The sequence below is a fragment of the Brienomyrus brachyistius genome, chromosome 19 (assembly GCF_023856365.1).
Source record: "Brienomyrus brachyistius isolate T26 chromosome 19, BBRACH_0.4, whole genome shotgun sequence".
NCBI lineage: Eukaryota > Metazoa > Chordata > Actinopteri > Osteoglossiformes > Mormyridae > Brienomyrus > Brienomyrus brachyistius.
Window position 1 is genome coordinate 3,382,677 of NC_064551.1, and position 491,690 is coordinate 3,874,366.

Genomic DNA, 491,690 nt, shown 5'->3' on the forward strand with positions numbered 1-491,690 from the left:
AGGGAATCATATGATATGGACCGTTCTTTTTTTTTTTTTAATGTGCATCATGATTGTTTGTGTCGTAGAAGCACCTTCTCAAGGGTGTAGATCTGGGTATGGATGGTGGGGACGTGTCCCAACCAATATTGTGGGGAGACTGTGTGTGTTCAGGGGTGCAGGGGGTTCGGGGCTAATTTGGTCCCTAGCAGTGTCGAAACCAAACTTATACCCTTGCCTCTTCTCCGCACACTGGTGCGACCCAGTGCTCAGAACCCCAGTCCCCTCTCAATCCCCTCCCCCTACCGACTGGATCACCTGCACATAAGCGCTCATCCCCCAGCTACGATTAACCCACTTTCCCATTCCGTTTGCAACCCTGTTTCTCATCTCAACCTTTGCTGATGCAATTTTCCAGTCGTCATTCCCAGCTGCCCTGTTTGAAGGAGCCAGGTAATCAGTTTCAGTTAAAATATCCCCAAACATTGGTATTTTGGGTATGTTTCTGTTTCAGTTCCCTCTAGAAAAAGTACCAGAATTTACTGTAAAAGTTTAATGTTTGCGAAAAAGCTGTAAAAATGTATTACATTCTAAATCAAACTGATTGACTGCAAGAATAAAGTATCGGATTGTACCACTGTGTTTTCAGAAGTATATTCAAGTGAAACAATGATAATATTCCATATTTTGTGCTTTCATACTCCATAAATTTTAGGTAACTTAAAAGATAAATTGTTACTTATTTTTTATATATTTTTAAATACCCTAGAATTGAAGGTTTTATTAACAAATCTAACCTTCAGGTCCAGAGGTTTGAGGTTTTCTTCCTATTCTTCCTTAAACTACTATAAGTCCAAACATCAAAAATGTCTATTTACGGGTGTTATTTCATTATTAATGAAGGGGAGACCATTCGGGTCATATTTTGTATTTCAGCTGGATGTGCTCCTGTAGGAACGTGAGAGCCAGACTGTGCTATTTCAGGCTAAGCACCATCTAAATGTCATCAAAATGAATTTAAAAATAATGCTAACATTACAATGAAATATGACCGTAGCAGTAAATGACGAATCCATTGGAGGCATCCGAGATGAATGATATGACTCCCCTTTGGCTCGAAGATTAATACGTCTTTAAGATGTTTCCGAACAATGTGGAGTGAAGTCCCTGGACAGTCTGGCGTGAGATTGAATTATTCCCGCATTACATTCTGAAGGTGCATTTCAGTCTTCAGCACCTTGAATTACTGGCCTGCTCATTACTGAGCCTAAAACAAGAATATTTTTGTTGAAAACCCATTCATTTGCCTTTTCGGTTTTGCTGGGTAGCAGCGATCTCGAAGTCTGCATTCCCCCCCCCAGGCGAGTGTTGCGAGCAGAGCTTACATGGCCAGTATTCTGCGTGATTTTTATTTCCCTGGCACCCCAACGCCGCGCATGAGGTTCGACTGCCATGAGTATTCAAGACGTCAGCAGAGGACAGCAAGGACTCTAGTATCATGTGACACCAGGAAATAAAAAAATTAATTAATAAGATTTTGATGCAGCTTTAAAGCAACACGAAACCCATTTGGGAAGCGAACTTCTATTTAATTTAAATTAACATCCATTCGGCATTTTGAAATGGGAGGGGGGATTCAGTCAGACCTTTGGAGGTGGCAACACTTAGAGTAATGAAGCTAAAAGTGCAATTGCAGCCAAGTCGCCCCCCCCCCCTCAAACAAATGCCCCCTTTAATTTATTTATGCCCCCCCCCCCAATGTCCCTCCACAATGGCACCAGCCGAGAGGCTCCCTGGGCTCCGCCAGACGAACATCAGCCTCTCTGCCGTAGACTGATAAACACATAAGGGAACTTAAGTCGGGTTTTATTCAGCTGGCTTTCGAAGCGATCTGCGCGCCAAAGCCGTCTCCCGCTGAGCAGACATGCGGGGTCGGTGTCTCGGGGCCTGAGTCTGGGGCCCGATCCACGACCTTTACTGACAGCGAGAATTTCCGAGTGTGTAAATTTCAGGGCAGCAAAGGCGTTATCCACGAGCGTGATTTCTTTCCTGAGGGAACATAAACCCCTAAGGTAAGGTAAGGTAAGGTAAGGTAAGGTAAGGTAAGGTAAGGTAAGGTAAGGTAAGGTAAGATAAGGTAAGCTAAGGTAAGGTAAGGTAGGGTAGGGTAGGGTTAGGTAAGGTAAGGTAAGTTAAGGTACGGTTAGGTAAGGTAAGGTAAGGTAAGGTATGGTAGGGTTAGGTAAGGTAAGGTAGAGAAAGGTAAGGTAGGGTTAGGTAAGGTAAGGTAGGGTAAGGTAAGGTAAGGTAGGGTATGGTAGGGTTAGGTAAGGTAAGGTAGAGTAAGGTAAGGTAGGGTTAGGTAAGGTAAGGTAGAGTAAGGTAAGGTAGGGTTAGGTAAGGTAAGGTAGGGTATGGTAGGGTTAGGTAAGGTAAGGTAGAGTAAGGTAAGGTAGGGTTAGGTAAGGTAAGGTAGGGTTAGGGTTAGGTAAGGTAAGGTAAGGTAGGGTAGGGTTAGGTAAGGCAGAATATGTTTATTGTCACTGCAGGAATACAGTGAGATGATGTTTGGATCCTTCTAAAGACGCACAATTAAAGACCATACAACTGGGAAAAAAGAATAAAATAAGAGTAAATGTACAGGAGGAATGTTGCACATGAATTATTGCACATGAGATAAATATATTGCACTTGAGAGTCACTTGTCTGAGTTCTCCTGTTTTTAAAAGTTTGTATACATTCCCTGTCAAACTGATTCGCGGCAAATACGTCACGGGGGGGGGGGGGGGGGGGGGGGGGGGAAGGCTCACATGTACTTATAATATCCCAGAGGATCAGCTGTGCAACTTCTCAAAATAAACCCGTTGTTTAATAATGTCCTGGTGCCGAGCTAGAGATTAATTAAGCTTCCCTGTTTGTAGCGAGGCCACCTTGGCACAAGGACAAGTTGATAATAAAGTAAAAAGTTTATGCTGAAGTGAATCATATAAGAGTGTCTGTGTACACTAGATGAATACGCCCGATCTCAAACTCTAATTATGGTGAAAAATCACAAGGAATTCAAAATATACGACTGTTGGTCTCCTAAAATATGTCCTAAATGAAAACCATGAGCAGGATGCAGATACGTTTTATAGCTCCAGACATCAAATACTGCTTTCTGCAGAGTCGATGTTCAGAAAATCAAATGGGCGTTAAAATCTTCGTATCCTAATAAATGAGTAAAAAGTCGGCTAAGCAAGTATAAAGTATAAAAGCTGAAATGAGAGCATTATGTGTGTCTGAACTTAAAACTTAAATGGGTCTGAACTACAAACTTAAAGTGCCCAGAAGCACACAGAAATGTGAATGTACCCCTTAAAAGATGTAAATATGTCATCCCAGGAATAACATCGGCGTGGGTAACATTTCGGTGTGCGGCTTTCTCACCCGCCCAGGCATTTAAGGCTTTCGCTGCTCCAAGTTCACTGGCAGCTGCGTCATTGAACTTTGTTGGTCTTTGTTTCCAGTATAACTTCCTGTTTTTCATTTATTACATATTGATTATATTGCTCCTTTTATGCCTTTATTGCTTTCGCTGTTTTTGTTGACCCCCTCTCATGTCTCCGCAGGTTGTCGTCTGCCTGTACATCTTGCATGTGGCAAATAAAGCCTTTGAATCTGTCAGTTGTCTTTAGCCGTCTCTGGCCAGTTCGCACAGCACCACACAGAAATGTAACGATTTCATGTCATTTTTAGTGGTTCCAGGCCATAGATGTTATAAGTGGACAAAGAAACAATATATCGGCCAGTGTTTTCAGGCTTGACATCAAGTCCCGAAGGAAGCAATAAAAGATGAAAATGAAAGCAGACCCACACTGGCACGTAAAACAATAAGGTGAGGCTGAACTGTATTTGTGATTGTTTTTAAGCGTACAGTATTTACCTCTTAAAATATTAATTATATTACGGTGAAAAAGCACACCTTTTTTAAGTCAATATTTGTTTTTACACCTCTTGCTGTTCATTTTTGTCTCATTGACTAATATTCTGAAGCAGGACCAAAGAGCCATGAAAGATAATCCTATAAAGTAAGAAATGGAACATCAACTTCTAAACAAATGGACACAACAATCTAATGAATATAATTTTTCACTGCCTGGAACCCTCTGCTAATATCACTGCTATCCCGCTAATACCGACATGCCCTTCAAGCTCCGCTCTTTATTCCCCAAACAGATGTTGCATTTTCAAATCCAAACACTAGAGCCATTTTTCTGCCCAAATGGGTACAAATGAGTCATGCCGATCATTAGTTTTACTTTCCGGCATGCAGGGAAAATAATTCAAACCAACATGACCTAATCGTTTCTCTCTTCGTCTACAGCATGCGCCCCAGTCGTGTCAGAGATAATGCCATCCATCTTATAAGCAAAGTTAAACCTAAACTGCAAACTACTTCATAATATACTTTGACATTTATCTCGCACAGGTTTTAAAGCAAAACAGAGCCTTGCTGTGCATTTATTAGTCACACTGAGCTCCACAAACCTGTCCAATAAGATTATTTAATACTGCATACAGCTCTGACAGGCTTCAAATGAACATACATCACGCTACAGCCCCATACAGCCATCGAAATTTCCGATAAAAATAATGTCCAAACGTGCCCAAAAGTGCTCAGTAACTGATTTTTTTTAAAACTAAGCTTATTCAGGAGTGGAAATGCTTTCTGGTAACAAAATACACAAACAAAATGCACATACTGGTCCAGCGTTGAATTGTATTCAGTAAAAAGTCAAAAGTCAAAGTACCTTTTATTGTCAGCTTCAGTTATGTGATACACTGAGTTGTACACTGAACTGAAATATCATTCTCATTGACCATAGTGTGCATGAATAATACTAAGAAATAAATAGAATATAAATACTAAGACATATAAGCAAAATATAGACATGACATTTTAAGATATGATACAGAAGCTTGGCATCGATAAATAAGTAGCTTCATATACAGTGTTCATATACCGTGTTCATGTACAGTATTCATATATAGTGTTCATGTACAGTGTTCATATACAGTGTTCATGTACAGTGTTCATATACCGTGTTCATGTACAGTGTTCATGTACAGTTTTCATATACAGTGTCCCAACCCACAGAGCTAATATGTTTTTGGCCAGTACATAATTCCATATATGTTATTTTGTAGTGTTGATGTCTTCATAATTACTGTAAAATGTAGAGAATAGTGCCAGTAAACCTTCCTGTGGGTCCATGTGGCCAAACCTTTGACTGGTACCGTATGAACCTGGAAACCTTGTTCCGGCAGGCCGTTTGATGTCTGTCTGTCGAGCTCACTGACACCATGGGTCATGGTGGTACGTCGAGCCGCGCTGCCCAAAAGCCCTCCCCAACCTCTCAGTGCCCAGAGGGACCAGCTGACCTTCAGGCCACCATAAAGGCTCACTGTCTCTCAGTTTTCTCTGCATGTATTTATTGTGGTTTGCTGAGGATGAGCCTGTCAGCAAAGGCTGGTCTGTGTGCTTTGAGATGCAGGAACAGCTTTTCAAACTCAGTCGGGGGGGGGGGGGGGGCGTACTGCAACCAGGAGGGAAATTTCACACCAAAAATGGCCAATGAGCTCTGGCTTGTCTTCATCATTTCAAAAGCGCCACTTGCGGCCACCACATGTTAATAATAATGGCGCGATGGGCTCATATTGGGGCTTTCAGCCTTTATAGATGCGCCACATACCCCCCCCCTCCCCCAAAGGCAGAGCAGCAGCTGGATTCCAGTCTGTTTGGCCATCTTGGACATTGACAACTAAGCGTTCTACAAAAGAACCAGGTGTTGCCCCCAGACTGCTAATTCCGTCAACGTTTGCCATATTTAAGACATTAAGTCGTGAAAAATATTACAGGAACGCCAGGTGCTTCGGACGGTGGCATTTCCGGCATCTCAAAGCCCTGTTACTGACATTCGCCGATTTCCCCAAAGTCTTTAAGGCCGGGTGCCTTTCATGCATAAGATGGATGCAGTGTGGCAGGAATCTACAGCCACCTCGTGATGAATCAGTGGTAATCGTACGCCTGTACACTGCGATTTTATTAACTGGAGGCTGTGATCCATCACCACCTCCCTTTGAGAGCCCCAGATGAACATGCCACATGTAAGCAACACCATCAGAAGAGAAGGCCTTTGATGACGTGGTTGTTAGTGTCAGTTAACACCAGGCAGGTGGTCTAATGACTAAATAACACGGATATAATTAATGCATGTGGTTTATTGTCCTTGCTTGCTGTAATGTGCGCTAGCTGTAACATATCTAAATTCAACCACTTCTTTCCAGAGGAGCATTGGTACGCATCTGTTTAATACGAGAAGGTTATCTTTGTACCACATTATTTCAGCTGTTTTGTGACCCGTCTTCTTTTCTTGCCCGAAGCAAAAACAATGCAGCTAAACAGACGTCACAAAGGCATCAGGCACGTTTCTCTGTCAGCGCGAATTACACTTTGCTCCTAAAAAAACACATATTACTTAACCTGTAAGCTTTTGTGTGTTTGTCTCCCTGATTTAGCAGGCATCCTAGGCGTATGTCATACACATCGTCCAGCCACTGTCATGGACTCGGGCGGATTTGGCGCGAGGGTGAGGCATGGTGCAGGCGGGGAAGGGAATGTGGACGAACCAATGGCGGCTCACAGGAACACAGGGGTTTATTACACAGAAAACACATGAAACACTACAAAATAAATGGACTAATACTTAAACTCAGGGAACTCAAACTAACAAAGAAACTACGAAGCAGGATCTACACTAGGGGAACAACAGAGAGGTAAAAACACAAGCATGGGCACAAAGCATGAAGCCAAATACAAATCACAAGACACAGGAACAAGAAAACTCATACAAATGAAACACTAGGGAACAAAATACAAATAGAGAGGAAGCTGGACTTGAACACATGACAGAGTAATTAACAGGGAGCTGCATGCACAGCTCATGGAGCCATGCAGTGAACAGGAAACTGGGGAAACTCTACAGACTAGGACAACGGGGGAAGACGGGATGGCCAGCGATACCGGAATGTACGGGGAGAAGACGCAAGACTGGGACAAAACAGATGCTGACCCTGACAGTCACTGTGTAAATGTACTGTGTTAAGTATATGTTAGGGGTGTCACAGTTTATTGTTTGGTAAATGTAAGAATGTAGCACCGTTGCGCTCAGAGAGACGATATTTCATCCCGGATGTATACAGTACATGTTTATTGATGGACTGATAATAAAGATTACTTGACTTGACTTGACTGCTTAATATTAAAATTTCTAATTGATTAATAGACTGATACTGAATGATGGCTAAAATATAACGTTGTTTTAATCTGTCAAAATTTCATAATTTAATCAATCCATTAGTGGATCTATAAAATCACATTTATTGTAGCATTGAAACAAATTTTGCATCTTGCTACAGCTGAACAAACCTAACAGGGTAAGACCCCGTATGACCAAAAAGTACTTATATTATGTCCTGATTGTGCCTAGTCTTGGTGTAGTACAGGTTATGGGCATTTTAAAGGCTTAAAGTAGATCTGTGAGCTGGGGCCTACTGGGGCCTTTATGGAAGAAGTAGGTCGCAGAGATGGTTATGGACCTGCAAAAAAAATTCAGCTGAAAATAATAAGGTTTATTGACCACATTCCTGCCTGTCACTGCTGATCAACATTTATCGCACCATTCATTTCCCAAATGGGTCTGAAATAATTAAATCCATGCATAATACATTAGTAGGTTCTCCGTAAAGCATTCTGACACACCGACCTGTATCGCACGCTCAGTGAGAGCACCACGGCAAGGGCTCGAACCCGCGTAATAAGCATCAGGTAGTTGCGGCGGAATGATTTATACGCCACCCAGGAAGGCACCATGCCAGCTTCGGATGAAGGTGGGCGACATGCTCTTGGTGTTCGACGTTTCCCCTGGAGATCCGTTTGAAGCCCAGACTGAGCTCAGATCCAATCCGGCGTCAGCCTCGGGTGGGTCTTACACAGCAGGGAGGCTGCTGATCTGCCGATGTACTTAACCCCCGAGAGCCTGAAGTGTCCGCCAGTGTAGGTGGAGAGTGGTCACACACTGGGAGGAGTTTGCTGTGGATGGAATATCCTATCAGTCAGCTAAATGAAGCGCCGCTAGTATCGGTCACGAAGGCCGATGAAACCAGGACCCCTTTATAAGTGTAGCTGATGCACATTTTAATTGTTATTATTTTGTTATTATTTTAGGGCAATAAAGATTAAAAGGACATCGTGCTCAGTGATGCTGCTCTGTCACGGGCATGGAGGGTGCATTTGTTTCTGGTGTTTGGTGTTAATCTGACAGCATTTGACGGTTTCTTACCAAAGCCGTTAAATCAATGTGGGACACGGCTGAAATGATTATGTAGGGGCATGTCCATCTTGCAGGGTGAAGTCCGATGACAGTTCCGTTCGTCTTGGTTTTCATCGTATATTCCTTACTTACACCATGACCCTGTACTGCATATGTGATTTGGATGGATGGATGGATGGATGGATGTTGTGCATTTTGGTACTCTGTCTGCTGTAACCCATAACCTGAGCTTCTGTCCCTGAAGAACCAAAACGTCGCAGCATCTGACTTCTGCAGTTTCTATCTTATACCAAACATTTGTTTGTTTATTCTTTTTTCTTGAAGCCCCTCCCCCCTCCCCCAGTTACCTAAATATCCCTGTCATGACCTCCTCTTACAATCCTCCTGTGTGCCTCGCCCCCTCGTCAACCTCGTGTGAATTCCTGATTGTTTTCCACTGTTCTACGTTTCCGTCCCAGAGCTTTGTGTATTGAGTTCGTGTGCTAGTCCATTTCCCCAGATCCGTCATTGATGTTTGTATCGTGTGGTTCCCCCTTTGTCATTAATAAACCGCATATTACTGATTGTCCATGGCCTGCTCCTGATCTTCTGATCCCTGCCTGTTCGGATCACAACAATCCCCGATAAGGAAGCCCTTAAAAATAAAGGCTGCTGCTGAATTTGCTGGGGTGGACAGGCTTCTCGATACCCTTCCTTCATACCCAGAAATGTTCTGAGGGTAGAAGGAAAAATGATTGGTTCAGAGAGATAACCAATCAGATTGTAGAGGAGTTGAGTCCAAGCAACTAGAGGAGACAGGACCGAGACAGCTGATTGGCTGGTCCTGGCTCCTCTAGTTGCCCCGACACAATCTAATTGGTTATCTCCCTTAACCAATATTCTTTTTCCTTCTACCCTCAGAACATTTCTGTGTAAGTAAAACTACAGAGTGAAGATGAATTGTTTGGTACAGAACTTCTATGTTATGGAAGAAAAAAGCTGATCCAGCATTTCTAGAGAGCAAAGAGGCAGAACAGCATTTGTGGGCTGCTGAGCCCAAAAGAGTCCTCTGGTCTTCTTTCATATTTGATGAGAAACTGCAGGAAATAAATCAAATAATCACAGGAGCCCTTGTGTTCCTTTGGTAACAATAGCGGCGGAGGCATCGCACTTTATTTTTAATCATTTCCAGGTGCTGCATGTCCATGCAGCTCTCACATATGAATTGTGGGGCGGTGATTGCATGCAGTGTGTGGAGCCACTCGAGGGTATGATATGATAGGAAGCTCTTCTTCTTTGTGCTCCATATTTGTGGCGCAGCTGCGGTGGAGCAACTTCCTGGAGCGAAAGGCCGCATCGCTGGGTGTGGGAGCCGCTCCGCGTGAAAATGTCTACATGCTCCGCGGTGCATCTGCGAAGTAAGTGGGTGTTTCGTGAGGTCCTGGGGGCCCAGCGGGGCCCAGCGGGGCCTGGCCTTGCCCGGCCGAACGTTTGAGCAAATTAATTTTATTGGGACTCATATAACCCAATATTCACGTTGATGTTTGCGGGTGGGAAGTGATATTAAAGACTCAAAAGCATTCCCCCCTGCAGATTCATGCCCCTGGAGGAGCAGAACCTGATTTATTCATTGTGATTTAGCGGTATAATGTAGGGGGGGGGGGTTCTCCCCCCTGTGCAAAGCTAGTGCATTTCCCTCATCTGCTAGCTTTTCCAAGTCCAGTCCTGCAGGCCGCCTGGGTCGCATTAAACCAAGCAGCGATGCGCTGCACACTGAAGTGAATGCGATGTACTGAGCTTAGATGGACGCTGCATGATCAGCTCCAGTGCATGGACACCTTGAAGATGACCCAAGGGCTGGTTCCTCTTGTTATTTTAGCAGTGCGATGACACATGCAGAATGCGTAGAAATGATCGGGACAGATGCCAAAATCAATGAGCAATTTATAATTTTACATTACATTTAGTTATTTTTATTTTATTTATTTTTATAATAGTAGCTTTGGTGGAGAGGCACGCATGGCCATCTTGTAATGTTCTTCTGATAAGAAGATATGCACCAGCTGGGATCATCTATGCTGATGTCATGCTTACTTGTATATGCTGCACATACTGAGACTATAGTGAAGTACACAGCAAAGAGTATAACATGAGTATAGCAAAGTATTAAGCCATCTATCCGCCTTTTCAAAAAATCACTTTTCCATTGCAGGGTCACAGTGAACCAGGAGTCTGTTCTGGACAAAATGGGACCCTGGACAGGATGCCAGTCCATCACAGGACAGGGGACACCCTGGACAGGATGCCAGTCCATCTCATAAATCCATAAGTGTTAAACTGTGCATTCTGTCCCAATAAAGACACTTTTCGAATGTTCCTGATATGCACCTGGAAGCTGTTTATTCCCGCGAGGTACATGGGAAATTAGGCCAGTGACACACTTTCACTTTTTCATAAACAGACGCTCCACCGGCATGGCTTCTGACAGCACTGCTCCCTCAAGCCAGCTTCAGGAGACAGACCGTCATCCTCGCTGCCACCGCCGCTCCGTGACCTCATTCCAAACGGCCGTGGAGTTCCAGTGCTCCCCGGCGTCTTCCAGTCAGCTGTGACGGTGTTTAACAGTCTCTCTGCACAGCTGCTGAATGTTAACGTCTGTTCAGCTAAGAAGAGCCAAATAGGTACCATTGATAAACACAAATCGCATGCACTTTATACAAAGCAACATGCAGTTCAGAGAATGGAGGGTCAAACAATCGCTGGAGCTGGTGGGGGTTAAGGGCCTTGCTTGGGGCCCCAATCACTCCGCTGACAGCAGTCGGTAAGCTTCCGATCCCAAGCAGCGCTTCACTGCGCCACACACCACCAAAAGGGTACATCTACACTCAAAGGTTACAAAATCGTGCGCTAGTACAAAGATGGTCTTCGTGAGCCCCTACATTATTGACCCACACCCTGATTGCAATAATTTACATTTTCTGCAATGCAAAACGCGTGCTTGGCCTTTGCTGGGCTCAGGGAAGCCATTTCTACCTGTTCGGTGTGCATTTCACTAATTCCATTTCACTGGCCTCTCTTTCGCTCCACGTCGCGTGCCGTAATGGCCTGGAGAGCGGCCGCTGTTTGATCTCATTTAGCCGCTCGTGATTAAATGGAAACACATGGCTGGCCCGGCCGCCTCGATATGAAGGCCGCAGTTACACCCCTGCGGGATCCGGACCTGCTGAGCGCTGCAAATCTCTGAAATGTCAGTCCATTCGATAATGTCGGCGCCGCTAAGACATGCATGTGGCCCACGCAGGGAAACGTTCACAGAAACCAGGGAGGGAAACAAGAGCGAGGGAGAGGGTCCCGTCTCCTGCGCCGGCTGCAGTCGGTCGATTCAATAAGCCAAAGGGGCACATGTTCTGCAAATTACCGGCCTAATATGTTAACAGATGGAGGGGGTAAGAGAGCCAGTCGCTGGAATTGGTACTTCCCATTTAGGGGGAAATCTCATTTATATTGACACAAGCATGTGATTCTCATCTCATCAAAAACCACCTGGTGCTTGGGGGCACGTCTCTCGGCTGTGGAGGAATTAAGCGGACCGGGCCGCCTGGAGGGGGTCGCTTGAGACCCCGGCAAGCCTCCACGCAACAGACGAAGTTATTACACAGCTATTTTAAATGAGCAGCAAGTTTGATCAGCATGAAAAAGCTTATTTTTCTGTAATTGCATGCAATTCTAAGTTCTTATCCCTAAAATGTTATTGATTGGTTATTGTATACCGTCGGTTGCTATATTATATATTGTTCTTTAATCTTCTAATACGGGTTGGCACAGTGACGCAGTGGTTAGCACTGTTGCCTCACACTTTGTAGACTGGGGTTGGAGTCTCTGTTGCCGAATCGCCTGCAGGTGAGTGTGCCCTGTGATGGGCTGGCAGCCCCCCCGAGCTATTCCTGGCCTTGCAGCCATAGGCTCCCGAGCCCTCCATGACCCTGCGTAGGACTATAGAGGAATGGGTTCTTTTAAGGCTTTAGTCTGATCTCAGCTTTTTCTTTCTCATAACAGTTCTGCAGCTCTATAGTCTACGCAGTCACAGTGACCGGAGTCCAAATCAAAAATGTCAAGTTCTCTATATCTGTTTCCTACCATTTTTGGTGCAGTCTCACCTTTTGCCGGGGATAGATTACAGTTCTCCCGTTACATTCACACCACCCTGTTCAATTTAATCTTTCATTTGCACTTGCGCCCCTCGCAGCCGAGCCCAATGCTGTGATTGAAGCCCGAGGGCGATGTTTGCCCGGCTTTTACAGGAGCCCTGAGCACGCTGTCTGCTCTCTGTCTTTGAACTGGGCTATATAGCAAAGTCATTTCCTGGCTGGTGGTGGGCATATAGTAATAATGACAGATGCTTTTTGGACAAAGAATGCTTGAGAGGGAGTCTACAGTATCAATAACACCCAGCTGGCCACAACTGTAGTCTTGGAGCGAATATGAGTCATGTGTATTGAGGAAGAGCGGGAGACACCCTGGCAGACAGGTCATCCAGACGGGACGAGCTGCTCTCCACGGGCGACTGCTTTCAGCTGCCTTTGCTTTGTTCCGTTCTGACTCTATGTACATTTTCCTTTATTTTATAACAAAGGGTCATGCCCTAGTTCTTGTGGCTATATTTAGTCGTTCCAGGTTCCCATCTTCCTCCCAGTAAACCCACCCCTCTCCCCCCCCCTCCAATAACTGGCCGCAGACATTTAGCACATGCATGAATACATAGTCATAGTTCTTCCGAGCACAAGCGAAAGCCCCAAGCTTCAGAAGGAATACATCAATGTGTCACCGACTGTAAGAAAGCGGAGAACGTAGCAGGTCCTCTGATGTCTGCGTCTGCAGACCCTTGCCGGTGCACTTCGGGACTGACTGCGCACGCTGACTGAGTGGCAGGATCGTTACTGATGACATTTCATTATATTTTATAGCTGTTTTCCCGCCTGTATGTCCACCCGTGCTTCTCGCCAGATGGCAAATGGGGGAACAGTTGGGTACGGCACCTCGATCAAGGTCAGCTCGGAAGACTCTCCGGGTTAGAAACGCAGACAGAATATGTACCGGGAAGAGAGGTGCTGACACAGGCAACCTGGGAACAAAAAAGGGCTCAGTAGTTTTAAGCATGATTACATTTATGGAAATAAAGCTATATGTTTTTAAAGACAGAATAAATGTTAATGTATGCCACCTTTGGTTGAAATGGAAGCAATCCATCATTCAGCGCATATCCTAAGAGAGTAGGAATATGTATACAATATTTGTTCTGTCTCCAGATTTTTTTTTTTTCCAGTCTAAAATGAAAAGAAACCCAATTGTGCGTAAATCAAAGTGGGACCCATTTGGTTGTCCTGTGCACTGGAACATGGATGGTGCGATATACAAATGATCCTATTTTCCTCTTCATTTTATCACCATGAAATAAATCTTCAGCGTGTGTCAGTGGGTTTGTTTATACAGTAGAAGGGAGGGGTTGTTTATGGTGATATATTTTTAAAGGCAGAGCTGCTTTTCGATGAGAGCCGCCGTTACTTCGTCAGGCTCCATATTTCTACAGTTCGGGGAGGGGGGGGGGCGCAGAATGATTTTACTGCAGCCTTTACAGAGTTCATTGCATTTAGAGAAAAATATTCCGCATGCTTACAAATGGAGAGTGACGGCTTAACAGCCGAAGATTCTAGCTTGTTCTCTTTACTGATACAGTGAAAATGATTTTATTCGATTTTCACCAGAAAGTAAATTAGTCTCACGTGCATCACACTGGTCAAGACCCCACCACGAAAAACAATCAAGTTATAAATATCAATCCGAGAAGCAATTGCGTATAACAAATGGACCAGAAGGCCTTTTTTTCCAGATTAAAAAAAACAGAGGCCTTAATTCACAGGTCCTCTGAAGCATATCGAAGCATCAGATTTCCTTGATTCTCATGTTTTATTGAGTTATTTCATTAAAAAGCAATTTGGGGCTTAAAAAAAAATATGTCTGCATGTAAAACATTGATCGCTGGATGGCTCGGAATTGATTCGTTTGCCTTTCGATACAAACAAAATAAACTGAATACCAAGAGAAATGATTTATATGAAATCATTGTCACACTGTCAGCACGATTTATCAATATTGACACACTGGTTCATCTTGCTTTGATAATAAGAAATGCACTAATATGTTAAGATCTGTGTAAGTCTTGAAATGGAAAAATGACAGGGGAAATATTCCAATTTAATAAAATTGTATGACCCCCCCCCCCCCCCCCCCAATAAAAATATTTTTTTTTTATGTCATATACAACACTTCCGAAAATCAATAATTGTTGAATTTATTTTGATCAATTGATTGCACTTTGCATCAAATCTGCAAAACTCTATCAGTCTATTGCACCACGTCCTGTTTTATTCAAATATTTCTCCGTAAGCATAAATTTATAAAAGTCATTCAAGGGCAGATTTTATCCTGGATCAAGCTAAAAGGGCATACTTATTTTTCAGTTTCACATTCATCGCGATCTTTGACCCCGATGTGATGGATTTTTAATCACTCTCGCAGTTTTTCTGATTGAAAAGGCAGGCAAGGCTGACACGATCTGTTAAATAATGTGTCATTCAATGACTGACACTAAAAGCTTGTAGCTTTTGAGATGTATGCATATACAATTGTTACGTCTGACATTTTAAGATGTGACTACGACACACAGGAGGCTCCGATCCTTGGGGAGACGCACAATAGTGACAAAGACCTGTGACTTTACTGTTTCATTTCACCAGTTCACCTGATTCAATACGACACAAATATGTCAGCAGCTGGTTTGACTTTGAGCTTTTGTCTCGTTAAGCGATCTTTGGAAATCTCTCCAGATGAGTGTCACTCAGATCCAAAATAAACTAATTTCTATGCGTGGACAAATCTCCCTTTATCTATAGTTCCATCTGTTTAATAGAATTCTATAAATGAAAATGATAGATGATCTTCTTCCTATTGTGGTTATTATAAAACAAAAATTGCTTTTCTCATGACTTACTGCTAAGGCTAGATATTTTAAAGCCATTTATTTATTTAGAATCAAATTTCAAATATTAACCAAGCTAAAAATGAGTCTTTCTCCTGAAAAACACAGCTTTGTGCAGAAATGTTTTTGTAGGAGAAATTGATCCAAACTGTCTTAGAGGTTTCAAAAGTCCTGGGAAAATCAGATTCAGGTCAGTCATGGAAGGGCTGTACTTCTCAGCAGTAAAGGCCCCCCGAGGACTTTATCCACATACCTCTGCTACGGCCCAGCGTGTTAACACGATAACACAAGGCTGGCTGCCTTTCTCAATGTGTATTTTCTGTTTTTTGTCTCAGTCTTTTCTATGAATTCATATTCTCACAGCATCACAAATGCACAAACCTAGAGAAACAACCTAGGCTGTGTTACTTCTACGCACTCCTTTTCCTTAGTTATCCTGATGACAAGACAATAGGTTTATGATGTTGCCAATAGCAAGTGGCATTATAGTTCAGTACTGAGGTGGAGAGTTCAGGTTCAGAAATACAAATCCAGACCAAGATTTTGTTTTAACCAACCAGTTGAGTACAAAGAGTCACAACTGCAGATGGTTAAAACAAAATCTTGGTGTCAATCATGCATTAACAAGTCTCCCCTCTCTTTTCTTTAGAACTTTCATCGATTCCCTTTCAAAGATGGAAAAATTCTGTCTGCAACAAAGTTAGCTCGATAAAGTCCAATGAAACCTTCAACAGTTTCTGCCAGAGCTTAAAAATCATCGTTTAGGCAAATAAATACCAACATTGTTATAATTTCCCTTTATATTCTATAGCTCACATTGAATGCACACGCCTGACAGACATTTTGAATGCGTTTGTAAATGGTATTCATTAAGTTACACGTCAAGTATAAGAGTGTTCATATGTTAAAAAGGCTCACACACTTTGGGCACTTTGCATGAAAGTGGAAGGCCGATTTCCTGTCGACACCCTCAATAACTGTCTCTCACTAAATAGAAGATATTACCCCTGGCGGTATAAGAAAACATGGGAGAGAAAATAGTGTATGTTTCACGTTTTGGTTGCCGTAGATAATCTGTATTCTCTCCCTGACCGTCTGGATTCCATGGATACGGTGGGTACCAGAGAATGTTGTGTCAGGCAGTTATTTACTGGCGTGCCAATGTCGCCTGGGAGTGCAGACTGACATGTGGGTCAGTGCAGCATCTGTTACTGGGATTTCCAGTGACAATAGGCAGGAGGGCTTCCATTAACCCAATGAGAACTTTTGGATCCCTCAACAGTTGAGCCCTCTTCCTTTCTTCATTATTCCACACCAGAGCAACAGTGCAAACAAAGGATGCAAACCATTAAAAAGAAATGAAATAGATGTTCAGCTTTAAAAAAAAAGAAAGAAAGAAAGAAAGTGTGTCTTTTCCAAAGCAGGAAATGATATTCCCCATTTCCATAATAAATACAAATAGGACTAAATCGATCCTGGTAAATTATGAAAAAAAGGCATTACTTCTGACATAATTACCCGCTTCATAAGTTGCTTTTCTTTAAGTTTCTTATGAGATTTATGATTGGTGAGATTTTTCCATCAGTTAGGAAAACCTTGTTAAGAAGTTCAATATAAATTTGCCAAACTTCAGCAAACAAAGGTTGCTGACAGGATGCACTCTCTCTCTGACACCCAGAAGATGGGTGCTTACATGTCCCACATTAAGTGCCACTGCCAGCCGTGACACAGCAGGAAGCACTTGGTTTCAGTTAGCTGGGTTAACTTAAGCTAGAAGTCATGATCATCCAATAAGAGTTTAGGTAAAGAGCATTCCTACTGGATAATCATAACCTAATCTTAAATTAATCTGGCTAACTGAGAAATCCTGCTTCGGGATTTGTTCTGCACCACGTTGTTCATCTGTGCTCTAAGGTACCTTACTGCTGCATGCACAAGCATTTCCCCCTGGGATCAATAGACTTTAATCCAATCTAATCTAAAGTTTCCCGCTTGACCGTTTGAAGGTCTTCTGTCCCATATGGGATTGTGGGCATTCGGTACATTTCTGAGGGGTTAGGATTCCACTTTGGACACACAGTCCCCAGTACAGGAGTTAGTGTAAACTTTGAAACTTCACGTCTGCAAATACTGGAACAGACTGATGTCCCAGCAGAGAGATCATACAAAAGGGATTCTAACAGAGACGTTCATGGGGTTGCCCCTGTCAGATAGGTCACAGTGCAGATGACTGGTTACCTAAACCAAACTGCTCTAACCAGTGATAAAATAAGCACAGAAAACACGAAGGATTTTAGCAACTGCTTCAGAGGGAGTCTAACTGGCTCAGAAGTACCTCAAACCAGCAGGTTATTTCAGTCAAAAGTCTGGGCATAACAACTGAAATTAACTTGTTTTTCACCAAGATAATGACCCTCCAGGTTATGCAAGGAAACAAGGAAAGAGATGGAGTGTTGTGACAGGTGACTTGGCCCCCATAATCCCCCCACATAATCCCTATACAGCTGGTTTGGGATTAGTTGGATTGAAGAGTTAGGGTAGCCAACATTTACCCAGAATTCTTCAGGACGTTAGAGAAGCGTCACAGGTGGCTACATCTGGGAGCTGGTTGAAGGAACGACAAGAGTCTGCAATGCTGCTATCGAAGCAAAAGGGGGTTATTTTGAAGAATCTAAAATGTGGGAAAATTTTGAGATGTTGTGCACTTCTCTCGATTGTTGTAATATATGATCAACCCTTCCACTATCAGCTGAATAACATAGCTAAAATGGGGACAGATATATCAAAAGCTGGGCGTCCAGATTTTTATCTGGTACAGTACATCCCAGGGAATGAATGTCATATAGATTCAGTTTAATTCCCTATTGCTAGTGATAGACCTTTGTGACGTTGCCTTTTGATGCACTCAACATCTAGTTGAGTGACCTTCTGTGAGGTTGGCTGTAGGAGGCAGCGGTGGTGTATCTCCCTGAGCCGCTGGTATCCCAGCTGAGTGGACATGTCTCACGCGAGGGCTGAGAGTCTCCTCAGAGCTTCTACAACAGCCAGTACAGCAGCAAACACTGGAAACCCTCTAAAGTTCTGCAATGCGCCAATCAGCTGTCACGTCAACATAATGAGCTAACGGTAATGATCGTGCATGTCATGATGAGGCCTCGCTGTCCCAGCCTTTGTTGTTCCAAACTAATGTGCAACTTGAATTCAGATTATCATTGCAGCTTTTAAATGTTATTCTTTGGCTTACAAGACACTTAGGAACTGATTAGAATGCAGGGCAGATTTTCTATAAAATCTGTTACGTAAAAGCAACATCAACAAATTACCTTTCGATACCTTGAACGTTTATTAGCACTTTAAGTGATTGCCGTGTGGATTCTCATCAAGTGAGAATATTTTGGACAGTGTCTGGCGGCATTTCCGCTCAGGAACTACCCCCGGCAGCACGTGGTGCCAAAGGGGGTGTCGTTAAGTTCTACACATCTCTGTCCTCCATCCACCGCTAACTGCAGCGACCACAAAAGGGTGTGACTTTCAGAACGGGAGGTGGCATGCAAGGGCGGTTAGCAGTATTGATGCAAACATTAACCGTGCTCACGTCAATAGACACATATAGAGAAGCTCTTCGCTTTACGATGGTTCGACTTACTATATTTCAATTTTACAACGGTGCCATAGTGATGAATATTTAGTAATCAACTCCGAATTTTGATGTTTTCCCAGGCTTGCAATCTGCCATGCGATACAGCACTTCCTACTGATGCTAAGCGATGGCAGCATCCACGCAGACGTGCTTCCGGTCTCTGTAGCAACCGCAAACATGTCATACAGTGGTTAACAACATAACAACGTATCATATTTTTTCTGTGTTTAACCGAATAAACTTATATTCATTACTTTTCAATTACTGGTACTTAGTTTTTTATCACTTATTGACTTATTTGTTTACTTATTCGTTTATCATATTCATATTAGATTTACGATCTTCGGAACGTAACCCCATTGTAAGCCGTGGAGTACCTGTATATTGCTCTGCAGACAGTGACATTTTTTAACTCTTGTACAGGGTAAGTGTGGATGAACTTCTCTAGCTTATAGCATGCAACTTGTGTATTTCCTTGGTGGAGCTGAAACCCATAGAGGGGTGAAAACACATGCATCTCCATTTCTGCTGCTTGACAGGTCGCTTCCCTTTCAGTGGGACCCAACTAATCTCTTCATTCTTATATCCAGTGAACAGATTTGATTATTCATGCCATGTAATTGGACAAACATGGAAATGGATCTATCAGGGCAGTGGTTGGCAACACATCGACCGCAAGCTACGGGTAGCCTCTGAAATCGGATTAAATTATCCACCCCGCCCCCCCCCCCCCCCCATACCCGACACATAGCCCCCCCCCCCCCAGGGCCATAGCCAGGATATTAAAATAACAAGGTCAATAGCGTTAGCTCTTCCTAAATGTGCCCAGTAATGGATCATGGTTATTCGAGTTGCAGAAAAAAATATAGAGGTCTTGACCTCGGTGTCCTCAATACTACGTTCAGCTATGCATCCCCCCCCCACCCCCACACATTGTTTACTTTGTAGAAGTAGCTCTCACTGTAAAAAAAATGGTTGGAGCAGGGGGGCGTCATAAATGAGGGGAAGGCAGCAGAAATATGGGCTCTAAAAAAATTGGAAACATAATTGGATTGGCATGGGTCAGGGGCCCATTATGATATGCTGTCATGGAGCCCAAAATCTCTAGCAGCCCCTGGGTTGGAGACCCCTGTTATGGGATCTATCATTCCTTCCTTTTGCAGTAATCATCAGGCCAGCTGTTATCATGAATGGCCAACTCTGAGCATTCACAAGCTCCTCTGGCAGGGTCTCTACACCTCACATCCGTTACTCTGAAGCTCTGAGCATTCACAAGCTCCTCTTGCAGGGTCTCTACACCTCACATCAGTTACTCTGAAGCTCTGAGCATTCACAGATCCTCTTGCAGGGTCCCTACACCCCACATCCGTTACTCTGAAGCTCTGAGCATTCACAAGCTCCTCTTGCAGGGTCTCTACACCTCACATCCGTTACTCTGAAGCTCTGAGCATTCACAAGCTCCTCTTGCAGGGTCTCTACACCTCACATCCGTTACTCTGAAACTCTGAGCATTCACAAGCTCCTCTGGCAGGGTCTCTACACCTCACATCAGTTACTCTGAAGCTCTGAGCATTCACAAGCTCCTCTTGCAGGGTCTCTACACCTCACATCCGTTACTCTGAAGCTCTGAGCATTCACAAGCTCCTCTTGCAGGGTCTCTACACCTCACATCAGTTACTCTGAAGCTCTGAGCATTCACAAGCTCCTCTTGCAGGGTCCCTACACCTCACATCCGTTACTCTGAAGCTCTGAGCATTCACAAGCTCCTCTTGCAGGGTCTCTACACCTCACATCCGTTACTCTGAAGCTCTGAGCATTCACAAACTCCTCTTGCACGATCCCAAAGTCTGCTGCTGGGCGGGACAACTCGCGTTATAAATGGACAGTCCTTTAAATGTGAATGAGAAACACGTCCGACCGCTGCACCCGACAGCCGGATCCCAGTTATTGATTGGGCCTAATAACTCACGCTGCAGTTACGCATGCACAATGGGGAATTGTTTGCCTGTTTCATGCCGCCTAATGATACATTTTGACAATAGTTAATGGGTCCGGTCCTTGACAATTCACTGGCCACCAGCTTCTCTTAATAAAGAATTACCATTTGGAAATGAACGGCGCTACATCGGCTGAGCGACATGGGGAAGTCCATTAGCTCACCACGCCTCGCTCTGCCAGCCAGCATTCGCCCTCACGTGCTGATGCCTCATCTTCAGCACTTTCCAGATATCGATCTTTCACTTTGCCCTGTCATTTTAACAACTGTTACCTTTGTCTGTTGATGTACATCCTTGGATGGGCAATTTTCCACCTTCCGTGGAATATCCATTTTTAGCAATGTTTTATTAATCGAATACCCAAATACAGAAATATCAGGAAATATAATATGGGAGAAACAAGATCACATTAAACTCTTTAATTACAAATGCTTGACGTGGTGATGGACCTCATGCCACTCACTAGCGAGGCTTCAGGAGCGATGAGAATTGTACAGTAATCGATGCCGTGCCGGCGTGCGGTTTTCCCCGTCCGATCGAGTGTCCCCGAGCCGTCGCCGGTGGCATTTGGTCCATATGCTGCACAGCCACTTCCTGTCTCCACTGACCTTTCCCCCCTGCGGGCCAATTAGAAGCTGACATTTCCCAACCCCGCCTTCCAGGTCTAATGAACATGCAAAACAAATCCTGAGTTATGGACACTATGGATGACATGGGTTAACTGGCAATGAGGAGGGGGCGGAGATGCGGGGGGGGGGGGGGGGGGGGGGGGGGCAGGTGCAGCTTTGACAGTGTAGGAGAACTGAGTGTCACTGTAAGGGTGATTGGAGGTGTCCAGCTATACCATAAATTGACCTCAGTAAAGCATAGGAAATTCCATCAGGAATATTGGGCAGTCTCTCTCTGGGTTTTGGGTATGCGGGACGGTAAAGGTATCATGGAGGAGACCCCCCCCCCCCCCCCCACACGATTCATCGTGGAGGACCAACATATCCCCCAATCAGCCAAATTTATCATGCAGCCCCACCCACCACACACACTCAGGTATCTTTGTGGGGACTCGCCATTCATTTCTATGGGGAAAACTCTAATCCCAATACGATGACCTTAACCCCCACCCACATCCATAAGTAACCAAACAAAATACAAGACTTTTGGCATTTTTAGATTTTTTGATTGCGGTCACAGATTTTTATAAAGTTGAGTTTGAAAAAAAATGGTCCATGAAACATCAAAATAACACGACACACATTCATATACACACACTCATATACACACATTCATATACACACATTCATATACACACATTGATATACACACACTCAGCAAAATTTACCAGTCCGGACCTGGTCATGATATCACTGGCTAGATCTCCACTGTAACGCATCTCATTTGTGCATCTTTTACGTCTTTCGATATTAACACTAACAATTATGTCCCGGCATTTGGCTTGTGCTGTTGCAGTCGTCAACCACATTTGCATAGCGAGTAGCTGTTAAGTCAGTCAGCAGCCTGGTCCGATAGGAGGATTCATGGCCCAGCTGAACATTTACACGTTACGCTGGCCGTTATCCGATTCAGGAGGATGGACACTTTTATTATCCTGCTTTATGCGATTGTCGTTTTATTTTAGTCACTCGCTTTGTCTCTTCACCGGTAAAAGCTATAGGAAGTCCCATAAATGCAAATCCCCTTTTGATTCTATGTGTAAAATACCGCATCTCCCCAGTCAACACTGAATATCCTGCGTTTAATGTGTACAACTTTATTTTAGGCATGTTTGGCTTCTGATATACATCTCGAATAAAATGTTCTTCCTATATTTTCCATTCATTTCCGCATATAACTATGTTTACCATTCCCACGGAGCTGCCGAATCCTTAAGTAAGTTTATTAAGACTGGGAAGCAGCTTATTCTGCTTAATTGTACTCGCGAAAAATATGACGCTTAAAAATACACGAATCTCTGTCCGCGGACAAGGTTAGGACTCACGTGGATGAAAATTAGTTACACGGGAGGGGCACGCCGGCCCCCGCTCTCATGCCAGCCTGAGTCAGTGCTGGGACCCGCGCCCTGGTTTATTTCTACAGACGTTGTAGATTAATGGAGAAACCGACTGAAAACGTTAAAAAATCAACAGAAAGACTGGGCTAGAGGGGTCTTAAGGTTTTATAATAATGAAAAACATCTATATTTGCTATGTAGGTCAGTGAGTGCTGTGCTTTAGCCCTTCTGCATTCCCTTGCCTCTCTGGGCTGCTGTACACTTCTTTCAGACACATAGTTCGATGTTTATCCAATTTGGCTTTTTTAATTCCTGCAAATGTACCAGAGCAGCAACGCGGCACACGGCTCTCAGGTCATGTGACCATCCTGGAGGCGTCTGGAGCGGCATAAAGGAACAGAACGGAGAGTCGATTGCAGCCAGTGGGACAGTTTTCAGTAGGCTGCACTGCAACCGCCACAAAGAAAAGTAATACCTCTGAGCTTAAGGGGGGGGAGGGGGGGGGCAGGGCAGGGGTGGTATCTGAGTATCAGTATCTTGTCCAGCTTCAGTAATCCTAGTGCAGTGGGTTGTCTCTTGGTAAGTCTTGACATGAATGGAAAGCAGGCCATAAACACAGTCACCCAGTGATGGCTGCTCCCTCATGATAGCTGTCTCCTCGCGGTGATAATTGCCACCCAGTGATAGTTGCCTCCTCATGATGGCTGCCACCCCACCATGATTGTCACCCCACGATTATTGCCACCCAGTAATGGTTGCCACCCCATGATGGTTGCCACCCGGCAATGGTTGCTACCCCCGTGATGATTGCCTCCCAGCGATGGTTACCACCCAGTGATGGTTGCCACCCGGCCATAATTGCCACCCTATGATGATTGCCTCTCGGCGATGGTTGCCACCCTGCGACCCTGCGATGGCTGCCACCCTGCGATGGTTGCCACCCTGCGATGGTTGCCACAGCGCTTTTGCCGATGCTGGCGTCCAGTCAGCCGCAACCTGTCCTCCGTCCCAGAGCTGAAGTTAAAGTGGAGGCAGACTGAAAAACCCTGAAGATAAAGCGTCAACACGTATTCCCTGGGTACACTACAGCAGGCACGCAGGCTCTCCGTTTTGCTGAGGCTCGTCGTGAGAGAGTGGGTCCCTTACTTTCGGAGGGGGAGGTGGGTGTTGGGAGGCGGCTGAGAGTTTTGTCATTATTAAATGTCATCTGTGTTCTCCCGCCCATAATCGTTTGTGAGACACCATTATGCGAGGCCATCGCAGAGGCCCCACACGGAGCCATCTGTCAGACTCTCGCCATAACCTTGACTGCATCCCCGTCAATGACCTACGCCATTATTGTTTCGGCTCAGCGGGACGACCCCCCGCCCCTAACACCTTCTCCACACGTGCTATTCCTTAATTAGACGCCATGGCTCCTCTGGATGTTAGCGAGCATATTAAACCTTGAGTGGAAGGTCCATAAATTACAGGGCACTACATGCAAGTATACATAAGCATCCGGGATTATCGGAATGTCGTTATATCAGTCGCAGGATCGATCCTTGACATTCAGCTGGTTTAACCTTAACAGCTGGTTCAAAAACAAGGAACAAATGAACGCCGCATCAGACATTGAGAAGGATAAGTCAGATAATAAGGATGGACAAGCCCAGCCTCCAGTAGCTCCTACTTCCTGCAGACATGATCATCCAAGCTGGGGAACGTCTATATTAGACACAATGCCCAGGTAGAAAGTCATACATCTTAATTGTCACAGTCTGTCGCGCCACCACCAATTTCCTTAATGCTATTTCTTTCTAATACAGTTAGGAACCAATAATTCTTGCAAGTCTGGTGACAGAAGCACCAGAGCAGAAAGTCATGTGACCATCGCGACAGAGCGTGACACTGAAACAGCTCATGCCTGTTATTAATTTCTATCTTTACCTTCTCATCAATAACACAATGCTGACAGTCCTTACACAGCCCAGCTTCAGACCTGCAGCACATATTACCACTGAGAACATAAGGCCCTATACTTTCTGTCTCGACTATAAGAGACATTATTGATGACGGTTACGCTATGGGCCCAGTAATTTACGTATTGATTAAAAAAGCTATCATTCCCCACTTTTTAAAGCAAATTAAGTGGCAATGCTTTACATTAACTGCACCTTCATAATGCAATCATGGTGCATTCATAGGACATTCATAAGCAGCATACAATTACACCTTAAAATCCTAACATGTCATAACAGCTTTAGTATACATTATAACAAACATTATATGACTATAGGATTATAATGTTTGTTGTTAATGTATATTACAGCTGTCATGTCTTGTTCAGTGAAAGTATTATACAGTATGCATAGTATGCAGTATTATGTAGTATTATGCAGTATTATGTAGTATGCATTATGTGCAATACTTTAAGACACATTAAGGTAAAATTACATGCTGCTTATGAATGTTCTATTAATGCATAATAAATGCATTGTGAAGGTGCAGATACTGTTTTTCTCCAAATGCCTAGAAAGACTGAAGATTGTATTTCTGACCATAAAGTTTCCAACACAAAGTGTCTTTGCAGGTACAGATGGTTTGCATAATACCACTGGGATTTATTAATGTCTATATTTAACTTTCTGCCTGATTTATGCAATATACTTCTGCTCTTATGTATGCTTTGTCACTACAGCAAGTTGCTTACAGTGATGATTTAGCTACACAACAGAGCAGGACCATAAATATTATCTCCGAATTTAGCAACATTGAGTGGAGGACCGGTTCTTGTTTTTTTAAGTGATCAGGATGCAGGCAGACTTTCATCCCAGCTTGAGAAGCCCACAGAGCTCATTAAGATTTTGGGGAAGGTTGAGATCTAAGTCAGATCCAGGTAAAGTTATGGAGATTTAAACCAATCATGGAAAGTGTTAGGATGTACAGTGAGGCAGGGCACCCTGGCTGGGATGGCAGTCTATCACAGGAGAAAGTAGGTGTGCTCGCACACTTGGCTTATCACAATTATCGGGGTCCTGATGCCTGACGCTACTATTGGAAGGAGATGATGCTCCCTGCTTCAAATGACAGACCTGACGTGATTTATCAATGCATGGAAACTGCAGGTGCCAGCGACGATTGTGGTTTTGGAGATATGTCTCGCTGTACTTGAAGGAATTTTCCAGAGCAAACACACCATCAGTCACAGTGGCATTTTCCCACACCTGCGCTGCAATCTGCAGACTCCTAGCCGGAGATATCTGCTTGGCCAAAGAAACTAAACCCTTCCAGAGTCACAAAAATCATGTCACAAATAGTTTGGGGAAAACTTCTCATACTGTTCCTGGCTGTCAAATGCAGTTCTATCTTTTCCCCAACTACACACATCTCTGTTGTTATTATTCAAGACCATCGGTGATAAAGGAATCGCAGCCTTTCATTTAGCATCTAAAATATCTTAAACTATCCGTTCATCCTCTGTAACTGTTCGTCCTATGCAGGGTCGTGGGGGTCCGGAACCTATGGGTACAAAGCAGGGAGCTACCCAGGATGGGGCACCAACCCATCTCAGGGTATAATCAATGCCTAAGAGCAATTTAGTAACTCTAATTAACCTCAACATGTTTGTGGATTGTGGGAAACCGAAGTACCTGAAGGAAAACCTACAATGACACAGGGAGAACATCGAAAATGCACCATAATAGTGTATATGATGTATATTACTTTAGTGCCAAATACAAGCAGTAAGAGTCTCTATGTATTCATAATGCAGCATGCTGATCAAAGAATGAAAGGAGTCTCTCAGCTCATGACCGAACCATCGCCCATGACACCCGGAGGCCTGTACTGCTGCTGCTGTAGCCTGCAGGCAACACGCACAAGTCACAAATTAGCAATCTTCCTGTGGGCTCATTTACATAATCATCAAAACTGGAAGAAAACCACCACGCTGAAAACGCCCTTATCTGAATCGCGCCTATCTTAGCAAATATGCCCCGACGTGTGTATTCCTCCAGCTTTTTAAATAGAAATTAAATCAGCTTAGTTCAGGCTGTGTGCACCTGAGGTCTGACTAAACGTCACTCTGAAGCTTCTTATATGTGCTTAGTGGCATAAACGGTACCTGTTAGCTGTTTCCCGGCTCGGAGTTAACTCAAGGCTAAAACACTCCAGGCTCCGATGATGCACCGGTGTGTCATGCTCAGAACTAACGGGGTCACGTATAACGGGAACACACCGGCGAGAAGGAACAGAAACGCAGAATGTCACATCACATAACGCTGAGGTTACTGCTGCCTGCTCTGTCTCTCGGCTTCTCCAGAATAAAACGCGGGGAGCAAAGACTACAGCGATCTGATTGCAGCTATCTGTCTGTCAGGAAGGGCTTACCACCCGCCGGCCGGCATGCAAGAGACCCTGCACGCCTACGTGTACCTGCAGGGCTGCAGAAAACATAAGATCTCCACTCCCACATGGACCCCGTAACCTAAAATCAGGACTATCTGGGGCCACTTCAGTTAGAGCGTCAATTTTTTTTACGGAAAATCTTAAATCTTTTAAAACCAAGAATGTTACTACTATTCCACCACGCCTTGCTTCTAAGCAACACAAATCTTAAAGCAGTTCTTTTCCTCAAAACGTTTTATTTAAAGCTAAAAGAAAATGTTGTTTCTGCGATCTAAAAGCGTTTGTGTTTGTGTGCTCATATTTGTGCTTTGCATTGCCTTTGCATTGAATGAGGTCCAATAACAATCTTTTACTGAAACTAATTTTGTTCTTCTACCTTGTCGTGCCGGTGTCCATTAACGGACTCCTAAGCAACATTAAGCAGTCTGCGCAGACCCTACCTTCATCAATTACGTTTGAGCTGCTCTAAGCAGAAAGCAACATCATTATCATTAGTGGGAAGGTGTCATCACTCAACAAAAGCAAACACGTGTCAGCACCTTTTGTCATCAACCGGTTTTATTAACAAATGAATTGTGTACATGGAGCAATTGAGAGGTAATAAAACTCTATAGGTAGATAGGAAGTAGAAATAAAAGCTTGACAAATACAATATAATAAGCAGGCAGTGAGAGTGGTTTGTGTTTGGAGCTGAGACTAATAGATAAACGTGATTCATACAGGGTGGAACTCCAGGAGGGGAACTGTACCCTAATATTGTACCATAAAACCCTGTTCTAAAATCCCCAAGTAAGAAAGGTAGCTTGAAATTGTTTTGTTTCTAGCCAGCTTTTAATGTTTGAATTATCATTATATTCATATGAGTGATATATATTTCAGTGCTAGGATGTGTGTTGTCCACGTGGCTATTCCGGTATGACTTCCACGCAGAACCTTTGAGGTATATCTGAGATACATCAGCTAGACTGTGCACCTTGTGTCTCAGTAGCACAACTGGTTTCCTCGACTCACTCTCCTGCTCTTAAGGTATTGATCTGCCCAGCCAGCCTGTGTGGGTAGGTATGGTCATCTATCAGTGGGGAGGCTGGCCTACAAGACCTGAAATCACTTGCCTTGTCTTGGCCTTCCCAATCAGTCAAGGACCTGCCCTATGAGATGCCGGAGTCACTGTGACCGTGAATCAATAGTCGCACGGCCAAGGGCAGCAGCAACTCCGCACCATGGCCCTCTATCTTAAGAAGTGAGGGGCTGAGGGATGATGCTAAGCTGTGCTCAGGTTCTTCTTCATCATCCACATGAAAAGGCCTTTAGTCACGCTCCTGACTTGGTCAGAAAAACCAAAACTTGAGAATTTGTCTTGATTCCATCTCAGATCCCTAAGACACGAAGGTGCTGGGCGTAGCCAAGAACAACATGGGACTTCCAACTACCTCCCTGTATTTTGTGCCTTATCGAGGATGCCATCAGATAACAGCACATTTTCCCGTCAGTCCTCCATCATGCCAGCTCGCTGAGTCCCGCGGGATTTTGATCGGTCCATAAAGACCATCCTTCTGCAGCTCGTCTTTTCTTCATTAGAGATACCTGTGACACAAGGTAAAGACCATTTGGTCAAAGTTCAGCTGAAATGCAAGAAGCTTCTTGTCGAAGATTTGAAAGTCACATTAGGTGGGATGGAAAATGGAGTTACTTGACGGGGAGATGCAAGGATGTGGTCTCCCTTTTCTGGATGTATACAGTCTGCAATGCGACAGACGGCATAAACGGTATGTGCCTGCAGAGCAACAAAAAACAAAAGCTGCTATGAGTGAAAAATGTCTGTAAAGTAAAAATAAATCAGAAGAATTTCATCAGGTAGGGATGTGAAATGGGCCACATTCATTAATACTATCAGAAATGAACAAGGGACAGGTCTAATGAATCAACACAAACAACCACTGTCATGTGACTTTGCCTCCTGAGATGACCACACCCCCCAGTTCCTTCACACACCTGGTCTAATCAGGATACGCAATGTCTCTCAAATCATAGCCAGAACCCAGAAGTTGACATCAAATAAGTGTTGTAAGCCTGTGGTCACCTTTAAACATCAGATGCAGCCACTTGACTTCTTTGGACACTACAGGAAAACATCCTTTTTACAAAAAAGCTGACAAATTATGTTTGGTTGTGTGCTTTTGATTCACAGTTATACCAAAAAGAGGCAGCAGGTGGAGTGAGAGAGTGAATTCATTCGCTAAAAGCAACTCATTCATGAACTTTGCATTTGGAAAAATTGTTGTTTGTCTAATACTAATGCTTTATGCCAAATGCAGAATATTCTATTTTATGAATAATCCAAATAAAACATTAGGTATTGGGTTTAGCATTATTAATCACAGTGCATAGAGAGGGTAGCATCACCAGACAATAGATATTATAAGCAAAAGACATATATACTCTATACTGGGTAGGACCCATTTTATTAGGTACACCTAGTTAGTAACAGGTAAGACCAACTTTATTAGGTACACCTAGCTAGTACCGGGTAGGACCCATTTTATTTCGGTACACCTAGCTAGTACCGAGTCGGACCCACTTTATTAGGTACACCTAGGTAGTACCGGGTCGGACCCACTTTTGCCTCCAGAACAACTTTCAGGGTAAATTAGTTGCATGTTCAGAGTATCCATTCTGTATGCCACTGCTGCAGTGAGCTATTATTTTTGCACTTATGGCATTCCTGTTACGTTTAATGAGTCCGATAAGCCTCTTATCTTAATAACAAGGTCTTTTCAGGCAAAGAACAATCATTGGTCAACGCCATTGGATGTTTTTGATCCATCACACCATTCTGTGCAAACTGTAGGTGCTGCAGTATGTGAAAATCCAGGCAGGGCGACTGTTTCTGGGATACAGTCACTCCACGTTAATAAATGTATAGATCATGCACTCTAGCCACATTAATGCATAGCCAAACAGTAAGGGAACCTCTTTGACCCTTGTGTGTTTGTGGTATGTATATGGTGGCAGCCATGGGTAGAAATTATGCGGGATGGAGGGGGTTGTAGCCCTCCCAATAATCAAACCAGCTAACCCCCTGGACCCCTTTAAATGGGTGGAGACCTCAACCCGCCCGCCCCCCACCCCAATACTCCACCCAAAGTTATGCCCTTGACTACAGCACAAGACCCATAATTTAAAACAGTAGCATTAATAAGCAGGTGCATCCTGTCTACAGCACTAGCTTGACCCACAAAAAAAGCCATGATCTAAAAATGTCGCGATAGCAACGTGTCGAACAAATGAAGAACCAGACCATTGATTTCCAAATGACTCCCATAACAACTAGCTTTAAGTCAGATTAACATCATCGCAATTGCACTGAGTGAATCTGTTTCCTTTCCCCTACGAACGAAGGCTGAAATCAAGTAGCATTCTCGCTACAAAGGACCTCTCAGATTGCGCTTCTTTTTCCATTAGCTGCGAAGACAGAGAGGGTAATTTCATACTTGTTTATGCCAATGCCATTTGGTTTCACCCACACGGGGACAAATTGATTTCACCCTTCAAATTGCTGGAATCCTCTACTTTCTTCCACTCCTTGACAAAATGAATCATGGTAATGTTCCTTCTAAGTGAAAAGAGAATTAATTTCCACTGCCATCCCGATCTAACTAATAACAGGGTACAAGTCAGGAGAAAATGGGAAACCATTACTCATCTAACATTATCATTATTATTTGTACTCACTTTTGATTGAACCGAAATTTAAGTGGCAAGCAATGAAGACAGGTGGGTGCAGATTTCTGCAGATTCAAACAAAAGCCTTGAAGGCAATTATGTTCCGATTGCCTGTTAACGTCTCTAAGGCAAAGGAAAGTCTTGTAATTCCATATGTATCTTCATCCATGCATGCTATTGAAACTCGGAACGAACATTTTTAGCTGTAAGATATTGCAAAAAGACACAGTTGAGAAAAAAATGAGGTTTAAAAAAATCTTTAAAGCTTTCCGGGGATCGAGATCAAAATGGAGCACGTTGAAAAAAAACACATCTTTGGTGGACGCACCTGTAATTTCTCAAACATATTATGCAATGGAAACAAGGTATTGTAGAAATCGTCAGTCAATCACTCAATTCACGACACATGTATTCAATCTTGATACAATTTTATCAGGCTGTACAGTGCAGGTTGGATGGTGCAGCGAATTAAGGTGTAGCATCTCTGTTCCTGTGATTGGATGGTCACTGGTTTGAGACCAACTTTGGCAAAAATAGTCACATGCCTGTGGGCCCTTAAGCGAGGCCCTTAGCCCCCAGCTCCACGGGCGTCGCTACAGGTGGTTGCTCTTCCCTGCCAAGCTTGCTCTCACCTGAAGCATGAAGCAGAAGGTGGGCTAGGCGAAAAAAAAGAATCTCTTCATGGGGATCCATGAGATATTATTATTATTACAATATCCCCAAGGCCATGTATTCGCTTCCTGGCTCGGCTTTGTTTATACGCAGCATGGAAGTTGTCCCTGTGATCCCACTGGTTTCCCACTGGTTGCTCTGAGGTGTCCTGGGATGATCCGGTGCTGGTTGCACCAAGCCTTTCTCACATACATGCTCATAAAATTACGCGACTCAGAAGTGATGAGTTCATTGACGAGTGGGCCAGCCAGGACCAGAACCTGGACCTTAATTTAATTCCACAACGTACCAAAATTCTGTCAACTTAGTGTAAGACTACGTTTGCAGGAAGAATGGCCCCGCTTTCAGTTATCAGAGATAAAACGAAAGCCGCAAATCAATAGTGGCATAATGAATACAGAACAGAATAATGGGGGTTATGGATAATAAAACAATGATCTTTGCCAAGAAAATGGAGCTGCAGGAAATGCCAGGGAGGGTGGGGTCATGTCCTGTCAGACGGATCATATTTCTAGAGGCTAAACTGTTTTCAGACAGAAGGCAGGGAAATGTTCACCTCACGTTAGTGTTATTACACACAGTGTTACTTTTGTTTATATTTCATATATCCTAATTTATCCTTGGGTGTTTTTGTTTTAAGGTAGAATTTTATTCTTAGTAATGTTTAGAAAGAACAAATTTAATTAGAATAAATCATATAACTTTAATAAAAATGTTATATGACTAAATTAGAATGTGCTGCAATTTTTTATCTCGGTAATTTCTGCTGTTTACTCTCAGTACATGTTTAAATATTAATTTAACCACATAAAAGCTGCTATTCATTAAGAGTTATTAGTTAAGCTTTTGGCCTGCTTCTTGTCTGATCGTCTTAATGAGGGGAAGGCACCCTAAATGAACGAAATAGCCTTTTTTCATTGGGTCATTGCTGACAAAGCTGCCCTCCATTTTGCCAGCGTGATGTACGCTGTTCATAATGTCCTCACCACAGCCATCCAGGCTCCCACTATTACTACTCCGAAACAAATTTGAAAAGGAAGATTTAAAAATTGGATACATTGACACAAGAGTGCCCTTATAGTCGACTTGTACATATAGTCAATATACTATTATTATCACTCCAGCCATTAAATCATATTTTAATTAATAAAATGGCAACAGGCCATGTGATGATGCTAGATTTTGTTGTTTTCGTGCTTCCACACCTACCAGCACTACCCCGTTTACTGATTTGGTCGTGTTTCTTCTGCAAGGTGAAAGCAGAAGGTTTGCATGATGATCAGCGTCCATGTGCAGTACAAGTGGCTGGTTGGCATCTTCATAATGACTCATAGTCTCGCTCAGATCCTGTCGTCCATCCCTGGGATTGATTCTGGGAGAGATTATGTCCCGCGACCTGGTTCCTGGTGGGGAGGGGAGGCATGCCCCCCCCCCTGCAGTTATCCCAGGCGGAGAGTGTGAGACATCACTGGACTGACAGGGTCATACAAGGCTCAGCTACTCATGCATTTTTACACTGTTGTCTTTCTCTTTCTCTAAGCCACTTGACATTTTTTCCCAATTGCCCTGCTGGCCAGTGCTTTGAATGCTTATATTCAAAGGGGTTCCACATATGTCCATGCATTGCAAAGCACTGCAATTTTTGTTGCAGGTCCCCCCCGTTTTGTGTTCACAGACGATGCAAATGCTGCAGAAGTGAACAACTAACCAGACAGCAGAGAACAGAGACACTTAATTTTGCTAGTGACTTAAAACGTTGTACAAAGCACGCATACTGTATCAGCACAGTTCTCTCACTACCTCTTGCACAGCCCTCTCTCCTGGGTGTTGCTTGCCAGTTCACTGCCTTTACTGCCATATCTAAATGCCACCATTAATGAGATAAATACTATGCATGCATCCACAGCAATACACTGGTCCCAGAGCTTAAATGGGCTCCTAGTAAATACTAATTAATAAGGTCTTTCTGTCATTTTAAACAAAACAACCACAAATCCAGAGTTATTTAGCATTCTTGTCATAGCTGCTTTAAGACAAGAACTCTGTTAGAGGATTCAGGTGCTGGTCACCTTCAAAAGCTGCTGTGTTTCATTCCGTTGATTTGAATACCAGGTACTGCAAGGTCGCCTTAACACTTGTGATTGCAGCACTCGGTCAAGAACTGGCCATTTTAATTTCAGGACCGGATACCCCATGGAGCCAAATGACTGAGCTAGAGGACTGCCGTTCCATGTAAGCAACATCAATTGGATTACCAGAATGCTCTCAGAATGATTACAATGCGGACGCAGGTGTAAAAGCCAGATCCATAGTGGATTGTATTCCTTTTATCGAAATGGATTACATTCCGTACGCTATTCGCTTAGCAGAAAGCCTCCTTGAGACTGACTTACAAAGCCCAGGCAGATCTGAGCATTGCAGCAGCAAGTACGACACGGAATCCATCCTTCTGGACTATACCAATAACCCACGACAACGATCTGCAGACTGAATGCGGAGTGGAGGCAGCACAAAGTGGCAAATAAAAACCAGCTGCCTTTCAGATGCTTTTAAAAAGCAACACACATGCACACCAACAAGGATATATGGTTCATCTCCGTTTAATGAATGAAATGTGCATTTCAAAATAGTGCAAGAAATTCTGTTCTGTTTTTCCATCCATCCATTTTCTGACCACTAATCTTGGCCAAGGCTGTGGGAATCTCCTGTTTTATTTCTTCATACTGAACATTTTCATCAGGGATCATCAATTTGTTTTCCTCCCAGTAATATTAAGAACAGCAGATAATTATGCAGACAGTTTGAAATAATATTATTTATAGCTGGGATTGAAATTCCAAGAGTGGCTTGGTTGCTTTTTCCTCTGGCAATAAACCTAACATGCTTTAAATATCCAGCTTAGGAAATGATCAGTGTAAAACCTTAAATTAAGTCACACTGGATAATGTTTACGTGTTTATGCTCACGTAATAAAGATTTTCCATCCTGTCTTAAGTCTTTTCTCCCAAACATGAAACCATGTGATGTATTTAAACTAAGCTTGTTAGTAGCAGAAATTGTTCCTTAGACATTATTGATTATTTTATTGATACCCGGGGAAAACACCATTATTTTAATGTGGCATAACTGCTTTTTTTTAATATACAGACAGAATCTTCATAAAGGGCTATTAACTGATGTTTCCATCTTGTATTACTAATCACCAGTGTGGTAACCTTCCCATTACATATCTTAAGTATTGCCTTAAGCATGATTAAGTTTTGATAAATAATGTTCATGTACTGCTTTACATTATTTAGTACATTCTGGTGATTTCCATAATTGCAGTGGACATACCCTGACGAGGCAGGATGCATTAGACATCGGGAGAAGCACAACATATTGCTTTAAAGTGATAGCAGTGGTAACATTCCATTACAGGCACGTACAATACTATTGTTACCAAAGATATGGAAAAGTCAGTGACAGATTAAAGAACAACATTGAGCTGGCCATAGTGTATGCATCTGTGTGCCCTGCAATGCACTGGAATCCCATCAAGGATGTACTCTTTGCTGCAGCCTCACTGCAATCTCATAAGTGGTCAGAAGATGGATGGATGGATGGATGGTACTGTATATATACACTTTTGCAAGTACTACACACACACACACACACACACACACACACAAATACACACACGGAGATAAGCGCACATGACACTGTGGAGCCCTGGAAGAGGCCAGCCAAGTTCTCTCACGCTTGACAGATTCAATCTGTTCTCAGGATGACTGAATAATTGAAAGTTCTAACTCAAGACCATCTGGCTGCTATGAAGGCTAGAGAAAGATCCCAAGTTCGTCTAATGCATTTGGTGACCCGCTGTAAAACTAAGCTATCGGTATCTCCACTGGACAAGAAATTCAATATCTTCTCCCAACACGATTACTGATAGTGATGGCAATAGCACTGTAGTTTTTACAGTTTTCTTTTTTTTTTTCTTTGGTCGTCTGCCAGGGGTTTCTCGGTATTTGATCACGAGTATTGTTTGACATTGTTTATTCTTTGTAGGTCAGGGTAAACTTATGTTTATGTTTAATGTGCCCACAGTAGACAGGCATTCTTGTTAAATCCAAGTCTGACGGATTATCATGCAGTTGTAGTTACATACTTTGCAGATATATTAAGCTTATGAGTGCCTGATGAAACTGCAAATACTTTGCACGATTCCCTTGTAAGATTTGTAGCTTAATTCATTGTGTAAGTTTTACTACTGTCCGTTTATATTTTCCTTACAGCATTCTGGTGAAGGATAATTTAAGTTCAACATTACAGTTAATTTTGGGCTTCAGCCTGCATTGTGCAAGATTTCCAGCTGTAGCCTCCTGAAATGAATTATCAGATATTTGTTCTTACATAATTTTTGTATAAATAAAATGTTTAGTGCTATGAATATTATGTGCGCAACGCCCCCCAGAGTGCACAGTCAACATACAAGTGGTGAGGACAACAGCAAACAGGTTTATGTCCCACATAGACCAGCTGACTACTCATATTTTGACATGACTATGAATTGTGATAGGGTTGCAAGTTCAATTCTTGTCCTCAGCTCTCCGTGCAGAGTCTGCAAATTCTCCGTGTTTATACAGGTATCGTACGGCACTCCCCTTTCCTCAGAAGTACAGAAATATACAGCTATGTCAGTCAGTATCTCACTACCGTGCCTTTGTGTGCATGTGTGTGTACCCCACAAAGGATCGTCATCCTTTCCAGAGTGTCCCCTGCCCAATGTCTTGTTGGAAGATGCTCCAGGCGCCCCGTGACGCCGTAGTAAGAATAAGTGTGAAGAATAAAAGGATGGATTTATTTTAATGTAAGGCAATTTAAGGCTACCATTAAGATATGTAAATGTATTTCTGGAGATGATTGCGAATGTCGGACGAACAACACACCCTAGCAGCCCGCAGAGATGTGCAAAAGGCGCTTTACTGAATGAAGCGGCTTCGGTCCTCCTTCGTATGTCACCGTAGCGCCACGTGACCCGGCGGCCGTCACCGTTACCTGTCTGCATACGGAAACGAGCGACGCGGGATTACGCGCTTATAAGGGGATTTATTTAACGAAAAGCGCTTAAAAACAGCAAGAAAAGTTGGTGTGACTGAGAGGTGAATGTACGTCCGTGTGTGTGAGGGGGAGCGGAGGGCGGAATAGAAAGAGAGCGGGAGGGACAGAGAGACAGAGGGAGGGAGAGAGAGAGAGAAGAAAAGCACCTGGTGACGGGCAGCGCCGGGAAATGGGGGGAAGCGTCCCGACCTGCGCCGCGTCTCCGCCCTTTGCTGCATTTCCACGGTGAGAGGATAGCCGTGTCCCACGGAGGATGCCGAGCAGGTAGGGCGGTGGCTCGGCGCCGGAGAGCGGCCGCTTGGGAGGGGGTGCGAAGTACAGGTCTGGGAAATACTCCGAGGGCATGAATACGACGAGCAAGTAGCGATTTGTACACCTAAGGCGCTATTAAAAAAAAAAAAAAAAAAAAATATATATATATATATATATATATATATAGAGAGAGAGAGATTTATTTTATATTGGGATAATGAGACTCGCCGTTAAGTGGCAGCCGCCTGAAACATCTGGTAATACTTGGGGATAATTAAGTAGCGCCGGGCAGAAGAGCCCAAACACGCCGTTTTTCTTAAGTTTTACAGACAGACAGGCGTGAAACTGATCGTGGTATTTCTATGGACAGATTTCTTTCCTTTAGTCATTTATTACGAATTTGTCATGAAGTTGGCGTCGCGGGGGCAACTTAGTGCAGACACTACAGGTCAGGAGCCTGACAGAGATCTCCGGCGCGATTTTTAGGGCAAAAATCAAGCGATGCACATTTATCAGCGCTCGAATAAATTCAGCAGTTTAATTATGTTAATGAAATACGTCGTGGCCGTGAGGATCCAACGGCACGCCGGTTAATGTGAGGCTGCTGTTTATCCATAAGCGTGACGAATGTCTCACTTTGGAGGAAAATTGAAAGAAAAAGTTAGTGCTGCATGATTTCTTTTAAAAATTATACACTTAACATATTACGATTTCATTATAGTGACAACCCAATCAAGTAATGAAGTCGTCTGCCGTATTTAATGAGGAAATAAATCTGGACATGTTGACTGATTTGATCTGGACAGACTTGCGTGGTTTGTGCGTTAATCCGTTTTGTGTTATGTTACTATAGTATTTATAAGTATTTATAGTAAGATATATTATCGTATTTGTCTGCATTTTTTTCTTACATGCATCTGTGGGGTGACGAGTATTTAAAATACAGCGTAATGTGGTGAAAAACTGTGCAAACAACACAGTTGTATAATTAGCTGCCTTTTAACAATTCCCGGGATGTTATTTTACATGATGTTTAGGTTCCTTTAGCGGCTTTTCTGGAAAGTAAAACTGTGGTGGTTCGGTTGTTTTCACAGTATGTCTCTGTGCTATCTGGAGGAAAACATCAGCATACTCGCACGGAGCCGCGACGCCTTGTGGAGGCATCTCTGATGCTCGGGGGCGTGTGTTGCACCATTTGCCTTTTCGCTTGTGTCAGTTTGGCAGAAAAAGGAGATATTTTGCACATCGCGCTGCCATAACAGGGCGGATTTCATACCAGCTGCTTTAGCAAAAGATGCTTAATAAAAAGGACACGAGGAAGTGTTTCAAGCCTAATCACTGGCTTTCTTGTAAAGCCCCAATCTAAATCTTCTGGGCTGCCTCCAGAGGTTTCCCTTAATAGTCTGGAAGCATGGAGTGCTCCGCAGTGCATTTTTTATGAGTGCCTTTCCCTGAGCACCCTCAGTAGTAGATTTAGCCCAGGGAAGAAATGTGATTTATTTAGTGCTGACAGAAACACATAGTTCGGACCCAGACCTAAAAACGAACAGCTGAATTTAAATAATTAAATAAACAAGAAAATAAATACATCAATTTTTAAAACCGCTCGAAGTATGAAAAAGACTCGTTAAAGATGTGCATGGGAAAAGCGACCAGAGTAAAGACACTGAGTACTTAGAGCAGTGCTTTGAGAAAGAATGGCGTATAAGCACCCCCCCGGCCTGTGAGGGTCAGAGAGCGTACTGCTTTTTCGTCTTGCCCTTTCATGGAGCTGTTCTTCAAAGAGCTTCCTCCCTGCAGTCAAGATGTGCCTGTACGGTACATTACCGGGGCTGCTGGACTGCACTAAAACACCCTCCTTTATACATAGCTTAGAATAAAACCTGTTGAACTTTGGTTCTGTCCTCAATCCCCAACCCCCCCCCCCCCCCCACACAAAATCACACCTTAAGCCCAAGCAATGATTGCTGTGTTGCCGATCACCTTACGGAGCTCAATAAACGTAACGGTGACAAGCTACTGCACCATATTAATCTTAATGACGGAGCAGGGAACAAGCTTCCCCTTAAAGGGAATTAAAGACTAGGAGCTGTATTTGGAAACAAGACGGCATAATGTTGACCTTCAGGGAGGAGGTGAGAGCAGAGTAGCCTGCGTGGCTTGGCAGAGTGACTGGAGCTTTGAAGAGATGCCAGGTGCAGTAAAACTGTCTGGAGAGCAAAAAGTAACCGTAGTCACTTTATCATTTTTGTGGCACATGGGGAACAAATCAAAATTTTGTCCTTCCTTATGTGTGTGTGCTCCCCAACTGCTCCTCTGTTATCCTGGCACCTTTTTCAAGAAGTTCGGGTTTCATGTGGTTGGAAGTTAGTAATTATTTGTTATCAGTTTTAATTTTGTCACAATTTGGAAGTAGTTTGTTTCTGCTTGCGTCGGTTAGGGGTATTGCTGGTGCCGTAATATCTTTAAAATATAGCGAGTGAAGGAACTGCAAATGTCGTTAAAATCGTTACATTTTTATAAGTCTGCATTGTATGTCAGACCATATTTCAAACAGACTGATGTGGATGATATGCATCACCACTCTTCTGCCATTCTGGAGGAGTGTGGTTTGCTATTCCATTAACATGTTGAACTAGAGCAATATCAGCCTTAAATAATGTTGATCTATTGGCAGCTTTGAACTTGGCTGCCTTCTGAAAATACTGCAGATTTCTAAGTGACAGAGATAAATAGCACAAGCTAATTGCTAGCATTCTACACATACCCAGGAATCAGGGTTCAGTGCAGTTGCAAAGATGGGTTCTGAAATGCATCAGTTCACAAACCTCACATTCTCCAGTCATCTTCTTGTCACTTATGATTTATTGAAAAGGTAGCCGTGTCTCTTCTTCCCAGACTGATGATATTACTCATTTGCTTTAAAGACTTTGCTGGTTGAAATGGATATATTCTGTTTATCCTCCTGGAAACAACTCTGAGGCCTATGATTGTACTTGGGGGGTGGGGGGGGGGAACAAACCAATTCCAGAAATGGCTGAAAATTGGCACTCTTTATTACGTCCATTGTAGCCAGAAAGTTTCACTGTAGGTATCCCTTAAAAGCACTATTTGTGCCAACTACAGGATACATGCATTTACATTTTTTTTTTCCTGTTTGCAGTTTTTTCTGAGCTCATCAGGTTTGATATTTCACTTGCACTTTGCTGGACACCAGTGAAAATGGTACCTTTCCATTTTTAGATAACCACCAATGCTCTATGCCACGATAACTTCCTAGTTAATATACATCGATGTATTACTGCAATAATGGTGTTTATATCCTTTGAAATGGACTAAATAGTGGTAAGTAGCCTCATGAGTGGCATTTATATTTTTCTGAAAAGCTTTTAAAATGCACTTGCCCGAATGCCTAAAATGTCATTATGGGTCTTTAAAATAACGATCCACCCAAATCTGTCCTGACTAGTGAACAAAACTGTTGAACTGACAAACGTCGATGGTGGAAAAAAATAATTTTTTAAAAAATCACATGTTCGTTTAGTATAGCTCGACAGGAATTTTTCCATATATTTTCTACATACTGTCAGCCAATGCTTTCATTCACGACTTACCTTTTTGTCTTTATAATTGAATGTTTTTGAAAAGCTTTTATCTTTTTCTGTTAACGGCTGTCAATGTTCTATGTGAAAGGACACCTTTTTAATGAATTGAAAGCATGAATGACATCGTCTACCATTCCGTATTTTTTTTTTGTGTATTTCTACTATAGTTGCTTTTGCTGAAACCTAATATTAAATCTGTCCGTCTTAACTTACCCTGAAATTTTCTAGAGTACTGGATCTATTTTACTGTCATTTTTGAAGGGGTATGATCATATAAGCACCCACTTGGACTGATTGTTTATAAAAGAATATCTACATTGTTTTAGATAGCCTCTTTAGACACATTGTGCACCCACAGAAAGCCCTTTGTGGACGGTCATACTCTAGCTTTAGACTCTTGTATAGCAGCTCTGTTCCTGGCTCCTGGTTCCTGACTACAGCGATTAAAGTTTGAAACATGCCATAATAGGAAGGATACATCACCTCTGTGGACAGCTAGATTTAAAGTACATGGAGTGTCTCTCGTAAGATCAACTGTACTGCTTGTGGTATAGAGGCTTTCTGAGGGCGAAAAAAGGATCAAGATTGCTCTGGCATGGGTTTCTCTCGGCGCACTGCTCCACTCATGTAATCGACTTCAGGATACATAAATAATGAGTGGAGCTCCACATGCTTGACGGATACTGTTAAGCTTCCTTCTGTAGTACTCCTTGCAGATGCAAAGGCTTTCCCTTTCCACCTTGCCAGTAGGATCTCAAGCTTCTGTTGCGTGCTAGTGCTACTTAACTGATAAAGATGAGCAGCAGCTTTCCTGAATGGAGATTCTTGTATGCTCCCTGTAGCAAAATAAGCCACCGGTATGTGTACAACCCAGATGGAAGGTCAATGTACATCATAGGCTTAATCTTGAGAATGTGTGCCAGTCATCCCATAAGTGCATGCTCTTGGTTTGTGACAGGAGATCAGACACACTCTAGAACAGGGGTCTCCAACTCCGGTCCTGGAGGACTACCGTCCAGTAGGTTTTCTATCCTACCTGGCTTCCGATGAGCCACACCTGTTCTCAGGTAAATATCAGGAACAGGGGTGGCTCATCAGAAGCCAGGTAGGTTAGAAAACCTACTGGACGGTAGCCCTCCAGGACCGGAGTTGGAGACCCCTGCTCTGGAATATCTACACTTATGAGACTAGGAAGTTGGGGCGGAGGGGTGGCACAGTGGTGCGGTGGTTAGCACTGCTGCCTCACACCTCTGGGACCTGGTTTGAAGTGTGTAGAGTGTGTGGTGTTTGCATGTTCTCCCCATGTTATCGTGGGGCTTCCTCCAGGTACTCTGGTTCCCCCCCACAGTCCAGAAACATGCTGAGGCTAATTGGAGTTACCAAATTCCCCATAGATGTGCGTGTGTGAGTGAATGGTGTGTGTGTGTGTGTATGTGTGTGCCCTGCTATGGGTTGGCACCCCATCCTGGGTTGTTCCCTGTCTTTCACCCGTAGCCTCTATGAAAAGCTCCAGACCTCCAGCGGCCCTGCGTGGGACTGACAGTTCCAGAAGATGGATGGATGGAGTTGGGAAGGTGATGTTTATGAAGTGGTTTTTTACCTCATTAATGGGCAATATGAATATCAAGCAGAAATCCTACATCAACTAGACCCTAAACACTGCATAATTTCGAAACATTTCGATGCACCAGAAGCAAGCGTGACACCTGAGGAAGTATCCAACTGGACGAGTAACGACAGTGTTGCTGACATGCAGAAAATGTGCTTTGTAGGGAAACTCAGTGGTCAGATAGGTTTTTGATAGAGGCAGCAGTATGTAAAACTCAGATAGGCTGATAACAATGGAACCATTTCACAGCGAGATATTTTCTCAAGAAAGAAAAATACTTCTTATCTACTGATCTGAATATCTGTTTTTAAATTATGATAATACTGTTCAGATTACAAGCTATGTTGTTTTAGCCCAATACATTTTGAATATAAGGAGGATTTTTACGTTGGTATACTATGGTTTATATCTTTATATCTTTAAATTTAATGTGGTTTGTTCTAATTTAAGTCCAGCTGAATATGACATTGTCTCACATTAGATGTCCACTGCCTTTAGATTGAGTGGATGACATTATAAAGCCAGATTGTCATGATCAAACACTTGTGTGTCTGCAGACAAGATCAATATCGCATATGAATTCATACTGGCTACAGTGTGGATGAGAAATACTACCCATTGATATTGCAGATTATCTTAATGCTTCATGTCTCCTGCACTTTGCCAGCAAGTTAGTGTGGTAAGGCAAAAAGAGTCTTGTCTTTCTAGTATTTATTTGGAAATATTTGGATCTATGTGTAATTATCCCCCCCCCCCCCAATATATTATAAATCAATACATAGAAATCTATTTTATTTGTCTGATTTTGCATCTTAGCATGGTTATCAGAGTCTTGGTATGTAGCCTGATGCTGCTGACAGACCAGTATTGAGCCCTTCAGGAAGCTGCGCTGTTTCTTTAACATTCAGCCGAGCTGTGATAAGATTTAGACCACTTACTATTTGCACATAGGCTCCAAAACTATTAAAAAAAGATGAACTGTTAAGGGGTTATTGATGTGCTTTGGACGTAATGCCATTGTACTAAATAGAAAAATCATTTCTAATTATATTTTCAACAGTAAGCTGATTTAGCTCAGTCAATTTCTCTTACTCTGGCAGAGTAATGGCAGACATAACTAGATGAGAGCTGGGTTCATCAATTGCAGAGCGTCCATCCCCTTGACCGTGAGGAATGAGAGCAGAACAGCTAAGGGAAGGCACCTTATTTTCCCATTTAAATTAGATTTGTTTTGATTGCTTGTGTGAGTTAATACATAAAGAGACCCAACTGTTTATTATTTACTGATTGACTACAGTTTAAAGAGATTTGGCTTTGCAGCTAAATTAAGCCAGATTGTATTTAGCTGAAAGGGGATATTTATGAATATGTGTAGAATGAAGGTTCTGACTTTGACTTTTCTGTTTTTTCGTACTGAGAATTGGTCAAACCCAAACTAAGAAGCAGCTTGTGTTGTTTTCCCCGTCTTTACATTACATATTTTATTAGGAAGACATATGGGAGAGTTGTGTGTCACCGAACGCTGTGAGAAAATGGAAAAGCTGTACAGCCTGGCTTTGGATCTCACTGGGCTATTTAAGCCAGCATTAAACAGAGTCGTGTGTAAAACACAATTTTAGACAAATGTGAGTTTAATTTCTCAGCTGTATCTGCTGCCGTCAATTAATGGTTTATAGGAGGTGCTCTGAGTGTTACCATGGCGATGGGTGCCATTGGCAGGGCTGGATATTTCCCGAGGGCACTGGATATAGCACTGCAAGTTTATTTCATGATTCCATTTTAAATGATTTAAACGGTTTAAGATTTAAATTCAAAATTCCGAGTGTTTGGCGATGAGAGGAGGGAGTACGAAACGAAAAGGTCGGCTCCGAGAACTCTGATAAGAGATGCTTTGTGTTTTTCCCCTTTCAAGCCGGTTTCTAGGTTTGTTGAAAGAAAGTGTTCTATGAACAGCAAGAATTTGTGAGACAAGGGGTACCAGATGTATCCACTGCTGTGAGAGAGATCAATTTAGTTCATCTGGCCTCCTGTCCAGTATCAGTCGAGTGTAATGGCTAGGTCTGCAGCTAGAGGCAAGGGGTTCTCCGATTGTCCATGGACCCTGCAGGTACCTGCTGTGTAGCCGCGTGCGGAGAATTGTAGATGTACTTTTGTGAGGAATTGCAGAAGCAATGAATTAGTGTCCACTGACAGGATGTCTTTAGAAATGCTTAAATCGAATGTAAGGAAAGATAGTTTCACATATATCAAATTTGAAAACAGTGTTTTGTTTTAAAGCCTTGTTAAACAGTGATTACGCTTTAGTTCTTAAATGAATGATTGATGTTACTTTGTTGAACCCCAGATCTGAAAGCATCTGTAGTCACCGAAGTGCTTTGTGTCTATCATTCTACAGAGCTATTAATTGAAGTGTCACCTCTTTAAGTATGGTGCCTAAAAAAGGGGACAAATGAGTTGCGCCCACAACACATGGAACCAAAAGTCATTTAGAGTATATTTACACTTTCATGTAACTACTTATGTGGGTTCTCTTCAAAGTGCACACCTTGTGAGAGCTTCCTGGAATGGGACACCTCAGCTCTATCCCCAGACTCAAAAGCAATTTGGCGCTGCAGTGAGGTATGGTGAACAGACAATCCATGGTGCGGCTCTCAGGCAAAAGGTGTTTTATTTAACAACTGAACTCAAAAAAGAGAAACAAAGGACCAAAAAGGGTCAAAACGAGCAGGGAAACACTAAGGTGTTTTCACAAGGAGCACAGGGTAACACAAGGCAAGCAAACTCTGACTATTAAGGGAAACAAGCAGGAATCAAAGGCAATAACACACAAAGGAACGAGGAACAGAAAAACGACCGAACAGCAATTCTAGAACACAAACACACTCAATGACCGACTGAAGACTGAAGCATGGACTGACACTTATATACACAAATAACTACATTCGACGAGAGACAGATGGGGGCAGTTAGCAGTTACTAGGGATTAAGATCACTGGGGAACAGATATGGGCAATAAGAGACCAAGAAAACACCAAGGGAGACTAAAACAAGGGTAACTAAACATTAATGAAAACTGAAATAACAACTAAGAACAAAACAAGGAACTGCACAGAAATACATCAACAGAAATAAGCCAACAACATAAATATAAATGTAAGCCACGTCAGAAAAGGGAAGCCTGAATGACACGGCTACCCACTTCACCCATAAAGCCATACAGTGGCCTGGGGAACAGCAGATAACACTAGGGGCTAAGAACAATCTGATGGTCAGCAGCACCTGCTGGCCAAACAGGGAACTGACATACAGAAGAGGCAGGACTGGGACTGATCCTGACCTTTAGAGGCCTTCACTGTTACGGTGAAATGTATCATGCAAAGAGAACAATCAGGGCTTGAGCATGAGCCGTCACAAGTCCCAGGTTCTTAGGCTTGTGTTTAATGCTGCCTCGACCTCTTTGTTTTAATGAAGTTCTTGCCTTAACACACAAGAACATGTCATGCAATAAATGGCAATAACATGAAATTACTCAGTCCTGGTGTCCGACATCAATTTAAATAATGCCATATAATGGTATTATAATAGTAACTAATTGCATATTGTTTGTGTTGTATATTATTTTATTTTATTATTTTAACCTGTCTAGGTTACCCAGTTGGAAAATGGATGGATGGTGTTGTACTTTTGTTTGGACTCGCGTTGATGATAATGTGACGTCTAAGTCTAAATACCATAAAAAAACTTGACTTTAACTGAAGAATTTTAAACCCAGAATCTCTGGGTTTCCTGGGATTCATTCCATGTTTGCAGTGAATTTCATTCTGGAATATGTATGGATGGAAAGATTTCAAGTACATTTCTCTTTGAACAGCTATGCTCTCAAAAGCCAGTCTTTGTGAACCCCTATGATTTTTTTCTCCTTCCTGCTGGAAAATACTTTTAAGAATTTTAGTGTTTTTTTTACATATGAGAAAAATGTCCTCCTCCCCTTTAATACATTCTACGTATAGTATTGAAATGCTTAATATTAGACATCGTCACGTTTACTTTGGATTTCAAATGAATAAACATTTTTGCTTTTTAACGTGCTAGTACCACATTTCCCCAGGTTTGCATAAAATTAACAGTTATAGAGGTGTACTGTAAGACTACTGCAGTCGAACTCTTTAATGGATTCAATTGGATTTTCTAACTCAAAGTGATTTTTGTTAGCCTTCCTCATTATGTGAGAGAGAGCCCCCCCCCCCCCCCCCGTGTGGCTCTCAATCTGTTCGAATGCTCTGTGTGCTGACAGTTGCTGCATAGCACTTGTCCATTAACAGCTACCTTTATTGGTCCAGTCTTGGACTCCTCGAAGTATTTACAGGATTATTCTGGGGGGGGGGCTACTGTACTTAGGCTAACCCGAGTTGACCTCGTGGGTGGGGGCTTCAGAGGCCTTTTCGAAGCATGAGCAATTTCTTACATCCATCTGAACGGGGCATTCAGATGGTCGCCCAGCTTGGCAGTTGTCTTTTCACTTATATTGTATCGATCTCAATGGCGGCACGCTAATAATGAGTCATGTCATTAAATGCAATGACCTGCTCTGTATTGAATTACCTCCCACTCTGGTGTAGATGGCCCTTGTAATTAGGGTCTGAGCAGAAGCACTTAGAAAGAGAAGCAGCAGCAAAGCATAATTGCAGAGATTGCCTTCGCTCAGATACCAGTGGGGGGAAAAACCCGCAAGTTTATAGTCCTCACCTTTTATCAGTCCCCATACTTAAAGAGATTAATAGTTTGGGATAACAGCCGGAATAAAACGCTGGTGTGAAACTGACAGAATAATCATTTACTTTAATGGATGGGGGGTGTATATCCATTTTATTAAATGAGTTTGTTGTTTCTTTATTGACTTTGGGTTCTGTGAACATTTAGTGCACTGCATGGAACACATATGGCGAATGAACTGTTTATATGTCAAAAGATTTTTTTTTTTAAACCAAAGAAGAAATTGGATTAATTTACGGCAGGAATTTGCAGGTTCAGTACACACCTTTGTAGGGACAAGACAAATTTACACCTGACTCATCGGAGCAGGAAATATAATAGGTATGAAATGAGTGGGACCCACCAGAAGCACGTAAGCAGTGCAGGGAATTGCAGCCGGTGTTCCATAGTAGTTTCCTCTCATCGCCCTAGACGGATACCTTTATGTCGTGCTGAGTCTGCCTGTGCCGTGGCCTTGGGATGCTCGAGGCAGCAGGCCAGATTCACGCGTGCTTCCGAGAGGTTACCTACACATCCGCCGCTGTTCTCCTCACCCATGCAGGCTTGGCCTGACCGGCTAATGCGCCGGCTGAATAATTTACATGCCGAGGTGAAACCAAGGCTCCCAAGTACTAGGTCATGGCATATAATTCATGGTTATAATTTGGGACTCCATCAGAAAATTTAAAATAATCCGTGCACATCAGCTGTTATTAGCCACCGTGTTTTTTTCCATTAATTATGCATGTGTATGATAAGGTAGTGCTCAGTCAGATTTCCAAATCATGCCAAAGCTAGCAGACATTTTTCATGAAACTGTTGGGCAAACATGTGATAACATTTGCATTCCGCATGCAGTCTGTTGAAGCCCATACATATGTATGAATTGAGCATTTTCTTTTGGCCCCTTCCTAAACAGATTCCTTTCACAGCACATTCTCCCGGACTTTTATCCTCATAAGTTTATTACTTTCGCAGGACAGAGCCTGCACTGATTCAGTATTCAGGTCACCTTTTTAATAGCTTGAAGAGATGTAATAAAGGACGTGTCAGAGGCCGTAAAGGGTGGAAAACTGGGAAGCTTTTTCAGTCAAAATAAGAAAATCCCATTAATATTTAATTTTCCCTCCCACCGTCGACCCAAGACTCAACGGCTTGGCTTCTCATCAATTATACCACAAGGTGGAACAGGTAGCTGAGAGATGCAGGAAAAAAAAAGAAAAATAAAAAGACTTGTATGCGTTTGCCAAATGGCTTGAAATCCGGTTCCCCTAGAGCCTACCTCTAAACAGACGACGCTAATGATGGAATGGAATTTGTTGGTTTGACAACATTAGCTTCACTCAGGATGCTCAGCAATCCAGGGTAGGGTGGGAGAGGAGCCAACTGGCTCCCAGCTTCTGCAGTCCAATTTATAACGCGCCTTGAATCTTTCTGTAGCAATGGGCTGGAATTCGCTCTGTTTCACCTTGCCATGATGCAGAAGTAAACGGATAAAAGGTAGGATACGCAGCCACATCATTAGCTCTGGGCATTTAAAAACTTTTGCGGCATCATCAGCTGCATCACCTAGCCTCACAGTCACTGCCGGCTGCGATGCCTTAAAATGGAGGCAAATAGCAAACACTCTAGCAATGTGCCTGATTTTTTTCTTTTTTTTATCGGCTGTATGACTCACAAATCACATAGATTTTCAAGAATATCTAAACAAGTCCCGAAGCACTAACTGACTAATATATTTTGGGTGTAAAACTAGATTACTCCAAAATTTCTCCCCTAAATATTCCCTGTAGACACGAAACAGGCTTTGTGTAAAAAAAAAAATTAAAAATCATCCAATTTAAAGTTTCTGTTCATGCAACCTATAAATTAGGATTCCAGTAAAGCAGATGAATTCAAACTGATTAATAGCAGTGTAAAATGACCCTGAAGCTAAAAATTTAAATTGTCTCGGACTTAAAGAGCTCTGACATAATGTCAGGTTCTTTAAATATTAAAATTATCCTGAAAGCAAGAAGTGTCACTTTGGCTTAGAAAATCAGCATGTCACACGACAAGAGTGCTTAGCACTTGGCATCTTAACTTCCAGCAAGCTCTGGCTTTGAGCCTCTTGTACGGATGCATTCTGAGGTCAAGTTAATTTCCTCATGTGGCAAACCAGAACAGAGGCATCCCTAATCTTGTCAGATCTGGGGAGACTGCCTTCCATTCTGCTCATGTAGGCACGACGCGGGATATTTCAAAGTAAAGTTTGTGCTTTTAGTATGCACCATGCACAGCTTCTTAAAACGAGACAGTCACGCACGGACACGCTCGGACAGTCGTTTGACGGCCGCAGCAGTGGTGTCTGAAACAACTGCGTATCATAATGGATTATCTGAATCGTGAATTTCAGTCTTCAAGGAAAAGCCTCATTGAGGCTGCTCAGAAAGTGTCACTTAAAAGGGCTGGTTGGTGGATCTTAGTAGTGCTCGACATCCCCTGCCCCCAATCATTTCAGCTTTTTGCGTATTCTGTGACGCTGCAGAGCAGCGGGTCTGCATGGACACGTCTCCGGACGCTGCTCTGGAGGAGCGTGTGACAGGAGGTGGTCTGCGGCAGGTCACGTCCACAGATTTCACTGTGACCATCTAAAATCTCCTTGGTTACCGGTGCAGAACGGAGTGCGGAAAGGGGCACCGGTGTCTCGTGTTTTCAGCCCACCGCACTAATCTGCTGAGCTCCGCTTTTGGGTTCCAGGGCATGCGGCTTGTCATCCGTCGCTTCCTGTTCCCTGCAGTTAGTTCTCAGCGTTAGCAAATGTGTTGGGTAATGTGTATCATTAATATTAAAGAGGTTCTATACTGTAGCTCACACTAGCTTTTGTGTAACTTTACTAATATTGGTATATGTGCAGAAACTGTGGAACCTTTCATATGAAAGTCTTCATTTTGCATACATATGCCGATATTTTATGCAAAATTTAAATAAATCTTAAAATGCCACATCATTTTAATAGATAGGTTCAGCTGGTTTTTTGGCAAAAGACAAGTCAGAAGTGGTTTCCAGAAGGGTGTAGATTCCATTCATGATGAACCTCAACCTTTGGGTCCTTTGGCAATGTACTTACCCTGTGTCAAAAATACAAACTGTGTTCACAAAGTTGCAAAGATACTTTTAGATTTAATTTAAGATAAGAAAACACTTTCATCCAAAGCAACTATTGTAGGTTTGTAGCCCATTTGTACAGTTAATGTGTTTAGTGATGCAGTAGCAGAATTCAGTATCCACTCAAACGTGCCACATATGTGAATCCTCTTCTCTGTAATTTTATGCATTTTAATGGCTGCCAGTTTTGTTCCATGCGCTAGCTGATGTGCGGACTGGTGTCGTCTTTTTACATCCGACGGAGCCTATTGTGATGGTGTGAATTCAGTGCTCCTGTGCTTCCCTGATAGAAGCTATCCGCGGTTGCAGCTACACAGCTTCTTTCCCATAATCCTCCGGTCGGGAGCTAGTAGCTATTATACCAAGGATTTAATTTACTGTGCTTCTGCTGGGCTCACCAGGCTGAAATACTGCCCAAATGTGACTGTAATCTCTGGCATTAATCTTCCACATTTCCAAATGTGTGTTGTTGCTATAAAAAAAAAGGTGTTCAGAGGAAAATTACAGTGTGAGGAGCTGTGCTGTTTAAATGCTCCAATACAGTGTTGATCTTTGCGCATCTGGAAAATGGACGCAGCTTTACTGACGGATTTGAGGAACATATGATCCTTTATGTGTTAAAAGTTTTGGACAGATTAATCGTTCGACTGACGGATTTATTATGATAATCGCGATTGCATGGCCCTCCATGGTCTTTCTTGGATGCACAAGAGTGGAGATCTGTCTTGTTTTTTTCCTTTTCCCTCTGGAACTTGGTGCCATCGCACTAGCGTGGAAAAATATTTGCGTCTCATTCATATCCATTATATCGGCACAACGAGAAAATCAGGTCCCTTGCATCTGGTGGCAGAGCAATAGTCTTCATGGAACTTTGACCCACGGATGTCTGTATAGCTCAGCCAATGTGGTGCAATGTAGGTGGGTTGAACCTGCAGCTTCACCAGCTGTGGGACAAAATGGAGCAACCAATTCTTTTTAACTATCGAATGCCAGAATATAAGTTTGCAAACAGGAGAAAAGCTGCATGGCTGGCAGCGAGCATTGAAACTGGTCTGGAAGGTAGAAAGCATATTGCAGTGCTCTGGGTGACTTTGTTATACGCGTCACAACTAGCTAACTAGCTAGAATATGCATTTATTGCACCGTGTGATACTAATTTCACCAAAAACTGACTGGTGTGCTACACAAAAAAAAAATGTAATAAGCAGTGTTCAAATGTATATCTTATAGGGAAAACTAAATGTGACATTCCTTATCCGCATTATTCCTCACTGCACCAACGCTGTCTTGAAACGAAACATCACGTCCCGTGCCATGCTCACGTCACCTCAACACGGCGAAGACGACGCCGTTTTTTTTGCGCTCTTGTGGTCGCATCTTTAGACCCCTGCCTCTTGAAAAATACGCTGCCTGTGCAAACACCTTGTCCCCGAGGTCTAGTCATTTTACACTCTGCTGATCGGTCTCATGCTCAATGGAACCAGATCTTCATACGGGGCAAAATGAACCCATCGTGCCATCGTTAGTGCTGGGAGTGCTCCTCACATATCCCACTGTCTATGCCCATATGCTGTAAGTATTAATATATACCATACATTAGTTACTCAAAGTTGAATCATTTTATTCTGTCCTTCTTTACAAAATCATGTATGCTACTCTATGAAAGAACTGTAAAGCACAAGGCATTATTTACTGTGAACCCACTTGTGCTGCACTGGGTCTTGGCCGGTCTGGGAGCCTGGAGCCTATCCCAGTATCCCAGGTAGCATAGAGAACATGACTGGGGTACGTCCTAGATAGGATGCACTACCCAGAGACATGATTATAAAAAATATGTGTAAATAAATCTAATAATGTAATGTACATATATATTTGCGGTCAAACATACTGTGTATTATATACAAATGTATAATGCATTTTACCCCCAAAAAAATCACCTCTGCAATACATTTTGTATGCTTGAAACACAAATACATATTAAGAAGTACTGCAGTTTTGAGGTCAGCGGCAGACAGGCTGTGTGAAAGGAGAGTTGCAGTGCAGATTATTTCATGATCCACCAGGGCAACTATGGCCAACAGGAAGCGGGGGCCTCCAGACTCGTGTCGGTTGGGTTGAGGTGCTGTCCGTGGTGCTGTACTCCTAAGCCTGATCCCCCCTTCACAGTGTGGACTGCCGCAAAACTGAAAACCAGATGCTCCTACATGATGGGATTTCACCGATGGGATTATGGGATTGTGCTTGATTGTTTGTTTGCTTAAAATCAATTACATGCCCAAGTTAACAATGTTTGATCATTTTCCGTCCTCCTTATCCCCTTATATGTGTGTCATTACGAATGTGTCAGGTGTATTTGGAACAAATGTGTTTATGAATGGGTGCAAAATACCTCATTAGCAGCACCGTGCCACTGTGCAAACAAATCTGATTGTTTTGGAGATCGAGTAAAATGCAGAGCTGGACAGTTTGCTCGGCCAAATTTGATTCCGCCACAAATTGATGCCATGTCAAAATGGATCCGTGCTGTGATTTGTGTGATGGGTAAACAACCTCTTAATGCATTTGCATAAACGAACTATTATTGATAACGGCAGAGATGGGGATAGAGGTCTAGCACCCAGCTTGTTATGGAAGTGAGTGTCACACGTTCTTGAAGATTGATGTGCGACACAAACGCATTTTCATAACTATGCTTGTGAAGCAGTGGCCAGCAGCAGGCCTCAGGTTTAGCATTGACGCAAAAAATAAAGTGCTGCTTTGTCTAGAAGTTACCGGTCATTCACGGTGTGCAGTCGCCTAGCTGCTACGCGGCCAAAAAGAATCACTAGTAGACTAGAAACGTCATGGATAGTTTTATGGCACAGGTCTTTATATGAGAGCCGTGATGAGCAAAATATGTTTTAGTGCTGAGTCGTAAATATCCTTATGACAAGAAATGTCATGTTTAGATGAGCCTTCATAAAACTCCAATATCCTATAAATATTTTATAAAAGTTATTATATTTATTGTGCCAATTCCACTGTGTTTTTTTTTCCCCAAGTCCCACAGCATAGTAATGAAAATAATTAGCACAGGTTTAAAAAATAATAAAAAAACACACACACACAGGCATAAACTGACCACTGTTTTCTTTGACACGCTCTCCGGTGGAGATTGAATGGCCCATCCTCTCATACTTCGGCTGTGTTCTGGAGAAAGAGAGAGTGCCCCACTGCCCTTCTTTGCTTAGGTTCAAACAGCAACTGTGGGAATATCTATACTCACTCTTACAGTTGGAATGGAGTTCTATCTCAGACTGGCGTTTTCCTGACTGGCTTTTTAAGTGTCGTTCTTTATTGTCATTAGTGACTCTTTACAGTGTGGTGCCCAAAAAATAGCTGGTTTTATAGCGGAGTCCTCTGGCAACGGTGTAGAATGTGACATTTGGCTGACCGTGTGATTTGATTTGCTCCCGACCACAGCTGACAAACTCTTCATTATTTGTCAACACAGCTCTACATTACTTATTAATGTCATTTTCATGGTTTATTAGGCCTTCTGGCAAAGCAGTTCATCGGGGACTTGGGGAGAGTCACCCTCCCACCTCCCCCCTTTCTCGGGCACCGTGGCAACAAACCCAGCAACCTAAAAGACAGCAAACACCTCAGATGGTCCCCATTTGTGGCACATAACCGGTGGACTGTGCCGAAGCATGGAGGCAGCACGCTCTGACTCGGAGCGGTAACCATGGTCACAGGCGGTGTCCCCTGTGAATCTGTGCGCCTTGGGTGCCTCGCAGCAGGTCGGCCGACTCTCGACGGGACTCTGCTTGCTGTGTCATACCGGCTCAGCTTGCTGATCCATCATCTCGCGTTTGGCGGCCTCATAACCACTTAGTAGGCCTCATTGCCTGCCAAGCTTGCCATCTACCCTTATCTCTATTCCACCGGTGACGACGCCATACCGTCGCCGTTCCTGTAAGGCGAACTGCCCAAAACATGCTCCTCTACAATGTAAACTAAAATGAAGTTATTCGAACCAGGATCTGCGCTCTTTTTGAGCTGTGCGTTTCTACCCTTTTCAGTACAGCCAGCCTTGTGCCTTGTCCAAAGTGAGGCTGCTCAGTCTCTTTCTCTGTTTACAATCGAACAGTCTTGCGTCAGATATTCTGCCTCTGGCTCCATTCTCCAAGTGGATGCACGAAGAAAGTCTCCTAAATCGGTTGTGACATATTTCTGCTAAAGTCTTGTTATATGGGATAAGGTAAACTAATTGGATATCCATAGGTAATCGAAGCAGGAGGTTTTTTCTGTAAAACTCAGCCCCCTGGGGAATACCGTTATTTATTAAAGTCATTAAAAACTGGCTGAATTCACTTTTACAAGCAAACAGAAAGAGAAAATAGGTTTATAGGTAGATAGAACATTGATTTCCGGCTGTCACAGAAATAACCGGAGCAGTGTGTAAGCAACCTTTGTTCTTCATCAATCCGGTATGTTTATAAAGTTTCTCTTCGAAAACAAAATATACCAGAAAAACACACAGAGCCTTTTATATATATATATATATATAAAATGCATTATAGTTAAACAGAGGCTGGCGGTACTGTTCTTACAAAGATACTTGTTTGTAAACGTGGGTTAGAAACAATTCCTCCAGTGTTGGGGGAACCTTTTGAAGCAGCGGTTTGGTGTCGCAATGCCATTTGGGGACCGTTTTATGCACTGATCTATGAGCTAAAAAAAAATAAATGAAAGATATTGGCCATACTTGAATGTCCAAGTTCAATCTGAACAATTGCAATATTTATCCAATATTTCCTGAAGATCTCCACAAACAATTATGGCAAAAGCAGATTTATCTTTGATTATTTATTTTTTTTAACTAATGGTTTTCTTATTGTATGTTACACATGGAACCACAAGACAAGACTCTGCGCCATAATGAACCTGAGAACAGGAGGAGCCATTAGATGCTTATTGGCTTTCCAGGGAGCAGCCAGCTAACTGGCACGTTTTTCCTGCAACAAGACCAAGGTAATTACACTGGCAAGAAAACTCCCTTATCTGTAATGAACACTTGGTACCACTTTAAAAGGTTTTGCATCCACCCAGGACAGAACCCCCAGCCTGTCTGGCAAGTCATGGATAGACACTTCCCATCTGTACTGTACCGGTCAGCTGCCTCCACAATGTCCGTGGAGTGTCTATCACGGTCAGTAAGCATTCGACTGTTACTCAAACGTACTGCGTCCCGTGCGGAAGATTGCCGTTAATGTAATTGAGACAAGGAAGAGGGTTGTTTGGAGGTGGTGCAAGAAATAACGGAAATCGGTGTCAAAACTGTAGGATTTTGGATGTCTCTGCGCAGTGGATTATGTAAAATGCAAACATCCCCTGAGCTTCGATCACTGCTTGTTGATACGTGCCCCAGACACCTGATATGACTTCTGTCACTCTCGAGCTCTCTCTGCCAGAAAGGAGTCTTCGGGAGGATGGAGACAGCGAGTGACAAACGTGATTATGGGAATCAGCTCTATTTACAAGTCATTAATGCTGTGCATTTGCATTGACAGCTGCCTGGAAGCTGCTATCAGTCTCTATCACTGGCATATTGATCCTTGTCTGTAGAACTTAGCTATCACAAGCTGTGTCTACATTCCTCTGCACGACACTTTGGTGCTCACCACAGTGGTTTGCCCATGGCTTATGGATTTGTGTGCAGTGCTTGTGTGAGTGCATTATCCAGTGTGGCTGTGTTTCATTGGTTTTATGTAGCAGAATGCACGCAGCAGTCCTTGTGGTCGTGTTAGTCAAGAACCGTGGGTCAGTTGTATCGTCAGTGTAAGAGTTATATGGAATTTATACAGAGCTCAAGAACACACAGCTGGAAACTATACTGAAACAAATATAAGACAAAAAGATTTGTGCCGACTGTTCTGGTTTTCAGTTTCCATAATAAATGGGCTGATTTAGTAGATGAAGACACCATTACTGTCAAATTACTAACCAGTCCATGTTCCCCATCCAACCGCTTTGATTTGATTTGCCAAATTTCTGCTTCCGAGGAATGCTATTAGCCCAAATCGTGGAAGAGCAGGCAGAGAGCCTTAAGCGCCAAAATAAAAGACCCATTGGAGCCTGAAAATGTAATGATTATGGGTTTGCAGGAGCAGGCTATCTCTCAGAGACAGATACCGGCTTCACAGAGTGTGGCGTTGAAGTGCAAGCAAGCTTTGCAAGTCAGAACATGAATGGAGCTCTGTGTTTACACTCACCACCAACTGACTCGGTGAAAGAAGTCAGACTGTCAGATATATGTGACGCATCTCGGCGAGCGCCTGCGCTTGTTGTGACACAGCAGATAACAGGCAAGGACTTGCTGCGGTGCCTGGTGGAAATTATCGCTTGGAGTTGACGACTGCTGAACCTGGTGTATCGATGGCGGGTGGTTTTGCTCCCCTGGGCAAATGGACGTCTGATGGACGTCTGATGAGACTGAAGAGGCTCCAGCATCCTGACGGCTCTGGAGTTTCCCTGTTATCAATCTTTTTCGTTACGTATGAATCCATATATTTAGCTTAGATGTATTTATGTAGACCTGCGGTCGTTTTCCTCTTGTCTTCGGGTGCTTAAAATAATGGGCTCTTAAATGAACTGAGGTGACACGCGTTCAGAGAAAATGTAGACTGGGGCGGAATTAAAGTGATACAGTATGCTGCAGTATTTTGTAAGTTTGTTGATTAAATTACCACCCCGATAAAATTTGCCGAAATTTATCATGGGGGACCCCCCGCCCCCTTGGCACATTTTATCGGCGAGATTTCAAAAACACCAGAACAGCTTGGCTTTTGATGAAGAAAAGAAATTTTTAAAAAACACTGGGTTAATCCGTCCTTTTATTTCTACGTTTAACCTGTGTGTCAGCAGGCACGCTGCTCCCAACAGTCTGAGACGCGGAAGTTCATGATAAAGGTCCAGCTATCAAAGTCTTTATGGTATGGCAATGGATAACTGCCTCTCCCATAGATCGCCACTTGCCCACAACACTGGCCTCAGTAGGGCTCCACTTACAGACTGGACCCCCACGGTTTTTTTTCCAGCCCAGGAGCCACAATCACACAAGCAGCCTCTGACGAATTGTGGCCACCGAGGTGGATGCCGAGGCCAATCTCGCTGCTCACCCCTGCCTGTGGGAGAGCTGTCAGCTTTACAGCTGACCTTGGAGAGAATTCCGTCCCGTAATTTATGGCAAATGATGTTCTGAGGGGACCCAATTCCAAGATTCACTGTCATTTTGCACTAAACGATCACTCTGCCTCGAAAGACAATCTACAGTCCTGACAAGGCAATACCCTAAAAAATATTGCTCGGCCACACAGGTGTCCTATCCAATTATCTGGAGTAGAAATTAATACTTTTAAAAGCTGCTAGTTTTTGAAGGGTTATTGCAATTTATTCTTGTGAATTCCTCCACGCGGTATGAACTGTAGGCATCATTACCTCCCATATTACTCTCGTAAGATTGAGTTGCATTATTTGCATATTAATGGATTACACTCCATTATAGAGAGATATAGTATTTTAAAAAGAAACGTAACTACAAAAAATGTGAGTAGACTAGAAATGTGAGTGCAAAAAGAATCGGTAAGTTACTGAGTGAAAGGCAAGCACCAACCGTAAACCGCGATGTTGCAAATCGGTCCTTAGTCTCTTTGGGAATACATCAGACGCACCAGCGGAACCTGATCACGCCCTTAACGGCGCTGCTATATCCAAGGTGATGTGTAGTGATTCATCGCCGTTATATGTCGACAAGAGAATAATCTGCCTCTCTGACTGACCACTTAATTAAGACTCAAAGAGGAAGGTGAAATAATGTACAGCTTCAGCTCGTGCGTGGCGGGGAACCACACTGCCTTCAGAGCAGCCTCATAGGAAGGAGTAGGGAAGACTCGGCACAAGCCGCAAAGCAGCTGCTGGCTGGGGTACACCGTGAGAGGAAAAACAAAAAAAATGCCCGTTAATTATTACAATCGAAGACTCAAGGACATCTGTTTTCTCTGGGCTGCATCAGCACATAAATACAGTAACGTGATGCTAAATGTGCACTTGCGGGGGTGACACTGCAGTTTTTCACTCAACCTCTCACAGTCTTCGGCTCGGCTCAATGCCATGGCCAGAGTGCGTTATAAATTAGAGGGTTAGGATTTGCGTTCTTTACCTGGCATGACAGGGTCCCAGGTTCACTGGCACTGTAAGACAGGATCGCACGGCTGACTAAATTCGCTGTGATCCTTGTTATGTTTTTAACAGAATAACTGGACAGAGAAATGAAAGCAATTACGCAAAGCAGTCTGAAGCTTGCTTGGGATCTGGGATACTTAACACAGACAGATTTTTTTTTTTAAAGATTGATGCATCTAGTCATTGTTTACTGTGCTTGATAAATGGCTAGTTTTTCATAGAATTCGTTAACTTCATAAAGGCCTTTATAAATAGACCTCATAACACAAAACCAGATGATAAATGGGGTAGAACAAAATGAAAGTCAACATGTTTAATATTTTTATATCATGCAGACTGTGAGTATCCCTCAATGGTAATTAGGTAAGACCTCCTCCTCCCCCCCCCCGCCCCCCCATGACACCGCTAACAAGCCGAGCATTCCACACTCTGTAAAGGTCCCGCCCAAGCAGAGGGGTATTTCTGTGATGTGAAGGGATCCATGATTGTAAGTACATACAGCTGGTTCGGAAGCACTGGAGGCCTTGCAGTGCAGAGAAAAGGGCGTGTTTACAGTGATCCACGGCACAGCACAATCTCCGTACTGCCCAGCAAATAAACCCCGCCTCTCAGACTCACTGCTGTAACTATTGACAGGGAAGCACATGGCTGAATATAATGTCGATTTACTTTCAGGCATGTTTTGTGAGTTGATGTATTTATTACCTCGACAGCCGGAACATTTGCATTTTTATACGGCATTTGACTTTTAAATACCTATTCCTAGAACAACTAAAGGCAATACGACTAAGACGTCGCTCTCGTTACCATAATTTTGATCTATATCTCGTCTCAAACCACTTTGATTCTGCCTCGCTCATATCTTTAAATAGAGAGGTCTGTGATGTGCTGACTTCACAGTCATAACAATCTGTTGTCTCGGTTTGAATTATTAAAATGAATTTGATCTTGTGCGTATCTTGCATGAGTTAAATGAAAATTTGTTCTGCACTGCTAAGCAAACACAATTCCACCCCCCACCCCCTCCCCCTGCCGTCCTGGTTCCATAGCTGGGTGCTGCCGTCCACTGACTCCAGCAAAACACTGATCAGTCGATGCATGTGTATTTCCTCCCTGTTCGTAACTCAACAGAGAGAGAGAGCACCAACAAAGAGCACATTTCCACACCGTGGCAGTCTGGTTCCAAATGCGTTATCATACGGTTAAGTGTCGAGGGTTAACACCAATACATCTCTGTGCGAGCCAGTCCTCCGTCCCTCCCCGAGCCATCACCAAACTCTGAGCGAATGGCGGTTTGGTATTATCGATCACAGCGTCATCCTCTCAGAGCCGCCACTCTAACAGTGTCACGCGGCCGGTATCGCACCAGTAACATGGAATAAATTAAGAGGAGCTCGCTGAGCATGGATCGATACACGTCCCGGAGACGACGGCCAGTGAATTATCTTTCCGAGTTTGTCCCAGATTAAATTTCCCCCGCTCAGGCCCCTGAGCCCACATGTGCACGGTGGGCTGCTATGGTGGCTTGTTCTTTTGTTGCCAAGGACGGTAGCTGGGTTTCCATCCCCAGACGTTCCTTATGAAGACGCATGGAACTCCAAGTGAAGGAAGACGCAATTACGCGCGGCATGCTCGTGACGTGAGACTGCTCCCAGCCGTTGCTTTTCCGGAATTGGTTTTGTACGTTAAGCTTTCATTGCACTGGAAACCAATCATCTTTAACTCATTTAAACATATTTCTTGGTAAATATCCCTGATTATTTCGCTGCAGGGATGAACCACATTTGAAACATATTAATTAAGATGGAGATCCATTTCCTGCCGGTGCTCTGTGCTGTTTACCCCTGAGTATTCAATGTATGTGTGTTAGAAAAGCTCCCGTTCAAATATCTTTGAATAGCAGTTTTTGAATATATTGAAAATTATACTCAAATTATTTTGAAATCCACTGTGTTGGCACTCACCTAAAAACAGGCTCCAGTGACACGTGCTGCCCTGATAAATTTGGTTTACACAAAACCTGAGGTCGACAAAAGTCTTATTCCTACTGACATGCGATGCTGGTCCTGTGACAGCCTCAAACACATGAAAATGGTAATACATACCATTTCTGAGTCTGCTTATCCTGCAGAGGGTTACACTAGTCTTACATAGTCCCTTCCAAGAGTGAATGCCCTGACAAAAGGAAAATATCATGGAAAGATTACTTGTACGCATGCCACATATGATAAATTGCCGTGAATTTCTGTTGTTAAAATTATGCAGTTGCGCTTTGTAATTGCCAAACCTAGAGGCACAACACGCCTAAAAGTAGTAGGACTGTAGTGTAACTGGGATTACGAAGCCTTGAAAAGGTGAGCATCAGTGGGGGAAAAGATTTTACGGTCACTGTCTGCATGACGGTGGTGGTGGGCTTGTTCTTCCACTGAGGGGCCAAGTGTCTAAGGCAGGCGTGTGGCGTCGCGCGGCTCAGGGGACGTGACGTGACGTGGACAGTGAGCCGATGTGAATAAAACCCCATGTGACATCTGGACCGGGCCTGTGTGTTTGTATGGTTATTGTGAACTCCTGAATGTATATACATTTACTCTAACACTGATTTCGGAATATTTCATCATTTTGTTAAGGAGAATGTAGATTGCAGTTGAATCCACGTCATTGCCAAATTTTGTTTACTGGTAATAAAGGTTGAATAGAGGCCATTACGCTTGTAATCCTATACCTGTCCCCTATGTGACAGTTTGTACTAAAATGAGCATTACAGCATCAAGGACAGAGAACTGGACGGACTTCTCTCAGCTTGACCAATAAGGTCACACTTGATGCGATGTTTAGCTGAAGGTTAGAGCCTGTGCCTCACGAGCTCAAATGAATATTGTGCATAGCAGGTGTGGTAAACAGGAGCCAGAATAACTGGCTGCTCTGACCAGCCCGCAGTCATTTTTCATCTGCCATTGTGCTCTCTCTTGCCCGTCCTTGCTCATGACTTTGCTCCTTGTGCTTAAGCGCGCTTCGGCTGATGAAGGGAATCCACATGAACTGTGAGCTCCTACTTGTGGTGGCACGTTGGGGGGGTTGGGTTGTGATGGAGCTCAGCACTCTCATCGTCCCGTACATTCATCCATCAGCCTACCACGTCTCCCTTTCTCTTCCTCTCGCGCTCTTGCTGCCGTTCCTTCCGACAGGCTGAGAAATGTCCCTGTTTACACAACTTCTCTCTTCCGTGATTAATCCGGCCCCTCATATCTCTCCATGCGCGTCAGCAGAATTGTTGGTTTATAGGCTTGTTTTAAAGCGACGTGACAATTTCTCTCGACGTATCACCAAATTAAGGCTCTTGACACGTATAAATAACAAATTTAAATTGGTAATAAATGTGATGCACACATCTTGCACCCTCTCATCCTTTATCACTGGCCTTATTTTTTCAACAGTCAAGCTAGAAAACAGCTGTGTATTTAGTACTGGTCAGACATTTCAGTTTCCTCCATTTTCTGTGGAGTGAAAATGAAAATACGGAATGTGTTTTGACAGCAGACAGCTGGAGTTGGTGTGGCAGGGAGGTGGGGGCATGTGGTGTCACACAATTAAACTTGAAGATGTCATTCTGGAGGAGATTTTGGGCTTATGAAGCTTCAATGGAAGGGAAGAAGACAGAATTTCCCAAAGGAATCTTATCCAATGCAAGCCCGGCGGTGATTTGTCTGAGCCAAAAGCGGGGGCTTTTTCTCTGTGGCTTCCATCAGGGGCTGGACAGCTTCTGAGTTCCCACCGTAAGGGTCGCAGTCACCGTGGAAGTGTGGGAGTCACCGGCGAGTCACGGCATCAGTCGGAGCACGCTCAGAGGGTTCCATTACAGCGTCACAGCCTGCTCGAGTTGTCGCCCGCCAGCCTGGCTTTAGCTGCTTTGAGGCGGCTGGAATTTTAAATTCGTGGAGCCGCCATTTATTATTTTCGTCCTGTCATCCTGTGTAATGTGCATTTGAGGGGGGAGGGGGGGCTTGCCTGTGTCGCTCATCACTACGAAAAGCAGTGGGATTTATTTTAGCATTGCACTCATTTCCCAGCAGCAATAAAGCTCGGAAAAAAATAAACGTTGGTTCAAATAACATGTTTCCCAGCGGGAATCCTAAAGGCGATTGGTCAAATTGAGTGTGAAATAGAGTTAAATAATTATATAACAAAAGCAGCAGTTTTGTGTTGAATGTTTGCACCCCCCCCCCCCCCCCCCCCAATAACAGATTGTCTGTAATCATATTGACGTGACAACATAATTCATTGAATAATTTGCATGAGCCAATCATCGAATAGCAGCTGAAAGGCGATAGGGTAATGATGTCTCTGTCATTCCTGCTCCGCCATGGGCCACCTGCTACTGCAGAATTAATTGGGAGGGAGTGTGAGCGAAGCGGCTCTAATTCCCTCACCTGTGTGGAGACGGCTGTGTCTCTGAGGGGCTCCCTAGCAGGTGACAGACGAAAGTCCCTGCATGGAGAGAGAGAGAGAGAGAGAGAGAGAGAGAAAGGGCACTGCACCGCTTGCTGACCCCCCTCAAAGCCCTCGCTGTCTTCCACGAAGGCCCGGGCAGCTGCCGCGTACCAGCCTTTGGGGGCTGTGATATTTTATCCCGACGCGATCGCAGATATCACCAAGGCGGCAGATTTATGGAACGCCACGACTCCATGTTAGCTTGCCGGGCAGAACTCTGATACGCTCTAATGAGGCAGGAGACAAGGGGGAATCAATAGCGGGTCCCTGCGTGTGCAATAACAGCAGAGGGGACGCCGGCTGCCAGTAATTAAATGTGTTTCGCATTGTATTGAAGGATTTTGTTATAAATAGGCAGAAAAGCCCCAGCAGTTCTACATTGGATATGACCTGGATAAAGGTTACATGCCTGTAGCAAAAATCGCTCTGGTTCGAAGAACGTTACAATTAGGATTCATATTATTCCCAGTTTTGTTGCCCATTTCATTATTATCATTTGTTTTTATCTCCCACCAGCGACCGCCTACCACTAACTGCAATTTTGGTTTGTAGCAGAAATAATCCCCTTTTCATGTTAATGCCTCCCTGCTGCATTGTGGGTAGTAGGAAGTGGTATGTAAATGTCAGCTGAACACCCGTAATAAGAAGCTGCAAAAGAATATGAACTGCTGCTCTTACTCAATTATTGATACCTAAGAGTTACTGTGGGATTAACAGACGGTCTCAACTAATAAGGTCATTCTTGTGGGAAAAGGGAAAAATTAATGTTTTTTTTCCCCCTAGAACTCAAATTTACAACTAAAATTTACAACTTTCTGATACAAATTGTCACCACTTAGTTTTCACAGAATTTTTTCTATGAGAAACAAACTTGTTGAATTGTACCCCTGACAAGCTGAACCATTTTCAGTGACACTCTTGAGTTGCATATAATTGCTAATATATTCCCAAAACAACACCTGATTGGCTGCTGGTGTTTCTGCTGCATTAACAATTTCATCTGTATTTTTTTTTTAATAAGGGAGGTATCAGGTATCACAGAGTGGCCAGAAAAGCACCTCCCGGGCTCATATCGCTTTGTAGTGCAGCCTCGGGCCCCTGGCTGAATCCCACATGCTAGACCATAATTGAGGTTCATATTAGAAGACAGGAGTAATGTGTACGTTGTGTGAGATGTGGGTGAGGTCATGCGGGGGGGCCGCTAGTAACCTCGCCCGCCCTCCATGGATACACGATTTACCAAGACTGCGGCAAAGGGCTGAAGCAAAACAGCTGAATACTGCAGGGCCCTGTAACTGGGGGGGGGGGGGGGAGGGGGGGGGGCGGGGGGAGAGAGTGCTAAAAGAGCCTTGATGAGTTTCTGAGGCCGCAGCGGAAAAGGAAACAAGCTAAACAGGGTCTTTATTAAGCTGAGTAATTCACAGGGCTGTTTATTTGCTTGTCAGGTACAGGTACAGGTACAGGTGCAGGTGCAGGTACAGGTACAGGTACAGGTGCAGGTACAGGTACAGGTACAGGTGCAGGTACAGGTACAGGTACAGGTGCAGGTACAGGTACAGGTACAGGTACAGGTGCAGGTGCAGGTACAGGTACAGGTACAGGTGCAGGTACAGGTACAGCGCCATTTAGAATTACTGAGCCTTTCAGTTCCCACCAGACAGGTTCACGCCATTTCTGCTGAAGAAACCCTTTGTGCTATATAGGTATATATGAACACGCTCTCTTAAGGGCATGGTGGTCCTGTCCCCGCAATGTTGGGCAGCGCTCTGAATTGCTTGTTCCTTCGTTCGATCAGTGAAAACTCAGAGAAGGAGGGACATCTGGAATAGACCTTGGCTCCGTGCTCAGGGCACTATTGGCGGATGGCATCGTTATAGGTCATTGAAGACTGCCATCTGAAAGCCCATCGCATAGGACAGCAGGCTGACGTTAAGGCAATAAGCTACAATTCCTTCGACGCCAAAGGATGCGAAATTCAATTTGTCTGTGTGATAAAATGTATTTATTGTCTTTAAATGTGTGGATGTTCATGTCAGATCTTATCAAACTTTAATCTGTAGAGATAATAGTAGTATTTTAAAATAATTGCCAATTCTTTCTACCCATGGCAGGTGAGAGATTAGTTTAATTGGTACTCCTGTGTTGTTCAAATGATTGGGTTGGATTTTGAAGATGCTGATGTCTGATGTGTTTTTTTTAATTGCCTCCATTCAGCCGCACAAGCCGTAACGTAGGAGGCGCGTGAAGTGCAGTCTCCTTCCATTTGAGGTTCTAATAAGCTGCGCTCGGCTGACGAGCCTCTCAGACTGGCCCGACAGAAGGTGTGAGACGGAGGCATCACGTTAACATTACGGGTAATTTGGTGTTCTTACCGTTCAACAGTGCTCTGTGTTATTTGTCCTGTATGCCAAAGAAAACGGATGACGCAGTATTTGAAAACTGAAACTCCTTCATTATAGTAAAACCTAAGAATCTACATGAATAATTGAAGTTTGTACACATCGTTACGTTAAAGTTATCAGCTAACTCCCAGTTCAGTAAACACATTGCCCTACAGAGGAATCGCCCCATGTGGTCGTGACAACTACATCATCTTGGAAAAAAATATATAATAAACTTTCTGAAGCCGTAAGCAAGGGGACCCCAGTGCACCTGAGTGATCTGGCTCTGAGCCGGCGCCCTTTGGTTCACGGGCAGTAAAGCCTGTCCTCGGGGCGCGCCGGGGCAGCGCGCAGCCTAGCGGGCACGTACCCGACACGCCGGCGTGCAGCAGCGGCGCGCGGGATCCATTATTCATGCGCCACCGGGCGCTGCTGCCCTCGCTTTCTCCTAACAAGGCTTCGCCGATCCATCTGTCTCTGCTCCGCTGGCAGGACCTCCTTCCCAAGAAATCGCTGGGTTTTGCCTTGCTAATGTAGCCTTATAAATAATTGATGGTAATAAGTGGCGTGTTGTGTTTTATTGCCGCCTCCTCACGGGGCTCTCCAGCATTCCAGAAATGCCAAATATGCCCGAGATGGACGGAGAGCATGCATAATAGGGGTCCCGTACCCCTCGAACATTAGCAGCACTCCCATATTATCGGCTAAACGACCCCCAGCACAGCCAGGCTTTTCATCTTAACGCTGGAAAATGGACTCTAGTGCGAAAAGCTGCCTGTGCAAACACCGAATTCAAGTAAAATAAGGATACAATTATTTTATTTCCGTAATTTTTAAGATGATAAAGTGTTTGTCCTGCCTTTTAAAGTTTCAGTAATATGATAATTAATATTAGTGTAAAGATTAAGGAAGCGCAGCGGGTGGGGTTCTCTGCGGGACCTCCACCTGAGCAAGTGCCGGCTGATTATCAGTGCTGCCTGACACCAGAAAGATTATGTTTTATTTTAGCTCTGCATATGCTAAATCCATCTCTTCACTGTGAGGTGAATGGGATTTAGACACAGTTTTCTGGCTTTTGTAAAAGTCCTCCCCCACTGTGATTCATGATTATCAAGGGTTTCCCTGGGCTCTATGGTTAAAGGGTAAAGGACAGTCACGGGGATGCGCGTTCTTGGCTCTGAAAAAAATGGAGCCATAGGTGCAGCTAGAAGCTGATGAATCAGGCGGAGGATCATCGCAGGCTGTGTCCCCCCAGCCCTTTTCACACGCAGGATACGTGGGCTCTTCAATCATAGGCTGGATTCGACCTGCGGCGAAGGGTGCAGCACAGAAGCGCTAACCTCCGCTAATGCTAGTGGAGATTTCTCATTAATGATAGCACTGCGCCACACGGAAGTAAAGAACAAACGGCGTAAATATTAGCTGTTGATAAGCGGTGCCCTGTCAAAGTACTAACCTCCGCTAATGCTAGCGGAGATTGCTCATTAATGAATACACTGCGCCGGCGCAAATAGCGTAAATATTAGGCATTGCTACAATAATAATCTGCAACCAGAGCCATTAAAGGTTAGCGGCATCGGGCACGTTTAAACTCTGAAAAAAGAAAACAAGTGAAACTGGTGAAGAGGAGTATGTCCTCTGTAGCCTTTAGGATACACTGCTGGAGCCGGCGCTCAGCTGGGGGGGGGTGCATATTTAAAGGTCGGAGTCACGGCAATGGAGTAACGTGGCTGGTCGGTTGATTAATCCACTTGTGATTTGTTTAAAACTCGCTTTATGGCCTCTGCTAGCACAGTTTATTACCACCAATGTAGCGCGTCACGCATTATTTCTGCGATGTATGCTTGACTTTCAAATCATAAGCGAATGTTTTTTTTTTCCAACCCCACCATGACCTTCAGCCAAGGAGAAAATGGACAAATGGATGGAGAGATGGATGGTTGTCCTTGGGAGGCTTTTTATTTGCGTGTCGCGGGTGTTATTCAGATCTGCTGGGTGTGCGTTGTGACAGGTTGCGGTATACCTCATGGCGAGTAAAGCGATCATCTGCCATTAGGAACATGGATCATTCCAATATAGATTTTATTTTCCTTTTTAGTAGAGTTTTCTTGCTTAAACCCAAGGCAAAGAAGTGCCATTTCCATAAGAGATATGATGAATGTATATGCTAAGGTGCAGCTGTTTCAGATTTTTACTCCTCACCAACAGAAATATGTAAAGGAGGAACCTGAAAACTACCAACAGTATATAATTAATATTTAATTTTAGAAGATAGGGAATGCCATAGCAAGCACACAATAATGTCCCTTATATGTATCACTGGTGTTCTCCTCCGTCCGTTTACCAAGATTCCTGATGTTTCACAGTTCTGCTGACTTTTTTCATATGTTCGGGGATTTGCGAGACCTTTGCCGTCACAGTTGCCGTGTCTTTCGTCTGACATCAAGGGATATTCGCCCAGGGACCCACACCTGTGCCCCTGCGTATCTTCATCAGCCTTGTGTGCAGCCGTACGCCCACCAGTACAACTTTTAAACATAACCTTTATACGTTTATGCTCGACCTGCTGAACATTTGGCTGATGCCTGCATCCAGAAAACCGCTTGCGTTGCCCTTGAGGTAAAGCGGCGTGACGGTTTGTCGCTGGGTGAAATGAGACGATAAATGCCTGCGGCCACTGGAGGTGACCGGCACTGACTTTCGGCTTCTGCCCTGCGATTGGCTGATGGGTCCGCGCCCGAGCGGCTCTGTTTGGACATGTGGCGTCACGGCTGCTTTGGAGAAATCTGCTTCCAGTCCATTTAAAATGTGCCAAAGCATAAACAGCCAAGGGAGAGCCTGCTTCCCCCATCCGCCGCACGCTCAGGGAGGGCCTCATCTCTCGCAGCTGGGGGGGCGGCAAACCACAAATGATGGCCATACTAATCGGCGGATCATGCGACAGAATGCCTTTGACATGTTAGCCATCATCCCGATCAATCATTCTGCTGACTGGATTCGATGGCGTTATTTTGTGGAGATTGAATTCTGGTTGGCGGGGGTATTAGAAGCCTGGACTGCTGGAAGTCAGGATGCATCCCTGTAATTAATACTGGCGAGTCCTCTGGAAAGCAGAAATGTGCAAGTGTTGCCCATGTTAGCCAGTGCTAATTGGTTTTTATTGATAGATGTAGCACTGGATTTTATGTTATCATTTGTAACTGCTTGGCTATAGCCTGAAATATTTTTTGCCTTTAAAATCTTTTTGTCCCAGCTGAGTAGCCAAGGTTAGTGCATGTGCTGCGGCTCTGTGGCAGCAGAAGTGCAGTAATGCCTGCGAAGACGTTTCTTTATTGCGTGTTTTTATGGAGGGAACACCGACTGACCGCGCTGCGTCTGAATGCGCCCTCAGCTTCGCCATCGTCTAATGAAGTCACACAGCGGGAGGCAGAAGGTTTAACAGTTTGTATATGCAAATTCACTTAATGTGCAAATAAGCGTGGGCGCTCTGACTTGCAGGCGGCGAAACGTGGACGCAGATCAGACAAATTAGTACATAATGAGATCCATTATAAACGGCAACAATGGGACGAGGCAGTCTGCTGTGCGACTCCTTCGAAGAAACACGGTATCTTCAGCCGTCCGCTGGAAGTCATTGGGGAAGAAAATGAGGAACCAATTACATTATTAAAATGTACAACATGGTATAAGTATAGTTATTTATTATAGGTATTTGTACTTTCTTTGCTTTTTTAGTTATATGAATGCTTATACTTCATCTATTTGTGTCTTATATATCTTTTCCATAATACCACAGTAGCTTTCTTTGTGGATGGGGGGGTGGTAGTAAAGAATTTACACTCCTGTGCTCATTGCCTCGTGCAAGGTGACCACAATGATAGCTTCAGGACCCATGTGATTGGACACTCAGCAGCAGCAACATGCTGTCATCGTCGTCCTGCTCCATTACATCCTAAATGCAAAGATTTCATTAATGAAACTCTCCTTAAATAATAGTGATTGCACCAGAGTAATTTAAGTCTTTGTATGTGACACATGCTAGCCACTGACACCAGAGGTAATCTTGCATGTGTGAACATTCTTGGCAGAATAATGCGGATTCTGAGTCTCATAACGAAAACTGTTGGTCCTGCTTGAAATGCCCAGCCACTGCTGCTGTTGAGCAAGTCAGCCATGTTGGTTCAAGGTGTTCCACCCAAGCAGTCCTGGAATGCCATGAATCCTATTCACCGCTGTAGGTAATATCAGCCCCTTAGGGTTAAAGGCCAATTCAATTCAATAAGCTGTGTGGGCCAGCAGTTAGAGATTTGTGACCAGAACATCTGTCTTGCATTGCAACTGAGCACTCCTTTCGGTCGATGTAAGGCACTGTCGTAAACTTAAATCTGCAGAATTACACAGTGATAGTGACGTGCGTGCCCACAGCCTCTTTGTCCCTGCTGATGCCGGATTAGCATGCCTGCCATGTGGCTTGTTTTATTCCACACGCTGTGTTTCAGTGAGAATAACACCCCCCATGCATCGTTCAGCATGTCGTGGGACTGGGGGGGGGGAGGGGGGGGGGCAGGAAGTGGTGCAGGGAGGCACTGACCCTCGCCACTGTGATCTTGCTGTGGTCCCAGGTGGGCTCTGCGTGACACTGATTCCTATCGCTTACAGATTAGTCAGCTTCCACCTCCCGGAAGCTGCCGCCCGGCCTCACCGCCGACGCCCCCAAGGACTGCGCAAGTCAGGCTTTTAAAAGACACGGGCTGTTTCATGCCTTTTTTTTTTTGTTGTACCACTTTGCTGTTACTGCCTCGCCGTCCCTCGTTGTGTCCTAGCGAGCGTTTCATGTGTGTCTTTGTGGGAGCTGAGGGAAGGCCTGGATTCAGTCTTAAACGCGGTTGTTATCTGTCTGATTGATTTCTCCTCGCGCACCAGCTACTGAGATTTCACTGTTGTCTATTAAATAAAAGAGAGGACGAAGGGAAACGGTTGATGCCGAGGGCTTGTCGGCTGCATTTTTAAGGCTCTGGTCGCAGGGAGGTTGTACCGCTGATCGGCAGAACAGGGGGGATTTGGGAATTCACTGACTTTGACAGATATTTAAATGGCACACAGGTGAACGCGATTTCTTATACACCAAGGGTTCCCGGTTATCGTGTCATGCACTGTTTTTAACAAATGTACACACACACGTTTGCATTTCTGTCTTCATGGAGACCCGCTGTAATGAGATTGCCGGTCCCAAACCTGCCGTCAGCGAAACTGGAAACCTCGTGAAAATCAATAGTAAACAAAAAGTTTTGGCCCTTTACCTTTATGTGGTAGTGGGTGAAGCAGGCCCTCACTTTGCAGGTTTGCCTTCACAGTGTTTGTTGTTTGGAGTTGCTGCTTCACTCTGTGGGTGTGTGTGTTTGTACACACATCTGTCTTTGGGTACTTGGGAGACGGGACAATTTCAGCACTACGGCTGCCACAGCACAAACCTGAATCCCTTGTTCCCGGCCAGCTGTAGCGGGGGAGAATGGAAGTCCCCGTGAAGGAGCCTTAGCGGCCGCTTTCAGGGCCGCATTGCCTTGAGTAATGCGCTGGGGGAGGGGCACAAACGCATGCTGAAATGTACAGACAAAAATATGTATGTATGAAGTATGCGGCCGATAATGTACAGTTATATACAGCACTGTTACAACATCTGAGGACAAATGGCGCAAGGCTGGATACGCCACAGACAAGATGCAGGTCCAAAACTCATGATCTCTTGGTAATTTAGAGGCACCGATTCACTTAAAGTGCAGAGGGAAAGAGAGTATCTGGAGTACAAAGCCGTGCAGACACAGGCCGAGAGCAGGACCCAAACCATAGGCGTGTAGTTGTGAGGTAACGGTGTGGGCCAATGAGCTGCAGCACTGCATCTCCAGTCCCTCCTTTGACAAATACCCACAATTCCACAGAGAAGCACCTGAGAAGTCTGCAAGTGGACAGAACGCGCCACACTCTGCAGTTAAGTGTCTGTCGCGGCAGTAATTGGGTCCTTCAGGAGAACAGTGCACTTTAGAAAGCTCTTGTGATCTCTTACCAGACTTTCAGCTTGCGTAACTACCCGGCCGTGTAGGATTATATATATTTAATTTTCATCCATGTGGTGAAGGTAATTATGATTATCGCTCATTTTACTCGGTTGGAGTTTTTCTTCGGAACTTTTTTTTTTCTTTCTTTTAGCGTTGTGCCTGTTTTTAGGATTCTGTGCCGCCTTCTGAGGTACGTCAGGCAGTTCCTCCAAGGACCAGAACCAGAAACCTTAAGGTTAGGGTTAGTTCCTGTTGCGTCGTAATATGCGCTGCAATCTGACAACGTTTCCATGATGTATGCAGAGTCTGCCACGCTCTTAGTCAGTATATCAGGTTAGGCCGCCTTTGATATTTACTGTATGTTAACGTTGGACCTCTGAGGAGAGGATCACCGTGGCCCAAGTTTAGCTTTGCTCTCTCAACTCCACGTTCACGCAACATCACGTCACAGTAAAGAAAGAGTATCTTTGTCTTATGAGTTCAGTGTTGGATCGCTGCTGACTTCGCTGTGCGTGTTCAGCCGCGTCGGCTTTATACCGTGGCCACAAAATGGACTTTCAGTAGCAGGTTTACTTCAGTTTGCGCCATTGTTTAGAGCAGAAGGATAGACAGTCACTGTCTGCTGGGGAGAGTCGGCTGCTGTGTCTACAGCAAAAGTGACTGACTTCATCCTGAGTGTCGGTGGCAGATGTGGAGAAGCTGTGTTCTGGCAGAGCTTTGCATTTACCCACCACCAGTACGTAAGCTGAACTAGTGCCTAAACTCAGTATCTCAGTATTCTGCGCTCCATGTGATGCGATAGAAAACTGACGTTTTCAATGTCTTGTTTGCCTTTATGAGCATGATACGTTGTGATTGTCTTGTGTGGAGTTTACATCGTGTCTCTTTGGAGTTTTCCTATATCGCTGCGGTACGAAATGTGACGTAAAAAGGCTACTCCGGAGTCTCCCTGACGTGTGTGAGATTCCCTTGTGGTAGGCTGCCTCTGGGTTAGTAATTACTGCATTTGAATATGCGCTTCCTAAATGGTGACATCATGCAAATGACCCCTAAGATCGAGAACGAACATCTACAGCGACTCCTTCCTGTCCAAATCAATTCTGCGAAATGGAGTCCATCCTATACTCGGGTGTTTGAGTGTATTGGGGGGGGGGGGGTGTGTATCACTGAGGCTATGCTTAGACCCGTTACCCATTCACTGTGCGCCGTAACTTGTGTGCATGCGTGCATTCTGACAGGAACCTAGAAACGCACGCGAGAACGCCGGCATGAAAGGAGAGGAGTGATGTAGCACCTGACTGCATGTGCTCTAGCGTTTCCCAGAATCACACCGAACGGAAGCAGCTAGAGTCATAGAGTCAGCTCTCTGTTCCCGTCACTCGTAGCCTGTACCCTTCTCCCCAGAGCGTACAGCACAGCACCTGACAGAAACATCACATTTAAAACGATCAGTAAGAGCAGAGAGACAAAGGCCCAAAACCAACTGCCATAATGAAATTTGGAAAGGTCCAGAAACATGTGAGGTAGGCATTTGACTCTGCGCTAACCTCCCAGTACACCTTTGTGTGGGGGGGGGAGGGGGGGGGGGGGGGGGGGGGGGGGGCGAGACGCCCTGACTGTCAGTACACAGACGAGATGGTGCCAAAGTGGCGTCTGGGACAAAAGGCTCAGTGGCTCAGTGATAAATAATGTAGGTGCAATATCACCAAATGGAGGCAGTCACCGGGCAGGGGGAGGGCATGGACGCTTAGTGGGGGCTCGAAAGGGAGCGCGTCATCATTCCCTGCTGTATAAGTGTAGATCAATAATAATAACAATAATAAACTGCACACCGATGTATTATTCATGTTAGTCTCATCTGTCCTCTTCCATCCTTCATATTGCCCTCAACCGCCATGATCAAGGCTTCGCAGAAGCATGCCGTCTGTTTACAATCCCTTAGAATTAGAAGTGATTAAGAAACTACAGATATCGGGTTGTATGTCAATAAGAAGATGGGAATTTGCCCCTCTGAACTCATCGTAGACATTTTCTTCAGTCCACCGATGAATCATAACTGCCCTCTTCACTGTTGTGACTGAGTATTGATCCCTCAGGAGTTATCCTGCTTCTACAGACTGAATGCAAACATGTGGTTTAGTTTTTACAGGGGAAAAAAAAGCAAAATTCAATACTGCAGATGATCAAACAAGTTGATAATGAACTTCAGAGGGAACCCTAGTGGACGCTTTAGTGTTCGGACTCTGCTAAGATAAATGAATGGGGAGTCAGCATTTTTCATTGAAGCGGTACTTTGAGGCTTGTGGGCTTTGAACATAAGTGGAAATACAAATGTATCCAGCAGCACCGATTTGCTCACAGACTATAGATTTTCCTGGGCTCCGATGTCAGATGATGACGGATGACAGGTCGCCCATGTCGCTGTTAGTGTCTGAAGCACACAGATGTGACTGTGTCCTCTAAGGGTCACCGAGGAAAGCAGTCTGTCTGCGATCTGGCTCTGAGGGATTTTGTGTGGGGGGGGGTGTGGGTCATGTTAAGCTAACAGTCTATGCTCAGGAGCTTGATGGCTTTTCCCCAGGGACCCCAGTGCATCATCTATTTTCACAGAGATCGCCGTGTGGGCCACCATGAATTTGTCTAGCTCCAGGTTAATAAGTTGCGCACAACCTGTCCTTGATTACTGCTCGCATTTTATTCTGCTTCACTGTAGAGGGAAGCATACACACCAGGTACAGGACGGCATGAGCAGCATGTCCACACAGTTTACTCCTGTGCTTACATACATCATCATGGAACAGAAGAACACGACCAATGCATTTCTTATGGAAGCAGTGCTTCGACACCTTCGGGTATCAGTTTCCTGCAGCATTGCAGCCCCTATTATTCTGGATGGGTGCAAATCTGCAGCGCAGTGAAAAAAGGCATGCATCAAACTCTGCTGGGATGTACGCACTCATACTTTATTGATGTCACATTAAGATTAGTCAACCTGCATTTGTTGTATCACCACCAAATAGTTAATTGAGAACAACAGCGCTATGGTTGGTGAGAGATGGCCCTTTCATTAGTACCCTCCGGATAAGCTTGACAAATAGAGATCGAACCTGCATGCTCTTGTGCTAGGGTCTGCTGGTATGATACAACAATCACAGATAATACAGTTTCTCATCTGTCTGCTTTTCTGAACAGCTATTTGCGCAGTAACTGTGTGATTAAAGCTAAAGAAACGGAGACGCCTGCTCGCCGCATTACTGCCTAAGCAGCGGCTGTTCCGAAACGCTAAACCGTGGCATTGTTTCGCAGCGATAAGCTGACTTAAAATACGAAGTGGTGATGTTACTTCTTCCATTTTGTGCTTAACATTACCACGGTAGAAACACAATTTGGAAAAGAAAATGCACTGAATATATATATAATTTTCAAAAGGAATGCACTGGATTATTGAGTTTCCTAGTTAGGCAAAATGTCAGTCCAGCTGCAAAATGCCATATTCCTAAACACTTGGCAGTCCAATTCAGGAAGCCTGAAAGTCATCTAACCTCTCAAAGATTCTGCACAGGTTTGATTGCAAAAGTGGCGTTAAAGCCGGGGTTCTGGCTGCAGGTCGCCGCAGTTTGGCTGGTTTCTTCAGGAACCGCTGGTCTGCACCCCCATTATATTCGACGTCGTATTAGCAGGAACACGCTGCACCGGCCACGACGGTAGCCATCTGCCGCCGTTTCAGGACGATTTGTGCGAGGGAGCGAAGGATGGCTGCGTTGCTGGAGCCGGTTATTGCCGCCAGTGCAGCGGCCGACCAGGCGCTTCGGCACGGACACACGCCCCGGCTCTCTGCCGCCCACACGCGTGCAACGACACTCTTTTATGCCTTTGGCAGATTATGGTAAGAGTGCAGCACCGGGCAGGGTCACGATGAATCGGAGGGGAGTAAGGGCGGGGGAGTCACGCCGATCTGCGGTACTATTTGTCAGGGCTTTCGTTATAAGATGCGCTCCGCTTCCCGCCTGTCTCCTCCCCAGCCAATATGTTTGACTGGTTTATAACCGCAACGAAGAGCAGTAGCAATTCCACCTCAGCGAGGAATTGAACAAATCAGTGTTTGACGCCCCCCCCTCCAGGAAAAATGAAAGTACAAAGCAGCGTAATAACAATACTTCCCATTTCATTCAGAAGCTGCGCTGCTACACGGAGCAGCAAGACACTGCCCCCTTCTGGCCAGATACATGGTTCACTAGAGTCGTTTACAAAAAAGACCGTTATTTTAAGTTTGGTCGCCCTTTGTGTTTCGAGGAACATAGCTGTTGTTTATCGGTGTGCATACTTGACCATTCTTGTGTTCTCGCGTATCTATTATACATCATCTTCCATACTCAAGAACAGATATTCAGAGAACAGTATAAATCCCCGTTGTTTCTCCCGAGAACAATCCCATGATGCATTGCGTCCCAGATTCGTTCCTGGGAGGCAAGTTGCGTCCTTGGTATCGATAAATACCCAGTAAGGTTATTGTGCTACAGTTGCAGAGTAGATGAGACGTACATGGGGACAATAGGATCAGCAATAATGCAAATAAAGAGCAAACCTGCAGTGTAGTGAAAGAGCAGACAGTTCAATATAAGAATTTTAGTCACCCCAAGGCACTTGAGAAAGAAAGAAAGCCAGAGGAGTGAAACCAAAAACTCCCAAATAGGGAGAAAAAACCATGTGGGGGTCCAAGGTCAGCTGGCTAACCCCCCCCCCCCCCCCCCCCTTACAGAAAACAAGATGGCTTGCTTTAATAACAACAAGTGTAAACTCCAGTGAAAGTCGAATCCAAAGTCCGCCGATACTTAGTTCTCTGCAGAGGTGCCACTAGAGATTTTGGGCCCCATCAAAGCATATCGTATTGCCCCCCTATACAGTATTGGCCCCCTATATCGTATTGGCCATCCAGCCCAGGTTAATCCACCCATGTGACACCCATGACGTTGTTGTTTGCAAGCTGCATGCCCAACATAATGCCTCCATGATACTGAGCTATTATTATTATTATTATTATTATTATTTATTATACAGCGCCTTTCTGATAGTCACTGACTCTTTACAAAGTGTATCCCCTTATGAAGCAAATTTCTTATTTGGTTAATCGACCCATTGTCATTTTATTGAAAATGTTCAGTTCAGTATCTTCAAAGTAGTTTAATAATCTCTTGAATTAAACATATTTACCTCATTCATATTTATAATGGTGTGGATTATTTTCGAATTGTCATATACAGCTTCATTTGCGACTGTCTAAATATAGGGGCAAGTAAGAAAATCCTGTTTCATCTCCAAAAAACGTGCAATAGCACAATCAGAGATCAGAAACCAAACCGAACAGATTAATGTACCCTTTGATCTATTTTTTTTTTTCAATAGGCAGCTACTTCAAACACATTATTTTTGGAAACATGACTTCTTTTCCTGAGGACACACACATCTCCCCGCCGGGTATTAGTGCCCACTGTGGGAGAAACAGGATTATTGCGTTTGATGACTCCTTTGCTTTGAAGTGACGGATCGCTACGCGCCTGCAAAACTTCCGCATTGGGTCGTCAGTAATTGCCTTTGCATTACAGCGCCTCACACCCGTTATTCCGTGCGTGCAAATCAGTCTGCCTTAAGTGCACTTCCCAGAGTAATTCCGAAGTAGGGCGTGTGTTTCTGCTCACTCATATTGAGCGTAGTGCCACACCAGCAGGCCCATAATGACTGCAGTCCCCAAAGCTTTTGGGCGATTGAAATAAATAAAAAAAAATAAAGTAGGAGCCGCCTAATGTCATCACAGCGCTGTGCATCTTGCAACTTAATTACTGTTACTGGTGTAATGGAGTGTGTGTTAATAAGCATTATGCTGTCTCTGACCTGCCAGTGAGTCGTGGTGTATGTGCTCTGCCCTCCCCCAGGCTGAGGACACCGGCCTGACGATTGATGGAGGGTCATGCTACCCGCACAGCAGGCACTGCTCAGACAGAAGTTCCTCGTGTTGGGAAGCCTCGCCATTGGGAGTCTCCTTTACCTCGTGGCCAGAGTTGGTAGCTTGGACAGGTCTGTACCCCGTGCTGAGGGAAAAGTATCAAAAAAATATATAAGACAGGTATGATGCAACAAATGCATTAATAAACGCATAATACTGAATAGCTGCAAAGCCTTGGCTGCGAGCAATCGTGATTTCTTGTTTTGTTCGTTTCACTTCATAACTTTTTATGACACAGGTATATTTGTTAGAAATAATTATTTGTGGGCAACATGGCACAGTTGATCAGACATATAGCTTTTTTACACAAAACATATTGCAAGGTGCTGTGTCATTTGTGCCAGTATTCCAGTCATTCTCAGCATATACCCCCCCCCCCATTTGCCCCACCCCCCAGGCTGCAGCCTATCTGCTCTGTGGAAAGCAGACTGGCACCACGTCCCCTGGGGCAGATCCTGCTACGGACGCTGCAGTACAAGCGTGGCTTGGCCCACGAGCCACACAGGGTCAACGGCACGCAAGAGCAGGTGGGTCTGCAGCGGCTGGTGCAGCAGCTTCCCCACGCCATCATCATCGGCGTCCGCAAAGGGGGCACACGCGCCCTGCTGGAGATGCTCAACCTGCACCCAGCCGTGGTCAAGGCCTCCCAGGAGATCCACTTCTTCGACAACGACCAGAACTATGCGCGTGGGGTTGACTGGTACCGCCAGAAGATGCCCTTCTCCTTCCCCCAGCAGATAACCATCGAGAAGAGTCCCGCCTACTTCATCACCGAGGAGGTGCCAGAGCGCATCTTCAAGATGAACTCCTCCATCAAGCTGCTGGTGATTGTGCGCGAGCCCACCACCCGTGCCATCTCCGACTACACCCAGGTGCTGGAAGGCAAGGAAAGGAAGAACAAAACCTACCACAAGTTTGAGAAGTTGGCCATCGACGCGAACACCTGCGAGGTGAACACCAAGTACAAGGCCGTGCGGACCAGCATATACACCAAACACCTGGAGCGATGGCTCAAGTACTTCCCTGTGGAGCAGTTCCACATCGTGGATGGGGACCGCCTCATAGTGGACCCTCTGCCAGAGCTGCAGCTGGTGGAGCAGTTCCTGGAGCTCCCATCCCGCATCAGTCAGTACAACCTGTACTACAACGCCACCAGGGGCTTCTACTGCCTGCGATTCAACGTCGTCTTCAGCAAGTGCCTGGCAGGAAGCAAGGGTCGCATCCACCCCGACGTCGACCCCCCCGTGGTGGCCAAGCTGCAAAGGTTCTTCCACCCGTTCAATCAGAAGTTTTACCAGATCACCGGCAGGACATTCAACTGGCCCTGAGGAGCTCGGCGACTCACGTGCTCGTTGTTGGAGTCGATATACTGGCATTTCCAGAACTGTCCCTTTTAAAAATAAAATGTTCAAAGCACTTTTTGATTGCAACTGAGACTGAAAGGTATCACAAGGTGACCAAATTAGGAATGGGATCAATATTTGTAATTTATATATGTATATGTATGTACAAAGCCACCGGATGACAGCTGATGGCTGTAGTTTGTAAGCATTTATTGAAAGTGCCCATTCTTTCTATTAATTGCCTGTTTAGTTTCAGACAAAATGATTCTGCTTTATAGACGGTTTTTATCTGGATCCATTCGGTCTTATTTTACTTCACCGAAAGATTATACCAGCTGACCTGGTCATGCTGTTTTCTTTAAGGTGATCGTCAGCCACAAAATATAGACCACAGCATAAAACAGTATCTCTTCACACGAGAAAAAAAGCCTGTTAAGTTTCAGCTGTTACTCTCAGGGGTAGGGCACCTGATCCATGGAGAGCCGGTGCGGGTTTTTGGGATGGCCTCTCAGTCAGCCAATAACAGTGGATTCCAAGGACTCGTGTTGAGAATCGCTGCTTTATTATTGGCTGACTGAGAGGTCATCCCAAAAACCCGCACCGGCTCTCCATGGATCAGGTTCCCTACCCCTGCTCTAGATTAATCAGTTTAAATGCTTTCATAAATACGGAGGACGACATGTGGCCAGTTCATTGTTATTTTTTATGTTGCTTTGCCTTTGAGGAAAACAACTATATTTGAGCCCAATGTATAATTACAGTTTAATTTGACATCACATATTTCAGATTTTTTAGGTACTGTTACTGAGCATTTGCGTAAAAGATAAGTTAGTCATTTTTATTTAAAATTTAATGACTCCAGAGAGATGCAGTCAAGATAAATACTGTAAAACTGAATTTAAAAATGAAATACGTAGCTGTATATGTAATAAACAAGACATTACAATAAGCTTAGTTTTGGATACAGTTTTATCAACAAACCATATTTTAACATCTTTTAACAACTCATTTTCTTAATATTTAATTATGTGCTCAATTATGAAACATTTTCTCTTCCATCTTGCTTATTGTATTTTTAACTGCAATACAGACTAACATCATTCCAATACAGTGGATTCTAAAAATCTTCCAAAAAGGTATGTAGAAGGCTGAACCTAGATATGTGTAATAATAATCAACAAATGCTTGAAATATCCAGAGAATGAATATAATTGGAAGGTTTTCGTATTTTCCTTTTTCTCTAAGAGTAAGAACCAGATAAAATCCTTAATATCCTTTTCTATCTTATCTTTTTACCATATTTTACCCAGCCGACAAATGACTTTACACGGTGTACAGGATAATACAAAACTGATAGCTTTGTTTTGTTTCATAACTTGTTTTGTGGGGGAAAAATGGCTTTAATTAAAATATGACGATAAACATTTAAAGTGTTATGACTTAAAACAAACCATGTTTCTTAATATTAAAGCGAGCTCCACACTCAAAAAATTAATAAACAAAAATACTGTCCCTTTTAAAGAAATGGCCTTAATTGTCTTTGCTATGATCAAATACCTGGCTGTTAAGTCTTACAGTCGTATCTCTACAGGGGGCTTTTGTACAGAGAATGTACAGAGCTTGGGTGTGTTATCCGTCAAAGACCTATAATTCTCCTACCAGATGTTTGGCAAAATACATGCTTAGATAAATAATTACATCAGTGGTTATTATTTGTCATAGTCTACATAAGTGACCTAGTACTCTGTGTGTGCAAGGTCACGCTGTAAGTATGTGTGTAAACGTGTTAACATTTGTTCTGGGTGATATATAATCTGGAACTGCAGCGAAGTGGATGTTTTACAGGTTTAAAATGTTAGTAGAGCTTCTCCAGAATAAACCGCTCAAATGCATGTGTTAGATTGCTGCTGGGATGATTATTTTTAAGGGAGTTTAGCACCGGACACGGTTCTGGAATCTTGCACCTCTTTTTAACAGTTTATTACCATTTCACTGGAGATTACGCTGTGCTGCTTTATAAAGGTTACTGCTGTAGAGAAATGATTAAGTCTCAAAAGGGATGTTGATGTTGCACTCCTGTTTAAAGATAAAAAAACTGCGTAAAAAAGCTACATTTCCTGGTCCATTTGGCCTGGGTAAAAACCACATAAGGCACGTGCAGGGGGTCGGCACCAGCACTGATCCTTGGGGAAGTCCATTGGTTTGTGCTTCCTGCCTGAGGTGCATGCTGGACGTGTTGCACAATAGCATGTAGATTATCTCTGATGCCCCAGAATGAGGATCTCTGATGGCCTCAGCACAGGAAGAGGGTGCCGAGCTGTACTGTGGGCTGCAGTGAGGTCGAGGGACACCGAGCCCGTCTTCAGGTGCTGAGAGTTGGCATTAGTTCTGTTGTGTCGCGTCGTCTAAAGAAACCAGGATGATCCACTTTGAGGATGCTTTCAGCAGCTCGGGGGTTGACAGGAGGGAACCTGCGTGGTACCTCGCTGGGATTTGGAGTCTTCTCCAGGTTTGCTATGGGCGTTTCGGACCAGTACATGGAAGTTCTTCAGCCAGGAAAGCGATTATTGTCCCAGGTGTTTCATTAATTTTTTGCTTGATGCTCACATATCCTGCTGCTTTGCCACATTTCTGGTCCTGCAAAGCCATTCATAGTTCTGTAACACTGTAAGGAACAATGCCAGTATGCTCCCCCGTAGGGCAGAACATATGCTCTGAAATCATCCCTAATTCTTTAAATTCTATTCTTTAAACCAAAAGTTAAAGAAAAAGGGCTGGTTTTGAATTGGGTGACTTCTTAGTAGCTCCAAGCCAAAATGGGGCAGAGTGGTGGCTCTGTGTCGGCAATTGGAAGGTTGTTGGCTTGAATCCCATGAATGCTAGGAGTGTTTCTACTCTGTTGGGCCCTTGAACAAGGGCCTTAAACTGAAATTGCTCCATCCTGGGTGTGATGTTAATCTACATCCAGCCCTGCAAGGAGGTCCTCCAACTAACAGGGAATAACTTGGGGGTCGGTGGCAGGATTGGCACTCCAGCCACTGGAAAAAAAATTCGCACTGATCCATTCAGACTTGTGTGGTGCTGAGGTCGGTGGTCGGTGCGGCAGTGTGTGCTCCTTACCCCTCTCTCCCTCAGGTCAACATAAGATTGAACTACGTGTTGGAGTTCTTGAAATTTACTCCCACAATGGTTTCCCTGCTATACCTGGTGTACTAAAACACTCAGTACAACTACTGAGGTTCAGCATCATTTGGGATGAAGATCCTTGGAGACTTATAAGGTGAGTACAGGCAGTCCCCGGGTCACGAACATGCGGCGTACAGACAGCTCGTGCTTACGAACGGCCTGCCATGAAGCCTATTATATTAAAAATAAGGGTCAATCCACTTTATTGGCCAGGTATTACTGCATGTACCGGGAATTTGTTTTGGCAGGAGGAGTTGGTTACATTCAAAGAACAAAGAGCATAAATTTAAAAAATCAATAATTAGAAATAAAAAGATAGAACAGATGAATAAAAAAGTGCAGAGTAGTGCAAGCGATGTAATATGCTAACAATAATTATAAGGGCATTAAAGGGAACAGGTATATTGAATACTGGAATATAAAAGTATGATGTCCGGTAGAAGAAAAAGACGTACAAAGATGCATTCAGATTGGGGGGGGGGGGGGGGGGGCAGAGGCAGGGACTGTGTCAGCGGGGGTCAGGGGGCATGTTGATGAGCTCAACCGCTGAACGGAAGAAGCTGCTTATTTTGTCGTCTGACTTACACATTCCACTTAAAGACAAACTTAGGGAATGGGACTCGTCCATAACCTTGAGGCTGCCTTTATTCCGAACTTCATACATTATCTGAAATCATGAATGAGTTCCAGGTGCTGGTTTGATGGGTGATAATTTGCTTGCACACGGATGGGAGGATGGGACGAGGTGGGCAGCACCTGCTGGTCCCAGCTGGTACAGGAAGCATTTAGACACTGATTATATGAAATCCACCCATCATACTAGTGTCAGAATGTGTGGTTGCTGCCAGATGGAATACAGGTGTATTGCGCATAAGATGTAGCGTAATAGGTCATAACTGTTTCATAGTGTTAGCCTGTCTCTTCTATTACAGGGTGGGTTTCCTGCAAGCACGTACCGGCAATGGTGTGTTGGCTTGCAAGGATTTTTAATGAAGGTGCACCTGGCTGCTGACGGACGCTTATTATTCTGCTGAAGAATTGAAAATGCTGGACCAATGTATGCAGAGCACTGGGCTCCGATTCATGTCAGGGTGATCACGCACTTGACTCCTGCCCACAAGTGGGCTTTGACCTTGGATTTTAACTCGAAGCTGCACTCCAATTCGTTTTACTAATTGGACTTTTGGTTTCCCCTTATAGGAAGCGACTTTCCCAGGTAACACGACATGAACATTGACCCATCGCTCCCCAAAGAAACATACAGTAGTGCTACATTGCTTATATTTATGATCAATTGAAGTTCATTCGCTAAAGAAAAGTTGATCCATATTCGGCTTTCTTTCCAGTACAACAGAACACTTACAAAGACAGTATTGTAGAGCAGTGCTGACAGTTAGACAGCTTAATCTTAACGGCGAACGGTGGTAATCAGCAGCCGTGTCTTCGTAGTAGACAATCCCCAAGCAGAGGTCACCTGTCACCCTGTTAATCTGCTTCTTGGACCAACAGAACAGGTGACCGATCAGATTTCTAAAAACAAAAAAGGTAGTACACATAATCGACAAACATTTATTCAGTGTTCCCACATGTCAAGTAGAAATGCTTCTTTGTTGACTGTCATCACTGGATCAAGTCATGCATTGTTTTTGTTAACTCAGATGTTTTGTTAATCATCCGCAGTATTTCCTTTCGCTGTCGCTAACTTTCATTCTGTCTCCTTACTGTCTTCCTTTATCTTTCTTTGGTACTGATGTGGCCATTTTAAATTCCCTTTGAATCATCACCTCATGAAGACCGTAATCCTCCCTGTCTTCTCGGTGGGTAGGCATACATTTTGCAAATGGGCCACAAATACTCATCAGGCCTCACTTCCATCGTCTTTACAACATCAACGCTTATAAATGTTCCCATTTAAGCACATTTTGCTTAAAGGACATTATCTGTTAATCACACTGCGATACACGTGGGTGTTCGAGGCCAGCTGCACAGTCTAAATGCGTAATGGGATTAATGAGTGTTGGTGTTATTGCTCCTAAATGTGTCATTTAAACCTTTCACTCCCTATTAAATTACTTCAGACAGATTTATTTTGAAATGTGTTGCATTAGTAGATGATGTAAAGGTAGACACTTCTGCTTTGTCTGGCAAAACAATAATGGCAATGAATAACAATTTATACTAGATATTGCACTTGTAAAAAAATGTTATTTATGGTAATGTGTATGACAAAATGTGTTGGCTTCTTTTCCTGTTGCCTAATTTAGAGTGCAGTCAGAGGTATGCAACCATTAATCTGCACAAATGGAAACCTAATTAACTTGTTTCACACACCAGTGACTGTGTATTTATTTGATTGGTGTGTTAAATCTTGCACAGCTGATAAAGTTGTGTTAATTGAGAAAAAAAACAGCCAACCGAGATCCTGTCTGCTAAAGTTACTAATAAATAAAAAAGTGGGAAGTGTAAAGGTGGTCAGGGACGCCTTTATATCACGAGGGGAACCCCGGCACTCTCACACGCACAGCGATATCACAACGCATCGTGTAAGTACTGCCATGCATCGCTTAACGATGGGGATGTCATTGGGCGATTTTGTCGTTGTGAGTACATCACAGAGTATACATACACAAACATAAAAGGCACAGTCCCCCCCCCCCCATTAACCCTGATAAGCAGTTGGGAGATGGATGGATGGATGGATGGAATGTTAAATATAAAGAAACATTGAAATAATATTATTTTATGCTCCTTTTATACCTAACATCCATCCTAAAGGCAGCATTAATACATGGGTGAGGAAACAGGAGGTCCTTAGATCCAGTCCCAGGAGGAGCCCTAGTTAGTACCTTTGTGAAAGGCTCCTCACCAGGAACATCCAGGTTTATCAGACATCCATCCATTCTCTGTAATCTCCTGTCCTATTCAGGGTGGCAGGGCAGCTGGAGCCTATTTTGGAGGCTATGGGCCCAAGGCAGGAGCTCTGTCAGACAGATAACATTAAACATACTTTTGTATGGAAGCTTCAGTGAAGGAAAAAAATGCTAAGCTCCATATAAAAGAAACAGCCAAAAAGAAAATACCTAATATATATTGACTGCTTTTCACTGGTGCGTGGTGCAGTGGTTTGCACTGTCGCCTCACACCTCTGGGACCTGGGTTCGAGTCTCCGCCTGGGTTCCATGTGTGTGGAGTTTGCATGTTCATCCCATCTCGTCCTGGGGTTTCTTCTAGGTACTCCGGTTTCCCCCCACAGTCCAAAAACATGCTGAGGCTAATCGGAATTACCAAATTGCCCATAGGAGTGAGTAAATGGTGTGTGAATGTGCCCTGCGATGGGTTGGTGCCCCATCCTGAGTTGTTCTCTGCTTTGTGCTCATAGCCTCCAGACCCCCTGTGACCCAAACTAGGGCAGGAATGGATGGATGTTTTTCATTGCTACTTTTAATGAATGTAAGTTTCTATGTACGCCAAGAAGGATTAGGTGAGCATCAGGGGAGCACAGCTACAACTCAAATAAGGATATTTGGCCCATCATAGAGTACTGATGCCTCAAATGGCTGTAGTCTGAATGAATCTAAACTATAACCCCTATGCTACTATCAAGCTTACACTGAACTTCAATAACTTTTATGTAATGAAACGCTTTTATGATTTTGCAGACTGCTTCCTGGGCCCGTTCCCTTCCTGGGCCCGTTCCCTTCCTGCACGTTGCCTTCCTGCACGTTCCCTTGGTGCACGTTCCCTTGGTGCACGTTCCCTTGGTGCACGTTCCCTTCCTGCACGTTCCCTTCCTGCACGTTCCCTTCGTGCACGTTCCCTTCCTGCACGTTCCCTTGGTGCACGTTCCCTTGGTGCACGTTCCCTTCCCGCACGTTCCCTTCCTGCGCCCGTTCCCTTCCTGCACGTTCCCTTCCTGGGCCCGTTCCCTTCCTGGGCCCGTTCCCTTCCTGCACGTTGCCTTCCTGCACGTTCCCTTGGTGCACGTTCCCTTGGTGCACCCGTTCCCTTCCTGCACCCGTTCCCTTCCTGCACCCGTTCCCTTCCTGCACGTTCCCTTCGTGCACGTTCCCTTCCTGCACGTTCCCTTCCTGCACGTTCCCTTCCTGCACCCGTTCCCTTCCTGCACGTTCCCTTCCTGCACATTCCCTTCCTGCACGTTCCCTTGCTGCACGTTCCCTTCCTGCACGTTCCCTTCCTGCATGCCCTGGTGTTCCTGGTATCACAGCTGAAGTCATCCCAAGCCTTCTCTATGATGTTTCTCTGTTCAGATGACATCTATTTTTATAGATACATTTATTCATAGATGAATAATAAAATAAGTGACTCTGCATTACCATCAATGGGACCCTTTAAGAAGTCAATCAAGTTATTTTAGGCCTATATTTTTAGAAAATACGACTTTGATGAATTTCCCTGGCAAATGGAGAATTCCGACTATACCTCTGCTTTTTCCAATCTGTAGGTATTCTTTTAAAGGCTGTTAGCTGATTAATACATATTTATGATGCATCTGATAACTAGCCCTTGCACAAGGCAGATTTATAAGTGTCTCACAAGAATTTAATTTGGCCTGCCACCAAAATGTAATCATAAAATAATGATTTATGTACGGATTAATATACCTGTTCACCATTTAATCAAAGCCAGGTGGATCAATGATACACTTGAGATTGTATTAGGCAAAATCAGAACTATATTTCACCTGAAAATATATTACATTTGTGGACTCAAACAAATCTTTATTATAACTGAGAAGAGTTCATGTATTAATACTTATAATAAATTCCCATGTCTGATGATTGAAGAAAGTTTGTTTTGTAACCTTGAAAGAGTCACGTAGATATTATATTTTATAGAAATATTCAGGAAGGTAGACAAAACTACTCCTATTATTAACTCTGTTTAGAAAATGAAAACATGCTTTATGCACATATGAGCATGTAGCCGAAAATTTTATTTTTATATTAAATACATGCAATAAAATTGGGTAAAATACAGACAGACGTGACGTTTAAGATCGTACTCCGCGCCTAAGCCGCGTTATCAGCTTTAACAATTGAGCACGATAATGAAGCATCATGCGCGTCGCGCTGATCGCTGCCTGTACGGCACGCGCCGCCGCCTCGCGGTCAGACGCCTCCCACTCGCAGCTCCATGTCTTTTCTTTCTTTGCCGAATCATTAGCCGGCTGCCGATCTGCCCGTCTAGAAAAAACTAAATAACAGAACAGCAATGGCGTATTCGCTCCAAGGTGGCAATAAGAAGAAGGTTTGCTACTATTACGACGGTATGGATCCGCTCTTTACTTTTATAAACGGCCTGAGCTTTACACGGCAGGTAGACTGAGCGCCGCAGTTCGGACGGAAAAGCCGCGCTGCTTAGTGTGGAAGGAGGGTGGGAGGACGGGACGTGGGGTTAACAAGCTAGCGAGCGGGAGAAATCATGCACAAGCTTTCTAGTTAAACCAATAATGTAAATGAAGCTGTTTGGACTATAGAGGAGTGAAGTTTCCCCCCCTTACATTTGTATTTGCACGTTCAGGGTGACCGATCATGCGTGAGGGGCGTCACGTCAAAGACCAAAAACGGCCGGTCCCCCGGAAGGCTAGCTAGCGGAATTAGCCTGGTGGCTAGCTGTAATGTGCGTCCCGAATAAATGTGTGCAGGTGCTTTAAAACATGTGTCAGCGAAACCGAGACGACTCCACTTTGGGCCAAGGTCTTGAAATATAATCTAGGAAGTTATTTGTTGCCGCCCAGGCCCGGTAGAGATGGAGGTTAATATGGTAGCAATGCGCATGTTCAGGTTCATTTTGTTTCTCTCTCTCTCTCTCTCTCTCTCTCTCTCTCTCTCTCTCACACACACACAAACACACGCGCACGCACGCACGCAGTTTGTCTCTGTCATTATTTCTCATAAAATCCCTTTAAACGGCAAATGCAGTAATTGTATACCAGTCAAACGTGAGGATATATGTTCTAAGCGTCACTGTATCCTTTGATCCCAGACTCTCTGGGGTTTGCAGGCTTTTCCCTGGTTTCCTCTGGATACGCCAATTTCCCACTGCAGTCCAAAAACATATAATGTACATTATAGGGGTGCATGTATCGAGTCTGATACGGTACTCATGTACTTGTGACAATGCACTGATACCACATGGTGATGTGTCATTGATATCAGCAGAGTAACATACACTAAGTAGCTTAGCAATTAACGGAAAAAATCTAGGGATAGTGTTAGGTAAGCATGGTCACTCAAAATGGAATGTCTGTATATTCTAGGAAAATGTAGGCAGTCTTCTGCCATTCTGTCAGCTAAGTTAGGCTTCAGCTCGTTTTCCAGATGGTAAGTCAACAATTTAGAATGAATAATTAGCCACCTATTAGGATTTTTACACATAGCCCTTAATCTGCAACCAAGCAAAACATCAACTGTGATATGTGCATAGAGGAAAGTCAAAATGAAGAAATAAGCAATGTTTTTAATTTCAGGTGATATTGGAAACTATTACTATGGACAAGGACACCCAATGAAACCTCACAGAATCCGCATGACCCATAATCTGCTTTTAAATTATGGACTGTACAGGAAAATGGAAGTATATGTGAGTATGTCTGCGTCAGTCTCCACTCTGAATACGGCAGCATTTTCATGTACATTTTTTTTTCCTGTCTGATTGACTTGGGAAGGAAGACTTTAATGTGAAACTTGTGAATAAAAAGCCTGCAGCAACTCTTCAATGGAAAACGGATTAGAGGACAGAAAGATATCGGCATGTAGCTCCTAACGAGTTCCCATCGGTGAAACTCCTGTCAAGATCAAATATTAAATTCATTTTATTTTTATATAGCGCCTTTCACGACAGAGTTGTCCCAAAGCGCTTTACATGGATGTGTTATGATACATAAAGCATCATTTTAATACGAAGACAGATTGCTTATTTGGGCAGGAATATGTAGAAATTAGGTTTTAAACCCACCTCTTTTGCCATATGTGAACATCGGTAATGCTGTTTTGTTTTAATAGTCGTGTTTTCACTCCTCAGAGGCCACATAAAGCCACGGCAGAAGAAATGACCAAGTACCACAGCGACGACTACATCAAGTTCCTGCGATCCATACGGCCAGACAACATGTCAGAGTTCAGCAAGCAGATGCAGAGATGTGAGTGATTTTGGTGGGGAGGGCTGTATTTTTACAAGGTAGTGTACAAGGTAGATAAGACGGGCTGTGCTCCCCAGTGTGCCACACATTACAGTAAGTTTTTCAAAGCGGGATAACGGTGTTAACGGTAATTAAAATTTGAAACGATAATACTAAACATCGGAAAGTTTGTCATGGATTACTGTGAAATCAGTAGCAATTTCATCCCTAGACAGGAGAAACCTGTCTGTCCCTGAAAGAAATGCAATCAAATTTATGTGAAAACGTATTCATTTTTGTGTTTATTAATGGCGGATTGCATGCTTCTAAATCAATTGGTTAGGCATTTATTTTTAAGCTCTGAGCTGTTAGTTGTTAGATTGTGACCTATCAGATGCATTTGAATGTGACTTTGATGGGCAGTGACACGTACAAGGGCCCACGTATGGAGAATTTGATGCGTTTTTCAGTCAACGTTGGAGAGGACTGTCCTGTGTTCGACGGCTTGTTTGAGTTTTGCCAGCTGTCGGCGGGAGGGTCAGCTGGTGAGTGTGGAGATTCTGCCTAAATACCCATGAATGCTGCCCAGCTGGTGGAAATGGTGACATTTGCCCACAGCAGCGTGTGACCCAGATAACCAATGGCCATGTTGGTAATTAAGTGATGGTGGTCTGTCCAGTTGCAGATGGCCTATGTTAATAATATGGACATAATGTAAACACCAGACCTGTTATAATATAGTAGGAGTAACTGGAAATATGCTGTGTATTCATAACTGTACTATTTAATTATAGTTTTTTTGAATACCTTTAGGGTGCTAAATAGGCTTGTCGGTAACTAATTTTTCATACCGTTGTAATATCCAGACATTATACCACGGTATGTGGTAATTTGATGGTATTTTCAAAAACAACACTTTAAGTGGTGGTAACAAAACTTGCTAATTGGGGGGGGGTACATCAAAAGGCAAAGATTATCTTTGGGGACCCCCCTACCCCAACTTTGTTGCCAGAATTTCAGAATACCACAGTATACCGGGTTACCATAGTACTTCCCAAGTCTAGTATTAAATATTCGTGTTTTGTTACGCATGAGTCCCTTGGTCGACAAGCAGTGCCTGTAATTCCACTAGCATGAATAAATAGACCTTTTGCCCTGTCGGCATGGCAGCCGGATCAGTGAAGCTGAACAGGCAGCAGACTGACATCGCCGTCAACTGGGCCGGAGGTCTTCACCACGCCAAGAAGTCCGAGGCTTCTGGCTTCTGTTACGTCAACGACATCGTTCTTGCCATCCTTGAACTGCTCAAGTGAGTTGGCTTTTGCCTCTGATGCCATGCTGTGTTTTGCTATTCCGTGGGTACCTGTGGATTGCCTTTGTCTAGCGATGTTTAACAGAGAGAACTGAGGCTTCATGCATTCGGTTTTCTCCCTTAGATACCACCAAAGAGTGCTGTACATTGATATTGACATCCATCATGGCGATGGGGTCGAAGAGGCCTTCTATACCACAGACAGAGTCATGACTGTGTCTTTCCACAAATATGGAGAGTATTTTCCTGGGACTGGAGACCTCAGGGTAAGTGAGTCTATTTTTACTTGCATACTAGTACAGTGTTTCCCAATCCGGTCCTCAGGGATCCCAGACAGTTCATGTTTTTGCTCCCTCCCTGTAGTGAGCTGGGTGAGAGCAAAAATATTTACTGTTTGGCAGGGAGATGGGGATCCTGAGGACCAGGTTGGGAAACGCTGTACTAGAATATTAATGGGGCGTGAATTATTGTTGTTGTTATTATTACTATTACTATTATTAGTCCATCTGTCAGTATTAGCATGTCAATGTGGTGCTAGTTCCAGAATTGACTGCAGCAAAATACATATAAAGAATAGACTTGATTTATTTAGCAAAATTGTAAAAGTTGATAGGATTGATAGGCTTGATAAATGCATGATGTCCTTTACTGTGGATTTGTGCGATTTGATTAATTTCGGCTGGAGTGACACTGATGAACAGTGGTGGCTTGGTGACGGATCCGCTGGGAAAGTCAGTTATCATTGCCTTGTTCTCTCTCAGGATATCGGCGCAGGCAAAGGCAAGTACTACGCGGTCAACTTCCCCCTTAGGGACGGGATTGACGATGAGTCATACGAGCAGATTTTCAAGCCGGTAAGTTGGACACGCAGATATGTCTGACAGTAAAGCTGGTGGCTGCTTCTTAAGATTTAATATCCGAGAGACTAAGGTGAATGATCTCTGGGGGAAAAGGAAATAAGAAAATGGAAAGATCTAGATGTTCCCGGACCACACGTCTGCTGAACTGACTACCGAATCCAAGTATTTAGCTTCCGTTTCATTATAAAAGTTTGTCTGTGTTGTGAATTTCAAACTATTAGTTATTAGTTTCATCAAGCCTCCTTCATAAAGTCGTAGGTGTTACTTGGCGGGCTGTTGTGTTAAGGTGGTGGTACCTCCATCTGTAGGTGATGGCCAAGGTGATGGAGATGTACCAGCCCAGTGCAGTGGCGCTGCAGTGCGGGGCTGACTCGCTCTCCGGAGATCGCCTGGGCTGCTTCAACCTCACCATTCGGGGTCAGCAATCCGTGCATTTTATTTTATTTACAGGAAAGTGTGCCGCCTTTTTGCATGCATGTTTTCCCCAAAAAAATTGTCTGTCCTTTCCGGTTTTTGTCAAGACCTCCTCTGGGGTTGTGAAACGCGGCCTGCAGAATGTGGCACTTGCTGATAGCGTAGAGGCAGCTGAGTCGGTGCTTGCCGACAAAGCGCCTTGGCCTCACTCGAGATGCTTGGCCGCAGCGCAGCCCCGGGCCGGGCCTTGTGTGTGACAGTCTCCGTGCTGTGTGCTACCAGGCCATGCCAAGTGTGTAGAGTACATGAAGTCCTTCAACCTGCCCCTGCTGATGCTGGGGGGTGGGGGTTACACCATCCGCAATGTGGCCCGCTGCTGGACCTACGAGACCGCTGTGGCGCTGGACACCGACATCCCCGACGGTGAGAACGTCGCATCGCCCACATCCTTAGTGTCCCTGCAGGCATGAGGGTCACTCTTACTGAGCGAGGCCTGTGTTACTCCAGTCTGTGTGGGTAATATGAGAATATGATCACGCCCCCCCCATTGTGCGTGTGAATGGTCTGGCCTTAATTATCACATTCAGTTCTCACCTCTCCTGTGTGCCCCTCTAAGACTGAATTTGAATTGACACAAAAGTAAATGAAATTTGCCATTTGTACAGGTGACACAGTTCCTTTAGTCAAGGTGTAAGAAGAACGGACGAAAACGGCAGACTAGACTATGAAAGAAATGTGTGTTCAGGTTTTTACTGTAAAATTAAATAAATACACTTGCGTGTTTAATATGATAGATACATTTTTCCTTCAGTATCAGCAGTAGCTAGTTTGACCATGACACTGTGTTGGGAGTTGGAGTTCCTCTCTGTTGTGAATGTCCTCAGTGACCAGCCTGGCTGCTGCTGGAAGGGAGCCAATCAGAAAAAGTGGCCTGTGTGTCATGGCTTTATTTGGGGGGGTCGCAGACGTTTTGTAACAATTACCTTCCCTCGTATTGCTTTCCAGTTAATTGTTCCTTCCATCAGGCTACACACCCAGCTAATGTGGTTTACAGGTTTTGAGTGCCGGAAAGGTTTCTAAATCGAAATGCTAAATATCAGCTTTTTCGAACCTCAAGTCTCATTAAATGACTCTGAAAGTGAATACTTTAGATACATAACATTAACTGTGAATAATGATGATAACAAGATGATTATTATTTCTGATAAACATGCCATTACTGTCAGGGTGCAGTATGTTATAAAGGATCTCGCCACGCCACGTGGATTGATTTGCTGCTGTTGTAAATTGAAACCATTGCACACGCATCGGCCTTCATACCAGTGGGCTGTTTATAACTGCCTTTCCGAAATGCTGTCATCGCACTGGCACCCAGTGCTGCAGTGTTGGAGACTCAGTTTTGGCCACATCCCCCTGCAGAGCTTCCCTACAACGATTACTTTGAGTACTTCGGACCTGATTTCAAGCTGCACATCAGCCCGTCCAACATGACCAACCAGAACACGCAGGAGTACATGGACAAGATCAAGTAAGTTCAGCGATGCGATGGCGCGCCCTTAACGTGCCGAGATGGCAAACCAGAATACTTGGCAGCCAGACTCGGTCCACTTTCTGGAATTGTGTCCTCCAGTGAGTCTGTTTGCCTGTGTATAAATCACATCAAATGAAAGTTAGTTTCTCGAATGTGCAGTAGTACAGCAAACAGCAGTAAATGCAGGTAATGAAATGTGTTTCCCTGCAGGATCCCTATAGTGAGTAATAGAAATATGTAAAGAAAACAATAAATAAAATAGTAACAGTAAAAGTACTAATAAAATGTGTGAATTGTCCGTGCTAATAGTTTGGTCAGCTGGTGAGTAGCCTCACTGGCAGAGGGTAGGAACTCTTACAGGTTCAGTGTGTTCGTGCATCAATACTCAATACCGTTTCCCTGACAGCAGGAGTGAAACCGGTTTGTGACTGTATGTGACCCCGCCCACTGTGTGTTTGCCTGTATCTCTGTATGGTGTGTTTGTGTGTCTGTGTGTGGGTGCGAGCATGTCTGTCTGTATGTGTGTCTCTCTGGGTGTCTGTGCATGTGTGCATGCGTGTGTGTGTCTACCTGCATCTCTGAGTGATGTATGTAAGTGTGTCTGTCTCTGTGTGCGCCTGTGTGTGTGTGTCTTGTGTGTGCCTGCATCTCCGTATGCTGTTTGCGGGTCTGTGTGTGTCTTTATACTCAGTTGGAGTGTGTTCACCCCTCTGCGCTCACGGTTTCAGGCAGCGCCTCTTTGAGAACCTGCGCATGCTACCCCACGCCCCCGGCGTGCAGATGCAGGCCATCCCAGAGGACATCGTCCCAGACGACACCATGGATGAGGACACGGAAGACCCTGAAAAGCGCATCACCAGTAACCCTGCCCCGCATTGCCTTTCCCACATTCCGGCTCACACTTCGCTGTACCCAGACATTCTGTTATTACAAAGACGTGAGAGAGAGCCTGTAAGGATTGATAGGACTTTCATTCATTCATGAAAATGAGGTTACCCAGTCCAGTTTCTATGAATAGGTTAATTAACTTGGCAACAGGTGCTATAATTGTATTGTTCAGGCTGGCATTGAAACCTGCTGTTACGCATCCCTTCCTTGGGGGGCAGCCTGCCATCCTGACGTTAATACATTGCCCCCTAACTGCCAGCGGCGGAACTCCATAGAAAGAGGACCTCTTTTTCTCCTCCCTCCTTCAGTCCGCGCCTCCGACAAGAGGATCGCTTGCGACGAGGAGTTCTCAGACTCCGAGGATGAGGGAGAGGGCGGGAGGAGGAACGTGGCCAATCATAAGAAGGGCATGAAGCGCGCCCGCGTCGAGGAGGACAAGAAGGACACGGAGGAGAAGAAAGTCGGTGAGTTTCCGGGGAGTGTCGCTGCTTGGCTTGACTCCCACATTCAGCCATGAAATGGGTGCTGAGCTACTAACCAACTCTAGGGGGCTCAAAGAATCCAGGCAAGGGTCAGTAGTTTATTTAAAAAACTCTTTTTGTTGCATATTCACTCAGTGATTTGACCAAGAATCATTAGAATATTTCTGTAATGATAATACCTGATTTAGATTGTGAAGGCTTGCTGTAGCGCTGTAACCTCCAGTTATGGGTGCCCCATCCCTCTGCCGCGTGTGTGGAATGCTCAAGTTCCTCTGGTCCCAATATCACCCATAGTGTGTGATAGCGTATGAGGGGATGTGACGTAAATTTCATCATCAGGGGTTGGCTGCAGACGGCTGCATTGTCTGCACATGTAAAAGGTCAATGCCTGAGTATTTCCAGTAGGTGGCAGCATGGACTTTCACAGATCAGCAGTCAACAACAAAAGAGTAAAGGAAGAATAGTTGTAGTAGTTGTGAGCAGCTCTATTAGAAGGGTGGTGATATATCACTGCCGGATGCATATATCAACCGCGACCATCCGCGTTTGCAGCCAAAGGTATTATGAACACAAGCTGTGGTCTGGACTTAAGGTCTCCAGCCCAACGGCACACATGAAAAAGTGAAGTATGAACTAGGCGTATTCACTCCACACTCACCACGGCCCTGTACTGTTTTCTAAGGAGCTCTGTGTTTTGATACAAAGCTAAATGCAGCCCGTGCTCAACTCATACAATTTTGTCCAGTCTAAGACATGCTAGTGCGATAACTGTAACGTCCTCGGCGGCAGACAGTGAAATACATCGGTGTGATTCAGACCGCAGCCAAGCGTGAGGGTATTGATCAGCCCCGCTTTGCTTATGCGGCCTGGCATTAAATGCCACAGACTGTCTTACGAGGACATGACAGTCCTGAGCTTCAAACGGTAAGCGAGCACTTCGCCACTTAGCTGGATCGATGGTGCTTATTCCAGAGTAAAAATCAATAGCTAGTGTGTCATGGATAGAGACGCGGCCAGTGACATCTGTTGCGTCGGCGGCTCCTCTGACATCAGCGCCGTTGTCCTTTTCTGATCTTTGTCATCCAGTGAGCAAGTTTGTGTCAGTGTTCATGTGTATATATTGATGTCATTCACGTATATATTGATGTCATTCACGTATATATTGATGTCATTCACATGACACTTACAGGACCCGTTGTGATTTTCTTTAGATCATAGGTTCCCAAACTATTCAGCCCATCGTCACCCCTAAAATAAAAATGCCAGAGACTCATGATCCCCTCTAGGTTTATCCCAGTGGTTTCCAGCCATTTTTTTTTTACAGTGTGAGCTACTTTGACAAATAATCTGGGGAGCTACCAAGTCCCCATAGCAGTACAGTGGTGCAGGCAGGGTCCAGGTCCAGTCCTGCTTTAGGCTGTAGGCAGGAACACATTGCAGGTGAGCGGGGGTCTTCAGGCAGGTGTTGAAGGAGAGCTGAGTAGATGTGGGGTATCAGACCATGAAGGACGAACATTTAGGCTGAAATTATGTCAACTGCAGGAAGCATTGCTGTTCATCGAGGGCGATCATGTTTTGGAACCGCTGGGAAATGTAGCGCTAAATATCTATAAGGTGAACTGGGAAAAGGGAGTCATGTTCAGAAGTGAGAGGAAACATTATTGAATGCACTTTTGGTACGATGATGGCACGGCCTTCCTTCTAGAAGGTAAAACGACAGACGAGTGTTTGAGCCGCCCATTGTAATGAGTTTTTTCCTGAATGCAGAGGTAAAAGAAGAGGAGAAACCAAAGGACAGCAGTTCTGAAAAGGTCGACACGAAAAGGTAAGGTCTGAAGTACGGCCTCCAAAGTCTGACAGGAATTAAAGTAGGTCAGCTGTGTTTTCTCGCTGGTCCCCGGCTCTCTAAACGCAAAACTGAAGGTACTGAGACCCGGGTGCCGGGGAGGAGTGATGAGAAGCATCACCGTCCCACATCGGTTCTCGACAGCATCAGCTCACTTTGTAGACAGTTAAAACCCAGAAGTACACAGAGATACTAAGTTACTGGAGCAAAAATGATGGAGTTGGGCATGAAACATGGAAAGAAAGAGAAATTTGGAGGTGATTGGCAGTACGCTTGTCCTCTGGGATGACCTGTCTGGTAAACTGTCATACTCTGAATAGTTGAGGATTGTACTCAATACCAAGGTGCGTTGACATGAACGTCAGCTTTACAACATCCCTCAAGTAAACTGCAGCCACGCGTGGATGTAATCTTTAGCACAGGAAGGTCTTACCTGTTGATCTTAAACTGAGTTTATATGTTACTTATTTAATTTATATATGCACTGTGGTCAGACAGCCTGGCTGGGGTAGTGCACGGGTTAAATGCAAACAGCATGACTCCAGCTGTTAAATAAACTGTGATGGATGGATTGAACGTGAACATCAGCAGCGTGTGATGGCTCAGGGCCTGTGGATGCTACACTTCATCGTTTGACCTGTTTTACCTCGTGACGAAGTATCTTAGGTCAAATTGGTTTTACAGAAAACACTATCATTTACCTACCTGGTACACATACGGGTGGACAGTCCAAAAGATTTGACGCCCTTGTTTTCAGTTCTCAGTAATAGCGGTAGCTTGCAGGAGTATATAGGGCTAACTTACGCTGTCAGGACTATGCCCTTCTCCAGGGGCCGTAATGGATGACCACCAAGTACAATGTTTGTTGCGTCTATGTATAATTAATTCTGTATAAAAACTGACCTCAGCCAGTCAATAAGACTTGCTCATTAAATTAGGGTCAGAAAGGAGCTTTTGAGGATTTAAAAGGTGAATGTAGCGCTTGCGTGACCTGTGCTGTGTGCCCCTCTGTCAGTGTTAAGGCTGAGCAGACGAGCAGTACCTGATCAGCACCCTCAGGATGATGCTCCCGGATGTCGGACTCCTCGTCACGCCACTGATGTATTTATTTGCTGTGCTGTCATAAGGTCTCACATGTTTATCCATCGCAGCTAAATTACTCATGACTGTGTTTTATACTGCCGAATTTACTGAAGGAAATCAGTATTTCCTTCACGTTACTCAATTTATTGTAATTTTCGAAAACATTTTCTATCCATTTGTATTTGAATGTTTTTTTTTTTTTTAGAAAATGTTTTTTTAGAATTAAATGCTGACTTTGATATTCTGAATATGCACATTAAATGTTTTATACTGAAATATTTATTTCTTCCATTTTCTTAATGTGACCAAAATCATAAATTGTCTTTTTCGCATGTAGAATGAATTACCCACAAGAGGGTGCTGCATGGTTTTGTTGCCTCTATAAGATTTTAAATGATGACTGAGATCAAGACCTGTTGGAATTTCAGTTGTTTGGTAGCAAAGTTGCATGCTACTTGGAATGGACCCTGCACAACTGAATTAAATCGTAAATTAACAACTGATAGAATTTTCCTCAGTTTTCCCAGCTGTTCTTGTCAGTCTTATTCCATCTTGCTCCATTCCACTGTCAGCAGATTTTATTTCTCCATTCCACCACCTCCCCTTTGACCCTTTGGACAATTATGAAAGGGATTTGGAGTTTTCCATTGGCCAGCAAAGCACTTGAGAAAGTCCAAATATTTTCAGCTGGTCACCTATCTTTACGTAGATTTTGCAGGAATGTGCTGGCTGACGGTCTGTTCTGTCGGGGGTGTGGAAGTGATTGTAGGCGGTCCGCTGTGAGCCCTTAGCCTATTGGTCGTGTGACTGGTGTCGCTGCTGCAAAGCTATGTGGGAGACCACGGCCTTGGCTGCCTTCTGGCAGAAGCGCTACAGTATCAATCAAACTCTGCTTGAGAAGCACGCATGGCTTTCTGCCACTACAGGCCTGTTCCTCACTTGCCCATCCCAAGAGGAGGAATCACGCCATTCCTTTCTGCACTCTCTAATTGCCTTTTGTTAATGTTGCCTCATTAAAGGAAGTCATTAACAGAGAAAATGGTATTATGGCCCCATGGACTGTTTCGGCTTTCAATAAAGAAACTTCCCCAAAAGAGTGAAATCTCTAAAATGCAGGGTAATATGAATCTAATTTGACAGGCACACAAGAAGCTAAACGTTCTTTTCATTTAGTTTTTCTAAGAGATACTGATCTCTGTGATGGGTTTCTGCCCCCATCCTGGGTTGTTCCCTGACTTGTGCCCATATAGCCTCCAGGACTTTAACTAAAATGATCGTTTCTGAATACTGGCAAGCCAAATGATTATTTTTGTTATTGTTCTTGCTGCCGATGTGCTAGAACATTGCTGTCCTAAATAGAATGGATTTGTAACTTGAAGCCTGCCAGGTACCTGGTGCTTAACCCGAAGCCGTCAATCATACAGCTAAATGGCTGTGTACCTAGCTAATCCGTTCTACAGACTATTACGTTGTACTGCAATATCACGTTTTGCCATACGATGGCGCAGAACCCTCAGGTTTGTCTCCAAGAGGATTGCTATAAAAATAATAGATAAGTGCAGAAATCTGTCTGTATGAGAAACGTGGGCGTTTGTTGTGCTGAGCTCATTTTTTAAAACGTGAAACGGTGCCTTGTGTTAAAAAAAATAAAGGGATATTCGTTTCGTTTAATTTACTGATCTGAAATGAATGGTTATTTATGACATTTACGAGTATAAAACGAAAATGATGGCGGACCCTGCAATTCATTCGGGAATCTTGAGCAGCGATTGAAAGGCGATGGGCTGCGCGTGCAATGTCCGCGAATGACTGGCGCGCGCCCGTCGGGCACGTAACGCACGTCTAAAGCAGCAGTTGTGTTGATGTAAGAGCAGCATGTAACTGTATGCAAAATCTCCATTTGTTTGTATTAAATTTACGGAAACCGTAATATCACCGTGTGGTGAGAAAAACAGCTCAGCGGGCCATTTTACCTCATTCAAATCAGATCCAAAAGTACCCCTCACCCTCTCGAGGGTGAAGATATACGGAAATTCTGTGAGTACGTGACTACATATCCAATTTTATTATTACGTCCCTTGTGAGGGAATTGAAAATGGCTATGAAGGGAATAGCCACCAAATCGATTGTTTCGAATGTGTTCTATTTCGTTTTCGTTTTGAGAAAGAATGTTCAAATGATGTGTCTTGAGAAAATGTTACTCATAATCTGCACAATGTGTTACATCTTAAAAACGTGTGTTTTCATGTATAACTGTGTATGAACTCCATTATTCTTGCTCTGACGAATCATTTAGTTCATTTATCTACTTCTCGCATTTAGCTGCTTTATGACGGTACCGGAATTTTACGTAAAATCTGAAACTGGGCGTCTACGTAAGCCTGTGGCACCTCTGGCGCCATTCTGATCGTGGGAATGCGTGCTCGGTCCTGATTGGCTGGCACCGAATCGGGGTGTCGCGCGTGCAGCGTTGCGGAGCTGGTGATGGGCGGCATCACTCCCGAAACACCCACACCTGTCACATCATTTTCACCGGTTTTGCCATTTGGCTCGATATTAACTGCTGACCCTGGACCACCACGGACAACTGGAAATACCGTGCTCTGGCCTCTGGAATTGATTAAGAAGGAATGTGTGCATAAAAATGCAGAGAATATAAGCTTTTACGGGATAACGCAAATCAATCTGAAACAGGCGGAACCGTCATGATTTGTTAGCTTATGCAGGACATTTAAGAAACTCAGATGTGTTGGCATGGTGAACCCATTTGCATATGCCACTTATAACCCAAAACAGCAGACTGCAGATCAGGTTTGGTAACCCATTAGGACCCACTTGACTGTACTGTAAGTTACTGACCATCTGATAGTTTGCACATATTTCCCCCATAGTGTCCTCCAGCAGCAAAGCCAATGAGAATTCAGTTAAGCCCTGCGTGTGACAATTTCAGCCACAGTGGTGGGAACTACCGTCAATAAAGTGTGTAGAGATTTAAACCGTCTCACTTTAATGCTCAAAATGGCTTCATTGTATATTAATATCAAATTATGAATGATCTAACTACAAAAAGTAATTGATTACATGAGATCAGGTATGTGGACTGACAGCTGCTTTGAACTGAAAAGGCCAAGCCTCTACCCCCAACCCCCCAAACTGATCTCTAGCGATCATACATGAGCCAGGCTTGAAGTATTAAACTTACTGCTTACAATTAAGTCACCAGTGACAATCACACCACTCCCAGAATAAAAAAAGGACAAAGCTCAAATTTTATTCACATTTATTTTTGCTTTTAGTGTGCTCACAAAATTAGAACACCTTAAGCAGAGGAGTTTAATAGCAATTTTTGTAAGCAAAGTTACATTCCATCTCTAAGTCAAATTGGTCGAAGCTTGTCCAGTATTTACAAAAGAAAGAGACAAGATGCTACACAAACATTGCATCTGATAGAGATTCCTTAAATTTGTCAAAGACCACTGGAAAAAAAAAGTTGTTGTAATCAAAACATACCACAGTATATAAACAGTAACCATTCCACTTATCACAGCTTGGTTGAGTTCAAAATTGCTTAAAAGGTTCTTCCAGGATGACTTTCTCTTTTGTTATCTTACAAAAATGAGCAGGGTGGAAAAAAGAGCTGCGAACTTCATGTGCTTCTTGAGATCAAGATTTCATTTGTACAATAATCACAGTTAAAAACACCCCGCCTATACATACTTACACTTTATTAAGGTCATAAAACCAGCAATAAACAATAAAGCCTATACAACGTGTATTTCTACTGATTCACTGACTGGTACAGCTAATGAGAAGTGAAAAAGCTATGATCGTTAAAATGATTTCTAAATCTAGTTCTGGGAATTGTATCTTGTCTTCTCCAATAAAAAACAAAGACTTAGTGTTGTACACTGCATGGTACACAGGCTCCTGTAAGACCCTTAAGACTACCCTTTACACCAACCTGTAGCATGTCCCACAGGCACAAAAGGTGCCTCATTCAACCCACCCCCTCATTTACATATTGACTGACCACCCACCTTCTTCATACCATGGGCATGTCCATACATTGAGAAGTTTACATTTTGCAGAAAAAAAAATGGAGGGGGGAAACATTTAATACTGATGCAAAAAAAAGTATGTGGCAGAGTGTGGATGCAATTTTCCCCCATATTACTTAAGCCACCCACCTCTCTGCCCCATGGAATGGTAGTAAGCATGGAGTGAGATGGGTTTTGTGGTGTGTGTGTGTGTGGGGGGGGTGTAGGAGAAACAAAAGAAAAGCTTTAAAATATCCCTGGATGTAGACAAGTTCTCCAAAGCCAGGACCTGGCACCACTCCGACATACAAACAGGGAAAGTGTCTTTGATTATCTTTTTCCACCTCAATTTTTTTTCCTCAATTTCATGTTTGGCACCAACACCCTTACTCAGCAGCTGGAGCTTCTGGACTGGGCACAGCCTCCTGGGTGGCCGGTGCCGGCTCCTCTGCCTTGGGTGCCTCCGGCTCAGCTGGCTTGGTCTCCTCGGTAGGTTTCTCCTCCACTGGCTTTTCCTTCGGTTCCTCGGTAGGGGGCTCCGTCTTCGGCTCCTCCGCAGGGGTCGTCACCTCCTCGGGTTTAGCCTCCGGTGAGGTTGTGGTCTCCTTAGCCTCCTCACCAGTGGCAGTTGTTGCAGCTTCCTCCCCTGCGGGTTTGGCCTCCTCTGTGGCATTGGCTTCCGGTTCCTCCTTCTTTGCCTCTTCCGTGGAGGTGGCGGCAGCCTCGGCCTCACCCTCTGCCCCTTCAGTGGTCTCCTTCTTGGTCTTCTTGAAGGAGAATCCACTCAGCTTGAAGGACTTTTTGAAAGAGAATCTCTTCTTCTTCTTCTTAGGGGTTTCACCGCTGGTGGAAGGCGTGGCACCTTCCTCCGTCTTGGTGGCCCCATCGGCCTCAGTGGCTGGGGCAACAGCCTCCGTGTTCTCCTTGTCCCCTTCCTCTTTGGCTGCCTCAACTGTTGCTGGCTCCGCCTCCTCCTTTGGGCTCTCCTCAGCCGTAGCACTACCGTTGGCCTGCACCTCTTCCTTGCCTGCCTCTGCCGCAGCAGAAGAATCTCCGTTCACTTTCACGTGCCCATTCTCCTGTAGTAAAAAGAAGCATTTAGTGTGTCTGCAAAACCCATCTTTAAATGCCAGGCTCTACAGTACCACCAAGTAGCAGTAGGGGCAGTAGACACCACAAACTGGTGCTTCAATTCAGTTCTCATCCCAAACCCCTTCAGCTCCTTGCACAGAAGAAAGTTAATGTTTAAATTGGGGATAGTCCGATTCATAATTAATGCAACAATTAACGGTCGTTTATCCTCTTTCTTAAAGGGGATTATATGGAATCTCCATCTGCAAAGCCACAGATGGATGTCCGTGCCTCCTCTAGGGGGCGACCTAGATCTGCCAATAGTGCAGCGCCAAAACAGAGCAGATGCTCATTAAAACGGCAGATGCTAATTAATACCCCAGATCACGCAGCCTTCACTTAAAGAAGACTTTTCTTGAAAATTAAAGAGGCTAACAACTACCCATATGATCTTTTATTAAGCAGTCGCTCAAAATGGACAGCTGAAAAACGACAGTAAGGGTAGAGCCCCCCCACAGACACACACACACTGAGGTTATAGTAAGCATCTCTAGCCGTGCATCCGTAACAAAAGGCGTGGTAAACCAGATCGTGGCAAGCCATTGTTACTGTCGCGCTGAACCATCCAACCCGCTGCTCGTATTCCTCGTCGCTTCACTGGACCCTCAATAAGCACAGTTTCAAATTCTTCTCCCCCCAATACAAAGTGAAACGTTAAATTCAGCAGTCGGTCAACTTGTCCCGTTTTCTAGTCTCTTTGACACGGAAAAAGACGTGAGTCAACATTGGAACCTCAACCGCGCCATCAAACGACGCAGCAGTCGGAATCACACGCTCAACACGCGGACACAGTTCATAAAATGCCTTTTAATACTCGAAGTCACCACCAGTCGACTGTGTAAATTTCCAAATGATGACCAGAAATTCGTACAAAAATTGAAAACATTCTCCAATTAAATCGCAGCATCGACCGCCGAAATAGACCAAAAATCCTCAGTTAATTGTAAAGAAAGCGTGGCTCAATCCAATCCGCGCTTAACCGGCGCGCGTCTGGAGAAACCTCCCCAAGATAACGCGCGGAGAGCGCACCATCACACAAAACCCCAAAAATATTGTAATATTCAAATTCGCGTAAATCTTGTAGAATCAAACAGCTTTTACCTGCCCATTTGTCTTAGAGGGTGAAGCAGCCGCTTCTCCCGGCTTTTCAGCTGCGGTTTCGCCTTTTGCAGCGGTCTTGGAGAATTGCGCTCCCATGCTTTCCGTCCAACAAAGAAACTCAACTGATCCAAAAACACGAACAAAGACCACAAGCCTCTTTCCTATGAGCAAGGTCTGTACAGGTGCCCCCTTTGCAAAGTTTATTCTATAGGTAATCAATGTCCAGTCGCAGTGATCAAAATGGGAAATTCGCAAAAAAAACCCTGCCAAGTTAAGAGAAGTAATAAAAATCCCAGATTTGTGGCTGTGTCGCTGTAGACAGGATGGAAAATGGAGAAATTTCCCTTGTTGCTAATAAGATGCGGAGTCCAACGCCCAAGTGCACAGATGAATGGGCATTCCGGGCGGTGACGCAATTCCCACTCTGAGCCAGCCAATCAAAAAACCTCCGTCAGAAAGAGGGCGAGGTTTCGATTGCTAGTGAACAATGGAGCAAAGCAGATTGTTACAAATCTGAAAAAACCAACTTGTCCCGGCAACATTTTCCCAATTAAATGATTAGTTAAATGCAAAAACTATTTATTGGACACAGTCAAATATGTCATTATTAGAAATGCATCTGTTGAAATTAATTCTAAAATAAGTTATTCGGATTTACAATACGTTTCATTAATCGTCTAGAAAACCGACTCCATTGTTTTAATTGCTTAATGGTCGTATGGTTCGTCTTAATACAACGAAGGGAAATGAGATTTTTTTTTATTCTGATGAATTATAATATGGAACCGTGAATGGTAATTTTGAATAGCTTTCACGTATGAATCAACGTCTGTCTTAATTTTTTGTTTGCATCTAAAGAAAACGGTGGCTCATTTTTCGATAATCCCTCGGACGAACGTTACTCGTTTAGCCAAGTGTGTTTTGCAGTAAAGGCTGCAAAGACGCCTCTTATTTCTGAATTGGATTTAGAATGACTCTTAATTTTGAAATATACCAAAAGTCTGCAGTTTACCAAAAAGGTGATTTAATAGTTATGCACAGTTCATTAATAGACTTTTATTTTATTAGAATAAAGCAGTGTGATTCAGCTTTTGTCATATATGGCAATGAAAATGGGGCTTCTGCGCAAATGGCACCATACCCACACATTGTAGCCCACCATCTTGTGGAAGTTAAAACATTCTAATAACACAATTAATGCGTGGGCTACAACATCCGTACGTTTAAGGAAAAAGGAAAACTGATCTGAAATAGCGTCAAGTTTGTACTTTTAATGGTTGACAGGTCATGTTTATATGAAGCCGAAATAAATTTGTTAGTAGTTAGGTTTAAATTTATGTTGAAAATGAAGCGCCGTTTTTTATGTAACTCGTACGTGTAGGTAGTAAGTACGATGAACGAATAATATTTAAGTACCCCGCTATTTCCTCCAAAGAAAATGGCAGAGGGTGGGACGACGAGTACTAATAAAAAGCAAATAAAATGGAATAACCATATAATAAACGTTTCATTGAATGGACACGAATGATCTATATGTACTCATGTCTTCGAATACGTTTATGACGTTTTATGGAATCGACTATTTTAATAATTTACATATTCTGGTTTTATGGTTTGCTGGGGTATATAGGATGCCTCCTCTTTCTAACGTAGAAGAGAAATTGCGTTTTCTCTCTCGTGTAGCTGGGGGATCATGTCGTTTCCATGGTGATTTCATTGGCTGAGGCGAAGCCAAATTTGAAGCGAGAGAAAGGGGAGATCTGACATGCAGAAAGCAGCTCTCCCCACGCCGGCTGAGCGCAACAACTGCTGAGGGAAGGCATCGCTAACAAAGGCGCAGGCACAATGTGAAGTGAGATGAGATGGGAGAGAGAATTCGCATTTTTCTGTCCATATGTTCGTAAGCGCATGTGATGCGGGAGGAGAAAGTTTGGGGGTCGAGGATCTAAGGAATCTGTGACATTAAGAAAAATGGACATGGTTCATGGAGAAAGTGATATAAGTAAAACCAACAAAAGATGACATTTGGCCAACAAAAGATGCGTCGCACTAGATGAAAGAAAATCTCTACGGTATTAATAACTATAAAGTAGATTTTCGATTTTTTAAATTACTAATATGTCCGAATCGCAGTTCTGGAAAACTTTAAGGGTCCCAAACATAATGGAAATAACAATGAATTTTTGGCTTTATTTACACGCACCTGATTGGCTTTATTTACACACAATTCTTGTGGCAGTCTGGTAAAACACATGTATGAAAAGACTTGGGGTTTCATAAAAGTTTACGGAGGGAAATGGAAAAGTGGCTGATAAAGTTATTTGTATCGCAACGAATTTGCTACTGCAATGTCTGCTTATTGACGTGCTGCTATTTGTTTTATTTACATAAGAAAGGATACATCGGTTAATCGAATATACCTTGAGTTGTTATGATTCAACAGGTTTACCTTCCTCACTATTGTTTACAAAATCACTCAAGCACAATCGTTGACAAGATGTTAAGTGCATTAGGTATATTTCGCAATGTGAACAAAGTACAAAAGTTCCCAATGAAGTTACAACTAAGTTGACTAACACTGGGGGGGGGGGGGGGATTTCATTTTAGAAAATTTTATTTGTGAAGTTCATATTTGATTAATTTTGAATGCTCCTTTTGTAACTGTTCATGTGATGTATGCATGCTATTTTAAAAACCCCTAGCACAGTGAAACCTGCTTACTTGACCATCTCCGTAGTCAACTTCCCTCTGGTCACAGGATCCAGTTCTGCAAAAAGTGCTCTGCTAAAGAATATTAACATCTTACAGGGAAGTGTGATAACAATCCTGTGGCCTATACACATAATCATAGCCATTGTTACATTTTGATTCGGATTTGTGCTAAGATTATATCGAATAGTGTTTTTGGTTCTCGGTTGGTTTCTTCCTTTAAAATTGTATTTTCTCTACTTTATATTTGTGAAGTGTATGTGCGAAGCGATTTCAGAATATGTTACCTCTCGCCTTCTCAATGATATAAACATATTTTCAAAACATTTATGTAATAAATGTTAAGCACATACAGTATACTGACATCCAGGTCTGGATATCATTGTTATTTTGATTTGATGCCAGTGTAATCAGTGCCACATGTGCAGCAGAAAATCGAGTCAGATTCTGTTCTTATTGAATATTCATTAATGGTAATTAAAATGATACAACAATGCTCAAAGTGTAGTCATATTAAACCATGGATATTAATGTATGATTAGGAAAAACAAGTATAGATGCTAAAATATTTCAAATACTGTTTATAATAATATTATAGAGAATCGAACCTTAAATACCATGTTTTGTAATGCAGGTGAAATATAAGTATTGATCCATCATGTCCCTTATAATAACAAAAACAATTGACCACTGATAAAATACAGCCAATAGTTAGCAATCTTTTTTTTAGGGAGGTCTTCAATTGGCCAAAACACATCACTGTTTCCATTTGATGCGCAGAAGCCAGTGACATCATCAGCAGGATGAGGTGTGCATGTAAACATTGCTGACGCTGTGGGGTATCAGTCAGCGGCCCCCTTGAAGCACTCACACTCCCACTCCTCAGATGGCAAGCAACCTCTCGGGTCTTTTGTTTGACACGAGGCCCTGAGTGTGTCTTGATCATGTGACTTTTGTTGGAGAAATAGGCCATATGAGCCAGTATGAGTTTGCATTGCAAATCTGCCACGGCCTAGACAAAGTAAATGAATAAGCAGAAAACTACAGGATGACATTTGGCCAAGTAGATGCTTTTTGTATTCTTGATATTATTCCAGATAAGAAAAGAAGTGAAATATTGTAACAGTAATTCAAGGAGCAGGATTTCAAATGGCCAAATAAGAGCTGCTGTCCATATTTAAAACACACGCTTGCAGTATTGAAACTCTATCGCCAAGCTAACGGCTGTAAAAGTAAAACTCAATATTGACTAATCGAGTCACATGCGGAGCTGACACCTGTTCATGCTGAACCTAAAAGCTGAGAAATGATGGATGCTGTGCTTTGTCCGACTGGTCCGCATGGTCACAGCAGACGCACTGCTTGAGCTCAGTAGAATTATCATGAAGACAGTATGGAAAGCGGTGGCTTGAGAGAGATTCCATTAATTTTGTTCCTTTGCTGAGGCAAGGGGCCCAAGTACAGGAAAGTCCAAAATCAGGAACAGCTTGTAAATCTGTTACAGTACATGTGGCAAGTGTTTTCAGGTTTTTTGGTTATACTGTAAATTTATCCGTGTGACTGTCCTTGTGCTGGAAAAGGCTACCACCAATGTTCTAGTCTAAAACTTCCTTTTAGCAGAGATAATCCATCTATTCCCTATTTGCATGAAATCAAATGTTGTTGGTAGACGTTAAGCCTGGGAGATATGTGCTATAGTTTGCTGACTGTGGGCTAAAAACAACATCGGGATTATGTTGAGCAAACAGCCCCAGGACACTATCAATGGCAATATTCAAAGAGCTGTTTGAATAGATGGTCATTATAAGACTACTTGACCCAAAAAAGCACTTTTATAAGAACAGCAGCACCAAAACAAGGCCCAGCAATGCACCATTGTAGACCTTGATGAAAATTACCATGTGCCTAACTGTGAAGTTGATTCAGTCTAATTTAAAGTTATTACTCTCAGAGACTATTCAGCATGACTTGTGATTTATTTAAAAAGTCTGGTTGTTAGCCCTTAATTTACAAAGCAAATCATTTTATGAATATTTATAGATATTCAGCTTATCCAGAATAGTTCTGCCAGTTGCTGACTTATTTTGACTGTTGTGAAAAGACGTTTGAATTTTAGTTTCTGTTAAGTTTTCATGATCGAGAGACCTTCCGGGCTTCGTGTAATTACTGCTGTTACTAACCCGCCCATGTTCAGAATTTGCCTCAGGATTTGGATCCATTAGATAATGGAGATTGTGGAGGACTAAGTGATATTCTGAACAGTGTGCAACCTAACTACCCGCACTGTCACGATAACAGATACTTGAGACAATTTTACTTGTTATTAAGGCATCTTTAATTCCAGTGAAATGTAGTGGTATATTGCATTTGCCTATATAGCCGATGCTTTTATCCAAAGCGAAGGATGATAAGGAAGGAGGGTCAGCCAGTCCCTGGAGCAATTGGGTTTAAGGGCCCTGCTCAAGGGCCCAACGGTGACGTCACTCTGCCGACCACAGGATTTGAAATGGCAACCTACTGATCATGGGTACAGCATCATCGCCCACAGAGCCATACACCGCCCTTAACTGCTATTTCCTCAAGGTATTTTTTTCAACAAGCCTCCCTCTGTTCTCTAACGAACCAACAGGAATATTGTGAAGGTGACTGACCACCAAGTAACCGTTCTTCCATTATGTTGTAGCTCTCTGCCAAATTACCTATATGGATAAACTGAGTCAGCCAGGAATCACATAGTTGTGGGAGTTTAACCGGTAGAAAAGGAGCTAGGCGGGCTGGAATGTGGATGTCAGATATAAGCGACACAGCAAGGTCTTTGCCAGTGAGCAGCTAAGCAGCCATTTGATACCTGAGTTTCATATCCCCATGTGTCAGAGATTTTGGCGTAGCTTGTGAGTTCGCCCTTTGGCTTTTCAACCAGTCCGTTTGTAACTGAACCAACCAGCCTGAGACAGCGGTGTGCGATGTTAAAACAGTCCTGCACTGAGGCGAAAAGGGATTACTATATATTTTCAATACCCCACTCGCTGTGACCCACACATAAGTATAATTCTGCCGATCCACTTTCTCTCCATCGCTTCCCTTTTATATTCATGAGGTAGGGTCAAAGGTCGTGGGGATATTTTCGCTTTTTTTTTCTGCTTCATCCAGCGCCGGAATGCATTGCTTGGATTACAGTTGCCCCGCTGCATGCTGGATCACAGAAAAACATAGTAGCTAAGGAAGGATTTGAAAGGCTTTAACAGAAGCAGCAGGGAGCTCAGCACTTGGGATGAATGGCACAGGACCCTCTTCAAATCTCATGCCCCTCCCCACCTCTAACTGGCATGGGAACCCGATAGCGACCATTGTCTGTGGCTTCCCAGCAGACACACACGTGCGCTTCTGTGCGAGGCGAACCTCTGCTGCCTAAGTGCGTTGTCTAAGTGCGTTGTTTTCGCTGTGAGCCATAGGGAAGTGAATAGCGAGCAACACAGACAATGGGGAAATCGGATATTCCTCTATATGAGTCCCCCGTTTTTTATTTATTTTGTGTCCTTGTGCGATTGAGAGGAGCTGCTTCCCTTTTCTACCGTAATTGCTGGTCTCCCGTCCACTTTCCAGATCAGACTCTCTGTTTTGTTCTGTGCTCTTTGTCTCTTCCCCCTGCACCCCACCCCTCCAGCTCTGGGGCACTGGGGAATATCTCCGTCTGCTGGTTTTTTTTTTCTCTTCTGGGTGGGGGTTGGGGTGATGGGACAGTGTGGGGGGGGGGGGCGGCGGGTCGAATCTTGGCTAACACAGATGTGGGCTCAGCACATACCCATAATCCAACCCATTTCCGGCTTTGTCCCACGGAAGAAGTGTGGCAAGGTCCTCCTGGTCCATTGTCACCGTAGTCTTTGACTGAGAGTGGGGGAGGGGTATTCTAAGGCTCAGGGGTTTGTGTTCCACATACAGCCATGTAGCTTCTCATTGCCTGGGGGGGGGGGGGGTGAAGGTGAGTCTGTCGCTGCAGTGGGGGCTGGGGGGTTGATCTCAGTGGTGAACATACAAGGGCCCTGTTTTAGGACCTGTCATCCAGCAGGAGCACCGCCTACACCCATCCAAACACCAGCAGGCACCAGGATCTATCCATGACACAGAATCCAAGAGCATCCAAAAATGCTTTTTACGGGCAGAATGAACTTCAAGTCACCAAATTCCTGTATGCCACATGAAGGGGATGTGAGTGACTGCGCCTGGTGTGTCCAGTTCAAATCTGTGAATGCAAATTTATTTTTGAAAGATGCAAGTTGTGCATGGATTCAGCCCGGTGGCGTGGTGAGATATGTCAGCCACAGGAAGGCGTGCCGGAGCAATAAGGTCCCAAGGTGCGAAAAACAAAATGGGAATCTTACGCTTAAAGACACAATCCGCCTCTGCTATATGCCCTTCGCTTCATGACATCGTAGCTGGAAATGACTGGTAAGCACACGTGCGTGTGTGTTTATGCACATGCGTGGGTGTGTCTGTTACAGCTGGAAGTAATCTGGCCCGGATTCCGGAACCTGTCCTCTGAGGTGGGGCTCAATATGGCTGAAATCGACGCTCCTGCCATTTGCCAGATGCTTTCATACATAGAAGTGTGTACTGCACCTTCAAGGATATTAAACAAATCACAGGTATAAGATGCCTAAAATGCATGATCAAAAATAAATAGTAGTACAGTTTTTAGTAAAAATGGCCAATAATAATAAGAATTGGGACACTTAGAGATGAGCGTTCACATTGTGTGCAAAATCGGCAGTCAAATGAAACCTTTAAAGCTATTAATCTGCATAGTAAGTACATATTTCTCAGAAAGAAAATGCAATTTAACATTATAACACGTGCTTAAGAGTGAAACAATAAAAACAAGAATTTCTCCTATAAACCAAAAAGTTAGGCTGCTAATGTTTGTTGGATGGTTCCCAAACGTCTCCTCAGGGGCACCTCAGCCATTCCATGTATCTGTTAAATTTTACTACCAGCTTAACTTAGTTAAATAACGAAGTTATTTAACTTTTTGATTAGCCAAATATGGTGTGCTAGTGGACGAAAAAATGCACAGGTGTATTGGATGGTTGCTGCAAGTGCTGGCCTGGTAAATTTTTTAAATGGTTAGACTGATACACTTTGATACAGTATCATGTGTCATAGTATTATGGTTTGAATACATACATGAAGATAATTTTACATCATTTTCTTTGACTGTCTTTTGTACTGTGTTGTATCTAGACAAAGGGTAGAGTTAGGGCTACGCAAATAGGGAAACATTTTGTGCAGCTACGTTGACATGTTGCTACTAAAAACACAATGCCATATAAAGCATGAAAACATATAAACAAAGTGATGTTTATTTAACAGAGGTCAGGCAAATTCCGGGTTTTTGGGCTAAAGTTGGCATTGGTGCTGGGCCAAAGCTGGACTGTTTACTAGTGGTCTAGACCCTCGGAAGAGGAGCGGTTGACGGAAAGTAGGCCGTTCTATGAGACAGACCGTTGTTCGTGCTCCATGCTGACAGGAATTTTGTCTGTGGAGATCGCTGCCTCAGCAGCGGGATGGCCACAGGCCGACAGACGCGAGCCTTTCGCGGTGTCATCGCTTTGGCCCCAGTTCCGGGCTCGCGCGGGAACAGCCCCAGCATCGGCCTGGGCCGGGCCGGGATGGGCGGCCAGGCAGGAGGAATCGTTTTATTATGCGGAACATCCTACTTTCTGAAAAAGCATTTTAATTCAAATCTACTAATTCCGTTTCGGTGATTTTGTGTCAGTTCACCTTATACAGCTTACAGTGAAACGTGGTCCTGCGAGATACTGTTTTCAGTACATAAGGGTGAAAAACCGGGGTAGCTTTATTAAAAAATAATACGACACTGAGGTGACACAAATACGAGGGCATGTCAGCAGCTGGTTTAGGGAACGTGGGCAGGAATTCCAGTACCAGAGGTGGCTAACATGAAGTGACTGTAAAGGTGTATAGATGCAAAACGCGACTACTCTTCTGTATCTTCCACAGGAACATTGCCTGATACCAAAGGTCATGTTCCCAGAATTCAGTCAGCTTTTTGTAGGTGTCAGAACAAGATGTAACTCAGCATCAGTGACCATATTCCCTGCAGCCTTTGGAGGCTTTCTGCCTATTGGGCTGAATCTACACAACGTGGATTCGGTTCCGTGGGCGGATGCCAACATGGCTGTGCTCCGTGTGCACAGGCCCGTGTCCGGCCTCAGGCTCTCTGGCTGGGACTCTGACACTCAGGCTCTGATACGTCCACACACACACTCTCTCTCCCGCCCTTATCGTAATGCTGTACCACCTGTTTATGTGAATTCAGTGTTTGCCTTCGCTAGTCCATCGTACAAGTGAAGATTGCATCAAAATGAAGGGCATATCTGTCCCCGCGTTACATTGCTTTGCCACCATGCGGTGCCTGAGCGATTGCAGACGTTGCTACACATTCAGAATGATGCTCAGTTTGCCGTGAGGCTGTAATATCCTTGGCAGTCAGTGAGGAGACTGGCATTGCTAAAAGGTGCACAAACAAGCAGGTAGCTGGGAGCCACCTTGCTCAATTAGAGAAGCTGAAATACAGTTCAGAGTTCTGACTTATTTCAGTTGAGCATTTCTAAAAGGCTTGAATATATGTTCCACATGAAGCACACTCTGTCAGGACAGAATGGTAGCTGTCTCCTTATCAGTGCCAGCTGCCACACTGGGGTATCGAATATGGATAAGTGACAGGCATTTATTTATGGAAGTGTTTGCAGCTCCTGACGGATTCCCTGCTTCAGGGCTTATATCCCGTGTTCTCCACCTCGCTTCCCACATTGGTGATTGACACCCCCCACGACCCCTGACCCCTTCCCCCCCACACACACTGTGCCTTTTGCTGAGTATTTAATGAGATCAGTACATCGCTTTGCTCAGCATTAACTGTGGCTCTTGCAAGGTCCATGGTCCCTTTTCAAAGCTGGCAGATCAAACGCTGTCCTTTCCCAGTTAGGTTTTTTTTTTTTAAAACCGAAGTGTGCTTGGCGTTTATGAGCCACTGCAGATGTGTGCTAGCGCCACTTGTAGTGCCGTACCTGCGGGCAGCAGTGGGCATTAATACAGCCCGCATTTCCTGTACTTGTCTCCTGCTATTCACTTATTAACGGCGAACACATGTGAAGGACCATTGACCTCAGACCCCCGTAAATAGACTTGCTGGCTCTTGCGGGAGCGAATGTAGGATTTGGGTCTAGAATTTGCAGCCGCTGTGATCATAGATGTTGTTCTGGCTCTGCTATTCCTCTTCCTTCCACCCACTGTCACTCTCCAAACCCGAGGCTGCCTCCTCTGCATTTTCGACATCAGGGAGGCGTCTAGATAGTCCTTTCGCTCCGCTACAGGCCAGAGTAATGTCATTTCGATCTACTTTTATTTTGCATTTTTGTCTTGAACCAGTGGTAGCATCCATTCCCGTAAAGATATCTATGGAATAGGACAGCATTGTTTTCTCAAGGCTGCTGCAGCCGCTTCAATAGCAACGGTGGATATTTGGAAAAGCATAGATGGAGGAGGGCTTGAGGGCTTGTTTCTGTGAAGCCCAAACGATGACATATAGCAGACAGGCGCACAGTGCTGTCCAGACTCACAGGGGGTGACACACAGTGAGCGGGCTGTAGAGGATTGGCTACCTATTGCCTGCAGATAACGCCTTAATAGATAAGTGTTATATGCTGGGGTTTAGCCGAATCTGAGCCTACATCTCTGCGGAGCTGAGCCCTTGGCCCCACAGTTTAGATATCATCCCAGGATCATCTTCGCAATGGGGCTGTCATGACTGTTTGAATCCATGCCTGGCGTCAGAGATGGTAATGAGGGTATTCCCAGTTTCATGTATCCACCAAGCAGTCTTGTACCTCTTACCCCTCGTAATTCATTGCATTAAATATTTCTAAGGCTAAAATGTTTTACCTGCCCCAGAAGAGCTCAACTGACAGCATGAAAGCCCCAGCTGACATCTGCCACGGTGAAATCTGTCCCTATGATACTATAGCTGATTCTATATCTCATCGTAAAGTTGAAAAGGAAAAGTGGATCAGTATATGTATCCAGACCTCAATGCAAATAAACTTCTCTGTTTGTACTCCTCCTGTGTAGAAATATCCCAAAAACCACAAAATAGAGATATAGTAGGGGTGATTCATGCCTCATATTAAATGGTTTTCTTTTCATTTTCGGGAAGTATAAATAACTTTTGTTGTTGTTGTTGTTGTTGCTTTATCTGTGGTTGCCATGACACCCCTCTCTATAGAGAGACATATGCAGGTGACAGCAAAAAATCATTAGTATCCATTTAAGGTCCTTTCCATTATAGCTTTTCTTTAGCCATTTTTGTCCAGTTCTCCTAAAGATAGAACTGTTTTTGTCAATTTGTAGAATGATATCATGAACTCCGCTGGAGCGAGGTCTACACGACAGTGTGTCCCAGTAGCAGATGAGCTCGAAGAGATGAGCTCTCCAGCTTCCCATTTTCGTTTATTCACTTTCATGTGATACGACAAAAGAGCCTCATGTGATACGACACGCAAAGCCGCACATTTTCTGTTTGGCATCACTCGTGAAATTTGTATGAGGTCCCAAACAGAACAATGCAACAATGGAACTTAATGTACAAAAAAAACCTGTGATTCCTGTCTCTTGACAACAAAAGCATAACGGCTAAAAAAATCAGGACCCTCATCACTGACACCACTGTGCTGTAGCTTTGATACACAGTGTGTTTTGATACATTCATTTAATCTTAGTCTGCATATGCAGTACTAAATAACCAGCATTTTCTGCTCACTATTCAGAATGGGAGGCCTGAGAAAAGGGAAGACTCTTTCTCCAATTGTGGCCGTTAGACAGCTTGGCTTTTTTTGATATTTAACATGCCAGAAGACTCTGCTAAGTGAAGGAGACTCGCCACAGACCATAAGGCACATTAATAAAAAAAGGATTCCCAGCGATCTCCTCCTTCCGTGAAAGGTGTAATGTAGAGATAGCGCGCTTGATCATATTTTCCATGCATCTTCCAATGTCCTGTCCTGGTTAGGATCATGGGGTACCTCAAGTCTGTCCCAGGCGGCACGGCGCACAAAGCTGGGGTGCACCCTGGATGGCATGCCATCCTACTTAACAATGAAACCTTTCTTATAGCATTGATGCAAAAGCTTAGCTCCCGCAACAACTGGCCCACCAAGGAATGAGGAATGGTGAGGGGGTGCTTGCTGCTCTCTGCCCAAATCTGCATGAATGCACGGAGGCCATTGAAGTTCGTCAAACCCCTAAGGTGAACTCAACAGGCGATCCTCAGTCTTGGGAGGCCAATCCTTCAGAGCAAAGGCAGTGTCACTGTGTGTTCCAGTTATTTCCCATGAAAAAAATCTGTTCAGGTTGGCATGTTTTTTTTTTTCAGCTGTCATGGTTTAATTAAAAAAAACCTCCTTGCAGCACTTTGTGATCCCTTTTAATCTGGTCTCCTAATTCCCCTGACCATTAAACCTGTGGTTCATGTTGTGGTGTTAAATCCAATAATCCTCCAGAGGAATACAGTCTTACATTGTGCATCCCCTCTATCAGCCGGTCTGTGCCAATGACCCTTGGTGGTGGTGGGGGGGGGGGGCTGGCTTGGACTTCTCCTCAGCTTGACTGGCACCTCCAGAGTGCTTTTGGGGAGGGGGGGGGGGAGGGGGTGGCAGTGGATGGTATAGGCGGAGTTTCCCAATTGGTGGTCGTGCTGTGACTGCGCTTGTGTTTGGTGAGGATCTAAGAGATTACGGCTGGCTTGTTTAGGTGCTGCTTGCCAGGCTGGCATGCTCCCTGCCTCAGCTGTTTCTGGTTGAAGAGATCCACTCGGGTGGCGATGAGAGGAGAGCAGGGGGAGCAGAGGCATGCTGGCAGCCAGTCAGCTGGAACCGGGAACGTCTCCACGAGACCACCTCTGAGCACCTGTTGTTTTGATAAGAGCCCTGGTTGTTTAAGTAGCCACTCCCCTACCCCAAATGCTCCGCCCACTTGCCTAACATCAACAACAGCAGCAAAACCATATCCCACCAAGATATATAGGTATAAGAATAGTATGCTTGAATGACGAAGGGGACCTCTTTCACTTCCCAATAACAAATGGTGAGGCATTTTAAGGCCCTTCCACGAACCACGATATCTCAAACATTGAAATATCACGTATCCTGTATTGTTGGCGAACAATTCTTAGGTTGCGAATGGGTGCAATATTACAGGGGTCAACGCAGCATGGCGGCCCACGTGCATTTCATCTCCATTACCCTGCAGTTAAACTCCAGTCCGCAATCTGTGTTGACATTTTAGATCCAGCCCATAAGCACCACCTTTTAAATGCGTTAAGGTCACCAGATTGATGTGTCGCAGAGAAGTCAAAGTCGGCTAAGAATATCGAATATCAAAAGAAGCACGGATGCCATCACCACACTGTGAATTACAGTCTCTCAGCCAAAAGGTAAGTAAGGTCAGCGCTAGGGCCAAGGCTGGGAGCATTCACTCCCAGGTACTGGGCGTCTGGTTACAGGATGCTTGTGAGCGTTTATGGTTAAGCCAATCTGTTTACAACCCGCATTTCCAGCACAGTCTGACTGTAAAAGAGAATCTGCTAACATCCCCTGTAAAGGGCTGAGCACGTCGGTGTGTGAGTGCGTGTGTGTTTTTCTAATGTATCATGAGCTTACCAGTCAGTTTTGTTTCCATGGTAACTGCAAGCGACCCAAACGGAATGCCGTGTGGCTCCGTCTCGCGTCAGGTTCGAACGTAATGGCAGCAAATGCAGTCTGTTGCTTTTTTCTTAATGGTGTTTCAGCGGAGAGGCGGCAGGACGAGGCGCGTCTCTGTGCTTGGCCCGGAATGCAAGATGACCTTGTGCAAACCGCATGGGACCCATGGACGGCCAGAAACCTTCACTTTCACTGTAATGACCCTAACATCCTGCAAAGCTGTGAACTCCTAATCCTCTTAAATCAGTTTTTAGATCAGGGCAAACTGGTTTAATTGAATAAATAGAGGAAATCCACCGCTGGGGTGATGCTAATTGATTCATCCAAGATACCAACAAGAAAACTGTGAAATTGTATAATTAAACACATTACTGCATTTTATGAATGCCCACTGTGTGCTTAATGGGCTGGGCACCATGATACTGTAAGCTTCACTTCCATAAAAGCTTTAGAGAGCTATTAAAAGGCAAAGTTAATGGAGGCAAATAGTTAAGGAGGAGAAAGATCATGCACCCCGTTCTAGCTGCTTAAGCTAGGTGGGGCGCCTACAAAGTGGCCTCTTTCAAAATCAATAAATAAATCAAATAAATCTCAGTGGGCAAATGTTCTGCACAATGTAGATTTTTGTTGTGGAGACCATTTTATAATTTTGTTCTCAGTGTGTACAAATGTAAGGGGGACAAAAATGATCATAAGTCATATGTATACGCAAGTACAAAGAACTCGGGTGCTGGGCGTATGCAGGTTACGCTACTGCACTCCAGGAGTAGCGGCCAGAAATCGTACGAGGCGGTATTGGCGCACAGAAAAAAAAAACTTGATGTTGCGGACAGGAAACGGGAGCCCAAGGAACACAATTTGGACTTACGGTATTCTTCGTTCGTATGTCTGAAAGTTCGTAAGTTGAAAGTTTGTTAGTAGAGGAGCGTCTGTATTTACAAATGAAAATTCACCCCATCCAAAATTCATTAAAAATATCTTACATCTGAACTGAGGATTTGTTTGACACTGTTCGTTGGCTGCCACGCGGAATACCATAACCTAAGGCACACTATTTAACAAAGTGGATTGTGTTACACTTTATTAGTAACATTTTATTTCCTGCTGCATGTGATATGTTATGTCTGTTGCATGACGTGTAGTTTTTACAAACACACCTGGTAAACTGGTCATGCTTCTAATGCCTCCTGTATTACCAGAATGGACAGTGGTAGCATTTTGCTGCTAGGCTGCACTACGTTCTTTTGATTGACTGACCGTAATCCATGCTTACTGCTCGTGCAGAGGAGGCCCACGGGAGCTTCTCCTCGCTCGGCAGCATGCTTTCTGGTTTTAGTCACATGTGCACGCGTGTATTTTGGGCCGACGTTACATAAGACAGAAAGAAAAGGCAAAAGGAGGCCTGAAAGCTGGTGGCATCGGGAGGCTTTCGTCGGATTTTCTGTTGTCGCAGATAGATTAGCACGGCACCGCAGAGCTGAGTGTAGCCAGCTTATTCCACACTAGAGTTTATGGGTCAAGAGCTTGGAGAGCTTCTCTTTTGCTCATTTAACATCTGTTTCTGTCTGGCAGGCCAAGCACCTCTTTATTCTGTACAATATCCTGTCTGCTGAAAAGCTTTACAGTCTGTTTGAGGACATGGCATTCACAGTGTTTGTACTTCCAGGGAGTGGCTGATAGAGGGACAATGAATATGCAACGTTTTGGCAAGAAGGCTGCTCTTAGCGTGCTCGGCTCTTCAGCGATTCTTGCCATCACTATGAAGCCTTTTGTGGTTGTTCATTATCAGAATCCGGGCTGCAGGTTCAACCAATTACCTTAACAGAGTGACTGTGCTCTCTTCCCCTACAATAATCACAATGCAAGAAAGATGCAGCCGAAGATGTTCAAATTTAAACCAACAAGCTACATTTTGTGCTCTGGATTGATCAATGTGGAGTTGCCAGAGAAGTGAGGAGAGCTTTCGTGACAAATTGTGAAATTTAAGTTGAAGCTCATGTCACCTTGTTTACGCTGGTGCGATCGCAATTGTGTCACAGTATCTTATGCCTGGCGTGAATTATGTACTTCAGGTTTTGTAGCATGAATCATAGTATAGTATGAATGCTTGGGAAAATATGAGCAGTGTAATTGTGTAATTCCACTCATTCCATTCATTTCGCCCATGGCCAAGAAGGCTGATTAAGTCTTAACCTGTCGTTGCTCAGTCACCCCTGAGCCAGCTGGTGGAGCTTAATATTTGGCTGTACTCTTGTCATTTATTTCACCATCGTCACAGCTGGGTTTACTATACAGCTCTGAACAGACGTCTCAGCCAAACACCACAGCCTGCTGCCCGTTGCTCGGCAAAACATGAAGCCCATCGTGATCAATGACACACTGACAAACAGAGGCCTATTCCTTTTCCTCAGGAATAGAATTACAACCCTTTCACTACCAGTCCAGGCATATTGTTCCCTGCTTGTATATTCAACCAAATGGATTATGTCGAGCAATACTGCCATTTTGATGTGTTTGGCTGTTTTCAATCCTTTTACTTGGCCTTATTCGGCATCCATGCTATAATAGAATGTGAGATACTCATTTCTGTCACATCCATTGTACTCTGAGAAATTCAGCTTCGCAACACTCACTTCGAGGCACATTGAAGGGCTCACTGAACCTCAAGGGACACATCTAATCCTACAAAGTGTCCTTTAATGGATTCCATAAATGGCTTCTGGGTGAGGGCTGGTTTGAGCTGATCGGATGCTTTTTGATATTCCAAACAGTTACATTAAAATAAACATGTTTGGATGGAGCACCTCTACATATGAGTTTGGCTGTCACACACTTAAAATTAAGGATTGACATAAATCCAAACAGTACACAGGAGATGAGAATCAAACACAGAATTCCAAAAAACTGAGTAAGGGCTGGAATTTAAATGACTCGAGCATGGAGATAACCTAGGAAAATCTTTGGGTCAACCCCGTACTTCCTCACAGAAACATAAATAATGAATACAAGGCCCTGTGAAGATTAAACATAATTTCAAACCAGGCACGGAAATGGAGGACATAAATTATAGTTCATGCAAAATGAAAGAATTCCCTGTGATTAGCCTTTTATCTTTGGAAGATTGCGTTGGGTTTTCTCAACTAAAAGGTAGTGAAAGACGGATAGCAGGAGGCAGCCTGAGAGATTCTCATTGCACCAACCAGACGAAGCACATTTCCTCATCTTACCACATAGTAAAAACAGCTATTGTTGGTTGTAAAGCCTTGTAAAGGATATTGCTAACCCAGATTGACTGACTTGGCCTCTTATTTTTACTGAAGCATTTTGGAAATCCTCAGCTGACCCACCATGGAAAGCTCATGTATTCTCCAGCTGGAGAAAGTCCCCTCCCCCAAGGTGGGGCTACATAACGGTTTTATAGTAAGATGTAATGATAGTTAATGGTTGAGTAATTTGAAGTTGTTAGTGCTCCAGGCCACAAAGCTACCCCAGTATGTCCATGTTAGGTACATTTGTGTAGAATTTCCTTGTATCAGAAGTTTAGGTGACGTAAGCAGATATTGCTTTGAATTTTTTGAATTCCTTTAATGGTACCACTAGTTTCCATAGAGTGTAAGAAGTGTGTGGAAATCGAGATGGTCTATTACGTTATTTACACCGAGTGGACTACATGAGCTAAACTAGCGTCATCTTTAGCTGTTGTGCAGTTTTCTTCATTCTGGCTCCTGAAATATGGCTGAGCTGACATGGCAGAGAGAGAAGTCTTTTTGTAGACCTACAATTCAATGGTACGGCTGCATAGGATACGTGTGCAGCCCATAGTTAGGCTGCAGGTGGCTTGAGTACTAACATGACAGGAATTTGGTGAGGAAGCAACTTCCTGAGCCCCTACTGGTCAATTTTAGGGAATGATCTGATGTGATGCAATCAGGTCTTGACGCTCACAAGAATGTCTTGCATGACTGATGTACTGTTTCATCACATCAATCAAATTCTTCTTCATGATAGAGACGTTACACAGAGGAATCTTCTTGAAAAGGCCTGGCCATCATCCAGAATTGGTGTAACCTGCCAAAAGCACGTGAGCAATTCCTTTTGTAAAGTCATTGTTGAGGGTAAAGATAACCTTTAGAATGTGGTGTTGTCATGCAAACAGTTGTCTACACATTAATGAGCTAAGGATGAAATGTCACCCTTTTTATTCAAGTTGTCTGCTTATATTGCTTTGTCAATACAGGGTCCCACTGTGGGAAAAGGTTTTTAATGAGGCCCATGTGTTGGATATCAGCACATCCAGAAAATATTCATAGTCCTGAAGATCCAAGTTATTAAATTCTTATCCTTAGATGAACCCCTCTTCTTAAAGTTTTATACCACACCTGCATGATATTCTCAGTGGCCATTGGCTCTATTCCACATGCACTCCAGGAGTTTAGGCCATCATAAGTCTTCATGCTCATACTCCGTGACCAATGCTATAAACTGGCATACATTGTCCTTGGTCAACTGTTATATATATGTTGTCACAAATGAATTATTGGCGTATAAGGTACCAATTAAATCATTCTTGTTGGAAATGTTATCTACGGCTGGTAATTTATTTGTATTTCTCTTTTCAGTACTATGCTGAGTGTGTTACATTAAGTTCAAGCTGGGGGATTTCATTTTAGTGTCTCCCAGCTGGTGGCACATTAATGGTGATGTCATTATTTTGATTTGCATCTTTCTGTTAACCAATACCAAGGCATGCAAATAAAAGCAGACCTTCCCGCCCATGGGTGTGTGCAAACCATCAAGCGAAATGAGTTTTTGCATGGGGAAATGGGAGTGAATCGCCTTAGATTCCTGTGTCCATTTGATATTTTGACAGTTCTTCTCCACAGCCGAGGAGGCTTACAGCTTGTTGGAATGGTGCCGTCTTGTAATATCAGATAGCATCAGAATTCTGAAGCGAGTCACGTCACACAGGGACAGGAGGAAGGAGAAGCGGCTTCATTTGGGTACGGGAGGGGAGATGGGTTTAACAAAAACAGCAGAGAGGAACGTAAACAAAACACGAGTATTTTGGCATCAGAAAAATCAAGAAAACAAAACAGGCATTGTGTCATGGAAAGGACTCAAATGTGGTTCTGGATCAGGTATCTGGGTTTAAGAGGTTTTCTGGGGGTCAAGAGAAAAACAGGATTCGGTCTCGGGATGGATCATGAGGCGCAGGTGAGGTAACGGGATGGGCCCAACGCCTGACTATGCCCTGCTCCAGGGCATCCACCCGTTAAAATATTTGCCACTTGTATGAATTGCAAAAGATGGCTTTAAGGAAATGCTTTCGACACACACAAGCATTCAGACTTCTGCCTGGGTGTTATCTGATAGCCGTGCTCATTGCAGGGAGGCACACTTAAAAACAGGGTTAAGCAAAAAGTTTACAGGCAAAGTCCTCAGTTGTTTCCCAAGACTTTATGTACAGTTCAGAAATTCATCCTATGCCTCCCAAGCCTCAGGGATTCTGAAGTCATTAGCTAGCCCTCTGTGGTCTCTTTGTCCTTTCCATACCCATGCTGCCTGGAATGCGGGCACGTCTCTGAACAGTCATAGGCGTACATACACATTGGTGCCTGCTGTCTATTGTTGAGCCAATTTGAAAGGTCCTTGAAGGGTCCCAAATCAAGCCTTCCCTGGCCCTCTATATCTGTGCCTGACAGCCAACTAATTGCTTCAGCTGAGTTTGCGGTCAGCAGAATTGACAATGGTACGGACCTGCGTCACTTTGCAATCATGGAAGAATGGTTGGACTAGAAGCAGATTTGAAACAGCATATTGTGGAAAACGAGGATTATAAATGGAAAGTCTGCTTAAGAAACAGTGCTGCACCACAAATAGAATAGGACCATTGTGTATCTATGGATGGAAATACTAAACTGTGTCCATCCCATTGCAACGGAGTGCAAATACTAAGAGCCTTTGGTTTAGTCTGAAACTCAATAAAAAAAACTAAATTCAGCTCTTGTTGACACTATGAAGTTGAATGGAATCATTGGGATTTGCATGCTCTTCTTAGCTTAAAATGTTTGCCTGCATGAAGGCTATTATCTACATGACAATCTGCACAAATGTCAACCCTTGACATATTATACATTTTCTTTTAACACCTATAACTGACTAACCCGCCTTTCATTTCCCATTTTGTTCAATATTCCCAATCCCTGTGAACAAATTGATACAGAAATACACTGATGGGTGGCAATTAAGAATTTACAGGAGGAATTCTATGTCCATGTGGAGGCCATGTGACGGACTTATGGAGCAGGCCTCATTAGCTGCAAAGCAAGACGTCTCAGAATAACAGTGACAGATTCATTCGCGTTTGGCTACTGTCTTTAATACGGATTTTAATGTAGAACGATAAAGCCAAGGTGAACCATAAATTAATGATGTGTAAATTTATTCCTGGTACCCTGGTACTGCATGCCTGCTCATGTTTCTGAGTAAAGGTAGCCGGTACATTTGAGGTACAGATAAGATCAGAAGTACTGTGAGGTTTATAGCAGTAGGCAATTCGAAACGAAACTCTCTAACGTTTAGCGGGTGACGGATGCATGAACCCTTTTGCCAGTCAGCGTTGGAGCAAAAATGAACAATACTATTCAAAGGCTGGGCTGTTTTTAAAAGTAAATGCAGTATTATATGCACGCAAGCATATCTCCCAGTGTGCAATGGCACCCGTCTTGCAAGGTGTCTGCTGTTGTTCAAAAATATTGTGCACCGTACAGCTAGCAGCATACGTTGTTTACAGGTCTGCTTTTCCATGAGTGCCAAGTGGACTTTATCCTTTGACTGCCAAGCCCAAAACCTTTAGGTTATATTATGGTGGAGCACTAAGCGGCCACCCACGGGATATCAGAGTTCCTCTGGCGTCTCCCTTTAGCTCATCAGCAATGCAGACAAACCCTACTGCCGTCTCGCAGGACTTGTCGCCAAGTGGCGTGCCACTTCAGCGAAGTGCTTGGCCATTTATAAAAACTCACACACTTGCTGACCCCATTGCTGTCAATCAGAGTACTTGCCCCTCCCTCCATGGCCCATTTGTTTACATCAGGATGTGGACTTACTTAGGGCCAGAAATCTAATACCGGGTTCGGATCTGGAAAAGATCACATTTGTTTTCCTTCTTTGGCTTTTGTTCCGCACTAAATTGCAAACTTTAAAGTAGTGTGCAAAACAGCTGCATTTGAACATGCTGAGATGTGGATTCCTCTACACCAGTGTTTCCCAGTCCGGTCCTCGGGGACCCACAGACGTTCCATGTTTTTGCTTGGAGCTAGGTGGGAGCAGAAATGAGGACTGTCTGACAGGGAGCTGGGAGGGAGCAAAAGCGTGGACCGTCTGTGCGTCACCAAGGACCGGACTGGGGAACACTGCTCCACACAAACATTACTTTCCTCTTAGCTTGTTGAGTGTAAATCATTCTGACATTCCTTGATCTTCCTTGATCAATCCACAGTCTTGCCGTGCAAATCTCATTCCGGTTGGAGGCCTTAGATGCTAGGTTAAAAAGAGAAGCACTTTAGAAACTCTTGTTCAAGCCCTTAGCCTTATGCTGACCTATTATGAAACAAAGAAAAACTGCTGGTTACCAAGCAACTTAAGAGCACTGTTGAACATTATACATATTAAATTTCATTTTAATACCATTTTAACAGAACAATGGGTTTCCATGGTGAAGATATTTTTGGGAGACTGAATCAGTTGCTATAAGGAGGCAGGGACTGCTTATGTAAATCCTTTCATCTTTACTCTGAAACGGGGAAAAAAGTCATTTCTAAATGTGGCAGCTGGTTGCATTCGTTTGGTGTCTCAGGATAAGTGTGTCGCAGCTCTCTAGGCCGCATCTCGAGCCGTCTCCATGTTTGGCGTTCATGCCTCAATGTGCTCCGTGCGCTCCAAAGCAGGCGACGCCGAGGAAAGCTTCGAGCACCCAAAAATGTACAGAAAGCCGGCTGCCGTTCGGTTTGTTTGTGAAGTAGGCGAGGATCCTGAAAGCAGCTATCTGCCGTCTTTCATCAGGGGCACAGTAGAGGCCCTTGAACACGTAAAACAGTATTTAAAGTTGGGCGGGGTTAAAGGTGCCAGCTGTCCCGAATATTACAGCTAATATAATACAATAGAGTCGTAACTTGTGGTATTTGTGTGTACATTTCCACTGTTATCAGGGGACTCTCCCACCCCGACTCAGCAAAGTTTATTATCGGGGGGTGGGGGGGGGGGGGGGGACATCCTGTATTTCTTCAGATTGGATGGGAAAACCCTAGCAGGGGGACCAAGGATATATTTTGTCAGAGAACCCAGAATTTCTAGCTGTGGCCACGTTTCTTGTGATTATGTAATGAAGTTGCCTCCATTTTCACGTAAGCTCCTTCCCGTGACCCACATTAAATGGGCTAGTATCACCATTGGTGTCTGACAGTGCGGAGAAGACTCACTTTGTTTTGTGGAATCAAAGTATAATAAATGCGGGGTGGTGGTGGGGGGGGGGTTATTATATTGTACATTTTTGAAACCAAAGAAACCACAGAAGTAACTGTGCAAATATTCATGGTGCTGTGCAGTCCTCTGGGGAGAGTGAATACCTACTGGATTTCCAGGGAGCAGATCAGAACTTCCCACAAGTCATAGCCTTTCTTCCATTTTCATGCTTGTTTAAGTACAAAGTGTGATGCAGATTCCAGTGGCAGGGAGCATGGAAACGTGCAGATAGCTCACAGGGCGCTCCCTGCAGAGATGTTCGGCTCGCAGTGTTCCCCATACGTGTCCTCTGTGATTCTTTTTCCCCATAAGGAAGCATACCACACCCAAGTGATGTGTTGTTCTGTTCCCAAATGTGGAGCTTAAAGCTGTTGCTTTTTTAACTCTATAAAATTCACCTTCCGTCCGGTTCGAGGCTGGTGGAAATTCAGAGATGCGTGGTATAAATGAACAGTTCTAACCCTCCAGGTGAATCCTCAGTGGGGGATGTTTTTCTTAAAGACTTTCCAAACTGCCTTTAAGTCGCAGAAGTTGCCCAGTCCGCCCCACCTTCAGCACTGCCATTTACATCACAATGGGGTTTGCAGCAAAGCCCCAGGACCCCTGTTTTACATTTCAGTATCACAGCTGCCTTTTCCCTATCTGTGGAGCCTATCTTAAAAGGCCCTAGCTGACATTGGCCCATTCTGTCTGTTTCAGGGCTTCTTTTTGTGTGTGTGTTTTTTTTTTGGTGCCAATTGTAGAGAGGAGTTAATTGTTGCAAATTCTCTCCAGTATTAAAGGTTTACTTTTGGTTCAAAGAGCATGCAGATATTACAGATTCACGAACTATACGAAACTGGTCGAATTGCTCATTACTCAGCAGGAGATTCAAAGAAAGTTAAGAAATCGTAACTGTTAATTGTGACGGTGCTTTCATTCCATTAAATAATTATATGTGAGGAAACATATTGCAGCATTTGAAGAATAAACAACTTGTGAACGTGGCGTTCTTGCAAGCTAACAAAAGGCCTTATGTTTTGAGTGAATCACCTGTTTAAACAAAAACAAAACTTAAGCCCCATAAAATTAGGTATAATCGGGCAGCGATTAAAGTAGCAGGCAGTGTCCCTGTGTGCCTTTATGGTTGGCCAAAGTTGTTAGACACAGGTATTGCATTATGACCTCAACCTCTTGTACTCAAGGTCCAGGTTACTGAAGATATTTTCACAGGGTGGATTCACTAATGGATGGGATCTTATTTTCAACAGGATCCGGTTTCTGCCAATAAAGATGAAGTAATTGATGTTCTACATAAGAATCTGGCATAAAAGAGGAATTAAGCCAGGCATATCATTAAGATCTCCGCTGGAATGCTGCCAGGCTTTCCCGGCTCTGCAGACTGGCCTTTTAGAAGGTAGAGAGGAGGAATTTCACTCAATGTGCGCAAAAAAAAAAAAAAACACCAGATATTTTAGCCTAGAGCTCCACCTCTAAAGGGGCAATGCTGGGCGGTTTTCAAGTCTGGACCGTAAACGGAGACTTTAATGACCGCAGCTTCAATGGATGAATGGGTGAATGATGAATGGATGAATACAACAAAAACATAGTGGAACGCCATTCTTTGGTGTTGCTTTGAAAATGACGTGACGTGCTCTCAGGGTCGCCAGTGCTGCCTCGCATTCTCAACTGAAAAAAGTATCATCTAGAATAAAGAAATAAAGAAATATTTTCTGGAACAAGCTGCCATCCAAATACAGGGGTAACAGAAACAGAAGGCATACAGGTTGCTCACATACATTCAAGGCAATGCAACTCCAAATGCTTGTATGATAGTACTAGCAATAATGTACTACTGTAGCTATGTTGTATGCGGTGTAGTGTCATGATGATGACCTCTGTGACCTTGTGATTAACTGCAGGCACAGATGCTGTGAACGTGCTGTTAGCTTACCTAGCACAACTTCAGACAGCACGATGCGCAATACTTGTGTGTATAGAAGGGAGAAGATTCTGGCTATGAACTGTGATATGAACTGGAGTGGGAGATTTATATATGCTAGAGCTCCTGGCCTGGAAACATACATCTATGCCATTCATCAGTGTTTCTTAAACCAGTCTTCAGGGACCAGCAGACAGTCCACATCTTAGTTCCCTCCCAGCTCCCAGCACATCGGAACCAAACAATCAAGAACATTGAATACCTGGTACAGGTGTGTTGAGAGCTGAGAAGATGAGAAAATGTTGCCTGTCTGGGGGTCCCGAAGAGCTGGTTTGAGGAACACTGCCCTACACCACTGCTTAGTAAAGTTTGAGCTGATTTTGCATGACTGATTATTTTTTACTTCCATTCATCCATCTTGCAGTATTTTTATGTATTGAACAAGCTATATGCATGATAATAATTTAGCATGTCCTAATAGCTGGTCAGTAATAAAAGTTGTGAGTAAGATCCATATATCCAATATTTACAGTTGGTTAGCGACCCCCATTCCTGCACTGTACGTATGAACGATCCTCAGGCTTGTCCCTGGGATTCTGGGCCGGTCACGTCCCCTTCTGATGATGTAGCCTGAGAAGGCAGATTCAGGGTGAGCAGTGACTGGCAAAACGAGCAGTGAGGCTGCACGAGCTCCAGCATCCCAGGTGTCCCGCTGCAGCGTATCTCAGCCACGCTCCTTTCTAGGTTATCGTGTCACACTTATCCGCCTCCCAGGATGGCGAATCAATCTGTGCTACAATAAGGCAGAAGTACCACATGAGTCGGGGATTCGCGGTGCTGACATGTAATCAAAACTTAACACTGACAGCAACCCCAACCTACATTTAAATGCTGAGTGAGCAGCCTCGGCTCCCTCACGCCCCCATCTTTCACAATTCCCTGTCCCCCCCTCCATGCCCGCCCCCACCTATCTCCCGAGCCCCAACTTCAGCAAAAACTCGGACAGAGGCCTCCACTGCCCCCCCCGGAGAGTCCCGGTGACCCAGATTCACTGGAGTTCTCTGTCGGCTCGGGCCTGGGCTGTTTTCACTCCGCCGCCAGTCCCGAATCCGCAGGGCTCTCTCACATCAGCACTCTGACCCACATCTCCATGGCAACCACACCACAATGCGCCCAGTGCCGTACAGGCGGCCGACGACGGCTGGGGGGGAGGCGGGCAAGCACCGTGTCCCATGGAGCGACAAATGGTGGGGCCCCACACACCCCAGTCCCCCCCCCAGCCACCCATACCCCGCTTTCTTTGTCTCCCCCGTCCCTTTTCACACCCACACACGCTGTCCTCCATTTTGTCTGGCAGCAGTTAAAAGCTGGTTTTCAGAATCACTGTCTAATTTGGTGCACCACCCACCGCAACCGATCGGACCCCTAAAAGGCTAAGTGGCCGACAGTAACCTCTTCCCGGACGGGTGCGGAATTTAATGCCCGTGCCATTCACTTGCCCACATATTCCTTGTTCCTTTTAACGCCAAATGGATAGCTTTCCCCCGCCCCCCCCCCACCCCGCCCCCACGCCATATGCTCTGAGTTTGAGCTGCCAGCTACATTAGCCTTTTTTCCTTCTGTCACAGTGGTGGCGGTCAGACTCCATCTTATATGTCACTTTGCAGATAGCACACCGCTAACTGACGGAGGGGGCCCGCTTGCAAGCCGAGTGGTACGAGCCGAACGGAACGGAACGCCAAGCAGTCAGGGCTGTGGAGGCCCCTGCTGTTAGCTCCTCTGCTCCATGTGCAAAACACTGACACGTCACAGACAAAGCGCCAATGAGCCGCCAGTGGACCGACAAATAGCGCGTTGGTCGTTTCAGGGTAACGCAAGTGATCTAGGCTCATATTGTGTCAAATAAGGTGTTTTGGTTAAGAAGCAGCAGCCTGTAGCAATAACATCGATTGATATGACTGATATTTATTTATTTAGATTTTTCATTTTTGAGAAAATGCTTTATAGCATGGTCAGGAAGCCATGCACACCTTGGTCGTTGTCCTCAGACAGTGGACAGTTTCAGTCTATGTCTCGTTGCAGCTGGCTGGCCACACGCACTGCTTGTCGCAGCCAGTGGAAGCTGGCTCGTTGAAATAGGGTTACAGTGGCCATATTTTGTAACAGAATCACTGCCACAGCTAGCATGCTGGCCTCCACTCACAACCCGCATGGTTGCAACCTGTGTCCTTTTGACCGGAACCCAAGGCTCTGGAGTTCACCAGACTCTGTTGCTCTCTTTCACTGCCTGATGAAAAATGTCACATCAGCAGGTACAGAGAAGAATGTAGGGAGCCCACGTGCTCTATACTTATGTATATTTAACCATACATGGATGCAGCATGGTCATAGGATGCAGCGTGGCCCTAGGGAATGCCAAAAATGCCAAGGGCTCTGTGAGGCTGAATATACTTGACTAGGTCACAGAGGTCATCTCCGTTACCCACTGTTCATTGGTTCAGGTGCTCAGTGATGCTGCCTGGGGCTTTTAGATGTAAAAAATTATATCAGGTAACATTGAAATAATGTTCTGAATCTCAAATGATTTGAATGAAGTAGACTGAATGAATGTATGACGATAGGTTCAGGTTGTACCTGTTCTGGTAAATTTCCCACGCACAGGTGCATGATGGGTAAAATGTGCTGGACCGCTGTTCCTGCAGCCTCATGCAACCGCCCAGATGATTCCTGATTATAGCTCAATCCGTGAACAGACTTAAATCCTGGTTGGCCATATTTTTTTTATCAAAGCATCCTTTCTTGATGACAGCTTTTTTCCACGCTGGAAGTATGATGTTGCAGTAGCCAATCAGCTTCTCCCCACGAAATCCTTTGAGTATTAATATATCAAAAAACATGCAAATCTCTCATGAGAAAACTCAAGGAGACGCTAGTCATCTTCAGAACACAGCTCCCCTGTTCAGGATATCAGACCGCAGCCTGAGGTACAGATATCGGAGATTAGATTTCACACTGGGTTTACTGTGCTTAAAAAACTTTATCCATTCCTATTTTAAAATTTTATCGAGGTGTACTATTCATAATTGTTACAAGCACAATTTCAAATTCAACGGGAGTTTAATTGTAGAGCAAGTTAATATTTAATGATTATTTTCATGTGGTTATTCTGGTTGGTCGCTATTAAAAGAGCATAAAGAGAATTTATTTTGTGATTTCTGAGATAGACCTCTGGCTCTGTACTGGGTAACTGGCTATGAAACATGGATGGATGGATAGAAACTGAAGTGGAATTAAGTGTAGCTTTCAGTTTGATGTATTACTTAATACAGTAATTTATTTCAGGATTATATGAAATATAACATGAACTCAAGCACTTTCAGGTGAATTGTCTAAACAATATGTGAAACAGAGGCCAGGAACGTTAGCGATTGTCAGTGCCTGTCAGCTTCCTTTATGACAGTCGTTATCTCGCCCGAGAGTAACAAAGCCTTAGATTGTTAGCTATGTGCTAAGATAATGGGATTATTCATGACTGTTAATCACTTTCATGGAAATACTGCAGAACATTTAAATAACTGTCACTTGTATTTCAGGTCAATGGCTGTGTCTGCTATATTTCAATTGGCAACACCACAGTCATGTAAAAAGACAAAAAACAACAACATCAGCATGATATTTCAAATAAGCTTCCGAAGATATGTTTTGAATAAATTTGAAGAAGCTGCCTGGGATTTGTAATTCCTAACCACAATGGTTGCCAGGCAATGAGTGCAGTGGGAGACACTGGCATCTGACTGGTTCTTTTCTGTGGAAAGTACCTTTTAGTGTGAATACCATCAGGACAGAGATTAGATTAGGCCAGACTCACATGACCAAAATCACCGTGCTGCAGTGGTATTTTCCACAAGACCTTTCTTGCCAATATGGGAAACCTGAAAAAGTTTGAATGAGCGTAACTGAACATTTTTGCTGTGCTTTCCAGAAATTTCCATGTTTCTGTGATGATTAGCTGGGTTGCCAACTTCGGTCAGCTGGCAGGAGTGAGATTTTTTTAACTTCAGACAAGTCTGCGTATACATGCGCACGCATGTAGGAAACACTTTTTTTTTTTACCTTGTAAATAGTCTGTAGGGTTTGCAAACTATCCCTTTTGGTGTAGCAGATTTTAGGTTTATGATGGAATAATACAAATTTCTTGCGTGAACATGAGAGTCTGAAAGCGTGAGTGTCATGTCAAGATGCGCGAGAACTGGCAACCCTGGGACAGGCATCCATGAACGTTAAGCCATTTAAATAAACCCAACAGCGGTCATTTAAGAACTGACGAGGGCTGTAATTGGTAAACCTAGTCTTCAGGAGGCCTCCGTGTGTTCTTCAGGACTCTGTGGCTGGGTCTTTACCTCATCCTGGGTATGCTGGTCAGCGTGGCGGAGAAGGTGGCCTGCCATCGGGCCTGTCAGACCCTGGAGTCAGTAAACCGAAAGTCAAAAGGGGTCTGTAGTAAAACAGAGCGCAGAAACAAGCTCCTCAGTCAGACCAATGAATACTGGGAAAGATGCCCACGTGGTAGAGGTGAAACAGTAAACACAACCACGTAAGGTACAGAAAACCTTTGACACCGTAGCCTTATCGTGGGGTTATGAAATGGGGGAAGGGTCGTCCCCTTTTAGAAAACTGGTCCACAATGAATGCCTGTGAGCTGCGGTTTGCCCTGGAGAACCCTGGGAACCCTTCCCCATTCCCCAGTGAGGTCACACAGGGCTTGCCCTCTACCCACTGCCCCTGTGACCCTCATTGTCAGATCCTAGCCACTCCCCTCTTGGCCAGCAGTGAGTGCAGCCGCAGAGATATAGGACCCAGCCAGAGATCTGGTCAAAAGACGTGAGGGTTTCAGTGAAAGCTCCCACTTTGTGTTACGTAGCCCCATGCACCCCTTCGCCTGTGGTTTGGGGTGTGTGCTGGTTACTAGAGAATCCGCAGCTCCAGGCCCAGGGACGTCTGTTGTTGTTGAGTTCGCAGCAGGCTGAGCGAGACACTTGCAGATATGAAATACTGTCGTCGTGATCGGTATTTTGGCCTGATTGTGTAGAAGTACTTGCTAAACATGAGCATGTGCGTCCATGAGGGCAGAGGACTTACCAGCACTACTATCTACTCTGCTTTATGGTGGATGATTATATCTCCGCCTTTCTCCTAATTTTATTATCGGACTCTGTTGGAGAAGGTGTTTGGCCGGTCTATAAAAATTTCTAAATGTTTTTTTAACCTTTATATTTAGTTGTTTTAACATTATGAAATTTTTACTTTTTTTTTTACAAAAAAAAGACATTTTGTGTAGCCCTACAGCACCAGTGAAACTTAGATGGACCTTGGCTATGTACTGGGCCAGTGAAATATTAATGGGTATGATTTTAAGTCGCTTTTGATGCAGAGCTAAGCTAATCCAGTCTTTTTTTCATCCATCCTTTTTTTCTCCTGCCAAGGAATCCCTTTGTCCGAAGCCTGACGTCGCTCAGCCTTTGATTTGGCCTCTCTGGGATTAAGAGGCCTCTGCCCTGTGGCTTCACGGCCGCCGTATCTCGGCTCTGTCTCCGGTGCGGGCGAAGCACAGGGCCTCGGCATAGCGCTGTCACTGGGGCGCACAGGCGCTCCTCTCGGGCCGCTTTGAACTCCAGCTCGCAGTTCTCACTAAACCGGCTTGACAGGGTAACCTTAACGCCACTGCCAACAGTGCCCAAACGGGCACACAAAACAAAACAAGGGGGCTGCAAGCCAACTGGAGAAATTCTGCAGCTCCCTTTCACGCTTTTTTATTATTTATTTTTTTTTGTCTAACGGAGGTGTGGGGTAATTCCTGCCGTTTCTGACCAGTTGTGTGCATTGGTGTAAATGGGACTCAGGCTCCGGCGAAATAAGTCCAATCGATGGACGGCGGCTGCAAACAGATGAGCTCACTGTTTGTTTGTTTGGCCGCACATGAGCAGTGTCTGTTTTCGTTGAATGATTTTGACTAAATAGGCCTGTCACGTTGGACTGGGGCCCAACCGCACAGAAGGCCATATTAAAACATTGAACACAGGGCTATTTTGAGCCCGCTTTATGAATTATTTCTGCACCTGTCCGAATCGCAGAGGAAGTGTTGACACTTCTGTCATTATCACATGTACTATCTCACCGAAGAGCACAGGGGAGGACACCTCCGTGCCCTCTGTCCTCTGTCCTCTGTCCTCTCTTTCGTGGTCTTTTTTTTTTTTTTTTTTGGTTTTGTGGTCATGGCGAAATTATCATCCTGCTGTCCGAAAAACAAACACGGAATCGTTTATGGAATGAAAAGCCTGGTGTTTGCTAACGTCGCTCCGATCAGTTTCCCAAATACATTTAGGAGCTTTTAAGATATTCAAAACCTGTGCCCCCTCCCTGCTCCCCCCGGGACTCCCCACACACAAATAAAAGATTAGAGTAAATGAAATGATGTCAGCGCTTAACACTCAGGTGCCTTTAGCTGTGGCTCTCACAATAGGCCTCTTTGTGGCCTGCTTTCAAAGGCCTGCATCAAGCCAGGATCATGCGGCAGACAGCAGCCCGTGTCAGGTGGCTGTGTGACCCAGAGACCCACTCGCCTTACAGCGGGCCGGCATCCATGCTGTCCGAAAGACCCGTTCTTCAGCACTTCTATAAAAGCCATCAACTTAAAAATGAATAATGGCTCATTTAATAGGTTGTTCTCAGTTCTTCTTTCAAGAGGGGAGTTCCTAGTATTATATTTATGCACCCGCTCAATGCAGTTATTCATTAAAGGAAAAAAAGATGGTAAAAATAGATACTTAACCCAAGTATTTTTGACCATGACCTTGCGCTGGAAACAAACACGGTCCAGGGCGTCTGAGACCTGAAAAAGTCCCAAGCATGAAACAACTTTGACTGCCTTACACACCATGCTGCTTAAGTGCAGGAAAAAATGTCAAGGTGCGTGGGACACAGCCGTGACCAAAGGGATTTTACAGCAGCATTTTACTTGAAGAGGCTGATCATTTCTATGCATGTTGGTGATTTGCTGCTTTGGAGATCGCAGTCATTTTCGTTAGTTTTTCGTTGGCTTTTTTAATGATCCAGGAGAATTAGAGAACAAGATTATTACTAAAAGGTCCCAGCAGTAATAGCTACAGACAGTCCACATTTTTGCTTCCTGGGAGGGAGCAAAATTGTGGCCATGTCCGTGAAGCCCTGAGGACCAAATTGGGATGCACTGGTCTAGAGAATAAGGGTCTGAATGTACATTTATGACTTCATGTGTTAGTTCCCACAGCACATCAAATTCATGGGTAGGGAAGATGACATCATTTGTTTTGATGAATATGGGCCTGGTGTGTGCTATGGAACTGCACTCTGTGTGCTGTGAGGGACAGCAGTGCCAACAAAGGCTACAGATACCCTTTGACCCGCTGCTGTCAGTGGCAGGAGCTCACCCCGCAGCTGGAACCTTTTCCACTTCCTCAGAGGGCCCATAGCTGGAGGTGGTGTTGGTATCTCCTGAAACAATAGAGCTAAGGTGAAAAAAAAAGTGATATTCGTCATCTTCCAGAGTTTCGGAGCACACGATTAGATTCAGATATGAGTAACATGTTTTCCAAGCTTGGGTCTCACGGACTGCCTCTGTGCATCACAGCAGACATCAAGCTAACTTATGGAGGAAGTTCTGAAGTTCTTCTTTATCACTCACACCCTGAAACACCTGTAAGCTCCTCCGCAGAGGAGGAGGTAGACCAGACCACCGTAATTCTGTATCTTAATGATAATCTGTGGGGTTGAGGACACTGCTCTGGTCTAGGCTATCTTCTGGCCATGGTTCAGTGTTATTCTTGGCCTATTTTATAATTACACCCATTGTCCTGTAATTGTACGGCGGGTATTTTGTGACTTTTAGATGGATAGTGGATATGACATACATATAACAGCATTTGCTCCTGGCAAATCAAGGATGGAAGGGGTACTTTATGTCAGGATGGGAGTCGTGACAGGTGTAACAAAAGCAGTATCAGGGAATGAAAACAAGAGACAGCCTCCTGGATATTAGGAAGACGGAAATAGGCAGGCCAACTGGCGTGGGGTCGCGGAAGGCCTCTAACTGCGGGCTGGGCCGGGGTGGGCCGTAACCGGCTCACGTTTGCTGCACTTGAGAGGGAGGTAATCTCAATATAATTACATGAAAAAGTGATTCTGAGCGAGTTGGTCACATGACTCACCCCACCCCAACTTGGAATGTATATACAGTACATATACACCTATTTATTTTGCAGACCCTTTCATTTAAATGAATGTACAATTGAGAAGGCAGGGTCAGCCCATCTCTGGAGCAATTTGGGTTAAGGCCCTGGCTCAAGGTCCCAACGGTGAAATCACTCTGCCAGCCCCGGGATTTGAACCAGCGACCTTCCGATCATGGGCACAGAGCCACACACCACCCACACATGTAGAGGGATGGGCATGAAATTTGGATTAGACTGTAAAACCCTTTCGGTTTAGCCTTTGCTGTCACCCACTTTTACAGCATGACATTGAAATTTGTCAAACAACATCTGATATTCTATTTATGTTTTCATGTAAGAATTACCTGCTCAGTGGTTATTCTGGCGGGTCAGTAATTTCACCCTTTTGAGAATAAAAATTTATATTACAATAGGACAAATAATTTCACTGGCCTTCTTTATAAGGTGTTTTTTTCCTTCATTAAAAGTCCATTTTCTATGAAGCTAAATAAAAGGTCTCTAAACCGTGTAATTAATTGTCTTGTCATTAGATGTCATTGACAAATGGAAATATAAAGTACGCCGGGGACTAGGGCATTGAAAACACATGCAAGTCCACACGCAAGGTTACTTTGCTACTTTGTATAAAATGCTTGAAAATATTCTTAGTGTACTTTGACGGTTAGTTTCGGGGAAGTCATTTAAATTTTCATTGATGGACTTAGCAGGTGCCCAGATGCACTTCTATAGTCAAATGTGCCAATATGCTCTATAACTAAATCTCGATTAAATTACCTTTGCTGTACAGGTATATGCTTCTGTCCTGTATTAATGAATCTCTCTGAAGGAAAGGTCACTTTAAATTTGAGTCAAATTAAAGTGCTGCACTTTTAGGACGGAGGTATCCATCCCTTCTGGAGTGTCTGAAAATGTAAAGGTATCCCAGAAAAAAAACCTATTACTTTTGATTTGACTGCCTTCCACATCAGAATCGCCGAGGCTTCACTGCTATAGAGAAGCACATTAATTCATGGTGAAAAGTGAAGATATTTAATATATTTAACAGTTTGAATGCAGGGCCTCTTTCAATCGTTTTGATTAAGCTTATGTTACGCAGTAATTCCAATGTATCCGAAAACCAAAACTCAAATAATGAAAATGAATGCAATTTGCCAACCGGAGTCGTAAGGAATGCTGATCGTGCTGATTTACAGAGGGAATACGGAGGAGGCGGGTAAAACGGGGCACTTCCACATTAATTAGCAGTAATATTTAATGCTGATCAGCCTTGGTCACAAAGGCGTCAGCAATGAAGGCCTAGAATCTTCTCTGAAAAGATTGTTTTGCAAAAGGAAAATCCCGGCCTCCCTGTTAAACAATCAAGAGTGATATTGAAAACAGCTGTAAAATGTAAGTTGTCTCAGATGGGCTGCTAATGCTTTTGGCGGCAACGCTTGCAATTAATTAGACATATTGCCTAAAAGCAATAATATTTCTGTATTTGAATTTAGAGAACCAAGTATAACATCCATCCATTTTCCAAACCGCTTAACCTACTGGGTCGCGAGGGGTCCGGAGCCTATCCCGGAAGCAATGGGCACGAGGCAGGGAACAACCCAGGATGGGGGGGCAGCCCATCGCAGGACACACTCACACACCATGCACTCTCACATGCACACCTACGGGCAATTTAGTAACTCCAATTAGCCTCAGCATGTCTTTGGACCGTGGGGGGAAACCTGAGTACCCAGAGGAAACCCCACGACGACATGGGGAGAACAAGCAAACTCCGCACACATGTGACCCAGGCGGAGACTCAAACCTGGGTCCCAGAGGTGTGAGGTGACAGTGCTAACCACTGCACCACCATGCCGCCCCCCAAAGTATAACATTTAAGTTAAATTAAAGGTTAGTGACGGATCTCGTGCGCCCACTAAGAAAGTTATAAAGAATTAAGAGCAGATTCGGTTTAAAGGCCTTTTCCGCAGTGTTTGTCTGGAACTACAGGTTCCCATGCTGCTCTGGAGAAGTCGGACATTGACGCCTTTGGCTGCTAAGTGTCAAATCCATGCCTTCGGTTTAATTTCAGCACGTTGGCCTGTGTGGCTGCGCCTGGTCCGGATGTGAATGCAGTCATAGGCATCATGTGAATGCTCTCTTTGCTTGCAATCTGAAGTTACCAGAAGAGGAGGATGATTCACCCAGAAACCAGCGACTGTGGGTTGAGACGCTCAGCTGTGAAACAGACCAGTTGCCCATCGGTGGAGTCGTCACATCACCGTTGAGCCCTGGGCAAGACCCTTAAGCAAACAGCTACAAACTGCTTCAGTGACACCGGATAAGTGGCCGTACCCTGTGCTCCGACCCCAAGCTTCTCTCTCACCCCTATATGCATATGTCTTAAAAAAAGGAGAGAGAGAAGAAATATGTAAAAACTAAAGAATTCCAATGTACCTGTGTGAGTACAAAAGGCAAATAAAGCATCATTTCAGTTTATTCCCATGGTTGAGACCAATGCAAACAGCACGACATGCGTGCAAAGGAATTGTGACTCTAATATACGCTCGGCACCGGGATGTAGCCAATTACAGAAGTGCCTCATATAAAGGCAACAGTCAGTATCCTCCATCCAGGTCAGTACAGCAATCATGTTTTCTTAGTGCATCTTAAGTGTCGCTGCAAATAGACACAGCAATAACATCACTGCGAACATTGTGTTTTTAAGCCTGTATTATTTACAGGAGCACATCAGAATCGCTTATTTATCGCCAAGTACTTTTATATACCAGGAATTTACTTTGGGTGTCATGCAAAACAAAACAATGAAGGACGGCATCATATAAATTCATATAAAAACGATAAAAAGAGGACAAAACAAAAAAAATGGGAACACCGGTCAAAAAGCTTTATATAAAATGCTGTTTGTGCAGATTCAAAATAGAAAACAGAGACTGCTCTGCAAGTTAACCATAACGGGAAAATAAGAGGGGGACTAGCTTTAGCAAAAAACATCTGCAAATAGATTTTTTTGCAGTTTTGGTGTTACAGTTATGGACATATAAATATTTTCATTTAACAGCAAGTCATTTGGAATATCTGTCACACATATCGTCGTCTGTGCAAAATGAATCTGTGTGACGTGTCTCCCGAAGACGACTCTGGAGCAAAATGTCACCAGTGATTGAATGGCCAATGAAGCGATTGTTTAATGCGATGCAATTAACTTTAACCTTTGGGTTCATTAATGTGCTCTTGGTCCTAAACCGTGACACCGGAAGTTCCAAAATATCACAGGTCATATGAGGTATTCAAAATCTATGCAGCTATTTCCAACACAAAGTAAACCAAGGCAGAATTTCGCTTTCAGCTAGAGAGATACTTCCCCTTAAAATCACCTAATATGACAGGCACAGAAAAGCACATTACGGAGTTGTCATGAGTTTAAATCATGGACAGAACTCACAGGCGGTCAATGAATTGGATGCGACAGACCCAAGCAAGAGAACAATGGATGCTGTGTATACACCTAAGGCCAGGAAAATACAGACATTTTTAAAAATTCTCAGAAGTACATCTGAAATGAATGATTATCATCCTCTCTCGGTCTCTGTGTATGTGGACGGTTCCAGCAGGAGAGACAAAAGCAAAACCACTACTGGGCAGAAAGGCAGACGCACATTGTTTCCTCCGACCTTTTACCTCGTCCGGTTTTCATGTCTCCGCATTTTGTTCCTGCAAATCCGTGCTCCCAGTTAGGTAAATATTAGCTGAGCTGTGTGCATTACAGTTCTACAATTGTGCACGATTATCTGCAGTATTTGTCAGGTAGAAATGAAAAACGTTCCGGGAGAGAATGTTCCGATAAGATTTCTGTCGAAGTTATATTATGTCTGTGGTCACCCAATGACATGCAAAGAAATATATAACAGTAAATGTAATATCTATTGTTCCCCGTACTAATATGCCTGCCGCAATACAACAATAAGCTTGGCGACTATTACTGAGACTTTACGAGAATATTAGGGGGCTTGCATGACCCCCGGCTAGACGGATCGTTGGCTGGCTCGGTGCCTGGAGGAAGCTCTCAGAATGAGCTGAGGCCAAACTTTCACTTCTGCTCTCCTGCAGCACAAGTTCCCCGCATCAGGGGGAATACCACACATGGTCGCTGCCAATCTGGCCACCTTCTCAGCTTCTTGCTTTCGTTCGCATTCCCAAAATGAGCGCTTGCTTTCCACATACTGCCTCTGCCTCTCCAAGTAGGCGTCATACCAAGGCCGTGTGCCGAACCTTAGCTCTTTTTTGTGTTCCCTGGCTCATCTCCTGGGCCTTTGCTCTGAGATACATTCTCAGACCCCAGGGAGCATTTCACGCCGGTTTTCAGTTAAGTGTTCCTTGAGCAGGGCTGCAGAACCTTGGACCGAGCAGAGTGTAGGGTTGCCGGAAAAGATTTGGCACTCTGGAATCGTGACGTCACATCACCTGGAGTGAAGTATTAGGTCTTGAACCTCTATCCTGTGTGCGACTCAAGCCTTAGCTAAGCGATAACAGTCTAGCATTTCATCTCGCCATCTCACATTCTCACAGTCGGCGTCGCAGTCTGCGTGACGGCCATCGGCTAACGCTAAGCTCAATGGGCATCAGCATATGACAGGGACGGCTGTACATTGTGGGAGATAAGTGATTCGTTTGACGCATAATTCACAGCATCGGGTGACCTGTAGGCCGGCACGTGAATGCTGCGTCTACACACAAGTTCCCTGATCACTTTTCCGCGTGCTTCCACATTTTAGCACTCTTGCATTTTGCCCTCTGCCAGATCTGTGCTGTGTTGCTCAGAGGATGAAAGACCACATGATTATGGATCCATGGAGGAAAAGGGAAGCCAGGAAAAAAAGACAACATGCACGTTTTTTTATTTTTGTTTTGGCTGCAACAACCTGTAAATTAACCCACTGATATTCAGTGCAGCTGTGCAAACATACAAAAACGTCAAGCTTGCTCGATGATGCATGGCACTTTCTGCTTGTTGTCTTTGTGCTTATGGGATGACGACCTCTGCATCAACTGCAGTTTAATAGCGTATTGCCCTTCAGATAAACAATTAAACTGCATTTGTTTATCATTATCAGCTTTGTCATGAAACTAGCCCTTCCTCTGGAAATAGGTTCAGCAAGGTACTGAAATTAGTACGTCGAGATAAAAATGGTGGTCTTTCATGAAGAAATGTGGCAGTTTCCTGCAGAAGCTGCTGGCCGACATAATTTTTATCTTATGATGCATCTGTAATTAGTTCCACTGACGGTTGCATTCCATGCGCGCTTTTTCATCTGATCTGTTGTGACTTGCGTGGCTGCGTCACCTGCGGTACGTGCAGAAATGCTCAGCGCTTGGTGTTTAAGCCTCTGCCATGGGATGCGACACCTGCAGCTTACGGCCTCTGCCCACTCGCAAAATAAGGATCGGGAAGGGATATACAACTGGGCCAGTCACACCGAGCATGCCGAGTGGCAGCCTGCCGAGCCTAGTAGAGTCTGTTCAAATGTCTATATTTACAACCTGTGTCCCTTTTCTGCCTGCTGCTGTTTTAGTTGTTTCTGCAAAACTGCCTTCGAGATTCCTGTCTGCCTTTGGGGTCCACCAGATCTATCAGATGGTCTTTGCTTGACTCTATCTGCACAGTCCATCACACCTCTTGGGCACACTGTAGCCTGCCACAAGCATCACCAGCTAGCAACGTTTCGGTTTAGTTTGCCATAGCAGCAGAGTCCGGCCAGGACAAATAACGCGCTGAAAATAAACGTCCCACGTGGCAGGGTTTCGCATCTTCATGCTCCGGGCTTCACACTGCATCTGTCTTTGTGTCTGTGGTGCGTGTTCCTCACCTGTCCGAAAGTGGAACCAGCGTGAAGAGGAACAAGTACTACCCAGGCGAATATTTCAAATTTATTATTCACTCTAGGTGACAGCATTTATTAGGCGCCCTTACTAGTGGGTGCCCTAATTCATTAATGCAAACAATCTTCTCCTCCAGACAGCGAATCATCTGGTTGCCAAATGAATACATATAGCATTCAGACTGGGTCAGGCGGGTCAGTTACTGTGTGGCTCCGCGATGAAACGTGGCAAGACTGTTGGTGGCAGATGTGGTGGTGCCCGCATCTCAGAAGGAGAAGCCCTGCTGAGATTATCACACACCACCGTGCCTCGAGTTTGCAGAGAATGGTGCGGTAAACAGAAAACACCTAGTCAGTTGCATTTCTTTGTGCCTGAAAACTCCTTGTTAATGGGAGAGGTCAGAAGGGAATGTCCAGACTGCTTCAAGCAAACGGCAAGGCCGCCAGGTCAGTACGACGACACGGTGCCAGAAGGGTTGGCTGAATGCACAGCTTGTCAACCTGTAAAGTTGTTCTGTAGACAGAAGATGGTCCTTCTTGGTACCTAATAAAATTAGCAGTGAATATATGTGCTCCAAAAGCGAAGGTGGTGAGGGTGGCACATGTTAGCAGTAGTGTGCTGTAGATGCAGAGGTATACCTGCGGCAGACTAGGGCAAATGACACAGATGGTCTAAAATTCATTTACTTGTTCACTGTTCCTAGAATCGCTGTATAAAGACATGTATGCAAGACGGACAGAGTCGCAGGGAAAACGCAGAGCTACCTCTGTAATTAGAAAACTTTCCTTCCTCGCTAAGAGAGAGAAAATCATTGCATTGTTTGTGATTCTGACCACTATATCATTAAGCTGGTTGGGGAAGATTTCCTCGAAACTTTCCTTAGTTGTTTTTCTTTCCGTTTCGCCCTTCTTTTCCGTTCTCCACAAATGGCAGGGATGGCGCTGCAGGAATGCCCGTGACCTCCACTAAGAAAACAGCAGAAAGTGCAGTAGGGCGGGACGGCACCGAGCGCTTCCGAGCCTGGAAAGCCAGGCTGGTCGGTCTACAGCAAGGCTCCCTGACGAGGACACTCATGTGTCGACTGCATTTCGCTGCAGCAAGCAGCCAGCTCTGCTCGCCTCGCCTTCGGTAGGAGGCCTACGTTTTTACACGCGGATAGATGGTACCTTATTTGTGCATCTGATGAGCAGAGGCTGCAAGCCTGGGCCTACTGTGCAGGCAGAGACTTGCATTTTGGCTGACAGGTGGAAGAGTGTGAAGCAACAGCTTCCTGTTCCTTCTGATGCCTCACTGGAAGTCCAGTGAGCTGGTTTGGGGTGGGAAGGGTGGTTATTGAACACCTTGTCTCCCGACCCATTATTCCTGTTGAGAAATATGTGGGGGTGGGGCGTGGGGCAGGAAGTCCTTGCTGTCTTGCAGAGAGCTCATTCAGCAGCCTCTCTGCCATGCATTTCCTGTACTGTAGGCATCACAATATGGGATCTTTACAAATGATACCTGCATAGGGTCTATGGAAGGCAGCACAATCTCATCATTCCCCAGCCTAGCACTTGGACCACTGGTGTTGCCAGGGTCTGCACTGCTACAGGCTGGCATGTTCGCCTCCGTACACTTGCTGAAAGGACCAGAGAGGCCGTGAAATACTGGCCTTTGTCGTGCACAACTCCCAAGCGGCGGTCATGCTGCATAATTAAACTATTGATGACACGGACAGGTCTGTGCCGAGGGCGACTTGTCTATTTCATTTCATTGTTTGTTTTATGTTCTTGTATGTTTGGCGAAAGTGTGGCTCCATTTCGTGGCGGTCGTCTGCTTGAACGTAGGCGACTGCAGAACACAAGCCCGCACATAACATTGGGCCCCACCGGAATAGAAACGAAATGTCAATAGCAGGAAAATAGACTATAGTCAGATCAAAGGTGATCTGTTTGGCTACATACATTTATTATCTCCTCAATAAATGATTCTTTTCTTTCGGTGCAGAATGACAGGCACTTGGCACGGCTGACATTGGCATTCCAAATCCATAGCGTCCGCTGGGTTTTTCTTATTTAACCTCAGACATCTCAACAAAAACGACATGAATCATTACATAGGAAGCTGGAACTCTTTGTCCCACCCAAACAGACGCTCACTGATTCATATCTGTTCCATACGTCTCTATGGTTGTCATCCTTCCTCAATCAGAGGAAACGTGTCTAAAGGTCTGCTTGCTCAGTTCCTTATCCCTCCCTGACGTCCTTTTTTGGTGTAATTTCCTTGGTTGCGTCTGTGCTGTGGACACTGTTTTGACCGTTTTGTGTGCAGCTTTCTGGGTAAACCGAGCAGCCTAGCTGAAATCGTCAGCCCGCTTCACACTGCATGCCCAGAAAAACACGCTTCTGTCTGGGTGGGTCCCATTTTCCCGCGGTCGTCCTGGTATCAGCTTTCCAGACGGGCTGTATTTTTCTGCTGCATTCCTGCAATCCCTATAGAAAACACGGCCTTAGTGCAGCATGGTTGGATGCCAGGTTATCCTCTGCTTAACCCCCTCTAAAAGTACATCTCCATTCCATGGGCTGGTCAGTCTGAGGCCTCCGTAGGAAAGGAGGATCCTTCATTCTTTAAAGCTCCCTCAGACTTAGACTGCATTTCAAAGCCACCCCTCAGCTCCTTTCGCTTTAACCATTAAGTATTTGGCATTCCAGTAAAAATACTGTAACAACAGGTCCTTATTTCTGCTGGAAATCTGACTGTGTCACCGCTACCCAACACTGAATAGGCGGTTTTGGAAGGTGGAGGAAGGGATGAATCTGACCACCACGCTTCAAAACGTCAGGTTCACACCGGCCTTCTAGAAACTGGTGACATTCCGTTTAATAATGCTGTTTTTTTATTAATGGGTTTTTATAGCTACATTTGCGCATTTCCATATTCCTATTTGAACCATATGCGTGTGGCTGCTTTCCAGCAGATTTATGAATTCCATTATGTACTTGGCTATAGATTGATAGGCATAGTAAAAACAAATATCGTATGAGCACATTCTTGGATTCATTTAGCATTGTTTGCATGTGAGACCAGTTACACATACCTGATGCATTATGCATTAGAATTCACAATGAACTGGTATATTCTGAAGTATGACTGAATATCTCAGCTGGGTTCATTGTTCCTCTGGTGCCGTTACATGGGTGTAGCATATAATCGGCTCCACCCTTTTTAATTTTCAACATTTCTCTCTTAGGACAGGCATACTGTACTCGCCACTCCCTGAAGAGATAAATAAGAATGTTACCAAACAGCCAAACTGACAATGAAATATTTAGACTAACTGTGCTCAGTGCGGGACGTTTTTTTTTTTTTTTTACTTTTTAATGTTTCGTCGATCTGATAGTCGACCTAAGGCTAAGACTGTTCAATAAGCAGCTATAATAAGACAGACATAAACTGCATAAATGAAGCCTTATGATATGAGATGTATTTATGTATTGTCTTAACTGCTGGAGGTGAATCTACTGCCGTGTTAAAGAAGGTGGATTTAAACCCCCCCCCATGGTACAATTCTTTTGCAGAAAACAGCCAACGTGGCAGTGCAGTGTTATGTAAATACGTGCCGGCAGGACAGTCTAGAATGCGGATCGCTCCCTTCAAAGATGCCAGTTCTAGTGCCAGCAGGTGCCAATGCCAGGAACCTATGACTCAAAATGAAAGTTTGTTCCAGATAAACACATCCTCTGAGCAGCAAAATAATAACTACAGTTATTGGTTTAATGGCGCATTCAGTCTAACTGTAGCTTATAAACATAGCGGATCCATGCAGTATTTCACTCTCGAATTGTTTTTCCAGCCTTTCACAAGAGGCATTCAGAAAGGATTCAATGATGTTTTTTTTTTGCCTAATCTACATTCTAAGTCTTTGAACAAACCTAAAGCTGTATATCCGAAATACAGTTTCAGCTCTTATTGTATGTGTGTGAGTTTGTATGGTCGTCATGGGGATTGGCGAGGCCTTTAAGGGCGTGTAGCCTAATCTCTGCAAAGATGCATATACCCACCGAGGGACAGTCAGGGATGGCTTGCTCTTGGACAAGGGAATGGAAAGTACAGCCTTTCCTCCAGAGGAAGGTGGGGGGGACCATTGATTGGTCTGTTGCTTGTCTTTCGGCTGGCCGAAGTTCAGAATGTGAGACATACAGCTCCCAACACGCGGCTGTCTTTGTCATTATGTCATGCAGCTTAGCCAAATCAGCAGAAAACAGCCACCAGCCATTTTGCTGAGTCATACAAAAATTAATATTTGTGAAAAAGCATACACAACCTTTCAGGGATTCTTATTCCGTGGGTATTCTCTGTTTGGCCTGACACTGGATTGTCAGCATCTGGTGATGCAGTTACAAGTTTTTGACTATCGTTATTTCAACTTTAGCCTGTGCATGGGAATGTCAGATTGCCTTCTCATCATCCTTTGATTTTTAACATCATAAAGCACTTAAACTCAATCCTGCAGCAATTTCATGCACATTCTTGGCCTTGACCTACATTTATGTGGTAATGAATCACAAAGAGTAAATTCTTTTTCACTAATTCTTTTATTCTGCTTCGAGTGCCGCTGTGAACAAAGGCCTTCTTGTACATCACAGAAGTGCGGTGGATCTGCCATTATAATGCTTTTCTGGATAATATCATCTAACAAGATGCCTATAAGCAATTAAAGTTCATTAACTTGATACTGTGCTTTAACAGAACTGAACCCAGTCCAGAAAAACACAACGAGGCAATACCATTCAAAAAAATGTTTATAATCTAGTCACAGATTAATTTCTGGCTGGACTGGGGGGAATTATGTTAGTTCCACTTCTGTTAATGTAACAAAACCAGCTGCCTCCATTTTCATAAAGAATCTAATTTGGGGAAGATTGAAGGACCCTGCAGACTTCTAGGGTGATACTTTTAGATGCTGCCCCGCCCCTCGCCGGCTCCCCCCATACAGATAATTTCCCCCAGGGTGCAGGCTGATTAGGTGGATGTGGTAACGGAGTTCCCGTTAAACAGATGTCCGTGGGCATTGTGCTAATGAAGTTCCTGGGAGTGCCCTGGGCCGGGCCTCCGTGACCCGTTGCCGCATCCAAACGCGATGCCCGTTTAGCTAGCTTAACGGCTGGCTTCTCCACACCTTTGCCAGCATGCTGTAACCTCACCTGCAACCCAGTCAGGTGGATTTACTAAATCGTAGCTCAGGGTAAATTTATAAACAAGAGCTTGCTGCCAACTCAAACCAATATCTTCAACTCTTTGTTATGTTCATGTCTTGCAACTTGACTAACTGGTTATATATCTACGGTATGCTGAATAGCCTCACTCTACTATTTTTTTATTTCTCTGGTCTATAATTTAATATGTAACCAGGATTACTCTCATACAAGGAGACAGAGGACAACTTAATTTTTTTTAACATGGAAAACATAAAAGTCTTTTAACAGTATGGTTTAGTGTGTCTCAGGTTAATTCATCTTCACATCACCTGTATCAAATGTTCAAACAAACATCTTGAGAGAATGTGCCGGTTTCTTCGAAAGTTATTCGCTGGTGGTTTGTGTGTCTGTAAGCGGCGTCGACTTTATTTCTTGCCTCTGCTGGTAATGTACCTGTGTTGGTGGAGCTTTTAGCTGGCTGGGTGAATTGCTAAACCAGCTTTTGCGGCCCATGAAATGATAAATAATGATTTTTACATTTAGTCTCAGTCATGTTCGGCCCAGAGTCATGGAACCTTTCAGTTGCCCCAAGCAAAATGGACTTTGCCCCAAATCTGCTCTGATGATCTGACGACAGCTCGTGATAATCCTGCCATGACGGTGCTTATCTCTGATTTCAGCCCTTTATGGGTTTCTGGCTCATAAATCAGTTTATTGCTCTGTTTTGCTCGTTCGGGACTGCTGACATTTTGCCTGCCATTTAGCAGAGTCCCTCTCATGGAGTGTGGTGTTCTGTGGAAGGAGCTGGTTATGCAGGACATGGTCGTGTCTGCCGGCCAATTAGAAACGCTCTACTTCATTAAACCCGGCTCTGTACATTCACTGCAGTGCAGGGTGGCAGCAGAAAGGAGGCGCCCTGACCCCCTTCAGTATCTTTTCTGCCGAGACAGATGAGGTGAAGCTTCCAGTGGGGCACAGATGGGGAACGGCTCAGCCGCAAATAATGGATACCCTGCTGCTTTGGCTGAATCTGAACCCCTCGCTGTCCATGAGGCGATGTCTTCTGGCTGAACTTTTGACCCGTGCCACTCTTACAGGAGGAATAAATTTTCATGCTCAAGCCCACAACCCTTGCACCCCTCCCTGTCCTACCTAAAGTCCTCAGAATATTACACTGAGGAAAAAAGGACTTGGGAGGGTGGGGGGAGGTCTTAATAGTTCTTGCTGTCACTGACCTCGTTCCTCACAGCTAAGAGCATCACCAGCAGTGTCCCCCTGGGCCGATTTACATTCGGGTACCGTTAAGTAATCTTGGCTGATCATTCAACTTTTCATCTTTCTTATCGCTCTCGACTGTGCTTCTGGGTTTCCCACTGACAAAAACACCGTATGAAGCGTTACTTCAGTCTCCTGAGTCATCCCATTGTAATTCAGAGACGTTTCCCGCCATTCATGAGGGCATTCAGTGGTGCAGATAGCTGGCAATAAAGGCAATTCAGACTCACAAAGGTGACAAAATGCCCTTTCAACGACACCAAGCTTTCCGTCGGTGTTACCACTGGCTGCACGCTACATTTCAAACAGAGGGCAGTTTTAATTGTGGTAGTTTAAATAGGAAAAACTAACAATACATGCTACTGTATCAATTGCGAAACATTTACACCAAGTGGGTTGGAGAAATCATGAGCAGTAATGCGTTACATTAACTGCACCTTCATGCTGCATTCACAATGAATTCATGCTTATACTTGACATGACTGCTTTAATGTACATTACTAACGAACATTATATAATTATATGATTATAATATTTGTTAGTAATGTACATTAAAGCTGTCATGTCTTGTTCATTGGAAGTAATATGAATGCAATCCAGTATGACATGTTAAGATATACTTACATGCTGCTTATGAATGTTCCATGAATACATTAGGATGGAGCAGTGATTGTAAAGCCAGGTAACATTGTCATTTATATAAGCAAAAGCCATAACAAAGTATCTGCGAGACGATTTCTCATTGTCATTAAAGTATCTGTTTGTATGGTAGTCTTGTGCTGGATAAAGAGTTAAAGGCGTACTATTTACAGGTACATTGTTATGCTGTAACGTTGAGCGATTTTTGTTGGAGGACCGCAGACAAGCCAGAGACAGGGTCGGTCCCAACTGCCACTGGCCAAATGCCGCCCCGTTTGGGGCCCAGGGCTCTTTCAGTGCGTTATACACATGGCAGCGTGCCAGGCCTGAAATTTACACTGTCATGTCAAGGTTTTCAATGAACGAGCCATGCTTAGATTACCATTAAAGTAAACAAGGCGAAATTAATGAAGTGCAGCTGGAGGTATGTAAACTAAGGTTATTTTACTTCTATTACTTCCAATAACTTGCCGGCCCCCGAGCTACGAGTCTCAGCTGTGACAGGGGCTGGTATGGCCTGCAGAGGAGAGCTCATAAGTACTCATACTTGGAGGTTGCAGGGTTGGGGGATGGTCCAACCATAAGGCTCCTCCAACACTGAAGGTGAGGTGGGGTCTTCATCTGTCATCTGGGAGCCAGCATCCCTTTGCCATCTCAGTTGTTGTACTAAGCAGCGGGGTGTCCTCTGAGGTGCCTGCTCGCCATTCGGCGTGTTTGCTTTGGGTGAGGAAGCATTGCTCTGGGCCTCTTGTAGTCAAAGTGCCCCCAGAGTGAGCTGACCAGACACCTGTGAGTGCTGAGATGATACTTAGTGATACACTTTAACTACCTGTGCAGGTTGAAGCTGTTACCATCGTGGTGTAATTTGTCCAGCAATATATTTTTCTTACCCAGAATGCATCTCGCAAGCATACTGTAAGGCAGCGAGACGGCAAAAAGAACCATGTGACATAATGGTCAGAAACAATAGGTTATTTGTTTAGCGATGGGAGTGGAGGCGGGAGTGGCAGAGAGAAATAAAAACAAACCACACAGGGAAACCAAATGAACATTGACCTGTGGAGAGGGTTACGGCAGAGGGCAGAGCAGGGCCTGGATGCCTGTTGCAGCTTGAGAGACAAACAGTGCTATATGACCGCAATGGATATTTACACAGCATTTCAATCATTGTTTCCTGTATCGTGTGCCTCATAACTGAACTTGGCTCAATAAAACCGGGTTAATTAAAATGAGTGTTTTACAGTTATATCATTTCAGTTAAATAATGAAATAATATCCTTTGTTTGTTTGATATTGATTATAACAGAACTTGGTCTCAAGGCAGGATGTCCTTCCGTAATTGGTGCCGCTTTGGACGTTTTGTGGGTGAGAGGCTCTGAAGGCGGCAGCCCACCTGTGATTGGTGTGCTGGTGAACAGGAGCAGACACTTCTGCGACTCGGGGCGTCTGCTCTGCACACCAGCGGGTGATTCGTCACTAAGTGTCCAAGTCCGTTATGACACGCTACACGGTGGCCTACTTGCGGGGCGGCCGGCTCTGGCCTTATATTTTGTCAAATCGGACACCATTATATTACAAAAGATGATATAATTGTAATAAATGTACTTTATTTTTGAAGCGTGCGATTGTGCATGAGTGTGTGCAGGTGTGTGTGGCCTGAAATGGATGCGGGTGCAGAGTTCCCTCCTACCTAGTGCCCTGTGCTGTCTGGGGTAGAGTTCAGCATCCCCTCCCCCTCCCATGACCCTTTACTGAATAAGTGGTTAGGGGACGGACGGACGGATGGATGGATGGAGGGAGGGAGGCTTTGGAATCAGTGAGAGCATGGTGTGCTAGTGGTTGACTCAAAAACAATACTGATGTATTGGATGCTTATTACTAACACTGGAGTGGTTGAACGGTAATGAAATAGTTAAGCTTTAATCATCATTTCCTTTGCCTGCCTAAGACTTCTGTGTGTGTGTATATATATATATATATATACTCTATTTATACTGATATACTTGTTAGTTTTTCTTCTCTATTTTTTTTAAGTGCAGTTTATGGTAACTTCAGTTATTTTCACACTCTCAGGCGTCTGTTGGATGGAGCCTGTGGTACGGCCCTGACACACACGGTGACCTTTCCCCAGTGAAGCCAGCCGCCTAGACCACTGGCGGACCCAGGACCACAGCCATCCCCGGAGATCCGTCATCCGTGAGACGCAAGCAAGGCTGAAGCGATTAGCAGACCTCAGGGCCCGGCGGACGAGGCATGTCTGTGTGTCGGAGGAGTGCCACTTAGCAGGTAACGGGGCCACGCCTGACCCATCTGTGGCGGGGCAGAGGAGGGAGGCCTCAGGAGACCCACGGGCAAGGCTGCCCATCTGGCCTCCTCTTCATCATCCATAGTGTGCCAGCAAGGTCCTGGGGAGAGGCATGGGGGAGGGGGAGTAAGACAGAGTGACATTTGGACAGACAGGCATACACACGAAAGGCACAGAGGGGCCAGGAGCAGTGTAGGAGAATGTGACAGACAAAAATATAAACAGGCATGCAGATGGAAGGAGACGAAGAGAGGCAGACAAAAGAGAGACACAGAGAGACAGACGAAGAAACAGACAGAGTGTCCATGGGACTGACAAAGAGACCTAGACCATGGGACTGACAGAGAAACCTAGACCATGGGACTGACAGAGAAACAGACAAGGAGTCCACGGGACTGACAAAGAGACAGAGACAATGGGACTGGCAGAGAAACAGACTGAGGGACAGACAGAAACATTCAGAAAGAAAGAGAGAGAGAGACCATAAGACGGACAGAGAAACAGACAAGGAAACAGATAGAGAAGCAGGCAGACAGTCAGAGAAAAAGAGAGACAGACAGACATTCACAGCTCTGGTCACACAGCAGAATTTTTGCTCGCTGTGCTAGAACCATGTGCATGGACTGGGGCCATCTTACACGTTCCTTCCTCATGACACCAAAGGGAACTGGCAAATTATGTGATGTACACACAGTGCTGAAACGCAGCCTCTGTCATTGAGCTGCAGATTGTGAATGCAATGTTTGCTTTCTTCTGCTGACATGGACTCTTAAACACCAACGTCAGTTGCCAGTAGCAACATACTGTGTAATTTTGAGCGTAGGTGATTTCTCTGATCGGTATTCATATCTCTGTAATATGCACTACATTATATCTTAAATAGGCTATTTCGCATAACCTATATTTGACACATGATAGTCTTGTGTAATTATTCCCCAATAAAAAGATCAAGTGGTTTTTATTTGTAGGTAAGAAAGACCGTATCACATTATAATGTTTTGAGTTGGTCTGGGCTATTGCTTTTGGAACCTATATAAAGGATTGTGTCAGTAATCTTATGCCTACAATTCTGTTTCTACTTGGGCTTTGGGGATGAATTGGAAGTCCTTCAGTCCCATTGCTGTGACGTGTCCACAGATAATGTCTCTCTCACCCCCCGGTGGGAGACGCTCGATGGGAGAGGTCTCGCACCTGTTTCTAGCTCTGCAGGCTAACCCTGCTGGCCGCTGCTCCTTATTAAGATGTGTCCAAGTTGTTAATAACCCATGTAGCTGAAAACAGGTGGGACTGAATGAAGGATGTGTACAAGTTTTGTTCATGGGGGGGGGGGGGGGGGGGGTTAACTACTGTACTCTCTCCCCTTGAAGACCCAGGCAGTTTGCTCTTGGTTTTTCCCATGTGATAATTTGTAAGACAGTTCTTTCCAATGATGTCCTGTAATTCCTTTCCCAGCCTAGACATGGACATAGATATATGTCTACAAATTTCCAGTATCCTTGGTTATAGATTCTATCCATCCATCCATGCCTCCTTTTTTTCTGAACAACTTGTTGTTCAGGGTCTGGAGCCTATCCTTGAAGCTACAGGCACAAGGCAGGGAAACACCCAGGATGGGACGCCAACCCATCGCAGGGCACACTCACAATAAAGATTCCAGTGTACAAGAATTTACAGAAATGTGCTTGTAATGCTTTCAGAATCATAACATGTCCACAAATCCACAGAATGGTCCATAACTGTTCTTACTCTTAACAAGTGGAGTATTCCTTGAGAACTGTATGATTTGAGTGGTTCTTCAAGAATGGTCAGTCTTCTGGACCAGTCATAACTGGAAATGAGTTGCAGCACTTTAAGAAACATATAGTCACGCCCTTTGAAAAGTTATAATTTGAGGTAAAGGGATTGTGGGATACTTAGGATACCTTTTATTTATTTTTTTTCTAAAGCCAAGGGTGAAAATTTAAACTTATGAAATATCCACTATCATGTTGCTGAAGTTTGGTTATGAGGTTTGCTTTTCTTTTCATTGGACAAAGAACGTGTTTGGAAAGGTCTGAGATACCCAGTCTGGAGTGACAGATGTGTAGTTCGATTGAATGAACGATTATTCTTTACATTTGATGAGCTTGAACGAATGTATCCCAGCAACACTGTTTAAAGGAGGCCGGCGCTCGACGAGGCAGAGGAGGCTGTATTGGAGGGAGGGGCAGAAGTACTTTAACAGTTCAGCTGCTTCCATCAACAGTTGTCACTATGGCAGCAGTTCAGTGAATTTAAATGGAAATGATTTAATTCAGTTTGCACTCACATTTTTCTCAAATATGAGTATGTTTACTTGCTTAGCTTGTGCTTTTATCCAAGTGAATTACAATTTCTGCTCATTTATGCATCTAACCAACATTGAGAAATAAAATGTTGGCTGGAACCATTTCTGGAGGAACCAAACTCTGGCTAGAGATAAATGTGTCACTCTTGGCTCTTGCTGGGGCTTCCATACAACAGGAGACACCCTCAAGTGCTTCGGAGAGGGCTCATTAAGTCTGATATGTAATATGGAAGCGTGATGATCTCTTCAGCATCTTCTTCGCTATATGCTTGAAAAGCAGCGAACATATGGAAGTGATACTTGTTGTTATGAGATTTCAGCTATGTCTTGGTCAGGGTGTGACTCTTTCCATAAAGGGGTGGGGGGGGGAAGAGCCAACTGCAAAAAGCCGAAACAAACAGACAGATTTCATTAGCATGGTCTGCTGGTGGGTCATCCATTTTGTCGAACATATTCCTCACTTTCCTGCAAGTCCCTGGGTTTTCCTGCGAATCGAATTAGTTACACAACTCTAATTGCACTGTCAGGTACTTTCACAGTGAAGAAATGCCGTAAATCATTCAGATAACGTCACCAAAAATCTTTCGTGGAATGGCATAGCTATCATTTATTGTTTCGAATGTGCTCCCCTAGTAAGCTTGCTTCTGGCAGTTCTTGTACCTAATCATTTCTCCATCCTGATCTCAGTGGTGCACGGTTACTTTTGCTACATAGCTTGTTGTAGTTTCATCAACCACACGTTTCTTTATGCCTCATCAGGGCTCAGCATGCAGACCTTTATTGTACCACATACAGCTGAACATCTATGACAGTAAATTTAGATGTATAAATGCTCTTTGTGAGTAATGCAATAAAAGGGATTCTGGAATGCCGCTCTCTCTGAGAGAAGGCCTCAGATGTGGAGGGAACTGGCTTCATTCTGCTGGCCCTTAAGCAATGATGTTCTCAGCTGCAGAGATATGCACTTAAATATTCCTTTTCAACTGGACTGAAGCACGTTCCTTATTCCGAGGAGAGGCGATTGCTAAGTGTGCGTGCGTGTGTTTGTGTGTGTGTGATTGTAGGGGGAGGGGGTCACTAAGTTTGTGTCTGGGTGCTGGGACAAAGACGCATATCCGGCAGCGTATTCTGATGCTGTCAGTGTGGATGAAAATGTGCACCCGAGCGAGTGACAGGTGTTACACAGAAGCACGCATTGTGCATGAATGGCAGATATATGTCGCACCGGGAAAAAGGAGGGAGGGGGGGGGTTATTATCCAAGAAGGCATGAGGTGGCATCGGCCGAGTGATGGGAGCATTTCTGCGGAAAAGCGTGCTTCATGTCTCCTCCGATTCCGCCGGAATGCAGGGAAACACAACGGCGTCTACAGTATATCCCGTGAGCGTAAAAACACAGAGCGACGTCCAAATGCCATGTTCGCAAATGCATGGTCAACCCGAGATCTTTCAGTAAATTCAGGGGTCAGTCTGCCCAGGGAAAAGCAAGTGTTGATGTAAGAATGCAGTTAAAATCAGGAATGCTGGAGGCTGAGGGTAAACCCTATGCGATTGCCATGAAATGCTTCACCTTTTGACTATAGACCACAGTTAACAAGGCAGGATGCTTGCCAAGCTCCTGTAAGACAGCAGAATCAGAGCGGCTTTTGAAGTTACATCACAACCCTTTGTGGAGACCAAAATACCAATGCAAGTGGTACCAAATGGTGTTCATGGGATGTATCCAATTATGCATGGTCTTGTAACCACTGGTGACACATAAAATTATATGCCTGTACTTTTTGGAATTGAATAAGATACTGATTCAATGTGCACATTTTTTTTCCTCCCAACTCTAAGGGTTGTGGTTTTGGATTTGGACTTTGGCCCAGACTCTTTAGATTTTTCACGTTTGCATGCATTGTCAACAGATTTATCCATGTCATGACATGTTATGAAGACATACTACTTGAGTGGATGGTAGTTTGATGTGTGAGCGCCTTGCAATGAATCTCATCCAGGTTGTTCCCAGCTTCCTTGGGTAGGCTGTGAACTGCAGGAACCCTGACTGGACCTGTAGTTAACCGGGGTTCAGAGCTTGTTGGGAGTTCCCCGATGGCCTGAAATTCTGCATACATGAGATCACATGAAACAGCTGTATATCCCCACCCAGCATCCATATCTAGCCAAGTGCTGGCTGCATTTTTGCAAACCCTGGAAAATCTCATGGGTCATCTTCTTTAAATTCATCGTCAACTTTCTGTCAAGCCCTCTTCTGGGTCCACTAATAATTGCTTCCAGCTTATCAAGTCAGAGGTTCAACGACAGGAGACTCTGCTGTGTTCATCCTTTTCTTTATGGAGCTGTCAGATCCTCCTCTTCTGTTTTCTCCAGCAGCAGAAAAGGAGTCCCAGGTGTGACCTCAGAGTCTGGCCGCCTTATTTGGCCAGCTCCCAGCTTGCATCACCATAACTCCACCTCAGTGGCCCACTCTGGCCACACCCTCTTTGTTAGCCAGGCAGCTGGTTGGTGTTAATTGGAGAGTGTCTTGTGCTCCCACAATCCATTGCAAATTGTCTGCAGGAGGTTTTCAGTTCTTGTTAATGCTGGTGCCTGTTCTGTTGAAATTGCTTTTCAGTCCAGGATCAGCGCAGTGTTTGCATTGTTCCTTATTTTTGCTAAAACTTGAAACCAAACCTTTTAAAATTATATTGAAAAGCAAATGTTTGATTTCATAATTTATTTCATGGGTTAGCTTGAATAAGGGTATCAGTTTCGTCCGAGATGGTGTGTATATTTTGTATGAAATTCTTGCAGAACTCATTATCTTTGATGGGATTTGAAGGATTCAGACAGTGGGAATGCATGTAATTATATTAGGACTTTGGGAATTCAGTGATATGCAGCCCAGAGTCCTTTCATTCTTGTCTATATCAATGCTTTTTATTCATCATGTATATATGTTCCCACTGTTGCTGGAGTGCCGTTATTGTAGGATTTGCACTGTGGGATGTAGATAGTAAGTTTGCTGAAATTCTTTATCGAGCTTTTACAGTTACTATACAGTAATACTAGTGGCACAATCACACTTTTGTCTGGCCGCCTATTAAAACTGGACACAGTCAGTGACTCTATAGGAAAGTCAGAGTTTTCAGGCCAAGTGAATGTCCTTTTGTAACAGCCGTCCACAAAAGCGCTTCACATCTTGTCAAACAAGACTCTGTAACATAAAAGTGCCTTATACTCTGATGTATTGACTAGTACCATCTGGTGTCCTGGCAAGTGACGAAAAGAGCATTGGGCACGAAAAAGAGTGGCTCTGTTTAATTTTTGTCACTTTCTTTAGCATGAGAACAGATTTATATTGTCTTTGCCCTCAAGGGAAGCCGGTTTTAAGCGCGACCAAGTAGGCAGGTAGTTGCTGGAGTAAGCAGAGTTTTTATTTCTTCTTCTCTTATTTTTTCAATTGTTAAAACCATGAGAGAGAGACAGAGCGAGAGAGATAGAATCTGGGAATGGCATCTTGGAAATCGCTGCCTCTGAGTAGCTGCTGACATTCCAGCATCGTGGCAGAAGCTTGTCATGCATGAACTCTGTCCAGTGGCACCTTCTTACGGACGGTCATGCTGTCGTCTCGGCTCTTACCCGCCACGCGGAGGCTGTAAAGCAGCTGGCCTTCACAACTCCCTTGGAGGAGGCCCAAGCTGGGTTGAAACCTGGCACCCCCCCAGACTGTAGTGCTCCAGGTTCAACAATGGATTTATAATCCAGAGAGTCGCGGCCCGTGCGTCACAGCGCCTCAGCTCACACACTGCCCTGTCCAACAAAAGCAACATCTAAGAAGATGACTTAGGGCGATGAAATTCTACTCAGCGTGATGAATTTCCTGTCCGCGTTAACTCCCTCTAATATCAGCAAAGTATAAGTCCAAGTCCTTTCAGACAGTGAGACTGGAAACACACCCAGTTAAACATCAGCCTCTTTGCACCATATTTGGCATAATGCATGCTCTAGATGCGATGCATTAATCAAATATCTTCAGGTCTTAATGCTAATAACAGCCAGAATGGTGCCGGGATTCGGTTTGGTAGGGAGGCTGCGGTGTGGCATCACTTTACCCACCGCTGGGCTTCTCTGCCTTTAAACCCCCCTTAGATGAAGGACTGTCATTGCCGCGGGCAGCTCGTGACATCGCATGAAGCAACACCGCGCGCAGCTCTCCTGAGTCATGTCGTTGCCATGACAACCTTCGAGCGCAGTCATATTTTGATCACACACAACAAGTCTGCCTTCTGTGGTTCCAGGATGGTCACAGCGATGATGTAGCTATAAAGAGAGTGTTTACACTACCCATTTCAGCAGCATCTCTGTTTGTTGTGTGTGACTAAGAGCTGTAACACCGGTCTGCGTTTACAGCATGATCACATTTCAGTTTGCAAATGCTATCAAATCTGATTTAAGTTCTCACCATTATTATTATTATTATTATTATTATTATTATTATTATTATTATTATTATTATTTATGTAATGCCCTACATTTGGCAGACATACACGTGGCAGCTATTGAGCACAGTCTGCTTTTCGATTTCATTGTTTGTGAACAGTACGCTGTAGAGTGAGATAGTGTCTAAGCAGCACAACTTTGCCAGCTGAGGTTATGGGAAATGCACATGGTTAGAAAACACGCCGTAGGCATTTACCCTGGAAGACCAGGGATCTGCTTTTTTGCTTTCTTGTCCTGTCAAGGTCTTTCGTGAGAAATGTAGATGCGGTATGTGAATTGGCTGAGAGCACGGTGCTCGAAAAAAGCTGCGTACTTTCAAAGTGGAAGGTCAAACCTGAGATGGCCGTGGTGACGGCAGCTTCCATGCCACGTTAGGAATGGTGCAAAAGATCTGAGCGTGATGTGTGGGCTGAGGTCAGCAGGTAACCAGTGCAGGCTTCCGTCTGAATGTTTTTTCACCAGCTGCTAACTGTGGGCCCGTACAATTCAGGAGGGAGGCCGGTTACCTTGCAAGTCTTATAAATCTTCGTGCCTCTGTTTAAGATGTGTCCAGATATACCATGTTGCCAAAAGTATGTGGACATCGCTATGATTTAGAGAAATAGTCGAATGAAGCCGCACCCATTTCCAATACATATTTATTAAGCACACAGACATGCAACTTCTGCAACACTGGCAGTAGAATGGGTGGTTATACGGAAGAAGTCAGTGACTTTCAGCTTGGCACCATCTTTCCAGCCAATCAGTTTGCCACATTTCGGCCCTGCTAGAGCTGCCCTGGGCAGCCATAAGTGGAGTGATTGTGAAGGTCAAAACATCTACAAGCGTCGGTGTGAAGGGGTCAGTCACACTAGCTCCCAGAGAGGGACCTGATCATCAATCCAGTACCTGTATGGGAGCAAATCACACCAGCAATGTCCCAACATCTAATGGAAAGCCTTCCCGGAAGATCAGAGGTTATTGCAGCAGCCATGGCTGAATAAATTTATATTAATACTCATGGTTTGGGAATGAGATGTTGCACAACCTGGTGTCCAAGTTCTTTTGGTCATGTGGGTCCTGGAGCAAGGCCCTTAACCCCCAGCTCCTTGGGCACAACTGCAGGTGTCTGCCCTTCGCAGACAACTTACTCTACAAAAAAGAGAGCAGGTTGAGGGAGGTGTCACCACAATTTCCCCATGGGGATCAATAAAGTATCAATGATTATTATTATTTTTTATTATGTGTAGTGTCCCTTTGCTTGTTCCTGTGATTGTGTGATGTTAGGGCATTCTCCTACCCACTCCTAATGATACTTATTGACAAGCACTCCTTCATTTGGTCATCTCGCATGGAGAAACTTCCATAGCTGAGCTTCTGACAAACACGCAGTGCTGCCTGCTCCCAGTGACCCCCTCAGAAAGAGGAAGCTGCATGCAGCTGCGTTTCTCTGCCAGCCATGACACCAGCGCTCAATGGCAGGATGTCCTGTTTTGAGTTTCTCTGTAAGTCCTCTGTGTGGCCCAGCTGTGATGAGTCAGTTCAATGTCTACGAGAAGACCTGATTCCTGTGTGAAAAAGCGCACACACATATCTCACCTCGCCCTGTCGAAAGGCTCCAATCAGCTTTAGAGAATCTTGACTTCTGAGCCCCTGTAGTTTTTGCCTGTGGGGAACTTCCTGTGATGCTATGTGAACCAGGAACCTCAGCCTTCCTTTGGAGGGCCCTGGGTGGTGACTGTGCATTACCACTTTGGGTTCGACAGGCAACGTGACAAAGGATGGAAGGTGAAAGCAGCTTAGGTGTCCAATACTCATCTTCAGCTCTCTTTATTTCCACAGTGCAAACACCCCAGACCTCTGGGAAACCCCTAGAGGAAGAGCAGTACTTTTAAGAAGTGACTCCTTTCCATTTCCCGCAGTCGACAGTGGCATTTCATTTCCCAGACCACGCTAAACGTTTATCCCCATTCTCACCATTTTTAGCTTGTATTCGGCAACTTTTTTCACGACCCTTTGCATTGCGTGACACTGTACGTGTAGGAATCATTGCAGTTGGATTTGTCAAAGGCTTGAGATTATTCGACCCAACTTTCAAGGGTTGCAGGGGAACAGACCTGCCCTCTGTAGTCCCGCCACAAGGCGCAGCTGAACTCTCGCACCATGGACCTCAGGCGTCTCTCACACGGCCATGAATGAGCACGGTGTGACGGGCCTGAATTAGCTTCCTGTTCTCTCTTCTCAATCAGGGCAATGAAGACAGCTAAGTTTTTGTAATCCCCCTGAATACAGATCCCAAGATTCATACAATGTGGGAATAAAAATGGGCAACCATGAGCCCAGCTTCCTGCATATCTGCATCACCATAGAGTCGCTGAGCCATTTGCCATTCTTCACCGGCGTGGCGATTTGTGTTTGAACAGGTTTGAGTAACGAATGATAATCTGCCTGAATATGTCTTTGTGTATACAATAGAGGCAGCGGCAAGAGCGATTCCGAAAAGGTTAGCGTATTATACATAATTCAAGTGTACCATTGAAACAAAACCAAGATGCTCCTTCCACATGTATTTACCCTCGAATGATTCAATAGTTTAGTAAGTGATGCAGCTAAGCACTAAGCCTTTCCTGTAACAGTCTCCCTACACCATTTTTCAGGAATTTCTGGCTGTTACTTTTTTAAAAAGTGCTGCCCGACGTGGACAAATTCCCCCAGGTCCTGCCTTGAAATATCTGTCAGGGTTTTAGTCCATATCTTCACTAGATCCATGTAAAATGTAGAATATCTTTTTCCCCAGCAAAAGAAGGAAATTCTGTTGGCGATGCGCTTGCATGTTTCGGATCACTGTCTTGCTGAAGGACCCACTTTTGGTTCAGCTTCAGGTCATGGCCAGATGGCCTGACGTTCTTCTCGAGAAGCACCTCATAGCCTACAGAATTCATCATCATGTCACCAATGACAAGCTCCTGAGGCAAACAAAAGCAGCCGGAATCAATGACACTCCAACTTCCTTTATATATCGACTTTTCTCAACTCAGTCAAGGAGTAACATAGAAGAAATGCATGAGCTGGCTAAAGATGCGAGGGATTGATTTGAGAACCCTTAAACCCTCCTGGGGTGTATGCTATACTGGCCCGTGGTTCTTCAGCAAACAACCCACTGCATACTTTCTTTAGGTCACTGCACCCTTTCAGTTAAGCTGCTCTCACTGCATCAATAACAGTATCATGTGGTCACATACCAGGGTCCCCAGTTCGGACAAGGCAGTACACTGTGAATTAGCTGCTGTACTTTTCCAGCTTGCTGTTTTTCTGGTGAGGAGGTAATGAGGCTTGCAGACATAAAAACCACTGGTAGTGAATGTCTTTTTCCTCCAGAAAACCATCCGCGCACCTGTCTTCTCTATTAGAAACAGTGGAAGTTAATGCAGAAAAAAATCACTTTCCCAACTACCCACTCCCCCCCCCCAATTATAGGGTTATACTTCATAATTCATCAACCTGTTGTGCAGCATCCATGGCTTTACTACACTGCCTACAGGTGCACCTGCCAAGGCATATAATGAAAGAAAGTCGGCATCTCAATATCCGAAGCTCGGAAGTGCAGTTTCCATGACCTCATTTCTTTGGTCCAGTGTTATTTTATAAAAACATAGATATTTTTCCCCTTGGGTGGTGAATTTTCCCGCTCCATTGTACCTACAGTTTTTAAGATCGTACGACCTCGGTCCAAATCTGAACGTGGCTTTTCATACGTGTCGATCCACAGGACACCCATGCAGAGAAAAACCCATCTGTAAACTCTGTTTGAACTCAGGCAGAGCTAAAACACAGCACCAGAGCCACATGTGCTGCCTGGACCTTTGTCGGGCTGTGCGTCAAGTTAAACAGGAAAAAAAAACATATATAATTAATCACACATTAAAGTGGTTCCAGTCACGCTGGGACATTGAGACTTACATGTTAGCCCCACTACATCGGCTTGTGTTAATTTCGCACAATACAGTTAATAGAGGTCAGAGGATCTCCAACTAGATAAGGGCCCTCTGGGTTTTCTGTGTTGGTCTGTTGCTCTTCTGACCGTTACTGAAATGCAGGAGGATTTTCCCCAACTCCAGTGGCCACTCCACTTGCTTATCTGGCACGGAATAATGTGCTGAAGCTCATGTACGTCTAGCGCACCATACAGAACAGGTAGCAGAGAACTTAAAATGTCTAATTAAGGGATTGTTAGCTTTACAGTGGCCAGACTGAGTTTTTCACTGTCTACTCTGCTTCAGGTTACTCATCACAACTTTACAAAACCGTCGAGAATTCCCTTTGCCCCATTACACTGTGCCAATTACTTCTAATTGAAAAACACTCCAATGGCCCCAAGTTGAACTGGAGAAATAGACATTGTCCTTTCTGCCGATGTTGAGGTGGAATGAGGCATGATTTCTTTTGGATTTTTGCAAACTAGACAGGAACTTAGAAGAAATTTTTATTGCCAGTCTGCTCATAATTAAAAGTGAATTCAAGAATTTAGATGCGTCTTCACCCAGTGTCACGAAAGTAGATTCAATATAGGGAATTTGAACATCTTGCAAGCTGCCTGACGTAAGTGAGTTTGTGTATCATGCAGAATTATAAAACAGCTGTTTTCTTGCTACACAGAAGAGGATTGAGGTTTGGTTCCTTTATTCAAAGCAATTTAGTCATATTATTTCCCAGGAGGCTGTGCAGGTCGCGGCTACTCCTGCATTTCAGCTCAAATCACATCCAAGTCACGCACACGGCCGTAGGGGAATGGCGTCTCGAAGGAAAACCCCTGGACTTAATCTCATGTTTAAATAAAGGAAAATAAATCACATTCTGGCCTCTCATGTTCACATCCTTTCATTGAGGGTCAGTGGCAACAGGAGGCAATATTTGTTTGGAGAGACTGAGTCCCTGGGAGCTCATGGTGCAGCCATCGCCCCAAAGACCAGCGGAGGCAATAGTGCTCCCAGGCTTCCGCGTCTCCATGACAACCGCACCGGCGATCATCCCCCAGGATCAAAGGGCCGCGGTCGGGCCGGTGCAACCAATGCGGGAGACATCTGAAGCACTCTCTATGCGTCCGAGACCCCCGGGCATGTTTTACCGCAACATCAGACCAGCAGTCAAAGCCAGCATTCACTCCGCAGGTCGCTGATACACCCTAGGTCAGAAACAACAGCGACATGTGTCCGTCCCTGCGGGCGGCTGTCTTCTAGGGACCAGACAAGGTGCAGTTCTCACAATAAACTGCGCAGCAGGCCCGCACACATGTGATGCTGCAAAGAGCAGCTCTTTCATCATCCGATAAGTGGTTCCAACAGTCCCTCCCAACGTCAGCGTATTGAAATAGCACAGATTTTCCTCATCATTAGGCCTAAACTAGGTCACTACATTCTTCGATTTTCTCCCCGCGAGTGTATTTTTCCCATTAATCAACATATGGCTGTATGTCGGCGGACCGAAACAGGCGAGTTCACGAACTAATGTTTCAGCTGGTCTTCGGAGACGCCGATCAGCATCTTCTGGGTGGAGTGTTCTGCTTTCAAGGTTTGCCCGGCATATGGAAAAGTCACTTTGTAAGACATCTGTGAATTTTCCCCAAATGTTTGAGAAGAAGCGCTTGAGTGGAGATGTACAGTCCAGTGTTTAAAGCTGTTCATTTGATAATCACTCCTGTCCGTGCAGATTTATGGGCCATCAAGACAAAGATACAATAAGATCAATATGGTGGAAAAAAGACACTTAATCCTGTGCGAAGACTGCAGCATATGTGTAGTTCATGACAGGTCTTGGGGGTGATGCTGTGAAACCATTCCTTGTTTGACTGTATCTGCAGATGTTCTCTGATGTTGCTGGAAAGCCTTCGTTAGGAAGACAGCTGAACATTAGCTAATTGCGTGTTGAGGCCAGTCAGCTGACCTTCGGTCTTCCTCTCCCATTCCAACCTAAAGGGTTTTTCTTCCTGCCTCAAATTGTATTCTGCCTTTTTCTGTTTGTGTGTGTGTGTGTTTCTATATATATATTTCTGACAGTGTATATATATATATATATATATATATATATGTGTGTGTGTGTGTGTGTGTGTGTGTGTGTGTGTGTGTGTGTAATACTTTAGGCAAATAGAAAGAACTTGTCTTTCTAAAAATAAATTGAACTGCATTTTTTGCCGTTGCTCGGGAGGGAAGCTGCAAAAATTACAGTCTTTGCCATGAGGGTCCCTGGGCAGCAACCATCACAGGTCATTAGTGTCACCCAAAGGGGCCCCTCCCCTGACAGAGCCCTGACAGAGTAATGGAAGCTGTCAGGCCATGATCCACTTCCCAGTTGGGCCGCCACTGCATGCTGGGTAATCTGGGTGCCAACCAATAACAGTGAAGTGCACCATCCAAACAGCATCTGATCCAGAATGTATATACAGCATGTCAGCTTTAGACAGAGATTTAATCATAACATATAAACCTTCATGTTTTTCATTTTTTTTTCACTGGGGAGTGCGTTGTAATCAGATGAGCTTGTTAATCTTCTTTACAGGAAACTAATCATCATATACTGCTACACGGATTAAGACACGAAAAAGATGAAACATGAGTGTATCGCTATTCATGCGTTAAAATATCTGCAACAGCGAGGCTATTCTGTAATGTTTTGTTTGTGCAGTAGCTTGTCACCACAATACAGCATCAGTAACAAGTCTGATGACTTAATAGATTTCTTGAACAGTCCAGGGTGTCACCTGACTTGTCCCCAGTGATGGACTGGCATCCCGTCCAGGGTGTCACCTGACTTGTCCCCAGTGATGGACTGGCATCTCGTCCAGGGTGTCACCTGACTTGTCCCCAGTGATGGACTGGCATCCCGCCCAAGGTGTCACCTGACTTGTCCCCAGTGATGGACTGGCATCCCGCCCAAGGTGTCACCTGACTTGTCCCCAGTGATGGACTGGCATCCCGCCCAAGGTGTCACCTGACTTGTCCCCAGTGATGGACTGGCATCCCGCCCAAGGTGTCACCTGACTTGTGCCCAGTGATGGACTGGCATCCCGTCCAGGGTGTTACCTGATTTGTGCCCAGTGATGGATTGGCATCCCATCCAGGGTGTCACCTTCCTTTTGCCCAGTGATGGACTGGCATCCCATCCAGGGTGTCACCTTCCTTGTGCCAAGTGATGGACTGGTATCTCCTCCAGGGTGTCACCTGACTTGTGCCAAGTGATGGACTGGCATGCCATCCAGGGTGTCACCTTCCTTGTGCCCAGTGATGGACTGGCATCCCATCCAGGGTGTCACCTTCCTTGTGCCAAGTGATGGACTGGTATCTCCTCCAGGGTGTCACCTTCCTTGTGCCAAGTGATGGACTGGCATGCCATCCAGGATGTCACCTTCCTTGTGCCAAGTGATGGACTGATATCTCCTCCAGGGTGTCACCTGACTTGTGCCCAGTGATGGACTGGCATCCCGTCCAGGGTGTCACCTGACTTGTCCCCTGTGATGGACTGGCATCCCGTCCAGGGTGTCACCTGACTTGTCCCCAGTGATGGACTGGCATCCCGTCCAGGGTGTCACCTGACTTGTCCCCTGTGATGGACTGGCATCCCGTCCAGGGTGTCACCTGACTTGTCCCCAGTGATGGACTGGCATCCCGTCCAGGGTGTCACCTGACTTGTCCCCTGTGATGGACTGGCATCCCGTCCAGGGTGTCCCCTGCCTTGTGCCCAGTGATGGACTGTCATCCCGTCCAGGGTGTCCCCTGCCTTGTCCCCTGTGATGGACTGGTATCCCCTACAGGGTGTCCCCCACCCATGTGCCCTCTGTTGACTGGGATAGGCTTCAGGCCCCACTGCAGCCCTGACCATGATAAACAGTTAGAGAATGCTGAACCGTGTTTTTTTGTGCAGGAAAAAATGATCTGCCTAGGTCAGAACATAGCACAAATGAATGACCCAGTAAGGTCTTCACTGGGAAGAATGTCACAGTGCAGAGTCTGACCTTTGATGTGTGACATAGCCTGACCCTTGACCTGTGACATAGCCAGAGCCATGAAAGTTAAATGCAAATTCAGATAAGAATGTCAGACCAGCATCTCCACCATCTCATGGTTTTCATTTTAATAGAAGTAGAGTATTTTTCGGCCAGATTTTCACATTTTATCATCCATCCATCCATCCATCCATCATCTCCCGCTTGATCCGGAGTCGGGTCGCGGGGGCAGCAGCCTCAGCAGGGAGACCCAGACTTCCCTCTCCCCGGCCACTTCGTCTAGCTCCTCTGGGGGGACCCCGAGGCGTTCCCAGGCCAGCCGAGAGACATAGTCTCTCCAGCGTGTCCTGGGTCTTCCCCGGGGCCTCCTCCCAGTGGGACATGCCCGGAATACCTCCCCAGGGAGACGTCCCGGAGGCATCCTGATCAGATGCCCGAGCCACCTCATCTGGCTCCTCTCGATGCGGAGGAGCAGCGGCTCTACTCTGAGTCCCCTCCGAATGACTGAGCTCCTCACCCTATCTCTAAGGGAGAGCCCAGCCACCCTGCGGAGGAAACTCATTTCGGCCGCTTGTACCCGCGATCTCGTTCTTTCGGTCACTACCCAAAGCTCATGACCATAGGTGAGGGTAGGAACGTAGATCGACTGGTAAATCGAGAGCTTCGCCTTTTGGCTCAGCTCTCTCTTCACCATGACAGACCGATGCAGAGCCCGCATGACTGCTGACGCCGCACCGATCCGCCTGTCGATCTCCCGCTCCATCGTTCCCCCACAATTCCCATCGTTCCCGGCAATTTTATCATCCATCTTGATAATTTCAGTTGCACAACATAGGTATGCAGATATCAAGTGAAGGATTGGTTTAGAGGTCACTGTAAAATCTGGGCTCATGCTCATTACTCACCATCCAAGGGCACTTGAGCTAAAAGCCATTGAAGTCTGAAGTGCCGAGCCAGTGACGCGACTTGGAGGGTCATCTTCCCCCCCCACAGTGTTCTCTAACGTTCTTTCATGTGAAGCATCACTGAGAGTTTGAAATACTCTCCGGTGTCACCAGCTATACAATGTGCTCATCTGACCTTTATCGACTATTCAGAAGAACGTGTGAGTTCAGGCAAAACGATTAGCAATAAATGTTGACTTTTTTTTTTTTTACAAAGCAGAAAAATAAAAACTTAATCAAGCGACAAAGCAGTTTTATTACTATGGGGACCACGATTAAAGGCCAGCAGACCTTATCTCTCTGGCCAGCTTTTCTTGTGGTCATTAAATTCTGATCGTTTCCCCCAGACCACTGTAACATGACCTGAAGGAAGCTCTTTTTAGGCCAGCAGTACAGCTTTGGTCATGTCAGCTTATCATCCATTCGGCTTTTTCAATTATCTGTTTCAATTATCTTTAAAGACACATGCTGGAAAAGCAGACGCCGGTTCACAGGAATCGCAGAGCACACCAAATGAAATGATTTATCCATCTTGAGGCATAACAGCTCTATTTTGTGGTTTTTACGCCGCGATGCATTCTCGGGGAAGAAAAACCACAGAACAATGTGTGATCCGTTCATTTTACGTCTTAATTATTTGTTTTTATTCCATCTGTCTCGATGCCTGTAATTATCTCCTTAACATGCATTTTTTTTTTTCTGCAAATCACTGACACTGCACTCCGTTTGCAGGGAAAGCGCCGGGTTGCGACCGCCTTGTGGGTCTGCGGCAATGTTGTTGTGCATATTTTGCCATGGAATCTGTCAATATTTAATAGGAGTCTTGTTTATTATGTATAAGGCAGCACGGCACAGGCATGAAGCTCTGGCGCCGCACGTTAAAAGTGGGTTCCCTCTGTGGAGAAGTGGCCGCCTCTGATCTGTGGCCTCGGTGGAGGCGGGGGCCCGCAATGCCGATTAAGACTGTCACAAATAAGCACAGCGGCCGTCAAAATAAACGTCAGGTAGCAGGAAGTCCCTGGGCTGAACCCCCCCGACCCCCCCCCCGCCTCTTCAGCCACCATCAAAGCATGCCACAAAACGCTTGTTGAAGTTAGAAGATTACATCTCGGGAGGGAAGAGGTGCCTAATTACACTACCCAACACAAACCATTACACACACTTAGCACGGCCCATGTGAAACCAGTCAGGCGTGACCCAAGCTGCACTCTATATGGAGTGTATAATACTGGCCGCGCAGCGCAAGGCGCAGCTGAGATGGTCGTAGATGATCTCCTCTGGCTGCCGGAGCATTCAGGGGAACGTCGACCTGGGTGATCTGTGGTTCGGTTCGGGACCCAAGACTCATTAACTGCATCAGAGACGGGGGTCAAAAACGAACGAAAAACATTATGTAAGTAGAAAAAAAAGGTCACGTTTTAAATTGGGCCCATAAACACCAGTTGAACTGTGCAGTGAAGACCAGTATTTAATTTTAAATGGGGGCACATGACCTGACTGCAGGGCAGTGAGAAAGAAGAACGCAAACACTGCCTTCATCTCTGAGGGCCAGTGGGAGGGGTCAGCCTTCTCGATAGTGGGACAACACACTGTACAAGATTATTTTGAATATACCTTGGGGCGGATTAAAAGCGACACCAGAGCTAGAGTCACATGACTGGCCAAACAAAGGCTTTATGGCGGAGATCAAGCCTGATAAAATGGGCATTCTGGTGAAATTACTACAGCAGCGTGCTTCTGGGAACGTGGTCTGAGCATCCTACCTTCATTTTTGTGGAAATACCAAAAGCAATGCCCCCCCCCACGCGTTGTTTTGAAACAAAATATGGTTTGCTTCCTTTGACCTACTTTACAGTGTTAAATGAAAAATTCAGCCCGAGTATCCCAGTGAAAGGAGCATGCTATAATTAGCTGTCTCGTTAAATGGGCATATGGAGGATGGTAAACAAACTAAAGCCCTTGCACTTCACGGAATAGGAATGTCCAAGGCAGGTACGCAGCGCCAGGGCAGACTGTACCTTCAGGGTGAGGTCCATCAATTTAATAAGCTGTGCACCAGGAATAATGTATCTGACAGTGTCAGTTAGGGTAAAATGTGAAACCTTCAAAGAGCCACTGCTCCGTAAGAAGTAAACAAGCAGCCCGATGCCTTCCTGCTTTCTTGGCACGCCTTGATATTTTTACATTGCAGTTTTTTTCATATCATAACATTTTCTTCGCTGAACGAGTGTGTATGAATAATGGTACCCCTCTGGTCTGCATTCCATCCCTGGCGTGCCTCTCTGAATTTTATTATTATAATTTTTTTTTTTTTTTAGAGGGGGGCTGTGGGGAATGACAAAGGGTAAACGGTGCGGGATGTTTTAGCGAATTCACAGGTCGCAGGGAAACGCTCTGCCGCGGCTGTAAGTACGAAGGCGCCGCTCCAAGATTTCACGACATGCTGTGGTCTGACATGAATATGCAGTGCAAGAATGTAATACTGAATGAAAAACAACAGCAAACAGAGTTATGGGTTTTGATCTCATTTTATGGTTCCTGTTGACACGAGGATGCGCTCTCTGTTTCACTCAGTTTGGCAGCGTCCTGGCAATATATTCTGCTAGCAGTTTTATGTAAGCGATGAACTTCTCTGCAGCATGCTCGTGTCAGCCGATGCTATCTTTATGAGGAATATCATTTCGATCGACGAATATCGTGCTGCTAGCCAAAGAGAACAACAGTATTGGAAGCATATGATAATAACCATGGAATCATCAGTTAACGAAAAACATCCTGTGTGTCTTTTCCACCTTCTGGTTCTGGCTTTCTAGCACCAAGTTCTTATTTTTTATTATTTTTGTGGTCTAATAATGTTGTTGTGACAACCTACACTAAGCATTTCCCAGCAAGAACTTTCTATAGGGTGCTGCATGAAAAATACATCGAATGGCATTAAGTTTCCAAGCTGCAAAGTAAACAGCAATCACTCTGTGATGTTCACACGGTGCTGCCCAATTCGGGCAGCCTGCTCTTCAAACCGCGCTGCCAAATGGGCCCTGAAAATCTTCGAGCCCTTTGCTGTCTACATTCCACCCCAACCACTGGAGACGTCTCTGGGTTAAACGCACTGAAGACGGGTCAAGGCTAAACTGCTGAAATCGCAATGAAAATGCTTGTTTCAGGTTCCTAATTCGGGCTATTCTCGAAGTCAAGGCATTGCGGTTGACGGCAGGACATGCTGTGCTCTAGTGACCATTCCCGTGAGTCCATCCATGCTTTCGGGGAACCACTCCAACACAAAGACGGTGCAGTACATCCAGAGAGGAGCCTGGGGGGCAGGAGGGGGGGGGGGGGGGGTAATGGGAAGCTAGTAGCCCGAAGGAAACATCTCTATGGGTTGTTGGCCGAAGCAGGTTTTGATTGTATTTTAAGCGTGCAGAGTGGTAGCTGCTTTGGACCACATCCCAGTAAGAGATGCAGTGGTTGCAGTGGCTGGAAGGACATTTTCCTCAGACGCTGTAATGAAAGTTTTGCCTTATTTGTTGCACGATTACATGCATGACCAAAAATTGGTTCTTGGAGTTCCCAGGCATGAGTCCATCGTACCTGTGCTGAGACTTCACATCAGTCTTCTTGCTTGCGCGGTGATTGCGGGGAAAGCTTTCCGTGGCTCATGGCAAATTCCCAGCCTGTGAAATGACCAGCTGAAGCCAGGGGTAAAATGGAGTTCACTGTTTTATTGCCGCCCCGCACTAGTTTGAACATCTCTGCTCAGAGTTTGGCAGTGTCTGTCCCGAGCTCTTCCAGCCTGGCTTCCCCTTTGTAGACGTGGCTGGTTTAAAGCATGATACAGTCATATTCAAAATCTGCGTCTTCAGTGTCCTGCTGCTGACACTAAGGTGCACACTGCCTGCAGAGGTGGAGATCTCAGGTCCAGGAAGTACAAATCCAGACCAGGATTTTGATTCAACCAACCAGCTGAGCATAAAGAGTCACAGTCACAGAGAACTCAACTTGTTGGTTGAAACAAAATCTTGGTCTGGATTTGTACTCTCTGGATCTGAAATCTCCACCTCTGGCTGCCTGTAGCGAAGATCAACCAGCCAAGTGGAATCCTGACTGACAGATTTGACTCTTGAAACATTTTTTGTCTCCTGCCATTGAAAAGGATTTTCAACCCGTGACAGCTAAATTGATAATGTGCGACAGGCCTGTTAGTGTTTTACACGGGAAAAACTAGCATGTTAAAAGCGAAATGAATCTTAAAGGAAAGACACAGATCAATATGGTGATTAAAGTAGACAATTTATCACAGGGAACACTGATTGGCCTCTTGGAGAGAAGTGGTGTTAGTGTAGCGGTAGCCATGGGTTCAAACAGAATGCACCAATGCTAAAGTTACAGAGAATGTTGACATTAAACCAGGAGTCAGACCCTGCTGTCCCATCACAGACATACGGCCATGTCGATATGCTCCCTCCTATGTGTGGGGGCAGTGCACCTTCCCGACAGTCTGTCACAATGAAGGCCTTTGTGATGGGGGCGGCAGCCTGCTGCCTGTGGTAGGCTTGTTATCTCGAAGGTGCTCGCTCACAAGTGACCGAAGTTGAGGCGCAGAACGCGGAGAGGGAGCGCCTCGGCTCCTACAACCGACCGCTGCAGCATTAAGGGTATTTAGTTCTTCACGTGGGTGGTTATTACGTATAATAAAATATTAATACCCTTATGGAGGTCTACACTGTGATGCACAGACTCACATGCTGCACAAAAGATTAATAATAATGTATAAGCAAACGTGAATTTGTTGTTGATCTTCCTCGTGAATCTGTCAGCCTCAGCTCTCTCGGCCATCCACTGAGGAACACCTGTTTCTGTGACAGGAAGTGCCTTGAGTTGGAAGCAACAAAGCTACTTCCTGTGACCCACCCTTTGTCCACTGACTCCTCGCGCAGGGAGCTTAACGAAAAGGCCCCTCCCGTTCAGGTTGCCTTATAAGGAAATGAATGCGTGACTACTTGAAAAACAAAAATAAATTACACAAACAAATCTGTCTCTACTGCACTGTCTTTCACCCCATGGGGAGTTGCGCTCGCTAGGTGACTGACTGTTAAAACAAATCTATTTTTTGGCTCTGTACAAAGCATTCTGTAATTTTTTTTTCCCATGCTATTTCACACAGGTGATTGGTTAATACGAGCCATTAGAACAATTTTGGTTTAAAGTCGTGATATTTCAGTGGTTAGCACTGTCGCCTCACACCTCTGGGACCCGGGTTCGAGTCTCCACCTGGGTCACATGTGTGTGGAGTTTGCATGTTCTCCCCATGTCGTCGTGGGGTTTCCTCCGGGTACTCCGGTTTCCCCCCTCAGTCCAAAGACGTGCTGAGGCTAACTGGAGTTATTAACTTGTCCATAGGTGTGCATATGTGAATGAATGGTGTGTGAGTCTGCCCTGCGACCCAGTAGGATAAGCGGGTTGGAAAATGGATGGATGGATGGATATGATATTTCCTGGTTCAGTTTCTTGAGAAGCATGCTTGACTAGACTTGCTCGAGTAAATGCATAAACATGAATCTGAAAAACAGTCACTTCATAAAAAAAGCAATTGAACCATTATGAAATTTTCTTTGGAATCTCCGAAGAAGATTTCCAAAACAGTTTATCTTGAATGAAAAGGATAAAGGTTAAGCAATAGAGGCTCTGTTGTAAATGCCTGCATGTGTTTTCTAAACACTCTTTCACATATCTATCAAACACATAGCAGCGACGATCACCATCTATGTTCTTTCCCGTTGGTTGACTTTGAGAGCTTTGATAACCGGTGACATAGAAGCAAAGCGGGGTCTTCAGTTCCAGAAAGTGTCGTATTTGTCAGGGGGCAGCAGTGGGCAGGGCATGAGCCATTGGACTATTTTGGCACGGTCCCATTGGAAGGACCACAGCAGGAATATCTGTGTCCTTCTGGGGCCAGTCTAGAATTTTTTAAAGGTGGGGGACATAAAAGGGTCCATAATTCATACAAAGGGGCTGACCTTATGATTAGCCAATGATGTTTTTATTTTATCTGTGAGTGTCTGGGGAGAAGCTAGTGGAGGGGCCAATCAGCTTTTCCCTGGGGCCGGTGGCCCTGTGGTCCCACCCCTGTATTGGCCCCTAGTGGCTATGCTTCTCCCTGCACTTACAGTAGCTTAGCTTGATTATTGCCGAAGACACACTCTCAGGAGGTCCCGTGACGCTGGTCAAAAGAGCTCCAGAATAAACACGTTTTTCTTCTGCACTTTTAGAAATGAATTCAAAGGAGATTGGAGAGGCACTGGGAAAATATCCCACTTTTACACTGACATCACAGCGGCACTAATATGATGATCCCTGTGATTTTATTTTTAAGATGTAAAAGCACTTTAAAACACTAGGAGATTAAATTTAGCAGCTCTCCCCCTGGTACATTAATGTTATTCTCTAGTGCGTGGATAAAATGTTACAAATGGTGCCTTGATTCGGCTACAAATGGGACTGTGAACGTAAAGAGTGAAGCTCAAAATGTTGCTATATTCCTCGTAGCACGTTAAAGAGATCGCCGGCCAATTTGGGAAATTGTTATAAGTAGCTATTCTCATATGGGAAGACGAAGGAGTACTTGATGATCAGATGGCATTTTGCAATGCTGCCTGCCACGAATTGATGATGTAATGCACTAGCAGTATTCAGTAGCGCTGCCATCAGTATCGTCATCTGCATGTTACAGGTGTAATTTTGAGAACAGTTATGTTTCTTACACTGGATATTTTTTTTTGCCCCCTTCCATTCTGGGGTAGCATGATGCAACCCACAACCCGCCCCCCCGCCCAAAAATATTTCTGTTACCTAGCAGCTATTTCATTACTGCCTGGGTCAGTCTGGGCCATGCTGGAGAGGCATAGTGCAGTCTCTGGAGGAGAGTGCCTCAGCAGAGGTGGTGTGGCAGGATGGCTGGAAGAGAGTACCTCAGCAGAGGAGGCGGGGCAGTGTGGTGGGGTGGCGTGCCAGGGGCGCTGGAAGAGAGAGCTTCAGCAGAGGTGATGAGGAGGTGTGACGGGGCGGATAATACGCTGGCTGGAAGAGAGCGCCTCAGCAGAGGCAGCGTGGCAGGGAGGCTAATATGGTGGCTGCAAGAGAGTGCAGGTCTCTTAAAAAGTTTGCTGTTGCTTCTGGTTGGAAAACTTTAGCTTCTCGTGTGTGTGTGTATATGTGTGTGTGTGTGTGTGTGTGTGTGTGTGTGTGTGTGTGTGGACTATGTTTATATTACATTGTGGCCCACACAATGTAATAGAAACTCGTTTGTTGATGTTGTGGGTACCATTTTTCAGGTCCCCACAAAGATCTGTGAATGCAATCAAAAAACTAAAAATGTATTTTGTTTGGTTACTTATGGTTAGGGCTGGCTCATAAAAATGAATGAAGGGTCTACACAGCAATATAATTACAAACCTGTGTGTGTGTGTAATTGTGTGTGTGTGTGTGTGTGTGTGTGTGTGTGTGTGTGTGCATGTTTGTGTGTAATGAAATCTTCAGTTTATACTTCCAGTAATTGTTAAAGCTGACACTTCTCACTTTGCGAGCAATTGCTGACCATGTCAACCTACAGGAGGCACCGCTCTGCCATGGACACAGCGTGACCGATAGTGGATGGTGGGGCGCTTTGGTGGGGTGGCTGGGGGCGTGGTGTAGTGGGTCAGCTGGTCGGGGCGGCTAGTGAGGCGGTGTGGCAAGGCAGCTGGTGGGGCAGAGTGGTGGACTAACTGGAGGCGTAGCAAGGCGCCTGGAGGGGTGGAGTGGTGGACTGACTGGAGGCATGGTGTGGCGAGGTGTCTGGTGGGGTGGAGTGGTGGACTGACTGGAGGCATGGTGTGGCGAGATGTCTGGTGGGGTGGAGTGGTGGACTGACTGGAGGCATGGTGTGGCGAGGTGTCTGGTGGGGTGGAGTGGTGGACTGACTGGAGGCATGGTGTGGCGAGGTGTCTGGTGGGGTGGAGTGGTGGACTGACTGGAGGCATGGTGTGGCGAGGTGTCTGGTGGGGTGGAGTGGTGGACTGACTGGAGGCATGGTGTGGCGAGGTGTCTGGTGGGGTGGAGTGGTGGACTGACTGGAGGCATGGTGTGGCGAGGTGTCTGGTGGGGTGGAGTGGTGGACTGACTGGAGGCATGGCGTGGCGAGGTGTCTGGTGGGGTGGAGTGGTGGAGGAGCTGGAGGTGTGGCGTGGCAGGCGGTTTTGGGCCTAACAACAGCTGATGGGACGGCAGGTATTCTGACGATTTCCCGATTACACAGCTTGATGGCCATTTTAGGGCAATTATTCCCTATGCTGGCCCTCACACTGCAGCGCCAACCCCAACCCTAACTGTAACCCCCCCCACGCAGGCTGCAGCCAAGCCACCTGCGGGTTTTGCGCTGCATCAGGGTCTGACTGCTATGTCACATATGGGTTAAATGCAGAGGAGACATTTCTTTGTTGTACCCTGTGTGCTGTGATGTGTCACCAATGACAGTTAAGCACTTAATCAAACCTTAGTACTTACCCATGTGTCAGGAGACGACCACAGGCTGATCGCGGAGCCGATGCCTGCGTTACTCCACCGTCGTCTCTGCTTTCAAAAATCGAGGGCCACGAATTAATTTCACAGATGTCACTGAAAGCTGGGCCCGTTGACAGACGGAAATGCCATTCGACTCGCTCTCCCTGTTGGGTAGCGGCCTGTCCGGTTCCTCTGGGCCTGCCCGTATGTGTCTAGCAGAAGGTGAAACCCTCGTGAAAACCGCGCTCACCGTTATTCAGGAAGGCTTTTGCCGGGTGTTAAGGCGGACAGACTTTTTGACTTTTGACTTGAGGCCTGTTCTGTAAAGTGTTTTGTTACTTTGCAGCAGCAGAGATGGAACGACTAAATAGGGTGTCGACCACTGCAGAAGGAGTACTTGTAAAATCTGCTACTTTATTAATGCTAAAAGGAACAGTCCTCCCCCATAGCATAGTCTTCAGCTAACCCTTCGTGCGCAAATTTGTTTCAGGTATTTTTCTTCTTCGCAATTAGTCAGACACCATATGATAATCATAATCATTAATCGATCTACTCAGGCTGCAACCATTTCACACCTGCAAAATATCACAGCCTTAGTGAGCGTGCAATCTGTTGCCTTAAAATTCTCACAAACAAGCAGATTTCGTCTCCTCCATGTGCATATTTATCCAGCACGAGCTAAGTGAAACTCCTAGGTAACAGCACTGTATCCATGGCAATACACACTAAAGCAGATTGGATGAGAAGCAATTTCAGGACCAAATACGGAGTTCACTGGGCGATCTTACCTCACGTCGCTCAAGCGGATTCAGCCTGCGTTTACTTGTTACAACCATATACGTTCATGTTTATTTATCAGTGTTTTGGCAACAAATACGGCAAACGTTTCGTTTTGAGTTTGTGCATCCTACTGATCCCTACTTGTGTGCATTCTCCCGTCGTGCAGACGTTACTGATGTTTCAGCCTCTGGTGACAGCTTCCGTTTAACAAAAGACTCATGATGGCGTTTGTCTGCCTTTTTATGGAAGCCGTATGGTGATAATCGCAGATTTGCTTAAATGCGAACAACTGTCCATTGTTTTGGTCCTGGACAGGTGTGTAAACCATTCTTCGTTTGCATCTGGGAAACGGTAGCCAGCATCCAATCTAGACAGTAGCATCCATTGTCACACCCCTGTGTTAGTCCTCCGCCTTTCTCTTAATACCGTATATATCTGTAGTGCATTTTCACATCGCATCACTTTGTCTCATTTTGCTCACTTGTGTGCAGTTTCTGCTGCTGGTTGGTTAATGCATTATGACATGCTCTCTTCACTTTAATGTGACCAATTACCAGAGGTGGAAAGTTCCGATTCAGAAAGCACAAATCCGGACCAAGATTTTGTTTCAACCGACCAGTTAAGCGTAAAGAGAGCTGGTTGGTTGAAACAAAAACTTGATCTGGATTTGTACTTTCTGGACCTGAACTTTCCACCTTCACTGGTTACATCAAGATAAATTCCTTGTACTGGGGCTGCATATGGTGAGTAAATTTGATTCTGATTCTGAAATGAGAGAACACCTCAGCTTGCTGAGCCAGGTAAGGTTCGGCATCGGAGCTTTGGTCTGCCTGTGACGTCTCTCTTGTCTGCCCTGCTGCTGTACCGCTGTTCATCCTGCTGTGAGAAGCAGCACCAGCCCCTTAAATCTTAAAAGTCGACAGTGTAAATTAGGATTTTGCCACCTTGTTCATTTGACTTCCTCCGCTGGCCCCTGGAGGTTGGGCTCCCCCTTTGAGTCTGGTTCCTCACAAGGTTTCTTCCTACTTGGGAGTTTTTCCTTGCCACTGTTGCCTCCAGCTTGCTCACTAGGAGCTTTGGGATAATATAAAGCACTTTGAGACAATGTAATGTTGTCAAAATGCGCTGTGCAAATGAAATTGAATTGAAATCAATGTGCGACTCTGTGGATTGATAGCACTTCGGGCCGCGTACGGCGACGACCCTGGTGGTGAAGCTCTGTCTGCTCCGGCCCTCGCTCTGACTTACACTTCATCCCCGGCTGCCGAGTCTCGCGGCGTAAAAGCATCCGTTTTGCCTTCAGCATCTCTAGCTTCGTCTTCGGGACAGAAGCCACAGTCACATTCTCGCAGCAGTCAGCGATGGGGCCGGCCTCGCCGGCACTTTCTGATCTTCATTACCGCTCCGTGAATCTGAGTCAGCGTGTCAGACTGGAACAAGGTTGAAATGAGCTTGGAAGGTGGAGCCCGGTCAGCTCTGTAGGGTAACTGACCGCACGCTGAACACGTGACATATTATGGCCTCTTGAGTCCGTTACAGATGGAAAGCAAAACACGCCGGGATGGGTCAGGCCTGTAGCTAGAATTAAACCACACTAATACGACTGATACTTGGTTCTTCCGATGTTGCACGGTCATTTTGGTCTGGAAATTTTCGCAAATCTATTAGCCAGGAAAACGAGGGCACACGACAAGGTCTGGGGGATATAGTTTGGGGGGTTAAAAAAGGTCAGCCCTACCACATCTCTGCTCAGACACAGGTCGGGAAGACTTGAATAAGAGATTATTGTGTGTTCTATTTTAAATTCTGTCAACAACAGGGTGAGGGTGTGAAGTTTTGGGAGAGTGCTGGAGGGGATCATTGCAAGCGTGCTGCTTAATTTGACAGCCCAGGGGGGTTTAATTCTCAGTGAGTCTGTGTTTCTTGTCCTACTGGAAGTTTTATGCTGGAATTATATATAATAAATATAAATATATAAATCCTTAAAAAAAAGATATTTTGAGCATTTTGACAAGAAGGAGTGCACACTTTGGTCACTTTGAAAAGCAACGACTTAACCTGGCTTGAGGCCTATCCAGTGTTACCATTTTTCTGCATGTATAAAGTGACATTGTATGGATACTTTGTACTTGTGTATAAATTACTTAAAATTGGGTCAGAATCGAATTAACTTTCAAATGTGTTTACTATATGCTAGCTATACCACTACCCGTTTCAGTTTTGCTGAAAAAAGAAAAATATAAGTTATCCAGTTAAGTTTTTACAGGTCAGATTCTTTAGCGGAGCAGAAGTTATTAAGGTACAAAACTTGATTTATTTACACCGTAATTTGTGTGGATATACAATCAAATTCTTAGCCACCCCCCAAGAAAAAAGACATTCGTAATATACAGGGTTTCTTAAGGTAGAACTAGTCAGAACAAAGCTTAAAAAAAAAACAATCAGAAATTAAAAGCCACAAAACTGCAACCGTGTAGAAACGACAAGCCAGATTACAGATCCATTTGTCTGCTGCGGGGTCTGTGGAAAGTGGATCAATGCTGCCTTGGTCTGGTCAGCAATGGGATAAGTGAGATATGCTGTGTAGGTAAAACACCACCCTCGGTTCTCCACTGTGTATTACGCTGCGGTGCTATGTAACACATGGGGAAACTGTTGAATTTATGGAACGTTCTGCGGCCATTCTGCTGATAGGGTCTTTAGGGATGCACTAAGACAAGACACCGTGTGCTCCCCCCTCCCCAGCCTCCCAGGAGGTGATACAGGCCGCCAAAAGTCAGTGTGAAGATTCTGTGTCCGATCGGCCAAATGAAGGGCTGTCAGCATGCAGACGTGCTGTAGTTAATAAGAGGGTCACGGAGGGAAGCAGTCAGCGTCTCACATGCATGAGGATAGACACACATATGTAATTACCCTGACAGAATATTCCTAGGTTAGTTTATATTGATTTTCTTTTCAGATTGGTGTCCCATCCAGGTTCTTTAACTGCCTTGTTCTTCCGGGCTGAACCTCCAAGTTCATTGCAACACTGTAGTGGATAAGCGGATGCACGTTGGGTGGTTGGATGGATTGAATGTCTGCATACACATTTTCTGTGCGTTCAAATGTTTGGAAAGTGGCTGCTTCTTTTAAGAATGTGAGTAAAATGTTACCTAGATTTGAAGGCCCACATGAGCTCCATTCACTTGTCCACGTGCTTTTTAATTGAAAAGCAAGCTTATCGACATCTCTGGCACATATGAAGTTTCATGTAACTCACTCAGGGACACTTAGCATATGGGGCGCATGGTGCTGGAGTTTGTTAGTGTTTAATCAATCGTACAGCATCAAATGCACGAATCGTCACCCACGGAGTCCTGGGCTTGGCAGGAAATAGCGATGTGCTGATAGTTATTTGCATTGTTCGCTGTAGGCCTGCCAGCGGTCCGGGTTTCTTGGCTCTGGAGAGTCCTCAGCGGTTGAACTGCAGCTCTAGGCGAGCTCCAGAGTCGCGAGAGATCTTCCATCCCAGCTCCAGGCCCCCTCCGGGGGCGAGTGAGACTCTCTATTCCAACTTCAAGCTGACTCCAGAGCCAAGAGAGATCTCCTCTTCCAGCTCCAGGCTCCATGATGATCTCAGAGAGTTGCTCCTTTGCAGCCCAAAGCCTACTCCTTGGGGGAACGAGACTCTCCATTGCAGCTTCGGAGCTGAGGGAATGAGACTCCATGCATCTGTGATCTAGGCTGCCTCAGTCCCTTTGCAATGTTTTCACAACATTTTGCCCCCTAATGATTCCACAGAAGGTCCAGTGGTTTGCCAGTAGAAACTGCATGTGCTACTAACGTAAACATTCTTCCATCACTTTACTAAGCATGTTAGCATGAACTGTATGAATGGCACAGAGCAGCAGAACACCATGATTTGCTGTAATCATTTGGCAAGGGTAGCATGGAAGATAGCCTAGTCAAATGACATGGCAGGGTGGCAGAGAAGATCTCGCAGCAGGTCTTAGATGGAGCCTAATCAACTTGGAGAAGCTGAAGGATAAGCCATTTTCATTCGCAGCGTTGTTAAGCTCTCAGACGACGCCGCACTGTAGTAATCAGCTGCGCACATCTCTGCCCCGCCTGACTCGCATTTCTGTGTTCTAAGAAACGGGAGCTTGTACTTCCTTTCCTATCTCCACTGGATCAGGATAAACACACATACGATACACAGACACAGAGTAACTCCACATATTCCCTACCAGTCAGGGCACGATGCAGTGGGTATGTGATGCACAGACTCCGCCCCTCTCCCCCCCCCCACATGGAAGCTTTGGCTAGACATGCGTCGTGCAGTGATGCAGGCAGAACAAGAACCATCCGTGGAGGAAACACAATGGGGCTGCTGATCCCCCCGTCCCCATTGTTCACCGAAACATGCTCTCAGTGTACTGTCAGCCTGGCATTTAACATCCCCTGCTCTGCCGCAATCCAGTCAAGCCCTTTCTCAATGTAGTGCATTATTAATAGATAGCTGCCTCTGTTTGCCACCAGGAATCGCAAAAAAAAAAGGAAGATAGCTCTGTCTGGCAATACGGGAAAACCTGAGCATGACTTTTCTCAGGTGCTGGTCTGGAAATAATAGGTGGGAATATCAGTGTCAGGCCGGCCTCCTCTTCCTTCACGTCGCCGCTTCAGGGGAACGGTTATAAACACTGGCTGATCATTCACAGAGTGGCAGCGAGCCGACTTTTCCTCCCAGTCGGCCTTGGCGCCTTCATCACCGGTCTCTGGGTTTTTATTTGCTTTGCACAAGGGATCCAGCTGCTTCTGCGTTTCTATCTTCTCACGCCTGGCTTTGCTCTCGCCGAGCTCCACGTCCATCTCACCTCCTTCTGCTGCCGTCTTTGCGCCGGTGTTTGTTTTCATTCATCTTAGCGAATCCATATAGACAGATGCTTGCTGCTTGTGTATTTGAAAACAATTTAATTAATCCAGTTCTATTTAGCTATTTATTTATATAATATAAATATATAGTTTAATATATCCATCCATATTCAAAGCAGTCATGCAGTGCAGGATTACTAGGATATTATATGTATATGTATATATATAGTATAATTAAATGCGGTTATGGGTGCTGTTCATAGTGTAGTGCAGCTTTCGAACCCGGACCTCGGGGACCCACAGACGGTCCAAGTTTTTGCTTCTTCTCAGCTCCCTGCCAGACAGTACACCTTTTTGTGCTGGGAGCTGGGAGGGAGCAAAAACATGGACCATCTGTGGGTCCCCAAGGACCAAGTCGGAGAGGGCCGACACTGCACTAGACTAGACTGTACTATGCTAGGACCAGATTGGGAATCACTGCTCCTGTGCATTCGTGTTGATGTCAGCTATTATGCATCGACTTGTGAGTCACTCTTACCAAACTGTTGTAAATGCATCGCACAAAATAAACCCAAACATAGCGTTGACATACATTTCCAGGAAACTGACGTAGCCATAGCTTGTGACTTCGAAGATGTAGGCGATACAGTGCATCGGACGCTGAAGCACAACAATCGTCTTCCATTCAGACCGGCGTTCAGAATGCACGTATTCCTTGTGCATTTTCATACGGAAACGTTACATTTCATGTAAAAACGTAAAAGGCCGTGAGATTCCTTGTTATGGCCATTTGAACGTGGCTCCGCGCACCAGGCTTCCGAGGTGATTTTCCGCGCGTAGTGGTGACGGCATAATGCCGCAATCCAGCATTCCCAGCAGGAAGTGTGACTCACTGTGGTTGAAGGATTCAGCGATTCAGGTTCATTTGTTTTTGGCGCCTGGCGGGCGTGCGTTTGTAATGTCAGGTTCAGGCTGGACTTTGATCGGCGAGATAGTCTGAGAGTTCGCTGGCATTTAATCACACTCTGCTGTGTAATTTCAGGCTCCTTCCTCTGTCACTGTGCGTCCAGCACAGTGATTTTGGGGTTGATATGGAAATAACCTGGCAGAGCTTTGACACTCAGAGATCTTTATTGTTTTTAAAAAGCTGTTCTGAGTTTAAAATGAAAGCCGTGTGCAGAAAATCCACAGCATGGGTTTAAAAATGGCTCTGTGTTTATTTCCATTTCGCTAGATTATAATGTATGCAGCTTAGCTACGGTCTGCAACAAATTCTCCGATGGTGAATCATAGGTGGAATAAGCATGTAACCCACAGCTGGCTGAAATCGTTGTTGGACGGGGGGGGGGGTATTGTACCCTTGAGTAAGTTGTCCGAGATGCTTACATTAAATGGCACCAGTGAAAATGTATTGACATGTACAGTAGGGGATCCATCCGTTCATCCATCTTCTGAAACTGCTGAATCCCAACTGGGGTCGGAACCAACCCTGGGCAGTCGCCAACACACCTCAGAGCGGACATACTCACACACACACAACTACAGGGCCAGTTTAGACTCTTCATTCAACCTACTGTAGGAGATAATGTGCCTATTTTCAAGTATTTTTATCAAATAAATTCATATCAGATCCAGTGGAGAATAACAATTATTATTATTCATTACAAGTATTATTAATTACAGAATAAATACTCAATTTGTACAATTTAAGAACATTGGTCGCTTACATTGTGGTGTACAGTACTTCTTTATTAGACCATCAGTGTAAGAAAGACAGGGGCACCCAAAATTTTCAGCTGACCGGGGGGGAGTAGGGTTACGGGAGTGCAGTCCCCCTTGGTATATTTTGCTGCCGATTTGGGGTGGCTTCTCCCCCTTGTTGGTAACCGGACGGCCAACAATGAAGTGAAGCATTATCCATTAATCATCTATTGCAATTGACCTGGAAATTGGCTGAGATCAACCGACAGTTTGTGCGCCCCTGGTATATAAGGTAAAGTGCCAGGTTTTGGGATGAAACCCTGTCCCTCACTAGATGGAAGAAAACTTCCCCATGGGCAGCTCCGTCTTTCTTTAATTTAATTGTGAAGTATAGCTATGTTTTTCTTTTATATAAGAATCCCATTACATATATAGCCCAGTTAGACAGCCTGAGAATATACTTCCCCAAAAACCTTAAAAGAAATGATCTGTCCTCTAAGTGGCATTACTGCAATCACTCGACCTGAAGAAGCGACAGGTCCCACCGGAAGATAAACCCCCATAGAGAGATTCTGGCATTCCTGTGTGCCTGGAGACCATATCGAATGACGGCTTGGCTAAGAGAAGCTTTTTCTCCTCATTTGTGTGATTCATAACTTTGACGGTGCTGGAATGTAGGGATGGTGGAACGAAATCCTAAACACGTGTTTATCGTTATTGTTCCTGGGAGAGTCTCCAAGCTTCGGGGCTTAATAAATCTGTCCTCCCACCAGGAAGGACTGACATCACTGCCTCACGTGGTGCGGCGCGCTCCACCGAGGACCTGCGGGCGCCCTCCCACCGCCGGACGGGGAACGCACCGTCACGGACAGCGAGAGCACATTGTGAGTATTATGGTGCACTCTGCCGCTTCTTCAGCAATACAGGGGTGCTAAGAAAAATATTGGGGACCTACCAAAGGAAGATTGAACCACTTCAATCTTATTTCCAGTATCTGTTTGTCTGTACATACATGTATACACATATATGTTTGCTATCATATATAATATGCATACCATGCAGACAGAAGACTGTTGGACCCCTGAGCAAGGTTCTTAACTCCCAATAGCTTTACCTCCCAGCTGACCCTGTGACCCCCAAGCTTGCTCTCATTTGTATGTGTGTCTGCATTACTATTCTATTGATTGGCACCATGCACATTTTGTAAATACTGATATACTGACTGTATGTACTGATTTGCAGTACTACTCATACTTAAATCTACATCATTTTTTTTTTCATTATTTTGTCTTAGTTTATGGTCTGTGTTTCTTGTGAATGTACGCACCAACATTGGCAAGACAAATCCCTAGTACCTTGAGGTGTACCTGGCCAATAGAGTGAGTACTGAGTCTAATCCTGATACAGGATTGGACAGGAAACAGGCGAAGTCTTGATTTCTGGCAGCTGCTGCGGTGGAGGATGCAACGGCATGAAATGTGCAGATGTGACGTGGTGTTCGGGGGCCGCGCCTGGCTGCTGTGTTTGCTGTGGCAGGGGGCTCGGTCTCATTAAGGTGTTCAGGCTTTTCGGGGGGGGGGGGGGGGGGCTGGATTATTCTCCCACGCACTGTGGCATGTGTTTCTGCCATCACGTCTTTCTAATGCGGTTGCTCGCGCCAGGCCAGTAGCGAGGATTATGCCCGAAGAGTAACAATCACTCCCTTCGGTTATTTCAGCGTTTGCAGCCTGTCATTAATGACTTCAAAGCGCGCCGAGGCATTCACAAGGCACAGCAGGAAGCTATACGCAGTTTTCTCGTTTCCTCTCTCAACCCCCATTTTTTTTTTTCTTAGTTACCATGGAACAATGTTTAACGGTGGATTCGATCAAAGGAGTGTAAAAATAGCCGAAATTTGGCAATAAGCAGCATAAGACTGCCAGTATTTTGTTTTCAGGGATGCACTGAAAACGGCGCATTGTTAGGGACCGTGTGTATTTTGATAGGTAGCCTTGGTGGATCTCGCATGTAATAACAGGTGTTATGTAAAGGTCAGGCTATCGTATTGGAGAATGAAGAGCAGCATTGGTGCTCCTGCTCCATGCACAAAATAGGTTTCTTAGTGGCAAGATTGTTTCTATGGCGACAACACCGCTCATCAGTTTCCTAGCCTGCGTGTGGGACAGGCATGAATTATGACATCTCAAAGCCTTTTATTTTGACGTGAACATTTTTCTGAGGCCTTCAGAGTGATCATGGTATTAATTTATGCATTATAGGGCTTATTTTTACATCTGTATACATTTGCCGGTGTCTCCTTAGCTGTGTGCAGTTACGGCTTTACAATAAGCCTCCGTTTTTAACAGCATCCTAATCTAATTGTGTCGTCCATTGTGGCCACGCGATTGGAGATAATGGGATTAAACCGCGTTGCGTAAGACTGTCACTCTGCATCTCCGCTAACCCACTGACCCCCTGGTGCCTGACCCAGAGGGACCCTGGCAATGACTCTGCGCTTCTTGCTCACAGATGGGGCCATTGTGACAGACAGCCTCGGGGCCTGTGTCAGCAGCAAGGCCTCATGGGGAAGAGGCCACACCTGCCCAGCGAGCAGCCGTGCTGCAGTTAATGGGGAATGAGGGGGTCTAATTGTACAGAAACTGGATTTCTTGCTTCCCAGCCTTGGGAGAACGTTCCGTTGTGCCCCTGAGCAAAGGCAGTTAACCCAAGCCGACTGCCTGCTGTGCACGGTTCTCCCTGTCGCTCCGTCGAGGGCACTTCCAATCAGCATTCCGCGTTATCAGCGAGCGCGGGCTGTAAACACGCCGAGCCGTTCCATGGAGGTGTAGTGTGGGAACGCCGCGCCCTAAACCTGACTGACTGGACTCTGTACCGCTCACTATAAACGGTGTCATCCTGCGACCAGCTCCGCTTATCAAACCCCCTTTGTCATCGTTCTGCACTTTTGAATTTTCCACCGTTTGTTTGGCCTTATTGGAAATCGACGGTGACTGACACTTGAATACACAAATGCAGAGTAATTAAGGTGGGGCCCGCAGGTTTGGCTGGGACGCCCATTTTTTAATTAACTGGTACATATTTCAGTTCCTATTTTTCTTGGTCTCCTCATACCCCGAGCCTCCGCCCCCCCCGGCCTCACTCTCATGACTGTCAGAGCTCATCGACAGACTCGTCTTGGTTGAAAAGCTACCCGTACCAGTCCAAACCGCTCACAACCGTCACAACACAACGGATTGGGGGACCAGCCAATTGCCCAGACCAGAATTCAGAACCCAAAGGCTGCATGCCCTGAAGGTTGTCCTGAAGGTGCTGCCGGCCGAGGTGACCACGCCTTCTGGGCCTGCATATTTCTTAAACAGTCCTGCAACCCTCCACTGTTGATGCTTCAGGAGTACGTTACAAACATAGGGGAAACGGACTAGATGGCCCCAGGGGGCCGGGGGGGGGAATTCAGGCAGGCTTGTGCATGCAATTAGACAAAACTTGAGATCTTAACAGAGTCCCTAAAGCATAACCATTCTGTAAGGTGGAAGCACAATTACTGCGAATGCACGGCTGCGATAACCTGTGGAACGTCGCAGGAATGAAAATAAACACATCCAAGCATGCGATTGTTTTGTATACTGGCCCGCCCAAAGAGAGCTGAAAAGCACGAACGAATGTTTCATGGCAAAATGAGAATGGGAGCGATGTTAAAGTGCCGTGAGTCCATGTGGTATGTATTTGTGATGTGTTGCAATATTTCTACACCTATACACTCCATGAAATGCAATGTGAAAGGCAGTATATGCTGTACACATTGGTTGCATGATTCGGCTCTTTAAAGCAGACTGCCTTCTTTCCTATTTCCTGGGATAGCAGACATACAAACACAGCACTCGGACCGTCTGATGCAGATGTATGAGCAGAACCTCTGTGGAAACCATCCATATGTTCAGGATGTCACAGCTGAGCGTGGGAAGGTCCAGGGGACGAGGAGCTGGCGACAGGCACGAATTACGGCACTTCCTCGATGCATTTGAGGATAAACATCGGGTTGCTGTCATGATTCTTTCCAAAGTGGTAAATTACTCCAGACTAGGGTTTTACTCTCAACACCTGGCGGTTGGCGCGATCGCACGGCAACATGCGTAACGGTGTGCATCTGCACTGTCGCTTAGGGCCATCAGCGGTCATTAGCTGGTGCACAGCGAAGGCTGCGTGTGGCGATTTTAGGCCCGAATCGTGTGTTTTTTCTGATGCCCAGTGATATGATAAGGGCACTGACTGGGAGATTTGCCGAACTGCATCATCGTCGTGACCACCATCCCTCTTTAGCAACGGGCTGAACCTGTGAACACGTTGTCTGCTATTCTGAGTTGTCCTTCCAAGTGTGTGAGCTGGGCAGACCTGATTTTGACTGATCGCACATTTTCCTAATTGTTTTGCCTAGGCAGAGGACACCACACTCGCCAACCAGTATACATACGTAACTGAAATGCGTCTTAATTTCCTGCAGATTTTTTTAAATCAACATTTATATCTGGCCTACTGCATTTAGCTTAACTGTAAAGAGTGACAGTTTAGCCCAAATCAGGTTTGCATCTGAAAATCTTGCCTTTTGCGCAATTTATGCACAAAGCTACATTATGGTGTGCGGCAATGCATGCGGTGTGTACATTTCCATGTTTGAAATAGCAAAGGGTTTGCTTTAATTTGTTATCCCGAATTCCAGAGTGTGGTTCCCAAACATTTTGCTTCTGCATAAACAAATACCTCATACCTGGTGTACTGAACAACAGTCTAAGTTATGGATGGTCGCAGTAGCTGCGGCATGTAACAGAGCAGCATAATAACAGTGCGAACTGTTTACGAGCGAAACAGAAACATAATGTCCCAAAGTCACGATGTGAGCGGCCTTGGCGTTACCTTACAGCATGTTTACGTTCAGAAGGGGAGAGATCGCTGGAGTGAAACCACACTCCAGGAATGTGCGTGTTGATCACAGCCTCATGTGTCACATATACATTCTGGGTGAGGAATGTCGGTGGTGTCCCCCCCCCCCCCCCCCCCCGGCTAAACGGTAACAGCTGCTGCCGAGTGATGGACTTGGTGGAGGTCGGGGGCAGTCTGCTTTTATTTGTTTTGGCCACGGCCTTGGGAGGGGAGGGATTCGGAAGGACGCAGCCCCCTCTCCTCCCCACCCCCCTCGCCAGGAGCGTCCCCCGACTTCCTGCCGCAGAACCTGGCATGCGCCGCTCTCCGCCAGCTCGTCCTGCGGGGAAGCCCCCCGTTTGCCGGCAGCCCGCGCCCGGGATCTGACAGCTCAGCAGTTTTGGCGCCGCGGGCACACGGCCGGCTGGGGAGCAGGCTGACCCGGGAACGGCCCACCTCCTCCCATCCTGGCTCCGCATGCGTCCATGCGCTGCAATAACTCGTGGCATGCAGCGGTATTACTCTGGGAAACCTTCATTACAAGCATAAAGACTTTAATGGGCCCCAGAGATACTCTAAGTGATTGTGACTGAATAATATGTCAAAGAAAGAGACACTCCGTTTTTCTTTTGTGCCTTTGCACAGGGAAATTGAATACTTAAACAGTTCAGATGTATGATTAGAATATGCTCGTGTTTTACTCTGGTCAGTGTAAGGCTTACATTTAGTAATTTTTAAATGACTTTTCATTGCCAGAAATCAAAATGGACAGAAAATTGGCGGTGTTACTCACTGGTGATGTTACTCATGAAAATGTCATGTGGGTTAGTTAGGCACCTTGTGCTAACAGCTAAGTATTAACACTCCTTACCTAACCCATTCATAATTACCTAAATAATTAGCATTAATTGGTTTTCTCTGGGCGTTTGCACGCTGGCCTTCTTGTCTTATGATCTTACAGCATATTTTCAGTAAGAGGCATCATGATTTTGTGTCTGTATCCTAAGTGATCTGACTGCATGTTGGGGTCAGATATTACTCAATGATCAGCTCATATTGATGAAATGACACGCAACTGCTTATTGTTCTGCCTTTAAGTGTCACTTCACGAATGAAAAGAAGGCCTCTCCCTTTCTGGCCCGCTCCCTGGGGCAGAGACATTGGGATCGCTTGGAAAATGGTTGGTTTTATTGGAGCAAGAAATTAAAACCTGCTGTTCAGCATGCGACTTACTCTTACGCATATAAACAGAAGGGTGCACAACTTCTGCGGAAGTTTGTATACCTGAGTTAAACTATATAATGATGATGAAGTATAAGTTCATCCAGAGAAAATTCCACCAGTGTGACCCTACTGGTGTCCTACTCAAGAATGTAAACAATCTCAACAGTGTTTTATTATCGATAGGTCTAATATTTCACAACGAGAGTCCTCAATACAGCATGTGGATTTATGCATGTAAAATAACTCTTGGTATGTACAAACTCATTCCTCCCACATTAGTGACCATCTGCTTTGTGTTTTTTCGTGTGTCAGTGCTGCCCGTGGTAGTACAGTATTTGTGGTATGTGATCTTTATCTTGCTCCAGAAGAGTGGTTTCCTGCCTGGAATTTTTCGTAGTGTTTCTCCATTCCCACTCGGCCCTCACTCTCTCGTCTTGCTCCCTGAGCCACTCCTGTTTCATTCCTCCACAAAAAATAAAACATGCGATGTGATTCGTGGAAGAGTTTAATCAATGCGTCGCGTACCTCTCGACCTTTCCAGTAAAATGAATCTATCTGGTACATCGATCCATAAGAAAAGGGACCGCTGGAATGGATTTCCTGTCCGAACGTCTGTCTTGCTGCTGAGTCGGGCCCTGTAACATAAGCCCAGTCTGACTAAAGAGAATTATCTCGCTGAATCACCTGGGTTCTGAATGCAGTTTAACACTAGAAATATGGCTGTATGCGTTCATAAATGTTTCAGCGACGTCCAGAAATTTTTTATTTAGTGTTAAGTCACACTAAAATTGAAATATTATTACCAACAGAAAATAGCACACGTCATATGAACGAAATGTCCTATTATAGAATGTATACTGGGAGTATCCATTTTATCAGCCACATCGTTTAGGTTTTAGTGTATTAGTCTTATAAATGACTCACATAAACACTGGCTGTCAAAACCCAATCTGAATTATATTCATAGTTCTTTCGATATAGTTTTAGATTTTTATTTGCTGGGTAAGGGTGTCTATCAGGGCAACACCTTTAAGAAGTGCGGATTGTCAGTCTGCATGCTACACGTTAACTTCACATCCAATCATTCCTCTCTACATCTCAATACTGAGTAGGAACAATCAGATTTAATTGTCAGAAAAACAATGGAACTGAATGAATTAAATCCGGTACAATGAGATTAATTAAATGCAATTGCTGTATCCATGCTAAAAATAAATATATATTTTTTGCATGTTTAATTCCTAGTTTTGGCACTGTAACCTGTAATTATACTGGTTATGCAATATCGGGGAGGGAACAGGCTTCCAGTCCCGCCCTCTGATCTTAGCCCGAATGATACATTTCATTCTGCATTACGCCTTTATATATAGATATACGACAAGCCTTTTGAAATTTACTACAATAAAACCATTCTTTATTATTAAGCATATTGGTCAGCTAAGTACTGAATGCACATTCATGACTGCATTTTTGGTGTTAACTCAGTTTCCTTAATCTAGTCACATGAAATTCCCACATAGAGCGTGTTAATTATTTCATGGTTCTGCTATTTGCAGTTTGTGAGCCTGTAAAGTCATTTTTATGAATCCTCATTTGATTTTGGCAGAGTGAACGCCATGCTCATTATTAATGGGAGGTAATCAGGTTTACTCAGTGGAAGTACTACAGAACATGTAATCAGGGGTTTTAATTAAAGATTTATGCCTGCTCGTACAGAAGCACGCCTCTAGTTTGCCCTGGAATATGAATAAAGCATGTCACGTGATCATGTGTTGAGGCATGATGAAAAAAGCTTATACCCTGGGCACCCACCCACCCAATTTGGGCAACACAGTGCGAGAGATAATCAGCCAAAGGCTGACGTCATACGCAATGCATGCGCTTCCTGCATGAGCCGCGCCGCAGCTGGCTTCACAGTGTCACGCTGCTCAAGGCAGTCTTCTGCTTCGGGCATTTGATAACTGTCATGGTTATTCTATTTGTCATGCCCTGCTCGTCTGCTCCTCATGTGTGCCACGCCCCCTGATTACCCACGTGTGCTTCCCTGATTGTCTCCAGCCCTGTCTGATTACGTTGCTTAGTCCTGTTGTATTTAAGTCTTGGTCCAACCTGTCTCCCTGTCTGTCATTGAGGTAATGGTGTGGTTTGATGTGGTCTGGTGATGGTTATTGTGGTCTCCTGTCTCTTGTTTCCGAAGTCCCCGAATAAACCCGTAGCGTTTTCCCGATTTCCGCCTGCCTGGCTCGTTCCTGACCCGCCTACCCGCACGATCGCCCTTCTGCCTTGAGTGAACGTGACACTATTGTACTGCTTGATTAATATTTTTAGGAGCGATTAATTGCAACAACACTCAGATAAATCCAATATTATGCCGTAAATTCAGTGTTATTTGCTATATCATACCGATATCATTCTCATAGCTTCCGATAGTCCTTGCTAATTTGATTAAATTTGTTCCCTAATCTGCCTTTGCAGCTGGAAATTTAATGGTATGAAATCGACTGGTCAAGGGATCAAGGCTGCCTTGCTTGTCTTATTCCGTGTGATAACTCATTTGTTTTGTCACTTATTTGTAACACTACAGATGTTTACATTTTATTTTTTTATTTAATTTTATTTATTTTTTTTATGTGTGACAAACAGCACATTACAAACTATACAGATCTGGGAAAAAATGTACAGACCACTCTGTTGAAAACAAATCTGAATTTTTAAATCCTGGTTTAACCCTGGTTCTGTTGGCAAGAAGGCTACACAGCAGGTTGCTTTCCAGGTTCAAAATTTGTAAGACGGCAGTAGACAAGAGCAAGGAGAAGCAGGAGACACTGGGAAAACCCAGCCAGATAGTGGGCAGAAGCAACTTTATAATACCAGAGATGACTGTTAACTTATATGACAGTTTCTCATGAATTGGAAGATGACATCAAGTGACCTTCAAAAGGAAGGTGTGAAATGTACTGCTGGGGGAGGTCATATCAGGCTCCTAGATGCAGAACGGAAGTCCCATAAAGCAAGGAAGCAGCCCTTCATTAGTGAGAAACAGAGAAGAACCAGGCTGCAGTTTACAAAAAATAAATATTATTTACAGACTAACACCCATAAACTGAGAAAAGAATGAAACGATGAATTGTGCTGTGGAAGGGTTGACTCAGCTAGTGTGGCTAGGCTGAGCTCCCAGTGAGTGGCCAGGTACGAGTGCAAGAAGGACTGGAGCAGAAGCTACACAACTCCGCTCTACCAAGTGAGCTATGAAACAGGGCAGAAGCACAGCAAGAGTTACCAGGATGCAAGGTGCAGGGGATGAACATATTCTAATAAAATGAATGTAGGGAATCTTCTAAGAGGGGGGGGGGGGAATGCAATTATATCTGGTGAACTGTCTGCTGAGCAGTGGCCTAGGGTGACACGGAGTGTGAAACGTGAGTGTGAACTCAGGCCGAGATTGTAATTTCCACATAGCCTTGTAACCGGAATATCAGTAAGACATGTGCTGAAATGAGGATGTTGGATGGACACCATTCCATTAAGAGGTGACGGCCTGTTATCTGGGACCTCGGCCTGGATTTGCTCGAGTCGCTGGAAATTTCCAGAACTGGGTCCCCACAGATCAAAAACCAAACTGGCAAGAGCAGAAGAGCTGCCTTCAATCGTTGCATGTCAAGAAAAGCTATCTCTGGTACGATAGTGCCCACAATGCCAGGAATGTCGGGTCTGCCGTTTATTTACATTTTTTCATATCTCTCTGTGTGATTTCAGCTTTGAACATAATAAGCCATGTGTCTGGAATTTCGATGACAGCAGGCCACTGCTGAGTGGTTCACCTCACTGTGGAGACTCATAAAATTCTTAGCTATGTTGTTTGGGCCAGAGACGTAGCCTTCGCACAGCAGAGTGGCATTTGTGTCGAGAGGCCTAATCCTGTGGCATTTCTAAGTTTGTCTAGTCCTGATTTCCCAGAAGTCTTTGGGGTTGCAAATCCTGACACCAACCCAACATATGTTATCCTGGGAAATGTTTTGCTGCTATATATTGCTAGAAGAAAGTCTGAGGAGGTTTTTTTTTTGCCGTTAAGAATGAAGTTTCAAAAAGCATGGGAATCATTTCTCACATCTGCTTCTTTCTGTATGAAGCACTGGAAGATGTGGCTCTTTCAGTATGTCTGTCTCGTTTAGGACACCGACTTAGATATGCCACAAGGATGCCGAATAAATACTCGACTTTGTCACGTTCTGAAACTGCAAACAGCTCCGAGCGAGCTACCGCACACCGACGTACAGTTACGCGTACAGTTACACGTACAGTTACGCATACAGTTACGCGTACAGCAAAACGCGTAAACATCCATCTGTAAACGGCATGTGAAAATAAGAAAGACATCAAAAGCAGATGAACTCGATGGTGAGGAGGCTGGAAGCGTCAAATTTGATTTTTAGTTTTCATGTTTCATTTCATTAACAACAAATTGTTTTTTTTTTTTGTCTTCAGAGTAATATCAGCTGTAATATCATGGATTCGCCTGTTCATGGTGCTATAAAAGTAGCGTAATAAATATGAAAAGTACTGCCTAGTAACGGGCAAGGTCACAGAGGTAAATATTTTTGGAAACACGGTTTTCACTTTCAAGTTTCATTTTGTAGCTAATAAAATGTATTAATAAACGATTTGTATGAAAACAGGGTTTATTCCCGATGTATCAAAAGTTTTTAGTGTTATTCTTTTTAGGATTTTTTTTTTGTATCATAGCCTAAGACATTTTCTTACCCTATTTCCAAGAGGCTGTCAAGAAACATGTTTTGTTTTTCTGTTCAAGGTGCTTATTCATCTCCACGATGACAGCGATTTCAAGTTCTGCCCAATTTCGCCTGATTGTGGCTTTCAGCTACTTCTGATCCAGACAGCTAGGCTGGAAAGAGAAACTTCGGTCTACATTTCTGAGACGCTTGGTTGAAGAGTCCAACGTGACTTGGCATTGCCAGTCAAAGTGCCAATGAAGCTCGAGCGGAGATGCCAGCTTGGACCTGAGCAATGCTGCCTCAGTTGACGCGAATGAACACTGGCATGAATATCCGTGGTGGTGGGTAGTTTTGTGGAAACCCGGGTTCGCGCACAAGATGGTTGATGAAGCACTTTGAGCCCTATTTTAATGGCAGAAAAATAGTCACAGCGCCAGGAGCATGGTCCGGAATGGTCTCGGATTTAGTCATGGCTGTGTTTTGGGTGTAACTTGCCACATGCTAGCCAGAGTGCCATCTCCCATTCACTTTAAGAGCCAGGTGTATGTACACCTCGGCGGATTGCTATTATAACGGTGGATCTACCAGGTAGTAGAAAAGAACGTTTCTCTGCAGAGGAAATGGATCTGCTTGTGCTCAACGTGAAAGTGCACGAACAGATTACCTACAGCAACAACAGTATTCCATCAAAGCTCCCTGAGCTTTATAATAATAATAATAATAATAATAATAATAATAATAATAATTACAGTAGTCTCCCCCCCCCCCCCCAATGCATTCCAAGACCTACCACGGAAAGGCAAAACTACGGATAATTGCGAACCATCCGCAAACCCACATATATAACATAATTTTTGTGTATGGCAAGTAGCATACATATGGTAATGTTTAGGCTAAGTGATAAATTATGCACAGCAAGAAATTAACACCATTAAATGCAGTAATAATGAAGCGCATTGTACATCATTATGCAGTACTGTACTCTCTCGAATGAAAGGGACTCGGTTTAGCATAATTATCAAGAGATGATATAGAAACAGAAAAAATATTGCGTATCAAGGGATGTCGTGAAAATCATGTTTTTTTGTATCCCACAAAAGGACGAAGAAACAAAGGATAAGCATAGGCTACTGTTACATGTTTTATAGTGAAAAATGTTTTAATGTACCTGTATGTAATCTGTAATGAGAAAATTTATTTGTTTAAAAATCTTTGCCCTGTGTAGGTACTCACCAGCTTACAGCCTGAACTAGCTCGGCAACTTACTAACCTTTTCTGGACTGTGGTAAATGGTGGACACTGGGCTAATAATGTTCATCGTTACTGGGATTAGCTAATTTTGGTGAATATTATGACTAACCATTATGACATATATTTCTAGCAAAACCACTTACATCTCGCTTGGCACCACTTAGTGCCAGATACAAAATAGGGCCCTTTGTCCTCCCCAAAATTTTGCAAAATTCCCACCCCTGCTACTGGGAAAATGGAACGTATTACTACCGTGGTCTTACTGGCTGGCAGTTAGACAGAGAGTCGAAATTAAAGTCTTATTAATTATGTTTAAGACATTGCACGGTCAGTCTCCTTCTTATATTGTTGATATGCTCCACATCTATCCCACTGCCCAAGTTCTAAGGTCAAGGAACCAGCTTACTTTGCTGGTTCCTCACTCTGCATTAAAGACGAAAGGAAAGCAGGCTTTTGCTGTCGCTGCTGCTAGGCTGGGGAACAGCCTGCAGGCCCATGTTGGGCTGTCCCCCTCCCTGGAGTTTTAAGTCACGTTTAAAAAATAATTTTTATTCTTTGGATTTAAATGGCTCTGCTTAATTTGTATTTATTTAGTTTCTGCTTACTTGCTTTTTATTTTATTTATTTATTATTTTTTTTATTTTCTTTCTTTCTGTGTACAGCACTTCGGTACCATGTTTGGTTGATTTTAAACAGGCCAACCCCCAGCTGATTCACCGCCCGTGCAATCTCAGTGAGATTGGCTGGTTCACAGCTGATCGGAGGATCAGCCACGAGGGCCATAAACCCAGAGATGTCCAACATCCTAGCCAGAGGATCAGCTTCAAACAGCTGCTCAAAGTAGCCGGCCCAGTGGGTCACAACTACAGTGTCACCCGTAAGGACCGTCCCATCACCTGGGACCGTCCCAACTGCAAGTCTCTGAAGAACAGATTCAGATGTGCATCATGCGTCGATTCTTCTGTAAACAGGACGTGGGTCACTAGACCACAGATGGTGCGTCAACTGCTCAGAAATTCGTCTAACAAAGGCCTCCTTATCCTCCCTCAGAGCCTCACAGCCATCCTTCTCAGTTCCCGGTACAGACTGGAGTTGCCACCCAGTCGTGCGCTGCGATAATATCCAGGGTGCCCTGTGAGATGAAACACCTCCTTCTGGGAGCACTGGCAACACCAACACAGCCCTCAGCAACCTTCAACAGACAAGACACCCAAGGAGCCTGAATCTCATGATACTCTCGTTGAAAGGAGTGACAACAGACACCATCGGAAGGAGCCGATCCGCTACAGCAACATCTACTCCCTGAGTACGGTGGCTGTCAGACCAACCAGACCAAAAATAGGTATAGCCACCTACAGAGATCTGCTCCCCGGAAGCATCCCCAACAGCAGAGGAAGATGGTCATCTTGCCGGAGAGACAAGACGTTCCCAGATGGGTCGCCTCAAACTGGGACCCGAGTGCCGTCATGCAGCAGGCGACGCCTCAGCACCACACCAGCCCCCAACCCCAACAGGCCCGACCCTATTAGCTCTCCGACGGTTTTGACTCATCCAGGGTTGGGGCTCCTGAAGGCTTTCCCCCTTCCCCTTCATGGTGCGTGCAGCCTTCCTGCGGGCGGCTGCAGCACAGCTACTGCCGCAGAGAGCAGAATAGTATCTAGCGTGTTCAAATTGAGCAGTTGTGCGTTGTTTTTTTATGGTGGCCAATCCCGCCACCAATCCCCAAAAATTGTTTCCCTGCAAGTTGGAGGACCGCTTGCAGGGCCGGATGCAGTTTAACGTCATACCCAGGACATTTAGGGAGGTGCAAACAATTCAAGGATGAATTCAGTGCTGTATACTTTTTAATGAACAAGTCTAATGCAAAGTTTTGTCTCATGGAGAGGTGGAGATTTGGCTGTTCCATCATTAATAACATTTATATTTTTTTCAGAAGCAATGGATTGTTATTTGGGAAATAACTATAGGAAAAGGCTGTCAAAAATAAACAAATTTGGTAATTTGGCGCTGGAGTATGTGAAAACTTACATGCTATTTAGCTAATTAATGCTATTTAGCCAAATAATGATGCATAGCGATTTGCAGATGTTGTCTGTCGAGTCACTGCTTGGTCAGAAGTGGCTGAAAAAGTCGATGCACTGAGAAAACACGATGGGCTGTAAAATTTGCGCAGAATAAATAGCATTAGCTAAATTACTCGGCAAAGCCCATGTGCGCCTAATTCAAAAAGCTCATGGTCACAGAATAGGCCTTTCTGACATCTGCTAATGTGTGAAAGGCTCTCTGACCGGTTCCTCTGCCAGATTCAAGTAGCTTCCAAGGCATGATTCACGGTGGTGCATGACGGACAGTTCGAAGTGGTCGGCTTAATTTGCATAGTCAGATGGAAGACATTGGTTAAGTATCTGTGAAATTAATTAGCCCAAAGAGAGTGGATTGTGCACCAAAGTCTAGGTGCATGAACTACTTGCATAGAACAATCTATCCCAAAGACTATAGTGATAATTTTATATTAGCGTACGATTAAAATGAATCCTTTTCACAATACTTAGTACATAACCTCTTAATCATTTACATAAGAATGCATTTATAAGTTCCTCTTGGCCTCTATATCACAGTACCCTTCCCTTTACATATTTTGTTCTGTTTTTATCTCAAAAAAACTATAATATTGGATTTCTGTTGGGACAAAAATCCAATATTTCCTCTTTCCTCCTTTCAGTCAATGCACTGACAAAGCCAAACTGCAGGCAATGATGTGTATGATCAGTAAAATAAAAATGAAATATGCATCGTTAGGTGAAATAAAACTGCAAACGCAGAAATGCAAGATGCCGTTTTCTTACCTTGAATATGCTTCCGACGCAACGATGATTTCACAGGTCGTGACCAACTTTAACATTCAAATGTTTTGGCAGTTGGCGAAATGTATGAAAATAGTACATCATTCTTCAATAAGTAAATAAATATGCAATAAATATGCTATGAATATGCAATGATTGCCATAAAGGTGATGATACAGACATTGATGTACTATTGAAGTGAGGAAATAGTGGAATATTGACAATAGTGCGAAATATAATGTAATGCAATAAAGTTGGGAGAGATGCAGGTCACTGGGTATTTAGGCCTGGGGAAGGAAGCTGCCCCCGAGGCGGGTAGTGCCTCCCCAAGCCCGGAATCAGAAGTGGGCGTGGCCTGGGTAGCTGCTGCCCGGATGATGGACTCACTGCCATGCACCTTCTGGGTAGCAGATCGAGGTCCTGACCAGCTATGTTACCCATCCGCACTGCGATACATCCAGTGAAACTTACTACTGATACTATTGTATTGGATACACAAGCAAGTTTCAAGTTGTCAATAGGGCCTTGAGCCCGTAGCCTCCAGGATAGACTCCAGACCCCCCACGACCCTTAATAGGACCAGAGGTTACAGAAAATGGGTGGAAAGATGGATGGATGGATGGATGGATGGATGGATGGATGGATAGTTACAGAAAATGGATGGATGGATAGTTGCAGAAAAGGGATGGATGGATGAATAGTTGCAGAAAATGGATGGATGGATGAATAGATGGATGGATGGATTTTATAGGTCTAAGCATAGCACATGAAGGTGGAAAATGCTATTTAATTCCTGAAAAATATGTATATAGTACATAAACATAAAAATTGGGGTAAGATATAATTATCCTTCTGAAAAATAACTGTACAAAAATTGAGCTTAGATCTGTTTCTTGGCAGAATTATTTCAGTCAGAGCAAATCTTCTTGGAGAAGCTGCGCAAGTATTGTTCATATTTAAAGGGTAACAAATATGTTAAAGTTAGATCAAACAAACGGGAAATGTGCTTCTCGTTTTCCACACCATACGTTTTCCTGCTAGCTTACAGGGACAAATACAATCCTATACAGTACATATGTGGTGTTTTATTTTGTTTTGGGTACGTTTTATTTTCGATACCCCCCATCACAGGCCAAAAATTTAGGGAAAAAGAGCTGGAACGTCTGAGAATTACTGAGACACCCCCCCCCCCCCCCCCCCCCCCATGCCCACGTTCATGCTTAGGTTTTATAGTGAGAGATTAGCCATCTACACATCCAGTAAATAATGGTCCTAACCTTTGTTGATACTGTTTATTTCACTTCTGTTTATAATGTCACGGTTAAAACACCAAAATGTTGCTTGGAAAATGTATCATACATGTTATCCATAACCTGGGATTATTTTTAAGATTCCACGTACGCCACACAAGGCCCAATTTACAAATTAGCAAACTGGAATAACCTTTTTTTGTTCTAAGCAGCCATAACCAATGAGCTGTTTATTCCTAATTAGAATATTCTGTGTTTGTGTCCCCAGAAGCAGACCTCATTTACATCTGACAAAGGGCTGATTAATGTCATTGTCGCTCTAAGACGAGATGAGACGTTCGTTATCGCATCTGTGACAGGACATGAGTCACTTAAAAACATACTATGTAATGAATAGCGCTGGAGGGGGGGCCAGATAAAGAGCCCTTTTCAGTCTGATGTGAAGGGGGGGGCAATGACTCATTCAGTCAGAGATCAGGGTGCTTCCTGGAAGCGCTGATGCTGGTGCAGAAGAGGGCTGCCCAGCACGGCGTTATGCCACAGGCGACAGCCAGTAGCAGACCGGTGTGACCTGTTCCGCTCATGTCAGGGTCTCTGCATGGCAGAGGGTAGCGGAAAATGGAAAATAAGTGAGCCGCTCAGGGATTTCAGAATGGCACGTGCCAAAAAAACGTCCCTTAAAACACCCCCGTGTAATCTGGGTGTGAGCCACTTAGTACCATCTCCCTCCAAAAGCAGGACCACGGCAGGTTTATTTCGAGCGGATGAACGTGGCAGTTGGGGCGGGGAAGCTTGAACCCAGGCCTCCTCACCCCAAGCGGCTTGTACCCCAGTACCTGCTTGTCCCACTTTATTTATGTCTACATGTTTATTTATTATTTGCGCATCTTTATTTCAGTTTTACTACTTTTGCCTTCCTTTTATTTAATAGGTTTCTGGCACCGTGATTTTGTTATTTATACCATTCTGTTACTATACCCTAGTCCTGCTACACCTCGGTACTGCTGCCAATTGTATTTATTTATTTTTTTGTCTGTTTACGTTGTATTTATTTACACCTTCATTGCTGCTAAACCTTGTATACTTGTATTTATTACCATTTAAGTGTCATGCTGCAAGGAGACACACAAGTAGGAATTTCATTTTATTTTGTACTTTAATACACATGACAATGAAAACCTCGAATCCTTGAAATATGCTTAATTGTATATTTAATTGTATGTTTAATTGTCAAGCCACCACCTGCGCCGAAGGAAATCGCTTGTGTTTTTGTCCCTGGTGAATAAAGCCTCTGACTCCGGTTCCAAAATGAGTGAATCACTGAAAGGAGTCTAAGCTGCGTCCTTTATCATAGCAAGGCCAAAAAGGGCACTGTGTGCACCACCACAAGCTGGAATTATAACCAGAGGAAATTACTTTAAGACATTATGTGTGTGACAGTTTCATTGTCATCCGCTTGGTATTCTAACCAAACAATACAAACCATTATGTCCTGCTAGGAATTTCTTCAGTGTGTCACCATCCATTCACTCTAAGTTATTTCTACATAATACATAACCTCACAATAACCATTTTGTAATGACATACCTTATTTTTAGCTGCAAATAGGCCACATGGCAAGGCTATTAAAGTCTTAGTTATTTCTCCATGGTGCCAGAACAATGTTTATATTTATTTAAGCTAATTGTACACTCATTCCTGTTGCAAGACTGTAAAAAGGACGGCATGACGCAACATTTTAGAGCACAAAATTAAATCGACACCCAGAAAAAGAGCTCATGTAATTTGCCAAAACAGAGCATGTCTTCATTCCCGTTAAGGTGTAGCCTAGCCTTTTGTTCTGTGCTGGAATGAGTTTCAGGCCTATTCCCGACGATGGACGGAATTATGTGCCAATCTATCTACCCTGTGACTCTACTCACACGTCATGCTTGGGAAAGCTCTGCTTGTTTTAACCATTAACAATAACATTTATTAGTCACTGCCTCGTGCAGCAAATGCGTTTAATGTGAATTTTCTCAGCATCCTGGTCCTGTAAATTCTGCTCACGACTGATCATTTGAAAACAACTCTGCAATATACATACCCTGTTCTGGCTTATTATGGTTTATTTCTCTAATTTTGAATCCCACTTCTGCAGCGTGATGGTGTTCAGATATATTCTTGAAAGGTCAGCGATACCTTCAGGCATAAAAATGGAGCCAAGCAAAGGGAATATTTTTGATAAGGAGCAGAATGGTCACATATTGCGCTGTAATATTGTCCTCCTGGATGCATTCCATAGTTCTTTTTGAAGCCCTGCTACCTATGACTAAATCTGGGTGGACAGCCTGAAGGGTGGCTGGTGTCAAATGGTAGTAAGTTAATCTAGCAGGTCTGTCTTGAGTCTGAAACGTTAGATTTTGCAAGTTTTCCATTCTCTCCAAAGGTTTTTAAGCTGGGCATTTTGACTGGAAGTGTACCGTGTGTTTATTTGGAAGTGTTTCGTGTCTTTTAATGATTTATTAAATAACTGTATTTTGGTTGTTCATTAACATCACCCCTAGTATGCAGCTCATCTGCTCAGTGGCTTGAGCAGTGGCCGTTTGTCCCCGTTTAGCTTTCCGTGAATATCAGCCACATTAAGAGCGTTAACCAGCTCCCGGTAAAGCTCATTTTCTCCCAAAGTGTGGCAAATTGACCTTTCCTTCCTCTCATAATGGAGTCTCAGGGTTAGTGAAGGGCAGCGTGTAGCCTGAAATGTCAGCCCCTGCAGAGGGAAATCATGGTCAAATTCTATGAGTGGGGGGGAGCGGGGGTGTCTATCACATAATCACACCTTTCTTCCCATTTCCGGTGATGTCAGTGAAATTGACATGAGGGTGACAGAACAAAGCATTAACTCAGTAACAATTATACATATGTAAGAAGGAATTCAATCTGCATTCCGAGTGGTCGCTAGATGGCCGTTGTCACTGCCTCTGCATTGTGAATGGCTGTTGCCTAACTATGTATCGGATATCATCATGCCAAGTCCTCACTTACAAATTTGCCATTTAATTATCGATTGTTTGCTTGTTTATGATGGAATAGTGCGGCTGTAACCATAATCTAAGGGTGTGCAGATCTAATTAGAAAGACGAGCGAGTGATCATGACGAAAGGGAGTCGGGAAAGAGAAGGCTGTTCTGCATCCCGCTTGTTACTTAGCAGTCTCACAGGTATGACGCCTCCATACATACATGCATGTGACCATACATACAGAGATGGGCAGTTTGCTAAAAAGATGTGACTCCTGCTCTCTGAAGGTAGATTATTAAAAGAAATGGAAAACTGCAGGACTCTAAAAATAAATCTTAATTCCCAGCAGCACGTTAAAATTACACTTCTGTGCCTTATATCATGAATATTTAATTGGCCCAGGCTCGCTCACTGTCCGTTTCCTTGTTGCCCGTCTCCTTCCCGTTAATCAGCTGGATTAGACTGCATTAATTAGACAGCATCAATGACTCCTAACAAACCAAACAAAGGAATGATTTTTCTGACCACCTCGGCTCCTGGACTGCATGGTTCTAAGCTGCAGCAGAGGTTATAAACAAATAGGGCAGAAATAATCTGTAGCCGAGCCTGACCGTCTGTCCGGGCACGAGCCGACTGTGGCCAGCAGGCCCCAGAATTTCAGGTCACATTCATAACAGTGGAATACACTTAGTGTGCAGTTTCAGTTTATATGTTATTCGGGTAGAAAAACAGGGCAAAGGTATTTTATGGCGGCTGTTGCCCTTCAGGTTGCTGGAGCGGACTGTGAGCATTATCCCGGGAATGTCTCTCGCTGGCCTCCTTTGCGAGACGACTCTGTGGGGGCGGATTGTTTTCTGTTTGCATGGGAGACCCCGGCACGACTGGCAGTACTTGGCCCGGTCCGCTCTGTTTACACGACGCTAGTGCGCGCGGTCGTGCTCCCAGTGGAGACACACAGGCATTTCATCCTCACGTGGGATTATTGATGCTATCGGGAATTTAGCCAATCAGAATGCTTCTGTAGGCATATACTAAAAACTATATGTATGTAATTAAAAACAAAAAAGGTCAAACAAAGCACACATTCTTTTATAAATAAAGCTAATAGCATAATCAGTACCGTGCACTGATATATGGTGGTGAACCATTTGATGCAGCAGTAAGAATCTGGGAAGCATGAGAACTTTTTAATTTAAAAATGTAAAAAATGTGTTTTCACCCAGTTTATCAGACTTCTTTGTTTCTACCTGTCGGTAATTTCGCATCAGTCTTATCTCCAGTGGCTAAGTCAATGCCAGTCGCATAGCTATCACTTGACAGGTATTCCCACAGGTAGCTAATTTGTAATTAGTGGCTGCGTTAGCCTTGAGTTTCTTCTGGAGCAATCTGTTCCGTAAACAAGCGGCTTTTTGTGTCCTATCGTCGAGTCCTTGGGCCTAACCCTGAACAGGCTCCCTGCTTTTCATCGGGGAAAAACAAAAACATTAGAAACTCCAAATCTGGAGATACACCAGTCCGACCATCTCGGTTTGATCCCCAACCTTCCAAATTAGCTGGTTGTGGTGAGGAGACTCAGAGACTCTCTGCCTCGTCGATTGCCTCGAGTTGCGCAGTGGCCGCGGAGAAGCGACATGTCATGGTAGCTATTTAGGGCCCGTTACACAAATCTTAGCGCTCAAGTATCCTTACATAGTGAGACGACAATAAAGCATCATGAATCTCGAGTGCGGCGACTGGCCTGGCCTCCGCCGTGTTGATCGGATTTACTGCTGTACAGATTAGTCCACCAGGCATGGAAGGGAGTGATTAGTCTTACCAGACAAGCCCGTCACGACACTTGACGAGACGCGTAGCCTGAAGCGTGACAGGAAGCAGGTGGTCGGCGGCAGACACACTAGAGGACGTGGGACCATGTGCTCCTGTGTGTTAATGTTCCTTTGAATTTATCGTTATTTGGGGGGGGGGGGAGGAGGGCATGCTGGGATTAACTGGCTATTCCTACTTTGGAGAAAATAAACAAACTCAAACTTTACCCAACTTTCACCACCACATAATTTTCAGCCAGCAGAATGTTACGCACTGGCGAGATTCTCTCTCAATCCATGTGTGTGTAAAGTACTGCTGGTCCATGACCACTCCAGCTACATTTTTTAACTCTTGCCCGCTGACATCTTCTTTCACAGACAGTGGCCATCCTTGGTTTTGACAGGGTTCAGGAGTCTTGTCATAATATGCTAACTCCATATAGTTTGTGTACCTGGCGCCAGGAAGGTCGTGCCTGAGAGCACTTTCCTTTGGCCTGATGCACTCAGACATCACTCACAAACACAGACATCACTCACAAACACAAATGTTTGCCAGTGTATTGCCAGGAAAAAAAAAAACGTGAAACCCAACTAAAACAAAACACCGAAAGACGATTCCTCATTGTGCAAAACATCCCTGTTGACTCTATTGTTTCTGCAGAAGCTAATTAAGATATCCATGTAGCCAGCCGGGGGTAACAAAAGGCCCAAAGTCAGCGTTCAATGAAAAGAAAAGGCCATTTAATGGGGGAGACTGGGGGAAGGTTCAAGGGGTTCGAAAGACGAATGAGGATGACAGGGAAGGTTGGGACAGCTCAGAGGAGCATTGTTAGCCCTGGCATGGATCACGGCTAAAGATATCAAAAACATATCAAATCAATGGGTATAATGGTAAGATTTAGAGTGCCGTACCCATTGTATTATTTGATTTTGATGCTAGGAGTTCTGATCCTTTATTAATACTTATTTTTTTGTGCGTATTGTTGTGTGTTTTTTGTGTGACACTTTTTATTTGATATCTTTAGTAATCAAGCCATGGTTGCTCAGGATCAGACCTTTTGGGTACCAGATTCTCATATTATTTTTTTTACAGAGTTTTCAATGTTATGCCAGAGTACCGAGACTCAAAAATAAAACAAAACTTCATGCAGATTTTGGGAATGATTCAATGTGTCTTGATTCAATTCGCACTGTAATAAAGCAGTAAGATGACAGAATCTGTAAAAGCTATGCGTTCCACGTGTGTTTGATATCCTCAGAGACTGAAACACAGAGAAAAGTGCAGATTTTTCTCTGGTCATGTGACACATGGTTTAGGTAGGACACACGTGGTCAATTTTATATTTTTAACTAATATAATACCACAGGCCTGGTAACCACAGGAAAATGAGAGGCGCTGCCTACATTTAGAGCTTGGTGCTACTTCAGCTATGTAGGTGATTAATGTGGTGACATATCGCCTGGCTACTCCGACCACGAGCGCTGTGAAACCAATAGTCTGCAAGCAGTGCCCTTCTGACTGTGACAGACTTAACCGATGCTCAGGCGTTAAACGCGTCGCATTCGGGCTGCCTTCCCCCTAAGGACCGCTCTCCGCACCTTCCAGCGTCTTGGCTAGAGTACAGACAGCTCAGTTCTCCCCTCTCCCTTCCAGTCAATAGAAAACGTTACTTGGCTTATTTTAAAAGGGCAATTAAAATGGATGAGGCTGACTTCAGTGCCAGATAACTTTGTTTAATACACTTCTTGGTCTGAGCGGGGTTTCTTGGCTGGGCTGCTAAGACAACTGACAGCTCCACTGTTTCCAACAAACAAAAGTACTGACCACTGTCTGTCTTTGTCAGTTACCGAAAAGCTGGAAATGTTGGCGTCAATCGCTAAGAAATGGATGCTATCCACTTGCCCTGGGCACTATCCAAAACTGTGTCTACTTATTACAAAATGGGCACTGTGCACAGCTGTGTGTGTGACATAACAGATCTATCACTCTACCTGTCAGGGCTGAGGCGGTGCCAGCACAAATTCCTCAGCCAATCACATACTTGGCGAATCATGTTCTCGGCCAATCGTGTTCTCAACCAAGCACGTTCTCAACCAATCCAGTACGAAAGCGACACTACACCATTAGTTTTAGCTCCTCTGCCTGTTTATTTTAAAGGGGCGGATCCATCGACCACAGCTTCGGTCCCCCAGCTACAGCATTTGTCTTGCAGCGGCAGCGGCGGTCACATGTGCTGGGGTCGCAGGCTTCCCGGCATGCAGGCTTTGGCCGCAGTATTAAGCGGGGCACTCCAGCTGCTCCTGTGCATCACGCCACGGACAAACGGGCTTTTGTGACACCTAACTGATTTTCCAGCCCTTTGGTTCTGCCTCACCGGCCAGGCCTGGCCTCTCTCAGCACACGGCACAGCCTGGGCCAGATGTCTTAGTGCCATTGTCTTGGATTGTCTCCCTTATTTTCAGGCAGAAGCTGATGAAAAATGAATCGATCCTCTACTTCCGATGCATCCCAAGGTCTGACGAGAACGGAAACACGTCACACGGATGCCCAAGTGATTCTGAAAACAGAGTCCATCTGCCACCCCTCCCCCCCCGACTTTTTATCTCTATACAGTCCTTCACACATCATGTTTATGTTTGTGAATGGGCAGTATTGAAACCTCTGGAAGAGACGAAGATTCCCCATGGTGTTAAATGTGCAGAGCGGAGTTTTTATTTCTCATGAAAGAAACAGCCAATCAATTAATTAAAACAAAATTATAATTTTTTTTCTGAGTGCACACTTGTAAGAAATGAATAATGCATGAACTGCCTTGATTGCAAACCCTTCAGAGTCCCTTTATTGATCGCCAGAGTGAGGATAATTTGGTTAAAGAGCTCCAGCCCTCTCGGCGTTTTAGTGAAAGCTGAAGGCCCATCCAAGGAGAACATAACTCCTGTATATATAAAGCAATGATCCAGCCTAACTCCCAAAAAGCATCCATGCCAGAAACAAAAGTGGAAACTGGGAATCGGGTCCCTGTTTTAGCAGAATATCGTAATACAAACATCAGTCCAACAAAAAGAATCAGCAAAGCATCCATCTTCCTGCCTGTAAAACTCATTTTGTTTTGTTTATAGACTGTACTGCAGCCCCTCGGGGGATCGTAATGTGCACTGATATCGTCCTTCTTCCCAAAAGAGGCTGAATTTAAAAGCTTCTTAATATCAGAGAGTGGAGCTAGCTGGCCGGTTATTGTCTCAGTGGCAGCTGTAGTACGTCCTTTAGATGAAATATTCTGCAGAGATCACCCTTTCTTTTTCAGACATGAAAAAAATACATAAATAAAATATGTCAGGAGTGTAGGAACCAGGGAGATGGGGGAGGGGAGGTATGTACCCCCCAGTATTCAATTTGGACCTGAATCCCTAGAATGACAGGAGCCTCTGCTTTTAAATATAAATATCTTTGTATAAGAAAACTGTTTTAATGCTAATTCATCTGACAAGTATATCCAAAGCATGATATAGTAGAGCGAGCTAAAATGTATGTGTTCTCCCTGGAGCAGCTACAACTTATGCATTGTTAGCACAACGCTCTACTTGCTGCGCTACAGGAGCCGTTAATGGAAAGACCGCGTGGTGGACGTCGGTGTCGTGATCGCTCTCGTTGCAGCGCTCTGACGCAGACTGGGAAGTAGACTTGCTTACAGCTTCATCCTCAAAGTTCAGATGCTGCTGCTTCCTTCAGCTGTGAGGGAAACCCGGCGGTGATTCTCCCCCCGACGGAAAGCACCCGGGCGTCAGTGATAGCACGTAATCTGCCTCGGCAGCCGCCCGTGATGTGAAGCTGCACGCAGCAAACAGTGAGGCGGAATACACTGTGACTCAGCTCGCCGTAACTTCTCTTCTGTGGTTGCAAAATTATGCTTTCTGGCTGCAAAAACACCCCCCCGGGAAACTCATAACTTTATGGAGCCATGTGCAATGTTTCACGGCCCTTTGTGATCTGCATCCGATTTGCATGGCGTAGATATAAAACTGAACGACCTATAAATGAGTCGCATTTAAGTGAAAATGAAGGACAATTGATTTACAGTTATGGGGCACCCAGAAGCTCATTCCTCGACGATAACCACATCGTCTGTCCCCGCCAGGCACCACTTCTATTACCGATGTCCTTAGCATTTGAGGGATGTGTCTCACTTGCGTGTGGTTGACCTGCTTCCAAACAAACCCCATAGTCTCCCTTCATTTCTTCTGCAATGTTTGTCTCTCTGTCTCAAACACAGACTGGATGTCTCGGAATGCAGTTTAGTGGTTACTCTTTAAAAAACAACAGCACATAAAACATGAACCACAATAAATCGCTTGTAGTGACAACTAGGGTGGGGTGGTGTGTTAACAATTAACGACAAGCATAGTATATTCCCAGCCGGTACTAAAAACGCTTACTAAGATAAGCCTGAGACGAAGCGTTGTTTGGGTGCTATAGTTGTGTAAACTATATAGCATAGAAATATAAAAGAATTTTGGACCAGAATTTGATTACTAACATTCATGACACTGACAGCTATTCTCAGTTCTATACTGTATGTCATTAATATTTTTTGGTTCAGCAGTGGGCCTCACTAAAGAAAACTATTTAAGATCAATAAACGTTGCAAACGTTTAATTAGAGGTATTGAAAACTGACAGGTATTTTGATTAACATCTGGCTCAAATAAATCTCCTTGCGGTGTTAATCTTCTTTCACCGCAGTTGGTTTAAGCGTTGTGCTCCAGCCCAACTAATTTCGCAATCGGCGCTTGGCGTTCACTACAAGGGAGTACAAGGCTCCATGGTGACGGACGTGCCTCCTTCAGTACGGGGCCGTGAGTTATTTCCTCGGCCTGCATTCAGGTTCTGAAAGGGGTGAGTTCATTAGCTAGGGGGTCTGGTTCACAGAGCTTGCCCCTGTCCAGAATGCACCAGGCACGTCTGGGGGGCGAGAGAGCTGAGGGTGACGTCACATTTTGGCCCACTGCGCGGACATATGGCAGGTGACAGCGACCCAGCCCCCCGCCTTTGTGCGCGTGTTTGCCCGAGCGCAGATTATCCCAGCCTCCTTGATATCGCAGGCCCTTAAAAAAGCCCTCTCATGGCCGCCATAATGAAGATCACATACCGCTGAGGGAGACACTGCCGTGAGACCACGTTGCTATGCCAACCGGTTACTCAGCTACAAGCACAGCACAGAAATCCACTTAAATTACAACAATCTTATTACTCTATCATTACCATCCCAGCCCCCACCAAACTTAGCTGTCTTCTGTCCCCATTGTCCTGCTATTTGAACCGAAAGTGATTCCCGGAGGACCATTAGACGCTCGCCAGGGAGGAACACGGAATCTGTTAGCTCTGTGTTCTCATGTCCTGAAGTATGAACTTGATCTTACATAGATGAGGCGCGCAGACATTCAGGCAGAGGTATGTAGACCTGCGTGCGTCATCTCTACAGCTTCCAGATGAGATCACCCTGCCGCGAACGTCCCCTCAGAGCTGTTTCACACCTGCACTGCATACCTGGAATGAATCGCTCTTAAGCAGGACAGCGCTGCCCAAAGGCTCTGTGAAAAATTAGTAAGAATCATGACCCACATATATTATGTAGCTTATTTATAAACTTGCCACAGTTGCCAGGGTTTTTAAAGCAAACAAAGGATATATACAAGCGTATGACCTCGACGTCAATGCACTTCAGTGTGGCGGTGAGGAGTCTTTGGCCTGGCGCTGTTTGGGGCTTAGCCAGCGTCTGCGGCGCCCTTTGTGCGTGGACCGAGCCACCTGCGATGGCCGCCCGCGGCCAGGCCTGAATGATATACCTGTTTCCATGGCAACCCGGGGAAGCAAAGCTGAAATAAAGGGAGTCACGACGACGGCCTTCCCTGGGTGATAGACAGCGATGCTCTTTGTGGACAGGAAGCATGTGAAAAGTCGCCCTCATTTGCATTCTGGGGCTTGGGCACGACCCAAAGATATTTCATGCATAATTGTTGCCTCCTGAAGCTACTTTGCAGAAGGAGAATCCACCCCTAGGCGCCCCCCCCCCCCCCCAACTTTAAACAACCCTCACCCGGAAGCCTCACCACAGAAATGTAGGATGCAGGGTTATTGCACATTCCGACATTCTTGCACCTAAAATATGCCCCCAGTCCAGATGGTTTGGACGCTGCAGAGGATGGGAGAGCAATACGCAGAGTTGCTTGTTTCCTGACTCAGCGTTCCTGGCGTCCGTTAATGTTTATAATGTGCTATGGCTTATTTCCGTGTGCGGTTAATGTAGGCATCATGTGCCTGCGTGTGCCGGTCACACTGAAGGCGGCTCGCAGATATGAGCCGAGAGCGAGAGGCTCCTTACAATCATCACACACTGCTGCGGCATATTTAATGAAAACCTTTCGATATTATTGTTTTTTTTAAGTATAAAGAAGCAGTCAAGATACTGTAGTTTTCTGAGTATGAATATTTCGTTTGTGTGATTAAGTGGGTTGGTTGTTGCTGTTTACAGTACTTGTTGTGTAGTATTTCTGTTGCCTCTTTTTTTGTTGTGAATGAACATACTTTAGGACAGGTTTGCCTGCTCTCAGCCGGCAACACAGCCCCCGCAACCCACCCCCCGCAACGCCCCCGCAACACAGATTGGATTTAAGCCTATGTTCTATCCCTGTTATTTTACATAAATAAATTCAATGTAATTACCATTTAATATATTGCAGTTAAATGCTCGTTTGTTGCTTTGCAGGTCTATGGGTGAGGGTGTGGCATAAAAATTTTACCTAATTTAGTCAGTTTGTTGCGATTCAGACAATCTGCGAATCAGAATGCAGAGTAAAATGCGAGTGTGTCACATGGCGAGGAGGCAGCAGGCGAGCACGTTCTGCAAGGGGCCTCATCCAGCCGTCGGCCGGGCCATTGTCGCCCCACTGGGCGGACGGCTGACCCCCGGGGGCCTCCCAGGACACAATGGCTTTTGATACAAGGTGGGGAGAAGCGCCTCCGGCCCTCAATGTAGACTGCCATTGACGGTTAAATCAATTCGGGATGGTGACACCCCAGCTATACTGCCGACTGCCAGCATTGTGGATTACAAAACGAGGATATGCCCCTCCCCGAACCCTGTCCCAGCCCCGCCCACCCCCACCCCCCCCCTTATGTGCTTCGACGCAGTGCAGGGGGGTGGGGGCCAGGGTGGGGTGTGGTGTGGTGGATGGCGGGGGTTGATGCCGAAGAATAACAATGGGATGAAATCTGTGGTGGAGGAACAGAGGAGGTGCAGAGCAAACGAGCTTGTTCCGGAAGGTGCCGCAATGCAAGCAAGCGGCGGCGGGGTGCGTGGGAAGAAGCCGTCCCCAAACGCGTACGTGCTCCGCCAGCCTGTCGAGGTTCTCTGGGGATTTTTTGACTTTTTTCTGCCCCCTCTCACACTGGGTTGGGTCACTGTGGGGCATAAAGCCCTGTGAGGGATTTCGGTTCCGAGCGGGTGGTCCGGGACAGAGGGGTTGTGTTGTGACACAGCATGTTTGCCCGGAGACGGGGAGACTCTGTGGTCTTCAGCAGGAAGAGCTCATTGCACCACGCGACAGAAGACCACGTCTGCCCTCTCCAGGCTGTGCCGGCATTACCTGTCAGCCAAATGAAGACGAGGGGAGGGCTTGGAGCTGGTGGGCTCGTCTCCATCTCAGTGCAGATAAAATGGAGGTTTCTTAGCCGTAAAGGATGAAAGACGCCCCGCAGTGTCTGTGTCCATCAGCGCTCCTTAGTCATGAAAAAGCACCATGCTTAGCTAACCAGTATCTGCCACAGGGTGTAGCATAAACAATCCGAGGCATTCAGCGGGCCGGCTCGCCGCATGGACGGGGTGGCGCACAAAGCCGGCTGGGGGTGGGATTGTGGGGAGGGCCAACAGATGTACCGGGAGCCAGAGGTGGTCCACAGTTGCCATGGCGACCACGCGGGCTCAGGGAGCGGCGAGCATATTGAGAATGCAGAGAGCCAGTCCCCAGAGATCCCTGAATGGATTTAAGATGGCTGTTCGAGGGAGGAGAGAAAGATCGAGAGACAGGAAGGAAAAGCGAGGCAGACGCAGACCCAGCGTCTCCTGTCCTGAGTGTTAGAGACGCGCGCAGGGAAGACGTTCGGCACGGCAAAGTGGAGACATTTTATTTTGCCTGTGTGTCTTTCAAATTTCGCTTTGCTTACACAATTCCTAATCGCTCCAAACTGAATGTGTACGTATTTGCTGAGGAGAATATTCTCCCATTAGACAAAAATATTGTTTTACTTAAAGCTGCAATTCTCTCTTTCCAAAAAAGTAAAATTTAGATGTTTTTTTTTTTTTTGGGAAGAGCTCTGTTTTTTTTTACAGCTCTGTTTCCATGGTCACCGTAACCAAGTGACAAAGCAAATGAAGGGGGCTGGATTTTTTTCCAGATGTCACCTTTTTGCTTACACACGGGAATTAAAAATATGATTATATGCAAAGAAGTGACATGTGAGGCCGTGTTTGGGTATTTTTTTCTCCTTTCATCATGGTTTCACACCAGTCGTTATGGATCTGACATATTGTAAGCACCACAGATAAAACACGCTTTTATTTTTTACTGTTGAAAATCGTAAAATGTACTGTGTGTCGTTTAATCATTAGACAGAAAAAATAGCTGTTCAAGAAAGAACTCAGACTCAAAAATTATAAACAGACCCAAAACAACAGTGATTGTTTTGCCGCTATTATTTAACATCTGGGATGACCTAGGGCAGGTGTCACTGAGGTCTTCTGCCAGTTACATTGTGAGCATTTTCGTCTGAAGGTGTTTAGAACATGGAAAAAAAAGGGTGGGTCTCTTGTGTGTGTTGCATACATTATTAAAATGCTTGTTGCTCTCTGCCTTTTGAAGAGGTCTTGTCATCCTCTGATTTACAATTACAGGTCAGAGGTCATAAGGCGGGGGGGGGGGTGCAGCGAGTGGCTCAGCAGGCTCAGTCTCTGTAATCAGTTGGTTTGAGCACAGGCCTTGGCAAAACAGTCACATGTCCGTGGGCCCTTGAGCATAACCCTTAACCCCCAACCCCAAGGGCGCCGTACGTTAGCGGACCCTGTGCTGTGACCCCCCAAGCTACGAAGAGCAAGATGGTGTCGGCAAAGAGAAGCATCCCAGTGTACCGGCACGTGTACTTGTGCAAATGGCAAACAAAGGATTGTTGCATGTTGTTGTTATTATAAAGGGAGGGTTGGTGTTGCAGACAAATCATACACGCTAATAAGCTGCTGTTGTGCTGAGTTATTAGTGTTTATCCAAGCACCTATAGAAAATAACCTTCGGGTCGACGAAAAGACAAGCAAGCTGCAGAACGAGTCAGTTTCCTAAGCCATCCACTTAAAATGGCAAATCCCGAGGACTCAAGTATGATATGGGGTTGAATAGCAACACAACAGTCGACATCTGGTCTAAAGGAAGGTCAGATGTACCAAAGCGAGCGGATCCAGTGTCAAGTAATGATCAGCCTTTATCATTGTCGTACCTGCGCTCAATCTTGCATGTAAATGTTGACATTGGCATGCACCTGAGGGACTTTCGCAGCTCTTCACAGTATACTGTTCCAAAGAGTGCTCTGAACATCGTGTGATGTGTCAGTGGCTGCGGGTTGAAGGCCCCCCCCACCTTTATTGTGAAGCCTCGTTATCATATTTCACGCCCCGACAGACATGAGGCTTGGAAAAATAGAGACGTCCTTTCTAGGGTGAGTGTACGTTTGTTTCCATACTAGTGTCTCTGCAGTGAATCACGCACAGTACGGAAAAAAACACCCGGGGCTTTGAGGACTTCCTGCAGACGTGTAGCGTGTTCCGTGTGTGAGTGAGCAAATGCACCGTAACTTTAGCAGTTAAAGAGACTGAATGAATATGCGGCATGTCCACTCGTTTGGGCAAATACGGCTACAAATCTACGAATCCATCAGACGTCAGCAGGGAGTTTTCCGGAACTATCCTCAGAATATCTTCCCCGCTTTGGTTCTCAATTTCACATATCAGCCCAGGGTGTGAGAGAGGCCGTGTCAGTCCGTTACTGCACACACACACACACACACACACACACAAAGTGCAATTTTGAGACACAGAGTGACCAGGTCTACACATTTTTGGGCTGTGGGAGAAAACTGGGAGGCAGGGGGCGATGGATAACTTCATGAACAAGGGCCAGCAATGAGGCCAAAGCCCTGGGGTCCTGAGGCCACAGCACTGCTCAAAAGTATACAAATGTGACCTTGATTTGTTCAGATCAATGGCCCTGTGTTCAGCTGCCTCCCTGCTGAACACTCAACGCTACACCTAATCTGTACCCAAAGCCGACCATGACTATGGACTGCGTGCCCCCACACTAAATAGTCATGATAGATAGATAGATAGATAGATAGATAGATAGATAGATAGATAGATAGATAGATAGATAGATAGATAGATAGATAGATAGATAGATAGATAGATAGATAGATAGACTTTCTCTTACCTTCTCTTTTTGTTTCTCACACATAAATATTTCATGGTTCTTTGTAGCACGTTTGCATTATTTTGTATTTTCGGATTAGATGTCAAACTATCCTGTGGTATTTGTACTTTGCACAGTGACATAGTGGCCCCTTTGGCGGGGGGAGAGAGGACACATTGCAGGCAGTGATTCGCACGCAGAGAGTCTTTATGCTCTTGTGTCTTTTCCTATGAATCCTCCACAAACGTGCTCAGTCCGTCAGTTCCCATAAGTTGTGGTGCTCGGAGTGTACGGCCCAGTGGGGCCCGAGAAGGGCCCTGAGTGGAAGCCCAGCCTCGGGGGGCCCTTTTGATGTCACTTTGCTGTAGGCCACACTGGCCCTGTGCCTGGGAGGCCCCGTGCTTCCTGACCCAGGCTGAAAGCGCTCCCCCAGTGTGAAGAATCTGCGGGGGGGCGTGTACAGCCCAGGCACAATGGCCACGTCCGCATACAATGGCAGGAAGTCCTGCACGCCTGCGCGAGGGGATATATCCGGGCAGGTCGACGGAACGTACCATCCCATTGTTCACTATCATCGGGTGACCGGGGGCTCTTGGGGGGAGAGGGGTGCTGGGGCACAAGGACACTAGTGAATCACTTTTCTGTCTTCCAGCAACTGTCTTCCCTTTTCACAAGACATTCCTGCACTCGGAGCTCCCCCTGTGAAATGGTGCTGACCAGCAAGATGACCCCCTTCGTCCCCCCCCCCCTTTTAATGAAAGGAAGTCGGGCTTTGGTGAGGTGTCAGCCTCCGTTTGCTTGTCTCGCTATCGCCTCCCTCTGACGCGGGCTCCATAATGCACCACATTTGCTACCATCCCCAGTATGTGGCCATTTGGCCCCTAAGGGAAGTAAGAGATCGTTCCGTTCCCAGCTTGGACAGAAACGGCTTGAAACCACCTTCTGTGACTTCGCTGGGTCTGCTTTGCTGCGGATAATTACCAAATTATAGATTCAGGTTACGGCTATTGACGAGTCAGTGGGCTCAGGTCTGTCGGTGGCTGCTATTGCGTCATTCTACTTTAGTGGCTTTTCTGGAAACAGTGGGAGTCTTAGAGCTCTTGACAAGTTAATCAAGCAGATAAACGACAGTGTCGACGCACTGCGGAGATTAAGTTGACTGTCGTTAGTCGAAAAGGCGTGTAAGTGACAGTCTACGTGAGCCAAAAAGCCGGGGTGAAGATTTAACAGCCGCAGATCTTCCTGTCTCCTCCTGCCAAAGATTTTTTTCCCTAGTTCTTCTAGTAAAGGAGATGGGGGGGGGAGGGGCACAGGCCAGTTGTTCCTGAAGTTATCCAGGGTCACAATAGCATGTACAAGTGTGAGAAATCTGCGATGTGCACCGGGCCGCACACCGGAAGCAAACGATCAACTTCCCTTCCTGCTATAGGATCCCTGAGCCCCGAAAGAATGGCGATCTGCTCACAAACATTAGGGCACAGGGTCCACAACGGCGTCCCGTTCACATGGAGGCCAGAGATGATATATGCCACCACAAAGCGTAGAGAGAAACATAACAGTGCCTCAGGCTACAACCAGTTGTGTGACTGAGCTTTATAATTAAGCCGATAATTTATAGGCAGTGCAAAAAAGCAATTCCGGGAAAGGCTGTAAACCATGGAAGGGCGTGAGTGTTTGGGGGAAAGGGGTGGGGTGGGGGGCCGTCCCTCTACTCATGGGTGATTATTTGATTGTTGTATTAAGTAGAATCATACCATATATGAGAGAGAGAGAGAGAGAGAGATGGAGACAGAGAGAGAGGGAGACAGAGAGAGATGGGGAGAGAAAGAGAGAGAGGGAGACAGAGAGAGATGGGGAGAGAAAGAGAGAGAGGGAGACAGAGAGAGAGATGGAGACAGAGAGAGATGGAGACAGAGAGAGATGGAGACAGAGAGAGATGGGGAGAGAAAGAGAGAGAGGGAGACAGAGAGAGATGGGGAGAGAAAGAGAGAGAGGGAGACAGAGAGAGATGGGGAGAGAAAGAGAGAGAGGGAGACAGAGAGAGATGGGGAGAGAAAGAGAGAGAGGGAGACAGAGAGAGAGGGAGACAGAGAGAGATGGGGAGAGAAAGAGAGAGAGGGAGACAGAGAGAGAGGGAGACAGAGAGAGATGGGGAGAGAAAGAGAGAGAGGGAGACAGAGAGAGATGGGGAGAGAAAGAGAGAGAGGGAGACAGAGAGAGAGGGAGACAGAGAGAGATGGAGACAGAGAGAGATGGGGAGAGAAAGAGAGAGAGGGAGACAGAGAGAGAGGGAGACAGAGAGAGATGGGGAGAGAAAGAGAGAGAGGGAGACAGAGAGAGATGGGGAGAGAAAGAGAGAGAGGGAGACAGAGAGAGAGGGAGACAGAGAGAGATGGGGAGAGAAAGAGAGAGAGGGAGACAGAGAGAGAGGGAGACAGAGAGAGATGGAGACAGAGAGAGATGGAGACAGAGAGAGAGATGGAGAGAAAGAGAGAGAGGGAGACAGAGAGAGAGACGGAGAGAAAGAGAGAGAGGGAGTGAGCGGGTGGGATAGGCAGCTCTGCTGTGGAGGCTTAACATCTAGCTTGTTTACATTAAAGAGCAAAATGTTCATTGGAACAACATTATCTTCTCCTGGCAGCAAATGCTAATAACTATCCCCATCCCATTGTCCACGTTCCCTTGCCCCGCGGATCAGTTGGGCATCGCAGAGACAGCGAGTTCTCATCAGAGACGTATGGATGCATGATGTTCAATTCACAATTCACAACAGGGTGGATTTGCAATGATCAACATTTCAGGGTAAAAATCTCATGAAGAGATTTCATGAGGATAAGCCTCATCCATTTTCCAACCCGCTTATCCTACTGGGTCGCGGGGGGTCCGGAGCCTATCCCGGAAGCAATGGGCACGAGGCAGGGAACAACCCAGGATGGGGGGGCCAGCCCATCGCAGGGCACACTCACACACCATTCACTCTCACATGCACACCTACGGGCTATTTAGCAACTCCAATTAGCCTCAGCATGGCTTTGGACTGTGGGGGGAAACCAGAGTACCCGGAGGAAACCCCACGATGACATGGGGAAACTCCACACACATGTAACCCAGGCGGAGACTCGAACCCGGGTCCCAGAGGTGTGAGGCAACAGTGCTAACCACTGCACCACAATGCCACCCCATACAGTGCTAACCACTGCACCACAATGCCACCCCATACAGTGCTAACCACTGCACCACCATGCCGCCCCCACCATGCCGCCCATTACATTAGCTGCATCATGAAGATGATGCAGCTAATGTAATGGACAAAACACAAATTCCAGGCCTGCTGTAATATATGTATCCAAAAAAGACAATAAATCTATAATTTTCAATTCTTTATCTAGCTCTGCTCGCACTGCTGATTTGTGGACGGTGTGATTGATCTCGGAAGCGCTGCTCGTCGGTGAAGGATGTCTCTGACTTTTGTTGCCTGTGATCACACGTGTGCGGGGGCCGTGTCTGCTCACCACGCCGCGTCTTCATCGAACCGGAACTCTGACTCTGAAACCCGAGTCTGCAAAGTAGTCAGCGATCGACCTACAGAAGCCATTCCTCATGCCTTTAATGTAAAGTCCTTCACTAATGAGACGCATCTTTTGTTTCGTTTAGAGAGACAGAATAATGTCTAATTTAATATAAACCGGCCTCTCATTTATACTTTATAGCCGTGATCCCTTTATTATGACTGATTTTTTTCACACCTTCGTAGAATACTTGGCCATATCAGGTGTATTTTTCGTACCATTTGCTGTCTGAACAGCATCTCCATTACAAAAAGTATTGGTGGTTCACGGTTGTTTTATCCCAAAGGTATGTTTGGTGTTTTCGTTGCATGTGTGTGTCTGAGTGTAGATTTGCTGAGCGTGTAGCATGGGAAATATGACTGGTGGCAGTCAGGAAGTACCTCAGTCATCTCCTACCAAGGATGGGAACAGCCTTAAGCACACCGCCGGCTGTGTAGAAGGAACGCTGTCTTAATAGCTGCCATAGTCGTGGATATTCATTAAATATGTCGTCTCTCCTTCCATCAATCCATCTTCTATAAGCACTGGACAAGTACAAGCAGACAGAGAGCTTGGAGCCTGATCCAGGAAATACAGGATGGGATGCCAGTCCAAAATAGGGAAATTCAATATGATGTTAATTAATAATAATTGAATCATCATCATTTTCCCCATAGCTTTTTTTTACAACGAGGATACATTCACTAGAAACGTCAAAAGCCACATTTCTAAGCAGCATGCTTAAGATATTAACCTCCGTCGATTTGATATGACTATGATTTTCATCATAATGCGCATCTCCGTCATTATCCTCCCTTTTGTTAACATATTAAACTACCCTGGTATCCGATTTCACAGTTGTGCGGTAGTGCTGATGCTATAATCTTATAGCGGTGATTTATAATCTCAGGTTGCAACCTCTGCAAACTGTGCAACTCATATACATCTTGGGGACTGTGGATAGATAAAGTCGGTCTGGATGGTTGGCCCAGGCTATTGGGTAAGGTGGGCTTCGTGATGAGACCTTCACCCATGGAGGACAGCTTCCCACTGGATCGCCCTCATGACCCAACGGCGGACGCCAAACATAATGACGGGAAGAAGGGCGATCTCCACTCCTCTTCATTTTCCTCCTCGCATTGTGAACCTTCGGACTCGCAAACGCAGCTGTGATCACACACGCTGGAAACTCTAAGCCGGGGTCAACGCTGGACCGCAATGTGAACTGCATCCTAAACTTCCTCAACAGTCATTCTCACAGTTGACGGAACAATCCCAGGCAGGAGTGGGATTAGGATTATGCAGAATGTGCCAAGCAGGGTCCCAGGGTGGCTCCCAATGAATGGTATGTTTACGGAAAGTTGTTTTGTAATCTGTTAGCGGCTCGGAGGTGAAGTTACGTGGATGACATGGTAGCGAAACTGATCCTTGACTTCAGGAGACACGGATATTCCACTTAGACCTCCCTTGGCACCCTAAAAACCCCCGGCTGTTCGTCATTAGTTTGGCCAAGCTACAGTTCAGGCCTCCAGCCAACCGATGAAAAGAAATGAAAAGAAAATCACTCCATTAAGTACCGGGAACCAGAGTGTGGCGAGTGGAAATACGATAACTACCTTGGGTTTGCGCTGCTGAAAGTTTACGCGGAAGACGAAAGAGCCGCCAACTGAGTGTGACATCGTCTGCTGCCTTCTTTCCTTTGCCACCTCTTCTGTGATATATTGTAAGATGCGTTTCCCTCCCAGCTGCAAAAATATTTTTTCTGTCAAACATCTGCCGTAGGAATGTGGGGACAGGGGGGAACAGACTTCCTGAGAACAGAGGCACGGTGCGGGATGGCTGCAGTGAGGCAGCTGCCCCCCCCCCCTCCCCCACACCACACATGACAGCCATTAGGGTGGCGGCAGGCTGTCAGCGAGTTACGCGACAACACACCTTTCCATTACCTTCCTGCCCCACCGCCACCTCCTCCAAACTCTCCCTCCCTCCCCCCGCCCCCCCCCCCCGTGTCAAAGTAGAAGGTGCGCATATCGCCGCATGCTGCCCTCTCGCGCCCCGCTGTTCTGTCTCCGCCCAGCTGGTCTTGACGTGACTTGTCCCGAGTGGCACACTGTACTCGCCAGGTGGACAGAGCCACGCAAATATTTTTCTCTCGATGGTGATTCAAAGGCTGGTGACGGGAAAGAGGCTGTCAGGCGTCTGTTTTTCGCAGATGGTGCCGCAGCCTCTCAGTTTTCCTTGATGAGCCCAGTCCAGGTTATGGCGCGGATATTACAGAGAGCAGGGTAAATGAACTTCATTGCGTCATGTGGATGCATGTGCCCGGGTGAGCTGAAGTCTTGCTCACCTGACATCCACCTGTCAGTGGTCCAGCTGCCCCACCCGAATTGGCTTGTGAGGGTCAGGGCTTGAAACAAGGGGTCCGGAGAGCCCCCGCATGGACGCAGGTGCTGCCGTTCTGCCTCCTGCCCCTTCGTAGGGCCCCTGGACTGCTGGAAGGGCAACCCCAAGGTCATCTGGTGGCAGATGGGTAGGGCTTCGGAGAATCCCCCTCGGTCTGCCCTCCTCGGCGGGCGCTGGCCATCCTCCCGTTAGCAGGGCGTGCTACTGTTGGCTCACGCGTGGCGCCCCCCACTGTTTGTGTCGGGGGGTACAGCCTCAAGAGCTAGAGGGGCTACTTGACAGGACAGGCTTTGACACATGAGGCTGTCAGTGGCTCCACCGGTCGGCCATTCTACGGCGAAAACAAGAGAAGGTATATATTCGGTCCTCAGCACATTAATACCACTGGGAAGAAAGCTGAACACAGTTCCAGTTCTGGAATTTCCCGTTTCTTCCCATGTCGATCCGGGCTTCCTTCAGGTACTCTGGGGCATTCATGTATGTGGGAGTCTCCTGAATTGGCCCCTCAGAATGCACTCAGCCGTACACCAGTGCTCTAACTAACTACAGTACGCAGCGTTGCAGGGAGGAAAACGCCACCCCTGACTTTACACCTGCTTACGTTCTCCAGGTTCCCACACGTGCAGGAAAACTTGCGTGTCTCTCACACCAGCAAAGCCTGATTTATTTACTGAGCGTGTCCTAGAAATGTCAAGGAACATGCTTTATATATTACACAAACATTTACAATATCTGCTTTGCATTTTTTTGTGGCTCAGAGTTGATTTAGAAAAATACATTCACTTCATTTGGCTCATCACATTGTAACTCGCCCCTATAACAGATTTTAAATGCATGTTTCTACGATTGTATTAAATGTGTAATCTGATTATGACATATATCATGAAAAATAAACAAAATAATTAAAAGAGGGCTTGTGTGATGGCACTGTGCATCCAGTGGTGTGTAAACAATTTTAATCCCTAAAAGCATAATCAGATTATTTTACCAGATTTTGCAGTATAATGCTCACTGACTTTTGAATTCTTGTGAAAAATTAGATCTTGAAAAATCTATTACCCTGATTCGTTATCTTTATGTTCCTCTGTTTTTCTTGTGCACTGTTGATTTGCTTACTCCTTTCTCTTTTTCTTGAAATCCAGTGCAATCAGGCAAACACCCCCCCCCACTCCCGAGAAACTGTAGATTAGTGACCATAGTATGTTTATGAGATATCCTTCCCCTGTGTGACGAAGTTTGGCCAGTGACAGATAAATAAAACACCAGCGATGGCTGAACAGGTTTGGATCATGAGCAGCGGAGCATCTGCAGCCTGGAGTGGAGGACAGACAGACATCCACGGGGACCTGGTGCAAAGGAAGACAAGCATGGAGCCATGATGGTGCATGGAGCAGAGAGCTCAACATTAAGAATATTGAGGGAACATGGAGAGATATCAGGCTAGTGGAGGGATTCCTAGAACAAGAAATGCCTGAAGACCAATCTGATCCAGGAATACCTCCACTGGCCCCATGTTGTCTGAATGTTCTTAGTGTCTTAATGTGAAGGTTCTCACTTTGTCTGGAAGATATGGTGTAGCTCCTGCTCAGTATTCCTGACATTTGTGCCTGGACATACTTGTTCTATCCCTTCTCATCTCAAGACTAGGATACTGTAAGTCACTCCTAGCAGGTCTGTCTCTGAGGACCATTCGTCCTCTGCGGCTGATCCAGAATGCAGCTGCCCGACTTGTTTTCAGCCCTCCCCTGTTCTCTCATCACATCATTGCTACATCGCTACGCTCCCTCTACTGGCTTCCTGTAGCTGCCCGCATAGATTCAAAACACTGATGCTCGCCTACAAAGCCAAAAATGGACCAGCACCCACCTGCCTAAAAAAGCTTTTCTTCCCCCGCACTGCACCACACTCTCTCCGATCCTCCAGCACCGCTCACCTGGTCCCGACCCTCTTTCAAGGCGCAAGGAAGACATGCATCGACACTCTTCACTGGGTGCCTTCACATGCATCGAGTCACTGGGTGCCTTCAAAAAACGACTAAAAACCTACCTCTTTTGGAAGTACTTGGATTAGCACTTCCAGAATTATACTCTTATTATTATAAAAAAAAAGGATTACTTGCCAACAGAGTTTTTTCGAGTGATGAAATTCTTAGGTTCTATTGAAACAGTATCAGAATGTGTTCACTGATGATACTCCTAAGCACTGATGTAAGTCGCTAAGGGCGTCTGCCAAGTGCCGTAAATGGGCTGTTTACCTCGTCGCTTTGGACAAAAGCAGCTGAGAAACTAAAACGAAAACACAAAAGAATGATGGCTCAAGTCATCTGAAGAAGACCTTCGCTAATCTACCAGAAACATGGTACAGCTGCAAAAAGGCTAAGCTACTGAGGACTTCATGAGAAGGAGGAGGACATGTGGGAAGCAGGAATGTGCACAGAGATGGCGGAGCAGCAATGGCGTCTCTCCCCCACCCCCAGCCGCAGTCCTGGGAGAGGAAGGACACAGCAGGAAACACGAGGCCTGCCGAGAAGTCACCAGGAAGGCCTGCTTTCGCAGCTCCATGTGTGGGCCACTTCAGCAAGGTCCACTCATGCTGACCCATCCTGCCGTGCCCTCAAAGGGGCGGAGGTCATCATCTACACCGAGATAATTGTGGGGGGAAAAAAACTGACATCAGGCTATGAATAAAGATCAAGGAATTTTTATTGCAGAGGCATTATGCCACTGTTCATGAAAAACATGGCCCTCTCATTTCTGAGGAAACTGTGAGGATTAGTTGTTTCCTACCCTTCAGCGTAAATCAGCGTTGTTTTAATCATTTCGATCGTCATGTTCCCCTCAGGAAGCACAAAGCTAAGACTCTGCCCACTTCCTCTGGGTGATTAAATTTCAAACCATACCGATATATGCACCCAGGTGCTAAATCTGAGCTAATCACTGCACATCTTCCAACCCAACAGGAAAACAAAGTAATTTCCTGCCTTTTGAACTTTAAAAAACTTCCACGCTCTGTCCCCAAACTTCTGTTGTTTGTTATCACCATTTCCGACACTGTTTCTTGGAAGAAAAGCATCTTTGGTCCTGATTACACTTGTTTTAAAATGCGTCTTCAGCAATCGCATCGCACCTACAGTAGCCACCGTATCTGATATTCTGTGTGGGTACACTCAGCTCCCCTGTGGGTCAGTCTATGCAAATTCTCTATTTTTATTTATTAGCTTTTATTCTCCTTTCCTCTTCTCCCTCATGCGTTGCACTTGTTTACAATCTCCTCACTTTATGTGGGAGCATTATTTCGTGCCACTGAATGCTGTAAATTGCATTTAGATAGTATCATGAAATAGATCCACTTGACTTGACTTGACTTGACTTAAAGTAGACAGCATTAAATACAAGCATAAGCAGCCGCCAACGCGTATTGTGATCTGATCACTCACACCTCTGAGTCCCTGACAAGGACATCACGATAACTGTGTGCCAGGCAGCAACACAATCCGAACACTAATGGTCAGCTGGACCCCGTGGAGATGCATGACAGACACAGGTGCTTATCAGCAATGTGCCTCAGCTGTCTACTTCCAGTCCGATTGTCCAAGACGCATTTTAAAAGCAGCTGTAGACAGGCCTATAGGATGTATGAGTACTGCCAGATTCACGAGGGAAGACTTGGGGACATGTTAAAAACTCATTCAACTCTTGCACTGTAATGGAACTTATCCAAGGCAAGCCATCGCGAAGATCGACACTAGGGGGGAAAAAATGCTAATGCTTGTGGAAAGAGGTTTTTTTGTCAGCACAGATCAATTTACGTAATAATACCTCATAATGCTGACCACTCCAGTGGTGGGTGATAGATTTCGGCAGCTCAGTCTGACATTACGGCGGAAACACAGAAGAGAAACACGCAAAGACAGCAGTTTGATGGTATTTTATTGTGGGGTTCTGGGCAAATTCTGAGCATGGTGACTCTTTAATCAGATGTTTTGATGGGTTTACATAAGGATGTAAACAACAACTGTAAGAGAGCAATGGGTTTAAGTCCCGACAGTGTCCATTTATCATTGGCATGTGTGCAGAGACTTAATACCCAGCAGCACCGAAGGTGCTAATTGTGTCCATGTGTCAGTGGCCACTGGACCCTCCAGATGCACCCCCACCCCAGAACCATAGTGGTATGCTTGGCACAGACCCTGTCCATGATGGAAGGTCACTGAAGACAGACCAAGCACTTTTTTCAGAGGGAGGGGGGACTGCTTCGTTCAGGCACCCTTTTAATAATACAATATTAAGTCAATTTAAATAGCCAGTTGAAAGTGTTCTTAAGACATGCGTATGACCATAACATTTTTGATTCAGATTCAACACTCATACATAATACTTATGTTTAAGAAACAGCATTTTCTAGGAATTTGCCATATGGGTGTAACAGACTGGGAAGAAAAACATTCTCAGTCTAAAAGGAATTTGAATACTTAATTAATCTTGTATCTGGTTTCCATTTGCAAAGCAAATGCTATTATTTGACTAATAAAAATTAAAGGCACAATCAAAGACTAAGAAATAGCTCTCGCCCTACACATTCTAGGAAATGATTTGCAGATTTGCTGTCGTAATTACTTCCTACGTTACAAAACCGTGTTCCTGCTGAGGATTTGTTTTGCTGTGCAAACCGAACCTTAGCCATGCTTCGACAAATCGGTGCTTAACATCAAGAAGAAAACTGAGAATTGACCAAGGACAGCATATTGCAGGGAGGAATGTGAAATCAATCTTTGAGGCTTACCTAATCCTAAAGAGGTATTTGTAATTCTTTAACCATTGTACTCCACAAATTTTGGAAGGAAAAAAAATTAAAACCTTCCTCTGCAAAGAAAACCATTTATTTGAGCAAGACAGTCAGTGTTTGGTGGTTTTATTAATTAATGTTTGGAATACAGTCACCTAGTGTCTTTGGGATATACATGGCTGATTATTGTAGCGGCCACACCTCCGTCTATTGAGATGTAACAAGGATGATGTATTCATAGGTATGCGTGGAAATTATCCAGAATACGGGGGTGGGTACCTGTGGGACCAGACATGAGGGCGGGGGGGGGGGGGAGGGGCGTGGTGTGGTTTGCAAGAAAGATCACATTACATAAATTATCAAGAAGGTTTAACATTCATCCACCCTTCTGTGAAGGAGGACCTATGACAGTGCCTGAGTTCTGTCTTACGCAGAATTGCATTATGGGAAGTGTGGCTCTAAAAATGCCCAAAGTACTGCACTTTGTTTGCTTACTTATGGATAAGGGTGGGGGTTAAGGGCTTCATGTTGGGGTTAGAGAATTCCCCATATAAATGAATGGAGAATAATTGCAAACCTGTTTATGTATGTGTGTCTGTGTGTGTGTATGTGTGTGTGTGTGTGTGTGTGTGTGTGTGTGTGTGTGTGTGCGTGTGTGTGTGAGTGTGGGGTTGCACTAAATAACATCCTTTCCCCATAATCAGGAAGTCTGAACTGCATTGCAACACAGGGAACGTATTTAACAAGGTGATATTGGAAGGTGGGCCTCCAGTGTTGTGTATGCATGACATGGGAAATGCAAAGGGATGCACACTTCCAGACATATTAGCACGCCACTGTTTGTGGGGAGGGTTGGGCTGTCTAGGTGCCTGCAGTGTGTCGCCTCCTGAAGTCCCCTCAGTGCACCCGCCCCTCCCTCGCCTGTGCAGATGTGAAGGGCGGGGCGCGTCCCAAGCAGGCGCGTCCCAAGCAGGCGCGTCGCTTTTGGAAAGGAGCTTAGGTCGCGCTGCTCCTGACCTCTCGGCACCTGGATGCTGACGCTGAAGTATGCATTTGCCATGAAATATTCAGAGTGGTGCACCACTGCTATTCCCAGGACGCACACGCCTGAGCGGGAGAGACCGCCGTGGAGGGTAAGGACAGTGACAGGCAGCGTGAGAGCTTTGAGCACGCGTAGAATGAGCATAAATCTCACCAAAATCGCATGGGGAGGCATGACAGTCATTTGACATTGACAGCGCTTCCACAACTCTTAAAAGACAATAACAAATTAATCAGTATTCAAATTTTTGTAGCTCTACGGTGCATTGCTGCATGTGATTAAGTGGGTGTGTTACTTTGAGCTTCACGCCAAAAACCCCATGGTGAAATAATTTCCTATTTAACACTGACTACCACAGTGCGTTAAATCAACCTCCTGCAAAAACCCTGTAATCATTTTAGTACATTATATATACATTAATGTGTAACTGGGGATGCATGTATCCATAAGACCCTAAAATTATTATTTCGTATAACCAAAGCGTTAGATACTCTAATTTCGGACCGATTTTGCGGCAAATGAAAAACAATGGTAGGCATCGTGTCTTTTTTATCTCCTATTACAACGAAAGCCCTTTGGGGGATGACCAAGACCCAACCCTGGCAAAAATATAAGCAGCACTGCCACCTAGGGTGTCTAGCCAGAAATGCACGTCGGAGGAAATGTGGGGCAGACATCACCACTGGTACCGGACACGACAGCCCGCTGGAAATAACACAGTGGATAGAAAAAGACCCGACTCAGATTCAGATCTCAGGCCCACACGGGATTGTTTCTGTAACAGTGACAAAGGTGCACCATCGATTCGCACTGATGGCAGAACTGAATTTCAGATGTTTCGAATTTATTTTACAAGAAGCGAGACAGGAGTTCATGCCCCGAAAAAGCAAATGATGCAGAATTTATGATTCGATAAATGATACATAGGCATGTTAATGATTTCTGTAATGTCATTTAAAGTATGATATGTAAGCATCTAGCACAATAATTATCTAAACCATTGTGGCAACAAAGTAGCGTTCAGTGTCAGTGCAGGTTACATGTCAGTTACATGCTCCATGTAAGTTCGTATCCTCAGTGACGACACTCGCTTTTGAATATGCTGCATAAGAGGCCTTGTCATGCTCCGTTCCGTGAACTACAGTATGGCAAAGGTGCATCATACAGTGGCAAGATGGTGCTGAGGACAAGGGCTTTTCTGTTATAGCAAGCCGATTTTGAAATGGTGGAATCTGTAAAATGAAACAGAATATTTTATACATGAAGTAGAAACATCAACCGTGAACATTCACACGTACATAGTGGTTTGGGAATTAAACCTTGATCGCCTACAAAATAGAGTTAATTTCGACCCCAGTGACCCTGCAAAGGACCAGCAGGGATGGATGGATGGATGGATGGATGGAAGGATGGATGGAAGGATGGATGGGTGGACTTGAGCTGCATGAAAGAATGACTTCGCCAATCAACACCACTGAGAAGCACATTCACAATCCCTTAAAAGCACCAAGCAAATGCCAACTGAGAGAAATCATGAAAGACGCTATATATGTTATTATCAAGGAACTTCCCCTTTGGATCGTTAAAGTTCAGCTTGACCTTGATTAACTCTATCCGCCATTTTCTTTTTACTGATGGTTCAAAATCTACCCTTCAGAACATAGGGCAGGGTGCACCCTGACTGGCAGGCCAATTACAGCTCAGTCATTCATGCACAAACTAAAGGTAATTTTACCGCCACGAACATCGCTTTATTTTACTGTAACTCGAGGAGAATGTGCACTTCTCAATTACAAAGCCAGGGCGGCACATCTACGAAATAAGCCATCATTCATTTTTATGTCATTCACCTTAATTCACCCAAATTCTAATATTTCTGTACTATGTCATCAGAGATTAAAATAATAACACTTAAAAGAAAACGAGCACTTGACATTCAATCAATTTAATTTGACCGTTTATAGCGAATCAGTACGTTAAAGGAAATTAAATCTGTCGTCGTGTTTCCTTTCACTTTCATGAAAATGGTTTTAATTAACGGGAATTAAAACAGGAAACTACAAATATCTTAACGCATTTTATTCGAAGAAGCAAACGTGTGGGTGAGAACACAGCGTTGGGTCGAATCGCTTTGTGCGACCAAAGCGCCTCGTTTTGTATCGTAGGCTACAGCAGATGGCGCTCTTGCAGTACTAGTGTGTCCACATGTCGCCTTGAGAAATTCAGGTTCATATTTTTTAAATGCGATTCCATTTCCGTGTCACTTCTCTGCTTACGATACCTTTCATGTTACACGCGTTAATAATTTAGTTTTGTCGTTAATATTGCCATGAACGGTATTTAATAATGTATAAGGTACGCGATATATTTTGTAACCTATCCATATAACTGCTTATAAATAAAATGTCCTAATTGGATTGAAGTACTTTGCTTGGGGGTGAGCAGCTGTGACATGAATATTAAATTTTACTCAGCTGCCCTTGAACGGAAATGAGTGGCATGATAGGGCAGACAGACGCAGAGGTGCGGTCATCAGCGACAGCTCCTGACGGTCCCTGATAAAGGGCCCTTGTCATACAGCCAGATGGCGGACGGGCTGGCAGTCCGAGTGTCACCCTTATCGCACATCTAGCACTTAAAACCGGTACTGGCCGGGCAGGTTTTGGCGGAGGGCAACTTTTTCTGGCTCACAACTGTCAGTGGTCGTCAGACACTGCCTATGATCCGAAGTCAAAGTTACGAAATAACTAGTAAACACAATTTTAAACATTGTATTGAGAATTGTTTCATCGGTTTTCAAGTATTTTCTCTCATCTATTATTTTTTATAATAAAAGGCATAACAAAAACATTAAAGAATAGACGATAGCTGCTGAAAAAATAGGGCAAATATTTAAGCACATGGCTTTTTGTGTGAGCTAATCTCAGTGCCCCCCTCCTGACACAGCTGTCCAAAGACACGGGAGAAACCCGGAGCAAACGAACAGCCCCAGACACACACACCCACACACACACACACATGCACAGCTGCGTCCCACCATGTCAGTGCTCTTCCTGAGTTCAGTTCGTAGGAAAAAAAAAACTCAGTACTTTAATCCCAGGGGGTTGAATGAACAGATTCTTCATCTCCTCCTACCTCTCCTCCAGCGGCCACGTGAGACCTTTCCTTGGGCATAATCATGCTGCGATCAGCTGATGGTGTCCCTGCTTTGTGGGAGTCTGGGCTTATCTCAAAGGCCGGTGGCTGACCGTGCGGAGAACGATGACAAACCATGAATATAACATGGCATGTTTATAGGTGGGGGGGCGCTGCGTGATTAGCGGAGCGAAAATGAAAAGCAGACTCCAGTCAGCCGGACAGGGTGGTCAGTCCGCCTGTCCCGGTTAGTGTCGGGTTCACTCAGGCTTCCAACGCCGTTTCCGTGACGAAGGCCGGTTCTCATCGACAGGACTTGGAATGATTCATTCTCCCACGAAAGTGGACCCCCCCCCTTCTCGGGGTTAATCGGCTGTTCTCAGGCCACCCCCCTCCTCACTTCCCTTAACTGCTTCGCATCTGGTTTTAATCAGAATCGCCAGCCGCTTGGAGCAGCTGCTCCGGAGCCCCCTGACCCCAGCCTATTCCCTTGGGGGGGGTAGGCATTAACTCAGAGGAGTGGGATACAAAACGGACACTCATATGAATCCTCCCCCGGCTTCATGAGCGCCCCCATCTGGTGGGAATTCTGCAACCCAAGATGGCATTACGATATTAAAAAAACAATTTTCTGAGCATTTGTATCTTTCTAAGCCGCTTTACGTGTTTCTAAAATACTTTTTTAACTGGGACTATGGGTCACTGTCAAGCAGGGCATAAGAACTGGGAGGGGAGGGTGGGTGTACCCCCTAATATTTAATGTGACTTTATTCGTCCCCCCCAATAAACAGATCTTTGCATTTAAAGTATTAAGTTGTGTCTCCTCCAATGTCAAACTCTGTCCAACACCCCTGCTGTCATGATTTACTATTAGTGGCAGTAAAGTTAGAAGCTGGGAGGATGTGTTCCGGAATGTGTGTTATGTTTTAGCCGTATTGGCTGCATCTGTGCTCTACATCTGATATTGATTCCATTAGTTCTCACGGGATCTCTGTAACTGCTGGGGGTTGGTATGTGAGCAGACGCTGCCTAGTTAGGCATGACAGGCCAATCCCTGTGGAGAAGGTTGGAGAGCCCCTGCTCGGAACAATCCTACCCTTGGATCATTCTATTGTGTTTCTTTTCTAAGGGGATTTTCCAGTTGCGGTTAGGTGCCCTGTGTCCGGGGGCACAAGCCGATCGGTCCCATCCCTGCTGTTCTGCCTGCGTTTCTTATTGTGAATCAGCTGGTACCATGCAGGAGTGACGTTTGCCACGACTGTGCTGAAGACGCTGGCCCCAGGCAGCCGGACTTTAACCCCTGTTTTCTTGCCACCAGCACCCCCCCCCCCCCCACTGCAAAACAAAGGCAGTTTACTGAGCAGCCCAGAAACCCCAGTTACATCCCATTCCCAGGACATTGAAATGAACCAGGCCGTGTGTTTTTAGAGAACACGTTCCTTAGAACTCCATGCTATGCTACTGTATAATAACAGGAAGATGCAACCTAAGAAGGTTTGTTATGTTTGCTGGACTTTGCATCGCCTCTGTCACAGTTGTTACAACAGCCCTGTGCATATGGGTAGAGTTTTAACTTGCCTGAGGAGCACCTGATGTAGCTTTTATGAATTAAAGGTCCCTATGGTGATACCTTTAAGCAAGGTGCTTAGCCTGAATTGTGGCTGTAAAATCCAGATGTATAAAAAGGCAGAACTAGAATCACCTTACACAACATATGAAAAATAGCAGTGTCACTGTGAGGGTATTTCAGTGTGCATTTCAGCAGCTCTCCATCCCCTTCATATTCCCCTCAGTCTTTAGCATTTCAGTGGAGTAATGTCCAAATAGAATGAGTCATTTCCGTTCTGGGGCACCTCTCCGATATCAGCAGATGGTGGGACCCATTTATTTGTCTGGTGTAACAGAATCCTGGCTCCAGGGACCCAGCTGGGTTGAGTCTCCGTCAGATGGAAAGCTGGACAGGAGCTGCTGGTGGAGGACCCAGCCTCTCCTGGAAGGACTCTGAGGTCTGAGAGTCTATTGAGGCCTTTGGGCGCGTGCAGTAATTACGAGCAGCTGTGTCCGCTGTCCCCTCTAAAAAAAACTCTATCAAAACAAATGCCTCTTGCTTTCAATAGCACCTTTTCCCAGTTGTCATGGAAGAATCCTGTTTTTTTTTTCAGATTGATGCCACCTTCGGCCTTTGCTGTGGGTTACGTAAATGACAGGTCGACACTACTGCAGGATCACGACATCTGTGCCCGGTGGGGCAGGGGAATGACTGATCAACATCAGGCCGAATGGGATTCCGTTGCGAAGGATCAGAGGATTGCTGGCTGGGAATGAAAGATGATGTTGAGGCGTGAATGCTAACATGTTAATGTTATTGTTTACGGAGTTAGTGCTAGAGTCTCACTTTATTATTCGTTTACAATGGCATTTTAAATTGTGTGAACCATTCAAGGGTAAAATATTTTATTGTCTTGATACTAGGGGCTGGTGATGTCACCCGAACGGTGTTTTAGGAGGAAACATCTGAAGGAGGTGATAGAAAAGCACCACAAGGTGATTAGCCTGTTGCATGGTGAGGGACCGATTCTGCATTCCATTGGTAAGTCGGAATTTCTGAGTTCCTAGTTGGAAATCTGAACTGAAGTGCCCCCTTAATTTGGAATTCTGACTCGAAAAATGAGAGGAACCTCGGCAACCCCAACCTCAGAATTCAATATGGCGGCGCCCTTCATCAACAGAAGTGAACGCTGTAGTTATGTATTGTGTATTAGCACTTGTGTCTTATTCGTGCTTCTGTAAATCAGCCATACACACAGTACTGTCCAACCGCTATCTGTGACCAAAAATGAATCTGGCTAGAACTGGGGTTCGTGGGATTCACAAAGCTGGATTTCTTGCTTAGCTGGATAACTTGTCAGATTTAAGGTCATCTGGGCTAAGTGTTAGTGAACGAAGATAAAGTGGGTAAACTGGGGCACCTTAAATCCAACCAGTTATCCAGCTAAGCAAGAAATCGTGGTTTTTGAGACCCATTCCCAGCTGGGACTTCCAGTCTCCGAGGTAAATGGAAGGCAGCATTACTGTTAGCTGTCATCACGGTGGCTGAAGTCCAGCGGATGGTGCTGAGGTGGCTGAGCACGCTGACAGTCTGGTCATGTCTCACGGTGCTGAGGTGGCTGAGCACGCTGACAGTCTGGTCATGTCTCACGGTGCTGAGGTGGCTGAGCACGCTGACAGTCTGGTCCTGTCTCACGGTGCTGAGGTGGCTGAGCACGCTGACAGTCTGGTCCTGTCTCATGGTGCTGAGGTGGCTGAGCACGCTGACAGTCTGGTCCTGTCTCACGGTGCTGAGGTGGCTGAGCACGCTGACAGTCTGCTCCTGTCTCATGGTGCTGAGGTGGCTGAGCACGCTGACAGTCTGGTCCTGTCTCATGGTGCTGAGGTGGCTGAGCACGCTGACAGTCTGCTCCTGTCTCATGGTGTTGAGGTGACTGAGCACGCTGACAGTCTGGTCCTGTCTCATGGTGCTGAGGTGGCTGAGCACGCTGACAGTCTGGTCCTGTCTCATGGTGCTGAGGTGGCTGAGCACGCTGACAGTCTGGTCCTGTCTCATGGTGCTGAGGTGACTGAGCACGCTGACAGTCTGGTCCTGTCTCACGGTGCTGAGGTGGCTGAGCACGCTGACAGTCTGGTCCTGTCTCACGGTGTTGAGGTGACTGAGCACGCTGACAGTCTGGTCCTGTCTCATGGTGCTGAGGTGGCTGAGCACGCTGACAGTCTGCTCCTGTCTCATGGTGCTGAGGTGGCTGAGCACGCTGACAGTCTGGTCCTGTCTCACGGTGTTGAGGTGACTGAGCACGCTGACAGTCTGGTCCTGTCTCATGGTGCTGAGGTGGCTGAGCACGCTGACAGTCTGCTCCTGTCTCATGGTGCTGAGGTGGCTGAGCACGCTGACAGTCTGCTCCTGTCTCATGGTGCTGAGGTGGCTGAGCACGCTGACAGTCTGCTCCTGTCTCATGGTGCTGAGGTGGCTGAGCACGCTGACAGTCTGCTCCTGTCTCATGGTGTTGAGGTGACTGAGCACGCTGACAGTCTGGTCCTGTCTCATGGTGTTGAGGTGACTGAGCACGCTGACAGTCTGGTCCTGTCTCATGGTGTTGAGGTGACTGAGCACGCTGACAGTCTGGTCCTGTCTCACGGTGTTGAGGTGGCTGAGCACGCTGACAGTCTGGTCCTGTCTCACGGTGCTGAGGTGGCTGAGCACGCTGACAGTCTGGTCCTGTCTCACGGTGCTGAGGTGGCTGAGCACGCTGACAGTCTGGTCCTGTCTCACGGTGCTGAGGTGGCTGAGCACGCTGACAGTCTGGTCCTGTCTCACGGTGTTGAGGTGACTGAGCACGCTGACAGTCTGGTCCTGTCTCATGGTGTTGAGGTGGCTGAGCACGCTGACAGTCTGGTCCTGTCTCACGGTGCTGAGGTGGCTGAGCACGCTGACAGTCTGGTCCTGTCTCACGGTGCTGAGGTGGCTGAGCACGCTGACAGTCTGGTCCTGTCTCACGGTGCTGAGGTGGCTGAGCACGCTGACAGTCTGGTCCTGTCTCATGGTGTTGAGGTGGCTGAGCACGCTGACAGTCTGGTCCTGTCTCACGGTGCTGAGGTGACTGAGCACGCTGACAGTCTGGTCCTGTCTCACGGTGCTGAGGTGGCTGAGCACGCTGACAGTCTGGTCCTGTCTCATGGTGTTGAGGTGGCTGAGCACGCTGACAGTCTGGTCCTGTCTCATGGTGCTGAGGTGTCACAACAAAGATTTAACTGCAGGCACCGTGAAGAAATTGCACAGTGTGCTTGGTTACCAGCTGGTGTTTGGGCACCTATGATTAACCAAGTACTGATAGATGCCTGATGAAGTGAGCAGGTAAGGAAAACTTTTTTTTCAGAAAACAAGGTACATGTGGGTGTGATTGGCAGAAATACGGAATTATACAGACAGAGGCACATGGTCCAAGGCCCCCAAGGCTATTTTAATTGTCAGATGGGGACAACTGTTGTCAGTGTGGGGGGAGGGGGGTGCAATAAAGGTCCCAGGGCTTCTGGGATTCAGCCCGGGTAGCCTGTTACAGTGCCAGTAATAAAACAGATCAAATATCCTTTCAAAATATTAAATATATTTCCCCCCAAATTTTTGACAGGCGTTTATGTTTGACAATAATCTCATGACTTCTTATATAAACTCTCAAACATGACACTCAAAGGGGCAGATTTAGTTTTCACTGTAAAACCATGTTTTCCATAGTGCCCCCTCTGGTGATCAAAGGCATTTATTTTGCTGTTTCCGATGGTCACTGATATCCGTCCATCTTGCATAAGCGCTCTGCAGCCAATCCCAGGCAGCCGTTTATGTCTTTGGCCATCGTTATAAGGACTGCTCTGCTTCAGTGACTGGCTCTGGCCTCCAGCAGACGTGTCTACGTGCTGAAAGGGACTTTCAGGCACCTCTGTTGTTTTTAATTTCCATGTCTCCAACTCTTCCTTGCCTTGTTATTCCAGCTGTTGAAGAGACGCTGTGGTCAAAAGTAAGCAAATGAAAAAAAACAATGCCGATATAACTGCTCGAACCACTGCTGATCATTCAGTTGAATAAAATTAAAAAGAAATTCACCTATTTAATTTAGTGCACACTTTGTATTAAATTGATGTGCAGTTGGGAGAGGCAGGGTCAGCTAGTCCCCGGAGCAACTAAGGATTGGGGGGCTTGCTGCGGGTCCCAATGATGACATCACTTTGTCAGCCAAGGGATTTGAAACAGTGACCTTTCGATTAAAGGTACAACATCGTGACCCATTGAGCCACACACTGCCCTAAACCAATTTACTTCGTTTATTTTTTAAACATCGTCTGTTTGTGCGTTTGTTTGTTCGTTCGTTCGTTCGTTCGTTTGTTTGTTTGTTTGTTTGTTTTTGTATTTCATGCATTTCCTGGGAGCAGAAACACCCACAGACGATGTGGCAGCTGTCAGTGAATACACCGTGCCAAGCTTGCTTTGCTTTTTCCCGTGCAAGTCTTGGCTGCCCAGCTATAAGAAGCACATCCTTCACCAGTTTAACAGCCTTACTGAAAGTAACTAATGTCATCCCGCCGTTCTTGACAAGATCACACCCCACTGCTCATTTACAAGGGTCCATTTGCTTCAGAGGTATTGTTTTTCTTAGCAAGGGTATGCAGTGCCAATTAGCTATGCATGCCAGTGTTTAACCGTATAAAGTAGTAAAGTCTAGCATTGAGTTCTGAGTGCACTATAGATACCTTCATAATGCATTATAATGTTCAGTATAATAATTAATAAAGCATTACAGCATCTTCTGTTGACAGTCATAAGGCATCATAATGTTAATTGAAATACTTCATAAGCTCCAATGAAGTTCTCCTCTATAATGCACTATAGATACCTTCATAATGCATTATACAGTAATGGTCGGTATAAGTTTTAAAGATGATTTGTACTGCATTATGAAGGTATCTATACTGCATTATAGATAAGAGCTTCATAAAGCATTCATAATGCATAATAAACATGGCTATAATGTGTTATGCCTTTCTATAAATATTTATGCCCATGTTTTAATGCTTTATGAATGCATTATAATGTGTTATGAATATGTTCATAGATTCTTTTGGACATACCATCCATAGAGATTGTTAACCGGTTCTCTTATTGTCCTTTACATTTACAAAGGCAAATGCTTGATGTTGGTATTTCTGTACTGATGTGTTTCTGTAAACAGTCTGCTGGCATTGTCTTTGTGAGTCATTGCATCTGTTTTTTCTCTGGAGGACAGGAGTGGAGTTTAAATCAGAATCTGTTAATGGGTGATATTTGTATCTTACTTTAATGCCTGTTTTACTGTTTTTTATCATGAGACTATCAGGAGGTTGACTTATTTTTAGATTCATTTGTTATTCCCTTCTGTTTTTTTGTAGGAAGAAAGTATAGGAAGAATCGAAGGAACCATGATTTGTTTGCTAGTTAAAGTAATGATGGGATGATAAAGAATGTGTACTGTGCGTAGTGTTAGAAGGGGAAGGGAGTAGGTTCGCTCACAGGCACACACAGTCATACACAGTCATACACAGGCACGCACAGTCACACACAGGCACACACAGTCATACACAGGTATGCACAGTCACACACAGTCACAGACAGGCACGCATAGGTACATACAGGCACAAACAGTCACAGAGAGGTACACATAGGCACACACAGTCACACACAGACACACATAGGCACACATAGTCATACACAGGCACACACAATCACACACAGGCACACATAGGCACACACATTCACAGACAGGCACACACAGTCACAAACAGGCACACATAGGCGCACACAGCCACACACAGGCACACATAGGCACACAAAGGCACACATAGGCACACACAGTCACACACAGGCATACATAGGCATACACAGGCATACATAGGCACACACAGGCATACACAGGCACACATAGGCGCACACAGTCACACATAGGCGCACACAGTCACACATAGGCACACACAGTCACACACAGGCACACATAGGCGCACACATAGGCACACACAGTCACACACAGGCACACATAGGCGCACACGGTCACACATAGGCACACACAGTCACACACAGGCACACATAGGCATGCATAGGCACACACAGGCACACACAGGCATACATAGGCACACACAGTCACACACAGGCACACACAGTCATACACAGGCACACATAGGCACACACAGGCACACACAGTCATACACAGGCACACACAGGTACACATAGGCACACACAGGCACACATAGGCACACACAGTCACACACAGGCACACATAGGTGCACACAGTCACACGCAGGCACACATAGGCACACACAGGCACACATAGGCGCACACAGGCACACATAGGTGCACACAGTCACACACAGGCACACATAGGTGCACACAGGCACACATAGGCACACACAGTCACACACAGACACACATAGGCACACATAGGCACACACAGGCACACATAGGCGCACACAGGCACACACAGGCACACACAGTCACACACAGGCACACATAGGTGCACACAGGCACACACAGGCACACACAGACAGAGTACTTGAAAGCAGCAGCTGAAATCGCATCCCTGCTTCTCTCACGTTTTGCTTTCTCGTTTTCAAACGAATTCTGAGCCTTTCACACCCTATTAATACATTTGGCACCTTCTTTGTCAGCCAGAACCAAGGAAACAAACAGTAAGGCAGCACAGAGCAGTATGGACGGGGTGCAGAGTTCGGGGGCTACAATCCGCAGGCACCACTTTATCATTTATTTACTCCTACAGTTCCTGTGTGGACCAGCCATGAATCTCACCCATGTCCTTCATAACCTCCTCTTGTGGACAAACAGTCACCTCTGCAGCACATGTGATATACTCCTCCACCAGAGGGTGATCTCCTACCCTGGGGAAGTCAGCCTTCCGTAAACCAGCAATTGATTTTTTAGAGCCAAAGAGGGGGCATCAAACCCCCGGGGGGGGCAGACCCCAAGTGCCCCCCCCCCACCCACAATGTTGTTGAAGGGACGGGGCGGTTGCAAGAGCAAGCCGCTTTGTGGGATTGAGATAAGGTGAGGTCTCTTGTGAGATTCCCCTGCGTTTTTGTCCCCTCTCCGTCCCTGTCGTTCCCCTGCGTTTTTGTCCCCTCTCCGTCCCTGTCGTTCCCCTGCGTTTTTGTCCCCTCTCCGTCCCTGTCGTTCCCCTGCGTTTTTGTCCCCTCTCTGTCCCTGTCGTTCCCCTGCGTTTTTGTCCCCTCTCTGTCCCTGTCGTTCCCCTGTGTTTTTGTCCCCTCTCTGTCCCTGTCATTCCCCTGCGTTTTTGTCCCCTCTCCGTCCCTGTCATTCCCCTGTGTTTTTGTCCCCTCTCTGTCCCTGTCGTTCCCCTGTGTTTTTGTCCCCTCTCTGTCCCTGTCATTCCCCTGCGTTTTTGTCCCCTCTCCGTCCCTGTCGTTCCCCTGTGTTTTTGTCCCCTCTCCGTCCCTGTCGTTCCCCTGCGTTTTTGTCCCCTCTCTGTCCCTGTCGTTCCCCTGTGTTTTTGTCCCCTCTCTGTCCCTGTCATTCCCCTGTGTTTTTGTCCCCTCTCCGTCCCTGTCGTTCCCCTGCGTTTTTGTCCCCTCTCCGTCCCTGTCGTTCCCCTGTGTTTTTGTCCCCTCTCTGTCCCTGTCGTTCCCCTGTGTTTTTGTCCCCTCTCTGTCTCTGTCGTTCCCCTGTGTTTTTGTCCCCTCTCTGTCCCTGTCATTCCCCTGTGTTTTTGTCCCCTCTCTGTCCCTGTCATTCCCCTGCGTTTTTCTCCTTTCTCCGTCCCTGTCGTTCCCCTGCATTTTTGTCCTTTCTCCGTCCCTGTCGTTCCCCTGTGTTTTTGTCCCCTCTCTGTCCCTGTCATTCCCCTGCGTTTTTGTCCCCTCTCTGTCCCTGTCGTTCCCCTGTGTTTTTGTCCTCTCTCCGTCCCTGTCATTCCCCTGCGTTTTTGTCCTTTCTCCGTCCCTGTCGTTCCCCTGAGTTTTTGTCCTTTCTCCGTCCCTGTCATTCCCCTGCGTTTTTGTCCCCTCTCTGTCCCTGTCGTTCCCCTGTGTTTTTGTCCTCTCTCCGTCCCTGTCATTCCCCTACGTTTTTGTCCTTTCTCCATCCCTGTCGTTCCCCTGAGTTTTTGTCCTTTCTCCGTCCCTGTCGTTCCCCTGCGTTTTTGTCCCCTCTCTGTCCCTGTCGTTCCCCTGCGTTTTTGTCCTTTCTCTGTCCCTGTCGTTCCCCTGTGTTTTTGTCCTTTCTCTGTCCCTGTCGTTCCCCTGTGTTTTTGTCCTTTCTCCGTCCCTGTCGTTCCCCTGCGTTTTTGTCCTTTCTCTGTCCCTGTCGTTCCCCTGTGTTTTTGTCCTTTCTCTGTCCCTGTCGTTCCCCTGTGTTTTTGTCCTCTCTCCGTCCCTGTCGTTCCCCTGCGTTTTTGTCCTTTCTCCGTCCCTGTCGTTCCCCTGCGTTTTTGTCCCCTCTCTGTCCCTGTCGTTCCCCTGTGTTTTTGTCCTTTCTCTGTCCCTGTCGTTCCCCTGTGTTTTTGTCCTCTCTCCGTCCCTGTCGTTCCCCTGCGTTTTTGTCCCCTCTCCGTCCCTGTCGTTCCCCTGCGTTTTTGTCCCCTCTCCGTCCCTGTCGTTCCCCTGCGTTTTTGTCCCCTCTCTGTCCCTGTCGTTCCCCTGCGTTTTTGTCCCCTCTCTGTCCCTGTCGTTCCCCTGTGTTTTTGTCCCCTCTCTGTCCCTGTCATTCCCCTGCGTTTTTGTCCCCTCTCCGTCCCTGTCGTTCCCCTGTGTTTTTGTCCCCTCTCTGTCCCTGTCGTTCCCCTGTGTTTTTGTCCCCTCTCTGTCTCTGTCGTTCCCCTGTGTTTTTGTCCCCTCTCTGTCCCTGTCATTCCCCTGTGTTTTTGTCCCCTCTCTGTCCCTGTCATTCCCCTGCATTTTTGTCCTTTCTCCGTCCCTGTCGTTCCCCTGCATTTTTGTCCTTTCTCCGTCCCTGTCGTTCCCCTGTGTTTTTGTCCCCTCTCTGTCCCTGTCATTCCCCTGCGTTTTTGTCCCCTCTCTGTCCCTGTCGTTCCCCTGTGTTTTTGTCCTCTCTCCGTCCCTGTCATTCCCCTGCGTTTTTGTCCTTTCTCCGTCCCTGTCGTTCCCCTGAGTTTTTGTCCTTTCTCCGTCCCTGTCATTCCCCTGCGTTTTTGTCCCCTCTCTGTCCCTGTCGTTCCCCTGTGTTTTTGTCCTCTCTCCGTCCCTGTCATTCCCCTACGTTTTTGTCCTTTCTCCATCCCTGTCGTTCCCCTGAGTTTTTGTCCTTTCTCCGTCCCTGTCGTTCCCCTGCGTTTTTGTCCCCTCTCTGTCCCTGTCGTTCCCCTGTGTTTTTGTCCTTTCTCTGTCCCTGTCGTTCCCCTGCGTTTTTGTCCTTTCTCTGTCCCTGTCGTTCCCCTGTGTTTTTGTCCTTTCTCTGTCCCTGTCGTTCCCCTGTGTTTTATTCCTTTCTCCGTCCCTGTCGTTCCCCTGCGTTTTTGTCCTTTCTCTGTCCCTGTCGTTCCCCTGTGTTTTTGTCCTTTCTCTGTCCCTGTCGTTCCCCTGTGTTTTTGTCCTCTCTCCGTCCCTGTCGTTCCCCTGCGTTTTTGTCCTTTCTCCGTCCCTGTCGTTCCCCTGCGTTTTTGTCCCCTCTCTGTCCCTGTCGTTCCCCTGTGTTTTTGTCCTTTCTCTGTCCCTGTCGTTCCCTTGTGTTTTTGTCCTCTCTCCGTCCCTGTCGTTCCCCTGCGTTTTTGTCCCCTCTCTGTCCCTGTCGTTCTCTTGTTTTTTTGTCCTCTCTCCAGCTGGCCTCTGCTAACAGCCTCTCTTTCAGCTCACTTCTTGTGCTGTCTGAGCTTGATAATTAAGCATTTGGCAAAGCATGGGATTTTTTTTTCTTTAAAAAAAAAAACAACCATACATTAACAATATAATCCTTAATCCTAAAACGAATGCCAACAAAGTATCAATAAACCAAAAAGCATGTATGTTTGTGCTGTAAAGGGCCACAGTTTCGCTGTATGTCTCTCCCCTGTTCTCTCTCGCTCTCTTTCTCCTGCTGCCTGTCTCCTGACTTTCCATCTGCATGCTATTTAGGATCCGGGCGAGGTCTGGCAAGCGGGGGGGCGGGGTCCATCGGGAGGGGGGGCAGCACATACAGTTTGTTTTATGGGATTCTGGGCTGGCCGGGGCGGGCGAGTAACGCGGGGTCTGAGGCTGCCAGAGTGAAGGGGAGCGGCTTCCCAGACAGACGCTGCCAGAGTCTCCAGCAGACGGGGGAACGACGGAGAAAAGGGGAGATCTGCGGACGGCCACATCAGCAGCAGGAAATGGCTCCCGGGACCACGGCCTCCTCCACATTCCTCCTACTTGTCGTCGGGGCGCTTCTCCAGCCCACCTCCACCAAGGGGCCCTGGGGAGAGCAGCTGGTAACAGTGGTGCAAGTAAGGCGGCTTTGGTGTGCTGGTCTGGGGTGGAGCAGCTTGGCTAAGAGGAGCCCCTGAGAGGAGGCCCTACAAGCTGCTATGGTCATATGCTTCTGCTCAGGGATGCTGCGTGAACATCGTGTTTATTTAATCTTTGGCACTCGAAGCGGCACGCTGGGTGTGGTTTGGTTCTCAGGTCTGTTTTTCAGGACAGCGAAAGGTTGTCGTCTGGACCTTAATGTGTCAGGAAGTCCTTGAGGACTGTGCCGGTACCTTGCAGCAGATTATCGCCTCTGCAGGCAAACTGCAGACCTGTAAGCCTTAGCTCCGTATTCTCCCCCTGTCTCCCCCCTGGAGGAGTTGCTGGGTGTCACCGTCGGCACACACACCTCCACAGATGGGCCACACGGGATGTGCAGGGGCGTGCTCGGATGTTCAGGAAAGGTGCAAATTGACACGCTGTGCCGCCGAAATAAGGAATCGGCCAAACAAGGGCCTAGGAATCTTCCCAGGCAGTGAGAGATCTCAGTGAGAGCTGTCTTTATCCCTTTTACGTTATACAAGTGATTTCCAGAGCCTTCTGATGTGATTTTCTCAGCTTCTTCCAGACTTTCTTCTGAGCTCCTGCGTGACTGTGATTGGCTGAAACGTAATACCACTCTTCTCAGTATAGGCTAGGCATGTCAGTATTCTGCTCAGACGATGACTCCATTATGACAACCGGGGGGTAATGTAGCTGGGACAGACATAGAGGACATTTTCTTATTAACGTTTATAAAACATGTGCAATCAAATTCAAGTGGTAAAGTGAAGCTCGCGGAGAGCGTTGTGAAAGAGAGCTAGAAAGTTGCATGCTGTTTGGTCAGTGTTCAGTAAGGAGACACGCATGCCAGAAGGTCAACGGCTAAATACTTGACCAAGGCCAGAGAAATCACAGTAGGGGGTTCCGACCTGGGGGAGGGGGCCAGCGAAACTCTCTGCCCTACTGAGATAGGGAAGCATGCCTCTGCTCTCTGGTAGCCTATTACCATGGAGATGTGTGTCGCCATCACGACCGGGACACCTGCATGTCTGTGAGGGAAATCCCGCCCCCACCATGCGGTGTCTCGCACCTGGGCTAGAAACTCAGACTCTTAGTGAGTAATCTGACAAAAACCCCAAATCAGTCACACTTCTTCGGCAGCGTTTTCCATAAGCAGGTGGTTTGCTTCAGTACTTTTTCGATTTTACCTTCGTTGGAGTCCCCCGTGAAGCTGCAGCTACTGTGACCTGAGATTGTATCTATGGGTGATACATGAGAAGGAGCCCCACTAGCTAACCTCCGTTTCTAATGCGGCCACATCCTGCAGTCGCGATGTTCAGGTCCTGTACTGACAGCTCTATGCTGGAATGCATCAGAATAGCAACTGGGGGAAATGTGTTTCCTCAAATCCGAAAAACATTCTGGGAAAAGACTATGGGAAAAGTCTTGCAGAGGATGGATGGATGGATGGATGGATGGATGGATAGGAATGTGGTTCCAGGCCTTTTTCTCTCCAGTAGGTCTGGAAAAGCACAGGAAGGGCCCACAGAACATTCCTTTAACAGACAAGGTCAGCCTGTTCGCAGGACATCCCACATTCGTTCACAAGAGAGGCCATCTCTTTGGCTGCAGCTTGAGAGTAAGAAAAGCGAGGGGACTGTGCGTGCATAGCGGATCCGCACTCCAGGAATGCGTCAAACGGCAGAAAACTCCAGCCCGGCATAATTGTGCGATTGAGCGAGCGAGACGAGCGGGTGGGCCGGGGCGTCCCGGCGGCCCTCGGGGGAACAAAGGCGCTTTGTGGACCAACGGTGACCCTTAAGTGTGTCAGCGGGCACATCTGCAGGGGTGTGAGCGGCCTGGAATGGCGAGTACAGGCCTCTGACATCACAGCGAGGGCACGGCCGCTCGGCAGAGAGGAGCCAGAAAGACCAGGTGTTACATGCGGCATGAAGAGGGAAACCTGGATTTGTCATCAGAGGCTATTATAACCTACGTCTGTGGAGTAATATCTACTAAAGCCGAAACAATGATGGCGGCACGGGGCACGTAATGGTTCGGATGGAAAAAAACTGATTAGCTAGCAAACTAAGTTAGCAAACGGATTTAGAAAGTGTTCAGTCTGCTTTGTATTTTTAGTCCATCCATCCATCCCATACCTACTTGTCCTAGGCAGGGTCCCTGGGGTTTTTATTCTGAAAACCTCACATTACCAATTCCTGAGGCATTCTGTATTTAGTGCCACAACTAAACTTACAGACATAGGGTCATTTTTAAAGCTGGCAGTGTTATATACATATAAACTTGTATAACTTTAGTGTTCATTTCTGAAACGCCTCATTCATCACAATTTAGAGCGATAAGCATAAAATATGTGCTGTGTTCACATGGTATAAATTCCTGGCTCTTCCTCAGGCAGTAAATTTCTTTTCCCCAGTTGTTTTTGAGAAGAAGCCCGTTTCTGCATTTCCGTTCTGAAACGTTCTGTGTTGTCTCCTCTCGGTACGCCTTCGCTCTCAGCAACATTAAGTTTTAGCAACATCAGCTTGTTTTGTATGGGCTTGGTAACATTTACTGTGGTAGAAAATTTGCACCAATAAAATTTATTTGGTTACCTTTAGTGGCTGGCAGATCTCCCAGTGAAAACGTTGTTGTCATCCTGACTACAATTTACCGAGCCGCGTCACGAAGAACACATGGCAAACAGATTAAGGAACTGCTGTTGTGGTAGAATGCGTAATAATTCATAGTAATGGATAGTGATATTACTGGGCAGCATGTGTGTTCAAATATAACTCCTTTGTCTTCTTCCAGCAGTCTCCAAACTTGCACTTCAGGTAGACTGTTGATTCTCGTAGGCTTCCTGTCTGCCTTTGTTAACTTCAAAGGATGAATCAAAACATCTCCTGGTGACATCAGATTATGAAATTGTTCCTCTGTTCAAGCCCGTCCTGTGTTAAAGACAAAACAGAGTTTGAGGCTATTTTCTCTGAGTGGTGCCAATGATTAGGGGTCCCTCGTAACTCTCACTAATCCATTTGTAACTTCCTTCTCCATTACATTGGGATTAACGACAGCATGCCTCTGAGCAAACAGAGCGAAACAATTAAGATATGTAAGATATACGGTATTTACACCGGATGCAGAGCTCCTCGGAAAAATTTGTAACATGTGTATCAAATTTCTGACGGAACAGGTCAAACATGGAAGCTTTTACAGCCAGGGAAAAGCAGTACCGCAAAACAGTATCACTTTGCAAGGACAGAGAAATGATACTTCCAGGTGCACGTCCCAGGTACAGATTGGCCACACGTGGCTCCATGGCCAATCAGTACCCAGAAAGAAGCTCTGGGGCCAGATTCACAAAGTAGGATTTCTTGCTTAGCCTGATGTCGGATTTAAGGTAGCATGGGCTAAGTGCAAGTGAATGAAGATAAAGTCAATTTAAACTAGGGAACCTTAAATCTGACAAGTTATCCGGCCAAGCAAGAAATCTGGCTCCATGATACAAGCTCCTGGTCATACAGGGACTTGTTTACGGCAGGACGATTTTATCTCATTCCCTCACATTTTGTTTAAGCTCAGAGGACTGACTTTCGGTTCTGGGCCGGTGATCCCAAAACCTCAGACTGTGTTTGATTTCCTCCTTCTAGGTGTGCGGGAACGGCTATTTCCGCAGCGAGCAAAACCATTGCCTGCCGTGTAATTGCAAAGGCCACGCAGACAGCTGTGAGGACATTACGGGCATGTGCATAGTAAGTGTCTGTTACGCGCGACGCATGAAATATCCGCCGTGTTCAGTACGCTCACCGTGTTCAGCCGGAGGAATAGCTCTGCATTGTTTTGTGAAACTGCTGCAGTCATGTTGAATTTCCCAGCAGTTGCAAATTGCTGTTGAGTCTTTGTGATAACGTTACAACTCAACATGGTCCAGCCAACACCGGTTTGGGGAAGGTTTTGGGTGTGATGGACAGTGAATGGACTCCATTTAAGCCCCAAGCCCTTTAGTCTATTCTACTGTCTTATTTAACACTATGTGTAATGCTTGCACTAAGGGAGTCTACTACCTCATTCTGTTGCAGACAATAAAGTTGACATTGACATTGACTTTGAGGGGCGGAACTTGGAAGGGGACAGATTTATCATAATCGCTGTCATCGCTGTTCATTCACAGCAGTTTCATCCCCGCTGAAAAAAAACAGCTTAGGCTCGTTAAAATGGTTGACCAATTTATGATAGTTGACCAGCTTCGAGTTTGTTTTCACATGATGATTTGATGGTGTAGCTGGTCACACCAGTATATGATGGTCTTTCTAGCTGGTCTTGCTGGTCATACCCAGCAGCAAGAGCTGGGACACGACCATCTAAGGCCATCTAAGACCATCTTAGACCAAATTAGACCAACTAAAATGTGCCACATGTAGATCCTCCATCTTCCTCATGCTTCTGCTGCAGGACTGCCAGGACCACAGCACCGGGGAATTCTGTGAGAGATGCCAGGACGGCTTCATCCTCGATACCTCGCACGACGGTCACGAGTGTCTTCCCTGCGCTTGCCCCCTTGCTACTCCCTCCAACAAGTGAGTCTCAGGTTCTATAGTGGGCCGTTTTGGGGCAGCAGGGGCAGGACCGGTGGCTCTGTTTCATACTCACACCTTTCCCTCCTGTGTCTGCGGCCCTCCAGCTTTGCCGTGCTCTGTGACAAGCGGGGGGCCGCCCTGCGGTGCCTTTGTCAGGAGGGCCACGCGGGAAACTACTGCGAGAGGTCAGTCCTAAAAGGACCAGCAGAGCATGACGAGAAGCCACAGAGCTGAAGCGTTTGCTCCCGGTGCCGCTTTACAGTCCCGCTGACAGGTTTTATGTCAAATAGGTGTGCTCCCGGTTACTATGGAAACCCCATGGTCCCCGGTGACTTCTGCAAGAGGTGCGACTGCAACGGGAACTCGGACCCCAACCTCATTTTCGACGAGTGCCACAACGTGACCGGCGTCTGCCTGAACTGCTGGGGCGACACGGCCGGTGCCTACTGCGAGCGCTGCGCGCCGGGTTTCTATGGCGACGCCATCAGCGCCAAGGACTGCCGGGGTGCGTGGACCGGGCGGTGTGCCGAGCCCGTGTCGTGCACCGCTGTATGAGCCTCGCACAATCAGGGGCTGCAGATTACCGAGTGCTTAAAAGCCACAACCAGCTTTGCTGGATCCTGCTGTTGTACCTTTGTGTAAAGAATTAACCCCATTCTCTCCAGCAAATTGCCTCCTGATCAAAATGAACAGAGTAGCAAATTGTAAACCAAACATGGTATAACTTCCAAATGCTGCACGCTTAAGCAGAGTGCTGAGTTAGGATTTGGCAGCGGCTGAATCAGTGTGAGCTGCACAGGTCCATCAGAGAAGAAACAGCTATATATATTCTCGATGTAACTTGTCCCGGTGGATTCAGTTTTTGTTAATCTATGAGTTTGACTTGTGGGACTGTGGGACTGAAGCCACGTGCAGAGTCATACCTTTGCGCAAGTTACTGAACCTGAACAGTTCTAGTGAAATACCCAACTATATACATGGGTGAAGCAGTAAGCTGCTGCTGATAAAAGGGTTGGGTAAGCAACAGATTCTCAAAGTTCCTTGTTGTTAATGGTTCTCTGAATCCTCTCCCCCAGAGTGCCAGTGCAACAAGTGTGGCACAGCATCGTGTGATGACAGGACAGGGGTGTGTCACTGCAAGCTAGGGGTGACGGGCCCACTGTGTGACCAGTGTGAGGTGAGGGGGCATTAATTAATCATCAGCCAGCATAAACAGTTCAGCTGCTCTGTAAATGCTAATGTAAACACAGAAGGAGCTCGTGTAGCCTTGCATATCTTCACACTGGCTTTTTTTCCCCCCTCCCTTTTGGGCACAGGACGGCTACTTTGGATTTAACAGCTGCATGGGCTGCCGGAAGTGCGAGTGTGCAATAGCTGCCCTCAAGCCCACTTGTGACCCCCACACCCTGAGCTGCCAGTGCCACCAAGGGGCCGGAGGCCGGCATTGCGAGCGCTGTCTGCCCGGATACTGGGGCTACAGCAGCGAGGGCTGCACACGTAAGTGTCATTTTCTCGGTCCAAGGACTTGTGTCCCTCTATTGCACCCATCTAAGTACCCCAGCGGGACCTGGGTGTTTATTTCACTCGGAGAAGCTTTCAGGGCAATGCAGCGGCCCCACATCCAGGCTCACACATCAGAACACGGGCCAGTGTCTGGCTCCCTGAGCCCACAGACCATCTGCTGCAAGGATTACCCCCTCCCCGTCTAGACCCTGCCTACATTCACACAGCTGCCTGGCCATTAAGCAGATGTCTTGAGCTGTGAGCCAGCGGTCGCTCACGGCGAACGCCTTCTCTGTTTGCGGAAACGCAGGGTGCGACTGCGCTGGGAGACCATGCGACATCCATACGGGAGAGTGTCTGCCAGGGACCGGCATGTCCTCCCAGGGCAGCGTCTGCAACATCAGTGAGTAACGAAAAGAATGACGATTAAATCACGGCATGAAAGCACGGCTCAGTGTACCGATATAAAACAACCACAGCCGAAAGCGCCACACCCATCAACAATGCTGGGTCACTTCACTGGCATCGTTTTGTCTGATAAGCAAAAGGTCATTTCAAGTGGAAAGAATTAATGCCACCCAGCTTATTTCATTCTCCTCTGAATGGGACTGTGGAGTTAAAATAACACCATCCCAGCTAACAGGGAACGTTCCTAGAACTTTAGTTAACGTTATGTTGCGGTATTTTCAAAGCTGGCTGTAACATTGATGGAATGTTATTTCATTTTACCGGAAGGTTTTGTTGAAAATTGATATTTGTATACTTCAAACGCAACCAGCAAGCCTTCGGGGTGCAACATAACGGTGGTCTCTGCTGTTCTACCACACCTTCCAGCTACTGCTGCATTATTAGTCTTAGTTGTAGTAGTAAGATATTCTAGGAACATCTGGAATATTGGACACTTTGAACTTTTCCATACATTAATTGTAGCGTTTCAAAAACCTTCCTAAAACTGAAATTGTTAACGGTGAGTAGAACACAAACTCCACACTCTAAGAAAATCACCTGAGCACTGACTTTCACTTGCCTTTGCTCCTTCAGGCTGTGACGAGTGCATTTGGTACTTGATTGGGGACATCAGACTGTCCAACAAGACCCTGGATGAGGCCAAGGTCAGCGTGATAAACATCTCTACAGGGGCGGCAGCCAACGACCGTTTGAAGTACTACAATTACACCGCTCTCCAGCTGAAGGTAGAATACACGTCACCCTCTGATCTCATCTTACAGCCATATTTATATAGGTGTGTCTCAGTGCTACCTGTATGTGTCCAGACTGTTGGTCATAAATTCTGTTTAGGGATATGAGGTGTGAGGTGTCCTTACAGGCAATCTATTGCTTTTGTGACAGAGTCAGTTTCTGGCTTGGAGGGACAAGTCCAACCTGATGAGAAGGGAAACGTTGGAACTGGAGAGAGATTTAGATGGACTCAGTGCAGATGTCGAGGATTTAGAAATGCAGGTACTGTCAGTCCCTGGCCAGGATCTGGGCTACAGCATGCTTATTTCTATATTAAGGACAAGGGACATGGTTTATTTGAAGACTTGCTTTATGTGTAGCGCCAAAGCTTGCGCTATATTCTAAATCATTTCAAATTTGTTCTGGTCCTCATCCCTGGGGCGCTTTTCTTTGTTTGGTGAAGGAAAGCTCTGTGAAGACTTTGGGACGAACAATGGATGAAGACACAAGTCGAAGCTTCACTCTGGCAAACGAGCTGGCTGCCAACCTGACCTCTCTCAACGTGCTGATAGAAGGTGACAGCGGGAAGACTGGTGTCGTAGCAAAGTGGCGATGCTGAGTCACGGCTCAGGAAAATCAGCACATTGTTTTCTTACGCCTCTGCCTTTCCTCTTCTCCTCTCCGTCTGTCTAGAGATGGTCAGCGAATGGGATCATTACAGCGTGCACCAGTATGTGGACCCTGAGGTGATCAAGCAGAAGACTATGGAAGCGGAGAACATGGTCCATAAGATGAGGAAACTGGACTTGTCACCCAGTGAACCCATCGCGATGGACGAATCCACCAAGGCCCATGAGTGTGAGTTTAGAAGGTCTTGTGTCAGGCCAGCCATCTGGGGGGTGGGGGGGGGGACAACTGTGGAAGGGGGGTGCAGGAGAGGGTCCAGGTGGGAGAGGTTGTGTGTCATGGGGGCCCAGCTGAAGTAATTTTGCTCCGGGCCTGGGACTTATGCAGAGCAGGCCTGGTTTTAATTGTATGGATATCATAAGAGTTCTGTGTTTGTATGGGTGTATATAAGAAAGTTCCCATGACTGTTTTACATGTGGTTATACATGTGTGGGGAGTTACTGCCATATAACACCCCCCTCCCACATTATTTTTTTAAAGTTTTGTTGTAGCAATACTGAGTAAGGCAGCACAATGTTATGTTTGGTTTAGGCTTAGGGTTAGGTTTAGGGTTAGGGTTAGTGTTAGGAACCCGTTGGGATATTGTAGGTGCTGAAATTTATCAGCTTTTCTCTGTTTCCCAACTTCTATTGGGGTGGAGAAATTATATTTTTCATTAAATTGAGAGCCCCCCCCCACAATTATAGGCAAACCAGCATACACTCATGTTCTTCATTTGTGGGCGACTCTGTGCTTGGCTCTCAGTTCTCAAGCGGGTCCATCAGCTAGAGAAGAAGCTGATGGTCACCTCTGAACGAATCCTCCCGCTGAGGGAACTCCTCGCCCAATTCACTGCCAAGCTGTCCAGTGTTCAGAACCTCCTCCAGGAAGCTCAGGGCACCATCCAGCAAACCCAGGACAAGAACAAAGCCAACATGCTCAAATTCCAAAGGAATGAGGTAACTGCCTCCCAGTCCCGTGCCTGAGTACCCCAGATAACTTCCTCTCCGGTCCTCGTACCCCCTGCCTGTCAACGTTCTTTCATTAACCTGCTGTCGGACACTGCGGCACCGTTACCCCGGGAGATCCATGTTTCTTTACAGTCATAGGGCAGGATCTGCCAGTGCGTCAGTTAAGAGAAAAGGTCTTCCAGTTTAATCACTGTGTTTTATTTTTGGGGATTTCAGCTCTTCTTCATCTCTAAGAGGCAACTTCTATAGCTCGTTATCAGCCAACTGTAGGAGAATAGTTCTCATGACCCAGGGAAATGAATCACCCAAGCTACTTAAGACTGAATTTTTGTACAGGCACGCAGCTGTTGCAGACTGTGGAGGTGGAGTACAGTGCGGAATTCATTGTGTGTAGCAATTATTTGCAGCTGCAAGCAGCCGATAGAGCCGTGTGAGAGAAAAGAGCACTAGCAAAGTGGGGGAACATAAAATTATTGTAGAAGAACGTCATTTATCGTTCTGGGAATATCTGAGAAACAAGCTGCGTGGTCCGGACTTATTTTTCATTCTGGGATTACTTTATTTACGCCATAATGTAGACCAGCCCTTCAGCTGCAAACACCAACAGGGAGGTTTATGGCGACACCGTGAGAACTGTTGTGTCATTCGTTGGCTGACAGTTAGCCAGCGTGGCCTGCTATCTGTGGGCCAGACGTTCCTCACTGGGGCCACCACTAAAAATGGAGTTTTGCTCCATCCAAAAGCGCACTTTCGTGTGCCGACCTTCATACACAGCGAGGAATGAACAGCACTGGCAGAAATGGAGAAGCTTAGATACAGGGTGGGCAATAAGAGTCTGAAAATGGTCTTTCTCTATAATCTACTAGATACGCAATATGCAGTTTTTGTTCTAACAATCATTGTATTCCCCAGACTGGGAATGCATATGGTTTTGTGATCGTCTGCCGTCGCGGACGCTTAGCTTGTTAGCATGGTAACTCAAAAAGTATTTCACAATCTCGTTCAGACTCCGCAGACACATTGTATGGGAGAAGATCCGGAGGCGATCAAATTTTGAGACAAACCACAGTAGAGCTGAAGCAGTGGTGCGTAGCGGTAGCAAAGCAAAGGGAAGCTTCAGACGCAGATCTGGTGAACCTGACCGCTTTCAGAAAAGGCTTTTAATAAAGATGGGGAGAATGTGTAGGAGGACTAGAGATTGCGGAGGCTGGGGGTTGGGGAAGGAGGAGGGGCTAGCTCAGCCAGTGCCGTGCACAGACTTTTCGAGGTGCAGGTCCCCCTCTAGTTTCTAAAGAAATCCTTAAATTTTGCGCTGTATCACAGCGGTTCTGTGGTTACCACAGCTACCTCCTCCTGCAGGGCTCTGGGCTCCCACATCCTCTCTGCCTGTGGCGTTTCTGTGTTCTCATGTTTTGTGGGTTTCCTGGGAATCCATAGACTTGCAGTTAGCCAAACTGGTATCTCTAAATTGCCTGTTATGTGTGTATAAACTGTGACAGATCACTGTCCCATCTAGGGTAGCCCAGTGCTGCGAACGAATTTGCCTGGAATTTGTTCCATCTGACCCTACACTTGGAAGATGGATGTATTAGTGAATTTAGTGATCAATTGTCATTGTTGACACACCGCAATGTGTCCTCTGCATTTAACCCATACGTGTCAATGTGACATAGCAGGGGGCAGCTAATTCACTAATTCCCGGGGAGTAGTGAATGGGGGCGGTACCTTGCTCAGGGTACCTCAATGGTGCCTTGCTGGTCATGGACTCGAACCTGCAATCTTTTTATTGCAAGTGCGCTTCCCTAAGCATTAAGACACCACTGCCCACAAATGGCCACTTAAGTACACCGGCTTGCTAATTCAAACAGCTTGCCCTCAACCGAACACACAGAGCACACTGGCAGAGTCAGGAGGTTCAGTTACTGTCAGGCTAATCGTCATTATAAATCCTTCACAGAAAAAACACGCCTAATCTCAACAGACTTAAAATCCAGACAACATCAAATTGCCATCGTAAACATTTGGTATTGTGAACGGCAATTTAACACTCGATGTAAGGACCCCCCATGTGACATTTCACTCAAATGAGGTACTTTGTAGAAAGTGTTTCTGGGGTCCTGGAATACCTGTGTGCTGTGTGTGTGTGTGTGTGTGTGTGTGTGTGTGTGTGTGTGTGTGTATGCATACGTGTGTGAGCATGGTAGATAGCATACTGAGATTAGTGCTTCTGTTCAATCTATCCAGGCTCTTCAGCAGAAGTTGAGGGAGACTTTTGAGGAGTTAAACAGCACCCTACGGATGGCTGGTAACATCATCGCCAACACAGAAGATGTAGAAACTGACCTTATGGTTATGGTCAAGGTAAATAGTGCCTGAATACCTCAAAAAGTCCCTCTATTACTGCCTGTAACTGTAGTCACACGTCCGTCAGTGTTGTGTTCCCGAACCTTCAAGCCAAGTGCTCTGTATTTGTCCTTCCTGTGCTTGTATGGGTTTTCTGTTTATACTCACATTCTAAAGCTGAGTGGCTTATCTGGATTAGTGACTCTAAGATGCCCTAGATGGAAGGGTATTTTATTAAGGATTTGTTTATCCGTATGGCTCCCACGTGGAGAATGTGACCGAATTCCACGCGGCAATCGACGGAGCCTCCCAGCTGCTGAAGGAGAAGACTGAGAACATCTCCCTCGCGGACAGAGACCTGGTGCAGAGGGCCAGCGACCATGCCCAGGGGCTGCTCAAGCTGGCCGAAAAACTCAATGGGTAAGCCTCTGCGCGGTAAGCTCTGCGCGGTAAGCCTCTGCGCGGTAAGCTCTGCGCGGTAAGCCTCTGTGCCTTCCTGGACTGACTGTGCCTGAGTTAAGGGTGTGCTATGTAACAGCATGCCTAAGATAGACATTGTTCTCTGACGCTAATCCTCCGTCGCCCAGTGTTTTGACAGACGGTGATACCAACGGCTTTGTGCAGAAGGCACTCGAGGCATCCAGTGTGTACGATAATATCGTGAAGTACATCGTTGAGGCCAATAGCAGTTCAGTGGTCACCCTGCACTTGGCAGAGAGAGCTTTTGATGTAAGTTTCAAACAATGCTGATGGGTTGGACATTTCTGCATGGTTTGCCTTAACACTTCTAAGTCCCATTCCTTCATTTCCTGAAGAGTATCTTGTTTCGATGGGGTGGCATTTGTAAATGAATGACCATCGGTATCAATGAGGAAGATCTATGAGGCACCAATGTGTTTTCTCATGATTTGATCTTTAATGCCGAATAGCCATCGTTATTTGCTAAGCATAGTAGCACTTATTACACGGTAGCAGCACTTAATTCATGCCCATGTGGAATCTGGGTAGCTTTCACATCTCACTCTCTACGAGAGACACCATCACTTACACCTGAGGTCAAGATCTAGCGTCAGAGAGCTTGGCCAGCCGGCCTTTCAGGAGCAGATGGGTGTAAGGACTGAAACGCACACCCTTCCAGATGCAGATCACAAGGCCTGGGCTACACAGCCCTCCCTACTGCAGCATGCTGTATCCTCGTTAGCCATTGTGCCTTTCTGTTATACGGTATTCTCATGCCCGAAAACCCTGCTGCTGCCTGTACTGACACTTTCTCATTCGCCGTTGCCTTGGAGGCCGTTACCGGCATCAACACCCAGCTTGGTCGCCTGAAAACAGAGAGCAGCAGTGTCTTCAGACAGTCGGTCACCTTGCAGTCGGAGGAGGATGGTAACGCACTTTATCAGACCCACTAAATTTGGTTATATTACCCAAATGAAGTATTTATTCGACTTATTCAGCACGGGGATAAGCTTATGCCGATATTTCTTCTTTTGTATGTTAAGCGAATTGTATGCCTATATAATGGCGATGCTTCAATATTGATATTTTCAGAGGTGGAAAAAAACCTCATCGACAATGTGAAATATATCGAGGAGACCAATGAGACGATGGTGGAAGCAGAAGGGAAACTGAAGGCCATAATAGAAGGGATCAGCACCTTAGAGAATGGTGAGGCTTCTCCCTGGTACGACATTTCAAACATCTGTGTGGCTCTTAGGCTACGTTCACACTGCCAGCCACATTGTTCATTTCCGATTTTTCGCTCAGATCGTATTTGTCTATCTTGACGGTTCACATTCATAACTAAAAGTGACCTGCATCTGACTGTAATGTGAACGCATCGGCCCTCCGAAACGTCACGCATGCGCGCATTGATTTATTTTTACACGGGTCAACTGCGTCACCAGCAACAAAAAAGCATCATATCTGTGGGACGATTCATGACATTAAAAATGGAGGCGTCAGCAGCTCACGCATGTATCGCACTTTGCTCTGGAGGACGACAAACCGTGAATCAGCTGTACATGAGCAGGTCAAAAAGGAGAAAAAAAAGTCAGGCGTCTAGCTTTTTCTGTTTTCGCAGTTATTGCTGGAACTGCTGCACCAAGAGATGTGCGGGTACGAGCCTGCCGGCGCAGGCTGATGATGTCAGTGCAGGCGTATAAGCAAAAAGCCACATGAATTCCGATCTGAGCGTTCACATTCAGGTCGCGTGGCCGCGGATGGGATACGTATCCGATTTAGTACCACATATGAAAGTGACACAAATCTGATTTGAAAAGACCAGATTTGTGTGTCCACACAGTCCTGAAAAGAACAGATCTGTGTCACATTAAGGCAAAAAATCCGATTTGAGTCACTTCAGCATAGCAGTGTGAACGTAGCCTTAGAAATAGTTACAGACGTTGCTACTTTTTCATGAAAGAGTTCTGCAGGAGATTTCTGGAGTTCTAATCCCATTGAGAGATGGATGTAGTCTGTGGTTTTAGGGCAAAACATGTACATGATGTGCGTAATAACGTTATATATATATACTTCTGCCTCTCTGGCGCCCCCCTCTGGCTAAATTATGCAGGCAGGACGACGCAACGGCTGCAGTTTGCTAAGGAGGTGGCAGTGGGCACCCTCAACAAGTCTGCCGAAGTCCTGCAGAGTGTCACCCCCATGGCCGAGAAGATAGAGGAGTGGTCTAGGAACATGGACAACAATGAGTACTCCACTGCTGCCTACGAGCGGGCAATCTACACTGCCGGGGAGACAGGTGCTGGAAAATGCTATAATTTAGTCTCAGCTGACTAGCCGTTTTCATGATGGAATACCTGTCCATTCATTTCCAAGGTTCCAAATCACAGTTAAGATGGATTAGCAGGCATGATATACCATGAGCCTCTTTGATAAAAACGGGGCTCTCATATATCACGCGTTGTGATTTATTTCACTTCTCCGCACTCATCTTTCATAGTCAGCAGCCTGTTTGACATCGTGCCACAGCTACTGGACAAACTGCGAGTGGTGGAGGAGAAGAGACCGGCCAACGTGTCCACCAACATCATGCGTATTCGAGAGATGATCGCCCAGGCCAGGAGCGTGGCCAAGAAGGCAAGACGCGACCCACTTACTGCCGCGCCAGTCAGGATGCAAACAAACAGCAACCTGGATACCTGTGAACAATTCAGCCAATGAGAGCTGCTCATTTCATGTGAAAACGAAATTAATCACAGTATGAAGTAAATTGAGGCTTTTTCATTGCTTCATTTTAGTAGTTATGTGTAAGGAAACTGCTAATTAAAGTTCAGAAGGTGCAGTGCTGGACAGGCATTTTCCATAATGGAGAGCCATATGATATCTACAGTTTTGTGATTAAAAAAAAAAATTATATTTGCTTTATAGTCAGATGCATTCTGGGAAATCAGAGGATCCACAGAAGTTATGCTGTATCTTATTCTCCATACCTAGGACTAGTTTAAAAGCCCTGTTTTATGTAATGTTGGCAGTATTATAGTAAGTTAATTTCTGAGCTTTATTAGAAATGATTACCCATAGTATTTTAAAAGTTTTGGCATTTTATAGTTTTGAAATGAGTTTGATCTGCTAGGTCATTTTGTTTGTCGTGTCTCAAGGTCCAAGTGTCCATGAAGTTCAATGGCCAGTCTTCGGTGGAGGTGCAACCGCCCACGAACGTGGAGGACCTGAAGACGGTCACCTCCGTCAGCCTGTACATGAAGGTGGAGCCGGAGAATGAACCCATCCAGGATCGCCTGGTCTTCTACCTTGGCGACAGAAATGTGAGGGAGCGCCGCGGTTTCGAGGCATCGCTGGGAGGCCAGTATCTGTCACTGTGTGGAAGCCGGGCAGCTTTTCCGTTGGGTGCCTTCAGGTCCAGATGGGCTATTCAGTCCTGGGAGGTTCGGACCTCCAGGAGCACTGAGATCAAAGGCAAACCGTGGCTGGCTGGCTTCAGTGTCCCGCTGTGATCGTATGGGCTGGACAATGAGTCTTTTAGAGTAGACAGTGGGCCTTTCACAGCTTTCCAGGACATGAGTGCACTGATTGTATGTGAGTGCTTTCGAAGTTAAGGATCATTTACATAAGCAGCCCCTGAAACCCTCGCGGGGGGGGGGGGGGATATACTTCCCTATGTCCACTCAGTCACTGTTCAACAGCAGTGCTTTAAGTCACATTTTATCCAATAAATGTGAACTGTTAAGTGAATTGGCTGTTGGATGTTTTCCAGAATCAGAATTCACTTTATTGCCGAGGTACAACTGCACACACCAGGAATTTTAGATTATAGATGATCCTGCCAGCTGCAATCTCATCCAGGGTGCTGCTTGAGATATGCTCCAGGTCTGCAGTAACCCCGACCAGGACGGATGAATGGATGATAGAATGTCAACTGAAAACCTGCTTTTCATCTTACAAGGGTGTGAAGGACTACATGGGGCTCGTTATCAGGAATGGCAACCTGGCCTACATCTACAACCTCGGGGGCGAGAACGTGGAAATCACCCTGAGCTCCAAGCCCGTCAACACATGGCCGGCCATCTTCAACCTCGTCAAGGTGGAGAGGTACGGAATGCGCACCTTCCACTCCCCTAATCTGGGTCATCGGAAACAGGGCGGATGGCTGGGACACTTCCTCCCAGTATTGGCAGATCCACCCCCCACCCCTTTCCAAAAAACATGAACAGATGTATATTATGGGCTGGACGATACCGGAAAAAATCTAATTGTGATATTTTGGGGTTTCGCGATAGCCGTTCATAACAGCGCATTTTGCTAATTAAAGTGTTTCTGTCACAGATACAACAGGCAAGGCGAATTAAGAGCGTGTTCCTTATCTTTCATTACAAATCCTCACGTCACCAAGGCCAGTTCATATATGTAACATATACGTAACGAAGACTGTAGTCCTATTTCAGGCAAAAACATTTTATCATATGGGTCAGTTTTATTTTTTTATTATTTTTTTAGTTGTGAAACAGAACCCAAACAGTGCTAGTCTTATTTTAAATGATGAAATCTTTATTATTTTTAAACGATTTAAAAATCTTTCTTACATTGTAGACTTTCACAACATTACCATTGCACTTGTACCCATTATATCATCACATCCCTCCCGTCCAGCTACCCCCCCACCTTCGGGGCAGATTTGGTCCCTCCAGTGTCAAACTCCTTCTGATGCCACTACCCCTACCCCACCCAGCAAATATCTGAAATTAACAGCGCCCCCCTGTGTTCACCTCCGGTAGACTGGGCCGGCACGGGAAAGTGTTCCTGACCGTTCCCAGTCAGGGCAATACGGCTGAGCAGAAGTTCATCCAGAAGGGCGAAGCTCACAGCACAGACTCCCTGCTGGACCTCGACGCCAACAATACAGTCTTCTACGTGGGCGGAGTCCCTACAGACGTCAGGGTATGCTTGTTAGCCTTGGCCTGCCAGGTGGACCTGGGGCAAACCATTGCTGTCATCTTTCAGGGTGATGTTCATCATGTTGATTTGCTTTCTGCTGGTCCAGCTGCCCCCCAAGCTGAACCTGCCCCCCTTCGTGGGCTGCATTGAGTTGGCTTCCCTGAACAACGATGTCACCAGCCTGTACCACTTCAAGCAAACCCACAACATGGACATTGCTGCAACACCACCTTGTCCGAGGTATGCTCACGCATTATTTAAAATACAGTCAACCTACATGTTTACTTGCTTTGTAGGCCCACACACCTCAAAGATGTCTCTTCTGGGGGATCTTCATTCCTGGCGATCATTAGTGACAGCAACACTTCATGCTTCTCTTTTCTATGGATCTTAAAGGTCAAATTCACAGTCTGAACTTTGTTGACCTTTGCTCTTTAAGCAAGAGCCAGAGATTGTCAATAAATGAAAGTTCAGGGTCAGCAAGAGGTGAAAAGTCCAACGAGTGTCCTTCCGCTGTTCTCCTGTCTGTCTGCCTTGCCAGGTACAAGTTTGCCTTCTCACAAAGCCGGGTCACCAGCTATCTCTTTGACGGCATGGGCTACGCTCTCGTCAACAATATCGAGAGGAGAGGCAAGTTCGGCATCGTCACCAGGTTTGACATCGAAGTCCGAACCGTGGTCAGCGATGGCATCCTTTTCCTGATGGTCAAGGAGGTAAATGCAATTTCAGAGACCAAGGTTTTTGTGCCTGTTTTAGAGCAGTGTTTCCTCAGGGACCCACAGTCAGTCCACGTTTCTGCTCCCTCCCAGCAAACATGGACTGTCTGGCAGGGAGCTGGCAGGGAGCTGGGAGGGAGCAAAAACATGAACTGTCTGTGGGTCCCAGAAGACTGGGCTGGGAAACACTGTTAGAAAATGAGGTTTTCAGCAGAAAAATGCAGCAGAAAATCATTATGATGCATGAGACAACAGTCAAAAATATTTCTTGATTGCCTTTATATTTGTCATATTATTATAGTGGTAGAACAATGCTTTTGTGGCTAAATTGTAATATACCGATTTTCCTTGTAAAACTAGTTCCTCTTCCTATGGTATTTCAGGGCAACTTCTTCATACTGCAATTGAAAAACGGCTTCCTCCATCTTACGTATGACTTCGAATTTAGCGGGGGTCCAGTCGTCATGGAGAGCAACTTAACAAAACTGCAGATCAACGATGCAAGATACCATGAGGTAAGTTACCAGGCCACATTATTGTGAATTGTTACTCTATGGTCCATTAAAGGCTTCTGCTGACGACCTCGACTCTGCGGCTTCCCAGGTGTCCATCATCTATCACCACTCCAGGAAGATCATTCTCCTGGTGGACAGAAGTCACGTGAAGTCTTTGGAAAATGAGAAAAAAACGTTGCCATTCTCAGATATTTACATTGGCGGGGCCCCCTCCAGTGTGCTGCTGTCCAGGTCTGTGCCTCCATCAACTCTGCACAAAGGGAAAATTGAGATCAATGAGGCCACTGATTGAGTGAAAAATATTATGCCTATATACTGCAGTTATTACCGCACAGGCCAGCACCAGTGGGGAGGTTTGTTGCCTCACACCACATGTACTGGGAGTCTGTATTCCACCTCTCTAATTCTCCCATAGTGTGTCCCCTGCCATGGATGAGTGGTTCCTGCCTTGTGTATTCCAGGGATATGCACTGGGAAAGATGCTGGAAAATAGATGGTGTATTTTTCATGCACACAATGCAAAGTCGTGGGCAATATTTTTTCAGTTTGTATATTTTAGTCTGGCTAGGTGTGACATGTCAGCAGCTGCAGGAGGCATTTTACAGTGACACAATAGACTGTAGGTGTCAGCGTTGCCCTTGGAATGGATGGTGTGCTTCTGGGGGTGTTGTCGGTAATGATCCTTTTGAATATCCCTCTAGGCCAGAACTCTCTTCCTCAGTTGGACTCAGGGGCTGTGTGAAGGGCTTCCAGTTCCAGAGGAAAGACTTTAATCTGCTGGAGGAGCCTGGAACCATTGGCATCAGCAGTGGCTGCCCGGAAGACTTCTTTGTACGTATTAGGCACAACATTTCAACAATGCCAGCGACTCCTGCTCCAGCTCTCCGATTACCTGCCCTAATGCATGGCCTTCCACGGCAGGCACCACTCACCTGCGCACTTCTACATCGTCTTCATAGCTCTTCACGACTTTAAGTTCATTGCACTTCACAATAAAATACACCTACGCTGACCCCATGACCCTCACTGTGTTAGTGGTTACAGTAGAAGTTTCATGGATGGATGGCTTGAGTTTCAGTTTTTAAATCGTTTTTTTTTCTAGGATGTTCTTCCTAGATGGACATTGTTGTTTGAATTTGAACATAACAGGTTAATATGTTCACACTGAGACCGCTGTCCTGGAAATTTCCTCTACTGAACTGCCTATATGGCTGCTACCATGGGATTTGAAGTACTTCTACAAGACTTGTTTGTCTGTGACACAAAGTGAAATATTGTAATCGGGTTGGGTAAGTGATTCCATGGTTTCCCACGGGTGTTTCACAGATGTCCCACAAGGCGTACTTCAATGGAGAGAGCTTCTTGGGGTCCTCAGCAAAGATATCGCCCTTCGAGGACTTCGAAGGAGGCTTTGACTTCCGCACATTGCAGCCCACCGGCTTGCTCTTCTACCACAGCAGTGAGGTAAGGCCTCCCGGATTTGTGATCAGAAGGATGGCGGTTCGAATCCCATGCCCTTAACCCTCCATCGTTCCAGGAACTGACCCTGCTTTTTCAAAAATGTGTGTCGTTTTAGATGAATGCGTTCAGCTAAACAGTGAAAATATCTTTTAATGCAATTTCAGGACCGTGTATTCTCAATCTCAGTGGACAACGGTGGTGTCGTGCTAAACTGCGCAGGGACGGAAATCAAGTCGAAAATGAAGCGCTACCATGATGGCCGACCTCATTTCCTGGTGGCCTCAGTCACTAACCGAAAGTAAGCCTGGTTATCTCTGCTACTGGCCAGGATGGCAAGGCGCTAAAATCACACATCCACTATTAGCTGTACTCTGCAAATTATCTTAATCACACCACTCTCTCCTCTGATCAATCGATCAGCTGTTTGAATGCCTCATTCTGGGGGCACGTTTCCCAAAAGCTCCCGTGAGCAACTTACGTTTCGTAAAAGTATAAGTGGGGGGTCCCTGACAAAATGCCGCCCTGCCACTCTTGGGTTGGCACTTTCAATTTGAGGCAATATGGGTAGATTAAAAATGCTGAGTGGGGGCATGTCCATTGATTGATTTTGCTCTTGGGAGATGTTTGGGCCCCCTGTATCTGTCTCCGTGCCCCGCTGACGCCTGACTCTTCGTGGTTCTCCATCAGATCATCCAGCTTATCTGTGTTTCTGGCAGGTGTCAGCTAGTCATCGACGACAAGGACAAACAGCAGAAGAATCGGCCGGCCGCGTCCCCCGGCCCGTCACCAGCCTCGGTCAGAAGCTTCTACTTTGGGGGCTCCCCAAGCAGCAGTATCAGCAACTTCACCGGCTGCATCAGCTACGCCTACATCAGCAGGTGACGTCTCGCCCCAGTGTGAGGCCAGTCGGGATGCCAGGTTTATGGCTCAAAGGTCACAAGTTTCTAGTTTTGTGTGTTCGTGGCGGCACAACAAAGCGAAACAATGCGCGATGCACGTCATTACTGCATGCATGCGATTACTGCATGCATGTGCACCACAAAACGCACTGTGGCTTTTTCTATCCCTTTTGATGGTGGGGAGTTTCCAAGTTGCTGTCCTTTTGCAAGGCGGTGATCTGTGTAGATTTGGTTTCCCCAGAGACGGACGCCGTGGGAGTTTCCCGTGACATGCGAGTGACCTTCCTGAGCCCTGCACTTCTGCTGACATTCCCCCGCAGGCAGGACAGAGACATTGAGCTGGAGGACTTCCAGAAGTACACCGAGAAGGTCCAGACTTCCTTTCAAGACTGCCCCGTGCAGAAGCTCCCTGTGGTCCTACAGCTGAAAACGAGCAGAAGCCAGCCGAGGAAGGTGCCGGCACATTCATCGAAGAAATCTTGTTTACAAACATTTACATGAAAGCCTCGAAGAGACAGTCAAATTCACTTAAAAACATCCACTAACTTTGCCTTTAAAGTAATAAGTGTGACACATGCATAAATAGATATCGAAGAACTCACAGGCATATGAGACAAACCACCCCCAGAGAAAAACTTTCCAAAAGCCTTGATGATTCTATTCTCTGCACTTTGTGGGTCACAGTAACTCTCAGAGACACATAAATATGCAGCTATGCTGTGCTTTTAAGACCGTAGATGATCTAAATACAACCACTGACAGGAATGCATTAAAAATGCAAGGCGACCTCAAGGTGAACTCTTCTTCCCAAGCTGAGCAGGGACAAGCCGAGCCCCTCTCAAGGCTTAGAAGATGTGCAGAATGACCTCCTGGTGCCAAGTACTGCAGAGGCCTGCTCCTCACCCCAAAAGCCTCAGGCCGGCCACCACGCCTACCATTACGGGGGCACCAGCAACAGCCGCCAGGAGTACATGGATATCCCAGAATCCTTCAGTCAGAGGTGACTTCTTTTCTTTAGTTTTTTCTTTAGTCGAAGACTTATCCTACACATGTCCTTGCAGTCCATTGGGCTGCTGTGCTCCTGACCATTTCTCGAGCATGCTCTTATTCTCATTATCAGAATCACGAAATGGATGTGCGTTTTTGCATTCCTGTACCTTGCAGGTCTCGCTTCTCGATGTCTCTGAAGACCAACTCATCCTTTGGTGTGGTCTTCTATGTGTCAGACAAGGACGAGAAGAACTACATGGCCGCTTTCCTGGCCCACGGGAAGCTGGTGTACACCTTTAACGTGGGCCACCACAAGATTAAGATCAAAAGCCCTCAAAACCTTAACGATGGAGCGTGGCATGACGTAAGGCCCATCATTGCGCCTGACAGGGCGGCACTTCCAGTGCACATTCCTTCGACTGTGACTTCAGCCTGGAATGAGGACACGGCTCTCTCCCTCAGGTCGTTTTTATCCGCGAAGGGAACGTGGCCCGACTGGTAATCGACGGACTGACGGTTCTGGAGGATCGTGCTCCCGAATCCACTGGCTCGTGGCACGTCGGTGCACCCCTCTATGTCGGAGGGACTCCGCCAGGGAGGGCACGTAAAAATATCCAGGTATGGCCGGCATGTCCAGAGCTGCTAAAAAACAGCCGGAGCTGGACACAGCCTGCGTGATATGCATTCTGGTGATCTTCATTTTCCTACTGCAGCTACTATAAATTCTGTCCTATAGGTCTAACTGAAGGTACAATTATGACTTTCATGTCCCAGACCAGTATTTTGCTATAGTATTGTTAGTATTATCACTTTAGCTTGTGCATAAGCAGTTATAGAAATGGCATAAATGGAAGAATGACTTCGCGCAGTAAATTTTTCTGCATGTTGACATACGGAGGCTAGAATATTTGCACAGCAAGCGCAAACCCTTTTGACACCAGCCAAGCCAGTGCTGGGACTCGGTGAGAGGCAGGACGTCTAACCCCCAACCTCGACTTATGAGTGCCCTTGTTCCTCTCCCTACCAGCGTAACTCTGCGTACAGCCTTACGGTCTGCATGCGAGACCTGCAGCTGGATGGCCAGCGCCTGCCCTCAGCATCGCACACCTTCGGGGTCACGCCGTGCTTCGAAGGCCCATCCGAGGCCGGAACATTCTTCTCCGACGAGGGGGGATACGTGGTCCTGGGTAATTCGTTCATTACCAGAGGGAGACATCGTGTTGCGTACAAAGCAGGATGTGGCAACATCTGTTGTCTTTTCTGACTAACATTCAGACGTTGAAAAGATTTCATGTGTTTCTAAGTAGGCTGTGTCTGCTACGCATCATTTTCATTTGCACTCTTTATATCTGCTTTGGAAAAAAACGTAAGCGCATGTGGTGTGCTGTGAGCTGACACGCCAGGGGCAGCTGACAGCTCTGTGAGGAGAACACGAAGGGAAATAGAAGACAGGTTCAGGGCCCAAGGTCCAAGCAACAGAGCAGCAGCTGTTAAACAAGCCCAGAGCGATTTCGCACCATGCGGCGACCATCTCGGTTTCACCCACGTGCATGCCTCTGCGGTCAAAATTTGCAGGCTGACATTCCAGGTCAGAGGCCAGAGGTGTCAAGTCATCCGCAGTGCAGGAGGCAAACAACCTGATTTGTAGCTTGTCTGGTTTGTTTATTGAACGATTTATTTTTCATCACCTTCAGATGACTCTTTCAACCTGGGATTGAAGTTTGAATTGGTGCTGGAAGTACGCCCCCATGTGGCCTCAGGCATTCTGCTTCACGTCTATACTGACCAGAAGGACTACCTCAGCATGTACATGCACCAGGGAGAGGTACGCAGAGCCCTGTGGCTCCCCAGGACACAGCTGCAGAGATAGATACAGCTGCCAACTAACTATCAAACCTGCGTTCGCCTTCATTTACAATCTGCGACCTGAATGCAGAGTTCCACTCTTTCCCACTGAAGGTCGTGGTCGTGCTGAACAATGGTGTGCGAGAATTCTCCACTCGAGTTTCTCCCAGACAAGGAATCTGCGATGGCAGGTGGCACAGAATCACAGGTATACTGGGAAAAACAAAAGATGTTTAAATATAGAATGTCTCCCATTTAAATCTCACACTCTTTATCCTCTACCAATTGTAGGCATTTCAAAGACATTAAAAATAGCTCTCCTGCCAGCCCTATATGAAAGCTACAAACACGCCTACAGAACTACTGCGTTCCCCACGTGCGTTTCTGTGACCTTTACATGTCTCCAATTCACAGTGATCAGAGAATCGAGTGTCGTGCAACTCGACGTGGATTCAGAAGTGAACCATGTTGTGGGACCTCTGAACCCCAGGGCTGTGGACGCCAAGGCCCCTGTGTTTATTGGGGGAGCTCCAGGTTGGTGGTCCAGTAAATTTTCAGTGTAGATTGTGCACAAAATAACAGCTTTGGGTTGTCTGGGGATCAAACCCACATCATAACGATAACAGTCAGCACTTCTTGGCAAGAAGGTTAGCTTGCAGAGCTAAAACACCCAAACTTTCTCACTGATCTCTTGCTTTGCCTCCAGGGGTGTTGTTACTCATACCAGTATTACTTAAGATGTATGAGCGCTCATAGAAGTTTTACTTGCACAAAAATGTTTTGAGGGCAGAAGGAAAAATGATTGGTTCAGACAGGAAACCAATCAGATTGTAGAGGAGGTTGGTCGAAGCAATGGAGGAGGCGGGACCAAGATATCTGATTGGTTGATCCCACCTCATATGTCATTAAACTGTACCAATTCTTTAGTTTTAATATAAGGTCAATTGAAGCATCAACTCAACCCTAAATATATATCATATATTTTTTTTGTCCACAAACCAGCACTGCATTGTATGAAGACACATGTCTTCAATTTCCTGCCTTCTCTTTCCACAGGAACTCTGCTCCCACAATCCCTTGCAGCTACCAGGATGTTCACTGGCTGCATGAGAAACGTGGTGATCAATGAGACACCAGTAAGCTTCAGCAAAGCAGCATTGGTCAGTGGGGCAGTCGCTGTCGGCTCCTGTCCAGCTGCTTGATAGTGATTTGCAACAGCTAATGCCGCGGACAGACACGTTCAAATAAAGAAAAGTGCCCAAAACTGCATTGTCACTATATCTTGGTTTCTTCAGTTTACATACTAATATCTCCTCATTCATTCACAACGTATTAAAAAACTTAAATCTGAGTTAATTGATGTTAAAAAAAAGGCTCAGGACTTCCATCAAATTCAGGAAATGTTTTTTTCATTTATGGTTATTGTATAAATGAAATTTAATTATTGCCACTAATTGGCTACTTAATTGGTCCACACAAGGTTGTATTATTGTTTCTTTCATTTCAAAAAATGCCGTTGAGTGCAGAAGTCTTCCGCAAACTAATTGTCTTTAAAATGGTGTTCTTCATTTCATTTATTCCTTGAAAATAAATCAAAGAATACATTTTGAATGATCTATCACGGCAACCTTAATAAAGTCATTCACTTTAGCTATGATCAAAGCCAGTTCACCGCCATATTTTTATGCATTTCAGCAGCATAGTACTTTCGTACCAAGCCATATTGTTTACACACTGTATTTTCACATATGATTTTTTTTGCTGTTGCTGGTGTCATTGTATGTCGATAAACCACAATAAAGGGTCATTTGTTTGAAGAAAAGTGTTTGATTAATTGTCTTAGAAAGTTTGGCATTTAGCTCAGGGCTGGGGGTTTGAATCCTGTCTGGCAGTCTCGATGCCCAAACATGCAGTCACGCTAACAGATGTGTCTAAATTGCCTGTAGTGTGTGCTTGTGTGCATGCATTTGCCCTGGGATGCACTGGCATACCATCCAGGATGTTCCCCAGTCTTGTGGCCTGTGCTCAGGGGCCGTAAAAGAGTTGGGACAATTCCAAGGGCCCCTGAATGAAACATAATTGTATTGGTCTGGGTTCAGGAAACAATATGATATTCATTTATGAGGTTCTGCATCCTGGGACAGGATCCAGGCAGCATCTGGAGGATTGATAGACATCCCTAAGTGTAGACATCCGTAAAATACTTACTAATTACACAGAGCACGAGTTTTTTTTCTTTTTTTCATACAATAAACCAGCAGCTCAAACGATTAATTCAAATCTGTGAGTATGTTGCCATCTTGTGGGCAACCACGCAATTAAGTGGAAATGCCGACCCTTCTGCCTAGCGAAATTCACCCATGTGACACATTTTAACCAATCCAGACCCCCGATATGCTAAGCGCTGGGAAGCAGCCTTTCCCGCTTCTACTACGTAACGTCATCAACCAACGACGGTTTGGCTTGAGCCTCGCGCTTCGGCGGTATCCAGTGGTTACACAGCTGACAAAAACAGAGCTATAAGTTAGCGAACAACATATCCAGGCATACATGTTGAACGAGAACTATTTTGTTCTGTTATACCGTAGCTATGCTAAAAAGAGATGACACAATCTATTATTGTGCAAGGTAAGACAAATAGTGTATCACTGACGTCTGGTTTGAAGTTACTGCCTAGTAGGATTTAGCTGACCACAAAAATTTACTGCCGTATATTCCTGTCTTATTAAGTCAAGTTTTCGTCCTAGCTTTAATTAATTAAGGAACAAATGCCGATTACAGTACTTTGTGAATACGACTGAACTGTTTAAAAATATACTTTAGTTATTTTGGTATCATATTGCGCAGGTTAAGCAAATTAAACATTTAAAAAACGACTGGCAGAAAACGCTTGCTTGCCTTCTGATTATTAGCCCGGTGTTTTTACTATGATTCTCCCCAGTCGGCCAGTGTGGTAATCAGGTGGGCTGCAGGTTCTGGGATCTGGCATTACGGGAACACGCTCACGTCAATAAAGTAAGTGTAACTACACGTGACAGCTTGGCTGGCAGACTGTCAGCCAGATTACAAGAAGTTTGCAAATGCCTGTCTGTTTGATAAAATATGCATTAATGTACACTATTTTAGTTTGAAAAATGTGTTGAAAAATTCAACATTGCTTTAAGTGTTTGGATTTTGCATTTATATTGCTTTTGTGTTTTTAGAAAGGAATTTATGATGAAGCATTAAGCAATTTCTTTAGAAATGTTGACACCAGGTAACAATGGATTTTCACTTTAAACATTCATCTGAAACATCATGTTAGTAGTTAGAGCTAAAGTTTTTCTGTGTGACTTTTTTTTTGCAGGAGAAGTGACGGGGAGAACAATGACATCACTGGTGGAAAGATCCGATCCCTTAAAGCTAGGGTAGATGACTGTGATTTACAATGCCCTAGGTGTTAGTGTCTTTTCGCCCGTATTCTGTCACCCCTACCCGGCCCTTTAGACCCCACCTTCTCCGCCATGCTGTCAGATAGCCTCTGCTCCTTTCACAGGCAGTCCTCATTGACATGGAGGAAGGTGTCGTCAACGAGATTCTGCAGGGCCCTCTGCGAGACGTATTCGACAGCACGCAGCTGGTGACAGATGTGTCAGGATCTGGCAACAACTGGTGCGGATGAGCATGAGTGCCCGAACTCTTTGTCAGTATAAGTGAATGTGAATTTGCGTGACAGTACAGAATCGAGGCACTGTGGGCTTTGGGGTGTCATTTGAAGTGTCTGAACATCAGTGCTTCTCTGAAAGCATTTTTTTTTTTACTAATCTTAATTAAGTGACTCATCTGACACTCAACCAGCACCGATAATTAAGCTTTTGTAGAGCTGGACAAAGACTCCCTGCCCTCAGGTGTGCCTTTGTAGTGCGTGTAGTCTATTCTTTGTATACTTTTAGTAGAGAGTCCTGTACTTGCAGTGTCATTAAAGGTGGAGTGAGTAGTTCTATTTCATTACAAGCAGGAGGACAGTTCATCTCTTGGTTATGACTCAGGCTGTTGCCTCTGTTCAGGGTGTTGGCATTTGACAGCTCGGGCTTGAGTGACATGTCATATGTACTTAGCTCTTTTAATGACAGATTGCAGAGTTCTTTGTCCTGTTGTCCTGCTGGGTCCCCGAATTCATTGCATGTTCACAGGTGAATACGAATGGGTGCAGCTTCTACCTCATTTTCCTATACAGGGCTGTCGGACACCGGATATATGGGCCCGCGTGCCAAGAACAGGTGGTGGAGAAGGTGCGCCGGGCCGCAGAACATTGCGACAGCCTCCAGTGCTTCTTCCTCATCCACTCCATGGGGGGAGGTGAGGCTCGCTAGGGCTGTGCGCCACTGCGGGGGTGCCTTCCAGAACAGGGCCTCTCTGCCTGCACTGTTATCCTTCCACACAGTAGTATTTGGCAAGGACCATTACATTTCACATCGTGTGTTATATCAAATATTGTGATACAGGCAGCTCTTGCCTTTTGTAAACACAAAAATATCCAAGATATAGAGTTCCTTTTTAGACTAAAGCAAAAAGCCAGCATACAGATTAATTTATGATTTGTAATTTTTTTTTTTATATGTATCCTTTCCTACTTATTTCTAGTATATATTTGGCTTGTGTGTTTTCTGCTTTAAGGAAACTAAAAGATTGATCTGTGGATCAGAATAAATAATGAATTATAAACATGCTGCAGGTTGATGCTTTGAGACCTCAGTGGCGAATGAGCCCACAAAATCCCTCACGCTCCGCCACGGGAAACGTCCAATGCAGTCTCTAAGGCTAGCGTGACTTTTTAGCTGGCTAGCTAGCTCTCTTCCTCCCGGTCTTGACCATTGCTACTGTAGCTTGCAAAAAGAACTTATTTTGCATTACGAAACAGAGGCATTTCCCAAAAGGAACATAGTGGCAATATTATTTTCAGTGGCAAGTTTCCCAAGAGTGTCATAGCTCAGTGATCATCAAACTGTAATATTAATGAACCTAACCCTATTTTGGAAATCTGCGTGCCAGCACTGCTCCCTTTGCATCTCCCTGTAGCATGTGAGCGTAAAAGGCACGCAACCCAGAACTAGGAACATTTTTTATATCCCCAAAAATTGATTCCAACTTTACAGATGCATTGAATTGCCTCAATAATCAATTCATCATAATCACTGTTGGGTTAGCTACTTACAAAATGTGGTAGCTACATTGCTAGTTATTCTCCAAAAATATAGCTGAGCTACATTCTATACATCAGAGAAATTTAGGCTACATAGCAAAAGTAGCAAAACTACATTGGAGCTACTGTAAAATGTAATGATCTCCCAAAAATTTCAAGTATTTATTACAAAAGTATTCTACGCTGCTGTCTATATTGTTGTCTTCAATATTCTTCACTGGTTTTGAAAGCAAAAAAATGTAAATCTACTAATAAAGGGTGACTTGAGAACACCTGCAAAAGAGGCTCGACGTGTTTGCATCACAGTTCTCATAAGAAACACTGCCATTGCGTTCAGTTAGAATCAGTTCTGAAAAAAAAGCGGAAAATCACCAACAACATCGTTGATTTTGACTGCTTGTCTGTATAGTGCGCAGTAAGCGTTTGAATAAGTGCGATTTTTCCGTCGTTTCTAATAATGTACGATAATGACGATATCGAGGTTTGCTCATGCTGCCACTGTAGCTTCCGCAGACATGATGAACGGCAGTTAATTGAAAACTGTGTTTCCAAAAATAGAGCCAGTTTTGAGCAAGTTGTGGGTGTGACATTAGATTCTAATTGGGTGGAGACATGCATTGAAATAGAAGTAGCACAATGTACATGATTTGGTCGATTGAATGTGAATCTGTCCGGGGAGACATAGTGGTGCAGTACTTACCCCCCTACTTTGCTTCATAGACAGCGTCGCTATATAAAAGCTACTTGGTTTTGAAAATAATGATGATGTAAGAACCTCACTGCTGGAAAATATAGTTAAACTAACAGCCTCCCTATTTATAACGCCACTGATCATAATGCGTTTTTAGTAAGTGTTTGTGGAATGGATTATGTTTGCGTGTCGAGAACTTCCTGTATTGCTCTATGCTATTTATTCCTTAATATGTATATTGAAGTATGCTATTTATTAATGCTGATGCTAACCTTAACGCTTAATGCTTTGCTGTAAATACTGATGTTTGAATTTGCAATATACAGTATGTAATTCATAATTACATACAATTTGTAATGTAAATTCCTGTGACACTGACGGGGATAAGCAGTTAGCGGATAGATGGATGCAACGTAAATGGTTATAGATGCAGGAAGAGAACATGAGTATGGATGTTGTGTGATTTTTCTGTCCAGAACTGGCCTACATGCAGACTTCATAACACAAATATTATATTTTTCTAACAATGCTGAAATTCTTGCTCCCTATGTTAAATATATATGTGTATTTTTTTTTTTACCAGTTTCTGTCTGTGCTAAAACATTGTTTTTCTTAGAACGTTGTTGTTTTAAAATATTTCTTTGCCAGGAACTGGGTCTGGCCTGGGATCCTACGTGCTGAGACTCCTGGAGGATGAGTTCCCTGAGGTGTACAGGATTGTGACGTCCGTGTACCCCTCCGCTGAGGACGACGTGATCACGTCCCCGTACAACAGCGTGCTGGCCATGCGAGAGCTGAGCGAGCGCGCGGACTGCGTCCTGCCTGTGGATAACCAGGTGGGCGGCACGTTCCCCAGGGCGCCTCCCTCGCTCTCTGCTCTCGCTTCCCGGGGCTTTTTTCTCCCTCAGCTTCACCTCATCTTTCCCCGCCTCTCTTCTTCTCTCTGCTCCCCCCAGTCCCTGGTCGAGATAGTGAACAAGATTCGGTACATGTCCCACCAGGGAAAGCCTGGCCATGTGATAAAGAAGGACAGCACCATCATTTCAGGCCAGGGTGGGGCCGGTGGAGCCGAGAAGCCCTTCGATGCCATGAACAACATCGTGGCAAACCTGCTGCTTAATCTGACGAGGTAGTTGCAGGTCGCGCTGTGTCACTTTCGCGTCAGCAGGGGAGGCTTGACTTGCACAGCAACAGAAATGGCAGCTAGTGCAGTATTTACATAATTTTACTGCCTCACCAAACAAAATTAGTTGTTAAAAGGTGACGCTGAGATACAGCCATAGCTATTCATACACCCTATGGTAAATTAATTTTATTTATTTCATAAAAAAAAAATCTTTTTCTCAGCCGAATACTGAAACTGAAATAAACTTTGGGTAATTATGTGTTCGAATTAATATATTCAATTCACTTTGCTTTTGAGCTTATGAATTAAAACAGAGCAAGATGGAGAAAAGTAGGTTTTATTTTTTTCTGAACACTGCGACTCATTTTCTAGGCACTTTTCAAATTTTCGAATAAATATAAAAGGCGTTTGCTGTTTAAGTGCGACTTCTTGGGCACACGAGCTGAAAGCTTCGGCCTGACTCCTCGTCACTCCCGCAGCTCCGCCCGTTTCGACGGATCCCTCAACATGGACCTGAACGAGATCGCCATGAACCTGGTGCCCTTCCCGCGACTGCACTATCTGGTCCCCAGTCTCACCCCGCTGTACACGTTAGCGGACGTCAACGTCCCGCCGAGGAGGTCTGTCTGCTACCCCCGCTTCGATTTTTACGCCGCCACTCTCCTCTTGGAGATCTTGTGCTGTTCTGTATTAAAGAGTTTCTTTATATACAGCCGTGAATGAGAATCTTCTTGCCAGAAGGGCGATATTGTGCCAGGTCAAACAAAAGTTCTTACCTGAGGTAACCACAGAAGTAGATGAGTGTCCCACATTTTGATATTTTGCGTGTAAAGTATGCTTTGTATTGGGCAGGTGCGCTAAATGAAAAATGGTGAGATTGTAAACATAGTGAAGTGGTTTATCTTTTCAGGTTCAGAATGTCAGCATGAATTAAATACGCTGTCAGCTGCCAAACCGGAATGATTATCCTAACTAGTGTCTTGCTGTGTTGCTGCTCAGGCTGGATCAGATGTTCACCGATGCCTTCAGCAGAGACCACCAGCTCATCCGGGCAGACCCCAAGCACAGCCTCTACTTGGCTTGCGCCCTTGTTGTCCGGGGCAATGTTCAAGTATCTGACCTTCGAAGGAACATCGAGAGGTGAGCCCACGTGCTCTCTAGGGTTGAGCAGCCCTGCTTAAAGGAGCCTTTCTGCATTCCATGCAGAAACTTTACTGACTCTTACACTCTGTGCCATTGCCAACAACTCTGATATAATGTTGCCATTCACTGCAGACCACTGGTGCAAAATATGAAATCTGTACTTTACGGGGGTGGCGTTCAGCCTGTTCCCGTAAGACGCACCCCCATGGTCATTTGCCAAGAGAAGCTGATGTCCGTATGAAAGGACATATCTGTGTCTCATCGAGCTGTAAATCAGGCATGTGAATCTGCATCCTGAAGCTAATGTGCATCTTGATATAAAAAGTCAGGGACGTTATTTGAAGGTTATTTGCAGATAGTGACCTTGTGTTGTTTCATAACGCATAAAACTCAGACGTCGTACGACGGCATCTTGTTTTGGCTGTTGACCTGCCCCCCCACTGCAGGTTGAAGCCCTCCCTGCCGTTCGTGTCCTGGAACCAGGAAGGTTGGAAAACCAGCCTGTGCTCAGTCCCCCCCGTGGGCCACGCCCACTCCCTGCTGGCTCTGGCCAACAACACCTGCGTGAAGCCCACCTTCTTGGAACTCAAGGACAGGTTCATGAAGCTCTACAGGAAAAAGGTAAAAGCACCTGAGCTGTGTAGCCTCAGGCGAAAATGCCGCCTTGAGCGTGGCTCCGCCCTGAAGCTCACGCTGAGCTTGGTTACATCTGTCCAGGCTCTGGACTAAAGGGTTTCTGCAGGGGTCAAACCAGTGGTCTGAGTCTACATGGATTTGGGGTTTTGTGACGTCCCTCATTGGTCTACTTTTTGTCACTTGTGCCATGTTCTACAGTACATGTTTATATCTGATATTTTGTTTTGTATTTATGGATTTTATTCCAGGGTTATTATTGTTAACAAAACTAAAACTATACGAAAACATTTTTGCATATATTGTTTCCGAAACTAGCGAAATTAAAATACAAATATACATGAAATATATTCCGGCACCATTTTTACTACTATTTAGCTAAAGTAATGCGTAAGAAATTGATACTGTATTAACTCTGGTGCACACTTGAGTTGAGTAATCAGGAGACTCTGCAGGAAAAGAGCAGAACGCCCTCGGTTTGAGAGCCCGCTGTCTGCCCCTCTTCTACCTCCAGGCTCACCTGCACCACTACCTGCATGTTGAGGGCATGGAACAGGGCTGTTTCACAGAGGCCATTTCATCTCTATCTTCACTGATAGAGGAATACAGTCAACTGGACGCCACTAAGGGCACACTGACCCCAGATGCACCCAGACTCACTATCGCCACCTAAAGGTCTGTTGCACCCCTACGGTCAGCTGAGAAATATTTCCATATTTCTATACTTCATAAACGCAAATTAGCGGTTGGAAAATGAATGTACTCACTATAAGCAATGTATACATGTATGTTTTTTGTGCGTGGCTGTGTGGGTTTGACCTTGTAGCGAAATGCATCTTATTTACCAGCCATCTTAGATCAAACTTGTAATTGGATACTTGTGCTTAACTGGTCATTGTGAATAGATTTATACTATAATGTTATTTTGCTTGTTCCTAAACGCATGTCTTTAGGCCCAAGTAAATCATTTATAATAAATGATCAATCGCAATCACTGCAGTGAAATGATTTACTTGAAAAACATAACACCTGATGGATTAGTGGATGATGTGGTTTTGTGTGCAGAGTGTATGATGTAATTTACCCCAAAAAACAATAAGCAAACATCCAGAAAGCAATCGGTGGTAACATGAGAATTGTTGCTCAAGTGAACATAAGTGTAATAAGGCAGTTTCCTCATTTTTATTGAGACAGTGCGTGACAATTACGTGTTTAATACTAATTGAGGGTGTCTTTTACACTGATTAATGTCTTTGCTTGTCTTTCCGTTTATTACAGAAGGAACATCACACAGGTAGTAATTCTAAATGAAATGAGTCATTTCTAGTTACCTTGGGGAACAAATGATGGGGGCTTGTTCTGCTTTCCTTTCCTGCCAGCTGGCTGAGTCGTGTTCAGCCGGGAGCTGGATTGTCGGGTTGCTTTGTGCCGGTGTGCTGTGGAAGCCTGGTGTGATGCAACTGCAGAGTAATCGCTGTTATCCTCTGTAAGTCCACAGTGACTGTTGATTGGGTCAAGTGAGTCGAATGCATGTCCAGGAGGCGTCGTCTGTGGCGACTTAAGCTTGCTCTGCAGGCGTCACTTAATGATGTTATGCATCATAATCCTACTGACGTCTTATGTGTTACATGTCGTGATTACTCATGTAGAAATGACTTGTTCTGTTTATTCACTAGACATTTAAAATATCGAAATGCAACCCTGATGTGTAATTTTATGAAAGCTTGACAATTTCTGGATACCCCTGACTGGAGATTCTACTGTAGCTAGTTTTCCTATAAGCATTTACTAAAATATCTAGCTAGTCTCTCTGTAAGCAACTATTTTTGTTGGCAAATCAAATTTGTTAAGCTGCAAATGTTTGTGTATTATTTAAATAATTCCTGTTTGCCGATAAATTGAAGTATGACGCTCATTCAGTGTTATAAACATGTGGATGTTTTTTATTCATTTCAGTTTACCATGAGTTCAACTGAGTTCATTTCTCTATTTTTTCCCCCCTTTTGAAGTTCTTGTAATTCACAGTGGGGAAATGATTCCCAATTTGTGTTAAAAAAAACACACACACACATCTCCTTATTTTGCAACCAAGAGTTCCTTTTATATTCTAAACAATGCTTTCACTCTTTAACACGCTATCAGTCAGTGAACGCGGCCAGCAGGTGACCCAGCATTTTACCCAGCATCCCGTGGCAGTGGGTTGGGGGGGTGGGGGGTGGTGGTGCCTCCATGCAGGTGAGTTCTAGAGGAGACGGAGCTCCGTGAACATGTCCCCAGGTCGGCTGCACGCCTTCTGGCATACGCAAGACGTGATCCACTGCATCTTCCAGCGGACGCTGGTGGGGGCACTGCCCCCCGCAGGTGCACAGCTGAAGCGCACAGACACGGTGCGCGAGCTGTTGGGGATGCAGCAGCGGCGGTCACTGCACACGCCGCAGTAGGTGGGCCGATAACTTTGGACACTCAAGCAGCCCGAGAGCCGCAGCCTCTCTGCTTTCTTTGCCTGGAACTTGGGCTGGCAGGTCTTTCCTTTGGCAATCTATGGGTCAGACAACATAGAGGCAGCCTTAGAACAGTGATGGTGAGATTCACCTACACTTCCTTCAGCAGGCCACTGGTATTTCAGCTCTGTGTGGCCTGGCACAGTTTTAAAATGGGCATCTAGCTAGGATCTTAAATCCTATTTTTGTTTTGTTAAAAAAAGTACCCTGACTTGTGTTCCTGCATTCTGAGATCGCACGTAGCAGGCAGAAAGACGCAGTGATTTCGACAGTAACTTTAGGCTTTAAGTCGTGTGGATTTTGAATAGCCACCTTCACATTCTTCAGCGTGGCCTTGTCACATGGCCTCAGAAGGCAGAGGCGCCGCTCTTTTCGCATCTCGCACTTGCTGTTGTCGTTGTTGACCCGAATGGAGATGCCGATCCCGCAGGTCCGAGAGCATGGGCTCCAGGGAGTGGACTGGACCAGGCAGTTCTTCTTCCAGGCTAAAGGACGATCCCTGTAAGCTTTCATTATTACAATTAGAGGCACCGTGGGGACGGTATTAGAGGCACCGTGGGGACGGTATTAGAGGCACCTTGGGGACGGTATTAGAGGCACCTTGGGGACGGTATTAGAGGCACCTTGGGGACGGTATCAGCACACACCTTTTGTACCCCACCGAACGCACTACGTGTGAAACTTTTACATTCGATTTTGAAATTTGGGGTCATGTTGAGATTTGTTGGTCAAAAAATAAGCTAAATTTGTTTTTTAAAAGGAATGTTAATTTGTGCTGCTCAAATTCCATGCTGACAAACCGATGCCTGAAAAAGAGAATCACATTAGGCATACTAGGAATGTGCAAACACACACCTGGCATGGTCCCGTAATTCGTGTCCTGTTGGTGTTTAGCAGTGTTGGCAGCTGCGCGGAGGTTGGCGGGGCCGAGCAGGCTGGCAGGCTTCTGGGTGAAGGCCGGCATGCAGCCGATGGCACCCGCGATGCACATGCACTTGTAGAGTGGGTTGGGCTGGAAGGCCTGACCGTTGTCGTAGAGAATCCCATTCAGGTCACAGCCCACAGCCATCATGTCTGGGAAACAGGGATGGTGCCTATGACTGCCGCATAGCAGTAAACCCAAAACCAGTTCTAGTCGTGCTCAGTCCAGTATCAACAGGCTTGGTAAGAACCCGTCAGATTGCATGGAAGCAAAGTAGGGCTGCCATGATTAGTCAACGTAGGCAATGACTTTGACGCTGAAAATGCATCAACATCAATAAATTTATACAGATTGCTAACTTTTTTCGGCATCATAATATACCTCTCATTAATATTTTTAAGACGTACTACTAATCTGCTTCTCAAAATGTTGCCGTAAGTCACTTCCATACAGTGCCGAAAAGCTGGTGTCCGTTATCCAAAGCCCAGCAATGACAACAGACTAACTTGAATGAACAGTAAATTTGGTTTTCAGGAGGGGTTTTAGATTAATCGAACCGTCTGCAAAATAGCCGTTAATGGCAGCCCTAAAGCAAAGGTGAATCACTAATACAATTGGGTTTAGGTCACCCATTCCTGAAATCATTAAATGAGAATCCTGGACACATTTCAGAATCAGTGCTGAACAAGGTGGAACCACCAAAATCTGCAGTGTCGGGATTTGCTGCTTAAAAGCTTAGGACCAGCTTCCACAATGTTTAATGCGGTTTAAGAGGGTGACGTGACCAGTACTCACAAGCGCACACGCCGATCTGGAACCGCGGCCGGTCGGCAGAGAAGTCGCAGTACATGCCTTTGTGCGGGTCGCAAACATGCCGCTCGTCACAGGCCTCGCCCACCTGCCGCGCGCAGGCCTTGCAGCAGCTGCAGCCGTCCAGCACCATGCTGACCCCTGGGGGGCACTGGGGCCTGGGGCCACATTTGCACGGCCACTGGCACAGCGGTTGGCGATCGCTCGGGGCCGGACCCGTGTGCAGTGCCGGTACCAGCGCCTGACTCCGCACCCTGCAGAACATCTGGACACAGTGGCATCAGGATGGCATCTGCAAGCCCCCTGAAACCAGGAAATTTCCTTCCGAGTGCAGAACGAATCGGAATGTAAAGCCTGTTTTACCGTTATAAAACTTATATTTACTGTATATTAAAGTTTACCCAATGTACCCCCTATTCGTTAGCTTAATTTAAAGTAGTGTAGCACAAGGTCTATTTGTAGTAACTGCTGCACAGAATCTAGGGAAAAATGGATCCTGTATGATGGATAACGATAAAAAGCGAATGCTATGTATGCGTTCCGCTCAGCCATTAATAGAGTAATTTATTTAGAAAGAAGCAAGTTAAGGGTGGCCTGCAAGCACAGAAAACGGATTCAGATCCCACCCCCCCCCCCCCCCCTCGATGTAAACAACTGGCTTCTTTGTACCATAAAGCTCAGTGGTATTTCACTGAAATTCAACATGCAGCAGAGTAATCATCTCCGGTTAACAGTCTCAGCGTTCATGCTGCAGATGTTCTTGGTTTCACTCCCAAAAAGTGACCATTTGCAGGTGAGTAACGAAAAAAAAAAATTAAAAAAGGTTTGTTTACTCCTGTTCAGATCTCTGCACTGTCACTGTTGTCGTTGCCTGTCCAACTGTGTCGACACTCTGCTGCTTCTCGGGGTCGGCAAAGGTCGTGTAAAAAAAAAAAAAAACCGTTTGAGGCCTTTCTGTCAGGTTTACAGAATGAGGTCCCCGCAGACCATAAGAACGCTTCGATTTGAATGCAAACCCCACCGAACCACCTCTCTTTAGTCAGCATCCATCCAAACCCTGAGCCCCACCCCCAAATTGCAGCCTGTTTTAGTCACCATTTACACCACACACTCAGCTTTCTATCCATCTCTACTGGAGAAAAAAAAAACATCTCATGCCCTTTAAATAATACTTTTGTTTCCAGCCCACTGAAATATCCTAGTAGCATATCCTAGCAAATGTAATATTCTGTCTTTCTAGAGTGACATCGTTTGTTTACTTCACCCTCTGGAGTGTTTGGTAGTACTTGCTGTTTTTGTGCCGTTCTGGATATTTGCCAAGTTCTACATCATCAGCTTCTCTTGTACTTAATTTCTTTGCCGCAAGCATGTCCCCTTGTCACACCGTCCCCTGTCTGATCCCATTGTTAAAAGACAAGGGTGTCGTGTCATAAAAGTGCCCCCCCCCCGTCCCACCACCACCTTGTCGTAACGCGTCTGGAGGAGCATCCCACACAGCTGCCGCCTGTGAGTTATGCCAGAGAAGGTATATCTGCCATTTCCTACCTGTTGCGCCAGTACGAGCAGGAGGGCGTTTCGGAGAAGCGGGGACATCTTATTAGCACTCGCATCGGACAGCGTTTGAACGAGCGGTGGAAGTGAAGTGTGGAGGGAGCGGGAGATCGAGGGAGCGTGTTGTGTGTGTTCGAGAGAGAGCGAGTGGGAGGGGGAGAGAGAAGGAGAGAGGGCTGACCTAGCGGAGGGGCACAAAGCCCCCCTCTGTCTCCCAGGCAGAGACACCTTCGCCTGGTGCACAGGTCCAAACGTGAAATATTTCCCTCTTCCCTCAAAGAGCCACAGCTGTGGTCTGTGTATGTTGCTACACTGTAGCCTTATCCGTTAAAACACAGGGTCACGTGGAGCGAGCTGGCAAATCTTTACAACCTCCGTGAAATAATTCTGCCTTTTTCTAGGCTTTGGGGCTGTGCTGTTTACTGATGCTGAAATTTTAATTTGATGTCTCTCTCTCTCTCTGAAAATACCATTTTTATTATGACATTTTCTTTTTTTTTTTGAAAATCTTTTCCTCACGTCTTTTTCTCCCAGTCACAGTTTTCGAGTTCATGAAAGGAGGAAAATGTCTGAATAATTCATTCATTTCCTCACACTCAATAGCACATTAGGATCCTTTTAGGGACACCAGCCCCACTTTGGACTGTTAGAGGAAACTAAGGAATCTGCAGGATAGAGGAACAGTCGAGCTATTTTCATTCTAAATGTTTTGCTCCAGAAAAGCACAATCTTCAGTTGCATGTAATTTATCGCTCATTATATTGGAGGGCAGCATGGTGCTTCAGTGAATTGTATTGACCTTTGTCATCTACGGGCCTGAAGGTTTGACTCACACTACTGCTGTGTGTGCAGTTTGCATGTTCTCCCCATCCTCTTGTTGGTAGATTCCCTCTATACTCTGGTTTCCTACCACAGTCCAAAGATGTCCTCTTTGGGTGGTGTGTGACTGACTGCTCTTAGACATAGTGGCATCTTCAAAATGTTTTGGGCTGTGCAATGGGAATATCTCCCGTTTTCATGTTGTTGTGTGATGTTGAGGTGGGAGGGGGGTTAACTGGAAAGGTGACCGAGAGACTGTGTGCGGGGTAAACGTGGTGTTACTGTGGGATCTGCCAATCACCAGGTCGCCACGGCCATGTCAGTCAGCAAGAGATGTTTTTGTTCGGAAGTCACTGACTGTATTTGGTTAGATCTGTTTATTCATCAGCACATGCGCTAAAATTGCAACTTGATTAAAGCATGAACATAATCAGAATGATTCATGTGAAAAGCACTGCAGAGCTTCACATAACAGTGCTAGTGCTCTTTTAGCACATAGGGAGTTCAGGCTGCAGTAAGTCGAAAACAAAACAAGGGAATGAACAAACAATTAGAATTCGTGCAGATTGCTGAAATGTGAAAGACCGGTGCCTCAAGACCGGCGATATATGTGTTAGGTTTCTATGATAGTGCTCCCTAAGCGTGCGGTTGGTGACACCCCTGAGAGACGCAAAAGGACATTGAAGGTCACGTCAGAATTAAATAGAGAATCACGTTAAGACAAAGTACAATAGAATACTACATGGAACCGGGTGAGACCCGGTTTTGCTTATGGGCATGTATAGGTGAATGATCCTTCCTGTAGCTAAAATTCATTGGGCACATTAAGAGCATCTACATTCAGAGCAAGTTTGTTAAAGGAGGTGGTCATAAAGGACTAGAAACCTGTGTAAAAATGGAGAGATGTTTATACTTTTTACAATGGTGGTAAAAGGTATAAAATCCATCTTCTGCTTCGTCATAAGCACCTGAAACTGACAGTGGTATGTCACGTTTTTTTTTTTTTTTTTTGGCCAGATGACATGGCCACACTTAGAAGTCACAGTTTGTTTGTTTAAGGAACCGTGCCGACTGGGAGTCATGTCTCGTGTGTGTGGTTAGGCCCCTGGGGGCTTATTGGAAAACCTTCAGGGACATTCCTCTGCCCCAGCCCAGCTCACACACAGAAGAAGTACCACACCCACCAAAGCATGGCTCGCGAGTCTCGAGCCATTAACTACAGCTTTGCTTCTGTGCAGAACTTATAAAGCAGCACTGCCTCTCTGAAAGGAGCCATGTCTACTATTCAGCGTTCTTTCTTTGCGGAAATTATGGTGGAGTGTGATTATTGAGTGAATTTTCGTGAAGTATTTTAGTCTCCTGTAGGGCTGTGGGCTCGAATCTCATTACTGTGTGTACTGAGGCTCTTTCAGCCATCCAAAAAATACGCAGGTGTGTCCTTCGGTGGCCTGGCATCCCGGCCAGTGTGTTCACCTTCCTTGTGCCCTGTGCTGCCTAGATAGGCCTCTTCAGGAGAAGCAGTTAGAATAAGGATGGATAGGTTGTATAAATTCGCTTCTCTGAGTTCATCCGTCCCTCGAGCAATCTGAAATAATCTCTCGTGGAATGCGTACAGTAAGTTATGTTGGATGTGCAATATACTGTTTGCTGTTTATTAATATGTGCAATATGTGAATAATTTATGTTACTGGGTAGTAGTCATCAGTTCTATGTAGTGATAATCTGTTCGAAGATTCAACCTTGTATATGGCATCTTTGCAGATTCTTTAACATATTTTCTACAATTTTCTTGTTTTAATTTATTTCTTTATTTACGTTGGTTTTGTATTAATTTATGCACCTCGTCATAATAGTGTAATAGTGAATAATTTCGTTGTGTTGCACAATGACAATAAAGTGCGTGAATTAAAAAAGCCTTCTAATACCCATGGGAGAAAACCAGAATAGCTTTCTTTCTTTCGTATGCATATTTAATCGCATCTTGCTGGTGTTTCACTCCTTCTGTTGTGCCGGCGAACCTCTTGATTTAGGGGTAAAACTCACAGATAGATGTTTTTGCGTAGAGTGTGGAGGAGCCTCTGCCGATTTGTCTTGTTACGTGACAGAGGGCAGCTCCGCCACTATTGCGTGCTGCTTCCCGCCATCTTCACACCCGTTGGTTTTGTATTTCATTCTCAGCTTTGTCTCCATGGTTACTGCCGTCTGTCATTTTGGGTTTTCTGTCTGCTTCGCTGTGCAGACCCAGCAGGCCTGGCCTCTCCGCGGTTCCCCCCCCCCATGCCGGGGTTCACATATTTACACCCTCGTTATCAGCTCTTTAGAGGCCTGCCTTCTGTGCCACACTGAAACAGTGTCCCAGGAGCCAGGCAGGCTGCAGGTGTGGCCTGATCTTCTGGAAGCAGTTGGACTGCGACCTATTTGGGGAACACCTTACCATCGGTTTGCCCTGCCCTTTCACTGCCTCCTACAGTACTGGGGGTGTACCCAGAAATGTATGCTCCTGTTTGGAATAACACACTCCTTTGTGGGAAGCTGGAGAATATTTTGAGACCTTGAGCGGAGGCACTAGGATCAATGGACACAGCTCAGCTTTAATAAGCTGTATGATATGTGCTGAAAGCTGTTATTGATAAGATATAATGCAGTATTTGTTTTTAGCACCTACTGTATGCCTCTACAGTTTCTATGGTTTATTTATTTGTGTTCATACAGTTGCATTAAATATTGGTCCATCTTCCTACCACTTGTCCTGGACAAGGTCATGGGTGGGTATGGAATATCCCTGCTGTATAATTCAGTATCGATGTAGAAATTGTGTTTTATTCAGATTTATACATTATGCAATTTCACATTAAAGTGAGCACACGTTGGATTGCGTCAAGTTTGGCAGCTAAACAGAAGCAGACAAATGGTTGAACATCCTTTTCCCATTGAAGTAGGAGTCATCAGTCCTGGTGCCCAGAACTGGCTTGAAAATCCTATTGAAAGTCCTGAAAAACCGGGTCAGGAAATGAATAGCTGCCTTGACAAATATAGCATATGACGTATTTCCAATAAGTGCATACCATCCATTTACGCTGCCTCCCATCGGTCGGAGAACGAGTGCAGCGTAACAGGTACTTGCAAGAGGCTCCACATCTTCAGCAAGATTGTGTTTGACGACCTTCGTCGGTTGCTGCTGCTGAGGGTTCAGCCCAGTGTGCTCGATTCTGCCTCCTGGAGGATGATGTTGGTGTGGCTAAATGGATTGTGGGAATCCATGTCATGAGTGAGACAGACCCATCACTCTCTGACTACCACACGCATAGTCAGAGAGTGATGAGCAGTTTCAGGCCAGTTAAAGTGCAAATAATTTACGGATTACAGATCACTGTCACCCACTGGGTTTTTGTATTCTATAGCTTCTTTTCTACAGAAGGAATGTATAGATTTTTTGTTGCGTGTGTGTAAGCTATGTGTTTTGTCCAGATAGTGGTCATACTTTGATGGCATATTTGTCTATGCAAGTTTAGTTAATCTAACAATTTCACCTCTGATCATCTTTGGGAACCATTGGGAACCCCAAACAGAGCCATAAGCATCCCCGAAACTTAACTTTGCCAGGGTTAGGGTTAGGAGGTGGGAGGCCCTCAGGAGATGGTGTCCTAGATGGCTGCTTATGTCACCCAATGGATTGACTAACTATCTGCATGTCACTGCGTGAAAAAACAATTCTCAGAACAGATAGAAATCCAACCTGCGATGCATCCTTAAGAGCGACACTCTTACAAGAACACAAACCAAACAGTTCATATTTAACAGCCTCCGGAGTGCTCTCCTCTTCTTCTTGGTGATTCTTTCAGCCTTTTTGTTGAAGGTTCTCTCTCTCTCAGACCATCACACACAAATAGGCAAATCAGCACGGCGCTTTTACTCCTCTAGAGCAGAAAGTCCTTCCCCTGTGATGACTCCACCTAGGAGAGCCAGGTCACTCCCAGCAAAAGAGAGTCATATGGCTGTGTGCGGTGCACACTGCCGGTGTGCGGAGGAAGGCATCCCTTGCTCCCTTTCTGCGATCAAACCACAGGTGATGACTCTCGAACTTAACTGGCTTCATAGGCACATCGCTCGAACCTGAGCAGCCGGACGAGCTGCCTTCTCTGGATTCCAGTTCAGCCGCTTGGGTGCCTCTCTTTTAGGTTCATTTAGAGCACTGATTCAATCATGACTTTATAATTCCCTCGGTGAGATTCAAACTACTCCTTCACTTGCAGCCACTGCTTTGGTTCCAGAGGAGAAGAAGTAGGGAAAAAAGCACCAGCCATGAATTTTGATGATATTCTCGACAAGATTGGCAGCTTTGGAAACTTCCAGAAGACCTTGCACGTATGGATGTGCCTCCCGCAGATCTTCCTGGCATGCCACACGCTCATGTCTGTTTTCACTGGGGCTGTGCCCCCCCACATATGTCGCTCCAGATGGCCGCTGGCAGGTAACCAAGCCCTCCCCCTGAACATCAGCCAAGCCGCTGGACCAGGGGGGGTTCCTGACCTCTCCTGCACAGCCCTTGATACCCAAGAGCTGGCCAACCTTAGCAGTGTCATAGTCCTGAGCAAGAACCACACGACAGAGGGCTGTGCAGGCGGCTGGGAGTACAGCAAGGAGGTCTTCTCCAGCACAGTGGTGACTGAGGTGAGTGGGCAGGATGTGCACGAAAGCCGGCGTGTCTGTCGATAGCAGATGATCATAGTTATTCACTCGGAAAACTAGGGTTGTGAGGACCTCCCTGCCACCATAGTTATTGGGTGCGAGAAAATGTGTATAATAATATCCAAAACAGGTTTCAGCTGGAAGAAGCTCAAGATTCCTGTAGTATAGGCTTTGCTTTCTTTGTCCTCTTCAAGCTCTTGTAATAAAAGGTAGAACTTCACCTCTCTGGAAAGGTAGCCCAAGCTATTGTGAGAGATAGAAAGGCATCAGCTAGATATACTCCACTTTACCAGACTTCTTGATCAGTGACAGTCTCTCCAACTCTGGAATTCCCTGTGGTGAATGACCTCAGGTATCTGTGGGGATACTCAGGCTGAGGGTGGTGCAGCAGTGTGGAGCACACAGCCGTCTTAAAGAAGGTGGCCGGGGTGATTGGAAGGACCCGGAGATTCTGTGGTCCTCTTGGGAGACTTCAGTATTCACCAGAGTGATGGTGATGCCTGTAGGGCTGAGATTAGGAAGGAAAGCCTAGCGGATCAAAAGTGTATATAGCTATATTAAAACACACAAATGTCCATAAGTGTACATGATAACAAAGCGCCTCAAGTCAAAGATCAATGATCAGGTTTATCGGCGATAGTAGTGAGTTGGTATGTGGGAAGGAGGCCAGACGAGCAGGTAGGACTTGTGGGGAATGTCTGGGCAGTCTGTGTTGCAGAAGATGAATTCAATGTACGATACAAAACCAGAAAAAAACTTCCCCTGCTTCTCCAGCCGTAGTGGGGAGCCGCTGACCAACTCCGGAGATATTGTCAAGCACTGGAAGGAATGCTTTGAGGAACTCATCAGGAGGCAAAGCAGGAGCCTGTTGTTGTGACTGAAGTTACTACGGTGGTGGAGGAAAGGCTGCGGGGGTCGATGACATCTGTCCTGAGGTGGAGATCATTATTTTTAAAAATGAGGATCAGAAGGTGTGTTCCAGCTATAGAGGGATCACACTTCTCAGTGTTCCTGGGAAAACCTAGCTGGGGTGCTGGACAGGAAAATCCCCTAGGATTCGGGAGGAAAATGTGGATTCCGGACTGAGCAAGGATTCCCTTCTATGCCACACCGAAACCCTGGGGCCAGGCTGGCTGGAGGTGTGGATTCCAAGGTGCTGCCACAGCCTGCATGTGCTTTGTGGACCTGGAGAAGGCATGTGACTGGAAGTCTGGGCACATGCAGTGGGAATGCAGTGGGGGCTTGTAGCAATATAGAGAGTCTAGGCTGTTATTAGGGGCTCTTCAGACCCCCGACAAATTCAGTAAGAGTTGTGGCCACATCCTTAGCAGAAAGTTTAATCCACTTGGAAAGGATGTTGGCATCTTCTCCACTTCCGCTCAGGATTTTCATGTACAGGATATCAAAGTACAGACATAGCTGGAGAGGTGTCCAGTTCAGGGGGGCTAGAAGGGTCAGCCCTGCTCTTTGCAGATGATGATGTGCTTTATCGCCGTCTGTGTCGCTGTCCTCACCTGCAATCATGCTGGAGGGATTATAGCTCTCAGTTGGCTAGAGAACATTTAGGGGTCCCACAGAATGAGCCTGTCTATGGCCATGGAAAAGGACAGCTGAGCTGAGTTTGGTGTCACCGCAACCCTTATTAGGAGAAGCGGTGGAAAGATGATGATGATGATGATGATGATGATGATGCAATAGGAGAAACTCATTTCTGGGTGCTATTTGCCTTGTAGTGAGATAGAACATGTGGCTAATAGTACGATCTGGTTTCCTTTTCTTAGAAAAACATGTTCATTTTGTCCTTGTGCCACATGTCCTTCTTCTGTTCACAGTGGGATCTTGTGTGCGATAAAGCCAAACTGAACACTATTGCATCATCAGTCTACATGTTCGGACTTCTGGTTGGAGCTCTTCTGTCTGGAGTTTTGGCAGATAAGTAAGGGTGAACACTAACGATGCAGCTCTAGCTTCTTCCAAGGCCCCTGGTTGTTGCAGACAGACAGGGCACATACACCACCAAGGCATTACCTGCTTGCAAAGCTACTGTACTGTCATTGCAAAGTTGCCTTTAAAAAAAATTGTCAGTTACGGTGCTTAAATTCCATTGTTGCTGGTGGAGGGAATACAATGAGGATATAAAAATATTAACTGGGAATGAAATTTAGGTGTGCATGCGTGAGTGAATGGTGTGTGAGTGTGCCCTGCGATGGGCTGGCCCCCCTTCCTGGGTTGTTCCCTGCCTCGTGCCCATTGCTTCCGAGATAGGCTCCAGACCCCCCGCGACCCAGTAGGATAAGCGGTTTGGAAAATGGATGGATAGAATGAAATTTATTTGAATCTCACCAAAAAGGGCATGTATATTAAATTCATTTACTAAGCTATCCCGGAAAGCAAATTTTTACAATGGCAGTAAGACAATACCTAATGCAGTCTTCCAGTACACATGCAGTATTATGAGGCTGCTAGCATAATTTTTCCATAAATAACATGAAAGTGCATACATGGTGAAAATGTTAGTTTCAGGCTGACAGTAGAAACCTTTCAAGGGGCAATGAAGCAGCCAGATATTACAAAGGCATTTTTCCAGGATCACATGCACCACACCTGCAAACCCAGTATAAAATCGGTCTTATCTGATCTTTCTGTGCGACAGAATGTCACAGCTGTTTTCAGGGTGTTGTGGCCGACTCAGTTTGAAACACGCTTTCAACCACATTCTGCCTCCAAGTCAAATATATTGCAAACATTCTGTCCTTTGAAAAGATGGGAATCATTCTGCAAACCTGTAACTTTGTCTTGTTCCAGATACGGCCGAAGGATCATCATTCTTGTTGCCTTAGCTGTTCAGGCCACCTTTGGAGTCGGTGCCGCTTTTGCCCCGAATGTCTGTACCTACATGTTCTTGCGCTTTGTGGTCGGAATGACTGTTGCTGCAGTGATCATGAACATCTTCGTTTTAGGTCAGTTCACATTCAACACCATGTCATTCTATTCTTCCCCCATATATATATTATGTTTCAGGCAAATATTCAGGTCAGTGTCCAAAGGGACTCAAACACAAATGTCTGGTGTAATCCGTTTTTGTTATAAAACCAAAGAAATTTGCAATATGTTTACTGAAATAAGCAAGCGTCACAAGACTATCATGTGGGATTAATCTCAGTCATGAGTAGTTGAGGCTAAAGGTTGCTAATTGCTTGGCCTTGAATCTTGACCATCCGTTTTTCGACATGGACTCCAGGTACGGAATGGACGGGGCAGAAGCATCGGATGCTCGCCGGCCTGCTCACCGACTACTTCTTTGGGTTGGGGTACATCATGCTGGCTGGAGTTGCGTATCTGATCCGTGACTGGAGGACACTGCAGCTGGCCATATCTCTGCCTGAATTCCTGTTCTTCTTCTACATTTGGTGAGACCTACAACACCTCAGTCATTTTTTTCTCTGTGTTTCCATACGCAGGATGTACATCTGGATGACCTTCTGGTTTACTAGCTTGATGTGTGCCCTGGGATCATGTAAAGCTTGACCATTGACACCCGCTGCTCGTGTGCCCACAGGGTACTGCCTGACTCTGCCCGCTGGCTAATAACCAAAGGGAAGAAGGAGGAAGCCGTGGATCTAATCCAAAAAGCAGCAATAAGGAACAGAAACCCGCTGCCCCCCAATTTTGAGCTGTTTCAGGTCCAGTGTTTATTTGTCACCTAGACAAACAGCAACACTTTACTTGAAAGGGCTCAAATAATATAGTATTGTGCTATTACAAACTAAGTCTTAGTTATATACTGACATCATGTTAAATCATCATTAATTAACCGTGACGTATGTTTTATCTCAAGCTGTTACTATATTTGTTACTATATCTGTTAATTCTGTAAACCTTTGTGATTTAAGGAACGAGTAATGAACAACACAAGTGAAATACTGATCTCACGTTTGTTCATCGTTAATGAATCGTGACGCATCTTTTATCTCAAGTAGCGACTGTACGTGTTCATGATTTGTTTATTATTTGTACTTCAGTAGTAACTGAGTTATTACTAAGTATTTGCGCCCCATCAAGTAAAGTGTTACCAGACCAACATACAAGTGGGATCAGATGTATGTATCTATGTACTGTGATCTTGCTAGCATTTTGCGCAACATTTTCCTCATTAGCCTTCAGTAATGACTATCCACGAGGCTAATGAGATACACGTTTTCCATCTGCTTTACAGCAACCCAATGAGCTCAACGGAGAGGCAAAGAGGAAAAAGGGCAGCCTGATTGACCTTGTCCGCACCTCGAGGATGAGGAAGCGGTCGCTGATACTGTTCTACCTCTGGTAATTTCACAACCATTTCCTCAAAGGCTAATTGTAGCTGAAATTGCTCATGGAAGCGAACATCCTACCTTTGCCCAGTCATAGGCCGAAGCTGTTTCATTCTGATCGCAACAAAGACACAGCTTGCCGTAAATGTAGTTGACGTAATGTGCTGACAGGTGACGTGTCGGATAAGCATTTAGCTCGGTACACACCAAGCCGGATGGGCAAGGCAGCGATAGGGCCGGGTAATTCGCTATGGTATGAAATGAGGCTTGTGGTGATTGTCTGCATCCAGCAGCATTTGAGAAACACGCATTTTTTTCTCGTGATGTTCTGTGATTATAGGATCATTTATACACGCACTGTGTCACCTTAGAGTGGGGGGGGCTGAACTTGCCACGGTCATGTTTCATTTATGAAACTTTGCTGACTTGGAGCAAAGGCAAGGACACACATGTGAAGACACACACACACCTACATGTTTGCAAATGCAAAAAGCTTCCATTATTCCTAACGCAGAGAATTTTGTTCTTTACGCTTGTTTTTGCTTGTGAAAAACAAAAATGCTTTTTGTAAATCTGAGAATTCTTAAGCTTTAGAATTTGACGTGTCTCATCAAACGGCTCCATTTGCCCTTTAACGGGACAGTACTTTCACACATTTTTACCATTTCCTGTTTTTTTGCACCCCATGTTTGTCGGTCAAGCTCTTCCTGTCTACAAAGAAAGGTGGGAAAACAAAGCCTGTGACCTACAAAAACAAACCCGCTTTCTTCATTTTTCCCCTCTCTGTTGTCCTCAGGTTTGTTAATTCGCTGGTTTATTATGGCTTGTCTCTGAACATCACCGCCTTTGGCATGAACATCTACCTCACCCAGTTTATCTTCGGACTGGTGGAAATACCTGCCCGCACCATCATCCTCTTCACCATCAACCGATCCAGGAAGATCTGTCTGATCTGCTTTTTCGTCACCGGAGGGCTTGCATGCCTTTCAACCATTTTTGTTCCAGACAGTAAGTGTCATTTCATAAACTAATGCATGACCCTTGAAATGACCATATGATGCAATCCCATATGAGGCTACTGTCATTAACATAATTTACTAACATAATTTATGAGAGAACTTAGGCCATAATTCTATTTTATTTCAACTCTTATCTGTCCGTCATACGCTCATTCACAGTAATACAATCTGAGCTCACAGGTACATGCTACGCAGTCTACACTAATAAATACATACTGCCCCGAGAGCAGGCATGGTCTTGGTCCAGCTCACTGTAACGTTTGGCCTCTCAGGCCTCATAGTTCTGGTGATTGTGCTCCTGTAGGATCCTCCAGGATTCCTCCATGACTCATAATGCTGGACTCAAGGCCAAGCCTAAATGAGTTCAGTAGAGGCACACAATGACATCACTGCATGTATTGCATTGCAATTATGTATGTGGCAGCCACAGGCATTGGGCACGTTATGCACACTTTATAAACTGGTTCTATTCTGGTTTTCTTTTGTATACAAGCAAACATACCCAAGGTCCCTAGCACAGTTATAATGGCAGGGATGGGTGTAATAAAAGGACTGGGGCCACAAGGAGTGTTTCCAACACAGTCCTGATCCAAGACTTACATGAATGTTTATGGACAGTTGTTCCGAACATTGTACTTCAGTCATACGAGGACAGCTCCTGAAATGCCCGTCTGATCTGGGGCTGCCGCCTTCGCTGTTGTCTTCGCAGAGATGCCCGTTCTGAGGATTCTCTTGGCCATGATCGGAAAATTCGGGATCACGGGTTCCGTCTCTGTGATATACATCTATTCCGCAGAGGTGTTTCCCACGGTCATCAGGTGAGGGTCCCCGCACGTTCTCCTTCGGCTGACACACTGACTGCGTGAGAGAAAGCGCACAGCCTGTCGTCAGGGACACTAAGCACTCAGCAGTGGTTTGGGCATTTACGTATCGCCATGGCAGGTCTTGCATTGGGTGAGACAGGGGATTCCTCACTCTTACCTAGAAAGATATTTGCATCTTCTGCATTATTCTGTGGGTTTATTCTGTGATTTGTATACTACAGGCCACACATGAGAGATATTTGTCTCTTGACCCTTAACCTCTGAAAATCCGGTTATTTTCAGGCACTTCAGATACTTTACTGATTTTAAATTAGCTGAATACTTGAATTCAGCTACTGTATATCAGTTCTGTTTTAGTTTCTCCTAGATTAAAAGAAATATATATCAAAGGTTATTTCGTGGATATTTAACGTGGATATTTTAAGCGAGGAGTTTCCTTTGACATGTAGTAGGTGCCGCTGAAACCTCCATTCCTGCTGCAGGCAAAACGGAATGGGCGTGTCGTCCATGTGTGCCCGCACCGGAGGCATCATCTCTCCCATCATGCACCTGCTGGCGAGCCACAGGAAGGAGGTACCCATGGCAGTGTTTGGCGTCTGCCCCCTCTTGGGGGCTGCCCTTGCTCTAATGCTGCCCGAAACTGCCGGCAAGCCCCTGCCCGACACCATCAAGGATGTGGAGCAGACCCAGTGCAGGTAGTCTTTGCAGAGGGGACATTTTTCACTCACGGCAGGACGGGGGTGCAGTTGAACAAACAGATAAAAGATGCCAGGGAAAGATTTACTAATAAAGAAGAATAATAAAGAATGAATTAGTGTAAATACTGGCATGGCCTAAACTGCCATATTTTAGTCTATCTTTATGCTGATAATTCAGAATAGATTTGGTTATTTGCTTCCTTGGGTATTTTTACTGTAGTGTGCGCTAGAAAACATCTTTTGCTCATTGTCCCCTAAGAAGCCTATGGCTTATGTGACAGCATGGTCTTGAGAACAACGTATTTTGCATCATTTTCACTCCTCTCAGTGGAGGCAGCACATAGCACAGAGCTGTACATGATGGACAGATGGATGGATGGTTGGAATGATGGACGGACGGATGGATGGGTGATGAATAATGGATAGATGGATATGCAGTCAGTCAGACAGACAGAAAAATATTTTATTAATCCGCACAGGAAAATTAAGGTATAACATTAGTCAAACAGTGCTGGAAACGTAAATAGCCCGTCTCCATGGAAACACTGTAATGCAGAATGTCTACCTCCTGACAGAGAGGATGCAGAACAGGTCCTCTACAAGCAAGCCCCGCGGTCCCTGGAGGTCATGATCTGAGCCCCCGCCCCCCGTGGTCAGGACCACACAAAGACAAAGATAATTCTACTGAACGGGCTCCCCAACCCTTTTTTTTGGGGGGGGGGGGGGGGGTTGGAGGGTGCTGATGATAACATTTGCCGAGCAGGTTCCGGCAGTAGTTCCGTTTTTCCAAGGCACCCCCCCCCCAGTATCTGGGCCCCTGAAAGTCTTCCCCTTTCTGTGTGCAGTGAACCGTAAATCACAAAGTGCTCATTAAATGACCAAAGGGAGTTATGTTATTACAATAATGTTACAAAATGTTAAAATAGACACAAATCTGTTGATGCCAGGTGCCATGTGAACTGTTTCATGTAATGCAATACAATTTTTCTGTTGTCCATACTTTTTTACTTTTTGGTTAAAAAAAAACAAACCTTATTTAAAATAATCATAATCACTCCTGATTATATACAGTCCAGGAAATCATGTAAAAAACATGCAGGAGAATTTCATACAGGAGAAATCAACATCATGTTATTTCATTGAAGTAAAGAGCTTTAGCCTATCCGTTAACATAATGACATGGTCATTTTTAATACATTGTAACATTAGCAAAGTGCAGAATCCACATGCCTCTTGTACTGGTACCTAAGTAACAGTACTGATGATTTCTCCGGCCAATACTGTGTGCCAGCAGATTACTCAAGATACTCCTGTATCTCATAATATGCACGACTCCTTTTCTCACGGGCCACAGTCTTGCCGATTAAATAATAAGTGTTAACAAAATCACAGAGACTGCATATTCAAACCACCACTTAAAAATATGACTGAGAACTGCAGAGTGACACCTTCTCCAGCAGTTTCAGCCTATGGCCTGCTCTGCATTCTGCTGTGTTTGCAATCCCACTCAGCCTCTGTCACAGTCTTTTAAAATATATTTTATCCTACAAAACCCTGAAAAATCTGAAAATACACCAATCCAGAACAGCTGCAGTCAAACACAAAACTAAATAAACATCCAGAATGTTGTATTTGACATACTTGTGTTCTTTGGACTTCCGGAAGGTTATATTTATTATTATGTTTTTTGGCTACTGTAATAAAAGTTTAGGATGTATTTCAATTTTCATGTTTTTAACCTTCTTGATGACTTCAATGTGGCCTTTTGCTCTGGAATGAAAGTGTATGTTAGGGACCAGCATGACAGTGCAGTGTGAAGACATTGACTTATGGACAATTAAAACAGCGAGAAGGTGCATACAGTGAAGGTATATACAGTGAAGGTGCATACAGTGAGGTGGAGATATTGCTTCCATTTTGTTTATTTTGCTATTGGATAAATGGATTATTTCTAATCAATTTGAACTCTTAGTTTCAACAATATATATATATATATAAAACATATTCTCTTAAATCTATTAACAATACTTTATTACATACGGTAATTTCATATCTAGCACCATTGATATGTAATACATTTAAATAACCCAAATTAGTTTATGATTAGTTTTTAGTTTAAGTTTAAGTGTTTAAGATTAGTTGTTTAAGTAAGGATTGTTTCACCTACTACCGCGACCCTCTACTGGACAAGAGTATATGGAAGATGAATGTCTTCACTCTCTGGTGGTTTAGTGCACTGCAGATGCAATCCGGGCTGTGCGCTGCATTTCGCCTTTTGCATTCCAACATAAACTCTTTAATCTGGATACGTGGCTGTTGCTGAAAACAGAAGACTATGCTTACTTTATAACCTACTATTGCCACCATATGGACAAAAGTGGTATTTTAATTTTTCCTTTTCTGATACATCAACGTGACATACAGCTTCTCTATTTTTACGGTCTGGATTTTTTCCCCCTGTGTTATAATATTGAGTGCAGGTCATTGTTTTTATTGTTGAAAAAGTATGAATCACATCAAAATTAAATACTGTTTTATCATATGTTTGACTGGACATTAATGTGTAGGGTTTTTTTTTCTTTTTTTCAATTATGCACACAGTTACAGTAGGGTGCCCTCCTTTGTTCGTGCCTTTTTACACTCTTAAGTGATCGTCGATTCCAGGTTATCCGGCTTGGAAACGGGCGTCGGGTTGCGCACTAGTGCGGTGAGTATCTGGACCTGGCTACGGGGCCGTCGGGATCGCACTGCTGTAAAGACATTAGACAACTGGGATTTCAATTAGACAGCAGCAAAAAGCCCTCAAAGGCAACAGCTGCTGTCTCCTTTAGCCTAATTCCTACCCCGGCCTCCTACTCTGCTGCCGAGCGACTGAGCTGAAAACTAAGTACATTGATACCCTAAAACTCGTGTCCGCATTGGGAAAAATGACAGTTTCAGCAATTAAGCTGTATTTCCTTATACAACGCAAAATAATGAGATAAAAAATTGTAAGCAAACGGTAGCATTTGTCGTTTTTTATAAATATTTGTTATGGCCGTAATTACAGAATCGGTAGACACATAGTGCTGGAAGAGTTTTAACAGTGCTAAACTATTTCAATATTGAAAGTGATAAATGTAGCTGACAAGACACGGCAGCTCGGTACTTTCAAAAACGTTCGGGTCACTAGTTTTTGACATTTAAAGCGTTTAAATAAAAATCCGAAAATAATTCCATTTATTGAGTCTGACCAGCAGATGGCGCTCAACGTTAGTATTTCATTTTTACAAAGATAAACGTTTAGTTTTGGTTTCATCTGACCTTAATTGTTGTGCGTTTATGTACAGACTGCAGAAGATGTTTCAATTCAATTTTGTAGTCATGATTTAAGTGAGATGGAATGTACTCTAACAATGCTTTGGTTTGAATGAGAAAATGTTCCACTTGAGTTCTTTAAATATTCTTAAATATTTAAACAACCGATTAAGGGAAAATCAAAAGGAGACTGATGACTATATGTTGGCCTATAACTGCTCTTAGGCCAATATGTGGTTTGGGTACTGGGTAAACATGTTTAAACGACCACATAAATGGAAAGAAAAATGAGCTACATCAATACGACTCCGATGTGTCAGATTTTTCCTCCACACTATATTGAACGTTTTTTTTAATAATCAGATGCCGTATACATGAGTAAGTACTTCAAAAATAGAGGTCAATGACGACGTTATTCCCCAAAGTAAACGCCAACTGCAAATAATATAACTTCAGCAGGGCTCCCAGCCGACAGTATCCGAACAAAAAGGTTTAAAAACTCCCACGTGCGCTTGGAAACGATTCCGTCCTGCCTCCTGATTTTAAGCAACCAGAGCAGAACGACGGGGCCCATGCTTCGCACTCTCGGGCCGTCCGATGGTCCGGCAGCAAAATAAACATAACGGAGAGCGCTGCAGCCGATCACGAGCCACGCACCGGCGGGCCGCCGCCGCCTCCAGTCGGCGAGGAAGCAACGCATCCGATTGGCTGCGAGCTGTTGTCAATTACAGCGCTGCTCCCGTTAGCCTCATCGCCAGAGTGCTGCAGCGACGCCGTCCTCTGTTACGCTCAGCCAGCGGTGCGGAGGGAGCTGCCTGTGCGTTACCTCAGAAATAGCACCGAAAATAGAAGCAGCCCCCCCTGGCGCGGTCTTTATGATGGGAAACGTAATTCCAGCGCAGTAGACGCCTTTGATCCAGGTAAGGGGTCATTTTACCCCCCTCCATTCGTGTTTACTTCGCTTTATGAGGCGGCGGGCGCCGTTTTAATTGATAGCAGGCTAGGCGGCTAATGGGCGAGTGAGATTAATACGTATATCGGCGCTATGGCTCGTGAGTGACGGACAGCCGGTGGGCTTCGTGTGAAAAGAGCTTAACGGGAGTTATCACGGCGGCTGTCCGGTGCCCGGGCTCCACAGTGATTTAGGACGGCAGCCGGAGACGGTGCGGTTGGGATGCGGTAGACGGGGAGGTGGGACCGCCGCGCTGAGCCGGTGGGCAACCGTCTGCTCTTAGGAGAGAGTTTAAAAAGGGGGCAATACGGCGGAAACGCGGCCAGCAGCAACTTGAAGCCAGGCAAACTTCTAGCCGTCGGCTGGCTGGGAAACACGGCGGCCTCTCCTCCTTTGCGAGTTACCGTTGTCTGGGCTTTGAAGGTTACCATTGTTTGTCAGAGTCGCACTGTTTAGGGGGGATAGTTTCTGGGATGCGGATGCGTGGATTCCGACGTGACATTCCTGGGCCCAACCTGGTGCCACAAGCCCCCATTGTCGATCCCTGTGCGCTTCACAACAGCATCTTTATTGTGCGGCTCAGACTGCTAGCGACGTGCGCTTCGCTCATTTACTCTCACCTCCCGGCAATAATTTAAATGTCCTAGATAATACCTGTCCTTGTCCCCCGTATGCAGCCTGCATCACGAACATTCCATTTGCAGCGTCTTTTTAAAACTTTTCTTAATTTCTGTCATTATTCCTCATAAAAATATGGACTAACATGAATTAATAATAATTTTAGAACAAGTTTAATAACCACTAGATAACTGTTATAGTATTTTCTGTTTGTTCTCAGTAAAATCCGGCGTAATGCATAACTAGGGCATGTGCAAGTGGAAAATTTCTCCGTCGTTTTATGCTGTATTCACAGTTTATTCTGACATCATTTGCGAGTTTATTTGATGTTATTTGATGAGTCGCGCGGTTACCTTTCGATATCTGAACCTTTTCATTCTTGCTTAGGTCTGTGTCAGTGTTCTATCAATTAAGATTGCAGACTCTTGCTTTTTGCAGCGAACACATTCTTTTCTCTTCATGTTTGATGAAATGCGTGCAGATGTACGCCTTCCTCCGTTGTCAGATGTCTTGCACCTAGGTTTCTGTGTGTTTGACTCGCAACATTGACGTGAAGTCAAACGTTATTCGGGAAGACAATCAAGAGTGGATGTGTCAATCTGGAGATGTGTAGCGGACTGTTTAATTATAAATCTCGTATTAACGTTGGACCAATAATTCTGTCGCATTTTAAATCCTTTATGAAACCTGTTTATCAGTGAAGTCACTGTGTGAATGTGTTAGTAATGGGGCAGTCATTTTCTGCTAGTGTCTTTGAGCGATTGAGATTATAGGAAGTGTTTTGTGGGTGTTTGTTTTGGTACGTTTGTCAAACAGTTTCATGACTGAGCCACACTTGTGAAAATGGCCACTTTGGTTGGAAGAAGGATGCCGAATTTTGGAAGGAGCCATCAGCTGTATCACTGAATGCGCCACATTGTCATCTGGGGCTGTTTTCTAAGCACCAAGATATGCGTAAGTTTCCATTTCCCTGGCAATTAGGGCAGCTTCTGTCCTAATATAGCACTGAAGCTTTGAGTGCTGCCGCCATGCTATCAGAATAGTTGACTTTTCAGTATTTTTATGGTTAAGTGGATGTGTGTCGTGATGCTCTTTCTTGTACCATTTTTGCGTAGTCTGCGTTCCTGTCGAGGAAGCTGATGTCAGAAATAGCTTGCAGTCCCTGGCTTGTGGGTTTCCTTAAAAACAAAAAAAGCCAAGTTCTTATTTCCTTTGGGTTTCCTGTAAAATGCCCCTTTTAATTCAGGTAGCAGTAGATCATAGTGAGCCGTCGGTCATCACATCTTAAATGCAAACCTAGCGATCACACAAAAAGAGTAGGAGACCTACTTTCCATTGCCTTGTATTTTCCATGGCCAGTATTAGATTGGCGCCGTTGGTGCACATTTACCCATCTTTATTTTCCCTGTTATAAAGTAACAGTGGTCAGCTTTGGTGTATGCTAATCTGTTACCATGGGTTAAATGTAAGGTACAATTTATCAGGTAGCTCATAGGACTAACTGATCTGTCCCTGTTGACTCTACCTCCCACCCAAATATGTGGTCTGATTATTTCAAATGGCTGTGAATGTGTTAACATGGCTTTATTTCTGTTAGAAGTACACTGTTAATAAATCAGGATGTGCTATGTCATGCTTCGGACTTTTATTTAAGGAGTGTCTGTCGTTCCGGGAAACGGCTCTGTGTCGAGGTGGTGCAGTCGTCCAGGGTTGCATCGAGCCCACGCAGTGCGACAGAGGCTTTCTGCAGCTTGGTGGCGAGCTGCTGGGTTTACAGCGCTCGCCCGGCAGTGTCGCAAGCACCGCCCACGAACCTGTGTAATTCCTGCTTCCGAGTAGAGCGGATGTATCAGTCACTCGCGCACCCCGCACCCCAGTGTGACAGGTACTCTTTCATCACATTGTCTAGTGTGTGATGCAGTGATTGTTAGTGTGTCTCAGCTGGGTTATTGGCGTCCTTCAGAGTTCAACCCTTCTGTTCTCTTTGATTTGTACATTGTTAGGTGTATAATAAGAAATTAAGAGACTTTGCGGATTTCCAACCTGCAGTTTTCTGTGGGGCAGCAATGAGTGAAAGAGTTAATCGTTTACAAGATCCACCGCAATCTCGCGTCTGAAGAAATAAATCGCTATCAGAATCGTGTGAACTCAGTGAATGCATGTTGACAAGTTTGTTGTTTCATGGAACTGGCCAAATCTGAATGATTTTATAATTGTTTTATAAAATTATTATTATCATTATTATTATTCATGTTTTTTTGTTTACTAATTAATATTAGTGACTTTTCATTCTTGTTTGAGAGTTACTTTTCAGTCAGGTTACTTCAGTCACCAGTGACAGTCTCCTGGCTCCGTAATTCAGTGGCTGACACCCTGATTGCCCCCGCCCCAGATCTCAGCTCAGTGCTCACAGCATGAAGCCCCTTTGCCTCATAGTGCCAGACGCTGACGTTTGCTTATTGTCCGTGCGCTGTGTGGCATGGCTGGCTTTCATGCACTCTGTTTGGTGGGGGGGGGGCATGGACTCTGACGGACACGGTCAGATGGGGTTTTGCTATGTAGGCCATCCCGTCACGTAGCCCTGCCAGCCCTTGACAGCAGCAAGCAGCTAAAGCCCTGGCCCCTCACCGTCAGCCTCCAATTGTAGCAGTCTGTCTCTTCTCATGACCCCCTTGGAGGGGCAGCTTCAAGGGCTCCGGAGGACCTGGTGGAGATGCACCAGATGTGGATGGGGTCTTGGCAGGGGCGTGACAGACCGCAGTGATTGTTACTTGCATCAGCTGGCCCACCTGCGTCAGTCCAGGTTCGACTTGCTGGTTGCCTGCCCCCCTTTCAAAGCAGAGCTTTGAACAGGAGCTGCTCTTGCCACTTTCCGAAAGGCCCCCTTAAAACTGATCTTATTTCAGTCTGCGAAACCACCAGGTCTGCTGATTTATACACTCATTACTCTGGTCGGTTAAATTAAGGCTGATGCACTCTGTTTATGCAGACAAGGAAAGACAAAACACTTAGTCTGCCTTCCCACCCCTGCACCACAGTACTGATGACAACCGGAATTACCAGGATTCCTTTAAAAATCTGTAACTGGTTTGTTTGCCCGTCTGTGGCATTTACTGCAAAATGTCAGCGACTGGCAAATGACCAGGAGGACATGACGCAGTCAGATGGAGCAAATGACCAACGTACAGGCTGGAGATGCTAAAAATATATGCGGCTTGACAACATCACTTTGAATATTCACTGGAGCTTTCTCTGCACCGTAGCGGGGTGGGAGATGGGGGTCGCTAGGCCTCTACCACGTGATGAGGCAGTTAGTTGGAGGCCCTTCTTGTTGCATCACTTATACCTTTTCTTATTATACACCATAATGGATGCCATTGCCCTTTGGTACGTTGGAGAATGTCTGATGCAGGTGATGCTTTCTAAAGGATTTCCTCAGTATGCACTTGAGGTACAAAATACAAAGATCTGCACTGGGGCTGCCACGCCGCTGTACGGATGGCGGTAATTACATGGGCCAGGTAACATTAGTATTCAAGTCCTGAGCCTCTTTGCAGTCGTGGGTTAATTTTTTTTAAACGAAAGGTTTCCACATTTAGAGCTGTCCTGGTTTGATTGGGTGGGGCCACAGCTGTCTTTCTCTACTGGCTCATGTTTTCGGGAGCGCCTTGGACTGTCACAGAGGTCACTTTTAAAACTATGTCAGCCGCAACCCTTGTAATTGTGTTACAGTCTGGCTGCAGGTATAAGGGCATGGGCTTCGTAGGAGCTCCCTCCGCTCCTCCATCCCTCTCTCGCCACCTCTCCATCTTTGTGTTGAAATTGCACATTGGATTTCATGAGCTATGACAAAATGTGGTGTTTTTTAAAGCAGTTGGAATGGACATTTGTGTCACGGGTGACTTACTGACCAGGTCCACTCACAGACCTGACGATCGCTTTCAAACCGAGAGTCTGTTCAGCACTAAAGCACAAAAATAAGCCGTGGTTCCCTCGGAATGTGGTTCTTTGGCTCAATCTGCTTTGTACTCTGTTAGAATTGATAGGTCTTTCAGATGCGATGTGGAGACCGGTGATTATGCACGTGTTTATGACAGCAATTCGCTGTCAGTAAAGGGTAGGCTGCAGGGTGTGCTGCAGGTCACTTTCGATACGTGATGAAACCATGAAATGGACACGGATCTCAGGGGACACCAGTGAGGTCTGCTGGGGCAGATCTCTGGGGGATACAGTCACCAAGGAGTCTCTTAGTCAGAAGGATCACCTGGGCTGGGGCTCCGATCCTCAAACCGCCGCTCCCATCTGTCTCTGAAATGCATTGGGCTGGTAGAGAAGTGGGAGGTGTTAATTCAGTAAAAATGTTAATGAATTTCTCTAGATATGTTTTGAAGTATCAGAATCATAAATATAGAAAAAAATATGTATATTTCAAGTCTTCAAAAATGTTTTTAATTCTGGTTTCCTGCCTTTTGGTGCTTAGTTGTAATGATAATAAACTAGAGTGTCAGTGTAGTGGTTTAGGAGTAAATGACACAATTAATGAGTGTGGGCTTTTTTTGTATTTTAGATGTGAGGGCAGAGTCTCAGGTTCATTTTGGGAACATTATCTAGGCTGCTCCCCTTCAGTGATGCACGCGTTATTGTCCCTGTCGCTGCGGAGTATGCTGCTGGAGCTGCCAGCGCTATATTTAAGATCATATAAATACCGCTGTCCTTACCACTTTTAAACTGCAGTGGCGGTAATTGGCGGTTCCTATAGCAGATTTCTCCCATATGCCTTTGACGTAGAAGTCGGCCAGATTGCTGCCAGATTGCCTGGCCCACGGAACAGCTGTGTCGCTCTTTTATTTTATAAAAAAAAAACAAACACAATCTTAGAAAAGTCTTATTCTAATTTAAAGATGAAATAGATTATCAAGCAAAGGTGGTTGTCCCGTACTTTTTGTTATATCGATGTAACCCTTGATGGAGCCTGTGTATAACCATTATATGAATAGTTAAAACAAGTTTAACTACTGATAAGTGTAATTGTATAACCAGGTCTGAAATAAAGGAAATCATTTATTGTTATATCTAAAGAAATAAAGCTGAACTGAGAATTTGTTGTGTCTGCCCAGCCATCCTCCTTGTGTGGGTGAGGCAGGCTTTTCCTGTTGGGGATGGGGGGGTACTGATCCCCTCTCTCTTTCCTATTCAAACCCTCTGCACGTCTCAGATGGGCTTCTCCTGTCCTCACTGTAATCAGCAGGAACACTGAAACCTAGTGCTGTCCTCCTCTTGGCTGGGCATGATCCATTGCCGCACTCGGGCGAAACCCTGTTCCCTCGTGAATTGTCTAATGGTGAACCTTAACCGTGAAGGAAACTTCAAAGGAAAACCCTGAACAGCAAGGCTTCTTTGTGAAAGCTTTAAAGAAGCTTGGTGTCACAGTGGTTTGGTGAAGGGTGTTGTACAGGCCTAATCCTTTCCCATGATGCCTCAGTCAGCAGTGCATTGTGGGCAATACGATGCTGCAGTTGTCGCTGGGTTGTTGTGGTGGTGTTGGACAGATTTTATGTTGTACCTTAAAGCTGAGGTTTTGGTAACGCTTATGGGCGCTTGAGACTGGGCCATGCAGAGACTGGGGAGCTGGCTCCTAACCCCCCACCCCAGTCACCATCAGGCTGCATCTTAGACTGATGCAGCTGTCAGCGTCTGGCAGAAGATACCACTGCACTCCTGCTTGTTATCTAACCCCAGATGGGACCAAGCAGTTTAGCCTTTCCCCTGTTAAAATTCTTTGGTGTTATGACAGCATGGAGGGATATTGATGGTCTTTGCCTTTTGGAACTTCAGTCTGTGATAAATTGAGCTAATTTATTAATTACAGCAGGGCCCACAGCACCTGGGCTAACTTTTTTTTTTTTAAAGTAAAATACTGCTTTTGGAACCTCTTGTCTTCCTTATCTTCTGTTTTTTTTTATCACTGTGAGTTTATCTGCATTATTTATTGAGGAATGTGAATTGCGATCATCTCAAGCACAAAAATGCTGGACCCAGAATGAGCACTGAAGGGCTTAACCAGATCCACCCACCCTGAGAATCTGTCTTCTGTGGCAGGTGGATACATTCCCGAGGTGCGATTTGCTCCCAAGACCAGAAGATGGTCATCTGGCAGGTTACTTCCTTGCATGACTTTTCCCTGGCAGATCACTTAATGTTGCTTTCCTGGAATGAATCTCTGGTAGTAGACAGCTGCTGTCTGAAAGAAAATCACATGATCATTTAAGTCACATGATCATTTAAAGTATGTCAGAAACCCCGTGGGTCATAAATAGGGGACTTACCGACTAGTACATAGTGTTTATCCAGACTATTGAAATCCGACAGCGATCACTTCGGCTCATTGGCCGCTGGGGGTCCAGCCCGGCTCATTGGCCGCTGGGGGTCCAGCCCGACCCCCAGCCATTCTCCCGGGCCCCCATTTGACCCCCTGTGTAGGCTGCCCTAATGGAAGGGCTCAGGCATCCTCTGCCTAATCCCCGTTCTCGTCAGGTTACATTGCATGCTGAGGCTGCTTATGGTGATGGCAATAGCTACTAGTCTAGATACAGAACAAGTAGACGACCAGTGCATAAACTGATGGTGTCTGCCAAAGGGTACCTGTTTCGGAGCTCATGCTTTCCGGTTCCATTGCGAGGGCTAGGTGGGAATGTCAGTAGGCAGTAGGCTTGTACAATGTGACAGTATTATCAACACTCACCAGTAACAGACATGGTGTCGGTGTCTCACCACCTGGCCGGCGATCATTGCCTTTGTCTGGGAACCAGGCTTAAGGTTGATTTATACTAGAATCTATGCAAACGGTGGATGGTAGCCACATACTCACATGGCCCATGCTGTATCTTGACAGCTGTAGTTGCATTTCTGGGGAGGGTGCACATCAGTCTGTGCCATAGGCCTCCGACCACGTAGATTCACAGAATCAGCCTTTAGGCTACACACACTAATATAACAGCTATATATAACTAATTTATATATAACGTGATGTGGCTGTCAGTTCGGCCAGTGCAGTTTATTATTTTTTTTAAACAAGCATGTCTATTTTTTTTCCACTCCTTTTAAAGTTTGTTTATTTATTTATTTACATTTAGATTAGATTTTCTCAAACAATGGTATCAGTCCATGTCAATGTTGGTCATAATTGTGGAACCCACAGCTTACCATTGCCACCGCTACACAAGCAGTGTACTATTGGTGGTACACTAGTTTTGAGAACCATTGCTTTAGACAGTTTTTGATGGCCACAACATATTTTTAAATTGCAATGAAATCCGGCCCGCCGATCAATCATTTTCCACAGAGACTAAAAAACAATGATCGATTGTCTGTCTGTCTGTGTGGGTGGGTAGGTGTCATGGTGTTGGATGACTTGATGATATCATTTATCATGATATTTTGAAATAAAAATATCAGATATAATTTTTTCTTGACATCGTACATCACTAGCAGGCAGCCGATCATCCTTCCCCTTGCAAATGGTGTCATACCATATTAAAGATTATTATGTTATTACAAAGCTGAGAAGCATGGCAGTGAGGTTGGTGGGGTGGGGTGGGGGGTTGACTACCCTTAAACTCCAGGCCGCAACCAATTAAGTTAATACTTTGTACTTCGTATCTAAGGTGACGAAATAGCAGAGAAAAGCAGGTAGGTGACTGCCTTCAGTGGTAGATTATGTCAAGGTGGCATAGATGGTGCGGCCTTGGAGGGAGAATCCTGTCTCCCTGCTGGGTGTCAGGCCGCCTTTGTGTGGGGGGAGCCGCCCTTAGTGGGGCCTCTATCGCACGGGCTTTGTTCTTGGAGCTCCAGGCGTCAGGGACTGCCGGGATGACGCAGTAAATAGCCGGGGAATGACTGCGTCTGTTGTGCCCTGGCTGGTCACGTGACTGCCCATGCCAGCGAGCTACACCCCCGCGGCTATTATTCTCCTCCTCCGGTGGAAGAGGCCCCGCATGAAAGGGGGATCAGGCGGTGCCCCGGAGCAGCTTTCTGAGTGCGAGACCCTGCTGGGGGTTTGTTTCAGCTGCCGTGAAGGGGGCAAGGCCTCGTGATGTGTGGGATAAAGGCTGACTGGCAGTTTAATGCTGCCGGGGGAAGAAAATCACATGTTTCCGTCCCTTACCGGGGAGGGCCGGTGCATTTCCATCCAGAAATAAAGTTTGACGGCTGCCCTCCTCTGCTTTAAATTCGTCTTGGCTGCGGCACTGAAAGTGCGCTCGGCAGAATGCTTAGCATGCGGCTGTGGGTGTTTTGCAGGTTTTGGTCTTAGGCTGACTCTTCGGAAATGGCCCATTTTGATTTAAATTTTTACTTGTGTGTGTCTTGGGGCACTTTTCCACTGCACCAGGGACTTTACTTTTGGGACTAAGAATTCCCTTTTCCATTGATTTTTTTTTTTTTTTTTTTTTTTTTTTTGTCTGGTACCAGTACCTGAGATACCAGACCAGCTGGGGTACTTTTTCGGTACTTTGGGGTAGGACTAGCAAACATGTTTATTGTTGATTGGTTATGCAAACAAAATACATCTGCCATCTTGAAAAGATGTTTTAGTGAAACTTAAAGCCCTTGCACTATAATGTTCAGACAGTATGAATAAGCCTGAACTCAGCCCAGCTGACTATAGCGGTCCTTGCAATATGAAAATTGAGATATATGATTTTGTCATTCAGCACCAGTACCAGTTTTTACACCAGTGGACAACCAACACAAGAAGTACCGTCGTTTTTTGAAGTACCAAAAGTATGGTGTCTGGTGCAGTGGAAAAGCACGTTTATAGATGAGCGTGTGCAATTGTCAAAGCCTCCCTCCTTTTCTGCAGAGTCACCGTCTGTTCTCCCGTAACAGCTCAGCGGGTTTCTGTAGTGAGGCAGCATGTCTGACTACTTGACTTTCTGTCTGCCTACCTGTCTGTCTCTCTTTCCGTCTATCCTCATCTCTTTTACACCGTTTTCCTGTTCTCTGTGTATCTGACAGTTACCCAAGGAGGTCCCGGCGTAATTAAGTCAGGATTCCTCTTTACAGCTGACAGTCATCACTCCAGTCTTTACTCCATTGAACTGTGTTTTTTTCCCCAGGTGGAGGTTGTAAGCCTACTACCCAAGCATGACATTTAACAGTCGGTTAACCTGGATACACATGCGGGTTTTCCCAGATGGCAGGTTCTGGTCTTTTGATGGCTCTGTGCTGCCTTGATGGGTGGTTAAGCTAGCATAAAGAGCTTGTAGGTGTCATGTAAAGGCTGATAGCCTGAAAGGCACATTCCCCCGATTAACGAGCCACTACTGATGTGATGGCCTAAGAAGGGAGGACCCTGTCTGTTTAGAAGGGAGCATTTAGGTCTGTCTCTGCCCAATTTTCACCGCCTAAGAGGTGAGAAGACGACAGATTCTATCTGGGGCTGTTGGCCAATACCCCAAGCCTACATGATGATATCAGCCAGTTAATTTTCTCCTGCCTAAACACCTCTGTTATCCCCGGTCATCCCCATTAAGGCATCAGCTTAGCTTAAGTGCCTTTAAGTAGAGCACGTCTTATTACGACTGTCCTGTCCACGCTCTTGTTGTCTGAGAAGAATGCTTAATCATGCACTGAGCCTAATGTGCAGCCTCTATAACTATTAAACGTTAGGATGTCTGAAGGAGGGAGCAAACCCGATCTTTCTAGAAGCTTCTGAGCTGTGTATGGCACCTGTGACCTGTTTCACTTCTCCATGAACTCTCCCCGACTGAGGAAGTCAGTCAGCTCGGAAAAAGCTGCATTTTTAGGCCAGCGGAGTTTCCTTCCTTGGCTTTCTCTATGGGTGTGTTCATGCTGGTTCACTATTTAGCAGGACGGTCGTGATTTAATAGGCCTGAGTGGCCCAATCCAGTGTTTCTCCACCCATGCATCCATGCAATGCTCCTATCCCTAGGAGTAGGTTTCATTGAAAGCATGACTAGTTTAGCTCTTTTCCTTCTCTTTTTTTTTCCCTCTCCATGTAGGGCCACCGTTTCAGCCGGATGCCAAGCAATGTGGAGCGAGTAAAGAGGCCGAATACAGGGAACACAGAGGTGAGGCTGAGGAGGCTTTTCGGAGCTGCTTTCTTGTTAGCGCAAGCTCCTGCTATCACTGTGTCCGCCCCCCACGCGGCGGTACGGGCCTCCTGTTGTGCTGAGTGTTTGCGCCCGTGACACAGGAGTCCCTCTTGGCTTTTAAGTTGCCCAGCAAGCTGACTATGAGAAGCGTTGGCCTGCGCTCTGATGAGCTGAACTGCCGCATCGTGGGAGACCTGTGAGTGGATGCTCTTTTTCATTTTCCTCTCCGCTGGTATGATTCGAGAGTAAAGTTCCACTCCAGGTCCTCGGAACCCCACCACCCCCCCTGCCCACCCCCTTACTACCCTTTACCAGAAGGAACATTATCAAAATGCTTGCTCTTACCAAATGCCTGTCAGCACGAGGGCAAAATCATATTGGCATTTATCCACGGTGTGCTTAACCCAAAGTATGACGCATAGATTTGAGCCGTAAGAGTAGCATAAAAAGGCATGAGAAAGGTGATGTGTTTGCTTGTTCGTTTGTCACATCTAACTGTTGTGGTGTTTGTCAACGCACTGGTTTCGAACGGAGACAAGAGTGTGACAGTGGGCTAGAGGAAATGTCGGCTTCATGGCTGATGTTGAGCAGACGTGGCAACACCCGTAGGTGCAGTGAGCGCCAACGCAAGCGCCGCACCATTACCACGTCCGCTATCACCCGGGTTTTCACTTCACAGTGTACCATGTCAGTGTCCTGATTTAGCTTCAGCTAGTGAAATTCTTTCACGTTTCTTCTAAACGTCTTTAATGACTTTTTCTTTCTTTCTCTTCTCCTCTCTGAGATGTCCGTGCAAAGCCTGTCAAAGGCTGTAAGGTCCCCCCCCCCCCTTCCTGTTTGGGGTTCTGTGCACATCCCGCCGGCTTCTTCCCCAGCCAAAAGGAATGCATTGTGGGAAAACACACTGCACTAGTGTACAGCACGCTATAAATGGATTATTTATTTATTTTTTATTTTTTTGCGCATTCCTCAGGGGCGGCGGAATGGAAAGCCAACACGGTGCAGTGGCCCCCATCAAAAGCACGGATCAGTCAGCCATTTTTAACGTGCATGTCCACGTTTTAACATACGTCTCATCTGCAGCTGTACTGTAGCTCATTTTGCTGCTAGTTTGTGCAGCGGATGGCATTTTAGGGATCAGGGACGTCACCCCTTCTTGTCCTTTCCGTCACTAGATGTGCTGATGTGCCACTCGTCTTGCCCGGCTCCCTCGGCCTTGCCTGGCCCTCCTCTCCCGCTTTGTTTTATTGGGCTAACTGCTTCTCTTGCAGGCACTGACTAAAAACAGTCAGGGTACTGGTCATTTCAGTCCTACACCAGAGGAAACACAATGCATGGTGGCCCCACTGCAGCCCTTGGGAAGCCACCTTAACTTAATCAGAAGAGCTGCAGCGACTCGGTGTACATCTGGCCGCTCCCACCTCGCACACTAAAGAGAATGTAATCATACCATTGTTGGTCTATTTCAGCTGCAGCTTGTTTTCTTAACATCTGTTTGCATTTTTCTCTCAATATCCCCCCCATCTTAATAAGGGTTGTTTACTCTACAGGCAGGATTTGGCACTAAGCAAAATGAAACCCAATTGAGGTTTTGTGGAAATTGTCTTCGCGTGCAGGCCGGAATGACCAAAACCAGGAGTTCCCTCTCTGTTGGAGGATCTGAGGCCAGGCAATGAGTTGGAGGTTATTTCGTCTAGGGGCAATACCTCTGTTCTCTCTCTCCACCCCCCAGAATGCCCGTGGGTAGCGCCTCCAAGTCTCTCCGCTAAAGTTGAGAACTGGCTGCACACGAGCACCCACACGTTAGCTGCTGAGAAATGTCAGGAGACTCCCACCCGCTTTCTTATGAACATGCATGGAACAGTTTACAGAGCTCTCATCTTATTGCAGCCATTTATCTCTTCCCTGCCCCGCTGTGTTTAGTTCGCCAGCTGTCGCCTGCCACCGTTGGACCTAAAGGTGGGTCCTGTTCAGGTTTTGATGCTGACATCCCGTCTGCTCGCCTTTCAGCCTCCTTGCGCACTTGATAGAGAAGCTTGGGGAAGACCTGTTCTGAAAAACACTACATGAATCTGTCAGTGAATAGTAAAACATCTACAGTTTCTTTAGATGCACTATTAGCACGCTTTGTAGTATACAAATACCAGTATGTTTTTGTACAATTTTAGGGAGCAAACAAATGTTTGTTTGTCTTGTTGGTTTTTTCCTAAAGGCGTATGGTATAGTATCTTGTCCAGTTTCTTGTCTCAATTGAAAGGAAAGGCTAATATTGAAACTTAAAGCCCCAACGAGCCATTCTTGGTCCATCATACCATTTCAGATCATTTTTTAAGATTATTTGATTTTTGTTTTCTTTTTCAAGTATTTAACAGGGTAACACAATATATAGCTGAGTTTGTCAAGACATGCTCTCCGAATGTTAGAGGGAAGTCTTCTAATATGTATTTTATGTTTATTCAAATTATGGAGCGGTCTTCCAGTGCAGATGAGATGCATATTCTACATCGGTTCATATGTAATTATTTCTTGTTGTACCACGCATTGCTCTCAAAGTGGGCAGCAAAACCTTAAAAATAAGAATAGCATCATAGATGAACATAACTGTTTTATGCGTGCTATAGGGGTGGGTCCCTGGCGGCCCGCTGTTCTCACATGATTTGTTGATGCTGTTTTTTCTCCATCCTCTTCAGACATACTAATTTTCTACCACTATTTTCAGATGCGTCTGACGTTTTTATGCAATTGCAGTTGTAGCGTTTTTGTCTTCTGTCTTGTCTGTCCTTCCCAGGCTGATTCACTGTGTGATTCTACAGTGGACTGTAGATGCCATACCTATGTACACTTAAAGTGTTTTATTCAAATTAATGTGCATGTACATCAGTGGGTGGGTGTGGCTCTGAACAGCACACACTCATTACAGTGAGGCATCTCGCCACTGCCATTTGATTGGTTGGCATGACTGGCGTCTAAGGACCAGACAGAGGGTGCTGCCTGGTTCCGTTGTTCCTCACAGAATCAGTGACCCACTGAGAGGCCTGATAGGTACATATTCAGGCCAGGGAAGACTAACGGCATTCCAGATCGTCACCCTTATTATGGACTTGCCAGTGTGGGCAGGGGGACAACAATCAGTTCGTTCATTTGGCCTTTACATCTGGCGCCCTTGCACGATTGGTTGGTGTTGCCCTGGGTTTATGCTTGGCCGTACACCATGCAAAATAGTCTCCCGTCCACACAGAACACGTGCACCCCAGCCACTGTCAGCCTGGATGCAGCCGTGAAGTCAACACGGAGGGATTATAGAGATTTAAATGCTGACCAGATTTGCAGCGAGGTCTGTAGCATCCGCGCACACGTCCGCTCTGCCATCACACATGTGACAGATGCCCTGCAAAATTTCCACTGGACCACATTAGAGATGCAAAATTCGAGGGCGTGGGGCAGATGAATAAGGGCCTCTTGTTTCTCAGTGGATGGCTATAGGCCGCCTTTGTCGTTCCGCGGCGGATCAAGAAACGACGGGGAAGGCCGACGTCAGCTGTCGTCAGGCGGCATGCAAGTAGCAGCCGGGCCCAAAAAGGCCAGCTTGTTCTTGTACGCTTGGCTGTGGCACATCTGAAAAATGTCAGTAGGGCTGGGCCCTCTGCGGCTGGGAAGGCCGCACGGATTGGGCCGCGTGGGGGAGGCTGCTGGAATAAAATGGGGGCTAAAGAACAGGGTGCCAGTGCTGAGCTATAAAGCCATTGTACATAAAGAGCTTGTTGACAGTGCTGTTTACTTGATTTGCCAATCTCTCCAGGGGTCCTCCTACCTTGTGTACTACTTGCTTGAATATCCCATTTAAGGCTACAGTTTTTTCCCCCCCATTGGGTCCTTAAGCCAAGGTTATTCCACTGTTGAAATTGTGAAAATTGAGGCATTAATTTGGAAGACTATTTGTTTAATGTTTCAGAGGCTTGTGCTGCCACGGATCCTAATCGGACCAGGCAGTTGATAAGTGCATCCGGCCAAGAGTGTATTATCTTCTGGGTTTTCATGTGTGGCAGTTTATCAGTTACATCGGCTTTTGGGAAAAAAACATTTGTGTCAACATTTTTTTTGTGAGTAAATAAGTACAGCAGAATGAAAATGCTTCATGGTGCGCAAGTGGGTGGCGAGTAAAGCTATGCATTTAATCCGTTGTTTTTCTGATATTATAAAATTTATTACCATTTATGTGGTGGAGGTAATTGTGTAATGAGGAGAAATAATCGGACTTAATGAGGCGCAAGGTTGCTTAAGAGGATCTGCACAAGAGGAACCAGTGAAAGGTGATGCTAATGAAAACAAATGGAGCAACTGACATATTTTAAAGGGATGGACACACAGTTGCTATATAAAGTGACAGAATTCTTATTTTACTGTAAACTATAGCTTTTGAAGTGACATTCTAGTGGAGACTTGTATATAAGGACCATTATATTTTTCCGATTAGCGAATAACCACAAACTCTTAATGTCAATGTCCCTGATGAACATACGACATGCCGACTTTAATTCACAAAGCGGACACTTGCGGATAAATCAGAGGATGGCTGCTGGAGCAGTCCTGATCATATTTAATCTTGACGAAGACGGGGATCAAAGATAGTTGTACAGCACTTTGCAAAAGTCTGTGGCAGCCGAAGAAAATGTTTAAATGATTTTCATGTCGGTGTAAAACTATGAGATTCTGTTAGAGTGTGTCAGCTTAGCCATTTCAAAACTTCTCTTAAAGTGACCTTAATATTTGCAGCAACCGTTCAATACACCTGTGTGTATTTTTATTATTTTTTTTTACTTGACCTCTGGCACACCCTGTTTGGCTAATCAATATTTCGTTGAGTTATTTAACTGACTAATTAATTGATCAATTGCACTGGTGTTGAAATTTTGATGAATACACAGAATGGCTGAGGTACCCAGGTTTGGGAACTGAAGCGATGTTCATCTCGCCGTCCAGCAAGATCAGTTTTTGGAGAACAGAAGAAACTCTTGTTTATTTTTTTATGTTGTTACTGTTAATTTACGTATGTTGTGATGCTAAATTGTCTTTGGTTATTAAATCTGCACTTACTGGGTAGATAAATAGCTTTAAACATTTCCTTTGAAATTCCTTTCACATAGTACTTCAGGATTGAGCTGGTGGCCGCCTCTGCTGTAAGCAGCTTTCTGCCTGAGAGCCCCCTTTCCTTCTGTGACCCAATGCCCTTTTCTGATAAGGAATTATGCGACCACATGGTTGAGATGCCTTTTTAAGGTGTCATATGTTTATCATCCTTTGCTCTGACATTTTCACCCTGGGCATTAGTTGCACAAGCAATAACAGGCTACAGTCTGATTGCAGGCAGGCTGGATGTTTACTGAGGATAGAAACTAGCAATCTGCAAATGGGCTTTGTAGTCCTGTGTTCAGGCTTAGCAATTAGTGCTTGGTAGGGCTGAGCAATTTTTATTCAATTTCATTTTCAATTAACAAGATTTTCAAATCACAAAAGCTGCGGTGTAGGATATGCATTATACAGTATGTCTGATTCAGGGTTTAAAACTGTTGTGAGGATAGTTTTACCAATTCATGCCGTCCTCCCTGTGGACAGTCACTGTCACCTATCAGAAGGGCCACGTGCTTCGCGTGCCGGGCTCACCGAAGAGAGGAGGCCTGAGGCAACTGTGTGTACGTCCAGAAAGAAGAAAGACGGAAAATGCAAGGACAAACATCTGTGTAAGCAAGGCAAACATTACATCGACGGTGCTGTGCCACAGGAGAATGAGCTGCCTATTTCATGGTCAGAATTGTCTGCAGACAGGTCCTGCTATTCGAGGTCCAAGCAGCATTGGGTACTTTTTTTTTTACTGGAATTGTTGTATTTTTATCATTTTAACTTAACACAGTCACTGATTTCGTCATCATTTTATCTGATTGTTCTCTGTTAACTTAATGTAATAAATAGCAGTCAGGATATCTGTCAAGAAAATCGCAATTAGATATTTTCCCGAACTCGTTCAGCCCTAGTGCTCAGCCGTTTGGGGCCTTTTGGGAAGTGCCAGCTCACGGTGGGTGAATGTTTGTCCAGCCCGCAATGACGTTTGACTTGGGTGGTAATTTATTCAGATGCTTCTGTAATGATGTGCTTGACACACAGTTGGGGCCTCTTTTGCATTGAACCACAATGCACAGTGGGTCAGTGGCGGGGGTGTTGGGGTGGTTATGTCAGCTGGCATGTGGCTGGTGTTGTGGACTCGAACATATCAGCCTTGTGGTTTAAGCTGTTAGGATAGGGGTATAGTGGATCTCCACAAAGCTGAGGAGAGCTGGGAAGGCACAAAAGAGTGGTGTGTGTGTGTCTGTGTGTGTCTGTGTGTGTGTGTGTCTGTGTGTGTCTGTGTCTGCCCCTGTAGCTCTGGAGGGAAACCCTCTGAGTCAAGGACCCATTAACAAATGCCCGCCACCTGCTCAGCTGACCTAACTCCTCACTGTCATGCGCTGCAGAAAAAATAGTTTAAGCTGCCCATGTCCAGCTTTGATGAATGAGTCAGCTTAACTTACCAGGCTTCGTTTTAGTTATAAATCTCAGGTTTGCATTGATTTCCATAGCAGCACCCTTTCCATGCTGTTAGTTTTGTAAAATGGAATGCCGATGAAAGCCATGGCCTTGTGACCTGCAGGTTCAAATCCCAAGCATGGTGTCATAGTGATCAGACCCCCCCCCTCCCCCAGTATTTCAAACTGGGTCTTTCTATACCCAAAAAGACAATTTGAGGAATACTTAACAGAAAATGCTGCTTCCGAAACCTGTTCCCCAAGGTGGGACCAGCCTGCCTTTTTGGTTGCTTTGGAGGGGAGCAGTTTGGTTGGACCAGGGCTGACTGAGCTGTTGACCATCCATGTGGTGGAGTGACTGGGCATCTTGCCTTTGTTGGCAAGTGTTTCCCGGTCCGTTCCTTGGAGACCCAGAGCCAGTCCACGTTTTTGCTCCCTCCAAACTCCCGGTAGACAAAAAAGTTAACTGTCTGTCGGTCCCCAAGGACCGGATTGGGGAACACTGTCCTAGCACTGGGGGGGGGGGGGGGGGGGTGCGCTGCAGCTGTCATGTGGGGCGAGTCCCCCCTCCACCCCAACCCTCCTGGGCTCAGACGTGTCATTTTGGGCATGTTTGCCAACTGAACACAAGTGTGCTTTGTGTGGTGCGGTGTCCCTGCTTCCCTGCTGATGGAACACACGGCAGTGCCGCTGATGTCAGCCATCCGAGGGACTGAAATGTTTCACATTTAATTAAAAGGGGCTTAATTGGGGGGCAGTGTCACGGTCTTAATTCTGTTTGCCTCAACGTCGTACATCTGTTGTTCTTTGTGTTTTTCTGTCTTTTTTTAAGCAGGGCATGGTGACGGAAATAATGAGTCCCACTGACGTGCTCCGTCTTTAGGCTCTTGTGCTGTCATCTTTGTGGGGACAAATAGTGAGAATATTTTCACATGTAGCACCTCAGACGTAGACTGTTCCCTACCCAGGTGTCAGATCTTTTGTTCTCCACCTATTCTTTTTGAATTGTGGGGGGTGGGAGAGGAGTCAAGAAAAACATAGAAGTCAGAAATCCCCAAAAAGGTATGTTTGTGTATGTGTGTGTGTGACAGCATCATGTCTTATTGAAATTTATATATTTCTGTAATATGTTGGTAGAGTGTCATGAACATTGATTGTTAAATTTTCTCCCAACAGTCTGAAGTCACTATCGTCAGTGTCATTAACACTGAATTGTAACAGGCAGCTGTGGTCCTGACACTTCCTGTGAATTTGTCTAAATAGTTTTTCTCCCAGTGAAAGTGGGGACAGTAGATTTCAGGCAGATCTTTTGTCAGCTGCACCACAGACAGCTCATTCCTGGTCGCCCATGAGCAGCATCCTTGTCATAATGGATTTACAGCTTTATTTCTGCCTGGGTCGTCTCCCTCCATAATATGGGCGCTTTTCAGTTTGGATGTTCAGTGAAATTCTCGATTTGAACATTTTAATACATTAGAAAACCACACAATCACTTGGAGTGCTGTTGCATTCCAGCCACGATGCGAGTCTGCAGCTGTTTCTGTCACTCTCTCCTCAACCTCGTCTGCAGGGGTCTGCCTCGCTGAAGGTGTCCACCTCCCTCTCTCTCACTTTGTTTCTTCTGCCACCTTCCTGCGTTTGGCACCTGAATCTTGCATTTAATGTTACCTTCTGAGCCCAGACCACCTTGCTTTAACAGGCTGCGCCCACTGTCCGTATAAACCATGCAAAATCAGACAGACGTTTCGCGTCTCACTCTTAAAGTATTTGCTGATCTGCTGCCTTGTTTACACAGATGTGTGTCATGCTAGATTTGTTTTTTGTTTTTCTTTTGTTTTGGTCCCTCGTTCCAGTAAAATAAACCTCTGGGTTTACATTTGGATTCTTTTATTTTTGTCAAGTTAAACAGTACCAGAAATTTGATGTCACCATTACCCCTGATTGTTGGACAGGCAGTTGTCTTTCCCTTCTGTAACCACTTCGGTCCTGGTCTCTGCCTCTTCTCTTCTGGCCTGTCCTTAGTGTGTGACGCTAATGGTGTTACAAGGGTCTGCTTTTTTTGGATCACATCATGGATTCAGATGCTGAATCACTTCTGGCTCTGTGGCATCTGATGAGGAAAGGCATGAAGTAAACACTTATGCAGTAGAATATATTTCTCAATCACATTGAAGCTCTGTACTCAAAGATAAAGAGAACCATTTATTTTTAGAATTTCTTCAGGATGTTGTTGCTTGTGTATGTGGTCATCGTTGTCACCAAATGCTTCTGGGTTTTTTAAAAACGAATACATAACCTTTTCCTGTTATGTCAGTGACATGCTACTCTTGAGCCAAGCAATTTCAATGTAATTCTGTCTACTTTTAGCAGATACTTTTTAGAAACTCTCATGTCTGTCTGACTACTACCAGGTAGATCATTTGGCCTTGGCTGATGACACGAGGAGTATTTTTTTAAATTGATTGCAGGATATGGGCTGCTTTGTTGAATGCATGCTGTTCGAGGTCTCACATGCAAAGCGTAGACGGGCTTCTGGAAAGGCCCTGATAGGCTGTGCGGCAGGCATGTGATCGCTTGTGCAGAAGAGGTGTGATGGTGGCTTTTGCCGCTGTGGTTTGCACTATACTCCGGCTTCTACCGGACGTGCAGTGAGAAGGTCTTGAGGGGGAAGCAGGCTTCGGCTTGCCAGGTTGACTGTGGTAGTGGCCCCATGATGCTTGGTGTTCTGCAAAACGGTTAACGGCTTAGAATAAGGCGTAACGCCATCTGGGCCAGGTCACCCTGCTTGCCCGTCTCCTAAAATACTGACGAGGCTAGTGCTGACTCAGCTCTAGGCACTGGCAGAGTCAACTCTGCTTCCTCAGGTTCCAGCACTGACTCTACCTCAGTCACCGAGTGAGTCCTGCTCTGACTCCCCTGTCTTAGGCACTGCCTGCTCCTAACAGTGGGCATGAAGTACTGGGCTTTTTTTTTTCTTCTGTGAGTGCAGCAGCTGGCTTTTGGCTGCTAGCTGAGGAACACAGGCCACCGTTCGCTACAAACACAGCTCCAGCAGTGAAGGGTACAGGGAGGCTGGGGCGGCTCATCTCTGTCTGCATGGGGGCCGTTTTATCGCTGTGCCAGGAGGCTTTCACTGCAGTCTCATGAATAATGGAAGACACGGTGTATCAGGCTGTACCTTGGCCCCAGAGCAGGGCGTGCTGTGCGTGTGCTGTTATTTACAGCTGTTACCACCCCCCAGCTCGCCGTCTGCAGCAGTGGCCTCGTGCTCGGAAATGGCAAGCGCTGTGTAATAGCGAAACACGCTCTTAGGGAGCATGCCATTTATTTTAATCTGAGGGGGAGAACTCTGTAACCCGGCAACTGATCGCAAAATGACAGACGTCCATAAGGGTCTGCAGTGGGACTGCATGCACCCTGGGAGAAGGCTGGGTTGCCTCCCCCCCCCATACGTGAACGAGAACCATGTCCTCTTCACTGCTTTCTCAAGCATCCTTATCCTGGGCCACGTTGCGTTGAGGCATCAAGAGCAGGGGCTGCGTTGGCCCGATCCTCCCGGAGGAGTGTGTGCAATCACTACCCCCAGTTTACAAGCCACCATACTCTTTTATGTTTCTGCAATTTTTTTAGAAATTCTGATATCGCTCTTTGCTAAACACTGTGTGATCTGCGCACTACTTTGCAAGACAACAGTGTGTGTGTGTGTGTGTGTGTGTGTGTGTGTGTGTGTGTGTGTGTGTGTCACCTGCTTGCTCACCATCTCGCTGGCCTCCCTGCTCCCACCCTTGACCTTGAGTTACTATACTGTGGCCACCACCCCAGCCAGCATGGAGGAAACTGAGGAAATCAGAGCACCTTGGGAACAATAGCGCCCCACCCAACACCGCTTCCTGGACCCCACATTTCAGCTTTCTCTCCTCGGTGCCAATGGATGATGGAAATGGTGACGACTTTGCCACGAAGGGTGATGGGAACAGGATGCGTGGGCTGCCGCTCCTCACTCACACACACACTCTCTCTCTCTCTCTCTCTCTCTCTCGCTTCTGGGCTGTGGGCCCTCGCTCAGACCTTATCGGTGGGGTTGCAGATAAAGATGGATCGCAGCCCCCCCCCCATCCTTGCAATGAAAAGTCTGAAATCTGATCGGTTTTATAAAGAAATAAAATTTTTCCGTACCTGCAAAGTAGTCTCTTCAGAGTCTGTGCCGTTATTTGAGGTCTACTTTGAGAATCGGGCCGAGTTTGAATTGTGTGTTTAAAAATGGTCTTTCACTGAGGCAGTAACCAGAATAACAGCACCAAATGTCTCTGCAGTCCCATTTATCTCTGCGGTCAACATGCGTGACCTACAAAATCAGCATCCTGACGTGTAATCTTAGTTTGCTGCTGCTTGACGCAGGGCCCTGAGCTGCTCTGCTCTGTCACCTCAGTCACTCTGCTTGTTTCTGCTGCTATCAAATGTGCTGTTTCTCTCCTCCCCTGACACGTCCTGCGTGAATAAACGTTTGTCATGCGCCGGACACACGCGCCACTCGAAGTGGGCCCACGTTGCGATAGCAGGCAGCACTGTGAGCGTTGACTTCCTGTGGCCTTTGCTTTGCTTTAACGCGAAGCTGCTGTGACATAATGGTGTCACTGCCTGTGACTGCAGCCGCCACCACCCACACCCTCTCCCTCTCCCTGAGATGACATGCAGAGGAATCCCTTTTTCCTTCCCTGGATGTCTATTGGCCTTCAAACATTCGTTTGTGGAGCTCAGCGGGGGTGTGGCTTCCTGTTTGTGGGTGTGGCATTTTATATGTTGGTGTGCTATATCGTGTGGGCGTGGCTTCCTGTTTGTGGGTGTGGCATTTTGTATGTTGGTGTGCTATATCGTGTGGGCGTGGCTTCCTGTTTGTGGGTGTGGCATTTTATATGTTGGTGTGCTATATCGTGTGGGCGTGGCTTCCTGTTTGTGGGTGTGGCATTTTATATGTTGGTGTGCTATATCGTGTGGGCGTGGCTTCCTGTTTGTGGGTGTGGCATTTTATATGTTGGTGTGCTATATCGTGTGGGCGTGGCTTCCTGTTTGTGGGTGTGGCATTTTATATGTTGGTGTGCTATATCGTGTGGGCGTGGCTTCCTGTTTGTGGGTGTGGCTTTTAATAGCTGGCTGTGACTGAGGCCCTACGCCAGTAAGACCATTCAGGACAGGTGTCCCTGGCTGCTTTGTAGTTAAGGACGCAAGCATGCCGCTGGGCATGTGCTGTAAAGGGGACAGGAGCGGTGGGGGTGCGGATGTGCAGTAGCAGCAGGCGGCTTCCTGATGCCCCATGACTGAGAGAGAGCGGGTTTTAATCCACATTCGGGTGGAGGATGCCGCTGTTTGTATCTGGGTGGATGCTGCCCTTCAGGAGGCAGAACACCAGGATTTGGGGGCTGGTCCTGCTCCTGTCCTCTTGCTGTTTGGCACAATTGCCTTTCTCTTTCCTGATGTCTCGATATTAACAATTCTGACCCTCTGGTGCTTGCAATTCTTATGGCCGTGGAGCTGGTTAATGCTGCATGTGGCTGTTAGCGCCCTTTAACTAGCTGAATAGCAATGTTAGAATTGCATGTGCATTACATGAGATGTTGGTATTAATATCGCACATCATCCAACCTCATAATATACTACAGCTGGTTTTCAAATTCAGTACAAAATACCCGCCTCGCGCTGTGATGTCATTTGGTGCCGGTATCAGCTTTTACGCCAGTGGAAAACTAACGCCTTGACATACCATCCTCTCGGTACTTTCTCCCAATACCAAAAGTTTGGTACCTGTTGCAGTGGTTACATGCCCAAAAAGTACAGAGGTATATTGCGTGACTGCTGTTTATCAGAGGTTTTGAAACGCGTTTATATCCATATCTTTGTGAGGACCATCCATTCATTTATGTAGGCAAATCCCGAATCCCAACAATGAAACCCTTAACCCCTAACCCGCCCTAACCTTCACTATAGGTAGCCAAACAAAATACAAGACTTTTGGCATTTTAAGTTCTTTGACTGCAGTCACGGATTTTCAGAGAACTGAATTTCCCCTTGTGGGGACTGAAAAAATGGTTCCCACCGTGTGAAAATGACAGATTTTTATCACAACGTGGGAACATTTGGTCTTAACAATGTATATGTACATGACACACACTCCCACACACATACCAGCAGTATCCCAGCTTCCTTTGAAGTCTGCCATCCCGACGGCCCCTCCCGCAGAGGGAGCTGACATCCATCAAAGTGGAGGAGGTTAATCAGCCTCCCTGGCCTCTCAGCTCTCCATGTCAATACGTCGCCCCACCCCCCCGCCTGTGTTCTGCCCCCGCACTCCTGTGCTTGGCTCGACGTCACCATCGATTTTGCTCTTTTGGACCAGCGGGGCATGCCCGGTGTCTGCGGCCGTAAGGCACAAGACAGACGCCTCGTTATGCTTCACACTCAGTGTCATAATAGCCTCTTTTTACTTCGTGGGGACATTTTTTCGATGCCTACAAGGATAATCTGAGTTTTATAGAAATGCTCGACTGCAATCAAAAAACTAAAAGTGCCAACAGTTTTGTAATTTAATTGATTACTTATGATGAGGTTAGGGCTGGGTTTGGGCTTAACTCTCCTGCCCCTTGGTCGGCCATCTTCCATTACGGGAATCCCGCTCTGGTCCGGTCAGTGCCATGGGGATGGGTGCTGGTTGGCTCGCCTTTCAGCCGGATGCTCGGCCGCTTAGCTACGGTTCAGATGGAGCTTTGCTGGATGCGAAGACTGCATCTGCATTTCAGTTTAGGGTTTCGGACCAGTACCAGGATTGAGTTATTCCGGAGCGGCCATGGAATGTCAGGCACAGGGAAGAGAGCCGCTCCACTTTCCTGGTGCCTGGGGATCTCACTAACCCCTCGGACAGGCTGAGACTTTCATTCTTCTCAGTCGGCTGCGTCGTGTGTCTGAAACGCACGGCAGTCTGCACACCCTCCCCAGATGCCGGCTCTCCCATCTCACCTGCACTCTCTCCCGCTCTCTTTCTCTCTGTCAGGACGTAGATAATGGGCTGTGTGCAATGCAAGGATAAGGAGGCGGCCAAGCTGACAGACGAGCGGGACGCCAGCATCTCCCAGAACACCGGCTACCGATATGGGGTGGACCCTGCCCCCCAGCCCTACCCTCCCTTCGGGGTCACTGCCATCCCCAACTACAACAACTTCAATGTGCTGGACAGCCAGAGGATGACCGTCTTCGGGGGCCTGAACTCGTCGGCACACACAGGGACCCTGCGCTCTCGCGGCGGGACCGGTAAGCCGGAGCTCCGTTTGAGGGAGGGGCAGGCTGTGAGGGTGGAAGGAGGGGCAATGGGATCTCCCCCCCCCCCTCCCAATGGGAGTCGCGGCTTTCTCGCTTGGACCCATCCGGTGATTTCTGCCCAAAACGCCTCTGAGCCCATGCTCGCCGAACCTTCTTAGCCTCCCATTTCCTCTCCCTGGCATCTTTCTAGCAGCCTCTCTGCTCTGTAATTGTCCCACGGCGCCATACAAGTTTGTGAGGGAACAGAGGCAGGGACGTCGTCAGTGACAGCAGGCCAGGGCAGACTGTTTCGGCATGTCGGAGACAGTGGATATAAACAGACTGCTTTGTGTTTAGGTCTGCGGTGACCTTTTAGCAGGGCTCTTACATTTGACAGTTTTTATTATATAAGGGTGCGGGTTCCTGGGTTAACCCGGTGTTGGGAGGGACAGAGGAAGGCCGTGCTCGCTCCTGAGGCACACCCGCACCCCGTCGCGCTGTGTAGCTGCCATGGTAACCAGCCATTGGTCTCCGTAGCATATAACACCCGGGCGCCGCTGGCGTTACTCGGCCACCATCGTCTCGATGTCTCTGCAGCCGCCGGCTGGGTTACTGTCCCTCAAGGTCCACCGAACCTGTCACACCACAAAACAGAGCTCTGGGGATGTTCCTCATTTTCAGGAGGTCACTGTGGATTTATTTATAGCAGAATAAATCAGCCGCTCAGGATTTTACAGGCACAGGTAACCTTATGGAGCTTGGTCATTCATTAAGAGGCTGTAGTCGCTTACAACCCATAAAATCATGGCCTCATGCTGGAAAGTCTCCTTTGTCAGGGGCTTACAGGTGGATAACGAGGGCTAGGAGGGTAACGAGGGGCAGCGATGATTGGCCCCATGGGACTCGTTAATTGGACAGAGCTCTCAGTCCAGCGTCTGGCTGCAGGCGCCTTCCCTGCTGTGTCAGTCTGCCGTGGGGGCGGGGGCTGAGATTTGGGAGATCCTGGCTTAGCCAGGTCTTTCTCCACTGCCCTTTTCTCCATCATGTTACATCTATTTTGTTTATGACTGAAGAACAGTGTCGTGTAACTTTGTTTTCATAAGAACCCAGGCATGTACAAGCTCTGGTTGGTTGCATTATTGAGGCTGGGTTCCTGTGCTCCCAGAATGCATCCTGCTGGGCTGCCGTTCCCAGAATGCATCGGGTCGGGTAATTTTCCCAGAATGCATCCTGTTGGGGTGCCGTTCCCCGAATGGCTTCTGTTGGGGTGCCGTTCCCGGATTGCATTCCGTGGTCTGTAAGCTAAATTCCTCACATTAAAAAGTGAGCAGTCTGCACTGTGTGACATGCAAAATCGACTTGTGGTGCTCAGTCTGGACAGATAAGGTTTATTTTAAGGTCTGTTTGCAGCTAATGGTGTGACCGGTGATGGTGCCCCCACTCTGTCCCGCAGGCGTGACGCTCTTTGTTGCACTGTACGACTACGAGGCCAGGACCGAGGATGATCTCACGTTCCGGAAGGGGGAGAAGTTCCAGATTCTCAACAGCACGTGAGTGTGGTGTTGCAGGATAACCACAGCTGTAACATGACTGCCTGAGGATTCCTGTGTCAGTGTCTGTCTGTCTCTGTCTGCGTGCGCATGCAAGCCTGTGTGTGTGCCTGTGTGTATGCACATCTGTGTGTCTGTCTGTGTCCGTGTGCCTGTGTCTGTCTGCTTGTCTGTTTACCTGTCTGTGCGAATGTGTGTGTGTGTGTCTGTCTGTGTCTGTGTGTGTGTGTGTCTGTCTGTGTGTGTGTGTGTCTGTCTGTGTGTGTGTGTGTCTGTCTGTCTGTGTGTGTGTGTCTGTCTGTGTGTGTGTGTGTGTGTGTGTCTGTCTGTCTGTCTGTCTGTGTGTGTGTGTGTGTGTGTGTGTGTGTGTGTGTGTGTGTGTGTGTGTGTGTGTGTGTGTCTGTCTGTGTCTGTGTGTGTGTGTGTCTGTGTGTGCACACGCTGCTGTTATGGAGGTGCCAGGGCCTCGTGCTTCACAAAAGAACAAGACGGCCATTGTGGGTTTGCCCTCACGCTGCCCGTCAGCATTCGCTGGTCGCCGTGCCCACGCTGCTCACCGAGGACCTCGCTCCGGCGCAGCGGCGAGCGCCTGACTGCTCATCTCGCTCGTGCTCAGTGCGCCTGGTACCGACTTCTGTTCCCTTCACAGTCTGTGCGGTCTGGGGCCGGATCATTCTGGAACGAGCTTAAGAAGCGTCCTTCACAGGCTACAGCCGTCACTCTTTCCATTCTGTCACCCCCGCCCCCCCCCCCCTTCATTAAGCTGATCCTTTGTAACTTTTCTGAGTGATCGACTTCGCTGATTAGGTATCATTGTTGTCTGCATATGTGACAGGCATCGTAGTGGATAGCCATCATCATCCTCCTCATCATTGCCATCATCTTATGAACGATTTTCCTGGTATGGTGGCAGGCTCCTTCTGGGGGATCGCTAGACACTGGTGTGATGTCATTCCTCCAGCAGCCACCCAGTGCGGCATGCTTGGAACATCTCCCCCGCTGGCAGTCGATCAGGCGACTCCTCTCTATCTGAAGCACCAGCAGCTGTTTTGAGGTCCCTCCGGATCTCTGCACTCCTCATCCTGCGTAGAGGCCTTGTTTCAGCACCTTATACTCATGACATTTTTTGGTTCAGTCATTTCCCACACCTCCTGACCACAACCAGAGTGTCTCAAGTGCCGTTTGACCAACATGAACACAAAGCTGAAGCCGAGGAGTTGACCTGCCTCTCATACTCACACTCTATCTTGCTGTTACTCGCAGACAGGATACCAAGCTGCCCAATCTCTCCCCCCAGTCTCCCCACCCCCTTGAAAGGATCAGTTCGTTCTCCTGTCAGGGAACATCAGAGCTGTGGATTTGGAGCTGCTGATTCTCCTCTTAGACGTCTCGCACTTGGCATAAAGCTGCTCGGATGCGTCCGAAGGCCCCCTCCCATTTGCCCTGAATGCCTCTTAAGCCTTTCAGCTCCCATCTCCAGTGGTGGATAGTTCAGGTCCAGAGAGTAAAAGTCCAGACTGGGATTTTGTTTCAACCAACCAGTTGACTGTGGCTCTTTACACTCCACTGGCCACCCCTCTCCCCCAGCAGTTCCTGGGGTTTGTGTACATTTATCATGGCTGGTGTGGTCCTTGCTGCGTTTCCGATGCACCCTGCAGCCTCCCTGTCGGCTTTTCATTGATGTATCATTCTGACTTCCAGGCACAAGTAACATGCCCCTCAGAGGAGGCAGCAGGGAATGCGGGGACACCTGTCTCGTCAGAGGCCAGACGGAGTCGTGGCACTCAGTCACCCACCCACGCCTGTCCCCCCCCAGCTGCTGGCCCCGGGCTTCCTCTGAATTGGGGCCCCTGCTGGTAAAAAGTGATGGCACAGTCCAGGAGCTGTGATGAATGGCAGCATTGCATGGGTCTGACGCTGCATCGTGGGGGGTGTGGGTGGGACTGCCGAGCGCCATATAAAGGGGCTCTCAGGAGGGCAGGCTTACCCTGTTTGGGTATTGGGAGATGCTGTCGGGATTATTGATGTTATTCGGCTTTGCGATTGGATGGGCAAACAGTTTTCCCACCGTTATTTAATGCTAAAACAAAACAGCCGGTTTGTGACTGTGGCTATGGGGCTATCAAGGTCGCAGGGTACGGGGGGCTGTGATTGGTGAGTGAGGAGCCCCAGCTTGTCCCCAGTGAGGGGGGTAAACATCCTCTCTCTGGATGTCCCCCTTCTGGATGTCCCGCACGCAGCTACACAGGAAGGTAGGGGAGCCATGGGGTCTCTGCTGCCATTTCTGTCCCTTCTGCGAGGAGTCCTTTCGGTACCACTGGGCTACGGCGTTGGAGCACCCCCTGCCGAGGGTGTCGCCATGCTGCTCGGGTACGGCCCTCGCCTTCCCGCCCGAGGATTCCCTGTCATCCTGCTTCCCTCTGGAAACAAAGGAATCCATGAACATTCCTGGTGCCGCACGCAGTCCCCAGATGATGCTGTTTGTCCGCGCGAACGAAAGGGCCCCCTCCCTTCCTCCCACCCACCCCCCACTCCCCCCTCCACTCTTCCATGCTCCTCCTTTCATAGAGTGTTTTCTTTTCTTATTTTTTTTTTGGCCTGCATTTCCACCTCGTCTGCAAGGCAGCAGGCAAGCGACAGCAAGACAGACAACGAGAGGGTGGGGGGAGGAGAGAGAGAGAGAGAGAGAGAGAGAGAGAGAGAGAGAGAGAGAGAGAGAGAGAGAGAGAGAGAGAGAGAGAGAGAGAGAGAGAGAGAGAGAGCCGGAGCGAGTGACTAAACAAAGCTGTACATCGCCGGGTGGTGTGGACAGGACACAGGGATGCCTGGGGGTGGACTGTGTGTGTGTGTGTGTGTGTGTGTGTGTGTGTGTGTGTGTGTGTGTGTGTGTGTGTGTGTGTGTGTGTGTCTGTGTGTGTCTGTGTGTGTGTCTGTGTGTGTGTGTGTGTGTGTCTGTGTATACCTATCCTTATGGGGACACAGTGTTTCCTGATCCCCATAAGGGGAAAAAAATATGTGACTGTTATGAAAAAACTAAAAATGCACAAACTCTTGGTTACTTATGGTTATTGTTAGGGCAGCGTGGGGGTTAAGGTTGTCATAGTTAGCGTTAGCATTTTTCACACATAATTGAATGAGCGGGGCCCCATAAGGATAGGTATACCTGACGTGCATGTCTGTGTGTCTGTATGTGTGTGTGTCTCTATGTGTGTGTCTCTGTGTGTCTCTGTGTCTGTGTGTGTCTCTGTGTCTGTGTGTGTCTGTCTGCGTTTTTGTAATTATTCCATTGTAGGCAGCAGAATTCCCCACAATGTGATAAAAACCTTTTAACCTTATGGGGACATTATCTCTGTGATGTATTAGCATAGATTTGACTGCATGCTAACGGACTGGCCCGTCATGCTCCTTCCCCCCCCCCCAGTGAAGGTGACTGGTGGGAGGCCCGATCTCTTGCCACCGGCGGAACCGGATACATCCCCAGTAACTATGTGGCTCCAGTGGACTCCATCCAGGCCGAGGAGTGAGTCTACGCCAGAACTGGGCGTGGTTCCGCCCCACTCAGCTCCTGGGCCCCAACCCATCTGTCAAGCTCATGTGGGACCAGCTGAACCCCCCTCCCCCGAAACCTCTGGGTGTGGGGGCTTCAGTCATGGTTTGGGAAGCCATACAAATGTTTTCTCATGTTTACTGGAGCAGCAGGCCCATCTGGGGTTGGGGGGGACTGGGACTTTATATCTGGTTAGAGAATGCCTTGGGGGGTGGTTAGGGCTGTAGGGGGTGGATTCGAAACGCCCCCCCCCCCCCCAGGTGGCGCTCTCTTCGTCTATCTCCAGGGCTGGTGGTGATGTCCTTTTATTGGTTCATGCCAAGGCGGAATCCAATTACACACATGCAGTAACGTAGGCTGAAATTAACTGTGGTGTGTGGGGGTGGGGGGCGGAGGGATGATCCAATTTGGAGACAAAGGGGGGCTCTGAACACAGATTCCAGGTCCCTCGGAGACTCCCTACTTACCGCTAGCCAGGCTAAAGTAGGTTTTCATGAACTGTGTGGGATCATCTCCTGGAACCCACCCCAGTCCTCAGGGGGCTCATTAATGGCGCGGCCTGCAGTGCCCCACCCTCCCCATCTGCAGATGCCCCCACCCCACCCCCACAGGGGACCGGTCAGAGATTCCCCCCCCAGTCCACGAGGATCCGTGGTCTCTAACCTCTCCGTTCCTCCCTCCAGCTGGTACTTTGGCAAACTGGGCCGCAAGGATGCCGAGAGGCAGCTCCTGTCCAACGGCAACGTGCGCGGAACCTACCTCATCCGGGAGAGCGAGACCACCAAAGGTAACCGCGGCGACCCGGAGGCGGGCCGAGGAGGCTGGCTATCGACCGGCCCGAACCCAAACTCTCTAACCTCTACCAGATGGTCTGTCTGCTGCGATAGTTTCTGCTTTGTATTTTTAAGGAAATGGCGAGATTGTCCTTTTGAAAGCTTGTAATTCCGGTCTGCAACACACACACCACGGTGCGTGGTGCTGTCAGTGTGACGGGCCCGGACCGGGCCGCTGCTGTCGTTGCAGGTGCCTTCTCCCTGTCCATCCGGGACTGGGACGAGATCAAAGGGGAGCACGTGAAGCACTATAAGATCCGCAAGCTGGACAGCGGCGGTTACTACATCACCACCAGGGCGCAGTTTGAGACCCTCCAGCAGCTGGTGCACCACTATTCTGGTGAGGTTCGGCCCGCGAAGATAAAGGGAAAACCAGTTTAATTCATCCCGGCGGGAATTACTGTGCGAGATTAAACAACACCTTAAAAAATGCCAAAAAGAGAATGCAGTATAGTATAAGAATATAGTTTAATACTAAAATGGTTTTAAAGACAAAAGGATAAAAAGATGGAGTGTGTAACTAAAGTTTTGCTGCTCACTTCCATTCCCTGAACAGGCTTTGACCTAGTTACTCTAACCAGGTGACATTCTGTGATCCTGTTGGCTCTTTTTTATCAGCACAGAGCTCATAAAGGAAGTAAAAGGGAGAACTGGGGCTGCAGAGCCACCCGTGGGCTGATCCCTCCTTCTGGGAGGGGCGGCACTATGCTGGGAGCAGGATACAGCTGCTTACCCCCCCCCCCCCCCCCCTGGGGACATGCAGACTCGCGTCACTCAGCCCTCAGGCTGCCTCAGTAGGGCATCAAGGGTTTCGGGGCTCCGGGTTACAGGAGAGCAGCACCGCCCCCCCTCCTCAGCAGGCCTGCTACCATTCCGCACCATGCCTACCCCCGCCTGCTCTCTCACTGACTGTCTGACTGTCCACTTTCCCTAACGTGCCAAGAAATCCGGCACAAATCGCCACGCTCTGCTGCCTCCCTTTCAGTCTGCATCAGCCCACAAAGTCCAGGCTGGAACCCGCAGCCCACAAAGTCCAGGCTGGAACCCGCAGACCCCCCCCCCCCCCCCCGGAGTGTGAAATGGTCACCCTATGCAGTGAAGGGGTGAACCAGGCCATCCTGTTATACGAGGAGAGGAAGACCATACAAGCCCATTAATGGCAGAACCACTGTCAGTACCAGTGCAATGGCCCCTCAGACCACACACTCATGCTAATTGTAATTTATAGAATGACTTTATTAAAATATACACATTGCTGCTGTTTCCTGTCACACAGCGCACGGCAGATCTATAAGCGCCTGCACTCTCCAAGGGTGATATTCAGTCCCTTCTCTGAGTCTCTCTCCCTGCAGTATCTCTGAGATGTTTAAAATCCGCTGTTTTGTCTCCCAAATCGTCACGGTTCCGCCCGTGGATGGGATGTCCTGCACACTGACATCTGCTCTGGCATAGTTTGCTTTCGCCACGCGGCCACCCAGTCTCTGGAGCCCCCCTCGCCTCGCAGCTCTCTCCCCCCGCTCTTCCCCGCACTCTTCCTCCCCCTCACGCCGCCTGCCTGTGTCCCCCCCCGCTCTCTCCTCGCGCAGAGCGCGCCGCGGGCCTGTGCTGCCGCCTGGTGGTGCCCTGCCACAAGGGCATGCCACGCCTGGCCGACCTGTCCGTCAAAACCAAAGACGTGTGGGAGATCCCGCGGGAGTCGCTGCAGCTCATCAAGAGGCTGGGCAATGGGCAGTTTGGGGAGGTCTGGATGGGTATGCGTGCATGCCCACCGCCGTCGCCGCGGAAACCGGCCTCAGGCAGCGTGGAAGGTGCAGCCCTGGGAGGCGGAACTGTGCGTTCTGGGTAATGAAGACATGACTCAGCCACGGGAAAATGAGGGACTTCTGCTATATTACGGACGCATATGTAAATTAAGAGATGCTGATTTTTGGGGGCGTTCTGCTCACCCAGGATGAGGCCTGCACCTTCCACCTCCCTGCTTGCATGTTTATCCCCCTGATAGTTAATTCTGTTCCTTGCCTCCCTTCCCCTCCCCTCCCCTATAGAGAGCGCGGATGGTTTGTGCTATCAGTTAACAAGCGTGTGTGTGAACCTATCCCCCGAAACTGTGGGCCTGTCCCACGATGCATGGGAAGTCTCCCGCGACTCCTTAGCCCTGGAGCTTAAGCTTGGGGCTGGATGTTTCGCTGAGGTCTGGTTTGGTAAGGAAACGACTTCTTATTTTACTGTAACGACCCTTCTGGAAAAATCCGAGAACCCACACCATGTTCCCCATGGAAAAGAGTCGTGTGACACTAATTAGCCTCTGCGAGCAGTATGGATGGCCATCCATCCGCCTATTCTCCACAGCATGTGATCGGCACCTCGCGATGGGCAGACTGACGTGGGCTCTCGGCTTTTTCCAGGGTATCCTGAATTCCTACAGACTTTCCGTTTCTCAGATCTTCCCTTTTAATAGAAACTTTCTGTGCCGACTCACTCTTTCCTCCTTCCTAGTCTGCCATTAAAACTAGTGCAGCGTATTGAATTTTGGTTTACTTACTGGTGTCTCAAAACGTATTTTTTTTTTAACGCCCTCTAAAGGGCTAGAAATACCATAATGCGTAAAATCAGTTCTCTCCGCACGGAGCTCTGGAAGGCCTTCCCCTCTTAACAACCCAACTTCAATACGCTGGAGCATTGAGTGAGACCTGACAGGAGCCTTTAGGTTCTTCACTGGGGTTTGTTTGGCTTCAGCACCATCTCACCAGACCCTTGAAATTGTTCTGATCAGTGAGCGTCTGTGGGTGTGAGCGGGTCGGCCCACACTGAATTGTGGGTAATGAGGCATGCCCGCGCCATGGCAGATGGCGTGTCGGAGAGAGGAGCTTTGCGGCGCCGCTCTTTATGTTAATCACCCTGCGTTGGATTATCCTGGCAGGCGGTGGGCCGCCGTGCCCTTTCCATGTGTCAGACCGTCGTCTGGTCCCACGCAGGCAGACGCATTGGTGTCAGACGCCCTGGTCTCCATGATTCGTCTGTGTTTGCTGCAAAGGCAAATGAACCCCAGAGTCGGTGTCGCTTCTCTTCCTCTTCTGTTCGCATTTCCAATCCTTTTCTGTGAAATAAAAAACTCAAAAAGTCTTCTTAAAAACAGTGAGCAAAATCTGAGATGCAAGTGTTTTTCATAGAAAATTTGATATTTTCCGATGCTTGTTGTTTTATAAGGCCTAGTGTTTGCTGCAGCAGTTTGCAGTGCAGGTTGCTGCTGTTCCTAAAACAGCTTATTCCCTCCTGGGACTCGAACGCTCGCCCGCTCACAGATCCCACCCTTTCGTTGCCACGCCGGCTCTCTGTATCCACTGCATGCGCCCTGACGGTGGTGTTTGCTTGGCGCTGCAGGGACGTGGAACGGCACCACTAAGGTGGCCGTAAAGACACTGAAACCGGGCACCATGTCGCCGGAGTCCTTCCTGGAAGAGGCGCAGATCATGAAGAAGCTCCGTCACGACAAGCTGGTGCAGCTGTACGCCGTGGTGTCCGAGGAGCCGATTTACATCATCACCGAGTACATGGGCAAAGGTCAGAGGTCACTGCCGCTGCCTCCAGTGCGCTGAGCTCAGTATCGGAGTGTCACTGTGAGCCACTCGCTTTGATTTGGTACCACCTGCTGCCTTGTATGACAGTCGGTCATTTAGACAATCAGTAAAAATAGGAAGATAGTGGCGTTAAATGTACGTGTGTAGATGAACCATAGGAACAGTTCTGAGGATCATAAAGACATCCGTTCGCTCTGCCCGTCTTTTCCGGGCATTAAAAGAAGCCCCCCCACCCCCGTAGAGTGATGGGCGGGGCTCTGACACTGTGCCTGTCTGTTGACTCGCGGTTTGTCCTCCTGCTTCCAGGAAGCCTGCTGGAGTTCCTGAAGGACGGGGAAGGCCGCGCTCTCAAGCTGCCAAACCTGGTGGACATGGCAGCCCAAGTGAGTCCCTAGCAGGCGGTTCTCCTAGCAGAGTGGCAGGACCTGCTGTGTTCCCTGTCTCACGCTTCTCTGACAGTCTGCCACATTCAGAACTGGGCTGGCAGTCAGAAATCGGTATGAGGGAGAATTATTAGTGAAATGAAATAATTGCCTATTAATTTGCCTATAATTGTGTCAGTTTCTTATTACACATGCTGCTCGCCTTACGATGGGGTTTACGATTGGGTTACGTTCCAGTGAACCCGGCGTAAGTTGAAAATATCGTAATTCAAATATAGATAGATACTTTAACTACATACCAGTCAATGAAAAGTAATAGACTTGTATTCATTTATCTCGTTATTACAATACTGTACGAAAAAGAGGTTTACGTCGACTTCATTACGATACATTATTCAACACCGTGAGATGCTTAAGCTTAGAGACTGGAAGCACAGCTGTGTGGATTCTGCCGTCCCCCACCATCAGTAGGGTATCCTATAGCATCGCTTGCCCAGGAACAGATTCAACATTCGATAGCTACTGAATGTACAGTAACGCAAGGAGCTTCAGTACTATTGTTGTTGCTTTGTTGTTGTTGCAGCATCTTTTTTTCGCCGTCTGTTTAAACGCCTCTTGACCTGCACCCCTCCTCTGCCTCACTATGATGCTCGTAGCGCAGACAGATAGGGGGCATCACCCTCGTCACTAACACATAGGAAGCAGTGGGCTTTGCCCAGATCCCCATAGGTGGCAGCGGTCCAACCACACTCTTGGGTTATTCCACCTTGTGGCGCGGAGGAACCACTGCACTTCACGAGCCGATGTGGACGCTGTGGCCCTGTCTCTGCAGGTGGCGGGGGGCATGGCCTACATCGAGAGGATGAACTACATCCACAGAGACCTGCGGTCGGCCAACATCCTCGTGGGCGATAGCTTGGTCTGCAAGATCGCCGACTTCGGGCTGGCCAGGCTCATCGAGGACAACGAGTACACGGCACGGCAAGGTGAGTGACGCCCTCCTCCCAACACGTCGTGCACAGGAGGGGGCCTGGACCACATGTCATTCTGTCAGGGCGGGTCCTGGGCGCAGCTGTGGCTGATGTCATCATGCTCTCATCTGCTTTTCCACCCGGGACGTTTGCCTGATTTAACATTTTCATCACACTTTGTGACTGGCCAGGCACTCGGCGTCCCCTGGGTGCCCATGGATGGGAGCCTAGTTATTGAACTGCAGCAGCTAGCTCCACCCACTGGGTGTGGCCACATATGTCATTTCCTGTCTGTCCCCTCTGCACCATCATCTTAGGAGCCAAATTCCCCATCAAGTGGACGGCCCCCGAGGCAGCGCTGTACGGGAGGTTCACCATCAAGTCTGACGTCTGGTCCTTCGGGATCCTGCTTACTGAGCTCGTGACCAAGGGCCGAGTCCCCTACCCAGGTGAGGGTGTGACGCATGATGGGTAAAGTGCCTGCTTTTATTAGTGTCCTTTTGAGGGAGCGCTTGGTGTGGTCGTGCCTGGTAATGCAGCGTGATGCCCTGGCTGGTAATGCCGCCTTAAAGTGCCCCTGACGCTTACCAGCCGGTATGTGATGCCGCTCCTCCTTTCACTGCTTTTACTTGAGTACAAAGTCACAGTACTCTGGCGCCCGCAGACAAGAGCAACCTGTCGCTTTTACGATACGTGGCTAACTAGCAGCTCACGGATTTGTTCGTTTGTTTTGTTTGTCATTTCTGAGTTTCTATAATGCCTCCGTCCTCCATTTGAAGTTTCATCGGCAATTAATATTGTTAGGGTTTTTCTTAGATAATGCCACGCGTTTACGTTGTGTTTTTTTTTTTTTACTAAAGATAAATAAAGGCTGCGAGTGCAGCTGGATGTCCGTATAGAATAGAATAGAATAGAATAAACCTTTATTATCCCACGAATGAGAAATTTAGGTGTTACAGAGCTCTTGCACAAAACGTAATATAGAACAATAGGAGCAGGTAGATACACAAAGATATAAATACAAATGTACAAAAGTTTTGGAAATAAATAAAGATGTACAGAGATATGTACAAAATGTACAGAGATATGTACACAAGTGCGGGGGTGGGGTGGGGTGTGAATGATCCTGGTTACAGCATGTGATATGTCAGTTAAACATATATGAGTAAAAAATACTCACGCTAAACTGTTATAATGTCTATCAGGGACGCTCTCGCTTTTTATAACACGCGCAATGTTGGTGAGATGGTAGCTTTTGCGGAATTTGAGAGCAAGTTTGCAGGGGCCACCTTGGGAGGCGAGAGAGGAGGTAATGCAATGGGGTGAGTCTGAATGAGCTAATTTGCTTTCCTGAGTAGGCTGGTGAGTCAGCCTGCCCCCTCCCTGAGACAGATGTGGATAATGAATATGGGGAATAATGCACCCCCTACCCCCCTTTGATGCCTGTTTTAAGTTTTCCATAGAATTAGGCCCACATATATACAAGCCCATGTCAGAGCCCTTTTTACAAACGAGGCCTGATCGCCAGTAGTCTGTTTGCAGTTTCTGTTCCTTAACATCTATGGTGGAGCTTTCTTTTCCGGAGGCGAAACACTTTCAGCTCCATTTTCCCACGTTCGAGTGACCGGCCCCGATTTGCTGAGCCTGTGTGTCTCCATCACCTGGCAGGAATGAACAACCGGGAGGTGTTGGAGCAGGTGGAGCGCGGCTACAGGATGGCCTGTCCGCAGGACTGCCCCATCTCCCTGCACGAGCTCATGTTGCAGTGCTGGAAGAAGGACCCCGAGGAGCGGCCCACCTTCGAGTACCTGCAGGCCTTCCTGGAGGACTATTTCACCGCCACTGAGCCTCAATATCAGCCCGGAGACAACCTGTAGGGGGTGCTCTCCCGGGCCGCGATGGACCGCACAGCCCCGGCCTGGGCTGAGGTGGGGGAGAGGTGGACCTGCCAAGGCGTGGGACACTTTCAGGAGTTCCATCGACTATTTCCGAGCTCCTTTGCCCCCGGATGGGTACAGGCCAATGCGAGAAAGGGACTCAACAAATTCAGTTTCACGGTGTCTGAGAAGCTGATTTTCACAGGGGGGGGGGGGGCTTGGTTTCTAGGGTGGCTGGCATGTGATTTGATGGGCAATTGCCTGTGCGTAGTGTAAATACAAAGCTACTTGACCACTTATACTTTTGTTTTTCGTTTGTTTTTCTTAATTTTTTATATATATGTGTATATATATTGCTACAGGCTTTATTTTCATCTGGGACAATAAATAACAGGAATAATGAAGGTAACGACTCTTTTTAAACCAATTAACCTGCTGAGGTTTTCAGACCTGGGCATTAATTCAAACCCGCTTTCTCGTTCATAGGACTGGCTCTTATTTTCGGTTTCACTTTTTCTTGGGTAGCATAATGCCCACAATATGTGAAGAGAGAGAAAACGCCCTTCTCTCCAAAGCAAGAAAGTGGCCCCGCGTTACATGCTCATTCGCTGCGTCCTCTGATAAGCAGGAGATTCAGCCAAGTGTGACAAAGTTCTCCCTCATTTTCCAGCTTTTGTTAGAAGTAGCTTTTGTTGTTGACCTGTCATTGTAAAAAGGCCGTTTCTTCCAAGGTGATAGACGTTAGACTGGTGAGAGTGTGTCAGGGTTATTTGTAATTGCAGCTTGAAATGCAGGAAGTCTGCATGTGAGCGGCTCTCTGCCACTCAGACGGGCTGTGTATGCATCTAGACGTCAGCTCTGGGTGCCGTTAAAACTGGAATTATGGAAGAGGTGTGTATATGGGATTGACTTGCAGTTTATTTAAGCAGGAAAAAATATTTTTTTAACTTGTGTACAGCGTTCGATTCACGGCCGTTCCAGTGGATCCTGTGTCTTCATTTGTGTTACATGAAGAATCGCTTTGTAACAGCCCGCAGAATCTGCCGTTGCTCCATACGTACCACTCACTCTAGTCCTGCAGCACGCCACCCACGCCTCTCCTGACCGCTTTGTCAGGCCTCTTTAATTGTTTTGTAAATCAATAATGCATTCTTAGTGTGTGTGTAATCACAGATGTGTGTGTGCGAACTGTTCTGGATCGACTGATCAGTGAGCATATGGTTGGTTCCAAAGGTTAGAGTTTAGACTTGAGCTTAAGTTGGACACAGTAGTAGATCAGGGAACATTGCAGTCTGTCAAACAGCTTCATCTTTTTTTATTATTATTTCACATTTTGTTTTTAATATAACTGTCCATGGCTTTTATTTCTCATTATTCCTCCATGTTCAATTTCTAACATTATTTTTTGTGAAATAAGTAATTTGCCATTTAAAAATGAGGATAATAAACATTTTACACTCTTTTCAATTTAGTGGTCTGTTTTTGGAATATAGCCTGCTTTGTTGCCGTGGGTGGTTGCCATGGACACCGTGTGTAGATTGTATCCTGTCCGTTATTGATCTGCATATGTCCTGTTTGCAAGGTGAAGATCCTCACTGTCCCAGAATGCAGCTTTTACTCAATTGTACGAAAGTAGCCGAGTGCAGCAGGAGGGTGTGCTGAAGTAAGGAGGTGACCAGAAGTTCCTGCTGATCCTCAGCGTTGTGCGCAGGAGTTCATACTCCTCTTTGTTGTGGTCCCCCTTGACCTAGAACCTGGTCTTCACATGTGACTCTCTGACCAATCTGTCTGGGTGACAGGTGACCTCCCCCTCCTAGCTTAACATTTATGAGCAACTTCGTAATGTTGGTGACAAAATGCGGTAAAGGTTAAGCGGTTTTTTGCCCCCTTTATTCCCCAAAAGACCCTCCCCTACAAGGTACCATGTATAAATGATGTGAGTGAATTTGCATGTACAGAGTGACGACATGGAGCCTGAAGCAGAGGTGGAGCAGGACACTAGACCTTCTGACGGCTATAAATTCAGTTGCTTTCTAATCGCAGCCTAATGGAACTGCCTTTTCTTCCCATACCTCCCCATGCAGGGGCGCTGTAAAGGGGGGTAAACGATGACGATTCTCGGGGCCCATGACTGAGAGGGGGCCCAGAGAAGCCCCCAATAAACTGTGTTGGGGGGCCCTGTCAAGATTCTTTTCATGGGGCCCAAAATCCTTAGCAGCGCCCCTGTCCCCATGATCATAAATTGCTGACACTGCATTCAAATGACCGACCAAGGACCCTGGCATATCTTTACTACTTTTCCTTACACCAGGTTTGAGTGTCAGCGGTATTGGAGCAGGAGCTACACAAAGACTGCTAACAAAGAAAGAGCCGAATAAGTCTCTCGAAAGGCCGGAAGTGCAGTGGCCCGTGTAAAGAGGAATTGGGCTGTAACAGGAATTAATAGGACAGACAGGTCTTGAGGTGTTTCTTGAAGCTGGAGAGAATCTGATGCATGTGACGAGGACAGAAACTCTGGGACAAGAGCTGTGTATCCAGCGTTTACGTACAACTAACTTTGACAGGCTGCAGCAACCATCTATGCCCAGTAGAGGGAGGAGTTGGTTTCACGATGTGGCTCTTTTACCATCTATTATAATAAGCATGTTTCCGTGAAAGCTGTTCCAGAAACACTGCTAAGGGTTTGCTGTAACATCCGAGTCTAGTCTACCAATGTAATGCACTTAAGTGTAAATGCTTTTTTTTTTTTTTTTTTTGCACAGGCAAATAATCGCGTGGCATCTGGTCCACGATAAATACGCCATCACGCGTAAAACGCATCGCATTACACGGATCAATTGCTGGCCATACGACGAGGTGAGGTGCCGCTTTTCCTGCCATGTGCCGCCGCTGTTGGCGTGACTGCGCGGACTCTGCCTGCCGCCTTATTGATTGGAGCCAGGTCCTGCCGGCGTTTTTAATGATCCTCTCCCTCATCCTACCTCTGTCTCTTGGCACCTTCGGCTCGAACTGATGCTCTTCACGTCTGTCAGAGTGGCGTAAGTTTTTTCCCATTCATTACTACTCAGTAAATAAATTATCGGTTTATTTTACCTTAATAATTGTAGTCATGGATTAAGGAAGATGCTTTGATATAAAGTCAATTTTATAATCTGGCTGCCTTGGAATCTCTGCTAGCAGATTGGGGACCGCATTGCTGTCGTCATCCCTGACAGGATTCGCATCCTAAATTCATGCGGAGGACGGAGTGAATGCTCCCCCACTATTCCCATTATACCTCGTTTAATCTGTCCTGTAAATAAGAACATACTGCTTTTACTCTCCCCCAAAGACGCGCGTGTAAAGCTGCGTCCGAACCTCCATCCATCCACGCTCGCCAGAATGAGCGGCTAGGAACCTTCGCAAAGGCACACAGTTCCTGGGCGTAGCTGTAGTGTGGATTTGAAGTGATTTTATTCATCTTGTTGCTAATGGGCCCCATGACCGAACCAGCATAAGCCTTGGATTCGTTTTTTCATATGCAAATTTTAATGAAGTTACAAAAAGCACCATAAGATTTATTTCCAATACAACAATGAAGTGTTTACATTAATATTTGCTCTGTGTTGGGTAAGACTAACACAATAAAGCATTTGGTCAATGCACTTTTAAATGTCATCAGTTGTGCTTGTTTCATAGTCCAATTTTCATGAAGACTGATATAATTGGTAATCGTCCAATTTAAAATCTAAAATATTTACTAGGTTAGGAAAGTCCTGGCAAGTGATTATGGTCCATTGTATGTATCTAAAGCAATTCAAAGGTCAGAATATTGTTGCTGAAATGAGAACATTTATTCTGGGGAAAAGTGGTTCCCAAAGTAGTCTGATTTGACTAGATTTTAACTTTCAAGTTATCCATGTAAGCAAAATACAAACCGCTGAAATGCAACAAAAACAGTCGTATAATCCTGACAGAGTTGTGTAGTCGATGCAGCAATTCAAAGGAAAATAGAAACCTGCATTAGTTCAAGGAAAATTACACGTAAGCTGTGTGATGCAATAACAGACATTTATCTTTTATTGTAGTGACTGTTTGCTGGTACCTCTTATCTTAAACCTATACCGCTATCATATCTCGGACGGTAATGGTTTTATTGTAAACATTAGCATGTGAGCTGCTATTGGTGTGCAGCACTGAGAGATGGATGTCTTCATCACCATTCAGAAAGCCTACTACCCCCTCCTGTGTACTTTGGGAATTCCAGGTTTGAACCCGTCTTTTTTTCTCGCTAAAGATCCCATATAAAAATAGTGTAGATAATGACAGTCATTATTCAACTGCTATGTATCTACTACATTCACCTTCCATATCTCTGAAATTCAATGGTAAATTACACGCATATGAATATGGCCACAGGCTTAATGGTAAACGTGAGAGTGGCTATGATTACAATGCCGATATAGTGCCGTACAAAGACTCAGGGCTTTTTTTTTTTGCTATTAGAATTGTGTTTGTCTTCAACAGCCAACCTCTTCACTTTCTACATGGTCTGTTTCCGTAAATGTGGGATGTCGGTGACAGCTGTCATTTACATGGGCTCCCTCACCATAATGGATACCTTATATGTCCTCTGGGTGATCCTTTTAGACCTCACCCTGACCTTCCTGCAGCAGAAGCCTTTTTGGCACTCGCACCCCTGGTGCAGCATCCTGACCTTCCTGCAGTTCGGCTCACTCTACAGCTCCTCCTGGATCGTGGTGGCCTTCACCATTGAGCGCTACTTGGTGCTGAGCTCCACCTATGCCAGTAGGTGGCGCCAGAGTCGCGCCACAGCTGTGCTCACCTGTATGACCATTGTCCTGCTTTCCCACCTGGCTTCCATTCCCATGTGCTGGATCAACGCTGTTGTGAGCATCAACATCACTATGCCAGACGGGGTAAACATCTCCAGCCCCCGGTGCCTCTACATGGAGGGTCCCTACTCCACGACAGTGGTCTGGGTCACCACCTTCCTCTCCAGTGGGCTGCCCATCGTTCTCGTCGTTCTCTTCAATTCGCTCATCGTCAGCCACGTGGTGCAGGCCCACCGCCTCTTCACGAAGGAGGAGCTTCGAGCCATGAAGGTTTCCGGGAGAAATTCCGCAGGTGGAGTTCAGAGGAGCGTCTTGCTCCTGGGAACAGTGTCCGCAGCGTTTGTGGCATTTAGCGTGCCCCGATTCGTCACCTACTGTCTCCTCCGCACAGTGTACAACCGCGAGGACTTCAATCGCGATGATTATGGGCTGCCCATCAACGTGGCCAGCGACCTGGCCAACATGCTGCAAAACCTCAGTTCCACCACCAACTTCGTTCTCTACTGCGTGGTCAGCAGGCAGTTCCGCCAGGAGGTGGCGCACCTGCTTAGCTGTGGTGCCCGGATCAGGCAGGTGGGTTCCGTTTTCACACAGAGCACCATGAAGGTCTTCTCTGTGGCGGACCACAGGACCCCCACGAGCAGAGATCCTGTAAACGTTGTTCTCACTAAACTCCCAAAGCTGACTGAGTTTGGCTGATGTGCTACTGGAGGATAATGTATCTCTAGCTCTTAGAAAAAGGATCTAATCTAGTTGCCTAGATGTACTGAAGATGAATAATGGATGTCTATAAGTTTCACTGTATGCGCCGGTCCATTCGTATTTGTCGTATGGGTCTTTAATAAAAATACTACTGATAAGTCACCGTACAGACGCAAACTAAAAGGTTCAGAACTTGGAGCTTTGGTTGACCATAAAATGATCGAATCTTCTGTAAAATGTCTGTCTCGTTTTCCTGGTTCCTTGTAAGTGCTTAGGCTCTACCTGTAAAGTAAATGCAGGAAGCCACTTCATTTCCACTCAGGTTACAACACGGCAGTGTGAGGCTCTATGTACCTGTACCAATGGCAATGAAAGTATCTTTATTAGGGACTGACATCTTTTGTAAAGCTTAAAGGATTGATTTTAATAAATTGTTACCGAATTCTGGAACCCAGGCTACTGTGCAATTATTCTTTTTTTTTGGTTGTTTACCTTGGATCTTAGATCTCTCAGTTCTCAGTATCCACAGCTCATAGAAATAGTTGGACGCTTTGCTGAGTTCATTTGCGCATTTGATCTTGAAGCAGACATGTTCCATCTGGACACCTCAGGTCTGCTCTTTCCACTGTTACCATGACAGCAAACACTTAGAACACTTAGTGATGTAGTGGATCTGTGTAGGAGCAGCTGAACGATCATTATGGCGAAGCAGCATTTTGCTTTGATGATAACAGGCTCCTGCTTGCAGTCCCAGGCTACACGTGGCCAGTGCAGCCCCCCCCCCCCCCCCCCCCCCCCCCGATGGGGAGTATGAGGTTCAGCAGTTAGCAGGTTAAGCATCTGAGTCTGTTTCTGGAAGATTGCAAGTTCAAATCCCATGGCTGGAAGAATGATCGTGTCACTGATCAGCCCTCGAAGACAGCCTTTGACCCGCCCTGCTGCAGACCTCGAACCCCCAGCCACCATGTCCATCTGGCCCAGTTCACACTGGTATTAACATGTGTCCTGGGTGCTCCCATCTCTAGCGGGCAGCGTTAAGTACATCCATGGTCACCTGGATGGCATTTACATGCGTCTCCACATGCATCTCGACCAGCCATTTGTAAACAGATCTCTCTTTCCAAACAGTCACCACAGAATGCTTTACAGAGATTTAGCTTCATAGATCGCCGTGCATAAATGGTTGCACACATTAAGATATATTCATGAGCACAGCAGCAGTAAGTTTAACTATGCCAAGTCTGACCTGCGTTTTGATGTCTGTGCAGTGACATTAGCTGTAATGTCATATTTTCTACTACTGATTACAATTCTTGCTTTAGATCTTTGCTGCATTTGCGTCAACACCAAAATTTCTAATAGCCTTTTGCGAGGCTGGGGGCTCTGATCCTCAATTGTATAGATTCGAGAGCTGGATAGCTAGGTTAGATAATCACAGAGAGTGAGGGATGAAACTACCTGTACGCAAGTGTTTCTGGATCGGTCAGAGCTCGAGGTTTATCATTTATACATCGGTCATTAAACATTCGGCCAGAAGATGGCGCGATTTCGTTGCTGGCACTCCGACTACTTTCTTCGCTGAATTTATGATCACGTTCGGTCCTTCATGGCTGATTATTACTGCCATGAAGTATCATTGGCTGTTTGTATCATTGGCTAGTGTTTTTTATGTGTGTGACATTCTCCAGATCTCTCTAATGAGTCGTGTTGATGGGTGCATGGCTGAAATAATAAGATTATATAGCGAGCAAGTAGCCTGATCCTTCGCAGACAACAACCAGATTTGTTTGAATGATGTATGTCTACTAGGCGAAATGGAAATCTCACAGCAGTACGATAAAAATCGCGTTTCTTTATCTCTATTAGCGCTTACGATAGAAAAGCATCACAGTAATCATAACGGCAAACAAATAATGAATGAAAGTGTAACATTGTTCTGCTTTTCACGTGATAGACAGGAAGACGTGTCGAAGAACTGTACATCCCCCCCAGCAACAAACCCGCTAAACCTCTAAACTGACATGTAATAAGTCACAAAGTTCATTCAGTAATACTGTCAAAAGCAATTCTTAAAAATATTGACTTCATTAACTTTAACTAAAACATCCACGATAAGATAGATTTTGCGTATCGCATGATAGGCTTTGTAAAATGACAGCCGTATGTAAGTGTGTGCTTATCACAGCGATCCATCTGGTAACTTGCAACATGCAACATCATTTCTGTGGTTTCCTTCTTCCATGGTTTTGCCGCAGTGGTCCTACACGTACCTGCATACATCTCGACCTTATCATATGCAGCCAAAACCCAGGTTTGACAGACAAGGGGAAGAGAAGGCTTTCAGTTTTGTGTTTTTCTTTTCTGCTGAAATGGAAGCTGTCACCTTCTCAGAGTGATACCACAGTCATGCCACAAAAAGTTGTACTGAGCTTTCTGCGGGACAGGAGCGTAGAGTAATGCCAGCGGTTAGTTCTGTGTATCTATATGTCAAACATAGAAATCGGTCAGCATTTATGGACCTTTTTGCACAGCGGAACAAAAGCCCACTGTGACCATGCATAGTCTACTCCTACCTGACTGATTAAACTTGTGGTATGTATTTGCTTTCCCCAGGAGTAAAGGCTGAGCCTACTGAAAACTGCAAACTGGTAGTAAACCCAGCCGTTGAGCTTTGCCAGGAGAAAGCTCCTTATCTCCCACAGCTCCAAAGTGCAGTGGAGCCCTGCAGGGGCGCGGCCCACTTGTTTGGGAGAGTACTAATCAGCCGGGCCCACCTCTCGCTCCCCGTCTACCTCGGGCTAACCCCCTTCAAGGTCAGCTCACATCGTCGTCTGCCAGGCCTCCCCCCTCGACCCGGACTAAATACAAATTAACCGTTTTTCATCATCAGGAAGTCATTAAATGCACCGTTCTCGCAGCGAACCTGGCGTCTTGTGACAGGAAAGAAAAGCCCCTTCACCATGTGACCTGCACTGCTGCAATGTTTCGCATTAAATCTGTGATGTTGTGCCAGAGAAATTCTGATTCTTCTATAAACCTATATTAGGCTCCTCTCCCTTGGAAGGATAATTGAGGGGAAATGCCTTTGTTCTATAGTGAATTTTATCGTACGTTAAAATGAGAACGTGCTAATGTATGATCATAGGTGGAAGACGAATACATGATATGATGTTGATTCTGCGTATTGATGTATGATACCATTTCCCGAGGCAGCTGATGAAACCGATATGGATAGCCAGGATGAGCGCCTGCACGCTCGCGAGCTCTGCAAACTGCCCTCACGTGAACCACGCAGCTGGGAGTCTTGCCAGGGAAGTAAATGGCAAGCAGAGGACTAACCTGCTCTGGAGGAAATGAGGATGTAACCCCTGTCCCACCCCCCAGGACTGAGCAGCTGGGATGTCTGTGATCTGGTGTGTGCATGATGAGGTCTCCCTTCCAGTGTCCCGGGTTTTGCTACGAATTTGCAGTGGGACCCACACTGCAACATACTGGATGGGCAGCAGGTGGCTTAGCTGTTAAAGATGTGCAACAGTACATGAAAGTGAGAATCTCCAAACAGACCATGCAGGAAAATCATTGTTAAATGGTTGATGATACATCAAATGAGAAAATAACACAGGTATTATTAAATGTGTATACACATAGCCACAGGGATGCTACATGAAGTCTTTCATCTATTGCTTTCCCCAAAATCAGTTCTCTCACTTTCTCATTTATGTGTTTTTTATTTAATTGTAGGTTTACCATTTACTTTATGGGCCAGGTTTATGCTAACTGGGACAATGAGTCCACAGTCTATCATCCAGACGGTTTCAAACTTTCGACAATTCCTCTAAGTAATAAAAGCTAAAAGGAGAGTTTGCTCCCTTATGTCCTTCATCACAAGCAGGATGCAAATTACATTTTTTACTAATTTATGTGTCAAAATATATTTTTATTATAACGTAGGAAAATCACTGTGATTAAAACGGTAGGAAACACTATTCCCCCCCCAGACGTTCGTCTCGCATGAACAACCGGTTAGGCGGGTATGTGTTAAGTTTCTCTCCCCCTTTTATCCGGAAGCGTGTCGCCTTCGGACGGCGTGGTCTCACACCCAGTCAGCGCATAGGGCGAGAGCAACAATCCAATCAAGCATCAAGAGAGAGGGAGGAGCTACTGCGAAAAAGTAAATACTCTGTAGACCAATCCCATTTGTGGACAGAACAGTCGATCAAAATGCTGGCCATTAAGGAGAACCAATAGCTGAAGTATGGGCCAGCAGGGTGCCTTGCGTCTCCAATGTTTGAACTTGCTCTACAATGTTAGCAAAGAATCAACAGCAGCCGTCGTTTTTATTGGTTGCTTTGTTAGATAATCTTGCGTTATTATTGGCTTATACTGTGATAGGGCGGAACGTTGACCTACTGGTGCACATCCGATTGGATCTGAACACGAGGCTATGGAACCGTATTTGGTATTTTGGCATTAATCGCCGTAGTTTTCGCAATACGGACAGCATTAATTATACGTATTCAGTTTTCAAGACATTAAATCAACGGACAAAGAAAGCTAATAATGTGCTATTCTGTTCAACGCTGTCTTAAGCTGAAAAGAAAAATTAAATTAGAAGGTGAAAACCGAAAGTCCGATGTGTAATTTATGTATCTGGTTGGGAGAAATCCCGCCGCAGTACATCAGGCACCAATCAGAAACACGCATGGCGACGTGGGCGGACCAATGAGGAGGCCGGACGCCGCACGGTTCTTGCGTCTCGCTCGCGGGTGCGGATTATGGCTACAGTGACCTGCGTGTTGTGGGGAATACTGCAGTGTGTCAGTAGCTAACCGGCGGAGGCGGACTTTAGGGGAGGGTCTGCCGAGGGGAATGGTGTTGATTAGGGGTACCGAGGAGTGCCGAGATCATATTACAGAGACGGGGGGAAACAATGTCTGTAATGGCACATTGGAGCCATACAGCCAGGGACGGGTGAGCTGCCACATTGGATTTTCCCCGCGAAGGACTGGCTGCTCAGCACCACGACAGATTCAGGGAGTGAGAGATTAATGCCTGCAGGAGAAGAGGGGAGAATAAAACGTGTGCATGGACCTGGGCTGAAACTCGGACACGGCCGGAGTGAAAAGAAAGTGCTTTTAGTTCCCGCAGCGCGGCCGGAGCAGGAGACACGTTATTGTTTTGTTTATAGACGCCCGCCTCTAGTTTGCTTCCCGGGAATCGGACGTCGCCGGTATAGAGAGCAACACGGCGGCTGCTGTCGGGGAGGGGGGGACGCACCACCATTACGGGATGATCTGGACAGCTGTAGAGCCGATCAGCCGTACTTCATAGGTAGCAGAGAAATTGCGTTTCTGTCAGGGGCATACCCCCGCAAGGCTCTTCGATGAAGATACATGCTTTTTTTTTGCTTGTTGTACGTAAATAGGTGTTGATATTTTTTTCTGTACAGCCTATTCGCCAGCATTGTGAACGGGACAAAGAAATCTCGTCTTTTTTCCCCCCCGTGTAATGTTGCCCCGTTTCGCCCATCCTGCGTGCCGCTAGAGCTCGGTCTCAGTCACGGCGATCATGTTTGCCGTCCGCATCGTCAGCGCTGATTACTACTTGGCCAGTCCCTTGGAGGGCTTGGACGTCTGCTACTCGGATTTCAGGGAGAGCGACGTGAAGAGGGTGCCGGTGGTCCGGATCTTCGGCGCCACACCGGCAGGTACGTGTGTGTGTGTGTCCATTTGGGTTATAACGGGATGACAGCCCCTTCCCGGCGTTTAGCAAAGTGAACGAAAAGCATGTCCATATTCCTTCGTAGCTCGGTGCATGCAAATCATTATCAGGTTATTACACATCGAGCTATAGAAAGCTGCCTCTTTGTTGTAAAATATTAAAATGCAGTCTAGGTCCTCAGTGTAGCGGAAGACCCAGACAGAGCAGACTTGATATTTTTATTTGCTGGAGTATACATATGCTGACCCCATTTATCTGATCATGGTCCTGTCTCGGTCAAACTTGCACGGTGACCACTTGACATGTCCAGGGCATTTTCTTGTTGGATCGCTATTGTTTTCAAGTTTATTTTTCCCTTCCTTATTTGGGGAACCGAAGTGCTTCTCTCCGTCGGAAGCAGTTACGAAGCGCTTTGATTACTGGCTGAGGACGGTTTTGGTCCTGGTGTCGGTGCCCGGGCACTGGAGACCGGGTTACTGCGTTACTGTTACTGACAGTCAGATCTGATTCCTGCCCCGAGAATAGTAATCATCCTCCGCGTCTTCACCGATGCAGGGCATTGTCTTCTGTACGAGCAGCGGATTCACCTTTAACAAACTTAATGGTTTTATTTTCCTCATTAATGCAACACGTTTTTCTCTTCATGCTCGAAAGTTTGTGTCCCCCTGTGTATAAAATCACCCGTATCAGGTACGGGTTTGCTGCTGTCAGATTGCAATCGTCTTTATTTTTCTTGCACCCCCGAGGGAGCCGTCTCCTGCTTTGATGTATAGGGACCTCTGGGTCGGGGTGCCCGCAGTCAGCTCCGCAGTGCCAGCTCGCCAAGGGGACGCGGGCAGCCTTTAAAAAGCGCATTTATTACTCTTTGGCTTCGTGTCTTGTTTAAGGTGCGGATATTTTCCATTCTCGTTAAGCTGGCATGTCAAACTCTGTTCATGCATGCATTTCTGGCGTGCCATGCCCACCTCGCGTTGTGTCTGTCAAGTGCAGCAAAATTGCATGTTTTTGGATGGCGATGTATTCAGTGTGCGGGTTTTTTTTTGACGGGTGGGGGGAGGTTCTTGAAAATAATAATACATTTTTTTTTTTTTTTTTCATATTCTTTACCCACGTGCACTTCCATGGCAAGTGACAGACAGGCAGCCTGCTGTACTGCTAAGTATGACCTTTCTGTCTCAGGGTCAAAGCGTGCAAAGCGCTTGATTTCCTGCCGCAAAGTGCGTCTGTCCGTCTGTCTTCCTGCAGCTGGTTGCCATGGTATGTCTGCCATTGCAGGGCCCCCTGACAAAATGTCACCTTGTGCCTGCCCCACCCCCCCAACCAATTTTACTTATGATTTTATGTGTTCGAGGACCCCTGTAAATTGCTGGGGCCTCTGATTCTGCCAGGGCACCCAGGGCCCTACAGCACCCCTAGTGGTAGAAGTGATAATGTGCAGTATGTATTGGTTGTTCTGAATCGCTTTATTTAATTGGCTGTTTAGATTGCTGTGTGTCATTGGTCAGCTCTTTCCCATAATCACTAATTTCTAGAAAGTGATGGTGGTCTCTTGCATGCTTTCTGGTGCTCTGTACTGGCCCGCATTTTGTGTACCACGCCCGACCTGGGGAAGCCCCAGACTGGGTCCCAGGGTTGCCTTTGGACCGGGGGGTCAACCAAAGCTACGGACGTCATGGGGCGCCGTCGTGCTTTGGGCATGTGACTCCGCAGCACGTATGGAAGACATTAGCCGGCATTTGTATTCCAGTCGCTTGGATGGTGTGTGGTGGTGACTGAAAAACTGGCCGGAAGAACGGATTGTTCAAATTGCGGGTCGGAGACGTGTTACGCGACACCGGGCACTTAAATGTGCCGCTGGGTGATTTTTTTTTTTAGGCTTTCAGTGGGATTAAAGACCTGAGAAATATTCCCCCTTCAGAAGAGGTCAGGCCTGTCGCCCGGTGTGACATAATCAGCAGTGTTTGCTTTCAGTGCTTTTGTTTCTTGGCCAGAGCCGTATTTAAAAGTAACCATTTACGCTGCTGGATTTTCAGTAGTCCTGAGGGTTAGTGCATTAACCCGGGACACTGGAGTAGGGATCCAGCTGGGATTTGAACCTGCAACCCTGGGGTTATGCTTCTGAGTCCTCCTGACTCCTGAATCCTGACTTGCGACTCTCTTGGCCTCCCCTGACTCCTCCCCGTCCCGCCCCCCGGGTCCCTGTCTTCCCTCCCCTGCGTCCTGCTTGGCCTGTAATTGCGCTTCTTGCCGCATTTACCGGCCCTTCAGGTGGATTGCTGCGGACTCCCTGGTGCGTTTTGCAGTTGTTAACGTGGCTCTGTGCTGGAAGCTCGACCTGCCTGGATCCACGCTGGATCCCTCTGCGTCTCCTCCAGCTCCTCGGTGTCTTTGAGCCTCTCCGTTCCGTGACCCTGTGACCGGTGTTCCATCGCCGGTACCTCCTGCTTTTGTTTTCCACGGTTACAGAAATTGTTTGGGTCATCACCAGTACGGCAGCAGGGGCTCATGGGACGTTAAGCGATCCGTCACGGTCCTCCTCCTCCCCGACAGGCCTGCCGCTCCGCACCCTCGTCGTTGCGACGGGGGATTATACGCTCCCGGTTGGCCCTTAAAGATGTCGTTAGCCTTCAGCGGTGGTCCAGCAGCGACGTCGAGAGCTGAGGGCAGCACAGGGGTATCTAAGCCAGGCCGGACGGGGCAGCTGAGCCGATCCTCTGGTCAGTGTGACAATGATAAGTGCATTTTCACTGAGTGGCAATTTGGTGCCACAAAGCCACACACCGACCATTTTGCAAAGAGAGAATGGGCCCCCCCCTCTTTGGAGCCCTAAGGAGCAGGAGGGCCCCCCCTCTCGGTCGTCGTGTCCTTGTGTAAACATTTGCACGTTGCACTTTCAGTGCCCCCCCCCCCGCTTCCAGGCAGCTGGATTGCCGTCATTAAGGGGGGGCACGCTATGTGTGTGATCAGAACAAGCTTATTAATGAGGGGGCGGGTGCTAAAAATAGCTAGGCTTGGTTTTTATTGCGACCGTGGTCGGTCGCAGGCCGGGCCTTGGCCCCCCGATACACAGCAGCTGCAACAAAACAGCCCTGCGGAGGCCGGACAGACAGGGGTGCAAACGCAGAGACGCCGCTTCTCACGCCAGCTTTTTGCGGCTTGTTAGTAAAAATAGCACCTGTGCATACATTTTCATCGGAGCGGGTGGGATGCATATGGCCGGAACCCCCCCTGCACACACCCCACCAGTCCAGCTGCACATGTCTCTGGACCACCCCCCCCCCCCCCAGCGAATAGACAGACATGCGACCAACAGTAGATTCGAAGATTCGAGTAGTGAGCCAAAGGCAGACATTTTGCGGGGGGGGGGGACCTCCTGTTGTTTGGAGATAAATGAAATGCCGACAAATGGTATCTTCAAAAAACGAGCCTCTGCCCCCCCCCCCCCCCCCCCCCCCCCCCCCCCCCGATCTAGTCTCATATAGGATTTTTGCGACCGTCTCTCTGCCCGGTCCTCGCCCGTCTCTCTGCCCGGTCCTCGCCCGTCTCTCTGCCCGGTCCTCGCCCGTCTCTCTGCCCGGTCCTCGGCCGTCTCTCTGCCCGGTCCTCGGCCGTCTCTCTGCCCGGTCCTCGCCCGTCTCTCTGCCCGGTCCTCGCCCGTCTCTCTGCCCGGTCCTCGCCCGTCTCTCTGCCCGGTCCTCGCCCGTCTCTCTGCCCGGTCCTCGCCCGTCTCTCTGCCCGGTCCTCGACCGTCTGTCTGCCCGGTCCTCGCCCGTCTCTCTGCCCGGTCCTCGCCCGTCTCTCTGCCCGGTCCTCGCCCGTCTCTCTGCCCGGTCCTCGCCCGTCTCTCTGCCCGGTCCTCGCCCGTCTCTCTGCCCGGTCCTCGCCCGTCTCTCTGCCCGGTCCTCGCCCGTCTCTCTGCCCGGTCCTCGCCCGTCTCTCTGCCCGGTCCTCGCCCGTCTCTCTGCTGTAGGAGGCCAGACCTTCACTGTTGACTCTCTCTCTCTTTTGTTTCTCTCCTTTGTCTTTTCTGAGAGGGAATTCTCTCCCGCAGCTGGTTCAGTCACTACTTGTTGTTGCTGTCGTTCGTGTTATGATAATTAAAACCTCATGCGTCGTTTCCTGGACGTGAATGAACCCGTCTTACGGAGAGAGGCGACGTAAAGACAGTATATTAAGGCTTCAGGGTAAAAAGTTTGCCGGTGGTGACCTGACCGTAGCCGCCGAGGTGTAATGGAAGCCGCAGTCTGGCGTGATCGATCGGCTCCCCACACAGGGATGTCTGTCGGGATCTCGGCACGCCATGTGCTCTCACTTTGCCCTAATGGCCCCTTCCTAGAGTGTGCCCCCCCCCGTGTTTAGTGTTCTCCGCCTTGCCTGCCAGGGACCTCATGCTCTGATTCCCGTGTCGGTGGCCATGTTATTCATGCTCTGATGTTTCTCCATCTCTGGTCTCCTGCTGAGCTTCCCGTAAGGGTTGGTGACCACGTCTCCTTGGATCCTACCTCCTCCTGCTGCTCCTGCTCTCTTCATGCCCTCTCACACACTCACACGCTCTCTCCCCCTCCCTCTTGTTTTTCCTCTTGTTCATGCATCCTCTTTCCTTAAACGACACCCGAAATATGAGGTCCGCAAGGAATGCTGGAAAAGGAAGACAGACGGCGTAGATGTTAATGAAGATACTTCGGTAGTTGCGATTGTTGTTGGTGTGGCTCAGTGGTTGCCGACTACATCCAGCTGTGCGGGGGGGGGGGGGGGGGGATACCCCTGATCGTGCAAAATTTCTGCCCCTGAAAAGTGCGGCTCGTGGCTGGAACCTTATTGACGATGCTGTTGTGGAGACAGGGCCACATGGTCGATCTCAGTTGGATGACATGCTTATCGTCTGCCATGTTCCCCATACCAGCGAGCATGAACTACTTCGTTTGGGATTCGTAGTGATTCTGCTACAGAGGCCACGAACGTTCTGCCAGTAGGGGGCGCTCTAGCCGCCTCAGTGTAGACACTCACTGACCCTATGAGGGGGCCTGGTCTCTTCTTCGTTCCGCGTTCGGCTCCCGCGGGCGGCAGCGCGGCAACTTGTTTTCGCTGCGGGGACTTTCTGTGATGTCACCTTTTAACGGCGATCGCCAGGGTTTTGGAATCCAGTGCATTGCAATGCGGCGCTTCCTCAGGGTACAGGAAGCGTAAGCTGTCACTTAAACAGACTGGTCGTTGTCCTGGGTGGCGGCTTAGTGGCATCATGCTGCTGGTGCCCGCGCCTCACTGTATATGTGCTGCAGTGGCCTGATTGTCTTCTCCCTCAGAGCTGAGCAGTGAGTCAGTGCTGCAGTGCATTAAACACCTACGACAGGCAAACTCGTTCTGGATGCCCGGGTTGAAATCCCTAAACTGTCACCCGTAGCTTCAGAGTGAGGGAATTCCTCCTCTGGGTGTCCGGCAGCAGAGCTGGCAGCCGGGAAAACCCTGGTAAGCCGGAACTCCCTACAGTCCCCCCCACCCCCCCCCGCCTGCCACAGATGCTTCATGCATTAGCAAATTTAAGTTCCCCATCTGCCTTTTTTTTTTGTTCCCCTCTCTGCACTGTCCCCTTCTTCCTTGTCCCCATGGGTGCCTGACCCCCCCCCATTAGGCTGGGGATGATGTAACAGCTTCCTGAAACTCTCCAGACAGACGCACCTTTGTGTGTGGAGCCCACAGCGGCGAAGAGGCCCCGGGTTCGACGGCTTCCTCCCCTTCACTGCCCGCCCTGCATCGACGATGTCATTCAGGTGGAGAGGCGTGTCCGGGGGGGCGGGGTCAGTGGTTGTGTCCCCATGTCTACTGCTTGCTGTATCTGAAAGCTCATTGGCCAATTAGGGCTTAGCTTGACAGCTGATTAGTTGGTAGTCGGGGAGTAACAGACACGTATGCGGTGATTCATTCTGGGGTGTGGGGCGCTGCAGAGTGGCGGGCCGCGATTAGCTCCTCATCCCCGCGAATCTGATGGCTGTCTGTCAGCGAACATTCCAACATTGTTTGGGAAGGGTTCCTTCAAGCACCGCCAGCAGTGGACCCCAAGGGGGATACCCCTGCTCACGCGACACCTGAAAAGCCGTCTCTGCTGAAACCTGATTGGCCAACCCTGTTGGGGAGGGGGGGGTGCTATGTGGTCTGCACTTTGCCCAGGAATCCAGCTCCTTGCTGCTGTGAATGGGCACCTTCCTGAGGCGAGGGGTTTCTGGTGAAGGGTCCCTGGCTGGTGGTGTCATTCAGGCAGAGTGGGCTGCAGCACTGATTACAGTGCTCCTGATGAGGCCTGACTGTGCCTAATCGCTTTCCACTGCGGTGGGGGGCGGGGGCTACGATTTACTGCCCTCACTACCGACAGCCCCATGCGAGCTCGTCCGGCTCTCTTTGTCTTTATTACGTTCCTGTAATTCCAGTCTGGGTCTGTCAGATTTAAGGAATAATAAAATGTGGGCAGTATTACCCCCCCTCCCCGAGTGGCCTGTGTGGGCTTGCCATCCTTGAGCCGCCACCAGCAGGACTAAAATCAAGCCTCCTCCACCCGCCGTGGGGATTGAGGAATGGAACTGGGCTGTAGCAGAGCGGCCTGGGCGTGTCCGGCAGGGCGGGCATTGAGACCGCTGATGGAACCCGGAACCTCCACTCGCCCTGGGGCAAGCAATCAAGGGCACACATACACGCGCACACACACACACACACCCTTCTGCACACCCCATGTGCCGACTGTCATACACTCTGCTAAAAATAGCACCACCCCCATGCCAGGGTGGCCCACCTGCCCCCCCAGCTCTTCCTCAAACCCCACTGCTGAGCCCCTCCCACTATCCTGCCTGCTTCACCCCATTCCCCACCTGCCATCTCTCTGTGTCCTGCCCTGCTCCTTCTCCTGAATGATTATGTAAAATAAAATAATTTTGCTTGTTGAAGGTCGGGGCCTCCAGCGTGTCTGAATTCTTGTGGGCCGGATGTCGGACCCGCGGCGGTGCCCCTCATTTGTCCCTGTCCTGGCCCTCGCTACCCCAGCCAATGGCTGCTTCTCTCCTGCCGTCTCTCTCACCTTCATTTGATAATCTCATCCAGGGTCTCCCCAGCCTTCTGCCCTTTGGTGTCTAGGATATGCTCCAAGCCCCCCCGGTGACCCTGACCAGGATTAAAGGCTTGGAAATGAATGCTTTGGTGTTCTCCTTGCATAGTTTGCCCGCTGGTCGCTCTCAGGACAATCAGGACAGTGAGCATCTGCCCTACTGATTTATTAATGGATTAGATGCCTCACTCATGTGTCTGTGTCATTCCTGTTCTTGTCCCTAATCTGTACTTTTTGGAACATCACTGTTCTCTGGATCCTTTACCTTTATTATCTGCTGCCTTCCTTGTGCTTAAAAATGAAAAGGGTGGTGTGGGTTTATGGCAGCACACCATCAGCGCGGCGTCTCTCACTCGCCTGTGCATTTAAGGCGGCCCGGCGTCTCTCCCTCGCCTGTGCATTTAAGGCGGCGCGGCGTCTCTCCCTCGCCTGTGCATTTAAGGCGGCGCGGCGTCTCTCCCTCGCCTGTGCATTTAAGGCGGCGCGGCGTCTCTCCCTCGCCTGTGCATTTAAGGCGGCGCGGCGTCTCTCCCTCGCCTGTGCATTTAAGGCGGCGCGGCGTCTCTCCCTTGTCTGTTCATCCATACGATGCGGTATCTCTCCCCTCCCTCGCCAGTCATCTCTCCCCTCCCTCGCCAGTCGTCTCTCCCCTCCCTCGCCAGTCGTCTCTCCCCTCCCTCGCCAGTCGTCTCTCCCCTCCCTCGCCAGTCGTCTCTCCCCTCCCTCGCCAGTCCATCTCTCCCCTCCCTCGCTCGTGCATTTAAGGCGGCACGGCATCTCTCCCTTGTCTGTTCATCCATACGGTGTGTTATCTCTGCCCTCCCTCGCCAGTCGTCTCTGCCCTCCCTCGCCAGTCGTCTCTGCCCTCCCTCGCCAGTCGTCTCTGCCCTCCCTCGCCAGTCGTCTCTGCCCTCCCTCGCCAGTCGTCTCTCCTCTCCCTCGCCAGTCGTCTCTCCTCTCCCTCGCCAGTCGTCTCTCCTCTCCCTCGCCAGTCGTCTCTCCTCTCCCTCGCCAGTCGTCTCTCCCCCTCCCTCGCCAGTCGTCTCTCCCCTCCCTCGCCAGTCGTCTCTCCCCTCCCTCGCCAGTCGTCTCTCCCCTCCCTCGCCAGTCGTCTCTCCTCTCCCTCGCCAGTCGTCTCTGCCCTCCCTCGCCAGTCGTCTCTGCCCTCCCTCGCCAGTCGTCTCTGCCCTCCCTCGCCAGTCGTCTCTCCTCTCCCTCGCCAGTCGTCTCTCCCCTCCCTCGCCTGTGCTTTTAAGGCGCCGTGTCGTCTCTCCTCTCCCTCAGTTTTACAGCTCATCGAGAGCAAGGATAGTGCTGCGCAATGATTCATTTGGGCCGGAGCGGCTGATGGCTCCTAGCCCAAACCTCACCACGGATACGTGACACTTCACACATGCTTGTCTTGTTACACCCTGAACCTGCAGTGCAGAACTTGGAAACAGTGTGTCTGTCCTCGCAGATGCTGGGGCGAGACTCCTGATACCATGCAGCTGGCGTTGGGAGTCGAGTCGTGGAGGGTGGGAGCCCTTCCAGACTGCGAAGCTGAAAGAGGCTGTTTTCCGGAAACCTCCACCAGCCCCCCCAAGGGTATTACCCAGGGTTTCTCACTCCTGGCAGGATTCTGTTGAAGCGGGATTGCAGGGTAGTGCAGAGACCTGGGGAGGTGCTTGGGGACTCTGCCTGCCAGCCCTACACACACACACACACACACACACACACACACACACACACACACACACACACACACACACACACACACACACACACACACACACACACACACACACACACACACACACTGTGTCCTTTTGTGTCCTCGCTCATTCATAAAAAGCAGAGCACGCCAGTGAGAGTGTCCCCATCGGAAGCACCTATCAAAGGACGTCTTCCCTGCAGCCTCGGGCCAGCTGGATGCAAACAATCGCCTGTTTATATTTCCCTGCCCATCTATCTGCACACTTGCGCTTGTCGGCACAGTTGCCTAGCAACCCGGCTCGGTTTCGGCAGCGGCCACGGACGGGCCCACCGTAGCACACGCTCGCTGCCCCCCGAGGGTGTTGGGGAGGGGCGTCTGCCTTTGTGTTTGCCGCCACACACCGATTCTCTGCACCCTACCCTGTGAGCAGGATTCCCCCTCGCCCCTCCGGTCCTTGCTGCCGCCACCGTCTGGTCCTTTTCACACCTCTAATTGGCACTGGTGGCTTTGATGGCTACGTCCCCCCAGAGAGGTGACATTCCCACGGTGATGGGCCGGGTTTGAGACCTGAGAACGTGGCGTGGTGGACAGTGGCTGCGGGTTTGTACAGACGGGCGGACCCTCTCGTTTGGTGCTGAGTTGAAGTCAGGCCTGCTGGGCCTCTGGGTCGCAGGACCACAGGGGATGTCTGGACGGACCTGAGCCCCGTATCAAGGCACACTTGAGGTGATGGGCAGCACATGGCATCTGTACTTTATCTGATACTTTATCTGCGTATTGCTTCATTTTATACTGCATTTTCTGTCTGTATTGTTTTCAAATCAAATCAGAATGTATTTATTAAGCACATTTAAAATGACAAAGTACACCAAAAAATGAAAAAACTAAACCAAAACAAGTACAAGTAAGAGCAAACAAGACTGTACATGCTGAAAAATGAGCAAGGAAATGAGAGTAATTAAAAAAAATAAACAAGACTCTCAGACTAATCATCATAAGCCAGGGAGAAAAGATGCACATCTGTCAGGGTCACAGTGAAGTTTGTACTGATGGACCAGAGGGGTTACCGTGGAAACAAGGAGATGCTTCCGGGGGGAGTCTCCTTTGAAAGGAGGCTGTCTGTCCTGAGGGTTAAGGAGGTGCCGCATCACAGAGGGACCACGCTGGGAGTTTGAGGGGTGGGGGTCTCGATGTGAACACCACGGTGTGCCCCCTGCTGGCTGGGAGGGGGGCATGTCTGTGGTGCAGCATGTGAGGAGCAGCGAGAGAAGAGAAAGCAGTGAAAGCAGGAAGACCTCACCTGCTGCAGGCAGAGGAAACAGGTGGGCTTGGGGCCCCCCTGCCCCCACAGACATGGAGCCCTCAGGGGTGCTGCTCCAACATCCTGCCGAAACAGGCTGACGGGGGGCCAGATGCTGGGGCTTAATGCGCCGTTTATAGTCTCACTGTTTGTGATTTCTGGGGCATGCAGCTGGATATCGCAGAGAGGGCTGGGGATCACTGACGGACACGAGCAGATCTGGCGTAACTTTAAAGGCCCCCCACTCAGCGTGACCTAATCTGCTTAATCGTATCGGAATATATCTTATACAAAGACGGGTTTCAGACAGGAAAAGGGTCCTTCAGTCAAGGGTAAATCTCACTGGAAGATCTTCCGAGATGAAATGTGTGTTTGGGTTTGTGGGGAGTCGTGTCGAAATCGGAGGTGTGGAGGTTTCAGAATGTCGGAGAGGAATCATCAGCAGGGTCATAAACTAGCTGGAAAGACTGACCTTTATAATGTGATGAAGCTCTGCAGCTTGTGGGCTCCGGTGGCCTTTTTCTTCAGTGATTTTCATATGTTCCTCTGAGAGATGCGTGAGAATCGGTCTTCACCGTGATATTCAGCATGAGATTATAGTGGCTTTGCTGTGCGAAGCCGGCTTCTGCTCCTTGTCTCCGCTGGCGTGACGTTGGGGGTGTTTGTTTGTCTCGCCTGCTTTGGGGCCCAGGGCCAGACTCCCCTCCCTTTTGTCACAGACGGTCAGTCTCCTCGACATGAGGAAACTCGCCGTGAGCTCGTCTCCATAACAGTGTCTTCTGGCTCTCTTCGCTTAAAATTCGCCCGTCGTCGGCGAGCGAAATAGGCACGCATCTACACCCATGCATGCTGTTACCATGGCTACTGAAGGCTTTGTTACCCTACCCTCTGGCTCAGTTGTGTGTCGGGAGGCGGAGGGATGTGACGGGCTTTGCCGAGAGCCCTGAGTCGCAGGTTTCGCCGCAGTCCTGACGACCTGACCAACCCCCTTCTGTCCCCCGTCCTCCAGGCCAGAAGACTTGCCTCCACGTCCACGGTATCTTCCCCTACATCTACGTTCCCTACGATGGCTACGGGCAGCAGCCGGACCGCTTCCTGCGACAGGTGGCCTTCAGCATCGACCGCGCCGTCAACGTATCCATGGGGAGTCCCTCGTCTAACTCGCAGCACGTCTTCAAAGTCATCCTGGTGTCTGGCATGTAAGTGTGCGTTCATCTGCGAGGAGCGCGAGGGGCTTTCCCGTCATGGCTGGGTGCCTTGTCCTGGGTTATTACTTGCTGCCATTTTATGAATTCGTTTAGGTTTGTCTGTTTGGGTAAAATTAGAGCCTGATCCTCAATTTCAGCCCTTTTCCTGGAAAATCTCTGCCATCCAAGGGCATTTTTTTCCCCATTATCTCATAACACAAGGGTTGTGGGTTTAAATCCCATGAAGCCAATGTTAAATGTCCCTCCACTGTAAGTCATTTAGGGTAAAAGTTGTCGGGTTAAGTGAAGCGTTACTTAGTCAGCTTGTATTGGGGGAATAAACAGATTATTCATGCAGCCTGATTCTTTGAGATTGTCAGTGCAGACTGTTATATTGGCTACACTAGTGTTTCCGATGCATTCAGCAGATTGACCTGAAGGGTTGCGTGCCACATCAGTGTAGCCCAGTGTTGCCCAAACTGGTGCTCAGGGTATGCTGGATGGATCCACACTTCTGTTTCATCCCAGTTCCCAGCACACCTGTAAGGTATCCTGGTTACTTGGGTCAGGTATTCTGGGAACTGTGATAAAAGAAAAGTGTGGATCCATTCAGTGCCCCGAGGACCAGTTTAAATATAAATAAAAATGATGCTCTTCTTCTCATAAATGGTGCCCCCTTCATCGATTCTAATGTGGAGGTATTTTTGTGCAAAAGTCCAGTGTTGGATCATAGATCTCTGAAGGTCATGCCGTACGACTTCTGGATGCCATTCAGCTGATGCGCAGAACCAGTGAGGAGGAACATATAAGGAACCGCTGCAGACCATGGCCTGTGTGACAGGTCCGAACGCAGGAGAACCTGCTAACCGCCCCTTTCTCCTCAGGCCTTTTTACGGATTCCACGCGAAGGAGAAGCAGTTCCTGAAGATCTATCTCTACAATCCCCAGATGGTGAAAAGGTGATCTTTTTGTTCACGCTGCATGAACTTGTGGAACATCTGTCTCCATATGGAGTCCCCCCCCCCCGTCCCCCCGCCATTCTCTGGTCGGTTTATACCATGGGGGCCCACCAGGGATATTTCTCCAAGTTTGAGCTACGACGTTTTTTAGTAAAAGCGGCAGGGAAATCCCCCAGCCTACCTGCTTATCAGTGGGGCTCAATCTGTGGCCCCCTGCTGGCTCTATGTGTTCATTACACGGATCTGGAACATTCCGCCACGCAGGGTTTTATGGAGTCCTCTTCAAGCTGAACCTACCTGGACGCATGTGTGTCTGTTTCAGGGTCTGCGAGCTCCTGCAGGGCGGCGCTGTCATGAACAAGAGCTACCAGCCCCACGAAGCTCACATCCCCTACCTGCTGCAGCTGTTCATCGACTACAACCTGTACGGCATGAACCTGATCAACCTGGGTGCAGTCAAATTCCGGCGGACGTGGCGTGGAGGTGAATTGGTGGGCGGGGCTTGTGGGCGGGGCTTGTGGGCGGGGCTTGTGGGCGGGGCTTGTGGGCAGGCAGGAGCATGAGCGTGTCTGTTTGAACCCAACTGAAAAAACTCCTGATGTGATTTTTAAAGAAGCCAAAATGCTGACTGTTCATGGTGGTTTCTCAGTTTTTAATTGCATTCGGGTGACTCAGTTGCTTTCGGGTGTGTGTGTCTGTGTGTGTGTGTCTGTGTGTGTGTCTGTGTCTGTGTGTGTGTGTGTGTCTGTGTGTGTGTCTGTGTGTGTGTCCGGGAAAAAAACCTGTTATTTTGACCTTGTGGGGACAAGGGGAAAAGTGAAAAATCTATCGCCAATCAAAAGACTAAAAATGGAAAAGGTTTCGTATTTTGTTACTCGTGGCCGAGGTTACGGCTGGGTGGGGGTTACGGCTCTCAGGTGCGGGACACCCCCACAGCAGACTGGTCACCTTCCCTGCATCTCGGCGTGATAATGGCGTCACATTCGGTTTCAGCTGAAACGGTCCTTCCATTAAAAGCAGCCGATTGGTCCCTGAAAGTGGACGGTCGGTTTCTTATCCAGCTTCGGTGCCTCGTTTTTTTATTTCAACTTAAGTCCCGTGGTCCCGCCCTCTGCCTCTGAGCATTCCTGCACACGTCTGAGGTGCCGGGAGGCCTGGCTGTCTGCAGCTGTGTGCCATTCTTCCGGCAGACCAATGAATCTACGCATACGGCTCTGTCCTGCCCTCCTCCTCGGCCTGGCAGCCCCCCCCCCCCCCCCCCCCCCCCCCCCCCGGGCCCCTGGCAGCCAGAAAGGGGCGTGGCTCCTCCCCCTGGCACCGCTCCGCCAATCAGGCACACGAGCCAGTTACGGAGGAGCAGGTTCACTTCAGGACGTCCACCAAAAGCACCTCCCCCCTATCAAAGAGGGGAGGTGAGTGACCCAGCAGTACTGGGACCGGCTGGCTCAGCGCAGCGGTGGGTGGTCGCCGGCTGAGGATCTGCGTGTGTTTGCCGGAGAGCGGGGAATGCTCTGGACGGACGCCAGCTCACAGGATCAACTGAGCTGCAGACGTGTTCGGTGAGAGAGAGAGAGAGAGGAGAGAGAGAGTGTGGTTCACGTCCCGCTGACAGGCATGTTCCAGCAGCAGCGAGGTAATCAGGACCAAGTCGAACTCAAATCTGGTGATGTCCGTTCTGTCTTGGGTGATACATGCCACATTGGGGTACGCTGCAGTGCCATCCCGCACTTCGTCGGGAGGAATAATCTTCTCTAGCCTTTGCTCAGTGGGAGCTGTAGGCCAGTTACCTTTCCTGTCTATCCTTTGATCTCCCATGAACACGGCCTCCCCGCTGATGCCAGCGATTGAGGGGACAGAATCGCCCGGGACGGTTTGATCCCCAGGAGGCGCTAATCCCCTGTCCTGCCAGAGTGGGACAGGGGGCCACTGTGTCCATGCCTCTGCATTTCCCTGGGCCTTTTTCACTGGGCCTGAGGCCTGGAAACAAGTCAGCAAGGCAGCTGGAAATCCCACCTTGATATCAACAGGCTCTTAGGATTGTAAGAGGAGCCGAATTTAATGATTAATCCGCTGCTTGCTGGGTCACCATGCTGTAGGTCCGACAACAAAAGAAAAGCAAAAGTTTGCTGCATGTTGATTTATATCTAATTTTCTTTCGGAACGCTGGCCTTCTGGCCTTATTGACTGTGAGGAATGGCAGGTAGATGAGGTCTTCTGGGCAGTTTCTTCTGATCCTGGGTGGAACATGAAACCCACCGACTCCAGTGACAGCCTTGGAACGTCAGGCTGAATTTCTGCCCCATTTTTATAATCATTCGGGTTAAATATTCGAAGGCTCAACGGCAAGTCCACTTCTGTGACAGTAACTAGCATCGTTGTCCATGTCTTTCATCCACAGAGAAGACCTCGTCCACCCCCCAGGACGGACAGGCGGCTGGCAGGGGGACCCCTGGCTGCCACAGGAAGACTCCCTCTACCCCCAAGCTGTCAGATTCCACACTAGGGGGCAGCATTGTCCGCTGGGAGGAGGACGCCATTCCCTGGTGAGCGTGCTCCTGGGAAGCTGGCTCTCACCATACGTCTGTTTCTGTCTCCTGGTCCCTGTTTTTTTACCGCTCTCCCACTGTCTTTGCCCCAGCTCCTTGGTGCTGGAGGAGGTGGAGAAGCAGAGCACGTGTGAGCTGGAGGTGGATGCTGTGGCCGCGGACATCCTCAACCGGCTGGAGATCGAGAGTAAGGGTCGGGCGGAGCACATGCTTCTGACTTGGGGGGGAAACTCTGTCCGAGCAGCTCCACCTCCACGTTCACCGTTAAATGAGATATGATGGTCCATTGCAGACATCTCGCGTCATTTATGATCTTCATGGCTGCTCTTAAAATGCTGCTCTTGGGCACGTATGCGAAGGACTGGCTTCGAATGAATGCTTTGCGCATTAGCGATGCAGATGAATGCTTCCTGAACATTGGGCTGGGTGTGGTCTTCATGTGCGTTTTGCTGGAGGAGGTCCAAACGCTGTGACTCTCCCTTTTGTCATCAGAGCAGACTGCCACCTTCCCCACTACATCTTCTGTCCCTAGTTTGCCCGTCAGACCTGTTACTGTCACTCCTTGCAGCCTCAGAGCAAACCCCAACGTTCTTGATGACCTGTGTCATCGTAGGAGGTCCCAGACAGAATTATGGCGGATCTTGATGGGGAAAGTAGGAGGGGAATCGGGTGATTCTGGAAGCATTTCTAGGTCATGCATGAGATGGCCAGTAAGGGGTTTGTAATCCAGTTGGATTTTCCACAGCAAGCGAAGCTGGGTGGTGATTTGAGAGTTTCTTAATATGTCAAGTACCATGCTTGTTTCCTGCTATGGTTGTAGACTCTTGGTAGTTATTGTATGTGTGCTTTTGAGATCATTTTCCAAGCGCCAAAATGTATCATGTGATGTAAAGAAGATATGAAGCTCACGAAGGCTGCTCTCGGCGACCTTCTGAAGTAGATTGCTGTCTGGAATCGTGTATGTAGTCGCGTTCTCAGGACATCGTCCCTGTGTGAGCAGGGGGGGGGGCTCAGTCTCGAGTGCGTATCCACGCACTCCGGCGGCTCAGCTGTTATGTTCCCTCAGCTCAGATCGGCAGGAACCCGGGTCTGCAGGCCATCTGGGAGGACGAGAAGCAGCGACGTCGGGAGAAGAACGAGTCGTCCCAGATCGAGACCCCCGAATCTCAGGGTGAGTGACGTGAGCCCCCTCGCCGCAGTGTTTGACCTGAGCTGTGCAGGACCCAGGCGCCTGGGGCAATATGGTGCTCGAAAACCACATGGAACCTGGAACGTCAATCCCTGGAAGTGTGTAAGGGCATCAAAGCCTAATAATTATTAAACTATGAAGGATTTACATTTTGCTTGTTTAGCAGACACTGTTATGCATGCAGGTCCCTGGAGCAACTGGGTTTAAGGGCCTTGCTCACGAGTCCAACGATGACAGCATTCTGTACTGACGACTTTCTAATCACAGGCATAGCGTCCAAATCCGCTGAGTCACCTACCGGCCGGGAATCCGCGCTCCTGTGATCTTTGAATCAAACCAGCAAACCTAAGGATTTCCATCTTAACATTTCCGCAGTGCTCTGCTGTACGAGCTAGGCTGTCGGAGGAGGCAGACATCGCATCCGTTATATGAAAGCTAACTCTGCTCTTCCCTTTTGTGTCATCAGTTGAAGTATTATTCGCATGGTAGCAAGCCAACAATCTCACACTCTTTTGGTGTAGCAGCAATTCCACACAAGCACAGATGGGGGCGCTGTCTGCATCATCTAGATTTTGACCTTTCGATATTCCCATTTAACCTTAAAGGGTATCGTAAGCTTGTCCAGGTTCTCCTTCCCCGCACTACCCGAACGTCCGCGCCTACTTCGGCTGCCTTCGGAGTTTAACGGACATCCCGCTGCTTTCTGCTTCTCAGACCGGGGCTGCGTGGCTTCCAGTGAGAGCGAGAGGGTCTTCATGAGGAGGCTGAAGGACATCCTGAGGGAAAATGACTTCTCCCTGTAAGTTCCTCTCTTACTGGCCTTTTTAAGACAGGAGGAGCCCTGAACTGCATCGATTAATCAATTGTTTGCCCCTGTTATGTGACACACTGTCTTGCTGCAACACAATGAAATCCATTCATCTTCACGGTTCGACCACAACAAACTCAGCCTGCTTGTATCTCTCTCCTTCTTACATTGTTGCTGGGGTAGTATTATTTTATATTACTGAAGCTTATATTAAGTACCCAATATCGGGAAATCGATGAGAGAAAAGTCGGCATAAAGCTCAGCCCTGTTCTCAGTGCTCGTCTACGCATTCCGTTTGAGTTTTGGCTTTTTATGAGCTGCTCGTATTGTCTGTCTGAAGCCACGAGCTCTGTTGTGGCAAAAAAATAACTGGAAAAGTCCTTGATGAGCTTTGTAGACGGTAGCTCACCCACAGTGAAGAATGGCTTAATTGTGACAAGATGACTAATCATAGTTCCAGGTCTCTGGCTCAAGTTTATGTGTATGTGTTTGAATTCTGTGACATCAAAGCTAAATGCTTGCCCATCTCGTTCATCCTCTTACCCCCCCTTCTGATCTGGACGGATGTCGAGTAACAGCCTGCCCTTAACGCAGACTGTGACCCCCGGAGTAGTCATTATTTCTGTGTTTTTATGGTTCTTGTACTTTTTAGATTTTAGTGCTTGATTGGTTTTATTTACTAGTGCCAGACTACTGGAAGGATTGACGCGGGTTTTTCCTGGTCCACATACACAAATGTGTCCCTGGGCATCTGAGAACGTGGAGTCCTGCTTGACGTCCGTCTCACTCGTTCTCCTCGTCAAGCACAAAGTAGCAGATGTTTTCTATTCATGCGGCCTGATGCTGCAAATACAGGCAGGGGCTTGGGGCTCGGATTTCACATCACCTTGCATTAGCGGTGCTTGTAGGTCATGTAATGGAATGGCCTGAGTGTGGCCCCACCCACAAGGGCGGAGTCAGCACCGCGGCATGTGGATGGCGCACTCTAGCAACATGGCTAATTATCTCAGACAGAATTTCAAGAAAGAAAATTGTTTATATAATCATCATGTTGGTGTAATCGTATTATATCTGTGAAAGCAAGTTAGCTATTTCACAGCCTCTCCTAAAGTCCCCCCCAGTATTTACGACTCTCCCAATATATCTGCGTTTTTGTTGACCACTAGCATACTATGTTTGGCCTATTAGTATTTCTTCAAATTATCTAACTAGCTAAGTGAGCTGGTGGCAAAAAAATTAATGAATACGATGGAATGGCTGAGGTGCCTGTGAGGAGAGGTTTGGCAACTGAAGCGGTGTTCATCTAGCCATCCACCAAGATATCAGTAACTTTTCTGGAGAACGTAACGCATCTTATTGTGTTACGGTTCATTTGCATATATTTCAATGTTAATTTGTATTTTTATTCCTGAAAAAAATATGCACTTACTACTCAGATTTAAACATTTTTTTTGACTATCTAAGACATTTGCACATTATGGGTATATATGTACCCATGTATAATATCTTTCAGAGGAACGTTGTAAAGAGGAATATCTTAGGTGCATCTGTATGAATAGGTCAACCTTGTGCTGAACGTTGGTTGGGGTAACTGCTTAATTTTCATTAGTGTACAGAGGCACTACGTCCATCTTAGGGGGGGGGGCAGTGGTGATTATGGGTACTCTGTAGCTGAGAGGCGTTTGGACCTGGTCCACTGGCTGTCATCCACTGACAGTCTTCCATTCATTTCTTGGCACAGGCTGTAACCATTTTCATGATGCTAAAAATAAAAGTTGTGCTTCCTTGTGACTGCAAAGGGCATCCGAATTCAGGTGACAGTTGTATAGTGACAGTGCTGCTGCCTAACAAAGACAAATGGACCAAATGCATTTCCATTCCCGCGCCCAGGACTCAGTCGGGGTCGGTGTGCGGCGTCGGAGATGAGTCGCAGATGTTTGCTGTTGAGCTCTCCCTGCATCCTGATGTCCTGACCCCAGAGGCCCTGAGGTGCACCCCGGCCAATCTGGTAGAGGTCCACAAAGACACGCAGACGGGTGGGTCCACAACCTCAGTCCCCAGTACAGAGACGCCCCCCACCCTTACCATGGCTTCTTCATAATAAGAGAAGGCCTTGGTATTCCTTTCACTCATCGTTTTCCTGGTGCTGATCTAGAGCACTTCTTCCTAATCTGGTCCTTGGGGTGTATGTTGGTCCCCTAGGATCAAGTTGGGAAACATTGCTCTAGATGAAGAATTAGGGTCAGTCTTGGAATGGTTGCTTAAACCACTTTTATCAAATCCCTTGTTTAACTACTACTGAGGTTAGTAGTAACTATTCTGTCTGTCCTTTCCTTTCTCTATAGATGCTAAAAGGTTAAGTGGTAAAGACTCGGAAGAGGCAATTGTGGACGAGGGGGCAATCCTGAGTCTCTTGGAGAACAGTCAGACCTTCTTGCCACTTTCCCAAGGAGTCGCCCAGTCACCCATTCTTGGTAGAGTACCTATTGATCATGTGGATTTATTTGGTTGTCACTCAGTGGGGTATGTAGTGTCCTATTTATTTTTTTTAATCTATTTTTCAGTCAGGGTCTATATGCATAGTATACAGGCAAATAATGCTTAGGAACAGAGGAATCTGAGAGATCCAATAGAGTTTGACTTCCATCTCCCGCAGACAACAGTCAGGCTATGGTGGACCTGCTTGTAGGACTGGAGGATGATGGCTATCAAGCTGACAGACCAAGGAAGAGCTCTCAACACAGCATGTCGATAAGTGCCAGATGCCATTACAACAGCGATGAGGAGGAGACTGCCCCTGAGTTGGAGAGGCAGGAGGCGGAGCTTAGTATGATGATGTCACAGAGATGGGACTCTGATGTCCCAGAACATTCATCACGGCGGAGGTATTCCATAGTCTAATGGTTGATTTCCTAGCAGCTAAGTCATGTGACAAAGGAAAACTTCTTAAGCACAGGTTACTCTTTATTGCTTAGGGTGTGCATTTGATGTTCACTGTGTCATATATAGGAACTGACAAAGGAATCCCTCAATCGTTGGGTTCTTTATAAACTATGTAATCCCTTTTGAAATATGTCTGTCACTGTCCATCACAGACTGTCGGTGAAAGACGTAAACGACAGTTCTAGTGAGGAGCAACGAGACTCATCGGATGAAGACATGGACTGGAGTGGGAACACTCTATTCGCTAATCTATCTATTCCACAGCTGGATGGCGCCGCAGACGAAAATAGCGGTGGGTTTGATTTAATGGGGCAAAAAAAATAACGTCAACATTTTAGTGTGCACGCAAACCTCCTTCATCTTTTACTGAAGTGATTTTTATTCTTCTTTCCCTAGATACGTCATTAAATGACAACGGGCCTAGGACTCATTCATCTCTTACAGTCTCTGACAAGATCTTAAGCAAACGGAACCTGTTTCCCTCAGAAACCGTGCAGCTGGAGCCTCCATCTTCAGCTAAGGTGCTACTGGAATGCAAGCACCCAGAGCACAGGCAAGCCCTCTCCTTGGACTCAGAGGAACCTATAGACAAGCACTTCCTTTCCAAGATTTCCATCAGCCAGGACAGCAAAAATGACTCCACTGGATTTAAGATGAACAATGAGAGTCCATACATACAACCTGTGAAACATCCCATTACTTGCAACGTTGCGAGTAAACCTGAGATCTCTCAGATTGACGCCGGCAAAATGGACATAGTGCCGCTATACACTTATGAAAATAGAGCAGGTACCCCAAACAAGTCTGACCCAGATGGCTTAACCTTTGGAAACGGAAAGATCACCCAAAGCAGGAAGAAATACAGCAGCATCAAAAATATGAAAAAGGACCGGGTTTCAGTCCTGCAGAACTGCAGGAGCTTCTCTCTGTGTTACTCCCAGATGAGAAAAAACTGCTCCACCAAGGCAGAGACCGAGCTCAGCCCAAAGGACGGGAAAAGTACACTGCCGAGAGGTGTCAACTCAAGCCAAAGCCCAGCAGATGAGGAAGATACCGTAGCCCCGGGGGAGGATGAAATGGAAAAAAGCAGTGAGGCTGGAGATGTAGGGGAGCTTAAGATCAGGTATGAGGACTATCAGGAGAACAAGACGGAGAGAACCATAATGGGCCAGCAGGAGACACACTACAAGTTCTTCCCCAGTGTGATACTTTCCAACTGCCTTAACCGGCCTGCCAAAAAGTGTCTGAGCGGCAAACTGGCCGATAGTGGCGGTAAACTTCAGCAAGAACATCGAAGGTCCAGGCTGAAGCTTGGTAAGAGAAAGGCTGCAGCGGCAAGCCAGAAGTTCAAGATGTCTGGTGCAGGAAATGTATGCTATGAGATTCAGGACAATCAAACGGCCAACCTATCAATAAAACCTCTTACCGAAAAGAGTGAGGAAGCCTTGGAAAACCTTCCAGTAGGACCTTCGGAGCCACTGAGTGGCACACGGGCTTCTGCTGAAACTTTTGTTGAATATAGGCTTGCTCCACCAGCTAAACCCACTGCACTAGCACAGTGCTGTCAACCAAAACTATCAGGTGCCCCTGGCAGTAAGTACACATTAAGAGCAAAACGCAAGATGAGCTATGATAGTGAGGATGGGGAGTCATCTGCAAGTTTCCACCATATCAAGTCAGGACTTGCCACGAGAGACAGTCTCAGAGATGCCTATCTGATAGGGAACCATGAATACAAGTATCAGAAGCGCCGGAGAATCTCAAAAAAGGAGCCACCGATCATCATCAAATACATCATCATCAACAGGTTCAAAGGTCAGAAGAATATGCTTGTTAAATTAGCCAAAGTGAACGCGGAAGAACAGAGGGTAGTTTTGACCCCAGAGAGGCTGGAGGAGTATAGAAGGTTAGCGCCACTCAAGCAGTTCTGGCCCAAGGTTCCGGAGTCTACTGCAGTCAAATATCCTCTGTGTGAGCCAAAGGTAAAGAAATACCCCAAACGTAAAACTAAGATTAACCCCACACCAAAAAAACCCAATACCCCACAAAAATTAAAAGGCAAGGGTTTTAGGATAAAACGAACTCGAGGCAGAAATAAGTCATTGACTCTACCTACCTTGCCTCCTCCATCACCATTTTACAACGAGTGTGCCGATGATTGCTTCACTGAGTACACTGACGTCATGGTGGAATTAGGCTACCTCTCGGAAAGAGCCTCCAGCCCTACAGATTCTTCACCTCCTCGTTGTTGGTCACCCAGTGAGCCTCAGACAGACGCCTCTAACAGTCACTTGCTGAACCCATTGAATGACCCCTGTCTTAACTCGTGTCAGGAACCCACCGCAGAGGTTCTTGGTAGAGGAGCCCGAAACAGAGGTCGTGCCAGTAAGCTGACCTCTAGCAGCCCGAGAAGGAGACGGGGCAAGGCTGCAAAAAAGACAGTGGCAGAGGAGCCCATTAAGAAGCAGAGCACAAGAAGCAGAAGAACCCCGAGGGGTAAAAAGAAAGAGGCGAAGAACACGCAAGGCTCAGGACACGGCCAGAGTACAGCAGCTCCAAAAAAACCCAGGAAGCCACGCAAGAAGAAGCAAAAAGAGCCATCCAATGAGTCGCCCTTGAGTGAGCAGCCCAGTGGCTCACAAGTCTTGTTCCAAGAGGAAGAGTTGTCTCCTACAGGGGCTTCATCTGTGGATCTTCCTTCTTTTCAGGTGCCTGTGTCCAAGAAAGAAAGCACGGATGATGTTTGTTCACAGTATGTTGCCAGTTCCTGTAGTCAACCCTTGACATCCGACATTGAATTAAAGTCTGAGACCTGTGAGACTTCAATCTCTGAAGCTTGTGAGCAACTAGGAGTCAACCATCAGGGAAGTGATGCGTGCAGTGAGAATGATCCCAGTGTAGCATCTGCGAGTTCCCAGGAGATGCTGAATCCATCAGAGGATGTGAAATTGCAAGATCGTTGCTCATCAGGTCCTAGCATCGGCCTTCCGTGTTCCGTCATCACTTACAATAGATCGAACTCAAATCCTCAAAGTTGCACTTCAGCGGAAGTGTGCAGTTCCACAAAACCCTCTGAAATCAAAACGGAGATTGAAAGTGATGTTCCTTTGAGCTTTGAGGAAACCCAAAAGTCCTTAAGTTCAGAAGGGAAAATGCCAGGTAAGACTAAACGACGTGCATCAAGGAAGAAGGAAAAAGGAGCAGCTGCTGATTTAACGCCTCCTAAAACCAAGCTTGCGTCTAGATGCAAGTCAGGAGGTACTGAGGAAATTGCCAAAGAAGCGACTCCCAGGAATGGAGAAAGACTTTCTGTTCCAGAAATGCCCTCTGGTCTTGCTGTCCTAAAAGAGCTTCTGCAAAAAAGGCAACAGAAAATGCTAGGGGAAGGGACAGTGTGTGAAGTCCATCCTGCTACAAGTGACCCAGCAGACAAGGTTCCAAAAGCAAAAAAAGCCGCCTCATCCACCCCGCGGAAGCCTAGAGTCCCCAAGACGCAAATTCCCAAGGAAAAGAAACCTAGGGGTCGGAAAGGTAAAAACGCAGTACAGGAGGAGCCTTTGAAAACAGAGCCTCACTTATCAGATGACAGCCCGGCCTTCCTGTCAGACCCTGGCTTTGACAGCTGTTATTCTTTTGAAGATAGCTTGTCTCCCGAACTCCCACACAACTACAACTTCGACATCAACTCCATAGGCCAAACAGAGTTCTGCAGCCTTTACATGGGGAACCAGTTTGTGTTAGCTGACAAAAACCTGCCCCAGAAGTTCCTTAGTGATGTAACCCAGGAGCCCATGCCGGTAATGGCCCTGGGCTTAGAGAAGATGGCCGAAAAGGGCTCTGGTTTGGGGGAGGAGCTGCAGTGTGGTTCGGAATGGCACAAGATGGGGCCGCTCAGCCCTGACCTCTTCGACAGATCTGCAGAAAACAAGGAGGGCCTCCCAACTCACTTGCCAGCATCTTTACTGGATTCCGATAGTGGCCAGGAGCTTCCTGGTGCCAGGATTATGAAAACCAGGGATTGGGGACCCATTGGCAAAGCCCATGGCCTCAGCCACTTTCAGGGCTTCCACTGTGAGAGACGAGACCTGCTACTTGCCTTTGACCCTTTATTGCCGCTCTCATTGAGCTCAAAGACCTTTGCAGATATTCTTGGATCTCCTGTTGGGGATCTAATGGAAGGGAATGACACCTTAACAACAACAACACCTAGTAGTTCTCCAAGGTCAGTCAGCTCACTGTCGCACGTTAAGATGGGCAGTCAGGCTTTGAGAGGTTCCGGAGGCGCCCACATTCTGAAGCCCCTCATGTCTCCTCCGAGCCGGGATGAGATACTGACCACGCTGTTGGACCTGGATCTCTCAGAAGCGACATACCAGGAACCTTACTGCAGTGATCCGTCTGATGCCCCAGGAAAAGCCAGGTACTATCAGTGTCAACCAACACACACACACCAAACATCATGTATTGACAGTTCAAGTGTTGGAGGAAAAAAGTTGCATAAAATGATTCAAACTTTAGGCAAGTCAGTTTCACTGTAAAAGTTCATTTGCAAACTTTAGTTACTTTTACTCACTGTCTTCACCTCATATTTTGTTAAATTTTTAGACTTTTAAAAAAATGTTTTTGTGTCTTCAGGGAAATTGGTGGACGGAAGCTGGCAGTTGAGACCAGGCTAACAAGAGAGCTGTCAGAGTTCAATGGGGAGTTCTCACAAGAAGGTATTCAGTTTTGGAAGACTGCCTTCTTTGCCATGACGCATCCCGGATCACCGTCAACACATGGACCCGGCGTAACAGAGTGCACCCGGACCCGGGCCGACCTGAGCCCTGGCCCAGCTGGGGATCAGAAGGTGGTGTTGCTGCCCTGCAGAACTGCGCCTAGTCGGGACCGGGTGCAACTCTGGCTGCAGACCAGGAGGGAATTCCAGCACATTCACAGGGAGAACAGAAAGACAGCTCTAGAGGACCTGGCTGTGTCACATCGGGATCAGAATGAGCGCATAAGCAGGACTGCAGATTGTGTGGAAGAATGTAAAGAACAGTCGACCATGATCCAGGAAGATGAGTCTGAAAAAGCCACCAGCCCACAGCCCCTAAAGAAAAGGGGGATGGACCTGGGCCTCAGAACTTCTCCTTTGGAAGTAAAATCTCATCACACTCCTAAGAAACATGGCATTGGTGCTAGGGCAAGGGAAGGCACAGTGAAGGAGGAAGAGGATGACCAGTACTCCGGTCAGTCCAGTTCTCCAGACTTGCCGGACCTGCCGCCCTGGCAGAAAACAGCTTGGCCCTGCTCAGCTGCCGCAGAGTCCGTGGAGGAGTTGGAGAAGAAAGAGCTGGTGCCAGAGCTGTTGCTGCAGAGGCTCACTGGTTCTGGTGACCCACTCTACCCGTCACCTGAAAGTAGTCGGGATATATTTCCTTGCCCCTCCCCCTTCTCCCTCACGGCCCATGGTGGGGAGAAGGTCAGCCCCATCCTGCTCCACAGTACGCCAGTTATTCAGAGGCGGAGAAGCAAAGGTGACTCAGAGCCCATCTGCAGCACTCCTGTGATTGAAGGTAATGGGTTTCTCCTTATGTTTTGTAGTAGTGTAGTAGCTCCGAAAGTAAGTTTTATCACATTTAAGGTTTTTTTTCCTTTTACCGCAAAGTGTCAATTTTTATGGCTATCATTAAAGACTTCATAATTGGCTAATGAAGCTCTCTTTGAAATCTTAATCTGTCATGGTAATTTTTAAATGAAATTTTATTGGAGGAAATCCCCATGAAATTGTTTGCAAAGTGTTATGGTGCTTCAGTAGTGGTTCAGCTTCCTGCAAGCCCCCCTCCCCATTCTCTCCCCCTCCCTTATTTGGATTTTGACTTAATAATAATTTTTGCATTTTTTTTTGGTCTGACCTCAGACACAGAATCGAGATCACAGAGACTTCAGCAGCGGAGAGTCGGGGCAGCAAGCACGCTGAGGAGAGTGCTCCTCACCACTCACATGAAGGTCAGCCCCATAGATGCTGCTCCTTCTGTTATGCCCGTCCCTTAACAACTCGAGGAGATGTTTCCCCATAGTCACTTCCATCGTAAACTTAAAATGCCAGCACTGCGACATTATGGGGTCGTGTTTCCAGACTCACAGGGATTCTTAACCATGATATTCTATAGCAGATTTATTTGTTGGTCTTCTGTTGTGTTGTCTGGAAAGTTTTGAAATGAAGTGCTGGTCATTAACAGGTAATTTGCTGAGGTGTGGCTTGAGTCTTCCATGTTCTTTTGTATAATCTAACAAACCCTCCATTTTTTTTTGTTCTGCCTGGTTTTATCCTGCTTTATCAGAACCAGCTTACCGCTTTGAACATTCCAAAGGCAGACAGCTCAGAGATCGAAGGTCCATCCATCAGCAACTCCTATGGATTCCGAGTCAGCATGCAGAACCTGCAAGATGCCAAAGCGCTCCATGAGGTACCGGCCCGTGTCCTAAGCGTATGGGACATGTGATCGGAAGGCATGTGACCACCTTTCCCACCTCCCTTAAAGGTGCAGTACCTAACTCTGATGTGCATGGAACTCCATGCTCGCACTCGCCGGGACCTGGAGCCTGACCCAGAGTTCGACCCGATATGTGCCTTATTCTACTGCCTGAACTGTGACGCACCCCTGCCCAGTTCCGACAGGACCCAGCTGGTTGGTGCTATAGTGGTGGACAAGGACAGCGGCAGTTGGGATCAAGGTGACAAGGAAGTGCCACGTAGTGACTACTAAATAATGCTGGGAAGGAATAGGAGCTTGGGCAGCGAGCTAGGTTCTTTTGTAGGTCTCTGTGACTGGGCACATCCTTGGAAACTGCATTTTATCTGCTTTTGTGTATTATATTCCCTTGATTGAGAATACAGATGATTTTTGAACTTGCCCACTATCTCATTAGTGCCATAACTCAAAAAGTATTTGATAGCTCATCCTCAAACTACGCAGACACATTATTTGACTGAATCTGGAAATGATCAGACCTCATACTTCATAGGGGTAACAAAGGGAAAAGTAACCACAGACACTAAAAGGGTGATAATAGAAAACAGTCAAAGGAACACGATGCTGCCGCTCAAACAGCATCTCAGTTAGTTTGAGTTAACTCGGTAGGTACAAGGAAGCTGATTAGGTCTGTGTTCCACCTCCAGGTACCAGAAGCACAGCACCTCTGCTGGTAAGATCGGGGGTTTCCAACCTGCAGGTCACTTACACCGTTGATGAGAAGGGGCTCTTCCAGGAAGTCGTTGACATCATGAGAAGGTACATACTTTGTGTGAATCTTTTCTTTAATACAGAACAGCATAAAACCCATAATTTCATTAGTGGTCACGATTTTGTGAAACTTCAGATATAGTGCTGGCATTGAGTGAGTTCAGTGTTTAGTTGCATATTGCTAAATGATCTGAAGTGAGTAAGAGCTAAATCGAGCGACTCATAATAGCTTTTAAACATTCAAGTACAACCCTGGAAGTAGCAGACAGTTTGTGCTAATATCTGAAACATGCTTCAAATTATTAAATTGCCATGGAGGAGTTCTGCAGCTCGTGTTAACAGTGCCCTCTTGTGGTAGGTTTGACCCAGACATCCTGCTGGGGTATGAGGTGCAGATGCGCTCTTGGGGCTACCTCTTGCAGCGCGCAGCGGCCATGGGGGTGGACCTGTGTCAGCAGCTGTCACGAGTGCCGGGTAAGATCAGCGAGAGTGATGGGCATCTACATGGGGGGCGTCGCATGTCATCTGACGTTTGTGTTTCACGATGGTGATGTTGTCCCACAAACAGAAACACTGGTTAAGTGGAAGCCATGGTGCTTTCTGTGGTTACACGTGTGTGTGTCTCTGTGTGTGTGTCCGTGTGTGTGTGTGTCTGTGTGTGTCTGTGGGTGTGTGTGTCTGTGTGTGTGTGTGTGTGTCTGTGTGTGTGTGTGTGTGTGTGTGTGTGTGTGTGTGTGTGTGTAGCAGCCACTTCACACTACATGCCAGCCGTGATTCTCAGATATTTTTATGGCGGGGGGTGTAATCATCACCACAATTTAAACAGAGGGCCTAGCCTGATCAATAGCCAATCATATGTGGCGAGCGATGGGAGGGGGCACCCTGGGGACCAGTGTGTTTTCGACTGGGGTTAGTGCGCCTGTGGTACCCCCCCTGTAGGTTCCAGCCCTAGGGCCTTCACGCCCCACATCGGCTCCTTTTCTCTGCCCTATATATGTTGACATAATTGAAACCCGGTGACAATGCAAATACACAGTGCATTTACAGAAAGCCCGTGACCCTGCCCAGGATTACGCATTTGCCGAGTTCTGCAGCTCAAAGTCAGAGTAATAATTTGCTGTGACATCAAATGAGCTGATTCCAGTTAGCTTGCATGAAAACAACAGGTGGCCGTGTGAGACAGAAGCTGTGATGATTCCGGGCCGGGACGTGCCGTCCAATGCTGTCAGCGTTGCCTTTCCCCTGGTTCTGTAATGGGTGTCTGTCTGCTGACAGGTGACTCAAAAGAGAACCGGTTCTCCGCCGAGCGGGACGAGTACGGCTCTGACACCATGTCCGAGATCCACTTGGTTGGCCGCATCACTATCAACCTGTGGCGGGTAATGAAGACGGAGGTAGGCGCCCGTGTGCTCGCTGGCATTTTGCCCAATGAAAGTCTAGGTGTGCTGATCTTTTTATGTCCGTGTTTCCCGATCCGGTCCTTGGGGACCTCAGACAGTCCATGTTTTTGCTCCCTTCCAACTCCCAGTCGGGAGCAAAAACTTGGACCGGTTGTGGGTCCCAGAAGACCGACTTGGGAAACACGGACATAAAAAGATCAGCACAACTACTTACAAGTGTATGTGAGTGAGTCTTGCCGCCTGGATTTTCAGGTGACCTTGAACAGCTACAGCTTTGAGAGTGTGGCGTTCCACGTCCTGCACCAACGCTTCCCCCTGTTCAGCGCCCGCACCCTCTCCGACTGGTTCGACCACCACACCGACTTGTACAGGTCTGTCCTGGCCTCCTGGCTTTCTCGCTACTGGTGCCCAGTATAACCTCAGTTTACTGGGGGGGTCTAAAATTCCAAGAAAATGAATGAGCACTATTTAGTGTACGTTTATTTGGGTGTAGGACCAAATTTTAGATGACTGTGCCCCCCCCCCCACAGAACAGCCTTAGTGGCACCCCTGCAATAAAGTCCATGCATATTTTTTCCTCTTATAAGGTTGACACAAAAATAAATTTTGCTGTATTTTATAATTTTTTTTTAAATTTTGCTGTTTGACTTGACTTTGGTTTTCACAAGATTTTGGCTGTTTCGCACACACACACACACACACACACACACACATATGCACATGCATGCACACACGAGTTCCTCATCGCATATCCCGGCTTGGCCTTTCAGGTGGAAGGTGGTGGACCACTACATAAGCCGGGTGTGCGCCACCATGCAGCTGCTACAGCAGCGTGACATCATCGGCAGGACCAGCGAGCTGGCCAGGGTTTTTGGGATCCAGTTCTACCACGTGCTGACCAGAGGATCTCAGGTTCGAACCACCCCTGATTACTGGTGCCGTACCATTTCGCCTACAGTTGTTGCACAATCAGCATGTGCTGCAACCCACACAAAGGTGCCTCCCAATCATCCTTTGCAGCTTGTGTTTCTCCTCATTGCAGAATGCAGATTTTATTCTAGTCTTCTAGTCCAGGATCCAGCTATTGTAAAGAACGGCATAACTTTTTCACTCTAAACGTGAAAAATATAATCGTGGCAATTTTCGGTATTTCGAAAGTAATCACGGCGCCTTTTCATACTTTCAAGTACATCTTCACATTTTTTTTTTTTTTGCAAACTGAAAGTTATTTTCTAGTGAAATTGGCCCATTAGTGTTTAACGGGGCCATTGTTGTAACAAAGGCCTGTGTGTGTGTGTGTGTGTGTGTGTGTGTGTGTGTGTGTCCTGGTGATGGGAATCAGATTTGAGTGGCACTTTGTGGAAGCTTGTTAATTGTGTACTTGGGTCTGCTGTGGATGATTTCCTCTCCCTTTCAGAGGAAGAAATGAACATGTCAGGCGTTTATCAGTGATCTGTTTTTCCATGTCCTCAAGGCACAAATCGCACCCTAAGTTGCCGTAAGCGTCGTACCATGGCTGTAGTGAGCGATACATTTCCACACCATATATAGACGTGCTGGTGGTGGCTCGCTGTCTGGCCCACAATGCACTTACCATGGACACTTTCATAGCAAAATTCCGGAACCTGGTTCCTTTGTGCAAGTTCCTGGGCCGTTTTGACTGGACACTTCTGTAAGCTCACCTTCACGCCGCACAACAAGAGCTGGGACCTGTAAGCTAAGTAAACCTGGAGGGTTACTACTAAACACGTAATTGCGTATGAAACTACACCAGCACCCCAAAACAAGGGAGGATGAAAAAGTCATTTTATTTGTTGATTACTTGGGAGCTTGGCTGCGATTAAAACAGGACACAGTCTTTTATTTGTATTTTATTTGTGATTTGTGAAATTTTTATATTTCATTATTAAAACTGGCAGTGTAACGTTATTACACTAATAAGTGCTGGCAAGTTTCACTACCGGTACCGGAAATAGACAGACACATGTGTCAGTTATTGGTTGAATTTTCCGATGCAGAAATATGGAGATGCAAGTTAAAAGGTCTTTGTTAATTCAAACTTGTTATTTGTTGTGACTGGGATGCAAAAATAATTGCACCCACTCATTTCTTTGCTCCGCTACTTCTGTCTTTTCCTGCACCTCTGCATAACTTCCAAGTTGGTGCCAGTACTTGTGGTCAACCAGTCAGCAAGTTAATCGCTGTAAACGCCTCCCCAGCAGTTTGTGCTTGAACAAAAAAAGTACCTAGTCTGGAATAGGGACTAAAGAAAGGTTCCAGAACGGTCTTTCAGGCACTATAGTCAGGCTGAGTTCCTGTGATGGGAACATGACAAAAGTTCCTGGTTAGGGGAAAGGATTCTGGTTTGTGAAAATGGTTCCTCTGGTGTGAAAACGCCTCATCAGTCCTGACCTGTAGGTGGCTTCGGAGAAAGATCTCTACCAATATACAACATGCAGTAGGTCACATGTATGAAGACTGATCTCCTCCAGCTTACCGAAGCGTTGAACCTGAGTGATGTGGCATCACTGTTCTACAAGGATAGGTTGTGCTCCACCTTTAGCGCCCCCTTGTGGCAGGGGTTGTAATAATAACCGCACTGATGGACTTTCACATTGGGAATGTATGTTCAGTGAATATCAGGGCAGCCTCCCAAACCACCCTTTGCACATTATCCTGTGTTGGTGTAGAGTCGTCATATTTAATAACTATTTGCACGTTATGTCCTTCCATCTTTGTATTCTCCGAGAGCATTTCCGCATCTTTACGCTGAAGTTGGCAGGTCAGAGGTGCCAAAGCTCTCTTAAGATATTCTTTGATTACTGTTGTAGTGTTGGAAAGCCGTTAAAATGTCTGTCTCCTTTCTCGTTGTGTCAGGTGTCAGATTAAAAGCTTTTTGGCGTCGTTTGCTGAAGTTGTAGGTCATACGGAGATGAATTTGATTACCATAGCATACAAGACAGGTGTGAATTAATTTTGTTTTTAATTACAGAAAGAATTTACGGCTGAGAGAGTCTGTAATACACCTGAGTGCGCTGGCTTGTGTTTCCGACATACGATAATGAAACCCAGCGGCCATGCTTTTCTGTCGCCGGTGACGTGAAAACACCATTAGTGATACGCCAGCCTGTGATTGTTTGCTTCCAGAGCCCTTTGTTTCAACAGTGCAGTGGGATATGTGCAGGCTGGGAGGTTTTAAGAAATATATTGGTCATAAGTGTAGCTGGTATGCTGGAAATCTGCCGCCATAAATCTCCTTCTTTAGATCTGCTGTTTGTGTGGGTTTAATGGGATAAGCTGGCGGTGATTCCATTACTGGGGGAACTGAAAAGGAAAAGAAGTCCAGAGAGACTCTCCGCATTTCCAGTAGATGTCCCAGAATTCCTGCCTTTGGCGAAGATTTTTATTAATCGCGCCTGAATGGAATCGTGAGCTGCTTGGTTTATGAGATCCTAGCGTTCATCTTGCAAACGTCTGTCCGGACAGTGGTTCTGACCCGTCATTATTTCCTGTTTGGAGTCATGCTGAGTTTGGCACCTGTGTGTCACTTGGGAAATTCATGATGATATGAACATGAAGGACTGCCGTGCGTGACGGTCATTACACACTGTAGACAATGTACTTTTGCTTCATTTAGCACACCTGGGTGTGAGATTATCTTTGAGCTGTTTGAATTACATGAAACTGAAATTTGTGCACCGTGTGGATAGATAGCCAACTTTTGTGTTTGACCTCTTGATTCCCCCCCCCAGTACCGGGTGGAGTCCATGATGCTCCGAATCGTCAAGCCCCTCAACTACATTGCAGTGTCCCCCAGCGTACAGCAGAGGGCCCAGCAGAGGGCGCCCCAGTGCATCCCCCTGATCATGGAACCAGAATCCCGTTTCTACAGCAACTCTGTGGTAGTGCTGGATTTTCAGTCGCTGTACCCCTCCATCGTCATCGCCTACAACTACTGCTACTCCACCTGCCTGGGCCACGTGGAGAGTCTGGGCACGTAAGGACGCTTCCCTTATCTTCGTCTGCACCCTCGCTGGGCTCCTGTTTGACTAAGGTTGCACCACACGAGGTGGAAAATCCTTAGTGTAGTGTTTGTTGTGTGGGTAAACATGGAGGGTGTTTGTGTGTGAGAGAGAGAGAGAGAGAGAGAGAGAGAGAGAGAGAGGAGAGATGCCCTGAGATTGTGTAATGTCCAGTGTCATTTTGAGATAAGCTCTGGATTACTTGCAATGTTTTTATTTGTTGAGTCAAGTGGTCAAGTCAAGAGCTGCTGTCATTCCAGCCATGTAGAGTACAGGGTGAAATGCAAGGACATCCCTCCTAAATATTTATTGCAGACAGTTGCTGTCCACCTGGACTTTGGGGGCAGCTTGCAGACTAAGCTGGCCGTTCTGTGGTTAACTCACACAGGGGCTGTCTTCGTCAAAGACCAGTCAACTGGGCCTATGTTCTTAGCCTCGCAGGATGAAAGGCTTCAGTTAGTCCTTCCGAGCCTTGCTTGGAAATCGGTTTATTCCAGCATGAGATGAGATGAATTGCGATCCGAAAAATGCCTGTATTCCCTTTTGTTGTCCGAGTGGAAGAAAATGTGTTCTCATGTGACATGCGACCAGATACCTTAGGGTGCTGAAAATGACCCACCTTACATGCTGGGTTCATGCAGGTAAATGTGGCTGGACACAGTTTGGGTTTGCAATGGAGACTTCCTGATGCGTTTTTTGGAAAATACGCTTCTCCATTTGTGGTGATTCCAAATGGTGAGAATATCACACCTGATCCACTGAACCAAGTAATGTCTGACAATGTCCTGTAATCTGGAGCTTGGCTATAGAAATCGGTTGGGTGATGTGGCTGCAGTTGGAGTTGCAGGGGAGCCCAGCATTGTTCTCTGTCCGTTTCAGGCATGACGAGTATAAATTTGGCTGCACATCTCTGAGATTTCCTCCTGACATCTTATCTCAGTTCCGCCATGACATCACCATTTCTCCAAACGGCATCGCCTTCGTTAAGGTAAACACGGCCTGGATAACATTCAAAGATATGTAACAAATAAATGAATTATTTTATTAACCCTCTGGGGTGTAGGGGTAGGGAGCACACTTTTACTGACTGGGGCATGGTCACACATTTCATTCAATATCATAAACTTTATTCATGGCAAATTATTTCTTATATATTTGTTTTGGCATTTAACCCATCTTAATCTTGGTGTACTTTGTTAATATGTCAGATTTATGTGAAGTTTGTAATTTGACATCACATCCCCTCCCCCCCCCCCCCCCCCCATATGGCGCCGATGGGGATGTATCCGGATCGCGTTTCACTGCTGTGTTGTTCATGAAATCACCATGCGAATGCGATTTGAATACGCGGTAATGCGGCTATTGAGAATGTGAATAGCGATCTTCAGGTGAGGGCTGCACTACACGTCCCCGATGCAGGCAAAACAAAGTAAGGTGACATGGTTCACTTTTTTGCTGATTTAACCCAATTTTAAAAACTTTAATACTTCCGGCAGTGGACGTTTTGAAAAGACAGATTACAGTTACATTACATTTATTCGGTTTTTTTGCATGTTTCTACAATAAGATTGCAGCGAGTCATGAACTGAAGTACACGAGAAATAGACGCGGCATTGCAGACGATGCCGTCGGCTCCGGAGGGTTAACGACAGTCCCGAAATTTCCTGACACACTGTTAGAAGTGTGGTGTTTCAGAGGTTATGTAACACGGTAAACATCTTATGTAACGTGAGAAGCGTCTTCTAGAAGTGGTCACACTCCATCTCCCCATCGCCCCATGTCTGACTTGGTGTTCCTCCTTGGACGTAGCCGTCGGTACGTAAGGGTGTCTTACCCAGCATGCTGGAGGAGATCCTGAAGACCCGCATCATGGTCAAGCAGTCGATGAAGGCCTACAAGCACGACAGGGTTTTGACGCGTCTTCTGGACGCCCGGCAGCTGGGGCTGAAGCTTATCGCCAACGTCACCTTTGGCTACACGTCCGCCGGCTTCTCCGGCCGAATGCCCTGCGTGGAGGTGAGCTCCTGGCGGCACCTTCAACCTCAGCAGTCATCTTCAGTCACCTCTTACATTGAGGCTGTTGGCAGGTCTCTCAACACCTCATATAGGGACACATGTCCAGGGCGTTCCTGGAGCCGCTTGGGTCATAGTTTGAAGCAATAACCCTTAAGCTCTCCTCGCAAACAGTGGATGACATAATTCAAGCCTCTAATTTGATCAGGAGGCCTCATGTAACCAGTTTTGTCTTTGACCAGGTAGGCTTGTGTGGTGTCATGGTTACTCACTATACTGCGGTATATTTGCTGTTTGTGTACCGCAATGAAACATTTGATACGGCCCCCATCGTACCCTTTGCCAAGACTCCTGTAAGAGCGATGGCGGTGTGTTATTCTGCCTGCACCGTTAGGTTGGTGACAGCATCGTCCACAAAGCCAGGGAGACCCTGGAGAGTGCCATCAAACTCGTCAACGACACTAAGAAGTGGGGGGCACGCGTAGTGTACGGAGATACCGACAGGTGGGTCAGAGGCTGCCCCGGCCAAGCGCTCAGTCGGTCCGGTCCGGTCCGGTCACACCCCCCCTCCACTTGACGTTTCTGTCCCTCAGCATGTTCGTGCTGCTGAAAGGAGCCACCAAGGAACAGGCCTTCAAGATCGGGAACGAGATCGCCGAAGCCGTCACTGCCACCAACCCTAAACCTGTCAAGCTCAAGTTCGAGAAGGTGGGGGCGTAATCAGTGATTAGTTCAGCCTTAAATTCGACCAGTGTATGGCTGTATGATTAAGCCTGAACCGTGAAATGGGTTTTATTTACAGGCCCTTTGCTGTGCCTGTCCCCCCCGTGCGCCCCTTTGCCTGCCTATGTCCCCAGGTTTACCTTCCCTGCGTGCTCCAGACGAAGAAGCGCTACGTGGGCTACATGTACGAGACCCTGGAGCAGAAGGATCCCGTCTTCGACGCCAAGGGGATTGAGACTGTGCGCCGAGACGGCTGCCCAGCTGTTTCCAAGGTAACCAGGGGGATTTCAGGCGCCTCTTTCACCTCGTGGCCGTGGCAGTTTGCCCATACGTGCTCCCCCCTCCCAGCCATCGTTCGGGGAACAGGGGTGGGGGAGGGGGTGTCGAGTGCGAGAGGAAAGGCATGGAAATGAAACGGGTAAATGGAGCGTGTGGTCTGAAATGTGCAGGTCCTGGACCAAAGCGAGGCCGCTCACTGCGTTTTTACTGCTTTGCTCTTGTCTCTCTCCACGTCCTCACCGCCCCCCCCCCCCCCCCTTCCCACCTTCCCCCAGATCCTGGAGCGATCCATCAAGCTACTGTTCGAGACGCGAGACATCAGCCAGGTCAAGCAGTACGTCCAGCGGCAATGCATGAAGGTCCTGGAGGGCAGAGCCAATATGCAGGACCTCACTTTTGCCAAGGAGTATCGGGGCAGCGCCTCCTACAGGCCGGGAGCCTGCGTTCCTGCTCTGGAGCTCACCAGGTAATCCTCTGGTACCCAGCCTGAAACAATGGTGGTCCCCGGCTGAACCCTGGACAGCTGCTGTCTGACTGTCTGCCTGTCTACACGCACGCTTTTGGCTGTGTGTAAATCTGCTCCGCGTCACCCCCAGTAGCCATTGTCTGCACAAGGCTGTTCGTTTCGCTGTACCTGAAACTGTTGCCTAGCAACACTGTCATTAATATGGAGAAAGAAAAAAAATATATCTGACTTTCGAGTTATTGTTAAAGGGAAAATATTCCGCTGCTTTGTACAGACCGTTCCTGCATAGTGCTGCGATGCATTCCTGTATACGAACAGTGGGATTTGCTGCAAATGTAGTGTATTTTGAGATCTGCAAAACAAAATGTAACGTGCGGTAAAACTGCTGTTATGGACTTTATTTTAAGAGCAGTTAACATATAGCAGTTCATATTCTTGTCATTATTTCATAATTATGACATAATTTAAGGTTGTATTAATAGCCTGTAGTCATAGGCACTCTGCCCACCGTGACCTTTTGACCTTGCCAGGCGCATGCTGGCCTACGACCGGCGTTTGGAGCCGCGTGTCGGCGAGAGGGTGCCCTACGTCATCGTGTACGGCATGCCTGGCGTTCCCCTCATCCAGCTGGTACGGCGCCCCCTGGAGGTGCTGCAAGATCCGGGGCTGCGGCTCAACAGCGCCTACTACATCTCCAAGCAGATCCTGCCTCCCCTGGACCGCATCTTCGCCCTAATCGGCGTCGACGTGTTTGACTGGTACCGCGAGCTGCCCCGGGTGAGCGGCCCCTAGGGCATTTGGAGCAGGAGTTGGGGCCCTGAAGGGCAAATGGCACTACCAGTTAATCTTATTGCAGTACGAATGGTCATTCTTTAATCATTTTTTGTTCTTTTCTTCTATTGGTTGCAATAACTTTGTCTTTTTTTATTATTATTAACACAAACCTTGGTCATTTCTTCCACACCTCCAGTTAATGCGTTGAAAATATTATAAAGAGCCACATCGACATGACTCATGCTTTTCTTAAGAGCAGCCACAACTATTCCAAATAGCTGAAGTTGTGAACATCAATAAAGGATTCTGTATAATTTTTAAACGTGGGCCGATACTGCCATCTAGTGGCCACCCATGAGAAGTAGCGTCCAAGGCTGTGCCTTGTGGTGATTTGTTAACATGGGCAGAATTCCCAGGACAGGAAGCTGCCCTCCGACAGCGGAGCGAGGCCAGCCAGGGCTGCAGCAAACAGGAAGATCTGTCTTTTGAGAACTGCTGTGCACTTTGGTCTGTTAAGGAAATGCTGAGAGTATCAGGGGAAATTTTCAAGAATCTTAAAAAAATAATAAAAATTTAAATGTCTTTCTTTGAGACTTCAGATGATGCCAAATTATCATTGACCTGAATCTGTCGCACGTTGCATAGCTCAGATGGAAGCTGTGCTGGAGTTTCAGGATCGAATCTTAGCATTTCTGTGCTAATGCCGAGTCCTGTCTCTTGTTTGTCTGACTTCCTGTCTCTGACCCTCAGGTCCAGAAAGCGTGTTCCACAGCCGGCGCTGGCGACGAGGAGGTGTGCAGGAAGGGCACCATCTCGCAGTACTTCACCACCCTGCACTGCCCCGTCTGTGACGAGCTGACCCAGCTGGGCGTGTGTGCCCGCTGCCGCGCCGAACCCCAGCGCGTCGTCGTCACGCTGCAGCAGGAACTGCGCCAGTGGGAGGCGCAGCAAGAGCATCTGCTGAAGGTGAGGGGCGCTCGGGTACAACAAGGGACTGTTGGCATGGTGACGGCCTTTGCACACCTTTACATGGCTGTTTTGCGACTGTCAGGAGTTGCATAAGAGTTCCCGTTTGTTGCTGTTTGCATTGGAAAACACGGCACTCGTTTGGGACACGGGACAAGCCTGCGGCCTCCTGCCTGCCGATTACGCATTAGTGAAATGCTACAGGCCAGGCTTAATTCTTGCGACGCTTACCTTAATCCATTTGATCAAAATCACACCAGCCCTTACTGCCATTGAATTCTGCGGCGTTAACAAGCACTGCGATGACTGTTCGCTACACTGTAACGCATTCCCTGCATCGCCAGCTGTCCTGTCTTTGCATAGTTGCCCTCGTCCCCATCGCCCTGTACGCACTCTCCTGACACAGCTGATATCGCAGACATTGTGGTAGCGACGCCCCCCCCCCCCCCCCCCCACACGCTACAACAGAACTTGACGCCCACTTGAAATTTCCATCCCCACAGGTGTGCCGGAACTGCAGCGGCGCTGCGGAACGCCAGGTCCCATGCGTCTCACTGGACTGCCCGGTTCTGTACAAGCTGTCTCGGGTCACGCGGCAGCTGTCCAAGGGCCCCTACCTCCGGCAGCTCCTGGAGCAGTTCTGATGTTCCGGATCCCCGTCATTCACACTCGGCGACGTTGTGGTGCTAAACGCCCAGTCTCTGTTTTGATTTTGTGTTTGTCTCTCTTTTTTTTTTTTTTTTGGTTTTGAATGGTGCTTTGATCTAACATGGTTAGGTTTCAATTTTTGCCTAGTCGCTTTCTGTTATACAAGTATTTCTGCTAGCTTGCTGGTGCAGGTGGTGGCTGGCCGGTCATCCTCGTTCACCGCGTTCCCGGCTGCTATTGGTTGTACATAAAGCAGTGTTTTTTTTTGGTTTTTTTTTTTGGCTGGCATATTTCAGAGTGTCGCTCGGCATTATGGGAAATCGGATCTATGAGGACCGTTCTGCGTTATGGTTTTTCTACGCGCTGTAACTCTTTGTAAAAACTTTGAGGTCTAAATGTTTTTTATGGGGCTCCTTCTGACTCCAAGGTAGCAGGAAAAAAAAACCACTGATTAAAAGATTGTTTTTATATATGTATAAATATATAAAAACCTTTTTATGTAGAAATTCTCTCATTGTAAATCTAAAATCTGTGTGCGCCTGCATTAAAAACATGGGGTGGGCTGGGGGGGGGGGGGGGGGGGGACCATGTCGTTTTCCTGTCTCACGATGTCTTTTTCCTTGAGAGAGATGGTTTTATTTATGTACGTTTTTCTGCACGGAATAGTCCTTAAAACTCTGAGCCTCTTTGGGTCGTCGTTGGTAAAGGATGGAGCAGAGAACGTTCGCGTTCGAGATTTCACCAACTCCTGGGACTTGCTGCAATAGTGTATTTTGATAATTTATGGCAAAGTATACATTATTTTCTTTGTGCATATTTATTTTGTACACATTTCTAATGCTTTCTCTATGCTATATGTATGTTCCCTACCTATGTAAAGACTGATTCTATATCTCAATTGTACACAAGATCTGTGTATTTGTATAATTGTAAAAAAAAAAAATGGCCGGTGTTTGTTTTTAATAGATATTTCTGTGGATGGAGGTTAACAGTTGATATAATAAAATTAAATGTACGAACATGAACCTGTTGACTGTTGTTTAAAAAAATGCTGCCTGAGCTCGAGTCTATTTAAAAAACACTCCACACATTCAGAACCATTATGCAAATTATTCTGAGCAGGAAAGTCTAAAAGAGGGACACTTTTCTGTGGATTTTTTCCCCTTTCAAAACTGCACTATGAATATGTCGCTTTTGCTTATTTTTAGCTTATCTTGGAAAAAGTCCACAATGAAACTGAATCATGACAACAGTCCCACAACCATCCTTCTTAATTTATACTTTATTAATAACACACATTGGAATACATTGTACACTTAAATATCAATCTATACAAAATAAAAGTGTACGTTTATAAAAAATTTGCCACTTGTGATGTCTTGCACAACTTGCTCACAGATAACCCAGAATATTAAAGACAACACATTTTTGCTCACATTCGAGGAATCGTATCTTTGACCATTTAAAAAGACAAATTTGCGCTCAGACACATTTATGCTACCCCATGGTGTCGTGGTTAGCAGAGACCCGGGTTCGAATCTCCGCCAGAGTTCCATGTCTGTGCCTGTTCTTCTGGTGCCGCTTCTCCCCCCACGGTCCATGTGTATCTTTGTCTGACCATTTAAAAAGACAAATTTATGCTCGAACACATTTATGCTACCCCATGGTGTAGTGGTTAGCACAGTCGCCTCGCACCGCTGAGACCTGGGTTCGAATCTCCGCCAGGGTTCTATGTCTGTGCCTGTTTCTCTGGTTTCACTCTCCCCATGGTCCATATATATCTTTAACTGACCATTTAAAAAGACAAAATTACATTTAAACCTAGAATGATGTGGCAGCAGGATAGTGTAGTGGTTAGCACAGTTGCCTCACACCTCTGAAACCTGGGTTCGAATCTCTGTCAGTGTTCCCCCCAAGGGGCATATATCCTTTTTTTAAATATCGCTGACCATGTAAAAAGACAAAAGTACGTTCAAACCTAACAAGCCATGACTGCAGGATGGTGTAGTGGTTAGCACAGTCGCCTCACACCTCTGAGACCCGGGTTCAAATCTCTGCCAGTGCTCCCCCCATGGTCTGCATCTATCTTTTTTTAAATATCTCTGACCATTTAAAAAGACAAAATGACATTCAAACCCAACAGGACATGGCTGCAGGATGGTGTAGTGGTTAGCACAGTCGCCTCACACCTCTGAGACCCGGGTTCGAATCTGCACCAGGATTCCAAGTCTGTGCCTGTTCCTCCGGTGCTACCACTCCCCCCATGGTCCAAGGACACCCTGTGGTTACCAAGGTATGTATGTGTGTGCATGCAGGTGCACAATCCAGTCTCCCTAACCCCCCCCCCGCCATGGTGCAAGAACATGCTAACGTTTCCAAATTGCCTCTAGGTGTACGAGTACCCAGTGCTTCCCTAGGCTCCAGTCCCCCCCCGAAAGCCTGAAGAGGACAAGCAGTTACAGAAAACGGATGGAACTCAGGGTGATGCTGTAAAGAGCAGCACGAAGCAAATTATTTGCATGAGCATTTGACAATGATTTCTGATTTCATGGCATTCCCCACTTCTGTGTTTCCCAATCCAGTCCGTGGGCCAGTCCACGTTTTTGCTCCCTCCCAGCTCCCAGCCAATCAGGAACACCGAATACCTGTTAGAGGCCGCCGGGAGCTAAGAGAAAGCAAAAACATGGACTGGATTGGGATACAGGGGTCTACTTTTTTAAAAAACCTATACCAAAATATATATTAAACGATTATACTTAGTATAATGGCTTTACCATTTAATTGCACTATGGTTATACCCTACATTTAAGTCCAAAATTGTTTTTTTTTGCTAATATACAGACCGTACCTTGAATGTTGTGCATCATACTTGCCCATTAAGTAGGGCCTACCGCATAAAATATAATATATATCATTTCATAACAAACACAATAAGTCTGTAAAAGAAAAAGTCAATTACCTACATTGCTCTGAGAGAAACAGCTGTAAAGCAACTGTGGTTCGTAGTCTAAGCATAACCAGGACACGTAACAGAACATACTCAAGAAATACAGGGTACATTCAACACAGCTTCCTCAAAGCTGCGAGTAACTTTTCCCCACACTGAAGCATCACCAACCCAGCAGCTGCCGCTGTCTGTGAGCTTGAGCTCGTTTCAGGGGGCAGGACCTGACATCTGGGGGCATGCGAACGGGAGACGGGCAGCAGAATGTCCTCCGATGATTTTCTCACGAGCTCGTCAACCTCCCAGCAACAGCGTCTTTAGTCTCTCTTTTCTCTGTCCAGGGTAATGAGAGGTTACCCCCTGGGAGAGTCTCCAAGGAGAGTGACTGGGGAGTTGGTGAGCTCCAGGGGATCGGCTGGCTCGGGCGTAAGGTCGGTTGTCGTCGGGGTCACCGGGGAATCCTCAGGGGCTTCTGCGGCATCCATAGCGGCCGCCGAAGACGTCGTTCTGTCCGGCGAGCTGAGACTGGCGTCGTCCATCTGGATGACTTCAAAGTCGGTGTCGTTCCACTGGTCGGCCTCATCTTCTTCCTCCTCCTCCTCCTCATTGGCGCCGGTGTCCAGAAGGGCTTGGTAGTGCTCACTGTCATCGGCCCCAGGCTTGTCGCGTGGCCTCCAGGTTGTTCCACCAGGCGAGGTGGCCAGCTTGTACATGACGGGGAAGAGGATGGAGGTGATGGTGGCCGTGCCCAGGGACAGGTACATCAGCACTGGGAGCTCCTGCACAATCCCCAGGAGTAATCCCACGACAGCAGGCAGCACCATCTCTCCCAGTGCCGCCCCCACCACGAACACTGCCGCAGAGCGGCCCGTCACTGTGGTGTACTGCTCCAACCAGGAGATGCCGCTAGGGAAAGTGGTGGCCATGGAGGCGCCATAGAGGGCAGTGCAGGACCAAAGCACCATCCTGTTGCGGCTGAAGAGCACCATCAGCAGGGAGGACAGCGTGCAGCCCACCAGGCTCAGCAGGATCATGGTGCCCGGCTTCATACAGGCTGCTAGGAAGATAGCCAGGCCCCGGGTGGCAGCAAAGGTGCCCCAGAAGAGGGAGTTAAGTCCAGCAGCCCGAGACTGGGCCATATGAGTCACGTCCTTGGCATAAGTGAAGATGAAGGAGCCGTAGGCTACCTCTGCTCCTACATACCAAAAGAAGAAGAAGAAGAGCAGAAGAATGAGGGCATTGTGGTACTTGGCCATCCGCGGTTTCCCCGGGGAGATCTTGGCCATGTCCTGAGCTGGGCTGCTCCGGGAATAGAGGACAAAGAAGAGGAGGGAGACCAGCAGCAAAAAGACCCCAATCACAATGTAGGCCCACATGGACTTGGAGATAGGCGCATGGGCCAGATGAAGGGTGGATTTGATCAGTTTGCTCGTCGGGTCTTTCAGAGGAGGCACGGATCCTTCCGTAGTGCTTGGGGAAGACTCAGTAGTCGAGCCGAAGACTTTGCTGTTCTCCAAGTGATCGGTGCTCCCGAACAGCAACTTGGAGATGATGGGTGAAATGAAGGCCCCAACGGCGAAGCTGAAGTGCAGGGCCTGCATGTACGGTCCGGCCCGGTCCCCCCACGTCTTCAGGATGAGGACATTGCCACCTAAGCATGGGGTGGACAGCAGGGTTGGGAATACAAGTACGACTCAGTGCTCGACAGAACTGTAAAAATGACAAAATGCCATACAGCTACTGAGAAGCAAAAAATACTCACAGCCACAAAAACAAATCAGTCAGAGGCAAGTCAGCATGCTGGCAGGTGGAAACACTGAACTACTAAAGTAACATCTCAAATAGCGGCATGCTGCTGAATGAAGATAATTAAAAGCTTATTAAATGTATGACCCCAAATCAAAGGGTATCACACATGATTTCTTGAAAAACAAAACTAAATTCACATATTCTCCCCCCTCTACTATAAAAACGAGTTTATTTTTTTAAAATTGGGGACCCACAGACAGTACCTGTTTTTGCTCCCTCCCAGCTCTCTGCCAAAGGGAGCAAAAACATGGACTGTCACCTTCCTGCATCTACAGATGTTCTTACATAAGAACATAAGAACTATACAAATGAAAGGAGACCATTCGGCCCATCAAGCTCGCTTGGGGAGAACTTAACTAATAGCTCAGAGTTGTTAAAATCTTATCTAGCTCTGATAATCTTATCTAGCTCTGATTTAAAGGAACCCAAGGATTCAGCTTGCACTACGTTATCAGGAAGGCTATTCCATACTCTGACTACACGCTGCGTAAAGAAGTGCTTCCTTAAATCCAGTTTGAAATGTTCTCCCGCTAATTTCCACCTATGGCCATGAGTTCGTGTATTTGAACTAATGCTGAAGTAACTATTTGGTTGAACAGCATCCAAACCTGTTAGAATCTTATATACCTGGATCATGTCCCCCCTCAGTCTCCTTTGCTTGAGACTGAACAGATTTAGCTCAAGTAACCTTACCTGTATCTAGAAACCCCATCGAAACTCCAACACAGGAAATGAGGAGTGTGAGCAGAATGGCGCTTTTACAGAAGGGAACTCCAATCATGCCAACAGCTGTGAGCAGCATAGACAAGCCTGGCAAAGACAGCGAGGAGAGAAACATGAGATGAATCGGGAATCGTGTGGTTCTGTCTGCTACGGGCCACAACGTCTGACAACATGGTGTCCAGCTCGTCTCCCGTGAGACGCCCCATCTCTCAGCACCCTAGGCACTTAATTCCTTTCTCTTATGCAATTTAGGTTTATTTAAAAAACACAACACACATACATAAATAAAGAGGACTGGAGAGTGTTGTGTTGCACTGAACAAGGCTCCTGTCAAACAAACATGCAACTAAATATCAAGTGAATGGGTTTAAAATGTGTCTCCTTTTGTCTGATTACTGCTCTCTATAAAGCCCAAGACAAGTCAGTTTCCACAAAAAAGAAAAATCAGGACTATAATTGTGCGTAATGGGAGGGCGGGGCTGAGCGGCTTGGGACTGTGTTCACAATCCATGGTTTGTCTGAGGTCGCTGGTTCAAAGCCCAAGGTCGGCACAAATCATCGTTTTCTCAAAAAAAAAAAAAAATGGTTTGGAGGTTTTAAAAAAAATGTGTTTAAAAGTGCTAAATAAATAAAAGCAAAATAAAATACTTGAACAGCGGTACACCAAAAAAATGCATGCACAAATATCCTGTCCAAAACCTTATTTATAACTCATATTCAAACAGCTAGACAGCTGGCACAGCACCCAACACAGCATCACATACAACTCTGCAAAGCAGTCCTCTGTGTCCATGATCAGAAGGTCATCAGTTCAGATCCCCCGGCAGGCTGAATGATGCCACCACAGGCTCCTTGAGCAAGGCCCGTAATCTTTAGCTATGTCCGGAACAGTGTGACCCTGCTCACCGATTCTCACTTGTATCTCGCTTTGGATTAAAGTGGCAAATAAACAAGTAAAAGTAACGCAAAGTTTACTCTGGTGCAGTGGCTGCCAAATCAACGCAGCATCACCGCACCTCCAGGGACCTACAGCTGCTTTCGGAGAACAGGCGACTAAATAAATGTGTCTGCATGAACAAACTGCTCAAATCGTTTTTTGAAAGCACCGCAGGCAAAATGGCTGCTGGAAACCCACATTAGCCAACTGTCAATTCTATTACCGGCATTAAGTTCCATTCCGGACATAAGGGGCTTCAAATAAACCAATGCAGGGCAAGTAAATGCGTCCCCATGCGAGAGCAGACCCACCGATGCAGCCGACATGGAGGCTTACCGAGAAGCAGATGATGGTTCATGATGTCAAAGAGGAACCCAGCCACCACCGAGCCCCCCATGTAGCCCGCAGAGCGCCCCACAAAGATGTAGGAGATGTTGCTGATGCTCTGTCTGACGTTAGTGGCCAGGTCTCCGAACGTGGGGCCCAGCACTGAGATGCTCATTCCCTGAAACATGACAGGGTCGGCACAGTAATTTCACCATTGGGCCCCTGAGCAAGGCCCTCAAGCTCCTTTAAGAACATCTACGTCGCTTTGGATAAAACTGGGTGCTAAATAAATAAAATGTAAATAAAACGGCCGCAGAAATAATGATGTATCTGCAACAGCTAATCCGCTTCAGGTCTATCAGCTGTATATAAAACTAAGAAAGTCAGGTCCTACAACTGTGGAAAAAAGCACTGAAATCGGCAATATAGATTTTTATTTTTTTTTCCCTTCAGGTCCAAGAGTTAAAATAGTCTAACGTCACTGGAATTTCAGCAGGAAGTTCTCTGGCTAACCCTGATCACAGAAAAGGGATGCTATTAGAAGTGTGAGATCCAAATATCTGCGTTCACTCAGGCAAATTCTGCAGTGCCCTGCAGGGAATACTGCACTCACTCCCCGGGACTTGTGACACATCCCACAGAAAAACGTCACAGGTACTTTTTTGGATGCTTGGCATTCACCAACATGGGTCACCGGGACATTTACGGCACGGAAAAACCATGCAGGCTGGTTTGCAGGCAGAATTGTAACTTAAATACCGAACACATGCATTTCACATGGAAATGCGTCACAAAAACAACTTCAGCAGAGGGCATGCTGTTTAAGGTTAACTAGATGGTCAACCTATAAAACCTTCACATACAACTGTTTCTGTACAGCAACATGACTACCTATAACAAAAGTGTCATAACAACATAACATCACAATTAAGTTAAAAAGTCTTTTAGTCTATTTTCCTTCGGTCTTTGGAGTGCATAATGGAACCAACACAGCATTACATCCATCCATTTTCGAAATCGCTTATTGTACCGGGTCGCGGGGGGTCCGGAGCCTATTCCAGAAGCAGTGGGCACGAGGCAGGGAACAACCCAGGGCGCAGAGCACTCTCACACACCTACGGGCAATTTAGCATGTTTTTGGACTGTGGGGACCAAACCGGAGTACCCATGGGGAGAACATGCAAACTCCGCACACATGTGAGCCAGGCTGAGACTCGAACCCGGGTCCCAGAGGTGTGAGGCAACAGTGCTAACCACCGCACCACCATGCCGTACGAAATCACACCTTATACCACAAGAACCCCAATGTTTTTACTCGTACCAGATCCTTTCTCAACCAACAACGAGTTTATTCTTGATCCACCTTGAGTTTATTCTGAACTCCAGGATATCAGTTGACGACAGCTTACAGAAACAGTGACAAGTGCGTGTATTCAGTGATCAGATTACATGGTGCTTAATGTTGAAGTGACAAAACACAGAGCGAAACCTACATGACGGCTCGTTATATTTCCGTCTAACTCAGAAGAGTAATGTATATTAATAAGTACATTACCAGGCCAAGAAAGGAGGCGCAGAGAGCAACCGTAACCATCCACTGACTGCAGGTCCCGTGGGCGCTGCCGTCCGGCCCCAGCACGGCCACCCTGTGGGCTCCGGCTCCGTCCAGCCTGCGGACCCGCTTCATCACGCCCTTCAGCCCGCCCCGGGCGTCCTTCCTCTTATCGAAGAGCGTGTCCTCATCCTGGTCTTCATTGTCTTCGTCCTCCCCGACCCGGGCGAAGCGGACTTGTTTCTTCTTCGCCGCCGGTTCGCCGGTGGCGGAGGCAGACATGGTGCTCCGTCCGCGGCCGCTTTCCGACCAACTGCGCTAAACGCAGCCGCCGTGGTCGGCGCAAGGAAATGACAGGGACCCCCGCTTTCAGACCAGCTACTTTACATATATTTCATGTTCACTCCGGCCGGCCTCCAGCTGACAGGTGAGCTGCGAAGGGACCGCCTGCTACCTCGGACCAGCTCGTCTGGTGCGCCAGCTGGCAAATGAAAGCCGACTGAGCCGCAGCACACAGGAAGCTAACACGACGCCGTGACGCGACCGATCCGGGATCAGTTCTGTGCCTAAACTAAAATACGCTGAAGACAGGGACGGCGGAACGGGATCCGATTTGAAATCAGCGACTTGGGACGGCGTATCCTCCGAGCGTTGGGCGCCGAGTAAATGACGTAAGATTGTTTACTAGCAAATGTCACAGGTGATAAATTGTTAGATTGGTGATGTTGTATGGGAAGAAACGAGTCGGCAGTAATAATTATGGACTCATTGTCCCACATGGGACTGGCATCCCATCCAGAATGTACCTGTTTGGTGCAGCCCTCAACATGATAAACAGTTGGAAGATGGACGGATAGATGATTTTGTGGAGTAACGACAGGAATCAAATCAAGGGTGTATCCCTATCTTGTGCCACATGTTGCTTGGGATTGGCTTCAGCCCCCCCGCCGCCGCCCCCATGACTCTGATCAAGATAAGTGGATGGATGAATTACTTTGTGGAATAATGTCCTAGAATAGACTGGCATCACAGCCAAATTGCACACTTCCCTTGTGTTGTATATTTCCTGGAATAGGCTCCAGACATCACCACCGAACCCCCACCCCCTGACCAGGATGAGTGTTTTGAATATCGATGTAGAGATATACTTAATTATTAATACACTGTACTGAATCTGTCTAAATGACTCAGGCGCACGTCTTTCTTCATGATCCCTAACTCAGTTACGACTCGGGTGAAATGGGATGTATCTGTGATATTTCCTAATACGTGGACTACATTTTGGATGAGAGACATATTTGTGATAAATCAGGCTTTTTCCAAGTAACTGCAATGTATGGGCTTTTCATTTGTAAGAGACAAGAAACATTTCATTTAAATTATGAAAAAATTTTATCAATTCTTTACTCTTTAACCAAGTGATCGTACAATCGGAATACAATCTGCGGACATGTACATTGCATACTAGAAAATTCCATTAAAAAAAATGATGCAATCAGCAAAAAGATACAAATGCAGGAATTAGGGACTTGAAAGTTAATACAAAATATGTCGTGATTTTCAAATACTTATGTTTTCCATGTCACACGTAAATGCTCAGGGAAAGCTTTAAGGCACAAAAAATGATGAAAATAACCCAACAACCTTGCGTGACAGGGAATTTGGGTAGCACTTTAATCAGTGCACAGCGACAGAAAACCCAAATATGTACGTCCAGATTCTTAAATGCATTAGAATAGATATTTTTTTTCTTATTGGATACAGCTGAGAAAAGAAACATATAAGCTATTGAAAAGATTCAATTTCACACAATATGGCGTTAACAGAATATTCCTTGTATTCTCAATATATACTATTCCCAATATATAATCTTATTTGGTAGTTAGCAATTCTCTTTCAAAAAAATATAAAGAAATTTTTCGAAACATCTAAATTTCTAATATATATACTATACTTGTTTTAAAGTAACGCTTGACATTTAAATCTTTGGATTGATAGTGTGAATGAAATATTTAATCTGACAGAAAAAAAGGGTATTGGTGCTCCTCCACAAGCAGAGGGCGCTGTTTCCAACAATGCGCTGCAAACTAGAATTTGGCCAACTTCGTTACAAAGCTCTGAGTGAATGTTTATGAAATACTTTAACATTTGAGGTGCTACTGAACATTAACACAACGAGATGTCTATTCTACTCTTCAATGAAAACACTGTAAGTCAGAAAGATAACGTACATAAATAAACAACATGAGCAGAATAAGATAAACATATATGTATCGTTATATAACATACATATAAAAGGATCTGTTGTACAAATAGATCACAAGTATATAAGGGGTTTTCCATGATATTCCGTGTTTTTCCTCAAAATACTATCAGGAAACACTAATAAATATACTAATAATAATGCTTATATTCATAGCTCATTACACAGTTTAAGCCCAGACTATCACAAAAATGAATGGTAAATGGTTTATTTCAAATATAATGCATTATAGTAAAATGCACACATTCCAAATATTCATGCAGCTGAAGTTCCATACTATATAACGCTGCAGGATATTGAAAGTGTAATGGTGCTGTTTCATAGAAAAAAATAAATCTGTTTTGGGATTTTACATACAATTTCCTTAGATTGCATTTTAACCTTTCAGGCATTGGTTGTTGAATGTCTGCTGAATTAAAAGCGTATTACAATGGGAGGTGTGAGGAGGGGGTCAAATGTTGGCCCAAAAACATCAATAATTGAAAGTTAGTAGTGAGATTGAATGTCAGACTTTACAAAATGGAATGAAATTGTGACTCACAGCGGTGCCCTTTGGTGTTTAAGATAAATATCCCAAGATTGCCCAAGTATTCTGAGGTAGACTATGAAGTGGTATCACTGGAAAAGTGATGTATTAAGGGTATTAGATTACACACCTTTAAATATCGTATGTACTTAGTGACTGAATGTACAACTTCATCCATTCACTGTTTCCCGTAAAAGTGCCCATGTCAGTCAGCATGGAGACATCTACATCTACATTGCATAGAGAAACCAGGCATAGAAAGTCAACCATAGAAACACGCTTTCTTTGCATCAGCTAACATTTCAGTGAAACAGTGATTTAAAAAAAAAATGAACTGGCACTGAACTGGATTTTCAACTGCATAACGGAAGGGGAAAACCCCCACAAATGTGAAATTTGAGTTTTTAACAGCTGGGAAGATATACATGCAGAACGCCTACAGAGGTGATGCATGTATGTTCCCTTAACGTGTTTATCATAGTGAGACCGACTGTTCTGCTAAAAGCTGCTTAGTATATCACAGCACCAGTTTCATAAAAATAACAAAATCCCATTGATATTTTGTAATTCACTTCTCTGAAGCAATACTCTATGCCCAGTTATTTTGCAAATTAACGATACATTCATAAGTTGGTTTTTTAAAAAGTATTCCCAAAAACAGAGTTCATTTGCTTAGATGAATAAGCAACATTGTTCTCTAGTGGGATCACGCCCACTGGCCACATCTCAGCTAAGCCTTAAATCAGCCCAATTTACCTCACAATCACATCTCAAACTCTGTTTCAGCTCTTCTGGATTTGGTTCATAGCTGTCTCCAACACACCAAGCTTAAACTGCTAACTTAGCAGCTAGTTCCAATCTCTTTGGCCACAGAAATGCACAACATTCATTTTCCACTCTTTCCACGGAAAGTGTTTGGTTGGCCTTATGACACATCTGACTAGGAACTTATTATCTAGTACAGTGGTTCTCAAACTCAGTCCTCGGGACCAACTGCCCTGCTTGTTTTCCAGCTATCCCTGCCCCACACACAAGTCCCAGCTGTCTTTCAGCTTCTGATTGACTGAACACACCTGATCCAGGTAATCAGCCATGTGTAGGGCAGGGATAGTTGGGAAAACAAGCAGGGCAGTGGGTCCCGAGGACCAGGTTTGAGAACCACTGATCTAGTGTATTACTGGGTTGAGCATTGCAGGATAAGTGTTTTTAAAGTAATGGCTTCCTAATGTTCCTTTCAAAAACAAGTTAACAAGGATGCAGTGCTATGAGGCTGATATTTAATGTACTCCAAGGCTTCATATTTGTTATATATAAGCAAGCTTTAAAGGCATTAATGTTTTCAGTAGGCATATGCCACTCGGAAAAGCATTGCAATGCATAGGGTATTAGAATCACACTCATTTAGAAACGGTTGTGCAATTAAATAGGTTACACTAGTAACGGACAAAATGACACTTAATGAACCATTTGCTACATTTTTTGACACCACTAGATGGTGCTCTTGGTTTGCTTTGGTGCATGCTTTAAGCCCTTTTTGGACAATGCGTACTACCTAGTGGTCAAAAATCCAGCTAATGGTTCATGAAGCGTCACATTGTCCATCACTAGGTAACACCGATGTGGTAGTACTTCTCCCTCTAGTTGTCCTGCAAAAGCAGCTTTCTTTAAAAAAAAAAACACTATTTTGATGCTCGATTGATTGCATGTATGAATGTTTGTATGTGTATATGTCTATTTGGATGTTTATGTGCGTGTCAGTATTTCCGATTCAAATGACAGATTCTGGGTCTGAGCTCTTGTCTTCACTGCCCCCATCTGCTGGACACTTGCTGAAATTCTTGCTTTCCAGCATTGTCTGCACGGCCTCCTTCTCAGTCTCGAATGCCTTCTTCTTGCGCTTGGCCTCCAACCAGGGGATGAGGCACAGCAAAGCCCCTCCGACGATAGGAGGGATACCGGCCAGGTAGAAGGCTACGTCGTAGGAGCCCAGCCTGTCCCTCAGATAACCTGAGCAAAGGAAAGCAGTGCAAGGAGAACGAGTTTATTACACATGTAGAAACAGCCGTATAGCTGAGATGACCTCCAAAACATCTCCTGGCATGCATGCCTGCAGGGTGTCCTTACAGCTTCCCAACGTTTTTAAGGAACGGTTTTCTCGTAGGCTATGGGATCGAGCTCTACTCAGTGGTATTACAATTTAGATTTTTATAATTAGTTTTTAATGTTATATTATGTACAATTTTATTATGAAATCCAGGCTAGTCTTCATTTCATTTTCAGTGTGGTTTTATTAGTTATTAGAGACATATATTTCTCTTTAGTTTTATATACATTTTAATTTCAGTTCAAGTTATAGTAATTTTATTTCTGGGGATCGACTTTTGTTGTAAGGGGCGGCATGGTGGTGCAGTGGTTAGCACTGTTGCCTCACACCTCTGGGACCCGGGTTCGAGTCTCCGCCTGGGTCACATGTGTGTGGAGTTTGCATGTTAAAAAGGTGTTGTCTCAAACCCTGACTAATCTGAGCGTTAGTGATATCATTAATGCAGATTCACACGTTAACTGAAAGAAACAGTCACACCCGACACTGATTCTGGGCAAATCTCATAGCCTAAACCTTAACGCAGTTTCCGATTCCCAGGGACTTGCTACTCAGACGAGTGGCTCAGTACTGCGGATGCATTTCAACTTCTGTAACTTAAAATACTTTTCACATACAATCCCCAGAAAGGGAATAGCTGCTGTGCCGTGTACAATACCTGCAATGGGTGGCCCCACTGTCATTGGCACGGACATCATGCCCAGCAGGAAGCCAATGGCCTGCGACACATCCTGGGCCCCCACGAGCTCGAAGGCGATGGGAGCCATGATGCAGATAAAGCAGCCATCAAAGAGGCCCATGAGAAGGCAAACGGCAATGAGCCCGCCGAAGACTCTGCAGAGCGGGATCATCATGGACATGAGGCCGATCACCAGGAACGAGGACACCTGGTGGTCGGGAGGATACAGAGGATAGACTCAGTGCTGAACCCTTTTAATCCAATGCTTTCTATGTCCTTTCTGAATATGTCAAATTCAGTCCTCAGTATAATTTACAACTATTCCAACTGTTTATTTGTACAATATAGCAACATATTTGGCTCATCTTTCACATCTCAGTCAATCTCAGATCATACTACTGCTTTCCTCCCATTGGTTATTAGAGAACAAGTTCACAGCCAATCAAATGGCTTTCCTGCACTCCTGCTTTACTGTTCTCCCACCTGCAGGAAAATTTTGTTGACACCGGGGACGTAGTCGGCGACTCTGCCGAAGATGAGGCGACCCACGCCGGACGTGATGCCGATGCACATGAGCAGCACCTCCTTGTTGGCGTTCTCTCCGAACACCTCCGTCACGTGCTTCATCTGCGTGGCAGCAAGCGCAGTTGTCACATGAGCAGCACGGGTCCTTCACTGTTCCCTCAGGATTGCTAAGACACACGGCTCTTGGTGCCTGTTCATTAACACTGCTACTACATATCTATTAATGTCATTTAAAAAATCAGGCTAAGTACTTAACCTACAACATGCTCGACAGTAAGACGGCACACATGACTTCGATACGTTCCACCTTCAAGTCCTTGCCTTCATCCAACCTCTCCTGGCCTTTTTAATTTGACTGAATTAAATTATCGCAGTTACATTTCAAAAGGGACAAGAAAAAAGTTACTGTTATACAGCCTGGAAGTACAAACAGGCTGCCATTTTGGCTGTGCGGGCTGATTAACCACTACCTAATGTCCAGAGCTTCCTGTAAGTCCATGTTATTGGTGAGCCGTGCAGGATTTACCCACGTTTGTGTGTGCTTGATGATGGGTTAGCATGGGGGGTGGAGATCAGTGAGGGGGCCTGAACTGTGGGGCCCCTTTCCACCGCAGGAGGAGCCTGAAGTGGCCCCTGCATAGGGGATAGGGGGCCTTCCTCTCTCCTGGCAGATACACATGACTTTAATTTACTGCGGCCCATGGGGCCCGGAGTGGCCTCGCAAATCATGAGTCCGGAAGGCCATATCGCAGCCTCCCTGACTTCCATCGCGGCCAAAAGCTGCCCCAGGGAAGCGGCTTTTACCAGCTCAGCAGTTCAAAGGTGGATTCATCAGGAAATGTGTTCCCGCTGGCGTCGTCCAGAGACAGATCCACCTCACATCTGAGCACCATTAATGTACGCCATCTCACAAGCTGGTGTAAATTCACACATTCCTCCACTTCATGTGGCACCTACGCCCCGCCTGGAAACATCTCACGAAACACGTGTGTTTTTTAGCAAGCTTGGCGTCCTCGGAACAATTCTGGGTCATAAGGAGACGGCTGGTGGCATGTCAAACCTGCTGCCCTGCCTCTATTTATGAGATTAAATTATGAAACAACTTTGAAAAACTCATTACTAATATTTTATTGTGACATCTAGTGGCCAGAAGGAACAAGAGCCTTTTCTCTGCTCCTGACAACAACATATGACATCTGTCAACCCTGCCCTTTCTCTGCCGGACAATAACAGCTCCAACCTCTTTGTGTCCCCTCTCTGCTTCTGATGACAAAAGGTGACTAGTAATGACTTGTTATTTTTTTTCCTGTGCATTTTTCAATCACTAATAAACTGCTAAAGATTGCAGTGTCTTTTATAACACGGGAAATGATGGTAACTGTGCGGTTGTAATTAAAACCGCAGATTCATTTTCATTTCTTTATTAATTTCAAATTTATATTTTGTTCTTTAAATTAAAGAGCATGCAACACTGTTTTGAGTAACTGCTTCTCATTACATCTAAAATACTGGCTAAGTATTTTAATATTTAATCTCTATGCAATACTTACTAACCGAGTAAATTGCATAGTAACGTGCATAGTAACGTGATACATTGTGGTTGATTACCTTCTTACCTTCTCATTTTTTTTTTATCCAACAGCCACAATGAAACAGACTCTGCTTTTTTTAACTTTACACTTCAAAGCTCTTTAATTTCAAGCCACATAACAGCCCTACTGACTTCCGGACTTCTGCTGTAGTTGGGAAATAAGAAGAAAAACAGTCACCTGAACGGTTCAACTGCACAGTATACTGCTAAAATGCAGCTACACTGATCGCACGCTTTTCCCGAATTAATCACAGACAGCTCATGGGCCGTAACCCCTTATTCATTCTCTTTATGAGCCAGTTATGAACAGGTTTAGCTGCTACTTAAGAATGTTTTGTTCAATAACACATAAAAGGGCATGCCTCTTCTTCTGCATTCAAACATTTCACCATCAGACACCCGTCAGCATGGCCGTCCTGTAGACAAGCCTTAATGTTACCCGAATATTTACTCTTCCTGCAAATGTGCCTGAGAGAGAACGTGAATTCCGCGAGGACCTCTCCCACGTCACATCCGAACCCTGAGGTTCAGGTCTCAAAGGGCGTCGTGGGTCCTGCCCGCACTGCCGCCGCTGTCCAGCGAGCTGCATCGAGGAGGTCTCTGTTTGATAACCTCAGCTGTTTACACTCAGAACACATGTGAACAGTCACGTAAGCTCTCGTCCGGACACCAGCCATCGCACCTCTGCTCGGCCCTCGTGAATTTCGCAACAAAACAGGGATGCATCAAAGGACGGCCCTTGCTTGCCAGGAACACTTATTTATATTTACTTTTGACTGATATATCATGACTGCATCCCATTTTATTAAAACGCCTGTTTACACTACCAGATGTGATCATGCTACAACGACTTTGTCCACAGCAAGTAAATCTATAACTATTCAAGTCTGAATAAAATTACAAAAACACCCCACGAAGGGCTCCCCCCACACACACATACTTAAACACAAACATCTGTTCATGAACAGCAGGGCTCGCAAATGAGATACCAGGCCTGCCTCCTGTTTGCTGCAGTTAACTAGCGCTGGGAGAAGCTTATCTCCACACAGTGCCTAACCCAAGCTCACATACCATTTTTAAAAAAACGTTTTTTTCCCCTACACAAACACTCTAATTTTTACCATCCTGCCAAAATAATGTACTGTGAAATTCTGAGCGCATTAAAACCACAGACGGCAGAATGCTGGTATGGAAACCAGCCTATCGTGGCCAGCCAGGGGCCCACAGAGCCTATCGTGGCCAGCCAGTGGCCCACAGAGCCTATCGTGGCCAGCCAGTGGCCCACAGAGCCTATCGTGGCCAGCCAGTGGCCCACAGAGCCTATCAGATATGTTCTTTCAAGGGGCTCCAGCAGTGGAAAATGTCTTGCTGGAAATGCCACGCTAAATTCAACATAATCAGCGTGTATAATAAACAAATGCTTGAAAAGCATCAAGCTCTCAGTACATACAATGTAGACTCTTTGTAGACCAGTTTACACGGGCCTACCAGGAGCCCCCCCCCCCCCCCCCCCCCCCCCGGCTCTGGCTTCACAACTACACCATCAAAGCCAAATGAGGGCCAAAATTTAGTCCCCAATATTGACTTCTTTCTTGGGTTAAGCTAATTTTTCATCAGGTTACGGCAGAAACGCAGTTCGGCAAAGCACAGCAGCGCAGAAGGGGCCGTCATCTAACCCTAAAGGATCGGTGTACTTTGACTCGCACCGCCCTGAGGAGATACCAGGACATGCTTCTGGGCCTGGGCAGCGAATCTCAACTGCCGATCTGCTGACTGACCGCTAAACTGTGCAGATTATGCTAGTACACCGCAGATAACAGGAACAGTACTTCACCTCCGGGCAAAAGCGGGTGGTCTGTCAGTCCTAATGTGGTTTAGAACTATGCGGCGTTTCCAATCCAGATGGCGTGTGACGGAGTTCATTCGGGAAACCATATGAGGGGAGATATGGAGAAAAAAACAAGGCCCCCCATTTCCCGCCACCACCATGCTTGTAGTTTCCTTCTGTATGGACCTATGACCGCCGTGTGTGAACGGGCTTCAGACTCTCCGAGTCCCTAAAGCCTACACCTTATTGCTGATCTCTCCAAGGCACATTCGCTCTATTATTGCGTGGCCACAAACAGCCTTATTTATACGCCATTGGCCGCACAGTGCCGTGTGGGGTCACTGTGGCGCCCCCTAGAGGAACAGTATCTCTGCGTGCTGCCAGCCAGTCGTTTGCTCTGCAGCAACAGGCATGGTGCTCAAGCAATTGGACGCAGAAGGAAGTCTGCAATTGGGAAACCAACTGCACCCTGCTATTTTACCCTGCAATTGTACCCTTGAGCAAAAAGGAACTGCACTAGGAGATAAAAGGGTTGAAACTGTAGGTGGCTTTGGAGCAGACCATTAACAAAGCAACAGATGTCTTCTTGGTACCAGGGAACTCCCTGGTCACCATGTATAGTCACACAGTTCCAGGTTAAGCCAGAACCAGGGCTACAGGAAGACGGTCCAGAGCGCTTCGGGAAATCTGTCCTATTGTATTCCTAGAAGTATTTCCTTTGACATCTGGAATCACGAGGATTTCTTGAAGAGTGTGAAAGCAGAGGTCATGAGCTGAACTGTATCACCACTCTTACTATTTATTGGTTAACTGTGACAGAAGGTAAGTTAATGATAAAAGAAATCAATAAACTGATAGTGATATCAACACAGCGCTTCGAAAGGGGCTTGTTTTCAAGGGAAAGCAGCTCTCATTCCGAAAAGGAAGGAAAAGTGGAGAAATTGACCTGAGCAAACACCGATCTGAGCAAACGCAGTGGGCAGAGATGACGCCTCTCACTCGTATCCATCGTTCAGCTGAACCCTTCAAGGTGCCTGTATTTCTTGCCATTGCTGAAGTACTCCTTTCCAAAAATGGCCCACTTCCCCATTTATGTTCCAAACAAACGCAGGTCAGAGGAATAATGGAGCTAGTGTGGCGAGAGCTGAAATCAATCCTCCTCGCCTCAGACGCCCATCTCACCAGAGCATCAGTTCTTCAAAACATAAGGAACGTCAACTATAATATCAATATTACGAGAAGATTGTCTTCCACTTTTCTCTGTCAAAAGAGCAACGTAAACAATATTCTGAGCTTCTACAGTTGCACCCCTGAGATTGACTAACCTTTGAGGAGCACATTAGGCCAGAACAATATGTCTTAAATATCCAACCGTCTGAGTGAACAGAACCCTAAACTGGTTTGAACTGGTTTTTGAGGTAAACAACTGGTATTTTTGATTGATGACCAACAGCATCAAATGAGACCATTCCATTCAATAGATGCTCAATACAAGGGCATAACTTTAGGTTCAGCATTGGGGGGGGGGGTAGAGGTCTCCACCCATTTAAGGGGGTCCAGGAGGTTGTACTGGCTGGTTTTGATTATTGGTTACAACCCCTCCCCCCATAATTTCTGCCCATGGCTGAACGTGAGTTTCACCGTTAATGACGTGGCGCATTACGAAGAGCGACTCTTACCAAGTGAACGTAGGGCACAAAGTATCCATAGAGCGCGGCGGGGATTCCAAAGGCCCAGATGCGGTAGCCCAAGGACTTCCAGATTCTGATGTTGAAGATCTTGCTCATGGGCGGGAAGCGCCGGCCGGTTTTGCTGGCAACGGACGGGTTGGGGAACAGCGGCTTGTAGGTGAAGCCGGCCAGCATGAGGATGAACATGAAGACGGTGAGGGCCCGTAGTGTGTAGGCGAGCCCCACCCGATCCAGCAACATGGACAGCAGGAAGGGCAGCGAGATTGTGAAGACGCTGCTACCCGCCGTCACGATGCCGTTGACCAGGCCGAGGCGCTTCTTGAAGTAGTGGCCCAGGATGACGAGGCTCGGCTGGTAGGCGAAGGAGCAGCCGCAGGCGAACACGATGCCGTAGGTGAAGTACATGGCGCCCAGGGATCTGCGAAGCAAATCGGTTACCCAACACCATTATCAAAAGGAGTCAGCTACTTTCTCATCAATGATTCAGCCCTTAGGTCCTGAGGTTCCGATCCAGGAATGCTGACACATCAGTGTGATGGAAGGATGAAGCATTCCCCAGCTGCGGAGCGTTTAACTGGAAGTTACGCAGCATTGTTGAAGGTCACAGAGACTAAGCTAAGAAATTCCACCGCTCAGGGATAGAAGAAGCATTTACAGACAGCATTCAAACTCCCAAGTTGATGCAACTTTCATAGAGAATCCTAATATTCATCAGTTTAACACTAATAAACATTGTGACATCTCCAATAGCATTGTGCAACTTTTAAGAAGCGTTCTGGCCGAGCTGGCTTGATTTTGAGAGTTCAGCTTTGAATATCAATGCCTTTTGTGTATCTCACCGCAGACAGAGGTTATTTATGATCCTGTGAGGGGCACAAAATTGGCTGGTCTCATCACGGAGGATAATCTACAATAATGGACACTTGTCACTTCTGCCCTTTGTGCTATGATCCTGTTACATTTGTCTTTATCACTGAAGTCTTTCATAGTTGTAAGTACAACAAAAGTACAACTTTTCTGTATTATTTATTATTTTTGTACAGTGTTGGAAGACACCAACGTAATGTCGTTGCGTGCAAGACATTGACAACAAGTCCTTCGAGTCCGTGGTGCTGTATGTCACAGATGGTTTTCCCAGACAGTGACGGGCACTGGGAATAGATGGGGATGGGGATTATGAAACTAAGACCTGGGGGGGGGGGGGGGGGGGGCGGATGGGAGGAGGCCACTTACGAGACGAAGGAGCTTGCCAGCAGCCCCACCAGGGCCACGGCGGCACCGGCCACGGCGGTGATCCGACAGCCCACCAGGTCAGTGCAGATGCTGACGATGGGGGAGCAGAAGAAGATCACACCCATGGAGATAGAGCCCACCCATGCTGTGAGGGTGACAGGAAGGGGGGGGGGGGGGTAGGTCACGTATGAGGTCAGCACCACTCCAGCACAAACTGTGCTGAAAACCAAGAACCACTCACTATACTCCACTGCAAATGTTATCTTGACAGCTGAATGTCTACGTAATCTCATACAAGGATTCTTTAGTATGCAGCTAGTATGGAGTCATTTCTCACAGTAGTTCGCATGTCATATCAGGCTTTTTTTCCACAATGAATTATGGGACTGGAAGTGTGGGAAAACGTGCTGTGATGCGTGCAGTTTGTTTGAGCTGTTCGGAGCGGCAGGCCCGGTATCGGAGCGGCTGGCCGGGTATCGGAGCGGCAGGCCCGGTATCGGAGCGGCTGGCCGGGTATCGGAGCGGCTGGCCGGGTATCGGAGCGGCTGGCCGGGTATCGGCCGTTAGATCACTCGTCAGCAGAAGGCCGGTGTGCACAGGACAGCCAGCACATCTTACAGCCACCGTTAGAACCGCATCACCTCAGCGGAGGGAGGAGAGCAAGGAACAAGGAACAGACTGTGTTCAATAACCGAGGTACCGCTGTACTTACTACCTAAGTAAGGCGGGTGAGAGTGGGTGGGGCCTGACACTCCACGGAGTGCCTGCGAGCCACCAGCCGCCCGCGGGATGATCTACGTCACTCCTCTTATAGCGTCTAACCCTCCCACACGCTACAGTTTGGCTGGAAGTGTAATAAGCAGACAAGGCTGCCGGTCGGAGCAGTACATGTGAGCCACCCCTCTGGCCCATGGTAGATATGAGGTGGTTGGGTAAAGCTGACCGTAGATAATACGCTGAAGACTGAACACTTGTGGGCCTCATCAAAAAAACATAAAAAGTTTTCTTTTGTTGAGCTGAGGTTTTTGCTTAGAATTATACATTAACAACACCACATATTACCATCCATTCTGCTCCATGCAATTGAAGCCCATAAGCCTTGTTGAATTATCCAGCGACCCAGACATAATCCTCAGTCCCCTTCTGTGCGAAAGGCAGCGTTGATCCCAGGTCAACCCCTGCGGGGGAGGGGGGGGGCGGCCTCAGGCTTAACATTTGATGCGCCAACAGCTGGTCCCATGGCAGGATACACTGCCCAGCAGGCGGGGGCCCTGACAACGAGGCTATGCGGCGCGCCGGAGCAGAAAAAACCACCTTAAACACAATAAACACCACAGGCAGAAACATAAATATTTTTCCCTGCCTTTATTCTTATCCAGGCGGAGGGGAACAAACAGAGAAGCGGCGAGTGAGAGCAAACGTGAAAGAGCACACAATCCGCGGTTACGCAAAAGCTCCCGTTGCACTTTGCCCCCCCTCCCCGCGATGTTGGGGAGGGGGTACGGGAAAGGTGAGCTAAGGTGAGGAACTGGACGAGTTCTCCACTGCTCCCGCCGTTTTCCATCACACAGAAACCACCAGCATGCACACCAGTAACCAGTTCCTCTTTATCAGCAAGGCCAGGATATAAATATTTTGGTTTCCAATAAACTTTCCATTCGTTCTTTTTCCTCAACATTATTGGCAAATATCCGGTTCCTGACTGTATAAATAGACTAGCAATCCCTCAGTTTACAAAACATTAAATCATCTATCTGACAGTTTTATCCAAAGAGGCTTATTGTAAAGCAGGGGTGTGGCACCTGATCCATGAAGGGCCGGCACAGGTTATTGGGATGGCCTCTCCATCAGCCAATCAGAGTGGGTCCCCAGGACTGGCATTGAGAACCACTATTTTATTATTGGCTGACTGAGAGGCCATCTCAAAAACCCACACCGACCTCCATGGAACAGGTTCCCCACCCCTGTTGCAAAGGGAAAGGCTACAGCAGACGTGTGCTCTTTAGGATTCGAACCCAGGATCTTGGTTTTGGCAGCACAACGCTCGACGTTTGGAGCTATGAGAGCCGAGCACAGCCAACGTCCTCACATCAGGAGATTCTTTTTATGATAATATCTGCGATTCAGAATACATTTCCACGAGAAACATTAATATTTACACAATCACCACTTTACAGGCCACGTCTAGAGCAGAACAGAACTATTTGAAACATTCTCCGTCGCTCTTTGTAAAACAGAACTTCGTGGATTTTAACTTTGACGCCAGTGTTGATTTCATGCACACACAAAAGCAACTGGTGATATTTAAAGGACAATGCAGAAATATCCGAATCCTGGTTCGGTGTCAATAGAACTATCCTCAGATTTAACTCTGGCACAAAAATGACTAAATGGACAGAGACGGCAGTTTAACTTTGAAGGCACTTAATTATAATATCAAGTGCAACCTCTAAAAGCGAGTCACTTTATGTCGCTAATGAGTAGCATCTGTCAGCTATTAAAGTGCTCTGACAACCAGCACTTTGATATGCGAGTTTTCAAAGCCACATGAGGTCAAACGATGCCAAGGGCTCAGTGCTTGAACTTCAGCTGTATCGATGTCTTGGAGGGAACAGTCACAAAAATCATGACGGCATGTTCCAATCGTGCAGAAACTGGACGGGCAAAGAGGAACAGCAGCCACGAGTCAAAGCTCACAGACGGGGATCGACAGACACTCAACAGGTCCGTTTCCAAGCAGCACAAACACACAGCCTCCGAAAAGACCCGGATCTGAGTCAGAACCTCTGTGACCCAGAACCAACAAAAACGATACACGGTGAGACTGACAAAGCTGGGGTTCCTGTCTGGGCTGCTGTTGGGAGACCGACTGTGTGCAGGGTGCATAAGCTGGGGCTCAAGTCAATGTCACAATTAACTGAACATTGTACCTCAATTACGATTAATGAACGATTATTATGTTTTTGTTTGTTTTTTTTGCCTTCATATTTCACTGACAAGGTTTGTACTGTAAATATGGTCAAATATTAAAGCTGGGATATTTTTTGTAATGAAAGACTATATTTTATCTATCATTTATTGAATATTTCAAACTGAAATAAAAGCATAAATTGCTTGAAATGAAAACGTCTTATGAAAAAGGTCACATTTTAGTTTTAATGTCAAAAGCAAGTTAATTACAAGGGTAATCATGTCTGTTTGGGTGAAATTGATCACTATAGGCGGATGATCATTATAACCAATTTTTTTTTTGCTTTTGCTTTATGTATCAAAGTACAGTACTGTGTAAATTAAATTACTGAACTGTGTATAATTCAAATATGCTATAATACATTATGGTGTACATAAATACAGCTAATTGCTGTTTTCCTACATGGGCAACATTATGTCGATTAGAGGTTTTGAATGTCGGTTTTAATTAATTTTAAACGAGGAATTTCCCAGCCCTAGAATAAGCTGGCGTAATGAGCGTGACCCCAGGACCCCGGGGAATGGAAAACGGAACACGGTGCACTGAGTCAGCCTTCACCCTTTCTCCTACATCTGGGCCGCGGTTGTGCTGAGAGGAAACCACAGGACCCCTCCAGACCAGTGTCTGTGGGTTGGGCAGCCATCTGGCTGTTTAGTGCGGCTGTGTGAATAGCGATTTCACCAACACCGAGATGGAGTCAAATGACTCCCAAGGCCTCACCAACCACCAGACCTACACAACCCTGAATCTTCACAGGCAGTTCTGATGCAAAAGTAGATTTTTCATCCCAAGAAATGGAGGCTTTTCCGCTTGCAGGTTGGTCTGACGTCCCACCACATACGGTTCTGCATTCCCGTAAGGGCTGAGGCTGCTTATTGATTATTAAGCCCTTCATATAAATATATTATTAGATGCTTCAAATTTATTCACCGCCAACAGCAAACACATAAGTCCATCCAAATCTGAAAGGCTATGCAGAAACAGGAAATTGCAGTCCTGCATTTTTAGGTCACCTTTTTTCAGCACTCTGCATTTAGAACAAGAAAGTTACTATATTGAAAATGTAATTCTGACTGAGCTCAGGGTTTCCAGGAGCCCGGCGGATATAGCGGTTGAATACTGCCTGAGCCAAACTCTCAGACATCTTTCCTGTCTCCCCCCTGTTTGGACTGAATGGTAGATTCTCTCCTGCCCCTTCACGAACTTAGCTACTGTGAGGTGAGCATACTGGTGCAGAATGGCTGCTGTCACATCATCCAGGTGGGGCTACACAGTGGGGGTGGTTAAAGTGGTCCTGTAAAGCGTTTTGCTACAGGCACACTCACAGCAGAGGTGTATACCAGGGGGCGTGGCCACAGGCACATTCCAGAGTGTGCCTACCCATCACTTACTGCTTCAAAACATATATTGGCTAATGACAAGGTTGGAACCTCGATTTGGATTATGGAACTTACCCCCCGCACCCCACCTCAAAAAAATCCTAGAATCGCCCATCTCCATGAGGGACCTGGAGGAAACAGACATCCATTTTGATCTAGAAACATCAACAAGATCCCACACAACTTTATGATTACAGTACAATGCTGAAAGTCACACTAGGCTTCCATTACTAAATGTTAATCACACATATTTGCTTCTGTGTAAAAAGAAAATGATATTTCAGAGACATTTCCCCAGAAAAATGCAGTCCCTGGTGAGTTCCATCATTTCCAAGTTAATCAGCCTATTATGCTGCTTAGGTTGACTTAGCAGGGTTCAGAGCCAGCTGGGCCCCCAGGGATTGGCTCCGTTTCAGCAAGCATGACTCCCCTAACAGGTGCACCTGTTTGCCAGTTACACTTCAACAAGTCACAGCAATATCAATTTAGCAATTTCATGCCCACAAAAGGTTCCCTTCCCTGGCGACAGCAGCAAAATATTTCACGGGGCCTGAGCCGTAGTTATCTAGACGACATGAAAGTCCACCAGATACCTAAACCAGACAAATATTGCCAAAGAAAGGTGTTCTTCAGTCACTCATTTGTTGGCTTAAATGCAAGGAAACCTTAAGGTCAACGGCATAGCAGAGAGCATGTCCTCCTAGTCTCATCTGTTCCTGTGCTCCTGATTCAGGGAGTATTTCTCTGGCTGAAAAAATAAGTGATCACTGTTTAACTGGTCTGATGGCCAGAGAAAAGAAATGGGAAGGAGGCGGCACGTAAAACATCAATAATGAAACTTCTAAGCTTGTTCTTCCATTTAATGTCTCGATACGCTTTTGAATGACTGTCCTGAACAGAGATCTCAGCGGCCCGGGACTGTGAGATATGCCAAACGTGAAAAGCTTCTCATTCGATCAGGTTACCACAAGCGTGTCACATACACGCACACCCTGTGGGCATGAAATGAAAGGGGGGGGCTCTAGTGAAACAGATGTTGATTTTCGAATCCATTCAATTCCTACCATCAGATGTCCATCTTTAGACCTCACAGCTTAAGGCTTACACCTTGAAATCTGTACTAATGTGTGGTGGATTAGAACAGAGCCAGGTATGCCTGTATAGCTGGGCTTGAAGAACAGTCATGAATTTCAGAAGTTCCTACTTAGACACATACAGCTCTAGAATAAGGCCTTCAGAGCAGCTCCAGTCCTTATGGGAATGAAGAGACCACTCTATTTTTTAACGTTATATAAAACAAAATCTGCATTTTAAAATCCTGGATTAATCCTGGTTCTGCTGGCAGAAGGCTACACTGTGAGGCAGGCTGCTTCCAAGCTCAAAACATCAAGTGACCTTCGAAAGGAAAGGGAAAGGTTAAGTGCAGGTGTGAAGTGCGCTGCTAGGACAGTGTGTATCAGGCTCCTAGAAGCAGGACTGAAGACCCATAAAGCAAGGAAGCAGCCCTTCATTAGTGAGAAACGGAGAAGAACCAGGCTGCAGTTTACAAATATATATATATATATATATATAGATGCTTCTCTCGTCGCCGGTCGTAACTTCAAATGTTCGTAAGTTGTTATGCAACGTCATTTTCAGGGTATATGCAAGTGCAAAGAACTAAGATGCCGGGAGTACGCACGTTGCGCTGCTGCGCGGCGAGAATAGCGAGAAGTCGTACTGGGAGGAATTGGTGCGCAGAAAAAAAAAAATTATGTTGTACACAGGAAACGGGAGCCCAACGAACATAATTCGGACTTCTTCGTTTGCGTGTCTGAAAGTTCATTTCAGGATCGGGGTGGAAGTGAAACCCATAATTTGCAGAGTTGCAAAGAGATTTTCACTTACATTTCTCACAGTAGCAGGTTGTTCATTGTAAAGCATCTGGCAGTGAGCAGAGTAAATAACATGAAAGCTATGCAAATGGTTTAGCTAAGAACGCTTATATTAAACTGAATCTGTTAACTGCATTTAGAAAATTGTCAAAGATACAGATACCCACTCCTAAAATTAAAGCTGGATTAATTAATTATTGGTGTTGACTGTGATACATTAAAAGTTAAGGTGACGGCAACCCAGTTTAATGAGAAAATTCATTATAAGCTACTTTTCTTTGTTATAATCACAAATAATCGGTCTGTAATTACAGAGAATGACTGTGCTATTCAGTATTATCCTTTAAAAAATACACCCTTTACATTTCACGCGATTGTTACCTCATACGTGCTTTAACACAAAGGAAAAATATGTGGTTTAAAGAAAGAGGGGGAAAATAGTTTTAATAAACACTGAGGTGTTGGACTTAACAGCATAATCAAAGCAACAGTGCTAAGAGGCCGTCTGACGGGATACCCAGCGTTCTCAGCAAGTCCATGAGGAGCGGAGTTTGGCACATCTGCTCCAGATAATCCACATCGCAGGGTCTCAGTGACAGTCCAGTGCTGTCCAGGAAGGGGGCATTATTTTGGCCGTGCCGCTCACCTTGGCCACATGCTATGGAACATTCCAGAAATGAACGCTGGCAAGGAGCTCCAATTGAAGGTACACGCCTCAAGGATTAGCCCGAAGCAACCCCACTTTGAAGGAGATGCTTCACTCAGTTCTGACTAGACTCTGCTGATCCAGTCGATCTGGTCCAGTACGAACACAAATCTTGGACTGTAACTGTACGCACTGCCGTGCACAGTTAGTGAGAATCTATTCAAGTGTTGGTGGAAATTTCATTATTATGTCACTCCGGAGACATTCTCAATGTAAAAACGTTGCCAATAATACCAAATCTGCCATCAGTCAGTGAACAAAACACTACTGAAAAGTAATCCAGACATGATGTAACTTAGATAATGGTAAAATCCTTTTGACAGTTTTGATACCAAAATGACAATTTTAGACCAAATACTGACGGCTTAGAGCAACTGACGTCACCTATAATACGTATCCATATTGTGACATCATTTCATGGGATATAAGGACACACTCACACTTGGCCCAGTTGATTTTTGTTGTGCCCAAACACGATTGTCCCCCCTCCCCGATCCCCTGCTGGGGTGCAGTCACACTACGTTAAACATTCTGGGCCCTGGCATGCTTTCATCCTTTTCGTTCATCCATCCACCTGTTTCCCAAACTGCTTATCCTTCTGGGTTGTGGGGGGTCCGGAGCCTATCCTGGAAGCTATGGGCACGAGGCACGGAACAACCCAGGATGGGGGGCCAGCCCATCGCAGGGCACACTCACACACCATTCACTCACACACTCACTCCTACGGGCAATTAAATAACCCCAGTTAGCCTCAGCAAGGCTTTGGACTATGGGGAGAAACCGGAGTACCCGGAGGAAACCCCACAATGACATGGGGAGAACATGCGAACTCCGCACACATGTAACCCAGGCGGAGACTCGAACCCGGGTCCTAGAGGTGTGAGGCACCACTGCACCACCAGGCCGCCCCATGTGAAAAAAGCATAGGAAGTAAAGCACTACTGCCCAGCACAATAATGTCCTTATTTTGTAGCTTATTTGGAATCATTTTGGGCGTAATCACACACGGCCCTCATAGATTTACTGAATATGCAATGCAACAATTTTCATTTAGTTGTCCTACACGTATATGAAGACAGTCGCTTATTATACCAAATATCTCAGAGCTTTTGTGTGTTGATGCAGTTGTTCTCGAATATCCCTCTTCGGTCCAAATTTCCAGCAAACACTGCACCTCTGCCATGGACCAAAGTGGTCCCTTTACCTCCATGTTTATTAAATGTTTGTCACTACCCCATTTGTACAGCCTTCCTGGTCCGTTCCTTCTGGGTCTGGTTCGTGTATAGTGTACGTGCATGCATGCATGCACCAATCGCATTATTGATGTCATGTCAATGTTCCGTGTCCAAGTCCAGCAAACCGTGCCCGGGCCCACCTCTTCAAGCGAACATACTACTAAATCAAACATGCTCAAACGCAGCTCTAGAAACTGCAGGTCTATCATACATGTTGCAGATTAACAGGATACAACACATTAGAAAAACACTGCAACCTTAGATATCCACCAATGACAGCAAAGTGCTCAGAAAAAAAATCCTTCCGCAGGAAGCCAGTGCACCAGAACAACATTCTTAATCTCGATGTAGAATCTGTGAGGATCTCTGAACACATCAGCTTAGGGTCTATAGCAGTGTTTCCCAACCCAGTTGTGGAGAAACCCCAGACGATCCATGTTTTTGCTCGCTACCGTAGACTGTCTGGGGGTCCATGTGCACCAGATTGGGGAACACTGGTCTACAGGGTCTGATCCTTACAGGGAGCACAGCTGCCTAGACTGGCATGGTCTGTCTCCCCCTCCAGCACCTGGAATTGATCTGAGAGGTTAAGCTTCTCGATTCTGACAAACTGACTCCATTCCAGACTCCCCCCCTGCAGTGAGCACAGACCAGCCCCCACCTCCGTTATAAAACCCCACTAATGACATCTAAGACCAGGGCCCACTCAGACTCCATCAAGGGGAAATAATCTAAGACAATAGTGAACCTTGGCCCCAGGCCAAGTTAATAATGTACAGTAATGGACCCCCCCCACCACTGTACCCAACCCCCAGCTTTTCTGCTTTGAGGCCAAAACCGCCATTTCTGATTATGATCCTTCCTATTACACCCATGCCCCATGCTGGCAGGCGCCGAATGTTACCCATAAGTCTCCACAACTATGGCACCCTGCAGAGAACGGTTCATTTGCAGGTCTATGACATCTGTCCCGTCACTTGATCCGCATGACGGAAGCTGACAGTGAAAGAGAAGCACTTTTTCAAAGTAATCACAGCAACAGTCAAAAGTTTGGACACACCTACCCACAGAAAGGTTCATTTCTACGATTCTCTTCATTTTAAAATAAAGACAATAAAATAAATATGGAATCAAGCACCAAAAAGTATTAAACAATAAAATATACGTTTGTTGTGGAGGGGATGCATCTCTGTGGGTTGGGACACAGAAGGTCGCTGGTTCAAATACCCAAGTCGGTAGAGTGATTCCACTATTGGAATTACCTTAACCCCAATTGCCCCAGGGACTGGGTGACCCTACTGCCTCCTCTGCGCCAGTTCCATGAGGCGGCCTCCTGGGATGCTTTTCCAGCCGTCCTGAAGGAGGTTCCACATATATGCTGAGCTCTCATCGGCTGCTTTTCCTTCATTCTCCGGTCAAGCTCATCTACAACCATTTTTACCGTTTAGGTCAGGTGACCAGGTCATGTGATACGACACCATTACTCTCCTTTGTAGGCACCTTGGCTTAACGTACATTAAAGTGCACAGAAGCATTGTGATGCTGGACAGGTACCACACTGGGCACAACATCCCATGAATACATTCATTCCAAAGCTATTTATGTCAGACAATTCAATGTCAGTATTAGCTCTCGGATATAAATGGATATAAAACTTGAGTAATCAGTTGCCATAACCAAAAACAAATGTTGCTACCAACAAAAGTAAAGAGAGATCAGAAACTGGACTGGCTTGGGGGTAGGGGGACGCTGGAGATGGCGGAACGGAGATCCCACTGGTGACACACTTGACTTCCTCTTACGTGCAGCACTGGCTAAACCAACTGTGGCACTAAACATTCCACTCACGTTGGCAAGTAATGCCACTCAGTCTGCCAAGGCACCACGTGGTTCCGCTGTTAAGTCAAGCATTAAGAACAGCTCCAATTGCCTAATTAGCACAGCTCCAGAGAAGTGGTTAGTGGTACTCATCTTAACACGATGTTCTGGCACACCCAACGGGCCCGTGACTCGGACGTGCTGCAGGGCCTCACATGTGGGAGGTGGGAATCCCACCCTTCTTTAAAGTATCACCTGTGAAATGTATCTCAGCAACGTCTGTTGCTTATTCCAGGCATGTGCACCATCCGAAGCAATGAATGGAGTTTTTAATATGTAGGAAAAAAATATACATTTTCACCATAATTCCTAGCAAGGTCTTATAAGGGCTGCAAGGCATTTGTAGTGCGGAGTAATGAGGGTGGTTTTTGATTGGACAGGGTCTTCCAGTGTTTTTCTCAACACTTTCCATAGAAAGAAATCCGTTGAGGGATTTAATTTGGCTTTTTTTTTTTTAAAGTACATGCAGAATGTGGATAAAACATACCTTTCCAATGCAACGGCTGGTATTTTCCACCAACTTAAAGAAGCAGACTGTATTTCAGGGCCGGTTTGAGCATTTGACTCTCGGGGGGGAAATTCAGTAGGGTTGCCACTTTCAATCTGAAGAAATACAGGATGCCAGTTTTTTAGGGGGACTGAGACAAAAAAAAAATAAGATAGCTGGAGCCCCCCTACGTAGGGTGTAGAATTGCCTGCACTGCACTTTATGGGTTCGAAGCCCCAGTGGGATGCGTGTCTGCCTCTCGCCCGATTTCCACTTCTGTGGCTCGCCCTCAGGAAGGACGTTTCCCAGTCATTTAGCCTTGCTTGTCTGCCTTCAGTTTAATTCCGTTCCTGAACCTGGACACATTTGCCGTTACGTTTACAGAACGGGGAAAGAGGGGGCTGGCCGCATTGACAAGTGTTCCAGTGACTACACGTGCCGTAGAACACGCATCACAGTTAACCTGCAGGCATCAACCGACATATTCAAGGTTTAACCACATGTTAGGAAAGCCTTTCACGCTATTATGTTTCAGACGGATTCCTGTAACAGGCAGGTAGCTACAGTATAACACAGCTAAAGGGGATTATGCTACATAGCTACTGAAATATAAGAGCAAGCTCAGGGTTCGGCGGGAGTTGTTCCTGTAGACTCTCTCTCCACCTTCCTGTCCTTTGCTCCATGAAAATCCCTTGACATCACGTCAGCTATCGCAAGGCAGCCTTCAACTGCTCCATGGGCTTACGCTGCCGTGTTTACCCTGCCTGTTTGTTGACTCTCTTCTCCAGCAGCGACCCGAATGGGGTGATGTTGACAACTCCTACCCAGCTAAGCGGGGAGGCAGCTCCCTGATCTCGTGGGCTTGCACACGTGCGCCTTCTCAACAGCCTTCACCCCGGCTCAATGTCAAGCTAATATCGTCTCAACTAAATGGTCCGTTAATAATTAACCGCACATACAAACTTTTTCAGAGAACTTCCAAGTGCCTCTTTTCTTTTGTCTCTAAACTTTATCCAGCTGATCTCAAAATTTAGAAAACTAAATCTTGCAGCTTTCATAGAAAACCCAACCTTTCTGATACAAGCTTGCATTAAAAAGACTGAAGTGTTGAAGATCTTAAAGTGGACCGTGGATATAGTATGTACTTATCAGACTTTGTTGGGAACAGTATCACAAGGCTGTGGTTCCTTCCACTTAATAGACCGACCCATGGATTTTGAGCTTCGACACTGGGCTCTTACTCAGCCAGGTCTTGTCGGATGAAGAAACAGCACCGCAGAAATACTGAACCCTGTCACTTCCTTGTTATCAGCCCCTTCAGGCAAGAAAAGTTGCACCATACTGAAGCCATTCAAAGGAAAGAAGAAAAAAGTGAAAACCCACATCTTAGGACAGCTGGACAAGACAAAGCATGAAAAAGAATTAAATCTCCAGTTTCTATTCCCAAGCTTCCACTTATAATAATAAATAGCAGGTCTATACAGAGAGAAATTGCATACTTTGACATGAAAGCCTGGCTGACTCAAAAGAACAAATAAGTCAACTTCACCAGGGTCCACAAGAGATGGCATCGAATGTACATAGTTTTGTTCGTAGTGCTTGGAAAGGGCACTAGGAACGCAAAGGAAAATATATACAATTATGACAGCATCTTCAGGGGGCCCAACATCAGACAAAATATATTGTAATATTTTGTTCTGAAGTCATACTTTACCACATACACAAATACCTCTTCCTCACTTGTAGTAATCAGTATTTTAGACCCCTGAGTGTAAGACTAAACCAGAATTATGCATCAGGATTAGGGACGTGCAGAAGCTGATGTACGATTCTGCACAGTCCAAACAGTAAATGTTACTGTCGCTCTAGTGTCTAGTTCCAACATTTTCACGGCTACCGGCTTCGACGCCCCGGGGAAGCAGAAGTTACACTGAGGATGTTCAGAGAAGGAAACATAGGTTGGTCACCTGTTGGAGGCAGCCCCCCTGTTTACATTTGGCCTGACGCCCCCTGACAGTGGACGCTGTGATTGGCCGTGACGTGCTCCACTTCTCCCTGAACTTCCCCTTGACCTGGTCTCATACTGTCGCGCGCTTCAAACGAATCGCGTCGGAATATGACAGGAGGTGGAGCTGGCCAGCAAAGCAAACTACCCCCCAAAGCACAGGATGCTCTTCACGCTGTCCAGTCTCACGATCCAATGCGGCCACCCAGCCTCCCTGCTCCTAATCCTCTTCCATCCACTGCTTGCTTTCAGACAGGGCAGAGACCACACTTTTTCCTTCAGGCAAGATGCATTGTGGTAAATACTCGGTTTATCAAACTGTAGCCAAGGAGCCTCCAGGAATCATAAGTAACCCACTTGTATCACTATTCAGAAACATTTTAGAAGTCTTCTTGTAGTGGAGGTAGAGGTGGTTCTGGGGTCCAAGGCTAAGGCCCGAACCCTATTGACGAGTCGCGGTTCATTATACATATAGCAAACCAAACATGTCTAAAAAGGACTTGGGGCTTTGGTAAAAACATTCAGCACTTAAGTGCCTCATTAGCGCAACCCTACCTCCGCTACTTGTGAAGATGGGAACAGCTAGAAATTCCAGCAAAGATCCAAAAGTTCAAATTAAAAAGGTGAGTCTATTATATGGAGGGGAGACTGTCAAGAAGTTACTTTAGACTTCATCCACTATTTATTGTGTCCACTTTCCACAAGGCTGTTGCTGTAAAGCACCGGTAGGAGATCGCAATTCGTAGGAATGGATCATGAAGGATGCTGTGGAAGACTGGGGAAAGGCTACATGAAGCACGCCCCAGCTAAGCCATCCACAGGCATCCTGTGGCCTGTACCCTGAAGCAAGGTTGCTGGCTTATCGGGGTAACTTGTGGGATTTAAGGTACCACAGTTTAAATGGATTTCATATTCGTTCACTTACATTTTGCCCAGACTACCTTAAATCCGACAAGTTACCCCGATAAGCCAGTAACCCCGCTTTGTAGTACAGACCACAGGTTTACAGAACCAGCACTGGGTTTGTGGTGTTTACAAGTCCAGCACTGCAGACAGTGACGCTTATCTACTGGCTTCGGGGTTAGTGTCCTATGCGTCAGAGGTGATATTAACCGTGCTGAGCATCGCTAACAACCGGGCATTCAATGTTTATAAACCACTCAGGTGATGCCTGTATGTAAACAAGCCAAGATTCTTGGGAGGTATGTCTGAGGACAGTGTGTTGGGTCGTTTACGCAGTGCTCCTGTCACCCATCTCCTCTGGGCAGTGGCAGAGAACAGTGAAGGAACAGGGTGTACCTTCTAACGAAAACCCATCAGCACAAGAGCTACAGAGGATGATACAGAACAGGTACAGGATCATGTGGCCCAGTCAATGCGGCCATATTAGTCCTGTATGCCCTACACAGGATAAAACAGAATACCAACCTATCAAAGATGGGAGGTGAAAAGATGTAAACCAATTAAACTAAGTCTCAGAGCCTTACACACCTTTATGTTAGCGCCATAAACCTCTTGACTGACATGTAATAATGAGTTTACCACTCTCAGAGGTCCCTTAAAGGGCAAAGCTAAAGCTATGTTGAAAGTCTAGGTCATAGTGGGGAGCAGTTCATGCTGTGTGGATTACATGGGGCTTCAGTGGGGGGGTGATGGGATCGGGGGCATAGGCTTTCCAATTCCAGAAACAAGGCACTGGAAATTTGAAAATCCCTTGACATCATGTCAGCCCACGTGTGAAGCCATCGTTGTTGGAACACAGCAGTGGCTTGCTAACCTGTCGTGTTACAAGCGTTTCTTGTTAGAGGGAATTAGTCATGAAGATTTCGTCACATTGCACTTAATTAGCAGACGCTCTTATCCAAAATGACGTACAATTGAGAAAGCTGAGTCAGCCAGTTTCGGAGCAAAGGGAAGGTTAGTAAGTCTTACTCAAGGAACAACTAACATTAACATCAGCAACACTCCTACCCACTGAGCCACACACACCGAAAGTTGTTGACTAAGACAGTGACAGTAAAAGCTGTCTACCAGTGAGAGGGAATGGCTGGGGCAAAAGTTCTGACCATGATCATGATCATGAGTTCAAGCGCAACAGTCAGCAGAGCGGGTTCCTCTTTGGGCCCTTGAGCCGGGTCTGTAACCCCTAACTGCCCCAGAAACAGCCCCAGGTAAGTGTATGCTAAATAAAATTAACGGCGAGAAGACCGTGTGCCCTATTTCTATTCTATAAACAAACGCTGAACAGCGAATGCAGAAACAAACGTGTTCTGCTGCTAGAGTAATGTAGGTGGAACATTTCTTTCAAGAGATTAGAAACTGGTTGTTAAGGGTCTCTGCTGTTTTCAGAGAAATGCCACACAAGAAGCGGGGATTTGATGCCCCGATTGGCCTAAACATCGGTTAATGAATATTTAAGAAAAACAGGAGGGAAAAAGTGGCAGCATGTTTCCCATACATGTTACTGTTTTGTGGTTTCCCTCCTTACACACATAGCTGAGCATCAAGCTTGAAATTTACATCAAAATAAAAGATTTCAAGTAAGACAGGGAAAGCTTAGCACACTATTAAAGTCATGCTGTGAAATTACCAAAGTTCACTCAGAATGCACTGTGTTATTGCAGTTGCATTATCAGCTAAATATTACCTTTTTTTGGTGCTTGGGTAATTCACAACTTCCTTGCCACATTTCATAGGACTAAAAAGAACCTAAATAATTGTATTAGCCCTTTAAACAATCCACCTTCAGATTAAAAGTCCCTGTCCTTAACCAGTAAAGTGCCCTAAATTTCCAAATGTGCCTGTGTCCCCAGCCCACAGAGGCACTGAACATACCCCAAGATAAAGGCACAGACTTTTTGACCTGCTGCCCTCCGGCAGACGTTATAGAAGCCTGCAGACCAGCACCACCCGACACAGGAACAGTTTCTTTCCCCTCGCCATCTCCCTCCTAAACAGCTGAACTATCGCACTGCCAAACACCTTCAGCACTGCACTGCACTTTATGTACACTCCTTGGTATATATCTGTATATATTCTGGTATCTATTCTGTAATCTGTTTTTTTTTTTTCTGCTTATAAGATTTAGATTATTTTATTGTACTGTTCATTGCTCATTTATACACACATATATATATACTATGTACATACATACATATATTTATTATACATATATTTATAAATAGTATAAACATATTATTATACAATATGTACAAACAACACTTACATACACCTGTTAACACTTGTCTTATACTGTAGAACAATCCATATTCACAGTCATATTGTAACTGTATATTATAGTATTTACACTTGCTCTGGATATTGTTCATTGTATCCTTACACACTGCTGTTTTGTTTTTTGTTTTCTTTTTACACTACTTGAGAGACATCTACCGGAATCAAATTCCTTGTATGTGCTTGCACATACTTGGCCAATAAACACGATTCTGATTCTGATTGGGAAAGGCTTCTGAATAGCAGTACGTCTTATCTAAGGCCGGCAGATCAAAGTGTACCACCCCCCCCCCAGCAAAAACATTAAAACAGCATTTTAATGTCTGATGACAGGTATGTTCTCGGTTCTCCTCATGAGAACAAACACACAAGCTGCCCTAGTGTTCCTCAGTATTTCACTACATTTAGGCATTAAGTCAATGCGGAGCTGAATCCATTCGGCCTCGAGCAAAGGAGACTAAGGGGGGGGGGGGGGGGGACATGATCCAGGTATATAAGATTCTAACAGGTCTGGATGCTGTTCAGCCAGATGGCTACTTCAATATTCGCTTAAACGCAAGAACCCGTGGCCATGAGTGGAAATTAGCGGGAGAACATTTTAAAACGAATGTGAGGAAGCTCTTCATTGCAGTGCGTGTAGAGTATGGAATACTCTTCCTGTTAGTGTGGCACAAGCTAAAACCCAGGGTTCCTTTAAATCGGAGCTAGATAAGATTTTAACAACTCTGACTTATTAGTTAAGTTCTCCCCAAACGAGCTTGATGGGATGAATGGCCTCCTCTCGTTTGTAAATTTCTTATGTTCTTAACCAAGTTACATTACAGGGAAGGTTTACAATTTGTGTGTGCTGCCTGTGATCTTTATTCATTTAAATTTGATTTATTTAATAAATGTTAATAGCCAAAATAAAACCCACCACAAGTCATTGCTACCAAAATTTGTATGATTTACCGTCACTGGGTATAGCCAGGATTATATTACAGTGGCATATGCTGAGCTCTTTTTGAAACAACAAGCACAGCACCTAAAAAGTACAGATCCTTGGATTTAAATTCAGTTCCTACAGGGCAAAGCCACAGAAACAGGGTGCAGTGTGTATCTCAGCAGGTTATGATGCAGTGCCTGTGACAGAAAGGTTGTCGGTTCGCATCCCCGGGCTGGCTGGTACTCCCAGCACTGTCTGAACTTACCATCCGAATCATGCATCACTTTCGACTAAAAGATCTGACAAATAAATAATAGTAATAACAACACTGTAAAAGTATTTACAATACTAATATTACTATGGTAATTTATACATCCATACTTCTAATTGCGTTTCCAGCACAAACATCTGCAAAACAACGAAAGCAGGTTTTGATATTGAATCCTTTGACTGAGGTAGAAGCGGAGAGACACAGGCCGTATGATTCAGGTTAAGCTGACTGATCAGTGAACCTGCCACCCGTTTAAAGTCACAGTGAGACCGGAGGCGGCTGCAGTGGGACACGGATGGCGGGGGTGCCTGGACTGACAGCTGCGCAGAGATGTTTAATAAACGACCCCCCGTGGTGACAGAAACGACTCTCCGGCAGCTGATGGCCATCAGGTTCCGGCACAATTAAGGTGGAGCGGGGGGGGGGATTCATATCAAGGCTTCTGCATATTCACAGGATGCTCTGACTCTTCCGTTTCCATTGTGTTAACCTTTTGCGGTTGACTCAGCATGACGGCTCACTTCTGTCCGGAACATAAGGATGGGGGTGGGTGCTAGACCTTCCCCTGTCCACTGTCGCCGCTGATTGCTTCACAAAAGACCATCAGATCATCAGAGTTATGTTAAAACAACTAAAATGAACATTAACTCCAGCACCATGCTGATGCCGTATAAAACTCAGCATCGACGGGACTCGGGTGTTACGGGAGATTTGCGAGCTGCTCCTGGCGGCCAAGGAATTCGTGCGGAGACCGCCGTTGGCCGCTACTGGGACCCACTGGGAGAAACTGGGAGGACTCATTCCTTTCCTGTGCTTTCCGAATGCTTCAAAATCGGGGTACAACGAACCACACACATACACAAAGCGAAATATGTATGTCTATGAAAGACCTCACTCACCAGAGCATAACGATGGACTGTTGGAGATCCATTAGCAAAACTTTCCGTGACGACCACCCGCCCGTCCCCCAACTCCGATCGAAGAAAATTGTCGTGGGAGACCCCCATTAACCAGTTTTTTTCGCGAGGGCGGGAGGGGGGGTGCAGCGTTAAGAACCATTTAGTGAGAAATTTAATAATCTCCGTTTCGATTGCCCGCATCATCTCCAATTATCTCTGTATAGATAATACAGAGATAACGTATAGATAACGTTAATGTATAGATAACGTTTCGTTTATTCCCCTCCGTCTAAAACGGACTTTACACTTTGCACTGCACCGTTATGTAATTACAGTAACCTCGAGAAATATAGAGATAAGCAATCCGTAAGAATATCGATATCGGATCACTCACCTGTTATTTATATCACGGCATGTTCTCAAAGCGGCAAAACGTTATTACCTGTCCCTGCGATCACTAAAGCCTAATTACAGAGTCCACAGATCACTTCTTGTACCATACGTTTGATTTTGCGAGGCCCACAGTTAGGATCTCTGCATGGTTAAAATGCTGAAATGATTTCTACACATCTTTAACTTTGCCATGCGGCCGTAATTACAGCACCAACGTCGTTATTTCCCAAGAGACGGATTTGAAATTTGACACATTATACGTCTCGTTGTACGTCGCATTGAACAGAATTGTCTGCTAAAGAAACGTGAACGTAACGTAAATACTATTTTTGGTCAGCACTTATATGGAGGGATCCTTGTGTACTTTGGTACAGCTGTTACAAATCTGACTGCATTTGATCTCAATGCACTCAGGTTTCTATGTTTTAGTTTAGCCGACTGTCCCTTGGCGAAATCTGGGATTACAGTCGCGTCCAGCCGAAATGCAGCCGATCCATGCTTTGGCCGCAGTTACCGCACGGCCACTGAAGACCATGTGAGCTGCTGAGCTAAAAGCACAATGCGGAGTGGGAGACATATACATATCTGATACCCTTTAAAATCGTATTACGGACTTGAATAACAAAGGTACTCTTTATCTGAAATTCATTACTTAACTTTTACACACAGGAAATCTTTCCTTAGATCCTCCCCCCAGCCCGAATCCAAAGGAAATGTAACACGTGTGCTGCCAACTAGTACTGACTATGGAAAAAAGAACGTTTTACGCTTAAGTTGGCGTTTGTTTGACGCAGAACTGTTTTTGCGAGCGTAATTGAATCGGGGCTTCCGAAAGGACGGCCACCGACAAGCTCACGTTTCTGGTATTAAGTAGTGAAAGATACCATTAATATACATCACAGTATGCAAGCGATATGCGAGCCTGCAGCGTGGATCCGCAGCGCCGCGCCTTTGGGATATCTGACCTGTTTTAAACCTGAGGTCCTCGTCGTCGGGGGAGCCGAACTCTCTTAGAAGGGACATGTATAGGATGCCGAAGGCGTTTTGGATCCCGAACACCGATCCGTTGCACCACATTGCAGCCAGCATGACCACCCATCCCCATCCTCCTTCGGGGTGCTCGAACTCTTTTGTGGCAGCCTCGGGGACCTTCTCCGTGGTGGTCCCCTTGCTCTCCCCATTCTCCCTCGTGTCCTCCGTTACCCCTTCGCGCTTCGTCGTGGGCATGGTGTCGACCGCGTCTTTTGTTGTAGCACAATCATTGTCTGTCATATTGCTTCTTCCAGTCTTCTCACGCCGCTCTTCTGCTGAGTACTGTTGCAGTAAAATGCATATAATAGCAGCACTAAATGAAATTGATTTAAGCCTTTTGGCCGCCTCAATGTGTACTCTACAAGCAGGTAGCGAACTTAAAACATAAAGCAGTGATCTGAATTATTTTAATGTGTTCCTCACATCAGTCAACGCACTTTAATGCTTATTTTCGTGTCGAATATATCTTGTTAGAAAATGCAAAACAAAATATGAATTCCATCTAATTTAAGTGTACCCACTTATTGCAGCCTGCTTGCAAGTGACAAGCAGTATTGCAACACTGTAAAATAGATACCTCAATTTTAGGGGCGGGACTTTCGCTCATTGGACACTGTGCTCTCAGTTAAAGGACTGCTCCGAATTTGGAATTTTAAGAAACATGAGAGATTTATAGGTATTTACACTGGACATTATATGGTGCGCGAATAACACGCATATTGTTACGTCACACCAAATAATTGTCTATTATTATTGTCCTGTATTACCTGCAAAAGCATGGTATTTCAGAACGGCTGAACTTAATTCTTAAAACTTATTAAAACTTAATTAAAAGCAGTAATGTAGGACGTCAATGTTTTTAATATGGGACTAAAGAATTGACATAATTAGTTAAGCTCCCTACTATACCAGTTGTGCGTGGCTTGCTGAGTTAATATGCTATATACACTATTGTTGATGCCTAATGGGAGTTTACAGCGACATCTAGTGTAGATAAACGATACACATCTGCGAAACATCCTTCATAACCCTTCATGTAATCCATCCATCCATTTTCCAAACCGCTTATCCAAATGGGTTGCGGGGGGTCCGGAGCCTATCCTGGAAGCAATGGGCACGAGGCAGGGAACAACCCAGGATGGGGGGGCCAGTCCATCGCAGCCTTCATGTAATCGTTTCTCTTTAATATCCAAGTTCCGTGGCTTTTACTGAGCAAATGTTACATGCAACTTCGTAACGCAAGCATACAAACCAAATATTAACCCTTATGTCATTTTAACTTTTTTTGCTTTTATTCACCTAATGTGCAAATTGCCAAATAGGCTTATATCACCTTTTTGATTGATTGCCGTCTTGATTGTGTTCTACTTTAAAAAATTTTTTGCACGATTATTTTATACCTTGGAATAATGTTGCTTCAAGCAATTTAACATTCGCGCCCATTTCAATCTATGTGCCACTGTTATTTGGCATAACGGAAAGAGTGCACTTAATGTCTTGCAGTTACTATAAGTAACTTCACCCCCCACCCCCCAGTTAACTTGACAGTAATACTGTTTTTCAATACGCCTTAATAGAAATAATAGATTTCAAAGGGCGTTTAAGATGGCAAGGATCTTGTGGATAAGAACCTGCCGAATGAGAAACGACACGACACACAGGCAGACAGAAAAGTTTTGACTAGGGCTACCACATATAACACCAACATGAAGTACTCATGGTTGATGTGTTGAAGGCAGAAGAGGTGGGCAGGGGAAAAGTCCTGCAGAGTCTTACCGTGAGCCCGTCAGCTTTTCAGTTTCACCAAATGATATACCGCCATCGGCTTCGGTAGTATGTTGATTTAAACACCCCACCTCATTTTTAAGCTTAGTCCTGTCAGTGGACACCTTAATCTTTACCCCTGCCCATTTGTTCAACCCATCCAGAGTGAAAACAAAATGTTGGCTGAAGACGTGACAAACGTTCCGCGGCATCGCAGCAGTGGCGAATGATGATGAGAACAGATGGTTTCACACTAAAGTTCTCCTTAATTACGGCCCGCAATTAAATGCACCGCACACACGCAACAACCGCGACACGCAAACGCGGGGAGGTTAAGCAATCAATGTTAAGGCTCACACATATTAATGTGTTACTGGCTTATTTAATAAATAGCTAGAATTAACGTCAATTACTTCCTACGGAAATTCATTAGGGAAAGATAGAAATATTTTTTTAGGTGTTTTGGAATGGGGAGTTACCTGCAAAACAAGTTTAAGAAAATTTAAGTGTGTTGCTGCGCTTGCATGAACCATCCACGGCGTGTCTTAAGATAGCAACTTAAATAGACAAATAAAATGCTTTTTCCGTTTACACCCCCCCCCCCCCTTTTTGTAAAAATATTTTGCCTCATCGGTGTGTATTGTTTCACCCGGGAGTAAATTTGTTGTGATTTATTTATTTCCATTCAATGTAGGCCTACAATATTGCCAACCTAATTTAGCAAGACTGGTGAATCAAATCATCGTTTCCCATATAATGTTTAAAAGCATTTAATAACATATAAATGCATTTTCTGGAATGACCGCATTAGTTACCGTGGTGATAAAAATCGCTATATACACTATTTGGGTAAAAGTATTGGGGCACACTGTTTAAACACTGATTTCAGGGAGGTATTCAATGAAGCAGGATTAAGGGAAAGTCTAACTTATTTCGATAAGTCTGACTCATTTAAGTGGGAGTTTCGTTCCTTCAAAGTGTCTTAAAGGAATCCCCGCTTTAGTACCATGGCAACTTACGCGAGTGACCAACGCTGCTCCAGACCAGGTTATTGCCTCGCTTAGTTAAGCGGTGTCTCACAGACCGTCCGACGTGTGGGAACAGAGATCATCAAAAGATCATTCCGTCGGACGAAATTCGGCGCTCTCACCACTCATGTCATGTAATAAATATAAAAAGCGTATAAAAATCACGTCTCAGCATTTCAATTAATTCCAAAATAATAAAAATAAAAGCGTACCCATATTACAAAGGTCAAACATGAATTGCAATGAAAAAATAATTCGTTAAAATAGTATGAACAGGAATATATTTTTATATTTTGTTTAGTCACACTCTGAAAGTTTATTAATAAAAAGCAGACAAGATACGGATATTTGTGCAGAACATTTCACACGGAGGGGACTGAGCGTATTTTACGGAGATCAAATAATACATAATAGCATTATTTTACAGTAAGAATGACAAGTGAACTTTACCCAGAAGGCTCCCCGTTGGCTATGAGAATCGAACCAGAAACTTTTGCGGTGTGAGGCGACAGCATAAACCACTGTACCACGATGACTATATTAGGTACTGGTAACAGTTATGTAACTTACGCATTTAGTCCTTCTGCAATTCATTACTAAGTCAACTCCCTGGCTGTATCTATGGCCACAGTACTGCCTTTTTAGCGATTATATCTTTGGATTCTTCATATAGCTCTATCAGCAGCGTTTGTTCTGCGGCGGAAAAAATACCGCTCTCGTTTTACACGCTTTCCGACTCATTTGGTCGATCTATCGTTCATTTGGGCTTCTTAAACATCTCGTGTGTGCGCACGAAGTGGATTATGCAAGTCGGTCATGTATGAGCCTCGATTAAGGTAGTTAAAGCTGAACCGCGTTAGTGGAACGAGATGAGTTCTTCCATGGAAGTTTAGAGATGGAGCTAGTTTGAGTCTGACTTTTTTTGGGAAAGTTTGGTTTTGTTTAGCTGCTTTCAGGGAATACCCCCAGGTGTTAGATTCAGACCCATTGCCACAGGTGTGTAAAATAAAGCATCTAGCCATGCAGTCAGGTTTACAAACATTTGTAAAAGAGCTCAGTGAATTCAGTTGTACTGTCATAGGATGCCACCTTTGCAATAAGTCAGTTTGTGAAATTTCTTTCCTTCTAGATATTCCAGTGACTGTAACTAGTATCATTGTAAAATGGAAGCATTTAGAAACAATAGAAACTCCGCCAGACAGCGGAAGACTGAGTCACATAATGCGTAAATGTCACCGATGCTATGTTGTTTCAGTAAGAAACTCCGTCTGCCATTAACCTAGAGAACTCTTAATGCTTCAGCATTCCATGACATTTTGGACAATTCTATGCTTCCAACTTTGTGAGAACAGTTTGGGGAAGGAAGGCCCTTTGCTGTTCCAGCATGACTGTGCCCCAGTGGAAAAAGACATAGTTGGGTGAGTTTGGTGTGAAAGAACTTGATTGTTTCGCACAGAGTATGGACCTCAACCCCATCGAACACCTTTGGGATGAACTAGGACAGAGACTGCATGTCAGAACTTTACGTCCAACATCAGTGCCTCACCTTACAAATGCTCTTCTGGATGAAAGGGCAAAAAATCCCACAGACACACTCCAGAATCTCGTGGAAAGCATCACTAGAAGAGTGGCAGCTGTTATAGCTGCAAAGGGGGGACAAACTATATACTGATGCCTATGGATTTAGAATGGGATGTCACAGAAGTTCCTGTAGGTATAATGGTCAGGTGTCCCATGACTATAGTCCATATAGTGTATCAGTTTGACAAGGTGCACATTTGCTTTTTGGTTGTTTCTTGTTAAGCTGGTATAGCAGGTGAGTCTGCACAAACTGAAATGTGCCTTTTTTCCAGACCTCCTCCTTTTATAATTCACTCATATAGTTATTTAAAAAGTCAGCTGGAATGTATAAATTGTAAAATGATTCAAACATTCTAAAACAATATTGCAGGATCTAAAATCTGGCCCTGAATCCCAAATCCAGGCGTTATTTTCAGTTCTTCCAGGCAGTTAGTTTAATAAATGCTGATTCTGATTGGCCATAGCAGCTTCACACCTGGCTCACAGATAAAGGATGGCTGGAAAATCAGCAGTGATGGGCCTTTTAGGACCGTGATTTGAATAGCACTGCAATATTGAATGATAATACGGTTCTATGGGTGTAAACTGTCTCCCTCTAGTGGTCAATATGAAAATCAATTACCAACTTCAGCAAACCTTTGCCCTGCGTTCACCAAGATATAAAATACTGGAAGCTTCTATTAAAGAATGATACACGTGTATTATACTAACGCGCAGTTGAGAGTTGCAGTTACCTTCTTATATAAATGTATTTTTCTTTGCCTTCAGCAGTATAGCAATGTGACAAAAATGGCTAAATTGACCTCTAATCAGAAAGCAGTCAACTCCTTATCTGATGGAGCTCCTCAAATTTCATGGTGCATTCTAAATGGTGTGATATAAACCTGAAATGGCAAGACAAGTGACATGCCTTTCTATCAAAGTTCATTTTATTCAATTATGCAACAATGCATTGAGCTGGAAAGAGAATATCCCACATTCCTCAAGGTGAGAAAATAGTCCGAAGGTAACCGCAGATGCGCACTTTATGCAAGGTCTCTGGTCGTGGCTCTCAAGGGCTGCCATACATGCAATCCTGCATTCTATTACAGTTAATTCAATAAAATACGTTTTCCTTACTGATTTCATTTAGCTTCCTCCGAGTATTGAGCTTGGTTGAGGAAAGATGAGCGGAGCACCTTCACATACACGCCAGCCCCTTTCACCTTAAACATCTCCCACATGTTTCCTAGTTCTGTTCACTGGAGTTTTTGGGAAGCAGCCCCCAGATCAGACTTCATTCGTCTCTGGATTTTTTCGGGGACACGGCGGCCTCCCCCTGGATGACATCACCACCCCTCTTGCGCAAACCCTTCATCTTGCGAGTTCGCAGTTTTTCCAAGTTCTGCTTCTGCATGTGCAGCCGTCCTAACTTGGTGCCAAAAACATTGTGGGAAACGTTCTTCTTCTTCTTGGGCTGCAACAGCGTGCAATAAGTTTAATGACTTATGACACCTCCATTTCAAAACGCAGCAGGATAATTATCTGACCAATCGGCACTCATGCAAAGTTGTGTAATTAAAGAGTTAATTTTACAGTGCGTACTACTTCTATTACAGAAAACACCAATTTTGAGTTCTCTTTGTCCAGTTTCCAGAGACAGATAAACAACTGGCAGGGCCACCTGTTCCCCCTTTACTGGGAAAATCGCATCTGAACACTTTCCAAGGCCAAGCTCACCAAAACAACATGACTGAAGTAGTTGAAGCAACATGAATGGTACGGTAATTGCAATGTGATACTTTGCAGCCCTGTCGAATACACAATGTCAAGTTTTGTATGACTGCATATTCAGCTAATAAATCTGATTCCGATTCTGTTGACCACTCCTACCTTTAGGGCCTTGGGCTGCTTGTGTGCTGTCTTGTACAGGTCGTCGGATGCCAGGTGCGTTCTGCGAAGGATGAAATCAAACGAGGGGCCCATTTCCTCCAGCTCGATCCTGGGAGTCCGACAGCCAGACTTCTTCAGCAAAACTCTGCACGGAAAGAGGAGAGGACAATGCAGAAAGGACTTCCGCAAACTAAGCAAACAGCAGCCGACGTCACTGAAGAAACGCAGACCTACAGCAGAGACTGTGATACAAAAGGATCAGGGGCTAAGCTTCCGTTAAATTCTTACACAAATAAGCAAATTTCATAGGTCAGCAAAAGCATATTCTACTTCCATTGCAGTTCTGTAAATTACTTATTTTGAGACTTTACAAAGCCACCTCAAGAGAATGCAAAAACCTTCTTGCAATATGTGAGGATTGTTTTGAAAGTTGTTTCCATTAAGAGCTTTTCAGTTCAGATCTTCAAAAAATGCCCAAAATCTAGGTCAGTGTTTCTCAATCTAGTCCTCAGGGTCCCCCAGATGCTCCACGGTTTTGCTTCCTTCCAGCTCCCACATTCTTCCTCCCTCTCGGTTCCCAGGAGCTAAAGCATGGACCATCTGGAGGTCCCCAAGGCCCCAGTTGAGAAACATCGATCTAGGTCAAATGGAAACAGCACAATATGATTCTAGCTTTGGGATAAAGCACTGGGGCAGACGAGTATATCATTCACCGAAAGCATGTGGTGTGAGCTTACGTTTGCTAGGAGTTTGTGTTGGTAAGTGGGAGAAGGCAGGGAGCTGGACAGCTGGAACACTGCAGTCTGAATTGGGACATGAACCTACCTGTAGCTGCTGGAACACTGCAGTCTGAATTGTGACATGAACCTACCTGTAGCTGCTGGAACACTGCAGTCTGAATTGTGACATGAACCTACCTGTAGCTGCTGGAACACTGCAGTCTGAATTGGGACATGAACCTACCTGTAGCTGCGCATGTATATTTTTCCATCCAAGGCCGTGAAGTGAAGGATGTGCTCCAGTCCTGCCAGCCGAATGGCGGAAACGGTCGGTCCCCTGAAGAAATCTGTAAATAAGGGAGATGGAATCACATCACAAGGTGGGAATGAGTGAGTGTTCACTCTGCAGTGCTCATTTCAGAGGACCTTCCTGAAACCTCTCACTCACTGTCCGGTCCTCCAAGTCAGAATCACATCTGACTGGAACCATTTACAATAATGCTGTATCGATATGTTATAATAAAACTGGCCCAAATACAAGTTATAAAAGCTTATTCAAAGACAAAATTCCAATGGCTGTACTGCAAGTCTAAACTCACCAATGAGGATGCTCCGCAGACGTGCGTACTCCCCGTTTGTGTCGAAGGCATCCCCGGCAAACACCAGCAGTGGCTTGGTCCCCTCAGGGCAGCTAGAACTCTGCGCAACAGAAGACTAACATGAGGAGCCCAAAGCTGCAGTCAAACATTCTCCCCATTAGCCGTAATTCCTTAAGACCCACGTCCCAAAGCCCCATGCAATATTAGATCAAACATGTGCTAAAACCTCTTTAAAAACTTGACATTCACAATGATCGTTCTCCAATTCAGTGCCGACGGACAAATCCTTGCAACATCTTATATGAATTTACCTTTATTTCCTTCAGCGAAACAAATTTCTCGATGCCTAGCTCGATCATGTCCAGCACATGATAATCAAACATGCGTCCTGTAACACAAAACCATGGGTGAGATATATCAACTGAAGTTAGGCTGGGCGATATATCTATGAAGTAACACATCGCGATCATGAACGTTCATATCGCCATCGTTTGAATATCCTGATACAGCCTAAACACTTGTTTTGTTACATAATTAATACTGTACTGTTTTTACACAAATCCCACCAGGGTCTGCTGTTGGCATGGTTTATTATTCCTGTCACATGCTCCATATCTATTAGCAAAAACAATCAGGAAAAACTCAGAACCACCTGCGATATTTTACTGTTTTCCGGATATGCATTTTAAAATTTGTGGAAAAATATCAATATTGCGAGAGTCTATGAAAATACTGCAACATCATTATTATGGCATATTGTCCAGCCCTAGTCAAGTCCATTCCCTGGAAATCGGAGAAAACCAGCAACAAAATATACTGGCTGCATTTTCCAGTGTTACGCCCTATGATAAAGTTAATTTTCTTATGATTCATTGATTAAAACTGCATTTCAATCTGTAGTCCTTACAATCCGTTACCCTTTTTCATTCTCTGAATCCATTTAAGGGGGAATCCAAAGAGAATTTTAAGCAAAACTGGAGCCTTGAAATAAAGAAATAATCACCTGAATTATACTGTGATAATTAGAAATATTGTTTAATGTGAAAAAAGGAATAACGATAAAATGTCTCCATTTCGCTCAGTCCTAATATGAGGCATCTGACACCAGAGGACGTGGAGGACAAAAGAAAAATGTGTTACCAAATACGAGGTTGTTTGGCCGCTTCTTGTTGTGTGAGCCAAACAGAAATAAGGAACAGTCTGACTTTTTTGAGAAGAACTCCTGAGGTCAGAGAGAGAGAGAGAGAGAAATTATATCTTATATACAACTGTTTGTATATAATATTGAATATTACATCTCACCGGCTATTCAGCAGTAACACTGTAATGGTTACTCCGTCACTAGATTTCACAGAAGATTAGCACGGACATGTCAGAGGTCAGACCTGACTAAAAGTGAAGAATCGCTCGATACTCACCAATGATGTTTGGTCTTCAAAGGGCCGAGCTGTATTCTTCCTGGAAAGAAAAGAGCACTTCATATGATCATCCATTTAAGGTTAACCGTTGGGCTCTCTGCTCAGTAGAGTGAAAGAAAAAAGGGCTCATCTGTGATCACTTTATTTGAATAATATATAGCCCATCTACGCAGTGAATCACAGCAGTCTGAGCAACATGAGTAAGATGCATACAGCTGTAAGCCTCTGCAAAACCATGTTAACTCAGTCAGTCCCCATCAGAGCAGCCCCTTGATACAGATGCAAACCAGCCATAAAATAAACATTACCAGGCTAAGAAACACAGATAAATTCTGCCCCCCATTATCACACAGGAAAGAATATGCTGCAGAACAGCCAGTTTAAACAGTTAAAACTCATAATTAAAACAAGTATTAAACAAAACACTCTAATGTATACCGCTACTTACTTTTTGTACAAAACTGCATTTGGTTTCTTTAAGGAATACTGGAAAAAAAACGAAAGGCTGTTAAATCGCTCTGTGCATATTTCCTGACACACACATTTAAATAAGAAAGTAAGAAGATAGAAAACATTTTCCGTTCAGTTTATGGCAGTATGAAAGATTTTATTCACTAACTCGTGAAAAACAAGTAAACTGCAAGAGGCTGAATTGTAAACAACAATAGCAATAACAATACTTACAATATCTTTTAGGGCGTTTGTGACGGTCAAGCTCGTGTTACCACCTTTAATTATCATGGCATTCTTTGTGTTCTCAGTTAATTTTGGTTCCCTGCTTTGGAGAAATCGTTTTGACCTCTTTGTTTTAGGTTTCCTGTAAAACATAAAATGCATTCATAGTTAGGTTCAATTTCAAATGCCTTATTAAGAATAATTTCGAATGATCCTAAACTTTGGGGGTGCTGTATGGCTTGTAAAACTCGTGGGAAATTAAACGAATGGATGTAGTCTAGTATTATTCCGAATAATCTTATTAGGCAACGCCGTAAACATTTAGTATTATGGTCCGAAAACCAAAATCATCAGTTCTTGCACCGTCAGACAAAACGTAAAAACTCACACGACTCTGTCCAAGGTCGTCATTTTTATAGATGAACCTGACTTCTAATTCTTGCGATCTTGACGTTTTACAGACCAGCAAACTCCACGTGCATTTCTGCGATAAAGCATACCGGAAGTGAAACCATCGGTGCGCGTGTACCAACGTCATATCCGCAGCAGTTTCTGTGACATTTCATCTCAATGTACCTATAGGCAGAGATACTATGGCCGCGGTTTTTCAGCCCGTTTGGGCTATTTTGAAAATACAGTTGCGGGTAAATATTAGGAGGTCGCGGATGGCGGCTTTTTGAGCTGTTTTCATAATTACCTCGGCAGCGGATGTAAGCGGAAAAGAAATTATTATGAATGCAAGTGGCCCCTACTCCTGAGTAATGCCGAATTGTTATCCTCAGAAAGTCAGACAGACACAGGGTTGCAAACTTTGCACGCATATTCCATTGCAAACCTGAAATTGGCTACATCAGAAGCGTTGGGGCAGTTTGCAAACCCTACAGACTATTTAGAAGGTAATAACAGTTACATACACGTAATTGCGCGTGCATGTGTGTGCAGACTTGTCTCGAATTATTTCTTTGAGATACAGTATACTGGGATTCCAGATACTGGGCTAGTTTAAGCTTCCGTGGGTTGGGTTTCAAGCAGACCTTGGGCTGGAGATTTTTGCTGGACCTGGCAGCACTGCCTATGTAACACAATAATAGGACGGTTATTTGGAGGATTGGCGAGAAGCGATGCATCTCGTGACTCGTATGTTATAGCTAAATCTGTGTTAGATATGGTTTCCCATAAGATGGGAATATGATCTTGTTCTTAAAATATTTTCTCTCTTAGTCCACATTTAAATATAAAATCTAAAATTAATATGAGTTTTAAGGGGGAACACGATGGTGCAGTGGTTAGCGCTGTTGCCTTTCACCTCGGGACTAGCCTTAGAGTCTCCTTGCTTTATGTGTGTGGCGTTTGTTTGCATGTTCTCCGTACGTCGCAGTGGGGTTTCCCCACCACAAACATGCAGAGGTTAATTGTGTGTGTGCTTTGCGGTGGATTAGCACCCCATCATGAGTTATTCCCATCCTTGTGCCCGTGGCTGCTGGGATAGGCTCTCGACCCCCACAACCTGGACTGATGAATATACATGAATTATATTAACTTAATTAATTATTAATTAATAAACTAAATAATTATATTAGATTAATTAATCAGCACAAGCTTTCCTCTCTAAACCATAAATTACCCAACTTCACGATGGACGACAGAATATATCAAAGAAAAAGAATAAATAAAACGACCAAGGTCTAAACATACGAAGTGTCCAATGAGCGTCTTGTGCTGTGTGCCTGATCTATAAACCAATTTCTATGTCTCTAATCATTATTCATGACGTCATTGTCAGGATCCTGCTGTCAGTAAGAATTCGTGTAAGACAATTCAGTATCAAGGTATCTGAATAGTTCTTAAAAGAACCACTAGATGTCTTCAGAGTTCAACAAACAAATACTTATGTCACCAAAGCCATGTCTTTGACTAATAATGACGCATAATTTGAGATTTGCACAAGTCTTTCACAATTCTTCAGTATCCCGTCTTTTCCGCCAATGAGACACAAATACACATGAGAATGAACCAGCCATTCATCTGACACCTCTGTACCATTTTTCAGTTATGGCTCACGGGCACAATGGTTAAACGATTCTACCAATCACAGGATTTCAGCTAGAGACCTACCATTCACACACTCGTTCCTCTCCCACAGAGCTACACATTGCTTTCTATAAATTCATCAAAATTTCCTCACAAGCTCTGGCAGTGCTCGTTTGCATTTGGTCAGCATGTTGTTTCACTAAGCAGTTTGGTGATTTAAGTGTTTTGAGCACGTACCATGGCCAGTGTCGGGATACAGGCTACTTTGAGCATCAATGTTAATGCACAAACATGGAGGCCAAATTGAAAAGAGATTGAGTCGTGAAAAAGCATTTCACTAAAAGGTGCAGAAGTGTGTAATAAATACTCACTTTCCTGTTGTTCATCAGTCTTCTGTGGATGATTGAAACCAGTCATGCATGTGCTTAGTTATTGCCAGGAAACAGAGCCTAGTCATATTCATCCATCCATATTCAAATATTCAAAACTAGGTCTCTACTCATATTGTTGTTAGCCAGCCAATTTCTCCCCCAGGGCCAAGTGTGGGAGGGAGGGGGCCAGAAAAAAAAGATTCATGACACTGTCCTTTCTTCAGAACAATGAGCTTTCCAGAATTTAAATGTTTACTTGCTGTGGTTGTACTAGATTGACGATGTGTTTTAGCTTGTGTCTGGAGGTCGCTATTGGCTAGCTGGCATTAAAATGTTGAGGCGGGCAATCCCAGCAAAGACCATACAGTCCAACTGCAGGTGGGCAAATGTTCTTTGAGAACCAGATACAAAGAAAGCAGTTCTGAGCTACTTTTTGATCCTCGTTTGCATGTGTTTTGAGGTCCTTGTCCGAAACCCTATATTCTGTGAACCTAGTGTACACTGAATGCCAGATTATCAACAGAATTTTATATTTTTCTACAACCAAAAAACCAGCAGTATGGGAACTAAGGTTTAGTATTCTAAAATCAGCCACTCGACAGATAACATGCAATGACAACATGCAAGAGACAGTATTTTCTAACCAATCAGAATGTGGCATCTTTAGACTTTCATGCTATGCTACATTGTTTTGCTTGGTTCCATTTATGGTTTTCCATTTATGAACTGGTTATGGCTTGACTATTTATGAAAGCAATACACATTGAAATGCATTTCAAACTTACGAATAGTAAGCAAATTATCTTCTGTGAAACACTGCCGTTCTCGGGAAATCCCACACAGCCTTTACGTTGCATGAATGTAGGACCAAGGGATTTAACCCTATAAGGTTATTCCTTGACTTCACGGACACCTTGGATCACATTCTTCTTGTGGAATGGTAATACTGCTCCCGAGTTCTAATCAAGATGTAATTCAAAGTAAAATTCCAAACTCTGACAACGGAATTGTTTAATAAAAGCATTTATTAAAGCATCAAGTTCATAGTACAGATAATGAGCACATCTTGACCAACCAAAGACTAGCAAAAGAATTAACAGCAAAGTTTTCCTTCAGCACATCCTGATATTTCATGCTTCTGTCCATCCTCGTCTGGCTTCACTGAAATCTTACCCAGGAAAGCTTTCTTGAAGAATCAAGTGAGAACTGGTAGGTGGCAGACCAACTGCGAAGCTGATTTGTACATTACAAAGCCTCAAAATCAGTGGATTTGTAATTAGCTCACAATACAGTGAACAACTGGTCTAAAGCACTTCAGCCTTGCAGTGGAAAATTGTGAAACTATTACTGTGGATGGGGTGGAGAAAAAAAAATAAAAAATCATGTTCAGTATGGTGAGCATATGTACTTGCACGTCACTTGCTATTGACTAACTGGTGTTAAAATGTTGCAGTGGGCAATCCCAGCAAGGACCATACAGTCCAACCACATGTGGGTAAATGCGCTTTGACAACCCGGTACAGGGAAAGCAGTTCTGAACTACTTTTTTGGTCCTTGCTTTAAGTGCAGAATCAAGTGGCCCATTGGTCAAGAAAACGCTAGAAACATGTTACCACTTCGCGAAATATCCCAAAAGCCACTCGGCTGGAAACTGAGAACTTATCTGCCGAAAGCAGCTCAGAAAAGCAAATGTTCCCTTGTTCCTGTGCTCAAGTCAACCTGCGCGCTCTGCCTGGAGAAGCGCGACGACTCGCACCCCGTAGTTGCTCCGTACGCCAGCCTAGTCATCACAGCTGCGTTTTCCCATAGATTTCACTTTCCCAACTGAAGAAGCTGCGTTCAATTACATCAGACTCCTCCTCCCCGACTCTTCCCTGGGAACAGGTTTCAGTTACCACATGCCCAGTCAAAGCCAGGATGTCTATGCTTCAACTAAATTACAGCTGCTGAGAATGAGGGAAGGATGAAGCGCATTAAACACAGAGTGAACACAACTGCAGCGCACAACACTGTCGAGCAATACAGTACAAGTCACATGCACTAGAGTCACAGGACCTCTGCCACTGAACAAAGGGCATTGATGCTACTCCAAAAACTGCAAGTGTCACATTCTGGACCGATTCACTGCAAGCATGTCTGTGTACAGTGTAAAAAAAAAAATAAACAAAAAAAACATAATGGCAGTTTATGCAGTAGTCGTGTGGAATGATCCGGGACGACCCTGGCATGCTGAGATTGGTAAGCATCCATTGTGTGGTTACCCATTTCTGGGAGAACCCATGTCATTCACAAGAACTGGAAAGGGGAGGGGGGGGGGGGTAAAGGGTCAGATTCATTATGTCCATTTTAGGTCAGACAACATACTAGGAAAAGCCAGCATTCTGGGGCCACACTGTGCAGGAATGCTACAACCCCCCAATAAAGATTTCAAAGTCAACAAATGACTAGATGGCCTTGAAATATAACAGAGCTGCCCCCCCCTGTTCCTGGAACCTAACTCCCCCACCGAGCTTAGGCACAGCCCTAATTTAGCACCAGGTCAGTATCAGAGCCAGCCATGCTGAAGCTATGCTTGTACAAAGACCTGAGACGTATCAGGAGGGCTGTGCCTAAGTGCCACGGGGGGGTTCCAGGAGCCGGGATTAGCAGCCCTGCTCGGTATTACTATTTGCTAGAGCTCCCCCGTTTGGGTCTATGCCCATCAAAGCCAATTAACACCTTGCTGGGAAAGTACTAGCTGCTTATTTCATTGACAGGTGACCATGCTGTACGTGTTAATGAAGGACACGCACTTGACAAAAACTGGAGGGCTAAAAGCTGGAAGTGTAGCAAACTGCAACTTCAAGTATGCCACACTAAAGTGCTTTTTATATTATATACCCAAGTGGCATATTGTACCTGTATCCACGGAATGGGCCCGTTGGGAGACCCACTGGCCTTGACACCAGCAGGTCAAGTCTAGATGCAATGTTATTGGTTTCGGGACATCGAGCGACACCTACGGCTGGGATTGTTCCCTTGGCCTCACCTCACGGCCGAGCTGCCCAGCCATGCCACACCATCATGTGGTGAAGAGAGAGAGAGAGAAAAAAAAAACCACCACCCAGGAGTGCGAGGCTCAAGCCATCAGAGCAGGTGCTCTTAAAGTGCTTTCTGTTGGCATGGAGACACCGATTGGATGCAGGCTGGAATAAGTGAAATTCATGGGCAAGCCTGCTGGCTGGGAGTGTAACCACACAATGCGAGCGGGTTCCCATCTGAGCATGCCAGGGCCCCCCCCTAGTGGGCACGGAAGCCCTGTCTGTGAGGGATTCGGGGGGAGACCTGTAGGAAGGGGCCACAACGGTGGGCACGTGAGGAAGCACCCGAAGCATACTTTAAACAGTGCGTGGTTAATTCCTCTACATGCACTTCAATTTTACAGCAAGAGTGGGCTAGCATATCTAAACAGAGAACAGAGCTTTCATGCAAGATATCTAAATCATAGATACAAGAATACATACAATTCAAACTCGAAGTTAAACTAGGGCCTGTTAACTTGGAACGATGGCAGCAGAGTGACAGAGTGATTCCAACTCGGAGAAGACGCCCCCCGGGGAGGAGACCCCAGCGGACAGCTTTCTTTTTGCGCTTCTTCATGTTTAACTCTGCTGCTGCTGCTGGCGATTCTTAGCATAACTGGTGAAGACGAAATTGTAATCATTGAATTGGGCCAACTGGCGGTCGAGGCGCTTGTATCCCTCAAGTTTCTGTGCAGAAGAAAAGACGCTGCGACATTTGGAGCTCTGAAAAAGGCGAGAGAGACACGGGTTAGGATCTAACGCAACAGCCTGACACACACAACCTTTCTGGAGACACGTGCTGAGGTACAATACCTGGTTAACAAAGAGTGTAGTCACGAATTTCCCTGGCTTGAAGGCATCGACAACTTTCCTAATCAGATCGTCGTAGGAGGTCTGGGAGAGGTTAGTTTCGAAGCTAACGTAGGAAAACTCGGGCTCTGGAGTGATGTGGATCGTCCAGTAAGTTCCCTGGAGGTACAATGGAGCAAACAATGGTTTTAAATGAACTGCTGCAGTCCCAGTCTGATACTGAGAGATGCACTAAAGCTTGAGGAGCAAAAAGCAAAGCAGGCTCACTTACATCAATCTTCATTCCATTCATTGAATAGCCACAGGGGTTGAACATTGTGGCATCAATCACAGAACCTGGTATCAGGTCACGAATCCCACTCATCTGAAGAGATGGATTTACATTTTGTTGACCAAGCAAATACGTTTGTCAATTAGCCAAAAGAAACCTTTACCGACATCTGTTCCTCTTCATGCACGTTCAGAAAAAGATCCTTACACGAGTGACATCATTTGCAGAAACACCATCTTTCATGTAGAACTGGTCCATAATCGCTGGGTCGAGATCACTCATGAGAACTTCAAGGGTCTGATCCGCATGCTTGTTCTCCCATAACTCTGGCAAATCCAGAGTAAACAGGTACCTGCAATAACACACGAGCTTTTCATACAAAAATGAGCAGCTGTTTTGGGTATCTTCATAACAATCGATTCACAGATCAACCTGTCCATACGGGAACTACAAAAGTGTAACCTTACCAGCAATCAGTGTTCAAACGGCCCATGCAATAGGCTGCTCCATCTAAGGAGAAAACATTGTGAATAAACATTGTGAATAAACAATCTTGCCATCTTTCCTACAAAATTAGACCACAGTTCTCCCAAATGACCAGATACTAACTTGGGAATATCTGGCCAAGGAACTCAACTTCCTCCTGGAAGTTCCTGTGGGGGAACTCCTGGTGGGCCGGCTTCATGAAGTTCTTACGGGAATAAAAAAAATTCTGCAGAAACGAAAGAGTGTGTCAGGAAAATATTTCCTTGGCATGGACCTGAATTTTATACAGACGAAAATGCAAGGCATTTAAATAGAGCTTTTGCAAAAAACCTGTAGAAACAGTAAATTACAGCAATGTGAAAGTTCGAGTCCTGACAATCCCATCTTGATCCAAAACAGCCTTGTAGCATGCGACGTAACCGGCATCCACATTTCCCGTTCGATCACAACACTGTCTAAAAGCCATGACTTATGAATCACACTCAGTTGTTAAATCATTGTACGTTTTCCATACAAATGTTCATACTGTAATTTATACCATGCGCATTATGGCCAGGATCTTTCAGTCGAACAACAAAAACAGTCATGACATGCGACGTTGGTACCTCGATAGCGTCAAAGCCGCAGTATTCTCTGGCGAGTTCCAGCAGAGGTACCAGTGCTTGCAGTAAGAGGGTAGTTCCACATGTCTTCAAAATGAAACGTCTCTTGGAGACAAACATGCTACTCTCACTGTTGGAAGAGACAGTCAGCATGCTGGTGTCAGTCAGACAAGGCAGTCACTCCCCCCAAACCACAACAGCCCATTTAAATCAGAGAATATTGCATGATCTCTAGAATCTACATCTGGCGATAAGCTGTTTAAAGTCCACTGTCCTTCATAAAGCCACACTAAATTTGTAGTTAGTTCTAGGAAACACAGAAAGCCAGTTTTAGCACTTAAGATCCATAAGCAGAAGAGCAGTCAGGATATACCTGCTGGGATGGATCTGAAAGATGTTAACTATGAAGAAGTCACACTAGGAAAGCCGTGAGCCATTTTGCAGACAGGAGAGATAATCAGGCACAGTGGGCCGCGAGGCTGTCCGGGCCACCAAAATAAATGAATCAGGCCAAGCCTCAAAATACAAGTCAGAGCAAGGCATTCTGGGAGACATCCCTGCTTCTGTAAGCTAGAGCCCTAAATGAATTGTGGATTTCTCAGACCAACCCGGTGGATTCCACCATATCCATTTCAGCTCCGATGCAGGAATAGCAAGTTCCCCCAGAGGATACTAAGAGGGACAACCAGACAGCCTGCCCGAAGATCTCGTTATCTACAAAGATTCAACTAGGTGTGGACATGCTATGCCCCACCAGAGCTCAAAGAAGGGCAGGTGGATTCATATTATCCATGCATAACTGGGGAATGGAAGGTAAATCGTTGACATGGTTTCTAAGGGAAAAGGGTCCATTGGCTTTTATGGCTGCTGAAAACCAATCCCTACACTCCCCAGCTCAAAAGACTATTTACAAGCAACCCAACAATGTGCGCTGGCCTGCACTTAGACACGAGCCTGTTTCCAGGCAGCACTGGGGCTATGTACGGAGATAAGAGCCGCGGCGTCCAAGTCCTGCTTTCTAATCTGCAGAAAGGGGGAGAAGTCAGCAAGCGCACCACCCAGGACACGGCAGCGGATGAGGACACTCACCTGAGTATATAAGCTTCCTGCTTGTCAGTTTTTGTCACACTTATGATCAAACAATGCACATTCTCCAGCAGCTTGTCCCACTCAAACCTGGAAACAGAGAGCTGGGGTAAGAAGCCTTTTCAGCACTGGCACAGGAAGAATCTCACACACAGTTAATCTACAGTAGTCTCATGGGCAAACGGTTATGGCGAGATTAGTTGAAATGTTGATTCAACACCATGCCAGCAAGCAAGGCTATATTTGTGGTGGGGATGGAACGGTTACTGGTTTCATGGTAAACCACGGCAAAATTCCAGACAATGTTCTGAGATTGAGATTTTTTAAATATCAATGCACATTTTATAGGGTTTGCAAATGTTTACATACGGTGTTGGCCATTTTAATGTTTATGCAAACGAAAGGCACAGTCGTGCTAAATGTGTGTGTTTAATATAAAACTTAGCAAAATGATTTCAGTTTGTGAATCAGTACTGTTTGAACTCAGCACATTTTAGCAATACCGCGATAATACTGACATTATTATGGTTTACTCACTATAATCATATTTTCATACCGTTTCATCTCTAAATTCATGGGAAGAACAAATGTGCATTAAAACAGTTTGAATATCCGAAAAAGGAAAAACTTCATAAACAATCTAAATAAGACTTCACTAAAGAACTCTTTAGGAGTCCCACCACCTAAGGGAGTTAGATCAATGCAATAAAATGTTTAACAGTTAAAGGAGTTTCACATGCATGACATACAGGTGGTGAATCTTCACCTATAGGTAAAGGGCATGGGTCAGGTAAAGGGTCAGCCTAGCATGCCATACAACTTCAGACAAAGTATTTGCCCCCTTCCTAATCTCCTTTATTATTGCTCATCCATAACACTTGCAACTGATACAAAGGGCAACCATAGTAAACAATCATTTGATTTCCTTGAAGGGGGGGGGGGAGAGAAAAATCAATTTCATAATGTTTGGTCAGCTATGGTGTGAATTATAATATGCCTGAAATAGGGCAAGGTCATGCATAAAGACACCTGCCCACACGTCCACCACACTGCACCTCTAATCAGAATGGAGACGCGTAGCCCCCTGCATATCCAAAAGTAACATGGCCGTCTAGACTGGTGGGAAATTCCCTCTCGTTGGGGCACTAGCATATGGGCCACCTACCCTAATGAGCTGCTACAAAGACACATCTCTCCGAAGTACAAAGCGACAACAACAATCCGAGCAGATGAACGACAGCAAAGGTGCACACAGCAAAAGGAAGCAGCCTACAGGGGGGACCATGAGAGTCATGACGGGCTCGAGAACGGGTCATTGTAGGGGAACAAAGTTCACATAAAGCAGCACTAAAGCTAGTAATCACTTATCACAGGAGCATGACCAGGCAGCCAGGGCCAAATAGGACAGGGGTAGACTGCCAGTTAAGTGCTGGAATTCACAAGCTGCTTTCAGCACCTGGCAACGGCCATTTAAGGCATTAGCAGAGCAAAGAGTCGACTCTGGTACGATGAGTCACTGTTTGCCAGGTCCAAAGCACAGGGCGCAATAGAAAGTCTCAACGGACATGATCGGCTGCTCCCAATTGTAATGCCATCTGGCAGTCAGTTCACACGTGTGGATTTCCTGGAAAGGATGAGGGATGTCCATCTTTACACATGACTACACTACAGTGGGACATCTCTCCGACGCCTGAAGATGCGTTTGCAAATGCTGCAGATTTCAAAAGGTGAAAAACCCTGCCTCAGTCGATCTGAAACGGTTCAAACATATGGGTGTCATCTGCATTTTCGCAGAGAGCAAGAGGAACATTATCAAAATTAACACCGACACAGTTAAACTCTATACAGGATAAAAACATTAGGCATGCAGCCAACAGCTACCCACTCACCACTCAATTATTCATAATCTATTAGAGCAACATCTTACTTCCATTCATCAAACGTTCAAAATGATAAAGCCATTTAGTCTTCACTACATTTTAACCTTGCCATTATTTGAAATGTATTCTCAACTATGGAAGTATGTGTTAATGGGTGAATTAAAACCACCCTAATTAGTACTAACAAACAGCCTCCACCTCAACTGAAAAATGGTTCGGGAGTGAAAACCAACTGTCAGGTCGAAGATGTTATAGTAGCAACGCTGTACATATGTTTTTCAGACGTGCAAAATGCCCAACATGGCACCCGGTGTTATTTGAATAGTCCTTCTGACATTAGATTCTAATAGTATTCTGTACAGCTCTCGTTCCAAGAGGTAGCTCCAGTGCAGCTGTATGCATGTGATGCACTTAGTCTCACTTCTGTGTTTGTTGACGAAAGCATCCACTCCATGTAAATTCTTCAGCTACATTTAACCGCTGAGCCTGCAGCTAAGTGATCTGAATCCAACGTCCTTGTGGACTTATTCGGTCACTGGCAGGCCTCCACCCCTCATCCACTGACACGGAGAAGCTAATCCAGTTGAGCTGCAAACAAAATCTTGGCATCATTCGATGAACCAGCCACTCCCATGAAACTCAAGACAGGGGAATCACCTTCCATTGACAGCGAGTTCAGATTCTGATGAGCTGCCAATAAGTGATTAGTAACTCTAGACAGGGGCAACTGGACAAATTCTCAACTTTTGAGAAAACTTCCTGGAAGCATTCAAGCAAACACATTCCCCCTTAACATCAAGCCATCAAGACTTATTGGAACATATTGAAAGCCAGTGCTAATTTGGGTAACGGCAGAGAGGTTAAAAATGATAACTGTTCCTGATCTTCCCGTTGATTGCACCATCAAAAGGAATTCAATATTCTGACATGTTACAAAAATTAATCTATGCAGCCAATATCTAGTTACTGCATGTAGCCTCACCACATAAGCAAAGTGTGGAATTGCTGCATTGATGCCGCACCTTCGACATGGGGGGAGACAAATCAATGGAACGGTGGTAAAGCAGCAATTTCTCAAATGCACATACCATTTCCATATAATGCTTAGATGTTGGTGCAGAATTTCACGAAATAATGCCCCCATGACATTTTAGTTATGGTGTATAATGGTTATGATAATAGTCGACCACAAGTGGCAACATTAAGTTCTTTAGGGGGCTATTTTGAAGGCTTTTTTTCTTAAAGGGGGTAAAACTTCAAAACGTTCTTCCCATTCCCATAAAACGTTCAACCAAGTAATAATCCAGCCTTGTTAAATATTGTTTTCCAGAAGGCACACCGGATGTCACAAAATCCTGCTAGCGCGGAGTATTTTAATCGGAAAAAGCGTAAACTAGAGCACGTTTGACAAACAGCACATAGGCGGGCGTCTGCATGCACGCGGCCGCGGTCCCTTTAAGGGCAGCCGCGTTTCTGCGTGTCCTTGCAGCGGAACGGTGGCGACTCGCGGGTGTCGCAACACCAGTTGCGCCCCATTTAGTGGTCGATGAAGTCCGCCAATAGGAGGCGAGGGTGGAGCAAAAGAGATCAAATCTCAAGGACTAAAAACGTGACTTAGTTAAGTCTAAATCGAAGCTGGAGACTTGCCTGCTACCGAATGAATGACCGTGAATTAAAGAATAGTGCAACTGCTGACAAGGACCGTTCCGAGTGGAGGGTTAAAATCAGAGCGTGGTACCAACGTGACAAAGACTAAATCGGCCAAAGGACTAAAGCGAAATGAGCGCACCTGTGCAAAGACTAACCCGTTATCAGTAACGTCTGGCTACAGTTCAACGCAAGACACGTGGTGCTTCCGATCTCACGGCCAGACCAAGTTTCCATGTTTTGTCTCACCGTCAGCTTACTGCTGCCGGCCTTCTTCACAAAGCAATAAATCGCCCCAAGTGTGTGCGCAGAAGCGCCGCCGCAGTGCTCGTAAATCCGAAGGACTGGCGGCCGATGCGGCACTTCCTGCTGCGCAGAGGGACAGGGGAGCCTGCGCCGCCGAGCCACATGCCTGGGCCCCACGCGTCACGCAGACCAGCGAGCGGAAAATTACCGGAGACCATCCGCAGATTCTCACCCAGCATGTTAATTCCAAATTCACCTAACAGCGAAGGGAATCATAGTGGTGCACGGCAAGAAATCTGCCAAAAAAAAGAGAAGCAGCAGCGTTATTTGACGTTAGATAAGCGGCTGGCCGGAGACCAAACGCTACGCATTAGATCTGCCCTGGCCATCTTAACTAGCTGCGCAGGTCCATGCGCCGACACATGACGAATGAGTATTAAGGACCCGATTGTGCTTCGGCTCACACATTTACCAAGTCCTCCCTCACCCAAAAACGGTCGCATTTAGCGCACTACTTCCAATTTCTTTCCATTTTTATCATGATTACTGATCGCCAGCTACACATTTCATTGCGAGTCAGAAATAAATGAATGAATGAGCGTTGGGGTGGGGATGTCTGACGGCCTTGGTATTATTAATAGGCACAAATAAACACCGTACAATCAATTGGCTTCGACCTCCACACCATATTTGGCCCATACGAACCACCGACATATAGGAAAGGCAGCATAAATAATACCGCCATGAAGATCGCAAACCAATTGCTACTAGAATGTCTCGCGAATTCTGGACAGTTCAATGACACTCAATTCAGAAAAGGCCCAACACACCCCGCCACAGATGCAGTCAAAGGTGTTTGGAAACGATTTTAGAGCATACTAACCTTGGGATGATACGAAGGTCCCCGGTTCCTTTGGTCTCATCTTCTCGGGAGAACCACACCTCCAACAGCTTCTCGGTCCCCTCGAAGAAGTGTGCACCGTTCTCTTCCATCGTGAGACAACAGACACCAACAACAGAAATCACACGTTGCTTATTTTCAACTTAATTAATCCTTCCTTGATAGTTAAGTTAATATTTCAGTACAGTCCTTTAGCAGTCCAGGTATAGCTTTCTTAGGTTTACCGTCTTCCCTTTTGCAGAGAATACCGTAAAGCGAGCGCTAGCTAATATCGCCGGCCATACTGTGTAAAGCCGAGTTGCAAGGAAGAGCGAAGGATTTTTAACAGTCGCCAAGAAGCCAGTCTCCAATTTACACCAATCACAGATCTCGGCAGTTACAAAAAGCAGTCCGATTGGCTACTGCCATTGTCAATAATTTCAAAGAGGGGCGTGACACCTAGTAGTCATTTTTTTTTCAGGGAATGGCAGAAGAAGCATGACTCGCTCCACTAGTGATATAAATTATTCGTGTATTAAGTATATCCCATAAAACTTGCATGCGGTACGGACCGTCTGTTACTATGTGTATACCAGCGAATAATTTTACGAGTTAAATTGATTTTCGATAATGTATTATTAAACATTAAATATCTGATAACTAGTAGTTGAAAACTAAAAAAACAATTATTTATCAGCTACGTTTCAGAGATAATATAGAGCATACAAATCAGAAATACTATGCATTGTAAATATTCCAATAAGGTTGTGGTTCCATGTATCTGAGATTTCGGTTTTCGTGAACGTAGCTAAAACGTAGCTATCACATTCAGAACTTTCTTGCTACAGTGGAGTGATGGTAATAATTAAAATGATATATTTGATTCTGCACAATTAATACACTTGTAATGAAAGAAAAATATGCAAATCGGCATCACGTGTATTTGTGTTGATGTTAAATTGGGTAGAGAAAATGTCAATTATTTGTCTTGCAATTAATTAAACAAAAATATTTAATAAACAGCTGCTGCTTAATTAGAATTCTAATGTGTTTTTCCGTTATTTGGTTGTGGCGCAAAACACGCACAAAGCGCCAAAGTGCATGCATACGTCATTATTTTTCTATGGCTAGTTTGCGAACAATGTTACTTATAAATATTTTTGAATGAAACCATGAAATGTTCGTCAAAATTTAAATTTATGTGCAAAATCGCTGAAGATTTGAGGGAAAAAAACGAATGATTAATGATAAACTTGCATTTTCATCCCATACGTAAAAAAAAATCCAAGATATGAAGTACGTATACCCGCATTGTTTTTTGTATTTTAGTGCATGTTACTACGCAAGTGCGTTAACCGCAGAGCGGTGTGAGGATTGTAGTTTAATGAGCTGGGGGTCGGGCCTTTTGACGGCGCCGAGCCGGTTATCAAAAACTACCGACCCCAGAATGCCTTGCGGGGCAATCAGAAACGTCAACGAGCCAGTGAACATTAAGCGGAGCAGACCAAAATCCCAAACAAGGAAATGGTGGGGGAATAAAACGATCAGATTATTTAATTAATGCATGTAATAATTAATATTTTATTTTATTGTAAATTAAGAAATATTTATGGGTAACAATGGATTACGACTTCAAAACAAAGCTCGCGGCGGAAAGAGAGAAAGTAGAAGATCTGTTTGAATATGAAGGTTGCAAAGTGGGTCGAGGCACCTACGGTCATGTTTATAAAGCTAAGCGCAAAGACGGGTAAGAGAATCTGAAAGCGTTATTGTTATTATTCGAACACGGACATTTTTGTGATCATATGTTCACTAGCGAATTAGGCATAGAAATGGTTCGATTTGCCCCGTGCTCTCCCTGTGACTGTTTTGTTTTCATGCACGCAAGCACTCACTTAGCTAGCAATAACGATCCTCCCCCAAAACAGAGTGATGATGTTTATTTTTGTCAGCCCGGGCAAGGGCAGAGGGTTACTGCATGTAGCAAGCTATTTAGCAACTTAGAGGTTTAATGTTGGCATTCGGCACTTTTCGCGGAAAGTAGTTGTAGTGTTACCCTGTCAGACAGCAATCATTCTGCTGGCAAATCAAAGCTTTGAATGCAAAATAGCGATGCACCAGAAAGAAGATGTCAAAAATCAGTAACCTTATTAACAATCAGCGAGCCAGATGTTGCAGATGCCGTGATGCACGCGATGAATTGACAACGGTGGTCAAACTTCATCAGAAGATAAACAGTGTAGTATCGATGCACATCTTGGTTTTAAATATTTTTTATTCATTTGCTTGTAGATAACCCATGGTCATTCACTGCTAGGAAATACAGTTCATGTGTTAAATCCTTTTGGGCCACTGTCATTCGTAAAAAATAACGAGAAGCTGGCAGACTACCAAAAGGACCTTGAAGGACCCACGATTCATTTACTTTATGTTCAACTGTAGAGATCATCTGCATGTTTTAATCCTATAGCTGTCGGTTATGCTTCAGGAACGATTTTGCCTGCTAATTTGGTGGGTTTTAGGATTAACAATTTGAACCATTTGTTTTAAATGTAAAGAAAACACTGACATTCCCCAGCAATGAGAGCTACAGTAAATTGATGCTTATTTTGCTTCTGTGATGACAGATGCGGGACTCCTGATGGTCAGATGACTTGCTAATAATGATTTATCTTCCTCCAAATTACATTTTTTTAATCAGATAAAGTATGTACTTGGACTTAATATAGTTTGCAGAGAAGTTTTCATTTTAAGTTGATGAATCAAATAACTTTGGGCACAGGTAATAAAAGTAATAAAATAAACCTGTTTTCACAATTGAATCATTTATCACGGCTTGCTACAGGTTCGTCACATTTCTTCTTTTCTAACACACAAGGGTTTCTGTTTGCCCAGTTTGCTGAATTGCCAAGCCCAAAACCGGTTGTTTTTTTTCTTGCAGAGAGACTTTGAGGGGGAAAAAGTCCGTGACAGGAAGGGAGCTACTTATGGCATTTGCATATAACAATTTGGTTTCAGCAATCGACTGCATGAAAGTTAGTTGTTACACTAACTGTTGCAAGTAGACTATAGCCGTTTGTATCTTTATATTTACATGTTTAGGTTTGTTTACTTGTTGTTTTTTTTTTGCTTACATGTGCTTATATTTTTAGGGAAGATAACAAGGCTTGATGCGCATGTTAGTTTGAGTAACCTAATCCCACTATAGTTTTTAAGTTGCAATCAGTTACTTTTTTCTCAGTAATAATAATAATAATAATAATATATACAAATATTGTTATTAAATACAAATAGTAAAGTATAATACACGAATATAAATACCACATTTGCGGAAAGTGACAGTGATGTTTCATCAGATCTTTGTCTAAAATAAGATGATTTAAATGAGTGGAGGATGAAAATGTTGCAGGTTTTCATCACTTCATCAGAATTCAAGTGGGAGCTAGATTTTACCAAACTTAAAGAAACTACCACCAAACTTTTACTTACTCATTTTGATTGCTAGTTTTTACTGTGGTTTGTCTGTGAAACCTCTAGGGATTATTTGAACAGTGATGTAGTAATTCCGCACGGGTCATTAAAGTTTGATCAAGTGGAGTACTTTGCTTTTTTTTTTTTTTAAACTGCAGCAGAATGTGAAAATGTTGTGAAATACTTTGAAGGATTGTTAGTCACCGTTTGTGTTAAACCTTGGTGTAGCATCAGATTTTTTATTAAAGATGACATCTATAAGTATACAATAATTTTAAGCAGTCAGGTTAAATTTAATGAGAATTTTGAAATTCATCAGGAATGAGAGCTACAGTAAATCGATGCTTATCTATCCCTCTGTTATGATGCATTTGGGAATCCAGCAGGTCAGCTCACCTGCTAATAATGATTCCTCCCAATTTCATATTTTAATCAGGCAAAGTATGCACTTTTATTTAATATATTTTGCGGTGGAGTTTTACCTTTAAGTTAATGAATTAAATAACTTTGGCTATAGGTAATAAGCTTTAGTCTCTGTTTCTGCAGAGCCTTGATGTAGTGTCACACATTTTCCTGCTGAAGATGACACCTATTTCCATATAATAATCCAGTGGATATTAAAATCTCGAATATGAATTCCTTGTGCATATATGAAATCATTTGCTTATTTTAGCATGATGAAATTTAGCAGCCTCTGGAAGATAAGGCACCATGTGTAAAATAAAATTGAAATCAGAGGGGCACGGGAATTGTTCATTTTTATTCAGTTTTTGAGGTTAAATGAGTAGCAGTGGAGAGTCTGTAATTGCGGGTTTAGGGTTCAGTGGGTCTGGGGGGGGGGCCGTGCTGTAGGATTCTGCTGCACACACTGGCGAACAGGCGGCACCTCAAGAGTCTGAATGCCAATCCCCCATGACAAATATAAAGAAAGTGAAAAGTGTTGGGAGAGAGCTGGTTTAATTAAAATTTTTGCTGTCTTTTTGTATTTCACAGTGCCATTGTTCTCTTCAGTTATTTCAGATATTTCTGTTCGGAACGTCACAGACAGGCGAGACACTTTGTTCACACACTATCCTCCGCCGACAGAGATTTGACAATTCTGAACGTCATTCCACTTTCAGTCCCCACTGCGGTACACTTCAATCTTTAGACCTGATCTGAGAAACTGCTTTGCACGAGGCTGCTAATCTCCTTTAGCACGGCAGCATAAGGTCAGTGCTGCCTTCTGCGGAGCTGAGCACATCCGAAACTATCGTTTTAAGTGCTAAGGAAGTGAAGCTTAACACTCAGACAAAATGAACTCGCCCCAGTGTAAAACAGTCTACCTTTATGCTAACTACAGCAGGCTTTTCATGTGCAACTGTCAACATAAACCTTGTTATGCCAAGGTCCTAAGCTGTCCTAAGAGATAAAATAAAAGCACTCTTAAATTGTATTGACGTCTTTTCAGTTTGAAGGTGAAAAATAGCCCAGATCTAGTGTGTGTTGTGCTACGTTGGCAGTATGATAGTGAGCTCTGCTTCGCCTGGTCTTGGTGTGCTTGTTTATATAATGGAGGGTGGTGGTGTAGATAATGTCACCAGTTCTTAGGGGTGGAGGAGTGGGTGGGCTCTCTTGGGCTTCTCAGCAACTCCGCACTTCTGTGGCTGAGAGAAAAGGCCAGGGGCAGGCGATTGTCTACACCCGCCACAGAGATACATGCGGAGACGGGCCCGTCCACGGGCTGCAGACAGGCCCACATTCATACGGGACTGATGGCCACAGGCACCGATTTTATGTTTGTTGTGAAGCACAAGTTTCAGTTTTGATCCATCTGTGTCAGTGTTTCCCAATATTGTCCTCGGGGACCCACAGACAGTCCACGTTTTTGCTACCAGCTTCTGGGAGGGAGCAAAAATGTGGACTGTCTGTCAGGGAGCTGGGGAAGGAGCAAAAACGTGGACTATCTGTCAGGGAGCTGGGGAGGGAGCAGAAATGTGGACTATCTGTCAGGGAGCTGGGGAAGGAGCAGAAATGTGGACCCCTGAGGACCGGATTGGGAAACACTGATCGTTTCGACTTCTAAATATTCCTATTTCCTTTTTTTATTATTATTTTTTTTTATTTTGTTCAAAAACTTCACTTTTTTGAACTCCTAAACAAAGAATATTTAGCCACCATGTAATTAACTGTGTGAAAATGAATTCAACAGCCAGTGATCAGAGGCTGTAATTTATTCTCTTTAAATAGTGTGTCCGAAGTGAAACAGGACAGGTAGTTCCAAGCCAGGCTACCTTCACTATAGATGATTGAAAATACGAAGCGGTTGCTGATAAAATGTTTTTCTCTCCCCTTACTTGTTTCATATCTCTGCAGGAAAGACGAGAAGGAGTATGCACTGAAACAAATAGAAGGTACCGGAATATCGATGTCTGCGTGCAGGGAGATCGCGGTGAGTGGACATACTGGACCTGGATATCGATATGGCTCTTTGGCCAATGGGTTTTACTCCTCATGGCCAGTGTCAAAGGTCACCCATTTTGGGGTCAGAGGTCAAAGCCTTAAGGGCCGTTGACAGTTATCAGCCAACCTGTAACTAAATGAAACAGATCCTGGCAGCCATCCAGGGATATGCATACCGTGATTAGTAGGTCGACAATCTATATATGGATTTATTGAATTTCTCCTCTTGTTCTCTAGCAAAGTTGGTGACTGCAGATTTTTAAGTGAATAAAGCTGTTTTTTTGCTTAATGCGTGCTTTGCTTGCAATCAACATGCAAATAGAGAAGACGTTTTGGGATTGCCAGTCAGAGTTAAGTGATAGGCAGTGCGTGAGAGCCATTCAGCATTCAGTTACATGAAGTCATGCTTACTGCAAGCTAAGAGCTAAGCACCATGTCTTCCATGCTACCTCTACGACCTCCTTCTTAAAATCACTTAAAAAAATGCAGGTGGGTACGATACAGTTTTATTGTTGTTGTCAGTGTTTCCGACTTCCCAGACAATGGGGGGTGGATTTCCTGCAACACTAAACATTTCAATGGCCCTTGTTGTAATTTCAGTCGGCATTTAAATTTTAATTCTCGACTTATCGTTCTGACTATCACGTACACTGCACGGAGGTGAGTATCGGTCATCCCCCCCGCCAGCTAGCCCCCCTCCCCAGCTAGCCACTCTGCGCTTGGCATAAATTGAGGGACGAAGCCCATCCTGGTCGCGGTTCCTGCCGCACGTGTTCTTACAGCTGCGTTGGGATGATGCATGGCAGGTGCGAATTTGCAAGCAATGCCATGTGAGGATGGCGTGACCCCGGGTTGGATTTCAGTCAAGTTCTGGGAATCATTAAAAATGAAATCGGGGCAGCTCCTGATTAGCCTTGTGGTGTTATTTATCTCTGTTTGTTTGTTTGTTTGTTTGTTAGTTTGTTTTGTTTTTACATGGGCGGCCCCCTGGACATGGAGTTTATTCCGTGGTGCCACTTCGCCTGGTCTTGTGAAGACAAACATTGTAGGCGCTCAGATCCAAACGGGTCTGCATTCCATTACAGCCTTTCAGATATCTGTAGCTGTGGTAGGAACCATGTCACAAGGTCAGCCTCGTTACCATGGCGACCAGTGACCGATAACCGTGCCGCCTCATTGGCACTGTCAGCGTCCCATGCATTCTTGACATTTAAAAAAAAAAAAAAAAAACTGCTTCGGTGGACATACTTTTCCATAAACATTGCAGCGGGTTTGTTTTAAATGCCACAAATTCTTTGAGTTGTTCCTGGCAGGGCGTTTCTTATCTTGCTGAGTACTGGCTTTCATACCTGGAGCTCGAGAGATGTAAAACTAGCTGGTAGAAGCAACATCCTCTCTGCTTCACTGTGTCCTGCTTTAGGAGAAAAAAAAATTAAATGTAGATGCCACTTTGGAAGGTGAACACAGTTGAACAACAACAGTTGCCTACGTTGTGAACAAGGATTTCAAAATAGACATATGGACCTGGCGCATGTAAAACTGGGTGTATCTCTGCGTGGAATTTCTTGCGACATAACATTTTTAGCTACGTGTTACTTTAAAAATGAAAATTGTTGTGGTAAATTACCATTAACTGACACACAGGGGCAAAAGTTTCATAGGTATAATGGATGCGGCTGACCTTTGACCCAGTGGAATGTGTTGGGCTGTTTTTAGCAACTCAGAACTGAACTGAAATATCTGACATGGAGGAGCAGAGGCACGGGACAGCGAGGTTATGCAAAGAGAAACGGCCGGTTGCGTTCGCTACAGCGGAAAGGAAGGGAGGCTGTGTTGAAAACGATGGTTCTTGCTGATTGGGAAAGCCTTTAGTCCAATGCTTGACCACAAACCATTTTGTGTTTCGTGAATTGGCAGATTTACTGGGGCTTAGTCAGGGAGGCTGCGTGGAGGCTTGTGGGTATGAGACCCAGCACAGGCAGAGGGCTGCTGACGTCACTTCTGGGCTGCTGGATCCATAGGGGCTCTCCCATTGTACAGAGAGCCAGGTGTCTCGTCTTGGTTCAGCTCTGCTAGCTCGGCTGATTGGCAGTTGTTGTGGTAACCTGTTTCATTTATGAAAAAGTTGCAAATGCAGATCCTCCCCAATTTACGACTGGATTCTGTTCCAACAAACGGTGCACTTGGAAACGGCCGAATGTTGTAATTGGGTGATGGCACTGACTTGCAGGTATGACACTGAGTGCCGTATGGTACACTGACTTGGTTACTCTGCTGTATAATACAGTACTTTCCCACCACTCTTGTACAGCACACAAAGTGTACTATATAGCACCTGGTGTCTGGTGCATGGCCACCCAAAATGTATTTATCTTTACAAATATTTACTTAATTTAAAGAAATAAAAATACAAAATTCTGTCGTAGGTTGTAAGTCTGTATATTTTCAGCTAAAAGTTCTAATGTAAATGGAAACATTGTACATGTTTTAGGAAGTTACACATATCTGACAATTTTAAAGGCCTAGGATCTAGAATTTGGAGAAGTTGTAATTATTTTATTGTTCCTCATTTGAAGTGTGTAGCAGTACTCTTCCGCCCACGAATGTAAGAGCACTACCTCTTATGAGAGACTCTCCCCTCGTGTCCCACCACCCTGAGATGGGCGTGTGGCGTCAAACACACCGGAACATTTAGGGAAATCTCATGAGAGCCACTTATGACCGATTGCCTGCTTTTTTTCCCCCTTCCAAGTAGATGTCGAGCTTAATTTTAGGTTGCAGTTGCGATACTTGCTTTCCAGCCTTAATGGTATTTAGAAGTTGAAATGCAGAGCTGGTGCCCAGTGATGGACTGGGTTACCCCCTTTCCAGGGTGCCTACTGCCTCGTGCCCGGTAATTCCTGGAATGACCTTCAGGATCACAGTGACCGTGTACTGGACAAACAGTTATGGACGCGTGTGATACGCTACTCATTGGGAGAATGACATCTATGACAACAGGGATGAGCCAGAACTTAGATAAGAAAACTTCCTTCATTTCGAGGGAAATTACTGTGCCAAGAGAAACTCTCCCCGTGCAAGATTAAATCACCAAACAGAGCTTAAAAATACCAAATAAGATGGTACAATATAATGCAAAAATGCAATATAATGTACTACAAAATAAAGAATACAGAATTTTGCAGAATAATGCAAGCGTTTGAATCTGAAAAGGCAATTCAGTGCAGACAGTGCAAAATCAAAACAACTGATTTCTTCCTGCAGTGTAGCTTTGAGCAGCTTTTGACCATTATATTTTCCTGTTCTTGGCGTACTCAAACAATGGCGCTGCATCACGAAATGCAGAGAGTTTGTCATGTTAACTGAAATGTATTTATTGAAATATTTCATTAGTAGTTGATAAAGGGGGGGGGATATTGGATTGGCGTCGGGAGGTACTCAACATTTTAATATCAGGATCAGACCCCAGGGTTTCCCGTCAGACATGCCGATGTGATGGTTTATTTATTTGTTTGATACTAAATATTAGTCACACCATTCATCGTGTTTCTCTGCTTGGGAAAGGATTCTGGTCCCCCCCCCCCCACCCCCCCCCCCCCCCCCTCCCCCAAGTCTGCATAAGTCAGCTGTAGACAGATGGCAAACATGAGTGCAGCGCTGTCATTCACTGAGGCTGAGTATTGTACCACATTGATGGGTTCTACCTTCAACGAGTTCGATCATGGCTGCTTTTAGATTTATCCCTTTGCACACTGATATGTGCTTGTCACTGTCCACCCGTTGCTGGGCACGGTAGCTTCCATCGGGAGCATTACAGTCGGTATTCAGGCATCCTGGCTGGCCGGCCGGCATAGTCCAGGCAGAAAAGCCGACACGAGGCTCTCTGCAGTCGTGCGATTGCTTATGCCTCAGCGGGGAGAGTTACCCGCATAATTGAATCCCGTGGACGGAAATAGTAAATATAATTGCTGCGGCGTAATCCCAGAGGTTCTGCTGCAGGAGGAAGGAGAGAAGGTGTGGAGCACGGCAGAGTCCCCTAGGATTATGGATATATGAAATTTACTGAGGGATTTGTGTTCCGTCACCAAACACACACTCCTCGAAATGCTATTATGTGAATATGGACAAATTTGTTTTTCAGACATGACCGAATTCTCCCTGCGTGTGTTTAAATCCCTGTATTACTAAGCAGCGTTAGCATAGTGATGTGTCATAGTCAAAGCCGGAAATTTCAGGTCCGGAAAGTAAAAATCCAGACCAAGATTTTGTTTCAACCAGCCAGTTGAGTCCTCTGTAACTGACTCTTTATGCTCAACTGGTTGGTTGAAACGAAATCTTGGTCTGGATTTTGACTTTCTGGATCTGAAATTTCCACCTCTTGTCACAGTTAAGGTGTGAGGACCGGAGTGTCATTCCTGCACTTTATCCCTGTGTAACCTTCACTGTTCACGGTTTGTTTTTGTGTGTCCAGGAGTATAAGTTTCATTGTACTGTGTGCTTCCAATAGACCATAATGCCAAGTAAATGCAGCAACCCATAGTAACGATAACAAATACTTGCTACTTTTATTGTAGCTGTCATTGGACATGTATATAATTATTAAAAATGGCCCCTTCTGACGCGATGAAGCTCTCCACAGAAAATTATAGCTCAGCCCTGCTGCAGACACACAGAGGCTCAGCATTTACAAGTACACAAATCTGGGGAATAAGGTGTAATGTGTCTGAAAAGTAGGAGCGTTAGCATCAGTTAGCTTGGAGGGTTCATCAGAATCTTGTGGTCCGAGTGCTAATCCATTCTATATCGTCGACTGTAAGGCTGCAAGGCGGCTGTGCCGAGCGACGGGAACCCCTCTTGGTTACACCCTTCTGAGGCAGTGTGTTACACACACATGTCAGACTGCTGTGCCCCGCTAATGTCGCCAGCCCCCTCCGCAGCGCTTAGCGAATCCCGTGCTGAACAGCTGCTTACAAAGACAGATGGCAAGCCGCAGTCCCGGGCCTGGCTTGCCCCTGAAGTTTTTCATATAACAATAAACAAAGATGAACAAATATCCCTGCTTAGCTGTAGCTGTACTCAAACAAGCACAGGAAAACGGTGTCAGCGGCCAATTTATTCAGATGTCGGTTATCCGGGACTACCGGTGCACCCGAGCCGTTCCTGTTCTCCCCCCTGTCGCCCCGTCGTTGTTTTTGCGAATTTCTCAGTTAAAGAGAAAGAGACTATAATGAATCCAGAGCCAAAACTGTGTGAACCAACATCCTGTTGTTGACACGTGAAAAGGCCTAATATATTAGTATGTTTAAAACAGGTTTTGTCCTTCAACGGGAAGAATTTCCTCATCTCCATCCAAGTGGTTGTCACCCTAATGGAAACCGGCTTCTGGAAAGAGTCCCCCAGCAGAGTCGATGTTGGTGTCTCACTTTGGACAGATGGGTGGTGGCCGCAGGCCCAGAGAATCACCACAGAATCCAGCTTCACTCGCATTCTCTCTGAAGCGCTCTGTCCAATAGAACAACGGCCTCTTGTGTCTGCACTCACTGTGCTCCGAGTTGAATGCACGCACATTGCCTGCCAGGTCTTATCGTCGTAGCATGCTAAGATACTTGCTAAGACTCCCTGGCCTTTCCTCCACCAGCATGTCTCAAGACATTTCCAAAGCCAAAATAAAGTGACTGATAAGTTTCCGGCTTCACGGGTCATCTGCTTAAGGACAAGCTGAATCTAATCTTTGTTAGCATTGCCTTGGCACTGGCTGTTTGCCGTTGACTGCGATTGTTTTTCTCGTCGCCGCTCTAGGTTCGAGAGAGTCCTGGACACAAACCTTGTGTTAGAGAACAGTTTTGTATTATTGTCCATTAACGATTCAGCCGCTGCATAGTCAATGAGCTGATGACTCCTTTGAGGGACAGTGTGTGGCTAAGCGGGTTGGACTCTGTGCCAGTGATCCCAAGGTTGCCTCGGTGATCCCGAGGTTGCCTGTGATTGGATGATCCGGCCTTGGCAGAATATAGTCACATCTCCGTTTAGCAAGGCCCTTATTAACCCCCCCAAAACACTCCAGGGACACCGGATACATGACCTGACCCTGTGCTCAGACCCCAAGTTTCACTCTCAAGCATTTACATGTTATATTAAGGAGAGCTTGATGCTATACGTGGTACAGAGCATTCCAGTGTAGCTGTACTTGTGAAAATGGCTAAATTGGCTAAAGCTTCGCTTAAAATGGTTGTCATTTTATCACCAGAGCTTTCAAGCTTCATTCAGAGTTCAGGCCAGAAACCTTTGGCATAGCCGGCAGGGTTTAGTAAATAGATGGATTCGTCCTGCAGTGACTACAAGCAGTAACCTGAACTGGTCCTCTCCCCGCTGTCGAGGTGTCATAACATGTTAATATGTTCTACCGCCCCCCCCATCGTATGCAGTGGACTGGCTCCCGCTGCCATGTGATGAGTGAGCAAAACAGGGTATCTGTAAGCAAGTGGGGGGACATTTTGTACATAATGGTTTATCAATCATTTGCATGATGTACACAGATGCCGCTTGTCCTGGGACTCTTGCGTCGGCAGGCAGGTCTGGGAAGCAAACTGAGCAAATGATTCATCTGGACTGCTGCCTTTTAATGCTGTTCTTAGTTAGGGCAACAGAACGAAGACAGGGCTCATCACTTTCAGAAAGATCCCCATATCACAGTGTTTCTCAGTCCAGTCCTTGGGACCCTCAAGATGGTTCACATTATTGCTTCCCTCCAGCTCTTAGTAAATGTAGACTTGTGTGGCACGGAGCTGGGAGGGAGCAAAAACGTGGACTGGCTGGGGGTCCCAGAGGACCGGGTTGGGAAACACTGCCTTATCAGATCTGAAGCCGTGATTGTTCCTAACGATCACTGTGGTCCCTGAGTCTCCTCGGAGACCGTGGCGTCCCTGGATCCTCAGTCCACCCTAATCCATCCCCTTGGGCCACCACCCTCTCACGCCTCATATATGCTGCTGTATGTACTCTGGAATCCACTAACATTAACAATAGCTTTTGTTGAAGTGAAATGAACCTCGGTTCATAGAGGGACAGACCTTGACTTGAAACACAATTGTCATTATGCCTTATTTCCCCTGGTGGAGGACCAGATTGTCCGCTGCTGGCTAACATGTAGGACGAGTTGGCCTTTGGAATGGCAAGGGGACACAATCACTTGGCCTTAACTTCCATGTTGCAAAAAAAAGGGCGAACACCATAGGGCTGCCAGGATATTCCAGTCTTCCATGGGATTCCGTGACTTGATGAAACCTTCCGGCTAATAAGAGAAGCCCATGTGGAGCAGACCAGGAAGTGAGTGTGTAGGTTCGGGGGGGGGGGGGGGGGGGGGGGGGCGGGGCATTACTCAGCCTCTGGTGTCACCTCTTCAGGTTTTGTGGGGAATCAATGTGTGGCCCAACACAGATGAAAGCCAAGCGATGACCTTTAAGGCTTGTTTCTGTGATTGTGAGTTTGATGGTCTCATGCAGCTTGGTGTTGTGATTTGGTGATGAACTTGCAACCATCTTAGATCAGATGAGGCACACAGGTTCAGACTAGGGTATAACGTGATAATTGTTTGTTTGTTTGACCACACATTTATTATAAAATTCAGTATTTTATTTAGCATTTCCTTTACCAGTCCCAACCCGGCCCTCGGGGACCCACAGACGGTCCATGTTTTTGCTCCCTGCCAGACAGTCCACATTTTGGGAGGCAGCAGAAATGTGTAATGTCTGCGGGTCCTCAATGACAAGACTGGGAAACACTGCTGTAAAATATAGATGAGTTTCATAGCGGTAGTATCATAAACATTTTCCAGTCCTATAATGATAGCGCTATCTTACCATTTGAGGATTTTAAGGTTGCGTTCCATGCTTTGTAGTAACAGTATAATTGGTTTAGCCTTGTGTTTATTTCGTATCTCTGCCTCCAGGATGCAATGCGGGGGTGATACCTGTACTTCTCTACTTATTAACTCATTCCTCACACTTGTCCAGAATGTCTGTTGTTAATATATTACAATTCTCCTTCTCAACTATGTTAAGATGCACGCCGTCCACCACTACATCAACAATCCTGTCTGTGATCTCTTTTAGCTCGATTTGGGTCGACCTTTTTCCTCCAAAATGAGCAGTTGTTCTGGTTCTCACAATTCCAGTTTGCTTGTGAGTTGTGATGTTGCCTGAAAAGGGGGAAACTCTTGTGACACCAACTTGCAAATAGTTTTTTTTTTTTTTTTTTTGCTTCAGGAGGCATTTCGTAGCCAGAATGAGCTAATGCAGCTACTAAGCGTTTGCACCTCCAATACTCGCAATATGGGCACATCCCTTAAGTTAAACCAAAACTGGGGTAGCATATGGCTGCTACTTATCAAAAACAGTATGTCTTACTTATCGACTTCACATGCATTTTTGTTAATCATCGATAAATCGAGAAGTGGTCCCAGTCCTACTTCAGACTATTGGTTTGTTAGTCTCTGTTAGGGCAAGACTGATGTGTCACGAGCCGTTCTATATCTGCTCGATGCTTTAGGATGGAAAATGAGTTACAATGCATGATGACTGATAAATCCAGCAATATTCGCATACATGCAGTTGTTGTGTAGCTTTAGATGTAAGTAAATTTAGCTTCAAACACCCCAGCTAATTAGCACTCCACTTTGCGGTTGCTGTGTTTGGTACAGCTGCTCATTAATGCAAGGTCACAGGTCCAAAAATAACCGCTCAGAAGAGCAGTGGTGTGTGAAAAGACATGACTGACAATATCACTTGTCAACCTTTGAAGTGGCTCTAGACACAAAAGGTGGTCCTACCTGTAAGGTTACCTAATGAAAAGGCCACTGAGTGTAAACAGTGCATGTCACACCTTGATGGCAATTATGCTTTGAAATTGACAAGGGCTGCCCTGCGGTGGGTTGGTGCCCCATCCTGGGTTATTCTTTGCTGTAAGCCCATAGCTTCTGGGATTGGCTCTGGACCCTCCCTGACCTTATTGGACAAGCAGGTACAGAGGTGAAACCAATGGAAGTAGATGCACACTGTGAAGAGAATAATCCTCTTAGCTAGAAATAGCTAGCAGTAAGGTGAACCCAAACACGATGACTGAATGCGCACTTCAGAACGGAATAATACTGGTTGTTGGTTAGAAGGTTCAGTTAATGAGAGTGTGAGTAATCCACGGTCAGACTGCCAGGCGAACACCTAGCATTTCCTGCACGATGACTGCATTCTGTGGCGGCTACTCTTCTGTAATCGGCAGGTGCGAGTAAATAATGTTTTACGTCAACGACAAAACTGGAGAAACTGGGGATGTTTCTGGACATCTCGGCCACTGCTCGCATTCGGCTTTCTTTGGGGGAAAACAAATTCTGGCAAATCTTTGCGACCGACACGAAACGGGCACCAAAGCATTCCCTTAAAAAATCGCTACGCTGCCTGCGGAGTGGTAGTTCTGCATACGTATTAAGTGTATTACATCGCCCATAAGGATTTTGTTTGATAATCGTAAAATAAGCAGCTACGATTTTGGCCGTTGAAGGATGGCATTATGGTTAAGACATGTAACACGTCCATCATTTCCATGCTGTTTGGAGTTAATGCATAACACAGCATCCTCCTGGTTCTCTTCTCCACACCCTGAATATATTCATTCATCTCCCAGCAGAGATCGGGATCCTGGGGGAAGGTATACCCACTCACATTTCAGTTATGTTTGCTGAGACGGCAGTCTGATGTCCAATCCTTCACTTTGTCGCTATGAGTAAGAATTTCATGGCAGCATTAATGCCTCCTAGGCCTGTGGCCATTAGCCAAGGACGTGAAACAGAGCTTTTAAACTGACTCCCAGTAATCTAGCAGTAGCTGGGATGGTCTGATGTTAATGTGTCAGTGGGACAGAGGGTGGAATTTTAGGAATTTTGTGAAGGGCGGTGCAGGTTGAGTCCTAATATTTAGGTGGAGTAGGTTACCTGTGTGGTCACCTCGTTGCTGTTGGCCTCCTCAGAGCTGTTGTAGCCAAAATGAGAGAGGAAAAGTGGAGATGCAGTTCAAGGGTAGAACATGTGGTTTAGAAGCACTAATAGTAAGTTGAGGTAGCAGAGAAGTAGCCTTGTTCCTGGCCTAGCATGTCCTAAGTGCTGCTGCTGTTTGTGCATGGAGTGCTGTTTGATGGCAGCCACGTTTGGGTGCGGCCCCGCTACTCATTACTCACTCTCCGAACATGCGGTCCAGTTAAATTTCCGGCCCTGTTTTGTTTTCTGGATAACGAAAATCCATTGTGACTGTTCCATCTGCAAAACAATCGGGGATTAGCGGGCGAGACAATGGCTGAATTGTTTGATGGAAACAAGGTCGGTTCCAAACTCCTGAAGCATTTTCTCGCTGCACATGTCCAGTAAAAGAGCTCTTATGTGTATCTGCTTGTCACTTGCTCATTCCCTTTCTCCATTTTACTGAAGAAATTTTGCGCCTGTCTTCCGGGGTGTTTCTTTGGTGCCGAGAACAGCCAGCCCACCTGCAGACGCTAACTTGCCTACTGCTGTGCCTTCCTGACACCCTTCAGATTTATTGCTTCGCAAATTCCTCAGCGATGACTTCCATCAAATCCACACTAAGCATTTAGTTTTTCTTGAGCTCAATCTAATTAGAGAATCGTGTTTATGGTGAGTGGTTCACTGGAGTGGCCTTTGCGTAAAACCCACATATATATTTTTTTTCCCCCATCTGTGTTTTTTGCAAAACGAAGTGGAAAATGTACCTTTGTCCTTCCTGTTCGGGTTCGCTGCAAAACGCACTGCGGTGCTCCACGATATACGACCTACTGACCTGCTGCCTCCTACTACTACTTGAGTTCTTAGTGCTGGGTAATAAAGGGTCGAACCTGTAACCAAAAAACGCACATGAATGAGTGGCACATTGAACCATCTGAGAGGTGTTTTCCTCCGTCGTCGTTGCCACTACTTGCCACCAAGTCTCTTCTGTGGGCTGTAAGTTCCTGGCCTTCATCCAATCAGGACTTGGCACAGCTGCTGAAAAATTATGACCCATTTTTCTGAAACTGAAGGGCAAACTGCTTGTGTTGTTTTTTTGCTCTTCCTTCTACTAGAAGTTCAAAACATGCACCCAGCTTCATTAGGCTTTATCCTTCAGGCTGGACAGCTAAATTACTAAGGAAGGTCTGGTAATTGCACTAAAACTATATATGTATGTTCTTGCATAGAGTAACAAAAGAGCCCTTCATACTCCATCTCTCATTCTAATTACATGGCATGCTCACTTTATAGAGCATATATAGAATTCCATAATAAATCACTTCTGGATGCGTAATCAGTACGCAGTCAGCGTAACTGTCAGGATTATCAGACAATGGCCCTGGATTGTAGAATTGCTTTTGTGTTATCCCGACGACCAGTTGTTTAGAGTCCGAGAAAGAGAGTCCGAGCTGGAGGTTCTAAAGATACAGTCAAAGTAAAAAGTATGTGAACCCCTTGGAATTTTGTGGTTTTCTGCATGAATTGGTCATAAAAAGTGATTTGATCTTCATTTAAGTCACAGGTACTGATATACTCAATGAGCTTAAGCCAGTAACACACAAGAAGTTCTGCTCTTTCATGTCTTTATTACACAAACATATTCAGCATTCAGAGTGGTAGTGGAAAGAGTAAGTGAACCTTTAGGTTTAATATCTGGTTGACCCTCCTTTAGCAGTAATGACCTCAACCAGGCGCTTCCTGTAACTGCAGGTCAGACCTGCACATCATACAGGTGGAATTATTCCTCCTTGCAGAACTGCCTTAACTCTTCTATATTCTTTAGCTGTCTTCTGTGAATTGCTGTCTTCAAGTCATTCCACAGCACCTCAATAGGATTGAGACTGGGGCTCTGACTGGGCCACTCCAAAGGTGGATTTTGTTCTTCTGAAACCATTGTGCTGTGGATTTGCTGCGATGTTTGGGGTCATCATCCTGTTGCATCACCCAGCCTTTTCTGAGCTTCAGTTGACAGACAGCATTCTCATACTATCCTGAAGAATTTGCTGATAAAGTTTGGAACTCATTTTCCCCTGAATGATGCCGAGCTGTCCAGGCCCTGACCCAGCAAAGCAGGCCCAAATCATGATGTTCCCGCCACCATACTTTACTGTAGGGATGATGTTTTCATGTTGATATGCAGGTGCCCATTTTACGCCAGATGAAGTTCTGCTTGTTCCTCCCAAATAGTTAAATTTTAGTTTCATCACTCCACAAAACATTTTCCCAGTATCGCTGTGGAGTGTCCAAGTGCTCCTTCGCAAACTTCAGCCGTGCAGCAATGTTCTCTTTTAATAGCAGTGGCTTCCTTCTTGGTGCTCTGCCATGGACTCCTTTCTTCTTCTGTGTTTTGCGTGTTGTTGATTCATGAACACAGACGTTAGACCGTTCTCATGACTTCTTTAAGTCTTTCGCTGTCACTCTAGGCTTCTTCTTTACCTCAAAGATGACTTTGCGTTGTGCTGTTGGGGTCATCTTGGTGGGGCGCCCACTTCTATGCAGAGTAGCCACAGTACCAAATTGTCTCCATTTATAGATGACTTGCCAAACAGTAGACTGATGAATATGTAAAATCTTTGAGATGACTTTGTAACCCTTTCCAGCCATATGTAACTTAACAATTTTTGATCGTAGGTCTTCAGACAGCTCTTTTGTGCGAGGCATGATTCCCATCTGGATATGCTTCGTGTCAAAAGCCCAGATTCAACCTTTTCAGTGGTTTTTATCAACCTAAGTCATTCTAGGCCACACCTCTGAACTTGTTTCATTAAATGGACTCCAGGTTTGCTAAATTCTGACTTCCCAATTAATTCCCAATTAGCTTGGGGTTCACTTACTTTTTCCAACCTTCAATTTCACAGTTTGAATGATTTATGGTCAAATATTCTCTGAAAATCTGTGTATCTTTAGTTATAGGACACTGTGTTTGTATATTATTGTGACTTACATGACGTTCCAACTATGTTTTATGTGGAATTTACTCATAAATATAGAAAATTCCAATGGGTTCACATACTTTTTACTTTGACGGTATCGCTGTCGAAACGAGGCTTCCTGTGATTTAGCCAGTGTTTTTGTTTTCAATGATACGGTAAAAAAGGCTGCCTGCGCTGTCCTCTGCATGTTCTCAGGCCGCCCACCTGTGGAGATGGCCTTGTTTTCCTGCTAGGGACGTGCGACTTTCCCGCCCACATCACGGTTCGCCAGATGTGTGTCTGTGCGTTGACGTACGTCAGCAGCCAGGCTCTCCGGTAAAACAGTTTTTCCTGTGTGGCATGGCGAGCTACGGTGCCGTGAGCCTGTTGCTCACTGACACAGTCCCACATCACGGGTCAGGAGTTAGACCCCCAATCGAGTGCTAACCAAAGCCGTGGGCAGCTGATCTCACTATCCCTGTCTGTCAGGAGCAATTCTTGGATTTTTTTTAAGGTGGGAGGGGGGCATATGAGGGGTCATAATTCATATTTAGGGACAAACTCTATTTTTGGGATCAGTAACTGATGGGGACGCAGCATTTTGGGGATCAGTCAGCTAAGCCCAATGTCCCCGTGCCCCATATGCACACCTACGGTCTTTTGATTATCGTAGTCCTTTTGCCTCCAGTCTGTTGTGTTCCGGTGGAGCTTCATACAACGATATATGTGGCTTGCTCTAAAATTACAGCCCAGTTCCAAACAGTGGTGCTCCCCTTATCGAATTCGCCATCCGGTCTGAGCAAGGCTCTGTTTGTCTGCTTTGGCTCAGGTAGCAATGAGTAACTGCATTAGGTAACATGTGGCACTAATTCTGTGGAAATGCTCACACCGTCACGGCAGCAGCCGCACACCTTCCCCACCCCCACATCCCCTTTCAGGTAACCATTTGTTAGGATTTATTAAGGATGGCTTCATCGGGGTTGTAACGAACTGTATGTTACACACAGATTTTGGTGATCTAGCCCCCAACTCGCACAAACAAGGACAAAAAGGGACCATCGAGCAGCCTGTTTTCATTTGAGTCTAAGTGAAGAATATAAGGGCAACGGGACATTATGTGGGTAGCAAAGGATGCACCAGCTGAAAACCTCAAAGCCTCCCAGTTTGACTTAATCGCCCTGGGATGATAACGAAGCACAGATGGGCTCCCAGTTCTCTGTGGGAATGTTTTCCAGCGTCTCTCATTTGGGATCTTAATAAACACTGGCTCCTGTCGAACAGCAGCCCAACCTGGAAGGTCAGCTCAGGCCAAGTAACTTTCTGTGTAAAAAGCATGTTTAAAAAAACCTAAGAATCTTATAAAAATTGCATTTAATGCATGGCCAGTTTATGTTTACATGCATCGGGATCGTCTGACGTAGGTTTGCTTACTAGCTTTTTGTTTTGAACATTTCCGTTGACATCCCAACACTGTGCTTTACGCTAGTGTTGTGATCTGAAGGACCTCTTTGACCTGATCTGTCCTTTGACTTTGTTTTCCATCTTTGGGAGTCAGAAGACCTTGTGGCGGAACAACTGGTCTGACTGTTGACTTGACCTTAATCTGATGTTCACCGTTGATATATCAACATTTCCAGCTGCTGCGAGAGCTGAAGCACCCCAACGTGATAGCCCTGCAGAAAGTGTTCCTGTCCCACAGTGACAGAAAGGTGTGGCTCCTCTTCGACTACGCCGAACACGACCTCTGGGTGAGTGTCAGAGTAAGGTGCATGACTCCCTGCTTCCGCTTCTGCAGTAAGTGATCCAAAGGATGCTCCGTTTTCAGGTCCTGCTATTTTTGGGCCCTCATGAATGATGAACTAGACTCTGTCCGACAGTATCTGTCAGCAGTGATGAGGTTTAGGAGTTGTACGTATGACCAAAGGTTGCAAGTTCAAGTTCCAGGGCAGGACCCAGTTGTTGAAACCTTCAGTTGGGTGACCTAACTTGCATTTGACCAGAATAGAACAAGACCACTGTCTGGCTGAATAAATGAGCAGGATAAGTATCTTTGTGAAATTACTGATGATAATGACGGGTAATGCAAAGTGTGTCTGCGCTGGCCTTGCCGCATCACATAATAAGCTCCTGACATCCCCCCCCCCGACCTCTCTATTTTTTTTATAGCACATTATTAAGTTTCACCGTGCCTCGAAGGCCAACAAGAAGCCCATGCAGCTGCCCCGGGGCATGGTGAAGTCACTCCTGTATCAGATACTGGACGGCATCCACTATCTCCACGCCAACTGGGTTCTACACCGGGATCTGGTGAGTGTTGCTTCCTCTTCCTGCCGTCCTTGTGATTCCGACCCCATTATAAGGAGTGCAGTATAAGGGACCTTGGAGTACTTGGCTTCTTTGGATTGTGCGATTTGGTGACTGGGTATCGCTCCTCCCCCGTTTCGCCCTACTGGCTGACGCATAGCTCGGCGTTGGCTGCTCCCACCGCGCTTGGACGACGTTTATTCTACTGCCGCCCAGTTTAAACCCACTTCGCCGCAGCCTGCCTTTGAACTGGCCATAGCCGCCTGCCACAAAGGTGTGCTGAAACGGATCCGAGTATAAATGGGCGCATGAATAAAGAGGCGATTGTGTTCCGATCTGTTCTGAGCGCCAAGGTGAGCTCGTTCGGATTAGCTGCCAGCAGAGTTCCGTGACGTGAGGTGTGTGTTGGCCGGCCGTCACAGCTGTACCCTGCACAGGGAGCAGGTCATTAACGTGCAAAGCAAGGCCTGGAGAAGGTGGCACGTTTCCATGGTGAGGCCGCCTTGCCAAATATGTGGCATGTCATTGGTTTTTGGTGCATGCTGGCCAAATGGAGTCCTGTTAATGTTTACAGACTGACGGGCCGTGATGTCATCAGCCAAATCACGATGGTTGTGGCCTTCTGCTTGTGGTGGGGTTTACCGCAAGAGGTCATAACCCCCCAGACACGCAAAGGTGTGTTTTTATGTGCGTGCATGTGGGTCATCAGCATTCGCGCCTAGATGTCTTTGAACAGCTCTCTATCTTTCTGCTGCTGTCTTTTCTCCCCCTCTGTGTGACTCATTCACCTGCTTCTCCTCTCCTTGTCAGGGGTCACTCCGCCTGCCCCATATCTCATATCTCTATCTTTGGAGGGATTTTGAAGCTTCAGCTTTCAAAGTTTGATGGCCGTGTGACATACTCTGCTGTTGGTGTGATTTTTTTATTTTTTTTTTCCCCCTTAAGCCCCCGAATTGCTCATGAAAACCACATGTTATATAATAAGCTTCTGTGCTTACGACAGAAGCCAACCATTGAAATTACTACGCTGTTGTTGATACACTGTGGTAAAATTCATCAAAGATTCATAAAGCGATGGGTTCCTTTCCTCCCTGCACAACATCAAGCGCACAGCCCACCGCTTGCTTAGGTGGATAGTGAATTTTGACATATCACGGTGCACTTTGGTTGACTGAGTTTTATAAAAGCCTACTGCTGTTGCAAATCAGGTCCGGTAATCAAGCTCCCCCCCGCCTGTGTTCAGCGTTCTGGGCCAGCTGCCCGGAGCGTGACCTGCTACCTCAGAAGAAGTCTGGAAGCTTCCTTTCTGGGTTGGAACGGCGTCGGTGGAATGGGCACTTCATCTCAAACAGCCCATAAGGTGCAAGACCGGTCATACAAAACAGCATAATTTGAGTCAGCTGAAATTTTTAAGGAACTACTCTGGACAAGAGCATCTGGGCTGGTACTAACTGTCTTTGCAGAAAGCGAAGGAAGAAATCAAGCTGTTGGGAATATTGCAGTAGGTGATCGCTGTTGGTGAAGGTAGCTGGGAGCGTATTGGTAACTTGGTGTGGTGTAAAGAGAGACGACGGTTAGAAGATGGGCTAACAGTCTGGGGCAAGAGTTTGGCCACAAGGCTGAAATGGGCGGCATTTCAGACGCTGTTGGCCTTTGGGGACGTCCTGAAACCCCCCCCCCCCCCACGCCGTTTCTTCTCTTTCCCAACAGCAGCTTTTGTGTTTTTCACAGCGGGGGCCAGAGCCCCTTATCTGGTTGCTGGTTCTTCCTGCTCTCAGTGACTCCGGTTCTGGTGCCCCTCGTCTGAGCGTTTTCGCCATGTATCTGATTCTCCGCCAAGAGCCCAGGCTGCCGTACTCTATCTGATTCCCCCTCCACCCTGCCCCGGTGGGTTCCTGCGATTGTGCGCAGCCCCGCATGCTGGCGTGTTTTTTGCGGGTCGTCTTTCTTTCTTTGTTTTCTTCACGAAACTGTTTGTATGCATCTTGCATGTATGCGTGGGACTTTTGATCTGTCCTGTCATTTGCATGCTCAACACCAACACCGTAGCGTGTGACTGACGCTATAGTGTAACGACCCCTGTTTGACTCCGTCTCGGTGACAAATGAATCAGTGGTGACCTTACAAAACCTGCTACAAATAATAATAGCCCCCTCCCCCCCCCCTCCTGAGTGTCCCTTCTCTTACCTTACACTGAGGGTTCAAATAAAAAATAGTTTTCTGAGAAATGGAAACCCTTAGGGTTGCGTGTCCACGTGCCGCCCGCTTGCGTTGCCGAGCGGTTACGTGATGTCCAAACATAATGCCATTACACCGTTATCAGCTTATAACTTATTGAATTTTGCCTCGATGTTGTAAGCATCAACAATTTAAGGGAGGACGTCTGTTTCCCTGCCGGAGCTATAGATAGACCATGAAGTAGATAGGACGGGCAGGCATCCGGGCCAGGGCTCAGGGAAGAATGTCCCATTCGCAGCAGCTCTCCTGTTTTCCAGTGGCCTGTGCTTGTGGCACAGTGCACTACATCACTGAGATGCCCTGCAAAGCCAGTGTGTGAGCCCAGTCCTGGGGGGAGGGGGGGGCAGTATTTGTACATGTTCCAGCTCTCTTTAAACCACCGGCAGCTATGGGGCGGAGTCCACATTGGCCCATTTGGAATGCTAATTAGCTGGAGAGCTTAAGTGCCTGAATAGACTGAAACCTCCACACACTGTGATTTTACCTAAGAGACCGCTCTCCTAGAAGCATGTGTCATCAGGAATGGAGGGGGGGGGGTTATCCCTTGCCTCCACTACATGTTATTTTTAACTGTTGCTCTCAGAAACCTCCCCCCATCCCAGTGCTGATTACAGCCATTGTCCCAAGTCCCAGTGGGCACCTTCTATACTCCCCATACGAGGTTTCAGAGGGGCCCCGATCTGCCATGGGTCCCTTGCGTGAGAAAACTGACTGGGTGGTGTGATTTATGGTCACCATAGCAAAGGCCACCCACCTATGTTCTTACAGCTAAATAACAGCTGGAGAGAGCTTGTGTGTGTGTGTGTGTGTGTGTGTGTGTGTTATGTCATAGGTTAAAAGGTCATAATAATCAAAGTGGAAAGTTTCCAGAAGAATCTACAGAAAGTACAGGCTGTTTTCTTAGAGGTTTACGTACGGGCCCGTTGGGCAATCCTTCCGGAAAAAGGTCATTCGGATTCAACCCCATCGCTGGATCGAATAACAACAAAAAAAAAAAAGCCGTCGTTCAGTCCAGTTCGCCGTCAGCCCGTCAGAAAGCGTGACGAGAACTAAAAAGCCAGAGTGCACCTGTCGCCCCCGGTGGCGCAAAGGAAACCGTCAGCAGTGATGAGGGCAGCCGGACCGAGGCACGGCATTCGGAGCGATGGAACGCAAGCCGGCGGTGGGCCGCGTGTGGGGTTACGGCATCGTCAGCAGAAGGGCTGATGGTCCTGCTCCTGCCAGAGGAGACCATGACTTAATCATGAGGCGTGACCAGGGAGCAGCGAGAGAGAGAGGATGCGGGGGTTAAATTAATCATGAGCCTCCGGTGTGTTGTCTTTAAGCGACCATGCAGTTCCTGTCTCCCCCTCATTCATGTCTTGCTTTGACTGGAACAATCAATCCTTTATTTATTTTTGTTCAAAACAAAAAGGAAAGATCGACAGAGAAGAATGCGTTCCTTACTGCCGATGGATGGATGGATGGACGGATGGACGGATGGATATTACAATATAACAGCACTCACATTGAAATAGTAAAATATGCCTTTACATTGTAAATTATTTAAACTGTAAAGTAATTCTGCAGTTGTTTCGTCGTTCTTAAGCAACTTGCCTTTTCTCTTCTCCTGAACTGTTTACAAGGCCAGAGGCCAGAAATAATAGGAGAAATGCGTCATCTTTAATCATTTTTACCACTAAAATATTTGGCTGTACTCGTTTCCTGTTTTGTGTCACTAACCAGCGTTTCTCATAGATTTGTGGGAAAATTTTACATCTCTGGAGGGATCGCCCCCCCCCCCCCCGCCCGCTTTTAAATGCATGCATGATCCTAATTGTTTGTAATGCAAAGATAATCCCAATCAATTAGGCTCAAAGGGGACCTAGCGGGTTGACCGTGTTTCATAATAGCGATTCATTGTCTCGGCTTTGCATAATAGAGCTCATTATTGGTGCTGTTCCCATGGCAACACCCTGCCTGTAGAGTCTGTTGCATCCAGAGAGAGATATTAGGTTTGCAGACAGGATCTTGAGTACTCAAGTCCATGTGAGCGCGGGGGAGGCGATGGGGTTGAGTAAGAGGTTCAGGCCCAACTCCCTGACACAGCAACAGGGGGCTCCACATAGGCTTGTGAATCCACACCAAGGGAAAGTCTCTAGTTCGTTTCAAGGAGGTGTGTATGTGATCATCCTTGGGTTTCTTTTAGCTTTTGAATGCCGAGTCCCAGCTGTTTTCTCTTACAGTGCATGTTATCAGGAAAAAAGACCAGAGAACCTCATTTCCATGACACCAATAAATAAAGAAATATTTTTAGTCCAAAAAACATAATATCTCAGACAATATAAAGCCCTTTCCTGAACCTTGTTTGCTCAAAGTTAATAATCATAATGCATTGAGTAAATTATGGATCAAATGTATTTTGGGGGGCAGGGAGGAAGATTAGTTCTGGTCAGAGCGACATCTGACTGTTTTTCTGTGCCTCCCAAGTGCCCTCCCTATATGGGGCATGGCGGCAAGCGGGGGGGCAGGAAGTACGCCACAAAGAAGCGGGCGCCGCGCCGCACAGCGGCACGCCCTCGGCGGGCACATCTCCGAGTGCGGGACGAAACGGGCACAGCACTCCGCAGGGCGTTCCCCAACCATGTATGTTACACCATTTCCATCTTTCCATTCCAGAAACCGGCCAACATCCTGGTCATGGGAGAAGGTCCTGAACGGGGACGAGTCAAAATCGGTAAGCAGGACAAGCACGACCACACATCAAATATAGATCACTTGCTATTTCTGTCCTGCCATTACTGTCTCCAGTATTGATGCATCCTAGTTGTTTTTGTGTGCATCTGGATTTTGGAAACATAACTTACAAAACCCATATAAATAACGCATTGTGGCCTTTTTAAACAAATACATCTCTGTACATAATTAGACAATTTGTGGAAGGTTCTCTTTTGGTATTGAGACTGTCAAAAGTTCTATTTAAAAACAAAAAAAAAGAAACCACACAATAGATAAGCTTATCCCGGCATTACCACAGCTTGGCTTGGTCTGCCAGTGGTGAAGCTGGGCAGCTTGCCCTTACCTGCAGAACTGTGAATCCAGAGCCGTAACGTAACAATCAGGTCCTCTGTCTGCCCTGTAAAGTGGACTGTGGGCAGTGCGGTATGATGATTATCTAGATTAAAAAATATTTAGAGGATGTGATTGTTTGTTTTGGAATGGATGTACACAGAGGAAGTGGTATGGAAAGGCCTGAATTAAAGAGGGCTGCCTCCCCAAAACAGACACTAATTCTCATGGAGTTGAGTCAAAAAGGAGGAAAGGTCTTCCAAGACGGGCACCAGAGAGTCCGAAGAGTAACCATAGTGACAGGCTGTGACAGCAACTTTCACACGTTGATTTCTGAAGTTTGAATCATGATAAACATCTACGCATCATCCGTCTTATAACCTGGTCATGGTAATATAAAATATATTTGCAAAAATACTTGCAGTATATATGAGCAAAAATAAAGATTAAGACATCTGTGTCCTCTTTCCGTACCTCTTATTTAGTTAGAGAGACACGTGAGTCTGGTGTCACGTCCAGGACAGTATGCTAGTCACACTCACACACACGATCCTGCACTATGACAGATGCAGCATCACCCAACCACGTGTTTTCGAAGTGCAGGAAGCAGCCAGCGTACTTCCCTGTTTTTTGAAATCTCTGTTGGATTTTTGTACTTGCACATTCATAGAACTGAACAATAAATGTGCAATACAATAACATTAATCCACACCATTAATTAATGACCACACCCAAATCTGTTCAGCTCCTCCCCCCTTCCTGAGCTCCACCCTTTTCCCCTCCCCCCACCTTCCCTGATATTTTTTTCCCTGCAGGCTGACTGCAAAGGAAAAATGAAAGGTGATATATTCTGCATAAATGGGTAGCCCCAAAAGATCTTCTGTGCAATTAAGAGCACTCGAATGTCAAAGATTCTTTCCCTCCGTTTAGGATTCTCAGAATACATTAAATATCTTGCGCACATCCGTAGGATAAAAAGAAGCCATTTTTTCTGGGTGCGAAGTCTGTGGGTTGCGTCTGCTGTCCTGGTGCCCAGTGCCAGCGCCCGATGTCATGAATAGAATCGGCCATCGACCTGAAAGGGGCGCGGCGTCTCCCTGTCGGCAGGCGTTCGCTCGCAGGATTGCTCACAATGTGGTGACCGGCTAGTGGCGACGCAGTAACTGCGGCTCAGAATGCACCATCTCACAGGAGCAGTGTGATTGTCGCATAACATGCGACATGCAACATGCATTTGAAGGTCCCCCCTTACTTACTGGCCAGGGTTCAGCTCAAAGGCAGCCCCACCCTCCCCAGTGGACTGTGAACTCACAGATTTATTTTCTTTTTTTTTTTTTGAACATGCTCTGGGTGGCCTTGTTTATCAACATGCATAATTTATTGCAACTGAAACAGCACAGAGCGGCCCGGCTAAGATAACAGTCATTGTTTTGCCAGTTGCGGGGCGTAGCTTTTTATGAAAAGGTTAATCTTTTTCAAATGTCAAGACATTCGTGTTTTGCCAGTGACCTAAATTTGAGCAACATCTGTAAAACAAACTTCTTTTTTATAGCTCTGACAGCCATGTTAGCTTTCACGTTAGCCTTTCCAGACATTTAATGCCCTCTCTGATGTCAGGATGTTGGATGTGAATGTCTAATAATGCTAGTAGTGCCAATGATGCTAACTCATACCCTGTGTTAACTCTGCTGTTGCTGTTATCATGGTAAAGCTCGTGCACTGCTCCCAGACCCCAGTATCTCACTGTCCCTCTCTCCCCTCATTGGCCACAGCGGACATGGGATTCGCCAGGCTCTTTAACTCGCCCCTCAAGCCGCTTGCAGACCTGGATCCCGTGGTGGTGACATTCTGGTATCGCGCCCCCGAACTGCTGCTAGGAGCAAGACACTATACCAAAGCTATAGGTAAATAAGTGTGTGTGTGTGTGTGTGTGTGTGTGTAGTGATGTCATAGGGGTGTGGCCAATCTTGAAAAGATTGGCCACACCGCTATGACATCACTACACATGGATGTGTCTGAAGTCAGCAGTGCCATGGGACCGTCAGACAGTGGTGTGGTAAGCAAAAAAAAAAATCTACCTGAACAAAATGAGGAAAAGTTGGTCAAAATTGCATTAGAATTCAATTAATAAGTCTGGTAATAAATAAGCAAAAGAAGTAATAATGAATGTCCAGAGTTTGACTGTGTGATTGTTTTCAGCAGCTATGCAACGGAAGCCAATTAAATGCCAGGGGGTGACATTTTGCAGTTCCAGCCGTGTTTTGGGGGGGCAGGCAATGCAGATGGCTCTGCCAACCACAGCCCACTGTGTATCGCGTTGGGGGCCTATTGTTTTAGTCTGGGACACTTAAATGTCAGACTTGGATCTCATTAATCTTGGTATGGGAATTGGAAAGGAGTGTTTGGATGGTTATTCTGGTATCAGCTTTGAGACAGAGCTGTTTACGTGTATCAGTTTGACATTCAGAGCACCTTCAGCCCTTATGGGAATATGCTGTCATACACATCCTCAGCTGTGTGTAGTGGGACATTGGACTGTTCTTCAAGGAGAAACGGCTCCAGTTTGTTGATGGATGGATGAGGTGGACCTCCATATTTGTGTCAGAACTGTGGAGATTCAGGGTTGTGTAGATCTGGTGGTTGGTGAGGCCATGGAAATCATTTCACTCCATCCCGGTGTTGGTGAAATCGCTACTAAATCTCTTTAATAGTGAGAATGGGGGCATTATCACCTGGGAATATGGGACCATCACCAGGGAACAGTGTAAGGAGCCCCTGGGCGTGTAAAACGGCCTGATGCTCTTTGGCCTTCATACAGCCACACTGAACAGCCAGATGTGGATCTCTGGGGGGGGGGGGTCCTGTGGTTTCCCCCACCCAGGTGTAGGAGAAAGGGGTGAAGGCTGCTTTCACATCCCTGGTTTTCACCCTGCACACAGTCGGTCTCCCAACAGCAGCCCAGACAGGAACCCCAGCTTTGTCAGTCTCACCGTGTATGGTTTTTGTTGGTTCTGGGTCACAGAGGTTCTGACTCAGATCCGGGGTCTTTTCGGAGGCTGTGTGTTTGTGCTGCTTGGAAACGGGCCTGTTGAGTGTCTGTCGATCCCTGTCTGTGAGCTTTGACTCGTGGCTGCTGTTCCTCTTTGCCCGTCCAGTTTCTGCATGATTGGAACATGCCGTCATGATGCTTATGACTGTTCTCCTCCACATTAAATAATTTTGCTGTGACGGGAGCACCTGCAATATGACTCTGGCATGTGTGGTACTCGGTTAGGTGCATTTGTAAGTAAATTTAAATGAAATTAAATTATATTAAATTACTTCAGAGTAAAAGTCCTTTTTAATGCAGTGTTTTTATTGTTTTGTCCGGCCTTATATATTGATGTACAAAGTACATTTTTTTTTGGTTTTTCCATAACAATTAATATACACCCATTTGAACTTCCAAATCTCACAATTCAACTTTCGTGCATTTCTTTAATTTCCTGTGAGCCCCGATATTTGGTTCAGGCATGTCATGTTAACCTCACCCTTTTGCCCATGTAACCCCGAATAGGGAGGATACTGTCAGGTGCCCTTGTCAAACACTTCTGTTTACACACAATCGGAAACATGACACAGAATCACTGCTTAACCAAAGCTGGGTGTCCAAGAGTCGAGTGTAAAGCAAGAAGGGAATTAAAGTGTCAGCGAGCACTAAAAAAATGGAGTAATCCAGCATCTTAACAGTAACAGTGCCACACGAAGGACAAGCAGGTCCTGGAGATGGATTAATATATGTATTACTACAAATGCATATTTATAATTTTTATTCTGGTCCAAGCTGAACATTTTTATTTTATTTTATTTATACAAATAATGAGTAGCGGGTTGGCAGCCTCGGCCTGTAAAAAGAGAGAGCAGGATTTTTATTTTTAAGTAAGGGTTTTAAATAGAAGAAGGAGACCCTGAAACAGACTGAAAGTGCGTTTCAGACACTTGCTTCTCTGTGGGTACTTGGCGGCACTGCCAGACTGCTAGCGGTTGCCATGGCCTTGCCAGTAATGCAGGCACCGCTTGTGGTTTTATGGGCTCGGCGCAAGAATGTCCTCACAGTCTTACGTTTGCTTGTCATTAGGTGCTTTCACACTGTTATGACTTATTTCAGGAACTAGAACCTTTTTCCAGAACCAGGGACTTTTGTCATGTTCACATCGCTGGAACTCTACCCGACTGTCGTTCCTCGGAGACAGTTCCAGAACCCTTTTTTAGTCCCTACTCCAGGCTCATTACTGTTTCTTCAAACACAGACTATTCAGGAGGTGCTTACAATTGCTGATTACCATAAACTCCGGCGCTAACTCGGAAGTTATGCGGGAGTCCGGCGAAAAGAGATATAATTAGTGGAGCAAAAACTTGAGCAGATGGAATTATTTTTGTACTCCAGTTACATTTAATGCATCAATTAATAATTGTTTTTCTTGCATCTCCATAGTTCTGCACTGGAAAATTTGATCGCTAACCAATATACTTTTGTCTAATATTGCTGGTGCTGGCGGTGAAACTTGCCAGTACTTATTAGCGGGACAATGTTGCATTGTTCTTCATCCTGTGGAAAAGGAAAGATTTACTAAATCTGGCCAGGAAATGAAACTCATGAACACGTCGCAAATTATCTAAGTAATAAATAAAAGGCCACGTCCCGTTTTGATCATAATCGATCCCCCTAATAACTAACAAATAACTAACAAAATGGCTTATTCATCCTTCATTTTCTTGGCATGGTGGTGTAGTTCCGTATGAAATTATGCGTGAAATTTTACATTTTTGGGAGGGCTGCGGTGCTGGGGGGGGGGAATTAATGCCATAAGCCAGGAGGGAAAGGGACACGAATTACTTTGGGAATGAAGTGAGGTGAATGATGCAGTGGGTCTCAGTGGGTAACTGTGGGTGTCAGTGGGTCTCAGTCAGCCCCTGTGGGTCTCAAAAGATCTCAGTGGGTCCCTGTTGCTCTCACTGGTTCCCTTTGGATCCCTGTTGGTCTCACTGGTTCTGTTTGACATGCATGTAATGGCATCACAGTCCAATAAGCTCTGCTGTTGCATGAGTATGGTTATAATATTATAATGTTTATAACGTTATAATGGTTTTAATGGTTTATTATAATGTCGCATCTTCTGTACAAGTTTCTTTGCTGGCGACTCTTAAGTGCTCTTAAGGATTTGTGAACTACCATTTCAATGAGCAGGATCCTTAAGCACGGAGTTGTTGCTGTGTGCTGATTGGTCAGTCTCCTCTAATCATGCACGTGTCACTAATGTAAAACCTGGTCTTTCAATCAAGAAGACAAACCAGTCAAAGCATAAGAACTGAACTTATTCAGAATTTAGTCAATCACAGGAGCCTTTAAGTTCTACAGTGTTTAGTAACACCTGAAATAGCTCAGAGTATCCCCCCCCCGACATGGAATATCTGGTCACCATAATTCCGATGTCTTCATGTTATCAGATTGATTCTACCGACTAATGACCTCAGCCCCACGTACAGCTATGTTGCTAGATCTTTGGTTATAGAGCTGAGTGCAGATAAGAGTAGATGGTGTTTGTTTAAGCCCCAGGAGGAGAGCAGGAAGTGACGTTCAGTGTTTGCTTCTGGTTTGGAGATCCTGCTGGATTATGTCACTGAATTAACAGTTCGCGCTTAGACCTACGTGCCCTAACTAATACAGCATTAAGGAATTTTTAGCTAAGTTATCTGACGTCTTAATGCTGATTAGGGGAAACCCCTCTGAAACTGGACTTGCTCAGTGACTCGGCACAGCAGTCGGGTTTCTGCTCGGTGTCCAGCGGGTCTCTCTCTCTCTCTCTCGCTCTCTATATATATATATATATATACAAATATATATATATATATATATATATATATATATATATATATACAAATATATATATATATATATATATATATATATATATATATATATATATATATATATATATATCCTCGACCTATATTTATCGGAACATGACATAAAAACAGGTCGGACCTGTTTGTCATGCTTTGTCAGCACTTCTCTGTCGGACTGGATCCACATGCCCAGGCCAGTGTATATACTGGGTACACTGGAAGTGCCTAGCTGTTTTACATATTTGGCCATGAGCTAATCTGCAGTGCTTTTCAGTGCCATATCTATGACTTATTGTGTGCATTTTTAAACTTTGGCCTTTCCTAGGGCTTCTGATGCTCCTCAGCCAAGGTCATGCAGAAAAACGCCTCTTAGCATTTGTAGGTGTGCATGTGTTGAAATTTCTCAGCGGATAATTAAGTTGACAGAGTTAAGTACGTCAGCTTAGCGAAGAAATGCAAGTCCTCTGGCTTCAGTGGACGTCAGGCGTCAGCTCTGCTTGCTGCTCGCCGACACAGCGCCTCCATGAGGCGTGGCCTGTTCTGAAACCTGAGCACACCATCGCCTTTTTGGCACATGGGGTGTCGCCCTGGCAACCCCCACCAACCGCCGCCTCTCTCCCGGCAGACATCTGGGCGATCGGCTGCATCTTTGCCGAGTTGCTGACGTCGGAGCCCATCTTCCACTGCCGCCAGGAGGACATCAAGACCAGCAACCCCTTCCACCACGACCAGCTGGACCGGATTTTCAGCGTCATGGGCTTCCCGGCAGGTGGGGGACCCAGAAATCTGTCCTGCCGTGGCTTCCACGTGATCGCCCGTGTGATCGCCGCACTGCGCAGTTTCACAACATTGTCCTAAAGCACTTTTACATTATAAATCAGAGGCCACAGTGACACAAAAACTCCCTAGAAGGAAGAAACCTTGGGAGTAACCAGACTCAAATGGGAGAGCCCATCCTCCACATATCAGCGGAGCCAGAATCCTAATTTGCACAATCCTAATTTGCACATTCCAGATTCAGAGTAACGTGATTTAATCTGATGCTGGTTACATGTACGTCGTCTTAACAGTAGGAACCTAATAAGACCTACTGCAGGAAGTACAACATTCCGGGAAAAGTGAGCGGGTACCAGGCCTGAAGTGGCCCTGGAGCAATGGGTGAAATGAACAGCCAAGCTACACACTTAATCTGAAGCACATTCTACTTGATAGCTTTACTCCATTTGCTGTCAGCTAAGTCTTGCATTTCACGACTCTCGGAAATTAAGCCCCCCCCCCCCCCATAGTGTTAGGAAGAAAACCGAATGCTAGATGTTACAGGTACATGGGGGAACCGTTCAGTTGTCTAGTCGTCTGCTGACTTGTACCCTTGCCAGACACCTCTGGCTAAAGCTTTAGCTATTCTTTTGTGTTTTTTTTTTTTTATAGACAAGGACTGGGAGGACATCCGAAGATGCCGGAGTATCCCACGCTGCAGAAGGACTTCAGGAGAACGACGTGAGTGGACCCGCGGTGCAGAACCGGCCCTGCGAGTCGGTTCGGAGCTCTCCAGCTCCCCCAGCGCCGTAAAAATCGGACGCGAGGTGCTCACAGGCACAGGCCCAAATGTGTAGCTGTTGTTGTCGCAAAAATTACAGTGACAAGAGAACAAGTTGTTCCAGTAAGGAATCTAATTGTGTGTGGTGTGTAGCTGTGTATTCCTTGCTCTTACTAAACACCCTGCTGCGTCCTTTAATAAAGCTTTGCCATATCATTCTCTTTTTGTGTTTCTGTTAATCTCAGGTATGCAAACAGTAGCCTCATCAAGTACATGGAGAAGCATAAAGTGAAACCTGACAGCAAGTTTTTTTGTTGGTATGTTTTTCTGTGTGTGTGTGTGTGTGTGATTTGTGTGTGCGCGCGCGGGCATGCATGTGTGTGTGCGTATGAACATCATAAGATTCTGGTTACTATATCTTCTATTTCCCTTAAAATCGTAGAGAGGGGGATTGTGCTAGACTAAGAGCCTTGTGTTTAATGTGAGACGTTAAGGGGTAAGATCTGATACGTACTGCTATGGAGAAGACGCCAGACTTTCCTTAGTGGGGTTCTGACTGTGCGTGTGTTTGGATCCTTCTAGCTGCAGAAGCTCCTCACAATGGATCCCACCAAAAGGATCACCTCAGAGCAGGCTCTACAGGATCCCTATTTCCTGGAGGAGCCTCTCCCTACATCTGAGTGAGCCTGAGTGCAACCAGACCTTCACCCCGTACTGAATGTTAACTGAATCCACATTATGTTGAAATCACCTAGCCCTGATTCACAAGAACTCTTAAAAAATGACATCAAATATTGAGTTAAATATGAAGATTTTTTTCTTCTGATCTGGTGCTGGTCACATGTAATGATATTTTCGGGAGGATATTGATTAATATGTGGCAGTATTAACTGTAGCTGGTGGCATGTGGTCACCTTAAAGACCCCAGCAGAGTGAGCGTCACTCTCACCCTGTCATTGCAGTGTCTTCGCTGGCTGCCAGATCCCGTACCCGAAACGGGAATTCCTGAATGAAGACGAACCAGAAGAGAAAACGGAGAAGGTAAAAGCGTCTCCCGAGTGAGCTTGACGTTCGGGTCTGCATGGGAGCTCCGACCGGTGTAAATTTCCACAACTCGGGCCGGCTCTTATCGGATCCCTCGCTCCCACGTGCCATGGGAAAAGAGGCCTGGGTGCAGGTGGCTTTGGGGAGAACGTTTCCATAGCGGCACTCCGGTGTGACATGAAGTAGACCTAATGTGTGCGAGTAGACCTTGTGTGTGAGAATGCAAGGAGGAGAATGCAAGCTTACTCAGATATAACCAGGATGCATTTAGGTTCTACGGGGACTGGGTTACCATGGTCAGCAGAGTGATGTCGGTCACAGTTAGGCTCTTGAGCAAGGGCCTGCATTCTCAATGAAACTTTAGATAAAAGTGTCAATATAAATATATATATATATATATATATAACACCAACACACATCATAGTGTAAGTGAAGGATGTCATGGAAAGAATAGTGTAGGTATCCCTCTACTAAAAGCCAAAGGCATTCCTAGGAATTTGGCTTGTAAAGTTTAATCTCATAAGTCAGGAACGTAATTACCTTTAATTTTGGTGGGAACAAGTTTTAAGCGTTTGATGAATTGAGATGGTATGACAGGATGGCACATGCGAATCAGCGAGCAGGACATGACGGGGAAGGCGCAGATATAGTAACGGCGGAGTAGAATGGGGGGGGGGGGGGGGGTGGAGCCACTGGCACAGGGTGAACTTTGAGAATTTCCCACAAGCTTTGGTTACTCATAAGTGCGAAAAACCTGCGTAATGTTTGGCCGTAGCTCAGCAAGGATATTATATAATTTTAATCATGTACGTAAAAACTCGTTTCTCGAGGAATACCTCTATCTGTAAGGATCGTGCCCTCTGGGGGCCTAGACTGACATGGGTAGGGGCCCCCCCAAGGCAGCCATCTGAGCTGTTTCTTGGAGTCAAAATGTGAAGGAATTAAAACGGTAAATTTGTCTGTCGGGGGTCAGCAGATCGATTGGCCAAATTTCAGAAGTTTAACCGTTCCCCCTTTTGCCATGACCTTAGGCTGTAGCTTCGTATAGCCTATGCCTGACTCCGCCCCAGCGGCTAAGGTTAGTCCTGAATTTTTGCATACATTCGATTAATTGTGTTCTCTTCACAGGAGACGTTAGTCATTAGTCTTGTATCTCTGCTCTGTTTTTTTTTTCCTGCTGTTCGGCTCCTCTTTGCCAGTATGCCTGGCAGTAAATACCGTCAGAATCCAGTATGACATGAAAGCTAGGGAGGGTTAGGTCTCAGAGTAGGAATAGTCCATTGCAGCTGGAACGGGGGGGCAACTTTGTCTATCCCAAGAGGCGTCTACCCCTACGTTATGGTAAGCCCGCCTCTGCACATGAGATCCAGCCGCTACAGCTGGATTCTGGCAGTAATGTTGCGTAAAGACTCTTTGGCTGCTTTTTCAGTAATCTGACGCAGCGCTTGTTAGCCGATGCCCCAAACAGAGACATGTCCAACCTCATTTTTTCCACTGCCTACTGTGTAGCAGGATTGGCTCCATCATAACATCTAGCTAAGCTAACACACCGTACCTGTAAATGGATGATCCAACACACTGGTGGACATTGTCCTCTCTTCTTCATGCTGAATACATTAGCTTCCCACTACTCAAGATTGTCCCACTCAGATTCAAATCATTTCCAGACCAAATTCACATCAAAAAACACCAAAATAGCTTAGAGTTGTGCTGTTTACCTCAGTACTTGTTTACATCTGGTCGCACCCATATTGGAAAAGGATAAGGAAATTCTTCTAAATTAAGCCACTGTTTGCAGGTACTCATTCCATCCATCCAGCTTACAGAATCATGGTAGGATGGCCAAGCAGAACTGAACAGGAGAGTGCCCTGAATGGGATACCATTAATTAGCTGGAAATTTTGCAGTAAGCGAGCAGGTTTACCTGGTTGGGTACTGTATCAGCTGTTCGCCTTCCTGGAGTGATTTGGTTAAGCATTCTTTGCGCAGGACTTCAAAACCCAAGCAAGGATACATCCAGTTATGTTACATTTCGTGACTTTAAACACCATCTGTTCAAACATTTATTAACATTTCATCGTAACTGCCCCAGCCGCACTCTGCATTTATATTTTATTTGGCAGATGCTTTTGTAAAAAGTGATGTAGGAGTGAGACAAATAGCACATTACAACCATACATGGTGTCGGGGGGTCGACTACGCAGAGCTGCCAATGAATTGCCAGGTACAAGTGCAAGCTCAGTTTGTCATGGGATGCACACGGATGGACCCCACGTGGAAAAAAATTACTAAAATGACATATATCACCCCCCCCTCACAATCCCCTTAAATACCCAGCCGGAAGACTCTGAACTGCAGCTCAGTTTAATCTAGATGGCGCGATTGTCCAGACGATAAATCTCGTGTGCTAATTTTATTGTTGGAGATCCCCCCACCCCCGCAGCAACCCCCTTGAAATATTTTTACAACTTACTACACAACATCTATCAAAACACAGCAAGAACCTAATAAGACTGCTGTTCAAATGAGCAGTGCAGTGTTAGGGGCGAACGGGGAACAGGGGACGGTATCGGGCTTGGAGAGGAGCCCCTAGAATAGATGAGTCCTGAGGGGTCTCAAAGGTGGAGCCTGATGAGCAGATCTGGTTCAGGAGCTCATTCCTCTGCCCCGCACCCGTCTTCTCCCACACAGAACCAGACTCAGCAGCAACACCAGCAGACGCAGGCGCAGACGCAGACGCAGCAGGCCGCTGCACAGCAGGCTCCATCGCAGCAGAGCTCTGCTCAGACCAATGGCACGGCGACAGGGACCGGGGCCACCGCTGCGACAGGACTGCAGCATGGCCAGGATCAGGCGCCGCCCAACAAGAAACCACGCATGGGGCCTTCGGGGGCCCCCTCGGGCACTGGGGTCATGCAGTCCGAGTACCAGGTGGGAAGGGGCGTCACCTCATTCGCTGTTTCCATAGCGATGTTGCACTGGGCTCCCCTGGGTCCTAAACACCTTGCAAAGGTTCTGAATGTGAGACACACCAGCAGTTTATCGGAAATCATGTCAAGTAATAAATACTATGCATTAGAAAGTTTTGCACTTCAGTCGTAATGAAAATCGTAGTGTTTTCAGATCCACTCGTTCTGACCCTCGTGCTTCTGTGTTACACATCAGAAACATCAATAAGTACGACAGCTTCATCCCCTAAAGAGATTCTTGTAACCGAACTGCAAATTCACTATGCGGAATGTTTCATCTGCACTTTAATTTAAGTGTCAATAGAAGTTGGACTTAGAGTTTATGAGTAGTGTGTCCGGTATGACTGACATATTTCCTCGTGACAGGAATATGATTTAGCAATTTTTCTGGAATTTTGAGCTTGCCATAAATGACATAAACCAGACCTGCTGCTTTTTAGCGGAATTCTTCCATGGTCCCATCTCAGCATGACAGCCTGGAAAGACCGTCCAGTTACAGAGTACACGCCCAAACTCACCTCGTAGTCTAAATAAAGAGGAGAGTTTCATGCCTGTGTCAAGGAGCACTGGTCAAGCAATAAATCACAGCGATTACGTGACGGTGCCAGTAACCTCGGAGCCTGTATGAGGGCGTAGAGCAGCAGGACAGGTAGAGCTGTCCGGACTCAATCTACGCAGGGCTGCCCGAGCGTCGTGTCATAATGCGGCGGGGGTCGTGGTTATATTTAAGACAGGCCAGGCGGCACGGGGGTGACAGCTGCAGGCCGCCCCAAAGTCACATCTCAGCAGTTGTATAAATATCCCCGTGCTCCGCCAGGCAGAGTACCCAGCTGCACAACCACTCAAGAAGGCCAGACTTCAGGCTTTCCTTTCATTGTTGGCCTCCCAGTCCACCAGCCCATGCAGGCCCGTCTCTCTCTCTCTCAGAGCATAAATATACCTTCACTTGGGTTTGGCCCACTCCGGAGAGTCATGATTAAAGAGGGCTGATGGCTGACATTCTCACGGGGGGGGTTGCAGTGCTGAGAGGGCATTCATTTAGTGCCTGTTACCGCAGCGCCCCCTTGTGGCACGGTCACTGAATGTTCACGGCGCCGTTCTGTCTGAGCCTTCAAATCCCGACAGTGACTGGCATGGCGCCAGCCTACACGCAGCTTCTGTCCAGGCACAGATTGGACCATCCCGATCCGGATGGGGCCGGCTGCTGTAGGAGCCCGACGCTGCTAAGACTCCTACATGGTTTATGGCCGGTACTATCTGGTCTGTTAGCCCGTTCTGGCCTGTCCAGAGCTGGTTCATAACTGGCTAAGTACAGGTCGCGCACCAGTTTCGATGACCAGTTTTTAATTCGTAATCAGTTCTTGGTAAAAATGTAACCAATGGATATGCGTGTGATGTGTACGGATGTGTATGAGCTATTGGATGGTCTTTCAGTCTTTTTTTCTGAAACGTATCTCTCTCTACCTGTTTCGTAGCACTCCAGTTCCCGTCTTGGTTACCAAGGCAACGTCCAAGGCTCTTCTCAGTCCCAAAGCACCATGGCATATTCCTCTACTTCCCAGCAGAGTTCCCAGTATTCCCACCAGTCACACCGCTACTGATGTTTGGCTTATCCTTAGCCCCTAGCCCTAACCCTAACCGTCAGTCCCAAACACTCTTCCCCCGATCATTCTCCTGCAGGCCATATCCCTGACACCAACACGCACCCCCTAGTATGACCCCACCAGGGATCTGACCCTCAGCCTCCCACCCCAAAGACTCCCCCACCCCCCCCCACCTAACCCCGCCCATGTTCGTCTAGCCCTCGCCCTGACTCAGGGCTTCTGCAATATGAAGGCAAATTCAACACAGGAACCAAAAAAAAAAAACAACAAGCCCTCTCACCCTTAGATGAAGAGGGAAATGCAAGGACAAGAGAAGAAGAGAGAAGCCACGCAGAGCCTCTGGCATGGTGTCCTCTCAGACCCCAGGCACTCGTACGGGAGGGAGGTGGCACCTCTGTCCGTTTATATACCGCACCTTTTCTATTCGTTCGACAACGGACTTGTTTTGTTCGCTCTGCTGAGTTTTTAAGTTTAATTTGTTATGTCTGTAAATATTTTTTGGTATCAAACAGACGGGACGAAGCGCAGGAAACAAGCCCTTTACACACAATGGTATCTCACGCTGCACGATTCCCTTTACGTATTTTATAATTTTTTTTTTTTTTTTCAAATATCAATGAGAAAATAATAAAGGAAAAAAAAATCAACCCGGTGCTTTCTGGGTTTGAGGATGAAAGAAGGAAAAAAACAAGCTTCTCAGAATTATCCCAGCTTATAAATCTGTCGTCCTGAAGTCCCTTTTGTACAGATGGAACATTGACTCCACAGGTGGCTCCTGCGGGGGATGTGAGCTCTGCTTTATAACCATACTCTGTTAGTGACGTGGATTCACGTTGAGTTCTGTCTTTCTGTACCTCTCAAGCGCCATTCCTCACCAAGACCCCCCCCCCCCAATCCACCCCCAGCAAGAGACCATCAGTTGTATTTTCCACTTGACAAAAATGGTTCCCTAGTTTGTGTATTGGGGTGAGCGTGCGAGAAGCAAGAAATGTGGCATCTAATTATCCAATATGAATGTAAACGTCCCATGGCATCGACCATGCGAATGCAGTCGTGCCCAGTTGCTGGAGATGGGCATCTGAGTAGACGACCGTGCCAGCAGGGGTCAAAGGTCAGGCCAAAAGCATGTCGCGTGTCAGAGCAGCTAAAGGTTATCAGCCCAACACCTCGGGGCTTCACCGTTTATACATGTAATTTTTTTTGTTATTGTTGCGGCTGTTGTTGTTGTTATTGTTCTAAGTGAACTCTGAGGGATTGCACTGGCAGCTTGATCTCCACTGGACCCAGGAACAACAAGGCGTGAAGAGCCCAGCTTCCCCTCTGCACCTCCTCTCCTTCAATGAGCACTGATATTATTCTCCTTCTTGGAGCAGAGCAGAGGGATTGTAAAAGAACGATGTTGGCTGGGGAAGGACGTCGCCTCTAAGAATCTCCTCTCTCTCTCTCTCTATCCCTCTCTCTATCCCTCTCACAGGCTGTCGCTGGTGGTAACGCTCAGTATGATGTATAATAAGTGCAACATCATTCTCTAGCTTCTTATATCAGTGCTCAGCCAGTCCAAGAGTCAGCAGTGTCAATGGTGATTTTAATTTTAATGACGGCATCTTTAAAGCTCTTTAAACTGCCTTCGCTGTGCGATCAGCCAGTGTAGTCAGCTTGCCTGTAATAGGAATCAGCACGCTCCTCTTGGAGCAAGTATCGGCCCCCCGGTGCTCGCCTGTCGTGAAGAAAGGCCTTTTATCTTGGCCTTGATAGGCATGATAGCAGCCAGCTGATCCATCCACCTTCCACACTTGAGATAGCGTCTTTAACAGGAACACCGTCACGGGAGAATCTCACCCGTCAGTCATCATTCAGCGATAGTGACGATACAAGACCGAACATCCTCAGTGGCTGTTCTGGCATTTTCCGCCGATGACGAAAGCTTGCTTTGTTCTGTTTTTATAATTTTATTGTAAGTTCTACTGTCTTTCTGCCTTGGCCCTGCAGTGAACAGGCCGAGGCCTATTCCAGGAGCGCGACACTGATGTTCTTGGGGTTCATCTGAAACTAGCAATATTGCGCTCAGAGTTTTCCACGTCTGCACTGGGAGCGTCAGGATGGATGCCGGGACACTGGCCGACCAATTGGGCGTGACCACGGTCCTGACTGTTTTCTAAACGTCCTTTGTATGAAGATTTGTTACTGTCGTTATTATTATTATTATTGTTGCCGTTTTGTTTTCTTAATTATTTTTTTAAGTTGCCGTTGTACCTTTTTATTACCCTACGGTCAGACGCAAAGGGCCAGGTGATACAGCCTTTCCAAAACCGTGGTGTATTCTGGGAAATCCAACCAGCAGCTTTTCAGAAGTTCTTTGGCAGACTTCTTTTCTATGCTTAAATTATGGTTAACGAGCGTAACGGCTCCACATCCTATTGCTCTGAAGTAAACTACTTAAGCGAGGTTTTAAAGTATTACACTGTATGCAGCCCGCGCTGGTTGCGCTGGGGCAATAACAGGCATACAGTTCCTATGCAAAACAAACGGGAAAAAAAAAAAGCTTTTACTTGCGTATTGCCTCGGTTTTATTAAGGGGCACGGATCTCACAGGTTTCTTATGGTTGAAACTTTATTGGTTTTTAAATGATTTGGATATCGATTTCTTATTGTGGTTCTTACAACTAAATGTTGAATCATGGGATTTGGCATACAGCTTAGCATAATCTCCTCTTTCTCATTCATTACTGCATTATGAGAATTATATTCTAAATGATATATTGTAAAAGAGAGCATGTATATAGACAGTATACCATCATATTTATTATTTCCGTATATATATAGAAAACATAGATATATGTTTCGAGGTGTTTCTTGAGCACTTAAGAGACTTTGACCTGGAGTGGATCTGTGTCTTACAGAACCCAAGTACAGTACTTATTTGATCATGGGACTACAGTAAATTTGCCTGTCGATGCCATAGCGTATAATAGAAGATAATTTACACTGTAAAAAGATACCTAATAAGATTTCATTAGTGTAATGCTTAGTATGTCATTGCCATTTTATTCTGTAATGATACTAATGGAGTTCGCTTGAATACTTTCTTGGATCTCCATTCGGTGTCGCCTATCAGCTGCTGCCTTTTCTTCTTTTATTTCCCATATATATAATGCATTTTTCAAAAAAAAAAAAAAAAACAGACAGATGTGACTTTTACTAAAAGCTTTGGACTCAAACCGTACATTTCAGCGTATGCTCAGTGCCTTTTAATCCTGAGTTTTGACCTCATGGTTGCCGTCTCGTACAATATCCGGGACGTGTTTTATGTTGGCCTTTTTGTGTCATGTGTGCGTGTGTTTCTTTTTTTATCATTATCTTTGTATGTTTTTTTCATAACTGATTTGCATCTCCTCATCATTTTGATTATTTACCGTAGGCAGCAAGCAGCTAAATATCACCGTCAATGTTAGGAAATTGTAAGAAAAACCAACAGCATAGTGGATGAAATATTAACTTTGTTTCTATGCGTCGATATTGTTTTTCATTAAAGTACATTTGAGATGATTCATTGTAATGCATTGCTATGATAATTGTTCTTACTGCACTGTTCTTGCTGAAATATTTAGTAGGAAATTAATACTATTTAATTTTTTATATAATGTCTTGTTTAGACACTAAACATATGGCAGTTGTAAGACAATAGGGTGAGAAGAGGAGTCTTATGTATGTATAAACACATAACGATTTGATCTGATATAGATCCATGTCATAGTGCACTCCTAAGTCTGCACCTCTTCACAATGTCCCTTTTATGTTTCTTGCATGTGCTTTCTGGTCCAGAACTTTTTAGGCACTTACTCCAGTCTTTGCAAGTGGATAATGACACCGACTAGAGGACAGGGACAGACATTTGGCCTGCAGAGATCTCCCGCAGCCGGTCACACTCTCAAAGCCAGCAGACTCCCTTCTGCAGGCTCCTTTAGGGCAGGGTGACAGTTTTCATGCATTCTGCATGTCTGCATGCAGGTGATTCCTGCAGCCAAGTTGCTTTTAGAGATTCCTGTTGATTTGCCGCAAGAACCTGGCTCTCAGTTGAAGGGAGCCAGCAGAACATCAGTGTGTTGGCATATCTGGATCATCAACTATCAATTGGAATAAACTGCAATTAAACTTTAAACAAGTTGTGTATCATGTGGGGCATTGAACAAGCAATCAAAAGAATGATCAAACGAATCCCAAACTGTTTTCTGACCTTGTGGTTAATGCCCCTTGAAATTGTTCTCTTCTGCAATGATTTGTGTGAAGGATGCTTCACGAAGGCCGTCTCGTGACAATACCAGTGTTTATTCCACCCCCACATTCCACACACTTTGGGGGGGGGAGAAAATCTCTGCAGGCAAGTGTCTTTCTGCTCCCGTGTTCTCCGCATCACCACGTGTGCGTGCGTGTAAACTCGTGTGTGGGATACGCAACAGATCAGAAAAACTAAACTGTGTCCATAGCAATAACACAGTACAGAGGGAAAGGATCATTTATACTCTACTGCTGCTTTTAGCGATGTTGTCCTGATTTCACTGTACAAATGACTGTTAAATGAGGAAAAAGTCATGTATATTTATTTTATATCCTCTATTGTAATAAAATCTCTTTTGCTTCAGGTGGAAAACATCTCTTGTGCTTTTGTGTGTGTATCGGTTGGGCCATTCTTGTGTGCTGGAGTGTATTTAACTTACATTCAACGGTAATGACCTTACGTGCGCGTAGAGGGGGCGAGCTCACTGTTTGCAATGTAGTTGCACCAGGGAAATCACTGCAATTTTGCCTTACCATCTCTGACAAATGGCTGTTCATGAGTACATATCTAGAGTAAAGTCCAGACCAACCAGTTGAGTGTAAACCAACCAAAAGGTTGACTGACGCAAAATCTTAGCCTGGACTTTTACTCTCTGGACCTGAACTACCCACCTTGATGGGCCATGACTGTCAGGGTAACGGCATGCTGGCACACAGGCGCTTAGTGCCACACTCTTTGTTGGCAGGGAGGAGCCTGGGAGTGAAGAGGCAGCCGCAGACTGGCCCCTGGGGTTCTTTAGCCAATCAGAGCTCTCCTCCCCTCCAGACTTACAGCTTCAAGGCCTCGCCCCCAAGTTGCTGATGTATGCCTAGCACCCGCGTGTGACATGTCTACTCTGCCACCACCCACAAGCTCGCGACGAAGTGGAGAAAGACAGCGTTGGATTACGGTCCCAACTTTATGATCCCCTGATTTAAAGAGCGAGACTGTAAGTAACGCCATTAGCCACGTCTGTAATACAGACCACGACGGCGCTGTGGGACCAGATGCTACCGAGGAGAAACTATGGTAAGAAGCAGCGGGGAAAACTGCCCGTCTGCAGTCAGCGGCAGGAAACCAGTGATTGACAGTAACCACCTGGCACTAGTCTGGCTTTTATGTCTTCGCTTAGTGTATAAACATCATTTATAAGCGATCCGCCCGAGTTGTTTACCAAGGGTGGAGAGATGTCAGTGTCAGTTAAGTCAGTACCCAGGTGCTCTTCTGCATGGGCATAGTGCAGCTGGTTGTGATTTCTGAGACATATTTTGGAAACCAGTCGTAGGGACATGCAAGGCCCCTGAAAGTATAGGGGTACGCAACCCCACCCCCCTTTGATAAAAACTGTTTTAGTCATCATTATTCCCTTTTGGGGCTCCTGTAAATTTAATGTTTTATGACCTGGGGCCAAACTGCTGTCGTTTGCTTCGGGGTATTCAATTGTGTTTCAATTCAATTTATTGTGTATAGCGCCTTTCACAGAAGTGGCCCCAAGCTGTTACATGGGTGTGTTGTAATGCATTGCTACATCATATATACAGAGTAATACAAGAAGAGGAAAAAGGGAAGACAAAAGAAAAGAAAGCCAGATGACTGCAGAGAAGAGAAACTCAAATTCTCAAGGAGGGAGATAAAAAGCTCTGGGGGTCCAAGGTCAACTGGCTGCTCAACCCCACGGGCGCGTGCTAACATTATATTCCAGGCCACTAAACAAAATTTCACTTAAACATTAACCACTGACAGTCACTGTAAGCGAAGCTTCCGTGAAAAACCAAGTAGTAGGTAATCCCAGTATCTGCCACTAGGTGTCGCTGTTACATATGCCTGAGCTACTTTTGACTAACCAGACTGATTTTGCAAGCCACGCAGTTTTCTAAAAACGTTAAAAACGGTAGCCATTTCCCTGTGGCTAGAAAAATTGGACCTTCCTGCAAAACGGAGTTCGGAACAAATCCTCTTAAGCATAAACCTGGGAGGTGGGACTCATTTCCAAAATCAATTAATGAATCAGAAAAATTATACTGTGTATGCTTGGACAGGATGCCTAGAGTAAAATATATCGACTCATAGGGAAGAAACGGTGACATTACATTCTCCTATAGTGTCACAAACAGATTCCACTTCTCACAGTAATAATGGATATCGCACTAAATACACATTTGTTTAGCTTCTATAATATCTGTTTTCCCCTCTTCTAAATCTGCTTATATTCTTGGCCCTGGTCACATAACTGTCTGCAGCCATTTCATCAACCTTTAATTAAGCTTTTGTTTCATTTTAACATATCCAATGGGTGGCACATTCTAGTGCATTTTATTAGCTTAATGGACAAAGCCACAGAACGGTGTAAACATCAGCAGGGAAACCGCTGGCCAGTCATGACATCAAGCTGTTACTGAGCCTGTATGGAGAATATGCTCGGCCCCCCCCTCCTCATACTCTAATCATTTGGGTAAATTTATTAGCTGGAGGGTACACAGCAGAA

At 45.9% G+C, this 491,690-nt stretch overlaps 16 protein-coding genes and 1 long non-coding RNA gene across 61 annotated transcripts; 10 read left to right on the forward strand and 7 right to left on the reverse strand.

The window, feature by feature from the left end:
• Positions 1-27,940: 27,940 nt before the first annotated feature.
• Positions 27,941-37,113, reverse strand: LOC125715209 (uncharacterized). Its single transcript, XR_007383961.1, has 2 exons — positions 37,045-37,113; positions 27,941-28,984 (listed from the first exon to the last, which is right to left on the reverse strand). It is a non-coding gene; the product is annotated as an uncharacterized LOC125715209 (long non-coding RNA).
• On the forward strand, positions 36,826-79,241 carry LOC125715208 (heparan sulfate glucosamine 3-O-sulfotransferase 5-like). Of its 8 annotated transcripts, none has more exons than XM_048986518.1 (4): positions 36,826-37,162; positions 42,250-42,329; positions 77,342-77,483; positions 77,810-79,241. In XM_048986518.1, exons 3-4 carry the CDS (start codon positions 77,377-77,379, stop codon positions 78,738-78,740), a joined length of 1,038 nt encoding a protein of 345 aa, XP_048842475.1. In that variant the 5' UTR covers positions 36,826-37,162; positions 42,250-42,329; positions 77,342-77,376; the 3' UTR covers positions 78,741-79,241. The 8 variants fall into 8 exon arrangements, with proteins under 8 accessions (XP_048842475.1, XP_048842474.1, XP_048842476.1 ...); XM_048986520.1 differs by having other exon boundaries at positions 36,839-36,939; XM_048986517.1 differs by lacking the exon at positions 42,250-42,329.
• Positions 79,242-87,046: 7,805 nt separating this feature from the next.
• LOC125714400 (histone deacetylase 2) lies at positions 87,047-97,774 on the forward strand. 2 transcript variants are annotated; one of them, XM_048984956.1, is made up of 14 exons: positions 87,048-87,228; positions 88,432-88,544; positions 88,986-89,103; positions 89,553-89,627; positions 90,253-90,391; positions 90,519-90,660; positions 91,156-91,248; positions 91,563-91,671; positions 91,951-92,091; positions 93,088-93,196; positions 93,928-94,058; positions 94,396-94,551; positions 96,337-96,394; positions 97,431-97,774. In XM_048984956.1, the coding sequence occupies exons 1-14, from the start codon at positions 87,174-87,176 to the stop codon at positions 97,459-97,461; spliced, it is 1,470 nt and encodes a 489-aa protein (XP_048840913.1). In that variant the 5' UTR covers positions 87,048-87,173; the 3' UTR covers positions 97,462-97,774. The 2 variants fall into 2 exon arrangements, with proteins under 2 accessions (XP_048840914.1, XP_048840913.1); XM_048984957.1 differs by lacking the exon at positions 89,553-89,627 and having other exon boundaries at positions 87,047-87,228.
• Positions 97,775-98,131: 357 nt separating this feature from the next.
• LOC125714399 (uncharacterized) lies at positions 98,132-237,899 on the forward strand. 19 transcript variants are annotated; one of them, XR_007383659.1, is made up of 5 exons: positions 98,132-99,535; positions 151,001-151,213; positions 183,601-183,711; positions 231,427-237,188; positions 237,299-237,899. XR_007383659.1 is itself a non-coding variant. In XM_048984950.1 (5 exons), the coding sequence occupies exons 4-5, from the start codon at positions 232,410-232,412 to the stop codon at positions 234,156-234,158; spliced, it is 1,704 nt and encodes a 567-aa protein (XP_048840907.1). In that variant the 5' UTR covers positions 98,132-99,535; positions 151,001-151,213; positions 183,601-183,711; positions 231,427-232,409; the 3' UTR covers positions 234,159-237,899. The 19 variants fall into 19 exon arrangements, 13 of the variants coding, with proteins under 13 accessions (XP_048840907.1, XP_048840908.1, XP_048840912.1 ...); XR_007383657.1 differs by having other exon boundaries at positions 231,427-235,372; positions 236,234-237,899; XR_007383662.1 differs by having other exon boundaries at positions 231,427-235,372; positions 237,613-237,899.
• marcksa (myristoylated alanine-rich protein kinase C substrate a) lies at positions 100,762-104,137 on the reverse strand. Its single transcript, XM_048984958.1, has 2 exons — positions 103,768-104,137; positions 100,762-102,614 (listed from the first exon to the last, which is right to left on the reverse strand). The coding sequence occupies exons 1-2, from the start codon at positions 103,861-103,863 to the stop codon at positions 101,922-101,924; spliced, it is 789 nt and encodes a 262-aa protein (XP_048840915.1). The 5' UTR covers positions 103,864-104,137; the 3' UTR covers positions 100,762-101,921.
• Positions 237,900-241,011: 3,112 nt separating the features above from the next.
• lama4 (laminin, alpha 4) lies at positions 241,012-266,187 on the forward strand. Its single transcript, XM_048984986.1, has 40 exons — positions 241,012-241,281; positions 244,939-245,040; positions 245,741-245,865; positions 245,970-246,050; positions 246,156-246,370; positions 246,942-247,042; positions 247,182-247,362; positions 247,679-247,771; positions 248,410-248,561; positions 248,719-248,829; positions 249,011-249,122; positions 249,241-249,405; positions 249,979-250,172; positions 252,429-252,545; positions 252,799-252,947; positions 253,115-253,256; positions 253,820-253,913; positions 254,079-254,195; positions 255,103-255,288; positions 255,490-255,626; positions 256,148-256,312; positions 256,951-257,096; positions 257,780-257,942; positions 258,046-258,179; positions 258,481-258,652; positions 259,039-259,170; positions 259,259-259,401; positions 259,872-260,001; positions 260,497-260,634; positions 260,796-260,929; positions 261,348-261,509; positions 261,851-261,983; positions 262,343-262,530; positions 262,695-262,884; positions 262,983-263,138; positions 263,548-263,707; positions 264,215-264,345; positions 264,480-264,573; positions 264,780-264,899; positions 265,422-266,187. The coding sequence occupies exons 1-40, from the start codon at positions 241,168-241,170 to the stop codon at positions 265,565-265,567; spliced, it is 5,625 nt and encodes a 1,874-aa protein (XP_048840943.1). The 5' UTR covers positions 241,012-241,167; the 3' UTR covers positions 265,568-266,187.
• A 594-nt stretch (positions 266,188-266,781) lies between these two features.
• On the forward strand, positions 266,782-284,096 carry tube1 (tubulin, epsilon 1). 5 transcript variants are annotated; one of them, XM_048984992.1, is made up of 14 exons: positions 266,783-266,993; positions 267,307-267,380; positions 267,569-267,621; positions 267,712-267,772; positions 267,901-268,016; positions 268,582-268,703; positions 270,887-271,074; positions 271,195-271,367; positions 271,844-271,984; positions 272,364-272,504; positions 272,954-273,128; positions 273,655-273,815; positions 274,419-274,434; positions 283,997-284,096. In XM_048984992.1, the coding sequence occupies exons 1-12, from the start codon at positions 266,969-266,971 to the stop codon at positions 273,811-273,813; spliced, it is 1,428 nt and encodes a 475-aa protein (XP_048840949.1). In that variant the 5' UTR covers positions 266,783-266,968; the 3' UTR covers positions 273,814-273,815; positions 274,419-274,434; positions 283,997-284,096. The 5 variants fall into 5 exon arrangements, with proteins under 5 accessions (XP_048840950.1, XP_048840949.1, XP_048840948.1 ...); XM_048984991.1 differs by lacking the exon at positions 283,997-284,096 and having other exon boundaries at positions 274,419-275,055; XM_048984993.1 differs by lacking the exon at positions 283,997-284,096 and having other exon boundaries at positions 266,782-266,993; positions 271,240-271,367; positions 273,655-275,055.
• Positions 275,144-279,178, reverse strand: ccn6 (cellular communication network factor 6). The gene is made up of 5 exons (XM_048984995.1): positions 278,919-279,178; positions 277,359-277,638; positions 276,497-276,715; positions 275,954-276,147; positions 275,144-275,679 (listed from the first exon to the last, which is right to left on the reverse strand). Exons 1-5 carry the CDS (start codon positions 278,964-278,966, stop codon positions 275,383-275,385), a joined length of 1,038 nt encoding a protein of 345 aa, XP_048840952.1. The 5' UTR covers positions 278,967-279,178; the 3' UTR covers positions 275,144-275,382.
• si:dkey-119m7.4 (uncharacterized protein LOC560629 homolog) lies at positions 284,046-293,837 on the forward strand. Of its 3 annotated transcripts, none has more exons than XM_048984987.1 (10): positions 284,046-284,414; positions 286,265-286,368; positions 287,238-287,392; positions 287,674-287,842; positions 287,992-288,115; positions 288,649-288,755; positions 289,539-289,750; positions 290,471-290,579; positions 291,068-291,280; positions 291,859-293,837. In XM_048984987.1, exons 1-10 carry the CDS (start codon positions 284,046-284,048, stop codon positions 291,917-291,919), a joined length of 1,623 nt encoding a protein of 540 aa, XP_048840944.1. In that variant the 3' UTR covers positions 291,920-293,837. The 3 variants fall into 3 exon arrangements, with proteins under 3 accessions (XP_048840944.1, XP_048840945.1, XP_048840946.1); XM_048984989.1 differs by lacking the exon at positions 284,046-284,414 and adding an exon at positions 284,421-285,585; XM_048984988.1 differs by having other exon boundaries at positions 284,275-284,414; positions 285,207-287,392.
• Positions 293,838-295,166: 1,329 nt separating this feature from the next.
• fynb (FYN proto-oncogene, Src family tyrosine kinase b) lies at positions 295,167-334,315 on the forward strand. Of its 6 annotated transcripts, XM_048985498.1 has the most exons (14): positions 295,167-295,500; positions 306,173-306,241; positions 319,865-320,121; positions 321,563-321,659; positions 325,081-325,179; positions 325,890-325,993; positions 326,230-326,379; positions 327,626-327,790; positions 328,085-328,240; positions 329,421-329,600; positions 329,924-330,000; positions 330,833-330,986; positions 331,289-331,420; positions 332,640-334,315. In XM_048985498.1, the coding sequence occupies exons 3-14, from the start codon at positions 319,875-319,877 to the stop codon at positions 332,846-332,848; spliced, it is 1,770 nt and encodes a 589-aa protein (XP_048841455.1). In that variant the 5' UTR covers positions 295,167-295,500; positions 306,173-306,241; positions 319,865-319,874; the 3' UTR covers positions 332,849-334,315. The 6 variants fall into 6 exon arrangements, with proteins under 6 accessions (XP_048841455.1, XP_048841451.1, XP_048841449.1 ...); XM_048985492.1 differs by lacking the exon at positions 328,085-328,240 and having other exon boundaries at positions 295,170-295,500; XM_048985496.1 differs by lacking the exon at positions 327,626-327,790 and having other exon boundaries at positions 295,171-295,500.
• A 154-nt stretch (positions 334,316-334,469) lies between these two features.
• Positions 334,470-338,835, forward strand: LOC125714673 (probable G-protein coupled receptor 139). The gene is made up of 2 exons (XM_048985499.1): positions 334,470-337,094; positions 337,355-338,835. The coding sequence occupies exons 1-2, from the start codon at positions 337,031-337,033 to the stop codon at positions 338,380-338,382; spliced, it is 1,092 nt and encodes a 363-aa protein (XP_048841456.1). The 5' UTR covers positions 334,470-337,030; the 3' UTR covers positions 338,383-338,835.
• A 4,309-nt stretch (positions 338,836-343,144) lies between these two features.
• On the forward strand, positions 343,145-382,894 carry rev3l (REV3 like, DNA directed polymerase zeta catalytic subunit). Of its 2 annotated transcripts, none has more exons than XM_048986560.1 (32): positions 343,145-344,092; positions 355,202-355,391; positions 356,264-356,338; positions 356,661-356,821; positions 358,737-358,881; positions 358,977-359,071; positions 359,951-360,055; positions 360,788-360,872; positions 362,772-362,917; positions 363,227-363,355; positions 363,538-363,766; positions 363,977-364,116; positions 364,221-368,244; positions 368,460-369,382; positions 369,727-369,815; positions 370,151-370,276; positions 370,352-370,544; positions 370,990-371,101; positions 371,412-371,527; positions 372,329-372,447; positions 372,706-372,824; positions 373,224-373,365; positions 376,206-376,450; positions 377,355-377,463; positions 378,285-378,491; positions 378,883-378,992; positions 379,082-379,196; positions 379,346-379,483; positions 379,766-379,956; positions 380,487-380,733; positions 381,481-381,696; positions 382,200-382,894. In XM_048986560.1, the coding sequence occupies exons 1-32, from the start codon at positions 343,954-343,956 to the stop codon at positions 382,338-382,340; spliced, it is 9,321 nt and encodes a 3,106-aa protein (XP_048842517.1). In that variant the 5' UTR covers positions 343,145-343,953; the 3' UTR covers positions 382,341-382,894. The 2 variants fall into 2 exon arrangements, with proteins under 2 accessions (XP_048842517.1, XP_048842518.1); XM_048986561.1 differs by lacking the exon at positions 343,145-344,092 and adding an exon at positions 352,666-352,783.
• Positions 382,895-383,608: 714 nt separating this feature from the next.
• mfsd4b (major facilitator superfamily domain containing 4B) lies at positions 383,609-391,265 on the reverse strand. Of its 3 annotated transcripts, none has more exons than XR_007383979.1 (5): positions 390,640-391,265; positions 389,094-389,262; positions 387,791-387,907; positions 384,543-386,939; positions 383,609-384,048 (listed from the first exon to the last, which is right to left on the reverse strand). XR_007383979.1 is itself a non-coding variant. In XM_048986569.1 (4 exons), the coding sequence occupies exons 1-4, from the start codon at positions 390,916-390,918 to the stop codon at positions 385,642-385,644; spliced, it is 1,863 nt and encodes a 620-aa protein (XP_048842526.1). In that variant the 5' UTR covers positions 390,919-391,265; the 3' UTR covers positions 383,609-385,641. The 3 variants fall into 3 exon arrangements, 1 of the variants encoding a protein (XP_048842526.1); XR_007383978.1 differs by having other exon boundaries at positions 383,609-384,375; positions 384,534-386,939; XM_048986569.1 differs by having other exon boundaries at positions 383,609-386,939.
• A 750-nt stretch (positions 391,266-392,015) lies between these two features.
• Positions 392,016-422,919, reverse strand: slc16a10 (solute carrier family 16 member 10). The gene is made up of 6 exons (XM_048986574.1): positions 422,296-422,919; positions 403,074-403,218; positions 401,829-402,258; positions 396,689-396,832; positions 396,185-396,413; positions 392,016-395,432 (listed from the first exon to the last, which is right to left on the reverse strand). The coding sequence occupies exons 1-6, from the start codon at positions 422,600-422,602 to the stop codon at positions 395,194-395,196; spliced, it is 1,494 nt and encodes a 497-aa protein (XP_048842531.1). The 5' UTR covers positions 422,603-422,919; the 3' UTR covers positions 392,016-395,193.
• Positions 422,920-427,646: 4,727 nt separating this feature from the next.
• On the reverse strand, positions 427,647-432,561 carry rpf2 (ribosome production factor 2 homolog). Of its 2 annotated transcripts, none has more exons than XM_048986587.1 (10): positions 432,407-432,561; positions 432,028-432,160; positions 431,792-431,829; positions 431,344-431,383; positions 431,066-431,147; positions 430,237-430,313; positions 429,926-430,025; positions 429,571-429,673; positions 428,608-428,752; positions 427,647-428,191 (listed from the first exon to the last, which is right to left on the reverse strand). In XM_048986587.1, the coding sequence occupies exons 1-10, from the start codon at positions 432,427-432,429 to the stop codon at positions 428,012-428,014; spliced, it is 921 nt and encodes a 306-aa protein (XP_048842544.1). In that variant the 5' UTR covers positions 432,430-432,561; the 3' UTR covers positions 427,647-428,011. The 2 variants fall into 2 exon arrangements, with proteins under 2 accessions (XP_048842544.1, XP_048842543.1); XM_048986586.1 differs by having other exon boundaries at positions 429,926-430,040.
• A 3,519-nt stretch (positions 432,562-436,080) lies between these two features.
• amd1 (adenosylmethionine decarboxylase 1) lies at positions 436,081-445,723 on the reverse strand. Of its 4 annotated transcripts, none has more exons than XM_048986584.1 (10): positions 445,394-445,723; positions 444,743-444,806; positions 440,741-440,827; positions 439,655-439,781; positions 439,173-439,275; positions 439,031-439,073; positions 438,771-438,915; positions 438,564-438,656; positions 438,296-438,451; positions 436,081-438,205 (listed from the first exon to the last, which is right to left on the reverse strand). In XM_048986584.1, exons 4-10 carry the CDS (start codon positions 439,769-439,771, stop codon positions 438,062-438,064), a joined length of 801 nt encoding a protein of 266 aa, XP_048842541.1. In that variant the 5' UTR covers positions 439,772-439,781; positions 440,741-440,827; positions 444,743-444,806; positions 445,394-445,723; the 3' UTR covers positions 436,081-438,061. The 4 variants fall into 4 exon arrangements, with proteins under 4 accessions (XP_048842541.1, XP_048842539.1, XP_048842538.1 ...); XM_048986582.1 differs by having other exon boundaries at positions 444,719-444,806; XM_048986581.1 differs by lacking the exon at positions 444,743-444,806.
• A 1,138-nt stretch (positions 445,724-446,861) lies between these two features.
• On the forward strand, positions 446,862-489,538 carry cdk19 (cyclin-dependent kinase 19). The gene is given in 14 exon segments (XM_048986590.1): positions 446,862-447,137; positions 451,217-451,292; positions 465,898-466,008; positions 466,427-466,567; positions 471,461-471,518; positions 473,623-473,754; positions 478,362-478,505; positions 479,165-479,182; positions 479,185-479,233; positions 479,519-479,606; positions 479,856-479,953; positions 480,236-480,314; positions 483,009-483,248; positions 484,762-489,538. Coding segments are annotated over 14 exon segments (1,488 nt in total). The 5' UTR covers positions 446,862-447,009; the 3' UTR covers positions 484,888-489,538.
• Positions 489,539-491,690: the final 2,152 nt, after the last annotated feature.

Bases quoted from the DNA above. Each gene is read 5' to 3' on its own strand.
- LOC125715208 (XM_048986518.1), top strand. From the start codon at position 77,377: ATGCTACCCGCACAGCAGGCACTGCTCAGACAGAAGTTCCTCGTGTTG. The intron at 77,484-77,809 runs GTCTGTACCCCG...CCCACCCCCCAG, and splicing joins AGAGTTGGTAGCTTGGACAG to GCTGCAGCCTATCTGCTCTG.
- LOC125714400 (XM_048984956.1), top strand. From the start codon at position 87,174: ATGGCGTATTCGCTCCAAGGTGGCAATAAGAAGAAGGTTTGCTACTAT. The intron at 93,197-93,927 runs GTAAGTTCAGCG...TCACGGTTTCAG, and splicing joins GAGTACATGGACAAGATCAA to GCAGCGCCTCTTTGAGAACC. The intron at 94,059-94,395 runs GTAACCCTGCCC...TCCCTCCTTCAG, and splicing joins CCCTGAAAAGCGCATCACCA to TCCGCGCCTCCGACAAGAGG.
- marcksa (XM_048984958.1), bottom strand. From the start codon at position 103,863: ATGGGAGCGCAATTCTCCAAGACCGCTGCAAAAGGCGAAACCGCAGCT. The intron at 102,615-103,767 runs GTAAAAGCTGTT...TTTTTACTACAG, and splicing joins CCTCTAAGACAAATGGGCAG to GAGAATGGGCACGTGAAAGT.
- LOC125714399 (XM_048984944.1), top strand. From the start codon at position 232,410: ATGTCTCACGGTGCTGAGGTGGCTGAGCACGCTGACAGTCTGGTCATG.
- lama4 (XM_048984986.1), top strand. From the start codon at position 241,168: ATGGCTCCCGGGACCACGGCCTCCTCCACATTCCTCCTACTTGTCGTC. The intron at 241,282-244,938 runs GTAAGGCGGCTT...TCCTCCTTCTAG, and splicing joins AGCTGGTAACAGTGGTGCAA to GTGTGCGGGAACGGCTATTT. The intron at 264,574-264,779 runs GTATACTGGGAA...TCCAATTCACAG, and splicing joins CAGGTGGCACAGAATCACAG to TGATCAGAGAATCGAGTGTC.
- tube1 (XM_048984992.1), top strand. From the start codon at position 266,969: ATGACACAATCTATTATTGTGCAAG. The intron at 268,704-270,886 runs GTGAGGCTCGCT...TTTCTTTGCCAG, and splicing joins CATCCACTCCATGGGGGGAG to GAACTGGGTCTGGCCTGGGA. The intron at 271,985-272,363 runs GTCTGTCTGCTA...GTTGCTGCTCAG, and splicing joins GTCAACGTCCCGCCGAGGAG to GCTGGATCAGATGTTCACCG.
- ccn6 (XM_048984995.1), bottom strand. From the start codon at position 278,966: ATGTCCCCGCTTCTCCGAAACGCCCTCCTGCTCGTACTGGCGCAACAG. The intron at 277,639-278,918 runs GTAGGAAATGGC...CACTGTGTCCAG, and splicing joins TGCTCGTACTGGCGCAACAG to ATGTTCTGCAGGGTGCGGAG. The intron at 276,148-276,496 runs GTGTGTGTTTGC...TAATAATGAAAG, and splicing joins GAATTACGGGACCATGCCAG to CTTACAGGGATCGTCCTTTA.
- si:dkey-119m7.4 (XM_048984987.1), top strand. From the start codon at position 284,046: ATGAATTTTGATGATATTCTCGACAAGATTGGCAGCTTTGGAAACTTC. The intron at 288,756-289,538 runs GTAATTTCACAA...TGTTGTCCTCAG, and splicing joins CTGATACTGTTCTACCTCTG to GTTTGTTAATTCGCTGGTTT. The intron at 289,751-290,470 runs GTAAGTGTCATT...TTGTCTTCGCAG, and splicing joins AACCATTTTTGTTCCAGACA to AGATGCCCGTTCTGAGGATT.
- fynb (XM_048985498.1), top strand. From the start codon at position 319,875: ATGGGCTGTGTGCAATGCAAGGATAAGGAGGCGGCCAAGCTGACAGAC. The intron at 320,122-321,562 runs GTAAGCCGGAGC...TCTGTCCCGCAG, and splicing joins GCGCTCTCGCGGCGGGACCG to GCGTGACGCTCTTTGTTGCA. The intron at 327,791-328,084 runs GTATGCGTGCAT...CCTCCCCTATAG, and splicing joins GTTTGGGGAGGTCTGGATGG to AGAGCGCGGATGGTTTGTGC.
- LOC125714673 (XM_048985499.1), top strand. From the start codon at position 337,031: ATGGATGTCTTCATCACCATTCAGAAAGCCTACTACCCCCTCCTGTGT. The intron at 337,095-337,354 runs GTTTGAACCCGT...TGTCTTCAACAG, and splicing joins GTGTACTTTGGGAATTCCAG to CCAACCTCTTCACTTTCTAC.
- rev3l (XM_048986560.1), top strand. From the start codon at position 343,954: ATGTTTGCCGTCCGCATCGTCAGCGCTGATTACTACTTGGCCAGTCCC. The intron at 356,822-358,736 runs GTGAATTGGTGG...TTTCATCCACAG, and splicing joins CCGGCGGACGTGGCGTGGAG to AGAAGACCTCGTCCACCCCC. The intron at 369,816-370,150 runs GTCAGCCCCATA...CTGCTTTATCAG, and splicing joins TCCTCACCACTCACATGAAG to AACCAGCTTACCGCTTTGAA.
- mfsd4b (XM_048986569.1), bottom strand. From the start codon at position 390,918: ATGTCTGCCTCCGCCACCGGCGAACCGGCGGCGAAGAAGAAACAAGTC. The intron at 387,908-389,093 runs GTAAGCCTCCAT...TGTCTTTGCCAG, and splicing joins GAACCATCATCTGCTTCTCG to GCTTGTCTATGCTGCTCACA. The intron at 386,940-387,790 runs GTAAGGTTACTT...CCCCATGCTTAG, and splicing joins GATGGGGTTTCTAGATACAG to GTGGCAATGTCCTCATCCTG.
- slc16a10 (XM_048986574.1), bottom strand. From the start codon at position 422,602: ATGACAGACAATGATTGTGCTACAACAAAAGACGCGGTCGACACCATG. The intron at 403,219-422,295 runs GTCAGATATCCC...TCACCCTCACAG, and splicing joins GGACCTCAGGTTTAAAACAG to CATGGGTGGGCTCTATCTCC. The intron at 402,259-403,073 runs GTAAGTGGCCTC...TTTGCTTCGCAG, and splicing joins CTGGCAAGCTCCTTCGTCTC to ATCCCTGGGCGCCATGTACT.
- rpf2 (XM_048986586.1), bottom strand. From the start codon at position 432,429: ATGACGACCTTGGACAGAGTCGT. The intron at 430,314-431,065 runs GTAACACATTTT...TTTGTGTTACAG, and splicing joins GCCAAACAACCTCGTATTTG to GACGCATGTTTGATTATCAT. The intron at 429,674-429,925 runs GTGAGTTTAGAC...CCTTATTTACAG, and splicing joins TCTGCGGAGCATCCTCATTG to ATTTCTTCAGGGGACCGACC.
- amd1 (XM_048986581.1), bottom strand. From the start codon at position 445,503: ATGGAAGAGAACGGTGCACACTTCTTCGAGGGGACCGAGAAGCTGTTG. The intron at 438,916-439,030 runs GTAAGGTTACAC...GTGTTATTGCAG, and splicing joins CGTTTGAACACTGATTGCTG to GTACCTGTTTACTCTGGATT. The intron at 438,657-438,770 runs GTAAGGATCTTT...CCATCTCTTCAG, and splicing joins CTGCAAATGATGTCACTCGT to ATGAGTGGGATTCGTGACCT.